Below are 576716 nucleotides of genomic sequence, written 5' to 3'. Positions count from 1 at the left end.
CTAATTTGCAGACCGGCTCTACTCCCCAGGACAGTCACTAATCGACCCATCCACTAAGTCTTTTTTTGACCCAATGTGTGGGTCTTGTTTTTGGTCCCAGCTACTTCCTTTTTTCTACTTTCTTGATAGCGGATAACCCAACCTTGTCCAAATCCTAAAACACACGCTTCTAAGCTGCATAATTTTTATCATCCCCTCCACTTATATAGAGTTGCATCAGTTAGGATGCTTTCATCAGCAAAGAGTAAACTGTGACTCAGCTGGCTTAAAGAAGGAACATTTATTGCTTCACATAACATGAGTCTGGAGTAGGATCGTTCTAGGTTTGTTGAATTCGGCAGTTCAATGTTGTCATCAAGAAACTGCATACTTTCCACCTTTCTCTTCTCCCTCTATAGCACGTGGGCTGGTCCTCATGGGGTGGGTTGCAAGTTGGCTGTCTCCGTTTCAGGTATCAGTGACAGCAGAGGCATAATTAACATTAATGGAATGTTAATGCCATCACATACATTTTCATCCACGAGGAAAACCAGTCCCAGCAGTTCCTCAGAAGGTATCTGCTAGAAACTCATTGCTTAGAATTGCTTCTTACATCCACGCTTAAATCAGTTGTTGGTAAAGGGAATGGTGTGGTGATTGATTGGCTTTGATCGGTCATAATTCAACCAGTAGGTCTAGGGAGGAAATGAGCCTCCCCCAGAGCACGATGAGGCCCAATGAGGAACAAAACTTCTGTTATCAAGAAGGAAGGGGAGGGGGCTTCCCTGGTGGCGCAGTGGTTGAGAGTCCGCCTGCCGATGCAGGGGACACGGGTTCCTGCCCGGTCCGGGAAGATCCCACATGCCGCGGAGCACCTGGGCCCGTGAGCCATGGCCGCTGAGCCTGCGCGTCCGGAGCCTGTGCTCTGCAACGGGAGAGGCCACAGCAGTGAAAGGCCCGCATACCGCAAAAAAAAAAAAGAAGGAAGGGGAGTCATGCCTGTTGGATAAGCAGCCGTGTAAGCTGGCCATATATGTTACATCTACTTCCTCACTGCCCAGAGGTACAGGCAGGGTCCGTTCATGCCAGCACTTGCTAACGTGGCTGCCCTTTGACACCACCCCACGACGTGCTAGTAATCCTTCCCCTGCAGTCCTCTCTCAGAGCCTGGGGAGGAAGGCGCAGGCGGTTATTCTGGGTGGGAGCAAGTTTCCTGCTTCCTTATAATAACTGTATTGTTGAACACAGCAAAAGGACCGTTCCCTTTCTTAAAGTATTTCATTTCTGTACAGTGATGAGGGAAGAAAGAGGTTTATAATGATTCTGTGGATAGTCTGGTGAGTGAAGCACGGAAGGAGGAGAAGGGTGAGAAAATAAACAATAAATAACTCAATATTTTGGTGTTATCTCCAGCTTCTAGTACCAGGCCTGGGACTTACTGAAGGCTTGAGAAATACTTATGGTAGAAATAAAGTGAACTCTACAGAATTCCAAAGCAGGCTCTCACCATTTTAAAATTAAATTAAGTAATCCAGATTTGATGGAGTTTTAAGCACTAGAGTTACTGAAATTCACAACTACTCATAAATAGAGTTGATTGATATTAAATGGGGGTGATTCCTTCTGAGCCATTTGGACACCTGTGTTCACCTATAGCCACTGTTTCCCTTTAGAAGGGATCCTAGGAATTAGAAGATTTTGAGATAAGCGTGGAATCAAATGATTCTGAAAGATGATTTGCTGCATTGAACTATAGGAAGTATTGATTGACTCTCCCACCCGCATGTCATATAGGGAGCAAAAGTAAGTGGGCCATCATCTCAGCACGGAGAGCATCGCCAAGTTCAGAGTAAGAGGGTGCGAAAGAGGCAGTAGATTTGGATACATAAAAACACGGCTGTTCAAGGTCAAAGCCTCATAGATGGCTGCACAATTAAAAAATTGTTTTTCCAAATAAAAGCTATATTATTTGTTTAATTTACTGATTTTTTAAAATTTACTGATATTTTTGAAAAAAATATTTACTATCTTTACATGTATGGTATGTAGTGTATGATAGTTGTGTCTAAGCCTGTATTATCAAAATCTTTAAACACTGAGGAAAATTGAGAAAATGGCACAACAAATACCTGTAGTCTCTCCATCTAGGTTTGGCAATAGTTAACATTTTGGAAAATATGTGTACATAATCACGCACACATTTGCTGTACATTTGTATGCTGCAGAATTATAATGCTCATATATTTCAACACGCTTCACCTAAGAATAAGGACATCTTTCTCCATAACCAAAATGCTATGTTCATATTTAGAAAAATCAACGATTCCCTAATGTCATCTAATATCCAAATCATATACAAATTTTCCATTTGGCCAACATAGTTTTTTTTTCCCGAGCTTGGATATGTTTACATATGGCAAATGATTACTATGCCTCTTAAGTCTGTTTAACATTTTCCTCCCCAGCTATCTTTTTATTTTTTTGTATTGTCCTTTGAAGCATCTAGCCTGAGGTTTTGTAGCATTTCTCATGTTTAAGCTTCGTCTGATTATGTCATCATATTTTTTATTTTTTCGTATTGTCCTTTGAAGCATCTAGCCTGTGGTTTTGTAGCATTTCTCATGTTTAAGCTTCGTCTGATTATGTCATCATTACGATGTTTGTTTCTTCATCTCCTGTATATCTTATTAACCAGAAGTTAAGTCTAAAGTTTTAATTAGACTCAGATTAAACATCATTGTGTATACATTATATTGCATTACTTTATGAGCTCATAATTTCAAGTTGTCACACTGTGAGTTATGCTAAGTTTGAATGTTTGGTTAAGTTACGATTTTCACATTTTCCTATTGTTAAAATATAGTTTTAAAAATTATTTCATAGAGACTATGCATTGAAAATTTTCCAGTATCTAATTTTTGTTGTTACACTTGCTTTTAAAAATTAATCCTTTTCATTTCATAACACATCACCATGAAGTTATATATATACATATGTGTGCATACATACACACACACACACATATATATATATGTGGCAAGATAAGTTGAACTTTTACATGAATAAGCTATTTCTAAAGTATGTTTAAAATGTTTTCTGTATTTTGATTCTCTAACATATTAGTGTAGTAACTTTATCTTTTAAAATAGCTCTCTTGCATTCCTGAGATTAATTTTCTTGTTCTGGAGAAAACATTAGTAGTTTTCCCAGTTTTTCATTGATTTGTGGTTATAACTTTCTAACAAGGTGTCCAAGGTGAAGTAAGTGGGACGGTGCATGGTTCAGCTATCTCATCCCAGCAGGAGGGGTTTCATTGAGAAGTAACCACACCTGCTCAATCTGTTGAAATACAAATTATAAGGAAAAAAATTGAAAAGTGAGTCGGTAGTTTAGCTGGGAAAATATATATGATTTAGATTCTAAGGGAAATTAGCTGTAACCAAGAGAAAAATAAAAATCTAAATTTCTGTATGAGAAAGTTAAAACCAAGAGAGCTGTGGGACCCTTCCTGTGAGATTTCTCCATCATTTAACTAATGTGTACACTTCTATAAAAAACTACTGCTCAAATAAATAAATTCTTAAACATTTTTACCTGTAGCTATTCAACATTCTGTTTAAATAATAAGATTTTGCCTTTTCTTTATTATCATTTGAAGGGTCTTTGTTCTCTTCTATGGAAAATGTATTATGGGCATTAGAACTACAAAATCAAAAATGCAAAATTGTGATGCTGTTAGTGAATATTCTTGATGTGCCTGGGAGATGTGAGTTGAGGATGAAAGCATCTTATTCAGAGCCAATTTTTTTTTAACTTCCTGGCTGCACAATTCAGCCTTTGCTTTAATCTTTCATCAGCTATATTTGTCATCTCTGAGGGTGAACATTATACAAAGTATAAAGTAAGAAAATATGGGTGGAAAATTTCTCTTCCCACCTTTGTCTACACGTAGTTTTTTAAGGGTTTTTTTGGACTCTTGCATAAGGTTTGGCAAGACATGAATATACTTCTCCAATTGTAATAAGGAGCCTTGCTGGATATATTTTATCCTTAGGCATGGCAGCTACTTTTCAAAACATTCCTTGTTGTTGTAGCTGTTATGACCTTTGTGACCATAAATGCTCGTTGCTTGATCCAGTTATTTCCGTGCAATTTTCTGAGGCTTCAGCACAGACATGGTAATACATTTCGCTGCAGATCAGTGGACTTTCCTGGGGCTGAAGCTTCACCTCTGGAGTGGAGGAAATATAGGTTAAGTTTGCCAATTACGACACATTTGCTGTCCGTGTCTTTTCGTTCCCTTTTATAAACATGGGGGATTTTAAGAAAAAATATTTGACATTTGACAATAAAGTTGAATAATCAAGTCTAAAATGGTATTTAAATGACGTCTAAGGCCATTTGTATCTTCATTTGTCAAACAGATAACCAAATAGTGGGAAAAAAGTGTCAGAGTAATTTTTAAATTTATATTCTCTTTAGGGTCGCTTACTCAGCAGAAACTTTCACTGCTTACAGCTTTCTCTCTGCTCTCCCTTGCTCATGCCTTCCACACAATCTATATCTTCTTTCCGTGGAGGATGTTGAGGTTATGAGGCCTTAGAGCGAGGAACCAAATGTTAATGATGTTTCCAACTGGTCAAACACTTCAAAGCACGTATTATGTTCCATGCATTATTAATGTCTAAATTACGTATAAACATCCTTAAAATCTTTCCATTTGGGTATGATTTACTTCCATAAATCTTCTTGTAGAGAAGAGAGATGGCTTTCTTTCCTTTTTCTTTTTTTCTTTTTTTCCAACAGGATTGTTCTTAGTGTGCTATGGATAGAGACATCTAGGTTTTGTAAAACGAATACAAAAGTGCTTTGTAGCAGATGGCGCTTGCTGAGTAAGATCAACCACACAACACTTAGTGACTTAAAAGAATGATTGTTTTAGTTCATGGTTGTATGGATTGGCAATCAGATCTGAACTCAGCTGGTGGTTCTGATGCTCTTGGTTCGTGTATATATCTGTACATTAGGGTAGCTGCTGTATCAGCAGAGATCTGGCTGACAGTTGGCTGGGATGCCTTGGTCCTCTTCCAGATGCCCTCCCACCATCCAGCAGGCTAACTTAAGCTTGTACCCGTGGAAGGGTTACAGTGTCCTAAGAATACAACAAAATGCATAGCCTCCTCATGACAGGTTCAGAATTTGCACATCAGTTTCACCAAAATAATGTCCAAGTCCAATTTAGATTCAAGGAGTGGAGAAATAGATTCTACCTCTTGATGGGAGGGATCACAAATAATTGTGCCATTTTGCAACCTACCACATAGTGGAAGAATGTAAAGGATTCTTTTTGTGACTGTTTTATAAAATACTTAACATATAGTGGGTTACCAGGTTCTTTTCATCATTTTTATTTCTGCAAACAAGATATTTATATGTTAAAATTCTAAAACTGAAAATACCTGCTACTTTCATAGTAATTTTAGGTTTGCAAAGTATTCTCACCTTATCGTGCACTTAAATTTCCGTAAAAAACTCACGAGGTAAGTGAGATCATTATTGTTGAAATTGAACACCATTTCACCTGCTTTTATTCTATGCTCATCAAAATTTTAGCTACCCTTTAAGAAAACATTCCCCTAACAATATCCCTTACACTTGACCCTGAAGTATTTTCTCTTACCTTAGATAGAAATAGCATCTTTAGCACAGTAGGAAAAAAAATTACTAAAACGTACATAGCTAACTTAAGCGATTAGATAATTGAATCTTACTATATACAAGAAAAATAATTAAATTTAAATATCATGAGCAGTAGTTGGCTTGCTGGTATATTTGAAAAAATTGTAGAAGACAAATTTATATAGAAATTGATCCCTTACATACAGTTTTCTAACTCTGCATCATTCTAATTCAGAAATTATTGTTTAATTGTCTTTACTACTAGATACAAAAAAGTTGTGAAATCAAGTAATGGGTCCATCAGATTCATTATAATGTCATTAACTTACCGCCAGGTGATTCATAAATGCTTTTCAATGAATAGAAATTCTCTTAATATTAAACTACACACATTAATAATCGTATAAATAATAATAACAAATAAATAAATCAAGTAATAATTACTCATTGAGATTGATTTCTAAATATTCTTTTGAAAACATTTGGTGTAAAAATAGTTTGTAAATGCCTTTTATGAAAAAAAAGCTTTCAAGATCAAAAGGTTTGGAATACGCTGCATACCATAGTATTTTGGGGGGGGGGCTTCAATTCTCATTAGTATAGCAAAGTCTTCCCAGTTTAATACAGTAGCGCCTAACTTTTTGGACCATGCTACCTTAATAATATATGGTAACATAGTTCCACTAAACACATTTTTGTAAGATAGAATTATAGAAAAAAATTTCAGAGTTATATAATACTATAGATATCAGATAAATTAACTCAATATGTTCTGAAAATGTGTGGGTGACACATATCAAATACAAATTCACTTTGAATTGCTTTATAGAAATACATATATTTTTTAGTTTTGAAAGGCCTTATTTCATCTCCTTCATTAAAGATTTTATAAACATATTTCTTAACACTGGCTTGTAAACCACATAAAAAGTTCAGAAATATCATTCCAGTATGTTTCCACTGTGATTTAAACGACAGTTGAAGTGGTTGTTAAATCTGATAAAATGAAGGTCTGCCTCTGGAAGTGGCTCATGGTTTGAAAAGCAATTCTAAAACATTTTATGAAGGCATACTAAGCACACAGATACGCTTTTAAGAGACAACTACAAATTATGTATTATTCCTGAATGTTTAGAAATTACTGTTAGACATACTTAATTGTGCAAAGATGCAAATAAAAACACATGAGTACACATTATTATGGAATTTCAGATATTATTTCTATGGTTATTTATGTGAAAAATGCTATTATAATAACTGAATTTCAATTTTAGCAGCATGGTGGTTTAACAAATATAAATTACATCTACATGTATTGTTGGAAACAATCCCACTCTTTTTGATCTTAACTTTTCAATAAATCCAATATTCTCCATCTGTCTACACTGATATGAAAGATTGGCTGAGGCTGGAATTATATTGTTATGTTTGATCCAAAGTTATATTTAGAATAATTGTGTGAATTCTTCTATTGCTATAGTTATAGTAACATATTTCCCTCTATTTCTAATGCTAGTTTTGACAGACTGTGTCACATCAAGCAGGCCGCTTTTCTTTATTATTTCTATTTGTAATGGAACTTCCAGTAAGTTGGAAGTATCACTTGAGTATTCTTTGGATTGATAAAAGAACTACCAACAAAATTTGAATATATTTGGTTTAAAAGAACCCTAACATCTAGAAAAACTGATATGTGAATTCCCATTTAATCTGTTTTCTATATATTTTAGAACATACACATATTTATTTAAAAATCTCACATGATGTTCCAAATGTTAGAAAGGATTGCTTTTCAAACACTAAAGTTCTATTTAATTACAGGATTATATTATCCTTTGGGGGAACAATAATAAAGGACATTAAAACAAGAAGTGCAAAAGTTTTTAAACTGAGGTATTTTTGTTTCCTAGTTTCTAAGTAAGGATAGTTGGAAAACTAGCTGATGTGCTGACATTCTAACACAAGGACTATGGCAGATTTTAAGCTGATCAAGACATCACCACAAATGAACTTATCTACAAAACAGAAATAGAGTTACAGATGTAGAAAACAAACTTATGGTTACCCGGGGTAAGGTGGGGGGAGGGATAAATTGAGAGATTGGGATTGACATATACACAGTACTATGTATAAAATAGGTAACTAATAAGGATCTACTGTATAGCACAGGGAACTCTACTCAATACACTGTAATGGTCTATATGGGAAAGAATCTTCAAAAAGTGGATGTATATATACTTATAACTGATTCACTTTGCTGTACACCTGAAACTAACACAACCTTGTAAATCAACTATACTCCAATAAAAATTTAAAAAAAAAGACACCACCCGACCCGGTTGTGCTAATTAGATAGACTGGTGTCAAATAGCCAAACTGATGAATTTATATGTGATGTGGAAGTAAAATAGATTTGTTTCAGGCAGCGCTCTGTGTGAAACATTACTTCCTAAATCTGTTACTCTGAGTATCAGAATCTTGACTGCAAACTGCCACTTTGGTCCTCCTGGTTTACATTCATTTACTTAATTAACAGCATCTTAAAGTTTCCTTCCTTCCTTCTCCCTTCTCCCTCCCTCCTTTTTTCCTTTCAACTTACGACTTCACAAGGAGAGGAAAAGTATCAGCAGAAGAAGTAAACATTCATTACGGAAACAGTAATTCACAGTGAACTCTAATAAGAGCAAACATATGATGATCTACTTAAAATAATATGTAGCATAGTGAAAAATAATATTCAATGGAATCAAGAGCAATGTAAGTTAAATATTATCTACACAGTATTCATTGATAACTTGGGGCAGATATTTCAGCCTATTTTAGTACATTTTTACCTTTACAAGAAAGAAAGAAATTTAAATGTTTGAACTGGCAAAGCTCATATGTCAGTCTGAAAGAAAGTATAATTGTTGGCCCACAGTAAAGAAGGCCTTTATCCATAATAAAAGAAAAACTCAGTTTTTGGCAAATTGGTGAGATTCATTTGGGAGTGAAAGTCAGAAACCTGCTTCTGTACATTTTACCTAATCTGTTCCCTAACAATATCTCTACGTAGGCAAATTAATGATCAAACTTTCTGTGAATATTTCAGATTATATAGACTAGGTACCATTAAATCATATAATTCACAATTCTACTTAAAAGGAAGAAAAATCATGCTTCTCTGTTCTTTTTCCTCTGCTCACTCTGCCACACCCATCTTGCTAATTAAGTTCCTCAACCTTCAAGATAATTGCACTAATGATAGTGCAAATTTTTTTTTTTCTGGAAGAAATAAGTTAGAGGATACATTTACGTCATATTAAATGAAAACAGCACTTGAGAGAATAACCTTGAAAAGCACCATAATATTTGCTCTTGCTACAGAATAAGGTCGTTTGGAGAAAGAGATGGATGCAGTGGCTAGAAAGAAGAAAGTCAAAGTGTTGGTAACTACCGATAGCCCTTGAATTTTTGCCTATGTCTCTAATTAATTACATACAAGCTGATAAAGACCACATGCTTAAATGTCTTAGGTTTTGAGATTTTTCTGTGGGAAAATAATACACAAATTTAGTTACTTTTATTTATGTACTAAAAATATTTAAGATTTTATAGAAGGTTACCCTAATCTGAAGATTAAATAAACCTTTTGAAAACAAAGCAAAGTAAAGCTCATATGTAATAAGGAAGTGTAGCTGATTTCTCACATAGATTATTTTATTCAAATAGGACTGTCCACATTCAGGAAGAAAATAAAAATCTGAACAAACTTTAGGACTCCAAGTTATTTATTTCAGTAAATCAACAAGAAACATTGTGTAGTTGACTATTCTCATTACTAGATTTTCATTAGATGTTTTAACCTAAAATGATTTGATGTTGAACTATAATGGATATGTGATATACTTCAAAAGAAATATCGCTGTCTCAGTATAAAATGATCATAAATTGAATTGAAATAGGTCCATTCTTTAAAACACTTAGCATTGTCTCTCCAGTAATTAACAAAATGGTAATAAAATAATAATCTTTAAGGCCTCTGTCTCACATTTAGACAGAAGTCTACAACAGTCTTTTTTCTGCTCAGTGGTAACAAGTTAACCACCAGCCCCTAATCTGTCCATCTAATCTTTCACCCTGTGGAGACTCACCCGCAATATGGCAGCAGACAGGCTAATACTAAGCCGCCAAAAACGCAAAATTAAACAAACCAAAGATTTAAATCTGTGACCTATGAAGTTGATATTAGCAAACTACCGTAAAAATAACCCTACTAGCTTGGAGTAAAGGACAACTGGTGTCATTGTCCCTTTTCTTCCCTTGTTGCCCTTGTGTTCCCATCCATCCAATCCTCTACCCTCCACCAGATGCCACATCTAGTATTTCTGGAGACTCTGAGATTCATCAAGTTTCAATGATTTCTGCAATTAAGGATGTCTTCAAATTTGTTATAGTTTTATCTGACTACATATTCTGGAAGATTCTGAAGACAGTATTTTGCGGTCGGTTGGTTAATTGGGAAAACAGCAGATACCACAGAACTGTTTCATGCCTCTCCAAATGGCAGCCTTCCAGAAGTACTGTGAGGGGTTTTATGACCCCTAATAAATCAAGATTACCAAATAAAGTTAAGCATTTGTCTTCAAACTGGTTCTAAAAACATTTTCAAATATCATACTCTACATCGAATATTAGTTTGGAAAGAAAACAAATGAAGGAATACATATCCTATGTCTAAATATTTTAAAATTGTAAATCAAAGTAAAGAGTGTTTTATCCTCCTATCTTGACAAATATACCTTCAAATTGATAATATCAAAAAAATTGGTTTAGCTATGATATTTATATAACAGCATGCCAACAAATGCCAACAAATATAAAGACAATTGAACTCACATCCACAGCTCAATTATCCTGCCCTCTGAAGTACTGTCCATCTCTAAATTGAGCCACAAACCTTCACTAAATCCAAACGTGGTTACCTCTTGATTGGAAGAAATAGGGAAAAAGAAGTGAAGCAGTGTAACCCTGGAGCCTGAAAGATGTTAGTCACCAGAGAGCATGTGTAGGTAGGGTCCCAGGCTGTGCTGTGTGCTGGTGCTGACTGCTCGATCCTGAGTGAGAGGGACGTCTATAGTCCTCAATACATTTTTTTCCCCTGGGTTTGTGATCCCTGAGACTCTCTAAAGCAGTGGTCCCCAATCTTTTTGGCACCAGGGACCTTTTTTGTGGAAGACAATTTTTCCACAGACGGGAGGTGTGGGGTGGCACAGGCAGTAATGCGAGCGATGGAGAGCGGCAGATGAAGCTTCCCTCGCTTGCCCACCACTCGCCTCCTGCTGTGCGGCCCGGTTCCTAACAGGTCACTGACCAGCAGTCCGAGGTCCAGGGGTGGGCGAACCCTGCTCTAAAGCACAGGATGGCAAGGGATTCCCTTGCTTGGGTCTTTAGTTATACTGTATCAGTACATAATTCTATGACAATTGAAATGGCTTTCTAAGGCAAATGCAAACAGTGTACAGAAGCAGTGTCATAAATGTGAATACAGGTATCTAGGTATATACATGAACATATATATCTGTATATATGAAGTCTATTTGTACTTATTTATCAAAATGTGTTTCTTTTTAAAAAAGTATTGCTTTAGGATTAAGAGAGAAAACTACCTGGAAAATCAGAAATCATTGAGCATCTTCCTTGGGAAGAAATGGTAAGAATAAGAAAGGAGTTGGGATTAAGAGAAGAAAATGCTTCTCGTTGCAATTATACACTAATATAAAAGATACGGTAATAGAGCATTTGAACCGTGAGTTTAAAGGCAATACCAACAATTCCACTAAATTTATACTCATTTACCTTCTTCTTTTTTACTTTTTAAAATTTATTTTATTGAAGTATAGTTGATTTGCAATGTTGTACTAATTTCTGCTGTACAGCAAAGTGATCATTTATACATATATATATATATACATTCTTTTTCATATTATTTTCCATTATGGTTTATCACAGGATATTGAATATATAGTTCTGTGTGTTATACAGTAGGACCTTGTTTATTCATTTAATATCTCATTTACCTTTTTCTTAAGCAGATTTGTACAAGTATATAAGTATTTTACTCCTCAATTTTTGTTATACAAGAAATAACTATGATTGGAAACATAGGGAAGATGCTCAGAAGCATTTCTGTTTGAAATCTGATAGGAATATATAGGTCTTGGTTTTTAACGCTTATGGTATTTATCACATATGCATTTATACCAACAGTATATGTACACGTGTAGGAAATACTTGAAGAGGAAACTTCTTCAAGAACGTCTCAGCTCCCTCCTCAGCAGAACCATGACAGTCTCTTATCACCATCAATGGTCCTGGTCAAAGCAGAAGGTGGCATCCTTGTGGGAGTAATGCAAGCTCATAACATTTTAGCAGACAAATCAGATGCAAAATCTGCCTAAGAACTTGTCAGGAATTTACAGGTAGGGGTCAGAAAAAATTAAGGACCTATTCTCTGAACCTGGCAATGCAGCTTTGCAGGGGAAAGGAAGCTTGAGGAAGGAGTTAAGTGAGAGATAGTCATGGGAAATGGCAAACCAGCTGAAATAAATGAGTTAGTGAATTAACCTTTTAAAAAATTCTGTAATCCAAGCTGTATTTTTTTTTTTTTTACCTCTAGGTTTATTCAGTCTGAAAGCATCCCGAGATCTTTTGGGGATGGTCGTTTTGGGCAATATTTGCATACTTATGCAGCATCACAGTTAAAAAATAATTGTTATATTGGGGAAATAATAATGTTATACTGGGGAAAGCTAAGCATTCAAATAGGTGATCAGGGATTAGCTGCCTTCTGATTATAAAGAGGGCTCTTAGAGCTTAATCCCCAGGAGCTATTTGCGCCAGCATTTTTAATGGCCCTTAATAGTTGAAGCCTGCATAAAACACATATGCATGTATTTATATTTATATTGATACATACTTTATGTATCAGTTTCTATTCCCTAGCTGGAACTTGTGCTGTGAATTACGATAGTACTCTTTTGTCTAAAATGTAGTTATCTAATTATGTGTTCTGGGAGATGGCAGAGCTAGACTCATAGAGCACAAATTCACAAGCATTTAATTTTTGTTTTTAATAAGGGACTATGAGAAAAGGGATCTTTCTCCCTCTGGAGGGGGTGTACAGTACCCACGCTTAAGTGGTACTCTCAGAATTGGAATTTTCCTTGCCTGTTCCTCTGGACTTCTCATTAAGTGTTTCTAGTACTCCAGGACTGTTTCTAGCCCTCCCTCGGGTAGGACCCTTAAAGGAATCCTGTTAGTAAACCACAGGCTAAGAAGTCATGCAATGTGAACCTAAAGTAACTATGGAACATCAAATAATGCTAGCAAGATGTGGTCTTTAATTTTTTTGAGGGTGATACAAACCCCTATGAAGTCTCTTTTTCAGGTTCAGTAAGCTAGTAATATTGTGAGTCCTCACGATTCAGCCCAATAATCTGGTTAGGATCAAAGGAGCTGTTGGAAGCTTGTGTGATTGGCCAGTAACCAGAAAAAGGGTGAAAATGGGCCTGGATGGGAGTGGGTCAGCCCCCCTCCAACGTGCACAGGCCTTAAAAGATTTGAACCGCACAGTCATCCGTACTTTACACAGCCGAGTGTTACATGTCTCTTTTGATAATGAAGGCTCGGTTAAAACTACGTTTTGGCACTCTGAGAGACGAATATAAACCTATTTAAACTTGGTGTATCTAACACTCAATGTCACGTTTTACCCATTGGCACGCATTTATCACTGTTTCCTAGTCAACAACTTGTAACTCACCGGTTACTTTGACTGACAGCAGCCTTTGGCATTACTTAGCGCTCATGTACTGTATTGTGTGGAGTCAAACTTCCATGGTAATTGGCTTCAACCACAACAATAATAATAGAAATAATTATTCCAGAGTTAATTTAAAGGAGCCAAAAGAAGTAAGTCAAATACAAGCACAATAAATTATGGGAATTTCTCATTTAAGTAAGAGGTTTAATAGCTTTCTCTAGGTACTGAGATCGTTCAATTGAACATCTGCTTTCCAGCTGTGCATATTGATATATTACCAGGTTTTTATTCCCCTCTACCCTAAACGTATCCATAAGTTTTTAGGAGTTTCACTACCTGACTTTTTGACAAAGGCTTGATTGTGAAAGATATAAAAATGTCAAAAATTCTGGAGGACATATTATGCCCTAGGTATTATTTTTCAATTGGCTCCAAAGACAGATGTCCATGAACAATTAAACCATTCTCCAGTCACACCTTGTTCCATCTGGGATCAGAGAATTAAAAGGAAATAAGCCCTCATCATTTACTTATTGCTGGAGTTCCTATAGTTTCCTGACTGTTATTAGAGTTTTATTAAATAATTCTATCAATGCAAAAGATATATTGTACATTGCTCGAACTTCTGAAATTGGCTTTTTGATATTAAATTTAGTATTTCTTTAGTATTTTAGTATTTAGTATTTCTTTAGTAATTTAGTATTACTAAGCAACTACTTTCCGAGAAAGTCCATTAGATGGAGATTAGGTTATCTTAAATTTGTTAAATCCCAAGTCAAGCCTTAGAGAGTTTAGTCATAAAGTACCACACTGAAACAATCTGTACTAAAAAAATGTGAGCCTTGCTAATCAAAGTGGATGTAATCCAATATCTTGTCTAATAGGGCAACATGGAATGTGGTCTCCCCTCTCAACAACAGCAAAAATCCCAGATAAGATGTTACCTTCTTCCAATCAGCCTTTATTGTTACTGTCACCATAGCAACTAAAGAGCATGGAGTTGCAACCTAAACAAGGGACCAAATAACATAAGCTTATGAGCCACTGCATTATCAGCGTTCATAAGATACTAATTCAAAAAACGCTCAAGTCATACCCACAAAGGACAAGTCGTTTTTCTCTTTCCCTGACCCAAAGTATGGTTAATAAAAGTATTTCACCAAGTTCTGGGCTTTATGGATAAAACAGCTTAAGAAGTGGGATGATGTAACCTGTGGGGACCATGTACTCATCTCAGTCCCAGGACTCACTTCACAATGGCAATCTTTTGGCTAGCAAAGTAATATCAAACTGGACTTGAGATTTATTGATTGATTGGTTTAATTTTATTAAATGACCCTAAAGAAACACAGGTTGCTTTTTTTTCCTTAACAATATATATAATTAGGAGGATGCTGTATATGAAAATCTGAAGTAGCACAGATTTGACTGCTCCAAATGAGCTCTAAAATAGACCCTTGAGCCATCACAGCTTTTCAGATTCTTAAAGGAACATCATAATCTGTGAGATGTTTTCAAAATCCTCTACCTTATTATTTTTCAAAGAGCAGTAAGTTTCTAAACACTTTAGAGGCATATCTGAGGAGAAAGGTTAACAGTAATAATAATAATAAAATTAATAATAGTTAATGGTACTTGCATACTTATAACATGCCACCTGCCATATACTATGTCTTTTAATTCAGACTATTGTTATCCCCAGTTTACAGAAGAGCATATTGAGTCACAAAGAGAATAAGTAACTTCTCAAGTTTAGGATGATGCAGAGCTAGGATTTGAACCCAGGCATCTGACTCCAAAGCCTGCTCTCAACCACTAAGTTCTGTTCAATTTTTCTTTTGTGTTATGCCCAAAAGGCCTAATAGTGTAGCTAAAAATACAAATGGTTGTATATTTCTTGATCCCTTTTCATCACTATTTATTGAATGTGCTATCTTTCTCTTATGATTGCATCTTCTTCATGTCAAATTTATATCTAATTTAAGCTCTGTGACCGTTACACCATTCGTGGCAAGATTCATTTTGGTTACCTTCCATAAACTTTTATTTTTAAGATGATAACCTCTGAACTCTTATAGCTTATAATATCTATGCATTTAATACCTAACATATCCAATCTAATATTATGCTTTAGCTCCTTAAAGACAGCCAAGATTTCCCTCTCCCCCACCTCTCAGAAAACAGACCTCCCCATGGAGAGGATATTACAGGCTGGATTATCACAAGGTGCCCTGGTCAGAGGGCTTGTCCCAAAGGTAGCTTAAAGCCACTGAATTTTTGGTGATGAACACAAACCAGAAACGAAGGCAGCAATTCCTGAGGGTAAAACTTAGCATGAGTAGGAGGGAAGCAAACAGGCACAGAGCAGCTCCATTCCAGCTTTTCACACTGTGTGACAAGAAGAAAAAAACATCAGAGTCAGGGATCTGATGCACAGGGTTTCTTCAACAGGCAGATAACAAGGCTTTCTCTGTGGTTGACTGGGGTCAAGTAGCCTCAGAACCTACAGTCCCTATAAAAACAAGAGACCCCCAGTCTAGTGGGAAGTCAGAGAAATAAATACGAAGGTTCTAGTTATATGTTGTAGGTCTGTTACCACTAAAATTATATAGTGAAGTAATGTATGAAGTCAATTTGCTTCTCTCCAAAATTACACAAACATCCCCAGACACTCAACATTTTTTTTCTCCCTTTGCAATCAATCAAGATGCATTTCATAAGTAACACAATAAATGAGAAAAGGCTTTGTGCTTTTACCTGAAGAGGTTAATTTTTTCCCTGCTTAAAAAATTCTAGAAACATACTAAGCTTTTCTACCCAAGGTAACGGCCATTCTAAGACCTACAAGGGTTATTATGGGGAGAGAGGACCAGCCACAACCAGGATCAACATGCGAAGCTTAGATGCAGATGGACGATGGAAAGTTACAGTTCATTAAGCCCCGAAGGTTTTGCAACTTAAATAGGAAATGAAGTATGAAGAGTTCATGTAATTACAACACAGTGTGACAAGTTCTCTGTCAAAAATGTGAGTACAGGGTACATGGAGAACTGTCATTCCAGCCAGAATGGAAGAAAGAGGGCCAAGGAAGGAGAAGTCAAAGCAAGGTCGGGAAGGGTTCTTGGTGGATATAACATCTGAGTTAAGTTTTGAATAATGAGAAGGAATTTACCAGCCAAGTGGCTGGGTGAGAGAAGTGATATTCTGCACAAAAAGTCAACATGGCAATTTCAAAGATCCTTAAATACTTCAGCATGGCTGGATGGTAAAACTTCATGAGTCAGAAAAGTCGAGTCTGCAGACTTCGGCAGATGCCAGATCACCAGCTGACGTGGCTTTGTTCTGGAGTTTGAATTTTATCCTGGAGGCACTGGTGAGCCACGAAGGGGTTTTAAGCAGTGAAGTCACAGCTCTTTAGCTTTTCAGAGGTTTGAATTTTTAATTCATCTTTCATCAAGTGGAATATCGAAAGGATCAGAAGCCAAACCAGCCCGGGGCCAAGAAGACTAGTCACAATAACTCAGATGGGAAATGATGCAGCTGACAGAAGAGAAGCTGTGAGATTCAATAAGAAGAGATGTGGTTGAGTATGATTAAGAGTCCATATTGATGGGACTTGCTTACCACTGGGTTGGGAGAGGGGAAAAAGCAACAGATTGGGGAGTGTAGTGGTGGAAAGCCCCATTAGTCCTGGGACACAAGGTTTTTCTGGATCCTAAGTTACCGAGCTCCTAATCTCTAGGTCAAAGTGCCTGTAAGTAGAGGTCGCCCGCTGTGGGCAAATTAAAGAATGACTGGTAACGATGGCCAGTGTGTTCTAGGGAATTCTTGAGGTGGAGTTTTAGCTTCTCAGAAAAAAGGAGGAAGATGAAGATGGCATTTTTTTTCAACACACTCACCTTCTCGTGCCTTTTGAGTCAAAAGGAAGAAATTGAGCCTGCAGTCAGCTTTCAGATTGAGGTGTACACCCTAGGAATAATCCAGCTGTGGTCCTTCTGCAAAAATGTGTATTACAATTTTAAGTACCTTTTCTTCCTTGCTAGATTTTTAAGAGTAAGAACTGTGTCTTATACCATAGTAGTCCTGGAAGGGAGGCAAAAAAAAAAAAAAAAAAAAAAGTGTGCTGTGAGTTAAATAAGACCATCTTCTCTAAGGATGGTGAACTCAGCATATAGCAATGTTAATAGGGCATTTCTTTGTCTGTGGGTCTATTTCTGTTTTGTATATAAGTTCATTTGTATCTTTGTTTTTTAGTTGGAAAACAAACTTATGGTTACCAAGGGGGAAAGGGGGGGAGTGGTGAGGGATAAATTAGGAGTTTGGGATTAACATATATATACACTACTATACAGAGAATAGATAAACAGCAAGGACCTATTGTATAGCACAGGGAGCTATATTCAATATCTTGTAATAACTTATAATGGAAAATAATCTGAAAAAGAATAGATGTATATATAAATATATATGAAATATATATTATATTATATATAATATATATAACTGAATCACGTTTCTGTCCAGCTGAAACTAAAACAACACTGTAAATCAACTATACTTCAATAAAAAAAATTTTTTGTGCTGACACACACACAAATACAGCATTTCTAAGTTGTAATCATTCACAGATCATGTATTTACTGAGCACATAAAATGTGCTAGGCATGGTTCTGGGGATGGAGGATATAGCAGTGAACAAAATAGGAAAAATCTCTTGTCTTTCTGGAGCCTACATTTCAGAAAAAGAACAGGTAATAAATAAGCCAGTAAATGCATAGTATGTTAGATGATGATAAATGTTGAAGGAAAATAAGAAGCAGAAAAAGGGGACAGAGTATCAGAAGGTGGCTGCAGTTTTATTTATTTAGTTTTAAAAATTTCATTGGTGTATAGTTGATTTACAATGTCGTATTAGTTTCAGGTATACAGCAAAGTGAATCAGTTATACATATACATATATCCACTAGTTTTTAGATTTTTTTTCCATACAGGTCATCACAGAGTATTGAGTAGAGTTCCCTGTGCTATACAGTAGGTTCTTATTAGGTATCTATTTTATATATAGTAGCGTGTATATGTTAGATAGAGTGGCCACATGTGGTCTCATTGAAAAGCTGATATTTGAATAAAGATCCAAAAGGGGCTACGAGCAAGCCACACCGATACCTGGGGGAAGAACTTCCGAGTAGAGAGAGGAGCACGTACAAACATTTTGAGATGGGAGTTTGCCCAGTGTGTTTAATGGCCAGTGGGGGCAGGAGGTGTGTGAGCAGAGAGAATGAGAGGAAGAAAAGTAGGCCATGAGAGCAGAGAGATGGTGAGTAGCCATATCAGATAGGCTCAGTCATTTTCAGGTGAAGACTGGCTTTTATTCTTAGTGAGACGGGAGCCCTTGCACAGTTTTTCGCAAAGGAATTATATGGTCTGACTTATGTTTTAACAGAATCACTCTGGCTGCTGTGTTGAGAATAGGGCTATAAGAGGGAAGGCAGGGGCCAAAGCAGAAGAAAAATAGGAGGCTTTCGCAATTATCTAGGCAAGAAATGAAAGCAGCTCCAAGCTTGGAGCAAGATTATGGCAGTGTATGGGCTTCCCTGGTGGCGCAGTGGTTGAGAGTCCGCCTGCCGATGCAGGGGACGCGGGTTCGTGCCCCGGTCCGGGAAGATCCCACGTGCCGCGGAGCGGCTGGGCCCGTGAGCCATGGCCGCTGAGCCTGCGCTTCCGGAGCCTGTGCTCCGCAACGGGAGAGACCACAACAGTGAGAGGTCCACGTACCGCAAAAAAGATTATGGCAGTGTAGGAGGTCTGTTTCTGGATATACTATTAAAGGTTCTGGATATACTGTTAAAAGGACAGAAGCCCAATTCACAGAAGAGTATGGGGTGACTGGGTTTGAAGCTGCCTTAGTTCCCAAGACCATAAATTGCAAGATCTGAGGTTGACAATCTGGAGAACCAGGAGATCTGATGCGTAGGTCCAGTCTGAAAGCCAGCAGACTCGAGACCCAGGAAGAGCCAGTGTTTCAGTCTGAGTCCAAAGGCCAGAAAAGACCAGTGCTGGGAGACAAGCCATCAAACAGGAGTTCCCTCTCACTCAGCCTTTTTGTTCAAGTCTTTAATTGATTGGTTGAGTCCCATCTACATTAGAAAGGGTGATCTGCTCTACTCAGTCTCCCTAAATCGAATGTTACTCTCATCTAGAAACACCCTCACAGACACACCCAGCACAATGTCCAGCCAGATGTCTGGGTACCCCGTGGCCAAGTCAAGTTGACACAGAAAATTAACCATCACAAGACCACTCTTTGTCACCTTGGCACCTATATGCATCTCCTTAAACCATACTTAGGCTCCAAATAAGGACAATAACACGGTCATAATTTTACCTAACATAATACAACTATCTTGTGTACAGCAGAAAGCACACCAACCCCTTTCCCAAAAGAGAAGGTAAAGTCCTTGAGTAATGTTTATTCTTCTCCTTGATATTCCATAACTAATTAGCAGTACTTAAACACTATGATATAAAGCCAACACATCTTATGTTACATGATAAGGGAATACAGAGGGAAGAAAACAAACGTATCACTTCATATACACATGCACAGATTCACAACAAAATAAGGAGGAAATACCCATAACAATTACAGTCCTCATTTCTGTAACTGGTCACATGACCCATAGCAGATATTGATAATTACCTTCTTCCACCATTCATTCTGTATTCTCTTTGCTTTCTACAAGCACTTCAGCTGGTTGTGATTCTTTACCCGGTAGGATGACTCAAACTTTCATTCCTAAAGAGTCTGGGCCATTAGCAGTTCTGCCTGAACTGGGTTGTTATAGTTTTCCATTACCTTAATCCTAGGGCATAATAATACTAGAGACAGCATAAGGGATCTCCTAAATTCCAGACATACTCTTTCTTATTTTCATTGTGAAGTAGGAGTCCAATTTCCCCTCTGTATTCAGAATTAATCATTCCAGCCAGCATAGTAAATCCCTTCTCTGCCTGTTAATCCAAAGGCGTAAGGATCCCAGAGCGGCTGGGCTGCAGTCTTAATTTCTAGTTCAATGGAATCATCCTTGTGTCTCCTGATAGAAGTTCCTCCCTTTGGAGCTGAGACCTCAAGGCCAACAGAACATAAAGTCATTGGAACAGGAAGCACAAATTTTGCTAGTGGTGCCACTCTCATTTATACCCATGATTCCTGGACCTCCAAGCCTGGCTGCGGGTGAAGTAACACCATATATCAGACACTGATTCAGAGCATACACAGCTTTCTAGAAAGAATCTTGACCCAACCCTTCAAGGTATTGCCAGTCAGCTGGCACTGTAACTAGGACTTTTAAAGGCCATTCAATCATTCTATCAAGCCAGCTTCTTCAGGATGGCGGGGAATATGGTAAAACAAGTGAATGCCCTAAGCATTGGCCCATTGCCACGCTTCTTTTGCTATGAAGTGACTTTCCACTCACTCAGCCTTTTGTTCTGTTTAGATCTTCAATTGATTAAATGATGCTCATCTCCATAAGGGAGAACAATCTGCTTTACTCACTCCACCAATTCAAATATTAATTTCATCTAGAAATACTCGCACAGACACTCCCAAAGTCATGTTTGGCCAGATGACTGGACATAAAATTAACCATCACAGCAAGTTTTGGTCTAGCCTAGCTTCAGGAATGGATGGATGTGCACAGCAAATGAGACTGTCAACAAAACAAAAATACTTCCTCCTGAATGGGAGAAGATATTTGCCAACCAGACATCTGATAAAAGGTTAATATCTGAAATATACAAAGAACACATACAACTCAACATCAAAAAAAAAAAAAAACCCCAAACAATCCAATTTTTAAAAGGAGGCAGAGGATCTCAGTAGACATTTTTCCAAAGAGGACATACAGATGGCCAACAAGCACATGAAAAGATGCTCAATATCATTAATCATCAGGGAGATGCAAATCAGAACCACAATGTGATATCGCTTCACACCTGTCAGATGGCTATTATCAAAAAGACAAGAAGTAATAAGCGTTGGTGGGGATGTGATGAAAAGGAAACCCTTGTGCATTGTTGGTGGGAATGTAAATCCGTGCAGCCATCCACCATGGAAAACAGTATAGAGGCTCCTCAAAAAATTAAAAATAGTACCACCAAGCAATTTCACTTTTGGATATGTATTCAGACAAAAGAAAAGAAATAACTTGAAAACATGTATGCAACTCTATGTTCATTGCAGTGTTATTTACAATAGCCAAGACAGAGAAAAAGATAAGTGTCGATCGACAGATAAATGGATAAAGAAAATGTTTTATACATATATATAATGGAATATTATTCAGCCATAAAAATAATGACATCTTGTCATTTGTGACAACATGGATGAAACTTGAAGGCATTTTGCTAAGTGAAATAAGTCAGACAGAGAAAGACAAAAACCATATAATCTCACTTATGAGTGGAATCTTAGCAACAACAAATGAGCTCTTAGATTCAGAGAACAGATTGGTGGTTACCAGAGACAGGGGGAGAGAAGTGAACAAAATGGGTGAAGAGAGTCAAAAGGTACAAATTTCCAGTTATGAAATAAATAATCCATGGGGATGTAATGTACATTATGGTGACTATAGTTAATAATATTGTATTGTGTATTTGAAAGTTGCTAAAAGCATAGATCTTAAAAGTTTTCATCACAAGAAAAAAAATGGTAACTCTGTATGATGACAGATGTCAACTAGAGTTACTATGCTGATCACTTCACAATATATACAAATATCAAATCATTATGTTATACAGATGAAACTAATAAAATGTTGTATGTCAATTTTACCTTACAGAATGGCTGTGCATTTAAGCAGACCTGTCAAACCACCTTTAGTGGGTGCTTTAGAATTTGCTTCAGAACAACCTCTATTCTGGAATTTGGGTCCAAGCACTACCTTAAGGTCACAGTATGGAGTAGATTAATAAGTTAGAGAGAGGATCTCACCATTTTAGTGTATCCTGCTCTGTAACTGTAACCCCAGGGCAGGACAGAATGATGAATGTAGGCGGTCAGAAAGAACATGCAGGCTTGCACCCTGGGAGGCAATAGAGTAGAAGAGGCTGTATCTCCATACTTGATACTGAATGCAATATGCACAATGCAGCTAAATTTTTTGATTTTTAGCACAGGAAGGATGTTTGAGTCTGAACCTATACAATGGTTCTAGAAAATATAGTACCGTAACCTTTAGATGCTGACCTTGATGTTACATTTACTGCCTTATTGGCACCAACCTCTGTTTGATAATCTACCAACAGATGGTCAGGGTATCTTGGTATGCTTTCTAGTCCCTTGTCTCTTTGTGCATCATTTGACAGGATACTTCTGAGGCAGCAAAATTTAGCTGACGATGTTATGGTTCATTGTTTCCAGCAATGATTTGGCTTTATCTAGAATTCTTTGATTCAAATTGACATATGACTCTAATCTTATTCAACCTGATTCTCAAACAATAAGGATGTGACAACTCTGTATAGTTTTAAGATCAAATGTTGTCTTCTATAGTGTGCATTTTCAGAATGTTGTCATGCCATGGATAGTAAACAGGAATACTTTGGGAACTGATTTCAAAATGTTATGAAGGTTTGTAATCTTTTGAATTGAATGCATACAACTGAACAGTATTTTAATACTAGAACGCTGTATTCTTGTCAAATACAAAAGTATTATCAAATGTCTCATTATTTATTTATAGATAAATGGTGCCACACAGATTTTTATCACAATTTTTAATGGTAGTAAATTATTAGTACTTGGTATAGTTTCATTGTAACAGGCAAGAATAATGGAGAAATTCAAAGCCAAAAGTTGTTTGGGTTTTACACACTATAATGAAATATTTGGTAGTTTATAAATGATTTCAGAGCCCTTGTAAAGAAATATCACAAAAATAATTTGGCAATATGGGTTGCAATGGTTGAAATTTCACATCATTTGTCCTGAGACTTCAATTATTTTTTACCCTGATGAAATATAAGAAATGTGGATCAAATTTTAAGTACAAAGATGATTGTCACAGCATTGTATGTAAAAACAGAAGTGGAAAGTAGTTTTAATTATTGAATATTTGAATAAATTATGGCATATTAAAATAATGAATTTTAATGCAATGAATATTATAGATCAGCTACATAGTGTTTCCAAAATATTGAAAAATGAAACCGTAAATACAATTTCTACTGCATGTGTGTGTGGGGTGTGTGTGTGTGTGTGTGTGTTAATGCAAGGAAATGTAACAAAATGTCAACAATGTATCTTTTTTAAAGGAACCCATGTGTTCAGTCAGCAGGGAACAATGTATCCTTGATGGTGGGATTATCAGTGCTTTTTAGTTCTTTTTGGTTGAATTTTTGCCAGTTTCTACAATGATGCATACAATGTAATTAGAAAAAATCCATAATAGTTAAAAGAATAAAGGAGAAAATAGTTTGGTTGTTAATTCTGTGCCATTAATAGAGTCTTCTAAAGTGTGTATTTCCAGGGTACTGTCAAGTTGTGGGTGGTAAACAGGAAAATTTTGAGAGTTGATATAAAAATGTTATGAAGGTTAGTTATCTTCTGAGTTGAATTCATATAACTGAAAATTATTTTAATACTGGAGGGTTATGGATCTTTTGATAATAGAAGATTTTCAATCTCGTTGATAGATGAATAGATGTACCTAGAAAGATCTGAGTTTTACTTACTTAAGAACAAGTCTTATTATGATATTCTAACAGACCATAGAGATGCCTTCCCTTATGTACTTTTTAGGAATTTAATAATTAAAATGAGTAGATATTGCTCTCTTTTGAAATTCCCATAAGAATTAAGCAATACTCCTAGCGTTTTAATCAACCTACCTTCTCAGTACCTTCTAAATTTGAAAGGCACTTGCACCAGAGTCAGAAAAAAGAAAATATACAAACATACAACATTGACTGAATCGATAAAAACCAAACAGAGGAAATTATTATCTTCCCCCTTCCCCGTGAAGTATCAGATATGACAACAAAGGCAGACATGATGACAATTTATATGAAGGTTTACATGTGAGAAGGCATCTACTAAACCAAAGACATTTGAATGACAAACATTCTCATCATATCAGCCTCAATAAGAATTTTGCTCTATGTAAAATACACATATTGAGAAATATTTATTGACAGGATGTGTTTCTTTATTTAACAAGTCAGGCAATCATTTTATTCCAGTCTTTTTGTATAAAGTATGGAAGTACTTCATTGTCATTTAACCATTTTCTAAGGTTTCTTTGTATCTGAATGTCTTGTTTTATCCTCATTATTGCTTGATCAGATTTTCACTTCAGTGGATTCTTCAGTGAAACTCGACAGCCTAAGTAACATTAGGAAGAAATGAAACTCTGATGCTGGCTGTCTTAAGTCTTTATTCTTTATGAAATGTATAAAAAGAACTAAGGGAATAATCAGTCAAAGTTTCAACTCCACTTCTTTCTTGTTAGATGCATTTGATACTAAAGCTTAGTAATCAAATGGGTAAAGGAAAAAAAAATTAGTCCTAAAACTTTTTAAAAGTAAAATTGAAAAAGTGTGCTACATTTGTAAGTTTTACCAAAAAGAATTCTTCCAATTAAAGACCTGGCACCATTCAAACACAAGTCTTTTTTATAACTCTAGTGTGTCACCATAATTTTGAGGCTGCTCTGGTTCATTAGTTCACAGTTTCAATGCTACTGACACCATTAGGCCGACTCATGACACCAGAATGATTTACTTAATAAAAAGGGTTTTTTTTCTAATAAAATATTTTTGGTTATATATTCCTGAAATAATTTCTTTCTAAATTGTATAATCATAGCACTCTATAGCTTAAGTCAATTAAATTTAATGAAAGCAAAGCCAAGCTATTAAATGATATTAAAAGATTTTTATCAGTTGAAGTGGATCAGACCTAGAGACACCACCTAACTCCTAAGGGACTCCTAAGGGATCAGGAGTCTGCTCAATGATTTTCAATACCTTGTTTACATTATTCAGTGTAATTAATAAAAACATGTATTCTATAAGATAGATTTTCATCTCCCATCCCATTTATCAGAATATGGTTGCAGAATTAGGGAAAGGTGTTTGTTGCAGGATGGTCTTGTGTCAGAATCCTGTGATGGTCCACTGGTCTCATATGTTCGATAAAGCCTCTCTTTGAATATATCTTTCTGTTTATAACATTAACATGACCACAAACACCATTTATTAAGCACATAATTATTTCTATGTGAGATAATAGAAAATATATATTATTCTTTGCTCCTGGTTCCTGGAAGAGAAATCCTAATACCCTTGCCATTTCCTGGGAGACAGGAGTGTCTTCTGTTCTAATGAGACAATTCTGTGGGGCAGGGGCTCCAGGATGGCTCCTCAATGAGGGCTGGTCACTGGAAAAACCAAGACATGGTTAAGAGCTTGAGATTTTCAGCCCTGCCCCTCATTCTCCTGAGAAGAGAAAGAGGCTGGAAATAGAGTTAATGATGGCTCATGCCTATGTGATGAAGCTTCCATAAATATCCCAAAAGCTTGGGGTTTGGAGAGTTTTCAGATTGGTGATCATATCCGTATACAGGGAGGTTGATGCACCTCAGCTCCACAGGAACAGAAGCTCCTGAACTTGGGACCCTCCCAGACCTTGTCTTATGTATCTCTTCATCCAGTTATTCATCTGTATCCTTTATCATATTCCTCAATAAACTGGTAGATATAAGTATCTCCCTGAGTACTGTGAGCTGCTCTAGCAAATTACTCAAACTTGAGGGGGGGTCACGGAAACTTCCAATTTTTAGCCAAATTTGATCCACTGTATTACATGCAACACAGCTCCAGTATAGCAAAATATCCCTAATGTAGGGCGTGAGTGGTCAGTAACTTAAGGACTTACGACTTGAGACTGACATCTCTAGTGTGTGTGTTGGGGAGTATCCTCCTGGGATGAGCCCTTAACCTGTGGTATCTCCAGGTAGACAGTGTCAGAACGGAATTAAATTGTAGGACTCCCAGCTGGTGTTGCAGAATCGCTTGTCGTGGGGAAAAAGAATCCCATATACCTGGTGTCAGAAGTGTTGTATATGTGTGGTAGTAGTATGAAAGTAAAGGAGAGAAACACAGGTGGAAAGATGAGTAGAAAACTGAGTTTTTCCCAAACAGTCTGGGACTACACTCATCTGTTTTCAGAGAAGTTGAAGTCTGTAAATGCCCACAGTAAGAGAGGACCAAGCACTGGCCTGGCTAGCAGATACTCCTCTCAGTAGTGTTTCTGAGAAGCAGGTGGGCTTGGACAAGGGATTATGGAGGTGAGGATGGTTCTAGGAAGCAGGGGTTGTCAAATAAAACTGGCGGCTCTCTCACATGTCAGCAGCCCTGAACAGACATGGCTGGAGGTCCTCGTAGGAGATCTGAAGCAAAGGGGTAGAGCAAGAGCCCTCATCAGAAGCTATGAAAGGATTAGAGGAGGACAAGTTAGATGAGTGAGTGACAGGAGTCTTAATATAAATAAATAATTAGTCATCGTATATTGACACATTTCCTATTGTATATCAAAGTAAATTGAGTAGATATGACATTTACTATCTCAGAAAAAAATTACTTGCTCTTAAAAACAATGTTGACTTTAACCTTAAAGAAAACAAGAAATCCAAGTTGGAGAAATTGGGTTTGCTTTAGTATTCTGAGTCATAAGGGGTTGCAATATGAATTAGAGTTCTAGTAACCAGGAAATAAACAATTAGTTCAGAAGTTCATATAAATTTTAAAAAACATATTTAATTATTATAAACAATACAACACAGCCTTGTATAACATTAAAATTCTGGATTACAAATTGTTGTATTTTTGTGTGTATGAAGAAATATAGCAGAGTAACTGAGTTTGACTTAGCTCCTCTGAAGCTTTTATCTCATGTGTAAAATCATGATACTAGCTGTCCTATCTAACTCATAGCTATGAGGTACCAATGAGAAAATGCACATGACAGCAGTGGAAAACTCTAAAACAAATGTAAGTAGGATGATAAAGATTCAGATTACTGTGAATCATTTGCCACAGATGATGTTGGAAATGACATTCCTGGGGTGAAAAACAGAGAAGTGCAGGGGCTAAGGGTAGGAGGCTGTCAGCATGTATGGGAACTGTTCACTTGAGCTATATCTGAACTTGAAGTTTCGCTGAGGAGGCATGGAACGTATTATCAGGAAAAACTCATGAGATAAAATACCCCAGGTATTTTTTTTTAAAGGGAAAATTATGGGGAACGAAGTAATCACATGCTAGAACATTTACCTCATTTACCTATAATTTCCAAAAAGAAAAATTAATATAGTAGGAAAACTAGCTTTTAACCCAGCAAGACCTGAGTACAAATCCTAACCCTGTCTAATTGTAGCTCTGCAACCCTGGCAAACATATTATTTTTTATTCCACCGTTATTTCTTAACAAATACAGTCAGACCATGTAAAACTTCTCTGCAGCTTTTTATCCCCTGCTATGAAACGAATTGCATCTCCCTAAAAATCATATATTGAAGTCCTCACCACCGCCACCCCCATGTGACTATATTTGGAGACTGAGCCTATGAAGGGGTATTAAAGATGAAATGAGGTCTTAAGGGTAGTGCCCCAACCCAATAGGGCTGGTGCCCATATAAGAAGAACAAGAGACACCCGAGCTCTCTCTCTTTTTGCCAGAGGAGAACACAGTAAGAAGGGGGACATCTACAAACCAGGAAGAGTCCTCACCAGAAACCAGATTGGCTGAAACCTTGATTTTGGACTTCTAGCCTGTAGACCTGTGAGAAAATAAATTTTTGCTGTGTAAGCCACTCAGTCTGTGGTATTTCGTTATGGCAGCCCAAGCAGACTAAGATATCCCCCTTCTAAATCTATACGTGTGATATACAGAGTATGGTAGGGTCTTAGTCTGTCCAGACTGCTGGGAGAAAGTACCACAGACTGGGTAGCTTATAAACAACAGAAATTTATTCCTCACAGCTCTGGAGGCTGGGAAGTCCGAGATCAAGGTACAAGCACAGTCACGTGCTAGAGAGGGCTCTCTTCCTGGTTCATAGGCACCTTGTTGCTGTATCCTCACATGGTGGAAGGGGCTAGGGATCCCTCTGGAGCCTCTTTCATAAGGACACTAATTCCACCCATGCAAGCTCCACCTTCATGATTAGATACGTCTAAAGGCCCCATCTCCTGATACTTTGGGGTGTTAAGATTTCAACATGTGAATTTGAGTGGGCACAGACATTCAGACCATAGCAAGTAGTTTTGACCTAAGTGGGGGAAATGATTTTTGCTTTAATTTAGTTTTATTTATGTATAGGCTACTTCAGAATTATATCATCATTGCCACTTTCTACTAAATTACGGTTTCTACGAAATTGATCTTTTCACTTGCTGCATTGTTTTTTGTTTGCTTGCTTTTTGTTTGTTTTCTTTAAGAACCACCTTTAGCTTAATTACCTTTTATTTTAATTTTATTTTATTTGGTTTGTTTTTGGCCACGTCACACGGCATGTGAGATCTTAGTTCCCTGACCAGGGATTGAACCCACACCCCCTGCACTGGAAGCACGGACTCCCAACTACTGGACTGCCCAACTTTATGTTTCAAATACTGTATTTAACCCTGCTCACACACCCTTGAATAGTTCAGATTCCTACCTCTGTGATGAGATGTGGTTTTGTTTAATCTAAGATGCTTTAACACTGTAAGAATTTACTTTAACTTTGTATTTTATGAATAATATGTTGTAGATTTGCAATCTACAGAGAGTTCCTAATTTCCAAATTTTATCCCTACATCTATTTTCATTTACAGAAACCTCACCAGTAACTACTAATCAATATACAAACACGTATTAAGTAACCTGTAGGTGCTAGGTCCTCTCACAGGTAGTAGGGATGCAGTGGATAAGCCCCACCCCTCCTACCTCCCACTCCACAGTTTAGTAGAACATAGAAATGGACTATTACAGTTCAGGGTAATAAATAAACGATAGAAGGATTAAAATGTTGCTTGTTTTAAGTGAAGCACACCTGGGCAGAAATAAATCTCTTCAGGGCAGAATCTGCAATGTGTGACATTGGCCTTATTTTCTCATGCTGGACACAGAAACTCGACGCTAAATAGAGTCAACCCTGATTATAGAGGTCGGAGGAGTTTTGTTTGTCTGTATGAATGTCTGTCTTTTCCCTTAGGGCTTTGTAAAGATGACAAAATGATTTGTTGATGATGAATGAGCACACACTCTGCAATGACAACCGTTTTATAGCCTCCTCTACATATGAAATACGGATCCACAGACAGCAAACTGGAAAGGATGTACAGATGATCCTCGTATCTGTGTCTTCACCTCTCTCAATAGGACTAGATAATAACTCTAAACCAGTGCAGCCACAGGGAGAAAAGATCCCCTTCAGTGTGTCCCACATGGCTCCCTCCCTACACCATCTGCCTTGACATGTGCACACCAGTGCTTGGAAAAGACCTCTAGAGGCCCAAGGCACAGATAAGCTGTGGATGCCCACCTCCTGCATGGACACTATGAAATTCAAATGGTCAATAGAGCTAAATTCTAAGAGTTAAGGAAAATTCAACATGACCTTATTTTTCCACGATCACTATGACAATGCATTTTAAAGTTTTGATGGAGTATATTTTATATACCATAAATGCACCCATTGAAAGTGTACAATTTAATGAGTTTTAGTAAACATGTAGAGTTGTGTAACCATCCTCACAATTCACTTAAAGAACATTTCCATTGCCCCCAAACATCCCCTCATGCCCATTTACAAGGAATCCCTCTACCAGCCTAGCACTCTCAGCCCTCATTAACCCTCAATCTGTTTTCTTTCTTTACAAATTTGACTTTTTCAGAACTTTATAGAGATGGAACCATATAATATATAGTTATTTGTGTCTGTCAATGCAGTTTTTGTCTTTTTGTTTTTGAAATAACTCTAGATTCACAGAAAGGTGCAAAAATAGTACAGAGAGGTCCCATTTACCTTGTATCCTGTCTTCCCCAATAGTAACATCTCCTGTAATGATAGTACATGTCAAAATCAGAAATTAACATCGACAGTGTGTGTATAGTTCTAGGCCATTTTATAACATGTTAGATAACACGTAGATTTGTATTACATGTGTAGATTTTGTCATTTTGAGAATGTTATATAAAGGAAATTGCAATATGTCAATTTTTATACCTTAATTATGTGCAAGTTTGTTTCATATTAATACCTCAAAAAGATGTTAAAATGGTGTTAAACAAAGCATTTATTTACTTGAATCAGAAGGATGCTGTTTTATACTACGGAGGCAGTAGTGACCACCTGGACATAAAATCCCTTTTGCTCAGCTCCCCATAGAGCAAGGTCGACACAGGTTATGTTTGTAACAGTATAATACATAAGCAGAATGATTATTATTTTATTTATATTATTTTTAACTAATATAAAAAATATTAAAGAGTGATAGACATAACAACTTATAAACTTGTGACAATAACCCTGCAGGCCAGTTCAGAGTGAATGCACTCCTGTTTACTGAAACATTTCAGCAACCCCACAGCAAGGGTCCAGTCCACGGGAAAAGTGTCAGGTGAGGAAAGGTGATGGGACACAAGATTCCTCCCCTGGTTTTCCCTCCTACCAGTAGACAGGGGAGGAGTTATGGTAAAGATACAATCGCAGCTCATCCCATCACATTTCCCTATAGAGTGAGTTATTTGGATCTGTCCATAGTGTTTTTCAGTGTGTGTCTTTGTATAGATATTTAATGATTGCTCTAGGCATTACATTATACACACAAGACTTACCACAGTTTACTAGTGTCATCAATTCACCAGTTTGAACGAAGTCTAGAAACCTTACCTTCCTTTTAGTCCCTTTACTCTTTCTCATTTATAATACAATTGTCTTAGCTATTAGCGCTAAATACATTGAGAACCAACATCAAACAATATTATAATTTTCTAGGTTGTTGACTTCAGTATTCAGTCTGGGATATGTGTATGCTTATACACACATGTGTGTGTATATATATATATATAACATATATTTTATATATCTCCTATATATGTTTTATATATTTTATATGTGATAATATGTTATATACGCAATATATATTTTACTTATTTTTATATGTATAATTTATATATTTCAGGGTTTTTAACTGTTGCCAGTAAGAGGAATAGGAAGAAGGGCTTCTACTCCATCTTGCAGCTGCCCTCTCCCAACACATTTTAATTGTTTTGTGGGTGTTCATTTTATCTTTATTAGCAAATGATTATAGAATCATAGAATTTTCAGGCAGGGGCATAAATTTCATAAATTCACTCTAAAAATGCAGCACAGCTTTAGCAAATTGAGTTCAACGCTCCTGGTCACTGGTGCCCAGGAATGTGCTGAGTGTATTGTTTGACAATACCTTGGTCTACCCTCACTCTGACTCTCCCCTGTTATGGGACATAGTCTTTGTTCATGCATGTGCTTAACATACAGCTTTAACTACTGAGCTCCAAGGTTTCATCACTGCAGAAATCTATACTCCACTCCAATAGATGCTTCAAACTGCTGTTTGTGATTGTGTGAGGTGACACCTCCATGACTTTTTTCTTTCTGTGTGGTCTTTTTTCTCTCTGTGTGATCACTTGAGTAGTTTTGATAATTCCCCAGGAGAAAGTTTTGCTTGAACTGTATCTGCATAAATACACCTTACTCTTTCCTTCCTCAGCTGTTGCCCTTGGCGTTTCCTCACACACATAGCCAGCTCCACCTGTCTGTGCCTTAACCTCTCCTTCTCTTTCTTCTGGAATCATCCCCTTTCCACATCTGTCCTCTGCCAAGACATCACTGGACCAGTTCCAATCTGAACTTCATTCACTCCTCATGTCCCCTGCCTGTCACTCTAACCGCCTTTCTCTTAACACCCCCATCCTCTCCTCTGCTTTTCCCACCTCACATTATTCACCCACGCCAGGAAAAGAAAATGGTTCCAAAGTTTTCATTTTGAAAATGTGAAACGTTCTTGATGCTGGATTTGGTTTCCACCTGCTCCCACAGAAGAACTCGGCAGGAGGAGCAATGTCTTGGTATTCCAACACAAATCCCTAAATGGGGACACAGATAAATCTGAATGTTGTGGTGTATCAGGCTCTTTGTATTTCTAGCACGTGTTTCTTTCTTCCAGGATGTTTTCCTCCTTTAAATAGACTTAGTTAGCGAGCTTCCAAATTTAACAATCACTGATGTTAATTATACTAGAAATACATTCTGACTTTTAAAAGCTGACTTTTATAAGAACAATTTGAGCCTAATTAATTTATGTTTTAGACAATGAGATTCATAATGCAGCTTGATTATTCGGTTATTAAAGTGTTCAGGTTACTAAAGGAAATCTTTTCTAAAAATAATAACACACAAGTCAGAGATGAGCAAATACAATCACATATTCTAGAAAGGGGATTTCAGGGTGCACGCTGCTGGCCTGTGCCACTTCAGTAGGGATACAAAGATGTTTGACTGTCTTATGTGGACTTATGCTCAGTTTATTGGAAAATTCAAATTAAAGTTTTCATTTCTTATTCATAAAATCAGAAAAAGTAAATAAACTCTAACTGCCTTTATTACTAGAGAATATGCAAAAGTATTTAAAAGTTTATATCTGGAATCTCATAAAACATATGGCCTATTATTACATGTAATCAACTTTATTGAAGTAAATACTTATCCCCTACAAACACCTATCGAACAACACGTGTTATGAATAGATTCACCAATGAGGTGCTTATTCATCCTGTTCTACAACATCAGTATTACAAAAAGTTTCCATTGTGTGTTTCAGTGAAAGAGAATCTTTTAAAAGCCTTAAATAACTTTGGCTTCAGCTCTTTGTTTTATATTTATTTTAGGGGTATGACACCTTGTTCTCCAGTGCTAGAATTGTACTTTTCTTATTTGACATGCACTGTCTCACCTGCTACTGCAGGTAATTACAGAGTAGAATTCCTGAAGTCCTCTGACCCCTTATTAGAATGTACATTCTCTTCCACCTATCAGTCACCAAGTGTTCACTACCTGTGGAGTCTTGATGACATAGCTCAGTTCTGCATGTCAAATAGTCACTTCAGTCGAGTTAAATTCTCATTGCATGGCATTCTGGACTGCTGATGAAAGCTGGAAGTAGTGGTACTTCCATTATGGGGTTTAATAGTATGGCTTTTGACACAAAGCAAAAATAAGTATTCCAAAGTTGTGCTGCATGGCTATTTTCTCTCTTAAAAAACTAATCATCTGACAGTGCAGTATTTCCTTGTCTCAAACACCATAATAAATAGGAATTTACCACAGTGGTTAATATACTAGCTCCATGGACTGAGATACTGAGGTTTTATTTTTTGACTTCTTACCAGGAATTAGAACTGCCAGGATCTTTCACTGATTAAAACTTGGTTAATCAACTGTTAACTTGTCAGATTTTTCACTTTGGCAAGGGCACTATCCATGAAGAACAGATGAAAGAAATACTAAAGAAAATACTATTTATAGCCAATCAGACCCTTAACCAACTCCCATCTCATGTAGTAGACTATTGAGCAGATTTTTTATCAAATATTTCTTTGAGTGAATAATACCACAGACAATTAAAGGAAAAAAATAATCTTTCATATTTAAATTCAAAACACAAAATTTTAATTTTTTGGTGTTGTAATATCAAGTAATGTAATGGCATAGATTGTGAGAGAGGACGATGTCTTGATATAGGAAATAGACTTATCCAATAAGTTATTTCAAGTAAAAATATTACTCAGGAGGAATTCGATGGTTAAATAGCAGCTACAAATGGTGGGAAAGTAGCCGAACACCACCGGTTCTCACTACTGGAGTGGCAATATCATTTGTGTGTGAATAAGTAAGTTCGTGAGACTCCTCGGGCAATTAGCGCTACACTGTCAAGTTCACAAGTGACCCAGAGCATGGGAAGGTCTAAATTAAAAGCTAAAATTCACACTCGTCTTTCAAACCGTGTCTCAGCCTTCTTTTCTCAACCTGATCCCTCCCTCCCGCCCTCACATTGTTTTGGGGTGACAATCCCACAGACATAACAAATGCTATCAGTTGCCTCATTTTGGCACTACTCTTCCTTGCTGCACAATACCTGCTTTTTTTTTTTTTTTTTTTTTTGCGGTACACAGGCCTCTCACTGTTGTGGCCTCTCCCCTTGCGGAGCACAGGCTCCGGACGCGCAGGCTCAGTGGCCATGGCTCACGGGCCCAGCCGCTCCGCGCCATGTGGAATCTTCCCGGACCGGGGCACGAACCCGCATCCCCTGCATCGGCAGGCGGACTCCCAACCACTGCGCCACCAGGAAAGCCCAATATTCGCTTTTTAAATCTCGGCTCCATCACTAGTAACAGTGGCCCTTTCTAAGTTTGAACTGCCATTCTGAGTTGCTTAAATCAGTAGGACTTTTCCTTCCAACAGTCCTTTTCTATTTGAATTTTATCCTTGTAGAAACCACATACAAGTACAAAAATCAGTATAATATCCAAGACTTATGGCCAGTTTGTTCACAGATATATGTAAAATCAGTTATGATATTAAATATAGTTATTTTTAAGAACATACAATGTTTTGATATTATTGTCTTCTGTATGCTATTTTGATAGTGACAGCCAAGGGATGCTTCTCAAGCTATAGCTACAGTTGTCTGTGGATTGTTAACTTTTGGTTGTGTCAAACAGCACGTGCATAAACTCATCTAATGTTGCCTTCTCCAACCTGTTGTCCCCAGAAGAGTGGGAGATGGAGAGGCATGGAGATTCCCTGGCTGGAAGTTGTGCCCATCACATGGTCAACCAGGAGGGGACCAGTGCCCAGTAATCAAGGGGATGATCTACGTGCTCAGATTGACAGGAGTAGGGAGTCCAGGAGGCACTGCTCTTTCTGTAACAGACCTAGCAGATAACGTAGCACTGTGTTCTCATCCTCAGAGAAAGAAGTCATCATCTCCTCTTACGAGACAGGTCAGTTGTCACCAGGTTTACCTGGTTGGTTGACTCTTGACTCCATCCAATCAGTGGAATTCAAAACAAAGATTAGAACCTAGAGGAATATTGTTTATTGCTTAGGCCCTCAGGCTTAGCTAACTTATTCAGTAGCCCAGGGATCTTATAAAAAGAGTCTCATTACATAGTTCAAAAGGTGTTGAGTTAAACACAAACCATGAAGGATTTTCTTAGGATTTCATACACATTGTTTTGGACCATCAAAGGCCATTAGTATATAAAGAATATTACAGAAAACATTCGTGTTCTGCTTCTTATATGACAAAGGGTCCATAGTGTAATGGTTTTACTAGGTCATTGTTTTTCAGTGCATTAAAAGAAAGGGGATTTGTAGTAAGAGGGAAAAGATATCCCATCTAGGTGATTTTAGCCTTCTACTAATATCCAAAATATGGTTCAGAGGTCTCACCTTAGTTGCTGCTGTGTTATCACCATGAGGGAGAAAACAAGGGATAGAACTATGTAGGTATTGGTAAAAGTGAGAAACTACAAAAAGAAACCCCTCCCAGCTATGTATTTTGTGATCATCCAATGTTTATACTTATTTTCTCATCTGGCTGATAAGCCAGCTCAGACAGGTGCTTTAGAAGAATAAGTGTCCTTCAGTTAGGGAAGGCGGCATGTGGGTTCCATTACAAGAGTTATTATATTCCCTAATAGGAGTAATTCCAAAGAAGAACACTCATTTGGATGCATTAGCTATGTTGTGTTGGATAAGAAAAGTTGACAACCAACAGTACATCATTAAAATTGACTACAAGAAGAAAAAAAAACTTTCAAAAATCAGTGAAAGTTGCAACATTGGGTTCAATTAAGAATTTGGGTAGGGGAAAAATCCTGATTTTTAGAGATACAAAATTGGTAGATTTAGAGCACAATGGCGAGTAGAGAGCACACCTGTGGCAAAGTAAGAGATTTCAAGGACATTGAGTTTAACACAGGGTTGTGGCACTATGGCATTGGAGTGTGGGCTCTGGTTTAGAAGGACAGGTTGAAGGCAGATTCCTGGTCCATTTAGATATATAATACTTTATTCACTTTTCTGAATCCAGCTGCCCTTTACCCCTTTAAAAGTATTAATGTGATCCATATTTCAGCTTACAACACACACAAAACTTGCCCTATATGTTAAATAACATATGGGGAAAAAAGAGAATATTAGAGACAGGTCATGCACTAGAAAGGTATAGGACACGGTCTAGCTGCTTTTCCAGTAATTGAAAACTGCAGCAACAGGGAAGTGTTTGGCCTTTAACCTCATTGAAAATATCACAATGAGTCCTCATGATACAACCTAAAATTAGAAGTTCGTGTGCATTTTTAGTCCGTGTCTGATGGAATCAAACCTTTCTATAATACAAGACAACCCACTGGGGGAAAGCCATTTGGTGCCTTCCACATAATATTCAGAAGTGTAGGTCCAAAAATACCTTGGCTTAAATATTTCCTATTGCAAACACAAAGGCTTCTAGCAGAGAGACAAGGTGATTATAGACTCTGGCATAACATTGAAATAAAATGATTTACAAATTATTGCTATTCAGCACCCCAGACTGAATGGGCCCTTCAATTTCAGGAACTCTATATACTTTAAACATAAAAGAAGGATGTAAAGACTGTTGTCTTTCAGGGGCTAATATTTGCAATCAGTTGAGAAGACTTAGCACATTAGTGAATGAAGAGTCTGAAATAAAAGCTATTTTCAACTTGATTATCCTTTTGATGTACACATGCACAGGCTACCTGGATGGCCATGATCTAAAATGAATGGAGTTTCTTCACATCTTCACTGAAAATTTACTTGATAAATATATATTTACATCCTTATTTAAAAGACTGTCAGGCAGAAAAGATAAATTCTAGTTCTATTCTGCTTCTAAGTCAAAACTTTTAGCAAAGAAACGAAGTGTCAGATCTGGGCTCAACTAAAGATATACAATAGAAATGTGAGAGTCAAATTAATATTTGTAATTTATATTATCCAAAATTTTGAAATAGAAAAGTTATTACAAACTTAGAAGTCAGAGAGCCCTGTGTTTTAATTCTACCTACACTTATTTATCATCTGAACATCTTATCTGTTAAAATGGGAATGATGATAATGTCTACCTTGCAGAGTTTTATAAAAAGTATATGAGCTAAAGGTAAGACATTTAACACAATGCCTGGATCTTGGTAAGGAAATGTTTGCCACTTCTGCATGAATACAGCATTTACAGAATATTTTGATTACCCACTTATCTATTGAGTTGAGTTATATTGCCATCTACTTGGAGACACAGATGATACAAATAACACCAGAAATTTTAGTTCAAATAAAAAAGTGATTCCATATATACAATGGAATATTACTCAGCCATAAAAAGAAATGAAATTGAGTTATTTGTAGTGAGGTGGACGGACCTAGAGTCTGTCATACAGAGTGAAGTAAGTCAGAAAGAGAAGAACAAATACAGTATGCTAACACATATATATGGAGTCAAAGACAAAAATGTGTTCTGAAGAACCTAGGGGCAGGACAGGAATAAAGATACAGACGTAGAGAATGGACTTGAGGCCATGGAGAGAGGGAAGGATAAGCTGGGAAGAAGTGAGAGAGTGGCATGGACACATAGACACTACCAAATGTAAAATAGATAGCTAGTGGGAATCAACTGCATAGCACAGGGAGATCAGCTAGGTGGTTTGTGACCACCTAGAGGGGTGGGATAGGGAGGGTGGGAGGGAGACGCAAGAGGGAGGAGATATGGGGACATATGTATACGTATAGCTGATTCACTTTGTTATAAAGCAGAAACTAACACACCATTGTAAAGTAATTATTCTCCATAAAGATGTTTTTTAAAAAAAAGTGATTAGCACTGGCAATAAAAGTAGAGAGCGCAATTAAAGATTTCCTGATTGACTACTGTTAAGGCAGATGGGGATTCCAATATGGCACAGTCTAAAAAACACCAAAACAATGGCACACAGGTGAAGAGAGGGAACTATATAGTCTATACTTTCCCAACAGAATGGAAGCTGAACATTGATACTGTTTTTCTCTATCTCTGTATTAATATTAAAGAATGCAATGAAGTTGAAATGATATTGTGACCTCAGTCTGTGTGGAAAGTTAACCCCCTTGACAACTTGAAATGGTGAATGTTGCCAAACCTATCGTAGTTTCAGTATTCGTGGTATCCAGCCTCAGGATTGAGAAAATCATCTAGTCCATGTGTCTCATTTGAGAGATGAGGAAACGGAGACCCTTAGGGGGCATGTAACTTGTCCAAAGTCATACATTTGGGTGGTGGCAGACCTCCTGTCCAGTGCAGCATTTTGTCTTACAACCTGAAGATCCAAGAGATAATCCCTAGGTGCTAAATTAATGACTTTCAATTTGATGTCCTCTCATTCTTTTGGTAAAGCCTCATTGTTTTATGTGTATACCTAGACTACCATACACTGTTTTCTATAAAATATTAGTAAATGTTTCTCTTCCAGACAAATTAACTCTCTCCTAAATCCTGGAAAATGGAAATTATTTTCTTTTTTTCTTTAGGCCATGCCATGTGGCATGCATGATCTTAGTTCCCCCACCAGGGATCCAACCCGCGCCCCCTGCAGTGGAAGGTCTGAGTCTTAACCACTGGACCGCCAGGGAAGTCCTGGAAATTATTTTCTATTACTCCATTAGAACTCATCTAACAAATTCAGTGTCTGAAAAAAAAATGAATACGAAAAAAACTTTCCAAAATTATAAAACATCCCTAGGACAGATTTGACTTGAAAAAAATCATATCTTCCTTTTTGTTATTTCAGGATTCAAATTAAGGCAGAAAATAATATTGGGTACAATATGGTGGTTTCGATATAGCACTTCTCCTTGGGTTATTTTTAAGATGATTTTAAAGATTTGCCTTTAAAGATGAAGGCAAAAGGAAGAGAAAGGAGGAGAGGCATAGAAGGAAGCACAGAAGTGGTAGGGGGAGAGAGGAACTGGGGCAGAGAGAAGAGAATTGTGCTTGGAGGGGAGGGGCGTGCTGCTATAGAAGCTGTCGCTCAGGGTTACCACTGCCCTAACTTGCCTACATGGATCTAGCTTAATCCTCTACAGCCCTGCTCCCTTTTAGTTTTTTTGCTGTCAGAGACAAAAAATCAACAAAAATAAAGGGAGAGAAATTTTTCTAGATAGATTCCATTCTACAGAAAAGTTAATCTTTAACAGGATTGAAATACAGGAGGATTTTTTTTAACGTTTCGGGTAACATGTATTCTAAAGCCACTTCAAATTTTATAGTCAGAATTTGCAGTTACAGGAAGAAGACACATGTAGTACAAAGTAAATGTAAAATGCTACCAAAACTACTTTATAGCAACTGTTTTTAAAAGCTTTTTTTGGAGAACTGTTTTACTCATGTCGCTCTGCCATGTGGATAGAAAAGTAAAATTAAAGAGACTTTGTTCTTAAAAAAAAGAAAGTTGATTAAAATTCCTTTGACTTGTTTTCTTTCTATGGATCTTAAAACTTCAACTAAAGAAAAGATTGAAAGATGCCATCTGTATTATGCTTTAAATCTTTCTACCTCTAAAAACCAGTGAATTTGTTAATTTCCTAATTAATTCTACTGTTTTAACTTTATAGAATAGTCTTTGTTTATATTCATGCACAATTGATGTATTCAGCTCATAGTTTTTAACTCACAAGACCATTAACATAGGTCATTGGGTAAAACCTATCAGCAGCCTGGCTGGTGTCATTGGTGTTTGTAATACAGGTAGATCTAGATTTCTAAAATGCAGCTTGGAGAGGAAGATAATCCAGGCTTTTGGGCAAGAAAAATAAAAAGAAGTATAAGAATAAATAAGGAGACAGGAGAGTATCAGTACATTACATAAATATTACTAAAAGCAAACACCTTTTTAACAGCAAGACCTGGAAGCAGAAATCCAGAGCTGTGGACTCTTCCATACTAAGATACATTTAAAATAAAAATAGATACATCTGACTCTACTGCTTCAAGTTACATCTAAATGTTCTCTTAGAATCTCTTCTATAATTAAGACTGTCCCTTTGTGAGCTAATAATATTCATTTCATAGAATTTCTACATCCAGTACTGAAGAAAAAAGTGACTCTAATAGTTCTAGAGTAGACATAAGTTGAGACCAATATTTTTTATTTAGTTCAATTAAAGAGAGAAGGTCTTTCCATCTATCTTCTTAGAGACCACAATACTATTACTTGAATTCTTTTTAATGTCAGATAAGGAATTGAAGTTTCAGGGTACCATTCTACTTTCCTTGGCTATATAACCAAGTTGCAAAGTCCACCAAGAAATTTGGCGTGAACTGGAGATTCTCCTCAAACCGGCTAAGACTGGAGTAACAGGAAAGGAGCAGGTCAAAATGAAGCAGGCTTTGCAGAGCTTCACTGAGACACCCACAGGCCTGTCCACGTTTTGCCTGGCTCTAGTGGAGAGCGTTATTAATCCTCCACTTTAATAAGAACCAAGCTTTCACACATGATTTAAAATAAATCTACTCGTGTCCCCTCACGGCATTACTGCAATTTCATATGCTTCCATTAGACCTTACAGCTGGTAAAAAAAATGAGACATTTCAAGGCTATTGAACACAGTGAAGCAGGGCGAGTTAGTTAATATGGATTTTTTCATAATTCTGGCAGAAAAAGAAATCGTTTTTGTGTGGGCTTCATGTTCTCCCTAGCTTTATGGATCTACCTAAAAATATATTGTCTACTTGCTTATTTTGTGTATGAGAATATAATTATAATTTTTTTTCTCCCATGTTACCCAATCTAAAGTAGATTCTCCAATTACTCTTTCTCAATGCCTTGCTCTGATCCTTCATAGAACTTAATAAATGTTTGATGGCTAAGTCGACACATTCCTAGGTCTTTATTCCAGCTTTTAAGTAGGAAAAATTGAACTACTATTCTAAGATAAGACTTTTAAATAGTTTGCTGTAAATACAAATTCAAAGCTAATATGAAATCACTGGAAACTGGAAAAAAAATCCCTTTAGAACATTTTGGTAAAATCAAAATGGATAGCAAAATAAAATGGGTACATTCCAAGTGAGCCAGAGGGGACTTCAGTTTTATTATCTGTGTGGTCAATATCGGCAACTGACTCAGAAATAGGCAATGTGTTCCCTTAACACTGTGACCTGATTTTAAACCTCACACATCAGAGGCCTGAAGAAGCTGACCGGAAGGAATTCATGAAGCCTGGGGTGACACTGAGTTCTTTTAGGAAAGATGGATTATGAAACCTACCTCTCTGCTCCAGTATGGAGCAGACAAATAGCCTTCCTTGCAAAATTTGAAAACAAATTTTAAAGCACTGAATTAAGCAAGGAAAACAGAAGAAATACTATACATATATTTTGACCTCTAAGCAGTAAGACTGTCTTGAGTACCTAAGCTTGGTTATGCCACATTTTCATATGTTCATTCATTCATTCGTTCCCTGACCTTCTGCTCTTCATTAAGGATCTGGTAGAGAAAACACAGAGTATAAACTTTTTCCCAGAGAGTTTACTCTTAAATAAGAGGAGAAACTCTCTCTGAACTCTTTGGTCAAGGAAACTTGCCTTACACCTGAAAGGAATAGAGATAATCTCCATGCAATTGCAATCCATTCACAAAATGAAATCCATAGTTAAAATACTGATGATCAAACATGGATTTTCTTTGACTTTTCATGGAATTATTTTGATTTGATATCACTTGGGGCAAAATTTAGGGACAAATGGAAGATGAGAGGAAAACTAGAAAGAGACTCAGCTACATGTTTAGAGAGGGAGGGGTTCGTACTTGGACTCCCCCAACTAATGGGTAAAGTTGTGAGTCTGCTGAGAATGAAGTAGAGAATGAAAGGACACAGATAACTTCTCCGTCTATTGAGAAAAGACTTTAGTAATTAAAATTGCAAATTAAAATTATGTTTGACAATGATTCATCTTGTTTGGAAGCTAGAATATCTATGCAGTTATTATATGGCGGAAAAACAAATAACCCTGAGTGTCATGTTTTTGAGTAATAACACACCAAGCAGTCTTGCGTACTCTGTGTCTTGTCAGGGACACCACAGCTTTTTAGAGTGTCCTCTGCAACTACACTGACCACGTTAGCCAACCTTTCACATCATCAATATTCAATGTCAGACACAGACGCCGGCTTACCCAGTCTCTTGGGTTTTAATAGCACAATTAAAGAGAACAGAAGCAAGTCCTTGCTTTATTTTTCCCATTTTTTAATTTAAAAAATTTATAAATTACATAGTTAATATAAGCTCAAGGTAAAAAAAAAAATCAAATAATAAAAGCATGTAAAGTAAAAGGGGAAAGTTCTCTACCTTTCCCTAATAGCCTAATAAAAACCACCATTAAGAATTTGGTGATTATTCTTTCAAAACGTTTTTCTTTGCCTAAACATACCTGTACACATACATTTATAGAGAAGCTGTAAAAATAACATATACATACATATATACATATATTTTAAAAGTTTAAATATGCCATTAGCATCTCTCTATATCATATATATCTCACTGAGTATATTCTATTCTATGGATGTTATTAAATACCTGTTGATCTACTAACAGACAGGTGGTTTCTATATTTTCACTACTCCAAGCTATGCAGCAGAAAAGACATCATGGGTCAAGAAGTGGCTTTTCTCAGTAAAAAAAGAGACATATTTTTTAGTTTTCAAAGTAATTATGAAATTACTCACTAGGAAATTTGCAGAAATTACCCTTCCACAATAAGTATATGAGAATACCCCTTTCTATGCTTTCTCCCAATGTTAGCACAGTTTAATAGGTAAGACCTGAGTTATCCTCGCTTTTATTTCTTTTTCTCCAAAATAAAAATGGCTATGATTTTTATTTGGATAGTAATTAAAAATTAAATAATACAGAAAAGTGAGAATGAGTTTATATTTTTTTCCCAAAAGTATAAAATTTATTTTAATTGATACCCAGGGTAACCAGTATTAACATTTTGGTAAATTTTAGTTACTTATAAGTTTATAAATATATAATATGATTTATTTATACTTTATATTCTCTCTCTTACTCTCCTCATTTTAATTAAATGGAAACGTATTACATTTGCTCTATTGTAAACTTTTTGTTTAATTTCTTCCTTCTACTAGTTGGTAGGATTGATTTAAGACTAGGGAATGATTTCTCAATAACCAATATGATGTTGATTATTTTACTTAAAATTAATGCTTTTATAACAACTTTAAATGGTTATGGAAGCAATTATCAGCATAACTACTCCTTAAGAGCTCTTACATTAATTGAAACTATCAGAATACCTGACAAAAGAGGTTTAAGTCATTTAGATTCATTATCTCACATTTTAATAATTCGGAAAGTAAATATTTCCATGATTGGTTAATCTATACGCTTCTGGTTTGGCTTCTTTGAAAAATCCCTTAGCTTGACTCCATGATCCTAAAGATAACTGCCCTGTCTCCAATTTACCCTTCTGCAGGCAATCTCTTTGGCAGGCAAGATGGAAGGTGTGCTTTCTCCTAACTTTGTTCTTTTTATCAAGGTAGAAGTCCTTTCTCATAAACCAGAGGGAGAGTGATCTCTGAGATCAGTGCCTGTGCTCTAGCTACAAGAGGTTGGTAAAATAAATGGCCTTTCACTGTCTGCAGTGGGACCAGGTTCTTTTAACAAGGGAGAAAGGGGAAGAGTGGATGATGGTGATCCGCAGTGGCTGCCACAACTCAGAAGCCTTCAAGAATTGTAAAGTGGGCTTCCCTGGTGGCGCAGTGGTTGAGAGTCCGCCTGCCGATGCAGGGGACGCGGGTTTGTGCCCCGGTCCGGGAAGATCCCACAAGCCGCGGAGTGGCTCCGCAACGGGAGAGGCCACAACGGTGAGAGGCCCGCGTACAGCAAAAAAAAAAAAAAAAAAAAAAAAAAGAATTGTAAGGTATTTGTAGCTACGACCATAGTATAGTCACATTTCTCTTTGCAGTACACTATTTTACTAATTGGAATTTGTTTGTTTGTTTGCTGTACGCGGGCCTCTCACCGCTGTGGCCTCTCCCATTGCGGAGCACAAGCTCCGGACGCGCAGGCTCAGCGGCCATGGCTCACGGGCCCAGCCGCTCCGCGGCTTGTGGGATCTTCCCAGACCGGGGCACGAACCCATGTCCCCTGCATCGGCAGGCGGACTCTCAACCACTGCGCCACCAGGGAAGCCCCACTAATTGGAATTTTTATCTTGATTTTTAATTGCTTGACAAAACCTTAATGGACGTGAGCGTGTCCTTAATTCATTTAAGCTACTCCAGGTAATTCTCAACATAGATATAGTTGTAAATTCAATGTCAGTTTGTTTCAGTGATTTTGAACAAAAAGGGACAACATAATATATGGTAATAAACTTGAATTTATTATTAAGATAGCAAGTGCGCTCTTTTTCTAAAATAAACCAGTGATTTATCATTTCAACATGAAAATGAATGTCAGTTCAAGAACTTGCATTTATATAGACATAATCTGAAAAGTCTGCAATGCCTTCTGTTTCAAGAATGCCTGTTTTATTTGTTGATGTTATTTTCATATATAGTTTCCATCATACAAATTACACCAATAAGTGATATGGGATCTTTTATTTTATATGTACTTTTTTAGCTATTTTTTTAATACATCCAGCTTTCTAGAGTGGAACACAGTAACCACCCATTAAATAACAAAGCAACTGTAGCCGTATAATATTTATTGCATCCTTACTCGGCACCAGGCACTCTAAGAGCTGTGTGTGTACCATTTCACTGGAGCTTCACAACAACAGTCTTATGTGGTAGGAGCTATTATTATCTCCATTTTACTGATGAGGAAACTGAGTCTAAGAGATCAAGTCATCTGATGAAACTCACAAGGCCACAGGTGATGGAGCCAGGCTGTCTTATACTGAACCCAAGTGATCCAAATGGAGACCCCATGTTCTTAGCTCCTGCCTTACGCTCCTCAGGGTTTTAGAGCAGGACTTGCTGACTAGGCATAACTCACAGGTACCAAGCTGTGAATCATCACATTAAATCACAGCTGTGGACAATGTTATAAATTTTAAAAATTTCACTTTGGACATGTTTCAAGGGCAATTTACATCATATGGGTCACAGTTAATGTGTAAATTTCAATGATGGTATGAAATTGGAAGTATAATTACTCATTAGCCAACCTCGCTTGCCAGAATTAAGAGAATTCCCAGAGAGATAGCTTAACATGAACAGGATCTGTGATTTTTGCTTGAACTTTGGGAGTTGCTATCTTTTCCATCCCCTCTTTTGTGTTACCAACAACGCTCTGCCCACTGGGTGCTCCACTGTGACTCTCGTTCTGATCAGAAAGATGAGTTCCTTTGATCATTGTTGTATATAGGTGGGGACCACGATATTGTACAATTCTTAAAAGCTGCATTCAACTTGACTTTTAACACAAACATCACTTTGAACCAACGAGAAACATAATATTGTCCAGCAGACTATAGAATTTCCCTGCATCCCCAAAGTAGGTCTCTCAGAAGTGTGTGTAAACTAGAGTTTTCCCTCAGGCAGCTTGAGAACACTGCTGAGGCCTTTCTCTTAAGCCTCTTTGAAGTAAAAGAGAGTTTGCAACTGTTCGTGACTCATTGTTGTGAAGCAGACCAGGACACCCCATGCCCACTAATGACCTGAAGCCACGGACCCAGTGGAAGAGTGGAGAGCGCTCCGGATGATGCTTGCTTAGTCAACAGCTACTGCCTCTCACAACGCAGCACAACTAAGAAGGGGCATTCAAGCAAAGGGAAAACCAAACTCAGAGATGATACTGAAAGCAAAACAGATACCCTGCATGGAACCTCTGGGGCCATATAAGTCCAAAAGTGTCCCACACAGATATGATTGCCACAGAGTGAAATGTTTACCCCTAGAATATTTTCACTGCAAATACTACAGAGAGAAGTGTCTCCCATGACCACAATCCGGTATGCAGATAAAGGGCTAATTTTAGGACAGAATGATCTATTATGGGTTTTGGGTTTTATTTTAGTCTTTATTTTTGATGTCTTAAAATCTGACCACATACTGAGTCTGTTAAGGAATCAATACTCAAGAATCTCAGAATGAACAATTAGTGAGGTAAATTCTAATTTGATTCCAACAATCACTACAAATATGTAACCATACATATGTGGACGTATATACATATAAATATAGAATTATAAAACATTTTTTTTGGTGTCAGAGACCTATTTTATATAACCTTAAAACTCTTATTCACTTAGTACTTATATTCTTCATGATTATTAAGGTACTGTTATAGGTTGGATTATTCCCCCACCCTGAAATTCTTGTGTTGAAGCTATAACCCCCTATGTGACTATTTGGAGACAAGGCCTTTAAAGTGGTGACTGAGGTAAATGAGGTCGTAAGTATGGGGTCCTAACCCAGTATGACTAGTGTTCTTACAAGAAGAGGAAGAGACCTTGGGGATGTGTGCACATGGAGAAAAGGCCATGTGAGGACACAGTGAGAAGGCAGCCATCTGCAAGCCAAAGAAGGAAGGCCTCAGGAGAAAACAATCTTGCTGACAAGTGGGTAGTGGACTTCAGTTCTTCTCCAGAACTGTGAGAAATAAACGTCTGTTGTTTAAACTACCCAGTCTATGGTATTTTGTTCCAGCAGCTCTAGCAGACAAATGCAGGTATCATTACTTCTAGGCCCTACAGGTTTTACTTTAAGCCAACAGTTATACTCTCTCCATTTGACTTTTGAGTTCTTAAAATACAGGAATGTCATGTTAGAGCATAAAATGAAAAAGAATCTTAAACATCATCTACTCCATCAATCTTGTTTTACATATGAGTTGACTATGGCTGAGAGAGATTAAAGATGTACCCAAGGTCTTACAATCAATTGGTAGCAGACCACATGTGTCTTAATTCCAATTCAGCCAGGAATAAAGCAAGTTGACTCTTGTTCTTTGGCGTCTTTCACATAATCTTCAGCAATGGGAGAAGACGGGCTAATCATTTCAAATTGCTCACTTATTGCAGTTTTTATGGTCATTCCTAGTCATGGGTTTCCTAGGGACCCACAGAACAACAAATGGTTCCTGAAATCCATGTAATGTTGTTTCTTTTTAAAAACTCATGTGGCTTGTTTCATACTTTTACATAAGTTATGATTGCTTTTACAAAAACCCTATACTGCTCCCTTTTAATCTTTAAAAAGTAATAAGCTCATAGAATTGATCCAGTTTAATTTTAAACTGGTACTTCCAAGTGGCAGTATTTCTTTAACAAATTGCTTGTCATTTAAAATAGACTGTTGATACTGTGTCATCAAGTAATAATGTAGGATAGAATTAGTCCTTTTCAAATTTTTCTGCCTTTAAATAAAAAATTATATATGTTAGATATGCCTGTCAAAAAAATGTATCAATGTATGAAAATCACTGTATCTTTACAAATATTTCCTCAGCAAGCAGAACAGTCCATTAATCTAGAACCAATTGCAGAGAATCTGTCTACATCCATGGGTTCACAGGAGTAGCATCCTAAATGGATTTCTAGACTTATGAAAATGAAAAATGGTCAGTTTTATTCTTATTAGCTTGCCTTATTTTCTTAAACTACTCATATTCTTTATTATACCCATTGATCAAGTCTTGCCTACAGTTACCAAGTGGAAATAAAAGAGCATGGAGGCAAAATGGGGAGAAAATATAAACGGTGCCAACCCTTTATCATTTCATCTGTAAGTGTGAAGGAGTTATGCATCTCTTAAAATAACTGTTTTTCAATTCAAATGTAGCTCCTGGGGAAAATCTGTAAAGGAGTAGTGATCTGATTCATACCCCTGAATAAAAAGAAAAATCTTTATAAAATAGTTAATGGATCCATTTCACATATTTGTGTGTGAGGCTGAAGCATAATGCTGGAAATGAATCCCCTCTTGGGGCAATAACACCCATAAGTCAGACTGGCTCACTTTATTACATGTAACCCATTCAGTGCCCTTGTGGAACCTGTCATCTGTCATAGTTTTATCCAAAACATTAACCACACTGGTAGATAACAATTACATCCCATAAAACAACTTGTGCAACCTAGATGAAGTGCTAAAAGTCTGCTCCATTCTCATACTGCGGACATATATATATATACATTACAACCTCCTTTCCACCACCGCCACTATGTGGATCACCAGAGTCTGCACTTGTCCTCTCCCTGCTGAAGAGCATCATGCATAAAAGATGCTCTTGGTCGTTCCCCAGAGCTTGGCAATTATCTTTTGTCAAAGCTTTGATGTACTGCAATGACTTGAGATTTCTAAACTCCATACTAAAGATTCCAAAATCTTATGTGAATTAGTCCAACACTTCATCTTCTTTGACTTTCTCATTCACTGTCCTTCTGGTGCCTAGCAAAAGACAAATTCATGTTCCTTTCAGGAATTTTGAGTGTATCGTTCCTTATCCTAGAAGCATCCTTCTTGCCATTTAGGGCTCAGCCATATTTCAGCTCTGTAAGGGGACTTTGCTGACCACACAATCAATAGCAATTCCTTCTCTCCTTCTTTAATAGCTTAACATTTTTACCTTAACAGGACATACTACTAAATGAAATTATCTTGGTCATTCCCCTTCTTACTTATTTATTCTTTATCCCCCAGTTATATAAATTTTAAGAGCGCAGAAACCTTGACTTGGCTATTCATCACTATGTCTACAACACCATAAACAATGTCCAGTACATAATAGTCATTCAATAACTACTTGTGTAATTTAATAAATTAATAAAAAACAAATACTTTGGAAACTATCTGGACCTCCATTATCCTAATAATACTTAGAAAAATTTCCAAGATTTTTACGTGGATAATCTTGAAATGGTTATTCTAGGCACATGACCTGGTCTTACAGAGTCACTGAAAACTCTAATAACATTTTCTAGTGTTCCGTTGTTAAAATAACAGAACCAAGTTATCTGCCTTTTGGAGGATGATTTGGTTTCTTGGTCTGTCTATTTTGGGGGTTACTTATCACTGTATCTATTTTTAGGACACTCGCTAAGAATTTCCAAAATCATTTTTATTAAAAAATGATTGGATTATGAATATAAGGACTTTTAAATAAGAAAATGTAGGAAAATGTGCAACAGAAAATAAAAGTAATATATATTAGAGCTATGCAAAGACAACTCATGAATTTTTTTCATATATTCTGACAGACATTTATTTCTGTGTGTGAATACATATATTTTAGTAAAAGCAAGAACAAATAAAAAAAATAAGCCCTGGGATTGTCTCCTGACCTCCCATGTCCTAGTTGGGAAGAACAGTGGAATCTCTTTCCCAGTCATTGAGGGTTACAGAGTTTCCCCTCTGCAGGCAGGGTGTTGTGTACATATAGGGAGCACAGAGAAGATAGGTAGCCTGTTCTGGTAGCCTGGGGTATTCCCCCAGGAGTTCTGTCTGCCTCATCTCTTCAAGGGACAATCAACAATTCCTACAACAGATTTCAGAAGGTGAAAGAGCAAACAACATGGACTGGATGTTGCCTTGGAGAGAAAAGGGAGGCTTCTTTCTTTCACAGGGCTAAATAGTACAACCTTAGCTAAGGAGAGCCAAGTGCTCTAGAGCTGGGTTTCTCTGCTCAAGCAACTAGTTAGTCTACATACACATTTTATATATATATATATATATATATATATATATATATATATATATAAAACCCATTAATATTTCAGACAGAGTTTGCACCTAACTTCAAATTTCTACTCTGTAATCATGTTGCATTATTGTGCTTTCAACTTCTGGCCTCTACACTTTGTACCTGTCAGGGTCCTGGCAGGAAATGGTTGCTACAATCATGCTGTTAATTGAGAAGGATTTACTGTAAGGATTATTTATAAAGGTGTCCGTGGAGTTCAGTAAGATCACAAGGAATGGCCGGCATGGGGAACTGTCACCATCCTGGTGCTGAAGCAGAAAGTGGAGGCTCACCTGAGTGAAGAAGGCCTTCTGACAAAACAGTGGACCTGCTCCATACCTAGCATTTGTGCAGCCCTGAGCAAGAGTAAACATTGAGGCCTATAAACCATGCATCTAAATATTTAAGTTATAAATCACGTTAACAAATGGAGAATTCATAAAGGTCTATCACCCTACCTCAGTGAAGATATCTTAACAGTGACTTGGAAGACCGGACTTGCATTTAGGATTCTCAGGCTCCATGGACTTTGCTCTGACATATTGCAACTTGGGGGGTGGGGGTGGGGGTGGGAGGGAGCTGCCAGCCCTGACCCACAACTGCCACGTTCTCTTCACACCCCTGCCTCCTTCTCATGCTAAAGGACACTTTATATGCACATATATGGTCGCTCCATTCCACGTTGCCAAATTCTATCTCCATCCTGACCTCCATCCTCCAAAGAACTGTGCTTCCCCATGTAGGCCCTACAAGTGGGTTCAGAGCTGTTCCACCAGGGAGTGGCGGGGACCTGTGTACCAGGAACTTGGTCCTGAATGAAGGGCTGGGCTCTACGTGGATGTGTCCCCTGGGCTTACAGATCCCTTGCTCTGTGGATGGGGGTGAAGCCACACAAAGGGTAGAACAGAGTCCTATAGGATGTTCAGTCCAGGGCTAGGGCCTCTCCTGCCCATAACCCTATGATACTATGGACTCCAATAAAGAGCTACCTGAGGCATATATTAAGAGAATCTGGAGAAGAAACTTCTTATCTCACTTTGCACCCCACTCCCTTTCCTCCCAGAAATCACTGCCTCCCTCCCTATAGACCCAGTCACTGGAAAGCCAGGGGCAAAGGTGCGCCCTGAGGTGATGTGGTCCATAGAAGCCCCACCTTCACACAGCAGGTAGAGAAGAGTGAAGCTGGATATCTGGGGGCAAACTGAGGATTTCTTTAGCCCAGGTAATAGGGAAATTAGGAGACAGTCTGATGATCTAAGGAAGAAATAATTTTTCCAAATCGGCCTTTGCTCTGGGGGCCTGGCAAATCCCTACCTATATACACTCCTGAGAAGAGCATCTTTGTAAATAAAATGTTCTGCTTGTGATTATTTTTTAGGGATGTATTCGTAAAAGGCTATCTTACCTAGAGTGTCGTAATAGCCTCCTGTCAGGACTCCCGGGCTCCCCTCTTGGCTCTTTCAAATCCCTTTTCCACTCCACACAGCAGCCAGAGTGATCTCAAAACTTAAATTAGATTACATCACTCCTTTCTCAAAATACTTCAATGGCTTCCATTAGCACTTAGGATAAAATGTAAAATCGTCGTCGTGGCCCACAAGGTACTGTGTGATCTGGCTTTCATCCCACCTCCTCTCAGGTTCCAAATTCACCTGGTGCCCCTCTCCTTCTGACTTGCTGTTTTCCAGCCATACAAAAAGTTCTTCTCAGATTTCTGAAAGCTCCCTGCTTTTTCTTCCAAGCCAAGAAATGAAAGATGTGCAGAAGAAAACCAAGAGAGGAGGTGGGCAGCCTGCCTATGGAGCACATGTGTTGCAGGTCTTTTGAGCAGAATGAAATTTTCATTTTTTGCTCTCCATCCTTTGCAATTTTATTCAGTGGGATTAACTAACCACCACCACCACCACCCCAAGATGAATACCTTGGGCTTGCCTTGAACTTTTCAGGTCACTCTAAGATATTAAAAATTCTTCTAATTCTTCTTAGTAGTGGAAACAATTTTATTTCAGTAGTTAAAATGTCTTGTCCCATGTATATCAGTCAGGGTCCCACCAAAGAAGCAGAATCAGTTGGCTATATTTAAAAGAGATTTATTGAAAGGACTCCAAAATCTGCAGGGCCAGCCTTCAGGAGGGACACCTCAGACAGGAGCAGATGATAACATTCACAGGTGGAATTTATTTTTCTTCAGGGAAACCTCAGCTTTGCTCTTAAGACTTTTCAGCTGATTGGATCAGGTCCACACAGATTATCTGGTGTAATCTCTCCTACTTAAAGTCACTGAATTGTATATGTTAATTATATCTACAAAATATCGTCACAAAAACACCCAGATGAGTATTCTCATCTCAGATGAGTATTCTGAGAATGACAGTCTAGCCACATTGAGACATAAAACTGACCCTTACACCACATAAGAATTGAAACTTCAAAGTGGCTTAGTGGTCACTCTGGTCTCCTCCCCAACTGTGGCCCTCCTTGCAGGAGAGGTCCCTCCTTTTAACCTAATCGCTCTTATTTTCTCTCCCCCACACCCACTTCTTCCTCTGTGGCTTTTGACATCATCAGTCAAAGTGCTTTTTTTACCTAATGAATACTTTGTAAAACTTCTTTAGCTATTCTGAAATTAAATTCCTAGATGATGTAACCTACCTCACACACAATTGAAAAAAATTCTAACTGTGATATAGAAGAGAAACAATACAAAAGTGATTCATATTAAATGCAACATAATAAAATATGTAAATGCTTGGTCTTAGCTTCACTAGCATCTTGAATGAGGAAAGCACGGGGTTGGAGATCTGTAAAGAATCATGGTGAATGTGACAGCTCTAAATACAGAATGATTCAGAAGTGTTATACAGGTGAATCATTAAATATCATGAGTGGCATTGAAGTGATTGTGGCAAACCTGTTTCCTACTCACTAGAGTATCTTAATCGCTATGAATCACTATCATATTAATGCCTCAGCTGGAACTGACTCACAGTCATTCTTGTTTGTGTCTGTTGTCTCAGTGTAATTTTTAATAGAGGATCATTTCACTCTCAAAAGTATCACCCAAATTGCAGTGTGATAGAACAGCATGTTCAAAGCAGTACACGGCTAGATAGAAGCATTTCAAATGTGGGACTAAAACAAGGCCAGGGTGACTGGCATGTAGAGAGAGTATAGCAGTGTGATGCAAAATGTATTCAGAGAGGTGGGGAGAGTTCACCGATGTAGAACCTTTCAGGTCATCTTAAGGCGTTTTGTTCATCCACAAAGCTCAGTAAAGCCTTTGAGGTATTTTTAGTAAGGACATGACGTGTAGAGATTTACATTTCAAGAATATAATTCTGCTTGCTTTTGGATAACAGATTGTGAGGAACTTCAGCTTGAACAGCTAGGCACTTGCTGAAGTAGTTGAAATGAGAAATGATGCTTTAGGCTAGGGTGGTCATGATAGAGATGGAGAAAAGTAGATAGATATGTGACACTTTGAGGAATAAACAGACAAAGCTTGGTGTTGGATTGGATTTGGGGAGCAAGAAGGTTTCCTGGTTTTCAGACTTGGGCAGTTAGATGTATAGTGGTGTATTCAGTGTGAAAGGACACATGGTGGTGGGCCAAGATGCCCTAGAAGTGGGTGGAGGAGACCATGAATTAGGTTTTAGATTTTTAGATGTGAATATGAAGTACATTTTATATAACCTCGTGGAGAAGTCAGAGCAGTGACATAAATCTAAGAAATATGTGTGTATAGGAGACATGATGAATGGGATTGCCTTGAGACAGAGAAAAATGAGAAAAGAAGACCTTAATGAATATTGTGAGACACCAAGTTTAAATGGCTAGGCAGAAAAAAAAAAAAATTCTAAAGGAGACAGAAAACATACAACCAGAGAGTTGAGACGAAAACCAGAAATGTGCAGTGCCATGGCAGCCAAGAGAGGAGAGACTATTATCCGAGAGAGTAAGATGCATGGCTTTGGAGGTCATAAATTCTAAATAAGGCTTCATGAGATTATCTCTGAATGGAACCACAGAGATAAGTTGCAACTAGAGGGAAAGTGTAGTCAAGTTGGGACTGTTTTTGGAGGGGGAGGGAGGAGAATCACTCTGAGAGGAAGAAGTGAAATATCAAGAGGGAGAAAGTTCAACACCCAAGTTCACTCCTGAGAAGGTGAGAGGGGAATTAGCCTTAAATAGGAAGAAGGGACTCTCTTTTACAGCAACAAGTATATATGTGTATAAGACGGGTGCCATTGTGCAGGTGTGCATTTTTATTATTGAGAACGTAAAGGCTGAATGTAATGGTTTCTCTTTTTTTCCTTTGAAGTAGCAGATGAATTGATAACTGGTAGAAGGGAAGAACAAATTTTGAAAAGAGAGGAGAAGGTTTGAAATGCAGTAGGACAAGTAGGTGATTTTAAGTATCTATCAGAGTTTTGTGATCATAAATACACATGGCTCTTCCCCCATCAGCACTGTGAGATCAGTGAAACTGAGCAAGACCCATGGGGCTACCAGGCACAGAAGCCCTTCTGTGTCCCCTTCCCTGAGTTCCAAAGGACAGGTTCAAACAGTTGCTAATCAGGGAAGGAAGGGGATGCTGAGATAAGGGAGGAGCAGTCAAGAAACAATAGTGCAGCCTTGGGGCAGGGTCCTGGTTCCCCCTCAAGGGATATGCATAACAATATCTTTAAGCTCTTCTGCAGGACTAAAACCTCCACCAAATGGAAGTTGTTAACTACTTGATGAAGCACTCTTCTTTCCAGAGAAGGTCACAGTTCACAGTTCACCCATCCTCACCTGATGCCAGATGATCTCTGGATTGAAGGAATGTGGGTCCTGCATGCACCCTGATCCTTATCAGCAACCTGGCCCCTGGACTATAAGAGTCCTCGCAGGACCCCACGCCTGGAGTGGGACACACAATTCTGAGGGCATTAGCCCTCTGTGGCCACTTTTCCTGGCAAAGCAATAAGGCTATTCTTTTCTACTTCACCCAAAACTCTGTCTCCGAGATTTCATTCGGTGTCAGGGTACCAAGGCCGGATTCAGCTTCATCAGGAGCGGGCAGAGTAAGGAGGGGTTCTGAGTGGAGTTTCCCAGAGAAGCAAGCAGAAGGCAAAGGGACAAGGAGTTGGGGTATTGACCAAAGGGATATTGAGATAACGCACCATGAAACAGGAGTCAGATAATTAGGAAAGTGAATTTAAAAGGACTGATGGATTGGGAAGAAGAAGGGACAATCAACTTGATCTTCTGAGGCTAAAGAAGGGTCATAGTGAGAGGAGTTGAACACATCAACTGGAAGAAGGGGTTGTTGACAGAGTCTGGGGAAAACTTGTCTGAGAGGTCCCTTGACTTTCTAATCTAAATTAGGTATCCTTTATAATGCTACACTCTCATCATGTCTTCTATTTCTCCTTCATTGTTCTTATCAGGGTTTGCAATTCTGTGTGTGTGTGTGTGTGTGTGTGTGTGTGTGTATTTAATTTAAGTTCTGCCTTTCTTATTAGACTATAAGTTCCATGAAGGTGGAAACATTACATATTTCCATTTCTACATTGAATCTCTAGCAACTCACTCATAGTAAGTGTTGCCAAACACATAGTAAGTGTTCAATAAGTATTATTGAGATTGAATACATTCTCTAATGAACAAATGATGCTGGGTCTCTGGGTTAAATAATGTGACCATTTTTAAGGCATTTAAAATATTTTAAAATCCCAGATAAAATATTTGGGTCAAGTTCACCTTCCCACCATTAGTATCAGAATCTCTAAGCCAACTTCTATACACTGCCTACATGTGCAAAAGACACTCCATCCTAAAGTTTTAAACATACAGGAATGAACAACTTCTGCAAAGAGTGAGAATATACTTGAAAGTCAAAAATGATGGTGATTATGCTTATTTCACTAATGATGGCTGAGATGAAAATTCTATGAGAGCTCCAGCTTCTGGTAAATAGTCTTAATTTATAGTCCCTGCATACAAGGAGAAGTCTCAGAATCTATAGTTTCTAGGTTGTTCCCAAGGCCTGGTGTCAATTCAGATACACACTCTGTTGCTTATATGGTGCATAGTGATATTTGCCTTTTGATGTGATTTTCTTTAACCTTAAAAATATGCTGCCCTGGGAAGAAAAACATTTTCTTAAAAATCCTAGCATCTGGATTTTAACTACATGCTTCTTTTTTATTTCTGTCTGCAATCATACTCACAGAAATGACTGAGCATTCCGCCAAGTTTTATTTTCATGCTTCTTAACTACCTAAAGAATGGATTTTATTGGGTCTGTTTTCTGAATGAAGATACTGCCATTTAATGGAGTCATTAAAAATTGATCTAATTTTGTAAAATAGGTAACCATGCAAGACTAAAACAAATAAAACTTTTCTTAGGTAATAACCTTTTTAATGCAAGCAAAGGGAGTTTTTCTATTTTTTTTTTTTTTAAATCAAATCTCTGTATAGGATTGGGACTGTCTTTTTGTATTATGCAGCTGTGTGGTGCACTCATGTGGGTGCTCAATAAATACTAAGTGAGGGCTTCCCTGGTGGCGCAGTGGTTGGGGGTCCGCCTGCCGATGCAGGGGACGCGGGTTCGTACCCCGGTCCGGGGGGATCCCACGTGCCGCAGAGCGGCTGGGCCCTTGAGCCATGGCCGCTGAGCCTGCGCGTCGGGGGCCTGTGCTTCGCAACGGGAGAGGCCACAACACCACAACAGTGAGAGGCTCGCATACCGCAAAAAAAAAAAAAAAAAAAAAAAAAAAATACTAAGTGAGCATAATAATAATAGCTTTTCAATCAAAGAGTCAAAAGGAAAACATCGATGCAAATATAGAGGGCTTGATGCTATGGTTTATACAGAGGTCTGTGCTACTCAACAACAGAAATGGAAACATCTGCTAGGAATCTGCCTCAACACAAGAGACAAAAATAATAGAGCCATTGTTTCCGTGTACAGTTAATCTGTTATTTGGCTTCCTTTGAGCTAGTAAGGGGATTACAGTGGCAAATATTAGCTGACCATCGAAATATTCAATAAGTAGAATTACATTTTTGTTTTCCATCCATAAGAGCAATATGCTTTATTTATGCTGCTGAAGGAAGGTAAACCGTTAAGGCAATCCATCGCTCTCAGCTTGGTAGACAATTACGTGGAGGTATTCTTCTGAGCCTGTAGTATTTTTATTTTAGTTTTTGAACTTTGTAATTTGCTGCATTCTTCTCTTCTGCTGTCTGACAGTGAGAGATTTTAACTGTTCAAAGATAAAATCTCCAAAAATATTGGAGACAAAGAAAAAGGAATTTAACATCTCAAAAAAAAGTCTAAACCCTGAGTTAAAATGGAGATTGAAGATTATAATTAAGAGGCAGATTTTCATTTTGATTTTAATCGATGATGTGTTACTTAGTTGATACTTTAATTTAAACTACAGTATTTCACACCTACGTGATCTTAGATTCTGTGAAAATGTCAGTGCAATCTACCAGGGAAAAAAGGCAGATAACACCTGCTGTAATCATTCCTTTTTTTTTTTTTTTTTTTTGCTTACGTTTTCCCTCCAAAGTTCAAAGACCCCTCTGTCTTTGATGGTATTGTAAGAAAAGCAGGCGAAGACATTCTCTGCCTGAATATTTTTTTTACCATGCCTTCTAGCCATTCGATGTTTCGATCTGTGTTTCCACCTGAGCTTTCTAATATAGTGACCCTGGCATCTAATCCATCCACTTTATTATCTATTGAAATACCTACTGCCTGAAGTGAATTTATTTTGGCAGCAATGACTTCTGAAAGAGATGTATTTTGTTGTTTTTGTGAAAGATAGGTGAGTCTAAAGATTCCAAACTCACTCCCTGATGACAATCCTTGGCCTTTTCTCAAGGCAAACTTTGGGGAAAAGAAAAACAAAAGCAAAAAAAAAACCCCGCCGTGATTGCATTTGTTTTTATTTGTCATTATAAACTTGTTTTGTCCAAAAGCCAGAACTCTCAGAGGCTGAAAATAAAAAATAGTAACGTGCATAAGGAAATCAGCTTATCAGAACAAAAAGGAGGCAGATTCTCAAAGCTCCCTGGGGGCACATTTTTCCTCTTTCGTTCTTACTCTCAGTATTGAGTTCTTTTTAACCTTTAGAATTTAATTTGTGAAAGATTATGGCTGTATCAAGCTTTGCAGAAACTGTACTTCTGAAGTGTTTGCATGATTTGTATTTTGATGGTTTACTTTCTGTCACATCCACCTGAAGCTGAAATAGAGGAGAGCATGAGGGATGGAATTGTGTAAAAGGAACATCCGAAAGGTCAAAATGGCAAAATTTATTTCAATCTTTTACATAATACACGTGGCACCTTAAAACTTTCGCTTCCGCCTTTGTGAATTACATTACAAAACATAACTGTGGTATTCTTAAAACTAAATCCCCTTTTGCACATAACCTAAAAACTGATTTATTAATGGATGCTTCCACTTAGACGTTCACTGCTTAATTTGATTTTCCTGCGCATCACCCAGATTTGGTTGTGTTGTGAGTAGGCACTGCTTCAGTGTGACAACTGGTTGACTAGGATGTGCCCTATATTTAGTTTTGGTCTGCGCATGCTGTGACTTTTTGGTACCAACCATGAAATGCCATTTGGAAACTGTAGGATAGACATTCTTTTCCTGATGTGATCATCTATAAAAGATATGCCTATCTGATGATTAAAGTCCTTCTGTCAGTTTTGGTGACACCTGAATATGTTATTCAATCTGGATGTGAAGGAGCTATTTTATATATTCCTTTGGTGAATAAATGAGAGGAATGATGTGTCTAGAAATTCCTTTAAAAATTATAACTTAAATATACATTAATGATGCATGTTATTGACATATTTCACATGGCTCACCTATATTACCCCATTTCTTTGGCCTAGTTCTTGATAAGAAGAGGATTGTGTTTTGTTATAATAGAGGTGGCATCATTTCTAATAAAATTGTACCTTGTAAAGAATTGATCTCATGGCTGCTACTAGAGTTGTTTGCAATTCTTTGTCCCAGGACTTGCACTACCATATAGTAGACATTCTAATACATATGAGACCATGGGGTTGAAGACAATTGTTTGCCAGGAATTAAATCTATTTAGATGTTGTTAAAGATGTATTTTTATTCATTGATTAATTAATCTATTCATTCATTCACCTATTCCACATTTTAAAATATATAACTTGTTCTAGACCCCCACTATGATCCAGGACTCCAGGAAATCTGTCAACTCATATAGGAGAGAGATGATTGAATGATACAATGAAATAGGATAGTGAAAAAGAATGAAGTTTTTACTGAGTGGTTAGACATTCAGTGAATCTGTACTATGGGTGAGGAGAGGTGGTGAGGGAATAGGAAAGGGCCAGATGATGAGGCCCTTTACCTATGAACTGAGATGTGTAGGTTTTATTTTATAGGAGAGTGGTTTCCAAAGTATGGTGCATGGCCCCCAGGAGAGTACAAGCTGATACGCTGGTGCCTTTTCTCATGTTGGGATTCGCTAGAGGCAGACCCGGTGACAAACATGTAATAATTCTTTTGTGGGAAGTACTCCCAGAAAGCAGGATTAAGGAAGCAGGGAAGTGAGAGATTGAAGGGAAGGGATTCCATGAAGAATGCTTCATTTAGCAGGTTACTCCTGGGCACAACTGGTGTTAATCCAGATGGGGCCTTTAGGAGGCAGTGCAGGCTATGATTTACGCTATCTCAAATGAGAGGCTAGAATGGATGCAACTAGAGATAATCATACTAAGTGAAGTCAGTCAGAAAGAGAAAGACAAATGCCATATGATATCCTTATGTGTGGAATCTAAAATACGACACAAATGAACATATCTACGAAACAGAAACAGAATCACTGACATAGAGAACAGACTGGAGGTTGCCATGGGGGAAAGGGTTGGGGGAGGGATGGAGTGGGAGGATGGGGGTAGCAGATGTAAGCTTTTCCATATAGGATGGATAAACAACAAGGTCCTACTGTGCAGAAGTGGTCCCCAACCTTTTTGCACCAGGGACTGGTTTCCTGGAAGACAATTTTTCCACGGACCAGTGTGGGGACAGGGGATGGTTCAGGCGGTAATGCGAGTGATGGGGAGCGATGGGGAGCGATGGGCACGATGGGGGCGATGGGGGGCAATGGGGAACGATGGGGAGCGATGGGGGGCAATGGGGAGCGATGGGGAGCAGCAGATGAACCTTTCCTCACTTGCCCCTTGGCCACCACTCACCTCCTGCTGTGTGGCCCTGTTCCTAACAGGCCACGGACCCGTATAGGTCTGCGGCCCAGGGATTAGGGACCCCTGCTGTATAGCACAGGGAATTATATTCATTATCCTATGATAAACCATAATGGAAAAGAATATAAAAAAAGAATGTATATACATGTATAACTGAATCATTTTGCTGTTCAGCAGAAATTAACATGACATTGTATATCAAATATACTTCTATTTAAAAAAAAAAAGAAAAAAAAATAAGGAGCTAGAAAGCTGATAGTTATCCACCAGTTCCCATCATTGTTTGGTCAAGAGTTACCCCAGGGAACATGAATTCCTTGGCAAGTCTTGTGTTCCCCATACGGAGGTCCTGCAAGCTTTAGTGGCCAGAGAAAGCCTTCAGGCAATGAGCGGCAGATGTTTGCAGCTGGAGCCGTGCATGATAAGGGTGTCTTAAAATGCATAGGCATCCTTGATAGATACTACAGAGATGGGAAGAAAATATTAGGGCTCCCATTTATATTTCTTTTTGTCTGAATAATAGACTACAATTTCATAAGCAGGTTGGCACAGCCCATGCATTTGATCTTCACTTGCAACGGCCCTGCTTTTACACAAGTTCGTCACTTCCTCCTGACCCAGAAAGACAACACGCACTATTGACAGTGGGGCTCTCACTATTCTGTTTATAATTAATCAATCCTTACAAGATGGCATATATTTGCAAAATGAAATATGTTTGCAAAAAACAGATTGAAATAATACCAATAGTTGGAATACAAACGAACAGGAAAATATTTTTAGAATAAGATTTTACCCAGAGTTATCATATAGGGTCAGCCAAATATCTTTGAAAAATGGATTATTTGAAATATAAATTTATATTCACCATCAGAAGTAGGAGTAGATATTGAGGCTGGCAGAAATAATGAGTTCATCTAATACATGGTATAAGAGTATTCTGAAAATTCACTGGGAAAATGGAAATAATATTTTCTAACTTGAGATTGGGGATGAAGAGGTAGATTTGGTATATCATTTTACATGGTATATCATTATATAAAATACCATTAGGTATTTATACCATTTTATAGATGAAAATTAAAGCATGACAGTCAATGGAAAAACCCAGGGAGAATGTATAGAAACAAGAAAAGAGGATTATAAATAACTTGATCAGTGTTTCTCAGAGACACAAGTAGTGGGTTTTTATGGCTTATCAAGTAGTACACAGGAGGTTTGGTTGTTTTGGAAAACAAGAATTTCATTAAAATAATGGAAATTTTCACAGAAATGACATTGAAGGGATTCAGAATATGTCATCCCAAAATATGCCACTTTGGCATATTGATTATTTTAAATTAAAGGTACATAAGAAACAGCAGTACAAGGACACTCTGACCCTCACTTGTTCTGAAAAGGAGATAAATCTCCATGTAAAAGAGTCCCTCTCTGTACCGGAAGGAAGACATTCTCATGACCAGAGACAAGGAACTCAGGGCCAAGAAATCTTCACAAACAAACCTTATTAAACTGACCCTGAACTTCCTAGTTGCTTCTTCACCAATTACTACTCCTAATCTACACTGCTTTGTCTTGTCAATTCTTCACAAATTTATTGTTTCTTGGTCTAAAATCTTCCTGCTCTGGTCATTTCTTCAAATCTTCATTCTCTTGTGAAGGTTCCTATGTACATGTAAAAATTCAATAGAATCCATATGCTTTTCTCCTGTTAATCTGTCTGATACCAGTTTAATTTTTAAGCCCAGCCAGAGACCCAAATAAGATAGAGGAGATTGTTTCCTTTTCTACAAAGTCTGAACATTAGGAGCTTCAATATTACACATTTGTTTCAAAGACTGTATTAGTCCCTTACCTCTACTTACATTGAGAAAATATAACTCACTTGGGTTTTGTTAACATTATCAGGCCATGTTCATTTGTTGTTGCTGTTCTTAAAGTTTTTATAAATTTATTTATTTTTTTGAATTTTATTTTTTTATACAGCAGGTTCTTATTAGTTATCCATTTTATACATATTACTGTATATATGTCAATCCAAATCTCCCAGTTCTTAATGTTTATATTTGAGTTAGTATGAGTTCACGCTATACCCCTATGGTAGGCATAATTTTAAAATGGTTCCTAGAGATGCCCTGCCCTAATCTCCAGAACCTCTGAATGTCTGATATCAGTCCCATGATAATGTAATGTTATAAGACACTAATGGAATATAAGATGGAGAGGTTATGCAGGTGAGCCTGATCTAATCAGATGAGAGCTTAAAACCAGAAAGCTTTTCCTGCTGCTGGCAGAAGGAGGAAGTCAGAGAGTTGCAAAGTGTGAGAAGAATTTGACATGCTGTTGCTGGTGCTGAGGATAAAGGATCCACATGAGAAGAAATGTGGAGAGTCTTAAGGAGCACTGAGGACCCTGGCCACTGAGGAAACAGGAACCTCAGTCCTACAACCACAAGCAACTGAATTCTGCCAACAACATCAGTGACTTTGGAAGTAGATTCTTCCCTAGAACCTCCACACAAGAGCCTAGCCAAGCTGACACTTTGATGTCAACCTGGTGGGACCCTATGCCTATCAGAACTTCTAAGCTACAGGACTGTAAGATAATAAATAGGCACTGTTTTAAGCCTCTAAATTTGTGGTAATTTGTTATGAAACAATGGAAAATTATATAATCTCTAATTCACAGTAGTGAATATTTAGTTCAGTGAAACAAACTAAATATTAGATTCTAATTTAGAATCCTGAATGGCATCATACACATTTTTAAGTAAAAAGGACTATGTCAAGTATATAGATCATGAATTTATATATGCTGGCACAGTTGAATCAGTTAGTATGATAATTTTGCATAGCAGCCAAAAAATGTGTTTAAGAATTGTCAAGATGGATATCTAAAAAAAAGTCAATTTTATCAGGTCAGTATTCCATTTACTCCCAGTTCCAAGTGTTATGAAACTTTGTTAAGAGGAGAATTAAACCACTGAACTTTTTCAAAATTCAAAATTAAGCATAATAACTTCTCCTGAAAAGTGTCAACTTCTTCTAAAACAAGCGCAAAATCATATTTTTCACTGGAAGAGGGGCAGATTGATACAGAGTGCAATCCTCATTGATGGCAATATGTTTGATGAGAAACTAGCAGTCTTAAATCAACTCCAATAGAGGTTGTGTAATATTTATGCATACAATACAAAAGAACAGTTTCCCTCACATGCCTCTGAGCAGATATTTGACACTACATTTGGGAAAAACCAGTGACTTACAGTGTGAAACAGCTCTTGCCCAATGGATGGTGCACATACAAAGGAGAAGTGCTTCATGATTTTTTTTTCTTCCATTTGTGACTTATAACCCAGACAAGAAGATAACAGTTGCTCTGTGTGCTTAAGATTGTAAGTCACGGTGAAGCCTGGGCAATATACTGATGAAACATGAACTACAGATGCAGAAAGAAAGGGTGTTGCTTTGTAAAGAGTAGAGGTCTCTTCAATGCTAATACACATATAGCTTGATTCACCAGGGAGAGTTTGGTAGTTAGTAATTTGCACTAAATCTTCATTCAATTTTGATAAAAATTTAGCGCTATACATAAGATCAAAAAAAATGTTTACTCTAAAAATTGAACAATAAGCATAAGACTTGTGATTTTACCTGTTGAATTATGCTATCGAAGGAAAGCTTCCTCATGAGAAGGTTGATAACATTAGACATTGCTTTTTTCCATGATTTTAAGTGACTTGACAAAGGCTCCTGCCTCAGTGATGTATATTCTGGAGTTTGACTATCCAGGCTCCAATTGTTTTGTCATGAAGACTATATTAAAAAGCCACCTCCAAGTGTTTTAGAAATAGGAAGACACTTTACAGAGCTGAATTCTACAAAATAGTGGTTTGGAGATTCTTTCACTTCTATCATTCAACAATTTTGAGATTATTTAAAAGGTGACATGTCTTTTAAATAGCATCTGACAAAATTCTATAAGTAGTTTGAATGAGAAATTGCTTGGTCAATTATAGACCTGTTTATCAGCATTCCTGGAAGAAGACATTGACTCTAATGTGATGGAGAATTTTCTAATTTGGTAAAAATATAAAATAAAAAAAGAAACCATGCTGTATATATGTACAGTGTGTGTATATATATATACATATATGTATGTGTATAAATATACATATATGTATTTTATAAACCAACTTTGTATGGAATCAAACCTACAACTTAAATTATGTTTTTTTTTTTTTTTTTTTGTGGTACGCGGGCCTCTCATTGTTGTGGCTCTCCCTTTGCGGAGCACAGGCTCCGGACGCGCAGGCTCAGCGGCCATGGCTCACGGGCCCAGCCGCTCCGTGGCATGTGGGATCCTCCCAGACCGGGGCACGAACCCGCATCCCCTGCATCGGCAGGCGGACTCTCAACCACTGCGCCACCAGGGAAGCCCTAAATTATGTTTTTTGAATGCATTGGATAAAGTCTGCATTACGATTGCCTCACTCATTTGAAGAAATTATTACTTTTAATTTTACATATTACATTTTGTTTTATTATTGAAAGTTCCAATGAATACTTTAATTTACTTAAAATTGAGGGTCTGCTTGTGCACCTGAGGTGAAGAGTTTTTTAGAAGCACTTATCTAACTGATTTAAGAAGAGAGAAATAAATGTTCACCAAGGCAGGGGCAGAACCAAGATAAACTGATGTACAAAATTTCTAGGAATTAGCCAAGGGAGGTGGCATGTCCAATGTTATTTAATTGATAATAATCAGTTTTGTGTTTAATTGATAATAATCAGTTTTAGTCTGTCTGTAATATACATGATACATAAGATTCTTTGTTTTCTAGCATAAAATTTTCAGTGAATACTCTCATGCTATAAGCATTTATTCTTTTCGGGGAACCAGCTATGTGCCAAAGGCAAACTATTTTTTTTTTTTTTTAAATCATGGAGACTCTTTCTTGTTTCTTTTATTTATTTCTTGCCAAATGGTCTTGCTTTCAGATATTTCTGGGCATGTCACAATTCTAAATGATTGCTAAGCCATCAGAATCAAGACCAGAAAAACCGCCAAGCCATGTAAAAATGCAGCGATTGTAGAGAAGGCTAAATAACACAGTACAAACAGCGTCTCCATCCTGGGCAGTGTGTTCCTTCCAGGTTAGGCAAGAGGAACAAACAGCCTTTTTAGAAAGAACAAGTGTTGTTCTCATTGATGTTCATATTAAATCATCATGCAGGAGATTCTGTCAATAACACACTGCCCCCAGTCGCCTTATGCCTGCAGCGTTGCGCTCATGCTATTGCAATTAGATGAGCTATCAAAGCCTCATGCAGTCAAAGAGAGTAGTTTAAAGAGGTACAATAACAGGCGATTTGCAAACAGCCCAAACCTTTAGCTTCTTCCCCCTTTTCCAAAAGTGTGCAGTGAATTTACATTAACACCTGTTACAGGAGATAAAAGAATGGATTTGCACTGCAAGGAGAATGCCAAATCCTCCTATAAGAGTGACTCATTTTCCTATATTTCAGGATGTTATGCTGAACTGGAGGCAGTAAGTTGCATGCAGTACACTGGGTCAAATTTGTATTTTCAAAAATTAAAATGGCATGACAACATTTCACACACAGCACTCAGAAGTCCTGCCCCTCAAATATTTTCTACATAACCACCAGGTTAAACCCACTCTGTGAGCAGGTTATTTTTATTGGCCAAGGATAATTTACATCAGTATACTTTTTACTACATATTCACTCAGATTACTATGACATCTAAGGTTTTCAGGATGTTAAATTCAATTTATTGTGGAACATAAGGGCAAGTAAAGGATAAGAGATGACATTATATTACATCAAAGTGAACTACAGGAAAAGGGGGTGTGTACTGCTAGTAATTTGATGTACCTAAACTTAATTTTGAGCACTTTTTCCGTGGTGGAATGGCAGATACTATTGATATTTCTAACAGCTCACTGTGTGCCAGACATTTTACTCAGATCTTAGTGACTAGTTAAGAGCTAACAAATTATTGACTTGGGATTGGAATGGATAAAAAATAATAACAAACCAAGAATTCTCAAAGTCTAAAGAATACCACATATATCACAAAACCTCTGTAAGAATTTAAATAAAGTCCTGAAACATCTGTCTCCCTGATTCTTCTACATATTTGGATGCTGTATTAGTTTTCTATTGCTGGGTAACAAATTACCAGAAATTGAATGGCTTAAAATAAGACATTTATTATTTCAAATTTTCTGTGGGTCAGAAATCTGGGCATGGCTTAACTGGGTCCTCTGATCAGGGTCTTTCATAAGGCTGCATATTGAGGTGTCAGCCAGGGCTGGGATCTCACCTGAAAGCTTGACTGTGGAAATATCCACTCCCAAGCTCACAGCATAGCTGGTAGCATTGCAGTTGTTGGATTGAAAGCCTCAATTCTTAATTGTTGGATGGAGGCCACTTTGGTTCTTTGCCACATGTAGCTCCCTAACACATCAACTTTATCAAAGTCAGCACGGGAGAGAGTCTGCTAGTAAGATGGATATCACACTGTTATCTAACCCAATCACAGAAGTAACATCCATTACTGTTGCCCTATCCTATGGCTAGATGAAAAGCACAGGTCCTGTTCACACTGAGCAGGGGATAATGACATAAGGACATGGATACTAGGAGATAGAGATTATAACTGGAAAACATTTTAGAGTCTGCTTGCCACAGTTGCATTTCCCCTTAATACAACACTTGGATTCACCTGCTATCCTCCACTGAATTTGGTGTCCTCAAATGCAGTTCAATTTCCTTTGGATCAATAAACAGAGCCAAAGGTCACATTATTTGCCTGTGGCCTGGGGACTTCCCATTGTTCTGTACAACAGATCTTTGGAGCTGTGCTGTACTATTTTCTCCCCTATCCTCTTGTGCAGGTCAGAACTGCATCGCGATCTGCAGCTCTCTCTGTCTATCCCTACTTACCCTGCTTTATCCTTCACAGATCTTTCCCCCACCCCTAAATATCTTACATGTCTTGACTACATCCGCTTCTCCTAACAACTGAACTAATACACAGGTCTACATAATCAAAAAAACAATAGTTCTAGGAAAATAACAGTGATCAGAAGTATGGCTGAGCCATGATAAACACTATACATAAGTCACAACCAAGGAAGAACTTTCTGCAACTGACTACCCTGTCTTTCCTTTTCTGTTAAATTTCTTCTTTTCATATATGTGTCCATTTGATCAGGGATCTTGCATATTCTCTTAATTATTTGTCACATTTCACTTCTAGGGTCTGAGGTAGAGGGGTGGGGAGAGGGGAGAGAGAGAGAGAGAGAGAGTGAGCAAACAGCAAATTGCTTTCCTTCTTTCTCTTTTTAGTGATATGTGTATACATTAAAAAAAATTCATTGCTGTACAATATAACATAGTATCTTCTCACCTCTGTACACAAGGTTTTAATTGCACAATTATTATAAGTAAATTGTTATGCTATTATCATTAAATTATTGTGACATATGAAGGTATAGTAATAAATACGTTCAGCCCTTTTCTGTTAAAGTACCAACAGTTTCAAACTTTTTTTCATGTCCTTCTTATGAACAGATATCATGTCATTATGCTCATTTTATTGCAAAACAAATTGGATGTACCTAATTGTTAAAGTAAGAGTGAAGCAGTATCAAGGATAAACTAACTTGCAAATTTCAAGAGCTCCCAAACTGATATATTCTGGAAGATCTTTACAGAGTAATTGTCCCTGAATTAAAAATCTTGAGTTTTGTTCATCAGAATTGAGTTCTCTTCTGCACAAACAGGAATAATAATGCAGATTGATGGCTTGAATGATAAAATGCCAGAACTGATACCTTGTGGAATCTCTATTTGTGGAGTTTTTGAAAGCTGCCCTCCCACATTCCTGCAAATAAGAGCCACACAGTATATGCGGAAACTTCCCTCCTGGGACCGCTGAGAACATTCCCAAATGCCTGCCCATCTTTCTACTGAGCTCTACTTTTCTAAGGCTGTGTAATTCATTTTGTACTTGAGATACTAATGTTTGGTTGTTAAATTACCTTGTCAATTTCTTTCCCCAATTTGTTGCGTTTTACCTTTGCTCATGATGTCTGATCGTAAAGAAGCTTTTAAAATTTTCATCTATCACACTTACTACCTATTGTAATAGGTTCATGCATGAAAAATGTAGAGAGGAATTTCAGATTATCTGTTATTTGGGGGAAGGTTGGAAAAGGGAATTTGGGAGCCTTTGGCTGTGTCTGAAATTTTATTTCATTAGATAAAAATGCTGAAGCAAACATGCAAAACGTGATACTTTTTAAACCTGAATGTTAGAAGTACAGAGTCTATATATTTTTCTGTAAGAATTTTAGAATTTATATCATGGCTATGGATAATACATATGTGTATACACACACATACATGTCTATGGTGCTAGTATGATAAGTGCCCTAGATGTGAACCTTCAAGTTGTGAATTTTCAAAGATGTGAACGTGTGTTCACATGTACAATCATGTTAGTTCACATGTCTGGCGTACATTGTCATGTGCATGCATCCTCTATAAGAGGCTGTGCTTTTGAGTACTTTACTGTACAGTACTATATAGAATACAGTAATACAGTATCTTTATTTCAAACCCAGGATGTCTGGAAGCAAGCGTAAAAGCAGCGGTGATATAGCTGTTACTTCTTAAAAGTGCCAGCTATTGTACTGGACTACTGTACTTTTCAAGGTACTGTACTGTAAGATTAAAAATGTTTCTTTATTTTTTGTGTTTGTTTTTAATAAATTATTTGTGTGAAAAATATTACAAACCTATTATAGTACACTACTATATAGCCGATTGTGTTAGTTGGGTACCTAGGCTAATTTTGTTGGACTTAACGAACGCATTCCCAGAACGGAACTCATTCGTATGTAGGGGACTTATTGTAGGTGCCTTGTCACTCTCATTCTCTGCCATTTTGTGGCTGTTTCAATCAGGGTAAGAGTAATGTGAAGAGATCTGGAGGAGATCAGAGAATGTGGGGAAAGTATCTCTTTCTGTGATTCAGCCTTGCCCCACTGTAATCAATTCAGATCTCTACATTCAGGCTTCCTTCATTTATCCTGTCAAATGTAGCTCTTTCTAATTAAGAAAACATCCTGGAAAAAAAATGGGGATACAAGAGAAGGGAGACAAGGACTTTCAAAGAGACATTTTAAGGAGGACATCTGAGAATGCATAAAACACACAATAATGTTTTTCTGAGAATGTGATGATACGCGTTTTATAGCCACTGCTAAGAGGCAAGTTAAAGTCCGCAGGGAATAAAGGTAGAAATTTGGCTGAAGATGTTTGAAGTTTTTCGAAGGAATATGATTTACGTGTCTAAAGTGCAATACCAGGGACCTGACGTTATGCATAAAGGGCAAGAAAAGGGATGAAACGTCATATTTAAAAAGCAACAAAATAGAAATTATGCTGCTAGCTTGATGTATCTAGGTTGATCGCAAAGACTTGATGTAAAGGAGCAGGAAACAAACTGAAGAGAAATAAACATCATTCCTTTTAGAATGAACCTAAGTGGAAAAAAAAGTGGGATGGGCCAAAATTAAATTTGGGGGGAATGTGGTCCTATAATGTAGAACAAAAGGCAAACTAAGATTTGTTCATCATTCATTTAAGAACAGGCTGTAAAAAGGGTATAACTATGATAAAAAATACTTTCTTTGGGCTTTATTAACTTCCCATTCACTTTGACTTAAAATAAGTTCCATTTGTTCTCTCTGGTTATTTTAATTTTCAGATGATTTTTTTTTTAATTTTTGAAATTATATTTATTAATGTTCTATTATATCAATGCATATTGTACTCTCTTAGAACTGGGGAAGAGGAAAGCCCCACTTAACGGAGATAACAAACTAGTCATCTTTTATAAAATTTAATTAGAACTGACAACGTTATGGTTGGTCCTTAATTCCTGAGAATTTGAACATTAAGTTTTCTGTGAGTTTACAACAAATGCTCACACTGATTTTTAAACTGCAGTACGTCTGAAAAAAAAATGAGAATACCTAATGCACAGCTTTTTTTGTTGAGCTATATTGCCATTTTTATTTTCCTGTTTGGTTTTTCAAAAAATGTTAAAATTTAGCCTTCTTCAACTTTTCACTCCATCTAATCCATACAGATATTCCAGAGGCTAAAGAACCCTTGGAGGTGGACAAAAGAATGGCAGCTTGTCATCACTCATGAGGGTGATCAAAGGTGGCCAGATGCTCCTTTAACCTTGGATCGCTTACACACAGTTTAATTGATTAAGAGCACAGTGTTGTTCTGTGTCCTCAGATATTTTTAGTGACTCACGGCAGGAGAAAGTAATATTGGGTAATAAGAATAGGAAATAGAAATGTCTAGCTTGACTACCTCTTATTAATTATAGCACTTTATAGATATCACACTATATATGTGTATGTGATGTAGGTAATGATCAGTCTTTCAATCAATAAGACAGTAAAGTAGCTCCTAAGACTGGCCTTCACTATAATAGTGTACGGATTTCAGTTATACTACTCTTCCTGTGTCAGGCTTAGGAAACTTTAAAAAAAAATAAGCTAGTAAGAGGTGTGGAGTAGAACAATCAAGAACTTTCAGAAGCAGGTGTTTCAGATCCTCTGATGTAATTCTGACAATCACTTGTCCCGAGATATCTTCCCAGTGTTTTCGAAGTTCACCATTAAAGGGTTTACAATAGTCTTCAATGTGCAAAGCAAAAGTGAAATCAATGATAATATTTCTGAGCCATTAAGGTAGAGAGGATATTGAAAGTTGAAAATGCACTAAAAGGGGGGCAATTGAGAGAAAAATGATGGATTTCATTACCTGATATACTTTTGTCCCTATGGATTATTGAAAGGACCTTAAATAGTTATTCAGTTGAGACTTATGCCTAGAAAATCCTTTGCCAAGAAAACTCTGCTTTTAAAAATATGAAATGATGGAAAATAGTGGTAGTGCTAAAAAAAAATATCACTTTCTCAAATTTCTGGCTTTACATGGAAATGTGTTTTGGGTGGTGTCGAGGGAGAATGCATAGACAGGAAGTGAGAAAAGATAGAAAGGAATCTGAGAAGGAAATGGAAGAGGTTATTTTCCTGTTGGGACTTGGCTTAGGAAAATAGCATTTAAATTATAGTCATCCTGGGTAGGAACTTATCTAATTCTGCATTCGATATAGTGCACGGTGTCTCCTTGGCATTCGATCAATGCCTTTGAATATAGTTAATGAAAATGCCCCTTTGCCTACAGTGCAATGTACAAATTGAGTGCAAGGATGAAATTCCCATTTTTCACCAAAGCTGATCACAGGGGAACATGGATCTGCATCTGAAAATAGTAAAACATTCCCTTCATGTCCTTTTAATTCCCCAAGGGCCTTAGCCTTTTATTCTCCTTTTAACAAGCCACTTTTCTTTCCCAGAGTGACGTCTCTAAACAGTTCTTAGAAAAAAAAATCTTGTCTCAAGGGCATCATCTGGAAATTGCCAAGTTTGCAGTCCAAAATGCAAAGCCAGGATTCGGTGAAGAATGACACAGCTACCAAACCACTTCAAAGCTGGATGGGGTTGAATCAATGCCACAACAAGAGGTGTTAACTGCTCCAATCAAAGTTGCTTCCCAGGGCCTTGCAAACACTGTTTTGTTTTCCCTGCCAATCATCTAAACAATACTATTGCCAGTCACATTAATTTAGACAGATCTTTACAGGGGGAATGAATGGAGCAAATCCAGGCAAACAGAGTGGTATTAGCTCTTTCCCTCACAAAATCACCAGGAAGAGCAAAGACGCAATTAAAAAAACAAAGTATTTCAGCATAGGTTCCTGCCCTAGTCCTCCATCAGCTGGAAATTCTGCCAGGGCAGAGGTCAGGCCCAGTTTCTCTGAAGCTGGATCTGTGCTGGGCTGAGGAGGAGAATTCAAAAGACGTGCATGTTATCACAGCTTTGGGAGTCACTCTCAGTGAAAGGATAATCTTCCTTACCTCTCTTGGTACATCTCTATGCTTGTGTTCTATGTTGGCATCATCTGTTTTCAATATGCTTTTTGGTGTTGATAATCAATTTCTCACCTCTTTCTAGAATGTACACAAGTCTAACTGGATAGTGTTCCTAGATCATGTTCCCTGCTCTACTTCCTCTTGGCATTGGCCATATGGTTCCTGCTGCCTGAAATGCTTTTCCCGGAATGTGTGGAATCAAATCTATTCCTCAAGCTCAGTTCAGATGTCGTCATCCTTCAGACAACCCCTCCCTAATTTCCACAACATAATGTGCTAGCTCTCCTTTCTCTGATACCAAGTTTGAATGTCTCTTATGTACTTAGGATTTTATGCTTCCTACTTGTGTTATCCATTTCATCCCTGTCTCCTGCTAAACTGTAAGATCCCCAAGGACACAGAACATTGACTAATTCACCTTTTTATCTTCTGTATGTTGTAGTAAATCAACTTGAACAAAACAAACTTTCAATAAGAGAACACATAAGTAGTAGTAGTAAGAGTTTACACTTAGATGGTGCTTAATAAATACCTTATATTCTAACATGTCTTAAGACGTATAATCACCACAAAACTAAGAGCTTGGTTCTATTATTAGCCTTATTTTACAGTCAAGAACACAGCAGCACAGAAAGATCTCAGAATTTGCCAAACTCCCACAGCTATTATATGGCAAAACTGTACAAGTTCAAACCGTGGCAGCCAAATTATTGCATCCATGCTCTTATCCCCATGCTCTCCTGCATCTTGTTTTTGAAGGAAGGAATGAATATTTTAAAAAGCTTATTTGTATTCTATTTATATATTATATATGTATATATGCATACAGTATTTATATACTATTTAAATTCTATTTTACCGTTTAACTTCTCCTTTATTTCACATTGTACCAAGATCACTCTCTGTTTTTTTTTTTTTTTTCCTTCCTGTATTAAGAATTGAAGTTTCAATCCAAGGAGGCTATTGACCTTTTTTTCTTAGACTCGAGGTCTACAGACCAGTGGAAAACTCCTTCATTTTTAAACCATTTTTAAAATATAATTTTAGACTCACAAAAGGTTACAAAAATAATACAGAGAGATCAGATGTACATATCACCAAACTTCTCCCAATGGTAACATCTTACATTGCTATAGTACATTATCAAAACAAGGAAATTGATATTGGCACAATCCCGTTGACTGCCCACCGTTCTTACTCCAACTTGCCAGTTTTTTCATGCACTTTTTAAAAATATTTGTGTATAATTCGAAGACATTTTATCCCATGCATAGACTAACCATCACCACAATCAAGGTGTAAAATTATTCCATCACTACAAAGAAATTTTCACATGTTATACTTTTGGAGTCACACCCTCCCTTTCCTTCCCCATCCTCTGACAACCACTAAGAAGCTCTCCATCTGTATAATTTTATACCTTGAGAGTGGATGTAATCATACAGTATGTACCATTTTGAGATTGGCTCCTTTTTTCTCTCAGCATAAATGCTCTTGAGATTTTCCAAGTTGTTGTTGTATCAATAATTCATTCCCTTTTTTTTCTTAAGTAGTATTGCATGGTGTGGAAGATTTACAGCTTAACAATTCATTCATTGAAGGGCACCTGGGTTGTTTCCTTTTTGGGGCTATTACAAATAAAACTGTTATGAATCTTCATGTAAAAGTTTTTGTCTGAATGTAAATGTTCATGTCTCTATGATAAATGTCCAGGAGTACAAATGCTGGGTCATATGATAATTATATATTTCACTTTCTAAGAAACTGCTAAATGATTTCCAGAGTGGCTCTTCCATTTTACATTCCCTCCAGCAATGGACTAGATATCACATTTTTCCACATGTTTGCCAGCGCTTGGTATTAGGAGTGTTTTTTATTTTAGCCATTCTAACACATACGTAAGATCACCTCACTCTTGTAAATCTGCATTTTGCTAATGAATGCTGATTTTGAAATACAGTTCCATGTATTTATCTGCCATCCATATATCTTCCTTGGTGAAGTTTACGTCTTTTGCCTATTTTTCTAATTGAATTGTGTTTTTCTCTTACTGTTGGGATTAGACAGTTTTGCGGCTCATCTTTCATCCTCTTAACTGGTTCTTTTTCAGAATAAAGTGTTAAATTTTTATGAAGTCCAATATATCCATTTTTTTCTTTCATAGCTCATGCATTTGGTGTCATATCTAAGAACACTCTGCCTAACTCCAGGTCATGAAGACTTTCCCCTATGTCAATTTCTAAAAGTTTTATAGTTTTAGATTTTACATTTAGATCTATGATCTATTTAGAGTTAACTGTTATATAAAGCTGAGGTTTAGGTTGAAGTTCATTTTTTATAGCTATTGATGTTCTGCTGTTTCAGCACTATTTGTTAAAACAAATATCCTTACTTCTCTATGAATTTCTTTTGCACCTTTTCAAAAATAAGTTGGGTGTAATTGCGTGATTCTTTTTTTGTCACCCACCATTTTATTTTATTTATTTATTTATTTTTTATTTAATTAATTTTTTTTTTTTTTGCGGTACGCGGGCCTCTCACTGTTGTGGCCTCTCCCGTTGCGGAGCACAGGCTCCAGACGCGCAGGCTCAGCGGCCATGGCTCACGGGCCCAGCCGTTCCGCGGCATGCGGGATCTTCCTGGACCAGGGCACGAACCCGTGTCCCCTGCATTGGCAGGCGGACTCTCAACCACTGCGCCACCAGGGAAGCCCTGTCACCCACTATTTTAAATTGAGCACATTGCAATGAAAGGAAATGTGGGTGTTGGACCTATTCTAGCATAAATACTTAGTCCAATTGGAGATGGTCCTCTTAAAGGTGATGCAAATATAGGAATTTGATACAAAAAAAATCTTCTTCAGAAAGACCATTATCTCATTTCTGCACATCACATAGTGTGCAATGGCCTATATCATAGAATGACTAACCTAGACACATCCTCTCACTCTTTGCAAGAACAGACCTGACCAAAAATTTCAAAGCAAAACAGCAACCCATGATCCACAAAAGCCAAAGCAATGAGTGTAGGACTAGAAGATCCAAAGTCACTTGTTCTCAGGGATCTATATAATGGGAATCATAAGATCATCCACCTTGGGAATTCCAGTAGTTAGGACTCTGCACTTCCACTGCAGAGGGCCCAGGTTCGATCCTTGGTGGGAGAATTAAGATCCCACAAGCTATGTGGCATGGCCAAAATAATAATAATAATAATAATAATAAACAAAGAGATAGATCCTACTTAAAAAAAAAAAAGATCCACCACCCTATCTTTCTCACATTACTGCTGTAAGGCTCCAATGAGATTGTGTAAGAGAAGGTAATTTATGGAGTATAGATCACTAAACAGAAATAGAGCACATTTCTTATAAGGACACTCACTACAACCCTTCCACTTCTAGATAGACCTCACAGGTCCACAGGTGAATAGCTACTGTCTCAATATTTCGTGCCCTGGGACTTGGGTGGTAGAAACACTGTTTTCACTATATCTGCATTTGACCATTACCAATGGAGTTCCAACCAGACAAACATATGTTTCCAGAAAAGAATGTCTGTCTATCTGTTATATTACTAAACGCCAGCCTTTCTTGAATTCCTCATTTTGTTGACCAATTATTCCCCCACAGGAAAAATAACTACTCTTAAAGTTACAAATGTTAAATAAAATGTAACGTTTATTTGGCTTGCCTATTAGTTAAATAATACATGTAGTGTATCTTCTCTGTGCCAAGATCTAAACCCAAAGAGGAAAGAAACATATCCCCTTGAAGGTCTTACTGTCTAATTCAAGCATGTGCCATTGCCCATTGGGGATGAGCCATGCCGACCCCAGGAAGCATCAGGGAAGATATGCTCCTTGTCAACTAACATATTTAACCTAGCCGTTATGAGTTCACTGAAAGAAAGCTCTGAATTCCTAAATTCTTAAAAATCAAATGAAAACCTTGAGAATGTCACATAACACAATTGTATGACAAAGCATGAATTCCTTATATTCATTCATTCAGCAATCACTCATTGAGTACTTATTCTGTGCACTCTTGATCTAAGGTCTTGGAATAAAAATCACAAGATACATTTCTTTTTTTGTAAAGGTCATAATTTAACTCTTTTATTTAAAAAAAGGAGCTAGTAGTAAGATAGTGTATGGGAATGTCTGTTTTGCAAAAAGTGTAACTTTCTATCTAAATAGAAGATATTGTTTTGATTAAATAATTGAGTTATGGAGAAGTTTTCACTCATAGAATTGGTTATAATCAGATTAGCAAGAAATACGTTGTCAAGGGAAATGAAACCAGACTTTATAAGAGCATTTATTGAAAGATCTGCTATTCTTTTGTTTAGCCTTAGATCTTAGTTAAGATTAAAAAGCCTTTGAAAATTATCCAGAATAGTTAAATTTTGAGAGCAGAGAGACTCGGGCTAAGTTGATAAGCCTGGTCAGATTAATTACTATAAAAATAAAACCCCAAATCAATTATTTTGTTAAAAATAAATCAACTACATTTTGAAAAGTATTATTGGCTGTCTCAGCTATGAACCACTTTAGTTCTAAAGGTGTTTACTGACAAATTACTTTCTTACCTAACTCTAAGTTTGCGCGGGGCTCTTACTGTTGTGGCCTCTCCTGTTGTGGAGCACAGGCTCCGGACGCGCAGGCTCAGTGGCCATGGCTCACGGGCCCAGCCGCTCCGCAGCACGTGGGATCTTCCAGGACCGGGGCACGAGCCCGTATCCCCTGCATCGGCAGGCAGACTCTCAACCACTGCGCCACCAGGGAAGCCCTCTAAGTTTTTAAAAAATGAAAAGTCTCTATTATACGGCCATTCAGTGTGATTTAGTGATCTGTCCTACTACTAATATAAGCAAGCAACATCTCTTTTTGCCTGGTTTGCTTTCCTTTGGAGGTGAATTTAAATTCAAACTCTGCATCTCTTTTTTGTTATTCCATATGTGTTCATAGAAATCACCCACAGAAGCACATGCTATCCAGGTGCACGGAGAACTTGTAGAATGCTCCTGGCCTTCCTAAACATTGCTTAGGTACAGTGTGTGATTCTGCCTGTGGGGGAAGATGAACTTTTATTACTTCCTGATGCTTCATCATTGTCACTTTAATTTGCTACATCAGATCATCAGATACATACTTCCCATGGCTGCATAATACTGGAGAACATAATTTCCTTTCCATATCCCATCATCTGTACAACTTCTTATAACAGCTTATGTTATAAGAACATAAGAACACCCTTCTCAATGGTGGAAAACTGAAACCATTTCCACTAAGATCAGGAACAAGACAAGGTTGTCCATACTCACTGCTATTATTCAACATCATTTTGTAAGTTTTACCCACAGCAATCAGAGAATAGAATGAAATAAAAGGAATCCAAATCAGAAAAGAAGAAATAAATCTGTCACTGTTTGCAGATGAGATGATACTATACATAGAGAACCCTAAAGATGCAACCAGAGAACTACTAGAGCTTATCAATGAATTTGGTAAAGTAGCAGGATACAAAATTAATGCACAGATATCTCTTGCATTCCTGTACACTAATGATGAAAAATCTGAAAGAGAAATTAAGGAAACGATCCCATTTACCATTGCAACAAAAAGAATAAAATACCTAGGTATCAACCTATCTGAGGAGACAAAAGATCTGTATGCAGAAAACTATAAGACACTGATGAAAGAAATTAAAGATGATGCAAACAGATGGAGAGTTATATGATGTTCTTGGATTGGAAGACTCTACATTGTGAAAATGACTATATTACCCAAAGCAATCTACAGATTCAATGCAATCCCGATCAAGCTACCAACAGAATTTTTCACAGAACTAGAACAAAAAATTTCAAAATTTGTATGGAAACACAGAAGGCCACTAATAGCCAAAGCAATCTTGAGAAAGAAAAACGGAGCTGGAGGATTCAGGCTCCCAGACTTCAGACTACACTACAAAGCTACAGTAATCATGACAGTATGGTACTGGCACAAAAACAGAAATATAGATCAATGTAACAGGGTGGAAAGCCCAGAGATAAGCCCACGGACATATGGTCACCTTATCTTTGATAAAGGAGGCAAGAATATACAATGGAGAAAAGACAGCCTCTTCAATAAGTGGTGCTGAGAAAACTGGACAGCTACATGTAAAAGAATGAAATTAGAACACTGCCCAACACCATACACAAAAATAAACTCAAAATGGATTAAAGACCTAAATGTAAGGCCAGACACTATAAAACTCTTAGAGGAAAACATAGGCAGAACACTCTATGACATAAATCACAGCAAGATCCTTTTTCATGCACCTCCTAGAGAAAGTGAAATAAAAACAAAAATTAAAAAGTGGGACCTAATGAAGCATAAATCTTTTGCATAGCAAAGGAAACCATTGAGAAAACGAAAAGACAACCCTCAGAATGGGAGAAAATATTTGCAAATGAAGCAACTGTCAAAGGATTAATCTCCAAAATATACAAGCAGCTCAATATCAAAAACATGAATAACCCAATCCAAAACTTGGCAGAAGACCTAAATAGACATTTCTGCAAAGAAGATATACAGATTGCCAACAAATACATGAAAGGATGCTCAACATCACTAATCATTAGAGAAATGCAACTCAAAACTATAATGAGGTATCACTTCACACAGGTCAGAATGGCCATCGTCAAAAAATCTACAAACAGTAAATGTTGGGGAGGGTGTGGAGAAAAGGGAACCCTCTTGCACTGTTGGTGGGAATGTAAATTGATACAGCCACTATGGAAAACAGTATGGAGGTTCCTTAAAAAACTAAAAACAGAAGTAACATACGACCCAGTAATCTCTCTACTGGACATATACCCTGAAAAATCCATAATTCAAAAAGAGTCATGTACCACAATGTTCATTGCAGCTCTGTTTACAATAGCCAGGACATGGAAGCAACCTAAGTGTCCGTCGACAGATGAATGGATAAAGAAGCTGTGGCATATATATACAATGGAATATTACTCAGCCATACAAAGAAACGAAATTGAGTTATTTGTAGTGAGTTGGATAGACCTAGAGCCTGTCATACAGAGTGAAGTAAGTCAGAAAGAGCAAAACAAATACCATATGCTAGCACATATATATGGAATCTAAAAAAAAAAAAAAGGTTCTGAAGAACCTAAGGGCAGGACAAGAATAAAGATGCAGACGTAGAGAATGGACTTGAGAACACGGGGAGGGAGAAGTTAAACTGGGATGAAGTGAGAGCGTGGCACTGACATATATACACTACCAAATGTAAAATAGGTAGCTAATGGGAAGCAGCCACATAGCAAAGGGAGATCAGCTTGTTGCTTCGTGACCACCTAGAGGGCTGGGGTAGGGAAAGTAGGAGGAAGATGCAAGAGGGAAGAGATATGGGGATATAAGTATACATATAGCTGATTCATTGTGTTTTACAGCAGAAACTAACACAACATTGTAAAGCAATTATAATCCAATAAAAATGTTAAAAATTAATAAACAAAATTTAAAACTGCAGTGTCCTGAGTATTAAGTATAAATTAATCAAACGCATTAAGAGATGTCTTAAAATCATGCTGCATTTTAAACGGTATTACTAGATGTTTGTTTACAAGCACCTTTAGAAATGCAGTTTATTATTATTTTTAAAATATTTTTATTATTATTATTATTTTTTGCGCGGGCCTCTCACTGTTGTGGCCTCTCCCGTTGCAGAGCACAGGCTCCGCACGTGCAGGCTAAGCGGCCATGGCTCACGGGCCCAGCCGCTCCACGGCATGTGGGATGCTCCCGGACTGGGGCACGAACCTGCGTCCCCTGCATTGGCAGGTGGATTCCCAACCACTGCGCCATCAGGGAAGCCCCAGTTTATTATTTTAAAAGTGACATTTGCATTTATTAATAGAACCAGTGACTTCCAATGTGTAATGTAGATGCTGGCATGTCAGTGACAATATGTCATAAAAGCTGTTTGGGATAAGGCTAGCCACTCCTTTAAGCACTACTCATGAGGGCAGAAAGTTAGGTGTGAGCACATAGGTCAAAAACACAAAAGCAAGAAGAAAAATACACACAAAAGACAAGAACCAAGTGTACAGGGCACATACACAGAGCAGTGCGTGTTCTTCCATCCATAATCTCACGGGGTATTTGATGAATCATCTTATTCAAGTACTTGACTTATGCTATTAAAAATCTCTGATAAAATTAACTGAGCAGAACTATTATTGTGTATAACCAATACAAGTCTTTATACACAAATTTTAAGAATCTAGGGAGAGCAAACGCAGTAAACATGCATCCGGTTTTTAGATATTCAATAGAGAGGGAAATGTTGGTGATGGGCTGATAAGGGTAGCCTTGAGAGGTAACCAGGGGGCTGGTGATCTAGTGATCTTGTAGTAAGAGAAAAGAGATTTGGATAATACAGACTATTTCAATTGTATGAAGGATTAAAAAAATAACAAAAAAGAGCTTCTTGTAGCCGAAGTAAAAAGTAATTTTCCATTTAACTCAACAGCTTAAATATAAGACTATTACTCCTAGAAGTTCTCCAGGTTTTGATTCTGTATTGCTAATTTCATTGACAAATATAATATTTGGCAGGTGGACAAAGATGGGACAGGGGTAGGGGCTGAGGAAATCCTAGAAGCAAACAGCAGGTGAAAATAACATTTGGGAAGCTTGTACAACAACAAAAGCTTGACTTGGGGAAGATCTGTTAAAACCTTCCTCCAAAATTTCAGAGTAAAATGAATGAGTAGAATAGTGGTCAGTAGCTTTGCCACAGATTAGGTAGTTTGAACCAAATTGTTAAAGTGAAGTACGTTCTTAGCAGCCATAAGGTACAAAACGATTTTATGGAAATAATTTCGCACAAGTGAAATTATTGTATCCATCTATTTACCAGGAGAAATAGGCTAACATTTGTTACACTCTATAGATCATACTGAAATCAAAATTCTTAAGAATTTCCTTGTGACTATTCCTCTGTTTCCACTGCACAAAGGTGTGGGGAATATTCATGGCTTTAAAGTCAATGAATCTGTAAATTGCCTTGCTTCTTAGTGCATGAACTACATGACTCTAGACGCTTGTGTTTTGTTAAGACAGCACAGTATTTACAATTAGCTGTCTGATGACGCAGAGATACAGTTAAAGACAGTGGAAAATAGACTGGAGCCAGTGTGGTGTACTGTTAGAGCATTTTATTGCCTGAATATGTTTTTGTGCTTTGGTATTTCAGAGAGGCCTGTCACCCTAGGAAGTCCTTTGCTTAGGCAGACAACGGGATCCCAGTGAAAATAATAGGAATTGCAAACTAAACTCTGGAGGCCAGGTTAATTTTCACGTGACTGTATTGTATATTGGTATTTCAGTAAAAGAATTGCTGAGTTCAGATTTTCTCAGCTGAATTCTGGAATTGGGTTGCTACGATCAATTCCTCAAGAAAAGACATCTTTACAGAGATTTAATGCAGATTGACACATGGAACACAGAAATATATCTCCACAGAGTTTCTCAACCTCCTTGAGCTTATATATAACCGAGTATCTCCAGTGGTAAAAATAAAACAAAATGCAAATTCATCATGGGCACAGTAGGTTTATGTACAAATCAAACTGATTTTAAGCAAGAACATCTGTGCAAACAAGATTGTAAAAGGTCATTTCAAGGCTACAAAGGAAGAGAAAGTATGTTGATTGGATTTTAAAATAGGCGGGTTAAATGTGCACACCTACTGTAATGTGAGGTGAATGACATAATTTAATGAAGATTTGCAGAAAAGCCTAACTAGGGAAGTATTTTTTTCCTTGTTTTTCAATATAGATGTTAGAGTATTTGCAGGGCTTCCCTGGTGGCGCAGTTAAGAACCTGCCTGCCAATGCAGGGGACACGGGTTCGAGCCCTGGTCCAGGAAGATCCCACATGCCACGGAGCAACTAAGCCCACATGTGCCACAACTACTGAGCCTGCACTCTAGAGCCCATGAGCTACAACTACTGAGCCCACGTGCTACAACTACTGAAGCCCGTGCGCCTAGAACCCACGCTCTGCAATAAGAGAAGCCACCTCAGTGAGAAGCCCGCGCATTGAAATGAAGAGTAGCCCCCACTTGCCACAACTAGAGAAAGCCTGTGCGCACAGCAATGAAGACCCAACACAGCCAAAAATAAATAAATACAATTAATTAATTAAAAAATAATAATAGTAACGTAAAATCGATAGCTAGTGGGAAGCAGCCACATAGCACAGGGAGGTCAGCTCGGTGCTTTGTGACCACCTAGAAGGGTGGGATAGGGAAAGTGGGAGGGAGACGCAAGAGGGAGGAGATATGGGGACATATGTATATGTATACCTGATTCACTTTGTTATAAAGCAGAAACTAACACATGATTGTAAAGCAATTATACTCCAATAAAGATGTTAAAAAAGAGTATTTGCAAGTGAAGAAATGTCATATGATATCACTTATATGTGGAATCTAAAATATGATACAAATGAACTTATTTACAAAACAGAAACAGACTTACAGACATAGAAAACAAACTTATGGTTACCAAAGGGGAAAGTGGGGTAGGGATGAATTGGGAATTTGGGATTAACAGATACACACTACTATATATAAAATACATAGACAACAAGGACCTACTGTATAGCACAGGAAACTCTATTCAATATCTTTTTTTTTTTTTTTTTTTTTTTTTGCGGTACATGGGCCTCTCACTGTTGTGGCCTCTCCCGTTGCGGAGCACAGGCTCCGGACGTGCAGGCCCAGCGGCCACGGCTCACGGGCCCAGCAGCTCCGCGGCACGTGGGATCCTCCCAGACCGGGGCACGAACCCGTGTCCCCTGCATCGGCAGGCGGACTCTCAACCACTGCACCACCAGGGAAGCCCTACTCAATATCTTATAGTAAACCACAATGGAAAAGAATATGAAAAAGAATAAGTATGTATATGTATGTATAAAACTGAATCACTTTGCTGTACACCAGAAACTAACACAACGTTGTAAATCAATCATACATCAATTTACAAAAAGGTAATATGAAAAGTTCATTTTTTTCAATTCAGACATTTAACTGAGAATCTACTATGTTCCAAGCACTATACTAGAGCATACATTTTACTACTGGTTGACTCCTGTCCTCCAGGAACTGACAACATTATAAAGAAATGTAGGAGTAACTTACTGCATTGGGAGGAAAGAGGAAATCATGAGTTCTCTGAGAACACAGAGTACGGACATCTAAACCATCTCACAAAAATCCAGAAGGTTCCCAGCTTAAATACTGGAACTGAATTTGGAAAGAGGAGTAAAAGGTTATGACCTAAAGAAGATACAGGCTGTTTCCAGAAAGAAGTAGGAGTATGTGCAAAGACACAGAAATATGAAATAGCATGAATATCTGGGCAACTGCCAGTGGCCGGGCTCTTCCCCTTTCTCTGAAAGCTCTTCCTTCAGATGGAGAAATGCTCAAAGCAAATATAAAGATTGAGAAGTGTAGGAAGTGGAGGGCTCAACTCAGGTGACACTGACATTGAGTGGGAAAGCAGAAAAGAGGCCAAGGAAGGCAGTTGAGAAGAAATGGCCAGAGAAGTAGGAAGACAGGAGAGAACGGTGTCATAGAAAGTAAGAGTAGGGTATGATTGAAGAAAGGGGAAGTGCTCTATAGCCTCACATGCCACCAAAAGGCCAAATAGGTAAGGATAAAGGATCATAGCTGAGTGTAAGACGTCGAGGCCAATGCTGGCCTTAAAAGTCTCAATGGAGTATTGGCAGATATGGTTAGATTGCAGGATATTGAAGAGTGAATGGTAAATGAGAAATTAGACACAAGTTTGGGAGGTAGCTGTATATGATAAGAGGGATTTGGGCATGTTGATATAATGTGGGGAACAACCAGAGAGAGGAAAAATATAAAATACAGGAGAAGGAGAAGATTAATGTGGCCAGTTCCTCCCAGATGCGGGAGAGTATAATAAGCAATGTCCACAGAAAGGTTGGCAATGATGCAGGAGAAGGGACAGCTCCCTCATTTAAACAGAAGAAAGAGGTGACAGGCAGAGGGCAGATGGAATATGTCTTCTGAGAACACAGAAAAAAAATGTTTTTCTAAACTTTACATTCAACGCATCAACACACAACAGATAAACCTCCTTGTTACCAGACTACAAACTTTGGGAGTTTCATTTTTATTCTTCTCTGCACACTTAATTTTTTGCCTGATTGAATAAATAATGATATTATCAGCTGATGCATACCCTGTACACTTTAACTTCTTTTAAACAATAGTTGATTTTCATCTAATCTTTGAGATGCTAGCCTTTTTTTTAGATGGCGTGTAGCTTTTCCTGTTTGTGCACAGACTCATATGTTCAAACATAAAAATAGCACAATAGTCCTGTCATGGTGAAAAATAAAAACCTGCATTAAATTTTACCTCTTTAGTATAAAAAGTAGAGCCATGCTAAAGCTTCCAGGACTGTGTAAGCTGGATATACATATAACCTGACAGTCCCGAATCCATCTGCATATTCTTGAAGCACTTCTGTCTGTAACTTTTATTCCTAGCAACTTTTCTGCTGGAAATGATTAAATAAAAGCTCATTAATCATCTAAAATAAACAAATTGGTATAATTTAAATTACATTCATATTTAATGCATACCAATAACATAGCATAACATAATCATGGTAGACTAATGAAAATCAAATTAATTTTCATCAGTATTTACCAATTAATATTTTTAAATAAAAATGCATAAAAATTTTGATTAGTAAAGAAGCCTATGTAACAAGGAACACTGTAAAAGGGAAAAGAGTAAATCTATTACACAACTAGGTGAACATATCTTCCAGCAAGTTTCTAATAATTGCTCCTATAGGTAAATAATGTCTTCCATGGAAATTTTCAATGTGGTGAAGACATTCTTGTTGCAAAAGTGAAGACCCCTTGCACCTCAAAATTTGGTTTTGACATTATACCTCTATGTAGAGGTTTCAATAAACCATGTTTAGTTATTCTGAGTCATAAATAGGCCAAAACTTATTTGAAAAAATATTTAATACCTCTCCCAAATGCTCCCAAGAAAAATCTCTTCTCATGTTCCAAAATTGCTTTGACTCTTCAGCATAATTGGACTCCACAAGAGCAAACAACAACAAAAAGCATAACACATATCAGTATTTTCAATGAGTGTGTTGTTAGTTCTTCTTTTAAAGTATGTGACCTTGAAAAAATAATTTAAACTATTTGGATCTAAATTCTCAATATGCAGAGTGAGGAATTGAATGAATGTCTTTATGGACACTTCCACCCTGAAATTAGATGGACCTTTAATGTACAAAACATTTGAAATTCGTGTTAAGGTGGATTTCCCTAAAATGCAAGATACTTAACCAACAATAAGGGACGAATCCTCAGCAATATACCATCTCCTTGTGTCCACTGTGGCCTGCTCTTAGCTGCTTTTAATTCAGAGTTAGCAATAGACACAGAGCATTATACAAACCTTTGCATTTGGATTGTTTTTTCTGGACTTCCTAGAATTTTCTGAGTGCCAAAGCACTAGATAGTTGAATGAGATTATCCATCTAGTTCTACAAAGGCTGACGTGATATGGAGCCTGGTCAATCAAGTGGGAAGGAAAATGGAGGAAATGAGGTTAGAGAATAAGTAAGGAGGAGATTACCCCTATTGTGCCCTCCAATTTTAAGGAAAAATAATCTAATAGGTTTTGTAAATTTTTATGAAAGCTAACTTCATTTTCAATTCAATATAACACACTGAGCAGATAAATGGACTTCCTTTCCTCCTAAAATCTCACTAAATGATACTGCAAGTATAAACAAAAAGTGATGAAATCATAACAATACTAAAAACAAGAAAAAAAGATAATAGTAGGAGGGGAATTTATTTAATTTCTGTTGGGCAGAGAGCAGATGAGATCATGTGTGTAGAGAAAGCAGGGTGGTAGTGGGGCAGGGACATTATCAGTTTATGGAGAACTTGTCACAGAATAGCTGGTTCTGCTCCTCTCCTTGATCCAAACTAAAGCCTTGAAAAAATGATTTTAAAACAAAGTTAAATGATAGCCTTGGGGAAGCCTATGATGGGGTATTTGGACTGAATTAAAGAAACCCATAACTTGTCTTGAATCTTTACCATGGACCCAATAGGGAAACATCACAGGTACTAGCACCCAAGAGAGTAATACTTAAATATGCCATCTCCAAATGAAAGTCTTGTTTAATTTGGCATTTGTGAGATGATCCAAATATGGATGGCTAATCCTTGACCATGACGGCTAAAGGGAAAATTTTCTAGCTACAAGACCCATCTACTTGCTCAGAGCCCAGTGTGAGCTCTCCCACAGAAAAGAAAAAAAAACTTCTGAGTGCTTTTTTTTTTTTTAAAGGAAGAAAAATGATTTATAAGAATTATATACTAGCTATTTAAACTAGTCCAAAGACTTTTGGATAAGATGAACTGTTAACTATGGACACTCCACTAATTGAGAAAAAAATAGCAAGAAAGAGAAGACCAACTGAACAAAGAAGATTGCTCATACCAGAAGAAATTAGAAAAAATAAGAAACAAGAGAAACATTAAAACACAATTCTAATGAGATGTTTAAGAGAATATTACTTTCACGCAATTAAAAATAACCTAATAAAAAACAACATGAGTCACAGAAAATGAAAGATATTTGAAAAATTAGCAAAATAGTTTAAAAATAATAAAATGACTCACTAGTCAAGTTGAAACTAAATTAATAATCTCAAAAATAAGTAGAATAATTCATTGCTAATACACATCAAAATGATAAAGAGATCAAATATGAACAAAATGTAGAGACATCTTGAATAAAATCAGAAAATCCAAAATACACTAATAGGATATATTAAATGAGAAAAGAAGAAAAATAGGAGGAGAAATGATCATAGTAATATTAGAAAAAAAATCCAAACAAATAAAAGGTATAGATAGATTGATAAAAATCACTATGCCAAGCATGGTAAGTAGAAAGAATACGTGCTTTGATCATCTTGATGATACCTGAGACCTCCAAGTACAATGCAGAAACCCAAAAACTTCCAGAGAATCAAAATGACGTTGACACCAAGCTTTTCATTAGTGATTGTGATTGTAAGATGACAGCAAAATAAAATATTAAATTTCTAAGGGAGAAGTCTGTAAATCTAGAATTCTACTCCCAACTGTGTCAGGTTCATTGCACGGGTCTCCTTAGATTCTTTAGAACCATTGTAGCCATTGGAGCTGTGGCAGGCAATATGCATGCCCACAGTAATATAAACCTGGGACAGATTAGCTAAGCATGCATAAAGTTTTGGCCTGCCCATCAATTTCAGACTTGAATAAGAGATCTGCTTTCTTCAGCAGCTCCCTAAGGACTTAGGTGATGGAACCCAGCAGTGTGGGTGAGTTGTCTTCCGCCAGGGCAAACTTTGACTAATGAAAGAAAGGAGATAGGAGGAAGTGCCTGAAGATAAAATTGTCCCCCGTCTTTCTTCCAATGATCTGCTTTGAGTCTTAGTTTGATGCACATGCAAAGTCTTTGCTGCGAGTTATTATGCATGTGGATCTGCTTTCCATTCCTCCTTGCCTCATCTTGATGCCTGGGCTCTGTTTTCTGGAAAACCTGGTCTAAGACACAAATCAATTCATCAAGTGTGACATCAAATAATTTTATATAAGAAAGTACCCAGAGTTTTGCACTTCCTTTAAAAAAATGCTCTTGAGGAAAAACTGTGCCAAAATACCAATAGCAACAAAAAAAAATCAAAGAGAAAAAGATTCTATATTCAAGAAACAATAGAAATAACCCTGAAGTGTGAAGAAAAGAAATACCAGTGAGTCAACTATATTACACACATAGACTGCATTTGATACCAGTTATAACAGGAAGCCACAGGAGTCCATGAACAATGTCTTCAAGAAGAAAATATGTTTAGTTATACAAACAGTATAATCTGGAAGATTTTAGTAACGAGAAGAAAGGCAGTTTAAAACTTGGACAATAACAAAAATCTGTACATGATTCCAGCATTATGAAAAAAAATAGGACATGATTTTTAATAATGGGTGGGGTAGGCTTAAAAAGAATACATTGGAGTCTGATGTTAAAATATTGTTTTCAAGTAGCACAATTTTAGGGTCATAGGATTAGATTTACTTCATTTTGTGTCAAAATACTACTTGAGGTAGTGTATTGATAATGCATTACATGCTGTTTACCATCCATTATTTTAGAAAGAACCAAGAGAAAAAGCATAAAATGATGGATGGTAGTTATAGAAAGAAATCAAATCAGAATAGCTCTGAGAACATTTAAAATAAAGGTGACTGAAGTGAGAAAATACAAGGAAAAACCAAAGTGGAGAGAAGAGCAGAGGCCAATTTTCTTATGACTGGTAGCAGGGACTTTAAGTCAAGACTCACAAGTTGATGTAACTAAAACTAAGTTAATGAATCAATAAATTAAAGTATAAGCATATTACTTACATATTTAAAGACAACACTTAGAAGAGTTAAAAATAACAAAAATCAGGAGTTGAAAGTGGGAAAAAATTGGTAAGTAGTGTAATTTTTCTACTTCTCTCATTTATACAAGTGGAGAGCTAATGTATATGTCTCAAAACACTAAATCAATAGGAAGATATGTACATTTTATTTACATTTACAGTGATAATCAGAAGAAGAATAAAACTGAAATTGTTTAAAAATATTATTCTGGAAGTGTTAGCCTGGAGTAAAGCAGGAGGGAGATTTAAGCTTTTCATTATATGTTCTTTTGCATTGTTTAAAGTTTTTTTTTTTACTCTATTCACTAATTAAAGTGCCTTTTCTTTTAACGAACTAAGACATTTCAACTCTCTTAGTCATGCGGAGAATGAATTAGGAGAAAGGGTGCAAAGACAAGACATAAGGTATGATGTTATTTCAATAGTTAAGGTGAGAGATGTTGAAGCCTAAAATGAAGAAGTAGCAGTTGATTATCAAATACATGAGACATTCGATAGATATTAAGAGACTACTTATTTAATAATTAATTTGCAGTCGGGAACACAAATGAAGAATCCAAGGCTACTTCTCACCGGAAGTTCTCTTGTGCCCTCAATCTAGATAAATAAGGAATTGAAAAGGAAGAGCATATATTGATTTATTGATAATAGTTATTAGAGGGAGAGAATGCAAAGAGTTCAGTTACTCCTTAGTGAATTGTGCCATTTGGAAAAATACTCTTGAAACTTCAAAAACTCTTGAAGTTTCTATGAGTATTTAGGTGAAAAAGCCTGGAGCTCAGCTCTTATTTTAAGATATATACTTAATGATCACAGAATATTAGGGGAAATTAAAAACTATACTAATAAAGGAGATTACTTTTAATATGATATAGTCAGGAGAGTCTAGTACAGAATCCTGGAGACACTTTGAATGTATAGGCATAAGAAGAAGATTCTAAGGGTGATAACATTTGAAGTAGTAATCATAGAAGAAAACAGGGAGTCAGAATTGGCCACTTCCAAAACTTAGAGGCAGGAAGAAACTTTGAATAAGAAGGAGTAGTTAAAGTCACAGGTAGTTAACTAAGAGAAAGAATGGGAAATAGCCACTAATTTTGGCCTGTCATTGATGATTTCATTATGAGACGTCTCACTGGAATGACAGATATTCATGAGTGCAAGACGAATGTATGTTGAAAAAGTAAATGAGAAGTACTCAAAGAGCTTGATTTAAAAATCAGAAATTAATAGAAATGATAGAAATGCCTCCCTGCTTATACACTGAGGGAAAAAGAGGTAATACTAATGGAGAAAAAGGAATAGGAATTGAAATAACATAAGTGAAAAGGTGATAAAACAAGGCCAACAAGAGACCATGAAGGTAACATTTGGCCCACACAGTAAGGAATCACCCTTGAGTTATAGGACAGACTTCTTTTTCTCTGAGACACATAGAAAAGAAGTATGGTTGCTGTTGTGTGGATAAGACTTTGTAGTTTTGTATTTGAAAGAACTTATCTGTAATAGCTTAAATTTTCTTAATGTTACCAAAGATAAGAGCAAGTGCTAAGCCATAGGGAAGATGATTTGGGACAGCAGTGATGGAAAAATTTGGTGATGGAGAAATATGGATGTTTAGACTATTTCCTCTGGGAAAAGGGAAGTGAGACTGTCCAGCATGAAGTCTGAAGAATTCAAAGCAAAAGAGGACCCAACCAGGACCGTGGATCCCATATTGCTAGTGACAACTTGACAGATCATAAAATTTTGTACTATGACATTCTGCAGTTCAGCTGTAGGAGTGGAAAGGTAGGTAGCTGAATTCTAGGTTCTAGATCTTGACTGCAGGACCAGTGAGGAATCACGGAAGCAAGGGTGTTAAGTATACTGGCAGGAAAATGGTTATGGGGATGCTATACAGATTCTAGTTTGAAGATGAATGGAAGCCAAATGAGAAATATTGATAGACTGAGAGAGAAAAGAAAATTGAAGGACTGAAGATCTTCTTTAGGCAGAAGATGTGCAGTGATAATAAGGGATTGAAAGATAAAAAAATTCTGGAGAAAAATGGAATATATAGCATTTAATATTTCAGAGAAAGAATGTTTCCAGATGGTGATTATGTTGAGGAAATGGTCATGAGAGTGTGAAATAGGAGTTGAGTGGAGTCTGAATTAGTACTTGAAAGTGAAAGATTTTGAGATGGTGTGTTGGATGTGTTTTTTACCAAGATGTTGAAAACTCTAAATAAAATGATGCATGTGAACTTCCTTGATACAAAATAAGTATGCAAAAAATAATCTTCTGTATATGATAAAAAGAATTTCCAGTATTAAAGATTCACAGATATATTAAATGTTGTAGGAATGCACATTAGTTGCTATAGATTACATATTTGCATCCCCTCAAAATTCGTTTGTTAAGAACCTAACGCCCAAGGTGATGGTATTAGGTGGGGCCTTTGGGGGGTGATTAGTTCATGAAGGTGGAGTCCTCACAAATAGGATTAGCGGCCTTATAAAAGAGGTCCCAGAGAGATCCCTTACCCCTTCAGCTGTGTGAGGACACAGCAGGAACTCAGCAGTCTGCAACCCAGAAGAGGGCCTTCACAAGAATCTAACCATGTTGGCACTCTGATCTTGAACTTTCAACCTACCTCTGGGACTGTGAGAAATAAATTTCTGTTGTTTATAAGCCCCAGTCTATGGTATTTTATTATACCAGCCTGAATGGACTAAGATATATTAGTCTTAAATAGTCTAATATCAATTGAGAAATATAAAAATCAGAGGAAACATCTGTTGTCTACCCTTTCAAACTGGAATGGATAGAACAGACATTTCAAAAATTTCATTGAAGGAATAAGCTTTTTGCCTAAAACAATCAATTTATACAAAAAAACTCTATAGACCAATATTTGCCAAATCTCCCAACCCAAGTTTTCTATTTCAGTGTTTAGAAGCAAACTTAATTCCATTTCTAATTTTACCTGAAGACAGTGGAGTTTGGTTCAAGTTACATTGACTATCTAATGATTACACTGTATCTTCTCAACAAAATTGTAATATGTTTTGCCACTTTTTCCACACAAAGATATACTAGGAAGATTTGAAAAAATATTCAAAGAAATTGCAAAGACGCTTTTATAAACTCAAAGGAAACTCTATGTGAATACTTTCCAGCACTTTACATTTTACATCTTTATCTCCTTAAATTTTACACCTTTTCCAATGCCTCTGAAAGTCATTTTTCATTCATGCATATGCTGATTATCAAAATGTGTGTCACATTCTAATAATCACTCTTTGAATCTTTCAAGACAGAGGACTAAAATATTAAAATTAAAAGTTTTATCTTACATGACTACATGTATTGCTGTGAAAGTTTAGAATATTTTTTTAATTCAGGCTTGTAATGATTTGACTTTTACCATTTAAATGACTATTGAGAAAATGGAGTGGAAGTTTAAAAATTATCTGATACATATATACTGCTTAAACAACAAACAATTCAGAAGAAAAGTACACCTGTCTTCTTGATAGCAGACTGCGTTCATGAATTTTTCAGAAGGTGGGCTTGATGCTGTCACTGAATGGCCCCAGCCTACCCTGGAAGTTTTCAGGTGGAATCATAGGGAGTAAATGTTCCTATTCAGTGAAGATATTATTAATAAACATTTACTCCTCAACTTCTTCCACTCCTTTACTCCCATTTTGACACATCAACTGTTCATTCCTTCTTTTTTTTTGTTACATTGTAAGAATTTTAGTTCCAAGGACAATTTTTCAAATGTTATCAGTGACTGAAAACAAGTGGTTATAATGAAAGTGGATTTGCAATCTTCAGTCTGGCATTTATAGCTCTGAATGCTATAATTATGAAACCATCCATGTGTGTGCTTTCATAATATATTATGACAGAAGATTACCTTCCAAGTCAAGATTATTCCCCAGATCTGACTTTTCTTCTTTTTCTCTCCACAATATTCCAAATTAGAATTTGGCCAAAAAGAAGCCAAGGAAGACAAAAAAAAATCTCCATTCACTGAGGGTAGCTTGTTAACATTTTCGTTGCTATTAATGTGTTGCTGCAAAACTCTCCCCATTTATAATAATGTTTGTTGTGGGCAATATAGGAGGTATCATAATGAGATAAGGGTCAATTCTCCCTGCACACATCCATCAAGCACCCACCATGAAAATGTGACTAAAAAGGAAACAGTGTTATTGGGCACTTTACCCACCGGATATTAAAACATGACATTTTTTTAGTATCCCATTTCAAATCTTTAATCTAGTAACAAGCACTGCCAAATGGAATGCACAGGAGGACTACCTTAGGGTTTTGGGAGCACTCTCATTTCACGTATGTGTCATGGTAGAGAGTGGTTGGGTGAGTGAATGTTTCTCATTGAACTTTCATAAGCAATGATCATTTGCATTGTCCTTTAATTCACTAATAGGTTTAAAAGGGGAATTCAAAGTTAATCGTGAAACCATCTGGTATAGAGTGGATTAACTCTCAGGCAGGTTTTAAAATCCCCATGTGTCCAAATACTGGAAAACAGTGTTTTATTTGTGTGTGTGTGTGTTCCTTTAAAAAAATCTGATAATATGCTCTGGGGCAGAAGGAGGAACCAAATAGTTTAAAAGAGAGAGAGGAAAAGAAACTACATATTTCACTGAATAATATTTCCGGATACTAGATTTTTGTGGCACAGACCTGGAGTTTTCTCTTTGAAAATCCATCTCTTATTCTACAATATTTTTACCTTAAGAATTTCCCAGTTTTGTTAAAGATGTATGTACAATCCCTGCCTGTCTGTGTGTGTTTTGTCATTGTTATTCACTACCCCTCACACTAATACATATTTTAATTGGTTCCAAATTCATATTAATAAACAAATGAACCATGTGGAAGAATTGAAAGAGCTCCAAAACTAAAGAAAACTTGCGTTAGAAATCTCATCTCCACAATCGGGAAAACCCACTTTTCCCCCTTGTTCCACCAAGAAGGCTCTCTCCAGATTCCCCCAAGCACTCTCAATCTTCTCTCTTCTCCAAGTTTTCCTCATAAGGTCATCACATGTTCAAATCCAGCATCCTGAGTGTCCCTGGGTGGGCTGTGCCATCTGGTGTCGTTAAGAACAAGGAAGCACTGTTCTTCCCGGAGTGCAATCAGATACTTTATGTTACTGCAGCTGTCATTCCAGCACTGTGGCTTTCTGCCATTATGGCTGCAGGGGCTAACCCTGGCTCTGGGAAGACCAGCATCCCTGGAAGAGGTGGGCATCTTGCACAGCCCGCCCGCCTTGCTCTGGACAGCTGGTTCAAACACTTGGCAGATGGATACGAATCATGATGAAGTCTAGTCAGTCGACATTATTTCTCAGTTGCAGGGATTATGGTTCTTTCAATTGTTGGAAACTGTTTGATTTTCTTGTTCTTAAGTAGCTCAGCCATTGATGAAACAGACTTCCTAAGGTTCATTGTGTGTTGGCCAGACTTGTGTTAAAATTCATTGTCCACATCCTTCTGGACTCAGGGACAAAATCTGCTTGAGTTTTGGGGAGACTCTGCTGTCCAAGGATGGCCTAGAAACTTGGAGAACTCATAATCCCTTGATTCCAGGGCTTCCGCAGGTATGGAAGAGAAAAGGAACTTATAATTCCCATTACCGGGGCAGCCATGGACACAATCTGGGTTCTAGAGGTGCAGAGTAGGAGCTGCCAGAGCTGATACCCTTCTCACGAGATGATACAGTATTTAGAAGATATGATACTTACTTTGCCCAGACAATTTGTTAACAAATAAAACTTTTACAGAGCTTTTTGCTTATGATGGATTAAGAGATTCTAGGCTCTTTTCCATGATCTCACTTAAAAAAATAATATATTTTTATTATTAAGGGCTGGGTATCCCCACAGTCTCAGAATCCCTTGGGAGTAATGGTACTTATTCAAAGGCTCTCAAGCCCCATGTGGCTCTTGCATAAGCTCTTCAAGTCCTCTCATTCCCATTATTATTATTATTATTCTAGACTCCACAGGAAAGCACTGGTTGCAAATGAGGCCAGGGTGTCACATGATACAGATACCTGTTAGATCAGTAGACTGTCCCAATTCCAGAATTACAGATTGTTTCTAAGAAAAAATAAGAAATATATATTTATGTATAATCCTTTTATATCTTGTGAATATCAGTTGTTTTATTCGTTGTTTATGGGCAGCTGATGGAGGTATGTAGCCTGAATAATATTTCTTAAATGTCAAATTTCTTTATCCTTTAAGCAAACATGGATTTTGTTCATCAGGCATATTATAAAATAGGGAAATTTTCACTGGATTCTACTTAAGTAAAACCCAGTTCATGTGATTGGTAAGACAGTGATATTTCTCTCTCTCTCTCTCTTTTTCCTTTTTCACTTTTTTAGATTACAAAGCAATTAAGAGGAGGCGATAATTTGTTTCACAAGTCTAATTTCTGACTATGTGATGTAAAGAAACAGGATAATTTGTCTTAAAATATCAGATTAAGCAATCGGAAGCAAATTAAAAATTTTTGCATTAAAACTGGGCACTGGAAGAATAAAAATTTAGAAATAAAAGCATTCAAAATCCTTAATGTTTTTGACAAGCCCAACCCACACTTCATAGATTGTGGTTCTCTGGAGACGTTGGCTGCTCAGTTGAACAGCAGCTTTTACTTCTGTTTTTTTTTTAGCCTAAAGATTGGCTTTCCAACCAGAATAAATTATGTTAACAGGTAGGTACTCTATAACCAAACACCCAAAATGTACTTCCAGAGAATTTGAATCTCATGTAGTGTATGTTCAAATTTTCTGTCCTGTGGCACAGTGAAAAAACAGTCCAAATATGTTTGCAAGCAACACTTTTACATAAAACCAGAGCTTTTTTTTTCCCACTCATTATTTGCACCTCTCATTTGAAACTCAGACATGACTTTACTCTGCTAGTCAACATCCTAGATGGGCAGGTAGAACTTCTCTTCCTAGCAATTTTTTTGGAAGACAGAGAATATATTTTATTCTTTCAGTTTTATATACTGCAGAGGGTATAGTAAGCGAGCAATCAAATTATTTTAATTTAATAATTAGGCATACATGGTTGGCTAAAGGAAGATGTGCTAAATGGAGTTTGGTGTTCATTTGGATTCCCACATGCTTATCAAGAATTTTCAAGTAATAGAAACCCAGTGGCGTATGAGTGTGTTTCGTGTTTGGTAATTGCAATCATTGTTGCTTTTGTTGTGGTCATCCATTACAATGCTTGGTGTCAGTTTATTTATCTCTTGTAAAAATAAAATACAATGTGTGTGTGTGTGTGTATGTGTGTGGAAAAAAAAAAGAAACCCAGTGGCAATAGCTTAAGCAAGAAAGAAAGGTAAATATATTTAAAAGATGCAATTAAAAAAAATGTTAAGGCTATAGGTGTGTCTCCTAGAACATAAGTACAGAAATGCATCCCAGATGCTTAGTAGGGATGGGAGAATATCGTCAGGGGAATGGGCAATATTTTTTCTTTAATTTATTTTTTACCTTTATCTCTCTCTTTATCCACCTCCCCACTTTATCTTCCTTCCTTCCTACAAAACAAATTCCTTTGCTTCTCATTCCCTATGACAAGCAGAAGATAATCACTCCACTATTTTCAATTTACTTCTTATTTCAAGAAGCCAGTTTAGAATAATCTGGAATACTTCAGCTCTGTTTAAAATCCCAAGAGAAGGAAACTGGGTGTCCCACTTGGGCCAAGGAACCAACACTGGCTGCTGAGTGGGAGGTGTGTTGATGGTCCAATAATACACCTTGAATGCTAAAGGGCTCTGGGCTGCCCCTTTCTCCTCCCCAAGGTGCCTTTACTTAAAAGCCAAACACCCTTCCTCTAGGGACAGAGAAAAAGTGGCTAATTTGTGCTCAAATTCATGTGAAGCCCCTAATACTAGCTTGGCTTTCTCTGTTTGATCTAAATAAAATGGCTAGCACACTCCAAGCAGAAGACAGAAGTTAGCATTCTGTTATTTTTCTAAACAGATGGACCCAGGAATGGAAGCTCTTATCCTTAATCATCTCACGAATTCTTTTTTAAAAATCAAGATATCGGTCTCACTTAAATTTAACTTAGGTTAAATTAAGATGTACACATTTTTTCACTTTAGTATCTATTGAATTACTGACAAAAATGTATAGAGAAATCCATAACAGTAGTTCCTACAGTCGTTACTATTTGTGAAATTGAAACGATTTTCCCTTGACAACTCGCTTGTAAGTTTATTTATTCTCTTGACAAGTAACTCATTGCACCTCAAATATGTGCCAGGCACAGTCTGGGGGACTCAAAGTTTAAAAATTAATAAAACAAAGATCTCGTCTGCATGAAGTTTACACTGCAGGGGAGGCTAATGACAATAAAAATAAAAACATGTAAATAAATGGAATACATTAGTTGATATAAGCACTAAAGCAGGTTAGGGATTTAGGGAAACAGCATGGGCGAAGGGTTGATAATGAGAACCGAAAAGGGACAGGGTCAGAGCTTTATAGTACATGAAAAATACTCTGGATTTTATTATGTGTGTGACAAGAAGCCAGTAGACGATCTGAGCAGAGAAGTGATACAAAATAACTACTGCCTTTAGTGGGGCAAGATTGAATGATGGGTGACCTGTTAGGTCATTGCACTATTTCATTATGTTGGTTGGAGATGCTGATGATTTAGAGTGAGCTGGAAATAGGGAAGATTGTTAGTTGCTCTTAGGTTCAGAGCCAAAATGGATCTGATAGCTTTGGTGTGGGGTGTGAGAAAAAGAAAGAACACAGGGATAGGACCAAGGATTTTAGCCTGAGCTACTAATAGTATAGAAATTTTATTTACTGAGATGAAACAAACTGGTCCAAGAGCAGGTTTTGATGAAAGTGGAGAAACGTATTGGATTGTAAGTGGCACTTAGATTTGTAAGCAAGTACGTACCCATACGCCTACTAATTTGACATGAGAGTGAACTATCCACATTAGCAATGAAAATTTGTAGAAAACAAAATTCAATGCTATAAATAGTAATTAGCAATAAAAGCTATTAGAAAAAAATAAGAAAACTTTTTTTAAGATTTAAAATGTTATCTGTAAATGCCACTGCTTAAGATGAAGTAGGCTTATGCAGAGAGAGGGAAGTAATGGTTTTTACCATACTTAGTAACCTAAGAAAATACTAATTTTTAAGAGTTGCCTTATTTGATCTTCTGAACTCCATAATTTTTTTCCCACCAGGGTACCTGCACCTTAATGTTTCCTTCTTATTGTAAAAGACCTCTCCTTCATAGTGAATCCAGCCTCTTTTTGCTGTTCTTCCCAATTCCCCAGGATTCAAATTCAACTGGTTCTAATAACTAGGTAGGCACTGCCTGTTGGCCAGAGCAGATGGAGATTTTGAGAGACAGGAGAGAGGGCGTCCAGTGAACTGTAGGCAGGTAAAAGTGTAGTTGCTACCCAGTTTTAACCAATTGTTGCCATTGGAGAATGTAAGGATATATTGTAGCCTGTCGTTCTAATTTTATGAGGGAAAATAAATCTATATATTTTTAAAGAAAACATATAAACTATCTCAATATTTAAATGTAAGCTGAGTTTTAAAAAGCACTGTAAAGACTAAACCAAACATGCTAAATTCAGTCTCTAAACAGTCTGTAGCATCTGCTATAAATTGGTGCACCTATTCCCTCACAGAAGGTTGATTCCCTGAGTGCCATTAACATCCATTGAACATTAGCAAAAAAACAATAAAAACAAAAAACAAACAAACACAAAAAATACTTAAGGATTAAGTACCTTCTCATTAAGGAGTGGACGGTTTATCCCTAGAGGAGACAATGTGCCCAAAATCTCAGGATTACAATGAAAGGAGGGAGCTACATAGCTAAATGGTTAAGATTCATTGAACAATTTCATGTGTCACCATGCTAATTTTACCTACATAATCTCTTAAAATCCTTAAAATTAATGAACCTAAAAAATTAAATGGCTTTTCCAAGGATATATGACTAGTTAAGTACTGAGCTGGGCTTTATAAATAATAAAATTAGTCTAACTTCAAGCCCCAGATATGTAACTACTCTGTGCTATTGCCTCAAAGAGATTTAAGATATCTGGTTTCCATAGTATTTCAGCCATGCTATTGATATTTCATCTAATATGTTTTCTATTTTTAACTCAACAAATATAATTTTATGATTAGACTGTGGAATGTTTTTCAGATAATGGCTTTGCCTGACTCTATAGCACCTCCTAGTAAGGTATTAAGGAGTTGCTTTGCTATAACCAAAGGTTAAAGTGGTGGTATGAGGGGTGCTTTAAATCTGGAAAAGGCTTGAAGGGGCTTCAGAAACAGATGCTTTGATTTTGAGACTTCAAAGTAGACGTTTTACTTCAATACACCTCAGAACCTGTCCTTTCATTTGAGTTAGGGTCTGAAATTAATGGGTCTTTCTCATCTGCTCCTTCTTCTTTGTAGGCAATAACCATAAAGACCATGTTCTTTAGCAACTGATGTTGCTTGATTCCGTTTATGGGTAAGTAATTCTATCCTCGCTCAGCTTTTGAATTTTGGCTTTTCCAAGCAAGTGAAAAGTGGAACAAACGTTTGAGATTTTCCCTGAGGAAACATATTCTTCCATACAACAATTATTTTTTGTAGTTGTTTTGAAAGGTATTATTATATGAAACACCACTACATGTCACATATATGTATGTTTGAAAGAATATTTAAAAATTCTTAAAAGCATAGATATGTAGCCACCACCTAGGTTAAGCATTGGAGATTACTAGTACTTAGAATCACCATGTATGCTTAAATAATTGCATCCTTCACTCTCCCTACTACCATACTCTTCTCCCAAGAGATAACCACTATCCTGACCTTTATGTTAATCACTTTCTTACTCATAGATTTAGGGTCTGTGTAGAACTAAATGATATATTATTTACTTTTGCCTATTTTTTAAATTCATACAATGGAATTGTATTGCATTCATTCACATATGACTTGCCTTTACTCAATGTTAGCTTGGCGATTTAGACATTTTAACATATATGGTGTACTTCATTCACACCTTCCTTGCTTTATAATGTTCTATTGTATGGCTCTATTGATTTGTTATATTCTGGATGGATCTTTGGGTTATTTCCATTATTCTGCTATTTTGAACAATGCTGCTATGAACACATACCCAAGCATATGTATGCACATATGAGTGTGTATATATCATGAACACACATGCTCAGGATACCAGCTACAATTTCTCTAGCTTTTAGAATTGTCAAATTTTCTATGTAATAACTTTCACACAATGGATGGACCAACTTACACTCTTGCCAACTGTAGTAAGATTTTCTTTGCTCTACATTTTCATTAATACTATATATTTGGCAATTTAGTGGGCGTGAAACAGTATCTTATTTTGGTGTTAGAGTTTGCTCTGGTTGCTAATGAAGTTGAAGATAATTTTTCCATTGAGAGTCATTTTCTTCTACCTAAATTGTATGGTTTAGAATTTGCTTTAGCAAGGGTTTGTTACCTTTACAAAAACATTTTGTTTTTACCTCTCTGAAAAAATCTTTACTCTCATTATTGAGAGAAAATTTCATTGGGTATAGAATCCTGGGTGGAAATGATTTTCCCTCAGCGTATTTAAGAAGGTATTTCACCATTTCAGTCTTCCCTTTTTACTATTTTCAAGTCACTACATAGTTCAATGCTGTTTCTCTGCCCATGGTCCATTCTTATTTGTGTGTTTTAAAGATAGTTTCCTCATTTTTTTGTTGATGTTGTACATTTGTATTAATATATGTAAAAGGTGCATTAATTTTTATTTATACTGATTAATTTTTTTGAGTTTTCTGATTTTGAACTTGCTACCAAAAATTCTGAACATTTCTTTGCCAATTACCCTTAAATATTCTCTTTGAGATTCTATGATCCAATTCTAGAACTTTAATTATTCACACATTAGAATTTATTAATCTATGCTTATGTTTCCTAGCCTTTGTTTTATTTAAAAAAACACTTTCTATTTCATATCTCTCTCTATTGCATTCCTAAGAATATTTTGCATATGTGCTCTCATTCACTGAATCTCCTATTGGTGAATGTATTCATCATGTTTTAATTGAAATTATTATTTTAAAAATTGTTCTGAAGTTTTTATTTAGTTCTTTTTCAAATCTGTTTGGTTGCTTTTAATAGTATTTTGGTCCCTACTCACATTTTAAGCTTTTAAAAATTTCTTTAAATTTGTTGTTTATTTTTTATGTTTGATACTGCCAATATCTGTGGCGTTTCAGAGCCTAATACTTCTGCTGGTTGTTTCTACTTGTTCTCCCTTATAGTGAATTTATTGCCTTGCATGTTTTATAATCTTTGATTATGAGTTACTGGTTTTTCTTGGACTTTATCTGCGTTAATGTTGAGTTTCTCTAGAGAAGGTGTGCATTTGTTCCACAATCAGCTGATGCACGACCTACCCAAGACCTTTTTAAATGAAAGTTTAGGCTTGAAGTTCATCGCATGGTTGGTATGGACTTACAGTATAAATCTGTACTTTGGCAGGCTTGAATATTCTCTGTAGAGATATTTTCTCCTCCACTTATCACCACTAGCACCTTAGGAGCAAAATTTAAGAACTCATCAGAACGACTCAGAATAAAGGTCTCCTTAAGAGAGAGGTGCCTTGTTTGCCTAGCCCTAACCCGGACCAAATTAGCACAGGCAGATCACTCTGCTGTCCCTCTGTGTCGCACAGGTAAGCTGTAAGCTTTATCCTCTGTTCTTTATGGCCCATGCAACCATCAAAACAAATACCCAGTCTCCACAGTAACCTACAACCTCCGGATGCAAGCCTGCTTTAGAAACTGCCCACTGTACGAGGTTACTATTTTAACTCTACTTTTGGCTCTGTTTATACATATTCTTTTTAAAATAATATGTGGACTGACATTTTAGTTGTTTCAATTAGGATTGCTATTCAGGCTACCCAGTATGCCATACTCCCAGCAAAGAAGATCACATTTTGCTCCATAAAAGTAATTTGATAATTACATTGTTGAAGTAGTTCTTAAAATAAAACATTGAAGAGAAATTATACCATACACGTATAATAGGACTGGAAAAATATATGCACTTTTTACATGAAAAGAAATATACTCAACTCTGTGTCTTTTTACCATGGTTTAACAAACAAAATCAGTCACTGCATGAATAAAACTGATACTTTTTTTTTTATCTTTAAAAGCAAAAGGTGACTGAAACACCAGTCTGCTCTATGATTAATGAAAATAATTCTTCATTTACCCTTTCAGGGGATTTAAGTGCATTTAAAACTAAACTTGCTAATGAAAATGAATATTTATTTGGAAAAATAAGTGAAAGAGGTTATGCACAAACCTGGACCAATTCCAAGTGCCCTAAATTTTGGGGTCATGCCTTTGATCCTATGATATTGTGATTTACAATTTAAAAATCTATATTTGGTTCTGTCCATTTCTGACACAGCTCCTAAAAGCCTTGGAATTTCCTAAGTGAGGAAGACCAAGATGTCTTTTGTTATGTTAATGATGTGACTTTTGGAAAGCACTTAGGTAACCTAAGGGTAGGGGTTGGTTCTCTGGGAAACATTCAGTCCCACCCCCTGACCTCTGGGAAGGGGAGAGGGGCAGGAGATTGAGTTCAGTTCACCAATGGCCAATGATTTAGTCAACCCTGCCTAAATGATGAAGCTTCCAGACAACTCCAGAAGGATGGGGTTTAGAGAGCCCCCCATGGGGTTGCTGGGAGAATGGTGGGATCAGAGAGCATAGAAGCTCCACACTTCCACACACTTTGCCCTATATATAGTATTTCTTCCATCTGGTGGTCCCTGAGTAACATCCTTTTATAATAGACTGATAATCTAGTGAGTAAAATGTTTCTCTTGAGTTCTGTGAGCCATTCTAGCAAATTAATCAAACCCAAGGAGGGGTCCTTGGAACCTCCAATCTACAGCCTGTGGTCAGAAGCCCACAACCTGGACTTGTGATTGACCTCTGAAGTGTGTGTGGTGGGGGGATGGTGGCCATCTTGCAGGACTGTAGTGAATCTGATGTTTTTGAATCTGATGCTATTTCTGGGTAGAAAGTGTCCAAATTGAGTTGAATTATATGACACCCAGCTGGTGTTGCAAAATTGCTTGTTGGTGTGGGGAAAAAAACCCACACTGGAATTTTAATTGGTGATCATGAATATTTTCTTACCCCTGTATTATTCTTGCTTGAATTGCCTGAATGAGTAATGAAGCTTTCATAAAGTGAATAATTTCCTCCGTTCTTTGCATGAGTATCATTTTGCCAACAAGAAGCTAGTGTTTTAATGATCTTCTGACTATGGTCTAGCAAATCTTACCCCACAGTGTGAGTCTTGAATTATCAACACGTTGATATTTAAAAGGAGCAAATAATTCAGACATGGGAAAGCCAGTAACTTTGTTTGCCAATTAAAAAGAAGCATACTGTATAAACGAATGATTTATTCTTTAAGACCACCATGGTGACTATTCATAAGGTCTAAACAGTTCCCTTGAGACCAGTAAGTAGTAATATATCTTCACAAGTTTCCTAAACCATCAAAAAGCATTGGCACTCAGAAAATATTTCATTATTTGCCCAAATACAAAATATGCAGACACCTTGCATTTTTGTATTTACTGTGGTTTATTTCCACATACCTGGGTTTGTTTAATTTGCTTAAAGAGTAAATAAAATACGATGTCTCCTTTAAAGAAAGAATCATGACTTATGACCATTCAAATGCTCTTTCAAACACCACCTGAAACACAAACCTCTCAAAAGCCCTTTAGTCCCTAGGTTGTCAGTACATTAAGTCTAGACCCAATGAAGAATCACAGGGTTCACTCCACTGCCTGTTCACTAAGGGCAAAAACAGGTGCAAGGCCTACATTTCTGGCTTCTTGGAGCCTTGTTATTATTTTTATGAATAGTCCTTGCATCAGGAACTCTACAGGTATCCAAGATTTTCCTTGAGCCCAATCAAAGGACTGGTGTGATGCAGGCAGAGATTGAATCTGCATGGAAAACTGTCCATGCTGAGTTCTATTGAATGGTGCTACTGAGTGAGACTCGTTACTGTTCACAAGGCAAAATTACAGTCTCTTGAAATCATTTTAATTATTAACTGACTGTTACAAATTATACGCCATTTATCAGTGCCATAATGAAATACAGTAAGTAGAAAAATATCTAGATGTTCCATTCACTATAATTTAATTTTGTCTCATATATTATTTTAATTCTTAAACATGTGACTAACAAATTGCTAATTCCCATCATCCAGCAATATCTATATTTTAATACAGATGTACCATTTTTATTAACTTTAGTTTAGTTTAGTGCTTTGTGTTGACTGAAGAACGCTGAAAACTCTGAAAGGTCTTCTTTACAAGGTCCAAGTTATCAGTGCCTAATGGTGCTAAGTGAGGAATTGCTCCAATTTTCATAGAACAATCAGGGCCTGGTGCTTCCATTATCCTTCTTCAGACACTTCCCATCCGTGCTATTGCTGTGCTGATTAGCCAGCATTATTTGTAAAGACTTTGTAAATTGTAAGTCAGAGATAATAGGTGATTCTTTCTTGTTATTTGAAAACTGAACGTGTTTGATCGTTTTTTGAAGTTTGTAAAAACTATTTAAATGTCAATATCATTTTACGAAAAGAATGATGAGCTGCTCTACTCAGTACAATTGGATGCAAAATGGCCTTTTTCCTAACACCCTTGAGAACTGACCAAGTACTACCTGGTAATAGCTGTTTGGATTAAATTTGTTTATGTTTAAAATTTGATCTATCTATCTATCTATCTATCTATCTATCATCTCTCTATCATCTATCTATCCATGTTTTTAAGCTCCTGAAATAAAACTTTTGACCATGTATACAAATTTTCAGGAAATAGAGTGTAATTAAAAATGTAAAATGACCTATTACTGATTAATACTTGATATATCCATGCTTTTCTAAGGCACATAGAAGTGGGGCATTATAAACATAGTTCATGTTTCTAAAGCTTTCATATTTAACCAAAACACCCTGTAAAATAAATATGCCCTATTCTACTCTTAATATTCTAGTGAACACTTATTAAATGCCTACTACCTGCCAGGCTAAAGTCATTTCTACAAGATGAAAATGCTTAATAATTAATTACCCGAGGAATATGCAAAGGAAATCTGATTTTTTAATTACAATTGGAAGATTCATTATCCAAAAGAAAATAATTTTAGTAAAAGGAAATGTTAAAATTTATAGAATTTTTTTAGATAAATGAGATTAATTCAGTACCTTCTTACTGTAGGATGTGTTAGGATAGATAACCAGTGAAAAGAAGAGTGTCAGGTGGTAACTGCTGCACACTCTTGAATCCTCCTAAAATACTGCATTTCATTGTCAATCTAAGACATCTATTTTTGGTGGGGATAATATTGCAGTGGTGTTGCTTAGTGTTAAGGCAGGCTGACAACTAGATGTGTTTTCCTTTTGTGTTTCTATATCCTGAGAAGACAGCTGATGATTTTCCCTATCCTCTTGAAAACTCATAAAGGAGGTATGCTGAAAAGAGAACTGAACAGAATTAACTAATGGCACAATGTTCATAAAGAAAAAAGAAAAAAACAGTATTACTGTCCCATTATTTAGAATGGTCAAAGCACAACTTAGAGTTGGTTCCATCTCCTTCTAACTTAGGCACACAATGGTATTACCATTATTGATTCACCAAATAAGGTTCATCTTGGTTTTTTTACACAAAAAAGGAAAAACAATGCTATCGGCTAGAGAAATAATGCTTAGAGATGATACTTAGAGAAAATGTAATGGCAAACAGAAGGCCAAATGCAGAAGGGGATAGAAGAGGTAAGATGGCATCATCATTGCAGTTATATAAAAACTGAAGCATACAACTTTTGAAAATTTAGACTTTTCAAAAAAAATGTGCAAGTTAAACACACTGGCTATGAAAAACTGACAAGGCCTAGAAATATTGACTTTTGTTAGTTTATAGTAAAATAATTCATTTAGATCATTTTTATATTTGCTTCAAATAAAATTATAAATAGCTAATTTTTGCAATTCTATCACTAAAAATACACACAGAAATGATTTCAGTGAAAGTTTGGCCTGTTTTCTTTAAAAAAAAACCCAACATTATCACTAGTACTTTGACTTTTCTGTGTAGTCTATAATAGAATTCATAAAACTTAATTTCTCAGATCATTATTCTGAAGATAATTTTTAATATATTAGCTTGTACTTTATCTTTTAAAATTTACATCCCAACTACAGAACTTTACCTTCCTTCCACTCCTCACCAACACTTCCCCTGCCCCTATGTCAAGATAATCTCATTTGCTTTCTGTCAAATTTATTTTTATTTTCTGGAATTTTATATAGATGAGCTATACAATATGTACTCGCTTCTTTCACTTAACATAATTATTTTGAGATTCACCCATGATGTTTTATGCATTAATAGTTCATTTCTTTATATTTATATGTAACATTTCATTGTGTGGCTAGTCCACTGTTTGTCTATCCATTCACTTCTTGATGAATATTTGTTGTTTTCCAGTTTTTCACTCATGCAGAGAAAATTACTATGAACATTTATATACAAATCTTTGTTGTGGCCACATGATTTTATTTTTCTTAAGCAAATACCTAGGGGTGAATGGCTGGATTGTATGGCAGGTGCATGTTTAACATGTTTAACATTTTAAGAATCTGCTAAACTGTTTTCCAAGGTGGTTGTACCATTTTACCCTTCTACCAGCAGTATATGAAAGTTCCAGCTCCTTCACATTCTTTACAACACTAGATGTGCTCAGTCTTTTTACTTTTAGCTGTTCTAACTGATAGGGAGTAGGATCTCACTGTAGTTTTACTTGCATTTCATAGTGACTAATAACACTATACATAGTTTCACACGCTTTTCTGCCCATAATATATGTTCTCTGGTGAAGTGCCCAAATCTTTGCCCATTTATTATTGGTTTGTTTCCTTTCATATTATTGAGTTTTGAGAGTTTTTGAAAATAGTTCCTGGATATAAGTTCTTTATCAGATATATGATTTGCAAATATTTCTCCAGTCTATGGTTTTAATTTTCATTTTATAACAGTATGTTTCAAAGAGTAGATAATTTTTCACTTCAATAAAGCTAATTTATCAATTAATTCATTTATAGGTTATGCTCTTTGTGTCTGTATAAGAGGTCTTTGCCTAACCCAAGGTCATATGATTTCCTCATATGTTTTTATTTTAAATTTTCATAGTTTTAGGTTCTGCATTTTGGTCTAAGACACATCTTGAACGAATTTTTGTACATGGTATAAATGGAGATTCTACTCTTTTGACATCATTTGTTGAAAAGAATTTTCTTTCTCAACTGAATTTCCTTTGTACCTCTGTAAAAAAAATCAGTTGTCCATATATATATTTCTAGATTCTCATTTCCATTTATCTATTTGTCTGTCTTCACACTGATGCCACACTGTTTTGATTACTATAGCTTTATAATAATCTTCCAATTTTGTTTTCTTTCAAAGTAGTTTTGGCTCTTCTGGAATCTTTGCATTTTCATATGAATTTTACAGTGTTTGTCACACACAAACAAAAAAAATTCTCCTAAGAATTTGATTGGGATTTCATTTATATCTATAGCTCAACATGGGAAGAATTAACGTCTTTACAAAATTGAGCCTTCTGAAGCATAAGCATGGCATATCTTTCATTTATTTCCTTCTTTTATTTCTTTCGGCAAAGTTTTATTGTTTTCATTGTATAAATTTTTCACATTAGCTTTTCCCATAAGCGTTTCATATTTTTGATCTTATTGTGATATTTTAAACTTTAATTTCTTATTGTTGGTGTTTAGAAATACCATTGATTTTTACACATTGATCATACAACCTGAAACCTTACTAAACTTACAAATCAATGTTTGTAGCTTTTTTAGAGATTCCATCACATTTTCTATATAGCTAAATATTCTATCTGCAAATAAAGACAGTTTTACTTCTTTCTTTCTAATGTGATACCTTCTTTTCTTTCTTATGTTATTTCACTGGCTAGAATCTCCAGTACAATGTTGAATAGAAGTGCTAAGAGTGGATACTCTTATTTTGATTTTACAGGGAAGGTACCCAATTTTTTACCATTAAAAACTACTTTAGCTGTAGATTTATTATTGGCTCATCTGTTTATGTAGGCTGAGATGTCAAAATCTGAAGGATGGGCCAGCAGACTGGAGACTCAGGAACAAAAAACACTCTCACAGAATCACCCAGAATAATGTTCGATCTACCAAGTGGGCACCCTGTGGCCCAGCCCATCACACTTTCTTTGTTATGAAACTGTGCTGTTCTCTTTCCTCATGAAAATGAAATTCCTGGCACTCAAATAATTAGGTAAATGGGAAAAAAATTTGAACTCATAGTCAGATATCAAGATTTTAGTTCTATTGTGCTTCTACTACCTCTGTGATGTAACTAGAATTCAACATTAGACCACATTCAAGGCTTTTATACTTACCCAGATGATAGCACACCTGAACATCATGTTGCACTCTAAGAAAAACTACACTTTGTAAATATATTAAATTTAATTCCACTAAATAGGAGCTATTTCTTTCAATATAAAACATGACTCTATTATAGTTTAGTGAGGTTAAGTCATCACCACAAACAAGCAAATCCCAGAATAACCAAAATGTTGAAACACATATTCATTTTGATAGATGTATTTTATTATATTTTGCTGTTTGACAATTCACTGCTTACCAGTAATACCAAAACATAAATGATAGCAGGCACTGTTTAAGAAAATAAATATGGGAACAAACATAAAACTGAGAACATTTATTCCTTATCTCTTTTTCCCTTATATATTTGGAAAAGACTGCTCTTATTTGAAGTGGGAGTGTCTATCTTAGCCTAGTTCAGGGACCATTTGGAACATAGATTGAAAACAATAGAAAGAAATGATTTTTAACATATATTATATTTCTTTCCTGAACAAAGTCTCTTTTAAAGTAAGAAAGTAGAAAACATGAAGTAATTTTACTTTATTATCTTTTATAGATACCCTTTCTAAAAAATGTAATTCAAGTCACTGTACTGCAAAAAGAGGGCACTGAGAGACTCATGCTTTGAATGTTCTATAGAAACTCTATTAACTCTGTCTTCACGAGTATAAATGCTCTTTTTTTCTGTTTACCCAATTTCAGAAAGGGGGGTTGTTGGAAACTCAAAATGTTTAAGTCCACTTTTATATTTGAGTTAATTAAAATCATCTTTTACAACCCACATTTCTTAACTCTTCTGTTAATTCAAAGTATCTTTATTGCTAGAAAAACACAAATAGAAGGCACCAATGAAAATGCAATTGATGTATTTAGTTAATATACTTTCTCTCTGGTCTTCATTCAAGGAGGAGTTTTGGTAATTCTTAGGTGAAAAATGACAGTCGCACTAGTAGGTAGTTTCAGCTTTTCTGTCAACATCATGGGCTACAACTTAAAGCTGAGAAGGAGTCCTTATGTCTATCGTACTTCCACTGATATGCAGTCCTTTTCCACTGTCTACAACTGCTTATATGTGCCTAATCTGCATGACATTGTCCTTAGCCCATGAACACTGAGCACCATGAGGTTTCTCAGGATGCTCTTTCCAAGCATTCGCAGGGTGCTTGGAACACTTGAGTTCTTTACTGAGCGCAGAAAGGAACCCCTGGGATTCTAGTACTTAACAGATTTCCTTACAGCATCTGCTCTTCCTATGAAAAATACTTGCCTTCATGGAGCTTCATGTGATACCTTCTTTTCTTTCTTATGTTATTTCACTGGCTAGAATCTCCAGTACAATGTTGAATAGAAGTGCTAAGAGTGGATACTCTTATTTTGATTTTACAGGGAAGGTACCCACTAACCATCATACCCATCATTTTGATCATCATTCCTTCTCCAACTTTCCATTTTGCCATTCAAGGATAGAAACCATCTACTTTTTACTGACTTGTTTTATTTTGCAAAGATGTATGTCTTTAATTTAAGGAAAAATTACTTAGCATTTTCTTTGGAAAGTAGCATTTAAATTAATAGTAGCTCAGAATTAAAATGCATAAATGAGGGCCCAGCTGGTATAAATAACAAGTTCCTGATGGAAAAATAAGTGTGGAAAACCATGCATTCAATTCTTTCTCACTGGTGATCTAAATTAATGGTGTTCAGGCATGTTGGCCTTTTTCATTCCTAAATTATTCTTTAAGAAACCCACAAATGGAGTTATAGCATCTTCACAGAAGTCCAGTGGAGCCAGCATGCTGTCTGAAGTAATGTTCTCACCTCTAGAGAAGGGAGTGGGCTTTTTGAAATTAGCAAGGATGTCTTTGATATATTCTCCTGCCTGTCATGAAAGACTCCACTTCATCTGTCTTGTGTTCTTCCTGCCTGCTTCTGATTGATTTCATGTAATCCTGATGTGCTCTTTGTCGTTGCCCTTCATGAAGCCAATTTCCTGCAGGTGGTGGTTCATTGCTTTACCATAATACAATGATATCTTGTGGTATCTTTTTTTTCCCCTCCAGTCAAGCTGAGGTATTATCTGCAGAGATAATACAAATATTTTCCCCTAGATAACAGTTTAGATATGTTACCTCATTAAACCTCCCTAAGCTCTTTTGATAAGTTGCAAATGTTATCTTATCCACTCAAAAAATTGAGAAATCTAGACTTTGCAAGTTATACAATTTACCTTTAAAGTGCAGGAAAAGTGTCAGGGATTGAAATGGTATCCTAGAATCAAATTCCCACCTTATTTCCCTTTTTCAGTTGGTCAAAGCTAGACAAATTTGTTCAGGAAATTAGCCATTTCTAAATGACAGAAGCCACAAAATATGGATTCATGTTCCTACTTATTCAAAGTCAGCAGAATTTACTGAATTCTGCCAACACGTGCAGATTGCTTCTAACCCCATCGTGAACCCAAGATGCCATTTTTCATAGTAGCTTCTATGGGACTCTTACTTTGTGAGAATACAATGATCAGCTCATAACATTGTAACATATCCATTTACACAAATTGCAATATAATTCACATTATTATCTCACACTTGTAAAAATGAGCATAGACAGTGAACCATCACTGGTCCTATTGACCTAATGCATTTGAGTAATATATGTCTTAGGTGTGGGGTGGAAAAGTTCTCCCTTCTTCCCTCCTAGTTTCTTTGGCTGGTCTAATAATTAAATTGACACAAAACAGATTAACAGGAGAAAAACAAATTTAATTGCCTACATAGGAGAGTCCCATAGACAATATGAGATTCCAAGGCAGTCAGGCAATTAAGGCTTATATACCATCTGAGCTAAGGAGAAGGGGGTGAGGATCTGGGACTTTAAAGGGGAATAATTCACAGGGAGACAAGAAGAGCAGATGTTTGGTAAACAAATTTTTGCCAGACCATACAGATAAGTCTTTCTAATATACAAAGTCATCTCTGTTAATATCTGTCTTCCTGGTCCAAGTGCCCTATCTAAATTCTTTCAGGCAGTTAAAGGGAAGGTGAAAATCTTTTCCTACATTTGCTGGGTCTTAATTGCCTTCAGCTCAAAACAAACCACGTGCCAAAATGGCACATTTTTGGATGTTGTATTCTGCTCCCCCCAAATTATTTTGGTGATATCGTCAGTAACTTGAAATTCTGCCTGCCCCAAATTTCCCAAAACATGAAAGAAATATTTCTAGTTTTATAAAATGTGCAAGTGGTATAGCGTTAAGCCAGTTCAATCATTAAGGTAGTTTGCTTTGATGCCCCTAAGCTTCAGTTCTGTTAAAGCTATTCGGTTTCTTTTTTTCTGCTACTAACTGAGTCAGCACTATTAGAAAAGCAATACTTTATTATTTTCGTCAAAAACAAATTACTTGTTCTATTAGCTAGAATTTATAGGACTTAACTGGCTTATTTCAATATTTTATAGATCTTTTCCCCTAGAGTTCTAATTTTTGCAAGTATGGTGCTATATTAATTCATTTATCAATAGATACTTGGAAGCAAATTTTATGTAATTTGGTGTGCAATCTTAACAATTGGCTATAATCCACAGCAACCAAGAGAGAACATCCACTTATTTTATGTTTTTGTTCTACTCATTTCCATTGAACAAATTTTAAAATTCTTTATTTATTATATATTTTTTACTGTAGTATAAGGACTCTGAGTCATCAAACCAAATCTTCCCCTTTCACTGAAATTTTTTTTTTGCCTACAAAATATGTTAGACATTGAGAAGTACAACAATAATACAAACCAATATTGTTACTTCTGTCTTTTCATGCATTGCCTGATTGGTTATATATTTTCTCTGGGTTTGATCTTTTATCATTTCTTATAATTATGAACTCACTAGCATATTACCAAAGACCAATGAACTTATCGCCCAATGCCGCATTACCTGGTAGCGTATTGTACAGGATTTTTAAATTTATAATCTATGTACTGATTATTATTATAAATGATCACAAAAGTGCTGCTATAAAGCTAAGGACCTTGTTATTTCATATGTTAAAACGTCTTTATTAGTAGGTTTATTGTTTTATTGTAAGAATATGTATTTTAAAAGAAGTTGAACGTGTATTAATTTTCATTTTAAAAAATTATAAGAATGAATACAATCTCACTTTAGATTATGAAAGGTTATTCTTTTTTTTGCGGTACACGGGCCTCTCACTGTTGTGGCCTCTCCCGTTGCGGAGCACAGGCTCCGGACGCACAGGCTCAACGGCCATGGCTCACGGGCCCAGCCGCACCGCAGCATGTGGGATCTTCCCAGACCGGGACATGAAACCGTGTCCCTGTACTGGCAGATGGACTCTCAACTACTGCACCACCAGGGAAGCCCCTGAAAGGTTATTCTTAAAAGAAATTTGGTGGATAGAAGGAATTATGGATAAGAAGGGGGAAGGAGAAATGGTGGGAAAAAAAGGAAAAGGAAGATAGGTTAAGAGAAAGCTCTACCAGAGGAGATGACTTTCCTAGGGAGAAGGAAGTAACTTACAAGATGACGTAGCAGCAACAATTAACAAAAGACTCAAGAGACTGTCAGCCTGAAACAGGTGTGTATTAATCATCTTCAATAAGAAAAGACCATCCAAGGTTGTTTCAGAATTTAAAAAGAAGGAAGAATTAATTTTAAGAGGATAGAGAAAGATTTTTATTTCCCATATTTGGGACAACCTGAAGGAGGCAGAATCGAGGTAAGAAAGATGGAGAAGAGAGAATTTCAAAAGGTCACACAGAAAATGGTTGGCATTTTAAGTGTATTAACAATAACTAACATGAGCTAGATTCTCTAAGGTGTGATTTTTTAATAAGATGGAGGTGAGCTATATACTTACTCCAGGTGGTAAAATAACAAAGGTTATCGTAAAAAGAGGTATTCATAGACCTGAAATGAAGACACTTCTGCTTTTGTTTTGTTTTGTTTTGTTGATTTGGAATATTTTTTATTGAATAGCTGCTAATTATACTCAGAAGCTGATATCTTTCTGCCAACATTCTCTCTACTATTCCACTAGGATGTGGACCCAGAGAGGAAGAAGACGATAGAGCAGACATGAAATATTCCAACATGATACATCTTTTCCAGTCCCTGCAGCCAAAATATCTATAAATTTGAAAGCATCAGGATTGATTGCCCTTGATCTTCAGCCACTCTCCAACATAAAGAATATCACCTTGAATTTCAAAGCCTCTCAACACTTCTGGAACAACAGTATTCCCCTTCCCACCATTTCCATGACTTGTTTTTAAAAGTGTCTATTATCAAAGGAAAGAATGCCCTCAGACTAGCACAGGAAAAAGGCACCCAAGTGGCCAGGCAATTCCCTGTCTTTCTCCTTCAGTGTGAGGTGTTAGCTTAGAGCTTGAGGAAGCACTGTAGCTTCTCAGAACACAACTTCTGTGTGCAGCTTCGTTTATTTTCTACTCTAGCCTAACCAGGCACACCACCAGCAACTTAACCCACTAAAAAGAAAACAAACAAAACAATCTTTATCTAGTCTTCAAGTTTAAATGTTTTTCACAGAAATCTAAGAACTTGCATAGATTCTAATCTGTTCACAATTTCCCTGTGATGTTTGATTAGAATTAATACCAGATGCTAACTGTTTAATTACGATTGGCAAGGCTTGCACCCATTTTTGCTGCTTGAGGATACGTTCAATGAATAAGAACAAATGATGAGAATTATGCGGGGCCATCCCGTGTGTTAGTGGCAACGGAATGTCCACCGAAGGGCTATTTGTCAATGCTCACTCAACTCTTTTGAATCTCCTCATATTTCTAAATTATACCATTTCCTGAACGCCATTGAGTTGTATTAATTTACAACATAGCAGCAAAGTACTGTTTTGTTTTCATAGTCTTTAAATTGTTCCTAAATCCCTTCTTATTTTAGATTCTATGGCTCTGGATTTCTTTCAAGATATAGTACCTAATTCTAGCATGTTGAGATTGGGCAGCTATGATCACGTTTAGCTTGTTCTACAGTTTAGTTTTTTTTTTTTTTTTTTTTTTTTTTGCGGTACGCGGGCCTCTCGCTGTTGTGGCCTCTCCCGTTGCGGAGCACAGGCTCTGGACGCGCAGGCTCAGCGGCCATGGCTCACGGGCCCAGCCGCTCCGCGGCATGTGGGATCCTCCCGGACCGGGGCACGAACCCGTGTCCCCTCCATCGGCAGGCGGACTCTCAACCACTGCGCCACCAGGGAAGCCCAACAGTTTAGTTTTTTATAGTATATTTTCTTCATTGACCTTGTGTCCTAGTCTTTATTGCTTATCTTTCTATAATTATCTCCTCCACCCATCCCTCATTTAACACAGCACTTTTACCTAACACAATGGTACTTTACTAGTCACTGTAATATTCTTGGAAAAAATTACCAAGCCTACACATGAGATGTTTTGTGTTGAAGCATCGTTGTTGTATATAAAGACAGAATAATGTGTTCTGCTGAGTTTCTACTAAACACTTGGAGGAATTCCAATATTTGACAGAAAAAGAAATGCCATTGGAAATGACCCATTCTATAATTAATTACTTCTGGTGAAGTACCAACCAAAAGACCAACTTCATTTCTATATTAACAGTTTTCTAAGTTCAGGCTTGTACATGTACAGATGTGCTCATCATGATTTCTATGTTGAAAAATGGTGTGTAATGTGTTTATGTTCATTGTAACGTCTGTAACTTCAAAGAACCATATGAAAATAAGAATGTCTTTGTTTCCCTGTAATAGTATTGATCTTTTTCCCGAGGTAAATAAGAGACTTCCTTGGAGAGAAAGTGTAGTTTAAAGGAAAAGAGAATAAGGTTTATAAACCTGCAATGGAAAACCTTATAAATTGATCTCTGAAGAGACACAAACTCGATAAACACTTCTCCACCATAAAAACAATTCTCTCACAAGAAAAATTCTGCACTTTTTTTTTTTTTGCTAAAAGTGCTACAGTCTCCATTCTTTATATCAAGAACACAATCCGTTATTTTTATCTCTTAGCCTTCTTTTCATCTTGGGTAGATGTAGGCTGATTTCATAAGCCATCATTTGAGTGTGTGCCTTATAATCTTCAGTATTCAGATTTTATCCATTAAGAATATGAAAAACCTGTGGGAAGGATTTAAAATATTTTTTCTCCTTAAAAATATTCTTTGCGTTTGCAACTCAGCAAGAGCTTAATTAAAATCAACGGGGAAATTTTTTAAAAAGTGGTTAATGCAAACTATTACTTTTGTTCCTTTAAAACAGCTATTTCTTCACATTTTCCTTTTGTTCAACAAGCATTTATCGAGCGTGTACTATTTGGATTGGCCAAAAAGCTCATTCGGGTTTTTCCGTAAAATCTTAAGGAAAAACCCGAACGAACTTTTTGGCCAAGCCAGTACATGACCAGCACGACATTAGGCACCGATTTGCTTTATTGAACAAGCAAAGATTTTCATCCAATAGTCATATAAAAACAAGGCCAAAGTGGCCTGCATTCTCAAGGAAAGCCTGTGTCAAAAGGCCCGAGACCATGGGGCTCTTGAGCCGCCCTACTTGAATCTCGAGTTTGACTGTGGCTGTAAGAATTATTCCTTAAAAGTTGCAAGTTTCCTTTCTCATGTCTCCACATGGCTCTTCATCTGCAGTAAAGCACTTATTTTATTACATCCATACTTGCCTCAAAAAAAGCAGATGTTTTCAAGATCATTATCGGATAAATGTTGGCTAAACGAAGCCAAACAAATCCTGCCATTGATCTCTTCTGAACTTCTGGGCAAGGGTCACAGTGCTCTGGGGCTCGTCTACCCTGTATGAGCTCATCCTTCAGCGTGTGTTACCTCCTTTAGGGGTGCAGGGTACCATATGGTGTGCAGAGCAAGTGCTGAAGGAGGGACAGGTAGTGAATCAGTGTTTCTAAACCTCGTCTGATTTTAATAGTTACTTGGGAAGACTTAGAAACACAGATTCCTAGGTCTCCCCCAATTGCCACAGCATAATCTGGGATACATCTGCAAATTTGAATTTTTGCAAGCTCTCCCAGTGACCCTATTGATCAGGCGTGTTTGTGAAACATTGTCGTACAAAGAAACCTGAGAAATTGTCTTAAATAGTTTCTGGGGTAAGCACAGTATATAAATAAAAAGTTTAAAGCCTGTTAGAGATGTTCTATCTCAGATCTGAAGGATCAGATCAGGCGTTCATGGTCCCAGTAAAATTTTAGCAGCTTGAAATTGAGGTGAAGTCTGTATCTCTTTCAAGTTTCTTATGAATTAGGTAAATAACAACCATTGTACTTTCACAGGTACTGAGATATGGAGCCATCCTGTTTTCTATATCCAGTAAGGATGGAGGGGTGTACGGTTGTGAGGGCAGGTCCCCTAGGAATTAAAAGAAAAGGCAATGAATTCAAATCTGATGAAAACTCAACATTCGTCTTCTCTGTTGCTGTGGACTAGATGAAATAAAGTCATCTCTGGTAAATACTGCACTGCTTTATTTTAGTAAAACTTTAAAATAATTTATAGAGTTTAGAAAATGATTTTGCAAGATATGTGGAGAAAATCCCTTATCACGTACTCAAATCCCGTCAGGAAGAAAATTTACTCCAATAAATATAGTTATGGTATATCTCCTTTGAGTGAAAGTTACTTGGTTCCTTCCAGCTGTCCGAAGTAAAAAATAACCGAAATCCCCAGTCCACTCTCTGGATAAAAAACTCAATAAGATTGTTAATACGGGCCTAGTTTGCTTATAAAATATGTACTTCTTTTGTTTTGTTTTGTTTTGTTTTTTTTGCTGTACGCGGGTCTCTCACTGTTGTGGCCTCTCCCGTTGCGGAGCACAGGCTCTGGACACGCAGGTTCAGCGGCCATGGCTCACGGGCCCAGCCGCTCTGCGGCCTGTGGGGTCTTCCCGGACTGGGGCACGAACCCGTGTCCCCTGCATCGGCAAGTGGACTCTCAACCACTGCGTCACCAGGGAAGCCCTAAAATATGTACTTCTTAACAAACCCTCTTGGGATAGAAGATATCAATTTTAATAATTCCTTCTTTGAAAAAACTTAATACTCGTCTAGACACAATACTTTGTTTTAGAATTATGTTCTATCAGAGCTGGTTATACCCAAATGCATCAGAAAAAATTACTCTTTTTCTCATATGTTTTGAAAAATGTTTGTGACTTTCTGTATGCACTTTATATTCCCACTGTATGAGATTTTATAAAGTTTAATAATTTTGTTCCTATATCTGCTATCACTATCTATACTTTTTATCCTTTTTACCTTTTTGTTATTTTCCTAAGACTATATTAAATCTGCCAGAGTTTTCATTTCTATTCAAGAACTGCTTACTGAGGTTGTGAGAAGTGTCAGACACTGTACTAAGGCCCGGAGATACCACGGTGAGTAAAATGAACCCTCAAAATACTTTCCTGGTGTTGCTTCAAACTGAGAAAAGTATTCCAAGCTCAGAAATTTGGGGATTTATACACCTAAAAAACCTTGACATGAGATGAGCTTAGCATTAAAAAGAATCTTTAAAGATCAACATATAAAACCAGCAACAACCATAGGGCATTTGTTTAGCAGGGGTTTGAAGAATTTCCCTCAATAGGGACAATTCATTTTAGAAAATCCCCACTGTTACAAAATTATTCCTAATGCTAAGCCAGGATTGATGTCCCTAAATATTCTGAGCATGGGTAAAAGTTGCTCATTTCAGGTAGCTTGGAACAAGCCCATCATCTGTCTTTGATAACATATATGACTTCATAGGCATGTTTCACAAGCATCACTTCTTATCATTTACCATCTTTGTTTTTGATTATTCATACATTTTACTTCTTTCTCTCACTTTATTTTGTATTTACTAATTATTATATTTTCCCTAGCGCCTTCATTTCTTATTTTAATACACCTACTGAAATGATTAATTATATTTTTATTACTCATTTCCCCCTTCACTGGTTTGAACGTTTTACCTTTGATTTTTATGCTTTTAGTGGTTATATCTCTATCATTGGTGGGCTACATCAGAACCTTAGAATTACATTAACTTTCAAATCTATGACTCACCCTCCATTTCTATTAGTATTTTTCTTCTACCTTATTTTGAAATTTCTACATCAAACTGGAAAGCTTCTGGACAGCAAAGAAAACAATCAGCAGAGTGAAAAAGCAACCTAAGGAACAGTAGAAAATATTTGCAAATCATATATCTGATAAGGGATTAATATCCCAAATATATAAGGAACTCTTACAACTCAGTAACAAACAAGAAAATTAAACAATTAAAAAATGGGCAAAGCACTTGAATAAACATTTCTCCAAAGACATATAAATGGCCAACAGGAAATGAAAATCAAAATCACATCACACCTGTGTCACATCACACTTGTTAGGACGACTATTATAAAAATATACACAAAAGGTAGGTGTTGGTGAGGATGTGGGAGATTGGTCAACTTATGCTCTGTTGGTGGGAATGTAAAATGGTGCAACTGCTATGGAGAACAGCATGGAGGGTCCTCAAAAAATTAAAATAAAACTCACTTGTGATCCAGCAATCCTGCTTCTGGTATACATCCAAAAGAATTGAAAATAGGGTCTCAAAGAGCTATTTGCATCCTGTGTTCATAGCAACACTATTCACAATAGCTGAGAAATGGAAGCAACCCAAAGGTTCATTGCTGATGAATGGATAAATGGTCTACACAGTCAGCAGAACATCATTCAGCTCTGAAAGGGAAGAAAATCCTGTCATATGCAACAACATGGATAAACCTGGAGGACTAGATGCTAAGTGAAATGACCCAGTCACCATAGGACAAATATTGCCTGATTCTACTTATATGAGGTATCTGGAATAGTCAAATATATAAAAGAGAGAGTAGAATGGTGATTGCCAGGGCCTGGAGGGTGGGGGTAATAGGGGCTTGCTATTCAATGAGTATAAAGTTTCAGCTGTACTAGATGCACAAATTTTTGAGAGCTGCCATACAACACTGAGCCTATAATTAACAATATATGCTTTATGAAGTTAAACATTTCTTTAGAGGGTAAATCTCATGGTAAGTGTTCTTACCACAGTCATTTTTTTAAAAACTGCAGATTGTCATTTTTCTTTTTATATTTGGTAACTTACTTTACTTAAAAATATGTTTATCTGTTTCTTTGTTAAATCGTGTTTCTTCTATTCTCCATCTTTTCTCTAGCTTCAGTTTCACTCTTGCTCATTGCTTCATCCTTCCTTAGTGGTTCTTTCAGGGAGGGTATGTGAATAGAAAAATACTCATTTCTTATGTATGAAGATGAATCTATTTTACCTTTCTTCTTTTTTTTTTAATTTTTTAATTTTATTTTTATTTTATTTTTTTACATCTTTATTGGAGTATAATTGCTTTACAATGGTGTGTTAGTTTCTGCTTCATAACAAAGTGAATCAGTTATACATATACATATGTTCCCATATCTCTTCCCTCTTGCGTCTCCCTCCCTCCCACCCTCCCTATTACCTTTATTCTTGACTAATGGTTTATCTCAGCTTAGGTTTTTATGTTGGTCTTTAATCCTTCAATATATTAAAAGCATTTTCCATTGTCTTTGGTATTTATTATTGTTGTTGAAAAGTACACCCTTGTTCTAATTCTCATGCCTGTGCAGCCAATGTGACTTATTCCTTTAGTAGCTCCTGAGATCTTCTTTCTTTGTCTTTAATGTGTTCCCTCTTCACAACAGGTGTTTAGTGTGAATTTGTTCCTATAACCCTCTTGGGGCTCAAAGTTTTCTCCTTTAATTTTTTAATCTTACTTTTCAGTGTCCACCACTAGAGAATCCTCAGCAATTTTCTTATTAATATCACCTTTTCTCTGTTCTTTCCTTCTGTATATTCTCTTAGACTTATATTACCTCTTCTCCTTCTTCTTTCCTATATCTGTCATGGCTTACTTTCATATTTTCTACAAGTTTCTATGTATGATGCTTTATTCTCAGTGATTTCCTCAGAACTATTTTCCTGTTTACTAATTCTCTTCTCAAGTCTATATTTGTCTGCTTTACCATTCCACCTTGGTGATAATCTTATTCATTGCTTTGGAAGAACATTTACAATACGCTTTTGGTATTTCTCACATCTGCAAAATATTTTATTCACAAATTTTCATAATTTGTCTTTGACAACTTTTTCAGATGGGTAACAAATTGGGTAACATTTAAGAAAGAAGCAGGGCTTCCCTGGTGGCGCAGTGGTTGAGAGTCCACCTGCTGATGCTAGGGGACACGGGTTCGTGTCCCTGTCTGGGAGCATCCCACATGCCACGGAGCGGCTGGGCCCGTGAGCCATGGCCACTGAGCCTGCGCGTCCGGAGCCTGTGCTCCATGACGGGAGAGGCCACAACAGTGAGAGGCCCGTGTACAGCAAAAACAAAACAAACAAACAAAAAAAAAACAAAAAAGAGAGAAACAGATATTGACCCAAAGATTATTGAAGTTTTTAGTTAAAGTTTATGTATATTAGTGACGTTTTTGAAATAATTATGGAAACACAGAGAATTTATTTGGGGATAATGCCAGATGTATTTTCCCCTGACAGCTATTAACCCTCAGGCAATATCTCACCTCTAGGTCATTACTATAATTATAAGGCAAACATTTAAAAACAACAGAGGTATAGTAGTAATATATATTTTGTACTTAGGCAATATTATCATAATTGGTGTGTATAGGGGATTTCTGGGACTTTTTGATGAACTCATCACTCACACAATTGGGTTGATCAGATTATCTTTCATTTTCAATTCACATTATTATAATTAACTTGTTCTGATAAGTATTTTTGGAGTAATGTAAGAATATCAGAAGCTGCTTTCAATTATAAGCTTGTATATTGTAGCAAAATAGATTGGAAGTTTACTATTAAGTTGAAAACACATCTTATTAGGAACATCTAATTCTAATGAAGAAAAGTGCAATGTGCCATTTATTCTCATCCTGTGGAGGTACAGATGTTAGAGAGGAAAGGGCTTGTTCTTGTTGAGTATTTCATCTTGTGTCTCAGTAAGAATATCTTATCTTGGACTTGCTTCAGCTATTACAACAGCTGCTAGGTCTCTGATTGGGTTTGAAGCTCTGCCTCTGACTCCTACTTAAGATAGTTTGCAGAATGAAGTCAGCAGAAGCCACCACACAAATTGCTCCACAAGGTTGAGAGCTGAGTGATTGCTGTATGTACAATCTCTCATTTCTTCCCAACAAATTAACCTCCCACAACCGGCTTCTTACCATTTACTCTGTGCTTCTGTTGCCTTCTGATGGGTAATTTGTAGCTTTTCCCTGGCATTCAGCCTAGTGTTATCTGTAAGTATGCTGGTGCACTTGTTTGTATTCAGAATTTGTTTCATACCTCCTTTAATATTAGTAACAGTATCTTTGAGTTGAAGTTTTATAATTAATAAATATTTATTGTTTAACGAAATAGCTTGCAGGATATAAACAGTATGGGTCTTGGGGGCCAACCTGACCACGAAATGCACTGAACCTGATGATACTCTGTAAATAAACCATGCATTTAGAATCTGCTCTGCTCAGATTTTATTTGAAACCTATCTGCTTTAGGATTCCACAATCATAAAGTATCAAGGAAAACCAGGAAATGAGAAGAAAGTCAAGAAAATGTCTAGAGGCCAAGAAATTAGGTCTATTGGACAGGATATTAGGTCTAGTGGACAATTCAACTAGCACAAGAAGCATGGTGGGCTGGGAAGAACTTGGTCACTGTGGTTATCTGTATACAGAAAATAGAGGCAGAAAGCAAATATTCAATAAATAAAGAGAAATCAAGGATGTTTCAAAATTGTCTCTGTTGAAGGGGATTTGAGGAACTTTGTCTTTTGGTTTTGTGTTTTGGTTTTTGCATTTATTCCTTAAATAAATGGGTCACAATATCTCCAATTTTGGCAAGCTAAGTTCCTGCCTCTACCTTCCCATTTAAAATACTCCCCAATCTCAGGATCAATGAAGTCAGGCTATAAATTGTAGTCTATGTCTATAGAGAAGAGAGCAAGTTTATTATAGTAGAGACCATATGATTTAAAATAAGATGACCTGGACTGGAAGGAATCCTGGCTCTGCTCCTTACCATCTATGGAATCATGGGCAAATCACTCAACTTTTCATTTTTTTCAAATATAAAATGGGAGTAATAACAGACAATTTGTAGGATTCTTATCAAATTACTAAGATAAGTGCTAGTGCATTAGAATTATAAAAATAAATGTATAGATATAAATTTATGAAATAAAAGAACAATGTGTGAAGTAAAATATTTAGTGTTTTACAAAAGGAGGAAGTAAAAGGAGTTTTGCACATTGTACAGGTAAACCTGCAGAAGCTTTGGAACCACTTTTTCTGGAGGTCATGAAATGTTGGGGATGGTTTTAATGTGGCAAACCTAGAAGGTAAAACTAGTTAATTTTTCAGATGCCTTTCCATCTTTTTGTCTTTTATATAATTAATAGCATAAAACATTTAAATTTTTCTCCTTGACGATAGCTATCATTTGAGGATGTGAATTAATAAATACCTTAGTAGGATTGTCTTGGTAGAAATAATTTCTGGAATTCCATTTTTTCCTGTCAAATTTTTTTCAATATCTAAGTTTTACATAAAGACAAACAGAAGAATTATTTCCAAAATGCTAAACTCCATAGATTACTAGATTGGACACATAATGAGAAATATACCTTTGTTTCCAACAACTTAGAATGGACAGACTCAATTTTTTGCAATTGCAAGCCAGAAGTACACATTAATCAAAGGATTTCCTTGGCCATGGCTCTGGCTATAGATCTTTAGTAAGATTTAGGTAACACAATGATGGTAACAAACTTGACTAAATATCTGTCAGAGTCATGTCAAAATCCCACTCCCCAAGATGGAAACCACTACTCTACATAGTTCTTTTGTTTCCCAGAAGAATACCAGCTTAAGAATTTGGGGTGGGGTGGTAGTGGGGAAAGGGATACCCATACTTTATCCAATATTACTGTTTACCAATATGGATACCAAATGTGTCCAGAGTCCAAGTGCCTTTAGCTAGAGTCCCAGTGCTCCCAATTCCCTAGCGGGCATTACTTCTTCCCCTTCACAGTCTGCCACCTTCCAACTGCCCTGATGCTACCACTGCACCATTTCTGCTACTACACTGCAGCTGCCATGGACGCCTCTCTTTGTGTATCTCTTTGTGGGATCCCTATCTCTGGTTGGGCATATACATAACCTCAGGGTGGCCAAGGTCCTACTGACCAGCTTCCTAGAATCCTCTTGCAATGGTTGGTTCTTCCCTGGATTATGTGTGTCCTTCCGTTTGGGACAAGTCATGAAACTCTCCTGTTGAACTTCTATCCTATGCTTTTGCATAACCTCTGGTCCCAATGAGGTAACATGTTTTTGGGGAAAGAATCCCCAAATTTTAAACTCCTTTTCCATATCTTTTCCTCTGAGGGGTATCGGTGGAGTCCACTTCCTCTTCTGTCCCCAAAATGGATCAAGGCTCATTGTCAAAACTTTTCTGTCCATTACAGATTTCATTCACTGGATCTTCCTATTTGACTCCCTCCTCTCCAAATCACCTCACTGACTCTTGTGTTCAGGGTAACTCTTTTTACAATGTGTATCTATTTACTCTTAAAATTTATTGATTTGGGATTCTACATTTGCTGTATTCAGAGATACCTTGCTTACCACCAACAAATTACATGTCCTAATTTCTCCCCAGGAAAATTTCTGCAAGACCCTATGAGGAGGCATGTTCTTTGCTGAATTATTAGTTACTATTTTCTGTACTAGTCTATGAATCACTTTTCAAAGATATGAATAAAATGATGTATCTGCATTGATTAATTTGATAGATATTAGCTTAATACCTAAAAGTGCCAGGTCCTAATTCAGGAATATAAAATGAAAAATGGATCTTGTTATTTTTTCATAATTACATAATGTAATTTTATTAAATAAATGAGTCCGTTGTTCTGAAAGAAATCTCTAGTTAATGGCATTATAGTTCACAGCAAGTGTTCCCTCCCATCCCCACCCCAGAGCACATCTGTCTAGTCATAACTGATATTTTCAGGTCTCCACTTACACTGCCAGCAGTTAAATTCTATTCATCTGGCATGTGCAATTACACTCTGATGAAGTTTTGGAGTTTCACCAAAATTTTTAAATCAAAATTGTCAACAAATGATTAACTGACTAATTCCTTCCAACACTTCTTCCTTGCCCTCTGACCTACCACCCAGGATGTTAACAAGTGGTGAAATACAGTAAGGGGCAGAAAAAAACTCTGGGTAAGAAAAAAACTCTGTGTCTGGGTAAGCCACAGTTGGACCATCAGTCTCCATATGGTGCCAGACTGGGATGTGGTAATGCAATTTTGTTGATTTCCCAGTTCTGTAGCTCTACTTGTTGAAAGAATAGCTCCTATTATTGGAATTGGCAATCCTTTTCTATTTTCTTGCCAAAATACACACACATATTAAGGAGGGAAAATCTTGAGGAACATACGCCTTAGCATGTAAGACTCGTTCAGTTTTTATTTTCATTTTCTGAGTCCTTTTTGAAGTAACAATTATCTCCTGTGCCTAGTTATTCTACATTATTTCATTAGCAGGTCTCATTATAGTCTAAAATTTTAGGCCTTGTCCTGATAGTGATGGCTACTCCAAATAGCACCATTTGCTGAGGATGGCATCACTGTAAAGTGGTATGGGTTTTTCTTCTGACAACATTAAAAGCATTTCTCTATCTAGTCAGTGTATGCTATTCAAGAATTCTGAAGAGCTAACACCTATCCTTTTCAAAGTCTTTCAAAATATAGCAGAGGGAGAAACACTCCCAAACTCATTCTGAGGTCACCATCACCCTGATACCAAAACCAGACAAAGATGTCACAAAGAAAGAAAACTAGAGGCCAATATCACTGATGAACATAGATGCAAAAATCCTCAGCAAAACACTAGCAAACAGAATCCAACAGAACATTAAAAGGATGATACACCATGATCAAGTGGGGTTTATCCCAGGAATGACAGGATTCTTCGACATACACAAATCAATCTATGTGATAATCCATATCAACAAACTGAAGGATAAAAACCATATGATCATCTCAATAGAGGCAAAAAAATCTTTTGACAAAATTCAACACCCATTTATGATAAAAGCCATCCAGAAAGTAGGCACAGAGGGAACTTACCTCAACATAATAAAGGCCATATATGACAAACCCACAGCCAACATCATTCTCAATGGTGAAAAACTGAAAGCATTTCCTCTATGATAAGGAACAAGACAAGGTTGTCCGCTCTCAGCACTATTATTCAAAATAGTTTTGGAGGGCTTCCCTGGTGGCGCAGTGGTTGAGAGTCCACCTGCTGATGCAGGGGACATGGGTTCGTGCCCCGGTCCGGGAGGATCACACATGCTGCGGAACAGCTAGGCCCGTGAGCCATGGCTGCTGAGCCTGCACGTCTGGAGCCTGTGCTCCGCAACAGGAGGCCACAACAGTGAGAGGCCCACGTACCAAAAAAAAAAAAGAAAAAAAAAGAGTGTTGGAAGTTTTAGCCACAGCAATCAGAGAAGAAAAAGAAATAAAAGGGATCCAAATGGGAAAAAAATAAGTAAAACTGTCACTATTTGCAGATGACATGATACTATACATAGAGAATCCTAAAGATGCTACCACAAAACTACCAGAGCTAATCAGTGAGTTTGGTAAAGTAGCAGGATACAAAATTAATGCGCAGAAATCCCTTGCATTCCTATACAATAATGATGAAAAATCTGAAAGAGAAATTAAGGAAACACTCCCATTTACCACTGCAACAAAAAGAATAAAATATCTAAGAATAAACCTACCTAAGGAGACAAAAGACCTGTATGCAGAAAACTATAAGACACTGATGAGAAAAGTTAAACATGATACAAACATATGGAGAGATATACCATGTTCTTGGATTGGAAGAATCAACATTGTGAAAATTACTATACTACCCAAAACAATCTACAGATTCAATGCAATCCCTATCAAACTACCAATGGCATTTTGCACAGAACTAGAACAAAAAATTTCACAATTTGTCTGGGAAAATGAAAGTCCCTGAATAGCCAAAACAATCTTGAGAAAGAAAAACGGAAATGGAAGAATCAGGCTCCTGGACTTCAGACTATACTATAAAGCTACAGTAATCAAGACAGTATGGTGCTGGAATGAAAACAGAAATATAGATCAATGGAACAGGATAGAAAGCCCATAGATAACCCCATGCACCTATGGTCACCTTATTTTTGATAAAGGAGGCAAGAATATACAGTGGAGAAAAGACAGCCTCTTCAATAAGTAGTGCTGGGAAAACTGGACAGCTACATGTAAAGGAATGAAATTAGAATACTCCCTAACTAACACCATACCCAAAAAGAAACACAAGATGGATTAAAGACCTAACTGTAAGGCCAGACACTCTAAAACTCTTAGAGGAAATCATAGGCAGAACACTTTATGACATAAATCACAGCAAGATCCTTTTTGACCCACCTCTTAGAGTAATGGAAATAAAACCAAAAATAAACAAATGGGACCAAGTGAAACTTAAAAGCTTTTGCACAGCAAAGGAAACCATAAACAAGACGAAAAGACAACCCTCAAAATGGGAGAAAATATTTGCTAACGAAGCAACTGACAAAGGATCAATCTCCAAAATTTACAAAAAGCTCATGCAGCTCAATATCAAAAAAACAAACAACCCAATCCAAAAATGGGCAGAAGACCTAAACAGACATTTCTCCAACGAAGATATACAGACTGCCAACAAACACATGAAAGGATGCTCAACATCATTAATCATTAGAGAAATGCAAATCAAAACTACAATGAGTGATCACCTCACACCAGTCAGAATGGCCATCATCAAAAAATCTAGGAACAATAAATGCTGGAGAGGGTGTGGAGGAAAGGGAACACTCCTGCACTGTTGGTGGGAATGTAAATTGATACAGCCACTATGGAGAACAGTATGGAGGTTCCTTAAAAGCTAAAAATAGAAATGCCATATGATCCAGCAGTCCCACTACTGGGCATATACCCTGAAAAAACCATAATTCAAAAAGAGTCATGTACCACAATGTTCACTGCAGCTCTGTTTACAATAGCCAGGACATGGAAGCAACCTAAGTGTCCATCAACAGATGAATGGATAAAGAAGATGTGGCACATATATACAATGGAATATTACTCAGCCGTAAAAAGAAACGAAATTGAGTTATTTGTAGTGAGGTGGATGGACCTAGAGACTGTCATACAGAATGAAGAAAGTCAGAAAGAGAAAAACAAATACTGTATGCTAACACATATATATGGAGTCTAAAAAAAAAAAAAAAGCTTCTGAAGAACCTAGGGGCAGGAAAGGAATAAAGATGCAGACATAGAGAATGGACTTGAGGACACAGGGAGGGGGAAGTGTAAACTGGGACGAAGTGAGAGAGTGGCATTGACATATATACACTACCAAATGTAAAATGGATAGCTAGGGGGAAGCAGCCACATAGCACAGGGAGATCAGCTTGGTGCTTTGTGACCACCTAGAGGGGTGGGATAGGGAGAATTGGAGGGAGTCGTAAGAGGGAAGAGATATGGGGATATATGTATATGTATAGCTGATTCACTTTGTTATAAAGCAGAAACTAACACACCATTGTGAAGCAATTATACTCCAATAAAGATGTCAAAAAAAAAAGAATTCTGGAACATAGATTCTATAAAATGATATTAATCAGTATGTTCTCTCTATCCTCTGTATCAAGTTTAAGCAATCATGAATGTTTTAATATGTTTGCTTCTGATACCACGCATGCTTCAATGTCATTTCCAATAAACAAAGGAATCACTGTACTAGGTGGATTGGTTACACTTATTTAAAGAATGAATCAATTATTGACTGTTCTACAAAAGTATAAAACAAATTTTATGCTAATAATTTAATGACTAGGTACACACACATACACACAGACAAACCTGCCCACACATACACACACATCCCAAGACAAGCCACCTAAGTTTTTATCTGAACCCAGAAGGGATTAATCCAGAGTTTTTAAAGCGGAGAAGCTCATGGTGAACTCCATTATAAAAGTCACATTATTCTAACATAAAATAGAACTTGACATTTGGCCTAATTATACTTTCCAAGTCTTTAATATTCTGCTTATCATTATGGATATTTAAATAAGGAAAACTACTCTGATAACTTTTGCCCTTTTTATGTTTCATAGTCTTCTTTGAATTAAAAAGAAATTAGTTTTCTCAACTAAAAGTTTTAATAGATAAATTAATAATACATAAAAATAAATAATGCCAAAACTTTTCCCCTAATATTTTAGAGCAAGGAAATTTTCTATATTAGGAAAAGCATCTAGTACTCTTTCCCAAATATATTTTAAGGAGGATAAAGTCCTAAATGAGTTATGACTCTATGCAGCTTTGAACTTTGACTTATTCAGTCCCAATCATCTTTAAAAATTCTAGGGTTTTCTTCAACCTTTTTCTAAATACGTTTTAGTATTACTTTAATGGATTTACACAAACCAGAGAGAGGGTTCCAATGATTCATCTCATTGTACTTCATTATGTGCCCAGAGAACTACTAAATTTCAGATTGTCAGTTCGATTTATATGGCAGAATACTGAGTCACTTACTTAGGTGTTACATTAACTAGACAGCCAGCTGAGATCAATGATTTTGACATTGCAGAATTACATAATGTTTTTAAATTTCTATAATTTATTTTAGAGTTATTGAAATGAGATTTCTTTTTATCTTCTCTTTTCCAGGTTTTAGTTTCTAAAGTTTTACCATATGATTTTATAACACATCAGGGCGCCATTCTATAATATTTTCAATTTGAATAAATTTTTAGAAAAAATTAATCATTTAGATATAGAGAGATTAATTAGTGAATGGCTTAATTAATAGTGATGGAATCACAACACATCTTCTTTAAGCAAGATGAAATTATCAAGGTGAATAAAAAGTTGCTAAGTTGATGGGCTCAACCAAGGTAAGTATAAGGAGTGATTTTACTTCAGAGACATAAACTAAATATAATTACTTTAATTCATGTATAATTGAGCATTTATTAGTTTTAATACATGGAAACAATAGATTAGGCCTGGTGTATTTTCTGCTTTGCTCTTTTTCAAGGTAAAAATGCAATTCTTGCCTTGGAGAACTCATCCGTTATCATGGTTTAATTATTTAGATCTCTATTATATGTGCCCATATCAATCATTAATTATTGGCTGTAATTTGATGATTTCTAATTTAACTTTTCTTACAAAAATTGGACCTTAAACTCAACACATCCAAAATTATACCCACCATCCTCTCTTACATCTGAAGCAATACTTTCTATGGCTTTCATAGTATGCATGAAGCACTCTTTTGTTCCCACTCTCTATGGCTTAAAACTTTAGAATCAATACCCTTCTCTCCCTCAGAACATCAAAAAAGTTGCTAAGACTTACAAAACATATCTCTAATTCATCCCTCAAGTATATTTCCTCCACCCAGTACTCTCCATTTTCACTTTCCTTTGACTGTGACAGTGGCTTTCTAAATGACTATTCCCAACATTGGTTTTTCTTCATTATATCCATCCTATATTCTGCTGTCAGATTAATATTTCTGGATCATAGTCTTGATGAGTAAATATTCAGTCCACTTGGGACTTTATGACTAGTCGTGAATTTACCTACCTTTGTGTCGTTTAGAAAACAGTTATCATAATCCTTGCACATAGTAAGCTGCTCAATAAACCTGCCTCAAATGAATAAATGAATGATGGAATGAAACCTCTCTCCACACTAACACATTCTATTATATTATAATAGTAAACATATTACAGATAAAATTTTGTAAATGCAAAATTATAGAACCCCTCAATGCCTTGCTGTTTTGTTCTCTGTTATATGCTCCCACATCAAATACTGAATATGAAATTCTTCATATCATTCAAAGTTCCGGTAACATCTCTTACCTTCTCCTTGATGGTCTCTGTGATTGCTGCAGGCAGAGTCAGGCTCCGCACCCTTGTATTTTCCTTGCAATATACATTTCCTCAGTATTTTTTAGTAGCTTGTTAGGTGTATCATCTGAGCGGCCTGCTTCTACTACTTTCCTGTTTATTCATATTATCAGCAATTTCTGGATTCTACTGCAGAACACTCACCTCACCAGCACAAAAATGGGAACCTTCCTGCAAAATGACTCCTCCTCCAAAAGTATTTCTGGCTGTCCTCAAAGGTATACATCTTACACTTATTGAATCTAGTTCAGTCCCATCCCCAGATGATATTCACCACGATCTTCCTCTTCTGTTCCAGCTTACACTTAATACCATTTGAAGAAGCCCCCCTGTTCATACCCATTTTGAGAATGACACTGAGCATACCCTGCAGCTTCTCAAGGCTCTGAGTTCTTGATCCTCCTGTATCAAACTAGAAAAATATCTTGAGTCAAAAGTGGAAAGAATGACCTTTCCCTAACTCTGGGCCTTGCTTGCACCTGAGCTCTAATAATGCAGTACCGCTCAAGTGCAAAGCCTCTTGTAAAGATAACCCATTTCTCTTCTAGTCTTAACCCACCCATGCCAATAGAACACTCGCCCCAAGAGAGCCACGGCCAGCTGCACATTCCTTAGACCAGATTACTTTCCAGAACACACATCCATGGTCTGCAACCTGTCAGGGGCCCATGTGGCCTGCCAACTTAGCTGCCTCTTACATCTCCAGAAGACGAGGCTCTCATCTCTACCTTCTGCAGTGTCAGCTTGATCCAGGGTATTCCGCATGTTGGCTTCATTACTCAATTACATCTAGATAGAGTAATCCTTAACTTATTAGCTTGCTTCCCTTATCTCAATTCCCTTCCTTTCTCCTTGTCTCAATCTATTTTTTCACTAAGACTGTGCATGAATGGATGACCTATATTTCTAAGTGGATTTATCACTGGTTGGCTCCATATTCCTTCTGTATTGTTCATTCTGTTCAGCCTTAGACCCTCCCAATTAGCCCCTTCACCACTTTAGCAATAAGCATTTTCGCTTTGTCTCTCCTTATTCCCCAGTAGACAACACTTCAATAAGTAAAAGGAAAGCATCTCTCTCTTCTCCCTCCAACTCTCCTAAGCTTTCATGAATGTTCTCTCTCTTGCCAAAAGCACTCTTCCTATGCCTGCACCCAACTCAGAACCTATTCATCCTTGGTCTGAGTCAAGTACCATCTTCTGTGTGTTGCCTCTACTAGAGTCCCTGAGTGATTTTGATTTTTTACCTTCACGACTTTATTTTTATTCAAAATAAAAAAGGAAGCTCTGTGCCAGGGTTCACATTGTATGACTCTTCTATATTGACTGTGACTTACAACATGATGATACGTGTTCATTAAACTGAATGAGGTCAACTTGAAGCAAGACAGGGCAACTACTGGTTCTCTTTCAATGCCTTTCCGCATGACCGTTATCCATCTTAAATACGCTTTCCCCATACTCTACTGTAGCTAAATAAAGGCATTTTTGCCTTTTTCTCTCAAGTTACTGTGGAACTTTCTTTCTTCTATGCTTCTGTCCAAAGCACCCTTATGTCCATCTTATTGCAATTGCCAACCCTGCTTTGGAACACTTTGCTTGCTTAACTGTCTTTCCCAAAGGTCTCATCTCCTGACAGCAGGGACTGTGTTTTCCCCCTTGAAGTCCCTAGGAAATAGCAAAATATTTGGTACACATTTAACACACAGTATATATCTATTGTTTGTTAAATTCTGAATGAAAATAAGATATAGCTATTTTTATTGAATTATTGGATCACATTATATGTAGCCAATTATTGTATTATATATGTACTGTATTGCATTTTTTTATTGTGGAGATAAATTTTCTACCTTCTACATCTAAAATAGGGGTGATAACATGATATCACTTATATGGGGAATCTAAAAAATATAATACAAATGAAATTATATACAAAATAAAAATAGACCCACAGACATAGAAAACAAATTTATGGTTACCAAAAGGGAAAGGAGGGGGGAGGGATAAATTAGGAGTTTGGGATTAACATATACACACTACCATATATAAAATAGATAACCAACACAGATCTACTGTATAGCACAGGGAACTATACTCAATATTTTGTAATAACCTATAAGGGAAAAGAATCTGAAAAAAAATATGTATGTGTAACTGAATCACTTTGCTGTACACCTGAAACTAACACAACATTGTAAATCAATTATACTTCAATTTAAAAATAAATAAATAAAAAGAAGTTTTTTAAAAGCCCGAACAAGTGAATGTAAAAAAAACAGAAATAGACTCACCAATATAGAGAACAAACCAGTGGGGAGTGAGAAGGGGAGAAGGCAAGATAGAGGTAGGAGACTAAGAGATACTAACTACTATGTATAAAATAAATAAGCAAAAATAATATATGGTACAACACAGGAAAATATACTCATTATTTTCTCATAGAATTTATAAAGCTCTAAAGCTAATATCAGCAGAGTTCTAAGAATACTCAGTGCTTTCAGCAGCAGCAGTAACCTTGCAAGGGGGCCACATTGATGGAAATAAGATTTTTGGGGATGAACAAACTTCCATACTATAAAAACTTTCTGAGAGCCGGGAGGTTGGTTCTACATTTTACCTATCTTAATACACATGCAGCGAATGATTATTCAATATTTCTTCAGATTCATGTTGACTATCTCTCTCATACATATTTCTTTCAGGGCTTAAGAAAGGAGAGATCATGCTTAAACCATGTCATCTTCTGCCAGAAATAACTTCATATAAAGTCTACAAGACACCAAATTGGAGGTTACCTTGGGAGAGACAGACCAAAATAATAAGATTCTCATGATAAGAATAAATGAATAATGTCTATGCTGCTTTCATTATTTTTGTTCCCTGTGACAAAGATAAAGTTAATTATTCAGAGATAGCAAAGAAGTCTGTTTATTGAATGTGACATACTAGATGCAATTCTGGATTGCAGTATATTGTAATACTAAAGATCAAGCAACTTTTAATCAGAATCAAATGCAGTTTTTAATTAAGCCTATTTATTACACACGTGAGCTGTATTGAAAATTCTCCCAAATCAAAACTCAGTAAAGATTATTGCAATTAAAAAGTGACTCTCATAGGCTGACTTTTTCTTTTTGCTTAGATTCTCTTTTAAATCAACCCATTATAAATTATTTTTGTTAAAAGTTAGAATTGATTTAATGTGAACTGTATGCTTTTTTCATAAATTTGTCCTGTTTCTTTTTGACCTCTAGCTTGTTTCACATTCTTTGTCTTCACTAAAAAGTGTTCATTGGTACACTGTGTCTAGATGATGCCATGACATCTGAATGAAAGATTTGGTATTGGTCATCCACATGCGTTGCCTTCTTTTTTTTTTTTTTTTAACATCTTTATTGGGGTATAATTGCTTTACAATAGTGTGTTAGTTTCTGATTTATAACAAAGTGAATCAGCTATACATATACATATGCCCCCATGTGTCTTCCCTCTTGCGTCTCCCTCCCTCCCACTCTCCCCCTCCCACCCCTCCAGGCTGTCCCAAAGCCCCGAGCTAATATCCCTGTGCCTTGCAGCTGCTTCCCCCTAGCTATCTACCTTACTACGTTTGTTAGTGTGTATATGTCCATGACTCTTTCTCGCCCTGTCAAAACTCACCCTTCCCCCTCCCCATATCCTCAAGTCCGTTCTCCAGTAGGTCTGCGCCTCTATTCCTGTCTTATCCCTAGGTTCTTCATGACATTTTTTCCCCTTAAATTCCATATATATGTGTTAGCATACGGTATTTGTCTTTGTCTTTCTGACTTACTTCACTCTGTATGACAGACTCTAGGTCTATCCATCTCATTACAAATAACTCAATTTCATTTCTTTTTAAGGCTGAGTAATATTCCATTGTGTATATGTGCCACATCTTCTTTATCCATTCGTCCGATGATGGGCGCTTAGGTTCTTTCCATCTCCGGGCTATTGTAAATAGAGCTGCAATGAACATTTTGGTACATGACTCTTTTTGAATTTTGGTTTTCTCAGGGTATATGCCCAGTAGTGGGATTGCTGGGTCATATGGTAATTCTATTTGTAGTTTTTTAAGGAACCTCCATACTGTTCTCCATAGTGGCTGAACCAGTTCACATTCCCACCAGCAGTGCAAGAGTGTCCCCTTTTCTCCACACCCTCTCCAGCATTTATTGTTTCTAGATTTTTTGATGATGGCCATTCTGACTGGTGTGAGATGATATCTCATTGTAGTTTTGATTTGCATTTCTTGCGTTGCCTTCTTGATGCCATCTGGATGTTTGGCCTGTACTTACAAACCATCTGGGTTTGTTACTGTACTTTCCACTTTGCATCCAGATGTTTTGGCACTGTGTGGACAAAGCATGTGGCATTGTCTATAAAACGTAATTACATAACAATAAATAATACTATGTAAGCAATTAAGGGAGCAACATTTTCCCATCTACAAATCTCAACAAATTCTTCTTAGTAATGTAGTCATGGCAGAATAGATTTTCCTTGCTGTATTTTAAAAATTTTAACTTCATTTCTGAACAATAAGGGATAAGTATAAAACATTCTATCAAATTCAAAGGAAATAGTCAATACTTTTACAGTTTCTAACAGGAAAATCTGTGATTCAAGATATTTTTAACTTTTAGTTATATTTTATTAATTACAAGTATGATATACTTATGGAAATCTGACTTTAAAAGTAATAACAGGGCTTCCCTGGTGGCTCAGTGGTGGAGAGTCCGCCTGCCGATGCAGGGGACATGGGTTTGTGCCCTGGTCTGGGAAGATCCCACATGCCGCGGAGCGGCTGGGCCCGTGAGCCATGGCCGCTGAGCCTGCGCGTCTGGAGCCTGTGCCTGGCAATGGGAGAGGCCACAGCAGTGAGAGGCCCGCGTACCGCAAAAAAAAAAAAAAAAAGTAATAACAAAATATTTTTAAATTCTTCCAAATTAATTCTTCCAAATTAAATTCAATGTATTAAGAAAATTTATCTTAAATCACATTTTACAAAAATCTGTTGTACAAATCTTTTATACAGCAACATATATTTCCCCAATCATCTGTTCAAATCTCTAATATAGATTTTTGCTTCCATAATTCTGGTACCTATGTACTTGTACATCTTGGACTATTGCTCTAGAAAAGAAAAAAAAAAAAAAAATATATATATATAATTATATACTACTCCAGATTGCTATGGCAACCAATATCTCTGATTAGACTTGCTTTCAAATCTTCATATTATTTAACACACGGAGACTGTATATTATATAATAAGCATGCATTTCCGAAAAAAGGATAAGATCAAAGGGAGCTAATCTAAAAGTGATAAATGTATCCCAGAAGTTTCCTGGGACCACTTCCAAATTGTCTGTAAGCGAGCAAGAGTATATACTCTTACAAGTCCATGGAAGATTTTGTCCAAACTTCCTAAACATGTGGTGTGAGAGTCTCACTCACCTGGTTCAGTTTATCTCAGATGTAATAGCTTTAACTCTGGGCCCAGGATTTAAGAGTAGGGGGCGATAAGAAACTATAAGGGAGACATTGATCAAGATGGGAATAGACTAGAACCCTAATATATAAAATATTCCTGAAAGAAGATATTTAGCCTGAAAAAGACAAGACAGAAGAGGGGAGAAATAGTGGGAAAAATTTCTTCAAATACTTAAGAGCTATAATAATTAAAATGTAGTAGAAATTATTTATGCCCTCAAGGGAAGAACTAGAATTAGAATTCAAAAAAATGTTTTGCTTCAATGCCATGGAAGAGCAGCATGACTTGTGGAAGTGAGTTCCCTATCACCAAACGATTCATGCAGGGAACTCAATTATAAGCTAGGAACTCAATTAGATGACTGCTAGTTTCTTCTCAAAAAATGTTTAATGTCTTCAGTGGCCAGAATACTGCCTGATACATAATGGATGGTTAACACATATGTAATGAACAAATTCTAAAGTTATATTTCAGGTACCATTGTTCAAACTGAGACAAGCAGGTTTATGATGTTTCTAGTATGGCCATTTGCACCCTCCAGGACACTCCATTTGGTTGAATAAAATGTGACAGGTACCTTCTGGACTTGTACAAGTAGTGGGCCCTGTACGAACCTGATTACCTAAGAAATTTCAGGTAGCGTGATTTTATGTGGTTGTAAATTTTGAAGTCAGTGTGTAAGGCCAAATTAAGTAGATTCACATATAGCTAAGAAAATCTACCATATTAAAGACTAAAGTATTATCTCCCAGAAGTCCAATAAGGAGAGTTTTTCCCTTGGCCCTGAAACAATCTGGTCAGTTGAATAATAAATGAAGTAGCTGGCTTCCATTTGGGGGACATTCTGAAATAAAGGTATGAATTTTATACACTTTACAATAGTACTCAGTTCAGCAAGATGGTCCAGTCTCAGAGGCCCTTGAGAATGGAAACTGATGGGATGTGGTCAAGTACCACGTGCCTTGTCATGCTCACTCAGGACAGATGCACAATATATGGAATTGGCCATATTGTATGCATATGAATTGCTATTTCTTTCTCTGTATATCTCCTGAGTATATATACTTGATTTTGCATAAGTTGAATATATGCATAATAAAATTCCACTCTACTTGATCAACTTTCAAAAATGTAATTTGCCTCATAGCTACCTTCAGCAACAGTGCATGACGTTCTCAGTCTGAGACCCAAATAACTCCCATCCTCACGCAGTCATATTGCTTCCCTGGAGTCACCAGGCTACCCTAATAAAGATAGAATAATCTCATTTGCAAGAGCTTTATAGATCTTATGATCCTTGATGCACAATAGAAACAAGGAGAAAGTTTTTCCAAGTCTCAAGCATAGAAATAAACATTTTCCAAGGAATATGTTTCCAAAACCTCTCTCCCACTGAAATATCACTTGTCATCCCTCCTACGTCATAGACCTCCTCTCATAATTATAAAAACTCACATATGAAAATAAGCAGTAAGGCCATTATGGAGAGATGTGCACATTTACCCATGGGGTCTCAGCCTCTTCACTTATTTTCTTTTTTTCCGTATGCTGAGATAGCCAGCAGCAGCCAATCATCCCTTAAGAAGCCACTATCTGGATCATCACCCTCCCTACATCTTGTCTCAGGATATATTTCTATAAGTGGTATGAGTCTTTTCCACATGCAGTGTCAAAACATCAAGAGAAAGGCAAACACTAATCTTAAATAGATCTTATATCACATAGAGAAGTAAAGATTTCAATTCTAATTAACTATTTTCCAATTGCAAAAGAGAACTACAAAATGTTCTAAGATGAAAAGAAAGGCACTGGGCAGTACTACAGATAAGAAAAGTTCTATCCAGATGGGAAAATTACGCTATTCAAAGAGAAGGAATGCAGTCAATTCACTGAGGCAAGAGTGAGATTTCCACTGCACAACTTTGCCCTCCAAACAGGGAGGAAGACGGTAAAACACCAACTCTCTCTTACTTAATTATTAAGCTTGAACGTTAATTCATTTATTCAACTAATATTTATGAAGTCCCTACTACATGCTAGGCAACTGTGCAAGCATAGAAAACACAACAGTGAGTAAGGTAGATTTGGTCCTAATTTGCAGCATGCTCGAATGGTTTTAAGATCTGATGGAGTTAAGTGCGTTGGACCAGCTAGTGGCTCATCCCAGAAGACAAAGTCCACGTCCTGCTTAGGCACCAGGATTCAGTCCATAGAGAAGAATTGTTGCTTTGGATGAACATTCTGCACTGGAGAAATTCCAAGAGAGATGTGGATAATGGAAAGAAATACCCCAAGAAGAGGCTCAGGTTGACTTGCAAATATGGCTACCAGGGAGGATGCCATACAGATTCTGTGTGAACTTTTTAGGCATATAGAAAGCCACTATTTAGCATTTTTGTCCAACCAACTTACACACATTCAGTTTACATATAATTTTCAAAATAACAGTTAACCACTGCATACTGAACAGAATATTCTCAAATAAAGTATTATTCTCACTGCATATCAAACTTTAGCAGAAACTTAATGTGCTTTTTGATTTAGGAGATAAAAATTGTGCTAACAAGTCCTCCATGTGATGTAAGGCATGGTGCCCTCAAAGGAGACACCAGAGGTGGCATTAGCAGGACCACAGATTGCGATTATTTGGAATATAAATTCTTAGGAAAACAAACTCCCCAAAATTGCATTGGCTGTTTCTAGATAAAGATGAGTTTTACTTCAAATGCACACATCTTTCCTAGAAAAGCACTATATAACAGCAAATGAGCACTGAACTAGTTGGTTTCTTTCATTGAATAATTTTTTGCCTTTCTTGAAGACTAACTGAAGGCAACCAACATTTACTGAAAGGATATTCTAGAAGTAGACAGGCTAGGATTCGATTGTAATAGGAACTTTATATCATGTTAGTGAGTTGAATAGTGCCCACTTCAAAATTCATGTCCACCCAGAACCTCAGAATGTGACCTTATTTGGAAATAAAACTTTTATAGATGCAATTAACTAAGATGAGGTCATACTGGATTCGGGTCATATTAAGCCATAAAGGGGAGTAGGTGGCCATGTGAAGACAGAGGCGGAGACTGGAGTTACACTGGGGCCATCAGAAGCTGGAAGAGGAAAGGAAGAATTCTTCCTTAGAGCCATCGAAGGGAGAATGACTTTGATCACACCTTGATTTCAGACTTCTAGCCACCAGAATTGTGAGAATAAATTTGTTTTTAGCCACCAGATTCCTGGTACTTTGTCATGGTAGCCCTAAGCTAATATATAATGCTAAAGAGTTGTGCAGACTTTGACTATGAGATTGTCTGGAACAGTTGATGTGATTGACTGAGCAAAAACAAACAACTTTTTTTTTTTTTTTAGAGAAGGCCTTAAGCACCTGATCAAATGAATGAGGTATGTCCTTCTGGGACATCTGGGAAGCCGAACAGTGACGAGGCGTTAGAGAGGGCCACCAAGGCTGTGAAAGCTAAGTTCAACCACGTTCAACCAAGGACCGAAAAGAAACCAGTTGGGCAAACAGGAACAGAGTATAGTAAACAAAAAACACAGAACAACTCTGTAATGTGTGTGTGTATGATTCTGTAGGATTTATGACTCCAGCCACTCACACAGTACAATGCTAGTGCACTTTAATATCATTTCTATGACCCATAGTTCCTTCCTTTCATTCTATATTTTACGTACTTTTATTACAAATAATACTTTGAATGGCTTATTTTATATGATTTATTACTTTTCATTTCTATGGTCAAGTTAACATGAGCACTTTGTGGAGTAGATAAAAAGTTAACCCGTCAGGGTATCTCTTCTATCCTAGAGTGTATTTTAGAAGCATCAGTTGATATAGCCTCCTTCCTTACCCTAACCACTCCTCTTCGCCACCACTGAGTCTGGCCCGTTGTTTGGTGGTACACAGAATAACTCAGAATGTTTTTTGAGCCCACCTGGGTGGATCATGACAATGACAATGAGACCGGGGGTGGGGGTGTGTGTGTACAGTGTGTGTCGATTCATGGTGATCCTGCTACCAGAAAGGTCAATAATATATCCAACATGAAACATGTCTTGTTTTTTGACTATATTCCAATGACCAACACATTTTGGCCTATTACATATAGCTTCTCAATAAAGGCATGGGAGACATTTTAAGAGAAAAACTACATGGTAGACCTTTGTAAGGAGAGAGGAGTAATCTAGGTCCTAAATGTAGAGTTTTTACAATGATTCCATATAGGGGCAGGGGCTTGAGTTCCTCATCAAGGCAATATCCTCACAGTATGTCTTTGCCTTTTGGCCTGTCAGATTTAAGTCTGGAAACAGTGCTGAGCTTTGCAGAGCTTTGCTAGGCAGCTATTTGCAACAATTAACAAAGTGACAGAAATTAGAAAAAGGAAAAATGGGGCCTGGGTTCCTTGTTAGTTTAGAAAAACCTGTCATGAGGTGTACACTGTAGAGTTATAGCAGAACTCAGCAGCCCATGTTTATTGGTTACTTCACACGCTCACTCAAAGATTGTGTTCAGGGACTTGAGGGAGGCAGTTAGACCAATCAGTTGGTCATCTGATCTTATGTTAATAAATGAAAGATGGGTGACTCAGTAATTCAATATCTACAAGGAGATATGTTTACAAGGAGAACTCCTCAAAAAAAGGAAAAATGAATTAAATAGGATGGATTAAAATTGTCCGGTATGGAAGGTATTGTCCACTTTCATTAATGTTTCAATCAACACAGGCTTAGGGCTTGCAATAAACATGGCACCACACTACACTGCACCACACTAGGCACTGGGATACAAAGACTTCAGGGACGTGCTGTTAAAGGAGGTGTGATGTGTGACAGAATCGTAAACAGCAAATAACAGCAGTGTGTTCATTCATTCATCCATTCATGCACTTATGCCACAAATGCTCATTAACACCTTCTATGGGTCAGGCATTTGTGTCAAGCTTTGAGTGTACAGAGATGGAACGATGTGGTCCATGCCCTCATGGAATTTATAGATATGGAGCTAATCATTACACGTGTTCTGCACACCTAAGAAGAAATGTAGTATGTGCTAGAAATACTTAACAGGTGAACCAGCCTCATCTTGGTGGCTGGGTAAGGTTACCTGGATGAAAGACTGGCTACACTGAGACAGAACGCTAAATAGGAGTGAAATTCTGGGGAGTGATCCAGGCATAAATAATATTATGTAGAAAACCTGACTTAAAAGAGTATAAACGTATAAGCTGAAAGATATTCTATTTAACTGAAGCCTATATTTTTAAAAGGAGAATAGTGAGAAAGGGACTAAATAGGTGAGCAGGTGTCCAGTCACACACCTTGAGAACTTGTTAGGAATAAAGCTGTTAGTCCTTAAATTCTTAAAATCTTAATCCTTATAAGCAATAGAAAGCCACTGAACGAATGGGGAGTAAAATGATCAGATGTGCATTTTAAAAATATCCCTAAAGGTGTAGTATAGAGTCTGAGTCATAGGAAATCAAGGCTGGGAGCTGGATGACTGGTCATGAAGGCATTGCAGAGCCTAAGAGAGAGATGATACCTTGGACAAGAATGGTGGTAGTGGGAAAGAGACTGGTGGTGTCAAGAAACCTCACAAGTTAGAAGTTAGAAGATTGATGACCCATTCGATAAGAATGAAAGAGGGAGACCTTTAGAATGAGGCTCAAAGTCTGACATGAACAAGACATATCTGTTGAGCCACTTACTAGAAAAGGGCATATTGAAGGAGAAAAGTCTATGGCATGTTAAAGTGCCTGTGAAACATGAGAGTCACGATCTGAACAGGCTTCCCCGGGCCAACTGAGGCAGCATCAATCTTAGCTGCCTATAGGGACAGAAGTAAATCGCAATTTTCTGCTTGTTGTGGAAATGGAGTCTTTTCACTGTTTAACTTCCATCCCTTTCTTATGAGAAAGCATCTTTCTTCAAGTTAGAAAATGTTGCCTCATCGCTCCAAAAGCTGCAATGCTTTTACAGACCTCACCTCTCTGGTCTGATCAAAAACACCTCCCGGGATTTGTGAATGTAGAACTAGGAAATATCCAAGTGAATCTCTCTCCAGTGGAGGTGGACAACAATGTGAACCCTGGAGCAGTTCATTGCCATTTCCCTTGTGCAAGGACGGTTGGCATAAGAGAGAGGGAGACAAGATGTGTAGATTACTGCTCTCGGTGCAGAGAAGTGGCATCTACTGGATAAACTTAAAGAATTTAAGTGAAGGGTACATATATATTAGGAAGAATATTAAAACACAGAAATTGCTTATGCTCTGAAGTGAAAGATACACCAAGGTTTCTTCAGCCATGTTTCCAAAAGAAGCAAAAGTGACACTGTTGAAATACCGCACTGACGGGCACTAAGTGCTCTGTGCTCTCTGCTTCTTGATGTCTCCTTGATACAAGAAAATCTGAGCCCTACTCCTGTTCTCTGCTAGTCAAGGAAATTTTTCTCACCTTGAAAAATTATTTCCTGATTTTGCCAGTAACCTGTACCATGACTCTTCAGTGTAGAAATATATCTGTACAGTGTAGTCTGGGGAGCCATCCTTTACTAGAAAGACCTCAAGTTCTAATCCCAAGTTAAAATGGAGAAAGTTAAAATGGCTACCCAAATCGTTACCCAAAAGGGAGAAAAAGCTACAGGCTTACATTGTTGCTCTTAAGTCCTGGCAAATACACAAGAGAGGACCCAAATCAAGCAATGATCACAACTGACTATCTTTCCCAGATCTCAACTCGGTTCAGGAAAAGTGGTCCACTTTTTCCTCTTATACATACAGACCATTTCAAGAGTCTCACAAAAATGTTTTGTTCATCCATTGCTACTTTTAAAAGTTTGAGGCTACAGGGCTGCCAGGCGTTGCTAGGACTCATCTGCCTTGGAAAATTTGTCCTTGTTGAACTCAGCCTGGATCTCAGCTGTCCTAACCCAAAGTTGTAACAGAATCACTAGTTGTTTTTATCGCTAGTATTTACTTAGGCAGCAATGTGAATAATTGGAAATGAGATGTGCTGTTAAGTGTAAAATACACCAGATTTCAGAGCTCTAGTGTGAAAAAAGAATGTAAAATAAATCATTAATAAGTTTTCAATATTGTTTATATTAAAGTAATATTTTGGATGTATTGAGTTAGATAAAATATATTATTAAAATTAATTACACCTATTGTTTTACTGGGTTTTTTAAATTGGAGTATAATTGCTTTACAATGTTGTGTTAGTTTCTGCTGTACAACGAAGTGAATCAGCTATATGTATACATATATCCCCTCCTCATTGGACCTCCTTCCCATCCCGCCTGATCCCACCCATCTAGGTCATCACAGAGCACCGAGCTGAGCTCCCTGTGCTATACCACAGGTTCCCATTAGCTATCTATTTTACACATAAATACACTGTTTTTAATGTAATTATTAGAAAGTTTAAAATTACATGTGTGTCTTGAATTCATGTATCATGTTATATTTCCATTGGATATGTAGTCTGCCAGCTTCTGACAAGGGATTATGTGGAATTATTCACAGGTTTAAAAAATGTGTTGTGGGAAGGGAAGGTGGATCACAATATTTGTTGTTTTGAAATTTAGTGATAAAAACATGATTTGGGTCAGGGTGAGAACAGAAATAAAGGAATCAGTTAACTGAATTTTGCATGAGTCCAAACAAGACATGACAGGAAACTGACATGCATCTGTAGCTTGGAAGAAAAATAACTGATTTAGGACATATCTTAGGTTTAGGATAGGGGGTACTTGGGGTTGAGGAGAATGTTTGGATTAAGGAAATTGGGGGAATTCAGAATGATACCTCCAGTGTCTGAGTAGATGTGGGAATAGGATAACGTCTTTAACTGAGAGGGAAAGAAAACAAACTTCTTATATCCTCAAAGGGAACAAAGGAACTGACTTGAGAGTGTTAGTAGCAATTAGTCAACTAAAGATCAACTGTCTTACAATAGCTTCAAATAATTCGTCCCAATTTAAATTCCTAAATGGAGTGAAAATATTTAGCAAACCATCTAATGAGTTTCTTCTTCCCAAAAGAAGCTTCTGGGAAGAAATTTGTAAAGCAGAAAATTTTCCCTAAAACAAAAATTTTTCTTCCTTTGATAACAAAATAACATAAGTGTGATATACAAACTAACCAAATTTAATTATATTATTAGACTTGTAACATCATAACTGAGTCACAGAGACCTGTGGTATAAACAAGTTCAACTCTTATGATGGGTATGTTAAGAAGGGGGGAAATAAATAACATGTTCAAAAGAGGCTACTTCAAAAAGTCCAAAATTCAAATAATTGCAATTAACCTCAATAGAATTATTAATTTTATAGTTTATGATTCTTCACATTACTATGCTGATTGGAGCACATAATGTTGAAATCCAAAGTGTATTTAATATGGAAAGAAATATTTATTGCCTCTTTCATTTATTCCACCAATATTTGTTGAGTACCTATAAAAGTGCTAAGCCTTTTGATGACCATAGTGACTTGGACCGACTTATTCTATCTCATGCAGCTTATAGTTTAAGCTTGAGAGAAAAATCATTATTCATAGTATGTTTTATAAGGGTAACAATGAAATTTAAGTTGTTACGGGTGCACTTAGAAGGGGCATCTAATGCTGACTCTGAAAGTGTCTAGAAAATCAGAAAAACTTCCTAGAGAAAATAACATCTACATTGAGATTCAAAGGAGGAGTAAGATTAAGTTAGATAAAATAGGCTAGCTAAAGGTGGAGTAGAATGAGGACAATTGGCAAAGGTCATGAGTTAACAGAGAATGTGACACATCCTAGATGCAGGAAATAGGTAATTTGGTTGGAACATTGAGCTATAATGTTGATTGTCAGTAACCTAGCCTAGACAGATAAATGGGAATCACATTATAAAAGGCTTTCTAAATCATGAGTGTGCCTTTTTGCTGAAGCCTTATATTATCATCTTACATCTTTGATACTGTTTATTTTTAAATACGTGTCACTCTTAATAATTAAATAGCTAGTAAAAACAAATTATATAACTTCCAAACAGTGAGATAATATGCAACAGTCTAGTAAAAGAATAAGATAAATCTCCATGTACTAACTTGGAGAGATGTCTAGATTTATTTTTAAAGAAAACAACTGGTTGCACAACAATTTATACAAGATAATATATGTTTATATATTCACAGAAAATTTTGGGAAGAATGTCCACAAACTCTCTGGAGAGTAAAATGACTGCCTCTCAGTAGTATACTGGGGGTGATTTTGGTGAAGGAAATATATGTAATCTATAATGTTTGAAAGAAAAGATAAAGGGATAAAGAAATATTTATCTATCCTATCCTATAGTAATCAAGAAAAGGTAGAAAAAAAGAAAGAAAAAATATACTAAATATTACAAGAATATAATGGCAAGATTCTGAATATTATTTTTATTTTATTTTATTTTATTTTTTTGCGGTATGCGGGCCTCTCACTGTTGTGGCCTCTCCCGTTGCGAAGCACAGGCTCTGGACGCGCAGGCTCAGCGACCATGGCTCACGGGCTTAGCGGCTACGCGGCATGTGGGATCTTCCCGGACCGGGGAACGAACCCGGTTCGTTTTGTAAATGACTAATTTAATCTTTTGACTTGTTAGAGATTTATTTAGAATTCCTATTTCCGTATTCTCTCCTTTTACTTTTTTTTTTTTTTTTTTTTTTTTAGGTGTGTCACCTATAGACACCAGCTAGCTGGATTTTTCAAATCTCAGATTTTCTGCAATTTAACTTTTAATAGGCTATTTAATCCATTAATATTTTATTAATAATAATATTCAGGGATTCCCTGGTGGCGCAGTGGTTGAGAGTCCGCCTGCCGATGCAGGGGACGCAGGTTCGTGCCCCGGTCCGGGAAGATCCCATATGTCGCAGAGCGGCTGGGCCGGTGAGCCATGGCCACTGGGCCTGCGCGTCCAGAGCCTGTGCTCCGCAACGGGAGAGGCCACAACAGTGAGAGGCCCGCGTACCGCAAAAACAAACAAACAAACAACCCATTCTATGAGGCCAGTATTACCTTTTATCACAACCAGATAAAGACATCATATGCAAAGAAAAGTATACAACTACATACCTTATTGGTATTCTGATTTCTTATTTTTTGCATCCTGCATAGTATCTCACACCTCAGATTAGAATGTGGCATCTTTTGTCTTGGGTCTTTGATGTAATCAAGACATTATAAGTTTCACTTTTAAATATTTTGCTTTATAGCTGTTAAGCTGACATAGGAGTTATGGATTTTTCCAAAATAAATTTTTAGAAAAAGAATAAAATGAATGGGCTAAGCCCCTTCTCACTGCTGTACAATCATATGTCTAAGATAGATCGACAAAGAATACAATTAGCATAACTCATAATTTAAAGTCAGGGAAAAATCATTGGTTAAAATGGAACAAAAGGACTCAAGAAGTCATATAATTCTTTAAATAAGTTCTTTTAAAAAATTTCAAGAAAGCTGTAGATTGCCACAAGTTTGCTAACGAATCCAAAGATTTCAACTCTTGTAAGTCATTTAAGAAGTCAGCACCATGGAAGTAATTGGAAGCTTAGCTCATGAATAAAATGATGTTTTGATACTCCATCTCCCTTTGAGGTGATTTTAGAGGGTCCATTGCTCATATTTCAATGTCAGGTTAGCAATTTCCAGGACCAGTAACCAGTGGTAGAAATGGAAGAGGAGGGCATGGTCTTACCCACTTTTAGTTGTCGAAGGCTGTGTGTTTACACAGAGTAAATCCCGCAGTGAATGCACAGATGGTTAATCAATTGCAAGTGTTCTCCTTTATCTGGCAAAATGCCACTCAAACTCAAAATTACACTCAAAAATAATAAAGGACAGTTCGGCATCTCAAGATATCTATCCTACACTGCTGTTACCAAAGAAAATGCAAGGGAAAAGGATGCATTCATTTACTCATTCACTCACTCGCTCAGTTCACACAAGAGCACCCACTACATACAAGGCAGGTGTGAGATACTGCAGTGCTACTTACAAGCCCGTTTAGAGCTTGATGTTACAATCTTTATAAAGTGGTGCGGAAGATGCAGGTACCTTCCCAGTCATTTGTAATGGATTTCCTCTTTCCTCGTTCTTTGTATCTCCAGCTAGGTTACCTGGAGTTACTGATATATTGAATCTCTAGTTTTGGCATCACTCTAGTTCTGGACTAATTCTAAACAAGTAGCCCGTAATCAGGAGGTTGATGGTGGTGGTGGTGAAGAAAATCATTGTCTGGAGTTATCCTTATTACTGTAAGGCTGATCTTTAGAACATCAAGGGAAAAACTCTAGGTATCTCTGTGGTCACTGAGCCATAACATTCTCTTCATATTTGCAATGTTAATTTTCCTCTGATAACGGGGCCTGTTTTCATCTGCTGTTCATATTCCAGTCTCCTGTGTACATGGAGCCCATCCCTGAACCCCAGCTCACTTATCGTTATAATCTTCATTTATAATCATCTAACCTACTCCTGGCTACCTTTGGGATGTCAGTGATGCTATAGAAAATCCCAACATCTTCAGATCTTTCTACATACTGGTCAAAATTTATCAGAGTCCATTTGAAAAAGAGAATTTATAAAAAGCTATGAAAATCAAACATCTGCCCCTTAATTTAAAAAAAAGAGAGGGTTACCTTGATTACAAGCCCCGACAGAGTGGAAAAGAAGCAATGCTTCCCCCGCAAATAAGGCGGTCATTTGGAATGGTAGTGGAATGGATGTAGGGCATGTACCATGGGTATTAGGCAGGAGAAGCCCCATGTATCAATCTCAGTGAATGATCAGAATTGGATCCAATAATTTAGCTCCTGGCAGATAGTGAATAGATGGATGAGGCCCAGAATATCCTTTGTCTCTTTTTCTCACCTTCAACCAAGCAGCCACGACCTTCTCATCTGCACTGGAAGCTATACTCTGTTCCCGATGGACAAATGTTTGAGAATGTTATTTTTCTGCCTAGTTTTGACTATTACCACTACTTATAACATCAGTTCTTAACCATTTTTAAATCCATGTGTAACTCTGAAAATCTGATAAATACTTAGGAACCATTTCCTTAGGAACAAATGCTCATAAACATGTGCCTTTACATTATACTTGAAGGGATATATGAAACTCCTGAAACATATAAATACTGTAAAGATAATAAATAATATTTATTGAACATTTATCTGTGGTGGCCACTCTTTTAAATGTTTTACATGCATCATGTAATTAATCTTCATGACAAATCTAAAGGTGAGTACTCTTATCATCTAATTGACAGTTTAGAAAATGAAGATCTATAGGTGCTAAATTAAATAACCTGGGCAATATCTCACAAACAGTATATTCTGGAAATGGATTCAAGCCAGGCCAATGTGATTAGGGAAGCCACATTCTTACATAATACAACATACTCTTTAACTATGCTAATTACTCTGATGAATACCAAATGATCAAAATTTGGTCTATAACATCCAGAGGCTTGCTCACTATGTAGTGGCAAAGATAGGATGTATCAAAAAGAACGATAGGGAAAAGGAGAGTGTGAAATGTGGTAAGAGTTAAGAAACGCTAAGGGAGAACAAAGCAGTAGTTTTTCACCATTAGGGCAAGTTCAATGTGTCCACTACTGACTTAGAGCTATCTACACGGCAGTCATGGACAAATGAACTGGGCTCGTAAAGGATGGTTTTCACAGGAAGACAGGAAGGAAGAGGTGAGCATTCTAGGATAAATACAGTGTAGCAATGAGAGCCAAGATGCAGAAATGGGCAAGACTTTGCATGAGTGCTCTGGCCATCAGGAGAAGTTAGTTATCTCCCTACCATCAAGTAGTCAAGGGCACTGGAACTCAGTTTCCTACTCTCTGTAGTGGAAATTGTATGTACTTGATGACTCTGGGGACCTGAACTTGAGGATTTACTGAATCACTTTTTTTTTTTTTTTTTTTTTTTTTTTTTTTTTTTTTATGCGTTACGCGGGCCTCTCACTGTTGTGGCCTCTCCCGTTGCGGAGGACAGGCTCCGGACGCGCAGGCTCAGCGGCCATGGCTCACGGGCCCAGCCGCTCCGCGGCATGTGGGATCTTCCCAGACCGGGGCACGAACCCGTGTCCCCTGCATTGGCAGGCGGACTCTCAACCACTGCGCCACCAGGGAAGCCCTGAATCACTTTTAATGAATAATTTAATTAAAACAAGTTATATACATAATAATTTATGAAATATTGAGAGGAATAGAGGGAAGAATGATACATATTTATTATTTTTTAAGAGTTTATAGTCAGTTTGGAAAAAAGTCATACCATTGAAAATAAATTGAAAAGCAATTAACATAGATAGATAGACACACAGAGATCTAACTATGAAATGATCTATCTGTTCTTTTTTGTTCCATTGAACGAGGAATAACTGTCTCAAATTCATGGATGCAATACAACCTTTTATTGTGGCTGCCATTATTGCTTTCTAAGAAGGGGGAATTTTAAAGGAAATAAGACTACTGAAAAAGAGTGTGCTTTAGGCAACATGGAAAATATAAAGCTTTTTATGATTAAATTATTTAATATTTTCTACCTAATTTCAGAATTCTATTGAGGGCACAGAACATATATTTAAAAGGTGTGTGAGGGATGCCATTCATTAAAGACCAGGAAAAAGTAGTTGAAACTTTATTAAAAATTGACTAATAGACACTCTAGATAATTGAAATGACAGCTTGTTTTGACAGCTGCAAGCAAAAATGTACTTTTTCAAAACAGTGAGTGTAAATCTTTTTAATTTCCAGAAAGAAAAAAAAATGATGCACAGGTTTAACTTAATTCGCTCAGCTCATAAAGTGTAATAATAAAAGGTAACTCTTCACCTAACTAGTGAAACTCTGGTAATTGGAGGTCCTGCCAATCACTGCACTTTGGGGCTGGATGCGAAGACCTTTGAAGGCCCTCAAGTGGAAGAGGTAATTTCCTCCAAGATCCTAGAGGAAACAGAAATCAACACAGGAGCAACCAAATATCCCCAGGATAACCTTTATAAATACCACTCAGTGTTAAATTTGGAGATCATGAAACACTTCCAGGAATGTTTTTTCAGCCAAACCTCCTAACAAGTAGAATGAAGTAGAAACACATTCATCACCCAATGTAATGGCACCCATAGGTATTTTGTAATTATTCTATAAATGCTAAAAAGTGTGACCAAAAAAAATAAGAGCTAAGTTTCCTAATCAACAAAACAAGTCAAGTCTCAGGTCAAGAATAATCCATGTAACATTAAATTGTACTTACTGAGACATGGCTGCTTGATTTTATTACATTTATACCCATAAAGGAAACAAAAAGGACAAACAAATGCAGTTGATGAACTAAATCATGCCTTTTTAAACTCACGTTATATCTGATTAGAAAAGGAAAAAGTCCAGCCTCAGGATCTGAGCTCCATGCTCTCTTAATTTATTTTATTATTTTGTTTTAGATCTAAGTAGTCATTTTACTTGAGACACAACCAGCTGAGAATTTAAATTTCACTTTTATGATAGCTTTAGTTATCCTTTGGCTAAGAGGGCACACAGTTGGACCAACCAAAAACTAAAAGCAGTTCATTAAAATATGATTATATACTTTTATATTTATCTACACTTTATGTGGGAGAGTTTGCTATAAAGTACATTTGATTAAAATGTTACAGACCATAGAATTGCCAGGAACAATTTAAGCGCCATAAATGTGTCCTTTAAATTGAATCAAAGATGGCTGAGAGCCTCTTCAATAAATGGTGCTGGGAAAACTGGACAGGTACATGTAAAAGTATGAGATTAGATCACTCCCTAACACCATACACAAAAATAAGCTCAAAATGGATTAAAGACCTAAATGTAAGGCCAGAAACTATCAAACTCTTAGAAGAAAACATAGGAAGAACACTCTATGACATAAATCACAGCAAGATCCTTTCTGACCCACCTCCTAGAGTAATGGAAATAAAAACAAAAATAAACAAATGGGACCTAATGAAACTTAAAAGCTTTTGCACAGCAAAGGAAACCATAACCAAGACCAAAAGACAACCCTCAGAATGGGAGAAAACATTTGCAAATGAAGCAACTGACAAAGGATTAATCTCCAAAATTTACAAGCAGCTCATGCAGCTCAATAACAAAAAAACAAACAACCCCATCCAAAAATGGGCAGAAGACCTAAATAGACATTTCTCCAAAGAAGATATACAGAATGCCAACAAACACATGAAAGAATGCTCAACATCATTAATCATTAGAGAAATGCAAATCAAAACTACAATGAGATATCATCTCACACCAGTCAGAATGGCCATCATCAAAAAATCTAGAAACAATAAATGCTGGAGAGGGTGTGGAGAAAAGGGGACACTCTTGCACTGCTGGTGGGAATGTGAATTGGTTCAGCCACTGTGGAGAACAGTATGGAGGTTCCTTAAAAAACTACAAATAGAATTACCATATGACCCAGCAATCCCACTACTTGGCATATACCCTGAGAAAACCAAAATTCAAAGAGAGTCATGTACCAAAATGTTCATTGCAGCTCTATTTACAATAGCCAGGACATGGAAACAACCTAAGCGCCCATCATCGGATGAATGGATAAAGAAGATGTGGCACATATACACAATGGAATATTACTCAGCCTTAAAAAGAAATGAAATTGAGCTATTTGTAATGAGATGGATAGACCTAGAATCTGTCATACAGAGTGAAGTAAGTCAGAAAGAAAAAGACAAATACCGTATGCTAACACATATATATGGAATTTAAGGGAAAAAAATGTCATGAAGAACCTAGGGGTAAGATAAGAATAAAGACGCAGACCTACTGGAGAACGGACTTGAGGATATGGGGAGGGGGAAGGGTGAGTTTTGACAGGGCGAGAGAGAGTCATGGACATATACACACTAACAAACGTAGTAAGGTAGATAGCTGGGGGGAAGCAGCCGCAAGGCACAGGGATATTAGCTCGGTGCTTTGTGACAGCCTGGAAGGGTGGGATGGGGAGAGTGGGAGGGAGGGAGACGCAAGAGGGAAGACATGTGGGAACATATGTATATGTATAGCTGATTCACTTTGTTGTAAAGCAGAAACTAACACACCATTGTAAAGCAATTATACCCCAATAAAGATGTTAAAAAAAAAAAAAAAAAAAAAAAAACTACAATGAGGTATCACCTCAGACTGGTCAGAATGGCCATCATTAAAAAGTCTACAAATAACAAATGCTGGAAAGGGTGTGGAGAAAAGGGAACCCTCCTACACTGTTGGTGGGAATGTAAATTGATGCAGCCACTATGGAAAACAGTATGGAGGTTCCTCAGAAAACTAAAAATAGAATTACCATATGATCCAGCAATCCCACTCCTGGGAATATACCCAGACAAACCTACAATTCAAGAAGATACATGCACCCCTATACTCATAGCAGCACTGTTCACATAACCAAAACATGCAAACAACTTAAATGTCCATCAATAGATGAATGGATAAAGAAGATGGTGTGTGTGTGTGTGTGTGTGTGTGTGTGTCTGTGTGTGTGTGTATATATATATATATATATATAATGGAATACTACTCAGCCATAAAAAAAGAACAAAATAGTGCCATTTGCAGCAATGTGGATGCAACTAGAGATCATCATACTAAGTGAAGTAAGTCAGAAAGAGAAAGACAAATACCATATGATATCACTTATATGTTGAATCTAAGATATGGCACAAATGAACCTATCTACAAAACACAGACTCATATACATAGAGAACAGACTTGTGGTTGCCAAGGGGGAGGGAGAGGGTTGGGCTGGGAGTTTGGGGTTGGTAGATGCAAACTATTACATTTAGAATGGATAAACAACAAGGTCCTAATGTATAGCACAGGAAACTATATTCAATATCCTGTGATAAACCATAATGGAAAAGACTATTAAAAAATGTATACATGTGTATAACTGAGTCACTTTGCTGTACAGCAGAGATTGGCACAGCATTGTAAATCAACTCTACTTAAATAAATAAAATAAAATAGATAACTAAGGAGGACCTACTGTATAGTACAGGGAATTCTGCACTCTGTAATGGCCTATATGGGAAAAGAATCTAAGAAAGAGTGGCTATATGTATAACTCATTCACTGTGCTGTACACTCTGAAACTAACACAACATTGTAAATCAATTATACTCCAATAAAAATTTTTTTTAAATCACTTAAAAAAAAAAAAAAAAAAAAAAAAAAAAAAAAAAAAAAAAAGATGGCTGAGAATTCTATAACACCCTGCGGCAATTCAATGCTTAGTTTTTAAATGAAACAATTTCAAAAATTGGAGCTCCGCCATCATTTTCAGCCATCAGAAACACCATCATAATACAGAGCTTTGATTTCTCCTCATCCCAAGCTCATCCACATTGAAACTTTCACTTGCAGTCCACAAAGTGAGGCAGAAGGCTGAAAAAGTATGTGTTTTAGATCATCTGAGCAAATGGTCTCCTCTGTTCGCAGGTAAATCTATTCCTCTACTTAAGCCATCACTTTTTGACCTTAAAAGTGAAAATATTCTATTAATTAAATTTCTCAGGTCTGTTTAAATCACAAGGCATTCATTCTTTTTTTCGTAGTTAAAGATTTAAATTGCCTATGTTTAATATCTTACGTGTAAACGAGGGCTATAAATTATTGATTGGTTAGTATGGCCCATGAATGAATGCATTGTTCTCAAAGTAGACTGATTTTACTTTTAAAAGAAAGAAACAAATCAAAATCCTTAATGTCTGTGAGGTGTTATACAGAAAAAAATGCTTTTAAAATTTAGTAGGAGCAAATGAAAATGTGCATTTAGTTAGATTGTCTCTGGTGAAAGTATATTTCATTCAAAACTTTTATTAACGTAAAGAATTGCATTAATATATTAAATGATATTAAAATGTATAGCAACATATATAGATGTTAAAACATATTTAGTCATTACTCTATTTAAGGGTATAAATTAATTTTGCAAAATTCAAAAGCTAATATTTGTTTTAAAATACAAAAATATAAACTACAAACATTCAGGAAGCTAGGAGCAAAGATTAGATGTACATAAGCATGTCTATAATAAAGATGAACTAAGGAATTTAGCTGATGCAGAAGCCAATCTGGAAATTCCAGAATGAAAAAGTTGACAGTAACTTCAGATTCAAAATGACAGTAAAGATCTTCAGAGACAAATGAATCCAAGGAATGAGGAAGCAATGGTATTACTTAATTGTATATTATATATACAGTTAAATATGTATATGTCTATATGTTATATGTATATGTCTATATGTCATATGTATATGTCTAATATGTTAAATAAAGAAAGGAGATGGATTTGAACTGATGGATTAAAGTACACTGTGGCCTGAGAATATAATCCAGGAAAGGAATGCAGCAAAAGTGAAAGACATTCTTCTACCTTAAGGTCAGGAAATACTCAAAGTTCAGAGTAGGAGAAGTCAAATTCTGAACTCAAAGTTCAGAGAGAGTGGACGTGGGCCATCATGATCGTTAGAAACAGTGTTGACTATTAATAATTGTTATCATTATTGAAACATCTGGGCCAGTCAGCCTCTCATCCTTCTCTCCTCGTCCCCACGCTTCACAACCAATATAAAGAGACTGGCAACAGTACCATTAAATCCAAATTTGGAGAATAACTCGGAAGATAATAGCATATCTGCCTGGAGAAGTTTAGCGTGGGTGCGCCTTCAAGAGAAGCAATAAAGGGATTGCTATAGTTCTAGACAGACAAAACCAAAACCAAAGAAAAACATGCAAAATAGTTCTTCACAAGAGAAAAACATACAAATATTTTTATACTAATATAAAGATCTTTATTACATTTTTACTTTTAAACTAACAAGTATTGAGTGTGAGGTATTGGTTTAAACGTTTTCTATGTAACTTACAATAACCCTATGTTAAAGATTCTATTACTTATGTTTAGCAGGAAAAAGGTACACAACAGATCAAGTAAATTTTACCAAGTCATGGAATTTACCAGTGGCGGAGCCAAAATTTGAACCAGACAGACTTGGTTTTAGAACCGATGCGCTTAACTCCTGTTCTGGGCTGCTTCTCCTCTGTGATGCCGGGGGAGGGCTGAGTCCAAGTCTGCCTGTCTCCTTCCACTCTCCCTGACTTTATTTTCTAAAAATGAATTACACGCACAATAGCCCCTTAACAGACCGCCGAATCACTTTTAAGCTTCTTTTACAGGGAAGAAAATTTTAGGAATAAACTTAAAATTCTGCACGAACCCCCTTTTCCAGCTAGCCCAGTCCATTTTTCAGATATGAATCACTCAGATAGTATCATCAACTGTTTAACAAAAAACAGCAACACAAAAAGAGAAGAATGAAGAGAAATAAATCCAATGAATGATCCCACAGGAAAGTGATTATTTTTAATAGAAGAAGAGGAAAAAATATATATGTAGTTATAAATGTTATATATATATTATACATATTCTTTTTCATATTCTTTTCCCTTATAGTTTATTACAAAACATTAAGTAGAGTTCCTTGTGCTATCCAGCAGGTCCTTGTTGGTTATCTATTTTATATGTAGTAGTGTGTATATGTTAATCCCAAACTCCTAATTTATCTCTCCCCCACCCCTTTCCCCTTTGGTAACCATAAGTTTGTTTTCCATGTCTGTGTGTCTATTCTGCAAATTTAACTTTTAATTTTGCCAGTGCAGAAGGGAATACTAAATATTTCTCTAATATAGGCATTTCATTCATTTTTTAAAATACTGTTCCTGCAATCTATCATACTTTAACACTTGGATTGTTTCATTATCTCCTTAAAAAGTGCTCCACACCCTTTTGTTTGTTTGTTTTTTGCGGTACGTGGGCCTCTCACTGCTGTGGCCTCTCCCGTTGCGGAGCACAGGCTCTGGACGGGCAGGCTCAGTGGCCATGGCTCATGGGTCCAGCCGCTCCGCGGCATGTGGGATCTTCCCGGACCGGGGCACGAACCCGTGTCCCCTGCATCGGCAGGCGGACTCTCAACCACTGCGCCACCAGGGAAGCCCTCCACACCCATTTTTGATCCTTCTAAGCCCTTCTCTATATCTGCAGCGATCCTCAAATGGAAATGTGATCATCATCCCCCCTGTTTAAAAATCATTGCTTTAATAAAGAGCACTGTCATTAATATATATCTCCACAAGATCTGATCTCTGCTCTTCTTTTTCCTCCTTCTTTTTCATGTTCAGATAAATAAATTGTATTAAGTGTTCTACTAATTATTTTGAATATTAATGAGTCTGACACTAACAGCAATGTCCATTTAACATAGTGTTAGCCAGAACACTAAACCCAGGGAAACTTACCCAAGAAAATGTTACAAATTTTTTCCTTCACTTTGAGGAACATGGCACCATGTATCTTTCAGCCTGGAGGTTTTTGCACTCCAAATGGACATGCTTATTTCAGGGTCCAGATTTAGTTAGAACTTAATCATCACATTCCCATTGGATCATCTTCCCCAAGAAGTCACACACAATCTCTGAGGACCCTCAGATCATGTCTAGTTTCTTATTTATCTCCCTATGAACCTGAGATTATTAGACAAACAAATTATTAGACAAACAGAAAAAAAGCACACAAAACAGAACTGGCAAGATTCAATCAACTTGATCAAGTGTTTAGTCTGACCCATATAATTATTCAATATTGAACTTTCTCCATTTTGAGATATAAAATTAAAATGTGAAAATTTCAGGAAAAAAAACGCTTTCTTTTAGATACAATAGATTATTTTTTAAGTGCCTAATATAATTCTAACGTAGTGACTGGAAGTAGAAAATAAAATTCTAGTACTGGTAGCATGAAGGAAAGTACAGAGCATAAGAGAGCATCAATAAGTAAGATGGATGAAAGTGGGTGGCAATTTGACTATACATCTGGTGAAGGTAGAATTTTGAGAAAGTAGAGTTTACATAGCATTGCATCATTATATAGCTCAGAGTGTAATATATCGAATGCAAATTTTAAATAACTCGGATATATGGCCAAAACTGAAATAAGCATTTCTCTCTTTTGAAAGGCACAGCTGTAGCATTTAAAGATGAGTTATAGAACTTGTGTTCCAAAGTGTATGAGAATTACAGCCAACACAACTTCAAAACATAAACCAGATATAAATAAAAGGAAGGAATCAAGCACTTATCCTACTTTTTCTATATGAACTACAGAATTGGGTAACCAAAGAGTAGATGAAGAAAAGTGTCTCTTCATGAGAATATTTCAACAAACACATGAAGAAGGTTGACAGAATTGCAATTTCGACATTTCACAAATCCTAATGAACGAAAGGATTCAGGGATTGGATATTAAGGGCTTCTACTTTTATCAAAAGAGAAAATTGGTCATTCAACACCTCATGAAGAATACAACACTGGTTATAATGTAGTTTTCAAAAAGGAAGAAAAGAAAGGCTAGCCTGAGTTAGATTAAGCCTCTAGATTCAACTACAAATTTGGAAGAAAAGCAGAGGAACATGTTAAACTACAGAGGAATGAAATCAGCAAATTTCAGCCTGTAGAAAACTATAGGACAGACAAGGGTCTTTAAACAAATGGATTTCAGGAAAGAAAAGTGATAGAGGGGGATTTGATAGATTAAAACAAAAATATTTTCAAAAATAACAGGCAAAACTAAACCTCAGCATCTATGGAAGCACAATTAAATGATAAAGTAAGGGGGCAGTTAGTATAAAAGTCAGGAGAGGTAAATCTTAGAAGAGGCTATGACTGGGGTCCACATAGGGAACTTCTGGAGTGGTTGATGAGGTTTTATTTCCCAACATGAGTGGTGTTTACAAGAATGTTCCCCTTCAGATAATTTGGAAAACTAAACATTTGTTTTATGAGATTTTCTTATATTTCTTATTTAAGAAAAATAATAAGTTAAAAACATAGGAAGAGGAAATAAGTTACTTTAACATACTCTGGAATTTGGTATCATATCATAGTTAGTGTGAGTTAATGTCTGTAATTAGCAAAATCCTGAGTAAACTATCCCAAATGATCTATTTTGTTCAAAGAATCTAGGTTGGTGTTTAGAAAATGTGGCATAGCCCTAATACTTGCATTAATGTCAAATTATTTTGCGTTTTCTATTTCCTTTGCTTCTCTGATTAAAATGCATATTCATTAGTTAAATTTTTAGAATTTGGAAAGCTCATTGGGATAGTTGCTGGTAATAGGATTAGAATGGAATTAATATATAGATTGGTGGGCTATTAAGATTTTTAATACATTCAACTTATCTCCACTGAGTGTTATAAAAATTAGCTGCAGATTTAATAAAGTACCTTAAAGTCTTTACAGGAAAGCACCATATAAATACATAGCAAGCCATAATAACAACAATCGTAATTTATCCTGTTGCCTAAATAAAACCATGGTCAGTTAACCTAGATGGATGAATTTGTACATTGGGAAGACTGAGATAAATAGAAACCTAAGGGAAACAGTAGAAAAAATAAAGTGTAGGAAATTTACCATCTTAAACATCACAGAAGTGCAAGAAAGCTGAGAATGATTAGTTATGTTAGATATTACTAATATTGACCTAAATGTTTTCCACCTAATACCTGCATCACTTAAGACACAAATGATCCCAAACATAGCTCTCAAATTTCTGGATTTCTTGACATGTTTATATAACAATTTCAAACTTGATATTTTATAACAAAATTAAAAATAAAATATGACTGCCTTTTAAGTCATTTTGGTTAATAAAATCTTCCTTCATAAGGAAAATATTACATATTTAAAATCATTCAATGGAACCTAATAAATCCTTATTTTTCCTGTGGCCTCTCTCCTGAAAACTGTCTCAGTTGGTGAACACTTTAAGATATGTGTATGACTCTACACAAACCAAATATTCCGTAGACACCTTTTATTTGTTAAACACAAGCCCAATGCCTCTTAAGTCAGAACAAGCCCAGGGGAAGAGAGAAGGAAGTCGGCTTATAAGACCCCCTGAGTTGCAAGCCCAGGCAGTTGGATCTATCAGGAGATGGTCACTCATCTCCCACATCAGTGGCATCTTCATCAGTAGATCTCCTGGGCCAAGTTCTCCAGAGTCCAGCAAGTAGCCTTCAGTTTCTGAACAGAGGGCCTCCATGACCCTCAGTCTCACTGAGACCTGCAGAAGATGGCCTAGTTTTTCTTTTTAATCTGGTTCTGGAAGGCAGGATCTACCTTAGGAAACATTTCAGAGAAAGTGTTTATGGCTCCCCTGGCATCTCCCCGCCCTTTCCCAACCTCTCCTCCATCTATGAAAACCCCCTTCTCCCTTAACTCCCCCTTCATCTGGGTTTTGACTAGTTCTATAATGGGAGCACTGGAGGAGAATTGGAGGGCAGAGGTAATTTCTCTTTCTTGCTCTGCCTCACAACCTACAGAAAAAAAGAACCCTCCAGCTGACATGCTTTAAGGTGAGAAAATTTCTTATAAGAGAGGGAAACATCGGTGAACCACTCCAACTGAATTACCCCATATCTTGAAGAAAAGACTCTTAAAACCACGCTACTAAAGACCAGATTATAGCTAACAAATAAGAGAGAGTAAATATTAAAGAGAAAAATCAAGATACTGGTCATGAATAGCTTTGTAGTTTGACTTGATGACCTTACTTAAAAGTAATAAGTAATTATCCATTACTTATAATAATAAAGTAAAATTATTATTATCACTATTATCAATACTAAAGAAGAAAGCTTGTATCCTAGAAATCTTTTTGGAGATGTCAGAGTTGTAAAGTCCCCATTCATTAAAGCTATTCATTAACTGGATTTATTGCTGGCAAATGTGAAGGCATTTAATAGCTGTGGATGTCTGGGGACTAGTGTGCCTTTCATTTGCGTGTTGCTCCATTCTTTAACCTTCCGCTTTGCTTGGTATTGTAGGAAAATATTTTTTCAAGCTCCTTTGACAGCTGGGTTTTGACTAGTTCTATAATGGGAGCACTGGAGCAGAACTGGAAGGCAGAGGTAAATTCTCTTTTTTGTTCTCCCTCACAACCTACAGGAAAAGCTGCACCTCCCTGGTGGCCCAGATCCCATTGAGCTGCCTGGTCACATGGCCTGGCTTCCAGATTCTGGGTACCCCACTGCCTCCCACCTTTCATTTAGCCATTGGGTTTTTCCAGCTTCCAACTCTTGCTAGTCTGGGTTAACTAAGTGCTTTAAATTGCTCAATTGGATTTTCAGTTCTTTCTTCATTTGCATATCCAATTTATCCAAATGTTGCCTGAATTAAATTCTCTTTACTTTGAAGAATCTATCATGTTTTCTGTTATCCTGACCAGAACCAAAGGGATGCAGCAAGTATGGAAGCACCGTGCACTGTTTGCACTCAGTGAGAGGGTGTCCAAGCTTGCACAGCTGTCAGACAACTTTGGATTCCTTCACCTGATTTCATGTTCCCATCCTCCCAGTCCGGCTGTGGATTTGTGTCAGCAGGACCACAGCACTCTCCTGGGGGAGAAGAAAAATGATGGAGGGTGCAGGTCCCATGCATAATGCTTCTCCCTATGTCTCTGCACTTCACGGACTCACACATAAACCAGGGTGGAAGACAGAATCCAGGCAGCAATAAAGATTTGATGGGGAAGAACCAGGCTCTGTAAATAACCCTTTATGAAAAGAAGAAAAAAAGAAAATGCATATATTTAATTTACAAAGCATCCCATATCTGATGACATTGGATGATGGTAACACATTACCAAAAATAGAGAAACTCTATGGAATGTCAGACAGGTGAATTAATATAGGCTTAGAAGACTTGGATTCAAGCCCTAGTTTTGATCTTTACTTTCTGTGTGAACACAGAAAGCCAGAAAATGGCACTGAAACTCACGATTCTCATCTGTGAAATAGGAATGGTAGTGGTAATTTTTAACAGTGAATGGTCAACACATACCTTGTCGGCTATATAGCAGCTGCTTCTACCTCAAAAAGGAGATATATTTTCAGTGGGCAGGTAGTTACTTTCAATGCCTCTGCCAGCCTTTCTGTGAGGATAGAGCAGGCAGCAGAACAGGGTAATGAGGTACTGGCTATGCAAAATTAGCCTCAGAGTCAATGTGGGTATCAGATGTGTATCAATAGGGGTATCAAAGAAAGGCGACAGGAGTGCCTTGAAGGACACTGGGAGATAAGTAACATAGGTAGAAGAGAAGTGGCAGGGAGAATACCAGTGGTGGGTAGCAGGAGTCTTCACAGCAGGGAACTCAGTCTGATTTATGGTTCTTTGCTTTGCCCAAAACCGATATACAAATTGCCAGTTTTGGAAAACGTTAAGGATGGGGAACTGAAACTTAAACAAAGAAGTGAAGATGAAAATGTAAGCTCTTCCCTTCTACCTAGAGGTTTGTAGGGATCTTGGGGAGAACTCCAGGCTGCATTGAATGGGGCTTGATTCCAAGTCATTTAACTCTCAAAGGTAAAGGAATCTCAGCAAATATATGGACCAAATAATATACGGGAGAGCACATGACAAACAGGTAGCACTAAACCAATCTCATTCATTGTTTTTATTGTTCCTCTCAAATAATTAGTAATGGTGGTTCCGAGAGCTTTCCTTTATTTAAATTTTGTATTAGATAATTGTTTCAATTTTTAATTAGTAATCATCAGTCTCCTGTCTTATATAACTCCTTTCGCATATAGGAAATGACAGGACTAAACACTTGCTACAAACTAGGTTCTTACAGTGCTATTCAAATAAAAGCACATGTAGGACATTGATGGCACCATAGTCCAAGCATCCAGATAGTTTCCTAACATTACAGTTAATTGAGATCTTAATTTGACTAAGGGCCACTCAAGTAAGTATCATTCAGATGTCATTTTCCGGTTTTCATCCCCTGGCCTTGTATATTGGCTAGAGGTTGTTCTGAATGCCTTGTGTTTCAGACTACACCCAGTGAAAGCCTGCTCCAGTAATTGCTTCATTAATGGAAGACTGCTTGATATTAAATATCTTCATGTAGCTTTAAAAGTCTCCTAAAAGCCATAAGTTCCTTAGTGATATCAAATCACACCATCATTGCACCTGCAACAGAAAATACATGTAAAAAATAGTGCCCTGGGCTTCCCTGGTGGCGCAGTGGTTGAGAGTCCGCCTGCCGATGCAGGGGACATGGGTTCGTACCCCGGTCCGGGAAGATCCCACATGCTGCAGAGCGGCTGGGCCCATGAGCCATGGCCACTGAGCCTGCACGTCCGGAGCCTGTGCTCGACAATGGGAGAGGCCACAACAGTGAGAGGCCCACGTACCGCAAAAAGAAAAAATTGTGCCTTGCTATCTCTATATTGGAAATACTTGTCGTAACTAATATGCATTATTTTGAAAGAAAGAATGCACTAGTTAATATATAGTTTGTTAAAATAAACGTGCATTTATAGCAATACAATCCTACCTTAAGAAACAGGAAACATCTCAAATGAACAACCTAACGTTGCACCTAAAGCAATTAGAGAAAGAAGAACAAAAAAACCCCAAAGTTAGCAGAAGGAAAGAAATCATAAAGATCAGACCAGAAATAAATGAAAAAGAAATGAAGGAAATGATAGCAAAGATCAATAAAACTAAAAGCTGGTTCTTTGAGAAAATAAACAAAATTGATAAACCATTAGCCAGACTCATCAAGAAAAAAAGGGAGAAGACTCAAATCAATAGAATTACAAATGAAAAAGGAGAAGTAACAACTGACACTGCAGAAATACAAAAGATGATGAGAGATTACTACAAACAACTCTATGCCAATTAAATGGACAACCTGGAAGAAATGGACAAGTTCTTAGAAATGCACAACCTGCCAAGACTGAACCAGGAAGAAATAGAAAATATGAACAGACCAATCACAAGCCCTGAAATTGAAACTGTGATTAAAAAATCTTCCAACAAACAAAAGCCCAGGACCAGATGGCTTCACAGGAGAATTCTATCAAACATTTAGAGAAGAGCTAACACCTATCCTTCTCAAACTCTTCCAAAATATAGCAGAGGGAGGAACACTCCCAAACTCATTCTACGAGGCCACCATCAGCCTGATACCAAAACCAGACAAAGATGTCACAAAGAAAGAAAACTACAGGCCAATATCACTGATAAACATAGATGCAAAAATCCTCAACAAAATACTAGCAAACAGAATCCAACAGCACATTAAAAGGATCATACACCATCATCAAGTGGGGTTTATTCCAAGAATACAAGGATTCTTCAATATATGCAAATCAATCAATGTGATACACCATATTAAAAAAAATGAAGGAGAAAAATCATATGATCATCTCATCGATGCAGAGAAAGCTTTCAACAAAATTCAACACCCATTTATGATAAAAACCCTGCCGAAGGTAGGAACAGAGGGAACTTTCCTCAACATAATAAAGGCCATATATGACAAACCCACAGCCAACATCGTCCTCAATGGTGAAAAACTGAAACCATTGCCACTAAGATCAGGAACAAGACAAGGTTGCCCACTCTCACCACTCTTATTCAACATAGCTTTGGAAGTTTTAGCCACAGCAATAGAGAAGAAGAAGAAATAAAAGGAATCCAAATTGGAAAAGAAGAAGTAAAGTTGTCACTGTTTGCAGATGACATTATACTATACATAGGGAATCCTAAAGATGCTACCACAAAACTACTAGAGCTAATCAATAAATTTGGTAAAGGAGCAAGATACAAAATTAATGCACAGAAATCTCTGGCATTCCTATACACTAGTGATGAAAAATCTGAAAGTGAAATCAAGAAAACACACCCATTTACCATTGCAACAAAAAGAATAAAATATCTAGGAATAAACCTACTTAAGGAGACAAAAGACCTGTATGCAGAAAATTATAAGACACTGATGAAAGAAATCAAAGATGATACAAATAAAGGGAGAGATATACCATGTTCTTCAATTGGAATAATCAACATTGTGAAAATGACTCTACTACTCAAAGCAATCTACAGATTTAATGCAATCCCTACCAAACTATCACTGGCATTTTTCACAGAGCTAGAACAAAAAATCTCACAATTTTTGTGGAAACACCAAAGACCCTGAATAGCCAAAGCAATCTTGAAAACAAAAAATGGAGCTGGAGGAATCAGGCTCCCTGACTTCAGACTATACTACAAAGCGACAGTAATCAAGACAGTATGGTACTGGCACAAAAACAGAAATATAGATCAATGGAACAGGAAAGAAAGCCAGAGATAAACCCATGCACATATGGTCACCTTACCTTTAATAAAGGAGGCAAGAATATACAGTGGAGAAAAGACAGCCTCTTCAATAAGTAGTGCTGGGAAAACTGGACAGCTACATGTAAAAGAATGAAACTAGAACACTCCCTAACACCATACACAAAAATAAACTCAAAATGGATTAAAGACCTAAATGTAAGGCCAGACATTATCAAACTCTTAGAGGAAAACATAGGCAGAACGCTCTATGACATAAATCACAGCAAGATCCTTTCTGACCCACCTTCTAGAGAAATGGAAATAAAAACAAATGTGACCTAATGAAACTTAAAACCTTTGCACAGCAAAAGAAACCATAAACAAGACCAAAAGACAACCCTCAGAATGGGAGAAAATATTTGAAAATGAGGCAACTGACAAAGGATTAATCTCCAAAATTCACAAGCAGCTCATGCAGCTCAATATCAAAAAACAAACAACCCAATCCAAAAATGGGCAGAAGACCGAAATAGACATTTCTCCAAAGAAGATATACAGATTGCCAAAAAACACAGGAAAGAATGCTTAACATCATTAATCATTAGAGAAATGCAAATCAAAACTACAATGAGATATCATCTCACACTGGTCAGAATGGCCATCATTAAAAAATCTAGGAACAATAAATGCTGGAGAGGGTGTGGAGGAAAGGGAACCCTCTTGCACTGTTGGTAGGAATGTAAATTGATACAGCCACTATGGAGGACAGTATGGAGCTTCCTTAAAAAACTAAAAATAGAACTACCATATGACCCAGCAATCCCACTACTGGACATATACCCTGAGAAAACCATAATTCAAAGAGTCATGTACCACAATGTTCATTGCAGCTCTATTTACAATAGCCAGGACATGGAAGCAACCTAAATGTCCATCAGCAGGTGAATGGATAAAGGAGATGTGGCACATATATACAATAGAATATTACCCAGCCATAAAAAGAAATGAAATTGAGTTATTTGTAGTGAGGTGGATGGACCTAGAGTTTGTCATATAGAGTGAAGAAAGTCAGAAAGAGAAAAACAAATACCGTATGTTAACACATATATATGGAATCCAAGAAAAATAATGACCATGAAGAACCTAGGAGTAAGACGGGAATAAAGACACAGACCTACTAGAGAATGGACTTGAGGATATGGGGAGGGGGAAGGGTAAGCTGTGACAAAGTGAGAGAGTGGCATGGACATATATATACACTACCAAACATAAAATAGATTGCTAGTGGAAAGGAGCCACATAGCACAGGGAGATCAGCTCAGTGCTTTGTGACCACCTAGATGGGTGGGAAAGGGAGGGTGGGAGGGAGGGAGATGCAAGAGGGAAGAGATATGGGAACATATGTATATGTATAACTGGTTTACTTTGTTATAAAGCAGAAACTAACACACCATTGTAAAGCAATTATACTCCAATAAAGATGTTAAAAAAAAAAAGATGTGGCACATATATGCAATGGAATATTACTCAGCCATAAACAGAAACAAAATTGAGTTATTGGTAGTAAGGCGGATGGACCTAAAGTGTGTCATACAGAGTGAAGTAAGTCAGAAAGAGAAAAATACCATATGCTAACACATATATATGGAATCTAAAAATAATAATAAGAAGAAATGGTTCTGAAAAACATAGGGGCAGGGCAGGAATAAAGTCGCAGATGTAGAGAATGGATTTGAGGACACAGGGAGGGGGAATGGTAAGCTGGGACAAAGTGAGAGAGTGGCATGGACACATAGACACTACCAAATGTAAAATAGATAGCTAGTGGGAAGCAGCCGCGTAGCACAGGGAGATCAGTTCGGTGCTTTGTGACCACCTAGAGGGGTGGGATAGGGAGGGTGGGAGGGAGACGCAAGAGGGAAGAGATATGGGGATATATGTATATGTATAGCTGATTCACTTTGTTATAAAGCAGAAACTAGCGCACATTGTAAAGCAATCATACTCCAATAAAGATGTTAAAAATGAATAAATAAATATGCATTGCATTTAGGTAAGTGTAACTCCATGAAAATGATGTTTTGACTTCAATGAGCACCACTGGAATTTAAATGAACAAAAATAAAAAAACAAAAAACCTCATTGAATTTTTTTCCCTTAAATACAGGCAAATATACAATGCAATATCATATATTTCCCAAGTAACTTTCTCTGATAATATTTCTTTGAGGAAGATCGAGAAGCAAAACACTGATTGTCATTACTGCATTTTCTATATTTCATGCTTTCTTTTTAAAATCATGGCTAATGTATAACCATGGTGATTTTCCCTGCCTAGTTAAAAGATACATCTTCTAAGCATAGTGATACTTGGCATTTTCGTATTTCTTGCAATACCATACAACCAAGTAAGCCTGGTTAACTTTAAAACTGTTTCATGTTTAGAATCAGCAGATTGTGGGTGTTATTTGTTCCTTTGTTCATTTTTTAATGATATAGGATGACAGGTATCCTTTTCTGAAGGAGTAGTGTTTGCCCAGCAAGGTTAACAGTCAAGGGGGTTCTGTAATGTGCCTGGCCTTTAAACTTCCATTTTAAAAACAGAAATAATTTCTAGAAGAGAAAACTTTCTTTAATAGAGTGAAATATATTCATATTTCATTCTGGAAGGGATTAAGCTAGAGGTATGATTGGGGCTGTAGCTTACTAGAAACAATGAATTTAATGTACTTAATTATAATAACACTTCCTATCTTCTTAGCGATTTTCTCTCTTCTCCACCATCAGCATTCCCTTCTCATCCTTCATGTCAGAATTTATTTTTCATCCCTTTATGAGGTTATACCATTTGAAATTAGTAAATATTTTCACTTGTCTTATAATTGTCAAAATAATCAATGCATGTTGGTGGAGCCATAATTAGCAAGGTCCATGAAAGTGCGTTAAGAAATACCGCCATAATCTGAAAAATAAATCCAAGCAGCATATCACATCTCTGCAATGGAAGTTACCTTCTAGATGAATAACTCCCTAGGCTGAGACTATCGCAGAATTGGAATGCAATCCATTTTGCACTGTGGTTCCATTACTAATAGTTATTCAAATATGAGCGTTCATATGCTAAATACATATCTCCTCACACATTTGAAATGGATATCTTACACATATAATCAGCAAAAAGATTTGCATCAGAAAGAAAATTATAAATGATAATATATCAAGTTTCTTCTAGTACAAGAATCCAAATACTGTTCAGTAAGGCTATGTGTTTGTTCAGAGAGCTTATATTCCAAGCTTGTGTGTCTGTCTTCTAGTTACCAGAATGACTTATTCTGCAAGTATACAAGTGTGTGTGTGCCTTGTAGTTAATTACAAAATTCATATCAAATTAAAGGGGCAAAAACATCTCAATTCCTTATGACATATTTAAAAAGTCTTTTTTTCCCCTGAAGTATGTACCTCACTCCAGTTACTTCACACTAGAAGAATTTCACTTCGTGTATTGAATATAAGATTCATTGAATTTCACATTTCTCCTGTCACATATTTGTTTAACCTACATTTGAGAGCTGAAATGGTCAATGGTACATTTTGGAGGTTTTTTTTTTCTTCGTTTATTTCTTAAAATTCATTTATTTTACACAAAAACAGAGTCTCCAAAATTCTTGCAGATAAAGGAACATGGTTACCGAGTGAAAAACAGATAGCAGGAGGAAAAACGTTCTAGAAGCACAGGGAATGCAAAGAAGAATGCATTTGGTTGACATCTGAAATGGGAAAGAGAGTCAATGAGGCAAAGAGATTCCGAAAGGTACTTCCAGAAATTGGGAAAGTTTTCTCACTGTCGCTAGTAGGATTATGTTAAGGGACCAAGAGAAAGCTAATGTTATGTGTCAAAGGGTGAGTGGCTGCATGGTCTATAGAAAAGAATGAAGCTCCTGCACATGTTCAGGGAAGTTTCTGGAATATGTTAAAACAAATCATGGCAACTTTAAACAGCCTCACATCATGCACAACCCTATGGAAAGAAGGGTCCTTTATTGGAAGACTAGGTTTACACTACTTGAGATGGATGCAAGGGAGTTCATAAAGAGAATCAAAAACAATCCATTGGATTGTTTCCAGTTCGGGGCTGCTATGAATAATATTGTTATGGACATTTACAAAATCATCTTCATGTGTTCATATCTATTAACTTCTCTTGGGTAGATTCCTAAGACTGGAATTGCTAAGTTGAATACTAAGTTTATGTTTAGCTTTTATTTTTATTATTATTATTTTGCGGTACGCGGGCCTCTCTCTGTTGTGGTCTCTCCCGTTGCGGAGCACAGGCTCTGGACGCGCAGGCTGTGCGGCATGTGGGATCTTCCCAGACCGCGGCACGAACCCATGTCCCCTGCATCGGCAGGCGGACTCTCAACCACTGCGCCACCAGGGAAGCCCTATGCTTAGCTTTTAAAGAAAGTGTCAATTGTTTTTCAAAATAGCTATACAATTTTGTATTTCCATCAGCAATATGTGTGTCCCAGTTTCTCTATATCTTCTCTTTTACGTGAGACTAGAAGCATAGAAGACTTATTGGCTCAAGGTTTTTTAACAAAGTCTAAGACCTGTCACTGGCTGAGCACTAAGCTATGCAGATGTAGAGGTGCCCTCAAGGAAGCTGCGCTTAAAACTAAAATCAAGAAGGGGGAAACTTCCAGAGCAGAAACATCGGTGACCATACATTATAGAGGAGAAAATACTTTACAAATTTAACCCAGGTAAATAAATAAATGAGCAAATGAAACAAAACAAAACCAAAACGACAGGTTGAGAAGTGAATTCAAAGGTCAGGGCATATTTAGAGTGTGTCTCGCTTTTATTTGCTGCTAAGCCCCTGTGAATAAATGTGCAGGCACCTTCAGCCAAGGATGTGTGTGTAGCTTTGGCTTACTCTGACCTCTGCAGTATTTTAGGCTAGGATCAACCTGAGATAGATAAAAAATTTATCAAGCCTGCTGGTTGTCACACCTTCTGGAACTTCCTGTTAAATCACTCACTCGTTTGCAGATCTGTTGTTTGCCCCACCTAGTGCTGTAACCTCTGGCTAGCTGAGCTGCTTGATTTTCTTATTTGCTTTCCATTTTAAATGACAAGAATCCAAATCCTCTTGCAGTGGAGTTGAACCTGAGGGTTTTCAAGACCTGTCCTGCTTTGGCTGAATCTCCACAGCAACAGTACTGGGGGCAGGGGTGGGCAGAGGACTGGGAATAGCCTCAGGGAAGAATTCCAAGCATTCCTGCTCCCCTTTGCCAAGTTGAGTCAGTTTTATTTGTAAACTCTCCTTGGTTTACTGTAGGCCTTTAATTGATTTTAAGGGGGCTGAAATGATTGTCTTTTGACAGTTTGGGCCAGTTTTATAGTTGCTCTTTGAGGAGAGAATTTGTTGATCTCCTCACTCCAGAAGTGAATTCTCTGGATTATCTTTTATCTTCCCTAAAATACATCCCTTGAAATCATCTAGGAAGACTAGACCCAAGTAAATTACAGTACATGGGGTGGAAAAAAATAAATCTGTGTTTACCCCTGTATATTCTTCCCTCAAAAACAGCGTTAAAGAACTAAAATTTTCTAAAAGATTAAGAAGAAAGAGAATGAAGAGGAGGTTAACAGCAGGTAAGTGACACGGAGGGAACATTGGAAGATGGTGGGTGCAGGAACTCAGCAGATGACAAGAGATTGCATGTCAGGCTCTAAGGGGTGGGGCGGTGAAGGGGAGGGGTAAACAGGCAGCAGCTAATTCATACTACAGAACCCAGAAGAGGGTCAGGAATTTGAGGTGCCAGGTACCCGGAAACCAACTGCCCAAAAACAGAAGAGTGGATGAAAGATACAACCTCATAAATGAAAAAGGCAGCAAACAAAGTAACTACAACAACAGATAAATATGGATATATTTCAGCAATATATAAATGGAAGTACAGGAAGATTATGTAGAGCTTGGCATTCCTTATAATATTAAAATAAAATAGTATACATATGATTATATGTGTATCATGGGTTATTAAACTATGGCCTGAGGACCAAATCTACCTGTTTTTGGTGGTTGTTTCTTGAGCTAATGTGTTTTCTATCCGTGTAAATGGCTGAAAAACACATTTCGATGCCCATAATACAGATTTATTGGAATATAGCCAAGCTCGTTAGTTTATACATCATCTATAGCTGCTTTTATACTACAATAGCAGAATGAGTAGTTGAGACAGAAACCATATGGCCCTCAAAACTGTATCCAGCCTTTTACAGGAGAAGTTTGCCAAACATATATAGTCACACATACATACACATGCATACAGCCTCATATATATACACACATAAGCATATTAAACTTTAAAAGACTAAAATAAACATATAAACCTACATATAGTTATATTTGCACACATATATATTTAAATGTGAAATGTAAATGTTTTTATTTATAAACATATATAGTCATATATTTTTAAACACATGTATCATAAATGCATATATCTGTAATACCCATAGATAAGATAATCATAAACTCAGGAATCAGAGAAGCAGTTGCCTCAGAGGGGATACCAGGAAATGGGTTGAAGGAGACCATATAGTTAGATGTAAGTTATTGTTAAATGTTTAGTCTTTATGTTTAAGTGTGCTTATTAAAAATAAATAGATGGGGCTTCCCTGGTGGCACAGTGGTTGAGAGTCCGCCTGCCGATGCAGGGGACACGGGTTCGTGCCTCGGTCCGGGAGGATCCCACATGCCGCGGAGCGGCTGAGCCCGTGAGCCACGGCCGCTGAGCCTGCGCGTCCGGAGCCTGTGCTCCACAACAGGAGAGGCCGCAACAGTGAGAGGCCCGCGTACCGCAAAAAAAATAAATAAATAAATAGATGACAGGCAAGATAGCAATGGGGATTAAGAGGTACAAACTACTGTGCATAAAATAAATAAGCTATAATATTACAACACAGGGGATATAGCTAATATTTTGTAATAACTATAAATAGAATATAACCTTTGAAAATTGTGAATTACTATGTTGAAACTTATATAAAATTGTACATCAACTATACCTCAGTAAAAATAAATATAAAAAATAGAAGATAGATAGATAAGAGGTCTATGCATGGACCAAAGATTAGAGTGTTTTGTAAATGAGGGAATATGATTAATTTAATTGTGTGCAAAGGACATCCATTAAATTTTAAAAAATTATCTTCCTAATTAGCAATTAGCCCTGGATATCCTTGTCCATCTCATGCAACCTGAAAGTTACTTTTACCATCGAAGAAAAAGACTGAGGTTTTACTCTTCAGAGGGATGGAGTAAGAAGCAGTACCAGGCATGGCTGAGAGTAGGAGAGTGGAATCAAATTGAAAGTAGGAGAAATAAAGGAACTCGTCTCTTTTTATGTATATTTATATATATACTTTTTTTCCCCACCAAGACTTGTTTAAATATTCAAAGGCAAGCATTCTTAGATATGTATATGTATATCTAAGTTAGATGTGTATAGATCTATTTGATATGTATATTCTTAGATATGCGTGTATATATATATATATATATATATATATATATATATATATATATATGAATTCTTTGTTGGTCTATGAATGTCGCTTTTTATGGCATCATGTTCTTATTTCATGGATGTAATAGAATAGTAATTTTAATTTTTTTAATTAATTTATTTATTTTTGGCTGCATTGGGTCTTTGTTGCTGCGCATGGGCTTTCTCTAGTTGTGGCCAGAGGGGGCTACTCTTCGTTGCGGTGCACGGGCTTCTCATTGCGGTGGCTTCCCTTGTTGCGGAGCACAGCCTCTAGGCACATGGGCTTCAGTAGTTGTGGCACACGGGCTCAGTAGTTGTGGCTTGTGGGCTCTAGAGCACAGGCTCAGTAGTTGTGGCGCGCAGGCTTATTTGTTCTGTGGCATGTGGGATCTTCCCAGACCATGTATCGAACCCCTGTCCCCTGCATTAGCAGGTGGATTCTTAACCCCTGCACCACCAGGGAAGTCCCTAGAATAATAATTTTTAAAGTAACCAAATTTATTGAACACTTAATGCTCCAAATGGAACAAACTTTAATAGGACTTCAGGAAATAGACAATAGAGAAAAACAAGGGGGAGAAATTATTAAAGAAATAATATATAAATATTATCTATATTGGTAGAGCATGCATTTTCACATTGAAAGGGAACACCACATTATAACCAACATAATGAAACTTTAAAAGACCTACTAAAATACACTACCTTATTAAACTTCAAAATTCCAGGAATACAGAGAAGATGCCAAAATCTTCCAGAGGAGAAAAAGTAGGCAGGTAAAGATTTGGTAATCAAATTATCAATTTATATCCAATTTTAAATTCTATATCATGCCAAAATATGAAACAGGAGTGATAGCAGAACATTTTCATGCATGAAAATTCTTAAAATTTTAGTATTTCATACTTCTTTTTCTAGGAGATTACCAAAGTTTTATTTCATCAACGTGAGGGCAACAATGAAAACAAAGAGGAAGATGTGGAATCAAGGGAGTTCATCCAGCTCAGGAGAGAAACAAAGGCAATTCCCATCCTAAGGCCATTTTAGGATGACCACTGTGCCAGTGTGCATAGCAGACTGCTACAAGCTTTATGGGGGCCAGAGGGTAGTGGCTCAAGTAGGAGGAGTTCCACGCCCCCGCCTGCCTTAAATATTGGAACTGAGAAGATGTGTGATGTGACAATATAAAGTGGAGGTTAAAAAAATTCTGTGAGTATAGTATTTAATATAACGACAGATTAAACTAAGAAAAAATGTATCTACTCATCATTCCATTTTAACCAAAAAACCCCATCTTTGTTTAATGTGATATATCCCCTAGGAAAACTCATCTCATCTATACCTACTGACTATGGACCATATCCTCCATTGATACCATGAGTACTGTGGTGGTTGATATATCAGTATTAGTTAAAAATAAGGTATCACAAGTACAGACAAAACTTCAGTTAACAATTTATGAAAACAACATTCAGCAAATGAAAACTTTTTAAAACTCTCTGAGAAAAAACTTAATCAATATAATTTCAATTAGTAAGAAAATTCAACTTAACTTACTTAATCAAAGATTTCAGCATTATTTAGAATAATTTTTATTGGCCTGTCTGAGCAATATTCTCTTTGTGAACTCTGCATGTTTTTTGGATATTTTAATAATGATTCTTCTCTTAGCTATTATAAATAATTATACATGCACATATACACATATGGGCATAACCTGCCCACCTCTGAATAACACATGTTTATCGAAATTCAAGGGCAAGGAGTTGGCACTTGGGAAACTTAGGGTGAATGTCCAGTTGACAATCTGGAAATCTCATCAGGTACTCCCAAAGAATATTCTCCAAACAGTCAAATCTGCTTTACACTTCTTTCCAAGTTACTGGCACTTGTCATCTCCTGCCAATAAAACGAAACCCTTTTTCCATTCTCTTGGCTCAGCGTTGCCTCGCCATGTTTTTTGTCCAGCTGCAAGAAATGTTGTCTTCTCTCTGTTGCCAATTATTTCCTCAGCCAATAAATTTTTCTTCATTGCCTCTTCAAGATACTTCACACTTATGTAATACTTTCTTAAGTAGGCTCTCAAAGTTCTTCCAAATATATGACTTCATTAGTCTTCTTGATGATCCTCTAATGAATGCAGGTATAAACAGCCCCGAATTTGTCAATAAGTTGGATTCTCAAAAGTCATTTGGACGTTGGTTGTTTGGAACCCAGAGGCAAATTATGGAGTTTGGATCTCAGGGTAGCTCAAATATACTTACATGCATCTATAACTAAAGAATAATTCTGTATAAATGACACTACATGGATCATCTAGTATGTATCATGATGTTTCTGCAAGATTATGAATCAAAAAGTTCAACTGAGGATTCTGGGAAAGTATTTTTCCTTGGTTGACATCCCAGCAACAGTTTGGGAATGCCTACGGAGTCCTCAACTTTAATTCACATAATGGGGGAAATTGGAGGACTGATCCAGCCCTTATCCACAAGTGGAGTGGTAGCTCCATCTGGAAGGTGTCTGGCAGAATGTAGGAAAGGGACATGGAAGCAGAAAGGTAGTAGTGAGCTGCAGAAGCTATGGTGTTAAGTTTCTATTTTATGAGTTCACCTTTGCTATTTTTTAACTTCTAGTCTCCCAGGGTTTGGCCCATAGGTACTATTTTCACCATCAATTGCTTGATACTTTCCATCAAGGTTTCTCACTTCCTTGGTACATTGTGAACTAGAAAACAGTTATGCAGACTCTATCTTCCTATTCCTCCAAGTTAAAAAAAAAAACAACACTTTGGGAACAGTGTAAATATTCATAGAAATATTTAGAACTTTGAAGAGAGAAAATCAAATTTCATGGAGGAGAATGTATTCCTGTATATTGGTAATGATGCTGGTCATGATATACACAAACGATTGGGATTATATCGATACATTCTTTAAAGAACTGCTCAGTCTAAATACTTCTCTAATGTTTTAGAGGGAAAAACTCAGCTTTTTTGACACTGTAGCACAAAAGAAGTACAGTTTCTGAAAGTATGAGAAAGAGAGAGATTAGTATTTATGGTGAGGGCAGGATGGGATCATTCATTCATAGATGTAAGTTAAGAAGAGTTGGACACTGCCAATGAATCACCCACAAGTGGTTAGGAAGAGAGGTGCTACGAGGAGAGAAAGAGAGCAGGAGGGAGAGAGAGAAATGGAGATGAGTTTGTGTACGCAGATCGAGCAGGAGGGAGAGAGAGAGATGGAGATGAGTTTGTGTACACAGATCACTCGGTAAACGTGTATGGAGAAGGGGCTCAAGCAACAGTAAGCAGAGGTATCATTAATAATTATATACTAATGCTCCAGTTTGTACGTAAACACGATTCCTGGTCAGTAGGTATAAATGAGGCATAAACAAGCACATCTGGAAGGTTCTAGATATACAGTAAGTTGATTGATTGATAATAAATAATGGATCACATTTGGCCATTTGAATTCATTTGGAAACAAAGTCAGCTGTAAATAGATTATAAGACTAATGCTGCAATATTAAAAGGAATTAATGAATTAAGTTTCAACATGGTCTCAACAGTAGAACTGCAGACTTTGCAGGCACTCAGGAAAACAGATTCTGCATGTAGATTCTGAATTAATTTATTTTGTACACACAGCTAAATGCATTTTAGGAGAATGTCATGTAAACTCTAAAAATAATGATGTTACACACATCTGCTTTTTCTTTTTTTTTTAATATTTATTTATTTATTTTTGGCTGCGTTGGGTCTTCGTTGCTGTGTCCAGGCTTTCTCTAGTTGCAGCCAGAGGGGGCTACTCTTCAACGCGGTAAGCGGACTTCTCATTGAGGTGGCTTCTCTTTGTTGCGGAGCACGGGCTCTAGGCGCACGGGCTTCAGGCACACGGGCTTCAGTAGTTGTGACACACAGGCTCAGTAGTTGTGGTGCACGGGCTTAGTTGCTCCATGGCGTGTGAAATCTTCCTGGACCAGGGCTCGAACCCGTGTCCCCTGCATTGGCAGGCAGATTCTTAAACATTGAGCCACCAGGGAAGTCCACATCCACTTTTTTAAAGATCACGTTCATTTGGTGATATAGCTTAAAAATCTTTTTAGTCTAATCATACGAAAGTGAAACAATGAAAATCTTCTCTCCTATAGTAATTGTCATGCTTTTAGATAAAAAATATTTGTGTATAACATTTTTTAAGTTGAAAAAAACACACTTTTAAAGAAAGAAACTAAATGAATGCCCTCATCCCCTCTCCTTTTCATATAAATCATGTGGTTGAAGAGTGTTAGTATGTATGTCTCCTGTTCAGTGTTTTAGAAAGTCATTTAGAGAACACTACAATCTGTGAGTATAATACTCGCCATAAACTGATGATATGTTGACTGGCACAGAAGGACTACACTTTTGTTTTTTTGTGACAAGGTCACTGTCTATATTTCAGCATTGAATTTCAATGCGTATATATTCCACTTAAAAGTCTTTAGAGCGTGGTGATTGAGTCATTAAATGGCTACTTTGTAGTTCTTGATACCTACCTGGAATGGGTTGCAATATACTTGTGAAGCTCTGTTGCTCAGTGATCTCCTTCAATGTGTCAGAGAATTTGCTTTTTAGCCTTAACTTCTAATCTATGCCAGTGTAACACATAGTCTTATTAATACAGTCCTAAATTATTGATCTTACACAACTTAACATTTTCTTTTCACAATAATCATGTAAGGTAAATATTAGTCCAAACTGACAGCTGCAGAAACCACAGCTCAGGGAGATTACCCAAGATGCTTCTATCAATTACTTGAACCTAGATCTTCTGACTCAAAAGAACATCTTAGTTTCAAAATGTCATAGAGATGAATATGTTTTGATATGAATGTGAAGATGTGTTATTAATTATATTTTGAGTTATTCCTAGAGTTCTTTTCTTTGCTACTTTTCTGCCAAGATGAGTGAAAATTTTAAATGTTTTGAAAGAAGGAATTAATGTGGCAGCCTGAGATTGTAACAATAATGCTCTCATGCAAAATCAAAGCAGAGTAGAGACAAGACACTGCTATTTTTATTTTCTATTTCTATGATGCATGATTTTTATCGAAGATACTGTCCCTGAGTCTATGTGATTATAAAGTGTATATTTTATATAATATTAGTTTGCTTTAAGTAAATGGCCGGTTGTTTTAAACTAGCATAGTACTAATCAGATGCATATATTCTCTTGTAAGGAGTATGAAATGTGATTTCTAGATGGGGAGGTTGTACTTGGAATTCTCTGCATCTTCTATTCTCCCATTGTCAAATGGATTATCGCATTTTCAACACTTAATTATCTCTTCACCTAATTGTGTCTTATTTAACTTGATCATTTAAACTACGCATGTGACTTTTTAATTTTCTTCTTGTCTTTATATAAATGAACTGCTAGTTTCTAACTTGACTTTTGCTTAACATATGAAATCTGAAATTTATAAAAGGAAAAGAGAAAAGTGGGAATTAAAAAAATAGTATTTGCAAATGAGAGAACAGTTTTCAGCAACTGAGCCGCTAGACCTTGACACGTTCCTTGAACTAGGCATGGGGTCACTCCCATTTTTCACAGCTTGTTACATAATTAACTAAATCATAAAAATGGAACTAGTCCATTGTGACAAACTGAAATGTCTAAAAGCCTGCCTAAGGCACTGCACTGTGTAACTGTTTAAGAAAATTCCATCTCTTCTGAGTTGGTGATGGATAATGTGACAAAAATATTCCGATTAAATTCTAACTTTGGAATACTTAATAAATTAGTAACAGCATTAGAAGTGCCACTTTTATTCACCTGTCAAGGAGGAGGGCTGTGGTGCTGATCTTTTTGCCCTTTTTGTCCGCTTTCATGGGAGCTGCTTGCAGCTGAGGGGGTCGCATCTTATGAAGGTACAAGATGACAGCAAGGTAAGACATGTGGTTCCTTTGATGCCTTTGTACTTACTCATTTCTTCTCTTCAGACTTGGAGTTACTGAAGAACACAGTGTTTTGCTTTGACAGATTGAGGCCTTAACTCTCTTTTCCTCATCATCATTTTCCAATCTTTTTTTGTATTACGGAAAAAATATTTACTTTTATTGCTTTAGGGCATTGCTCAGTGAGGTGTTTCTCTGCATAAAAGAGATATATAGTTTGAAGTGATATTGAAGATGGAATTAAGTAAAGTTATAATTTGTGGACAAGTCATTGAATGAAAGTTTACATGTTAGCATATACATTTCCCACAAGGGTTTTGTGGCACATGCAAGGATGAAATGAGTTATATGTTTTTACACAAATTAATTAAAAATCATTTAATCATTATTATAATTACTTTAGCAGAGTTATTCATAAGTTGTTGTAGGTATTGTTTTTGTGTTCTTGCATACTTGCAACCATGTGTAGAGTGACATACTAGAAAAACACACCATAATAGAAGTTAGAGCATGGAAGATTTAATCCTTCCATGAAGTAATGTGACTAGCAAAATTTTTCTATTTGGTTTCAGGACAAGATTTGTTGAGACCTAATGGGCAAATGGCTTTTCCACAATGGTGAACTTCCATTTTAAAGTTAGGAAACAAATCACTGAGGCACTTCCTCTATTTTTTTTTTTTTAAATGTTGAGCCTTCTTTTAATTAATTTATTTTTATTTTTGGCTGTGTTGGGTCTTTGTTTCTGTGCAAGGGCTTTCTCTAGTTGTGGCAAGCGGGGGCTACTCTTCATCACGATGCGCGGGCCTCTCACTGTCGCGGCCTCTCTTGTTGAGAAGCACAGGCTCCAGACGTGCAGGCTCAGTAGTTGTGGCTCACAGGCCTAGTTGCTCCACGGCATGTGGGATCTTCCCAGACCAGGGCTCGAACCCATGTCCCCTGCATTAGCAGGCAGATTCTCAACCACTGCGCCACCAGGGAAGCCCCACTTCCTCTATTGACCCATCATATCACTTGCTGTAACCAGGTGAGGACCTTTCTTTTCACTGACTAACCAGGTAATGCAAGAGAGGCTTCTAAGAATACTGTATACCTACCTAAGTGACTAGGCTAAGCACAGGAAGCTCAGTTGTGAAAGGAGAATACTGTGATGTTACTTCAGAGAGAGAAAAATCTCCTGATTAACCACACAAGTCATGAGCGGAAAAAAAAAAATCCTAACCAGGAAGTGTTTCCAGACACCCTCTTTCCAGGGAATTTACAACTATTTGCATTGTACATTCTATCACAGTATAGTTGAAGTCCTAGTTTCTTTATATTTTTAATTTTTTATTTATTCACACTCTAGCATGAGTTGTGTTGTATTCATCTTTGTATTCTAGTTCCAACACAGGTTTGGTCACATAATTGGTATTATTATGGTTGTTGAATGAAAGAATGCATAACACAGTCTGGAAGTCAGTCCAAACACAATTCTTAGGCATCTCCATGGAACATCTAAAACTAGGACAAGAGGAGTGTGTACATTTGTCTTTTCTTAAAGTCAGTTCAACCATCATTTTAAAATAGAGCCTCAAAGAGTTGCTGACAATTATGATTTAGGATTATTGTAATTTGTGTTGAGATATGAATCCCCCAGCATAGTACAATCTACAAAGTAGATGCATAACAAATACCTGCTGAATGGATGTGCAAGTTAATGGGTGAATCCATTAAAAATCCACCAAAAAATGTAACTACTAAAAAATTACAGCCACCTCAAAGATTAAAAAAGAAAGAAAGGAAGAGAGGAAGGAAGGAAAATGGAGGAAAAGAAGGAGGGAAGGAGGAAGGGAGAGATGGAGACAGAGAGAGAGGGATTAAGGATGAAGTAGGCTTGGCAGTGAGCATTGGAACTATTGACATAGAATTTTCCTAATGTTTATTTACATATATCCAAAACAAAATGCAAAATCATTAATAGTTTTTGAAGTAAAAGACGCACATAGTTATAACACCTTAAAGTAATAGAAAAGGGAAGAAGGATGTCAAAGATGACTCCAGGTTTCTGGCTTCCTAAACTAGGTAAATGGTTGTGCCATTCATGGAAATAGGAGCCCCTAGACAAGAGCCAGTTTATGGAGAAAGATCATGTGTTTGATATTAGGTGAAGTTGGAAGTACCTTTGAGACAGGCAAATGCTAGCGTTAAATGACTATAGGAGAGGTGGAGAATATAGCATGTGAGTTTGAAAGTGGGTTTGTGGCAATTAGATGGTAATTAGAGCCATAGGTGGGGATGAGCTGGAGTAAATAAAAGGCACATGTTGAGAAGTCGTTATCTATCCATTTCACTGTACACCACCTTTATTATATATAAAAGACTTAAGTCAATATGTCAGTTAAAAAGTTTCTGCTTAATAAATGAGGTTTTGTTTGTTTGTTTTGGCCGTGTGGGGAGGCATGCAGGATCTTAGTTCCTCGACCAGGGATAGAACGTGTGCCCCCTGCAGTGGAAGCTCGGAGTCTTAACCACTGGACCGCCAGTGAAATTCCCTAAATAAGATTTTATAGACAACCTTTTTTCCTCTCTGCCTTTTACTTCTTATCATTTATACTTGATATTGTACAAATAACTGCCCACCTTCATTTCTCTTCATACAGTCCAAAAAGTAAGTTTTTTTTTTTTTTTTTTTTGCAGTACGCGGGCCTCTCACTGTTGTGGCCTCTCCCATTGCGGAGCACAGGCTCCGGACACGCAGGCTCAGCGGCCATGGCTCAACAGGCCCAGACGCTCCACGGCACGTGGGATCTTCCCGGACCGGGGCACGAACGCGTGTCCCCTGCATCGGCAGGCGGACTCTTAACCACTGCGCCACCAGGAAAGCCCCCAAAAGTAAGGTTTTTATGTAAAATTCATTTATTTCTTCATTCACGAAATGTGTCTCATATAAATTCATGTTTTATATACATTAGTACAAGCTTCTGGTGGGGAATCATGGTATTATTACCTATTTGTTCTTAAAAATGCTACTTTTTAAGGATGTTAAAATTCACTGCTTCTACACTAATAATTCCGTATGTTGTAAAACAAGCTAAATTGGAAAAACAATTAAAGCCTCTGGAAAAATATTACTTAAGGTAACTAAATAATATTTTTTTCAAATTTCACATTCAGAATCAAAGGAAAAAAATCTTTATGTTTGTCCAGAGCTGCATTCACTATATTACACTCAGAGCTAAACTTTCTATGCATGTTCTGCTTTGTCCTTGTAGTCACTTTTTAAAATAGTCCCCTTGGAAAGATAATTCTTCTGATACAGAAAAAACAACAAAGAGGAACTTCCTCTTTCAGAATTTTATATTTGAATGGAGTTCTCATATAAGTTGTAATGTGTGAGTGCTGTCTACCCACCCTTCAGAAAAGCAAAGCATGGAGAAATACCAAAGAACATGGAAATGTGTCAATATGTCACAATTTTCATGGCAGATTATTAGTGTGGGTTTTCTCCAATTCTCTAATTCTGTCTGGCTTCATCAGAAGGTATTCATTCTTCCTACAAGAAATCTTGTTACTTGTAACTGCTCACAGTTCACTAAAAGTAGGCAAAATTAGTGGATAAAATCAACTATTCTATTTACTGTCCGTATCTTCTTCACTAGATTGATACATTTCTGGTGACTTCATTTTGTTTCATTTAGTCCAGTTTTTTTTTTGGTTCTCCCCATCAGGTTGGCCTGAATTCTCTAGTCTTCAGTTCCTGGTAATGGAAATGTACAGCTACTTTGTGGTCCCTAACATTGCTGCATAGCTCTACTGCAATGGATACCGCCGATTTTCTTCTGAAAACTGTCTATTCATTTGACTTCCATGTATTCTCACCAGGTTTTCCATGTGTCTCTGTGATACTGATTGTTCTATTTTTCTCTCCTCCCTCCCACTGTGAACACTGATACTCTCCCAGCGGCTTGCTCCTTAAATATTCTTACTTTGGGTTCCTACTTTGGCTTATAGCATTTGCTTCTGTGTATTTTCTTCAGAGGGTATCATGTATCTTCACAGTTTTAACTATCATCTGCATGTAGATAACTTTCAAATGCTTCCTGAACGACGATTTGTCTGAGATTTAGATCATAAGGATATTTGAATTATTTCACACCGTCTTTCACTTCAGTATGCCTAAAACTGCCCTTCCATCTGCATTCCTCACCACCACACATCTAATCCACCAAGTCAGAGGCCTGGGAGCCACTCCAGAGCGCTTCCTCACACCTCCACATCCTGACATATATAGTAAGTTCTGCCACCTTTACCTAGAAACTCACATAATGATTTCAAGCAAGTTCCACATATGTATTTACCGTTCTAGTTTAGAGCTTATCCTTGATCTCACTTTGATTATTCTAGTAGCGCCTTACAGGAGTCCCTGCCAGAAGTACCCATTTTGATATCACAATTGTCCATAAAGTACCATATCTATTTATCCATAAAAATATATTTCATCATTAAAAACGGTTTATTTTATACATCATTGAAAATAGTTTTAGACATTAATCCTAAAGTTATTGTATTCAAGAAAGAGTAAACTATCTTAAAGAATTATGCCTAATAAATTGTTAAAATTTTAAAAGCTGGGAAACTTCATTCTAGCTTAGAAAGTTTCAATTTTCTGGGTTCCAAAATACCTTAGATATATTTTGTGTGATATTTGGCAAATAATATAAAATCATCTCTTTCATTAAACTTACTTTGAAGTTTCAGGTTTAGTTAAGCAGGCCTCCTCTGTGGCTACCCAACCTTCCCTACACGTATTTTAACACAACACATTATATGGAAATTTTAAATTTATGATTTATGCATTTTTCTTTCCCATTATACCATAAAAAACCTATCCTTTTTTATTTGTTTTCTGTCTATTTAGTACTTTGTCTAGCATGCGTTAAGTACTTAGTAAATATTTATGAGCTCACATATTAGGATTAAGTGCATATTATTAAGTAAAGACACTAGTTCTCAATTCTTAGAGTATGAAGCATACTTGATAAAACTTGGTGACTTAGTCTGTGTAAAGAGCTGACTTTCTGTGATGTGACGTGGTGTGCAAAACCTCTAGTTTACATTTTTCATATAAACGGAGAAAATGTTATATTAAGCCCTGTTAGGCCAAGGGTTAAAGTGAGAATTCAGTGTTCTAGCACATATTTGTTTATATCACATAAGGGCACAGCACTAATGTGCTTTGAAGTGATTACTGCTGTGGTAAAATACTGAAGAAAAAAAAAACAATCCCATATGACACGGGAGAATGAAAATCTAAATGAAAGCAGAGCATGCATATTGTTTTTACATTGTACCTGTCAGTCAAGCTAAAATTTTATGAAGAACTGAGAAGCAATTTTCACTCATGTACATTATATCATGTAGGTCATATTCTTTTATGTAAATCTCTTTCACTTGGGTGTTTAAATATCAATATAAATGTAGTTCTAAAAAATATGGCTTTTATTTCTTTCTCTCTTTAATTCATTCTGAGTTTTGGAGAGCAAATGTTTTATGGAACATGACACCTACAAGGGGCATTGTCTGAAGAGGTGTTAAAACATGAGCTGCGTATGTTTTGGATAACAGTGGTATTGCAGGAGAATGCTTCTTCCACCCTTGTACTTTGTCTCACAAACAAGGAACAGGGAGATGAGGGTTTGGAAGATGTGTATTAATTCACAGGTGAAATGAAACAGAAAAGATAAAGGCTCAAGTTTATCCCTTGGGGGAGACTAGACATCCATTAGCTTTAAGATCGTTTTGTTTCACATTTCCGTAGAGCTAATTGACAAATTCCACATTTTTGCATCAATTTCCTGCAAATATCCAATGCTTCCTTATGAAAATCTCTCTTTGCCAGTTAATTATAATGTTGGGCATTGTCTTGTGTATATTAGCTTTTTCTTTCTTTATAGGAATGTGATCAATAGCGTTCCTAGATTCTGCCAGGACACATCATTTTTGACTTTCTGCCTGGGAAAGAAACAAAACAAAGCAAGGCAAAACAAAAAATCCCCAATACACACAAATACACATGTTGCTTGTCCATAATTATTCCTATAGTAGTAGACAATGACTTGTGAACTAAACATGTGAAACTCCAGGTCATCTGTTTAATGTTTCCTTATTTACTATTTATGAAAATATCATTAAAGTGACATATATTATTTTCATTATTTGGAATTTGATTAAGATAAATACATGTAGCATACTACTGATTAATTCTAGTGATTCTTTTTTAGTTCTGAAAATCCATTTATGACAAAATATACGCTTTAAAAGATTCTGGAATTAAGGACCCAAGCAGGTGAAATAGTTCATATTACCTTAATCAATTATTCATTTAATAATTGTATCATTCATAGCTGTAACAGAAAACAGAAATCTCAGACAAGATAATTGAAAAGAATTTAACGAAAGGACTAATTGCAAAGGTTGAGCGCAGGGTCAAGTGATAACGGAAAAAGGTAGTGAAGGATCTCAGTCCTAGCAAACTCATTCTGCATGTGAACTTCCTTACCAAACATAACATGTTTAAAACCTAAGTAGTATTTCCTCCCCAAAATGGGATTCAGTTGCAGCCTTTGCATCACAGTTGAAGTCAATTTCATACTTCAAGCTTCTCAAGCCCCAAATCATGGAATCATCCCTGATTCCTCTCTTTTGGCTACACTGTATATCTAATCAATCAATAAATCCCTTTGACTCCACCATCAAAGTAGTCCCAGAATCGGAACACATTTTACGACTTCTACTGTTGCAATAGCAAAGTCCAAGCCTGAATTACTGTGACAGCCTCTCTTAGCTGGTCTCCGTAATTGTACCCATGCTCCCTAACAGACTGTCTTCAAGACTCTCATTGTAATCATTTTAAAGTGTGAATTAGATCCTGTCACTTCTCTGCTCAAAACACTGCCATGGTTCACACTTCAGCCACTTATAGCCCATAGGGCACCGCATAGCCTCACTGTGTTTCTTTTGTTTTCATCTGCTTCCTCTATCCTCTTTTCTCAGTATACTCTAGCCATTCTGACCTTTTCTTTGAACAAACAAGCCATGTCCTTGTCTAAGGGACTTTGTAGCCCCATTGCCTTGGCCCAGAATGTTCTCCCATGCCTTCCCTCTGAAATTCACATGGCCGTCTTGCACATCTGTTTTAAGTCTTTGCTCAAATGCCATTTAAATATATTATTCTATGTCTCTGACTTCCGTTGGTTCTGCTAAAAATTTTGCTATCCATCTAGATCTTGTAGCTAATCCATATTTTTTCTTGCTTGCTGCATTTACAATTTTTTTTCTTTTTTTTAGTGTCCTCTAGTATCACTGTAAAGTAACGGAGTGTTTCTACCCTGATTGGGACTCAGTCATTCTGAATTCATCTTTCATCAATTCTAAAACATAACTCTATGAATCTTTTCGTCTAATCTGCAGTTTAGTTTACCTATTGTTTCATTTCAAAGACTATATTTTTAACTATTAAAAGATTCATTGGATTTTCTACAAAGCTGACTGATCTTATTTCACAGTCTTATTTTATAGTATTTACCTGAACGTTCTATTAAACGAAAATTCCATTATATAATGGTGGTTGTTTCCATTGATTTGTTCAAGGTAAAGTGTTTACTCATGTATTTTCTAATTTCATAAACTCAAACCTGAAAAACTACGTAATAATAGCAGTCTAGAGTTGATGAATAAATGAATTTGGACACGGGACAGAAACAAATGCAGAACTTCTCCAAAGAGAAACACTCTTGAGCTAACCACAAAGGTATTTCACCAATAAAATTCTGAATCAGGACAAATCTCAGGGCAAATCAGGACCAACCCAAGAGAGACAAATTTCCTTCTGCTGCAGGTCATCTTAACTTATTTTTTTCTGCTCCACCAGCTTCTGAAGAAGTAACCCTCATTTGCTCTTAGCTTTTTTGTGGAACTTATATTTAACTCACTCTGCTTTCCCAAGGCCTCATCACTTTTGTCTGTTCCTGTGATAACAATTATAATCCTAGTTTACTGACCCTAACAATCCCTTCCCCAACTCTGCTAGGGTTTTATCTCAGTTTCTGGTCCCTGTGGATTTGCAAACCCAACTGCACATTTAAAAGCTATTTGGGACTTCCCTAATGGCACAGTAGTTAAGAATCCACCTGCCAATACAGGGGGCATGGGTTCGAGCCCTGGTCTGGGAAGATCCCACATGCCTAGAGTAACTAAGCCCGTATGCCACAATTACTGAGCCTGCGCTCTAGAGTCCTTGAGCCACAACTACTGAGCCCACGTGCCACAACTACTGACACTACAGCCCACGCTCCACAGCAAGAGAAGCCACCGCAATGAGAAGCCCGTGCACCGTGACGAAGAGTAGCCCCTGCTCACCTCAACTAGAGAAAGCCCGCATGCAGCAATGAAGATCCAACACAGCCAAAAATAAATAAATAAAATTTTTTTAAAAAAGGATATTTGTTATCTATTTCAGTAGTTGCAGACTGTATGATCATCCATAATAAGGTATTACAAAGTGCTAGACATTCTATATGTTATGTTCTCTGATTACAGAAGTGAATAATAATTCATAGTCCAGTTTACCTCCATATTTTAAAATTTAAAAATTTTCTATCCATTAGTCTTATTAGCTTTGTTCTAAGATTAAATGGTGCTTATTCAATAAAATCAGGTCTAAAAATTGCAGACCATTATTTTCCTGTGTTCTATTGCTACGATAGTGAGTTCAAATATACCTGAATACTTGTTCTTCTTCAATAAAATAGGTAAATTTGATGAGCTCCTAATTTTATCATTTTAGATTATGTGCATAATTAAAATGTAAAATATTATGTTTCAAAGTATGGTATATAAATATGCCTTATAATCAATTAAAATTTCTCACTGCATTCTCATACAAGAGTATTTTTTCCACATGCCTCAATGTCAGCAAACAACATTGGTGCAAATTGAAATTATTTCAGACTAGACATAAAGAAGCAATCCAGAGTTTTCGTCCCTGCATGTGACAGTGTACAAGTCGAGGAGGGAGCATGTCAATATAACATCTAGTTTTAAACCAAACTAAATGTCTGTAAAGGATGTTAGTAGCAAACTTTGTAATTCTTTCTGGCTCCGAGAAACTAATCTTAGCAATACTCGTATAAGCCTTCCTGGCTGCCTGTAGAGTACCACTTAAGAACATTACCTTTTGACCTTGTCCACAGATGCTGGAGCTCATCCAAGTCCAGGACCAGGTGTGATTACATGCCTGCTAAGGAGGTTCTCAATGTCCTCTACCTGGGAAGCAGGTGTGTTATGATGGATTATCAAGTTGCTGTTCAAATTGTAGGTTGACACAGGCTACTCCTAAGTCTTTTCAGCAAAGACAAACAAAGCTCCAAACAACTTGACTAGTGGAAAAACAATGTGGCCTTCCCACAGGAAGAAATCCCTAAAATGACCCTCTTATCATAGCAGGTTCTCTGAATAGTTTCCAGATGGTGATGGAGTGCCCTCACAGCTCCACTATCCCTAAGAGGCAGGAGCTAGGACAGCCTCAGGCCCTGCGGGGGAGAGGTTTTCTGTATGAAGGCAAGTGGCCTGATTAAACCACTCCCCCAGTGCCTTTAGATTACAGAGCACTTTGTTCTAACCAGCTAAACTGACACCGTAATGGTGCCTTAGGTAGCAACATCTTCTAACATTGCCAAGGAATAGTGCTAGCGTGTATATGAAAGGTGGCAGCCAGCAGGTAAAATGTGGGCTGAATCAGGTAACAAACAAGGCATAGCTGAGCCAGAAACACAAAGAGCACTTATTCACGAACCAAAGCTATTCTTCTATGAAGGCATTGTGGACAAGACTGCTGTTCTCATGCTGATTTTCCCTGTTATCCCTTTACATTCTGACAACAACACTGCCAGCAGAAACTATGCAACAGGAGCATGTCTGTGTATCTATCCCTTGCCTTGTTTTTGTAACCCTAAACTCTAACTGCTTCCCATTTCTTTTTCCCACTTCTTTCTCTTAAACAAATACATGCAGAGGAAAATCACCAGGCAAATGTCTGGGTTTGTAAAAAGGTTAATATTCCATAAAGGAGTTTTAATATTCTTCTAAGGCTTACTCTCTTTTGTTCTTTTTTTTTCAGGCATGTCATTTGGTATCTATGACAAGAATCTAAATATTCAGTAAGATCACATTCCTTGATATTTTACATTTCCTGACCTACAATGACATGGATGTTCTCATCCACACACTTCAGAATGCTGACATATTTGTGTGTTGTTTTCATTTTTGGTACATGATGAAATAGCCATTATTTTATAACAACAGGGTCCAGCTAATTCCAGAAAACTGAAGAAATGATTTCATAGGCCTTAGTTCTCCTTTCCAAAAAAGGTTACAAGCTACTTCAGGGCAGAGGGCGTAATCCTGCTATATCCTTTCCTTATAGTACTAGTTATTCGTGTCCTGATATATCCGCCTACCCACTCTCCCTTCATGCCCAATCCCTCCTGCACTCCACTGAAAATTTATCTTTCCCAGATACCACTTTTATCATGAACTCATCTGCTTTAAAGCCTTTGATAGAGTCTTGAACCCTACAGAATAAAGTGTTCAATTCATGATCACATTGGTCATTTTGATCTTGTTTCCACACTGCTCCCCACCCAAATACCAACAAGACTGTGTGTGCAATTGGTGGTCCCCAAGCCTGGGGATGGGTGGCAAGGGAGAGCTGGCATCAGGGATAGGAGCAGTAAAGTGCAAAACAGTGTTCAGTGACTGTCCAGCCAGGCCTGCAGTGGTGCAGGAGTGGAGGTTGAGGCAGCGGCTGCCAGGCTAGAAGTTTACCCTTGTAATCAAGAGCATGCGTGAGACTGTGACTACTCTGAGAGTAGGCTGCTTCCTTCCCAAAAGCCAGAAGTGGAATTTGAAAAGAAGGAAGAAACAGAATAAGAAACAAGGTTTGGATTATTCAAAATAGTGTAAGGAAAACGATTATGTATCTTATTTTATAAATTTCACAATAGTCCTGAAGCTCTGCTCATTACTGCTCATTTAGGAGATCCTACTATGTGCTTTTAGCAACTGTGCGTGCATGTGTGTGTTCTTCCGAACAACAGCAAAATTAAATCACTACTTAATATATAGATTTTTGGGTGTTCAAGTCATGCATTTTTCCCCCAATTTTAAGGATACGATGGATGTGAAAAAAATGTTAACCAAAATACTTTTGTAGAGAACTGAATATTTTCAACCCCAAATCAAAGGAATGAAAGAAACTATCTTATAGTATTTTAAATACATACGTATGTTATTCCTTGAATTTTAAAATGATAGAGTCAACAGCACAATCATGTAAATTAACCAAATGAAATTGAAATTAAACATGCACAAAATAGTGAAAAGATACTAAATTATAAGGCAAGATATACATAAAAACTTCAGAGGCTAACAAATGTTTTCTTCATTTAGAATCTAAAAATTTAGTGTCCCCTCCGCTTGTTAAAAAGAAACATAAGTTTTTTCTGATATAATTTGTTAACAAACACACAAATCGCCTACACCATTTTTGTTATTTGATTCCTGCTTTCAACTCTCCGGATTTTGTGGGATATATTGAACCAGCACGTCTTACATTCAGTTAATTGGTTTGCGTCCCTTTAATTGCCTATGCCTCGGTGATTAGCGCTCCCTCTCTATTAGTCTGTCATTCAGGAACTCAAGACTTGTGTATCATGAACTGATGATGATAAAAAGATGGTTTCATACACAGCCGGAATCTACAGAAATTAGAATGCTAAGTTTATGTCCCATTTTCTTCATCCTCACGAGGAAGGGTACTTTGCAATAAACATTTTTGTATTTGGTGTTTTGTTCCATACAGACAAAAACAGATCACATAAGCTACTTTCTCTTGAGTGTGTGAATTACGAATCACCGCCTATCCTCTAACTGCTGTATCAGAAGTGGAGTTGCTTGTGGAAGCTTAATTTAAAATCCTTGAATGAACAGTTAGTATTGCCTGTCTAATATTTTGTGGGAGTTCATTTTCAAACACACCAGCCATGGAACATTATACCAAAGGACTAAGAAAAAAAGATACACTCAGGAGGCATTTTTCCTTATCTGTCATGCAAATGAGTGTTTTTGGATGGGTAATAGCAATTTGATGTTCTTTGAAGGTGTGCCTTTTTTTTGCAACTCAAATCAGAACACAATTAATGCAAACGCATATATAACAAGCAAGCAGATAAATGAATATCTTCTTCATGTCCTAAAAAAAAATTACAACTGTTGATGACAAGAGAAAATAATGAAGAGAAGGTTGGACCAGGAGTCAGAATATGTAGGCCCCTTAACTGATCTTCCGCTAAGGACATTAAGGATAGAATCTTCCAAGTTGAAATGTCACTTAAAGGTCATTTAGCCCAACTTTCATTCAATATAGGAATTCCTTTAAATATCTCTGTAAAGGGCCTTTTAACTTGACTTACATCTTGGAAACCTACCATCCTACAAGGCAGCTCATTTCATTGAGACAAATAAAATCTATTCCCCCTTTACCATTCATGACTCTAGGTTCTGCCCATTTAGATTCACGTAAAACAAATCAAAACCCTTTAGCAATTAATGACTCCTCAAATATTTACAAATAGCTATCACAGTAGCTCTAATTCATTTTTAAATGTTACACCAGTAACCTTAGGATTGCATGGAAGTCTCCAGACGTGGTCTTTCCTATGACTGTTATTTTTCTTTCGATACTATCTTTAATTACTTCAGAACTCACTAATTAATTTTTCATTACTGACTAATTTGGTAGAGTTTTTCAGATGAATTCAATTGAATCTGAGTCTGCTACATTGCTGTTGAAAATGTGTGTACCGAGACCGGCATGTTTGCTAAGAAAGGAGACCCAAATTACATTACCCCAGGTAGTGAGGCTTTCAGGGGAATTTGCCTTGAAATCTTTGGTTTTCAACTTGGCATATCAAGAAAGACAATATTTTCAGCACCACAGAGTTGGTTGCACTCACATATTTATTAAATGCCAAAGATTGATATGCCATTCAAAAGTCAGTTTCTTCATGTATAGTGAAAAACATGCACATTGGCAGAAGAAATTTAGAAGAATAGACTATGTCTTCCTTCTAATGAAGTCACCCGCTCTACTAGTGTGTTGATATCAAGAACACTAAATTAGATACCAGAGAGTAAGTTCATGAACTTAGACTCAGAGGACAGGTTGGAGGAAAATCCTGACAGCTATTTCATTCAACTCAAGGAGAAGTCTAATGAGCAATCCCTGCTCAGAAACAGAGTGTATCTCCCAGGGGAATGAGATGATCAGAAGATGCCCCAGATTCAGGGTTTCTCTACTCAAGGAAGTAGTGAGACATACCACCAAGTTTTGCTTTTCTGAACCCGTTTATTCTATCGATGCTATTTCCATACTTCAGGTTTCTTTATTAAATACAGTAGGTCATTTTTTGTTTTGGAAACATTTTAGCTTTTACTGTATTATTGATTTCATTAGTCAAACTCTCAGAGTTCTTGGAGGGATATGCTCTTCCCTGGACTCCCATCTGTGCTAGTTATCTGTTTCAATTAAAATTCAAGGTTTAACATCTGTTGATATTTATTTCTATCTTCTTATTTCATCCTCAAGTCCCTTATTGAGATTTTTATTATCCAGTACAGTAGTGAATAGATTTGAGTACTATTCATGATTTATAAGGATATCCTCTAAACTTTAAATCAGTGTGATCCATGAATGACACTAGCTGTACCTTTTCTATTTCTGTCTTTTATTGTGATGATGAGCCAACCACTTAACATCTGAGGGACTCAATTTCCAAATCTATTCAGGGAGCATAGTAATTTGAACAACTTTAACTGTATTCCTCTATGGCGGAGACTTTTCCTGTTTAGATACAGGTGGAGTCCTGTCGGGAACAGTGAGAGAAGACAGAGCATCCCACTCACCAGCCAGATTTGCTCTAACTCAAGAAACAATATGAGCGGAGCAACAGAACCACAACCCGGGCAGACTTTCCAAACAAGTCACAAAGCACAAAAGAATGTGAAGAGAAGGAAAAATTCTTCAGGTAAGGAGGCACAGTCACAAAGACTGAAGAAGTCAGAGCAGACAGAAAGACGTTCACAATGGAGACAGAGACGTGAATCCTGGTGTCATTTTCTAAGTGACCCTTTAAGTGGTTTTTAGCTACAGATGGGACTATACCCTAAGGGCTTTAAGTGACCATCTTAGACTAGACACTAAATTCTCTTTTGGGGGCCTTTCACCTCTCAAAATTAATTTTTTCCCTTTGATTCTCTTAAAGCTGGAATGTCTCTACATATTGCTTCATTGAAAGATGGATTCTTAAAGGTCTGTTGTAATCAGCAGGCACCAGAGATCTCTACCTGGCATTGCTTCACTCAACAACTTAACTTACTATACTTTGTATTTTCTGATCTTGAATTGGATTTACATGATTTTAGTGGCTCAGACGTGTCAGAGAACAGTGTATGATGAAGGGAAGTTGAAGTCATAAGGTCATAGGGTTAGTATCCTCTACAATTGAGAAAAGTTGAGGTCCTCTACCCTTCATTATGCCTGGATGATTTACATGAATGCAGAGCAGAATCAGAAAATGTTTCCCATTTGTTTTCCCTCACCTGAGATATTGATCAATACACTCTATGGGCTGGCCCTTGGCAATCTGGAATGTGGCTTAAACTTCTGTGTAGCTAGTAGTTTTCTCAGGTACTGTCTCTCTGCTGGGTATCATTTTGAGAGAGAAGCAGCAAAGATAGAAACCGTAGTTGTAGTGAAAGTGAAGAATATAGTGAGTTGTAAAGTTTTCTTGGGGATTGGGTTGACTGTGGAAACCACCACAGAAGTATTTTCATATAACTGGTTGTTATATCCCGTGATTGCCAATTCATCTTGGAGAGAAGTTTATAGACAAGGATAGGCAAATTGGCAGAGATTTGAAAAAAACACCAACCAATTCTGATAAATAAAAGGGAGACTATGATGAGACATTGTATCAATTGAGATTTGAGGAGGTCATAGAGTTCAAAAACTGGGATGGTGGTAGTGACTTACGAATGCGGATGGAAAGAGAGCTGGTACCAGAATGTAATGCCCATGGCCATGTGGAGGAAATATGCTGGAGATATAAATCTAAGTGGAGAAAAAAGTCAAGTGTTCTATGGATTTTGAGTAATACATTTCCAGTATGTCAGTGATAGCAAGAGACCATACTATCTATTTGGGTCTTGCTAAATGCTATCATATTAATATTATATCAACAAAGGACTCACCTATTCTGTTTTACAGTCTGAATGGATGGAAATGGCACCTAGGGCAACTAACTTGTTGGCAGAGATAAACCTTCTTGGGTTGGTTGTAGAGTTCCCGATTTCAATAGCAGAACACTCGTGAATTCTTTGCCTTCTCTCCCTTGGAGGTATCCCTTACTGCTCCTTTGCTAGATTTTTTTTCTTGGTTGCAGTTGTGTCTTGGATTGGAACATTTCCTAGGGTTTAGTTACTTATGTGGACAAAGAAATTGCCTGGGGTGTTGTTAACAGTTGGGGGTAAGGTGAACACTGCCATCCAGGTGCTCATATTGTTAAGTGATGACAAGGATCTGGAAGTTGGTAGATTGTCACCACTCAGCAGGGAAAAGGGGGAAATAGCAATTGCATATCTGGAGAGATGAGGGGTTAGGATGATTCTTGTCGCTGTTGTGACAGGAAATTACTTTTGAAATATTATGTGATTTTCTCCCTCCTGTTATTCCCATTTCTTCAATTCTAGTAGATAGTCAGGTCCGTATTCATTTACCAGAGAAGAAATGTGAAGGAGAGTGGAAGGAAGCTCAGATTTTGTCTAGTTTTGGTTTCATACCTTAACGAGGAGAGAAGGAAAAGGAGAGAAGCGCGTTTAGTAGTCCCTAGAGAGAGGGCTAGAGGTGATGGGTCATTAGACAGCATTTTGGTAAATGGTCTCTTTGAAGGGCCTTGTTTCAGTTGTCAGAGTTGTTTGGAAATTGAAACATTACTTGTGACTGCTCACTCTGTGCCCAGACCTATATTAGCTGCTCGTGTCATAGGTACCGATGAAATCTTCCCTCGGTTGGGAGTTAGCACTCAGGTTAATGTTCACTCAGCAGGAGTGAGGCCCATCTACATCTCTTCATTAAATGAAGTTGTTTCTTGTCCCTGTCTAGTTTATCCCTTGTGGAATTTTCCCACAATCTTAACATTACAAGACATCCATAAGCCTCAAGAAGAGGGTTGTATCCCTGGCCACCTGGCAGGATTGATGGAAGGAGAAGGTGACACACCTGTATTTAGAGAAGGCTGAAAGCAGCCTGTATTCCGACAATGGTTAAATACAACTCCACTTTCTCTGTAGTCTGGGTGAGCACAAGTGATAATGTAATTTACTGAGAGAAGAGAAAGAATACATTGAGGTAATGATGATGCTGTTTAAAATATTGAGTTTAAGATGTATCTGGAACAGCTAAGTGGAGATCTGCCATAAGCAACTGGATAAATGGAATGAAACCTTAGTAGAGTCTCTGGTTTAGAGGTGTATAATTGGGATCTAACAAATTTTAAGTCGTTTCTTGAAGAAAGAAGAAAGAAATTTCAAAATGGGTATCTGCCAGGATACACAGTGAATAGAAAAATGAGTCAGAGTGTTGGGAATACAGATATATAAGGAATACAGAATATTTCATAAGACAGACTTTAAAAAAGCTATTAGTGGTAGAAGGAAATAGTGATGTCAGATGAGTCATAGTGTCAAATGCTAGGGCAGTGGGACAAAAGAAAGACCACCACTTGTTCAGTGAATTTTGAAACCTATCATTGACCTTCATGTACAATGCCTTTGGAGCAATGTAGTATGGATGTTCGACTGCTCTAAGCTGAAGAATAAGAAAAGAAGTGAACATGATCTTGTCTTGAAAAAAGAAAAAACATATAGTCAGCGTCTATAAAGAGATACAAAATCAATAGAAAGTTATATTTTTATAATTAAAATTTTCAAGATGAGCAAGTCTTAGACGTGTTCACATGTTGAGCTGCAAAAACCAGTAAAGAGGGAGAGTACAAAAATACATGTGAAATGGCACAGGCATGCTACCCAAGCCATGTTACCTTGCAAAATAAATGTATGTATATATCTACGAGCTTGAGAGGGATCAAACCTGTGACCTCTGCATCTCTGGCAGGTGAACTAATTGCTCTGATGACTTGTGCTTTAGAAGGGGCATTAACCATTGATGTCACCAGATTGCTACGTGTCCTGCAGTGGACTGTGTGGCGCTAGAGTGATTCCTAAATACTTTCTCTGTGTCCTCAAATGCCAAACCTTAGGAGAATCTTATTCACCAGCAAGTTATTGACCATTTTTTCAGTGATCTTTCAAAACAGGCTTTTCAATAACTACTCTGTTTTAAAATCATGTCCCCCAAAGACCTCAGGTGAGGGAATAGAAGTGTGTAACCACAGATATCCTAAACTATTTTCTATTTTATTTTGTCAGTTTACAGTTACCCGTAATATTATATACAAGTAAAGATATGATGCCCTATCTTCTTTGCTGCCAAGTCAGGACTATAATTTAGCCTGACAAATGGGCAAAGCTTTCCAAGCACCACATGGCTGGTACCTATGTCTTGGAATATGGTGAACCCACATGTTTTTACATCCATGGAGGTGCTAGTCAAAGGTGCCCCTGTGAATTTCGAAATGAAAGCCTGGGAATCATAGGCAGTATTACTCAGTTCCTTTATGAATGAACGTGGGATAGCAGACTCCAGATTCTAGAGAAGGTATTAATGAATCATCCCCAGATGATCTTCCAACGACTCACAGGACTTCAAAATGAATCATATGACCTATTTTTTAATTAAAAAATGCATTTTAAATGAATTATTTATGAACAAGTACAGCTGTAACCTTGATACTATTAAACTGTTCTGGGCTGTTGAAAGGTGTCTTAGAGCAGCGACTATTCATAGTCAAACATGCAGAATCTATTAATGTAGTCGGTGAAAAATATGAAGTGGTCTCTGAAGAGGTGGAGATAAATGAGCCCATCAATTCCTATTGCCTTCTTACCATAGCCAGTCACCAAAGATTTGTGCAGAAATATTTTATTTTGGAGTTATTTGTAATCTGCAAATATCTATGGTTCTCTCTTTCAAGCTTTATAATGTGACTATTTAACACACTATAAGTAATCAATAAAAGGAATATTGGCTATGCATCATATTTTCCTTAGGGATAGAATGAATGAACATGGCATTTTATTTAAGACCATTTTGACTATCTCTCACATCTGAGATAAATTGAAAATTACTTTGACATTGGAAAAACAGAGGGAGTCTTTCCCAAGCGCTAGCCAAAGAAGCTACATTATTTTTCAGACATAAGTGTTCAAAACACAAAATGATATTTCAGTCAGGATTCAGACTACTTAACCCTCTGGATACATTTTCCTAAATCTATTTTCTATTGTCTAACTTAACCATTTTGTTTTTAAATATATAAGTTAAAAATATTAAATTCCTGTCTAATTAAAAAAACATTTTAAGCAAAAGTTATATTGTGTACAGAGAAAGTGAGAAAGAAGACTTTAAAGTGGAAAAAATTTAGTGATGAGAAAAATGAAAGGAATGGGAATAATTAGGTAAATTAACATTGGAGAAGCCCAGAGTACTTTTCTCATTTTCTCCTTCCAGTAAGAACTTAGAAATCTCAGGAGCTAGAAAGGAGCTAAAATAAATCACAATGTAGAAAACTTAATTAGAATCTGATCTATATTGATTTCTGGTACACAAATGTTTGCAAAGGTCATAGAAACGAATTAATTATATTCATAAAGCACATAAGTTAATATAGTGAAAGGTTCTGTATATCTATCTCCTTTATCCTTTATAACAGACATGTCAGATGGGATTATTATCCCATTTTACATACTAGTAAGCTAGGCCTCTGAGAACTTACTTAACAATAACAAAGGTCTAGACTCGTGTTAAGAAAGTCAGGACAGGGCTTCCCCGGTGGCGCCGTGGTTGAGAGTCTGCCTGCCGATGTAGGGGACACGGGTTCGTGCCCCGGACCCGGAGGATTCCACATGCCGCTGAGCGGCTGGGCCCGTGAGCCATGGCCACTGAGCCTGCGCGTCCGGAGCCTGTGCTCCGCAACAGGAGAGGCCACAACAGTGAGAGGCCCGTGTACCGCAAAAAAAAAAAAAAAAAAAAGTCAGGGGAAAAATTAAATGTCAGATGTGTGACCCCAGGGGCTATCCTATACCTACTGCACTGCACTACTTCTCATTAAGATTTTGAAGCAAAGATGCTATAAGAAAGAACTTGTTTCTCTTCTAGAAAAACATTTACACTTCTATAAGTAAATGCACCCCTTATTAAAATGGCATTTGTGCATATGTATTATATTTGGAGGATGGCAGGCATACATAGACTCATTATTCTGTGGTGTTAGATTTACGGGCTAAAAATATAGAAAGTTTCCTATCGCTGCTTTTTAATTTTTAATTTTCTGGTGATATCTGTCTAACATCTTTTTTGAAATCTTCATTTGCACAGGACATGGTCACATATGTTTAACATGATAAAGATTTAACAAAGTTGTTCTTTTGGGGTCTCCAAATCATGCAGGAAGAATTTTTAGGCAATACATTTAGATGTTCCAAATCTTTTAAAACTTATACAGGTTATCTTAATTTGAGTTAGCTAGTGATATTAATTTGAGAATATATTAATTCAATTTACATAAGCATAAAATGGTTAAATTATCAACAATTTTATAGAGTTCATCTATGTAATATTTTATGTAATTATTAGCTGCTTATAGGCAAACTATATCAGTTATAATAATGATGAACAATTATGACAATATTTCACGTAATTGACACTAAAAGTCCAAATAGAAGCATTCAGATTAACAAAAAATTAAGTCATCATTATAGGTATTTTACCTCGTATAACTATAGCTAGATCATTAAGTATAGAAATTTTAAAAAACAATTTACAGTATTTCAAAATATGTATGTATATATATATATATATATAAGCTAAAGTTTTATTGGTGTTGATTATTTTAGTGTTTTAAATATAAAACCCCATTTGAAACACAGACATCTCTTAAAGGCTATGAAAAGTTCAGTCATATTCATATATGAGTGCATAAAGCATGATAAAATGAAAGCAAAATATTAAGGAAAACCTACCAGGTTTGCTGTCGTGCTGAATACTCTTTGACCATCTTATTCCCTTCTAACTTGTGCCTTGAGCCTGTCTGCTACTGCTGCTGCTGCTTTGTTATCGTCATCTCCGTTTTTTCTTCTTTTTCTTAAATAACTACAATTGCAACGGCAGGTTGCAAAAATGAGCACAAATTCTTCTCTATTCATCAAGAGATAGTTTTTTACCCCTTGAAATGACCTAGGCCATGTGAGTTTCTTTGGCTAACGGGACATTAACAAATGTGCTCCAAATCGATCAGGGTTTCTCAACCTCAGCACAGTTGACATTTTGGACTGGATACTTCTTTGTTGAAGGGGATTGTCCTGTGCATCGTAGGGTAGGATATTTTGCAATATCTCTGGCCTCTACCCACTACATGCCAGCAGCAACCCTCTGACTATGTCAATCAAAAATGTCTCTCCAGACATCGTTAAATATCTCCTGGGGTAGGGAGAATTGCCCCTAGCTTGCAAACCACTGACGGAGAGTCTTGAAAGAGCTTTCATCTGGGAGCTTGCCCTCTCATGCGGCAATCCTAGATTCAGGCTGGAATCCTGAAACTACCATGTGAGTAGAGCCTCAGCTAACCTTTTGGAGGATGAGACCATGTGGAAGAGAATGCAGGCATTCTGGCCAAGAACCTGTCCACTTCCAGACATGTAAGTAGGCTGTTCTAGACCATTCAGCTGAGTGTACCCTACAGAGATCAGCAGAGCTAATCCAGACCAGAGGAACCACTCGGCTGATCCACAGAATCATGAACTAAATCCACAATTGTTGATTGAGTTCTCTAAGTTTTGAAATGGTTTATTATACAGCAAAACGAAATTATACGCATTTGGAGTTATTTTTATTTAGCTTTCAGTGGTATTTGGTTTTCTTCTGATGGACACTATTTAATTATTAATTAGCTTATAATTAGCCAATATAGCATAGTGATCAAAAATACGGAGACTTAAAGCCAAACTTACTGAGTTTAAATCCTGACTGTATCACTTTCTATCCGTATGACCTGAAGTAAATTATTTAAACTTTCTTTACTCAGCTTCCAAACATGTAAAATGGAGTTAATAAAAGTGACAGGAGCACAATAAGATTTTTGTTAAACAAATTTGATTTAAATCTTAATTGGGGGTTTCATCTTTATTTCCACCACTGACCTCAACTTTAGAAGCTTAGATATACATTTATCTTCTTCCCTATCATAGACCATTTCTTTTCAGGGTCCTATCTGAGAATACACATGACTTTTTTTTTTTTTTTTTTTTTACACATGACTTTTTGACTCTACTCAGAATATATTTTTACAGTGGAAATTTCTTTTACAGATGAAAAGAATGTTTATAAACCCCATAACATTAACAAAACTTAGAGTGGCCAATTCAAATTTAATAAGAAAACTACATAGGAGTCTAGATTGGATCCTTATCTCTGCTGTAGTCCAAACATCACTCCCAAGGTGATATTATTCATTCCAGATGTCATTAGCCTGTAGTTTCTACCATCTTTAGGCTCTGAAGTAGATCTAGCTTCTAAGTAGGGAAAATCAAAAGATGCCCATATTCATATAGTAGGGCCTCGGGATCAGCTGAATTTTATTGCTGGCTTTCATGTTCTGTCTTATCCTCATGGTACTTGAGTTCTGCCCTAGCAACTCCATTTGCTGAGACTGGATACTATTTATCTGCTATATGAAACTTCTGATCTCAATTAATTTCTTCCCTGGTTCATTTCTTCCTGCTAATGGACTCCCTAGACCTCTTTCTTACAAGGATATCCACCTGATAACAATCCCTTGACTTTCTTATTTTCTTCCTATTACCTGCTGTCAATCTCTCCTGATTCCCTGCTTACCTCCTAGATGTCTCCTCCTTGTATACCTCTGGGTCTCCTTGTCTTTTCCAGAAGATTTGTCTGAAATTCTTGTTTTTGTGCTGCCAGAACTTGCCAGCTTAGCCAGATCCAGTTCAGTTCATTTCTACAAATATTGCAGCATCTATTACATTACAGAGATAATATAGCAACCCTTTATGGCAACTTTTAAAATTAACCTGATACGTTAGTTGTAGAAACCAAGACTGGAAAATGTTAGGTAACTCCTAAAGTCATACAACACCCCAATGTTCATTGCATCACTATTTACAATAGCCAGATCATGGAAGCAACCTAAATGCCCATCGACAGATGAATGGATAAAGAAGATGTGGTACATATATTCAATAGAACATTGCTCAGCCATAAAAAGGAATGAAACTGGGTCATTGGTAGAGATGTAGATGGACCTAGAGACTGTCATACAGAGTAAGTCAGAAAGATAAAAGCAAATATCGTATATTAACGCATATATATGGAATCTAGAAAAATGGTACAGATGAACAGGTTTGCAAGGCAGAAATAGAGACACAGATGTAGAGAACAAACATATGGACAACAAGGTGAGGGAAAGTAGGGGTGGGGTGGGATGAATTGGGAGATTGGGATTGACATACATACACTAATACATATAAAATAGGTAACTAGTAAGAACCTGCTGTATAAAAAATAAATTTAAAACAGAAGAAAGAAAAAAAATAGTCATACAAAAGTGACCGCTAAACTATGATTTAAATCCAGGAGTGCTAATGACTCTGAGTCAGCACTCTTCTTATTCTGTTTCCCTTATGTCTTATTCACACTTATTCCGGTTCACCTGCCAACACAAACTCATAAGGACAGTTCGAACCACAATGAATAATCAGCATTTATTTTGTAATTATCTGTATTATTTGGTAGGCAATGGACTATCACTAAAAGTTGGTGAATAGAGAAGTAATAGGATCAAAATTGTGTTCTAGAAGAATTAATTCAGAGTAGATTAAGGGAGAGGAGAGGCTGAAGGTAGTGGGCTATTATAACAGTCCAGATCAGGGGTAATGGGGTCCTGACACAAAGCAGTAAACCTTTAGGGAGTTTAAAACAGCTAACAAAAGAATAAAACAACTAACATTGAATACTGGTGCCCTCTGGCATGAGTGAGAAGATAAGGAATGTCAATGGTAATTACAGGCTATCCTCAAATGATTCTCCCCAAATTATTATATTGTTGAAACCTATTAAAATATGCTGAGTTTAAGTTTTTAAATTTAATTTATTAATACATAATGTAATGAAACATCTATTCAAATTACTTTAGGTGTGGGGAATAAATCTTTGGTAAAGGCATTAGGAATTTAAAGTATTGCTGAATAATTAAAGATTCCAGGTAAGCAGTTACCTCATTTGCTTGTGGCCCTGCAGAATGCATTCTATGATTGTCTAATTAGTTGAATAAAAGATTCTAAGATTGGTGAATCATTGCCACAGATATTCATTTCCTTATAATTTTGTATTAATGGTTTCTGTCATTTCGAATGCCCTTGGCTTCCTTTTATTTTTCATCAGCTACCTTATTTTACTGCAGGACCCCACTGAAATGCCAGCTCATCTATGAAACCCTCCCTAATGACTCCAAGTAAATTCTTCTTCGGTGATTGCATTGTATCTAGGAGATTGGCTTATATTTTGTAGGGGAGGAAATATAATTTTTCCTCTACCCTTCTGAGTTCTTAGCTGAGACTCCTGTAATAAAAGATTGATAAACAAGAGAAAAACAAACAAGTTTATTAACATGTATACCTCATGAACACCTGAGAGAAACTTGAAGTGGCTTTAGAATTTAGAGATAAATATCATCTTAATAGGGAAAGGGGAAGGGGAATATGGGCCTTTTAGGGGAGAGTTGGTGATTTTTTAGGAAAGATGAATGGGTCATGAGATGTAGGTCTGGTGTGGTGTTGTACTCCAGTACCCTCTCCTGGGATAAGTGCATCAGTCTTCCCTGGTTGATGAAACCCCCAGGGAGAAGATTTATGACAAATCAGCTAGCTCCCTTTGGAAGATCTGTCCTTAGACAGATAAGAGCTCAGAGAAAAATTCTCCCTGTATCTGCGGTTTTCCAAGTGTCTACAGCTCAAAACAATCAACATACCAAAACGGCATATTTGGGAACAGCATGTCCTTAAGTCCTACAGTCATAATTTGGGGTGACATATTCTGCTGCTCTTCAATTTTCATTATGGCTCTTGCCTGGTTATATTGCATTTGCTATGTGTCTCCCCAGGCAGATCAGTGATCTTTAAGAACACAGAAAATGTTTTAGCCATCTTTATTTTTCACTTTAATTACCACTCATAGGCCTGGGGTCACCTATATATCAAGGCAGGAGGTAGAAGGAAAATGCAAGTGAAAGAGAAAACATTTTCGAAGCTAAATATTTTTATAAATAACAGGTCATTTGTGGCCAGATTTTCTTCCTTAATATTTTGTGTGGGCAAGACAAATTTTGTGTTTGAATACCTTTTTCTGTTGCAGGTGTCTAACAGCCCTGCAAATTTTTATCTTCTAATACTCATCCAGATTTGCTTATTTATGTGACAAACCTGGGGGCTTTTGTATTAGTGACCTTTGCTTTACATATATGCTTTGATTTCACACATACAGTTGTCCTAAGAAACCTGCTTTATTATACCAATTTTATAGATGAAGAAACTGAGACTTCCAGAGATTAAGTAATTTTCCCGGTATCACTCTACTAATCTACCCAATGGAACTGAATTTTCTAAACAAAATCATTAGTTTCAGGAAGTTTTAACTAAAAGTTGAAGATTAACTGGAGAAATGGAAGCTATCACCATAATAAAATTTATTCCAGGTGGTTGACATACAGAGTTACAGTTGAGCTATTAGTCCCAATACTTAATAGCTGAGTGTCAGGGAACCATAACTAGTATCTAGATGCAGAGATAGGACTTAGTTACGCGCTCAAGCGTTATGGGCAAAATGTATAAGAGTGGTTGCATAAAAGTACTCTCCACTCCATTGGTGGTTTATCAGTAGTTATCACATCATAACACACTGTTTAAAATGTAAATACTATCAGTTGCAGTAGCAAATGTCAGGTGTTCTTGGAAAACACACAATATTCTGGGAAACAGCAGCACAATTAAAACATGGATGGGAAGAGGTGAAGGGGGAATCAGGTACCATTTAAAGGCAGATCATCTCTGCTGATTGCCTTTGTCTCAAGAAGACAGGTTTGCTTCCAGAATCCTCAGCTTTTCTCACAACATTTATTTGAACTTAAAAATACCTGAAAGGTTCCGAGTCCTCCCAAAGGTAAGAGGACAGTTTTGCTGTGCTCCCAGGGAGGTTATTGATACTGATGCTGGTAGTTATACTGTCGCTACACCTGACTGTGAGCTCAGAGACATTGCTGGAACTGAAGACTGTAGCTGACCTTCGGGCTGAAAGTCAAGGGAAAGATATAAGGAGAAATACAAACTACTCTTTTTTTGTTTAGTTTCAACCTCTATTTTAGCTAACCTAAATATGACGTCTGTAGTGAAAGGTAAACATAGCTACAACCACGTTAATATTGGTAATCGGGGTCTTTGACCATATGTAAGGAAGTTAAAGTGTTCTTTAAAATCTCTTCATAGTTAACATTCATTTCCTAACATGTGTTTTAAAGACGAAATACACTTGTTTAAGAAAATAACCCTAAAAAAAATTTTTAAAGGAAAATAAGCCATTGTTCATGAATGATAATAAGCCATTTGGGATAGGAGTTGAGGCTCCCATGGAGATGTGTAAACCAGAGATAAATAAAAAAGATCCATGAATGTTTCTATATTTAAAAAATGAATAGTAGTGTGGAGACAGGTCAGAGTCATGAAGAAAATGAGAAGGGTGAGGGAATTCGTTTCAGAGAAGTACAACGCTGAATATTGCAGCTTTAAACGTAGTGTTCAATACTGTGATACTGTTAGCATATTTGTAGTATAAATATCCCCAACTCTTCAAACCTTCAGTAAATGTAGCTACCTCACACAAATATCATGTGAGAGCGAAGTATTTGTTGGAGGAGGATTGACTATTCCATTTCTATCGATAGCCTGAAAAATGGAATTAACTTGCACTGGACAGCAATAAGATTCAAGAACTAAAAGGATTAAGCAGGAAAAGCAGCTCAAAGATAGAGAGGACCATAAGCCGCAACCCTTTCTTGCCTTGAAAATTTGCAGAAATTTTCAGAAGGTCACTGGAATTCTATAATGTGCAAAAGCATTTCAATCAATACCCTCTAGAACCTTGGTGGCACGAAGTGAATCTGAGTAGGGAAGGAAAAAAGAAAAAGAATTTCATCTCTTAAAGGAAACTGTTTTTGAGAGACATTAGAGGATAAACTGTGCTTGGAGAGGAAGATGGTACAGATTTCTTACTAACTTACTTTGGAAAGGATATAAAACTAGATTAATTTATTTCAGTACGTTTTCTGAGATTTTTTTTATGTGGCATTCTTAATTAAATTGGAGGGTAAAATGAAGGATGATGATAAGTCAATTGAAATAAAACAAAGTCTCTTTCAAATTGGAAAGAGTTAACTGTAATCAGTTAAAGGATATATCAGCGAATTAACTGATAGTCTAATCAGAACTGAATGAGAACTTTGGAATCAGGGCAGAGGGCAAAACACAGATGAACAGACTAAAATACTGACCCTCCAATACATCAGTCGATAAGAATAGAAGGTATTTTATCTCCTCTACTTCTTTTAATAACAAGGATAAGATCAAGCATAAGGATTCCTTTGCTTTTCGGTTCCTTAAATCAGGGACTTCAAAGAATTAAGTCTCTGCTCATATCAAGTGATACAGGAGAAATCTAAGTGGGCTTCAGCTTCAGAAACCCAGTGTCCCTTCATCCTTGATCAGTTCATGAGTCCTGATACTATATGACTCTGTCCAGCCCGTGCATCTCAGCACCTGTAGTCCAGAATCCCTGCTTGGTTCATGTTTCTGGGCTTCAAGGATGATCTTCAAAGTACTGACCACTGTGAGCTTGACAAGTTTGTCCTTTTGACAAGGTGAAAGAGGTCATTATATCCACCAGTGGGATCCACAAAGCAATTCTTAAAGAGGTTTGAGCCAATATTTTTACAGTTGCATATCAGGGATACTGTGAGCACAGGGAAATCTTATAAACAGTGCAGAATTAAAAAAAAAAGTTTTCATAATTTAGCTATCAATAACATTTGTCTTTTTAATTGCCCACAGCACCATGTTGGTAACACTAAATTTGTATTTTACTGATTCATATGAAAATGACAAAAATAATTACTGCATCTTAAGTGCAATTCTCAAGAGATATTCTGCTGAGAAATAACATCTTGTAACAAAATGACTATTCACTGTCTAAGTAACTCCTAAAAAAGTTAAGAAATGTAAGAAGAACAAGGTAAAAAGATATTTCTTTCAGAACCATTTTCCGTATAAAATTAATTTTTCTCAGTGATTATTGGAACATGTTTACTCCTTGACGCAAAGAACTGAATCACTGGCCCAGTCTTGACCCTGACTAAAAGACTCATAGCATAATGTGAGAAAGCAACAGAGGTAGGGCAAAATTAAAATTATTTCATCACTTATCTTTAAATTATTAAAGATATTTTGTTCTCTCTGCTGTCCCACCAGTCAAGAGAATGCTTTAATTATCTTCCTGTGGAGAACACAGAACTGTGTCACTGAAATGAATTTAACCAATTTGACTTATTAAGATGTTTTACCATGATTCCAGGTGACTTGTAAAATGCCAACAACTGTTTTTTAATATACACATTTTAATAATATACCAACAACAATATTTTCCAATAAACCACTGAGGTCTTCGTAAATTCCAGTGTTTCCTAAACGAATTTTACCTGGTATTGTTGCATGGGAACTTTACATTTCTCAAAGCACAGGTATAGTTCCATTAGTATTTCCTAAAACTCGTGAAAAGTAATCAAGATACCCTCATTTTTTTTTTTTTTTTTTTACAGCAGGTTTGTAAATCTCCAGGGCACCTGCATTTGCCACAAAAGAATATAACAAGGAGTTCCTGATGTAAAGTGAATATCCAAGAGAAATATTCTTCCCTGCGGTATTTTGGGAAGACCTGGAAGATTGTAATTTGGCGACATTATTTGGCGGGAAAAGGAAGAACTTTCAGCATGTTTTTTGAATGTATCTTCAACAGTGGAAACACCCTAGGATAGCTCTTAGATAAGTAAATCTGATAAGCCTTTCTGAGGTTTTGTTAAGAAAATGACACTATTTCTTCTTTCCTTCTCTACTTCTGCCCCCTGCTTGTTTTCTTCTTTCCTTTCCTCTTGCTCTTTTCCCCAATATCTCTTCCTCCTCCTTCTGTCTCTAACACCATCACCCTGGAAGCTGTCGGTGTATTGACTGCAAATATCATGTATCCACATGGAAATTAAAATTGTCCCACACTCTAGAGGACAGATCACAACGAATCTAGAAACTTTTAAACTCACGTCTATGATCTCTTATCTTTTGCAGTGATCATAACTGAGGCTCCTTCACAAAATTCATGTGGGTAACATTTTATTAAAGAGAAATTGTAATTCTGGAGTATATCCTTTTTTAAAAATGACTTGATTTTTCCTTACAAAAATGGTGAAATCTTAAAAGACAAAGAAAGACACAGGAACAATTCCACATTAAAGGTGATGAAAGTGATATGACACTAAATGCAATGAGTAACCCTGGACTGGATCCTGGACCAAAAAATAAAATAAAATAAATACTCTAAAGGACATTATCAGGACAATTGGATATATATATATATGTGTGTGTGTGTGTGTGTGTGTGTGTGTGTGTATACATTTGTTAGCTGTGACTGTTGGAATGTAGGTAGAAAGGATGCCTGAGTCTACCTTTTTGATTCATTAAGAATATATGGTCGGGCTTCCCTGGTGGCACAGTGGTTGAGAGTCCGCCTGCCGATGCAGGGGACACGGGTTCGTGCCCCGGTCCAGGAAGATTCCACATGCAGCGGAGCGCCTGGGCCCGTGAGCCATGGCCGCTGAGCCTGCGTGTCCGGAGCCTGTGCTCCGCCACGGGAGAGGCCACAACAGTGAGAGGCCCGCATACCGCAAAAAACAAAAAAAAGAATATATGGTTGGTGTTCATTGAGTAGCTCAATTTATTATCTGAAGTTTAGGATCAACATTTCCATTATTGAATGTGGCAGGAAATTGGGGGTCCATTGTACAGGTTTCCCAGAATTAGAATATAGGTATAAATAATGATATATGGATATATCTATATAGATATATAGGATAGATATATAGACTGGAATATATAAGATCAGTGATAATTTTGCAACAATGCTAATTTTCTAATTTTTATATTTGCATTGTTATGTAAGAGAATGCTCTTATTTTTAAAAATACACACTGAAGTATTTAAAGGAAAAGGGGAACTGTCTTCAACTTACTCTCAAATGGTCCAGGGTGGGGCATAAAAGGTAACTATCTAGCTAGCGAGACAGATAGAATGATTTTATTCCTCCAAAATAACCTTCTATTTCTAAAAGGCCATGCCATTGGAAAGTCTGTAAGGAAAATCTCCTCTGTATCTAAACAGTACCTACTTCCACGTCCTGGAAGGAGACCACTAGTTTCCATGATGGAATCCTTAATCAATGGACAGTATTTGTAGAAAAACTGATTGTATGTAGAGCCCAGGGTACCTTTGAGCTCATACACAAGGAAACTTAAAAATACTCCCTTTTAACTGAGGTGTCGAATGATTCAGCTGGAGGGCCTCACAGGCAATGTTCTAGAACAAGGGGTTGAAGAAGATGATTAATCTGTTTGAGCCTCCACCTCAGAAAGGAGAACTTTCCTTCTGCCAGGGGAGAGTACTGTGTTGGTTTACTGAAAAATATAATTAATTCTCTATGACATTTATGTGTAAGTCAGTGCAAGAAGTTATAGGATATCTGGCAAAATACTTTGTTGAAATAGAGGCAGATAGAAAACAACCACACACATATACACAAATACACTAAATTAAAAATACACGTCCTTAGCATTAAGTATTTACTCTCTGACCCACAATGCTGGACAGAGTTTGGAGCTTGAGAAAAGACATACAGGTCAAAATCGAAGATCTCTTGCTCCAAGCTTTGCTCTAGTCTGAACCTCAGCAGCCTACAACTGAGCAGCGGTGACAAGCTGCCCATATTTGACCAAGTGAGGTAACCGGGTTACCTGTATATGGTTCAATGCCAGACTGAGTGAAACAGACAGGGTATACCTTGGGAACTTAGAGAAAGAGAAGGTAAATATGGGCTTCACTTGTGTAAACTCACCAGAAAAATCTGGGAATTGAGTTGAGATTTGGTAAACCTATGTCAAATAATTTCCTTAAAACAAGCAACCATGGAAATATGTTTCAGATGTAGAGTCCATAGTCACAAAAACCACAGGTTATACCAGATTTTGTTTTCGCAAAAGAAAATACATCTCTTTGATAATATTACATGTTTTAATTTGAAAAATGTGATTATATAGTACATCTATTTTTCCCTTCCAGTTTCATTGAGGTATAATTGACATATAACACTGTTTAAGATGTACATAATGACTTGACTTACATGCATCATGAAATGATGACCACAGTGAGCTTAGTGAACATCCATCATCTCATAGAGATATGAAATAAAAGAAACAGAAAAAAAAATCTGTTTCATTGTGATGAGAACTTTTAGGATTTACTCTCTTAACTTTCATATATAACATACAATGTTACTTATATAACTCATGTTCTACACAATTCCTAGCACTTATTTATCTCATAACTGAAAGTTTGTACCTTTTGACCTTCATCCAATTCCTCTCACCCCATCCTCCACCTCTGGTAACCACAAATCTGATCTATTTTTTCTCTGACTTTTTTGATTTATTTATTTTTTGAAGTATAATTGACTACAACACTATGTTAGTTCCTGGTACGCAACATAGTGATTCATTATTTCTGTACATTACCAAATGATATCCACAATAAGTCTAGCTACCATGCCTCCATGCAAAGATATTACTTTATAATTGACTCTATTCCCCAAGCTGTATATTTCACCACTGTGACTCATTTATTTTGTAACTGGAAGTTTGTAGCTCTTAATCTCCCTCATGAATTTCACTTATCCCCCCTCACTCTCCTCCCCTCTGGCAACCAACTTTTGTTCTCTGTATCTATGACTTTGTTTCTGTGTTGTTATCTTTGTTCATTTGTTTTGTTTTTTAGATTCTTCATATAAGTGAAATCATGTAGTATTTGTCTTTCTCTGACTTATTTCACTTAACATAATACCAGCTAAGTCCATCCATGTTGTCATGTGGATTTAATTCTCTTTTATGGCTGAATAATATTCCATTATATATGTGTGTGTGTGTGTGTGTGTGTGTGTGTGTGTGTAAAACAATCCTCTTTATCCATTCATCTATTGATGGGCAGTTAGGTTGCTTCACAGGGGTGTATATATCTTTTTGAATTGGTGTTTTGATTTTCTTCAGATAAATACCCAGAATTGGAATTGCTGTGTTGTATGGTAGTTCTATTTTTAATTTTTGAGCAATCTCCATTCTGTTTTTCATAGTGGCTGCACCAATTTACATTCCTGCCAACTGTGCATAGGAGTTCCTTTTTATCTACAACCCTGCCGATACTTGTTATTTGTTGTGTTTTATAATAGCCATTCTGACAGGTATAAGATTATATCTCATTGTGGGTTTGATTTGCACTTTCTTGATGATTAGCGATGTTGAGCCTCTTTTCAGTTGCCTGTTGGCCATCTGTATGTCTTCTTTGGAAAAATGTCTATTCAGGTTCTCTGCCCATTTTTTAATCTGATTGCTTGGTTTTTGATGTTGAGTTGTATGAGTTATTTGTATATTTTGGACAATAACCCCTTATCAGATATAGCTTTTGTAGATGGTCTCTCCCATTCAGTAGGCTTCCTTTTCGTTTTATTGATAATTTCCTTTGCTGTGCAAAAGCTTTTTAGTTTGATGTAGTCTCATTTATTTATTTATTTTTTGCTTTTGTTTCTCTTACCTGAGGGTACATAGCCAAAAAAATATTGCTAAGACTGATGTCAAAGAGGGTACTGCCTATGTTTTCTTCCAGGAGTTTTATGTGATCATATAGTAAGTTTTTTTTTTTAATATTGAATATTTTAAATATTTCAAGCATACTAAAAGTATAAAAAATAAGTTTCCTCCAATCGCCTTTTTGGTATTCTGTTTACATAGTGAGTATTGTATTGTTAGCAGTTTTATTCCATTAAATATTTTCACAAAACATAATTTCTAGTATCTGTATTAAAACATTACTTTTTCCTCTATCATAGATATTTAAGTTGTGCATCATTTCCCTCTACTATAGTTAATAGCTTAATGAACATTCTTCTACATAAGTCCCCAAAACTATATTTTTAACATTACAAGGAGCAAAATTCCTAAGTTTTAAGACGTTTTATATACCATCACAGTGCCTCACAAAACTGCTGCTTAGTGAGTATGACTTTAAAAGCTATTAGGCTCATAAATCTCAGGCTTATAAATTTTGAACTAAACAGAGCAAAGGTTTAACTTACTTTTTCTATAACTGAAATCAGTGCAACTCACCAACCTCTTTTTATACTGATAGACATTTTTAAAAAATAATACAATTCAGTGCTTCCCTGGTGGCGCAGTGGTTGAGAGTCCGCCTGCCGATGCAGGGGACACGGGTTCGTGCCCCCGTCCGGGAAGATCCCACATGCCGCGGAGCAGCTGGGCCCGTGAGCCGTGGCTGCTGAGCCTGCACGTCCGGAGCCTGTGCTCCGCAACGGGAGAGGCCACGACAGTGAGAGGCCCGCGTACCGAAAAAAAAAAAAAAATCATACAATTCAAGGTCATCATTCATTTCTACTTTAGAAATAATGTCTGTTTTTAAAAATAAATATTGAGTTAGATTTAGGCCCGATGCTTATCTTCTTCCTTGGGTGTAATTTGGGAGACACTCAAGTCTCCCTGATATCAGCAAGTGGGTGTTTGAACCAACGGCTCTTCTTCCCATTGGTCTCTGCTGTGGTGTAGATTGTTTTGAGGGAGCTCTTGCTATGTCTGGGCTCTCTAGGCTCCCTCTGGTCACATGATCCATGAATCTGGGCACCTTGTCTGCATTCTCTCCAGTCTCTTGAACCCTAGTTCCTCTCTGAGTATGGATTTAAGCTTACCCCCAACCCCCTGACTCTCTGGGGGTTTAGAAATTCCAGGAACCACATTCAGATCAGACCTCTCTGGACTGCCCTCAGTCCCGTCTGCAGAGACCCCTTCCAACCTCTGCCACTCCCACCCAATCTCTCTACCACCCTAGCTACCCTTGCCTTGGACAGGACTCACCGTCATGCAGATTGCAAGTCTACTCTTAGAGGCCTGGAGCCCTTTGCAGGCCACCTTTTGAGTAATAAAGTACAAGATAGAACTGTTCTCAAATATCCCAAAAATTATTAGAGGGTTACTGTTAGGAAATATTTTTTTTTTTAACTTTTTGTTTTGTATTGGAGTAGAGTTGATTAACAATGTTGTGATAGTTTCAGGTGTACAGCAAAGTGATTCAGTTATACATATTTTTCAAATTCTTTTCCCATTTAGGTAGCTACATAATATTGAGCAGAATTCCCTGTGCTATACAGTAGGTCCTGTTGGTTATCCATTTTAAATATAGCTGTGTGTACATGTCAGTTCCAAACTCCCTAACTATCCCTTCCCCCCACTCTTCCCCCCAGTAACTGTAAGTTCGTTCTTTAAGTCTGTGAGTCTGCTTCTGTTTTGTAAATAAGTTCATTTGTATCATTTCTTCTTAGATTCCGCATGGAAGCAATATCATACGATATTTCTCTTTCTCTGTCTGACTTACTTCACTCAGTATGACAACCTCTAGGTCCATCCAAGTTGCTGCAAATGACATTATTTCATTCTTTTTAATGGCTGAGTAATATTCCATTGCATATATGTGCCACACCTTCTTTATCTATTCCTCTGTCGATGGACATTTAGGTTGCTTCCATATCTTGGCTATTGTAAATAGTGCTGCAATGAACATTGGGGCACATGTATCCTTTTGGACCCTGTTTTTCTCTGGATATATGCCCAGGAGTGGGATTGTGGGATCATACGGTAGTTCTATTTTTAGTTTTTTAAGGAACCTCCATACTATTCTCCATAGTGGCTGCACCAATTTACATTCCTAGCAACAGTGTAGGAGGGTTCCCTTCTCTCCACACCCTCTCATCTTTTATATTGCCATATCACCCTCTAAGGCCAAGACCCCTGAAGATAGGCATGGACCAATAACTCAGAGGCTCAGAGAGTGTCTAAAACCTGGGCACAGCACCACCCTCTCACCATCTGACTGAACATGTAGAATATTTCCCAGTGAAGAGGAGACTCTGCTTATGTCCTACCTTGCCTTTTTCTGCTGCTTTATACTTAATTTTAAATCCTTTATGTTTTGTTCCTTCTGGCTTTGGCTCATGATCTTCCAATAAGTGTTGGCAAAGAAAATAACACTTATTATAAGACTTTTGGGGTGGGGGAGAGTAAGTTTAAAACCTTCTCTCGGCATTTCAGTTGACTTTTGTCTTCCAGGATGAGGCATTGTGCACCAAAAATGAAGGCTGATACCCAGATGGTGGAAGAAAGATAAAGAATTCAAAGAAGGAAGGAGGAAAGTAAGCGCACTTTATATTTAAAATTATCCCCTTCTACATATTTGTGTAAGTGTATCGGTGACAAATGTATCAACTTACCACTAGTAGTAAGTAGCCTCAGTAGGACTTTGCTGGCAATGGAACATTGAGCTCTTTTATTTTCTTGCTACTTCTAGGAACATGTAGCAATTGATTGTCATTTTAATTCCTGTTTATCTCTGTGTGGTTTCTAATGAGGTTTAACATGATTTCAGATGAATAAGCTATTTTATTTCTTCCTTATGTATATTTATTATTTATATTGTTAATTCTTAGAAATTACTTAGTAATTATGGGGATCATTCAATTTAATCCTTTATATTTTCTATTTATATTAATCTCACAGTGCAATTAAAGAAAAATTTATTTCCTTCTATACAATAACTAAATCTCCTCTTCTTTCTAGTTTATGTGCTATTTTACTTAGCAGATTTCACTTAAAAAGTATTGAAGAATAATAACCATGTAGCTTGTTTCTAGACTCTAAAAGAAATGAGTCTAGTGATTCACAGTTAAGTATAACATAGATTTTTCATTAAAGATAGGTATTATGCATTATTTAAATATTCTATTCCTTTTTTTTAAGTTTTAAATTTTAAACAAAGTCAGGAATGAGTATTAAATTTGGGTTTTCTTAAATGATGGTCAGATATACATTTTTAATCTCTTAATGACATATATATATTCATAGTTTAGACAAATGAGCCATATTTGAATTTTCCTGGAATAAATCCTGCTTGGTTGAGATGGTGGATTACTTTTAGGAATTATTTACTTTACTTTGTTTATATATTATTTAAAATTTTATCACTTATATTCAATGCAAAAGAAGACACATAATGTGCGTGTGTATCTGTTTGCCAGATTTGTGTTAGAAATATGTTCTTTTTTAAAAAAATAATGAAGACATATTTCAGTGTTTGCCAATTGAAAAAATGGATGTGTTCTCACAGATCTCCCCATGTCACCGTTTTCCTGGGTACTTCAAGTCTTCTTTCAAATATTAAATGAGAAGATACTTGATTGTCATAGCTCAAAGTCACAAAGTCTTAACAAGCATTTAACTACTGTGTGTCTTCAGGATTTAACCCCCTTTTCTTAATTCCCTGATCATGAGGCATCAAATGTTTTCCAGAAAAACTTGATAATTGGGGGAGGGAGGGAGGAATGTCTAAAGTCATTATAAAAATCTTCAGTACTCAACAGGCCCTACCCTCATTTCAGAGTTCAGGACAGAAGGCTACAGTTCTCTGGCTTTGCCACCCCTGGGCCATTTCTTTCCTGGGAGCAGTAGCAGCCCAGGTTGAACCAGAAAGGCAACAGCGAGTACACATTGTGGGGAGCAGAACCACCTGAGGCTTCACATGTAGGTCTGAGAGTGAGAATGTTATGTAATTTACTGTTCAAACAATGCAATTATATGGATGGCAGACTATGCTGAAAATAATTAAAATCATAAAACTTTGAAATATTTACTAAATGACCATCCTATAAAATAATTCTAAATCAGAAACTATTTTCAGAACAAAAATTCTTTCTGAAAATATATTTCATGTTCATGTATTGTACAATAAAACAATTTTTAAAAGTATGTTGACTATCTGAATATTAATAATTAAAATAAACAAAAAGATGTTTAGTAAATATTTTACATATGCTATCCAGTTTTCTTAATCATATCTGTCTCTCATAGCATGTCATTGATATATTTCAGTAAAAAAGAATTTTTTTCCCCAATGGAGTCTTTTCTATATAAAATTTTCTTTTTCAAAATTGCCTTTTATTTTCATAATTTAAAGTTCTCGATACCTCCAATTGACTTTTCTCTGTGGATCATATTTTAAAATAAGAAATACTTTATAGAATTTGAGGCACTTCATAAACTCAGAGAAAATACTACTAAATAGAGGGCATCTTAATGTTCTTTTTTTTCTATACTGAAACGTGTGACTACTTTAGCCCAAATATTTTCATGTTCTGTCTTTTATACTTCATTCAAAATACCTTTTCTGACAAATATTTTTGCATTACAAAGCTCATCAAATGAATTGTCCTTATTTTGTGATTTGTTTGAATTATTCACCAAATCCAGTTGCTGTAAAATTGTAGACCATGTCAATTTCATTCTATTCCAATGTTGAATATAAATTCATTCAAGTAAACGTAGGGCCATATCACAAAATTTTTTCTAAAAGTTAGGATTTCCAAAGTGCAATTATAAAATTTGAAAATTAAAACATTCCTTTCAAGATATATTTACTATTTGTGAGTCTATATTTTTTCCAGCTTTATTGAGATATAATTGATATAAACACTGTGTAAGTTTAAGCTGTTCAATGTGTTGATGTGATGTATTTATAATTGCAAAATGATTAATGTCATAGCTTTAGCTAACATCTCTATCATGTCATATAATTAGCATTTCTTTTTTTTTTGTGATGAGAACATTTAAAATCTAATCTACTCTTTCAGCAACTTTCAAGATTATAATACAGCACTATTAACAGTACTATCTGTATGTTAGATCCCCAGAACTCACTCATCTTTTTTTTTTTTTTTTTTTTTTTTTTTGCGGTACGCGGGCCTCTCACTGTTGTGGCCTCTCCCATTGCGGAGCACAGACTCAGCGGCCATGGCTCACGGGCCCAGCCGCTCTGCGGCATGTGGGATCTTCCCAGACCGGGGCACGAACCCATGTCCCCTGCATCGGCAGGCGGACTCTCAACCACTGCGCCACCAGGGAAGCCCTCACTCATCTTATAACTAGAAGTTTGTACTCTTTGACCAACATCTTCAATTTCCCCCACTTCCAGACGCTGGTAACCACCATTCTAGCCTCTCTTTCTATGGGTTTAGCTTCTTTAGATTCCACATATAAGTGATATGTTACAATTTCAAGTAGCCTAATGTACATGTAATTGGAATTCTTTAAGGAGATAAGGGTGACAGAAAAATATGTAAAGAATTAGTGACCAAACACTTTCCACATTTGATGAAAGGAGCATTTTGTGCATCACCATGTTTCTCTGAAAATGGAGATTCAAAATCCAAGATGACTTACTGCGAAATTTTAAAATAAAATTATAATCAAAAATAAAATAAATAAATGAATGTAGATTTTAAAATATACAATATGTGACAAGAAACTGCTCTGTATAAGAGTTAGAACTTCTCAGCCTCTATTTTCTCCCCATACATATCAGATATACTTGAATCTATCATTTTCTGCTTTGCCCTCTGACCTGGCTCCTGGCAGCTTTGTGCTCTCATTGGCAGTGGCATCAGCCAAGGCACAACTGGCTGGTGCATCACATGGCCAACGGGGTCAGCGGCAGCATCACATATTTCTCTTACTTTCACCAGAGACCAGAAGTAGTGAAGTGTCCCTAGCCACTCTTGGATGCACTTAATTTTATCAGCAAGCACCTGGCACGACCACATTGTATCAGACTAAGGTAAAAAAAGATGTATTAAAATGAGACATCTCTTTGCTCTGTATATGTCTCCCACATTACTGGGTGAGATTTAACATTAACTGGAGATCTACTAAACTCATCCTGACCTATTTTAGGACAACAGTTAATAAAAACAACAGCAGTAAGAACAACTACGACAAAAAATAAGTGAAAAATGAAAAGTCTAGAACAAATGTTAAAAAGTCTTAACCAGGATTGCCAGAGGCAATCTGGGTTGTGTGATCATCCCATATTAAAGAACTAAGTTTGCATTTAAAAACCATTATGTTTTAGATGCTCCTGTGTCTCTATATATTTAAAAGATTGAATCAATACTTTTTTTGGTTTATTATCTTTTTTTTTTTAGAGGTCTAGGCAGATGTAACTTTGCTTCACTTTGCAAGATGTCCTAAATGAAATTGTTACTCTTTTCTCCCAGGCATTGATAGATTTTTGAATAAAATTCATAATTTCTTGCAACTTTGAAGCTATATTTGTTGATGTGAATTGATTCCTTTGTGACACAGTACTATGTGCATTTATTTGATGGGGGAAATTCAGAAAGGTATAAGTTCCTGTATAATAAATATCTAATCACAATTTTATAATCAAAAATTCAATTGTTCATAATAAAATTTATAATATCAAATGAAAAAAATAATTGTATAAAACTAAATGTAGATACTACTCTTTTTTGATAAAATTATATTTATTCTTACATCCATGTTTTTATGGCTACAGATAAAGATGATACATTCAGATTATTTCAGAAGGATGATCTCTAGGTTGAGAAATTTTGTGTGATGTCTTCCTCAGGCTCTTTTTGTTTAGGCGATTGGAAGAAAACAATATTATGATAATTTATAGAACTGAGCGTATCTGAGAATCACAAGCAAGACTATTTCTCTATTTTTATTTAGCATATACTCAAAATTAACGTAGATGTGGTACTCTAGAAAGAGCTGAGAAAGGACACAAAAAGATAATGCAGAAATCTCATCTTTAATCAGCTGACAGTCTAAATGAGGAGACAGAACACACACATACAGACACACAAACACACATATGAATGAAGACTACATTAACAGAGCAACATATTAAACAATAACAATTAAAATATTAAACATAAGTAAATACAAGTTGAGGTTGCCAAGTAAGAGATGGCAGATGAGGTTAATCATAAAAGACTTCCTTGATAAAGAGAGATTTAATTGTATCTGAATACAATGCTTCTTAAACGTAGAGAGTATATCCATGGGTTTTTTTTGCGTGTCTGTTTTTATAACAGTTCCTGATGTCCTTACTCAGTCTTTGGGTGTCAGACTGTAGAAAATTATATTGATGGTCCCTATTCCTGACGTTCAGCAATGCTAATACAGGAGGCATATTCCCATCCAAGTGACTGACAATAAACGGGCCATGGGCCATGGCTCATACTTATTTAGCTAACACCAGCTGACAGCTACTCTTTGGAGGTCAGCCAAAGAAATTAAGAGAATGGGGCATTACATGGACTTTCTTTTTCCTAAAATAATCAAATAGAAGGGAGACATTGAGGAGAGGCTGTTTTTACAACGTTTAGTTGAATACCTCTCACATCAAGTTGGGAAGTATTTCTAGGATTAGAGAGTGATGATAGAAAAAGGAGAACCCTTTTATGGTAACAGAAGATGCATTCATTTATAGGGATTGGTTGACTTATCTTCTTTTAATGAAGTGTCCTAGAATAGGTTTGAATAGGTTTTGTGCTTCTTCTCCTTGGATTTTAAAGTCTGTAAGCTGGGTATGAGCAAAAGTAGCATAAGAATTTTATATAATAGCATGCTCTGTTTGTTTTAAATATCCACATGATTCATCCCATTGGGTTAGAGTATGCTATTCAACATGCCATCTTTAGGAAATATTACACACTAACAGCGTTCACAGCAGGAATGTGTGGCCAGAGATCTTCAAGAGATTCAAGGCTTAGTATTTATTGAGAATCTCTTTTACAAAGCCGAGGGTGTTTATTGATGAGCATAATGAACAGGATTAGTTTTTATAGGAATTAATTAAGAATAAATATCTTTCTACATCTTCTGATGTCTTTGTAATTGTGAGCATCTTGGCCACTACAGCTGAGCCAGTGACTCTCTTTCCTCTCTCTGCCTTTATTCTAGCCATTATTCTTTCCTGCTATCTGCTCTTTTCCCTTCTACTCTGTGACATAGTATATACTTCTTCCAAAGAACGATTCTAACTTCGTGATTTAGTGAGGCCAATCCCTTAATCAGTGCACTTTCTGTATCTTTGCATGGCTTGTACCTGTTCAGATGTCACTGGGTAATTTCTTTAGCACATTCATTCTTTCATTCATTACACAGACATTTGTTGAGCCCAGCTCTATGCCAAACACTTTGCTCAATGCTGACGATACAAAGAACCACAGCATGGATGTCCTACCCTTGAGCTTGCAGGTCAGAGGCAGAAGCAGGAAGAGATGATTCCAATATCAAATGATGAGTGCTGTGAGGGAAGAGGCTTGGGACACAGCAAAGCAGCTTTTGTCCTGGTTCTGGAGAGAAGAGTCAGAAAAACCCTCAGGGAAGAAGGAACAGAATGACCCTGATAAACTCTGAAGTTGAAGTAAGCTCAGCCCATGAAGGAGGTTAGGTAAGGAGCAGACACTGTTGGTTAAAAGAGCAGCCTAGACCTCCAGAGAGGACCTATGCCAAGTGAGCACAAATAATTCATGTAACGACAAGTCATCCTGGGTGACAGGACAGAGGAGCAGAAAATGTGTTAAGGAGTGGCAAAAATGTCATTTAAGGAGGTAGACAAGAATGAGATTTTAAGTTAAAATTAAAACAAAGCATTCCAATAGGTTAGCAATTCATTTTAAAGGGTATGTAAGCCACTTAGTTTATGCAAAATTGTGATTATGTCAAACTTGTGTTTTAGAAGATCACCATGGCTACAAAGTAGAGAATGGATTGAGAAGTCAAAGCTGGGGCCAAGAAGGAGAGTTGCCTGAAGAGACTTACAAGACAAAAAATGGGGCTTGAACAAAGAAATCAGAAAAAAATAGTTGGATTTAAGAGTTACTAAGGATGTAGACCAGATGGTACCTTTTTGTTGATTTGGTTGTAGATTCTGAAGGAGAGATTCAAGGATGCTTCTTGATTTTCCTGTTTGATCAGCAGGATTGACAACCAGGTGTTCACTAAGATTAGGACATCAGGAAAGAATCTTGGCATTAAAAAAAAGTAGAAAGAGAAAACCGTGCTCTCTGATTGAAATTTACTGAGTTAGAAATGTGTAGAGTAATAAAGAATAAAGAATTAGTAGTGGTCAAATACAATGTCTCTGGAGGGAGAAGACTGATCTGGGACAAAGAAAATGATTTTGGAATATAAATGGTAGGGCAACTGAAATGGATAATATCATCTAGGGAGAACTTGTAGCAATACAAGGAGAAGTTCACCATTGGTGGGAATGTAAATTGATGCAGCCACTATGGAGAATAGTATGGAGGTTCCTTAAAAATAAAAACTAAAAATAGAGTTACCATATGATCCTGCAATCTCACTCCTGGGCATATATCTGGAGGAAACTGTAACTGGAAAACAAATATGCACCCCAATGTTCATAGCAGCGCTATTTACAATAGCCAAGAAATGGAAGCAACCTAAATGTCCATTGACAGGTAAATGAATAAAGAAGATGTGCCATATATATATATATATATATATATATACACATACATACATATATGCATATATATATATATATATATAGTGGAATGAGTGGAATGTTACTCAGCCATAAAAAAGAATGAAATAGTGCCATTTGCAGCAACATGGATGGACCTAGAGATTATCATTTAAGTGAAGTAAGTCAAACAGAGAAAGACAAATATCATATGATATCACTTATATGTGGAATCTAAAAAAATGATAGAAATGAATTTATTTACAAAACATAAAAAGACTCACAGAAGTAGGAAACAAACTTACCGTTACCAAAGGGGATAGTGGGGAGGGAGAGATAAATTAGGAGTTAGGGATTACATATATATACTATTACATATAAAATAAGTAAACAACAGGACTTACTGCATTGTACAGGGAACTATATTCAATATCTTGTAATAACCTATAATGGAAAAGAATATGAAAAAGAACACAAATATATGTATAACTGAATCACTTTGCTGTACACCTGAAACTAACACAGCATTGTAAATTAACTATAATTCAGTAAAAATGGTTATAAAAAAAAAGAAAAGGTTCGAGAAAAGAACCCTATCCTTATAAGGACAAACCAATAGGAACAGTCTATAAAGAGGCAACGGACAAGAACACTAGAGAAAGAACAGCAGAATATGGCATTCAGGAAGGAGAAGAGAGGATTCGAATGAAGAGTGATGAAGAGAGTCAAACGTCAAGAGAGTACAAGAAATATAAAAAGTGAAAAGAATCCAGTGGTTTCAGAATCAATGAGATTCCCCTTGACAAAAGCAATTTTAGTGAAGATGTGGAATGGAAAAGAGGTTTTGCATTGAGTCACAAATAAGAAGTTGGGAATAAAGAAACCGCTTATTGCGGACTCAGCATCTTGATTTAAAGGAAAAGAGTGTGAAAAAAATGGCAGTGATCTTGTTTCTCCCAACCTTGGGTATCCTGCCCTCCTATTGTGTTTGTGGGTGCCTGTGACCCCAGTAGATGCACAGACTACTTGTCTCTGACCCCAACGTTGGAAAAAACACTGTTCTTCTCCAATTCTTAGTTAATAATAGCAGGTATATTAAAGAGTAGTGATAAATCATACATCTAAACACTAAATGTTAGTTTTTAACCTTATTATAGTCATTCTTATTTAATACCTCTAAAAACTGTCATGGTTATAGAGATGTTGGGTACAGAGTTGATTGATGTTTCTTATTGACTACCTAAGGGAATATAAGAGACTTTAAAAATTTATTCAATAAGTGTTTATACTGCTCCTCCCATGTGCCAAAGTTGGTAGTGGGTAATTTTTGCACCATGATATTATGAGGGTCAGAAAACTTAATTTCATGATAGAATCACACAGATAGTAGATGACAGACCTAGGGGTTAAATATGGATCTTTCTGACAGCAAAGCTCATGGCATGCACTCTATGTGTCACTTCTAAAAGAAGAGGCAACTATTATTCTATTCTCAATATTATCTGAATAATTCAGCTTGTAACATGATAGAATGTTATTACTATGCTGTATTAGTTGGGCAGGGGCTCTGCCATTGGGGAGACCTTCATAATCTTGATTCCACCCTCAGCTTTGGATTTTCATAATTAAAAGGTAGGATAATAGTAGTAACTATTAAATGTGTTTAGTATAAGGGTTTTTAAAAGCTAATCTATATAAAATTCTTTACAAGACCTGTCACAAGGTAAAAACTCTAGACATGTCAGTGATAGTGCCAAAAGTAACAGTCATACTAGTAGTCATTATAGCTTGTGATATTCTTATTTTACCAAAGAAATAACTATCAATATGAGGAAACTACAGCTACAGTTGCCAAATTTGGGTAATAAAGTCAGTCAACCAGTAAATTCAGCCACAGATAAAATTTGACAAGTAACTTTCTCTGCTAGTTGAGTTAAATTACTTGAAAAAGTTGACATCATTTTCTCACAAATACTCAGAGCATCACTGACCTAAACTTTTCTTTACTGCAACATTTTGTCCCCTCAAATCACATTTTAAACAGTTTATAGCAGAAGTTGAATTGAAAAGAATTTTTGAAATGCCTCTCTTTTTTTGCCATTTTTAATATATTGACTCTGTGCTCTCAAGTGACGAAGCTATTTATTTTTATTCTAAGTGTTTAATATTCATTTCATTTCTCATGTCTTTAATCCTCTTCAGTCAGTTCTATTAAAAAAGGATTAAATTTTACTAAACACAACAACAAATATTTAAATTTTTTCATTTTTATTTAAAGTATAAGCTTCCTTGAATAGCTTAGAGTTTAAGAAATGAAAATGTGGACGGAATAGTGGAAAATTAACTAAATTATGACATTGAAATCATATTTATAATATGGCCAACCTCAGTCACATATACAAGTGACACTGGAAAGAAAATAAAAGCTCAGATGGTTTATTAAAGTAATGAAGTAGGGAATATACATACATATTTTCCATATAAATGCTTTAGCTTGGGTTATTTTTCAGTATTTTCTGCAAGTTGAAGGGGTGGGACACACAACACAAAAAAGAACACATTATCACTTCCTTCTATCCAGGGTCTGAGCTGGTACCAGCACCTCCGTTCTTTATTTGTTTACTCCACAAAATAAGATCCCTGGCTGTGTGAGTGAGAAATATTTATTTAACTTTGCAGGGTTTGTTTCTTAATCTTTAAAATTGGTATGCTATCTATCTCAAGTAACTGTGTTGGTTAAATACATTAAGATATTATTCGACAGTTCAATGCCTCCTCCATAAAGTAAGGCTTCCTCCCCACCCCAATTTAATCTTTTGAAATTATTTGTCTAATAGATTCTGAAAAAAAAATGATGATATTGGATGCTCTGAGACATTGATATCTATGTAGAGATACTCTTGGGCACCCCTGATATCTTTAAATGCCACCAATTGAACTTGAACCTGAAGCAAAGTGACCAGTTATGATTAGGGTTTAGATCTAGACCACTGGAGGTGATGTTTGAAGCTTCTTCTCATTCGGTTGCATTAAGCTCTACATTGAAAAATTTCAAATATATATATTAGATTTGTCATAAGCCAAATTTCTTTTTGGTGTTCATTTTTACCGTTGGTCACTCTCCCCAGCCACAGAGGTAAGCAGTAAATTTTCTACAAACAGTTAACTTCAGAAAGTCACATGGAGACCAACAATCCCACTCAACATGCTTGGTTTCTAAGAAACAGGAAAAGAAAACACTTTCAGTTTTTCATTTTTATGTTCCTTAATTGTCAGAAGTACTTAAAACTGAACGAGAGTGAAAAATAAACTGTGGTACTTTCCCATGTGAATCCACGTGTCAGCTACTCCCTGGCTGAGGTTTTGGCTATCACCCTTCAGGGCCTATTGCTTTTTTCTGGGTCTGTTTCCACAGCTTTACAGATTTCATAGTGATTCACAGAAAATTTCCCTGATGCTTCTTTTGAAGACTGCCTAAAATTGACATCTTTTTTTCCTTTCAAATACTCCTTTTATTTTCATGGGCCATTATGCTTACTTATTTAGAAATAATATGTCCTAAGTGTATTTACTATTGGATAAAAAGATACCTCCATGCATCGCTAATATAAACACTTCACAATTGGTTAATTACAGAGGAACACCTGGAGGTCCTGCTGCTTCTAATTGTCACTGTCCCATGGTAGCTAATAGTCATATACAAAAATAGGAAGCAGCCAGCCCTTTGAATGAGACTAGCCATGGAGTCCTAAAGTAAAGGTATTCATTAGCCGTCTGTCCATGGTGGGCTATGACCAACTCCTTTCTACTATGAATAAAGCTCATGTTGGTACCTTAATGTATTATTCTTAAAAATTCGTTATTACAAAAGATATGGAAATATGAGCTGGGTGGATTTCATTTCAGAAGTGTCTAATTATATCCAAAATTATTTTAAGTACTATTATCAGTTTGAAAATTCAAGAGAAATAAAACTTTAAATAGTAAAAGAAATAAAGAAAATTAACTTTTTAGGTAGGAGGATTTTTATTTTCTATTTTTCCCATTGAAAAGACAGCTGTGACATTAAGGACTTAAAAATGTACTTGTTAAAATCCAAACTAGAAAATAAAATTGTTGGTCAAATAAAGGATTTCAAAATGATGTCAAAGCATAATCTACCCACCACAAAAAAGTCAAATTAGCTCATGTGATAATTCTTTGCGCTATAAGACAATACTAATTTTAAAATCCCACACCACATAGTGAGCTCCTTGGTATACAGACCTATATGTCCTTCAAGATCAGAGAAAGTCTCCAGTCTATTATCTGTTATGATAAATAGCTATTTCTTGAGTGGGAAGTATTTGTTTTAATTTTATTAAAAATGAAAATCACAACTTACATAGTAATGAATGACATGTAAAAAAATAGATATTTATTATAGAGGTAATTTTTTTTTTAAGGTTCACATTAGTTTAAAATAAATTCCAAGACATTGAATATCCCCAAGCTATTAAATGTTAGGTGCAAGATTTTGGTCAATAAAAGCTAGAAACTGCCATTTTTCTTTAATCTTAGACACAGTTGTAAATAAGACACAATTATTTTATCTACCCCTAAGAAATTTTAAAATATGCTTCCAATTTAACTTTATACAATGTTTTCATATTACTTAAATTTTTTTCTTTCATATTTAATGAAGATTATTTTACATTTAAGAGTCTTTTAAAATCACATTTTTAATGAATATATACAAAATATATAAATGTTAAATATATCGGCCTGCATGATAGTAATAAAAATATATCCCAATTTCAAAGATTTTTAAATGTGGGAAAAAAATGGATCTTAGAACAATAAAGAGTATATGACATTTTATTTATTGTGAGACCTGGAATAGTTCAGAGAAGAGAACAATTAACTATATAGTAAAAAATATACCCGAAATAACTTTTAAATACAGAAAATATTTCATATATAAACAGCTGTTACCCCAAATAATCCACAATTAACAAGAACATGCATTTGTTCTGAGTCATCTAGGTGTATGTTTATCTAGGTGCATGAGTCTAAAACTTGATCTACTGCATTCCTGTGAGATGTACTCACAATACATAAATGATATTTAAATAAAAATCATTTTACCTTATTAGAACATGGATTTTACTTCAGAACTTTTCAATTTCATTTGCTGAAAACATCTCATAAAGAATATTTTCTAAAAGTGGTTGGGAGAGTTTATACTAGTGTACAGGTTATCTCTATGAACTTGGATAAAAATTATTTAATAGAGAAGTTAAACAAAAACATCATTAATCATTAGAGAAATGCAAATCAAAACTACAATGAGATGTCATCTCACACCGGTCACAATGGCCATCATCAAAAAATCTATAAACAATAAATACTGGACAGGGTGTAGAGAAAAGGGAACACTCTTGCACTGTTGGTGGGAATGTAAATTGATACAGCCACTATGGAGAACAGTATGGAGTTTCCTTTAAAAACTAAAAATAGAACTACCATATGACCCAGCAATCCCACTACTGGGCATATACCCTGAGAAAACCATAATTCAAAAAGAGTCATGTACCACAATGTTCACTGCAGCTCTATTTACAATAGCCAGGACATGGAAGCAACCTAAGTGTCCATTGACAGATGAATGGATAAAGAAGAAGTGGCACATATACACAATGGAATATTACTCAGCCATAAAAAGAAATGAAACTGAGTTATTTGTAGTGAGGTGGATGGACCTGGAGTCATACAGAGTGAAGTAAGTCGGAAGGAGAAAAACAAATACCGTATGCTAACACGTATATATGGAATCTAGGGGAAAAAAATGTCATGAAGAGCCTAGAGGTAGGATGGGAATAAAGACACAGACCTACTAGAGCATGGACCTGAGGATATGGGGAGGGGGAAGGGTAAGCTATGATGAAGTGAGAGAGTGGTATGGACATATATACACTACCAAACGTAGGGTGAATAGCTAGTAGGAAGCAGCCGCATGGCACAGGGAGATCAGCTAGGTGGTTTGTGACCACCTAGAGGGGTGGGATAGGGAGGGAGACACAAGAGGGAAGAGATATGGGAACATATGTATATATATAACTGATTCACTTTGTTGTAAAACAGAAACTAACACACCACTGTAAAGCAATTACACTCCAATAAAGATGTTAAAAAAGAAAAATTCAACCAGAAAAAAAAAAAACGCAAAAGAAAGCTAAAGAGCTATAAGTAATTTATAAGCCTTATGTTTTTCATAATTCCCTTATCTCCCTCTGTATTAGTTTACTCCTCTTTACTCAATAAATTTTTTGTCTTCTATTTCTCAAGGCTGAAAAAGAAATGTATATATATTTATATGTTTACATACATATACACATATATGTATGTAAACATATAAATATATATAATATAAATATATGTATATACATAAAGAAAAACTGTGGCCGGTTAGGTTGCTTGGCAACCGACACCATGCTTTTGTGTGGATTTGAGACTCTTGCTTCTACAGGCTGTTAAAATTACATGTTTCTTGACAGTGAGGTATAATGTTTGTTCTTTTCCTTTATGGCTTTTATGCATATGAAACAAATTCTCTCCTTAATTCCAAATTTTAGTTCTCTGAGAGTTGGTTATCATTCACTTTCTTGGAAGGAAAAGCCGTGTCTAATTCTGGAGCCTCTGCAAAAGCTTCACCCATTATGCCCTCATAAATTATAGAATGTAATCATGAGAGATGGGGATCCTGAGTATAGAGTGTGTGTAGCACAGAAACAGACTTGTTGGTTTAAAAACACTTTGAAATTGTCCAAAAGTTATCATCAAATGGAAGCCTGAAGGGAGCAGGGATAAAAAGGGGTGTCTGCGATTGGAAATTCCCATGTGGAGATGTGAGATGAGGTGAATGAAACAGGCTGATGAAATAAAGATCCGAATGGAAAGGAGAAACTGGGAAACAAAATGGATAAACAGGAAAATGGTGAGGAGGGCAAGACCTCCACAAAAGATCAGAGAAGAAGAGAAAATACATAAACATGATCTGGGAAAACCTGAAAGGAAACAGACACTACAGGAGAATGAGGGAGGCTTTCTTTCCCTCACCTCTTTCACGTGAGGGGTGGCAGCTAATGTTATTTCTCAAGGACAGTGATAAAAAAAAGAAACTGCAGAGGGGAACTGCATCCTGCAGAGAGCAGAAGACTTTTACTCACAGCCCTCTGTGTGTAAGCACTACATTTAATAGAAAAAAATTAGCATCGCCAGTCCTCACGGCGTGAGACAAAGAGCAAAACATGAAGGCCATACACAGAAAACAAGTGAAAGTATACAAAATACTCACAAGGTGTCTAGATCTACAATGGCCTCTAGAAAACCCTATGCTTATGAGAAGGCATAGTAGCATTTAACAGTGCTATCACTCAGGTTAGTCTTTGCCAGACCCCGAAAAGGAAATGATCATTTATTAGCCATGTGATCAACAGCATAAAGGAACTCTAGCAAAGTCCTATATATATTTCTAGAGGAAGCACTTAGTTTTCTGCTGTACTCCAAAGAAAACGGTGTTATCCAGTATCTTTCCTGAAGCCCTGATTCAAATTAACTCATGGAAGCAAGCATAGATCAGCATCAGATCAGTCCAGGCTCAGCAGAGGGAACTGGACAGGAGTGGACATGTAACAATGACTAAAACATTGATGAATGGATATTTGATGGCATCGTGAGGTTTGCTTTTTAGTGCGAAAATATAAAAATGATGTAAGTCAGGATCGTTTCTCTTTTTTCCCACATTTTGTCTTCCTCCCTCCCTAGTTTCTTTCTTTTTTTTCTTTCACACCTTCTTTGTTTCTACTCAGCATCTTAGTTCCCAAGAAGATAATCACTGGTAGCTAATAATCAAAATTTTCTTTCTTATTATGTGATGGCTTCTAGAGTGTTCCTTTTCTTAAAATAAGTTTGTAAAATGAAACTCTATTATTGAGACCTTTTGTCACTTCACTGATGTTTTAGGTCTCTAGTAAATCTCTTGGTGGAAGTAGATTGCATCAAAGACATCGTGTGTGTGTGTGTGTGTGTGTGTGTGTGTGTGAGATGTTGTTACTTGCAAACATTTAAAAATACAAATAATTTCTGTGAGAAGTGATTGATTGGTTTCAAAGTATGGACATAAGATGAATTTCATATTAACAACACTTTGTCGAGGAAATGTAGTGGTTGAGCATTGAAACCTATAAATTATGATCATAATCTAAATGTCTGAATCTAATGTGCCTCAGTTTCAAGAGAAAATTTCATCAGAGATGATGGAATAATCAGGCTCACTTTTACGCATGTGTGTAAAGTTGGGTGTCAATTCCTAGAAAACACTGTATGAGTATAGATTTTTGAGGGACAAACCTAGCAGGGGACAACTAATATTTGTTTCCACTATTGTCAAATTATTTGTTAACCTTTCCTTGTCTCTTGAAGAAGTTTCACATTATTAGAAAACTAGAGGCTGTTGACTAAACTAATGCTTCGGGCAGGAAGCTAGAAAAAGGAAGGTAGACTGCTTTATTTTAATCCAAAACTTGGGTGTGAAGTCTTAATTTAACCACTTTTGCAAAAACCTTTAGACTATTTCTCAAATTTTGAATAATTTGGGGGTATTTTGGCACTGCCGTAAAAAGCAAACACCTCTACAGAAAACACAGATTAGATGAATTGTTTCATCTAAATGGAGAGAGAGTTTAATAATGCTGTGTTCCCACAAATATATATGCTCTCGTTACAGAAAGTAGCTACTGCCTGTAAGATTTATCACATTTTTTGCAGTTCTGTGAAAACCACAATTAGTTTTCATTAGGGTCAGAAAAGTTCCTAGAATACCATGTGAAAGTACTGCATACACACACAAAAGCACGTACAACCTCACATACACTCCCTGCTTTAATTTATTTACAGTTGTTAGCATGCTATTAACCCCACTAATTGAAATGAACTCACAGAAACAGAATTTGAAGGAAAATTGTAGAAAAGGAATAAAGGTAGAAACTGCTATTCAAAAGATTACATTTCTCTGGATACATCACTGTTATAATTCTAGAAAGTCTGGAAAAACCAAGTGAAATTTTCAGGTTGATAAAAATTTAGAGTTTTTTGTTGGGGTTTAGATAAGTTAATATGAATTTTCTAAAGATCTCATTTCCTACCAGAACCTCCAAGAGAAGGGTCAATATAATTATCTTAATTTCTATCTTTGGACAGTTGGTTAAAGCCGTCAAAATACTTTACTTTTTCTTCTGTGCTATCCAAGAAATTAATACAGGTTGTCAATACACTTGGACCAAAAAGTAAAGCGTTGTCAAAAAAACTCCCATGTTGTCAAATTTGTTGGGAAACTCTTGGGCAAGGGGTGCAAAAGGACAAGCATTTAACTTACTGAGTTTAAAGAACTTACTGTCGGTGAATAAGTGGGAAACTGACAGTCTCGGGAAAGTGATGGTGGCCCCTAATGGGCGGCTAGTCTACATTAACCCAGTCAGTTAATCTCTCTTCATTTTCATGGAAGGCATATGTTATGTTACTAAGGAAATGCCCCTTATGTTTGCCTGTGTTCATATTCGGCTTTCACCTACCATTCTTACCTCTATGTAGCATGTTTGCTTTTATAGGTATCTGCATTCAGGAGATACTGTTGGTTTTCTTTGAACTAGCGTGAATGGCAAAATTTAGTTAGCATTAAGCATTTGAACCTCACCCTTTTCAGAGCATTTTAATTCCCTGAGATCAGTTCACATTCTGTTTGTATCAAGTGCAAATCATTGTAGTACCTGGTGTGATTGTATACATAGAATGGGAACTCAAGGAAAGGTTGGATTTGTTCTTTAGCTCCTGTAATAGTGTACATGGTAGCTCAATGAAGGAAGGAGGGGAGAGGCAAATACTACTATGATGTAACTAACAGTTTCAATGACAGATTAAGACTTTTTGGTTTAGTAATCCCATGAAGGTCATTCACCACCAAGTATGGTAGAGCCAAGACTGAAACTCAAGACTTTAATCTCAATGTTGTTTACATGTCATTATCCAATTTAATAGTTTCCTAGGGCTGCATTAGGTTCCTAGGGCTGCCATCACAAAGTAACACACACTCGATGACTTAAAAACAACAGAAACTTGTTCTCTCACAGTTCTGATTAACTTGATTGCAGTGTATCTGCAATCTGGCATCTACCAGATTAAATTCCTACCTATGAAGAAACGACCCAAGACATGTAGGTAACGGGATTTCTAATAGAAGTTTAGGTAGTATACTATTACTCACAGACCTAGCTTGATTCCTACTTTTTGTTTGTTTGTTTTTCTGGGGGGGGGGATTTTTTGGTAATATATTCGCCTAATGTTAGTGTAAGCATCTTATTTCAAAATTAGCAGGGAGACAAGATTAAATGTTCATTTGTTATTCTGGTTAGGAATATACTTTGTCTTCTCTTGGAATGCAGCAGAGTACCAAGCATCCTGTCTGGTTCCAGTCTTTTTAATTTTTTTTTTAGTGATTTCTTTCCTAAGAGTTACTACCCATCATGCAGTCATGTACTTAAATATAAGTCATGTACTTAAATATTTGGAAATAAAATGGGTAATGTTCTGTTAATTTGGACTTACCATAAAAACTTTATCACTACAGTATTTAATACCTGTGTTAGCAAAGAATCCAATTTACATCCACATGTTTTTATCGTTTTTCACACAGTACAATAAAATCCAACCTATTCATTACAAAAAAGGAGGGAACAGATGTTTACTCTGATAATAGCATATTAATATATGGACATATGAATGTATGAATTCTGACAGAGCTTTTCAAAATTACTTAAAATATTTATTTTATTCCTCAAACAGATATTTAATGAAAGTTACTATGTGCCAGACACCATTCTGGATGCTTTTGATAGAACAGTGAACAAAACAAACAAGAATTCTCACCCTAGGGACTTATATTCTAGTGAAGAAAGGATGACAGTTTATATTAATCTACAAATATATATTTACATACACATATATAATTAGAGCAAAATAAATTTAAACTAAAAGAAAAATATTTCATATTAATTACCTGCTAAATAACAAAGAATATTCAGAAAATTTGATCAGGAAATTTCCTTCAGTGTTTGAAAACTTTGAGTATAACTGGGATTTTTTTATAGTTCTCAGTTATATATTAAGCCAATATTAAATAAATATTTAACAATAAATAAAATTACTCCTATCAACCCAATGATTTATATTTATCTGTGCCTTAGTCTAATATTTCTATATATCTATATATGGATATCTATATTTCTACACATATGTCTTTTTCATAGTTGCAATTATAGTGGCTGTAAAATTGTGGTTTTTAATTATTTTATTAAAATTATTTAATAAACTGTTGCCTCATTTTTTTATATTCTCGATTGCTCAATCAACCATATAACTATGACTTACTGTGCCCATTTTTTTCATATTTAAGTTTTTAAAATACATTTCTGTCATTATAAAATTCAGTGTTAAAAAAGCCTTTTACATAAATTATTTTAATTTCTTCTTTTGAATTTTTCCCTATGACAAGGTGACAGATTTTTTAGAATAAGGGTTGGAATAATTTATGGTTCTTACAGCGTATTGATATATTGCCATTCAAAAATGTTACTTCATAATAGCCAATATTATGATTTTCATCTATCACAGAACCTGTCAATCAATCAGCAGGTTTCCATCTGTGTGACACTTTAGATGACCACTTGCTTCATTAGAGGAATTGACACATTGACATTGTAAATTGTTGACTTGAGCTTGGATAGATGATAGCTTGTGTTTTGTCTTTCATTACACATGGTCTTACAGTTTTATCCTTTAAAAAATATTTGTTGTGGGGCTTCCTTGGTGAAGCAGTGGTTGAGAGTCCGCCTGCCGATGCAGGGGACACAGGTTCCTGCCCCGGTCCGGGAAGATCCCACATGCCGCGGAGCGGCTGGGCCCGTGAGCCCTGGCCGCTGAGCCTGCGCGTCCGGAGCCTGTGCTCCGCAACGGAAGAGGCCACAACAGTGAGAGGCCCGCGTACCGCAAAAAAAAAAAAAAAAAAAAAAAAAATTGTTATGATAATAGTGTCTAATAATAACGGTGGGAAAGAATTCCTTCATAGGTAGCCAAACATTATGCTGTAGTTTTGCCCATTTTTATTGTAATAAACAGAAACAGAGGTCGTTAAAATTAAGGGGGCAGGGTGATGATTAGGGCTACAGTGGGCCATATTTAAGCTGCAGAATTAGGTGGGGAATAATGATGCCTGTTTCTTCCCATTTCTTTCCCAATTTGATTTTAGTTTTGCTTAGGATCGTCCATTAACAAATCATCCAGAGTAATCCATAAATGCATAATGTCAAGTGCAACAGAGGGTTGGGAAGGAAGGACAGAAAAGACTTCCATCCTTCACACATTGAGAAATAAAGCATGTTTCATAAGATATCAATGCCTTTTGTGAGGCAAATCTGGCCATAATTATGTAAACACTATATTTTAGTGTTTTATAAGTTGAAAAAGGAACTGAGAGTATAAACATTATTTTGCATTCAAAAATAAGTTGATAAAAAAAGTTAAAATACAGCAAATGAAATCTAGAATTCCATCTATTTAGAAAGGCTAAATTTGTATTTGGAATAATATTGTGCAATGTACTTGATTCAAATTGTAAGTAAAATGGTATCTACTGAATTTGCAGGTGGGACACACATAGAAATAAGATGAATTTTTTTTTTTTATTTTTAAGCAATGAATTTCTAAGAAAATGCAAAACATTTACTGGTAGGCATTACTAAATGTTCCGTTCACGCGACAAGATTGAGTCATCTTTTGGACCCATATATTAACTAGGAATCCGAAAATATAGACACCTTTTTATGAAGACAAAAACCAATTTACCTTTAAAATCATTACTTTTTGCTATTCTTTTTCTCCTTTATCAATGCAATTATTTACAACTGCAAAGGCTTGAGATCTCTGCGTTTTTATTTTTCTTCCCATGACAATGATTTGTGGTATTAGCGCAAATCATCGATTCTGTACTGCTCAACTATCCAGTGTATGGCAAAAAAAGGGGCTGAGGATGTGGTTTTAAAATGCCCTTTACTTCAAAATTCACATTATAGGAATGACACCTCTGGTATTATAACTGTGTAGCTTGCACTGTGTTGCATAAAATGTTCTCCCAAGTGGACAAGGTCATTTGCTTTTGAGACTAATTCTCATTCTTTGTGTTCAACTTGGGTTGAAGATATTAAAGCATATCTTTGTGGTCTGGGTCTTGCAACTCTGTTAGGTAATAGAATATTTTATGTTTGAAACAAAAACTTATCTTACTTATTTTCTGATGAAGTAAATACGCCTGATATTCAGCAGTGTATGCTTCATCATTTAAGCACGGTGATGCTAATGATGTTAACATCAGAAGTAACGGAACTTGCTACAAGATAATTTTACACTGCTGTATAATCTACAACATTTTCCAGCAACAGTTATATAATTTAAAAACTCTTCAGACTTAAACTTTATATCTGGAAGAAGTAGGAAATGAAATATAAGGCAACAAATCTATTAATTCAGTCAATGTAGAGATCGTTAACCTATATATACAGGACTGACAAGATAACTCTATATTATTGAATTAAATACATAGAATCACATACACAAAGTATAACAATAGGATATGGCTAGGTTATGTGTTCCTCTTTCTCCATATTCAAAATAATACAAAATTCAGGACCAGGTTGCAGGCTTAATATTTTTCTGTGCGACACCTTTCAATAGAATTTGATTTTTCTGTTCACAGTTTGTTTAAGAAAATAATGTTATATGAAAGAAAAGAGAAAAATTAAGAAGTAAGAATTAAAATATAAGGCTAATTAATTTAGTTGCTATCCCTCCTATAGTTGAAGGAAATTTAAAATGATAAATGTACGAACTTTTGTAATTAGACTTGGAAATAACTCATGTGTCAAGAAAATGGTTCTAAAACAAACTGTTCTTAATGACTAGATGAGCTAATATTTACTTAGTACTTATTTTCTACCTTCCCTTGTTCTAAACATTTTGTGTGCATTCTGTTAAAAATTTTTTTTATTGACATATAGTTGATTTACAATATTGTGTTTCAGGTGTACAAAAGTGGTTCAATTATATATATATATATATATATATATATATTTCAGATTATTTTCCATCATAGGTTATTACAAGATACTGAAAATATTTCCCTGTGCTATACAGTAAATCTTTGTTGCTTATCTATTTTATGTATAATAGTTTATATCTGTTAATCCCATGCTCCTAATTTATCCCTCCCTTCCTTCCCTTTCCCCTTTGGTAATCATGTTTGTTTTGTGTACATTCTGTTTAAATCCTCACGATACATTCAAAAAAAACAAAACAAAACAAAAAATCATAAGATTTTGTAGGTGCAGTTTTCTCTTCCTGAAAGGATTTCCCCCTCCCCCCTTTGCCTGGCAAGCTCCAATCTATTTTTTTCAGGCCTTCTTCATCTTCATCTTCTTTTTAAAGATTAAGTTAGTTTTCCTACTGTAAGTCCCCAAAGTAAACACAAATTTATTGCAGGTATTTGTTTAATACAATTCCTTCCCTGATAGCTATGTGAATGTACAGGCCATGTGTCTTGTGCTCATGTGATATCTTTAGCACTTGCCACCGTGGTTTGAACTGTTTTGAACACTTGCTGTGGATTTATACTGCCTGAGTTTAAATCCTGGCTCAGCCACTAAGCAGTCCTGTGACCTTGGCCAAGTGGCTTAGCCAGTCTGTAACTTAGTTTCCTCATCTTTAAATTGAGGTTAAAAATAGCACCTACTTCACAGAGTGGTTGTGAGGATTAAATTATTTAATACTTGCAAAGTGCTTACAATAGTACCTGTCTGGCACACTATAAAACTATAGCAAATGGTAACTATTAGCCATTATAATTCTATGACATATATTCATTAACTGAATGCTGAATTTATATGTAATAAGCACTTTGTATGCAGAAAACATGGCCTTATTGACATAAATTAAAATCCTTTAATAAACTATTGAACAAAACCAAATCATCCCTTTGATAAATGCTTTACAGTTGAAATTATCTAACAAGTTAACTCACTAATTAGGGAGATGGTCTGAAAACTCTGTTATCTTCAAGACTTCACCACCAAATTGTAGCATCCAAAATTTGATATATTTATTCAGATTTTATCAGGGTTATAAGAACTTTTGTAATACTTTAATTTGCTTTTCAAATAAAAAATGTTCTGTTCATGCTTACTGGTGTAGAATTTTGGAGTCTCATTCATTTATTTCTCTCTGTGTTGGAGAGAACCCTACATTTTGGGGGGAAAATATTGACTACACGCATGCTTATTTTGTTTATCCACCTGCTTTTAATCAAGGTCTGGAATCCAGATTGGTCTTCTCAATGTACATAATGTATCTTTGCGTCTGCTTCCCACTCAGTTGGTTTTCAAATCATTTGGAATTTTTCTAGAATTTCTCAGTGAGTGTAATCTCAAACACTCTAATGCCTAATCATTCAGAAAAATGCAAGTATAAGAACTAACAATTATGGAATATACCAGAAAGATGCACAGTTAAAAATCTATTTTTGTAGATAATCTGATTTTATTCTTGGATTAAATTAATTCATTGGGAATTTTCATACTGGGTTCATATCATTTTTTTTCTGCCTGAACATTTAGCATTGTAGAATTAATATCCATTGAAATGCGCATAGCAACTTTATAATACACATTCCTGTGTCTATTATAGAAATGTTTCAGCAGACTGTAGCCCATCAAATAGAGTATGAACATAGGGAAGAAATATCTCTCTGGTCTCCTTGTTAAGATTGCCAATGATCCTTTTGAATAATTGATTATTTGCTTTATGAACACTGTGGATCATGTAAATAATTCACGTATCCCTTTTGGGTTGGCTGCTATGAATCTCAAAAGCAAATTCATAGCCCACCTTTTGCTGTTTTCACAAAATTTCGTGGCATGTCTTTTATATATGTTCTTCACCCTATTCCACCACACTTTTTCTACTCCTATTGTCTCTTCATGGATGCTCTCAATTTCCAATTACAAATATTTTAGTTTTGAGTAAAATTTTTTCCATTACCTAAAATAAATCTGGTAGAAACAAATACAATTTAGGATTATGGCTAAAAATGTGGTCAAGGACGGATTTAGAGCATTTCAGATTATGGACAAAGTGATTGCATTATTTAAACTTCCTATTCAGTGTTGTGAAGTTATTTGTTAAACATCTTGAATATAATCATGGCATTATTTAACTATCGTCACATGGATAGTTTGATTCCTGAAACTACTTGCTGATAAAATCCAAATTCATTTACCAAATATACAATCTCTATATGCTCAAATGAGCTGTTTTGTATACTCAATTTCTGTTGCTGCGTTTCAATAAATCAGGAAGAATTGGACACACAGCTCCTTTAGCTCTCTAAAAAGAAGTCAATCATTCTCCTTGATGTAGGTCCACTGATTTAAAATAAGCTCCTAATCGCTCCCCATAAGTGCTTATTAACCTGTTCAAATTGTTTCCTAAAATAAGCTGAATTGTTACTTGCCTAGCCTGTTTTCTAATTAAAATTATTTTAAACTCTTGGCATTTTAATTCTATTTTTAGAATGACATTTCAAAAAGTGTATGTAATATAGCAAAACAAACCAAAACTATTTTTTTAACATCTTTATTGGAGTATAATTGCTTTACAATGGTGTGTTAGTTTCTGCTTTATAACAAAGTGAATCAGTTATACATATACATATGTTCCCATATCTCTTCCTTTGTGCGTCTCCCTCCCTTTCACCCTCCCTATTCCACCCCTCTAGGTGGTCACAAAGCACCAAGCTGATCTCCCTGTGCTATGCAGCCGCTTCCCACTAGCTATCTATCTTATGTTTGATAGTGTGTATATGTCCATGCCACTCTCTCACTTTGTCCCAGCTTACCCTTCCTCCTCCCCGTATCCTTAAGTCCATTCTCTAGTAGGTCTGCGTCTTTATTCCCATCTTGCCCATAGGTTCTCCATGACCCCTTTTTTTTTAGATTCCATAAATATGTGTTAGCATACGGTATTTGTTTTTCTCTTTCTGATTTACTTCACTCTGTATGACAGACTCTAGGTCCATCCACCTTAACTACTTTTAAACACTATCACTGTTTTCACCAAAAGCAATGAGACCAATAAAGGAATACAAAATACTTCTGTTAGTTTCTATGAAGTCTCCCTTGCTCTACCTAGATGAAAGTTATCTTTCTTTTTTTAAAATTCCTTAGTACTTCCTTTTAGTATCTTTAGTTTTTAGCTCAACTGTTAAGTTTTTAGCCATGATAAAAATGATGACTGTATTTCATATTATCTTTTATTCTCCACATATTCTTACACAACAAATGAATGAATACAACAATGAATGAACAAATGTGTCTTTCTTTCTAAACACCATGCTAACTGACAACAATATTCTATCTTTTTAAAATTATTTCAATTTGAGTTTAGCTATAATTCTATAAGTTTACATTTAAGATCATTTAGAATCTTAAAAGCTGTATTTTCTCCTTCTTGACACATACTATGAAAATTCCTAGGTAATTTATTTTGCCTCTTATTTTATGCTTTCTTTCTTGTAAGTTTTAATCTGCAGTCATAAATCAAAATAAATGATAGAAAACAGGTAAGATAATTTTAGTTTAAAATGTGTTTTCCATTTATAATAATGATGTTTATATTTATAAAACTTTCTATATTATCAGTAACATGTACACCCATAATATGTAATGTTTATTCATTCAAAATGTTTATTGAGCACTAATTGTGTGTGTGTTTTTTAAAATTTATTTATTTTTGGCTGCACTGGGTCTTCGTTTCTGCACGCGGGCCCTCTCCAGCTGCGGCGAGCAGGGGCCACTCCTCGCCACAGTGCACAGGCCTCTCATTGCGGTGGCCTCTCCTACTGCGGAGCATGGGGTCCAGAGTGCAGGTTCAGTAGTTATGGCGCACGGGCTTAGTTGCTCCGCAGCATGTGGGATCCTCCCAGACCAGGGCTCGAACCCGCGTCCCCTGCGATGGCAAGTGGGCTCCCAACGACTGTGCCACCAGGGAAGTCCACCAATTGTGTTTTATACAGTGTTTTACATAATGTGGATACAAAAGTCAATACGATATGATTTCCTGTTCTCTCAGAGTGCATAGTCTACCAGGGGAAATAGTACAATTATTTTAAATAAATAATCCTAATGTAATATGATAGGGAAGAAAAATTAGGTACAAATTCTTATGTAAGTATAAATGAACTGTAAATAAATTATTCTTGTCTTCCACCTAGAATAATTTAATATAAAATGCATAATATCTGGAGGATCATAAAAATGTTTATTACCCAATAGAGCCATGACTGAGAGACAGAAACGAGTACTGCAAGGTAAAATAAAGAATATTTCAGTTCACTATTAAGAGTGGCTTACAAGTTGGGACAAAGTGAGAGAGTGGCATGGACATATATACACTACCAAATGTAAAATAGATAGCTAGTGGGAAGCAGCTGCATAGCACAGGGAGATCAGCTCGGTGCTTTGTGTCTACCTAGAGGTGTGGGATAGGGAGGGTGGGAGGGAGACGCAAGAGGGAGGGAATATGGGGATATATGTATACATATAACTGATTCACTTTGTTATAAAGCTGAAACTAACACACCATTGTAAAGCAATTATACTCCAATAAAGATGGTAAAAAAAAAAAAAAAAGAGTGGCTTACAGAGAGGCTCCACATCATATGTCATCAGGGAAATGCAAATTAAAAAACAGTGAGATACTACTACATACCTATTAGAATGTTCAAAACCCAGAACCCTGAGAACACCAAATGCTGGCAAGGATGTGGAACAAGAGGAACTCTCACTCATTGCTGGTGGGAATGCAAAATGGTGTGGACACTTCGGGAGAAATTTTGCTGGTTTCTTACAAAACTAAATTTACTCTGGTTATACAGTCCAGCAATCATGCATCTTGGTATTTGCCCAAAGGAATAGAAACTTATTTCCATACAAAAACCTGCACACAGATGTTTATAGCAACTTTATTTATTGCCAAAACTTGAAAGCAACACCAATGCCCTTCAGTAGGTGATTGGATTAATAAACTACTACATCTTTCTCCAATTACATATTGGAGAAAGAAGGAGTTGTCAAGCCATGAAAAGAAATGGAGGAATATTAAATGCATATTACTAAGTAAGAGAAGCCAATCTAAAATGCCTACATACTGGGCTTCCCTGGTGGCGCAGTGGTTGAGAGTCCGCCTGCCGATGCAGGGGACGCGGGTTCGTGCCCCGGTCCGGGGAGATCCCACATGCCGCAGAGCGGCTAGGCCCGTGAGCCATGGCCACTGATCCTGCGCGTCCGGAGCCTGCGCTCCGCAACGGGAGAGGCCACAACAGTGAGAGGCCCACACACCGCAAAATAAATAAATAAATAAATAAATAATAAAATAAAAATAAAAAGCCTACATACTGTATGATTCCAACTCTATTACATTCTGTGAAAGGTAACATTATGGAGACAGTAAAAAAGATCAGTGGTTGCCAGGGGTTAGGGAGGAGAGAGAGATGAATAGGCAGACCTCAGAGGCTTTTAGGGCAATAATACTACTCTTTATGAAACTATAATGGTGGATACACGTCATTATACATTTGTCCAAACCAATAGAACCTGCAACGCTAAAGGTGAACCCAATGTAAACTATGGACTTTGTGTGATAACGAGAGATCAATGTAGGTTTATCAATTGTAACAAATGTACCACTCTGATGGGAGATGTTGAAAATGGGGAAGCTATGCATGTGCAGGCACAGGGAGTTTATGGGAACTCCGTACTTTCTGTTCAATTTTACTGTGAACTTAAAAATTCTCTTAAAATAGTATATATTTTTTTAAAAGTGGCCTATCATTATTTTTTTTATCAAAAAGGAGGTTTACTATTTTTTTACAAAAACGGGGCAAAGGCTGTCTATACGACTTCTCAGTAGATGTAGAAAACTAAAGGAGAGAACAAGAGTCTCAAAAACCCATTGCCCAAATTCATTAACATGAGGTCCTCAGCAGTGGGGAATTTTCAGGCAAATATTTCCTCTCTGTTAAAATTGAGAATAACAATAGATTACTAGTAAACTTTGCATCCTCGTGTTTATGGACAAAACACATTTTACAGTATAACTTAGGCAAATGTCTTGAATCAAATAACATGCTTCGATCTAGTATCATGTCTGAGAATGAATATGAGGTTGCCAGTCGGCAGTAATGACTCTCTACTATTTAATTCACTTTATAAATCTCCACTATGGAGCCTTGGAGTTTGCAACCTAATTACATATTGGAAGTCACAGCCAAATTTCCTGCGTCAAACTTTGATCTGTCTCTGTTCAGCTCCTTGCATTTCTGAGGTCAAACTCCTGAAGAGATGAGTGCATTGAACTAAGTAGGTTGATTAGGCCTAAATAATTTAATCTTAATTTCCTGCTGTCATAGGGAGTTAGCTATTAAAGCAAATGGGTGAGTTTGGTTTTCAGTTGACTTCTGTGGAAATACATACCTGTAGATGAGATTCCTCATCTAGAGACCCAACTGGGAACTCAAAGTTTACATGCGCTTGCTTTCATCTTTTAGTCACCCTTGATTCCCAACTATGGAATATTAAATAGAGACACAAAGTGTGTGCAGGAAAGTTTATTTTAGACTTGAACGCCATATGGGGAGGAAGGAGAAAGAAAAAAATTCTTAGAAGGGTGCTGTAGCATTCTGTGGCACAGCTCACAGTGGTGTGAAAGGAGCACCGTGTGCCATATGCCGACTGTTAACCGTTAATTAATGTGTAACAAGAAAGAAAAGTCACCTCTGTCACTCAATAGTGTGGATCTGAAATTTGTGCAGTGCTCTTTTTGTTAAGTAACCGATTTACTTTTGGGAAATGAAAAAGAGGATTGATCATTATACTAAACCTAAATCTTTAAATTATCACAAGTCTTCATGGTGTATCTCACTCTTCAGGCTTATTTTCAGAAATAAAAGCATGAAAACTCAAGTTTTCACCAGAATGGCCCTCTCTGAATTAAATAAACCAGGGACTAGAATATAATACTTTTTTTTTTCTCCTTAGTTGAGCTTTCTCGGGATAGTTTTGTTTTGTTTTTTTTGTTTTCTTTCTTTCTCAGTGAGTGACTTTGGACCTAAAGTCTGGCTGTAAACTGTCTGAAATTCTCATCAACTGAGCCATCTGATCCAGCAGGCATCATACACGTTCGCCTCTGATAGACCTCGTTGAGTGTGCTCTGTTGAGTGTACCCATACCATACATCAGGTATGCGTGAAAGTGCATTTTCTTAGCTTGTTTTTATTGCTAATTTTCCTTGTGGGACAACGCTGTAAAATGCCTTAGAAATGTCATCAGGCAATACATAGCAATCAGACTGTAATTAAATTTATCTGACTTCTTTGGACTCTAGCTAATGGATAGCATTTACTTCTTTCCTTTAGTTCCAATGCAGTTCTACATTATATAATTTTATACACAGGTAAACCCTCAGGTAAGATCAGTCAAATTTAAAATGTCTGTTCCAATCTTAGTGGAGATTTAGCTCATTCCTCTTATTCCATTTGCAGGGCACATTTGGGCGTTTTAAATTTTGTTAAAAGCGAGAATCGTGATAGACACTCAGTCCTTCCTTTACTGTTTTCCAGTAACGAAGTAATTTTCCAGTGAGCAGAAGAATTTTAGAGCAAGAGAATACTTTCTGTGGTCTGTAATGGAAAGTCTTGAATTCATGCTGGTTATTTTGTTTCCACTTGCTGTCTTTAGCACAGATGATCTTAAATCTTGTCTTTAGACCTCTTCAAGGTCATTCATGTGGCCTCCTGTCTGAAATCTTCCTTTTTGTTTACCAAGTTGGGATATAACTTTTTTTTTTTTTGCAAAAGTAAAAACTATTGTTTTATTGACTGTGAGTTGAGGAAGTTTATATTTTCCTCTTTTTTGTTTTTTTTTTCTTCCCGAGGACAACAATTGATCAGAGAAGCAGAAAATGATGTTCTAGTTCTTTTTGTCTTGAATTGTCCAAATGGGCAATTTCTGTAATCTTGGACTTTTGGCTCCCTGTACTATTGATTGTTTTAAAATGACTGTTGGATAGGAGTTGCAACCTAGGTCAGGGCAGAACTCTTTCTTAACCTGAATTTAGCAATCTTGTTTTGAGTTTGACAGTGGAATGGAAAGACATCTCTGGCCTCCCTGAGAAAGTATGGCTTACAAATGGTTCATTTGTTCTAGCAAAGGGAGATAGTATTTTTATGAACTTATAACATAGCAAAGTTCAATGTGTTGAATTGGAAAGGATTCTAGCAACACTATATGTTATAATGCTAAGCTGTATTACTGAAAAGAAACCAGCAGACCAAAATTGCTTATCATGTTTTATATTTATAAATTCTTTTATGTGACTGATTTACTGTGGCTTTTGCTATTTATGCTCATTCAGTTTCTAAATGTCTGGAACTTGGAATGGGGCTGACGAGTCACATTAAACATCCTCATATTCTGGGACAGCAAAGGATTAAATGACACACTTAATTGCACTCATTTCACCATGAAGCCTTATTTCCAAGGGCTCTGCCAGTTGTCAGGTGCAGTATATTACAGTCCCACATGGCATGTGACATCTTTGCTGCTTGCTGCATCTGGTTGGAGCCCTCTAGTAAACGCGGGTAGTTAAGCTGGTGAAAGGGTCTGGCTGTAGGACAATGACGCCCATGTTAATGATGGTGAAGCATTTGAAAAATAACCCTAGAGAATACTTCACATCTGATTAGACAGGACAACACTTTTTCGTATTAAAATGAAAGCAGTCATATTCCATAGTTGCATTAATTGATTTATTTTAAGAAATATGAGTATTGGTCATTTTTCAAAAGATTCTTCTGAAAGTAATTGTTAAACATAAAGGAATCTGTTAACTTCACAAAATGTCAATGTAAATGTTTCTGGGCAGACTTAGTAAGAGCTGGGTTAATGGTCTAGTGGACTTAAATCACTGGCACTTTACTAAAGATTTCTTAATTCACATTTCCTCCTTCCTCTCACTGATGAGAAAATGCTCAGCTATACGCAAATGGGCACTAAAACCTCACAGGGGTTCCCTTCCACTTGTTCTCAAATTAAAACTATAGCTATTGTTTTTATAAATAAAATAAAACAAATATAGTAGAGTACGGAAGATATGAATTTATTTTTTCTCTCATAATATATTTATACATTATATACTATATTATATTATTTTAAATTAAAAAAATAATAAAATATGTAATTCTATTCAGAGGAATCTCTGTCATGTCAACACAGTTTACAATATTAGAGTACTTAATGAAAAGAAATTCATGTACATGGTAGACTGATCAAAAGACTATCATTTCTAGTCCATTTTTTCTACTATGCTTTCACATAATTTGGGGAAAAAATCAGATCAGGTGGAGAATGAAAGTAAAAGTGAGATTTGTATTGTTTTGAGGAAAGAGTTTGGGGTAAGGGTTGTTAGCAGTCAGATGTTTTCCATCGTCATCAAGGGGTGAACAAGAAGAAAAGGTCTAAGTTACAATGGGAGGAATTAAAGCTAAATAGTATAACACAACCAAAAAAGTAGTAAAACACAAGGACCAGCAACCAGAGGAAATCTTGTAATTTTATTTTTTTTCCTGAAAAAAAAATTCTTTCTCGTTCTCACTCTCTTTTTTGATTTAATGTTCATATCAATAGACGCTATCAGACACCAAACATATTAATGTAACTTTTAACCAACTATATGATGGAATTGATGGAAATCAAATAATTTATTAGTGATATGGGGTAAAATAAGATGCCTTTTAAAGGGACTGTTCTGCTTTGATACGCCACCTTTTATCATGAAGGCAGAAAATTGAGTTTTAACGAAAATTATTTTCAGTGCTCCATTAAAGGACAATGACATATTCAAGAGGTTTTAAAATGTATAAACAAAAATGCATACTCCATGTTAATTATTATTAAAACTCTACATTTAAATGTAATCTATTTCAAAAGTGTTAGAATAGTTAAAACTCTACATTTAAATTTAATCCATTTCAAAAATGTTAGAATAGTTAAAACTCTACATTTAAATTTAATCCATTTCAAAAATGTTAGAATAGTTAAAATCAGAATGTCCTAGCAATTTAAATGAGCATTGTGCTAGCACACCCCCAAAATATAGGCTAGTCTGGTTTCAGAGGCTGTCATATACAGATGTGTTTTGTAATACAGAGATGAGTTTCTCACAAACACATTATTATAAGTTGTTATAATATCTGTGTACTTTTTAATGTTACAATGTTTTTAGGTTGGGTTTAATGAAGCTATAAAATAATCTATAACCACAATATATAACAGTTATTGGCCTTTCCTTTGTCTCTTTATCCCAACTTCTTCCCTTCCTCCCTTCTTTCAAATTGAACAAATATCGGTAATAGTTTGGGTTTCTCACTACACTAGATGCTGAGAATACAGAGATAATAAAAGTCAGTTTAACCTCCCAAACTTCACAGTCTGGTGGAGGACACATGCAAATGAACTATGAGAATGCAGTAAGGTATGTGCTATGAAATTCGGAAGTCTAGACTGTCTTGGATTCTGCAGAAAAGGAAGTAGCACTTACTAGGGATATCTGTGAAGTGGGGAACATGAGTCTCTAATTAGAAACAATATTGTGAGTATGGATTTAGAGGCAGGAGAATATTCTCTGCGATTAGTTTAGAAGCTGCCCTAGCTCGTCTTCCCTGGAACCAAGTCCCCGGAGAAGGGAAGGGAACCCAATGGAACAAAGGTAGGCTTGAGCGGAGATGAAGGCTTAGGTGTAACCTCTGTAAGTCTCTTAGGGAAGAAATCATGGGAAAGTCCCATGACTTTCCAATCTATAAACCTCCAGTAGCGGTCATTTTTATTGTGGCATAAAAATGGAAATATTCTCCCTTTTTGGTTACATAAGTAGTGTATGTTCACTATGAAAATGACATTTTAGCAATCAGATTAAGTCAAAAGGGGGAATAAAAGCTCAATGTTCCACAACACTGTAGCACATCTTAATTTAAGCTTAAGAAACCGGTCCATTTTTGTCTTCCCGAGTCCCTGTAGATTTGTCTGGATGGTTTTAACCAGAGTTTCATTTGTCCTTGGGCCACTACTAGACAGAAAGTTGTTTCATAGCCTCTCTCTGTCCTCTTGTACCTGAGGAAAGCACACGAACCTCATAAGGCTTTCTAAGAGATTTTGCTGCTGGCAACAATGGGCAAGAGAAACATCAGATGCAAAGGGAAAGTTTAAAACTGTCAAGGAATCTAACTCTGCAAAACTGGTTCTGCTCTTCTAACCTGCTGTATGACTTTGGACATAGTATTCATTTAATCATGTATTAAAGAAAACAACAAAAAAGATTTGACCAGATAATATAAAACAGTACTTCCAAGCTCATAATTCTATTCATTGGAATATGAATAAATTAAGTCCCAAATTTTATTTATTAAAAAAAAAGAGGGCTTCCCTGGTGGCGCAGTGGTTGAGAGTCCGCCTGCCGATGCGGGGCACACGGGTTCGTGCCCCGGTCCAGGAGGATCCCTCATGCCGCGGAGTGGCTGGGCCCGTGAGCCATGGCCGCTGGGCCTGCACGTCTGGAGCCTGTGCTCCGCAACGGGAGAGGCCACAACAGTGAGAGGCCCGTGTACCGCAAAAAAAAAAAAAAAAAAAAAAAAAAAAAAAGAGAGAACAACTTTTATTGCGACCCTAACCTGGCTCCTCTGAGAAGCTTTTATGACCAGGATTTAGTGCTCTTGTGTTCTTCTCCAGGACGTGGCAAAATTTGGTGATATTCGTCATTCCATTTGTTGACAAGTTTATGTAGTTTCTCTAGCTGGCTGGATGAATACCTGTATTGTTTTTTTGTGTGCCCAGACTGGAGATGTATTCTGAGGAAAGTGTCTTTGCAAAAAGAGGAAACCCATTTTTTTTTCTGTTAATTGTATAAGAGCATCTTTACTCCCTAAGGCCACCAAATATACGCTATGATCCAGGAAGGTTAGCTACTTTCTAGCCCTTCCTCCCCTGATACCTTCCTTCTTTTACTTGGAAACTTTCAGAGGAAAAAGGAAACACAATAAGACAAAGTCCTACAAAGTGCTAAGGATGAGTCAGTAAATATGTAAGGACCAAAGTCAGTGATATAGAAAAAGGAAGGGAGGAAAGACTCAACCTCTAGCAGTGGAGAAAAACAGAGTGTCTCTGGTCAGGTAAATCATTTACAAAGTAGAGAACGTGAGACTTAAGACCTGCCTGTCATGTGTAATCATATGCTATTTAGAAGCCTCATTTTCAAGAGTTATACAATGAAAAAAAAAAAAACAGCAAATGGATACTATTTCATAGTTGTCACACACTTTTTATTCTGCTTTGAAGTTATAGAAAGGTAGGAATATTTTACAGATAAGGAATCCTCGACAACTCTCAGAGACTGGTTCCCCCTGCTGAGGAATGTACTCGTTTCACAACTGGATGACACAGGTCCACTGCTGGCCACTTGGCAGAGCTTCTATTCTCTTTGCAGAATCAGTAACTCCCCGTGAATGAAGGTCACCAAATGATTTCTTGACTAAAATATTTTTCCATGGGCTTGCCTGAAAAATTAACCTAGACACTATTTTGTCATAATTATTTTGTTGTAAGTAGAAGGGCAACATGATTTATTAAGTGATCAGAGACTCAAATCCCATTTTTAACACTTACTGTCTCTGATATTACAGAAAAAGTTACTCTACCTGTCTGAGCCTTGGTTTCTTCACTGTAAGGCAGAAATAATAAAATACCTATCTTCAAAGATTATTTTGAAGATTGCATTTAATATAAATAAAATCCTTAATACAGCATCTGGCAATAAATATTGTGTAGTATTATTTATCTACCTTCCAGTATATTGCATTGTTATTCTGTTTACATTTTAAGACGCAAAAGTTAACTGCCAACATTTAAAAAAATATGTTATCCATTAACTTTTTCTTTTCTTTTTTTAAATATCTTTATTGGAGTATAATTGCTTTACGATGTTGTGTTAGTTTCTGTTGTACAACAAAGTGAATCAGTTATATGTATACATATATCCCCATTTCCCCTCCCTCTTGTTTCTCCTTCCCACCCTTCCCATCCCACCCCTATAGGTAGTCACAAAGCACCGAGCTGATCTCCCTATGCTATGCGGCTGCTTCCCACTAGCTATCTATTTTACGTTTGGTAGTGTATATATGTCCATGCCACTCTCTCACTTCGTCCCAGCTTACCCTTCCCCTGCTGTGTCCTCAAGTCTGTTCTCTACATGTGTGTCTTTATTCCTGCCCTGCCACTAGTTTCATCAGTACTGTTTTTTAGATTCCATATATGTGTGTTAGCGTACAGCATTTATTTTCCTCTTTCTGACTTACTTCACTCTGTATGACAGACTCTAGGCCCATCCACCTCATTACAAGTAACTCAGTTTTGTTCCTTTTTATGGCTGAGTAATATTCCATTGTATATATGTGCCACATCATATCCACTAACTTCTTATCCTAAATGTGTCCATGAAATTACTTATCTAAAGGCTTGTATCTAATCTACAGGCCCTGAAATTACAGGATACCCAAACTTTAACCCTTGATGTAGAGAAGGATGCTAGACAAATTGAGGGAAAGTATCTACGGTGAAATTCAGATCTGGTGACATTCCGCAGTGGAGAAGTACCCAGGGGTTGATTCAAGAATGTTGACTTTAGAAACGATGAAATAGTGGAGATGGGGTGAAATCAAGGTCAAAGCTTCCTGATATTCCATTTGAGTTAAATCTCACCATGCAAAGTGATCTCAGAGTTTCCTTAATAGCTATGACAGTGAGTACGAAAACACCTTCCAGGAGAATCAAGAGCTAAGGTAACAACTCTCACCTTTGTGGGAGAGAAAACAAGCAGTGAGTGAAAAACTGATGGAAGAACAACGTGAGCAGGCATGAGCCTTTAAAATACCATAAGCTGGATGTGAAATGAAAATTCAGCAAAATGAATCATCTTGCGTCTTAAAGTTATATCGTGAGTATTGCTCGCAGCACACTCTCTTAGAAAGCCTCATGGGCATTGTGTGCTTTCCTCCCAAGAGGACAGAGGGAGGGTATGAAACTTTCTGTCTAGCAGTGGCCTCAGGACATATGAAACTCTGGTCACAACCATCAAGAAAAAAAAACATCTGTAGAGACTCAGGCAGTCAAAAGTGGAATGCTCCAGCCTCAAATGGCCTCACATTCCATGGTGTGTCAGGAGAGAGAGAGAAGGAGAGATCTCTGGTGTTTGTTCTTATAAGGACACTCATTCTGTTGGATAAGGGCCCCCCCTTTATGACTTCTTTTAACCTTAATTAACTTCCTTAGAGACCCCATCTCCAAATACAGCCACACTGGGGGTTACAGCATCAACATGAATTTGGGGTAAACACTAACATTCAGTCATTTACTTATAACATTAGCTTATAAGTAACTATATTCATTTGGCTTCCCCTGTAAGCAGAGTCTGAGATTAAGACCTAGGAGATTTCCTTGGAAGGCAAGGACTGAGACAAGGATTTGCGAGATGAGCTCAGGAAGCAGGAGTGAGAGAGTGGGTAGAGCAGGCAGGAAAAGTCAATGAAAGAGTACATTGGGATGCTCCCTTAGGCAAAGATCTCCTTTCAACCAAGATATCAAAAAACCCCACAGACTATTCCAGAATTTTTGATCTGAAAGATGGGAGACTGAAACATTTATCCACTCTTACCATTGGTTGAAGGGTCAACCCAGGGAAGCTAATATACTAGTGCTCTGGCCAGGCAAGCTCCCTCCAAGTAGAGAAGGTGTAGGGACAGAATGAAGGAAGATGTGCCATCTGAGGGTAGGCTGAGATGCTGACAGCCAGCACAGGGGGACTAGAACTGCCACCTGTGCTGCAGCTGATGGCAGAGGTGGACCAGGAACATGTAACACGAACACCAGAGCCATCTGTGTAATATTTATCTGTGTTTCAATACAAACGGGCAAAAAGTAAATTGGTTTGTAAAAAGCTACATCTTAGCTCCATTTAAGAAGTACAGTTCCTAATCATATTGCATTTCAAAATCAGAAGAATGGATGTGAGGTGGTGATAGTATATAAAAGGGAAGAATGGATATGGGTTTCAGTTACCTATCACTGCCTACTACTTTAAACCGACAACTAGTTAATTAATTCTCATGATTCTCCAGTGCTGGACTCTGCTAAATGGTGTTCTGCCTCTCCTGATGCTCACGAGAGCTTCAGTTTTCTGAGCGTTGCTGGAGCTGCAGTGATCCAAGATGGCTCTCCCTACTGGCTGTCAGTTGGAAGCTCCTTCGGAGCTGTTGACCAGAACACACTTGCATAGCCACTCCTTGTGTCTTGGGTTCCTCACTGCATGGAATCTGGGTTTCAAAGAAAGTATCTTAAGAGAGAAAACGCTGAAGCTGCTAGACTTTCAAAATGTTTGCTTATACTCAGAAGTCTTTGAATGGTACTTCCTTTGCGTTGTATTGTTCAAAACAGTCACAGGACCAGCCAGGATGCAAAGGGAAGAACATACCTCCTCCTTTGATGGGCGAAGCAGCATGCTTGTGCAATGTGGAATATGATTATTTACAACCATCTCTGTGCCCTAGCTACTACAGTAGGATAACAGGGCTTGTGGACATTTCATGAGAATTAATTCTTCAACAATTCTTTCCCAAGGTTCTACTTTTTGGTTAATGCTTTGCTTAATTATCTATTCATAATAGGGGTTTTAGATGAGGACCAAAACACTTTCCTACACTGATTGAGAACAATGGGTAGTATTCCCAAAATTTTTCTCAAAATGTAGTATTAAAACTTACAATAGATTCCTCTGGTATGATTTTTAAATAATATGAATTCTTGGGCACAACATACCTGATGTGTCACAGTCTTTAGGTCACGCTCAAGAAACCGGCATTTTAAATGAGGCACACAGACATCTATGATAAAAATATATATATATATTGCTAGAAAGATACAATTCTATGTCTTTGGTCTAAAATAAGAGAGGGCCACTAGGGAATGACGGCTGTTCTGTACATTAAAAACTTGAATAGATGTTTCAGGTAGCATGTATTGAGTAGCATGAATGGAGTTCTAGAAACTAGACAGAATGGTGCTTTCCTGGAAGCAAGTCCATCAGCCTAGAGAACAATTAGGAGAAAAGGAGATACGACGAGACTAGATTAATCAATCTAAAGAAGTGGACGGATTGTGAAAGATTTGAATATCGTACTAAGTAGTGAGCTTTATCTAGGAGGTAAAGCATGATCCTCACAAGGTTTTAACAGGAGGTGTCATATTCAGAAGTATGATTTAGAAAGGTTACTGTGTCTACAGCTTAGGTAATGGATTAGAGACACAGGGATCGGGTAAGAGGGAACAGAAGTAAAGAAAATGAGAACGGATAACGGCACAAACTCAGGTAGTGATCCATGTGGGTGAAGTAATTAAGCCATTAGAGTTGCTTACATGGGAATAAATCAACTTACTTGTAGAACGTTTTGCACTTCCACTAATGGTTCTACAAAGGCATCCATCCAGTCCTGAAGCACAGGTGAATATATATAATACTAGCTCATCTACAATCTTAAAAAGATTCTCTGTGTTGCCAGGTTTTATGAAAAACTGTACAATTAGGTGCACAGGCATCAGATACATTTCTAAGGAGACAACTTTTTCTCTCTACTGAACATCCAAAGTAACATCAGGTGTCAGTGTTCTGGGAAGGATACAAAGCCTAACTTTTCAGCTGATTTTATAGATGGGCCTAGCCACACCCCATTCGTTTCACTTTGTTTTTCCTATTCTCTATATGGAACTTTATGAGGTATAGCCATAAAGTAATGGTTTTATTATGTGACTCATAAACTAACTCTGAAGGCAATTTCAAGAGATTCAACAGTTCTGAGCTGTGGCAGCTCTGTTAAAATGGAGGAGGACCTCCTCAGATGATTACTTTGAAAAGGGCATCACTATTAGAAGGTGTTTCTCTGGCAAGTTGATTTGAAAAACATCCTTTTTCTTCTCTTGACCCCTGCGTACCCGCTGATTTCGCTAAGCATTCCATGAGAGTTTATTAACTACTTTATGGTTATGCCTTATTTTAAAGAAAAAGTTAGAGTTATATTAGGGAACCTGTTTCTTCCCTTTCAGGGAAAGTCAACTAGGTTTCTGTCTGGAGGGCTTTTGACAACCCCTGTAACCCTGATGGACACATAGCAGGCCTGTGGCTCATTTGCTCACCCAGGAGAAAAGAATGCAGGGGAAGCAAGCACACTGGGCCCCAAATTGCTAAAGGCAAAAAGCAAGATCTGAGCAAATCTCGGAACAGTCTCAGCAACATGAAATATACGCTGACTCCAAATGCGCATTTCCATTTTTTAAAAATGAGGCAGCCCTGATCCTTGAAGAAGAAAGTTAAGGAAATCAACTTTTATTGAATCATGGAGGGGCTATCCACAAAGGTAGTAAATCTGAGCATAGCTCTAAGCCTTTGCTTCCCCTTATCCTACAAACAAACACATAACAATGGAAATGCTCGTTCCTCCTCCTGGCCTAAGGAACCCCTAGTCACTCTCTAAACTGTCATTCTCTCACACACCCAAGAGAGGTTGCAAGCACTAATGACATCATTATTCTGTCTCCTTCCAAATGCCTTATGGTCCTGCTGTCATCAAGCAAGTCCTAACTCTCAACAGGAGTTGTACATTCCCAACCAAACTTCAAGATTCACAAGCAACTTTGATATTACAGAAGGACGGTAACCAGATTCTTCTCTCAAAAAGTGTTTTCTACAAAAGTTATCAGGTTCCAATCCTTGTTATTGCGAGCGCCAAAGGCAGCTTCTGAATTTTACCCTGCAATTCTGGTCTTAAATACTACTCCCGTCTTCTGTAGATGAGAGCACAGCATTTGTGCTCTGTAAAGGTACTGTTTCTACTGGAGTCTATGGGCATACACTAGAACTAATGCAGACACTCTCTCATGACAGTTTTAGGTGCCTAAAAGCATGCAACCATCCATAACTCTCTTCTATGCTCCTGGTAGATTTGAACTTGGCACTAGAGAGTTATTGAAAGTAATTGTAATGAATTATGTATAGACCGAAATGAGTGTCATCAAGAATCAGAATTTTTAAAAGTAAAAGTGGTTATACATCAATATCAATGTATATACATTGAGTAGAGATAAGCTAGTACAGAAGTATAAATGAAAGATGGTTTAAGACTTGCCAGTAAGTGAGACTTTTGTTCAAAACTCTCTTTCACTTTTTTATGATAAAATGAGATATTTATACGATAAAATGAGGTTTTTTTCCGTGCTGGGGAGATATGAGGAAGTAGACATGAGTAGAGCTAATAGTCTGCTTGTAATGGAGTAATTTAAATATTTTTTATTTTTTAACATCTTTATCGGCGTATAATTGCTTTTCAATGGTGTGTTAGCTTTTGCTGTATAACAAAGTGACTCACCTATACATATACATACATCCCCGTATCTCCTCCCTCTTGCCTCTCCCTCCCACCCTCCTTATCCCACCCCTCTAGGTGGCCACAAAGCACCGAGCTGATCTCCCTGTGTAAATATTTTACTTCTTAAACATACATTCTAATTTTTATGAGTCTGCATTTATTTCTTAGTATAAAAACTATGTTTCCTGTCTACTTGTAAGTTTAAGCTTAGATTCATACAGAGCATAAAATATAAATGTAGCAGACACATATACTTCCTATTCCCCAATTTCTCTGAGAGAAAATCTAGAGAAGTGCTTTGAAATGCAAACATTACGTAAGTTCACGGCAGATTTTTTTTTTTTCAAGGACTGGAAGCAATAGTCAGAATGAAGGATCTTGTAAGATCAGCTAGGCAATGGTTCCAGGGTATGTTTATGGGACAAAGCATACCAGTTTGTATGTTTTCAAACGGTAATTATATTGCCAAAAAAGAGAATTTCAATAGCACACTTTGTTATCCAAAAATTTATTATTCAAGAAGTCAACATAGACATGTGTTCCATGATTGGGCTTCTCCTTTCCCACCTCACTTTGGGGGCTAAGCTAAAGCTACTTAGAGAGTCTAACTCCCTGTGATGTGATTCTCCCAGCCAGAGGGTTTTAACACACATGGAGAGGCTGTATGGCCAGTGTCTCTGTATGGCCAGAGAGCTTGGACTCTGATGCCAGACTTCCCAGGTTTGAACTTGGCACTTAGAGCAAGGGAAGTTCCTTAACCTTTCCGTGTCTCAGTTTTTTCAACTGAGGGTAATAATGGAATCTACCTGGCAAGGTTGTTATAAGGAATAAACCACTTAATGTAAGTTAAGTACTTAAACTCTGAGTAACACTTAGGAAAGTATTTGCACACCTATACACACCTACTCATGCACATATATACACACATATACATGTATACACAGATTTCTGTGAGCCAGTGTGATACTGCTAGTGACAAAGTTTCAGTATCTACAGAGGGCATTTTATGTATCTGATATCTAAAAAAGTGGCCTAACAAAGAAATATGTGTTCTTGAGAATATCTGGAAAATACAGAATACATCTAAGGTAGTACCATCTCCCCTTGTTTGCTCTTAGTTACTATTATGCTGGTCCTGTGTCAAGGAGAGCCATATTTTATCACTATTCCAGGCTGAAACTTTTCAAAGCAGCTTTATTCCCTACAACTTTCTAACCTTGGTATCCCTGTTCCTAGATAATTGGAAAAGTATAGGCTACATTTCAGTTGATGGACATAATTTTGCCTTCTTATGAGTCACTTTTGGAATCATTAAGACATTTAGAAATGAAGATGATGATATTTTATCAGACAAATATTAATCATTGTCTTGTACGTACAGATTTTTATGAAAACCCATCTCACTACTTTCCATCACCCCTTTCTTTCAAAGGTTCTACAAATATTTATTGAGGACCAGTTAAGATCCAATCACTCTGATGGATAATGAAAGTGTACAAATGAAAAACTTGGTCTCTTCCATCTCTGGGATGTAAAGAGAGTAATAACATAGTGCGGTGATTCTTGAAGTGTGACTGCGTTCCTTAGAGCAAGGATCCCATGATGCCTGAGAAATAAAAGTCTCATCTCATCTCCACGTTAGTTAACGCACTAGAACGTATCCATTGGAATATGATCAGTTGTACACTTGTAAACCAGAGTACTTCATAATAATTGACTCTATAGAGTATGTGATACCAATCAAAGTATTGATGGTAAAATACATTGTCAAATTTCTGCTTAGAGAATGTTGTAACTATTTATCCATAGAAGTTAACTATGATCAATTAATTTATATTCATATTAGTCTCCTAAAACATGCTTTCATGTGATGAATAGCAACTTATACTTAAAGCTTTGCTTTTCAAGAGACAATGATCACAAACATATCTTCACTCTCTTGCCATGTAAAGTATTAGATGGGAAAACAATTTTTGATCCTGAGGTGTTTCTGTTTTATTTTAGATTATCTATTATGCAAACTCTCATTCTTCACCTTTTAAAATAACAGTTTCCTATAGGAAATCTCTTTTACTTTTTGAAAAGCTACTCTATGCACTTTGAAAAGCTACTGTGTATTTGGTACAAAACTGAAAATATACAAGAGGACAATTACTAAGTTTCATTACCTTCCTTGCCCTCACAACTCAGTGACTCTGCAGAAAGGATCCCTATTACCACTTTCTTGTTCATTCTTTTAGAAATAATCTAGGAAATGAAACACATACACACATAATTATTAAACATAGTTGATAGCATATTTTACATATGGTTCTACACTCTGCTTTTTCATGTAATGTAATGTGGACATCTGTCTCTAAGTTAGAGTAACAAGTGCCTCATTCATTTCAAATTTTGCACGGCTCGGACGACAGGCCCTTAGGGTGACCCTGGATAAATGATGCCTCTTGCAATTCACCTTGCTTGACTATAGGCAGAACTTGCTTCTAACCAATAGAATATGTAAACGTGATAGGATGATACTGCCTTAGTTAGGTTCCATTAGGTGGCAAAGGTTAAGGAATGGCACGCCCACTTCTCTTAGTATAAGATTCTGTCTTGGCAGGCTGAAGAGACAGTGTCCCCTTTCAGGCCTTGAAGAAGTAAGTTGTGGTGCTGTGAGAGGTTTGTGGAGCAGGGAAAATTGTTAGGACCTGAAGGTAGTCCTAGGAGCTGAGAGAAGTCCCTGACAACAGATAGCAAGGGAAAAGGGGCCTCACGAAACTTACTTCTGTCTGCAATGCAAATGAGCAGATTCTTCCCCATCAGGCATCCAGATACGAACACGGCTTTTGGGCCTCAGGATTCTTCTGGGAAAGAACTATTCTATGGGAAGAGCCGATAAACTGTAAAGCCTGAGCCAAGTCTGAGTCCTAAGTCTCAGGGTTGCAAGAAAAGGACAAGAAAAAAACCAGCAAATCTGGTGAGTGATGCAGATAATGGCAGAGGCAAGGCACGTGTATGGACACTGGGTATGTGGGAAATCTCTGTAATTTTCTCTCAGTTTTGTTGTAAACCTAAAATTGATCTTTAAAAAAATATGAGTATAAGTATGGGTATTGACTGGAAAGAGTCTTGAAGGAACTTTCTGAAAGATGGAAATTTTTATATCCTTGTGCTACAAGAAAACTCATTGAACTATACATTTAAGATCTAGGCATTTGTCTATATGTAATTTTATCCTTAAATCAATGCTAAAAATAGGAAAGTAAAACAAAACAAAACAACAACAACAACAACAAACCCACAGCTTTGCAGACACTTGATTGTAGTCTGGTGACACCCTGAACAGAGAATCCAGCAAAGCTGGATTCCTGGACTCCTGAGACACAGAAATTGTAAGATAAGAAATGTGCATTGTTTTAAGCCACTGATTTGGCATCATATTTCTACGGCAATGGCTCTAATACATTTGGTGTATCATTGATTGATTTATAGCTTTTTGAACCTTGAAGGAAAACAGAAAATTGAATTAACGAAACTCCCTGTCTTGTGGAATGCTATAACCATTGGTTCAAGATCCCTTTCCTTTTATACTTATTTGGTTACTTCCTTTAACCCGTAATCCTCACTCACATTCTTCTCTCACCAATAGGCAAGCATTTAAATGAGTTTGATGTGGATCTATTTTTGTTAGATTATATTTCTGCCAATTGTGTACATGCATTTGAAATTTGCCTTAGACGTTCATGAGGTATAGTCTCATGTCATTGCTCCAAGTAAACATATATTGTATATGATTCCATTTCAAAGAGTTAAGAGTTAATATAAGCAGATCATGTTCAAAAAATAAATCAAAAACAAGGTCAGGGTTCAGGTTAAGAGGTAGAAAACAGTAAGAGAGTGAGGTTGTGAGCTAGGGAGTTTTGCAGGAGTCAAACACCTGCTGTTTGGTCTTCAGTGTGAGGCTAGGATACAGGTCAATCTGCCTTGGAGTGGGAAATGATCCTTTTAAAACATGAAAGCTATTATTTCCTCAGTGGCTGAAGAATTTCCAGAAATGTCAAGTCGGACAAAATGTGGATGTTGGTAAAATGAAAACTACAATACAATAAGGGGGAGAGAAAAGTCAGGGCCAAGAATGAGCATGAATTGGGAGGCTGCATGGAAATATCCCGCATATAAAGTCCTATTCTTTGTACCTAGAAAGTGGACAGAGGGTGGACCAAAGGAAAGAGGATGGGATTGGGGTTTGAAAACATGCGATCAAGTCCCAACTACCCTCTAAGAGGCCATGATGCTTTGCGGCATGTAACTGGACCTAAGCCTCATTTTCCTCAGAAGTAAAATTAGAGTTAACCAGAACACCTATTTTACGAGCTCATGTAAGAAATAACATATGATTTTTCATATATTTGCTAGTTACCATCGTCTCTATTTGTTCTGACATTTAAAAAAAATTTATATCTTGCATTAAAAATAACCGGTATATGAATCTAGTGCCGTAGGGGGACAAAAGATTAATAAAACAGGTAGTACTTTTCCTAGGCTGTAACCACTGGAAGGACTAAAATGTCCATGGATAGATAGTGGCAAAGTAAATGAGTTCATGTCCTTCTTATAAGGCTCTTTTAAAAGTCTAATTCAAAGATTTCTTGGTACCATTAAAGTTTTAAAAAGTGTTTCTTTTTCTTTTCTCCATTCAATTATTTATTCAACTGTAGGCTCATGTTTTTCCCAGACCTCAAAAGCTGTGCGTATAAATTAAGGTCCCCAGGCTTCCCTGGTGGCGCAGTGGTTGAGAGTCCGCTTGCCAATGCAGGCGACACGGGTTCGTGCCTCGGTCCGGGAAGATCCTATATGCCGCAGAGCGGCTGGGTCCGTGAGCCATGGCCGCTGAGCCTGCGCATCCGGAGCCTGCGCTCCGCAACGAGAGAGGCCACAACAGTGAGAGGCCCGCATACCGCAAAAAATAAAAATAAATAAGGTCCCCTTTGCCATTACCTTCCCGATTTCCTTTTCCTTTTGGAAAGTTCATTCTTTTACGAGTTTCTTTTTCCCATATAATTTTTGGAAACCCCAGAGGAACACTACATTTTCCACAAATCTGTATTGGTGGTAGGTTTTCAGTTCTGCAAGATATTCTAGCAATAATTCTAGAAATATTAAAGTTACCTCCGGTTTCATTATCTACTCTTGCAGGCAACAGATTTCATGACACCCAATTTTAAAATTCCCAAACTATATACAAGATATATCAGACAGAAAATATGTTCCACAGAACTTTGTTGTAAAATGGTATAGTTGCTGTGGAAAACAGTATGACAGTTCCTAAGAAAATTAAACATACAGTTACCATGTGACCCCGCAATTACACTTTTAGTTTCTGCTTACTGATATGTTTCAAATGCAATCATACTTATTGCCCCCAGTGCAAGTAAAATAGGGCTGTATTATTTTTTAAATTTAGTGATTGACTTAAAGTAAAAAATTACCACCCAGAAAAGCAACCTGAAACCTGCTCTCAGATATGACTAAGACAAGCATTTATAGAGCTCACTCGTGGTCTGTCCCCCCTACCACCACTATGCTGCAGGTCTTTACCTACCAGTCCAGAAGGAGATACCTTTTGTTTTGGACCAAAAAATGTTCTCCATTATTTTGCAGGACAGTGAAATTTTTCGGCAGAAGTATATATATTTGCCATACAATGAAGCAGAAAGCCGCTTACACCTTCAGAGTAAGCACTCTTCTGGTCCCCAAATTTTTAGAAATATTAGGGTCCATTCTCAGAACACCACAGCACAATCACCATTAGTGAGAATCTACTGTTAGATCCTAGGATCATTATGTATTCGAATTCCTCACATTAGAGATTCCGAATCACCCCTCCTGCTCTTTAGGTGTTCGTATTTTACTTAGAAAGACAGACATGAGTATGAATGTAGGCCGGGCAGCATGTGACCTCTGGAACAGAGACAGTTGCACTCAGAGGAAATACTAACCATTCTCGGGGTTTCAGGAATAAAATCGACCCCCCAAATCTGTGCCTTTTGAAAGATGTAAATTTATTTTAGCCAAGGGTAAAGAAGGCATCTCAAACCAAGGGAACATCTCGTGTAAAATTACAAAGTATATGTTGTAATTTGTGATCTGGGAAAAATGATAATTTGATGCAACATTGTGATATGTGGAGAGAGTGGCTGCAGAGTCAAATAAGGGACAAAAACTGAAGAATCTTCCAAGTTACACTTAGGAGCTGGGATTCTGAACTGTAGCTACTGGGAAGATTGACCACAGTCTGCTTGAGGTAAGATATTACATGCTAACTAGCCTTTTTTCCCTGTAATCAGTTATATAAGATGAGAATGAACCATGAAATGTTTATTTCTTATATTGATGATCATAGATGAGGGAGGAAAGACAACTTTGGAGCTGTAAGAAATTGTATTCATTTCATTTTTTAAATTATTATAGAATATTTGAGACACAGGAATATAAAAATACAATAGATGAAAAATATAAAAAATATAATATTACAAACATAATATACTTTAAACCCCTGCTTTATTCCTCCTTGGTAACATTTTCTTCCATCCTCACCCTGAGGTTATGACTAATCTTACCAATTTAAAATGTGAACTGGGGCTTCCCTGGTGGTGCAGTGGTTAAGAATCCGCCTGCCAATGCAGAGGACACGGGTTCGAGCCCTGGTCTGGGAAGATCCCACATGCTGCGGAGCAACTAAGCCAGTGCGCCATAACTAGTGAGCCTGTGCTCTAGAGCCCACGAGTCACAACTACTGAAGCCTGCACGTCTAAAGCCCATGCTCCACAACAAGAGAAGCCACCGCAATGAGAAGTCCACACACCACAATGAAGAGTAGACCCTGCTCGCTGCAACTAGAGAAAGCCCGCGCAGCAATGAAGACCCAATGCAGCCAAAAATAAATAAATAAAAAATAAAAATAACTAACCTGAACTTGTATTTTTTCTTCCAGTATTTACTGACTCTTCCTCATATATACGTATATATACACAAATGTAGACTAATATGTAGCTGCACACGTAAATAAATGCACAGGTAGATATATAATTGTGTGGATGGTTTTTAAAGTTTTGAGCTGTACGTATACTTCTACAATGTGTTACTTGATTTTCTTCAATATTTTTATGTGATTCATCCATTTGGTGGATACATGTAACACTATTTTATTCATTTTCATTGCTGTATAGTATGCCATGGTATGATTATTACATGTTATATATATTTTCTCCTATTGATAGAAATTTGTATGCTTCCAATTATTTCGTATCAGCAGCAAAGCTGCTGTGAACATTTTGAACAGATTTGTTTGCACACGTGGGTGTATTTTTTTTGCTACATCTTACCAAAATTTATGGATCAAGTATAGTGGGGTATTATTTTTATATCCAGTGCACTATAATGCTAGAACAAGAAGATCAAAATTTTTTCTTAAAATCATGTACCTATGTGCATCCATGTCCACAAAGCCTAGAACAAAATATTAAGAAATTGAACAATGGCTTTTAAAGCTTCTAATAGATTATCATCAAACTTCAATTTCACTTCAATGAGTAAAACATGTCAAAAGTCCACTCTCCATATGTACCTGAAAGTCTATCTTTATATCAAGATTACCTTTATTTATTTCCAGGATCACTACTGACAGTATTCTTAATCAGTCATTCCCTCATTCTATATTTAATGAAGTCTAAAGACACTTAAATGTTTACTATTTCAGTGGTGATTGTTTAATTTGTAAGACAAAGTCTCATCGCTCACATCAAAGTCATGCTAGTGAGGTTGTAAATTACACATTTTATGGTCTATAAAACTTAAGATGATCCAGTTATCAGGGTGTTTATTATTAAAATATTTTTACAATATCTCTCTAGATATAACTAGACTTTAACTATTATGATGACCATCCAAAATATCTTCCCTGAAGAATAACAATTGCATGCTGACATTTTTTTCTAAGTACTTTTATGAGAACAGGGTGAAATATCACAGGGATCTTCTTCAAATATCTACCATAGGAGATAATTTGACACATGCCACATTTTGGGAAGCATTAATCTTTTCTTTCGTATCCCAGAGGGAAAGAAGCTAATGGAAATATTGTGACTAACTTCATCCAAAATGCTCTAGCTTGATTTTCAGGCACCCACAGCTAAACCACAGGGAGTGAAGCATACAATACAGGATTAACTAATTCAAGTTCAATAAATATTTAATGAGCAATTTTTTTGTGCAACATTCTATTCTAGGAACCCAGGACACAGCATAATAAGATGAAATCTGGCCACATATGGCTTACATTCTAGAGTATTGCCTTTAATAGCATGATGTAGTCTTGGATAATATTCTAGAATTCTGCCTTATGACGTATCTGATGGCTTTAGAAAATTTATTTCTTCACATAAATAATGGCATATGTGAAGGTAAATATTTTTCAGAAATATTCTACAAAAATGTATCTTCTGTCATTGCATTTAAAGTGTAATAATGGGTGATAAAAATAAAAATACTGACAATATGTAAAATAATAGGTAACCCAGAAACCATAAATAGACATAGTAACAGATTTCATGACACCCAATTTTAAAATTCCCAAACTATATACAGGATATATCAGACAGAAAATATGTTCCACAGAACTTTGTTGTAAAATGGTATAGTTGCTGTGGAAAACAGTATGACAGTTCCTAAGAAAATTAAACATAGTTTAATTTTACTTTAGTTTAAAGTTACCATGTGACCCCGCAATTACACTTTTAGTTATGGATCCAAAAGATTTGAAAGCAGGGACTCAAACAGATATTTGTACATTCTTGTTCAGAGAAGCTTATTCACAATAGTCAAAATGTGGAAAGAACCCAAGTGTTCATCGATGGATGAATGCATAAAGAATATGTACATACATACACTGGAATATCAGTAAGCATTAAACAGGAATGAAATTCTATGACATGCTTCAACATGGATGAAACTTGAAAATATTATGCTAAGTGAAATAAGCCAGAGATAAAAGGACAAACATTATACGATTCCACTTGCATGAATTATCTAGAATTGTCAAATTCAAAGATACAGAAAGTAGAACGGAGCAGCCAGGTGCTAACAGGAAAGAAGGGTGGGGGTAATTGTTTAAAGGATACAGCTTTTTCATTTAGGATGAAAAAAAGTTCTGGAGATGGTTAGTGATGATGGTTGTACAGCAGTGTGAAAGTAATGCCACTAAACTGTACACTTAAAGATGGTTAAGATGGTCTACTTTACGTTATGTATATCTTACCACCAAAAATAAATAAATAAATAAAGTGAACGTAAAATGAGAAACTACAGAAAGAAAGTTTTGATTTTAAAAAAAACAGGAGTGTAAAAGACCTGGGAGACAATGGGGAATCAAAGGAGGTTTGTTTTGTTTTAAAATAAAAGAATCAGTGGATGTTTGGAGTATCCAGAGAACAGGGAGATATTGATGGTGAAAAGAAAGAAAAACAGTAGTAACTATAGGAGCAAAGTCTCTGTGTGTGTGTGATGGGGGGAATGGGAAAACCAAACCACATTGCATGGGGAAGCACAAATAGGTAGTAAAACTATAAAGAAAATAAGGGGGCAATTAATGTGAAAGTAATTGATATGAAAGCCGAGATAGTGTGCCTTTTATAGTTGAAAGAGGGGTGTGACACATAAGGAACAACAGGGGTGACTGCTCTGTTTCTTGAACTCAGTGATAGTAGACTTTCTATAAAGTGATGGGGCTTTTAAAATATTTCCTAAATTTCATATTTATGTATGTGTTCTATCGATACTATCAAAAGTCAAAAAAATCACAACAAATACAGAAGAAGAATATTCCAAGTGTATGTAAATACTTACAGATCACTAAGGAAAAGGTGAACAGCCTAAGTTTTTTTTTAATAGGCAAATTACATAAAGAGCTAATTCATAAAAGAAGAAAAAATTGATCACTAAACATACAATATGATGCTCAACCTCACTAATTTTAAATGCTAATTAAAATGAAAAACTATACCTTTTATAATAAAGAGTTAGCATAAATTTTCAAAGATGGATACTTTTCCAGTCTGTTGAAAATGAAGGGACAGGACATTTTCTTTAAACAATAGGTGTGAACGCTGTTCAGATTAAAAATGAACAAAAAATATGATCAAGCAATTCCACTTATAGGGATCTATTCTGCAGTAAGTAAGCAATTATCTTACAAATATACAAGGATTTCACTGCAGAATTATTACATAGCAAAACAAAGAAACAACAACAAAGAAACAGCCTAAATATCTCCAAATAATAAACTGATTACATAAATTATGGTGTGTCTATGTAATGCAATACTACAGAAGTATCTGGAAGAAATGTAATATGTCCTTGTACTAAGATATGTCTGTAACATATTAAGTGGAAAACTTCTGTAAAGTGTAATCTCATTTTAGTTAAAAGGAAATTGTGTATGTATGTACTCATTTGTGCGTGCAACATAAAGACAAGGGTAGAAAAAATATATCTGAAGCCACAGCCAACTACTAATATTTGTAACTTTTAAGGGTTGTAATTACACGGTGGCAGATTTATTTCCACTTCAAATCTATCATCTACTTATCTGTCTATCTATCTATCTATCTATCTATCTATCTATCTATATCTAACATCTGTTGATGTATCTCTCTCTCTACCTATCTACATATTAATCAACTATATGAATTGAAGAGCTTATTGATGAACTTTACCTTCTTCTTTGTGTTGGTTAGTATGTTTCAAATATTTTAAAACAGAAAAGTAGTTGAAAAGTAGTATGTATTTAAACCTGCATCCTTTGTTCTCTTTTCCTTCACTTAGATTTGAAAGACTGGTACTGCAATTTTTATAGATTCCAATTTCTAGATTTAAATTCAAATATACTATTTTTCTAATGCTTTTTATAGTTTTCATTTTCTTCTGAAATTAAAGATAAAAATCCAAAGTTCTTTCTCTATTCTTTCTTTAAATCTAGGGTTAATGTCCAAGATAAAGAAATTTCCCCAAAACTAGGTAGCTATGTTTCTTAAGTGGCTGAGAGGATTGCAGACTCATTTCTATTGAGAGTAAATAATCTATTTCTTTTCTTGATTTTACTCTGGAAAAATGCTACTTTTATTGATTATTCAGGTGATGATTGCTAATAAAATTTTTAAAAGACACAATAAACAATGACCAAATAAAGCACTGCAATCAGAAATAACAATTTACCTCTGAGAATATTGTGAGATAAAATTCTTGATATGCTATGCCTTGAGTGTTTCTTACTGATTATTTATATGAGGATGATGCTATTAAAATTAGAGCTAGGGCTTCCCTGGTGGCGCAGTGGTTGAGAGTCCGCCTGCCGATGCAGGGGACGCGGGTACGTGCCCCGGTCCGGGAAGATCCCACATGCCGCGGGGCGGCTGGGCCTGTGAGCCATGGCCGCTGAGCCTGCGCGTCCGGAGCCTGTGCTCCGCAACGGGCGAGGTCACCAACAGTGAGAGGCTCGCGTACCGCAAAAAAAAAAAAAAAAAAAAAAAAAAAAAAAATAGAGCTAAACTTTCAAAATTTCTTTGAAGCTTCCCTGTATTGATGATTAAATCACCCATTCTGATGATCAGCTCAGTAAAACATGCAACTGATTTGATTACTAAATCAAATTAACCATTCTGATGGTTGCTCTCACCTGCTCGCTTACCTTCCAGGCTATCAAGGTGATACTTAGTAGACTCAAATATGTAATGTAACCTGATTTTAGAAATGCAGCTTTCAGTATTTCTGAACAGATTTGGAAAATTACAGTAGAACTAGCAAAATGTGGTTCAATGCAGAATGTTAGGTGTGGTGACTTTGTAATATGCAGCTCTGGCTAAGCTGAAATTCACTTCCCAGAATTTCCTTTTCTGTATGTTTCCAATTAGGGTGGACCATAAAAAGGATTCTTGTGAGAGATTTAGAGAGAAGAGGGGAAGCAGCAATGATTTTGTAGTTCACACAGTTTGTCACTAAGTGTTGACTCACCTCCTTGGCAGCGGCTGGGCCTGCAAGCACTCAAACTTGCCCTTCAGCTTCTTTGGCACCTGGGCCAGGTGTGTGTTGCATAATTCAGTGATAAAGGGCTTCAGCTTCTGCAGGACACCTGTGCCATCAAGGTCAGAGGTAATGAATATTAAAATGGTTTCAGTCTATCCTTGTGGGCCTCAGAGAATTCCTGTAGGCTCTAGCTTTTTCCTGTTTTCCCCCAATTTACATCCATCTTCCCATCTCAACTACCTACCCTGGGATGTCAAGGTTCATCTTCAGATACCAAGGCTGCAGCTTTGCAGAGACAGCTTCACCACTTTCCCAGCTATGTGAGGTCAAATTCTTCTCACAAATAACAGATCCATAGATACACAGGTAGATCAACAGATGGATAGATAGATCTCCAAATGGTTCTAAATGAACCCAGACTAATATATTATGGTGTAACCTTAAACACTTTAACTTTGATTTCAATTTCTCACCAGAAAGAAAATGATTTTAATATATTTAATAAATTATTATGAAAATGTAATTGTAAACTAGGCAAAAGTAATTAATACTTGTCTTATTAGGTACTAAATAAATGCTGAGTAGCATCAAAAATATGTTGAAGAAAAGGGATGTTCAAGAACAATATTGAAAAAAAACACAATGTCATTTTGTTCTGTTCCAAAAATATCTGTTCTATTCACTGGGAAAAATGACACAATTCAAAATTTGCCTGCAACTGTCACTTTTAGACTCACTGTATCAAGGACCAGGGCATTGTTTCTAGAAGCTCAATGATAGTATTATTCAGTAGTTGCTCTCGTAACCCTTTCCCATCAGTACAGATTAGTTTATCATATTAGATGGCTCATAATTTGCAATATCAGAATGCTGACACTAAGTGTTTAGAGGACATGGTTTATAGCTCGGTGGGCCTGGAGCATGCTAGCAATGAACCCCATATGGTAGAGGTCGGCCTGTGACTGTGGGCCAGGAAGGACAGGCTCCTGGTGATGGCACAATTAAAATGGTACATGGGAACAGAGATCTGAGAGCAAGGGGTGGGTGTCACAGTAAACATTTCTCAAAATATCCAATGGTAATTTGAAAGTACTTTGACAGCAAGATTATTGAAATCCAAGGGTCCAGAACATGAAGAAAAACTTTTAAGGTTTGAGTACATTTTATACCATTAATAACTTTTAAAAACACATTTCATTTATTTTACCTTTATTATGCTTATAAAATTTTTAGTTTGTGCATATTTTATTAAGCACACAGTAGTGTGATATAACCAAAATTTAAGATATAAATTTTTTTTTTTTTTTTTTTTTTTTTGCAGTACGCGGGCCTCTCACTGCTGTGGCCTCTCCCATTGCAGAGCACAGGCTCCGGACGCGCAGGCCCAGCGGCCCTGGCTTTCGGGTCCAGCCGCTCCGCGGCATGTGGGATCCCCCCAGACCGGGGCACGAACCCGCGTCCCCCGCATCAGCAGGCGGACTCCCAACCACTGCGCCACCAGGGAAGCCCTAAGATATAAATTTTTAATAAATAATTTCATAAATCAATATGCATATAATTAATTGGGAGTGTGTTCCATAATTTTTAATTTTTTCCTACAGGTTTAAGATATATTGGTTTTGAGTTTTTGATGAGACCTCATTTTTCTTTGATGATCTCTGTAGCCTCCCAAAACATGGCAAAGTAGGTTATATGTAGATATGCAGTAAACATTGCTAATCAATAAATACATAAAAATGAGTAATTTTTATATTAGTGTTATGAAAAAGTCTCCATATTATTAAAATAGTTTACTGTCACAGTAACTGTTAGTAACTATTAGTAAAATACTAGAAAAGACACTAGAATGCCTTCAGGAAGGCAAAGACTTTTTCCCCCTGTTTTGTTGTATCCTAGATGTCTAGAACAGTGCCTGGCATATTGTAGGTGACAGAGTCATTTGTCAAATGTTGCTGCATCAAAGTTTGCAACATATTGGTGTGTTTTGTTTTTTTGTGGCTGCGTTGGGTCTTCGTTGCTGCACGCAGGCTTTCTCTCGGGCTTTCTCTAGTTGCGGCGAGCGGGGGCTACTCTTCATTGCAGTGCACAGGCTTCTCACTGCGGTGGCTTCTCTTGTCACAGAGCACGGGCTCTAGGCACACGGGCTTCAGTAGTTGTGGCATGTGGGCTCAGTAGTTGTGGCTCGTGGGCTCTAGAGAGCAGGCTTAGTAGTTGTGGCTCACGGGCTTAGTTGCTCCGCGTCATGTGGTATCTTCCCAGACCAGGGCTCTAATCCGTATCCCCTGCATTGGGTGGATTCTTAACCACTGTGCCACAAGGGGAGCCCCCAATATATTGTATTTTGACAGTCAAACCAGTTTCTTCTATTTTCTTTCTGTTTTGTGTATTCAACTCCACTTATATATTGATAAAGTGAAAGAAAAAAACAAGCAGTGACACTGGATTTAAGACAGCTGATTCGGCACACAGAATGGGGTCTCCCCACCACCAAATGTTGAGAATGATAGAAAGCATTTTCAGAAAGCTAATACAGAGCCAGTTTCAAATAGAAAGCAAAGTTTTGGTGGAATAAGAACTCTAAGATTCAATTTTGGGTTGGAGAAATGTCCCAAAATAGCTGGCACAAAAGATAAAAATATGGCAAGCATAAAAGAAAAACAGACACATGGGATATAAGACCCAGAGCATCTTGATTTTTAACAGGAACATGGGGAGAGGAAGAGAGAGAATGTACATAAAGTAATACTTGAGGAATAAACAGCAAAACATGAACACAGTTGAGTAGATAGATATGGAATAGATTTCCAAGACAAAAATATAAAGAGAAACCTCAGAAACTACTACTGTCAGAGAAAAATAAAGCACGTCATTTCCAAAGGAAAAACACTCACTGACCACAGACTAAATAACAATGCTGGATGTAGAAAGATAAAGGAGTGACATCTTCAAAGTGCTGAACCAAGAATTCTCAAACCCATCAAAGATCATTCAAGAGTGAGAGCAAAAAAAAATTCAGACATAGAAAAATCCCAGGAAATTTACCTCACTCAGAGCTCCTCTCAAAAAATCACTAAGGCAAAGAAATTAGCAATATATTTTCATCAAATAAATGTGGATTGCAAAAATCATATTTAAAACGAGACTACACAATTGAATTCCAGATGATTTAAACATAAGCAGATGGGAAGAAGCCTAAAGAGTGGAAAGAAATAAAATCTAAATTAAATGCTCTCCATTATTAGGAAATTGTAAGTTTAAGTATGTTAGTGAATATTTCGTAGGAAACCAATAGCATGGAAATAGGATGCAAAATTTTCAAATATGCAGAACTCGTAGAAAAAAGAAACTAGGAAAAAAAAAAGAAAACCTTAAGATTATACAATTTACATTTTGTAGAAAAAAAAAACTTTCTGTTTAATTCTTTGACCAATATCTCTCCAATCATATCTGAAATTTCCTTCTTGTGGTCAGAAAAATCACAGAATCTGCCACAAAGAGGGCAGGCATTTGTACATTAAATAAACTCTGGAGCAGCCAGTCTTTCCCTGTCCTCTTTCCATGATAAGGGAGACCAAATGTGGTACCCTCTACCTTGATACACTGTGAAAATGTACCACAAAAGAACAATAGGTGGATTTAATATGAAAGAACGCAAAAAACTTTAAAATATGCTTATATGGCTTCTGATAGAAGCATTTTAACTTAAACACATTGCTTCCTCAGACCCCCATCTCTCAAAATGACTAAAATCACACTTCATTGACCCACTCCACTGTCTGCTTTTTCAATTCATAAAGAAAAACTCAAAACTAAAAATTTGAGATTTGCAATAATATGGAAAGAAGGGAAGAGAGCATTTTTTAAGAAAATAAACATGTTAACATTTTTTTCTGAATGTTTCTCATGATATTAAATTTAAATATATAGTATCACACTCCTATTCAACATAATACTTTCAATATTAACTTAAATATTTAGGTGAAATATTTGTAGTCTTGAACAAAGTAATATCACAGCTACCATTTTAAATTCCACAGGAAAATATGACTGAGCATTTTAAATATTGTGATAGAGCCATTTATATATTTCTATATCTGTTTCTAGTTGGGCGTTTTTCCAAATCTATTAATTTGGCCTTTCTCAATGTCAAGAATTGCAGGGAAGATTAGTCTAAATAAGAGACTGTGGCACTAGTGTCAGTGTTTCAAATGCAGATGTAAAGTTTATTTGAGTCTGGTAATAATGTCAGAAAAGACCTTAATGAGCTATTTGAAATGGGATACGGGTAATATGAAATATTCAGAATGTTAAAACTTGATCAACAGGAAATGCTGACATAAGTAAAGTCACTTCTACTTAGACTAAGAAGGGGCAGGGACCTTGTTTTTTGTTCTTTTCGCTGCACCCTTTTCTGTTTATCTTTTGTTTGTAGCAGTGAAAGGCAAAATATTAGTAATAATAGCTAATTTTTGAGCACTTACTCTGGACTGCATGTTCTGCTAAGGATTTTATGTTGATGAACTCATTTCAGAGTTCTATCTTTGTCTTGATTTACCTTAAAAGGAAGCAGGGCACTCTATCATGTTCTTACATCCATGAGAATGGCAGAGATCACACTGAAGGGGATGTGTGGATCTGGGAGTCCTCATGGATCGCTGATGGGAATGTGGATGCTCCCACTGTCCCCAGCTTAGAATTCAGACCATCTGCTCCTGGGCATCTGTCCCCAGGGAATTCTTACAAGACTTCAGAGCAGGACCTGTACTAAGTTGCCATTGCAACTTTATTTGAAGTGCCAGCTTTTACATGTGAACTTGGTCTCAACACTAGAAAACTTTGTAGATAAAAGGTGATGGAATTTCACTCTGGAGCACAGCAGGTCCAAGAATAAATGATAAAAACAGACATAAATATTCATAAGTCATGAAAGCATAAAGCTAAGTGGAAAAGAAACGATGTATACTGAAAGAGCATGCATCAAAAACCAACAAAGAATACAAAATAAACATGTTAGAATTGTCTAATTAGAAAGGAAAATGGGTGGAAGAATGGGGTAAGGGAGGCTAAACAATTTAAATTTTAATTTGAAAAAAGAGAATGAAGAAATTCACCTGGACCAAGGAAGATAGAATGCCATACCTGAAAAATACAATTAACTCAGTATTTTGAACATGAGGCCTAACATGAAAAAAATATATAAATATAAACAAAAATATTTTACTCCAAAGTTATTGAAGAATATCGTCTGTCAGTTCAGACAAAAAGAAAGATAACACCCATCACTGGCTAGGAAGTGAGCTAATAGAAACTAATATTCATCTTTAGTATAAGTTAAATTTGTGCAACCATGCTTGGAGGAAATTTTTGTAAACATATATTCTCTTTGTCTAGCAATTTATCTTCAAGGATAAATAAATGATTGGAAAAGTAACCAAAGATATATGTGAATGACTGTTTATTGAAGTAGCTATGGAAGGCCATCGATTGATTTCACGTGTATCTAAAAGATTGCAAAACAAATCAGATATATGATAGCCACACTATTGATTTGCACGTTATATAAAGGAAGGCAATTCCCTGCAACTTAAATATGTTATAAAAATTGATAACCATAGCTTAAATTTTAGATAAGCATTTCACATTTGTTCTTTGGAACACATCAGCATTATGAAAATTATTGCTCTATTGAGGTTAAATTGATTCTTTTTTTTGGAAGCATGCGTAATTTCCATCTCCAAATCCATCCCATTTTTGCATCGTCTCTGTTACTATTAAACTAAAAAGGGTAAAATGCAATAAATTGATAGCTATTTTATAAATGCATACACACACAGAATGTAGACAAAGGTACGTTTTAAAATGTGAAAAAGAATGATTGTCTTCTCTAGTGGAATTAGGTTTTGTTTTATTTTTACTTCTTTTTTTTCTCTAAAGAACATAAATAATCTGTAATATAACAGGTCCCACTAATTTTGATTTTTTTTGGAAGACGTGGGGACTTTTTTGTGGATAATGGGGACAATAAGAGTGAAGAAAAGGAGTTTCCTTACAAAAAGACACAGTTCACCAAATTCATGATTTGCCTCTGAATTAGTCTGCAAAGTTTCTAAGCTAGAACCTTATGACACTGCCATTTTATAGGTACCACTATTTATTAAACACATTTTCCAACAGTGGTCAAATCTCAATATTTCTCCCTGATGGTAGAGACAAACGGACAGATATCTCTTCTTCCAAGTAACAGACAAGTCAAATCAACTTGACTGCAGGTGTTCATACGTTCATCAATGTACAAGACTATTGATTGAGAAAATCCAAAAATTCATTTCTCTTTTTTATGTACTGTTTTTTTCTAAGTTTTAGAAGAAACGGATTTAGAGGATTATTTGATTTTTTCAAGTTACAGAGCTGGAATTAAATCAGTGGTCATTGTTAGAGCAAAAGTAAGAAGTGGGTATCTAGGCATAAGAAAGCTGAGTGATATTTACTGGTAAATATAATCAATAATATTAGTCTTTGCCTAAGAAAATCTCTTTATTTTTTTAGAATGAAGATTTACTTTATTTACCTAACATTTTACTAAGAAATATGACAAACACACAGAAAAGTTTAAAAAGCATTACAGGGACTTCCCTGGTCGTCCAGTGGTTAAGACTCTGTGCTTCCAATGCAGGGGGGTTCTGTCCCTGCTCAGGGAACTAAGATCCCACATGCCATGCAGCCAAAAAAGTAAATAAATAAAATAAAAATTAAAAAGCATTACATATGGTGAACAGCCATATTCCCCATATTTCTACCATTTAGATCCCAGAACTAACATTGTACTCCTGCTTTATTACTTGTCTATCTATTGAACACTTTAATCTCTATAAATTCGTCTTATTTTTTAGTGCATTTCAAGGTTGCAGACATCAGTATACTTCTATCTAAAAATATTTAAATATGCATATCATTAACTAAAATTCAATATTTTTTACATTACTACTTTTTTTCCTTTTGAGTTAAAATTTTAAAATTGATTTCCTCCAAAAATAATTAAGTCACTTTGAAATTTGGGGAATGAAGTAGCTAATTTTTCACCCTAAACAATTTCTGAGCTAATGGTCCTGTAGGATTCTTTAAGGGCACTCCTCATGGAAGATCCATTTTTGTTTTGCAATCCAAGTAGGGCAATTTAGAAAAGAAGTCATCAGAAGGAACCATCTCCATTTTCCTATCAGTAAATCTACAAACTAACTATATCTGTACTTGTCTTCTCTACTCCTCTTGTTATAACCTAACTCACTAGGGTTTTGCCAGATGTGAGTGTCTGCTTTGCAGGATGCGGTTTATTAAATGTGTTGAAGAATAAGGCTGTTTCTAGAAATAACAAAAATATAAGAGAAAAGGAATAAAACTGTTTTTATGCTTAGAATCCCTCAGTATTCTGGGATAAGACTGCAAAACACACCAAAATCCAAGATGACAATTTGTTTTACCAAAAGAGATATTATTTATTAGATTACATATGCCTATATAGATGGGGATATGATACACTCCACAGCTTATGTCTTCCAAAGTACAGAATAAGGATTATCTGACAAATTATGCAGCATCATTTTTTACTGGTTTTCTTCTGGCCCAAAGGCTTTTGAAAGTTTTCACAGACATAGTCAATGAAGGCCAAGTCAATATAACCAGAGATGAAGTAGTATAGAAGCTCTGATGGTCATGACGGTCATGATCCATGGACAGACCTTCATGGATATTTGGCTATTTCCCAAATTACCAACAGAAATAGTGTTTTAGTTCTAATGGTGTCTTTTCCATCCTTCACAGTATCAAGTGATTCTCTGGTTATGATTCTAAAGTGAAGAATTCACTGTAGAACCCTATTGTAAGCACATCATGGGCCAGAATATTGCAGATGAATGTTTTACATCAGTGAAAAAGATGAACATCCTTACAAGAATGAATTCCCTCTATAATAAAGAACAAAGTAACATTAGATATGATAAGATTGATTGAAAAGAAACTCATGCTGCTATCCACAGACCCATGTTCCATTTTATGAGAAGAAACCAAAGAAAAAAGTTTAAAAGAAGAGGTAGAATTATTCCAAACTCTCTGACTCAGAACAAAGTTCAGGTAGCTCAACAGTAGGCAAGCTACTTCAGAGTTTAGGAGCAGGGTATGACAACTGAACCAAACCATCATAGCTTTCTAAGATTTTTCAGACTGAAAAATGAAGTATATTGATCAAGAACAAAGTTACTTATTTTCCAAGGCCACTCTCCTTATAAATGTGGTAGTAATACTTTTCCTTATAATCTTCTCAACGCATCCTATCTCCCATATATTCCTTCCTTTTTCTATATCATCAATCTCTTCCACTCTACTGGATTCTTCTTAACATTTAATCAACATATTCTTCTATATACCACCCTAACTCCTATCACCCTTAAGTCCCTATAAAAGCCAAATCTCACAAAAAATTATATGCACTTTTTTCTCTGCTTGCTCACCTCACATTAATTTTAAATGCAATTTTTTCTTATACCATTTCAATAACATTGCACTTATTATATTCCCGTGCTTGCTGTCAAAATACCAGAGATACGCTTCTGTCTTCATGTTACTCCACTTCTTATCTGTATGTGATTTGGTTAGTTCTTCACTCCTTCTCAATTCTCTATATTTTCTTGATCTCCATAACATCCTTGACCTTCATGCCAGAGTTAGATAGTACCAGAAGGCAGAAACAGACAAAGATTAAGGAATTAGACAGAGGAGGGTAGCGACTGAGAATTAAGTAGCCCCTGGTCATAATAATAGTTGTGATGGGGGAACTTGAAGGTAATTAAGTATTTATTGCATTAACTTACAGCCTGTTGTGTATAACCATGGATAGAAAAAGAAATAGAATCTTTCATTACATCTTAAATTGCTTTTCATGCTTAATTCTCCCAAATTTATTTACTCCTTCATTCAGTACAATTTATTTGCAAGGTTCTGTCCCATTGCATTTACTGGACAAAATTAAAGTTTAAATACATACTTCATGTAGATAGTTATGCTTCAGAACTACAACAAAATGTTATATGCTTTTCTTCTCTTTAGCATTGCAATGTTATAAAATACCTGTAGCACTTTAATCCTAAAGTGCAAAAAATGTCTTTTATCACAGAGACCATTTCTAACCCATTATCTGGTATATTCTGGTTGTATTAACAGCTTGTACTATAATAAGTTGCTATAGCAATGTATCTTAATCCTTTAAGAATAACCTTTACAATTTACTACTGGTTTTGAACACAGAGATATACAAATGACTATTTTCAATCTACATTATTATTAAAATGAAGTGTATCAATCCCATATCTAAAGTATTTTTTCCAGAAGTGTAAAATGAAACCAGCAATATTTAGGCTTATTTACCTTAAGTATTTCTCCACATTGCTTCTATTCAAGATGAGGTTTTCGTATTAGGTATCCCAAACCCACATTGAAAACTCACCATCTGGAAGGGTCAGCATCGTTAAGAAAATGATAAACCACTCTCTATCACTTGGTGGTCTGAGTTCTTATCCAGCAGACAGAATGCTTTGTTTTTTGGGTGTTTTTTTTCTATTCAGCTATAATGAGTCTCTTGCCTGTAATTTGTTGTCTGTTGAAAAATTCATTGAGAAGGGCATAACTATGGACAAATAACCATAACTCTTTCTTATGGCTTCTTGCCAAAATTGGAAGACATGAGCTGTCTTTACTGAAATTTTTCAATTAATATTTTATTCTGATATAAAAATAGTAAATGTCTTTTCTAAGAATTTAAAAACTATACTGATATACAAGGAAAAAATTCTAGATTTCCAGGATTATCATAGTTAATACTTGAGTGTAGACACAGAACAATTAAGTTTACACTGTACCTACTGTGAGGTAACCTGCTATTTTCACCTAAAAACAAATCATAAATTTGTCTGTATATTCTTAACTATTATATTATGGAATGAAATTTGATATTTCCATAGTATTTGATTTCAAGGATGTACATTTCTTTTTAACCATTTCCTTTTGTGGCTCATTTAGGTTGTTTCCAATAGCTTGTTGTATTACATAATATCCCACTACCATATTTATATGTTAATCTTCTTTCATTTTTCTATTTACTTGAACTTCTAGGTCAACCAACAGCACATTTCTTTACTATCGGTATTTGTATTTGAAGCAGTTTTAATTAAATGTTAAGAACATGGGCTTTAGAGTCAGACCTCTTCAATTAAAATTAAATTTGACACTTTATAGGTCTATAACCAAAGAGTAGTTACTTAACCATCCTTTGCCTCCACTTTCTCATCTGTAAGATGGGACTATATACATTATTTTCTCAGAATATTTTTTAAGTAATTAAGTCCATTAATAAACTTAATAAATGGAAAAAACCTCTATCAATGACTGGTAAAAGAGTAAATACTAAATATTATCATTATTTACCATATGAACTATCAGAATTAATGCATTAAGTTACACTTCCAATTTTTGTGTATACATATTCTTATGTCCTTACAACATAATCAATATCATATATTATTAATTTTATAAATTTAGATTTAGTAGTCAAATTTTACTGGGTTTTTTGAGCATCTCTAATATAATTTTTTGTTTTGAAAATTTTAAACAATATTTTACAGTTACTTTGTAAATTAGATGCCAAAGCAACATCTGAATTATTTTTAAACTCCCTTCATAGTACATGGAAATGTTATTTATGGATTAATAAGGTGACATTTTTTTCATAGTAGACAGTTTGAAAAAACATTCTCTTTCAAGTTTATCTAAAGCATAATTATAGCACTGAAAACAGTTAACCATGAAAGGCATATTGATTATTATTTATTTATTTTTATAATCTAAGCTCAAAGAGTTTAAGAGACCTAAATAAACATGGCTGATTAAAGTAAGAATAAGATGAAACTAACTTCTGTAAAATTCCAGGACAGTTCTTTTACTAAACCATAATATTTACACTGAAAAAAAAACCAGCAAGTATTTTATCCCTATAAGTAATCAAGGTTCCACTATATCTGAAATGCTCTGTGCCAGCCAGATGTCTATAGTTTAAAAAATGGTCAGGGGGATAGGTTTTACATCAAAAATTTAAATAGTAAGAGTGGTTGGGTGTCCGCCTGCCGATGCAGGGGACACGGGTTCGTGCCCCGGGCCGGGAGGATCCCACATGCCATGGAGCGGCTGGGCCCCTGAGCCATGGCCACTGAGCCTGCGCATCCAGAGCCTGTGCTCTGCAACTGGAGAGGCCACAACAGTGAGAAGCCTGCGTACCGCAAAAAGAAATTTAAATAGTAAGAATGCTAATCTTAAAATGAAGGTAGGGAAGAATCTGATTTTTAAAAAGATATCTATATAATGAAAATAAACTCAATCAGAAAATAGTCAACTAGTATAAACACTAGAGTCCTCCCTTGAGTCTTATCTATAGAATAAATACAAAGATATACTACATGGCATAGAAAATAATAAGTTCATGAAATTTATAATGCCATAGGATCATAGACAGACTGAAAATTTGGATTCAAGAAAATATTAAATACACAAATGGTAGGTCCTTCACAGATAAAAATACGTTAGGGAAGTTTTCTTAAATGCTTGATGTTTTCTGGAGGTCAAACAAAGTTTCCTAAAAAGACATAGCTAGTTTCTGTGTATCAATGGGCTGAATGTATGAATCCTCCCAAAATTCATGTGTTGAAGCCTTAAGCCCTATTGTGACTATATTTGGCAATAGGGGTCTTTAGAACATAATTAAGATTAAATGAGATCATAAGGGTGGGGTCCTTATCCAATAGGATTAGTGTCCTTATAAGAAAAGAAAGAGAGACCAGAGCTCTTCCTCTTTCTCTGAACACACACAGAGAGCAAGGACCAATGTAAGGACATAGCAAGTAGACAGACACCTGCAAGCCAGGAAGAAAGCTCTCATCAGAAACCAAATCAACTAGAACCTTGATCTTAGACATTTTCATAACTGTGAGAAAATTAATTTCCACTGTTTAAGCCACCCATTCCGGTATTTTTTTTATAGCAACCTGAGCTGAAGAAATCACTGGGCTATCCTAGCAACTATGCTCAGTGTTCCTATGCTTCCCAGCTGCTATAGATTGAAGATTTGTGTCCCTCTCCAAAATTCATACGTTGAAATTCTACCCCCACATTGATGGTGTTAGAAAGTGGGGCCTCTGGGAAGTGATTAGTTTCTGAGAGCAAAGCCATCATGGATGGGATTAGTACCCTTATAAAAGAGGCCCCAGAGAGCTCTCTCACCCCTTCCACACCAGTAATGCAGACTGAAGCCAAAACTTGCAAATCTGATCCTTAACGATAATAATGACTATCTTGTAGAAACTCTGTACTGATATTGGAAGAATGGCTATGAGGAACTTTCTGGTTCATTACACTAATTACATTGTTGGCTTTCTGTAAATTATCTGGATAATTGTAGCCAGTTGTCAGCTTTAACTGCAAATGAAGTTGGAAAAGAGCAACCTTTGGAAGAGAAGTCAGATAGATTAAAATAATAAGAAAAGAAACAGTGAAGAATTTTCCCCCAAAGAGAATATGTACATATATATTTGCAAAGCATTACCTATAAATTTAGAATTAGGAGGATATCCACAAAATCTTCTAACATTTGATAAGTCTATGAACTTTCATAGATTGTTTTCTCACAGACAGACAGATTTTTGTTTTCTCATCCAAGCTCTTTTAGAACTATGAAGGTAAAGGTATACGAATACTCTCTTTGAAGTAAATCAGTTGAAAACTCCTTAATAAATCTGAGGAAAAACAGGATTTAAGGTGACCAACTATCAGACCATATTTATAATTCGGGTCATTTGTATTTTTCAACTACTGATTTAATGTAATTATTTAACAATTTGAGGTAGGTGCGTAAAAGATAAAGTGACAAATTTTTTTAAATCTTTTAACTACACGTTGCGTATGATGGTAGTTAAAGTTAAATTACATGAGGAATAGGAAGTGTTCTCTGTCAGTGTACCTTCAGGAAGCAGAGGATTTTATGACTTGGTTTTTAATGGCCTCATGATTCCTGAGGGGAGTCATAAGTTTTTAATCAGGCACAGCTGCCATTTAGTAAAAGCCAACTTTGCTAGGCTAGGTCAGTGACAGTGCGTTTAATGGCTTCATTGATAGTTTTGTACATGTTTTCTCTTAAGCTTATCCACATTTCTGGACACTTTAAAATTTTTTAACTGACCTAATTGAGCAAAGTCATAGAGTTCACTGGTCATAGCAAAGGTTTTGGCAATAGATACTTTTAGACTTTCAGTCCCAAAGCAAGTATGAAACTATTCTGGTAACTTTTCATCCTTTTAAAAAAAATCTTCATATAGACATTGGGGAGAAAAAACTATAGTATGATCCAATATTTCATTATGAAGAATTTGAAACTGTTATGTAAATTTAGGAAAGTTCACTTATCAATTTTGTCAAGATGTCTGGTTATGACAGTGACACTATCTGTCCCTTTCCCTTCACTTTTAACAACAGTTTATGTCCTAGGGTTTTAAAACTTATCTCAAATCTTGTTCATCAGTTTTTTCTCTGAAATTTCATCATAATTCCTCCCCTTTAACTGTATTCTCAAATTTACCTCAAGTGCCCTTGCATAGTGATACCTTTAGGAAGGCATTTGTAAAGACGATTAAGAAAAGATGATGAAATATCAGGTATATTATTATAATGTCATGGCTTGGGCAATATTCCCTCATCATTCTGTGCTGAGATTTCTCTCCTATTGACTGCTAGTGTTTCAGGTTCTGTTCTCCCTCCAGGAACATGGCATTTACCCACCCCTATGAAGTCAGGAATGTTGCTTTGCTATGAAAAGATGGCCAGAAGAGGAGCATGTCATTTCTAGGCTGAAGTGTTTAATTTCCGGTGCAAGTCTCTCAGATTCTCTCTCTCTCCATTGATAATCATGGAGGTTTACTTTGAAAGGGCAACTTCTTAAGATGGTGAAGCCTCTGTCTGCCCAGATCTTGGGTGACTTTGTTAGAAGAATGTCTCTTGTGAACCTGTGTTTTACACCTAGATTAATCAAGAAACAATAAACTTTTATTGTTTGAAAGCCACTAAGATTTGAGGTTGGTTGTTATCTGGCCTATCTTGGCTGATCTACACTCTAATTTTAGTTCATTCCTAATTATCAAGCTAATTATATGAATTATTCTGCTTATAAAATAAATGGCTAGTTATGGTTGTTCAATAAAATTTGTATAAGCGAATTAAATTGCATATATCAGTTTTACTGACATGGCAAGTGTGTTCCCAATTAACTGTAAATAAGGCAGCTATTTCCTTTGGACTAGTATGCTAAATTATTAAAAACTGACTTCATGAACTAAGCTTAATACTCATCAAAATGATACTTTCTGTGTCACTCTAGACGGCAGTACTGATAAGGAATGAAGGCTGGGAAATTAATCTAATTTACTGAACTTACTGTGGAGAGAATTATATAGCTCTAACCTTTCCACCCCTGTTCCATGTCCTATTCTACCACCTGCAGCCCTATAAACAGAACAGCCTTGCTGGATGGGAGCCATCTGCAAAATAACTCGTCTCTTCAAAGGGCGCCTGGATTCAAGTGCTACAATGTCTTCTAACATGCAGTTTATTTTAGTTATTGTTTTTAAATAATTAGTTTTCTCTTTTGCACATTGGCAAAGGCTTTAAATAGCAGATGTCAAAAGCACTTGATTCTTTTGCTTATTGACTTTCCAGAAATGTTACATATGACGATCGGCTTCTACGGTGTAGTTTGTGTGAAATAATGTAATTCAATCATGTTTCTTCTATAGATAGCAATGGTCCATGGATGAGAAAAATTCTGAATGCATTATCCAAAAATAAGTTTCAATAAGTTTTGTTACACTTAGCTCCTCCAGGGTAAACAAAAATTCATGCCACTGATGCTGATGCACTAATTCTTACTTTACCTGCTGTGCATGAAAAATATACACTGGTAGGGGAGCACAAACAGTGGTAACGGTACAAAGATTCCTTATTCCAATATTTATCTTTTGTGGGCAGATTTGGGAATTTTCTTTTTCCTTTAATGAGAATTGAAGATAAGCTGGCTTCACTGTGAAAATACAAATGTTAAAGTTATCATGAATGCTATGCCATATGGCACTTAGGTAACGGTAGAAATAGGTTGTTGAACCCTCAGAATGGGAGAAAATATTTGCCAATGAAGCAACTGACAAAGGATTAATCTCCAAAATTTACAAGCAGCTCACACAGCTCAATATCAAAACAACAAACGACCCAATCCAAAAATGGGCAGAAGACCTAAATAGATATTTCTCCAAAGAAGATATACAGATTGCCAACAAACACATGAAAGAATGCTCAACATTACTAATCATTAGAGAAATGCAAATCAAAAGTACAATGAGGTATCACCTCACACAAGTCAGAATAGCCATCATTAAAAAATCTATAAACAATAAATGCTGAAGAGGGTGTGGAGAAAAGGGAACCCTCTTGCACTGTTGGTGGGAATGTAAATTGACACAGCCACTATGGAGAACAGTATGGAGGTTCCTTAAGAAACTAAAAATAGAACTACCATATGACCCAGCAATCCCACTATTGGGCATATACCCTGAGAAAACCATAATTCAAAAAGAGTCATGTACCACAATGTTCATGGCAGCACTATTTACAATAGCCAGGACGTGGAACCAACCTAAGTGTCCATTGACAGGTGAATGGATAAAGAAGATGTGGCACATATATACAATGGAATATTACTCAGCCATAAAAAGAAACGAAATTGAGTTATTTGTAGTGTGATGGATGGACCTAGAGTCTGTCATACAGAGTGAAGTAAGTCAGAAAGAGAAAAACAAATACTGTATGCTATCACATATATATGGAATCTAAAAAAAATGGTTATGAAGAACCAAGGGACAGGACAGTAATTAAGATGCAAGCATAGAGAATGGACTTGAGGACACGGCGGGGGGAAGGGTAAGCTGGGACGAAGTGAGAGGGTGGCATGGACTTATATATACTACCAAATGTAAAATAGATAGCTAGTGGGAAGCAGCCCCATAGCACAGGGAGATCAACTCAGTGCTTTGTGACCACCTAGAGGGGTGGGATAGGGAGGGTGGGAGGGAGGGAGACGCAAGAGGGAAGAAATATGGGGATATATGTATATGTATAGCTGATTCACTTTGTTATAAAGCAGAAACTAACACACCATTGTAAAGCAGTTATACTCCAATAAAGATGTTAAAAAAAAAGAAAGAAATAGGTTGTTGATCTTCAGATACATTCTCATTAGAATCTCACCATTTTTACCATCCAACAGATGAATTTTCTATGGAGCAATTTGTTCTAAGAATGGTTTTCTTGGCTGAACATAGGAGGTTTTAGAGTTTCATGAACTGTTGTATAGCACTATGTATGAATTGAATAAAAAGTCAATTGTATTTCCCAAGGTGTGTGCTTCCTAATCTTTCCAGACACTTTGATATTTATTTAGTCTATATAACAAATTAATGCTAACAGTAAAGTACTTGGTATACTTTTTAAAGACACATCTTTGAATTATTATCTTTTATGGGGCTGGCGACCCCCAACTTCTCAGGTTTGAAATAACTCTCATTGATGGTGGCTGAGAAGAGAGCTTGTTACCTCATCTGGAAAGATAATGCTATGATGATATGCAGGTATAATTTGACTATTAGACCTTAGAAGTAAGATTGATATGAGAACAATAACCTAAGGCAAAACGAAGTGTCTTATACATATAGCTGACTAGTGTTCCATGCAAATTTGCATTATAAAATAGAACCTTTTTTGGCTGTACTATTTGTTTTTATTACCTAACATGTCATTTTATTGTTATATTTAAATCTTTGCTTTCTATATTATATATTCCTAAGATAAGATTAAATCTTTGTATTACTTTGTAATTTTTTTTTGCTAAAAGTGAAATATTTGTTCTAAAGTAAATAAACAGAACTATGTTTACAATAGCTTTGATTGAGCTCAACAATTTTTAACATAAATAGAACTGAAAAAAATTCAAATGGCTATGCTAAGAGAGTAGCAACCATCATTATTGAAAGTTTGATATTGATAGAAAGACCCAAACCCTTAGGTTTGAATCCTGTCTTTTTCCTTCAGTGACTTTCAATTTAAGATAACTCTTGGCACATCCTGTTTAAATGTGTTGGAATGTAAATACATTATTTATTCCATTAAGTACAAGCTCAATATAGTGAAAAAGAACAAGACCTTTGAATCTGGTATATCTACATCAAATTCTGATCATGTCATTTACAAGTTGTGTAACTTTTCAGTGCCTCGGTTTCTTCAACTGTCAGATGGTGATTGTAATAGCATCTACTTTGGGGGGGTGGTTTTTGAGTATTACTTAAAACACTTAGAATAGAGCCTAACATATAATTAGCACTCAACACTTGCTCGTTGTTATTTTTATTTTATTATTATTACTTTGTATCATTGGACACTGTATCATTAGGACAATGTATCATTAGGACATTGTATCATTAATACATTATTATACTATATCATAGGGCAGTTTCAGCCTATGAAAGTCATTGACTTTATCTCAGATTTCATTTTACAATTGGTGACATGACAAATCTGTCATACTACTGCATTTTCCCAGTATATTCACTCTTTAATTCTCTTGGATAACACTCTGAGATGTCTATTCCCTTCTTAACTCTCCAAACCCTTTTCTCCATCTTTACTTTCATATGATGACCTGGCTTCTTCTTCTGCTGAGAAATCTGAGAGGATCAGAGGAGAGCTTTCTCATGCTCATCTACCCAAGGACCATATGCTCCCAAATGTCCCTCTCTCTTCTGTGTTATCAAATTTTTGTCAGATTCTTTTCTTTCCACTGAAGCATTTCCATTAGTACATAAATATATTATAACGCTGTATTTTTTTAAAAAAATCTCTTTACTCTTTATTTTCATCCAGCAATATCTCATTTAATCTCTCCCACCCCCAAAAGCCAAACAAACAAATAACTCACAATCAAAACAAAAGCTCCTTTAAAGAGTTGTCTTACATTCTCTCAAAGCTTTCCTGTCATTCTTTCTTAAATCCATGACAAAAAGAATTTTCACCTCTACCACACAACTAAACCAGCTATTATCATTGTTAATAATAACATCAATAATGCTAAGTCCTATGCTCATTTTGGGTCATTATTTAAAATATCAGCAGGATTAAAAATAAATTCTCTTCTCTTGAGTTTCCTAATTCAGTTCTATGACCTTGCTACTTCCTCCTTTTAAGTCTTACTTACTCAACTTTCAAATTCTAAATATTGCAAATAGCTCAGTCTTTCTTTTCTCTGTTGACATCAACTCCTGGGATTATATCATGCAGTTCCTTGGCTTAAAATTCTAATATTTGTTAATGATTTAAGTTTCTATCTCTCATCTTGAATTTTGCCTGTAACTGCCTATTCAATAGCATCTGTTGGATGACTATAGATAATTTAAATCCTCTAACAGTCTTCCATTGGACGTTTTTCTAGTCCCAAATATAGTTTATATGAATGCTCTAAAAAACAGCTTACTCAGAACAGAATATTTTGCTACAGCATGTATTATATATATATAATAATGTATATTATAGTATATTATGTTATATTATATTACTTTGTCAATTAACTGTGTCATGTATATAAAACCTTTTTATCTCATGTAGAGAGAATATGATGTTGGCTAGATAAACTCAAATACGTAGAAATATTGATGGGTTATGATTTTAGCTAATTTTATATGACAAGGAGTAAAACAGATTTGGTTTAATTTTAGCAATAGTACTTTCCCACTTCTCAGAAACTTCCAGAGTAATTAAGTTTCTTTTCAACCACTCAAAATACTTAGTTGTGTGTCTCATAGTTTTCTATCATTTGGGTTTCCTTTTTAATTCAACAATTCTACCTGTAATGGTATGAGAGACACTTTGCAAGAATCCAACTCAACTTAGTCAACCATAACACCATGAGAAATAATAAGTTGTTGTAAGCCACTGGGTTTTAGGGTGTTTTGTTATCTGGAGATTATTATCTATGACACTGGAATAGTTTTGAGCTGATAAGTCATACCAAAATTAATAAAACATAAACAATTTTAAAGTGTTCTCTCATTGATTAAGCTCTTTAGTTATTGATTTATTGATTTAAAAATTGGCTTATCAGTAAACCTATAAGTTAACTATATTAAATATATATATTTTTTAAATTTTCTAAAAGAATTGAAAGAACATATCACAGTATAAATTCATTCAATATAAACAGAAGCCTTAAATAAAATATAAAATCATTTATATTGCTTATATGAGTATTTTATATAAAATAAGCTGAAAAATTATTCTCAATGTAGATAAATTAGATAGAACTGTTTTGTTTTAACTGCATTTGTCTCTAATATTGTGTCAGTGATAGTTTTCTCATGAAATATTGTGTTCAACATGTATATATAGTCATTATTTTTCCATAAATTTTCTGGTACCTTCTTAAAGTTGCATTCTATATTTATGCATTTGAGATTAATGCCTTCCATTGATTTGTCTGAGAACAGATTATGCTAAATGAATGAAAGTTTCAATTCTATATTTCGACTGAAATATGTACATACATCAATCCAGTTATTTTAAAGATCCACTCTCATTGCTACCTTTCAGAGTCCCTTTAAATGAGTTATTTTATAAAATAAAACTTGTCAGAAAGTTATATCTATTTATGATCCTTTTCACTATATCATCAAATTTAAATGCTGCAAAACCTTGGATGTTTTCAATTTCATTCCATATCCGAATAGAATATAAGTTCATTTAATGTGAACAGAAGCCTTATCAAAATATTCTTCTCACAAATATATCAAAGCGCAATAATACAATTCTAAAATAAGTGTTGTATACTGAGTTCTCAACATTTCTTTAGTTTTTCCTGTGTTTTATATGAACAAAATTCAGTGTCTTTTTGCATGCTACATTTTCAATAGCTGTGATTTGCTAACAGCCTCAAAAGCTGAATGTTTGGAGCATTTCATTCATTAAGGACTTGGATTATCCAAATCTTTGGATTAAAGATTTCCAATTTTTTTTAAAACATTGCAACCAAAATATTACAAAGTAGTTTAATACAAATGTAGGAAACTTAGTGTGATTTGTGAAGTAGTTCTTTATAGACTCAAATATATCTAAATTAAGATTAATGTTGCACAACAAAGGCAGAATTTCATACTACTATGATGTTTTATTCAACATCAGTTAGCATCAGAAAAATGTTGTAGTTCATTTATCTGAATATGTATAAAAATAATTTTTGGCAAGTCTGGCTTCTATTTCAGTTGCTAGAATAGTGCAGCTTGTTTGAACACACTTGTGAATTATATGTGTCCCACAACCAATTACAAATAGTTCTGCTTTGCAGGTTTCTTAAAGTAAAACTTCGTAGTTTCACCACACAAAAAATAATTTGATTTTAAATGTTGAAATTTATCTGAATTTGTGCGTTACAAATGCTATCAGATATTTTAAAGAAAATTTCCAAAAGCTCAACTTTGATTCCTTAAATTGTATGAAAAATCATACCATTATTGTGATTCACTGATTTTCTGTTTGAAGTGTCTGATGACACTGATTACCAAACTTGCCTTATTTGATGAAAAGCTCTGCAAATGGAGTCAACACAGGTCTAGTTTCCCTTTTCAAATGCACAAGAAAACTTAGAATTAAAAATGAGAGATATTAACTGTTTATGACAGTTATTTGCTCTAAAAAAGTTGCATTTTTCAGAGTGATATATATGTACAACTTCCTACAGCAGCTTGTGGTCAGTCATTTTGAAGCAGAGCCTTCTTAAAATAGCTACTCATAATTTGAAGCTGAGGCTGATGACTTTTCAGTAGATTAGATCTTCTGATCAATGATAGCATTATTGACCCATAGTAGATGGTAAATGTCATCAGGAGTTCGTGAAGGTGACATATATGTATTACTTTCCTGGAATACAGAAATCCAGAACACAATTTTCATGTGGTTTGGCATTCATTAGTATAGAATGACTTAGGAGTGAAGTGAACGTTCCCAATACATTGGACATGCTTGGTCTAGAAGCAATCTCTACATTCATTGGTGACACTCCTCTGGGACCAGACACTCCTGCTAAGTGTGCTGTCTCAAGCCTGGATCTATACTCCTCTTAAAGGTTCAGCTCTGACAAGAATGGATTTGTAAACCTTGCTGGTGCCAAACTTATCTACCAAAAAAAACCACAAAAAACAAAAAGAGGAAGAAGACTAAAGATGTAAAATTATTAAAAAGATCTAAAAAGGGGCTTCCCTGGTGGCGCAGTGGTTGAGAGTCCACCTGCCGATGCAGGGGACACGGGTCTGTGCCCCGGTTCGGGAAGATCCCACATGCCGTGGAGCGGCTAGGCCTATGAGCCATGGCCACTGAGCCTGCGCGTCCGGAGCCTGTGCTTCACAACGGGAGAAGCCACAACAGTGAGAGGCCCGCATACCACAAAAAAAAAAAAAAAAAAAGATCTAAGAAGAAGGAAAGTGAAAAGACAAAATAACTCTGACAAAAGAAAGAACAACACAAACGAGAAGTTGAAAATAAAAAAAAAAATTATAAAAACTGTAGAAAAGTAGGAAAAATAAATTTCTCATAAAGTTAGTTCATTGCTACTAAAATTAGGAAAAAATAAGCTTCTCACAAAGTTAGTTCGTTTTGTTGGAAAATAGAAATGAGTTTCCCAAAGTAACATAATTAGGTAACAATAGTTTTATGTTAAATCATACAAGTACTTCAGCAAAAACCTCCAGAACACTCTGTGAGCTCAATGTTTTAATTTGACTTCAATTATTCCATTTTCTTCAGCTTTCTTCAAGCACTTATGTATTTAGTTCATTAGAGATGGATAGCTTGACATTTACTTTGTATATTTTCCCATTATATATTCTTAGTTAAATCTTTTCTTTTTGTATTTGTCCTGTTACCCTCACTGGACTCTCTGTATTCTTAAGGACTATAGCCTCTTTTGTAAATCTCAGCACATAAATATTGTTGATGTACTAATTACATGGCTCTAACTTAATGTTCACTTGAAATTAATTTACATTTAATGAATATAACATTTAACGTTGAACATTTAATGAACTAACAATTCACTTTTTTAAAAGATGCCTATGCCAGGATTGGAGGTAAAGAAAAACCCTCTGGTTTTTCTGGACCATTTGTAGTCTAAGATTTATGTCTTATATTGCCAAATCTATTATTTAAGGTGTCTCATTTTATTCATCTGAAGTGACAGCTACTAAAGATATTTTCCTAATCTTTTTTTGATAGTTTTAGGTTCAGTTAGTTTGAGCTGTTTAGAATTCTCAGTAGTTTCCCTTCTAACACAAATATCATATTAAAAATGAAAACAAAGACTGTAATGCTCAAGTCATTCCCCATTCTTAATCTCCTTAGACAGAATTTTTATTCACTTATGGGTGATTTATTTTTAATTCACTTTCAAAATGATTAACTAGAAACTTTTCAATTAGATCATTCTTTTACAAATATCACTGGGAATAAAGTATACCTATGACTGTAAAACTTTCTTGACAGCATACAATTTTCAGAAAAAATAAAAGAGCACAAAATGCCAATATAGGCATATTTATTTCCTTATAAATCATATATAAGGCATACTATACTAATATATTATAGGTGCAGAAACTTAGTTGTCTACCTGACAGAAAACTTTTCTTTCTTGTTAGCAGAACATCCATTTCACTTGGGTGATTTGTCCAGTCTTTGAGCATTAACCATTCTTAGGCTCAGTCAATCATGGCCGTTCTCTTTGCTGCTGCTAGTGGGTTGGTCTGAAAATAATCATGAAAATCAGCCAGGGCCATGCAAACACGAGAAGATTATCTGCTAGGAATTTCCAGAGAAGATTTTCTTCATTGAAAAAAGAGTATTTCTACAAAGGAGAACCATCCTTCTGTGTTTGACCCTTTTTGTGCTGTCCTTGCAGGCAATAGGTTAAGGACATGATGCAGACATCATGGAAGCTGCAGTTATAAGAATAGTTGAGAATGGTGGAATGGCAGAATAGAAGATTCCTGAAGAAATTACTTAGCTACTGAACTAATTGTAGCAATACCTAACTCAGACCTCTTGCAAAATAAATGCATATATTAGTTTCTTAATCATTGTTAAGTCTGTTTATTTCAGGCTATAGAATCCTAACTGATATAACTGTGCATTACAAAAGATTAAAAACAAATTTAAGGTAATTGAAACTAATAGTACTTTTTAAAAAGTATTTCATTAACATGTATTTATAAATTGTTCTAAAGCATTTTTATTCTCCCTAAAACATATTTGGTGACCATAATATCAGTGAATATGCTTTATTATTTTTGAAAATCTTGGTTTAATATTTTGTAATACAACTGTGTTGGTATAATTCTAAGTTTCATTTGTTTGGAGGCTTGTTTTAATGGCTGTCGAAGGCAAAAAGGTTTATTACTAGGATATGTGGACCCAAATCAAAGAAGTACATTGTTGGCTATCCCTTCTAAATTCAGTTTCTCAATGGTTAGTTCCAACTACCTATTACACAGAGCATAAAGGCGTTTTTTGAAATCTGGTTAGGAAATGTCCGTGTAATTATTCTTGCAAACTCATTGAACGTAATTGCAAATCCATATTTATAATGAATCAGTCCAAACCCTACTACAGTTCTTCATTTTGAACATTGAAAATAGAGTATAAAATTCTATCTTGAATTTAAAATATAAGCATAAAAGACATTTTATAGGTGAAATACTTGTTTCTGGTCAAAATTACTTACTTATGGAAACATTTTGAAATGTAATTTTAAAATGCTCTCTCTAGAGTGTCATTCTTTTCCTCTTTTGTTTTCTACTGGAAGCAGTTACTTTCCCATTCTCTATTAAATTATCAGTTTTGTCTATAAGCACTAGACTAAATATTTATTGATTTATTCATGTCTCTTTCTTTGTGAGGTATGGTGTGGAGTGCTATCTGCTAGATAGCATACTATTGACTCACCTCACACACTCACAAACACATACAAGTTCACAAATTTGAAACACTTGTCTTCTTAATAAAGGAAAAATATATAATTATGCAATTCTTCCAAGTATTTTTCCATGATGTAACATGAGAACGTCTGCATAATACAAAAGATCTTCCTTCTTTCACTTTCAATCTATTACAAAACATTGTAAAAAAAAAAAAAGCTACTACATTTTAAACGTCTTGGGTTTTTTTGCGTTTCTTTTTAAGGAAAAATTGATCTCATGTAGTATTTTGACCATTTCTGGCAACAACCTTCCCACTGAAATAGCTTGCCCATGAATAATGCAGTGAATGAATTTCATGTGTGGTGCTATTTTTATGACGTTAGGAGAAATTATGTTTTAAGTCAAAGTAGTCATTCCATCAGTATTAAAAAAATTTTGTAAAATAAAACTTATTTTGGCTTTAATTAAAGGAATAGATTTTTAAGATGTTACCTTCACCTGTGCTGAGTCTCTCAATACTGAAGCCAGAAAAGCAGCTCACAAAAAGGTAGCCATTCATTGTAATCTAAAAACAAATCTCATAAATGGAGTCATGCTAGAAACATCTGTACATTCGCTTGAACTATGCAGCAGACCTTTCCTTTCTGGTCAACTTGTTCATCCATGTCGTAGCATCTATCAGTACTTCTTTCCTCCCTCGTAATCTATCATTATATTCATTTGTTCACATCTTTATCATTATCTTCCAAAAATACTTGCTGAACAAAGAAATGAAATTGGTTTATTAACGTGCCATTTTTCATGTATCACCTCTGATGTTTTGAACTGAGGCAGGAAGAGCAAGGTTTTATTCAAAGTTATTTGGTGGCAGAGCCTCCTTCCCCTCTTCTCCCTTCTCCTCTGGTTTTTCTTATCTTTCACTATTAAATTTTAAAAATTGTGTTTATTAAACTTAATGAAATTGTGTAAAATGCTCATTTGAATCTCACATTTTTTTAAAAAAGTATTCTGTTTTATTCTTTGCCTTTGGGGTACCTAGTTCTAAAAAGCCTTCCTTCTAAAAAGACGTCTGAGTTGCTATGACCTCACTATCTAATCACTATCTAATCACTCAAGACACAGTTGTACACTTACAGGAAATTTCACCACCAACAATAGTGGATGAAAATCCAAATATCCAAATCCAAATAGTGTCTACCTGACGTTTTAAAAATTTTGGTCAGATATTTGCCAGATGTACCTAATTCTGATTGTTTTACTTCAAAACCTTGTTGACAAAGAGCTTGTGTTAGGAGGAGAAGATGTGTCAGCTCTGCAGGTATCTTGTTGCTTTGCTTACACAGGCATTATTACTTTCTGTGGTTTTCTTTCAAGGAAATTTTCTAAGACATTTGTCTATTTGAAGAGCATTAAGGTAGGTGAAACTAGATAATATAATCCACATTTATAAGCATGCGTAAATTGCAACATGTCACAAAATCCTGCATGTATACGACCACATGTGGGTGCTCCTGTCACACTCTGCACATTACAGAACATTCAGCTTTCTCTCGGGATAACTCATATGCCATATGGACTTATCTGGCCTATGGCTCTGGTGAACACTAATATTTATGCAAATATCAAAGAGTTAAAGGTACAGATATAAGTTATAATAATTAATTCCCACAACCAAATATATGCTTTTGATCATTCCCTGGTTGCACACACCCCTCCCCCCATTCAAGGAAGCTGCGTACTAGAAGCAGACTTAGGTTTCATGCATTCTTTTGGTCCAGTGAGTTATCAGCAGATGAGGTCAGTCATGACAAGTATATGTAAAGAAGGTCATGGGTACCATATATTAATGTTCATGAAGGAAAATCAGTTCCCTTCTAGCAAATATTTATTTTGTTTTCTAATGACACTGGACCCCTTGTGAATCTGAGATGTATTCTAGAAGAAAGTAAATGTAGCATGGTAGTAAAGATACCTGTGAGATCAACTGTCCCAGTTGCTGGGAACTTCATGTATATTTGTTGTTTTTTCTTTTTTTTACAGCTTTATAGACATATAATTCCCATACTGTACAAATCACCTATTTAAACTGAATTGAATCTTTGTATTAGGAAATTCACAGGATTGCACAATGATCACCACAATGTAACTTTACAACGTCTGTCCTCCCCCAAAACATCCCAGGCAAAAGCTAATCTTTCTGTCTCTGTAGATTTTCCTATTCTGAATATTTAATGCAACTATACAGTATGTAATCCTTTCTGACTTATTTTTCATAAAATAATGTTTTTCAAAGTCTATCCATGTTGTAACATCCTTCAGTAGTTCTTTCGTTTTCATTGTCAAATAATATTCCATTGTATCCATACAAGACATTTTATGTATTCATTCATCAGTTGATGGACATTTGAGTTATTCCATACATATTACTATTGTGTGAATTTGAATAGTCTTACAGGATGCTACCTTACTGTCCATAATTAATTGGTCTAAATGAGGCTCTTAGAAAATTTCTGAAAACTAGACCCTTCCTATGATGTTGGAAATGTTTTACATGCAAAATATAGGGTTTTTCTGGCCACATTTCCCAGCATGTGAAGAAGCTGCTCAACATACAGAGACTAGAGATAAAAGATGAACTAAGAATGCTGAAGGTTTCTTCACTGGTTTTCATCTTGAGGGGACTAGCAGCTTCCTGCCTTTCTCATTGTTTTGTTGTTCACCTCTTCCTTGGATTCTTCTAGTCAACATATTCCTCATTCTTCCACCAGAGGAATAACCATGAGGGGTAAACTTCTCCCAGGAACCTGATGAAATAATCTCATACAAAGTATAACCTACACCTCAATGTGGAGTAGTGGGATGTGAAGTGAGATTTACCCTGTTGCCCCAGATTGACCACTTTGACCGAACCCAGGGAGAGGTAGCCTGAGAGTACCCTAAAAAGAACAGAAAAACATTGTTACTAGGCTTCTCAAGATTTTAAAGTATTGCAAACATACACACAAACCTTCGACACCAAGAAACAACAAAACAATACTTTTTCCCCCTGCTACTTCCCCAGCTGGTATAATAAGATGGTAGCGTGGAGTTAGGTCTGAATTAGGATATGTAAGCTTGAAAGTGAGCTCTGTGGCTTTTTCCTGCTTTTATTTTCTGTGCTAAACTTTCCACCCATAAATGTGAAATTCCAAGAGATTTATTTATAAATGTTAAGGGAGCCTATAACTGAGACTGACACCTCATGTCCAAGTTGGTCATCTGTCTACACAGTAAACCTGCCTACCTGCCGACTATGCTTATGTGAGCAAGGGAAGTAGTGAAGAAGGCAGATAATTGCAGAGAGAGAAAACAAGGCAGAGAGGAGGATCAAAAAAGACAACTGAGGGGCTTCCCTGGTGGCTCAGTGGTTGAGAGTCCGCCTGCCGATGTGGGGGACACGGGTTCGTGCCCCGGTCTGGGAAGATCCCACATGCCGCGGAGCGGCTGGGCCCAGGAGCCATGGCCGCTGAGCCTGCGTGTCCGGAGCCTGTGCTCCGCAACGGGAGAGGCCACAACAGTAAGAGGTCCGCGTACAGAGAAAAAAAAAAGGACAACTGAGTTTCTAGAGATTGAAGTGAACAGTGCAGGAATTAACTTAACTTGAACCAGCTTGCTGCTATGCGACCCCAGGGAGCTGAGTCCAGCGGCAAATGTCTGTTCCACAGAGAGCAGGAGTTGAAGGGAACTAGAAAAGCTTAATTCACTGTAGGTCTCTCCCTTCAGTGGCGTAAGCACAGCGGAAGCCCTCAGGGCTCCTCGAGTACCCATACGTGAGCCTGCCTGAGAAGCAGCACTGTGACATCTGCTGCGAAGTGGGTCCTGGGACACCAGACTTGGGCACAGAAGCGGTGACGAGCAAAGAACAAGTACAGCGGCAAGACATCGTTTCCTTTCAGCCTCCAGAATCCTCACTCCAGCCAAAAGAAGAAAATATGTGCAAAAGGGAGGGGAGGAGAAGTGAGAGGGCAGGTCCACATGCCTCTGGCCAATGCCCAGGAGGCCCTGGGAGTGTGCGGGGCAGAGGAGCCATCAACTGGACATGCAAGTGAATGTTCATTCTAGACAGAATTGTTATACTTAAAAGCGACCAGAGAATTAAAGAAAATATCATTTCAAGTTTCAATTGTTTTCTGAACTGGTTATACATGCAGCATTTTCCCAACATTCTCAGTAATTTGCAGCGGTGAAATGTGTGTGTGTGTGTGTGTGTGTGTCTTTGGAGAGGAAAGGGACAGCTTTGACCAAAGCATGAAAGGTCACATATAGTGAGATCTAATGGCGCTCAGAGATAATCTGGTCCAAATATACATGCACATGAGGTAATTAGAAAACAAACTCAGGTAACATGGCCTGCAAGGGCCACATGGCCTTCTAATAGCCATGAGCAGCCCTTCCCTAACGGGTTAGTCCTCCTGCTGCTTCAGGGCTTTCTCCCATTGCTTTCTTTTTTCCTAAGCGTTTCCGCAGTTTGTCCATTTTCTGAGAAACCTCTGACAAAAGCATAAAATAATAACTCTTTCTGGTTTAGCATGAATCATGATTTGTCTCCAGTCATATGCCTAGCTAGGAAAATGGCTAGGTAATCAAGGACAGCTATTCTCATCACTAGCAAATATTTACCTGTTCTCAGTGATCAAGGCTAAATGCTTTAAATGTTACCATTTCCAGATAAACAGGAAGTGTCATTCGGCCCTGCTTAAATATCTTAATTTGTAGGCCTTTGGTTAATGATTTATCTTTCATCAAACAGAATTTTCAAGCTTCTATAAGCCCTCATTCAGGACTGGCCCTGTGATCAATTTTTGTCCTCCTGTTGACATTCAAGAAAGTTCTTGGGTAGAACTGGGGATGGGAATAGTGGGGAGACAGAAGGGAGAGAATGCAGTCCTGAGCAGTCCACACCAGGTTTTTATTAAGACTTGTAAGTGTGAAAGAGTTGTTAAATGAAGTATTTGTGATATGAGAATGACTATCTAATCTTTTAATTGTTCACATGGTTTTTAGACGCTTTTAAAAATAATATACAGAATATTTTTTTATCTTTTTAACTACTGCCTTTAACCTACTTTCTCTTATAAAAGGCCACATTTTTAAATACGACAGTAGCATCTTTATTACTATACTGTACAGTATATAGTTAACTCATAAATGATTCAGCTTAGGTAGCATAAAACAGAATTATAGCATAAGTCTTTGTAAGTGTGTGTTAAGGTTATGGTCATGGCTACTGCAGGCTCCATGATACTCTAATTCTCTTAAGAGACTTCCTGGCTTCAGCTCTGAGATGTTATCTACTCGATTCTAAATCAGATGCTGTTTTATTCTTAAAATCCCATTACAGTTATTCTTAGAAAGGCAACGGAGCAAAATAGAGCACTTGCTTTTAGGTAAGACATCTCTGTATTCAGTCCTCAGAATCTCCAGGTCATGGTCAACAGAGGATGAGAAAAGAGTAAAAGCAGTGATACGGGGCAGTTAGCGGAAGAAAGCAGAGGCAGACAGGAAGAAAAGGAGAAAGGGGATGAGGAGAGGCGTCAGTGGGAGGAGGATGAGAGAAGAAAACTTCAAGAATAGCGAGCAGGGGGCTTCCCAGGGGGCTTCCCTGGTGGCGCAGTGGTTGAGAGTCTGCCTGCCAATGCAGGGGACGCGGGTTCGTGCACCAGTCCGGGAAGATCCCACATGCCGCGGAGCGGTTGGGCCCGTGAGCCATGGCTGCTGAGCCTGCGCGTCTGGAGCCTGTGCTCCGCAACAGGAGAAGCCACAACAGTGAGAGGCCCGCGTTATGCCAAAAAAAAAAAAAAGAATAGCGAGCAATAGAAAAGAGGAGGAAGGAAGACGGGAGGAAGGCAATGGAATGGAGCATGGAGAGTCTCCTGGGAAGATCTCATTGCTCCTCAAACTTGGTTTCCCCACAGAGACCAAGATATTATTTTTTTAATTTTTTAAAATTAATTTTTATTGGAGTATAGTTGATTTACAATGTTGTGTTAGTTTCAGGTGTACAGAAAAGTGAATCAGTTATGCATATACCTATATCCACTCTTTTTTAGATTCTTTTCCCATATAGGTCATTACAGAGTTTTGAGTAGAGTTCCCTGTGCTATACAGTAGGTCCTTATTAGTTACAGACCAAGATTTTAAATGAGAGAGTAAAGGTGAATCTTTTGGAAAGGTTCATTGTACATATTCTTTGGATTTAAAAAATATATGTCATTGTCTATTATTTTAAAAATTCATTCTGGCAAAACATTTGAAATTTTTCACATTTAAATATTTTAGACTCTACATTTTAAGACTATGTTCCTCGGCTTCCCTGGTGGTGCAGTGGTTGAGAGTCCGCCTGTGGATACAGGGGACATGGGTTCGTACCCCGGTCCGGGAAGATCCCACATGCCACAGCGTGGCTGGGCCCGTGAGCCATGGCGGCTGAGCCTGCGCGTCCGGAGCCTATGCTCCGCAACAGGAGAAGCCACAACAGTGAGAGGCCCGCGTACCGGAAAAAAAAAAAAAAAAAAAAAAAAAGACTATGTTCCTTGAAATACATGGAACATTTTTTTTTAAATAAAATGAGATCAGAGTGAACAAATGAGATCAAAGCAACTCCATTTTTCTGAGTCAAGAGTTTTTTACTTGTTCTTCCATTTCATTATATGTTCCTCTACTAACATTTTAGTTGATGCAAAATATTCCAGTGCACTGGAATTCACTGTAACATTGTTCATGTTTTCCATTGCCATGAGGGCATTTTCTAGGGATGGGGGGCATTTGGTGTCTTCAAATAGCTTTCTGTGTTGTAAACTGGGTAATACTGAAAAATCTTTATACGCATTTCTGTGTGAATATTTATTATTTCCTTAGCACCGATTATGTGAACCTGTGCTAATGAGTTTGTGAATTTTATGTCTTTTGTGAGTCATTACCAAATCGTTCCTCAGAAAGTTACTGATTTATTATCCTTCTAACAGTATTTGAAAAACCCCACAAATAGATGTTTCTACATCACTCTATAATCAGTGAAATGTTGAATTATTGTACTACCTGAATAATATGAAATTGAAAAAAATGCGTTGAAGATTAAAGGAGACTATAATAAGTTAAACTAGATCAAAGAGCGAAAAATTTTCTCCATGAATGATTTTCTTTAAATTCCTTAAATAATGTTCTAAAGGCACTGTAATTGTTTGGAAAGGAAGAACTGATTATTAATACCAAAAGAAGGCCTATAGACTTCACAATCAGTTGCTATTTGATTAAAGGCCTTACTTTTTCCTTTTCTTTCCATTTCTGTCTTCACATTATAAACAAATTACTTGTGGAGTTACACGGCTGATTATCATTTGCCAAAATTATCCAAATTAGCTCTTTGATATACTATGCTGTATATTCTGTGTATATCAGCTTCAGCTGACACAAGGTACATTTTAAACTCTTTCCAGTGCAGAAGAGTTCATCTATTTGAACTTCACATGCAACTCCTAAATTATTTTGCTATACTTACTACATAATAAATGCTAAAATTATATATATAATAAGTGCTAGAGTATGCAAGCAATTAAAACATAGTCAATCCAATTGTATTTTAAGGTTATAAAATGGTAACTCCAAATCATTCCAATTGATTTCTGAGGTGTCCTTTGCCTGAACAAGATACAGAAAAGGAGAATTTGGATTTAGATAAATGATAAAATAAAGATGATCATTTACAAAGCAGTATTTGAATTGTTATTTATTTCTTAAGATCAATCCTAAAAACTGTTGAAGAGTTATAAATAAATATGTTGTTTTTAATTGTTTTGACATCTGGACAGCTCAAAAAACATCATAGAGTAATTCTGATAGAAATTCTGTTTTTATATCTTACCCAGATTTACTTTGCTCTCTAAGACTTTTCCCAGTCCATTTTTCCTATCTATTTCTCAATATTTCATTTTCTGATAGCTTCATATTCAAAGCCGAAAATATCAGTTTGTCTCTAATAAGTCATGTCTCAAAATTGAATTTACTCAGAAAAAGAAATCTGGATTTTAGGAAGTGTACATTCTATAAAGGGAAGGAAGGAAAGATCTAAACTGAAGATGAGTTTAGATCTGATGAATGCTTTTAAAAGCATTCAGCCAAAGATAGAAGAACTGCCCAAGTGAAAAATATATATCTTTTCCTACTAAGAGACTACTATAAGCTGATGAAATATTTTAGATAGAATGATTTAAGGTAATTGCAGCAGCCAAATTTAATGTAAAGGAAAGGGAACCCAAAAGTGAGAAGAAATTTGAGAGTGTTCATAATTAGATAATAAGACAGATTGAGATCCTTTGTGAGCTGGGTGGGATTCTTTTTCCTGCACTGTTTAAACATGTAATTTTGGTTGTTAAAATAAAAAAGATCATTTCAATAGCATTTAACTGTTATCATTCATTTGTAATCATATTGTGTTTTGATGAATGGCTGGACCTTTTACTGCTAGTTTATGAGAACCAAATTTCAATTATATCAGAAAATAATACATCTTCATTTGTGAGGCATTTCATGTAGAAAAAATTAAGTTTTCCCTGATCTATATCTAGGCATATTTTTTTCTGTTTGTACACAGATAAGATTCTCTGAGGCACTCATGAATATTTTGGTGGCTCCCATGGGGGGTCTGACATTTCAATATTTCCTGCCATGCTTGAGAAGGAAGCATTTAAAAAAATTAAAGGCACTGATAAGCAAATCCTTCATTAATAAAACAGACTATTAAGTTTGCAGCTCCAGTACTTAAAATCTCCCTTTTTTTTTAATCTAAAATTAATTTGCAGGTACCATGAACCTTTTTGAAGTCTGAAAAAAAAGGGCAAGACTTTTTTTAAATGGCTTCATCTACAGTACATCTCTGCTCCACAGATCATTTTCTCCTTTATTTAATAATTAATGCCAGCTACACCAGCATGTTTAAATCCTCAACAGATAAGAAATAATTAAGTTAACACCACTCAAAATGATATGTAACATCTCAATCAGTGAGCATTTTTAAGTGGTAACAAGGAGAATGAAAGTATTGGAAGCTGCACAGTAAGATTTTTTTTTTCCAGTGAAAGTCAAAGGCACAGTCATACAGATGCAAGAAACACCACAACGTAGTGGAGTTGTTGTATCATCTGTTAAAATAAATGATGTAGCCGCCAGCAGTCTAACGAACACGCAGACAGTACCTTCTTGGCTTTCTCAGTTGGTTGTCTACAAACCCCCAAATATATCCCTAATTTAAACAGTAGACACTTCCCTGGATGTTGACCCTCCCTTCATTTTCCTCCTTCTTCCAACCACACAAATACTTATCTCAAGGAAAGAGGTTTAATAGTCCCCACCTTCCTCTCTAAGCTCATGGAATATAATAGACATGAATAGCAGAAGTGTTTCATTCTCTCTCTCTCTCTCTCCTCCTTTTTTCCTCCCTCTGTCTTCTCCCTCAGTTTGCTGAAGCAGCTATGTGCTAGTCTCCATCTCTGGAAAAGCACCCATATGCCTTTGCCCATACGCCATAGGAATCATGGTAAGGAAAGAAAATGCACCATAAAAATGTAATCTTCCTGCAAGTACACACAGGCAAACACATTCCTTGCATTATTTTTGGACTACTATCTAACACTGAGTTGATCCAGAAAATCTGCACACCTTAATTTGGCTTCCCTTCATTTCATGTGCCTTATCTGAGAAATAGGGGAAATGACATGAAACACAAAAGTTCACTAAAAACAATGGCAAAGAGAAATGATTGCCTCTTTCAGCTGTAGTTGTCTTCATCATCCAACACTCATCATTAACATCATCATCATGATTACATTTTATGAAAGCTTACTGCATGTCAGGCAGATTGTTAGATATTTCCAAAGAATGACGGCCCTTTGGTTTTCCATTAGAAAAAGTGTGGAGATTCCACCCCATTGGCCCAGTGGTTGAATTTGTAGAGTGCCACGGAGTGTGGTTACTCCCTTCTGCCCCAGAGAAAAACTTAAAAGGACACATTAACCCAAAGTCACTGCACCGCAGTGTAATCTTTGTCTGGAGCCGTTCATACTATTCCCAAGCCAAATTCCCAGTCTAAACTGAGTGACCCAGGAAATACGTGGGGCAATTGCAGAGAGCGGGCTAATAGGCGAGTGGCAGCAAATCTCTGCTGTCTCAGTTTGAGGGCAAGGAGGAGGTGAAGGGCTGAGGCCTTTGTGTGTTACTCACAGCAGGGCTGGCTCACGTGCTTGTCCTGTGGATACTTCTAGACCTGGTCAGGTCAGGTGGGGGAATGAGTCAGAGACGAGATAGGAACAGCTCTGTTGCTTCCCATCACTGCTTTGTCCACGACTCCAAACCCTGGACTTATGACTTAATAACACTATCAAAAGCAAGTCAGGCTGACGAGAGAGTTTTTTTCCCATTTGTTCTCACTTGTTCCTTCCCTCCTCATAACCCAATCTTTCAGGACATTTAATTTAGGTAGTTTTCCTTAGTGGTCAATGGCTTATTTTCTTAAAGTAACCACAGGGCACTCTACTCCACAAAGAGTCTATGTACCATCCCGTGCTGTTTGTAGAGCAGTGTTTATTTATTCATCTTTGCAGGATATTCACATTGCCTCATGAGTACCCCAGGCTCACCTGTCTTTGCACTTACCATGTAATATGGAACACTCATCTCCTTTAGAGGAGAGATTCTGTCATTCACCTTCTTTTTCCCAGCTCCTAGCACAAAGTCTGGCCTAGAGCCGGCACTACCCAAATATGTTTTGAAACAAACTAGACTGAGGCAGTGTATCTCATTTATCTATTCATACACATAAAATATATTTCCATGGGTAGTAATTTTAATCCGTTAATCACATCTGAATTCAAGGATAGTTCCACTCTTCTCCTGATAGCTCTGAGGGAGGAAACAACATGAAACCATTTCCTAATGAGTGAGTGCCCAAAACTCTCCTGAAGGCATAGAATTTTTTGAAAGGCTGACAGTCTTCTCTGTATAATAGGGTTCTAGAATCAGGGGAAGTGAAACATTTGTCAGGGTTTTACAAAGAAATAGAACAGTAAGGTGTGTTTGAGTGTGTGTGTGTGTGTGTGTGTGTGTGTGTGTGTATACACACACATACATTATATACACACATATATGTATATACGTGTGTGTATATATATACATATGTGTGTATGTGTGTGTGAATATATATATATATATATATATTCAAGTCCAAAAGACAGTCCACAGGCAAAATTTTATCTTTCTTGGGGGACCTTGTTTTGTTTTCTCTTAAGACCTTCAACTGATTGGATGAGACCCATTATGGAGAGCAATCTGCTTTGCTCAAAATTTATTGATTTAAATGTTGATCTCATCTAGAAAATACCTTCACAGCAACATCCACACTGATGTTTGATCAAATATCTGGATATTGTGGCCTTGCAAGTTTGCCACGTAAAATTAACCATCATACTAAATATTACAATAATATGAGAATTTCTGAGAAAAAAACTTTTTTGAATCATTTCAGTTTGGTGTAGAAAAGGCTGTGGAAAAAATTGATTAAACACCCAGAGATAAAGATTTCAGTAGCCAACTTGCACTGACTGAAGTTTTGCCAAAATATACTCACTTTTTCTACATCAGCTCTTGTGGAATTTAAATCTGTGAACTCAGGAAAAGTTGGAATTTGCATGCTTTAGCAAGGAGGTCAAAATCTTCTCTCCACTTTTCTAATTGCTGTCATTTGTTTGCATATACACTAAGCAACCCTAAAGTAATTATCCACAAGAAAGCAGTCCCCTTTTCTGTCTCTCTAATTCTGCAAAAGTTCTTGGCCTGTCTATTGAAATTCCAATAAGAAATCAAGATTCTGCTCAAACGTCACTTCTAGGAAGTCTTCCACATCTTGCATGTGGAATAAGTAGTTTCCCTCCTTCATCTATGTTTCCATAGTATATGGCTTATAACTTTTTAAAAAACAGTCTGATTTTATTCAAATTATTTAGATATAAATCTGTCCTCAGTAATTTGTGAGCTCTCCCATATAAGAGGGCAAAGTACTAGTTCCTTGAAAGTCTAAGTGTGGGCCCCAAATCAGCAGCATCGGCATCACCTGGGAGCTTGTCAAGAATAGAATCTTGGACCCATCTCTCACTTTCTGAGAAACTATGTGTATTTTAGCAAGGTTTCAGGATGACTTAATGATACTAAAATGTGTTAAATACAGTTCCAGGTGTTGTATTAACCAACATGACTAAGACAAGATTTCTGCATTAAAGGAACCCATGTTCTCCTAAGGAGATCATTATCAGTTTCTAGAACAGGCTCTCACATAGAGTTTGTAAGCACTACTCCACATGTCATGGATATTCAACTCCCCCTTTGACCTTCCCGTCTCTTTCTATGCTTGAACTCATCCTGTTTTCCAGGTCACTTTATATTGATTCTGAGTGCAATTCAAAATAAAATGTATACTAAGCCATACAAATAAGTATAAGGAAATCCAATACATTCCTTGTGCACCACCCACCACTCCTTTCTAATCAGGTATCTTAACATTCAAAGTTCTTGTTTGTGTTATTTTGTTTTGTTTTGTTTTCCAGTGTCCATTGCTAGTGCCTCCTCACAGGCTAGGTCTGTCTAGCCCGTTCCAATTGATTGGAAAACCATCAATTCTTGAAACACAAGATTGAGGTGTCCTTTTTTTGCACCTCCATGAAACTAGAATGATGGCACATCACACTGCCATTTTTGTTGCTTCTCTAGTTAACCTGTGGTCAACTTGAAGTCGGAATCACTGTCTGCTATACAACGTTACCTCTAATGTCTTATTCACATCCTGGGGGCTGGTGGGTCCTCAATAAGTATTTGCTGTTATACTAGTTTCATTGGCTGGTCTAACCATAAAAATTACATAAGACAGATGAACAGGAGACAAAGAAAGTTAATTATGCACATACAAGGCAGTTGAGGCTTATATGCTATCCTGAGCTAAGGAATGGGTAGGCATCTGAGGCTTCAAAGGGGAGGAAGACAGTTCACAGGAAGATGAGAAGAGAAGGTGTTTGGTAACGGGATATGTGCACTGCCCTGCAGGTAACTCTCTCAGATAAAAGAGCTATCTCTGCTAACAGCTCTCTTTCTGGGTCAGACCCCTATCTATATTTTTAGGCAATTAAAAGAGAGGTGAAAGTTTTTCCCGAGTCTGCTGGGTCTTGATTGCCTTCAGCTCAAAATAACCCGCATGCCAACGTGGCTCAGTTTGGGGTGGCAAATTCTGCTCCCCTTCAATTTGCTGAGTGAGTGATGAATGCAGTTAGATAAATAACAACCACGCATTTAGAAAAGGACGGATCCAAAAGACAGAAATTACCCCAGCAATTTATACAGAACTGGGTTATCAAAGTAGGAGTTCTTCTTTGACGCAAATGTGGGGTTTTTCCCCCTCTAAATTATAACAACCATAAGGGAGAGTTTGTGTAATATTTTTGATTGTGGGGATCTCAGGTTTAAATTTGATCTTTTGAAATTAAATTCACTCCTTTCCTTAGCAGGAAGTAGGCACTGAGCAGAAGTGAGGGCCATTAGAAAAATAGTTTGTTGCTAGTGAAATCAGTGGAAGGCCACCAGGTTCCTTTTCAATTCTTCTAGGTACTCAAGTGGTCAGCTAAAATCAAGAATTTATATCTTTACTCTCATAAGTAAATTTCTTCCCTCAGCTCTATTGAAAGAAATTCTTGGTCAAGGTTAAAGAAATGCCTCCTTGAATTTGATCAAGAATTTCCATTTTAACTTTAGTAAACATTTGCAGAGTTTGATGTTTCTCTCAGGTACTTGCAGGGGGCTTAGTTTTAATACCATTTCTCTTAATGTGTTAGCTATTATTTTTACATAAATAGTTTAGCAGCAGGCTATATATTAAATCCCAAATACACTGTCTTCTTAGTATTTCTAAAAATAAATAAAAGCGTACAAAAGAAACATTTATGCAAAATGACACACATTCCTCTAGGTTCAGCTGAAAAAACAGAGGTTTATTAAGGAAAACAAGAAATGCTTTCTAGTGGTAGAAGATAATGCCCCAAATAAACATGAATAAGATCAGCTCCTTGAAAAAAAATCTCTGGATCTTGTTATAGTCAGTTTCAGGGGCATATGGTGACAACTTTAATGATGGATTTATTAGGGCTCTGACCGTAACCGTACAATACCTTTAAAAGTAAACACCTGGGCACAGAACTCTGCTGAGAGGACATTCATATTACAAGTGGCATTTGGGAATGAATGAGGAATGGCCGTGAATCTGCAGGCTTGTAGAGCATGATGAATTTTAGTAAAGCACTTGAGTCAGCTCTGCTCAGCGTCATCTCTAGGGACCACGGAGTTGCCCATCACCACACCCCTTAGTGCTCAGACAAGGATATTAGAAAGGCTGCCAAATTATCTTGACCTAATTAACTGGAATTCAAACTGGGGCAGTATTTTATGTAGTCTAAATTATCGTGCACGTGGGTCTGGCTATTTTCAGCCCATAGTGATGATTTCTTATTATTTTTCAGCCCATAGTGATGATTTCTTATTAGAACGCTACACACATGTAGCGTTCTTCCATCTACAAAGCATTGAAACATGTTTGAATTAACTTTTCCTGTTAGAGTTTAATAATTTGTAATATTTCCATATTAAAGATGAAAAAAACTGAGGTATGAGTACATTAAACTCTCTGTGATGGTTAATTTAATTCTGACTGATACACTATCTAAGCCTAGTTGTACTCAATTATGAGAAAAACCTATATGGAGAAGTCTAACATAATAACAATAGAAGATTATGAATTTTCTCATGAATGGCATCACCCGACAGATTTTCTCCTCTGTGGCAGTGACTCACTTGTTGATGATCCTTACAGAGGTAGAAGCATTCTCCCCCAGGGTAGCAAGCTAGAATTTGTGTCTTTCTGTCTGGGTGTGAGTGGGTTTAATTTGCAAAAGTATCACTGACCTGAAAGAATGACATGCATAAATTCTGGGAGAGCCTGAAATTATATCCTCTAATTATTTAGTCTAAAAAAAATTATTATACTTTGCTTAATGTGAATAAAATGACATTTCTTTTCAGAATTGAGTGTCACTGATTTCTGTTCGCAGCTGAAGAAAGCAATACTCATTTTTTAGCACCTATTATATGAGAATCAAAAGTTCAATTTTTTAACCCAGTAGACCAGGTCAGTAATTCACAAGATTTTATCAAATTGTAGTCTTATAAGGCCTTCTAAAATTCTCCTTTCAATGAAACTCTCTCAGTTTCTTAAGCCGCAGATATTCTCCCATTGCCAAAAACAGATATGAAAAGTGCTCTATATACATTAACTATGTTTTAAGGTTCAGGATATACTTGTGCTGTAACAGACGATTAAAAGTGTCTGAAACAAACATTCTCCTTTATGTGCCAATTATGATCCATATTATCTTCAAAAATTAGATCTAAACTCATCCTTAGACTGTGGATAAAATACATCCTTTATCCCAGTAGATAAAATACACCCAGTTGTTCTGTTCATTTCTTTGTCTGGTGACAGATAAATTACAAAATGTTGTGTTTATTGTGATGGAGCGCCTATCATATTCCAGGCATTGCCCCTTGTGTAATGCTCACAAAAGTCTATGAAGATGGTACTATAACTTTCACCACTTAACAGATGAAAAAGATGAGAGCCAGAGATATTAAGTGATCACCCAAAATAATGAGAGGTAGGGACAGAATTTGAACCCAGGTCAGATTTCAGCGGTCATGCTCTTATCCACTATGCAATACTGTCTATCAGAAACAAAATCATTTGCGATTCAGTGTCCCCATCCACCCCCCAACACAGTGGGGCTGAGGTATTCTTTTTTAGTAAAATTAGTAAATCTGTTTCAAATCTGCTGTTCAGGTAGTTTAGGCCTACAGAACTACATTAATATGTATTTTCCCTAAGATTTTATCATTTGATTCTGATAACTTCTGAAACTTGTTAATTCTCAAGGTCACACTACATTTGAATTCTGTCCTTCAAGGTGCTAAATAACCCTTCCCAGTCTGATGTTATTAGCTAAGTAAATGAGCATGTTTTGAGATGATTGATGGAATTATTAAATAACACTCATCCTAGGACTAACCCCATTAGTCATGTTTCCCAACTTTGATATTGAACTATTTGAGCTACAACTGTGAAACAAATTATATACCTTTTTAATAGTAATAGGGTAAGGATCTCAACTTTTTCAAATTCTTTCTGGAAGTAAAGAGGTTATTTTAAAAAACACATTTCAAAATTCAGAAATAGTTAAAATCTCTTAAACTCATTGATGAGATTGTCAGGTTAAAGAAAAACTTCCTAAAGTTCAGATAATCATTAATTACATATTTAATTAATGTAATTATTAATTTCTAATTCTTCATAATTTTGGACTTTAATATAGGAGAGCCATCTGATAGTATTTGTTTCCTGATGAAATTGTTCTCATAGTTTTATAGTACCTAGTGCTTTACATACTCAAAAACAAAACAAGGCACAAGTTCCTCAAATGTCTGTTTTTCTTATCTTTTTAAATAAAAAAAAATCTATATCTGGAATTAGACATTTTTTCCTGAAGTTTCTTCTGCTAAAGTTCAAAATGTAAATGCAACAAGTTTTGTTTGTAAAATATATTTTTGAAAAATTCACAAACATATCTAGTCAAGAATAAAATGTTCTTTTCATAAACTACTTTTTAAATATATAGTAGTATAAAATTTCCACAGTAAAATAATGTCAGTACAATACAAACTCTTGTTTAACAAATCATATTTTTTCTTATGTATGAAGATATTTGTGGTATTCACTTTTCTGGAGAAGTTTTAAACCCTCTAGACTTTGTTGCTACAGATGTGTTGCTTTTATTTGTTTGTTCTTTGTTTGGTTTGATTTGCTTCTTTTTCTTTTTATAATTGAGATTTGTTCCTACAATCTTCTCCAAATTTCATCAGTTCCTATTATACTTGACAATTGCGCAGCCAATTCAATGAATAAAAAGGCTGTTTTACTCTCTACATCTTCTTGCAACTTTTCATGGATTGTCTGAAATGGAGGTTTTCTCAATCAACATGTATTGTAGTATCTCTTCCCCTATACTAAATAAATTGGATCTAAATTTCACCTTGTTGCCCACTATTGCAATTAATTTAACTTGCAGTGCATTCTGGGGCTACTCCTTTTTGTTTTCTAGATGGTACAGAACAAAGGTTGAATTGGGAACTCTACACTACACCCAATTTAGAACCTAATTAACCACAAAAGGTGAGACTGAGGGCAGTCCCCAATAAGCTGACAATGAAAATCGTGGCTGTCCTAAACCTGATAAGAAAGAAACGGAGAGTTTTAAATTGAGATCACTACCAGCATAGCTGTGGGTTTCAGCAGTGACAAACTGTAGTTACAGATTCCAACAGCCCCTGATGAAAAGCTGTTCTCATTCCCTAATGCTTTATGGGAGAGCTGCAGCTGCTTGGAATATTTTTCAAGCAGAAAGCCATCATCATGACAACACCAGAGTAAAAGAGGGCAAAAAAAAATTCTTTCTGGTAGGGAAATAAAGACATCTTAAGCTTGACTTCAAAAGCTCTCTACAGCAAACAGTAGCTGTGGAAATACCGTTTCATCTTTGCCTCTGGGATATTATTAAGCTTTTCTAGTAGCTCTAACTGCAGGAGAAGGGATTACAGAAGTTGCTGCTGTGTATCCGCCTGCCATACAAATATCTGGAAAAGCTGGGATCATGGATTTGTATTTCGGCCAGTGATTAGCCAACCCCAAGAAACTGACCTGGTCATGAATACCGCAACACACCTCTTTTCACACCACACAAATAAAAACATGCAAGACACTTCCGTATCTTGCTGAAACGTCAAGGACTTCTCTTTGGTGAAAGTTTGCAAAATACAACAGGGGCCAGTACTGCTGCCCCTACCAATAGCATGCATTGTCCAGCAATGCCATTTACCCTGCATCATTTATGGTTGTGTCAGTATTTCCGTGACGAATCCCTACTTTCCAAGGTTGTGGCTCAATTGTTTAAAAATCCACTAGCAGCAGCAGTGACCCACGCAGTCCCGGTCTAGAAACTGTACCACATCGTTTTAGCACAGAGGGCAGGCACCCAATAAAAATTAGTAATCAAAGATGCTTTATTATTACTGTTGATTTGATTCAGTTGCTCAATATGTTTTTTCAAAAATCATTTTCCAGTGGAATGCAACTAATGTCCGTTTGATAGGGATGGATTACTTGTTATTTTGAAAAAGAAAAAATAGCAAACCAAATTGAATTTTTAAAATGAATGAGTGTATGTAGAGTGCATTTAAACATGTCATCAAAGATTTGCAACTGAGATTGAGTGAAATTTGGTTTCTCTGCCTACGTAGTAGTCATGATGTAGCTAAGTCTCCTAAAAAAATAAAACTAATGATGGTTACTAAATAATTACTAAATGTCTTTACAATTGCCATTTTGTTCTTACAGATTGGAATGTGAAAGTGAATCTACAGTGTACGGTGAATACATACATATTACATTAGTTGTGAAAAATGCAATACGCTTAGCACTTGAAATTTGTCTTCTCAGGACAAAGAAATGTCAGAATACACAATGAAGGATCTAAAACATATAATCAAGGTTGAGCCACAAAATATTTTGAAACATAGGGTGAAATTTATTTTTAATGAATATTAACATAAATTTGATTTGGTTTTTTCAAATCCTTGCACACTTCACAAGCCTTCTTTAGACACAACTAATTAAAATATGTTGCTGTTTTTAAAAGGTCTCCACACCAGAAGTTTATAGTCTTAATTTTCCTAAGCAGTTGAAATTTCAAGAAAGCGTTCTATGGTTATTCTCTGATCCCCTGCCTCATCTAGATTAACAGTGAGACACATTAGTGCAGCCTCATCTTTATTATTTCCCTCAATTTCCTTTTTATCTATTTCATTATTTCAATTGTAAAGTACTTTACAACATCTACAATCACTTTCCAATAATAGAGATTTATAGTAAAGGGTGACCGGATAGTAAATCCACCTCCCAACTTTGTACTGAAAATGCATGCTTTTAAATAAAGATATTATAAGTCTTTAGTCTATTATTGATATTTTATTTTCTTGTTTGTGACTGTCCTCAGGCCATAAAACATTGAGGTCTAATCTTGCATATCAGTATATTTTAATAAGCATTCAATAAAACAGCAACAACCAAAAATTTATTTAATCCACTATTCTGAAGAAAAAAGTACATCTGTATATCTAGATAGATGTGTACGTCTATCTATCTCTCTATATCTGTCTATCTTTTATCTATCAGAAGAATGATATGGTTCTAAAATATGAATTGACATCACTGTAACACCTTTAGATTTTCATAATACTTCAGACTTTTTATAAAGCTTTTCAAAATATAAAGTTTATTTCAAACAATCAGCTGCTTTGGAAACATTTGTTTAGTAATGGCTATTAAATGCTATTTAAATGAATGAAATGTTACTGTAAAATATACCCACGTACATTAACTTAGATTTAAACTAGGTTAAAGTTCTGGGATTTCTTTTTGAGAAGTAACTATTTGCATTCCATCTCTTGACACGAAGTTTTAAATACCAAAGTGCTTTGATGAATAATAAATACAAATGTAAATGAATAAACAATCTGATGCCAGGAGAGAGACATAAATATTCCAAGGAGGTGACTTTGTTTTTTTGTTTCTTTATTTTAGAATGTATTTTGCATTTGGCCTAGTCAACAAATAGATGAAAACAGAAAAATAAAATATTTACTATACAGATAAGCCACTCTCGTAGTTCCTCTATTTCCTGATGAGTCTGAGGTGCATAGTTCAGTATTCCGCAAAGCAGCATGATCCTTCTGCCTTGGCATTTTATTGGTCATAATATAGGGGGTGACTTATGAATTGAGGGGGGGCTTCTAGAGTGATTTTAAAAATCAGTCCTCATAGCTGGAGAAAAACAGTATATGATTCCCCTGTGGCTGTCACCGTTCAGATTTATTGCTCACTTCAGGGCCCAGCTGGGAGGAGAAGCATTCAGTGCTGCCTCTGCTTCACGGCTCCAGGAGCAATGGCCTGGCAGTCCCATGCCAGGGACTCAAGTTTAGGGATCATGGATGGCGTGGTGGTGAGTATTTTGTGGCTCTGAACTAGAAAACTTCAGAGAAAGGTGCTTATTTTATGTGATATGCTAGGAAAGTTAGGATATATAATCAGAAATACAGACTCCTTCGCTGGTTGCCTGAATGGCTGGGAAGGCCATGAGTCAGGCTGATGAAATGTAGAAGGCAGAGAGCTGAAGTTTTCCTCCTGCTGTGATCAGATGTTCTCAGGATTCCAGCAGAGTAATCTTAAAAGAAACACGGCAGAGCTCTGGAAGACTTTGTGATCATGACCCACCAGTAGCCCACAGGCTCATCGGAGGGGCAAGTTTGAGCTGGCCTGTGGTCAATTTTTATCCTGCTATTCTTAGATACTCTAAAATTACAGACCTTAACCTCTGAGGTAGGACTTTAACTCTCACCATGCAGAGGTGCCAAAAATAAGGCACCAGCGATTTCACCTTAAAATAAGCTGGCGACGTCCCATGCATCCATGTCTTCTAGAATGTTCCAAACTCAAAATACCTTATGTGTTAAGATTATTCATAATTTACCAAGGTATTACAAACACCATATGATTAAATTCTCAGAAAAACCTTTGATAAGGAAACTATGTGATCTCTCCTTTTTCTTTTTTCCTTTTTTTTAAAAATTTTTCTTTTTCTTTTTTAAACAGAAAACAAGAGTTTGCAAAGAAATTAGAAGTGATTTTCTATGGTAAAGAAATAAACATCAGCTTCCAGGCCCTGGTGTCAACTATGGTGGATAACAGGATTCATTGTGTAATAGAATCTCTGCTAAATCTAAACTTTGTTCATGCAACCTTCTTGACGCACTATTCACAGTGTAGAACTCAGAGCAGCTCACACAAAGAGGAGACAAATTACCATCTTAGTTTCATGGACCAATGAAAACCAAAGATCAGAACACAGAATGTCTGATTCCAGCTTCAGGTCATCAGATTTAATGAGAAACATATCCTAACCACAAGTAAATAAAATGTCAAATGTGATGTGCACTATTCTTATGCATATTACTCTTATACATATGCAAGAAATAAAAGTAAATCAATGTGAAATTAAAAAAAAAAAACCTGACTACAAAGAGAAACAAATGAACTCTGCTGTACTACACATGAATAATACAACCACAATGAAGGAAGAAAAAGCAAAACCAACAAACCAAACAAAAATACAAATAGAGCTTCCCTGGTGGCACAGTGGTTAAGAATCTGCCTGCCAATGCAGGAGACATGGGTTCAAGCCCTGGTCCGAGAAGATCTCACATGCCGTGGAGCAAATAAGCCCGTGTGCCACAAATACCGAGCCCATGAGCCACAACTACTGAGTCCGCACGCCTAGAGCCCGTGCTCCACAACAAGAGAAGCCACCACAATGAGAAGCATTTTAACTGTATATTCTCAAAGTAAGGGCAATGTAGAACTGCAAAAAAAATTCTTTAAACTCTTTCTTGTAGGTTATGTTTTCATAGTTATGTAAGTCCAGCAATTCTGAAGCTCTTTTATATGTTTTGTCAGATTGAGTCCATGAACAAGTGTGTTGGCATTTGGAGCCAGGATTTCCATTATGATGGAAGGGAGGATATACAATATGGACCGGGGAAAAGCAAGCAAGAACCCAGGGGGTGGACTAAAGTTGGAGGTATCTGTATTTATCCAGTAGGCATGTATATACACATACATTCACAAATATTTTAATTCTGTGAGCTGAGTGGGACTAGTAGCAATTATATCCCAATACAGGCATACCTCATTTTATTGTGCTTCAATTTATTGGGTTTTGCAGACATTGGGTTTTTCACAAATTTAAGGTTTGTGACAAAACTGTGTCTCAAGAGTCTGTCAGTACCATTTTTCCAATAGCATTGCTCACTTCATGTTTCTGTGTCACATTTTGGTAATTCTGGTAATATTTCAAACTTTTTCACTATTATTATATTTTCATGGTAATCTGTGGTCAGTGATATTTGATTTTACTATTGTTATTGTTTTGAGGGGTCACAACCATACCTGGGTAATATAGCAAACTTAATAAATGTCATGTGTGTTCTGACAGCTCCACAGACTGGCCATTCCCCTATCTCTCTCTCTCTCTCCTCAGGCCTCCCTGTTCCCTGAGACTCAACAATATTGAAATTAGGCCAGTTAATAACCCTACAACATCTGGTTAGGTATTCAAGTGAAAGGAAGAGCCCCACGTCTCTCATTTGAAATCAAAAGCTAGAAATGCTTAAGTTTAGTGAGTGAGCCCTGGTGAAAGCTGGGACCGGCCAAAAGCTAGGCCTCTTGCATCAGTTAACCAAGTTGTAAATGCAAAGGAAAGGTTCCTGAAGAAAATTAAAAGTACCACTCCAGTGAACACACAAATGATAAGAAAGCCAAACAGTCATTGCTGATATAGAGAAAAATTTAGTAGTCTGAATAGAAGACCAAACCAGCCACCACATTCCCTTAAGTCAAAGCTAAATCCAGAGCAGGGCCTAACTCTCTTCAGTCCTATGAAGGCTGAGAAAGGTAAGGAAGTTGCAGAAGAAAAGTCTGTAGCTCACAGTGGTTGATTCATGAAATTTAAGGAAAGAAGCCATCTCCGTAACATCAAAGTGTAAGATGAAGTAGCAAGTGCTGATGTAGAAGCTGCAGCAAGTTATTCAGAAAATCTAGCTAAGAGAATTCATGAAGGCGGCTACACTAAACAACAGATTTTCAATGTACATGAAACAGACTTACACTGGAAGAAAAATTCATCTAGGGCTCTTAATAGCTAGAGAGGAGAAGTTAATGCCTGGCTTCAAAGCTTCAAAGGAAAGGCTGACTCTCTTGGTAGGGGCTAATGCAGCTGGTGACTTTAAGTTGAAGCCAATGCTCACTTACCATTCTGAAAATCATATAGCCCTTAAGAATTATGCCAAGTCTACTCTGCCTGTGCTCTATAAATGTAAAAACAAAGCCTGGATGACAGCATATCTGTTTTTTAACATGATATACTGGATATTTTAAGCTCACTGTAGAGACTTACTGTGCAGAAAAAAATCCTTTCAAAATATTACTGCTCATTGACAATGTAACTGGTCACCCAAGAGCTCTGATAAAGATGTACATGATTAATGTTGTTTTCATGCCTGCTAACACAACATCCTTTCTGTAGCCCATGGATTGAAGAGCAGTTTTGACCTTAAAGTCTTATTATTTAAGAAATACATTATTTAAGAAATACAGTGATAGCTGTCATAGATAGTGATTCCTCTTATGAGTCTGGACAAAGTAAATTGAAAACCCTCTGGAAAGGATTCACCATTCTAGATTCTATTTAGAACATTTTTGATTCATGGGAAGAAGGCAAGATATTGACCTTAACGGGAGTTTGGAAGAAGTTGGTTCTGACCCTCATGGATAACTTTGAGGGGTTCAAGACTTAGGTGGAAGAATTAACTGCAGAGGTGGTAGAAATAGCAAGAGAACTAGAATTTGAAGTACAGCCTGAAGATGTGCCTGAATTTCTGCAATTTTATGATAAAACTTTAACAGTTGAGGAGTTGTTTCTTATGGATGAGCAGAGAAAATGGTTTCTTGAGATAAAACTGCTCCTGGTGAAGATGCTATGAAGATTGTTGAAGTGACAAAGGACTTAGTATAATATTCAAACTTAGTTGATAAGGCAGCGGCAGGGTTTGAAAGAATTCATTCCAACTTTGAAATAAGTTTTACTATGGGTAAAGTGCTATCAAACAACATTACATGCTATAGAGAAATTGTTCATGAAGAAAGAGTCAATTGATGCTGCAAATTTTATTGTTGTCTCATTTTAAGAAATGTCCACGGTCTCCCCAGCCTTCAGCAGCCATCACTCTGCACAGTCAGCAGCCATCAACACTGAGGCAAGACCTTACACCAGCAAAAAGATTACATCTCACTGAAGGCTCAGATAATGGTTAACATATTTTTGTCAATAAAGTATTTTTTTAATTAAGGCAAGAACATTGTTTCTTAGACATAATGCTATTGTACACTTAACAGACTTACAGTATAACATCAGCATAACTTTTATATGCACTGAGAAAACAAAAAATTCCTATGACTTGCTATATTGGGATATTTCCTTTACTGCCATGGTCTGGAGTCCAGCCAACAATATATCTCAGGTGAGCCTGTAGCAATAAACTCACCTAGATCTTGATTTGCATATATTATTCCTCACCAAGAGGAACCAGCTTCTTGGAGAACTGGCAGTTTTCATTTATGGACTGGAAGATCAGCCTGGACTATCTTTCAGAATGTGAGCAACAATAAAAACAACAATAATAATAATAACAATAGCATAGCAAGAGGATGAAAGGGGTTACTACTGGGAAAATCTGGGACAATCTGAGCATAAAAATAAACAACAAGTGGAAGATAGACCTCTGAATAAAATAGGAATTTATAAGTCCACACTTACAATAGAAAGACTATAGATGATAGATAGATATAGATAAAGCACAAGCACACACACATAAGTGGAGAAGAAACGAGGGCCCTTCATTCCAGTAGAATGTCAATTGATAAATGTGGAAGAAATAGTGATGATAGAAAAATCACCATTTTCACCATCATTGTAAAAATTGGTTCTGGCAAAAATCTTAAATGGACGCTAAATCTTACCATGAAATTTTATGAGAAAATTATTTCCCACAGATTGTAAGGGAGAAAGGTTAACAAATGAACATTACCTGATAATTTCACTTTTGTGAATTGGCTCAGTATTTAAGTGTTCATACTGATAGTCTGATTGATAATGTTCCAATGGATAGTTTCCTCATAGGTACAAATAAGTTATCCAGGCCCTCCTGTTAGCCCTGACAGAAACCAATTCCTACAAATCTCTCATGGCTTCCCTATCTTCCCTATCCAAAGCAATTATTATTCTATTATGTAGACTGTGACTCACTCCATGATGACTAATGTTCCATTCAAATGTCCATTTGTGGAAAGCTTGTTAATTGGGAGCTAAGAAGCTATTATAATAGAGAACATGGAATCTGGACTGAAAAGAACCTCTTCAAATCCCAGGTCTGTCAACTCGAACTGTATGATTTTAGGAAAGTTACTCAGCATCTCTGAGCCTTTCTCATCAGTAGGGAAAATAAATAAATAAATAAACCTAAGTAGTTGTAAAGTGTCAATTCCACAGGGCTGTTGTCATAAGGATCAAATTTTAGAGAGAATGGATGTTCAAGTTTTTTATAAACTATAAAGTAATGGTCAATCATTTGGATGAGCATTTCAAAGATAATCACACATAACATTCTAGAATCATTTTATTAAATATGAGAAGAAAGTCATACAAATCCCAAATGGATAAAATAACCTAAGAAAAATATGTGATGAAAATCACAACAAGGCAACAAATTTGCACTGCAATGAAAAACCATGAAATAAAATACAATCTTCATATGATGACTCTTTTCCACTTTTTTATGTGAAAGACTCTGATTCTGGGAATATGGTGTTATATTTCCTTTTAAAATGTATAAATATTATTATAGAATATCAAAACCTCTGACAGCTTAAAGGAATTCTGACAGATCTCAAACACTGAATTATAGTAGGTTTAAATCTCCCTAGAAAGTTAAATGAACTGTTAGTCATACCTTAAAAAGTGCTACATGTTATATAATAAATAACTGAGTATGAATATAAAACACTTTAAATTTGGTGCTTTATATTGTTGAATAACAATAGCAGTATCTCATAATTTTTACAATAGGAAAGTTATAAATCTATAAATAATTGAAGTTGAGTATTTGTTTATCAACTCAGAAGACATTTTCTAATCATAAAAGCTATGTCAGATTATGGGGACAAATGTAAAATAGCAAAAGATTGGTATATATGATAAAAGTCCATCAAAAACAAAATTAAAAGGCAAAGAATAGGATTATAAGATATTTTCAAGAAACAAACTAATTGATTACCTTAATTGCAAATTTTAGTGCAAGTTATAATGACCACTTAAACCTAAATAGAGCAGCATAAAAATGGCATAACCATATTTCAGAAAGAAAGAACTATGAATGATATATAAATCTATGAGAAATATTTCAATCTTTCCATTAGTCAGACATGTTCAAGTTAAAACAGCTAACAGTTACTACTGTTAAATAACAAATCAGTAAAGATCTTAAGAGTCATTTAATATGTGTATACTCTAAGCCTCATCTATATGCTGTACTGGTGAGAGTGTACATCCTTTCTGGAAAGCAATTTGTCAATACACACCAAAGTCTATAAAAAGTTCTTACCCTTTAGTACAGTAATTTCTCTTCTACAACTCGATTCTAAGAAACTAGTCAAAATCCAGGCAAACATTTTAGTACAAAGATGAAAATCAGGGCATATTAATAACAGGAAAAACCTATGACCAGACTAAATGTCTAATGTTTGGATAGTGATTAAATATATATTTAGTACAGCTATAAGGCAGAACATGTGGTATGATTAAATGCAGATTTTTAAAAATTAATTAATTTATTTATTTTTGGTTGTGTTGGGTCTTCTTTTCTGCACGAGGGCTTTCTCTAGTTGTGGCGAGCGGGGGCCACTCTTCATCGCGGTGTGCGGGCCTCTCACTGTCGCGGCCTCTCTTGTTGAGGAGCACAGGCTCCAGACACGCAGGCTCAGTAGTTGTGGCTCACGGGCCCAGTTGCTCTGTGGCATGTAGGATCCTCCCAGAGCAGGGCTCGAACCCGCGTCCCCTGCACTGGCAGGCAGATTCTCAACCACTGCGCCACCAGGGAAGCCCTAAATGCACATTTTTAAATAGTATATAATGATATGGAATAATGCTTACCATTTGCAGTTAAGTTAAAAATAAGGATGCAATTCTGTATTGTCTATTTAATTTTTTTTTTTTTTTTTTTTTGCGGTACGCGGGCCTCTCCCGTTGCGGAGCACAGGCTCCGGACGCGCAGGCCCAGTGGCCATGGCTCACGGGCCCAGCCGCTCCGTGAAATGTGGGATCTTCCCAGACCGGGGCACGAACCCATGTCCCCTGCATCGGCAGGCAGACTCTCAACCACTGCGCCACCAGGGAAGCCCTATTTAATTTTAATATATTGTATATAAATAGGTAATAAAGATTTCAAATACATAAATTTAGAAACTGGCAAAAACATATGAAAGTGATTACAATAATTTTCTATGTAAAGTAATTTTTATTACATATTTTTATTTTTCTGTACGTTCTAAATTCTCTACAATGAGCGTGCATTTTTTGAAAATGAAAAGGTATAATTAATATAAGTACATACATTTCAATAAACTTTATCACATTTTCAAAATATTTCTCATCAGTTCTTTTATTATTGATATTAAAATATAACTTTACTGTTAAGCGATGGAAAGAAAACGACAGATAAGGACTAGCATGTCAGCCCGCACACCTGGTTTATGGAAATTAATGTTACGTGTGTTGCTTTTTTGTGGAGCTTGACACTAGTAGAATGACCCTGCTTTTCTTTCCTATCTTCTTTCCATCAAAACCACTGTTAGAGAGAAACTCTAATCTCTTCTGCGTTTTTGTTTGAGATTTTTGTGACACAAATTATGTATTAATTTGTATTGAAGCAGTTGCATGGACTTTGAGTAGCAAGTTTTCGGGTTCTCAAACACTAAATCCATCTCAGGAGACTTGGGCATGGAGTTTAAACTGTGTCATAATAGAGGTGCCTTGAGTGTTTTGGATGATACCCAAACTGTAACCATTATGATTAACTGTAGCTGGAAGCCCAGCCCCTCTGTGTATAAGCTATTGTTTCTTCTACTTTAACTGACATCTCCTTAGTATACCCTTCATTTTATTTTAAAGTAATAAAATATCAATGTAATATAAATATTTTCTAAATATTTAAGAGTATTAAATGCGTCATCAAAAATCTTACAGGATTATACATATGTACTTAAAATTATTTTGTACACAAGTACAAAAACACACACTATATATTTGTACACAAGTACAAAAACATACACTAGATATATATATATCTACTGCTTTTGCCTAGAAATTGTAAAGAACAACTTTTTATAGCAAAAGGAGGGAGTTTATTTATTTTTTCCTAGATGGCATATTTATGAAAATTGTCTGATGACTATTTTTCCCTTTCTAATATTTGTTTTTGTTGAGATGGGTGTGGCTACCAGACTAGACATCAAAGTTGCTTTGTCATTTTCTTTTGTCGTTTCCTTTTGTCATTTTCAACTTGTATTATGAGCAGAATAGCAATTGTATTCTCATCAATATATTCGGTATAAATGCATCTCATATAATAGAATAGGAAACTGCAAGACACTTAATAAAAAAGTTTACCTAATTTTTTCATTTTAGACTTGTGAAAACAAGAATAAAAGGGCTTTTCCCTCATATTTTTTCCCTTTAGAATTCCAGCAATCCTACTACCTATATTGATTATTTTTATTGCTTTTTAAATCATGTATTAATTGACAACTGTGTTAACATTTGTTATGAACAAACATACTTGAAATGGCTTTAAAACAGTCTTGATGGATATTCTGTGTTGGTGGGCGGGAGGGAGGGGGCATGGTGGAACAATTATTTCAACTGAGTCGCACTTTAGGACTTCCTTGACCCTGCTGCACCTTAGAAGGAAGGAGTTCAGGAACTGAGATATGATGTCAACTGGCCCTGAGAGGTTTGCTTTGAAAAGTAAATCCAAACTTTCACTAAGACAGGTATAAGAAGGACTTCAACTTTACTTTTGATTTGTATGCTTTAAGAATTATGAGCAGACCATAGAAGAAAATTAGATGAGTTATAAATGAAACAACTATACATACAATGTTTACTAAGCTATTTACCCCAATATTTCTTTATTCTACCCTGATTTAACTGTAAGTAGAATGAGAGGTCAAGCAAGAAACTTTTACAATTCACCACTCTGATGTCTTCCATTTTTATGAGAGTTACCCAATACAAATAGATTAACCAGAAATCTCACTATAGGGCAGGATAAAATCCTTGGTACTAAACTTTCCCTGGTCTGTTTTCCTACTTGAGGACACTTATACAACTCTTATCCAACTCTTCATTTTCTATTGCCATACAAAATCATCATAATAATTATTATAGTTATAATTTGTTCTCAAAGGAAACATGAGATTAAAGATGCAAAGGAGAGCAAAAAGGTAGTAAAAGAGAGAACAAGAGTAATGCTGTATTTATGAATTTATGAGGAAAAGAAAAAAATTATTGCAACAAATCACCTATTATTCCAAATAACCAATACACATTGAAGGTGTTTAAACTTGAACTACACAATGTAAACAGGCAAAATAAATTATAAATTGAATGGCAGATATAATTTTAAAAGTCAAAAAGGACTATAATAATGGTTTTCACGATTATATGGTTAGGTGGTCTCTGTGATGATTTAGATAGCATAACTGTAAACGGGATTTTGGAATTATCCCCAAACATTTTAATTTGAGACAATATAATTATTTCAAATACACATTTTACAAACGAATTTTAAAATACTTAAAGCAACCGAGAAATCTCCAAATTATGTTCCTATATATAACAAGTGAACCATTTTCCATTGAAAATGATATTCCCAGTCCTTTCTTCATAGGAAAATGTGCTGTTGTAAAAGCATGAAGGAGTATGATCAAGAGTGGTTTCTGTGCTGTGAGAACTGTAATATACATGCCTTTCTTCCCCAGTGGCTGGTAGGTGGGCTCTGGTGCTGTGCTTCTCAATAGCACGTGCTGTTAAAACTAAAGAGTTTTCCAGAAATGTAATATAACGGCTACTGTTGCCCCATTACTCCAGAAGGCTTAGCTGGGTGACTTAATGTTGGCTTCTAAGCCCTCTTATTCTGTCTCTGGACGACTTCAGGGGCTCAATTTTTACCCACACCATTTGTGCTAGCAGAGAGCTGTCTCGGCATGCCTGTGTTAGCTGACTAGAAGGAAAGGCTGCGACCACAGGGACGCTTCTTTGAACAGAGAATTTCCATCCTTACATAGTTGAGTAGAAGTTCCTTTTCCCTCACCTGTTCCCTCTTCCTCCACTACACACATGTGTATAGTATCCTGAGGGTGGAGTCTCTTTACAGGAACTTGAGATGTGCTACCTACAAACCATCTATGCCTGGCTTAAACCATGGGCTAATGTGAGTTCAGGGTCTGGTGGGTATTCAAGTAATTCCCTGCACGTAAGTCCTCCCACGACCCAATGCACCCAACAGTGTATCTGCACGGCGTGACCCCGGTAGTATGTGTTTCTAATCCATTGTGTGACAATCAGAAAAACTGAAATAAGTCTTAAAGATGGAAATGAAACACCCACCCACGCCAGTCCAGACAGAAAATCTAGGAGGCTTATGCAATTAAAAATAAATTTTCTGGTTTTGTACCCAGTGTAATAAAATTATCTTTGATATGATTTGGAAATGAAAATAAATGCATAAAATTAAGTGACCAATAAGTGTGTGTTGAATTGATTTTATCATTTGTTCTTCTTCATCCCTCTGATTTTTTTTTCTATATCCTCTCTAGATTTACTATTTTCAACTCTGTGTGTTCAACGCTATAAATATGCAGTTTTCTGTAGAACTCTTTGATCTTTTTGAGGAAAAATGCCATTGAAATTTGATGAATACTTAACAAGAACTTGACAGCAATCAGTCAATTTATCTGCAATCATATGTCAAGTGGATTATACTATGAGAAATATCAAGTGAGGTAAAGAAAGAAATATTAAGTATGGTCCTTGGCCTTTAGGACTCTACAACCAAGTGAAGAGATAAGTCACATGTACCTGAAACGGGCAGCATATCTTTGCACGCGTACTTATTTAACTGATAATTGATAGCAATCATAAGTATAAGATGGAGTGTATAATACAGTAGTATTAAATTGAGAATTATTTAAAACATTTCAATTGTAAATATTGAAGTACATACTTATTTGAATAATCCACAATACTAATGCTAACTATGAACTCTGAACTATTGTCAAAATCGATATATTTTGCAGGTTAGATTTTTTTCCAATCATCTGTCATGACTTGTAATGAAGTATGAGAGAAGTCTAATATTGGTTCCAAAATGTTGGAATGTGTTGTGTGCATTCTAGTTTTAGGAATAGCAGTTTTTTTTAATCACAAAGCTCAGTGAATTTAATTAAACCTCAACTGCCTCACAGCAATCCTTTTTATTGTACAAAATTTCACTTATCATTCAGATGACAAAAACAATATAAAATGCTACTGTCTAAAAAAAAAAAAAAAAAATGCTACTGTCTTTCAAAACAAGAAATTTACATAGAGGCAATAAGTGAAAAGGTCCATAACATGGCCCAGAAATGCCATTTAAACTTTCTGATGGAGGCTTTAAAATCAATTCAGATCAGTGGATGGTGAATTATGCAGATAGATGTCTTAGAGACACTGTTATTCAAGGACCCGAGATGATAGAAGTCATCTCAAGTGTATATATTCTCAACAACAAAACAGAAAGACAGCGAATGCCATGGTGAAGAAAGTTCTGTAAATATAGAGGTTTGAATTATACTGGCATATGTCTTCCCTTTCACATTTTCATTGCTTTCTCATCTCCCTTTCTCGATCTCAATATCATTTAGTTTGATCTCAATTAGGTAATTATCTCATAAAGTAATTGTTCCAGTAGCATAAATGACCAATGTTTTTAAATACTTTGTGGTTATCAGAATGTGTGTGTGTGTGTGTGTAAATAGATGTCTCTCTCTTTCTCTTTCTTCTTCTTTCTACTTATCCATCAAGTATATGTAGAGAGGATCTGTTGGAATATATGCAAGCAGTAAACCTTCTAATAACGTAGTCATTCTCAACTTGGGGCTTTCTCTCTCCCCCAATTCTATTCTGTCCCACGATAAACATAGAATGGATAACTTCGGAATTATTTAGCACTTTGCTCCGTTTATTCATGTCTTCTTCTTGACTTTGTTGGATATAAGTGTTTCTTCTGGGAAAATTCAGCAGGCTAACAAGGGAATGTGCAGGCCCCTGTACATTCATATGGATAGAACTAGATGGCCATGATGAACTATTCCCACAGCACTGCTATGATGTAGTTTGTTTAGAATACAGAAACACAGGCATAGCAAATTAGTAACATGTAACACATCTAGACAAATAAATTCTATTAAAGCAACAATTTCTACAAGATGAGGCTCTCTTAATTTTACCCACTCTGGGTAACACAATTTATGTTTTTCAATATCATCAAATTTTATTTAGCATTTTATGATAGTAAGTGCCTGCTTACTATTACTGTTTATTATTAAAAATAAGAAAATGAAAAACTATTTTTAAAAATAAAACTCCCACCAAAGAGAAATCTTTGTGTGGTGTTATAGCCCCTTAAATGTGTATATATATTCACAAGAAACATACATATGCTCACACACATACTCCGTATTCTTAGCACCAAATTAAAATCATGTTTTATGATTTATATTTAGTTTATGCTTTTTTCCTATATTTATTCACACTGTTCTTCAAGGGCACCAGTTTTCTGCAAGTAAAACTTCCACAATCTGTACTCTATTCACATCAATCATGTTCATTTCCATTGATCATCTCTTTTTCATTTTCTCAGACTCTAATGGATTTTTTAAAACATTCCCCTTCAGATTATTAATTCAATTTTCCTGAACGATTAATGCTTTTCTTTATCACCTCAATTACGGATTTTAATTTTGCTATTACTATTTTAGTTTCCTTGCAATAGTTCAATGTCTCAGCCAAGCCTTTTCTCATCTCTGCTGCTCTTTATATTTTCATCTGTTTTCCTTTTATCATATACTATTCTCCCCATAAGACTTTCAGCTCCTGATGGAGCTATGTAGTTCTATATCATATTTATACATTTTACATGATTTTCTTCTGTTTTTTATAGTAAATTATGTATGGCAGTGTGTTCGTCCTCTGAAACATCAGGAAAGCATTCCCTTGTGTGTGTGTGTGTGTGTGTGTGTGTGTGTGTGTGTATTTACAAGTGACTGCTATCATATTTTTATCTTTATTTATTACCAAAGGAGAATGCTAGCACTATCAGGCATTCCCTCTCTTTAGGGTTTTGTGGTCAAGTACAACAAGGAAAAAATCCAACCTTACTTATCGGATATGGTCAAATTGTACTGATTTTATGATTCTTCCTTTACAATATTTCACAGTCTCCTTCTATTTTATTCTGTCTCCCATAAACATAACAAACTATAGCTCTTAACCAATGGCAAGTTCATTAAAAGAAGGGAAAATAAAGCCAGTTAATGAGATCTTTCTTCCTAAACTGGGGGAGCTTGTTTTTGAGGGTTTCACCAGTAATCTTCTCTGTTCTTATTGGCTCTTGGTGTACATAAGCACTTAACATAAAATTGGGATACTCTCCAAATCTTGGCATTCAAAGAATCACTTAGACCTATGCCCAGGTTCAAATGGTTTTATGAAAGATAATAATTTGGGTTTCTTTTTCAATTGAAATGTTATTGGGAAATTGAGGCAGACTATGTCAGAGGCTACTAACCAAATGTTCTTTTATTCTACAGTTTCTTATATGATTTTATAACTATATTTTTTGGTAGGATTCACTCAAGCTGAAGTCTATAATATCTGTACTTTATGAAGAAAAGATCATTTTTGAATAATTATTAACTATATATTATAGAAAAGAATCATAGACATCCACCATGCAATACACATACATCTACATTCTTTGCATGTGATATAAAAGGAAATATATTTGGTCTTTGTCCCCGGGTCCTGGCACAAACCTCCTCTAAAGAATTTTCTGAGTGATAAGGAGTGTTTTTTGTCATTCACAATGAGCCCCTTTCAACAACAATACCTAAGTTTAGTTAATGAAGTGACCTTTGGAAAGCCCCTAGGAAACCTAAGGGAGAAGGTTGGTTGGCAGGGGAATGCATATGATAGAGAGTTGGAACTTTAACCACCCTCCAGAGAGAGAGGAGAGAGACTGGAGATTGAGTTCAATCATCATCAATGGTCAAGGATTTAATAAAGTCAAGCCTGTGTATGAAGCCTCCATTCATAACCTAAAAGTACAGTGTTTGGAGAACTTTTAAGTTGGTGAGCATCTTTCAGGTTGAGATGCAGGAAAATGGCGCACTTTGACGCATGGATGCTCTGCTCCCTTCCTATACCTTGTCCTTTGCATCTCTTCAAACTAGCTGTTTCCTAAGTTCTATCCTTTTATAATAAACTGGTAATCTAGTGAATAAATGCTTTCCTGAGTTCCGTGAACCATTCTAGCAAAGTAGCAAAGTAATTGAAACTGAGGAGGGAGTCATGGGAACCTCTGATTTATAGCAGGTTGGTCAGAAGTGCAGGTGATACTCTGGACTTTTTATTGTCACATAAAGTGGGGGAAAGGGTAGGAAAGTGTCCTGGGACTAAGCCCTTAACCTACAGAATATGATGCTGTGGATAGCATCAGAACTGAATTAAATTTTAGGAAAGCCTGCTGTTGTTGCAGAATTGCCTGGTGTGGGAAAAACTACCACGCATTTGGTAACCAAACGTGAAGTAGTGTTGTGGTAGAATTGTGTGTATGTAAAGGAAAACAATAGAGTTCTTCCTTTACAATGCAGACATTAAGATATACATATATATGCATATATTCAACATATATTCATTTATCTCATTTTAAATATGTGAAATGTCCATGGCTTGCCTTTATTTTCTGAGTTCTCTGTTTGTATGAAATTATTCTGTCTCAGTGAAGTAACAGGATGGAAGATTTAAACTGTGTGTGTGTGTGTGTGTGTGTGTGTGTGTGTGTACAGGAAGAGTAAGATTGTGATTTGGATTTAAGGTAAAATGGGGAAAGCATCTAGACAGTGGAATGAGCTTAGTATTGGAGTCAATGAGACCTGTGTTGGTACCTCAGCACTTCCATGAGTTAGTTGTGTGATCTTCATTTCTCTTAGGTCCTCATCCATAAAAATATTGCAAAATATTTTGGGAAAGACTACGTGAGATGTTCTGCACATATCACCTCTTTCTGTGCTCCCTTTTCTCATAAATGTGAATATCACAGTGTCTCTGGTGTAACAAATTCAATTATCCTCTCTGACTAGAACATCTCAGCCAGTATTCCTGCTGAACTCTTTCATGACAGTCCTACAGTGTTAACAAATAGGCTATCAGATAGATAGATAGATAGATAGATAGATAGATGATACAGATATATATAGGTAGGCAGATAGATAGATAGATGATAGATAGGTGATGATGATAGATAGATAGAAAATAGATGATAGATGATAGATAGATAATCTTAAAGAATATTTTACTCTATAGGTTCTACATTCAAACCTTTGAATTGGATGGAATTGAAGAATCATCATTATTTTTCTCCTGAATCAATATTTATTGGCTTTTGATCATCAATAGTGTGTGAACCCTATCCTGAACATCACCAAAAATATAGATATGATTTCCCCAAAAAAGTCAGACTTCATTAATATATACATGCAACAAATACTGAATGTCTACCATATTTAAAAATTGTGTCAAGCACTGAAATTGAGACTGTGATTAAAAATCTTCCAACAAACAAAAACCCAGGACCAGATGGTTTCACAGGTGAATTCTGTCAAACATTTAGAGAGGAACTAACACCTATACTTCTCAAACTCTTCCAAAATATAGCAGAGGGAGGAACACTCCAAAACTCTTTCTATGAGGCCAACATCACCCTGATACCAAAACCAGACAAAGATGTCACAAAGAAAGAAAACTACAGGCCAATATCACTGATGAACATAGATGCAAAAATCCTCAAGAAAATACTAGCAAACAGAATCCAACAGCACATTAAAAGGATCATACACCATGAGTAAGTGGGGTTTAACCCAGGAATGCAAGGATTCTTCAATATACGCAAATCAAATAATGTGATAAACCATATTAACAAATTGAAGGAGAAAAACCATAAGATCATCTCAATCGATGCAGAAAAAGCTTTTGACAAAATTCAACACCCATTTATGATAAAAACTCTCCAGAAAGTAGGCATAGAGGGAACTTACCTCAACATAATAAAGGCCATATATGAAAAAAACCACAGCCAGCGTCTTTCTCAGTGGTGAAAAACTGAAAAATTTTCTCTAAGATCAGGAACAAGACACTCTTACCACTATTATTCAACATAGCTTTGGAAGTCCTAGCCACAGCAGGCAGAGAAGAAAAATAAATAAAAGGAATGTAAATCAGAAAAGAAAAAGTTAAGCTGTCACTGTTTGCAAATGACATGATACTATACATAGAAAATCTTAAAGATGCTACCATAAAACTACTAGAACTAATCAATGAATTTGTTAAGTAGGATACAAAATTAATGCATAGAAATCTCTTGCATTCCTATACACTAATGATGAAAAATCTGAAAGAGAAATTAAGGAAACACTCCCATTTACCACTGCAACAAAAAGAATAAAATACCCAGGAATAAACCTACCTAAGGAGACAAAATACCTGTATGCAGAAAACTATAAGACACTGATGAAAGAAATTAAAGATGGTACAAACAGATGGAGAGATATACCATGTTCTTGGATTGGAAGAATCAACATTGTGAAAATGACTATATTACCCAAAGCAATCTACAGATTCAATGCAAACCCTATCACTTACCAATAGCATTTTTCACAGAACTAGAACAAAATATTTCACAATTTGTATGGAAATACAAAGGACCCCGAATAGCCAAAGCAATCTTGAGAAGGAAAAATGGAGCTGGAGGAATACGGCTCCCTGACTTTAGACTATACTACAAAGCTACAGGAAACAGGACAGTATGGTACTGGCACAAAAACAGAAATATAGATCAATGGAACAGGATGGAAAGCCTAGAGATAAACCCATGGACATATGGTCACCTTATTTTTGATAAAGGAGGCAAGGATATACAATGTAGAAAAGACAGTGTCTTCAATAAGTGGTGCTGGGAAAACTGGACAGCTATATGTAAAAGAATGAAATTAGAACACTCCCTAACACCGCACACAAAAATAAACTCACGGGGCTTCCATCATGGCACAGTGGTTGGGAGTCCACCTTCTGATGCAGGGAACACGGGTTCGTGCCCCGGTCTGGGAGGGCCTGTGAGCCATGGCCGCTGGGCATGTGCGTCTGGAGCCTGTGCTCCACAACGGGAGGGGCCACAGTGGTTTGTGGCCAGTGTATTACAAAAATAAAAAAAATTTTAAAATAAAATAAATAAATAAACTCAAAATGGATTAAAGACCTAAATGTAAGGCCAGACACTATAAAACTCTTAGAGGAAACATAGGCAGAACACTCTATGACATAAATCATAGCAAGATCCTTTTTGACCCACCTCCTAGAGAAATGGAAATAAAAACAAAAATAAACAGATAGTACCTAATGAAACTTAAAACCCTTTGCACAGCAAAGGAAACCATAAACAAGACGAAAAGACAACCCTCAGAATGGGAGAAAATTTTTGCAAATGAAGCAACTGACAAAGGATTAATCTCCAAAATTTACAAGCAGCTCATGCAGCTCAATATCAGAAAAACAAACAACCCAATCCAAAAATGGGCAGAAGACCTAAATAGACATTTCTCCAAAGAGGATACACAGATTGCCAACAAACACATGAAAGGATGCTCAACATCACTAATCATTAGAGAAATGCAAATCAAAACTACAATGAGGTATCACCTCACACCAGTCAGAATGGTCATCACCAAAATAATCTACAAACAATAAATGCTGGAGAGGGTGTGGAGAAAAGGGAACATTCTTTCACTGTTGGTGGGAATGTAAATTAATACAGCCACTATAGAGAACAGTATGGAGGTTCCCTACAAAACTAAAAATAGAACTACCATACGACCCAGCAATCCCACTACTGGGTATATACCCTGAGAAAACCATAATTCAGAAACAGGGGTGGGATAGGGAGGGTAGGAGGGAGACGCAAGAGGGAGGAGATATCGGGATATACGTATATGTATAGCTGATTCACTTTGTTATAAAGCAGAAACTAACACCATTGTAAAGCAATTATAATCTGATAAAAATGTTAAAAAATAAAAATTGTGTCAATCCTTGGCCTCTGTATTAGAAGCAAATATACTTCACAGTGCTTTGTTCAAAATGGATTAGCATACATTTAACATAAATTTACATGTAAATAAAAGAATACAGTTTTTTAAGATGATGTATAAAACAGAGTAATAGAAATCAAAGAACTTCTGTTAAATTACAACATTGCCATGTTTTGTGGTAGTAGAACTCTGGGTATCTCAACATTTGTGAAAATGATGCATTAAAGGGAACTAGGATATGGGATCTGGAGATTGTGGATACAGGAGCAATAGGGAACTTAGAGGACGTTCACTTCTAGTGTGACTCTAGATGGTCCTCTTATGGTATAATCTTGGGCAGGAAAATTAATGCAAGTATCAAATACCTAAATGTTAGCCCAGTGTTAACCTCCTTGCTATTCTCACTGAAGTGTTGTGAAAATTAAATTAAATAATGCCATTGGAAGAATTTTGCAACATGTAAAAATGCTATAGAAATAATGTTACCATGACAAAACAGCACATAAATAATATAAGAATATAATTTTTCCAAAATTCTTATGTGAATACTTGCATTTAATGGCCGTTAGCTGTCAAAGAAAAAATACACCAAACACTTATTAAAAACGGTAAGAAAGACTTTATTCAAGACTCTTGCAGTAGGGGAGAGAGATTGAACTCAACTCTGCTGAAACAAGACAGGAGGGTTTTTAAACAGTGGAGCAAGCTAATGAAAATATACTGAAGGACATAGGGAAAGGAAGGCTGTCAGTGTGAATAGGTCGTCTGTGTTTGCTAATTGGTGCTTATGGAAGAAGTTAGACATCTGCCCTCCCACAGGGAGGTGACAGGGGCTCTCTATTTCCTGGTGAATACATTTCAAAGGGATGGCTCCCAGGGCCTTGAAAAAGACATTCCTAAGTTATTGAAGATTTACATCTCAAAGGAGTAGAGAAGTAGTTTACAATAGCAAGTTTTCTAAAGTAAAGGCTCTAAGAAAATGGAAGCCATGGGCCTATAGTCAGGATAATGCTAAAGTTTAGACAAGTTGAAGGAATGTTAAGGCTTTCTTAGTCCACCCTAAAAAAACATGTCATGATTTTTGTTTAATTATACTGGAAAATGCTCAGGAAAGACCAAGTGCCTAAGTGAACAGATCTCTATCAATATTTTAAATTAGATGAATTAGGCATTACATTTTTACTAAGAAAAATTGTTGCCAAATTTAAATATTCAAATGTTTATAAAAATTATCAAAAACAGCATTTTAATAAATGCTGTTCAATAAATAGACCTGCTCAAAGTAAAGTCAGTGTGATTCTACTTGTCACACAAAATCTTTATCTTCATGTGCTTTAAAATAAGGTTGCCCAAAAAAAGTATAACTGACAATTTTAAAAAGCTAGGTATAAAGTTTAGGTATAACTAAAGTTTATATTACCCTTCCCAAACACACACACAAACAATTCTTTATTTTTATTTACTATCCTTTCTTTTGTTAATTTACTTTTATCAGTTATAACAAAAGTCATATACAATTCATTCTGAGTCATTTCAGTCCTTCCTATTTCCTTTATTATTGATGTGTATACTATTTTTTGACTCCGAAGAAATCATTGTTAAACTAGGAAAGACTGTTACAAGCAATGTCTTCCTTGATCATAACAATTTGATGTGGACTCATTCTGTGTGCAGATCTAAAGAGGAAAGTAGGGGGTCCATTTTAGGAGACTTCTTCCCTCTCCAAACAGAACTGGCTACCAAAGGCAATGGGACACCTGCAAAACAGTCAATACTTTCTGTAGTATTAAGTGAAGCTTTAGTTTGACAGAACAATGTGATGTGTAAATGCTTTATATTGCCTTTTGCTTTTTCCAGTCATCTCAAATGTGATTTCACTGATTTGGACAAACATAACATATGCTACAACTTAAACAGAAATAGAGATAGGAAAAATGTAAATAAAAATCTATGAAATTTGGAGAGTTTATTGTGGAACTGAGGATATGATTATATATTAAGAAAAGCAAAGTATATCAAGATCAGTGATTATTTTCTGTGAGACAAACTGATACAATTTGAAAACTAATCTGCAATCTGAATACGTTGTGTCTTTTCTGTCATTCATCACAAGGGAAATCATAAAGAAAAGAAATGGGCCCTTAACCTCCTTTTTAGACAAGAATATTTTAATTCAGTGATTCTTTTCAAAAGAGTAAAAAAAAATACAGTGAGAGTGAAATAATGTAACAAAATATATATTTTTTTCTTCCTTGGTGTGGATTCTTCTCTTTATTTCTGAAATATTATAATAAGTTCTTCATAGAAGTCAAGAGTACAAACACTGATTCTGCCTCTCTCCTTAAATCTCTGCATGAAGCAGATTAGGGTAATTGGTGGCACGATTTTGGTCTGTGCTGCTGCTACTGCCCATATTGTAGGCAAAATCTTCAGGACATTTTGCACTTACGTGCATGGAAATTTTCAAGTAAATTGTCCATCACATTAGACTAATTACCAGCTTATATTAACAAAGTTCAACTCCTTATAAATTTCAACAACCGTTATGTGTTGTAAGAATGTAACTAGAATCCAAAAGACTACGTCATTAACATGTTCACTTTAGCTATCTGACATAGATAATATAGCCTACAAAAGTTATTTCCTTGAATTACATGAAATAGTTGATATTATGAGCCACAGTTTAAAGAGAGAGTTATCAGATCTCTTCTCCCCTTTCTCTTTGTGACTATACTTAAAATAATAAGACTAAAATTACTAGACTAATATAGAATATATTTTGTAAATTCAGACATCTGAATGGAGCAATGGGTAACATCCAAATTGATTAGAAAATGGATTGGAACTCTAGTCCAAAACAGTGCGGCCACACAGCCAGATCTTCAGGTTAAGAGAAATAAGATTCTACTAGGGTTATTTAAAACCACGATTATCAAGTCACTACATTGCATGCTTGATTACTGGATGCCTTGGAGAAGCACTAAAACTATTTCTAATAGTTTTTAATAAGAATCACGCAATTATGGATATTTATAAAATCATGTGTGTTTGCATTCAGTTACATATGTAAGTTATACATGTAGGTTACAAGTACAGGTCAGTTATAAAATATAAAAATAAAATGAACACCTTGAAACCACTACCTAAATTCAAAAGTAGGCTATATATAACCAATATATTGAAGCTACCTGTGTGTTTCTCCCATTTTCCATTCATGTCTTTTCTTTTTAGAAGTAATCAGTATTCTGAATTTTGTGATAGTCAGTGTTCCTTGTTTTTAGTTTTACCGTTTATGTATCTATAAACAATATATCCTTTTATTTTGCTTGATTATGAGCTTTATAAAAATGGCATCACAAACTCTAAACTTTTCAGATTTGCTTCAAGGAGAGTCATTATATTTCTGAAATTTATCCATTTTGTTTAGTGCATTAATAATCTGTTCATTTTCAAAGCTGTATAATATACCATTGTGTGACTGTTGCAGAATTTATGTGTTCATTTACTTCTTAGTATGGGTCCCCTGCAATATGGTATTACTGTGTCACCAGACTTTGGATTGCTTTACTTCTTTTGTTCTAACAAACAATGCAACTGTGAAAATAACCGCACATTATATTGTACATGGTTGTACAATATATTATATGAGTATATTATTTTACATATCTCCATGTGAAATTCTTTAGTCACAGGATATAAACATGTTTGAAATTATACAATAATACCTACTATTTTTCAGAGTGTCTGAATGTATTTCACTCATACTCACAGATATAAGAGCTTCTACTAAAATTCCATTTTCAGCAATATGACAACATAGGGTATTTTGAGAATTATTCCAACCAAACCAACTCAAAATACTGGACAAAAATATAAATATATTTTAGTAATTTTTAAAAGAATTAAATAACTGACAAGATAGTGTGGAACTGCCAGACTAAAAATTAAGAGAAAGCTGAAAATCAGAGAAGAAAGGATTTCTTGAAGCCTTTTATGCATAGCATAGTATTATACTTAGCATAGCATATCACAGGCAACCGAAAAAAAATCTTATTTTGTTTTTGATATTTGATGCTCTGGAGTAAGAGAGACAAAGCTTAAAACCATGAGCCTGACCAAGGAAGGAGTTATTGTAGTAGAGACTGGCCACAGTAAGCTGAGACCCTGGAGAGTTACACTATCATTATGAGGGAAAAGACCCAGAAAAACCTATCCAAGAAGCTAAAAAAAAAGGTTGCTAGTTCCCTTGGTTCTAAGAAAAGCAGCTAGCAGAAAAGAAATACTTGTTGAAAAAGTATAACCACAAGGCAGCCGTTGTATGGGTTTGGAGCCAAAATCACAACTTTGAATTGAAATAGTCCCAGACTGGTAGTGGCACCTCATACTGAGAAGAAGTAATCACAGACCTATAGGACATCAACAGGAAGTCATTTTCTTCACCATCTCAGATAATTTGTTAAGGACATTCAGAAGGTAATCAAACCAAACAACAAATGAAAACCAAGTGCCAGAGCAATACAAAGAAAAATATCTGCAGGAGAAATACACCCGTAAGGAAACAAAACAGCAACTATAAGACACAGACACACATAGGAACAGACACACACACACAATTTTAAACTGCTTTTTAAATAGGACAAGTTTGAAAATATCTTCAGGGACATGAAAACAAAATAGATATAAAAAGAAATCAAAAAGAACTTCTGAAAATGAAAGTTTAATCAAAAATAAATAAAAAATAAAAATGCAATTGATGAAGTAAAAGGTTATTGAATATTAGACACAGCTGAAGGAAGAATTAGTAAACCAAAAGGTAGGTCAGAAAAAACTTATTCAAGATAGCACAGAAAGACAAAAATATAATAAAGTTATGGATAAGTATAAGAAACATAAAGGATATAATAAGGTCTAATATAAGTTGAGATTATATTTTTAATTTATTAGATTTTGTAAAATATATTAATTTCACCTGCTTCTTTTTACTTTTTTTTACAATTTTACTACTAGAAAATGTAATATTACAGAATTGGTTCCCTTTATATTTCCTTAGAATGCTTGGCTTAAAGATGCATTATACAATGTAGCTACTCCAGTCTTTAATATTCAGTTCATTGTGATTAATTCACAATGCTCCCCAAACCTCAACCTCTTACAAATTTCTTGTAAGTCAGCAATATGTTCAAATATTTCTTTGTATTTGACCAAGGACAACATCGTGCTGAGATAGAGTAGGAAGAGCAACCTAAGAGTATTTCATCCAAAATACTATTATATATGGATATTTTCAAAAAAATTTTTTTAAATAGAGTGAGATTTTCTGAAAGCATCCAGGAGGTCTGATGTATTTCATTGACATTTCCAATAGCCATGGGCTAATCGTTTAACTTTTCTGTGCCTTAATTTTGTAATCTGTAAGGAAATAGTTTGGGTCTAGATCATCTTGAGTTTGCTTCTAAATCTAATATTTTATCACTGGTTTACAATTATCTTCAGAATAAGAAGAATCTTAACAAATAAAAAGCTAAAAATATTTTGCCAAAACACAGTTAAACCTACTAAGGAAATTAAAAGAGATGTGTAAAACTATTGTCTGGGTGAAGAAAGAAAAAAAAAAGAAAAGACTTTCATGATGGAGAAATGCATTTTACATGCCTTTAAAAAGGAATAAATAACTTCAATTTTGACATGGAGATAAAACATTTTACAGTTTAAGAGTAAATATCGTCCATTTTTAAAAGATCGCACTCATAGGAGAAAAGCACAGAATGTATGGTAATATTTATTGTCCAATATTTTGTAATATTACTACTGTAGTGTGGTTTCAGACTTAGGGGTGGGGATGTTGCTAGCACTCAAATTTAGAGAAAAGAACATGCAAAGGGAACTCTAGAAGGCACATAATACACTCATAGTTGGGATTCTTAGAATATATTATGTCTACCTCATGACTACTTATAGTTTTATACCATTATTCATCATTATACATTTCTTTATGTCAGGGATTTAGGAGGTAAGCTGTCACTATATTTTCTAGAGAAAAAGATGAATTTTCTGACAAGACAGTCTATATTTGTAATTCTCTATCCTTCTCCATCTCTTGCATTTACATAGAACTGTTCGTACCTTTAGATAAAGGACAGACATGCATACAGTGATCTTCTCTAGCTACCAAAGTGCTTATTGATGGTTTTAATTTTTTTAAGTCACTTTTCCTTACTGTTAAAATAATTATGTTTTCTATTATTCAATTGAGATGCTTTCCAACTTTGCCTTCATCTTTTTACATCACACACCACATATCCACCTCAGCTATAAAATGAATGCATATAAGCAATGTAAAATTTTAGATTATCTAAAACCATTTTTAAAATATCAGTTAAATTATTTGTAGCATACTATAACTTACAAAAACCAAAGAAGCATTTCCAACAAACAAGGTTTATTTTATTAGATGCATGTTTCATATTTTATTTTAGAAGAGAGCTTTAAAAGTCTCATAATATGCAGTAAAAGAGATACAAATAGTCAAAATCATTTATTCATCATAAATAATAAAAGCATTATCTCAACTGTCAAGATTTCTATAAACATACAAAACAAAATATGATTTTATAAGCTTACATGTGTCCTACATTTTTCAAAGGTATACTTGATTCCATTCTATAAAGAATTCTGAGACAACCTGGGCCATCTAGAGAAATAATAATTAAATCTCATGCACAAAGTAAGAGTTCATTCTAGTAATGAACTTTTTATACTAAGCTTTTTCTTAGAATGTTAATATTATATGAAGATCTTTATTTCTCCATGCTTGTGGATATAACATTCCTACAAGAGAAAAAATAAAATAAAACATTTACCACTCCCATGCCTTCAATTCTTAAATGAGAAAGTAAGTTTTAAAATGAGTACACCATTGTAAATTTGACATTGCAATGAGTTTGATGATTTTTGGCTAACAAAATAGTCTTGTGTTTTTTTAATATAGAACACATTTCTTCATTTAAGGAAGGAAAAATGATTTAAACAATGAGATTATCCATTTGCTATCATTTTATATTCACTGATATTTTTCCCTTTTCCTTCTATCTTCCCTTTGCTACGTAATATTGTGAATTTCAATTTCAACACAAATAACCCAACACACTAAAATATTACCTACAAATCTTTAGGAGGGACCCTAATATTTACTGAAGGGGAAAAGTTTGCTGCGATGAGATTATTTTCACTCCCTCTTTCTCTTTCAACTAGGGAAGCAGCTGTAAGTCTTTCAAATTCTCAGTGTGACCAGCACCAAGATTAGAGCTAAGGCAGAATTCATTCTATAAAATAGCATGAATGTCACTCAATTATTGATTTTCATTACTCTCTGTTGATTCCTAAGGATGTCTAGATGACTGAAACAAATATACTTACCTTAAACAAAATATAAGATTTATGATGGAGTTGAAAACTTTGTAAGATTTCAGAAAAAAATTTTTTGATAGAAAAATAATCAGAAAAAAATGGATGCAGAGTCGAAGAAGAGATTGGAGTATAAATCTGGATTTGAAATGAGAGCTGCAGTTCTGCAATGCCTGTCTGGCAGGTCTCAGCAAGACTTAGATCCTGATGCAACTAATGAAATCTCCACATGGTTATATCTCTTAAGCCGTGTGATGGTACAAGTTAAGTGTGTCTGTCTGGGCTATTGTGTTTGGACAGTTCGAATGGTATTGATATTCCCAGATGACCACTTTGATTCAGGCTACATATCTTGCAACTTTCTTTGCTTTCACCTCTGAAAGAGTTACAGTGTGAAATGCAAAACCATTTCTTTAGATGTCACTGAAATAAATACATTTTAATTGCAGAAGCAGATTTCTCCTATTGTCCTTAAAGAAGCTTTAAAGATTCCCAAAGATTTAATGGAAACCAAAAATTTATGTTTCCCTTCTTTGGGTTCCTGTCAGACAGGATAATAGAATTGGCTTGGTTGATATTACTATGGCTCATAATTTATTGTGAAACAAATATTATGTGACATCAATAGAACAGAAAAATGGGCAACTTTTAAAAAACTTTCATGGGTAACAAAAAAAAGTTCTGCTTTTCTATAAGTTTTTTCCCAGTCCCATTCTTCCACTTTCACCAAAATAATCTCCCTTAAACCAAACCTAAAAAGAAAGTAACTTGAATTCAGGATATTTCAAAGCATAGTCAAGCCATCTTTACATCTTTTTGTGTACCCAAAAGCAAACTGAATTATATGAATTTCTCCTGTAAACCATGAAATTCCAGTCATCTTTTCCATTAAGAATTAGCCACCTTTGTTAGTTTTGCAAATGGAGAGGGATCTTCATTAAATCATCTTTCCTAGATTGATTTTTTAAATAAGGAAAGTAAAGGAAATAACACTGTAATATTTGTTTCTTCCATTAAATATTGATGCATTGTATTGACAACTGCAGTATTTTAAATAAACAGCTGTCTAGACTTAGGATCTTCTTACAAGTATACAGTGCATGATTTAAGATTTAATTTAGGGAAATAAGGGATTTACCCCTAAATGGAACCAGATTTCTTTTCAATATTTTCTGTCTATTACATCAATAATGCAATAGTTGTAGAAAGACCTGAAGCCACAAACATATTTTTATATTTGTGCATAAAGCTTTTCAGGCTCCTCAATGAATTGGATAGAGAATATATCACAATAGACCTTTAATATTAGGAGGGCAGAAGCTGAAGATTAGTTTTGAGTGTAAATTTTCTTGGTCTGACTTTTAAAGTAAGAATAATGGCATTGATATCTTACGTTCTGTATTAACTTAAAATGGATGTAGTAACAATTATATATTTTATACAGATAAAGTATTTTAAACCTCATTCTGATAATCAAATATTCCATATGGTATAGTATAAAGAATATGCAGATTCTCCATTAGGTACTCAGTTGTGATAACCCATATTTTGGTTTTGGAAGCAGTGTATTCTCAGACAACAAAACAACTATGATGATTAAGTTTAAAAATAATCTAATAGCAAAGGAAACAATTAACAGAGTAAAAACGGAACCTATGAAATGGGAGAAAATGTTTGCAAAACATGTATCTGATGAAGAATTAATATCCAAAAGATATAAGAAATTCCCACAAATAAAAAGCAAAAAAACCCCAATTAACTCAATCTTTAAAACTGGGCAGAGGACCTAAATAGATAGGTATTTCTTAAAAGAAGTCATACAAATAGCCAACAGATCTACGAAGAGAGGCTCAACATCACTAATTGTCAGGGAAATGAAAATCGAATCTACAATAAAATACCACCTCACACCTGTTAGGATGGCTATGCTGGCGGGAATGCAAAATTGCACAACCACTATGAAAAACAGTATGAAACTTCCTCAAAAAAATTAAAGAGAAAACTCCCATATGACCCATCAATCCCACCTCTGAGTATTTATTTAAGAGTTGAAATCAGAATCTCAAAAAGATGTCTGCACCCCCATGTTCATTGCAGCATACATCTCAATAAAACTGGGAAAAATTATAATGCAAAAAAGTGGTATAAACATACAGGGGAATATTATCCAGCCTTAGAAAAGAAGGAAATCCTGCAATATATGACAACATGGATGAACCCAGAGGACGTTATGCTGAGCAAACTAAGCCAGTCACAGAAGGACAAATGCTACATGATTCTACTCACGAGGTATCTAGCAGAGTCAAACTCATAGAAGCAGAAAGGAGGTGGTTGCCAGGGGCTGGGGGCAGGGGGCAACGGGGAGTTGCTATCCGACGGATGTAAAGTTTGGGTTATGCAAGGTAAGTTCGTTCTAGAGATCTGAGATACAACGTCATGCCTATAGCTGACATAGAATAGTACGCTGAAAAATCTGTTAAGTGGGTAAAACTCATGTTAATTGTTCTTAACACAATAAAAATGTAGACTAGTATTTACCCTAGTGATCAAATAATTTTATGATACCCTTTTCTCATTAATTATTTGTGGTGGCTAACGAACAATAGATACCCTTTTAAAGCAAAACAAAGGTGGACTCTTCCATTAGGTCCAATAGCTTAAAATAAAAATACAAAGTTTTTTCCTCTAATGTTTTCTCTTTAGAGATTAATCTATTATCTTATAGTTCCTAGAATTCAAAGTCATTACTGTCATGTGTGTACTGTATCATACGTACATAAGTATATTAGCATCACCTCATTTTGGAATTAGTAAGAGGAAGAGGAAAAACTGTGTCTGGCTGTTCTGTAATTCAATAAGTCATCCGGAAACTATGGTGTAATTTTTTAAAAATACTTTTGTCCAAATGTATGGCCCAGGAAGGATATCTTTGGTACTTTTACATAATAGGTAAACCATATCCACCATGAACCCAGCATGCTGACAAAAGAGGTGTCCTCATCTTCATTCTCTTTATATTGCCAGCTTCAGAGACTGTTATCACGGTCAGCAATAAGTTTCTGTGAAAAGTTCTTAGAAAGTTAATAGACTCTTTCCTTCAAAATACAACACAATAAGCCTTGAGGGTTTAGAAAACCAGTTCAGGAGAACTAAATGTGAAAAGTATATTAAGTGTAGAGCGAGCTGCTCCTCTTACTTTATCCTAAATTAACAGCAGCCCAGGATTACACAATGATAAAGCAAATGGTGATTATCTCAATTCAAGGTTGCCCTAAAGCAAATACTTGTGTTGCCCACAGTTTTGTCTTTAAATTCAATAGCAGGGACAAAAGAAACATGGTGTACATTAGAACCTAAGTTCAAAGTACGAATTGAGTACCTTGAAACAAATAGGAGGCTGCTTCCACATAGTTGCCAAATGCAACTACACTTCTCCCTGGTGTTAAAATTTCATTTTCCACAAACATGTGAAACGGGCTCTCGCCTTTTCAAGAGCTTCTTTTTATTGGTTGTGGTCTCCTTGTTACTTAAGCGCTATTCCTAAGAAACTCCTTCCCTTCCACCCCCATCCCCACCTTACCCCATGTTCTTATAGCAGATCAAGCTAGTTATTTCACATAGGAGGCCAATGTCATCAAAATGAAGTAAAATTATCATTTTAAAATATTTTTAAGCAGAAGAATGTATGTACACCAGGAATCAAGCGAAATGGACTTTATACAATTTGAAATACTAAATGTGGGAATCAGGTAGGTTTCGTTAGAGTAATAATTATTTGTTCTGTAATGAGTCTGAAAGGGGGACATTTCTCCCCTCACTAGGTTTGTAAATATACTTCTCTCCCCTCCCCGCCCTACACACACCACTTTTGAAATTACGCCAGGATTTCAAACTAACAAAGAAGACAGAAGGAAAAAAATTACAGAACCGTAATTGTGAAACCCAGGAATGTTAGCAATATTGTTAAATCCTTAACAATATCCTGCATCATTCAAATTTACCTAATTTATTTTTCCAGGATGCAGTTTATAACTGGGCATTTCTCTATCAATTGATAAACAGCTCTATGTGCAAAAGAATGAAATGTGAATGAAAGGCTTTCTACTGCCAGATAAAATGAATGATCGCAGCTCAAGCTGAGGGTGAATTAGTAAGTCCTTCCATCAGTAAAACGCTCATTGAAGCGAATGGAAATTATGTCCCTCTGTGTGTTTCCATCTGGCTGAGTCTGCTTGTGCAATGAATACTGGACAACACTATCACATTGATGTGCCATCCTCTCAATCAGAGAATAAATGTTTTTATATAAATACTAGAAAATATAACAATCTTTATTCTACTTAGGAAAAAGTTAAACCATAATTGGCCAGCTGGATATCTGTTTTGTTTGCAGAGTTGTAAATTCACTGCTTGCCAACTTGACTTTTCACGTTTCAGTAAGATTGGAAAATAAGGTTAATGTTTTAAGCGCTCGAGCATTTTGTCATGTGTGAAGTCTAAGCTGCTCTACACTCCAAAGGAAAGTCTCAGATTCCGAAATACTACACTTAAGATGTACAATTTACTAATGGGAAAATATTTGTTTCTTTAAACATTCAATTTCCTCAGCAAATGAAATATTTTTGGCTAATGTTAAGGAGTTTAACTCTTTTCTCCAGAGTTACTTTGAGTACTTTTGAGAGCTAATTGAAGTCTGTGTATTTTTTCTTGTTTAGAGTAACTAAATTTTAAATAATTATTTTAAAGGGACGTAAGTATTTTCTGATAGAAATGTTTATTAAATATCATATAAATCTTTTATGGCAACTGCATACCTTCTAATTAATATAGAAGTATTATATCTTCATTAATGCTTTATTCTACAGATTATCTCTGAGGTATTATTGAGTGTAAGAGTCCTATGACAGTTTCAGTTCTGAATATTAATAAGAACTCAAATAGGTTATTGGAAGTTTTAGGATTAGATTTGACTTTGGTGTTTTTAAAAATAGAGAGGTTTAAACAGAATCAAAGTTTATTTTTTGCATAAAAATTCATGTCAGCAGTCTAAAGCTGGAGTGGTAACTCTAACAATATCAGTGACATAGGCTCCTTTTTTCTGATTGCTCTATCTTCTTCAAAGAGCCTCATGGCCCAAGATGACTGCTTCAATTCCAGCCATCACATCTGCACTCTAACCAACAAGAAATTTTTTTAAAAATTGCCAGGAGAAGTAAACCTGCCATTTATTTAAGAACACCTATCAGAATCTGTACTCATCATCTACAGTTACATTCTGTTCCTTGCTGCAGAAGAGACTGAGAAATGTAGTCTACATCTATCACTTAAAATCAGACTGTGTCTGTTATCATAGAAGGAAAGATAGATGGATTTGGGGGAGGAATACAAACTTCTGGTACCATTACTATACCCTATATCCTGCTTAGGGAAAAAAAAAACAATTTGCATAGCCTTAATCCCTCCCAACCACGATAACTGCATGCTTGTAGGGAATTTGTAGCTATTACTATGACAGAATTATTATCAAAGGCAGTGGCATTTTTCAAAGTGACTTCCTACTGATCAAGGCTCATCAGTATCTGCTGTGTAAAAAGACTTCTGACACATCCTTCTGTTGATGATATGTCCAGAAATAATTCACAACTGGCCGTATTGAAGGTAAGTTGATGAAGGTACTTCCAAGAACAGGAAGACTCGTCCATATGCGAATTGGAAAGCAAAGGGTAAAATGGCAAATAAGCTAAGGGCGAAAACATTCTATACCTGCTGTAGCCTTTCTGGAGAATGTATTGAGGAGGTCTCAGTCAGCGACCTAAATGCATACTCATTATCTTCTTAGTCCCACTATTCTAACATGATATAGCCAATCCTTTTTATAAAACTTACCCTATCATTTGTATAATTCACGGTTAACCCAAATTCTTGAAATTGCCATTTAAGAAACTGATTACTGGTGTTTTCTTTAAGCTCCTTGCTCTAGTATCCTAATTCACTGATGTCTTCCACCCAAACATGTATATATGTTATTATGGGATTTTCATTTTCAAATGAAGATAATATTTTGAGACATTGGTCAACTTTGGGTAAATTTTATATCATTCTATTTCTCTTATCCCTATTTAAGCAACTTGGTCAGCTTGTATTTATTACCTCCAGGAATGGATGTAGCAGGTCAGAAAACTGAAACTCCTATAAGACAACCTGGTCTATGTGCAAAAAGCTTAAGCCCCAGGGAGAGGAAAGGATTTGCCAGAACTGACAAAACATCTTGTCCAAAAGCATGAGGAAGATGATTGCAGGGTATAGAAAATAATATATCTTAATCAAAAGCAGAAGGGAGAGAAGAGTTTCTTTCTCACAACTAGAAACACACTTCCTTGGGATTGCAATAGGATTGGACTGCAGTAGGGTTGCATCTGCACCCTGGTCTCCTGCAGTGCTCTAGTGGGTACAGAAAGACTCCAGAAGTCTGGGAACATCCCATGAGCAGTGGACATGGAGCCTAGCCTCTTTTTAGCATTCCAGGAGTTTGGCCAGAAGCCAGTGGGATATGGAGTGAGGTAGGTACTACCCTGTGAGAAGCTTCCTCTTCCCTGAGCACAGCTCCCAAGGGAAAGAACCCCTGCAAAGGACCGAGTCAGGCTGCCTAACTACTCAGGTTAATATTTGTGGACAGTTGTTAGAGATGCATTTCTGAATGCCTTGGCATGCGCAAGCATTCCTGAATCCTGAATGCCATGAGTCTGGAAAGGGAGATACTTAATTAAAGACTAAGATATTTAGAAATAAATTTGTAAAGAAATTTATATTTCTCACATCTGTCTTAATACTGCATGAGTTTGTCCATTATATTGTTTAACCTTTTGCCAGTGGTCAGGGTGATTTGTGACTATTGTATTGATACAGGTTTTTGATGTAAATTTTTTGTCTTTTTTTACTTCTACTGTCCCCTCTCCAGCTACCTGCAAAATCCTCCACTACATGCATGTACTTGCAAATGGACCAGTGCTTTTTAGTTTGCTCCCTGGCTTACTCTGGAATTATCACATCTTAAAATTAAAAGGTTATTTAGAGTCCATTTCATCCAATCTCTTTTTGACCTATCAATATTTTTAAAATATTTCTAGTAATTTATCATGCACACTCAGTCTAAATTCATTTAGTTATGCAGATTATACTATCCTTAGTGATCATCTAGTTAATTGTCAAATTGCTCCAATTATTCAAAAGGTCTTTCTTCGTTTTCATCAGTCATCAATTACTTTCTCCCATTTAACAAATCTGAACAAGCAGACTATGTACCATGTGTCTTTCTCCTGACATGTTTTCTTGCATCTCAGGATAGCCCTCCTTTCTCTTTCACGTCTACTCTTCTCTGTGCTAAAGTTCACAATTTACTCCATCTCTACCTCATGTGGTAGGTTTGAAAATCCACTTATCAGTGTGATCATTTCTCTCAAGGGCTCCAGCCTTTCCATGTCAGTTTTAAAGTGTTGATGCAGAAGTAGGTACAAAACACTGCGTCTTCTTGCCTGAGAATGCTTAGAACTCTCAAGGCAACTAAAGATCACTTTTTTTTCTTGTAGCCACCAACCACATTATTTTTTCATATCGAGCATCTTTTCACATAAATTTTACAAGACATGAAAATGAGGTCAGGTTTTGACTCTTAGGTTCCTTGAGACCGCATGAATAAACAGAGATTGCTCTTGACCCAAAAGAATATGTTCATAGATTTCTGATTAAGATGTATCTCTGGTTGTCTGATATAGGAAATCATTTTCTGGTGTATCCTTGATGACCTCACAGCCAGTGAGTACACATGTATGTGCATTATGGCTACTAAAACCTTTACACAACCCAGGTTAATAAGTGTTTTCATCTAAAATACCAATAAACTATTCTGATATGGAAAATGGGTGTTTATTACAGAAAATTTGAAAAATACACAAAATATATAGAAAAATATCACTCATTGCCCAACTACACAGATAAGAAACACTATTAACAGTTGATATAAGTTCTCTTAGAAATTTTCCATGTTCAATGAATCCATATTCAATGTTTAAAAAAACAGGATTATATTTTACCACGTTTTATATCTCCTTTTAAAATTGTTGACATGATTTTCAATGATGTGGAAATGTAATAATTTATTTACTCATTTCCCAAAGGTGAGACATTTAGATTGTTTTAGATTTGGCATTAATGGAAAGAAAAATATCCTACTTTAAAATGAAAATGGTTAATGCTTGCCTAAGTCTACAGAAAAGTAACAAAAAAGAATTTTCTATCAAGAATGTTTTCTTTACCTGGGATGAAGTGGAGAAAGAGGCCAAAAGAAAGTCAGTGGGCTGAAAACGTGTTTGTAAGCTGGCTTGCAAGTGCCCATATTTAGAGTTACTGAAAATTTTTAGTTAGTTTTGTATTGTTATTGTTTGTATTAACAGACCTCACTGTTAATAAATAATTATGATTACTTAAATCAACTCGATTTTCAACAGCCTGAAAATGGTAGATTTTATCTAGAAGGTTCCTGTAGAAACCAGTGTCATGAAAAGTTATATGTGTGTTACACACACACAAAAATACACTTATATATTTTTCATCTCCTATGAGCCACCCCCCACCAATGCACACAGTTGAGAATTCATATTACCCCCTGGATCTCTTCGCGTATGTGGTACTTCAAAGGCATTCAATGAAGAAGATGTCTAGAAAACACGGTTTAATTCAAAAAACTCCTTCAAATTTTTTGAAAATTAGATTGCTTCTCAGTCCTGTGGTAAGATGTTTGGAAGCAGGCATTTATTCCATTTATTCCATTTACATATAGATCCAGTTCTTGATTTTCTAAGCCCATAAGATTTTATCAAATGTAAAACCACAACAATATAATTTTCCAAAGTACACAGAAGAGGGTGAATTTGCAAACAAGAAACCAAAAGAAAAGTATTTAAGGCAGTCTCTTATTTCTCATAAGTGCTTATTCACATTTTTATCAAGCAAACAATATAAATGAAAATCATTCACATCCAGACATGGAAGCTGGGTTTACTTGTGTAGATTTCTGACAACTAAGAAAACACAACTGTTACTATTATGTCTCAAAAGAATAACACCAGTTCTTTATTAAGGACAGAAATACTACCCCCAAAATATTGTATGTTACAGTTTTAGAACTTGTTGATGGTTACAATGTGCTTTTACACATTTTAATCCATGTGATTTTCATAAGAATGTATAACAGTGGTAGTTGGTGAGTGAAATCAGCAGTCACTGGTAAAAATCACGAATAGAGTGATCAACGTGAACGATTTTTACCTTATATGTAATTTTGAGTGAATAAACTGAAGTATAGGATATATTCATATGGAAACAGATGAGAGGACTTTGAGATTGTATCTCTGATCAGAACAAGCACCATCAGCTGGAAAATACAATTTCCCATCTCATAACATATTTTATGGATTTAAAAATTTAGATGAAAACCCATTCTTGTGATCATCTCTAGTGTATGTACTAGCAAATACTTAATGGGAAGGCATAGTTTGACATCCAGCCTAAGCAAATTGTACATACTAGTAAAGTAAAACGTACGTGCCAATAAGTTAGGAACATACTAGTTTTCTTTGTTTCCTGGGAATATGCATTTAACTCGAGAGTATTTCTTTACATCAAAGAAGTTCCAAAAATGTGTTAGGACAGGGAAAACACTATGCCTCTCGCATTTCTATCTAGGGCGATTAAAATGAGTTAACTGGGGCTTCAAAAGAGTTAACTGCACAGAGGGAGAATGTAGGAAGAGGTTTCCAGGCATTGGGAAAGGCGTATGTAAAGGCTTTTCTCTGAGGTGAGAGTATGTGTAGATCACAGAGAGACTTTCATGTAATGTTGAGAAATGAGCCCAGAAGAGTTTTGAGTTGAAGGAGTTAGGGTCCAGGAGCAAGGTGTCTTGTGTGAATTTCAAGTAGATTTCTCTGCTGCCAGATGGAGGAGAGATGGTGGGGGGAGGAGTGGATGCAGGTGACCCTCCACCTCTCACCCATCCAACCTCATGTCAAGCATCAGTTGCTCAGAGAACCACCATACTTTTTTGTTGTATGCTGCCCTAAACCTGTCATTTGTTTCTCCAGGATATTTTTAACATTACACTGGCTAGTATGTTTATTTTATTAATTCTATCTTCTCTGTGACCTTTAACTTCCCTCAGTGGGGACCATTGTACACCTGCTGGCTAGCACTGATGCTAAGTTATTTACATTTGTAGAATGAACATTGAAGAAGAGAAAGATTCACTATATTTCCTCTAGAAAATTATCCAAGAAACAGAGGTACAACTCATGTCCTGACTCTGTAATCCTCTACTTCTTTCACGTGACTGATACTATGAGATTTTTTTAAAAAGCATCTAATTAATTTGATTGGAAAGAAGGCAACTACTTAAGTAGTTGTCTTGTTGACTGCTAAAGTGGATGATTAGGTGTAGTCTACAGTGGTCTGTGTATTAGAAGTGCATTTCTTGTCTTCCTCTGAAGTTCATTAATCAAGGCACAAATCGTTTCAGGGTGACTTAAAAGCTTGAGAGAGATAGAAGCATATCAAAGGTTAACTTATCTGATGACATATACACTATTACAAACATAAAAATCAAGGAAATTGAGAAAAACAGAGGGAAATGAAAAAAAGGCATGAGCCAGAGGCAGGTAGATAGGCACCTAAAACCTAGGGAGAAACAGACATAAACAGAGGGGACAACAGAACAATTGATAGAGGTAGAGAGGGCACAGGTAGCTGAGGAGAGACAATGGTTAAGAAGTAGAGAGGTTTGTTCTGTCCGGTACACACCTCTCTGATGCTGTCAGTATCTCAGATGTTCATCTCGAGGCATGACAGCTGTGTGACACACCAAGTAGCTAAAAAACATCCATCTCAATTCCTAAATCCCCTCTAAAAAACATCCAGACCATTTTCTAGATGGAATAGCTGCAGTCAGGTGAGAGGAAGGGATTGTTGGAAGGCTGCTGTTCCAAAATTTTGACTTTCTAGCAGCCGATACTACCTGTAGAAAGGTTCAAAGTCTCTAATTATATCCAACATTCTTTTGTGCATCTGTTTGGCATAGAACTTGTAAAGGATCAGGAGATTATCCAAAATAAGAATCAAGAAAAGCATTTCTAAGGACAAAGAAAATTGTATAATTTGTCTTTTGGAAGCCATTTTGAGAATCAGATGAATACAGAAACCAAAATGTCAATGCTTTATATATAACAAGCATGAGGATATATTTAAGTCTCAAGAATCTTCATTAATATAAATTGGTATATTAGATTTTTTAATTGGGATACAAGATATAGAATTTGAGTCAGTAAATTAAAATGTTCTTGGAAATAATTACAATGTTACATTTGATGATAGATGGATTTTTAAAAGTTATTAAAAACAAAAAGTTACAGGCTTTCATATAATTGATCTATTCATTGAAAACCTGAAATCAAATTCTTCTAATAAAATTAGATGGAAATTTTAACGATGCTCATTTTCCTAGTCTTGGTTATTTCTAGAATCTATTCTTAAATTTGAACTATAAATACATCAATATAAAGTGAACTTTAATTAAAACTAGCTGAAAGTCTATTTTAATATTATTAAGATAATAAGAATGGGAGAAGTAAGCATACTATTCAGTAGTCATATTTACATGATGTGGATAAATACACCAATGTTTATAATGTCTTAACTATACTATACATTGTTGCTATTGTGGAATTCAATTGTGTGGATAAGACTTTTTTTTAACTGAAGTAGATAATATACAATTTTGTTAAGAGTCAGAATTTCTGCATACTTAGTTTATATAATTTCCTCTTTTTATTTCTTAATCTGCTTTAAATTTCTATTTCTTTTAGTTTCAGGTACAAATAATGTCTGAATTAATCACGTTTTCCTTCAACGCCCCTTTTATTTATTTATTCAACCCCACCATCCCCATTCTATACTCCCATCCCAAACTCCCTTGTCTTTAGATCCTTGCTGCCCTCCATAACTTCTGTCCTTCCACCAATCTAATGTGTTTGATGAGTATGCATTCCTGAAAAATTTTTATTGATATTTTCCTACATGAATTTTTAATTTATGTAAATGCCATTGTACCACATGTCTTATTCTGATTCTTACTTTTTTCATTTTTGCTCAGTAATGTCTTTAACAGTTCTTCATGTTGTCATATGTGCTTATAATCACCCAGTGTTAAACACCTAGATTGCCCCAACTTCATCCATCACAACAAAATTTCTATATGAAATCCTTGTGTATGGTCCATTTGAGGATTGTGGGATGTTTTCTCTGGGGCTTATATCCAGGACTGAAATTCTTGAGTCATGGAGTATGCATATACTACTTGATTAAGTATTGCTTAAGTATTGCCAGAGTGCTTTCCAAAACGGCATTACTAGTTTACAGACCTTCTTAGAATGCACAGGTGCTCCTATACCTTCACATTCTAGCGATGCTTAACATTATCTAGCTTTTTAAAGTTTGTCAATCTAATGAATTTAAGGTGGTATCTCATTTTATTTGCATTTTTATAATTCTTAACGCTTGTATATCTCTTCCTATGTTTATTTAATGTTTGGATTTTCTTTTCTTTTAATTGCTTCTGTTCATCTTATGCAATTTTTCTGTTGTGTTCCTGTCCTTCTGTTGTTACCTTGATGGTATACAGTACATATTAATAGCTTATCAATTTTCAATTTTAGATTGATAAATAGGGTTGTAAATAAGTTTGTATAGGATATCGTCATCTGTTCATTTACTTTGGAAAGAAGCGTATGATGTAATTCATTGGACAGAGAGCCTTCATTTTGGCATAGTCACATGCATAAATATAATACCTTACAATTTGTTTTGGGGGTTTGTTTTAAAAGGACTCCCCTATTTTCCCTTGACTTTATACTTTTACCTTTCCCATTTAGATCTTTAATTCATCTGGTGTCCAGCTCACCATATGGTTTTAGGAACAAATCCACTTTTTTTTTTTTTTTTTACAAATCCACTTTTATTTCTCTTTATATAGTGAACCAATCCATCACAATGTCAGTTGTAACTTTATAAATTTAGAGGCTCAAGTGTTTAATAAATGGATTTTGTAATGGTTATCTCAATTTTTTTAATCTTACCAGTATAGAAAACCCACCTTTGTCTCAGACACTTTTTTCTTGAGTTCTATCTTGCAGATATTAAATTTATACCTCAGCTTTCTTTCCCCTGGTATATGTTTTTTCATGTATTTATTCTCAAAGTTTCTCTGTCTTTTTGTTTAAATGTGTCTCCTTGTAGGCAACATATTATTGAATCTCAGTTTTGTTTTGTTGTTGCCAAATCCGATAGGAGTCTCTTTTTGTCTTTGATAGGTGTTATTCTGTTTGTCTTTCTGATAGAGTTGATGTGTACCTTCTGTGTGTAATTGCCCTGTGCTTTCATTTTCCCTGGATGAAATGCTATCTTGTCTGGTGGGGGGCACTGGAGACCAGTAAAAGCCACACTCTATTCTCTGTCACTTCTCAAGAGTTTAAGAGGAAGGGAAGAATCAGTTCTAGGGCAGAGAAGTCAGGCACCAAAACTGTAGACAGCCCCATTTGTTGGCACAAGCACCAAAGAAGTACTGTTGTCATGGATTTCCCTGTAACATTCTCAGGAAAAATGCAGTAAGACAAGAGGCAACACACCAGCCCTGGAGGTTTGGATGAGGAGACATGGATAAACTGCAACTCTTATCACTAGATTTGCAACCCAGCAGGGCTTTTGTGTTGCCCTAAAGTTATTACAACCCCTCCTGCCCACTAGTGGACTCAATTGTTGCTGACGATTTATATAGAGAGGAGGAGGAAATAATTTGTGCCCAGGCGATGTTGTGAGGAGGAAAAGGTAGAATTTATAACTTCTTCTCAGTCTGCTCTGCCCCTGCTTTCTGGCCACCACACTACAGAAAACAACCCATCATTCCAGTCCAAGACAGCTTTCGATCTTGGCAGAAGTTTCTCAAAGGTTTTATTTGATTTATCTTAGTACATGCTTTCTTCTCCTGCAGTTTTTCTAGGATTGGATTTGGAGAGGAAACCAGCAGCATGTGAAGGCTTGTCACCCTGACTGATCTGCACAAACATTTATTGGAAGCATGCAAGTATGCTTATTACCTCCTTTCCTTACTATGTAAGCTTTTTTCCTTTCTACCCACCACCGCCCACTGATCTTTTATCCTCTGGATAGCTAGTACATTCCCCTGTCAGGCTGACATCCCTACTTGGCATCCTTCCCCTCCAGTTTAGCCTTATCTCTACCTGTTTGCTCCTCTTATCATGTGATCAAACTCCCATCTATCTCCATCCACTGGCCCATTGGATCACATGCTGGAACTGCCCAAGGAACACCACGCACAAAAGATGCTCAGCAGAGAGTGGGAAGAAGGGCAAGTGGATGGAAAATGTTTCCTTTATTTCAATGCAGATTCCAACATCCATGTGAAGCTATTAAATTATTTGATATTGTCTCTAAAAACTCGGAGGTGTTGGTCTGCACGAAATTAGTGAGGACATAATTTAGAGCATAGTAATCTCAGTGAAAAAAAAAATTTCATTTAAAAAAGTTAATATTTAAAAAGCAATAAAATCAGAAAGTTAATTAAATGGCATTATCAGTGTCATGTGACTTACTACGGATAAAGTCTAAATGTACATGGCAAAGAATTATTAAACTTTTAAGAAAAATCAAAATCTTAGTAAAATGTAAAATCAAAATCTTAACAGTTTAATTTTCCATTTCTTTGAAGAGCTCAGACTGCAGGGCACTTTTAAAAGCATAGAAAAGGCCACTATTGGATTTAGTTGTATATTGAGCCAGTATTAAGAAAATGCTAAAATGCATTTGAGTTAAACCTATCAGTCATCATCACTTTTATTGTGGAGATACATTGAAACTATGACATCCTTTGGAATTTACAACTCCATGAAACTTTTAAAAAGTCAGTTCTAATTTTTATTTCAGATTCTTAAAAAATATATAACTCAGCAATATAATAGTTTAAATTAAGAAACAAATAAATAGCAGTAAATAAGTTTCTACATAGAGACAGCTTTAAATATGCTTTTTTAAAACAATGTAAACAATCTGTAGTAAGATGCAAAGAAAACATTGTACCATTTTTCTTCTAAGTGCTGTATAACACACACATGCAAATGATTTACAAAAAGAAGGATCTAAGCTATTTTTATTAACAGATGTTATCAATAGGTTTTCACTGTCTAATAATTATCCCCAGAATTTACTTAAATATTTCACTTTGTCAATGGTTGCATAGAGAAGAAAAATCACTATATATAAAAATATATTTTTAAAAACATACATGCTGTCAATCAGACTGATCGAAAATTCTCTTTTTATACTTAACTGTGTGGAAATTATCAAGAAATTAAAAATTCAAGCTAAGAGCAATTCACAAAGGTAAAAAGCAATATTTCTATGTGTATTTATTCACAACAAAAATTAAAAATTATAATAATGATTGGCTATCAGATATGTGTCAGGGTAGCATAAAGAAAAAATTTACAGAATAAGTTTAAGACTATGAATTATGTTGCAAGATTATACTGCAGGCACAGTGACACCGAAGGCTATTTCCAACATTTTATTTGTGATGGCTTTCCTGACTTTTTTTCTAATGTCTCTTACTAGAATGAAATGTAGGGGCTGAGATTGTATGGAAAATCTATTAAATGTAACCTTATGAATTATTTTCTTCATATGGAAGTAACCAAAACAAAAACTGTTCAAAGTGAGCTATTTATCACTTCTTTTATGGACTGACTTGCCCACCTCCTGAAAAATTCGTAAGTTGAAGCCCTAACCCCCAGTACCTCAGAATGTGATTGTATTTGGAGATAGAGCCCTTAAAAAGTTGACTAAGGTAAGTGGAGGACATTAAGCAGTCATGATCCAATCTAACTTGTATCCTTATAAGAAGAGGAAATTTGGACACACAGAGAGACACTAGGGATGCACACACACACACACACACACACACACACACACGGAGGAAAGATCATTTGAGGATCCAGCAAGAGGACAGCCATCTTCAAACCAAAGAGGGAGGCCTCAAGAAACTAAATCTGCTGACATTGTGACCTTGGACATCTAACTACCAGAACAGTGGTGTTTTGTGATGGCAGCCGTAGCAAACTAATACACCATCCTGAGACTGTTTTTCATTTAGTTCTTTCATTCATAGAAAGACTCAAACATTGCAGATCATAACTATGTCCATGTGTCCCTGTGTTTGTGTGTGTTTGTGTGTGTGTATTTACCTCTGTGTTGTATATTTTTGTGGTTTTTTTCCCATAAATCTAAATTCAACCAATACATGCCAAACACTCTATTGATCATTTCAGCAAATGTAGGCATTCACAAAACATGATATTAATATCTCAATCATTTTTAAAAATGCTTTATTTTTGTATAGCAGGTTTAGATCCACAATAAAATTGAGAGGAGGGGCTTCCCTGGTGGCGCAGTGGTTGAGAGTCCGCCTGCCGATGCAGGGGACACGGGTTCGTGCCCCGGTCTGGGAGGATCCCACGTGCCGCGGAGCGGCTGGGCCCGTGAGCCATGGCCGCTGAGCCTGCGCGTCCGGAGCCTGTCCTCCGCAGCGGGAGAGGCCACAGCAGTGAGAGGCCCGCGTAACGCATAAAAAAAAAAAAAAAAAAAAAAAGAAAAAAAATTGAGAGGAATATGAAGAGATTTCCCATATACTCCCTGCCCCGTACAAGCATATCCTCCTCTGTTATCAACATCGCTCCACAGAACAATACATTAATTACAATTGATGAACCTACACTGACACATCATCACCCAAAGTCCATAGTTTACATTAGGACTCCCTCTTGGTGTTACGTGTTCTATGCAGTTCAACAAATTTGATAATGACATGGAACCACCATTATAGTTTCATTACAGAGTAGTTTCACTGACCTAGGAATTGCGTGTGGTCCACCTATTCATTCCTCCCTTGTCCCTGACCCCTGGCAAACACTGATCTTTTTACTGTCTCCATAGTTTTGACTTTTCCAAAATATCATATAGTTGGAATCATATAGTATGCAGCCTTTTTAGATTGGCTTATTTAACTTAATGCTAATGCATTTAAGATGTCTCTGTATCTTTTCATGGCTTGATAACTCATTGCTTTTTAGAATGAACAAGAAATGAGTTAACATTTATTTATCTATTCACCTACTGAAGACATCTTGGTTGCTTCCAATTTTTGACAGTTATGATTAAAAGCTACTATAAACATCTGTCTACAGGTTTTTGTGTGGACATTAGTTTTCAACTCCTTTGAGTAAATACCAAGGAGTGAGATTTCTGGATTATATGATAAATGTTTAGTGTTGTAAGAAAATACCAAGGTATCTGTCAAAGAGACTGTACAATTTTGCATTTCTACTAGCAATGAATAAAAATTTCTGTTGCTACATATCCTCACGTGCATTTGATGTCGTCAGTATTCCAGATTTTGGTCATTCTACTGGCTATGTAGTAGTATCTCATTGTTGTTTTAATTTGCATTTTCCTGATGACATATGATGTGGAACAGCTTTTCATATACTTATTTGTCATCTGTATATCTTCTTTGTTAAGATATCTGTTCAGGTCTTTGGCCCATTTTTTTGAATTGTTCATTTTCTACAATCTCTTTTCTGAAAGAGATTGTAGGAAACTTGTATAGTTTCTTCCTTAAATGTTTGGTAGAACTCACCAGTGAACCCATCTGAGCCTGGTGCTTTCTGTTTTGGAAGGTTATCAATTATTAATTCAATTTCTTTAATAGATATAAGCCTATTCATATTGTCTATTTCTTCTTCTGTAAGTTTTGGAAGGTTTTGTCTTTCAAAGAAATCTCAATCGTATTTGAACCAGCTAAAGAGAAATCTAAGCTGGTTTCTGAATTAATCTAAGCTAAACATACTAAGCTCTAAATATTAGAAAGTTTCCTGATTTGTATGAGTAATGGAACCATCCCACAGAATTAGAACTAGAACTTGGTGACTTTATCAATATTCAAAAGTTTAAAGTCACAGCTGGAACTATATACTGGAAATACAATTTTCCATAAAATTAACTGTCAAAAAATATGAATCTAAAGTATTTTCATCCATCAAGAAATTAGAATAGAATACTTGGTAAAAGTGTATGGGAGATTAATGTATTAGTTACCATAGCACATTATATTAAGATTTGAAAGTATATAGCATAGTATTTATACATGGACATTGTTCAATTATATTTTTCTTTTTTAGCCTTCCTTCCATAATGTATCTGAATTTATAATGCAGTTTGGGGAAAAGATTCCAGAGAAAGAAGCACATGATTCAATCTAAAATAATTTGTCATCTCTGGTACTGAAAAAAAGTCAAATTGCTTAGTCAGTGTTAGAGGGAAGATGCTATTCTAATATAATTACATTGTCAGATATCAGGTCTTGTCAGAAAAGGAAATAATAAACATCAGGATGCCTAGAAATACACAGTCTAAAAGAATCAGAAGTCCATGCTGAAATGGAGAGAATAAAACTTTCAGTAAGAACTTCAAAGGCAAAGCTCCTTACTCATTGATCTGCTTTAGTCCAATATTACGAAATGCCTGATTACTTCATGTCCATTTCGGAGTAAGCTAAATGTCTGTCTTGAGGGGAATGCAAGGTTGTCACTGAAATAGCTAGATGCTAAGCAGGAAGGAGACTTCCAGTTAATACAATTTTCCATGTGCTTATATAAGGCGCTTCTGTTAAACCATAAAGACAACCCTGTCTTCAGTAACCTAAGAGATTCTTTCTAGAGGAATGAGAAGATTAATTATTATTCCCTAAAGTGCCTAACTTTAGCTACTTCAACCATCAGAGTAAAAAATTAGATCATGCCTCTCTTCCATCTTAACCAGAGATTAATAGCATCTTGAAGCTTGATCCAGTCATTTTCATGAAAACTCATTTTCTGCAAAATTGGAAAAGACTATAAAGACCTTCTAATGACTAATTTGTTCATTACATGGAGACAAATGTGTTTTTTTCTCAGGAATTATTAGAACTCCAGACACAATATATTTTGATTTAAAAAAATTAGCCTTCCATATAAACAGTGATAATACCCAATATTCTACAAAGATCATTGTCATATTGCTTTTTATATAATTAACATACTTATAAAGATAAATTGTTTTTATTGTTTTTTATGAGTTATCGAAGTTCAAGAACAAAAATTTCTGTCTATACTAGGCAGCAGAAACACATCGACCACCTATACTTCAGCATATATGTAGAGTTCTTTTTGTCTTTAGCCTCATAACATCCAGTCAAGATATTGTTTTCCAAAGTTATTTGGTTTTAGTTTCCCCATTTCCTTCAGTGTAGTTATGTTATTCATTTTTTAAATACAGTTAGAATCATTTATTAGTGGTTGTATTCCACTCTGGGTCCCCCACCCCATACCCCAGTTCACTATAACTATTTGCTTATTTTGAGAATATGTAAAACATTATTATGGTCCTAAGAGTGAGAGTTTTTCCTACTTCTTTCATTGAGGTATAGTTGATTGACAATATTATATAAGTGTCAGGTGAACAACATAGTGATTCACAACTTTTAAAGCTTATACTCCATTTATAGTTATTATAAAATATTGGCTGACTTCCCTTTGTTGTTTTTGCTACTTTAAAATACTTTAATTTTTAAAAAGCAGATGGAATTTTAACCATATATCAAATATGCTCTGAAAAAGTCAAGAGTTCTGTATGGACTCTATTTTTGCATTAAAATGAAGTCATAGAAGCACTGGTAACATTGTTAATGATTATATCTTTATTATACACAGTTTTGTTTTTGAGAACTTTTATTTATGCAATTTTATAACTAATCTAACATGTAAGGCAGAAGTCAGCAGGAGAGAATAATGTATGTCACTAACATTTGTAGCCCATCTGGAATACTTCATCTCTTTCTCACAATATTAGAGTGAAGAAGAAAACAAATAAGTGGTTCAAAGCTATGATGGAATTAAAGGTAAAACCTGAAGAAATGCACTTGTGTTAAGATTTCAGCAGTCACTCTCGGTATATTTCGTGTAATAAATACCAGTTTTTTTCTCAATAGTGATGCACTATTAATACGTTTGCTTTTAATGGAATTGAAAATCTGACTAGTTTATGCAAGTGACAGCATAATTTCTTGGGAAAATAAGAAACAGGTTGAAAAAACACTAATAAAACTTAAGAAAAAAATCATTTTATGATGTCAACATACAACTCCAGTCCTAAAGTCTACATTTATTACAAAAATTAAAATGCACGTGAGTCATACTCTTGCTGTTAATGTAGAGTACACAAAGACTAGTTACGCATTCTGTATTTAATTAAAGTACAAAAGTATGTCTTCTATCTACACATAGCAAAATGAATGGATTTCAGTTCACACAAACTCACACCTGGTATTCAAATATTAGCAAGTAGGTTTCTTTAACTACACTAAATATTTTGTAACTCCTTGATGTAAGTCAGTATATTGTATTTATTAACATTTTAAATAATTTGTAATATTTTCATTTTCTCACATTCTTCTTTTAATTCTGAGTCATAATCCTTCTGTGTCACAAATGCCCTTTTTTTTATTTTGAAAGTGTACCTCTAAATTTTTCTAGTGGAAAATATGCCTTGTATGATTTTATTTGTTACTTTAATCGTAGATTCAGTGTTTGTCCAAGCACATTTTAACAATTCAAAGAACAATCTTATATTTTCTATTACCATAATACTTTTGGAAAATTTTCCATGGGTCCACCAAATGGTTAAGGGAAATAACTTCTTTTTCTCCTATCTGGATTTTGTTTATTTAATATAATAATACTGTGTTCAGATTTGATTGAAAACGATTGCATTATTTAAGTCCTTGCAATTTGCGAAGATTATGTTCAAACTCACGTTACCTCAGACCTTATCATTATAAGGATATCTAACCAACTGAGGAAGCACAGAAAAACCAGCAATGAAGCTGCATTTTCAGGCTTCACAGAGAAAGCATACAACTATATCCCAAATATATCACAAAAATGCAATAGCCGTCCTAATGATACAGCAGTGGTCATGGTGCCCTGGCCTCTTTCTCATACTTTCAGTAAGTAAGTTTCCCTCATTTTCCCACCATGTGATTCTCAGTATTGACTGTACATTGGAATCATCTGGGAGGTTTTAAAAAAATACTGTTGTCTGCATCCCATCCAATAAAATCTAATTCAACTCATTTAGGTTGCATCTCACTCTCCCTCAATTCATCAGCTTCTATTTCTCTGCTATAAGTTCTATCTATTAATTCACCTTTGTATGTTTCAGAATCAAAGCTCTCAGTGAGAAAGTGTCCCATCAGACCCAATCTGCCACAGCCAAGGTTTCAAGAGACAGAAAAGAAAAACCACCACTTATGCTCAAGGAATAGTTGAGGTTGTTTTTCTCAGAAGATGGCTACGCATATGGTGGACACGCTGAGTCAATAGACTCTTCAATGTGGCTAATATTTACTTACTTTATGATGTAAAGAGGTCTTTCTAATGATAATTGCATATAGAACAGTTTTGGGATGTTTCATGTGAATTAAGGTGCAATTTCTAATAGAGAAAACTAACAGTTAAATTTTAAAAGAATTTTCTTATTTGCACTCACTTTCAGATAGCTACAATATATTTAGTCATTCAAGTTAGCATATAAGAAAGAAAATATCGTTGTTTTTACAAAATTGTCTTGTTATTAATATTAACAGAACAATAATTCAGTTGTTGTTTTTACTAGAATCACCACAGAGCCTCAGGAAGAATCACTGTGATTATCACAGGATTCACAGATATCCCCTTATTTATTTATCTCAAGGCTGTGACTTTGGAAACGTGTTTAATAAAAACTACGCTGGGATGGAGATGGTTCCAGAAGCTCTATATAAATTCTTTTTTTAAACATCTTTATTGGAGTATAATTGCTTCACAATGTTGTGTTAGTTTCTGCTGTGTAACAAAGTGAATCTGCTATAGGTATACATATATCCCCATATGCCCACCCTCTTGCATCTCCCTCCCACCCTCCCTATCCCACCCCTCTAGGTGGTCACAAAGCACTGAGCTGATCTCCCTGTGCTATGTGGCTACTTCCCACTAGCTATCTATTTTACATTTGGTAGTGTATATATGTCAATGGTACTCTATCACTTCATCCCGGCTTCCCCTTCCCCCTCCCCGTGTCCTCAAGTCCATTCTCTACATCTGCGTCTTTATTCCTGTCCTGGCCCTAGGTTCGTCAGAAACATTTTTTTTCCTTAGATTTTATATATATATATATATATATATATATATATATATATATATATATATACACATATACATATACATATATATATATATACATATACATATACATATACGTGTGTGTGTGTGTGTTTGTTAGCATATGGTATTTGTTTTTCTTTCTGACTTAACTCCACTCTCTATGACAGACCCTAGGTCCATACACCTCACTACAAATAACTCAATTTCATTTCTTTTTATGGCTGAGTAATATTCCATTGTATATATGTGCCACATCTTCTTCATCCATTCATCTCTCGATGGACACTTAGGTTGCTTCCATGTCCTGGCTGTTGTAAATAGTGCTGCAATGAACATTGTGGTACATGGCTCTTTTTGAATTATGGTTTTCTCAGGGTATATGCTCAGTAATGGGATTGCTGGGTCGTATGGTAATTCTATTTTTAGTTTTTTAAGGAACCTCCATACTGTTCTCTATAGTGGCTGTATCAATTTACATTCCCACCAACAGTGCAAGAGGGTTCCCTTTTCTCCACACCCTCTCCAGCATTTACTGTTTGTAGATTTTTGATGATGGCCATTCTGACTGGTGTGAGGTGGTACCTCATTGTAGTTTTCATTTGCATTTCTCTAATGATTAGTGTTGTTCAGCATCCTTTCATGTGTTTGCTGAAAATCTGCATATCTTCTTTGGAGAAATGTGTATTTAGGTCTTCTGCCCATTTTTGGATTGGGTTGTTTGTTTGTTTGTTATTGAGCTGCATGAGCTGCTTGTATATTTTGGAGATTAATCCGTTATCAGTTGCTTTGTTTGCAAATATTTTCTCCCGTTCTGAGGGTTGCCTTTTCATCTTGTTTATGTTTTCCTTTGCTGTGCAAAAGTTTTTAGGTTTCATTAGGTCCCATTTGTTTGTTTCTGTTTTTATTTCCATTTCTCTAGAGGTGGGTCAAAAAGGATCTTGCTGTGATTTATGTCATAGAGTGTTCTGCCTATGTTTTCCTCTAAGAGTTTTATAGTGTCTGGACTTACATTTAGGTCTTTAATCCATTTTGAGTTTATTTTTGTGTACGGTGTTAGGGAGTATTTTAATTTCATTCTTTTTCATGTAGCTGTCCAGTTTTCCCAGCACCACTTATTGAAGAGGCTGCCTTTTCTCCATTGCATATTCTTGCCTCCTTTATCTAAGATAAGGTGACTGTATGTGTGTGGGCTTATCTCTGGGCTTTCTATCCTGTTCCATTGATCTATATTTCTGTTTTTGTGCCAGTACAATACTGTCTTGATTACTGTAGCTTTGTAGTATAGTCTGAAGTCTGGGAGCCTGATTCCTCCAGCTCCATTTTTCTTTCTCAAGATTGCTTTGGCTATTCGGGGTCTTTTGTGCTTCCATACACATTGTGAAAATTTTTGTTCTAGTTCTGTGAAAAATACCATTGGTAGTTTGATAGGGATTGCACTGAATGTGTAGATTGCTTGGGGTAGTATAGTCATTTTCACAATGTTCATTCTTCCAATCAAAGAAAATGGTATATCTCTCCATCTGTTTGTATCATCTTTAATTTCTTTCAGCAGTGTCTTATAGTTTTCTGCATACAGGTCTTTTGTCTCCTAGGTTTATTCTTAGGCATTTTATTCTTTTTGTTGCAGTGGTAAATGGGAGTGTTTCCTTAATTACTTTTTCAGATTTTTCATCATTAATGTATAGGAATGCCAGAGATTTCTGTACATTAATTTTGTATCCTGCTACTTTACCAAATTCATTGATTAGCTCTAGTAGTTTTCTGGTAACATCTTTAGGATTCCTTAAGTATAGTATCATGTCATCTGCAAACAGTGACAGCTTTACTTCTTCTTTTCCGATTGGGATTCCTTTTATTTCTTTTTCTTCTCTGCCTGCTGTGGCTAACACTTCCAAAACTATGTTGAATAGTAGCAGTGAGAGTGGACAGCCTTGTCTTGCTCCTGATCTTAGAGGAAATGGTTTCACTTTTTCACCACTGAGAACGATGTTAGCTGTCAGTTTGTCATATATGGCATTTATTATTTTGAGGGAGTTTCCCCCATGCCTACTTTCTGGAGGGTTTTATCATAAATGGGTGTTCAATTTTGTTGAAAGCTTTTCTTCATCTATTGAGGTGATCATATGGTTTTTCTCCTTCAATTTTTTAATATGGTGTATCACGTTGATTGATTTGCTTATATTGAAGAATCCTTGAATTCCTGGGATAAACCCCACTTGATCATGGTGTATGATCCGTTTAATGTGCTGTTGGATTCTTGTGGTAGTATTTTGTTGAGGATTTTTGCAACATTTTTGCATGTTCATCAGTGATATTGGTATGTAGTTTCTTTTTTTGTGACACCTTTGTCTGGTTTTGGTATCAGGGTGATGGTGGTGTCGTAGAAAGAGTTTGGGAGTTTTCCTTCCTCTGCTAAACTTTGGAAGAGTTTGAGAAGGATAGGTGTTAACTTTTCTCTAAATGTTTGATAGAATTCACCTGTGAAGGCATTTGGTTCTGGGCTTTTGTTTCTTGGAAGATTTTTAATCACAGTTTCAATTTCAGTGCTTGTGATAGGTCTGTTTATATTTTCTGTTTCTTCCTGGTTCAGTCTCAGAAGGTTGTGCTTTTCTAAGAATTTGTCCATTTCTTCCAGGTTGTCCATTTTATTGGCATATAGTTGCTTGTAGTAATCTCTCATGATCCTTTGTATTTCTGCCATGTCAGTTGTTACTTCTCCTTTTTCATTTCTAATTCTATTGATTTGAGTCTTTTCCCTTTTTTTCTGGATGAGTCTGGCTAATAGTTTACCAATTTTGTTTATTTTCTCAAAGAACCAGCTTTTAGTTTTATTGACCTTTGCTATTGTTTCCTTCATTTCATTTTCATTTATTTCTGATCTGATCTTTATGATTTCATTCCTTCTGCTAACTTTGGGGTTTTTTGTTCTTCTTTCTCTAATTGCTTTAGATGTAAGGTTAGTACTCTGTAATGGCCTATATGAGAAAAGAATTTTTAAATGTGTGGATATATGTATATGTATAACGGATTCACTTTGCTGTACAGCAGAAACTACCACAACATTGTAAATCAACTATATTCCAATAAAAATTTTTAAAAAAAGATTGCTCCTGTATCCACCTCCCCTTCTTCCTTTGCACAAAAGAGTGTTGTATTTCTCAGCCTCACTTGCAAGTAGGTATGTAAAACTGTGTGTACAAGTACTGGGTCACATCTTTTAAATGGAAATTGTGGTCCATCTTCTCATTTCTCTCTTAATGACAGAAACACAAGGAGTTTCTAATGGTGGTCAGCCTCCCCCACACAGACAAAGAAAATCTCCTCTGGAAAGGTGGAGAGAAATTAATCTGATCCCTGCGTGACCTCATGAATCAGAACTGACTATCTGACCTGGAGCTCTTGCCTACCTCCTGATTGTCACAGGTAAGAAATATAAAATTCTATTGTTTTTCTCACATCACTGATATTATGGGTCTCTTTGGGACAACAGCTTAGTCTATACTTATAACAAGAGCCTAAAGTAACTTGTTTAAAAAATTAAAATATATATAATTATTAATTGAGGGTTCTGATGAATTTTTATTTTAGCACTACCTCCAACAGTAACAAAGCTTACAATTGCAGTTCTCATTTTCTTAAGTTGTCAGATTATTATTTAATAACATTATAGCTTTAATTCAGGTTATATCTATTCCATGACAACAACAAACTTTCAAGTAAAAATTTGGTAAACATATTGAAGGTGGTAGACTATCTCCAGGGAATCTACTCAGATAGCACATAAGAGTGGCTTAATGTGTTAAACTGAACTTTCAATTCTGTTTCCTCAATCAACTATTTCACAACGAAGTTTTACTTGAAGTGTCTCTCTACAGTGGCTTCTTCTCAATGCAAAACAGCCAATCAGCCTCAGGCTTCCTAGAAACTCACTGTATCATTTGGCCTAGATAATTCCAGTCTGGCTTTATTTTTGCCACACAGAATAATGCATTGAGGCAATAAAACTATTTGTGGTCAAATGCATCCACTTTGAACAACTGGCAAACATGTAGAACATACACAGGGATCAATGTGCACAAGAAGACCATGGTTAATTATAGGTTCTTAAACCATGTTTGAAAAACTGTCTTATATTTGAATTTCAGTGAGAAGTAGGGTAGAAAACAATGACATTATTGCTAAAAAAATGAATCTAATATTAGGTGATTCATCTATTTTAAGCCAAAGGGAATACAATTTCAAGTTCACCTAACCACCTAGGGAATAAAAATGTATAGCATTTATACAAATCCCTAAATTCCCATATTGATGTTTACTCTTTCCATTCCTTTGTCAGTGTATGCTTAAATCAGATTTCAGCAAAACTATAGGAAGCTCCAATATTCACACCTATCCAAGCTCTGTAACACTCATATAAATTGCATATAGGGGACTAATTGGCAGGGAAGGGAGCCAGGAGCTTGGGTGACGTTGCCTTATGAGAAGCAGATGGGCTACCCACCTGGAGAGTTGTAATAAGCACTTAATTGAAATGAAGTCAGAGTCACCCAGAAGATACCACATTTAGAACAAGCCATACAATGGTTCCATAGTCTCTATGGTTTTACTTCTGATTTTCATTCTCTTCCTTAGCTTTTACTGTATAAGTATTGCATAGGAAATATGGATAGAAATATCCATATTTCTGTCTCTGGAGGATTCTATAATAATAATAAACATTCCCAAATACTTTTAAAAAATTAAAATAGCCAAAGTGTGTGATGACATTAAACTCTACACGGTAGACACTTAAATAGAATGCTTGTGAGGAAGTGGAACATTCTGAATAATTGGTTTTCTGATGAACTGAATGATTATCAATCATATCATGAGGGGAAAGGCACTGTGCCCAGAATTACTAAGCTTTAAACAGGAATTCAAAGAGCATACTATTTAGCTAGGGTAAATGAAAAATCATTTTTGTTTCAGTTTTCATTGTCAAACATTTTTTTTCCTAAAATGTGTGGGAATGCTTCCTTGTCTAAGTGGAGAAATTGATTATCTGCATTATTATTAAGACTTTTTCAGTGTCTCTCGGTGACCATGTTTAGGACTGATCCGCATTTGTACTGTTGGAATTAAGTTCAGTAAACACTTTGAACCATTCCAGGTAAGGCAGGATGCCCAGCATTGGGACTTTAGAGATGATAAGACAATCTCCAGGAATCTTCCTCCAGGAAGCCACAGGCTATTGATCCATAGAACTTTCTGACAGAAAGTTTCACACAGAACCCTCACCTGCACGGGCTTGTCTTCCATCTTCATTCTCCAACTTAACATTTTCAAGAGTACCTCCTATCCTCCCAATAAAAACCAAATTCTTTAGAATAATGTCCACGCGTTTTCTATCTATTCTCAAGTTTAGAAAAGAAAAAATGAAAACGAAAAAATAACCCTAGTCTTTGTGTGGTAACTGGGAGCTGACAGGAATGAGAGTCAAGGATGAGAAGAAAATAGGTCCAATGAAGGCACTGGTAAACATCCTCCCAGGAAATGTAAGATATTCTTGGGAATGGAGGAAGTTTCATACAGTCAGTTCTGCTATAAGTGTAAGAAACATATGCTAAATATATGTTCCTAAAAATCATCACACTATGCAAAATCATGCAACAAAAACCACAGATGCTCAACACTCAAAAACTCCATCAATGGCACATAAGAAAAAAGTAACAACTTAATAAAAATAGTGGCACAGTTTTACACATATTAACTGCTTTAGAAATATGTAAATACTACAATAAATGCGGCACGTCACTTTTAAAGAGACCAGGAGTTTGCTTGTGGAATTGAGTGATGGAAGGTTAGTTAAGTTTGCGAATTATTTTGAATGATAGGAGGGTATTATAGAAGGAAGGTTGTCAGAAATTGGATGAAATTTGTAACGTCATCAAATGTGCATGGTTGTAGCTCTTATTTACCGTGGTGAGCTGAAGTAACTAGTAGAGGTTTGAGATGTGTGTGTCTTGAGTTTTGTGTATCCCAGTGCAGCTGGATTCAGGCGGGTGCTGTTTTCTGAGTACATCTGGTGTTTCTAGAAGAGGAATTTGCACATAAGCAAATGTGAAATCTGCATTATGCTTAAATTGTTCCCTAATATATCAATCACATTGGAACAAGTTCTGTTCTCAAACAAGTATTATAGCAGAACAGAGTGTATTTTTTAATTTCAGGTATTTTAACAATTCTGTGAGCCAGCTGCTCATGAATTTCTAACATTTATTTCACAATTAAAGATAAAAAGCTGAAGAGTCTAAGGCTTTAGGAGCACACTTGAAATCCTTTCATGTAAAGGGCAATAAGTGAGTAAATTCAAAAGTGTCCTGATGGGCATTAGAACCTTGAGAACTAGGAATAGAAAACAGAGGGGCACCGGATTCTCAAAGCAGGAGACAGCAGAGCACAGCCATCAAGGCGGCATGGGAGCCAAAGAGGAACTTGAGATAAGAGTGTAACATGTCCTGTCATCCTAATTGTGCCTGGACTGGTGGTTTCAGTTTATTGTCAGCTAAGTAGAAATAAAAGCTGTTCTCAGTGGTATTTTTGTCATCAACAGCTGTAAATGAATGAGCTCTGTTTTGCAGGATTTATAAGCATTTTATTCATGGCTTTAACATAAACATCTTTACAAAGGTGATGTCCCCCCATCCCCAAGAAGATATATTAATTGAGGTGTACAGGACTGCGCCTGCCAAACAGCTTGAAAATAGTCTCCATGGTTGCAGCCAGGAAAACTCAACCTTTGTTGTCAAGAAAGAGGGGAGATTCCAGGATCTGTGACAATGTGTTTTAAGCTGCTTAATCCCTTCACATATAGTTACAATATCTGGCTCATCGCATTCCTGTGTGTCCTTTAAATGTTTGTCAGAATCATATTTTTTTGAAAATTTAAAATGTATTGAATAGAAACCAAGAAAATTAATATTATCAGACATGGGACCAAGTGGTACATTTTTTTGAAGAAGGAAATGGTACAAATAAGTGTCCCAAACTCATGTGAACTAGGTTTTAAATCTAGTAACAATGAGATTATCTGTTCATGTGAAAATGAATTCGTTTCTAAATATACAAAGATTCTTCTTTGAAATTGCATAAGCTTAGTAATGACATCAGATTTTGAAAAGTATCATTTTAAAAAATAACTTTATTGATTACTTTTTTTTAATTTAAAGGACTTGATTCCTATAACCTAAAATGTAAATTCTGTATCACTTCCATATGCAGGATGATGGAAAGTAGCAACAAACAAATAAGTAAATGTATGTTTTAAAAATTATATACACAATATATGCCTGACCTTTCATTTTAAATTAGTAATGTTTACCATTTTTTTCAAACATATTCTCTTACCCCAATTCTGTTCTTTTTAACAGCTCTCTTTTTCAATGAACTTGTATTTTACTAGGAAAATAAAGAAATATTTCCTAAATTATTTTAAGGCTTAAATATAGATAAATATACCACCATGGGGCTTCCCTGGTGGCGCAGTGGTTGTGAGTCCGCCTGCCGATGCAGGGGACACGGGTTTGTGCCGCAGTCTGGGAAGATCCCACATGCCGCGGAGCGGCTGGGCCCGTGAGCCATGGCCGTTAAGCCTGCGCGTCCAGAGCCTGTGCTCCGCAGTGGGAGAGGCCACAACAGTGAGAGGCCCACATACCACACACACACACACAAAATATATATATATATATATATACCACCATGGAACTGGGGGCTGTGAGGGGGTATTGTAAGGGAATGAATAATTGCTCTCCCGTGATCTAAGAGTCTTTCAGATTTCCTGGGATCAAATGGGATCCAGAGGCACAAGAATTTATCAGGGAAATAAAAGTGAGGGGTTTTAGTTAGCATTGCCTATCATTTCATGCACAAAATAAATAAATAAATAAAAATGGTGTGTCGTGCTCAGGGATTTTTTTTTAACACTTTCTAAGAGCAACTAAATAGAGCCATGATGTGAAATGACCACCAGCCTTCCACTTAAGTCATGCTTGTATTCATAACAGCTATAGTGATTTGTTACAAAGCAGTCCCTAGTTGATTTAAATAATCCCTGCCTGAGAAGTTGAGGAAGCTAAATACAACACACACACACACACACACACACACACACACACACACCCCGGATGCCATTAACTCTATATGTAAAATATGGGTTCTTTAAACTCAGCACTCTAACCATGACTGGATGTTTGCTGAATAGCAGACACATAGCTGGAGAAGGCATAAGAGGGATTCATACATCTGAAAAGTCAATATTTAAAATAAACGAACAAACCAAAAAGCTCTGAGTGCCTTTCAAGTAACTACTGATGGTGATTGTAAATTGTTTCCAATTTCATTTGCGACCTTTTTTTTTTTTTTAAATTTCTAGAATTAAGGAATGCTGAATCTCAGCAGCCATTGCCGTCCGATCCTTATTGGATACATGTGGACACTAAGAGAACATTCAGATGCCTTGTTTTATGACACAAAATGATTAATTATAGAGCTGGGATCAGAAACCAGAAACAACACAATTCCCTAGTTTATCAAGCATATTAAACTCACTTTTACTGGTGTAGACAGAGCAGTTGTGATGGTTAGTTTCATTAAATATAAATGAGGAGATGTTTAAAAACCCTACCTTTACAATGAGTAATGGTCAGTCCATCAAAAGGTACCAGGTCTCTTTGCATTTCTGTCTCATATACTTGCAACATAAGAAAAGGGGCGATAAATTATTATTAATGTGGTGAAATATTTGGGATTCCAAAAGTAGGAAGAAGAAACGCTGAAATATTGTATGTCAGATCTTCCATGTTGAGTCCAGACTCCATTCCTGGCTGTCTCCTGCTGGGAGAGGGCGCTGGAATTCAGTCATATAAAATCATCTAGCAGCAGGACCCAGCTGGATATACAATTCAGAGGCTAAATTGAAGACAGAGGTAGAATGTAGCTGCTACTTCATTGGCCTTCTGCCTTATTGGCCTGTGGATATTAAATAAAGGGAGCCTGGGACTTCCCCAAAGGTACAGGTGGCCCGTGATTTGTTTCTTGGATAGCAGAGATTCCAGTGTTTCCGTAGCATTCTGCAGTGGGTTATCGGCTAAGCGGAAAAGTAGGGAGCCAGGGATACACAGCTTTATAGAAACCTGCTGGCAAACGTCACCTCTTCTAGATGATTCTACCTTGTGTTTACACATACTATTTCCACAGCTTGAAATATTCACCTCCCTATATGTCACCTACCCACGAATAGTCACCACCATCACCAAACCTCCCAGATGGCTGGGCTTAAGTGTCCCCTTTTTTGTGAAACCTCCCTTAAATGTTTTCGGCAGAAGTAATTGACCTTCCATTTGTGATACCATAGGACTTTGTTCTCACTTCTAGTGTAGAATCTATCTTTTTGTGTTGTAGTCTACCCTTCATCTAAACCAGAATTACAGAGCCATGTTCTCTCCATATTTGGAACTCCAGTGCCTAGAATGGCACTTGGTCACAACAGGTGTTAACATAAATGTGTTGACTACATGAGTGAAATGTTGCAAGTTCATACCAGTTTATATATAATTGACTCTTGTGTATTTGATCTATTCCCTCCAACTTCTCCTTTTTTTAATCTCAAAAATCATGTTTGTTGATGCAAAATTTAAATATTCTGGCAATGAACAGATGTTAATTAGGCATTTATTACATGTCAGGAACTCTTCTAGGTACTAAGTGTACCAGCAATTAAAAGCAAACAGACAGACAACAACCATACTCTCATGAAACTCATGAAAAATATACAAATAGTCAAATAAATATATTGTATGTCTGACAATGATAGGTTCTATAAAAAATAAATAAAGCAGCTTACAGCAATAGAGGAGTGGAGAGTTATTTTGTATTAAACGTCAGAGAAGAATTTATTACAGAGATGACAGCTGAGCAGAAACTGGAAGTGAGAGCCTCAGTTAAGTGGATATATTGTGAAAACACATACCCAAAAGTGAAACAATTGTATATTCCCTAAAATAGGAAGTTCTTTATGCAGAGTTTCTTATTGTGCAAAACAAATACATGAAAGTAAAGTTCTGTCCATGGAAGGATGTTGTGTGCCAAAAGGTGTACATTCTTAATTTCAAAATTTTTGCATCAAAAAGAAAATTCTAAGACCACGGTTTCTTTGTAAACCAAACAAGAGGAGAATAAACAAGCAAATAACAGCAGCTAAATTTTTATCTTTATTCCCAAGTATTCTCTGTTCCAATGTAGAATCTTCTACATTCATCGGATAATTTCTTGATTATAAAAAGGTACGCAGTTTCAACCTTCTGCTTAAGGTCAGATATACCAATATCAATTCAATAAGGCAAATTGTACTTTTTAGCTATTTGCTTAAGTGCTACAAAATCAGCTTTGTTTTAATTTGGTGGGAGCACTTCATGATTTCTTTAATAAAGGTGACAAAACATTCCTAGTGAAGGATTTGTTGGGAGCACTTCATGGTTTTTTTAATAAAGGTGACAAAACATTCCTAGTGAAGGATTCTTTCAAGCAGTTGCTTTTCTACATGGAGCCAGATAATGGAGTAAGAAGACCAATCTGGCTGGAGCAAACTGGTTTTAGAGGACAGTGGTGGCAGAGGAAGTCAAAGAAGAAATAGTGGAGAGAGAATGTTGTAGATCAAAAGCATAGGCCCCAGGAAAGCCCCTGGTCCTGTTACCTGAGAGACTGAAAATCTCTTTGCAGTAAAAGGGTCTTCTTTACACACCTGTGTAAAAGCACATGGTGGGGAGAGGAGGTGTTGGGCTGCAGCCAAGCTGCCCAGTGAACACCCTGTGCCATCAGTGCAATAAATGCTTTGGAATCACCAAAAAAAAAAAAAAAAAAAAAAACCATATGGGCAACTATGGGAGGGTTTTTAATAAAGTAGAAATACAATCTTACAGATACATTTAAAAAGATTTGCTTCCAGTTGGCTCCAAGCTGGAATAGACCATAGTAGAGGAGTGAAAGTAGGATGACCACTCAGTCCATGTATTAGTTTGCTAGGGCTGCTGTAACAAAGTATCAAAGTCTAGGTGGCTTAAATAATAGAAATTTATGATCTCAAAGTTCTGGAGGCCAGAAGTCTGAGATCAAGGTATCTGTAGGGGTGGTTCCTCCTGAGGGTTATGAAGAAGAAACTGTTTCATGTCTCTCTTCTAGCTTCTGGTGGTTTTCTGGCAATCTTTGGTGTTCTTTGGCTTTTAAATACATCACTGAGATCTTGACCTTCATTTCTACATGGCATTTTCCCTATGTGCTTGTCTGTCTCTGAATCTAAATTTCCCCTTTTATAAATAAACTAGTTATAATGGATTAGGGCCCACCCTAATGACCTCATCTCTATTCAACTACATCTACAAAGACTCTATTTCCAAATAAGGTCACATTCTGAGGTCCTGGGGGTTAGGGGCTAAGACCTCAACATATCTTTTTAAGGAAACAGTTCAACTCATACCAGTAAACCGTGGAAATATTCCAGTCTGGAGTGCTAGTGGCTTAGACAAGAAAATAAACACAGGAGGAGGAGAAAATGGTCAGTATAAGAATTATTTGGAAGACAGAACCAACAGATTTTGCTGATAACAGATGGTCCCAGACTTTTAAGTTTGTTTATCTTATGATTTTTTGACTTTATGATGGTTTGAAAGTAATAGAATTCAGTAGAAACTGTACTTCAAATTTTGAATTTTTGATCTTTTCCGGGGCTAGGGATATGGGGAATGACGCTCTTTGCTAACGCTGGGCAGCTCCCAGTCAGCCTCGTGGTCACGTGGGTAAACAACTAATATACTTAGAATAATTCTGTACCCACACATCCATTCTGCTTTTTACTTTCAGTACAGTATTCAATCAATTACATGCTATATTCAGCACTTTGTTATAAAACAGGTTTTGTGTTAGATGATTTTGCCCAACTATAGGCTAATGTGTGTGTTCTGAGCACCTTTAAGATAGGTGAGGCTAAGTCATGTTGTTCCGTAGGTTAGGTGTATTGAATATATTTTCAACTTACAGTATTTTTGACTTACGATGGGTTTATCAAGACATAATGCCACTGTAAGTCAAGGAAGATCTGTAATTGGGCGTGGGTATAAAAAATAAAGGGAAGAAAGGATGACTTCAGGATTTGGGGCCTGAATAACAGCTATGTTCGGAGATTGATAAAACTGGGTGAGAAGCAGGTGTGTGGAGGGAGGTCAAAGGCTGGTGTTTTGTGTTTTGGTTTGTTTTTGACATACTAAAATGTTACCACTGAGATCTGATTAGATTTCTAAGCAAAGATGTTGACAAAGCATTTGGATATACAAGTCTGGCTTATGAAAATTTATAGCTGCAAAAGATTTAATCATCTTAGTCCAACCAATACTTATTGTAAACAAGGAAGTCAGTATTTTTTAAAGGCTTATTTTCAAAAATAAAATAAAACACCTCCCTTCAAGGCCACTGAAACACGTAGTGACAGCAATAGAAAAACAAAAGCAAAAGCAAAAACAAAATACACCAAATTTGGTTCTTGACTCCCAATGCAACACTTTTTCCATTATAGTATAGCTGGCTTTGTTCAGCATTTTTGAGTTCCACATGCAGTTAGTAAACAGCAGCTGGTAGCCTAATGTAACGAAAATGTAAATAGTTACAATTCTGTGTCCAGGAGTTGGATCAAAATGATTCTGGCTTGAGGTCTTTGCTCTCCAATATATTAACACAAAATGTATAGACGTGGGTTCCCTGGTGGCGCAGTGGTTGAGAGTCCGCCTGCCGATGCAGGGGACGCGGGTTCGTGCCCCGGTCCGGGCAGATACCACATGCCGCGGAGCGGCTAGGCCCGTGAGCCATGGCCGCTGAGCCTGCGCATCCGGAGCCTGTGCTCTGCAACGGGAGAGGCCACAACAGTGAGAGGCCCGCGTACCGCAAAAAAAAAAAAAAAAAAAAAGCAGTTCTTAAAGGTACCAAATTTTATCCCCTTTAATGCTTTCAATTAACAAATTCTACCAGTCACCGAGGCAAGGAAAGAAGAGCAGGTGGAGGCTGTAGAGTCCCTTTAGCCACAGGGTATTTGACTCATTTTGTTTTAAATCCTTCTAATAATATTTTGGACATCAATCACTCACACCAAAATGTAATAAAGACTGTGTTATGAGCACACACTAAATACTGATAGACACTAAATTCCGGTCTAAATAAAGGATTTTTTTGTCCCTCACATTAAAATGTGACAAAACGAATTTCATTAAAAGGCAACATGGGATTTTACCTGTGAATGTACGCACCTCTAGATATTTTCTACGAAAAAGCAGAAACAGTATGTCATTTCCATCATGTATATGCATCAATTACTATGCTAGAAAACAAATGATGGAGATAAACACACGTGCAATTTTTATGTTGCACTGATAAATTCCAACGGCTGGAGTGAAAGTCACATCTTTTGTGTTTAAGGGACAAAAGGTAGTGTTATAGATTACAGTACCCTGAAGGCACTTGTGGCAGGTGCAGTAATTTAAGTCATCCTAAATGTCCACTAAGGCAGCCACAGTATGAGGCCAGGTGGGTAAAAATATCAACCAAAGTAGTTTTCAAACACTTTGCTTTTCTAACAGTCTTGAAAATCAGAGGAGATTTTCATCTCTCTCAGTGACTTGGATAGGACCCCAGTAGAAAGCAGATGGAATTCTCAGAATCCTTCTAGCCCTACCCTTTGATTCTGTGCTTTAGAAATAAAATCAGGCTAATGTGAAGGAGTCAACACGCACATATTCATCAGCTGTAGTGCCCAGTAGAGGGCGCTGGAGAGGCAGGACTGCTGTATGGGATCCGACTCCTCAAATGATGACAGGTAGATCTTTTAGAAAAAGCAACGGGGAAAAATATTTTTTCTAAGCACAAATTAATCTGCAAGGCTTGACATTTGTTCTTCAACTCAATGTGAAATTGTATTACTGTTGTTTTCAAATTTTAACTTTTTAAATTAAGGTTGCTTGTCATAATGCGTTCCCTCAACAGTGAGTAAAGGGAACCAAATTCCCATAAGATGATTGCAATATTCAGTTTACATCGGTTCCATTGAGAGGGGAGCAGAGATTAAATGATTTCTGGCCTTCAATATTTTCTTCTAAGTGTAAACCCTAGAACTGTGAATCCAAATCTGGGGGGCTTTTATTTTCTAAGAGTGATCATTTTTATTGAATATCATAAAGTTCAGATCATCATTCAAACATCCCTGCCAAGAACCTGTTTATGTTTTAAGATAACATGGTTTTTACATTATAAATAAATACACCCCCAAAATATTGGCAAATTGTCCCTATGACAACTTCTCTTTTTCTGTCTTCTAACTTAAACTCTATGAAGACATGTGGACACAAATATGGTAGAAAGGTTGAGAAAATATACTGAATGCAGTTGAATTTCTGAACATTACAGAAGAAATTTAGAAAGTAGCCATGCTAGTGGGAGAGTACTTTAGATAAATGGTAGATATATATAATCCAAAAAAGGGCACATTCTATGATATTTCATGCTGCCCTAAACCTTTCCTGAGGTGAGGCTTACGAGCTCATGGCAACTGGCATTTACCTGTTTCTGTGTGTTCCCTTTCAGTAAGAGTATCACACGTACTTTGTACCACAGAGTACCACACCCTTTGCACAGCCTCTTGGACTTACATCAGAGAACACCTTAAAGACTTTTTTTTTTAAGAAGAAAAGCATATGTGAATGATATTAATCAACATAACTTGCTGGAAATTCTGAATTTCAAAGATCCTGCAGCTTTGCATTAAAGACCACTCAGGCTTCAATGGACATTAGCATTTTTTAAAATTCTGTAGAATTCCCAACATCTGTTACTCCTTGGAAAGGTAGAAAACAAAGACCAGGGAGACTTTTGGGCTTCTATACGCATCTCATGTGAAGAAAGGCTCAATCTATTTGTTTTGTTTTTTTAATTTCATCCAATTCCATATTCTTGGGGAACGCACATACTAATGGAACGGCATCTGTTGACCAGTCACAGCTATGCCCATGATGGTGCTTGCTAGTCATCTGTCCTGTCTAGGTGGTAGGGATGGTTTTTCTCAGAAGGAAAAACTGAGCCATCAGAGAGCCATACCTATCTCTCCCTCTCACTGTTCTGCAAAATGTTTAGTCATCATCACAGTGGTCGCTTGGTTTCTCTAAGTCTTATTTGGAAGCTGCCAGGATGTAGTCAGATGCAAACCCCATGATACGGAAGCATTTAAACACTGGAGACAGACAGCGTGGCAGCAGCAACTGAGCGTTTTTATCTCGAGCCTTAGATAGCAAGGCAGCAGAACAGAGCAGTTTAACGCGGGGGGTGGGGGGGGCAGCACTGAAAAATGTGGCAGCACGTGAGAGCACATGTTGTAACGGGCTGACAGACAACATTTGGCTTGTATCAGGACACAGATTCAAAAGCAATGGAAAGACAGAAAATAAGCTTCTAATTTCCTTCCTAGAAATTAGGTCCAGCTTCTGACTACTGTTCTGTGTTGTTTGGGGTTTTGAATACATAAAAGCAAACAGGCTTTAACTCATATCTAGTAATGGGTTTTCCTTTTTCTTTCCACCTTCTTTTTTCTTTTTCAAATTCTTCAATGTGATTCTTTTAGTCTAGAGGGAAAAAAAAATCATTTCTTTTTTTCAAATGACCGGGAACGCATATGTACACCTTCATTCATTCATTTGTACATTCATTTCTTCAAAATGAAGACATACCAACTATGGGCCAGGAGCCCTTTAGTTGCTAAGGGACATGCCAGTGAGCAAAACAGTCAGACTTTCCTGCCATCCTGGAGCTTACATACCAAAATGTGGTGACAGAAAATAAATAATGGACCAGATGGCACACATGCCATGTAGCAAAGAAAAGCAGGAAATGGACCAGGAAATGCCAACCTGGGTTTAATGGAGAGTTGTGCCTTTAAATAAAGTGATAAAGGAAGTTAAACTTATAGCAGGTGAGGAAAGCAGGCTGCGTGGTTGTATGTGTATGTGTGTGTATGTGTGTGTGCAAGCACGGGGCGGGGAAGAGTCTTCCACGTAGAAGGGCAACATCAAAGATGCTGAGCTGAAAATATTTGCTGTGCTACTCCATTGCTTCAATAACCAATGACAGCCTGGTATCCTCCCTGCCCCTCACTTCTCTTTCTTGCCCCTGCTGTTCATTTCTGCATTTCACAAACATTTATTCAACATCGGACCAGTCACTGAAATAATGGAAATGAATCAAAAGCCCTCCGCCGGTGGATTCTCAGCCTAAAGGTGTGTAAAGGTAAATATCCCTATCGGTTCATGCTTGCTTAAAGCTTTTTTGTCATTTGTTCCCTAGATTATTTTGAGTTGGTCACATATTTCCTTCCTGTGAACCAGTTCTCCTAAAAATATCTAAACTGGGAATGACCGTCTGGTCACTTAGTTATTTCCATTTGTTTAATTATTTGGAAGCCCCTCTCACCCCCTGCCTCTAAGGTGGAGGCTAGGTCCCACTCCAAGCTCATGGGACAATGTGCAGAAAACCCAGAGCTCTTAGTGCTTCTGTCAGATTTGCTGAACAAAGGGCCATTTCTCCGTCCCTGACCTGCTGCCCCCATTCTGGGTCTCTTCCGCTAAGGCTCTCCTTGCACCTTGTAGACTATCCCCTTCTGGACCCTCGTTTTCTTGCCTCTTCTCCACCGCGTGGTACTCAGCTAATTGTGACTGTGTTTCCTACACTCAGCTCCAAGGCCCTATTTTGCATATGCAAGACCTCTATAGGTTCTCAGCTAAAGTAAAGTGGCCTTCGACTGTTTTAGCATCATAGAAATTTTCCTTTGTGAGGCTACCCTGAAAAAAATTGTAATTTCAAATAAAACATTGTTTTCTTTATGGTAAAAAAATAACATTCATCCAGAGGTGGGTATATGAAATCAGTAAACTCCCTTTTCCTTGTGTATTTGTATTTCTGATCTTCTGCAAGGTCCCAGCCATTGACAACAAGGTCAAGCCTTTCCGGCGAGCCTTCCTTATAGCTTTTGGCAGCCCTTCTTCCCCGTGCTGTAGTCTTCCGGGATGGTTCTATTTCCCACTCTGCTCAGAACTTTGCCGCTCACCTACTTCACATGGGACCCGTTTTGTGTCCTTTGAAATGAGCAGCTTTACCTACCGCTGAGCCTCACGGACCAGGGCACGGGGTAGCACACTCAGGCAGGGTTTCCTTTCCACAGGCTTCTCTTTCTTGAGCGCAGTGGATTTTGCAGCCATCCAGAGGATCACCTCCACCTTTCCCCAAGTCTTCTTCTCCATCTCAAATCAGAGACCTGCCCCCTGTCTGCATCCTACCACACACAGACCTGTAGCTGTCAATTCACTATGGACTTGACTTCTCCACCACTTCTGCAATGTGAGCTCGAGTTAGAAATCCAGCTCCAGAGAAAAGAATCAGACCATGAGAACCTTTGCTGGATCTTAGCACTTGACTAGGATCAAAGTGCAATAGATCAGAATTGAAAAAACTTAGGAGTAGGAGAGGAAACAAGTTTTCCTACTTCTCATTGGGCTGGATCCAGTGGAGACTGAAAACTACACCCTGCTCCCTGCTTAAATCCAGGATTCCTCCGTTCAGAGGTATTGGACCAGGGTCAAAGGTGGGAGGGATCCCTCTGTGAATATATAGGAGAGAGGGAAGAGACATTTTCTCACAGGGATTCGCCCTGCATCAGGTGTGAACAATAGTCACAAACCAGATGTTTGCACAATAGGAAGTTTGTTGTATGAACCCAACTCACTCTCCTTTATGAGGACCAGTAGAGGCAGAGAGATATCATTTGTGTTTCCATGTGTCCCTGCTTCAAAGTTTCAAGTAAATGTTCCTTCAAATCAAGTGTTTTCTGAGTAGAATTCATGATTACCCTCGCACTTACTATCCAGTTCAAATCTCGCAAAGTTTGCCCCGTATCCACCTCTCACCACCATGACCGTCACCACTCTACTCTCTTCTAGGTTATTTACATAGGATCACAGATAGGCTCAGAGGGAGAATGGAAAAGGGGTGTCACTTTTGAAGCTTGGTCTAGTTCCCACGGTCTGATCACTGCTGTTTTCTCCTTTGAAGTTATGCCCCAGGGATGGTGGCAAAGAAAAAAAAAAGAGGGCCATACACAAGAGAGTACGTGAAGGTAAGAGAAAGTAAGTGCTCAGCTTTGAACAATGTCTGCAGATACCTAAGGGAATCTAAGTGGTTATCAGCTCTACCCCTTGATGACTCCTGTGTTCTGCCCTGGGAATCAGAGGCCTTTTTTTCCCTTCTTCCTCACCCTCCAAGAACCACTTGTTTATCCAGAATGGAAGTGTTGACCTCTCTTCCTAAACTGGTGTGCCATTCTCATTTTCTTCATGCCCTGCTGAATGAATATATATGAATATATTATGAATATATTCATATATATGAATATATATATTCATATATATGAATATATATATGAATATATATGTGATATATATATGTGTTAGCATATGGTATTTGTTTTTCTCTTTCTGACTTTTCTCTTTCTGACTTACTTCACTCTGTATGACAGACTCTAGGTCCACCCACCTCATTACAAATAACTCAATTTCATTTCCTTTTATGGCTGAGTAATATTCCATTGTATATATGTGTCACATCTTCTTTATCCATTCATCTGTTGATGGCAAACGTCCAATCTTGAGCAGAACTTTTTCTGGTGTCCCAGAACTGGGATCTGGGGTTCCAAGCTCACGTTATTTTTTTTTTTAAAGACATCAAATAGAAAAACAACAGCAATTGGTACTAGACAACTCCCTCTGAGTTCATTAAGAATTGAAAACATAGACTTGCTGCCTGCAAACATCACTCACGTTGTTTACCCCCAAATCAGACTATCTAATCTCTAAGCAAACAATCAGAGCTGAGAGGGGAGGAAAGGATCTACAGAAGCTGAAATTGTTGATCTGGTGGGGAATGCTGAGGCTTTCTCATTAGCTCATTTCTCATTAGCTCTGAAGAAAAAGAACGGAGGCATAGTTGTCCCTACCTCGAGCCAACTGAGAGGTACTTTGAGAGGAGCACTCATGATGGAGGGGACTGGAAAAAAAGGGAACGGACATTTTGCTATGTCGTTTCATATCTACTTAAACAGCAGACAGATTAATCTGCCCACACTTTAGATAGGAGAATGAAGCTTTGAAGAAAGAGGGAAGGGGGAGGGGATAGCAGTGGACCAGTATCTATTCTCTTTATTTGGTATGACAAGGTTGATTGAGTCCACTGTTAAGTCAGGTGGGCAGAGCAGATCCATCTAGCCAAAATCCCTCCCAAATAGATTAGGCACTAAGCAAGGAGACGCAAGGGCAAGTGGCTGTGAGGTTTGTCTCTGATGTGGGAGCTGAGGAATGGTCCTGAGAGGACAGCTCAGAGTGATCTTCTGAATCTCACTCCCGCTACGCATCTTGTGGCAGTGTGGATCCATGGTAGAGATGACAGTAGCAGAGGAGAAATGCTCATATTTCTTCTCCATTTGCAGTGGAAATCAGGCAGACCTCTTCTTTAAAAAAAAAAAAAAGTCTTAATCCTGTGGATTTCTTGAATAATTATCAGGTGAAGGAAAAATCCTGAGAGCACAATGATGAACTCCCTAAGAATTTGACTAATGGAGAAATAATCAGTCTAATTACATTTAAAGAAATGAAGAAATATGATACTAAACATGTGAAACCCTTTATGTCTAACTCTGAGTATACCTTCCAAAATAGATGACTCTGGATTCAATTATGTTCTAGGCAAGAGTAGCCAGGGTCACCTTTGGTGTGTCTTTGTTCCTCTCTCCAGAAGAGACCCTAAGCTGATAGCCCTGTGGGCTATATTTAGATTATAGATGGTGGGTTGGGTTTTGGTGTGGCAAGCTAATAGAGAGATTTGTTTTAAATTTAAGTTCAATATTTAATAATAATGAGATTTGTATGTTAAACAAATATTTATAGGGAAGGATGCCTTCCTATCCTGAACTGTACCCCTCACTAGCAGCAATCAGCAGAGCTCTTACTTCAAATCATTCCTACCTAGATGCTGAGTTTGCAGACCACCCCTTATAGGACCAAGTGAGGTGTAGGGAGAAAGAGAGATTTCAGAAGATAATAGTTTACCACATACATCTTCCCCAGGTGTTGCCTTATATTATAAAAGGAGGGTGTTCAGGCAGAATGTATGTGAGTGGAGAAAAACCCTAGAAGTTCTGTATGCTTCATAAAGGAAGAGAAGGATAGAGGAGGAATGCTGAGAATCTCTTCCAACCTGCTGCACCTCAAGATATGGGGATGGGATTCATCAGAAGTAGTGTGTCAGGAAGAAACTGAAGCATGAAGGTTGGCTCCTAAAGCCCTAAAGAGGCAACTTCAAAAAGATGTCATATGTTCAGCCAGAGTGAGAAGCATCTTTCCAGGGCTATCAATCCAGTATATTTAGCCCATTCAACTCTTTTCTCTGTGTCGGATGTCCCAGCTCCACACCATGGCTGTCACACCAAGGCTAATTACTAGAGGGGGAAGAGGGACTTCCCACCACTCAGCCACTGAGAGGAAAGGAGTCCACAGTCCCACTGACAGGACAGGTTATTCCCTGGCTCCCTTGGGGAATTGGAGGGCTCTGTATTAATTTTCCACAGGCATATTAATAAGCGTGATGATTAGGTTTTCAGCAGCGTTGATAAAATATTCAACTTGAGGACAGTGCGGGTTTAACAGTTGTGTGGGAACAGTGTGTTGACCTGACACTTCTTTGTAGATTGGTTCTATGGGAAAATATGCTCTGGTTTTGGAACAATTTACCAAGTTGCAGACTCTCTGGTGAAAAGAACAAAATAGTACCTGCATTTCAGTAGGTAATCTTGGGGCTTAAAGGTAATTGAATATCTCACTGATATTTATAATCGAAGACAGGATGGATTTTTCTAAACACTTTAAGTGCATATATAGACGTAAGAATTAAGACAAATGGAAAATATCTTTGTTTTATTATCTCATCATTTGTTATGAATCTTTCATTTAATTAGTTCCAGAGTGTGGGTTGGTGAGTGATACAAAGGACATGACATTATCTTTGTGTTCCAGTTCAGATAATATCACTTAGAATTTAAGGCAATTTAAGATTATGTGGCTTTCTGAAAAGATAGATATTCAGTGGTTTTGTTCTTAGAAATAGATTGTTCTCACACTTCATTCTTTCATAAAAGATCGGAGTTTTCTAGTAGATATAGAATAAACCTGGATATGTAGGGAACTGACATTAAGAGATAGGGGCCATCTCTTCTGTAAAAGATAGCTTTTTGTCTTTTTAAATACCCTCAAAAACACATACTAGATCTGAAACTTCACTTCATAAAGTTTCCCACTAGCAAAACAAACAGAATGGAAATTAGCATGAGGTCATTGATCAAAATCTAATTCAAAGTTCTATATGTTGCATAGCATGTGTTTAGTATCCAAGAAGAAATAAATCTTCAAGGTGTAGCAGATACACTATCATTGTTAAATTGTCTCTGTATCCGACTTTCCAACAAAGTAAGAACTGAACACCCTGTTAAAAGAATTGAGAATGAATATGTTTGAAACCAAGGAAAAGTTTAAATGGTAAAATTATAAAATTAGCTTCCTTCATTTAAACGCAAGCTAAATGCATTTTCTCCTACTGGGGGGAAAAAAGAGCTCTTGCTTACCACCTGTACTGTGATTTTAGAAAGCAGAGTCACAATGACAGCAAATGGCAAATAACTAGGCTTAGACAGTAATACAGGTTACCAACAGGTATAGTTGGGAGTGGAGACATTGTAAAAACTGTTGTGGAGTTGTATATTTCTCCCCAAAAACAGGTAGCTCTAAATTTTCACAGGCACCATTACATTTGCTAGAAATAGCTCCCAAATTTTGCTGGACTCTGTGGGACTTCTGGCTTAGGACTCAGGCTTTCATCCAGGGATCTGACACACCGCGTGAGAAACCATTACACGATTACTGTAGAATCTCCCTGTTAGCTCCAAAATTGTGAAGGATCTGAGATTACACCACTTGCCAGTTACTGAGTTAGTTTGCTTTTATACATACATGTATTGCCAAAAACACAAGACCCTAAGCCAGGCACACAGTTTGCTACTCATCATGAAAGCAGTAGCCAGAACAAGATCTTAGCATTGTATCCCCACACCCCAAGCCCCACAGGACAATGTAATGAGGGCAAAATGTGTACATTTGTTTGAATTGGCTTTGCACCAGAGTGGAGGAAGCCTCAAATTAGAAGACTCTACTTACATGTTTATTTATTTATTGAATTGAAATATAGCTGATTTACAATGTTGTGTTAGTTTTAGGTGTACAGCAAAGTGATTAAGTCTCTCTCTCTCTCTCTCTCTCTCTCTATATATATATATATATATATATATACACGTATATGTTCTTTTTCAGATTCTTTTCCATTATAGGTTACTACAAGATATTGAACATAGCTCCCTGTGCTATACAGTAGGCCCTTGCTGTGTATATATTTTATATATAGTAGTGTGTATCTGTTAAACTCAAACTCCTAATTTATTCCTCCCTCCCCCTTAGAGAAAACTCTAAGCTTTTATGGCTACTGGTACCTCTGCTTCACCCGCTTACACTCTTCTCCAGAGAGAAAATGATTAGTTACCCTGGAAAGTAAACAAATGTCTCCTGAAAGATAAAGGAGACTTAAGCTGACTCACGAAACTAACCACTAAACTAACACCTGAGTATCCTAAAATGTCTCTGGGTGTCTATCTTCAGGGAGACAGTATAGCTTCCAATAATTGTTAGCTGTTCAGACATACCCGTTGTTCAGAAGGCCTCAGCTGTGTAGGAACACAGTGCATGAAATCATTATTTCCTTATACTCCATTGAGAAAATTATGGTTTGGTGGCAACACAGGCTCTCTTATGTCTGATCACATGAGTTAACTGACAAGATATCATTATCACAGGGAGAGTTCTTTAGAACTTACCCCTTTAAGTAACTGGGATAGATCCTTCATAGTCAAGGTTGTCCAACTTCTGTCTACAACAAGCTAAGTAGAAACATTTTAATCAGAGAGTGAAAGCTGTTTTATACTCTTATTTCAATGGACAGCTACCTTAGTTGAATTGCCTTTTATTTTCACTATCTTTCTATATCTGTAAGGAAAACTATTTTTGTTTTTCTAACTCATGGGTTACCATTTTTGAGGTATAATTTACATACAATGAAACGAAGAGTTTAAGTATAGAGTTCAACTAGTTCTGAAAAATGCACCGAGCTATATACACTAAGTTATAGAACATTGCCATTACCACAGGAAATTCCCTCACGTCCTTCTCTAATCAAACAAACGCTGCTCCCACCAGAGGCAAGAATATTCTGTGATTAGCAACACCTCTGCCTCTTCCCTCTCATCTCTGAATGTTACCTTCAACACCCGAGTGCATGATTCTCAAATGGAAACTATTATTTTCTTCCTTACTCCACATATCTCGAAGCCTGGCACAGGATAAATGTCCCATTGCATGAAATGACCCTACCAGCTACTTAGTTCCTCAAGTCTATAACAAAGGACTCCTCCTTGATTCTTCTCATTTCCTTTCCATTCCACAGCAAATTTGCCATCATTTCCACTGTAACAACATTGTCCCTAACCACTATCTCCTTTCTGGCCTGGATTTGCCTAGAGGCACCCTAAGAGGGCTCCCTGCCACTTCTCTTGTCTTTAGAGTTCACATTTTTCATCAGCATCTATCAGATGCTGACCTTCTCCAGGGTAAAACTCTGATTTATTAATTACCATCACAGTCAGAATACGATTCAAATGCCTTATGATGACCTCTAAGACCATCCATATTCTGAGTCCCGTTAATTTTTCTGATTTGATTCCCTTCTTTCTCTAACCTGAGTACTACCTGCCACTCACACTAAACTTCCTGTGCCTCGGTGACAACTCCTTTCTCCTCTAAGTGTGAAGAAACACTACCTCTGATGTCAGTTTAAGACATTTGAAGATCGATTTGAGTCGACAGCTCATAGATTTGAAAGAAGACATGTTGTCTCTAAGCGTCAACACCATCCTCCTCACCCACATCATACTTAGAGAAGCCTTTGGAGCTTGAATGAAAAAGATATCAAATGAGGGAAAGGGAGGGTGAGGAGTGGTAAGAAATTTCAGCTCCACCAGGAGAATTTGAGGAGGGCTACAGGGACTAGACTTAGTGGATTTCCTTTGAAATTCTACACTTGATGAGAGAGGTAATAAAGGTGCACTTCGCTTGTGTCATTCAGATTTCCAAGAGTTGGCAGCTAGGTTGAAATGGCAGCGTGACACTCCTAAACTCGCAGGAGAGCAGGGGAGCCAGACCACCCTCTGCAGAAAATCATCAATGCCAGAGAGCTAAGTAGAAAAAACAAGTGAATCTGCCAGAACTGTAAATGATATTTTCTTTGCCGAGAAAAGAGATGACGAGGGCTCCAGCAGCTGATAACAGCAACAGCACAGGGTCTAGGCACAGAAGAGTCCAAGAAAATGGTCTCTCCCCTGACAGTGCAAAGCTCTGTTGATGTAAGTTCCCCGTGCCATGATAGCCAATCAAGAGGGAAGACAGGAAAAGGCTTGGGGGTGGGCCTTTGAAGTGGGGTCCATGGGTTTTGAAATGAGGCTGAGCTATGCCCCTTGGATTTAATTGCCTAATCGTTTAGACTTTATTTACTTGAAAATATCTACATTAATTTGCTTGCGACATGCCAAAACCAAGTGCTAAGAGTTAAAAATAAAGCCATTCTAACAATGACGTTGTATATTAAAAACATGCAAGTCGGTGGCTGGTGAAATAATATTAAGCTTGTAAAACCCAATTGTTGCCACTATTATTAATGCCTAACTTTTATTAAGCACAAACTGTATGCTGAAATTTTAGACATTCTTCTTAAACATGATTTAATTCAATTAGAACAAAGTGATGAGGTAAACCCACTGACCATCACCCTCATTTTATAAATGCTGTAACTGAAGCACAGATAATTTGGACGCATTTCCCCATTTCACACAGCCAGGAAATGATAGAAATAAGATTACATTCATGTTGCTCCCTCAAGTATTATATAATATTCCTCTAGTACAAAGCAATCTGCTGCCTACATATTATATGTATTTATATTTGTATTGAGGTTTACAAAATAACCTCTCCAAATAATTTCTCTCTGACTGCACTTATACCTTCTAATTCATAATTTTATTTATTCCTATTTTTCTTTTTCATAATGACATTATCTATATACTTCTTTTACTGTTTTAAAAACAATCCATTTTTATATTTGTTTATCAATTTTATTTTATATCTATTTTTCAATTGATTGGTCTTCTGACTTCATTAATAATTTCCTTATATTTGCTATAAATTATTTCCTAAGTTTTTCAAATGATTTAATGCTTAAAAATCAGTGTTTCATGATAAGAATATTTTCCTGAATATAGCTTTAAAACACTCTATAAGTGATGATATAAGAAGCTCTTGCTTTTGTCATTTTATAAATAGTGTGTAAATGCAATTTTGATTTCTTCTAGAATTCTTTTGATATTTGTTTTAAAACTTCCTGTCAGTTTTAGTTTTAGGATAAGTTTTTATAACAAACTCATTTCATGAAGCATATTATTGAGACTCGATATAGTCATATTTGTTCAGATTCACATACCTTTTTAAGGCCTGATAGTAGTACGTTAAATTTTATATCTAGTTTAAGTTAATCGAACTTACAAAGGCACAAGACTTTTATATTCATAAAAAAGTAATTTTAGCCTCCTTGAAATGTGACCTACTTAATTCCTGCTTTTCTGATTGACAGAAGTGCCAGCTATTTATCATTTCTTGGCATTGTATCTGCTGATGAAATTTCTTGCCCACATAGACCATCCATGCAGTGAGGCTGTAGAAATGCACAAAACATAGATGATGCACTTGGACTACAGAAGGATATGGAAGAAAGAGACTAGAAATAAGTGGAATCCCGTGGCCAAACTCTCAATTGCAACCATGAAAGAACGGACTGGAACCATTTTAAGGGCAGAAGATAACTGCAATCTGTGCAGGTCCAATGAGAACCCCTTGTCTATCCTCCAGGAGAAAGCGGCGAAGGTGTGCTGTCCCCACCAAGCTCCTGGGGAAGGCTTCCAGCTGCTGGAGTTTCACAGCTAACAACTTCAGTGAGCACGATTACAGGATGCAGATGGATTCTGGATCACAACAAGAAAGCGACAGAATGGGGAACCCAGTATCCTATGGAAGCCAGAAATATAGAAATATGAGAAGAAGAGAAGTGTTATATTAGAAAAAAATGAAAAAGAAAACAAAAGGGAAAACCAAGCCATGAAAATTCAAGTGTGCTTCCTAGATTCTATTAAATTTTGAGTTGGCAGTATTGATTAGAAAAGTAGATCAGAGAAGAAATCAGAAAGGCACCAACGTAGAGAGAAAATAGAATAATTTAAGTTGAAAAATCGGAAGAAATTGTATCAGTCAGTCAGATCTCATGAAAAATAAAACAGAATGAATATGGAGAAACTGCAAAACTAGTGTGATCATGTGAGCCAATAGTACAGGGCAGGGGAGCCAAGTAGCCCATCACTTTTACAGAAAGGGTTACAGTGAACAGACATCACTCCAGGGTGGCCTGCAAAGAGGACCCCTTCCTCCTTCTGATTCTATTGGAATGAGAAATCCATAGGAAAATGAACAATAATCAGGGCAGAATTTCTGGTGATTTGATTTGCTTCTTCTACTTAGAAAGACATTCTTACAGCAAAGGGTGAGGTCAAAAGGAAATAAAACGGATTATTCATAAAAGTGCGAACTTGAGTCCATGCACTTAAGATAATTTGTGCGCATGGCTTTTGTCTTGTCTTTCCCTTCGACTTTGGTCGGCATCAGTGAGAATAATAATCTGGTAGTTGCATCTACAATTTTTCCTCTCCAGTTCATTGGCATCAATGACTGAAATGCTCTTTTTCCTTCTTATTTGGCTTTAAATTGGAGAAAATTGAATAATGATTTCTCTACTCCCTGGATGGGTATAGAAAGAGTGGGCTTGCCCAGATCAAGCAGTGAGATGTAACAAGTAGTCAACATTATCTACAACAGAGCCCTTTAAAATAATTATTGGACGTGCATTTTCCGATGAATAAGTCATTTCCAGTGCATGATATTTTAGATCTCTCTCTGTGACAATTCTGAAGATGGGAGAAAAAATAGGAAAACCAACTTTATATACCCACTGGCTGAAACATGTAGCCACAATACATAACCTCGTGCATAAATTAAGGAAAGTGCGTGGTTGAAGATATCTGTTCTAGCCACAGGGCTAGATTCATTATCGGCTGGCATTTACTGAGCTAGGAAATAGCTGCTGTTCTATACACTTTCTATGTTTTAATTCATGCAATCCTTACAATAACCTGATACTGTAGGTTACTCTTATTAGGCCCATTTTCAAGTAAGGGTTTTGAGGCCAAAAAGTCAAATAATTCTTCTGAGCTCACACAGAAAAATGAACAGTTAACAAGTAAAAGTGGCATAGCCAGATTTAAACTTAGATAATTCGGCTCCACATTCCAAGATCTGAATCACTATGCAGATGCCAGAGGTACACTTAACCCACAAATTGATAGGACCTGTGGGATCCAATTCAGGGTTACTGGGTCTATGGTTGGAGTTCTCATGTAATAAAGCGACATTGTCCTAAATAGAAAGGCCTCCTTCTCATGTCAGTCCTTCCGTTTCTTTGGGTTTGCAAAGTTGGAAGAGTCTCTTTAGGAACATAATCTATCTCTCCTGGAGATTGTCCTAACTTGCCAGCCTGCCCTAACTACTAATTATTCTGCTGCTGAAATTCTTCGGCTGACTCTTTTACCCAAGCAGTAATTTAGTTCAATTTTAAGAATGCAGAAGTATAAACAACTGGAGTTTTTGTTTAAAAAATACTATGATGAAGATATTTTAGCTGAAGGCTTAGAATTTCATACCTATTATTTTTAAGATATAACAATGATACATTTTATATATGTTTATTTGTATTCTTGACACACTTTCACATCTATTATTTCACCTTATTCTCATCACCATCCTGAGACAATACTTAACCTTATTTTAGTGATGGATAAATAGCCTGGAAAATAAAATATTAGGGAGACATGATAGCTATATTTAGCTATGTCAAGGATTGTCATAGACAAGAAGCATCAGATAATTTTTGTACAGATCCAGAGGGAAGATCTGGGACTAGTGGGGGGAAGCTGTAGGGAAGCAAATTTAGCTCAATAAATAGAATAGTGGAGCAATTTCAGATATAGAATGGGCTGCCTTGGTAGGTAGCCTCATGACTAGACTCTTTCTAGCAGAAAGCTGACCATGACTTGGGAGGTGGTAAAGGCAGGTGGGACAGACATTATGGGAAGTGCATGTGAGGTGCTTCCAAATGTATGACTACGATCTATGAATTGGGAGCATAAATAAATTTAGTGACATCTTTCTAATAAATACAGAGGCTAGATACTAGTCGATGGTCTCGTTCACAGCCCAGTGCTAATTCCACTAGTAATTCATAATCTTTCAAACCCAAGTCTCCTTTTGATAATAATGAAAACTTAGGCCTACATCCGGATGCAGATACCAGTCCTCCCCACTGAGAAATAATGAATCACAGAACATAAACATTTTCTGCATTTTTATCCCTACCAAGACAGAAGATTTACTTGAGCTTGACTTTCTGCAGATTGCATTATGACACAGTGACCATCTTGTGCTATAATGTTATATGCATAGAAATATTTTCATTTGAATGTTCCTTTTCAAAGTACACAGACCATCCCAGACCCTGCTTCATTACATCCCCCTTTTCACTATTTTTTCTCTTGTTGACAGAAAAGTGATTTACATAGAATGCACTGCTTACCAAAATGTAAGACTAAAAGATGGTTGGTTCACAGTATGGATTTATTACTGAAAATCTTACACTGTCCAGTGTAATGGCAAAAATAACTGGTGTCATGATAACACAAGAGAAAGGAGCTTTGTGTAGCTTTCATAAGCCAGAATGTAGTAAGTGCCCTGTTATCATAATCAAGAGTTGAGATTTAATCAAAGTGATAATGTATGAGACCTCTTCTATGGCCTTAAAGATCCCTGGGAATTACTTCAGTTATTAAAGCAAAATAAATATTATAAACCATAAAGGTTATGTTGACAGTCAGAATGTTGAGGAAGACTACATGCATATTCAGGGCCAGTAACCCCTATGAGAGATTACAGAAATGAATGAAAAAATGGCATCAGAGCTAGAATCCTGCTCTCTATAATGTTATAATGTATAAAGGAGTTATATCACATAGCAATAATAATTTTGAAAGCAGAGTTGGGAAAAATAAGTTACTATTAACTGCACAAAAAGACAGAAGTTCCACAGGGAATTCACATATTAGGTTCTTTCATGAATTCATAAAAGTAAAATGCTTAGATAACTGAATAAAATATAATTATTTTCTCCAAAACTTGAGTCTCTTGGGTTCCTATTTCCTAGTCAAGTTATGTTTAAATATTAGACTATTTTATTTCCTATTGATTGGAATGGAAAAAAATTTCTTTGCAAAACATACTCCAAAATACACCAAAGCAACTAGCACTTCAAACAAAAATTCAAAGAAACACATATACAACCTTACATACACAAGTATTATAAACATCCATTCCCATAAGTTCAACATAGACCTATAAAAGTTTGCATTCCTACTGAAAAGAGATCAAATTAATTTTTCCCAGGTAGTAACTCTGGAACTCAATGATTCTCCATACATTCTTTTGAAAATGAAAAAAGCCTGAACTCTGCTAGATTTTTATTTTAATCTGACCATTTTTTCAACCTAATTAGAATTTCTTGTTAAATTTAGTATTTTGTTTACAGTATCAATTTTGCCATATTAGTTCCTTTTTTCTCTGCAGCACTTAGTACTAGGTTAGTTTCCTTAGGTGAGTCTATATATGATCTCTGCTTAATTGCAGTGTACAGATTACTTTAATCATCAGAAATTACAGTATCAAGAGAATGAAATTTATTATACCTTAAAATTATTTACAATTGAATTTGTTGGTTAAATGGGTTATTTTAAAAGTAAAATGGCAAGTTATCTTTTGCTATGTAAGAGAAATATTTAAAATCCCATTTTGACAACCTTTTGATTCTCTGCATTCTGAACTTATTCTTTCTTCACTCTTCATTAAGTTTACACTGGATAGGTGAACGTTTATTGGATAAGATGCAGTTGAAGTTCAGTTCTGGAGATAATAACCTTTTCTTCGACTCTAAGAGGTGAGGTTATTCAATGTTTATAACTTAATTTTAGCTTGTTGTAGAAATGTATTACACAGGAGAAAAGTATGATCACAATTAGTTGCCCTTTGTACGACATCTAGCTAAAGTAAGCTACTATAACTTGTTTAGTTTATTCATCAATACCTTGCACATTGTCATATGAGAAACCTTGAGAAAGATGCTTTCTCACTGCAAAAATTGGAATGCAAGCAGGCATATTACAAATGTAGTGAAAAAAAGTGAAAATAGTCTTTTATTTGCTGTTAATGTCACAAAAATACTCTTAGTATGGCCATCATCATCATCGTCATGAAGAAATACTTATTAAATATCCATTTGCTCTTAATCCAATCTGCTATAATTGCTGGATCCCATGGATTCCATCTGATGTAATTGCTGATGGACACCTTCCCAATTAGATGATACACACATTTCCTGCAAGGCAGCTGCAGGAAATAAACAAATAAAATATAAAGCTGTGGTGTATTTGTTCCTTCTTTGCCATTACAGCTAAATATTTTCCAGCTCTTTCTCTCCAGGACGATTGGAAGACAAGAGATTGTATTACTTCCTCAGTGATCTCAATATTAACCTAACAATATCATATTTTTACTTTCCCAATTAAGAATTGGCTACTTACCTAAAATAGATATGCAACAAGTGGCCTTAATTTTCAGTAGTGGGGAGCCACAATTTATTCTCCTTAGCGGTGAATTGGCAAAATATTAAAAGAATTTATGCATACAATATGCTTAGCTCAGTGGCTGGCAAAGTAGGCAGTCCAAAAATGGTAATCAGTATATCACATTTGATTTGAAATAAAATAACTTCTTCTTAAGTACATCAACAGCTTCCATTTAGATTCTCATATTTTTCCAATCTAGGCTTTCTTGAAATTCTTTTAACTTTGTTATTTTTAATGATCCTTTAAAAATATATATTTCTCGTGGATCTTTGTAAATCTTCTCTTTCGGTAATAGTCTCTGAAAAATTATTTATTTAAAAATCTAATATGAAAATTAATATTTTCTTTCATATTTATTTTTATATTCATTTGATTATATCATTTATTTTATACTTTTGATATTTGGAACGGTGCTTTAAAATTATAATTTTGACATTGAACTATTTATTATAGCTGCAGTATGCTCTTATATGATTGCAAAATGCACATTCAGCCTAATGCATTCAGCTGCTTAGAGGATTAAAAGACATCAGGATCTTTTCATTTTCCTTCTATCCAAATATATTTATGTCTTAAGTAAAACAAATTTATTTCTGTTGCCTGACAGAAGTCTTAAAAATGTAACCTCTGGGGACTTCCCTGGCAGTCCAGTGGTTAGGACTCCAGGCTTCCCCTCCAGGGAGCATGGGTTTGATCCCTGGTTGGGGAACGAGGATCCCACAGGCCATGTGGCACAGCCAAAAAACAAACAACATAACAAAACAAGAAAATGTGCCCTACATATAATATTCTAATGGCATATGAAGCTACAATGGAAGATAGTCATATGTCCCCAGCGCTATTTCAAAAAATGAAAAAATTATCCTAACCAAAACAACCCTCCCACAGGCCTTATTGTCCTATACAGATTATTCTTTACACAACAGCCAGAGTGATCCTTTTTTTTTTTTTTTTTTTTTGCAATACACGGGCCTCTCACTGCTGTAGCCTCTCCCATTGCGGAGCACAGGCTCCGGGCGCGCAGACTCAGCGGCCATGGCTCATGAGCCCAGCCGCTCCGCGGCATGTGGGATCCTCCCGGACCGGGGAACGAACCTGTGTCCCCTGCATCGGCAGGCGGACTCTCAACCACTGCGCCACCAGGGAAGCCCCCTTTTAAGATTTAAGTAAGGTCATGTCTTTTTCTCTGCCCCAAACCCTCCAATCATTTCCCCTACTGGAATAAAATCCCAAGTCCTTTTCATGGTCTTCGATACTTTCCATCTGGCTCCCGGTTGTCGCTCCAAATTCATCTTCCACTGCTCAGTCCCCTCTCCATTCCACTCCAACTGTTCTGTGCTTGAACTTACGTGAACACAACAAGCAGGCTCCCAGCTCCAAGCATTATCACCTGATGTATACTGTGCCCAATCCACTCTTGCCAAATCTGTATCCCTCTCTTTCTCTCTCCATTCAAGAACAAGGAGGTAACCTTTGGCCAGAGGACAGCTCATCTAAAACAAAAGCTAACTACCCTCCTCCCTACTAGTAACTCTGCATCATTACATTTATTACTGCCTACACATATGTGTGCACAAACACACACACGCACACACACACACACACACACACATATATTTAAGGATCTATTTGTTCATTGCTTGTCATCCCCCATAAAATGCAAGATCCATGAGGGAAAGGGATGCGTTTTGTTCATTTACCTCTGTAGCTCTGAAAAAGGGTGTCTCAACCCATATAGAGTAGGCTTCCAATACAATGTTGTGGAGGGAAAGAAGGAACAGAGGAAGGAGGGAAGGAAAGAACAAACAGAAGAAAGAACTCGCTAGTAGCACTGCATAATGAGATTTCAAATGTTCTCCTATCTCTCCACTGTAGTCGCCTCATGAAAAATATCCAACAATCAAGACTCACCTCAGAAGAAATCTCCATAATCCAGAATTTCATAAACTCTTACTCTTTCACTCTGGTATTGATTATTTAATCTGCTGTCTTATCATTGAATTAAATGCCCTTTATCTCAAGTCTTTTCTCATATTTTACAGTCACATGCTATTTTCTTAAAAAAATCTCAACTTCATTCTTAGTTGCTGTGATTCAGTAAGTCTAATTCCTATGCATATTTTATACAATCTCTTAGGTAGTATTTGTATAAAACGTTAAGTTAATATTTACATGGCATATGCATTTTTTTAGTTAAACTTCATAATAACCATTGCAGTAGGTGGGATCTTTATTTCACAAATAACAGAAATAACATGTATTGAAAATAACATTTAGGTGGAAGGAAAAAGACTTGAGATTGTGATTTAAAATGTTTCATTGAATACAGACCATTGCTGGGCACTTGCTTCCACACAGGGAATATAACATAGAGTAAGAGAGTCAGGTGCTTGATCTCAAGAGCGTTGTACACTAATGGGGAAGCAAGACCATAAACATATTTGCAAGAACAATAATAGTTAAAAGTAAAGGCTCCCAACCTTCATATAATTACATCATGACCCATACCACAGTCACAATTGGTTAGAAACTGAGATAGAACATTCCATGAGTCGGCAGGCCAGATTCTCCCTCTTAAATATCTACAAGTGGGACTCAAAGAATCATTTTAGATACAATGAGACACTTCTGTGCATAAAGAAGCAGAGATGAGAAGCTATTTAATCTAAGAGGAATAGAAAGAGTATCTGACTGTGAAACCAGTACATTCCCTGCCATTGGCTATTGGTTTCTGTGGGAATACTGTAATCTGACATCAAAAGAAAAAGTAACTTTAGTTAGGCTAGACAGAGAAGGATTTTGTCCCTTGCAACAAAATGATGCCTAGCTAAGAAATAGATAATCACACTAGAGATAATCATAATTTTAAAATTTATTAATTAAAATTTCATAATCTGAATTTGTCATTTAAAATTGTAATATAAAACCTTTTTACAAAAAGCATAACTTTCTGTATCATTTTGATATTCATATAATGTACCAATATGTGAAAACATCATATGTATTTAAGTGTATAACATTGGATATCTTTCTTCTATTAAAAATTTTAGAATTTCCGCTTCTGCTGAAAATGAAGAAAGTTACAACATAATGCCATCCTCAACTTAGCAACAAGGAAGGTAGGTAACTTGCAAAAGTAATTTTTTAAGTCATCAGACAGGTAAGAACATAAAGAAATCAAAGTGATTACAAAACAGAAAGTGACAATCCCTTCTTAGGTGAAAAGAGGCCTGTCGTGGCTTTCGTTTCTGATGGAGAAGCAGGAGGGTAAGGAAGCAACCACTGATTGACAGGAGTGAGAAGAAACTGGCTAAACTTTTAAAATGAATTTTATAAGCCCAACATTGGTTGGTAAAATGATTTCAGAAATTGAGGCATCGCAACCACGGAGAGATTCTGCACCCACCCATTAACTCTTCCCCGTAGATTATCACTGCATATTCACGTGATAGATTTGGAGCAGAGAGTAATAAATGAGAGAGAAGACCCCTCAGGTACAGGCATGCAACGCCTGTGAAAGGCAGAGGACAGAACAGAAGAAATGAGAGAAACCCTTTTGGATAACCTGAGAATTCACTGCTGTTGCCTGCAATCCATTAAGAAAGGAATAAAGGACCTGAGATAAGACCTGAGATAAACCCTCCATAGATGCTCTGGACATTTACTGTACACATTGCTAAAGCCTTGCAAGGCTAGTTGCAGGAAAGTAGGAGAGAGAGAGATAGCTTCTGTGTGACAGAGAACTAGGAACAATACTGAGAACAAAGAGAAATCATCAGCATATCAACCAACAAATCCAGAAGCTTGGCTGTAAATAAATAAGTGATATCACAAGCAGTTTAGAAAGTTAATGGCTGGAGTATAAGGCACAAAGGGAATGCTGTGCTCTCCCCAGTGCTCGGATACCCGGCAAACGGAAGGTTTTGTTCACATATAGTCAAGTTTTTGAAGGTAAAGTGAATCTAACCAAAGTAACAACAGAACTATCTAAATGACAAATTAGATTGACTCAATGACTGGCAGCTTACAGATGAAGGATTAAGTTTCAGGCAAAATGTAATTTAGTCACCACTGTTCTTTTTCATACAACATCTAGCATACAATCAAAATAAAGAAATATGTGAAGGAAGAACATGTGATCAATTGTCAAGAATGAAATCAGTCAATAAAAACAGACCTAATGATGGCCCAAATATTGAATTATCAGCTTTAAATCAACTGCAATAAACATGTTAAGGGTCCAAGGAAGATGTTGAAAATGTGTTTGGACATATAGAACATTTCAGCAGAAAAATGGAGACTGTAAAAAGAACTGAACATAAAGGCTAAAAGAAAAAAAATAGGTCAAATGTGAGTGATCAGTTATTCTCCACAAGGTTGGTATCAATATAGATTCCCATTAGAAATAAACAAGTGATCTCATCTTTTTCTTCATCCATATAGTCTCTTGCTTGTCTATTTTTTTAAAAAACCTTTGCCAATATGACATTTGGATAGGGCAAAAGGTATATTTTGTGTATTTTTACTTTAATTTATGAGTGACTTGAAATACTTTTTCATTGTTTATTGACTACTAATATTTATTATATTGTGGTAAACTTGTTTATGCTCTAGATCATTTTTCTCTTAAAAAAATCTCTTTCTTTTATTACTTTGGGAAAATATTAAAAATATTAATTCATGGTCTCCCAAAAATACTACACATAGTTTCCTAGTTCTGGGTTTTGCATTTAGATATGTTTAGTGTTTATTCAAATTTCTTACTCTTTCCCTTTATGTTTTCTCAGTTGGTGTAAAGTTTAGCAAGGCTTCCCTGACTCCCCAAATATATAAATATTATTCTGGTACTTTAGGTCTTTATTATTGTTTTCGTTGTGGTTCACGTTTTTAATATAACCTAACTGAGTTTTGTTATAGCCATATTATAATGTAGGCATTATAAAAGAAAAATTGCACCAAACTGGCTTAAACAGGCAAGAAAGACTTTATTTGAGACTATTTCAATAGAAGAGAGAAACTATTTCAAGAGGGGAGAAAGACTGAACCAAACTCAGCTGAATAGAAAGAGAATAGATTTTAAGCACTGGAGTGAGCTGGGGGGAAGAGCTGGAGGGTGTTGGAAGGTTGGTAGTCAAGTTGATTAGGCCATTAGTGTTTGCTGAAAGGTTCTTATCAAAGTTAGCAACCTACCTTCCCACACTCTGAGAACCATCATCCCTGTCTTTCTTGATGATTACATTTCAAAGCTACTGCTTCCAAGTCCCTGAGAAGACATTCCAAAGTTGTAGAAGATTTACACCTCAGAAGTGCAGAGAAAGAATTTACAATTGCAAGTTTTCTAAAGTAACTGCTCAAAGGAAAGAGGTCAGAGGCCTATAGTCAGAAGAAATCTGTCTAAACTTTAGCCAAGCTGAGGGGAACCTTAAGGCTGGCTTGATCAGCAACTAATCTTTCCCTTTTCGGCCAGCACCAGTCATGGCCTCATCTCTACTTTCCCCACTGATTTGAAATACCACCTTCTTCAATATTAATTTCTTTGATAGAACCAATTTGTTCCCTCTAGAATAAATTGTTAACTTATTATAGTTTTGTGTTATTCATTTTCAAATATTCTTGGGCTATCCTCATATATTCCTTCCTTGAGATGAATTTCAGAATCATTTTGTCAATCCCCCTTAAACATTTGTTTGGGTTACTAATTGGAATTTTGTGAGAATAAGTATGTAGATATATCTGGGAAGAGAAACCAATGTCGCAAATAAGAAATCCTTTCTCACTAGAATTTTGCTGAATCGCTAGCAAATCTAGTAGTATAAAGCCTATGAACTTTGCAATAGTATGAGTAAGATATAACTATTTTACTCAACAGAAGGACTATTAATTATATGAGTTACTGCACAAATGTTTCCATTATAGTGCTTATTGGAAAATGAGAACGTTTTTCAGTTGCTCTTCGCAAGGTTTTTAGTATCTTTATTCATTTCTTCTTTATAAAGTCAGACAATATACTCACTCAGATCAGGAAAATATCTCTCTCAACAAAAGACCATGTTGCAGTTAATTGAATTAAATTGTTCACATTGCAACTGCTTACTTCAAGCAATCCTCCCTTCCATCCTCCACACAGGCTCAAAACCTAGTATATCCCCATGTAACACACACACACACACACACACACACACACACACACACACACACACACACAACTTATGTATTACTTCTCTGGGTGTGCAGATAAAAATTATATTTCCTGCTGTCCCACCCAATCGGTAAAACCATTTGAACTTTATGAGATGACAAAAGTCTAACCCCTTTATTAACTTTAAATAATTCAACAAGTAAAATGCCTGAATTTTCTCCATATTGTGCTGTAAATTGAAACTATGCTTCCTAGTAAGAAGAACTTGCACTTTGTGCTCTGCTAATCAGGGTCCCTAACAATATCATTATTTCCCTCAATATTATTTTTTGCCTCATGGGATTAAATGAATTAGTACATTTTCAACACACAATAATCCTTATTGCGCAAAAATATTATACAGATAATGAAAACATTTAACTGGTTTTGTTGCATAATCAAACCATCATGTTCTGCATTACATTTTTCAGTGAATTTTGCATAATGAGGGTTACAATCGACTAGGGAATGCACGCTCTAATGCCATCTTGGGAAATGTTTGATTATGTATTGTACTGAAGTGTTTTACTGTGACCCAATAGACCGGTTTCCAGATTCATTTAACCTCAGTGTCTACAAAAAGACTCCCTGCAGGCATTTCATTGAATATCAAAAGCAGGGTCACTCTTGCCTTGTGCATATGAATCCTTCCTGACAAGAAAAAAACACTGAGACAGACTTCCATTCCACAATTTCCAGTGAAGTGCTTTCAGATGTTAACAATTATGTCTCCACAACTTTGATTTGAACTGATGACCTTGGTGTTGATGTTTCCATAACCCAATTAATTACTAATTACTGATTCCTTGAGTTTTAATCTGCCCTTTAAATATTCAGTATAATAGCTCCAGGTAGTAAAATTAAAAGTGTTTCTTACTGATTTCAATGAGAATGGCTTACTCTAGAGATTGCTTCCTGTTGCAGGATTTGTAACCAATCAATCTAAAAGAAAAGCTTTTTACGAAGATGATTAAAGAGTTTGAGTTGCTTGTTGGTCTAAGCATCTTAAAGGAGAATTAGCAGTTTTAATCATTAAAGTGTTATACTACTAATATCCTACTCAGAGTAAAAGTCGAAGTCCCTACAATGACCTTTCCCCCTACAGTGCCCTTCCAGGTCTAGTAGGATTTTAACCCTCATCCCACTGACCACACTGCCTACAACTTGCCCAGTCACTCTGTCCCAGCCACACTGACCACGTTGCTGCCTTTGGAACAAATAAGTTTTCTCACTCACAGCCTTTGCACATGAAATGCCCTTCCTCAGAAATCGTCATACTCAGCTCCCCACCCACCTCGGTTCTCTGCTCAAATACCACCTAGTATAAAATTATAATATATCAAATAACATGATTTCCCACAAACTTATCAGCACTCACTGTGTCTTTTCTGCTATATTTTTCTTTATAGAAGTGAGTGTCATATTTTATCACATTTTGTATTAATATATACTTTTTAATTTTCTTTTCCCTAATGAAGGAGGGCAGAGAATTTGGTCACTGATGTATTCTCAATCCCCAATATAACACACTTGCATATAAGCTATAACAAATACTTTTAAAGTGAATTAATACAAATTTAGTCAAAATCAAGTACCCAAAGATCTTATATATATCTTTTTCCATTTTTCTCTAACTCTATCTCCTATAGAGGGTCATAGGCATAAAACAAGTAGGTAGTGGGATAAATTAAGAAAGTCCTACTTGTAAATATTTCTGATGCTTTTCACTCTAAACCTTAGCTTAGATCATAGACACATACCAGACAGGTTAGGATTATGCGACTTCTGGGCACACTTTTTTCTCAGCTCCACTAAAGCACAATCTCTCAAGCAAAATAAGTTCTTCCTTGTGTCTGGCTTTACCGGTACTTTTTCAAACCTTCAAGCATATAATCATATTATTCTATAATCATTTATTTATGTACTGAACTCTCTCACCATTCCATGAACTCACTGAGGAAAGAACTCATGATTTACCCATCTCTCTGACTGGAGACCCCAGCCCCAATATATGGGAAGAACAAACAAAGTAATGTGTGTCTCTGTTCAACTGGCTTTAATGTCAAGTGCAAATTGCCCAGACCTTTCATTAAATGGTGTAACACAAATCCTCAAATCATAGCTAATGACATATCCTGATAAGGGATTCTACTGAATTTCTAAATAGTTCTTTCTCTTTGGTTATTCTCTATGTTGGGAATTAAACTAAGTTGAAAACTTTTGACTGCCCCAATCCTGAAAATCTCTCATTCCCAAATTTTTTTTTAAATCAAGTGTTTCCCAGGAACATACTTGAGGAGGAAAAGGAAAGAAGAAATTCTCAGGTACTATCTTCTGAATCTCCATTCAAGAGAAAGAAAGACATGCAAATGGCAAAATTTCAACATAGATGGTCCTCGAGGGCATTATGCTAAATGAAACAAGTCAGACAGAAAGAGACTAATACGGCAGGATTTCACTTACACGTGGAATCTAAAAAACAAAACAAACAAACTAAACAAAAGCCAGACTCATAGATACAGAGAACGATTGGTAGTTGCCAGAGAAGGGGTTTGGCAAAATGGATGAAGCAGATCAAGAAGTAGAAACTTCTAGTTACAAAATAAATAAATCATGGGGTTATAAAGTGCAGCGTGGGGACCATAGTCAATAATATTGTATTAACTTTGTATGGTGAAATATGGTACCTAGTCTTATTGTGGTGGTCATTTTGCAACGTATACAAATGTTGTACCCTTGAAACTAATATCACATTGTATGTCAATTAGACTTCAATTAAAAGTATATAAAAAGTTTTAAAAAGAGAAAGAAGTGCTTCTTCCATTTTACTCTCCCATCTCCAAATAGCACTTAGAACAAAGCAGTAGTGCTAACCACAGACTGGACGTACCAAGCACTTGTGATCTTGGGCTGCTTTGCTTTTAAGAATGTTACTGCCGCTGAAAATGCTGCTACTGGAGCCTATTCCTCCATCACAAGCTGATTCTGCTTTCACCACCTCACACTGAGGACCAAAATCTCCTTTCCTGCCAAACAAAGGGAACATGGAAATGCTTTCTCTCTACCACAAAAGTCTGCTGTAGCTCCACATCATCCCCAGTCTCTCACCCAGATACACCTGCTCTGGTCTCATCACCTATCCCTGGTCTCCCACCCAGATACAGCTGCAAACTAATAATGAGTTTGTAAGGACCAACTGATGATTTCTTTTCTCTTTTTTTGTCAAGAAGAGAAGAGCAGTCCTTTGTATTTTTTTCCTGTTGAGACACCCACCCGGGACTGTCTAACAACCTTCCCAGTCTTTGGATTTCCCATGTGGTAGTTAAGAGTTAGCAGCTTTCACCACCTTGCATTAGGAAACATCTGCTGTGCCATCCATAGAGGCTGAGTGGAAAAATAATATTTTAGTTCTCTTTATATTGACCATTTCAATACTCTCGATTTCTGGATTCCCTTAGTTTCAGGATTGGGAAACCCACCAAGAAATCCATCTTAACCTCAGCTGGTTTTTCTTTCATTCTCTCCCCTTAGTTGGGAGGGGGAGGGGAAGCACTCTTGCCTCTTTTTTTTTTTTTTTTTTTTTTTTTTGTGGTACGCGGGCCTCTCGCTGTCATTGAGGAGCACAGGCTCCGGACGCGCAGGCTCAGCGGCCATGGCTCACGGGCCCAGCTGCTCCGCGGCACGTGGGATCTCCCCGGACCGGGGCACGAACCCGTGTCCTCTGCATCGGCAGGCGGACTCTCAACCACTGCGCCACCCGGGAAGCCCACTCTTGCCTTTTTATCAACTAAAGAGGACTTTGGTGCCTTAGTGTTTGGAAGCCTTAGCCTGACTCTCCTTCAGGGTTAAGTGACTAGGAAGCAGAACAGTGTGGCTAAGAGTGAGTCCAGGCTCTGTCACATGGTATGATTTTGAATCATGGTTCTGTCACTAACAAATTGTACAGCTGAGGATTTTTAGTTACCTTTCCAATTATTAGATTTTCCTTCTTTAAATTGGGAAAAAAATAATGTACTTACTTCAAAATGTGTGCCTTGCTTATAATAAAGTCTCAGTAGTTTGTTGTTATTAACAAAATTTCTATTATTATATTATATGTCAAGGTTAATCAAGATGCCTTTCAATCATCTATTGATTGGGGTGGTGATAAGGGAGAAGAAAATCAATCAGATCTCATGGTAGCAATAGGTTTTGTTTTATTTGGATTTTATCGTCTTCTGCTCACGGACATACTGGTAAGCTGATAAGCTGCCAATGCTGCCCATATATATGTACAACAAAACTGAATATAAATGAAATACAATTGTGTATCTCTTGAAGCTTGTCCATTGACCCTATATACTCCAGATAAACTGCTCTTATTTTATGACCTTAACTACCAAATTGAGGCAGGTCATTAGATATTTGGCTTTAGAATATTTTCAGTATATTTTAAAGTCTCAACAAATCATTATTACAGAATGAGGTTGAACTCTGTGCTTAGAGAAATACGTTTTATTATATTTGATGGACTTTACTGGTTGCTCTAGTTAAAAAATTATTAGTCCATAAGCTTTCTCTGGGATTAAAATGACTCTTTTTTAAAAAGCAGCTGGCACTTAGGGGGTTCCCCCCAAATATTTATTGAATGAAAAAACCTACATAATGAAAAAAATAAGAGCAAATATTTAACGTAAACTTTGGCACTTGTCTTACTAATTACTGTTTAAAGTAGCAAAAGGCAGAGTACATTTTCCAAGGATTATTTTTATTCACATGCACTTTGCTCAACTTCTCATCAGCCCCACTTCTTATGCCACATAATAAGGTCACAGCCCCAGGTGCAAGGAACTCTTCTATATGTGGAAAACTTAAACAATTCTGATGTAGAAAATTTTAGAAATTCTGAAGTCTCCATTTATTTCCTGAGCAATTTGCATTAGTTGCATAATCACCATTCAGCTAGACTTTACAGTTCTATACCTCATGATCAATATACCTGATTAGGAGCCTAGAGTAGATATACTTGATGGCATTTTTTCTTTGGGTTGGGATATAAACTCTGGCCAATGAAGCTGACTGACTGTGTGTAACAATGAGCTGATTGGAGTCCTAAAACAAGAAACCTGCTCTAGACTTTATATTTGTATCCCCCCGAAATCCATATGTTAAAATTAATCCCCAGTGTGATGATATTTGGGGATGGGACCTTTGAAAGGTGATTAGGTCATGAGGGTGGAGCTTTCATGAATGGAATTAGTGCCCTCATAAAACAGACACTGGAGATCTCTCTTTCCTCTTCTGTCATGTGAGGACACAGGGAAAAAACAAATGTCTATGAACCAGAAAGTAGGCTCTCACCAGACACTAAACCTGCCTGTGCTTTGGTCTTGTCTTCCCAGCTTCCAGAAATGTGAGAAATAAGTGTTTGTTGTTAAACCTCCCAATCTATGTATTTTTGTTATAGCAACCTAAATGGACTAAAACTGAAGCTTATCCACAGAATTCCCTTCCTCTAAAACAAGGCCTTTTCCCTTGGGTATTCTTAAATACCTAACCCTGAAATTGCCGCTGCATGGTAGGGTAGCAGTAAAAGAGGATACGTTTTTCATCTTTCCATCTAGAGGTCATTAACTTTTCTATAAAAGGTGAAATAATATTTGCTTTGAACATTACCAGCAGTCCCATCTCTGCCATTAACAATTTTCTTGGTAGAGTATTGTATTACCCAAGGTTCTCCAGAGAAACAGACAAATAGGATGTGCGTATACACAAACACACACACACACGCACGTATACACACATACAGGAAATGTATGCATATGTATATACATACCCATGTGTCAATGGTTTAGCTCCATTCCAGAAGCCAAAAAGCTTGAGAACCAGGAAGAGCCAATGTTTTGAGTCCAAAGAGAGGGAAAAAGTCCATGTCCCAGGTCATCAGGCAAGGAGAATTCTCCCTTACTAAGAGAAGGGTCAACCTTTTTGTTCTAGTCAATTCTTCAACTAACTGGATGAACACTCTCCCCCCAAATTATGGAAGATAATCTGCTTTACTCACTCTATAAATTTAACTGTTACTCTCATCCAAAAACACCCTCACATGCACATTCAGAACAATCTTTTAACAAATATCTAAGCAACCCATGACCCAGCCTAGTTGACACATTTAATTAAGCACCACAAAGTATGGAGAAAGAGAAATTTATTTTAAAACATTGACTCATGCGATTGTGGAGGATTGGTGACTCCAAAATCTGATGGAGTAAGACAGCAGGCTGGAGACCTAGGCAAGAGTTGCAGTCCAAGCTCAAAGGTAGTCTATTTTCAGAATTTGTCCTTTCTCAGAGGAGGTCATTCTTTGTTCTATTAAGGCCTTCAACTGATTGGATGAGGCCCATCCACATTATGGAGAACAACCACTTTACTCAAAATCCACCTACTTAAATGTTAACCTATTTAACTGTTAATGTAAACCAGCCTTACAGAAACATCTAGAATAATATTTGACCTAATATTTGGGGGGCACTGTAGTCCAGCCAAGTTGACACATAAAATTAACCATCACAAATATCTTTATTAGTTGGAACATTCCTGTCTGCAAGAGATAGATATATAATTTAAAATAATATATGAAGTGAATGTGAGAGTATGTGTGTGTGTGTGTGTGTGTGTGTGTGTGTGAGAGAGAGAGAGAGAGAGAGGGAGAGAGAGAGAGAGAAAAACCTATGAATAGTGTAGACTAAGAATTCCAGAGCTAAATGGTGTCTTTAACTCTCTTTATGTTTTCTTTCTTTCTGTGCATTGACTCAGTATCTCCTCCTGTACATGGCTTTCAATGAGTGTTAGGGGAGAAGAACACAGCTTCAGATACATACATGTTTATATTATCCTGACGTATAGTAATTCTGTATAAGAAAGAAAGAGCTTAATGATTATTATGCTTAGTTGCTATACAAAATCAAACAGTTTGCTTAATTCCGGGAATTTACCGAATTGTAAGTCTTACCTCCCTGAGACAAAAGCTGGAGACTCACTTTCCCAGCCTCCCTTCAAACTAGGTTCTATCAAGCATGTATACGCCTACAAAAACATCATTGCTTTAGAAGAGAGCGACGTGAAGGAACAGGTCCTAGTCAGAATCTGTTTCTGGTTCTATTAGGAGCCATAGATTCTGGCTTTCTGGGAAAAGTGTGGTAGATTCTGGCATCCGTTAGTGTCACAGATACTTAGTCATTACTTGCTGAGTGCCAGCTCTCTTCCAAACCTTTGCTAGAGTAATGAAAAGGGGTCTTCTGTGAGGTCTCTGCTGGAGCAGTCCAAGGGCATGGTTTAGGCATTGTTCTTGGCTATATGTCCTCTAAATCCAACTCTCTGTCCCTAAGAGAGGTACTTTAAAAGATCTATTTTCCTCTTAGGGAAATTACAGTGTTTCTATTAGAGCTCTGATGATGCAGATAATTTTTCTAGTTCATTATCTTGCTATTAGACTTTGATTAGATTGGCATAGAATATATTCCCCCAAAACAAGCCAAAATGGGTGGTCAGGATAATGAGTAACACGATTGGCTAGATTTGGGTCACTCTCTTGACTCTGTGGTCAGAAAGGTTGAGTATTGTGATTGGCAGCTACACAAGAATCACATATACATAGTGAAGGAGAGGCAATTCTACAAATGAGGAAGAAATGTTCTTTCTAGAAGGAGAAGGCATGCTGCAACAATAAACACCCAACATATTGTGTGATGAAAGTGGCTAGTTATCCATTAAAGTTGGCCTCTATCTTAAGAACCAAGTGGGGAATTTAGGGGAAAATATGTAGGGCTGACTGGTTTGGTGCTTGAATGTCTCAAAGCTTGGGTGTTGAGTGCTTTTCCAAGCACTGTGCTATGGAAGTATAATGGTGCAAAAAATATGCATTACAGATCTTAGGGCCTCATGCAAGGGTACAAATAATTAAATAGGTAACTAGAGTAAAAAGTGATAAATGATATGTTAATAAAAATATTGGTTGCTCTGGAAAAACAGAGGCAAGGCACACAATACCAATTTTGAAGTTTGATAAAAACTTCCTTTTTAAGGGAAGTGACATTGTTCTGAATTTGAAGTCAGGCAACACCTAGTGTCAAATTTCTGTTTAAACACTAGCCAGGTATACTTAGACAAGTTATCTTTTCACTCTAAGCCTCAGTTTCATTATATGTAAGATGGGTGAAATAAGATCTCCTCTTAGAGTTGTCATGATTAAATGAGATAACACATGTAGAGTCTATAACCTAGTATAGGGTAGGAACTCAATAAACATTTTAAAAAGTACTTTAATTTTTCTGGGTGACTATGATGGGTGTACTTGTGCTTAAGTGAAAGGGATGCACATGGAGATTTGTGACTATAACATGACCTTTCAACTAAATGAGTGAGCTAGAGAGAAGACTAAAGAAGTACAGAGATAAATTAAAGATCTGTACTTGAACCAAAAGCCACAAGAAGTAACACAATACCTTTGAGGAGGTAAATGACATGATCAGGTTTGTATTTAGATAGATCACTTTGGTTCCTTGGGGATCCACTAACTTGCATTAGGGACAATTTGTTGGTCAGCTGGGTTAGGATGGTGGTATGAGACAAAGAGGATTAACAAATATGAAAGATATCTAGGAGTTTAAATGGTCACAGTTTAATGATTTTATTGGAAATGGGAGAATATTGGGATAAAGATATAGTCAAGGGCTTCTGGCTGGAAAAACTAATTGGATTGTGGAGACATTTGTTAATGTAGAAAAACCTGGAGGACACAGTGGGGAAAAGAGAGGTCCCTAAACAAACTAAAGAGTTGATTATATTGAGTATAAACATGCCCAGTAGGCTTTGGATGCTTCTGACACCCCAGAGACACATCTCATCTGGGCAGATAGATGAGGGTCATCAGTAACCGGAGGGTAATTGGTGAGAATTCATGAGATGATTCTGGGAAGAATTTGCAGAATGAAGAGAAAACAGTTCCTGGAATTGAGTCCCAAGAAGCCACACTACTTAGATGATGGGACAAGAAGGGCTCTGAAAATACAACTAAAGAAGATCAAAAATTAAAGGAGAAAGATAATCAGGAGAGTATGCCAGTATAGAAGCCAAGGCAGAGTCATCAACAACATCTAATCTTGTTGACAAATTCCAAAAGTTATGTATTAAAAATGAACTGACAGATTTATTTCTTGGAGAAATGGATATCAGTATTTTGAGGAGTAGACTGAAGAGTGAGTGAGAGGGACAAATATGGAAACAGGAAATACAGAGCTTTTTATTTCCCCAAAATTTCATTTGTGATTTAGACAGATAGAGTAGGGGTTTTGTCTGTTTTTTTGTTTGTTTTTTGTTTTTGCTTTTTGTTTTTTTTACAGAGGAGATGTCTAAGTATAATTAAGAGCTGATTTGAGAGCCAGAAGTTACAGCCATGTTGAAAGCACAGGAGACCGAGGGAGTAAAGCATAGAAAAAGAAAGATCCCAGAAAAAAAATCAAGGTGTTGAGAATTGGAAAACAACTGGAGTGATTAAAATATTGCAGCCCTTTCTCCTGTAACAGGAGAGAAAAAGGAAAGGATGTATTGGATGTAGGAAATCATTACCAATATGTAAGAGTTGCTGGGACATTTTGAAAGCCATAAAAATTATTGCTTCAAAACTATATGAGTTTGTGCATTTAAATTTCTATGATTTGAATGTGAGTCAAGGGTAAAGTGATTTTTCTTCAGAAAGAAATTGCATTTTATTGACGACTCTTTGATAACACCTCTGTTTTCATTATATGAAATATTAGATTGTGTACATTCCCCCAATCAATTTTATCTTTGCTGCCACTGCTACTTTCAAATGATTTTAACTTGAGCCTTGAGGCATTCCAAGATAATGTAAACCACTATCAGTTTTCAAAAATTTTACTGTAGTACTGATCACAGTTGGCTCTTTTATGTGTATGTTGGGGGATTTGAAATGATGGAAGGGGGAGACCATTCATACATCAGTATAATCATTTCAAAAAATGAACCCTGAATGCTAGCTGAACACAATGAGAAAGGACAATAGCTTTCCATTAAACTTGGAAATGAAATCTGAAAAGCTTATCATTGTTTAAACTTAATTGTCTTAAGTTTAGTGTGATAATATTGGCAACAGTGTTATGTTAATATTAGATGAAAGAAACTAAATTCTTAGCCACAGGCTATTGGTGAAAAAAGGAGTTGATTCTCACATTTGAGTGTACAGTACCTTCCTTTAAATGAGAACAGAAACTTAGATTTGAATTGAAATGACATTGACATGAATATACCCCTATCAACTTGGGGTTATAGCTGCACTGCCATACTCTTTTACAATTTGCAAAGGGGCTGTTATTGCAAATGTTATTTTTTCCAATAAAGAGACAGCTCATTAGAACTCATTACTAGTCAGCAGCTGTCGCAGAATATAGATTTCCAACTCAGAGCAATAATCTTTCCACAAATGCTTTCTCTGAAAATGTGGAAAAGATCTATTTCATCATTAACCTACAGCTACATTATACATTGCTGCACTTATACCTTTTCTGCAGAGCATTTCATAGTTTAGTAACTTTTAGCTGAATAATCCAAGTTTCTTCTACATATAATACTTGATGCTTGTAAATTCTAAGGGGATGCCGAAAGTCATTTTTTCCACCCCAACTAATAATGTGCTATTATGAAATCTGATAAAGTCAATAAAGCAACAAATATGTTTTCAGTATATAATTTGTGCAAGGATGTGGAGGATAGAAAAAATGAAGTACCATCTAATTCCCCTGTGCTCAAAGAGCTTACACTCTACTTGGGGAAATAAAATACAGACAGTTAAACTGTGCATACATATAAAGTTAAATAATATTTGAAGGCAAGTATTTAATAAAGATAATAAAATAATACATGATATTTTGTTATGTGCCTTATAGAAGAAATAAATTCTCAGAGAAGGAAAAAATCAATATGGACATAAAATGTTTGTTAATGCTTCCCAGGGGTGAGAAGTGTGTGTGTGTGTGTGTGTCTGTGTGTGTGTGTGTGTGTGTGTCAGAGAGAGAGAGAAAGAGGGAGGGAGAGGGATTGGGAGAGAAAGAACACATGTGCAGGAGGAGGCTGGTAAAGTGGGAACGGCCCTCAGGTCAGAAGATCAATGTTATAAGCAAATACGGAGATATTTTACAAGGTATGTGTAGTACACACACACCTTATAGTTAGACTGTAGAAAAAGATTCTGTTAATGTGAGAGTTAAGGATAGTCGGAAAAGTAGTGTGAGGTCAGGCCACAGGTTACTTTAAATGCCAGGCCAGAATGTGGACAATCTTTACCTGTGAAAAAATGGAGACTGGCTTACTCAAAGGAGGCACTGATTTCAAGGAAGCGTTGCATGGAAAATAAAAATTTCAGCAATGGCTGAGGGAACAGAAAAAATTCAGTATTGAAAATAGAACACAATGGTGATGATAGTCACAATCATATATTTCAATGGCTACGGGATAAGACATTTTGTATACTCCATAAAGCAATAATATGGTAATTTAAGATAAATAACTCCAAAGATACTTTCCAACATTCATAGGAACTTTATGGCTATAAAATATCAAGTGTTGCAGCCAACACTCATCAAACACTCTCCTCTACACTTCAAACTATTATATTAATTACAAAATGCTGTGTATACAAAATATACAATATTTTCTACATTTGACTTAGCTTTCACTTGATATTTTAATGACCTAACAAATTGTAGATTAATTAATGACCTATAATATTCTTCATTCATTCAAAAATAGTTATTTAGTATCATTTTCAGGTGACTGTGGTTCATTCCATTTCTTCTCTTTCTAATACTTGGTACTTTCACTCATTAAAAATTAACCTCTGGAATGAAAATCTACTTTTCTTCAAAGAATGAAGCCGTTATCATGATAGCTTTTGAAGAAGGTATGCCCCTGAAAAGATTAAAACTCATTTTAGAAGAGCTGAGCCTCATGGGCTATCCTATCATCTTTTCCGGGGGAAAAATATTAACTATAAAGTGGCTGGGATTTGATTGAGAAGAATCTATGCAGACTTTGTTCATTTCTCACACCATTCTCCTCTTGAAGTACAGGCTTTATAAAAAGAAAAAGAATGACATTTCTTTTTTTTTTTTTTTTTTTTTTTTTTTTTTTTGCGGTACGCGGGCCTCTCACTGTTGTGGCCTCTCCCGTCGCGGAGCACAGGCTCCGGACGCGCAGGCTCAGCGTTCATAGTTCATGGGCCCAGCCGCTCCGCGGCATGTGGGATCTTCCCGGACCGGGGCACGAACCCGTGTCCCCTGCATCGGCAGGCGGACTCTCAACCACTGTGCCACCAGGGAAGCCCAAGAACGACATTTCTTGATTCACCCACTTCATGTGACTTTACCCAGTGTCCTCTAATAGGCAGCTACCTACAGCATGGGTGCTATTTCAGGTGTCCATAAGAATAACCTTTCACATGTTTTTGATTATCCATCTTTCTAAAACCATTTAGAGATAGCAAAACCCATAAAACAATGCAGAGAGTATGTGTGTGGTGGTGGTGGTGGTGGTGGTGGTGGCGGGGAGCAAAGGCACACAGGGTCGAGAACAGAGTAGGATATGGTGACTTTAAATACAGGTACCGCTGACGTATTTCATCACAATAGATGACAACTTGTATCCTGTGTTTTCTTTTCACTTGTCATTTTGGTTCCTATCACTTTTTCTTCCCTTACATATACATTTTATTTACTCTTTTCTCATCTAGCAATTGGAAGAAATATCTTATTCTACTAATCGTTACTTCTAAGGTAAATTTCTTAATATTATTGTTTTTAATTTTCCAACCAATCTCTTTTGATTTGCTACATGAAAGATATAAAACTTAGCATAATTTACCTTTTTACAACTTCCAATATTCTGTTCACATGACATATTTTAGACCCTGAATAATATAATTATATTAATTTGCTATTATATTTCCTCTTAAAATTTATTGATAAATCCATTGAATTATATAGCAAAATTATAGTATGGTAAATCTATTTTTTAACCTAGTTGTAGTGTTCATTATCAGCACTTCAATGTTGCCATTTAAAAATTTTTTATTTTGGTTCATTTCTCAGCATACTTTAGTATAGTTTCAAATATAGAAAAGATATATTCATGATGCTTGTTTCTAAACCCTTACATTTTGAAAGTATATATTTATTTCTATCATAACTAAGTAGTAACTTACTTCCTTATAAACTTCTTGGGTCATAAATTTTTTCTTCAGGTCCTTATACTTTTTTATCTACTGTTTCCTGGAACTTATTATTTCAGTAGAATTCCTTTATCTAGTCTGAAATTGTTTCCTCACAGGCATCCTGTTTTTTCTACATAAATGCTTATAGGATATAGTTTATTTAAAAAGATATTTTTAATTCACCAAAATGTGTCAAGGTGTCGACCTCCTTTTCATATAATACATTTTTTTTCTTTTACATATTGGCTGTATCTATTTTTCTACTGTTTCTATCCTTTGCTTCAAGAACCATGGAATTTAATCTCACAGTGGTCTCTTTCATAACTCCACTTTCTCTTATTGGTTTTACTATTATTATTGATGTTCATTTATATTCTGAGAAACTGTACCAAGTTTATCTTCTAAATTACTGATCTATCTAATTTACAATGAAGATTATACGCAACACTGTTTCCATGTGCAATTTTTAAGCTTATTATCAGTTTTAACATCAGTTAACTTGTTATTTTTCCTCATGTCAGTTAATTCTTCTTCATCTTAGGCTTTTGCCTTTTTGTCACACCTTTAAATTCTTTTTTCCCACCTCAGTCTATGTTTTTTTGCATACAAAAGTAGGTACTTACAAGATGTGGCATATATACAATGGAATATTACTCAGCCATAAAAAGAAACGAAATTGAGTTATTGGTAGTGAGGTGGACGGACCTACAGTCTGTCATGCAGAGTGAAATAAGTCAGGAAGAGAAAAACAAATACTGTATACAAACACATATATATGGAATCTAAAAAAAAAAGGTTCTGAAGAACCTAGGGGCAGGACAGGAATAAAGATGCAGATGTAGAGAATGGACTTGAGGACATGGGGAGGGGGAAGTGTAAGCTGGAACTAAGTGAGAGAGTGGCATGGACATATATACACTACCAAATGTAAAGTAGATAGCTAGTGGAAAGCAGCTGCATAGCACAGGGACATCAGCTCGGTGCTTTGTGACCACCTAGAGGGGTGGGATAGGGAGGGTGGGAGGAACATGCAAGAGGGAGGAGATATGGGGATATATGTATATGTATAGCTGATTCACTTCGTTATAAAGCTCTACCCACCACCAGTCCCTCGATCAGGAAACTTGCAAAAGCCTCTTAGATAGCTTCATCCACCAGAAGGCAGACAGCAGAGGCAAGAAAAACTACAATCCTGCAGCCTGTGGAACAAAAACCACATTCACAGGAAGATAGACAAGATGAAAAGGCAGAGGGCTATGTACCAGATGAAGGAACAAGATAAAACCCCAGAAACAAAACTAAATGAAGTGGAGGTAAGCAACCTTCCAGAAAAAGAATTCAGAATAATGAGAGTGAAGATGATCCAGGACCTTGGAAAAAGATTGGAGGCAAAGATCAAGAAGATGCAAGAAATGTTTAACAAAGATCTAGAAGAATTAAAGGACAAACAAACAGAGATGAACAATACAATAACTGAAATGAAACATACACTAGAACGAAGCAGTAGCAGAATAACTGAGGCAGAAGAACGGATAAGTGACTTGGAAGACAGAATGGTGGAATTCACTGCTGCAGAACAGAATAAAGAAAAACGAATGAAAAGAAATGAAGACAGCCTAAGAGGTCTCTGAGACAATATTAAACCCAACAACATTTGCATTATAGGGGTCCCAGAAGGAGAAGAGAGAAAGTACCCGAGAAAATATTTGAAGAGATTATAGTCGAAAACTTCCCTAACATGGGAAAGGAAATAGTCACCCAAGTCCAGGAAGGACAGAGTCCCATACAGGATAAACCCAAGGAGAAACACACTGAGACACATAGTAATCAAATTGGCAAAAATTAAAGACAAAGAAAACTTATTGAAAGCAGCAAGGGAAAAATGACAAATAACATACAAGGGAATTCCCATAAGGTTAACAGCTGATTTCTCAGCAGAAACTCTACAAGCCAGAAGGGAGTGGCATGACATACTTAAAGTGATGACAGGGAAGAACCTACAACCAAGATTACTCAATCCAGCAAGGATCTCATTCAGATTCAATGGAGAAATCAAAAGCTTTACAGACAAGCAAAAGCTAAGAGAATTTAGCTCCACCAAATCAGCTCTACAACAAATGTTAAAGGAACTTCTCTAAGTGGGAAACACAAGAGAAGAAAAGGACCTACAAAACCAAACCCAAAACAATTTAGAGAATGACAATAGGAACATACATATCGATAATTACCTTAAACGTGAATGGATTAAATGCTCCAACCAAAAGACACAGGTTTGTTGAATGGATACAAAAACAAGACCCATATATATGCTGTCTACAAGAGACCCACTTCAGACATAGGGACACATACAGACTGAAAGTGATGGGATGGAAAAAGATATTCCATGCAAATGGAAATCAAAAGAAAGCTGGAGTAGCAAATTACACAATAGACCAGATAAATTTAAATGATATTTATAGGACATTCCATCCAAAAACAGCAGATTACACTTTCTTCTCAAGTGCACATGGAACATTCTCCAGGATAGATCACATCTTGGGTCACAAATCAAGCATCAGTAAATTTAAGAAAATTGAAATCATATCAAGCATCTTTTCTGACCACAATGCTTTGAGATTAGAAATGAATTACAGGGGAAAAAAAGTAAAAAACACAAACACAGGAGGCTAAACAATACGATACTAAATAACCAAGGGATCACTGAAGAAATCAAAGAGGAAATCAAAAGATATCTAGAGACAAATGACAATGAAAACACGGCGATCCAAAACCTATGGGATGCAGCAAAAGCAGTTCTAAGAGGGAAGTTTATAGCTATACAAGCCTACCTCAAGAAACAAGAAAAATCTCAAGTAAACAATCTAACCTTACAACTAAAGGAACTAGAGATAGAAGAACAAACAAAACCCAAAGTTAGCAGAAGGAAAGAAATCATAAAGATCAGAGCAGAAATAAATGAAATAGAAACAAAAATAAAAACAATAGCAAAGATCAATAAAACTAAAAGCTGGTTCTTTGAGAAGATAAACAAAATTGATAGACCATTAGCCAGACTCATCAAGAAAAAGAGGGAGAGGACTCAAATCAATAAGATTAGAAATGAAAAAGGAGAAGTTACAACAGACACCGCAGAAATACAAAGCATCCTAAGAGACTACTACAAGCAACTCTATGCCAATAAAATGGACAACCTGGAAGAAATGGACAAATTCTTAAAAAGGTATAACCTTCCAAGACTGAACCAGGAAGAAATAGAAAATATGAACAGATCAATCACAAGTAATGAAATTGAAACTGTGATTAGAAATCTTCCAACAAACCAAAGTCCAGGACCAGATGGCTTCACAGGTGAATTCTACCAAACATTTAGAGAAGAGCTAACACCCATCCTTCTCAAACTCTTCAAAAAAAAATTGCAGAGGAAGGAACACTCCCAAACTCATTCTATGAGGCCACCATCACCTTGATACCAAAACCAGACAAAGGTACTACAAAAAAAGAAAATTACAGACCAATAACACTCATGAATATAGATGCAAAAAACTTCAACAAAATACCAGGAAACAGATTCCAACAACACATTAATAGGATCATACACCATGATCAAGTGGGATTTATCCCAGGGATGCAGGGATTCTTCAATATATGCAAATCAATCAATGTGATATACCATATTAACAAATTACAGAATAAAAACCATATGATCATCTCAATAGATGCAGAAAAAGCTTTTGACAAAAGTCAACACCCATTTATGATAAAAACTCTCCAGAAAGTGGGCATAGAGGGAACCTACCTCAACATAATAAAGGCCATATATGACAAACCCACAGCAAACGTCAATCTCAATGGTGAAAACCTGAAAGCATTTCCTCTAAGATCAGGAAGAAGAAAATGATGTCACCTCTCACCACTATTATTCAACATAGTTTTGGAAGTCCTAGCCATGGCAATCAGAGAAGAAAAAGAAATAAAAGGAATCCAAATTGGAGAAGAAGAAGTAAAACTGTCACTGTTTGCAGATGATATGATACTATACATAGATAATCCTAAAGATGCCACCAGAAAACTACTAGAGCTAATCAATGTATTTGGTAAAGTTGCAGGATACAAAATTAATGCACAGAAATCTCTTGTATTCCTATACACTAATGCTGAAAAACCTTAAAAAGATATTAAGGCAACACTCCCATTTACCACTACAACAAAAATAATAAAATACCTAGGAATAAACCTACCTAGGGAGACAAAAGACCTGTATGCAGAAAACTATAAGACACTGATGAAAGAAATTAAAGATGACACCAACAGATGGAGAGATATACCATGTTCTTGGATTGGAAGAATCGATATTGTGAAAATGACTATACTACCCAAAGCAATCTACAGATTCAATGCAATCCTATCAAATTACCAAAGGCATTTTTTACAGAAATGGAACAAAAAATCTTAAAATTTGTATGGAGACACAAAAGACCCTGAATAGCCAAAGCAGTCTTGAGGGAAAAAAATGGAGCTGGAGGAATCAGACACTCTGACTTCAGACTATACCACAAAGCTACAGTAATCAAGACAATATGGTACTGGCACAAAAACAGAAATATAGATCAATGGAACAAGATAGAAAGCACAGGGATAAACCCACACACCTATGGTCACCTAATCTATGACAAAGGAGACAAGGATATACAATGGAGAAAAGACAGTCTCTTCAGTAAGTGGTGCTGGGAAAACTGGACAGCTACATGTAAAAGGATAAAACTAGAACAGTCCCTAACACCATACACAAAAATAAACTGAAAATGGATTAGAGACCTAAATGTAAGACAGGACACTATAAAACTCTTAGAGGAAAACATAGGAAGAACACTCTTTGACATAAATCACAGCAAGATCCTTTTTGATCCACCTTCTAGAGTAATGGAAATAAAAACAAAAATTAAAAAATGGGACCTAATGAAACTTAAAAGCTTTTGCACAGTAAAGGAAACCATAAACAAGATGAAAAGACAACCCTCAGAATGGGAGAAGATATTTGCAAATGAATCAACAGACAAAGGAGCAATCTCCAAAATATGTAAACAGCTCATGCAGCTCAATATTAAAAAAACAAACAACTCAATCCAAAAAAGGGCAGAAGACATAAATAGACTTTTCTCCAAAGAAGACAGATTACCAACAAACACATGAAAGGATGCTCAACATCCCTAATTATTAGAGAAATGCAAATCAAAACTACAATGAGTTATCACCTCACACCAGTCAGAATGGGCATCATTAGAAAATCTACAAACAACAAATGCTGGAGAGGGTGTGGAGAAAAGGGAACCCTCTTGCACTGTTGGTGGGAATGTAAATTGATACAGCCACTATGGAGGTTCCTTAAAAAACCAAAAATAGAATTACCATATGACCCAGCAATCTCACCACTGGACCTATACCCAGAGAAAACCATAATTCAGAAAGACACATGCACCCCAGTGTTCACTGTGGCACTATTTACAATAGCCAGGTCATGGAAGCAACCTAAATGCCCATCGACAGACAAATGGATAAGAAAGATGTCATACATATATACAATGGAATATTACTCAGCCACAAAAAGGAACAAAATTGGTTCATTTGTAGAGACGTGGATGGATATAGAGACTGTTATACAGAGTGAAGTAAGTCAGAAAGAGAAAAACAAATACCGTACGTTAACGCATATATGTGGAAGCTAGAAAAATGGTACAGATTAACCAGTGTGCAGGGCAGAAATTGAGACACTGATATAGAGAACAAACGTATGGACACCAAGGGAGGAAAGCGGCGGTGGGTGGGGGTGGGGTGTGATGAATTGGGAGATTGGGATTGTCATGTATACACTGATGTGTATAAAATGGATGACTAATAAGAACCTGCTGTATAAAAAATAAAAAATAAAAATAAATAAAGCAGAAACTAACACACCATTGTAAAGCAATTATACTCCAATAAAGATGTTTTAAAAAAATGTAGGTACTTTCAAAAATACATTGTGTTCAGTAGTAAAGCAGTTTCAAAAATAAGTACATATTTACTCTTAAGAATAAGTTCTCCTTTTTATATAGCAAAATATTTTTACAGTTCCCACACTATATATTTTTCTTCTTTCCAGACTACTAATCTTTACATGTTTGTATACATAGAATTTTCTTTCGTTGGGTATTTACCCCCAAACAGGGTGCTGAGACCATTTGTGGATTCATTGTTGTCTGAAATATTGTTAGAATTTTACCCTTCAATATTAATCATGAGGATGTGATATAGTTTATATTTCTTGTTATGTGATTCAGGACATGTCTTCTCCCCAGTTTCCACGGTATTTAGCTGCATCCTCAGTAAGGGCAGCTATTTTCCAGCCTCATTGGGTTTTTCAATCTGATCACATCTGTTAACACATCTAGAAGGAAGTGCGTGACTTCTTAACACGTGAATAGCGCTCTTTCTCAGTTTCTAATTCTGAAGCAAGATCACACATGGGGAAATTGGACAAAGCAGCTCAAGTTGTCATCTTACCCAGACACCATTTTCATTTTGTTTATTCCAATTCTATTTCTAAACTTCTTCATTCCATTGAAATACTCTTCCAATATGACAAATATATACATGTGAGTAATATGTCCCAAAGATTGATGCTGTTAATGACAAGAATTTACAGTGGATAGTAATGTTTATCATGACTTCTACCACTGGAACAATATTAGAATAAAACAATTCAAAATATAAACTTCAGTCAACCTATTCACTATCATAACTTTTTACATAATTATGAAAAAGTACAGCAACAGTTTTTCCTCTCGAGGAATATTGGGGAAAATTTCCCAGAAAGTTGTGTGGATCTAGATTATAGAGTTCCAGATCAAATTTATTCAGATAGGCTCAGATTCATTACAATAAACTGTTTTTAACATTTGATTGGTCATTATTTTATAAATGCAGATAAGCAAACATACTTATAGGGTAAGCAATTATTTTATTTATTCTGAGAACTTCAGTATGCAATATTTTGTAAATCTTGGTGAATCACTAGTACCCAATTCCACCGAATCAAGTTGGGGGTCCTATGTATTTCAATATATCTTTCATTTGGGCTTGTTTCAACCCTGAGAGTTTAAAAACAAAACTGTGTTGATTTCATATTGTTATAATTTTGCAATGTAATGTAGATTCCTAGGGATATATTTTATCTATACAGAAGATATTCAGTACATGAAAATCATTATATTCATTGAAATTAAAAATGGCAAATAATAAAAGCAATTAGAATATTAAAGTAGTGATATCAGTATTTAAAGTTTCTCTAAGTTTAGAAAATTATTTAAGAACTAGTGACTGAAAATAGCATTTTAAAAGTTGTAGTCAGTCACAAAGAAAAGAAGTAGACACGTTTGTTGACTGGACTTTGCTTTGAGAAAGGTCTACTAGCCTGCTTAGTGAAATGATTTTTTTTCTACCAGTATCTTCCATAAATGAATGAGATCAACTAGATAATTATAAGTGCATTTGTTGTAATAATTTTTTTTGAGTTTAAGTTCACCATTTCTGAAATACTATTTTAGCTTGCTAAATCATCCACATCAGTATAGTTAGAAGCAGGTATAACAGTGTGGTATATAACAACATGAACTTTTGATATCTGTTACTTGAAACACAGCTAGTCATTTATTTTCATCTGAAAGGCTATGTTGGGTTTTGGCCAATGAATAATGTATACATTATTCCTAAGGCAAAGTTATTCACTTGTTGGAAATCACATAAATGCCAAGCCCTTCTTATTCACAGCCTGATTGGAAATTATTTAATGACTTTTTACTAGTGTTTAGCCAAACTGAGAAAATTGTATCTAATCTGTTATTCCCTGTTGTTTTTAGGTGTTTTGTACACTACTACTAAGATAAACATCATGTTTAAGTATCTGTAGTTTCCATTACATATTTGTTTCAAGCCAAGCTATAAAACTTGTTTAAGGAAGATGGCCATAGTCTTGTCTTTCCTTTTCTTTTTTTCTTTTCTTTTCTCAAAAATTAGGGCATATTTACATTTAGTGCATGGGCATTTTTGTTCATTAGATTCAAGAAGACAAATTATAGAGCCGGATATAAATCTTAACATCATGTTTACATCTATATTCAGAAGTACTTGTACTTTACTGTCCATTTAACCAGATGTTTCTTATCACCTGTTATATCATTGTAACAGGTAGTTTAGTAAGGCCATAGTCTAAAATGTATGTTCTAAGTTGTTTCAAATATATAATTGATCAATTGATGGACTCCAGTGTGTTCCAGCCTTTATATATGTGATTAACTACTGATTTCCTAAATAAGTCCTTACAGCTCTCATTCTTAAAATCAGTTTTCTTTCTCCCAAGACATTTGAGAAATAGGGTTGAAAGAAAAATATATAGATCCTCAGATGCTGCCTAGACCACATTTATCCAGACCATATTTGAGGAGTTGATAACCCTAATTCTCTTCAGTTCTTATTTTTTTCAAAATGTCTCCCTGGTCCAGTTTTATTCATAATTACATGCAGTGTACAGACTGTTAATAACAATCAATTAAGAATCCCTTGGCCTTCTATGGTCCACATTCTAATCAAGAGCAGCCAGAATAATGCTGGCTATGAGCTCTGCCAAATAGACCATTAGCCACTGATGGTTTGTTTCAGTTAAAACCTCTACTTGCAGTAAACGACTGATTTCAATGCGACAAAGTAATAACATGTTATTTAGGTGCTTTGTTACCTGTACTCAAGCAGACTAACTCTTTTACTTCAACTATTTCAGTTCTTACTTAGATATCGTAAATTTCAAGGTTAAATAATAAGAAATCATGTAATAGATAATAACCAAATTATTAAAAGTAGGAAATCCTTAGCTATATAAGTCCACATTAACAATGATTTATAGGGGGAAACTAATAAAAGCCGCAGAGTCACTTTATCATTTAATAGGGAGGAATCCTATCACAAAAACTTCCTTGCCAGATACATCCTCAAGAGAGATTCTTTCACATAAACTAAATAGAAGCATAGAATAAAATGCAAGAAATTATGTTGCCAGATAAAAGGATGAGCCTTGTGAGTTAAAACCATGCATGCATGAGCAGGGGAAGATTCCAAGACCATGAAGGGTGTTTTTGTCTACGTTTCTGTGTTTTCTTAAATGAAACTTGACTGCAATGCATTCCCATAGTGCTTGATCACGGTTTAACATGTCTAGCTCTCTCATTAGATTGTGAACTTGTAGAGGTCAGGAACTCCGCAATATGGCATATTTTTCAAAGGAGCACGGTGTGCAACTTACACTCTAAAGAGCAGAATCCACCATGTTTCCTGTGTTTTAAGTTGACAAGCACGATTTGGAAAGAACCACTGAGTGAGCCAGGCTCATGTTGCACTGCCTGGGGCTCATTTTCTGACATTTGACTTGTTTCCTTAAATCATTTTCCTTGAGAAAATTTGGATTTTATTCCCTCTTAAGATTAAACATAGTTTAACAGTTACAGCTGGTGTGATTACAAATGAATAGTCTGAATAGGAACCTTAAATTCCATTTGTAAATATAAACTTGCCGATTTCTTACAGGCAGAGTGAAGGCATGCTACTGTTTTGTTGAAAAGTATTTAAAATGTAATGACTATAACAATACAAACTATATTTGTATGTAATACTTTAAAAAATCTGTCTTTATACATGATTCCCTTTTTAAAAGGAAATTGTTGATCATTTGAAATATGGACTCGGCCACATTAGTAAATCATTAATACCCTTAAGCAAATGGCTCTGCAAATAATGGCCATTTCTGAAATCTTCACTTTGTATAGTTTCTTACTTTCAAAGATGTACTAAACATTTCCCTTTGAATGCCTCATTGTTACTTCAATCTCAACAACTTTATTTCATCATTTTTCCAACAAATATAACTTTCTCTACATAAGTCTATCAATAGCATTATTATTCTCTTAGACATTCAAGGCCCAAATCTTGAATTTTCCTTTATCTTTCCTAAATCCATATCCAGGCATTTTGCAAACTCTCCTTCTGCCTTGCATTCATTCTACAATTTACTCATCCTTAAAGAACAAGTCAAATTCTATTTAATTTGTTACATTATTTTTCCATTGTCACAACCTACCTGGCTTTATTTTCTATTGTAATTTCTTCGAACTCTAAAAAATTTGCAAAAAAAAATTTAGAAGTCATTTTAGGTTTCTCTCTAGAAAGATATATAGAAAAAAATCATAAAAATTATTTTGGGTTTGTATTAATAGTTAAGTTAGAGAATAAAAGCAATCCTACAATGTAAAGATATATCTTTAACCATTAGTATTTTTTTAATTTTAGGAAATGGAAATAATTGCCTATAATATATACTTCTGTTTTTTTAATAAATTTATTTATTTTTTATTTATTTTTACTTTTGGCTGTGTTGGATCTTTGTTGCTGCTCCTGGGCTTTCTCTAGTTGTGGTGAGTGGGGGCTACTCATTGCAGTGGCTTCTCTTACTGCAGAGCACGGGCTCTAGGCGTGCGGGCTTCAGTAGCTGTGGATGGTGGGTTCTAGACTGCAGGCTCAGTAGCCGTGGCGCACAGGCTTAGTTGCTCCCGTGGCATGTGGGATCTTCCCAGATCAGGGCTTGAACTCATGTCCCCTGCATTGGCAGGCAGATTCTTAATCACTGCACCCCCAGGGAAGCCCTACTTTTCTTCTGTCTTTAAGTACTTGTGCTTCCCAGAATGTACTATGCTTTCATGATTTTAAAGAATTAGCGCTGTTATCAGTGGGGCTCAAATTGATTTTCCAAAACAATCTTCCTTAAGAAAATGTATATTTCTCTCTCTCTTTCAAGATTAAAAAGCCTTAAAAAATTATAGCCTATATGATTACAAATTACTAAGTTAGAATGTAGTGTCTAATTTGATTTATAATTATTAAATTTAAACATGTTTTCAAATTTCATTAGTGACAACTCCCAAAAATCTCAACTAACTTTTATCATTTCATGACCATAGGGCATTTATATTACTCCTTCCTCCTGAATATAATAATTAAATAATTCATAGGTGTCATTTCCAGAGTAAGTGGGGAAAATCTGAGATTAAAAATGGAGGTTATTAAAACTGTAGCACCTGAAGTCTAAAGCTTGGAGATAATTATTAAGAACATTCATTTCTCAAATATTTTGATACATGAGCTCTTATATGGAAACTAAACTAGTTTAGGATATCATTAAAATCCTTAAAATGTTTTTGTCATATCATGGGCCTCCCAGAGCCATCCAACTTGTATACTAATTATTTTTTCTTGGCTACATGCTGTTTTAATTACATTCATTATTTCTTTCATTCTGCAAAATCTTATGCATGGAAGTGCTGGTGGCCTGGTACATAACCATTGTTTTTTCCTGCTGTGCTAATGGCTTAAGTCCAAGCTGAGGTGCAAATAAAATGAGTTTAGAAGGCTAAATTTGGCCCCCAGTTAATTTGCTTCATAAACCTGCTACCTACTTTTTGAGTGTGTCAAAAGCTGGCTCAATTACAAATCTATGTTCATAAAGAACCCAAAATTTAGACTGAGATTTATAAACTTGTATCTTTAATGCTTATCAATGATGTTGTCAGCAGGAAGCTCAATGAGAGATTTCTGGGGGGAAAAAGAGAGGAATTGCAATGTATTGTGATCCTTATTAGAAGTTAAATATATTTTAGCAAGGAGAAATAACAGATTAGGAGGAAAATATTTAGTAAAAATAAGGAGAGAGAAATCAGGTCAGAAGCATTTTTGACAACTTGACATACAGGAGTTCTCAGTTACCTTTGGTTAAAAGTATTCATCCTGTCACATTTCTACTTTCTTTAATTTTAGACGAAAAGAAAGATAGATATTTCCTGTTGACATCAATGGTCTCTGTTCCTTTTGTATGCTCTGTTTTTGGTGTGCACCTTGATCCTTTCTTCTCCTTTTTATGTTCTAAATGAAATGGCAGCACAAACTGAAAATTCCCCTGAATCACAAATGGCTCAGAGTTATAACCTCTCTCTGTGATAGAAAACATCTCAAAAAGTAAATAAATGTAATCACAAATAAATACTTTAAATGAATGGTTTTTAAAAGTGTTCAACAAAATATTTTGTGTCACTAATAGACTCTTTAGGAATTTATAGTATATATCTATATTATCTATTAAATTTTAAGTTTGTCTCTTTTAGGAATCACAGTAATTGGCATATACAGAAGATGCTCTGTTCCTAGGTCAAGTAATTGAAAACAAGCCCCTAAAGGCACTCTTATTGTGTCTCCACAGCGTATTTTATTCGATCCATAATATCTGAAGACTTGTTGGGGTTTGTTTCATTTGTTAAACAGATAAAAACTTCAGTACACATTTTTTAGCATCACAGAAGAAAGATGCAAATTAAGACCTCCACTCTCTAGAAATTAACCTTCAAAGGTGAAAGACAGATTAGCGCACACATCTGTAAATCCTGTGAGATTCTTGCTTTTTATCTTATGGTTATTTTATTTGGTGTTTGTTGCTATTGATAGCAAACAACAATTTCATATATAAAACCACAAAAATAAAACAGAACTGGAAGCACTTCAGAACAGTGAAACAGATTCTAAGAAACTATTTTAAATCCATTTTCAATACTGTTGATCGGCCTCATGAAATGGGCAGTGAGATTAAAAAAGAAAAGATAAATAAAAACCCAATATACTAAAGAAGATCTCCAGAATTCTATTATTAGAATGACAAAAGAATGTTCATTCTTTAAAACTTGAGGTGATTATCCTTGTCTTGGAAAAGTTGTGCAGTGCATTCACCTTCCATATCCATAGCTAGAATGACTACAGCATTTCAGGCAGGCAACCGACAGACAGGCTTGACCAACTACACAGCCTTAGAGTAAAAACTGAAATAATTTCTCTAAGTATGCTTAACCAAATATCAAAGCATGATTTTTATATCTCCATGCTTACTCAATAAAAGTTTAACTCTTTAAGAAAACAACTGAATAAAAAGAATAAAGAACATCATACTTAAACTCTGCAGAATTTGGTTCTACACCATACATACATACCTACATATAATTGTCTCCATTTCATCATCGTTCACTGCTGTCATTTACTGCTTAACTTAACCGTGACTTTCTCCCAGCCTATGGTGGATTTAACTCACCCTAAATTTCATTAACTGAGCCTCTATCATGAATCCAGTATGCTTTGGTGAATCCAGTGAACTTGGTCTTAAAAGTTCTTGCTATGGGTTACAGTTCGACCCTTGATTTTAATCTAGAAAAAGAGACTATTAACAGTTTACAATCTTTTCAGCAAAGATCACATTTGTCCTTTGGATTTTTCTACCTTTCTTTAGCTTCTCCTGTCTCATGACATAGAAAAAGAAAAGTAGAAAGGAAATAAAAAGAAAGAAAAAAACATAGAAAGGAAAACCAGACAGTAGTGTGGCATTGCTGTTGTTTGACAATCAGACATTTTTCTTCTACCAATCAGTGTTTTCCAAGAATTGATCTTAAGTTTTTTTCTGAGCTTTCTGTTTTAGGAGCACTTCCTCAGATCTCTCATTTTTCATTTTCTTTCCTTCTCTTTTGGTAGAGAATGGCTACCTAATGGCTTTCTCTACCTGAAGTCTGTCCCACCGTAAGCACAGAAGGACACCTAGAGTTTCTAGTCTGGCCTCTGACACAGCTCTTTTCTACTATAAAGTTTTAAAATTAAGGAAATCTCACTTTAAACTAGAATATAACTAGAAAATCCACATTCACTAGGTATTAAACATTTTTATAATATAAATAGAAAATGGTTTCCTTTTACTCTCAAATCGACATTTATTTTTCTTTTGATAGCAAATTGATCTGTGAATGCAATTAGCCACACACCAAAAAAAACTGCTACACACACGTGTTTCTATTTGGGTTCCTTAGACTAGATTATCATGCTTTAGTACACCATCGGCTTCCAACTCTATTATCTAATTTTATCTACAGCACTCCTGTTAGGTAGAAAAAGGTCCCCGTTTTATAAATGAAGAAAGGAGAGGGCTTCCCTGGTGGTGCAGTGGTTGAGAGTCTGCCTGCCGATGCAGGGGACACGGGTCCGTGCCCCGGTCTGGGAGGGCCCCACATGCCGCGGAGCGGCTGGGCCCGTGAGCCATGGCCGCTGAGCCTGCGCGTCCGGAGCCTGTGCTCCGCAACCGGAGAGACCACAGCAGTGAGATGCCCACGTACAGCAAAAAAAAAAAAAAAAAAAAGAAAGAAAGAGTACAGAGAAGAAGCTAAATAATTTGCCCAAGGCCATGTACATCTCTGTGGTAATTCTGTACTAGAGTGACTTGGGAAGGACCATGCACCACTGGAGACAATGGTTAATCTAATCCCCGAGCAGGGGGATGGGCAGTTGAGACTGATAGCAAACTAAAAATAAGCTGAAACTAAATGTTTCATAGAAAATCATCTCTGTAAAAATCATAATTTAATAAAACTGACTACAGAAAAGTGTGGCTCTGTCATTTGCAAAGAAATAGCTTCGAAAGAAACAGCAAAAAAATAGTGGTGATAACAGGTACAGAAACAGCACAAAATATGACTAACAAGGCAAAACAGAATTTGAAAATCTCAACCATATAAAACTGCATAACCCTCTGAATATATATTATTAAAGCATGTCAGACTATTTTTAGGATTCAATTTTAACAACTAGAATTTGTTTTCAACTACCAGCAAATTAAACATTAGAAGATTTGCCTTTTATATCTGTATTTCACTGTGAAGACAGAACATGAAACAGCACCCATCTCTATTTTTATTATCCTTTCTGTATGCTTTACAGATAGCTCCAGTGCTGGGTAAGGAACATACCTGAAGATGACTTACCAATGTCTGGTTTCACATAATGAAGTGGAGTAAACAAAGGCTCAGTAAACATGGGAAAAAGAAATCACTAGTTACATAATACTTAAAAATGGGATGTTTAAAAATTCTTGTTTGCCTTGAGAAAGCATGAAACATGAATCAAATAGCTTTATGCTTTTGTACTATGGAAAAACAAAGGACAGAGGAAGAATAAATCTCTCCGTTCATTTTATGTTGTTGGAATGTTCATTCCTGTTTCTCCTGCCCTCTTTCAAAACTCTAAGGGAATTTTACAAGTAACCAAATTTTAGAAAGTTTGGGGAGGTGGGGCTTCCGGTGGCGCAGTCTGCCTGCCGATGCAGGGGACGCGGGTTCGTGCCCCGGTCCGGGAAGATCCCACATGCCGCTGAGCGGCTGGGCCCGTGAGCCATGGCCGCTGAGCCTGCGCGTCCGGAGCCTGTGCTCCGTAACGGGAGAGGCCACAACAGTGAGAGGCCCGCGTACCGCAAAAAAAAAAAAAAAAATAGTTTGGGGTGGGGGGATCCTTGAAACTCAAAATCTATCACTAACTGCTAAACACTCTGAATGTATTAGTATCACTAAGTTAAATAAGAAGCCTAGAAGTTCAAATTTATTCATTCAGCAAATATTTTTGGTGTCTAATTTTGCCTAATAAGTGCCATGCACCATGATGTTAATACCACATTTTCCAAAATTGAATATGGAGCCTACTCTAATGGAGCTTACAATCTTTTCGGATTGGCGGCATGAAATATCAAAAATCATGACAGGGCTATAAAGAAAAAGTTCAAGTGCTAGAAAAACATAGGACACAAAAAGAAAAACTAGCCTTAACTGAGGAGACAGGAGTTATATCAGGCAAAGGGGTGAGGGATGAGGAAAGGCAGAGTGATCAAAAAATGTTCCAGTAGGGACTTCCCTGGCAGTCCAGTGGTTAAGATGCCAGGCTTCAAATGCAGGGGGTGCAGATTCTATCCCTGGTCAGGGATTAAGATCCTGCATGCCATGCGGTGCGGCCAAAAAAGAAAAGAAAAAAAAGTTCCAGTAAACGAAAATGCATCCCTATGTTTATAAGGAACATGTTTGGAACATCAAGAGAATCTTTAGAGATGAGTTTGGAAAAGGTTGGAGAGGGTTTACAGCAGAGTCAGATTTCATGTTGAAAGATCACTCTGACATCCTTGTTGACCATGCGGGCAGGAATACAGGTGGGGAGACTTATTTGATGCCTCCTGCAATGGTACACGTGAGATGATGGCCTCTTGAACTGGAGAGGGGGGAGCAGGGAGTAGAGATGGCTTGCAAGAAATTGACTTGCAATCTATATGGTACATCTTTTGACAAAAATTTCTTCCTGGAATATATGCAAAATTGAAACCGTTCACCTCTAATTGGAACTTGAACCCATGTGCCAGGACTCAAACCCAGCCTAAACCCAGGTTGGGACTTGAACCCACGGTCTTTTAAGTAGAATCACTCACCTGGTGTCTGGACTTACTGAGGCTCAGGTTCTTTGTGTCTCAGTGCAGAAGGAATTCAGAGAGAGGCAAAGTGATAGGCAAGAAGTAGATGTATTAACATAGGATGCTTGTGAGAGATGCAAGCAGGCAGAAGAGGGGGCTCTGTGCCGAGGATTAAGTGGGCTACATTTTTATAATCAAAGGAGAGTGGGGGAGGGGAAAAGGACTGCCTTCCTCCTCATTCTTCCAGTAGACGTCAGGCTTACATCACTACCTCCTCCTTGATAGGCAGGAGAGTGTCTGACCCTATGAGGACTGTCAGCGCTTATTCAAATCAGCAGAAGGGTAGTAACATATACTAAAATATGTTGAATCATCTCAGGTTTCCATATAATGAGGGTCTCCTACTTTGGAATGTCACCTTTCCCTTAAATTCCTGTCCTTGGTCCTAAGGACCATTATCTTGTTGAACTCAACCAGCAGAATGCAGGCCTCACTTTTTTCTTTCACTTAATGACCTGGGGCATATCTTGTGCTTTTATTTATGGCTTTATAGTTAAGCAAGCCTGCTTTGTTCCACAATGTTCCAGTAGCTTTCTTGAATGATCATTAACTTACAGTGGTCTCCCAAAGTTCCCTAAATTTCCCCCTTCATCTATAATCCCCTACTGGGACTTCTACAACTACCTGTGTGACTATCCTATCCTATGTCTATCAAAATGACTAAAACATGTGGAAATTTTAATTCAATAAAATCAGTAAAAGGTAAGTATATATATTACAAATTTTGAAGTGCTACCTTTAGATATTGTGAGTATGGAATGATAATAAAAAAAAATCATGGGTGGCCTACTGCAAATTTTATTCGTGGCCCTCTTCACTCCTATGTTCCTTTCTCTACAAAATTTTTCTGAGATGGAAGCAGAAACTGATGCTGGAACAGAAGAGGACAATGCACTTACAGTTCCTTTGAAAAACTAATATTAGTCACCAAGTCTTGGGGTATTTTATCCCAAGCAGAAAGGCTAAAGGTATAAGAACTTAGTGTTACTTCTTTCTAGCATTAGTGGCTGTGCCCCCTCTGCCTGTAAGGTGCCAGGCATCTTTCCTGAACTATATTTAGGACTTTTTCCAAAGTGGGGGCCTACCTCTCTTCTCAGCTCTTTTTCCCTCCCCCGATGCATCAGACCTCCACATGCAGGCATCACACAAGGTGACCAGCCGCACTCTATCATGTGAGTGGAGTTGTGATAAGATGGAACAGAAAATCTGCCCAATAAATTAGGCTCTTTGCATGACAGTTCAACAAACACAGGGAAGAAATAGAGTTCTCACATTGGCATTATACAAATGCCAGCTCCCTCTCCAGATGCCTCAGGCTAACAGATCACAGAGCTGATGATATGCAAATCTACAACAATCAACCGTTCAGATTAATAACTGAGAACAGTAATCATTCACATTGATTGAGTACTTTGTACTGGGCACTGTTTGAAGTGCCTTATCTGTACTGTTCTTCACAATAGTGCTGTGAGAAAGTTAGTATTTTCATTCGTATTTGGTAGATGGAGAAACTGAGACAGAGAACAATTAAGTAAACTTCTACAGTCACATGGGTAGTAAATGGTGAAGCAAGACTTTGAATCCAGTGGCCTGGCCTGAGCCCACACTCTCTACTGGTGTCAGGAAATGCCTCTCTAAGGAAGGTTCAAAGGGCTTCCCAGCAAAAGTAAAGACATATGATGTGAGGAGAGGGGATAGACTACAGTAGATTTTAAACAGTATTTGGTAGTGGAGCTGGAGAGGAATGAATGGAAACATGAACAACTCAATGAAATGAGGATTTTTTGTAAGTCAACGTTCTCCAGAAAAACAAAACCAATAGAAAAAATATATATATATACACACATATATATGTATGTGTATACATATATATATATACACATATGTATATGTATATGGCCAAATAGCTATATACAAGGGAAGATTTATTATAGGAATTGGCTCACATGGTTATGGAGGCCAAGAAGTCCCACAAAATGCTTTCTGAAGTTAGAGAACCAGGAAAGGCGGTGGTGTAATTCAGTCTGAGTCTGAGGGCCTGAGAACCAAGGGAGTGGAAGGTCTCACTCCTAGTCTGAGGCTGAAGTCCTGAGAACTGTGGGACTGCTAGTGTAAGTCACTGAGTCCAAACATCTGGGAACCAGTAGCTCCAATATCCCCAGGCAGAAGATGGACTTCCCAGATCAAAAGGCGAGAGAGAGAATTTGCCCTTCCTCCATCTTTTTGTCCCATTGGACCCACAGTGGATTGAGTGATACCTGCCCACGTTGTTGAGGACAGTTCACTTTACTCAGTCTACTGATCCAAATGTTAACCTCTTCTGGAAACACCCTCAGAGATAAACTCAGAAATATTGTTTTACCAGCTACCTGGGCATCCCTTAGCTAGTTAAGTTGATGCATAAAATTATTTACCCAGAGTCCAAGGATGAAAACATGAAGATCTTATTGAAAGCTAAAATATCAGCTGGCAGAGATAAAGGAAAGGAGAATAAAAAGAAATAACACAGAATTTAAAATATTAAAAGCCATAAAGAGTAGCATATCAATTAGTGCTGAGGAGGCCCTTGAGAGGCTCTTTCCAAATATAGAGGAAGAGGGAAAATAGACGATAATGTTAAGAGAAAAGATGATAGCATTGGAAGAGGGATAATTGAGGTTTAATATTCTAACAACATTTATTATAGTGAGGTAACAGAAGAAATGATATTTCATAGAAACAATATTCAGAGATACAATAGAAGAAACGTTTGCTGAACTGAAGAAGGATCTAACTATGTAGATCACAAGGGCTCATATATATATATCTATATACATATATATATATACATATAGATATAAAACACATATGCTAATAGTTTTAAGATTTCAGGAAATAAAAGATCTCATAAGAACTCGGGCAGGAAGAAAAGGAATGGATTACTTAGCTAGGTAAAAAAATCAAATTGTAAAAATGAGTTTAAATATTCATGTTCTGTAGAGCCACTTTTTAAAGAACTACCCTAGCAACTTGAATGACTGAGCCTTTATGCAACAGACACGTCAACAGAGAAATGTGCCTAGCTTTATCCAAAGAATTTTGGAGAAAGACAGTGCATGACATCTCATAAATCTGGGCAAAAGAAATACATTCTTTAAGTCTGTGTGAGAAGATTTTTTTTGAACCAACATTCTAGTTAGATTACCTTCTTATTTATGGGATGTGCAATTCGGGTCAAATTCTGACCTTCAACACTTAGGTTCCCATGAGAGAGAAGAAGGTGCTTTCTATCTGTAACTGGAGCAGAATTTGGCAGAATTGCCTTGTGAATAAATCTGTGAGTACTACACACAAAGAGATAAAGTGAGGGGTGTACTCACAAAAAACATGGAGTTCCCTATTTTGGAACTGCACATCAGACAAATCTTGTTCCCATTCTATTAAAATCAATAGCACCTAATAAAATTGCTTAATTTATAAAATGTTTACAAATACCTAATACATAATGACTTACTCAAAGAACACATTCTAAATGAATGTTAAATGAATGAACATGTGTTTAAATCTATGAAGAAAACAGGAAAAGACAACAGGTTAAAGGAATATGCAATCTGCTCCATCCTTCTTGGGCTTTGAATTTGATTCCATTGTTGACTGTTTTTCTCCCATCCCAGACTCATGTAGGCATTTTTTTTTTTTTTTTTTTTTTTTTTGTGGTACGCGGGCCTCTCACTGTTGTGGCCTCTCCCCTTGCGGAGCGCAGGCTCAGCAGCCATGGCTCAGGGGCCCAGCCGCTCCGCGTCATGTGGGATCTTCCCAGACCGGGGCACGAACCCGCGTCCCCTGCATTGGCAGGCGGACTCTCAACCACTGTGCCACCAGGGAAGCCCTCATGTAGGCATTTTTTAAACTTCTGTGGTGGTTGTTCCTCCTCTGCTCTTTATAAATTCTCTTTTGTGCATGTCTTTATTGCTTCCAACATTTTACACACACACACACATACACACACACACATACACACACCCCAGCTCTCTCAGATCTAAGCAGACATTGGAGATCACCATTTGATCCTTTTACCATGAATGTAATCGCTACATTGCCACAACTTAGTTTACATTTTTATTCTCCTTGTCTCTCCCTGCCCATAATCAACTACCTACAACACATATGCCGTTAGAAACATCTTTCAATGTTTTAAAAAAATTATTATACTTACAAAAATTTGAAAAAGATTCTTACCCTTCTTTCCTAAGAGAAATCAAGTTAAAGAAAATGATGATTTAACTTGATTTTTTAAAAATTCCTGTCTCTTCCCACCACCATCATTTTGTATGAACTCACCATGAGTTCCCTTTTGCTGTAAAAAGAATTGTATGGCCTTCAGTGTCTAGGCATTCCAATGGATCTCAGAAGGATGACTTCACCCTCTAAAGCACATGTTCATTCCCCTGCATGTGGAGCGAAGTAGAATCTATCCTGTGCACCAGGTCCAAATCCCCGACCTGGCCTTCCTCATCTGCTAGCCCCTTTTTACCTGTCAGACCCAAATCCACCCACTACTCCTTAACAAGTAGTCTCCTCTATTTCCTGTAGGTCCTTGTGACATTTTCATGTCATGAGAATTCTGTGAGAAGATAGAAGCAAGCTGCTTAGAAATGGGCTTGTCATATAGGAAACATTTATTTAAGGCTAGTTTTTATTTCTCCTTAGAATTAGTGCTAAGAGAACTTCAGATATGATAGACTTGTTTCCCCACTGATTGGTTGCCTGAGGTCATGTCTTATGTTTTATCACTGCAGTACCTTACTGAGCATGTCATAGAAATCTATTTGTTTGCAATTTCTTAACTTTATGAAGAGATGTAATTAGCTGAATTTATTTAACTTTATTTTTTTAACATCTTTGTTGGAGTATAATTGCTTTACATTGTTGTGTTAGTTTCTGCTGTATAACAAAGTGAATCAGCTATACATATACATATAGCCCCATATCCCCTCCCTCTTGCATCTCCCTCCCACCCTCCCGAATTAGCTGAATTTGAATTTTTTTTGATCTTCTAGCATCTAAAACTTAGAGACCAAAAGGAGGTGACTTCTAATTTACCAAAGAAATAAAATGAAGTATTTGTTGTATATATATACATAGATATACATACATACATTGCAAAATATAGATTATATACATCAACATTTTATTATACAATCCCATTTAAGATTTTTTCAATACTCTTTTTATTACTATTTTCTATTTTTTAAAAAATAATACATGTCACTCCAACATTCAATACATGTTTTCACCGAAATACAGAAAAAAATGGATTTAGCTTTCCTAGAGAGTATAAATCATGTTCATATCCACACTAGGATATTTTGATTTATAACTGAATTCAAAGGAATAGATTACAAATATACACTAAATAATGAGGAAGAATCTAAGCAGGTATCATAGAACTCTAAACCCTCGAAAGACTAATGACTGTCCATGCATTTCAGAGTAGATAAATGTAATCATACAATTACACTGATGGGCCTTTAAAGTACAGCTTTGTGGATTATAAACATTGAGAATGAAAGAAAAAACATAGCTAAAATATTGCATCAATAATGAATGAAGAGAACCAAAAGGTACTGGAGGACTGCATTCACAGTGCCATTACTATGCAAGTCAGCTTCCTAAACTAAGAAGTGAAATAAAATAAAAACCATAGGCAACGTCTCTGTGAGTGCAACAAAATAGAAATGATTTTTCTGTGTTTATTTCATTTGAGGTATGTAAGTAATTTTATTTCTCTGACTAAAGTTATGAAATAAGGCCACCAGCAATTTACAAGCTATATATATATATATATAATATATATATATATACAGTATTATATCAAGCTATTGTTGTCATCACTTTCTATGTATTGTGTTGGTATCATATTCCCCATTATTAAATAAAACGATAGTAAAAAAAAAAAACCAGATTTTCTATGTGTACAGATTTCAGTTTCAGAAAGTGGCTTTATGCAATGACAGTTGCTATGACTGAGAAAAGTAATAAACAAATGGCCTGTTAGTGACCTGTTGCATCTTCCATACCTGGCTTGGTTTTGAGACAGCCTAGTAGAGTGCAAGAGAGTGCAAATGGGTTCAGGGGAGAGTTATCTTCTAACATAATCCTTGTTCCTTACTGTGTGATCTTGGGTTGTGACTTTCCCTCTTCGGAACTCAGTTTCTTCATCCATAAAATGAATACCATAGAATGGATGATCTTAAGATTCTCTTCCACATAAAATGCCTTATTGTGATATGGAGAGTATGTGATAAAATTTTTAATGATAGGTTTTTCATGAAGGATGTGTATGAATTTGAAAAACTTGGGAACTTAAGGCAGACCTACAGAGCCTATTTTTTTGGTACACATTTTTTTTTTAAATGAACTACATGAAAACACTTTAAAATCAGAATATTTTACATTAAAGAAATGCATATTTCATAATTCCTTTGAATAAATAGATCTGGAAATGCTGAGCATAAATTCTGTCACTCTACATCTCAGGTTTAGGTAATGGAAGAGAGACTTTCCCTATAAAATGGAGACAACCATACGCACCTAGCAAGCTCACTGTGAAAACAGAAATAAGCATGTAAATTACTTAGCACAGTATTTAGCACATATGGGCTCAAAAACTAACAACTATTATTATTATTGCTATTATTTTCATAAATTAATAATAAGAAAGAGGAAAAGCGTTTGGAGTTCAAGTCTTCCATTTCTTTATAACTACCATAGTTTTGGTTATATAAGCAGTCATGTTTACAGAACACAAATATGATTTGCTGCAGATCTAGGTTTTATTATGATTAATCAATAATATTGAAGTAGAAACCCAATCATCAAAATTAGGTTGATAACTGAACAAGGGATACATACATTCCAACTTTTTCATCATCCTTGGAGGAAAATGTGATTCTACAATACATTTTATGAGAGGAAGATAACTTTTCAACTAAAGACGGCAGGATATGATCTCCCTTAGGCAGTTATTCCACTGGGGAGTCTGTCCCAGTGTCTTGAGGAAGTCTTTCCAGTTTTTATGTGTATTAAATTTAATAATATCCAATTAAAAAAAAAACAGGAGGAGAAATCCTCTAGAATTTAAATATAGGAGTACAATTCACAGCTTCTCAATTTCTCCAAGAGAACACAAAGCAAGAAACGCCTTTTATATTTTTTAAAGTAAAAATGTGAAATGGTAAAGGGTAATGGGTCAAAAGAACTTTTGAAGAGTTTCTGAAGCCTGAGGACTTTTTCTTTGGATCATATGTCTTTCCAGGCTCTTGCTCTGCTGTGTCTAATTTGCATTGTACAGGAAGTGTTCTGTGCACCTAGCTCCTGCTTCCCCTCCTTCATCTTCTGAGTACCGCTACATTTTGGAACACTTCTCTCCTGCAATGCCCTTCTTTGCCTTGGGCCCCCTCCATTGCACCAAATTATGATAAGTCGAAGGAATTTAGGTGCTCCTGTTACACTGGCCAAATGAATAGCTTAAAGGAAACCACACACCACTAATTGCCATATGCTGTGTTTTTGATCACTAAGTTATGGCCTAACAGTTCATACCATGAAGCCTCTCGAGTCTCAGTTGCCTGAGGTTGCTTGGCATGAATAAAAAGGAAAGAAAACTTAAAATACCCCCTGAAAAACTCTCGATTGAACATTTTTCTAATAACCCCATACCCTTACACTTAGTCACACCATTAAATATTTATTTTCATCTATTTTAGCATTTAATTGTCAGCAGCTTCTCTTGATTCTTTTTTCCCATTTGGTTTTCTGAAGACATGGTCATTTATTAGACAATAATGGCATAAATAAAGCAACTTCTCACACATGAAGCATTGTGAGAAACAAAGGCACATATTAGGTTGATTACAGCTTCAAAAGTTCTCTGTAACTAAGAAAAGGGTCACATGGCTTATTACATTAGCTTACAAAGGATTTTCTTTTCCACATATTAATGATACCTGTCAAAAGATTTTTTAGAAGAATCTGTTTTTAAAATTCAAATGTACTATTATGCAAAACTTCTATTTAGTATTATCCCCTAGAATGTAAATTTCATGAAAGCAGAGACTTTATATGTTTGTTACGCCTTAAATAGCACCTTAGTATAGTCTCAAAACTTATTGAATGAATAAATGAATACATGAGTATTTCTGGCCTTGATGCTCCACAATATGTTAATTACTCTTCCTAGTGATGATCATGAAAGACTGATTTTGCTCTGCCCTTGTATTCACTCTTCACTGTAGCAGTGAGTAGAGATACTATTCCGATAACCTTTGGTACATTCACTTACAGAAAGAAATGTAACCACTGTACTAGTGTCCTGTGGCTGCTGTTTTACAGATTGGGTGTCTTACAACAGGAATTTATTCTCTCACAGTTCTGGAGGTCTGCCATCAAGATGTCAATAGGGCAGCACTCCCTCCCTCTAAAGGCTTTAGGCAAGAATCCTTCCTTGCCTCTTCTGGTGAATGCAGGTCTTCCTTGCCTTGTGGCTGCAAAACTCTGGTCTCTGCTTCCGTCTTCACACGGCCCTCTTCTCTTCTCCCTTTATGTCTTTCCTCTGTGTGTCTCTTATAAGGACACTTATCATTGGATAATCCAGGTTTACTTGGATAATCCAGGATGATCTCATCTTGAGATCCTTAATTTAATTACTTTTGCAAAGACCCTTCTTACACATAAGGTCACATTCACAGGTTCCCCGGGTTAGGTTGTGGGCATATGGCAGGAGACACCATTCAACACATGACACTACCCTGATATCAGGAATAGTAAAGCTGTACTTCAACTGATTAGACGATGAGTTTAAAAGAGCACTTGGATGGAGTTCTAGGACTTCGCTTTGAGGTTAAAGGGTGGACTACTTAGCATGACAGCTTTCCAGGAAATGGAATATCTCTGTGGCCAAGGAATGGAGAAATAGTTGTTAGCAATCAGATTTGCAGCTGGTGACTACAGTAGGCAGAAGAGAAATGTATGTTAAATCAACACACACACACACGCGCGCACTTACACACAACTGTGACCTACAGAACTTCATTATCATCCCCCCAGACCTCTGCTCATGTACAAAAGAAGTCAGAAATTTGGAAAACAAATATCTTAGACTCAAAGTTAATATTTTTAAACAACTGAATCAAACTGAAGGAAATATAGACAAAATCTCAAAAGTAGTAAACACTCTTACTAGAGATATATTTCTTGTCCTAAATCAAGTAAAAAATCTTTATTTTCAAGTGGCTTTGGAATATTATAAAATGACCATATACTAGGCCACAGAAAAACTACCAAGACAAAGTCCAACACAGAGACCTAATTATTTTCTGATAAAAATGCAATAAAGCAAAATAAATAACAGAAATAAAAAACAAACAAAACACATAGTTTGGGATGAAAATAATCTCTCTCCTTTAAACTATGCTTGGATTAAAAGAATATCAAACCCAAACTTTTGATAAGTGTAAGAACTGTTATGAAAAATATTATAATTTAAAAGAAGCCTTGTTTTAAAGAATCCAGAAATGTAAGAAGAAAAAGAAAGTTAGCTACATGGAAACCAAAAGTTTTTACATGGGAAAAATTAAAATAAATACATATACACATAAAGTCAAAACAAATGACAGTCTAGGGGAAAATAATAGACAAATGGCTGGTTACCTTATTTAATAAGGATCTTTTTAAGTAGTAAGCAAAGACCAACCCACAAATTAAACAATGAGGAGATAATATGAGCAATCAATTCATGAGCAAAGAAATAGGAGTGTTTTATAAACATATAAAAATAAGCTTAATCTTAATCATAATTTTTAAAATGAAAATCAAAATCACAATAACTAGTACTTGTATAGCTTGTTTGCTTGTCTGATTGCAAAGATCACAATGCCTAATGAGACACTGTTGATAAAGAATATGGGTATTCCTTAGGTGGTAATAGAAAAAATAATCCAAAGCTTTTAGAGAGTAATTTGGCAATATCTAAAACATGCAAACTTTTTGATCTAACAATGCAAGTTATTGGAATTTAACTTGAAAATATGCATATGCAAATATATCTACTTGTGCATCAATGTATGCAAAAATAGTTTTCTCTGCGGCATCAATGAAGCTAGGTTTTAGGGCAGGAGGGAGACTCTGGTGTATTCTTGTTATCAGTTTAAATTTTCTTTTACCAAGTACATGCCTTATTGTCATGATGTAAATAAATAAGCAGTTGAATTAATATGCAAATAGGTAAGTTAGGAAAAAAATGAATAAACAGTAACTGCATATTTTGTGTGTGTGGGAAGCAAAGTAAGAACATAGATTCAGCAGATTTCAGGCAAAAGGCAAAGGCGATGTAAACCTAGACTTGGCAGGGCAGTGAGAAATGGTCTCACCAACTGGAGCAGCTTAATGAAAAGGATGGAATTTCACAAGCTCTTTAAATAATGTGAGAGAGATTTGAAGAGTCTTCCTCCACCAAAACACACACACACACACACACACACACACACACACATACACACAGACTCATGATATCTTAAGCTCAAAAAAGACATAAAATCCAAACTAATGTATAAATGTGTATAAAATTATATTTTTGTGAGAAATTATTAAAGCTGTTATTCAAATAAAGGAGGAGTATGCTTGGATTATTAAAGATTCTCTCCTTTTCTCTCTCTGATGTGCAACACATGAAACAAGAATGCCTGAACTTGACTAATACTGGCCACAGAGGATTTTTCATGCTAAACAAGGCTTTGACAAATAACATGACTTTCAAGGTAGATAAATCTAGACCCAATGTTAGCAAGCACTAAAAACATCAGCCCATCTTTATCTTTGATGGTTCCTATATTCAGCAGGAAAATGTTCTTTTTCAGTTGAATACATTTAAATGATAAATAAATAGCTGTGAACTGAATCCTAGAAGAAAAGAGAAAAACAAAAACAATCACTCTTGGGTTGTTTTATGTGACATATTAAAGATTTTCTGGAACTTCAAAATAATACATACCATATGCTTTATAAGTTATAACTGTGGAGGCCAAGTTTTTAGTAAATAAAAATAAAAAACAAAATACAATAACGGAAAAGGTGACTTCTAAACACTAAATTTTCTAATCAGAGTAACACAGTTGAAAGATATGTTAAAGGTTGTCTAATAGCCTGATGTTTGAATTTCTCTTTTTAAAATCTTCACTAAGAGTTGATTGTCTAATATGATTGAATACCTAGCGATGATCTGCAATCTGGGCCCTACATATGTCTGTGTTCATAGACTACATGTCTTCCTAGATCCCACCAAAGATAGAAATTCTGAAAACATTAATAAGGCTTGGCATGAGAAGCAATATAAAATTGAGGGATTAAGAGTCTGTCATTTCCTTGTTCATTGATTTTTTTTAATTTGCCTGGCTCACATCAATATATTAATATATACATTTAAATATTATAATAGCTTATTACAATTTCAGCAAATAGAATCCCTGTTGTTAACGATAACAGGTCTATTGTGTCACTTGTATAACTGTGCAGGGAGCCCACGTGGAACTGGAAAAAGAGACAGGAACGTGGAGATGCATTTAGTAAAACAGAGAGAACATGACAGGTGGTAATGGAAGGGGAGGAAAGGAATAACAGTGAAAATTATATAATTTTATTAACTACTAATTTTGGAGTTGAAGAAACAGCCTCCTCAAGTCACTTTTTAAATCTATGATCTCAGTTTTCTCATTTTTAAAATAAGGATAATCAGAGTTTTTGTTCTTGTTAATAATTAAATTACTTATTCTGCAAAATATTTTGTGTCTTATGGATATTGAGGACTTGGTAATAATAAGTTAATTATTATTATCATTATCATCATCACCATTACTAATGCTGAGAAGTGCTGAATCTTCTCCCTCACAAGAAAGAAATAAATATCCTTAGAACAACTGAAAGATGAATTCATTAAATCCATCTGTCCCCAACTTTTCCTGAGATGCTCAGTATGGATACTCTACTTTAAACTAGTGGATTCATCTTAAAAACTCAAAAGATAAATAAAACCAAAATTCCATTTCTTTTTCTTATTGTCCCTTAAATCCTTCCTAGTCTTTAACCAAGTCTCCTAAAAATAAAGGCGGCTTCCTACTTATTCTACAGAATCCCTTTTCACTGATTCTGATCACAATGAATACACTGCTTGTTCTTTTTTCAAGAATCTATTAAAACGCCCAGCACTTCATATGTGTGTGAAAAAAGATTAACCGAGGAGGAAGGGTGCCTTTGAAATTTTTCCATAAAAATGCAAAAGGAAGTAGTTGATCCTTTCTACAGGCCAGTTGATCTGACCTTGTTTATTTTATAGGACATGTAAGAGCCCATATCCTTCACCTATTCATTCACAACACTCTCAGGAGACTAGCAGCAATTACTGAAATCCTGTGTTGGTCCATTTCAAGCATTAAAAGTAAAGAAGAAGACCTGGTTTTATATTTTCAGCCCCCTCCTCCAAGATAATTTAAACATAAGCTCATAGTTTTCTGACAACAGTTCAAAGTCTTTGCTTTAAAATGACAGAATAGTAGAGCTGACCAAGCGTGTGTAGGGTTTGGGGTTCTCTTCTTTCAGGTATCCTCAGGTGACCTCTACCTGAAGTCCTGGCTCCAAGTCCCAGTGAGGATTTTCAATAGCAGGATGAGTCAGTGTGGCTTTCCTGCTCCCCATCTTACCTGTCAAGGTCAATTAGGTAAGAACAAAATTTTCTACTCATATGGAAGAGCCCTTTGGATCCACTGCCCCACCTGAGTCTCCTTAGACCTAGTGCCTCTTCCACGGGAAGCATGTTCCAAGGAACCCCAGTAGGGGACAGCTCTGCTGGTATTTTTCCAGAGGAATATTTTGGCCATTTTCTCTGAATTCTCCCCTTAAAAGCCCTTTTAAGGCTTTGGATTACATAAAGGAGAAAATTCAATTAGATAATAACGATCTTCAACACACACTAATCCAGATTTTTATCAAGGCGCGTCTGTCCATGCTCAAGAGGAGGCTTCATCATTTCATTGTTCAAGCACAAGAAACTCGTGTGTGTGTGTGTGTGTGTGTGTGTGTGTGTGTGTGTGTTGAATTGTGATGTAAAATGTAATTTTTTAGAGCAAAAAGTTTCCAGGCTACTGTAGTTAAGCTATACTGACAAATAAATTCACAAATTAACCTCAAACACACACACACACACACACACACACACACACACACACACACACACACAGGAGCCTCTTGACAGGAAACAAAGTAATTAATACATTGAAACATTGACTAGAATCAGATTTTTTTTGAATTTCATTTACTGAAAAGCCTGTCTTGAATTATCCCATCTCTGTCTCTCTGCATTTCCTGGGGGTCGACTTTGCACCTGATGTTTGTAGTTAGGAAGTGATGAAAGTGGAGGTGTGTTGTTGGCTTTTTGACCCACCACCAAACCAGATGGGGCTTCTTTATACAGCTTATGTGAATTAAGGAGTTTTGACATCTTAATCACAGAAAGAATCCTTTTCCAGATTCTCTATAAATGATCTGAAACAACTTAAAATTTCCTGGAAACGTAAAAGCATGAAATAAATTTACTTAGTTTGGAAACGTTCCTTGTTTATTGATTTGTATAACTGTGGACCACATTGCTCCTTCATAGTTATGCACTGCAGAGAAAAACTCTATGTATTTGGGTGTACAGTGAATGACAGCTGGAGTTGAACCTCATCAAACCATCCTTTGGTTAGAAAACCTAAATAAGAATTTACGAAAAATGCAGAGTACAAAAGAGAAAGGAGCTTACAAAGTAGCACGTAGCTAGATGTCCCAAGAGCTCTGGCTTTTCACTGACTGTAAATGAAAACACTGCCACTGATATTGTGTATTCATCTTTCTTGTATAAATGCTAAGCTTATTATATTTCATTCTAATATCATTGGACTACTGCACAGTTAAGGCCGTATCTCCCTCCATATGATGCGAATTATCAGTGGAAAAGAATGTACTGAGGCCAGAAAGTTTAGAAGCCAGTGCTTAGACAAGCAGGAGAGTGAACTTCTGACTCTCTCTAGGAGGGGAAGAAGACAGAGCCAGAGATGAGAGATACAGAGGAGAGAGAAAGAGAGAAGTCATCCTGGACCCTTGCTACTCAGAATTACGGTTCAATATGTAACAAAGGTCCTAAGCCCTAATGATTCAGAATCTGCATATAATAAGATCCACAAGTGATTCATATGCTCATTAAAATTTGAGGAGCTTCCCCAAATAAAAACAAGTCAGTTATATTTTATTGTGAAATTAGTTGTTACTCTGTGGATCCGTTTCTTTAAAAAAAACAAATAAAACTCTTGAGACAAAAAACAATTTGATTTAAAATTGGTATAGCATCATCTCAAATCTTTTACAGACAATGAAAGAAAAGGTCCCTGTTCAGAAAAAGAGACTCCTTTAAGTCATGGAGGTGAAGCATCAGTAAATAATGGGGGAGAGGGTTCAAGGGCCCAGTGGATCTCTGAGATCGAAAGATAAGGGCCTGAGGTTTGAATGTTCCTCATCACATGGAGAGTCTGCCTAACATCGAAACAAACAGATTAAAGTTTGATTTTATTAAAGATCACCTTGTGGGTGATCTTTAACTTCCAGGAGTGTTCAGGCTTTGAGTAAACTAAACACATATAAGATCAAGACATATTCCTGAACGCCAGTTTATTTGTTCTTTTACAATAATAAATAAAGCCAACATCTTCACGTAGGCAAGGTCAGCCCAGTTGAATACGAAGCCAGCTTACAACTTTGAAAAAGATTTGTAAATACCAGATCCTACAAAAAAGGAAAGTAGACACCATTGCAACTAGGTAATTGAAAGAAAGTCCTTTCACTGGAATAGCCTTTGACAATGTGGTCAAAGACACTTACGACCAGTTTTGGCTAACTCCTGTATCTCCTTTGGGACCCTGTATCTCCATAGGCTAGTCTTATGGAGACATACATTTTTTTAAAATCTTTTTTCCATTTACTATCGGACTGTGCTATCTTTTATTGATGCCTTATTTTACTTCCTCAGCATATATGTTAATATAATTTTCTAGGCTACAGGTTTATTCCAATAAATTTAACTTAACTCTGCTTAGATCAGTATTTCTAAAAATGAAGTTATAGGTACCTGCATCAAAATCACCAGAGATGTTACATAATTCAGCTTTATGGTCCCACCCAGAACCACTAAAGCAGAACCAACTGGAACAGTTCCTGGGAATCTGCATTTTTAAAACTCCTCAAATGGTATTTACTTATCCAACTAAACTTTTTTTTTAAAAAAATCACTGGCTTGTGTCTCTACTCTGATTGCTTAATTAGGAAAAAAAAAAATCTATACCCACCAATTTAAAAGTTGTTTGAGATGGGTGCTTTTAGTGTAGGCCAACTTTTCCAACCCAAATTGATAGTTTAGTTTTACTCTCAGAGGACTAATTTATTTGAGATTCTTAGAAGATTCTTCATTCTGAGGCCCTCAAGTAGTGCTAACAAGTATATGATCATTTCACATCATCAAAGAATTTCAAATCTAAATCTACTACTTTTTTCACAGAGGTGCATATCTTATACATGTATGATGAAATTTAATGCATATAGACATTCACTTACCAACTGCTTTAAGTAGCTACTGTATGTTAGACCTTTTCAGATATAATCTTTTTAACGTTTTACTAGTATTTATATATTTGGTTATTTTTAAAATTTCTTTTCATGAATTTCATTAATGAAATCTTTTTTGAGGGTCTGTCATATATCAGAAACTACCCAATGCACCCAAAATTCACTGTTGGCTAACTCACTGGTGCCAGCTAATGCATGCTTCAGTTGTTATTTACAGCATAATCAAATGGAAAGAAATTTCTTCAAAATACAACTCTGTAAGGACTTTGGTTTTGCCGAATTTGAGTCAGCAAATCTTGCAAAAGATAAGTGAGGTTAAGTTGTAGTTGATTTCAATATCTATATTTAGCAACATAAGAAGGTCTATTCTTAAAATGTCTAAAAATTATTTTTAAAATTTGTTAAAAAAAGGGCAGGCCAGCAACCTGTAGAGAAGTACATTCAGTTTACTGTGCATATTATAAAACAATAAATTATGAACACATGATTCTAATACCAATAGATGACTCTTGAACAGTGAGAAACTAGAGATAACCCTTTACCAGCATGACCAAGGGCATGTTGGTCAAGGGTTATCATCAGTCTGGGCTCTCATCTCTGTCTCCTCTTTTCCAACCCAAGAAATCCCTGCTGACTTATTGCTTTTTGAAAGTGGGCAGGGTAAGGATCGGAGAGGGCTGTAAGACCAGGTTGTGGTATGGAATCATATCCTGCTTGGGATCCTGGTTAAAATGGAGTTTTACTCTAAGGAGAGCTTATACCACAGTATATCCTAATCAATCCTACTGATACATCTTTCCATTCTACCTCCAGCTTCTCTCTGGGAGGCATTTAGGACAAGTGCAGATTACTTACATCACGTCTAATACTCCCAGGACAACCCAATGTTATACGGAATACATACAATAGAAATCCAATTACGGTTTAGCATTCCATTTGATTTACTTGTTTTAAAATTCTGACAGATGTTAAATAGGTTCAATAAACTCGACAATAATTTAAAGTCTCTATATTATATTTAAAATAGTTCTGAGGAACTCAGTAAAATGTCAATTTCCCCCTGATTTGCTACTACACTGCATATTGTTTCCTACGAAACTATTAATTTTTCTGCCTCACAGTCTCTATCCTCATCAGTCCACATTTATGTCCCCTCGTTCCTTCAGATGAGGCTCTGAATGGGCTGAAGCTCCCTGTGACATGCCGAAGGCATCACGAGAGCCGGATCCTGACAGGAAGCCAGGAAGATGGACCAGCCATCCATTTGTTAATGTGTCACACTCGAATTACACATGACTGGCTGCAAAATTAAATTGCTGTTTCAGTATATCAGCAGAGACACAGATACAGCGTTATAGCTCTGTCTTCCTATTGTTTTCGGATCAGAAAATGCTTTACTTGTGTACCCTTGCTAAATTGTGTTCACTGAAAGTGCAGACTGAAAAGGGTATTGATTGCAGCTTTCCCCAGGCCTGGATGGTTCTGTGATTTCAGAAGTGAACATTTAGAAGGAAAAAGTGTGTGTTTCCAGCCTTGGCACCTGGAAAATTCCGGAAACCTTTAAAGACAAAGACTGATAATGAGATGATGCTGTTAAACTTCCTGGGAGTGATCTGTGCAGCTGTGTCCATTCTCTGCTTCCTAATCTAAAGTTCTGCATTCAGGCTTAATAAGTCTTCCATATATAATCCTCAAGGCCTGCAAATACAGTTGCATCCATAATAATGGCTGCTGTACATACAGTGTGATCAAGAGAGAGAAAGCAGGGCCCCAACAGCCAACACATATCACTGGCAAAAGATAAACACTGCAAACTTCAATGATTCAAACTTTTCTCTACACGAGGTAAATGCAGATGAAGTTGCCATCACTTGCAAGGGATTTCAATTATGCTTGAATCAAGGTCAAAAAAAATATGATATAGGGCTTCCCTGGTGGCGCAGTGGTTGAGAGTCCGCCTGCCGATGCAGGGGACATGGGTTCGTGCCCCGGTCTGGGAAGATCCCACGTGCCGCGGAGCGGCTGGGCCCATGAGCCATGGCCGCTGAAACTATGATATAAATAAAGACCGCCCAAATGAGAACACACAGAGGCTATTTATCCAGAGCTAGATATAGCAAGGGAGTCAGCCACCACGACTTGTGTTTGGCAGAGTCTCCAAGGCAGGCAGGGAGTGAAAATGCTTTATGGTGAGGAGGAAAAAAAGGGCATCAGGTCTGCTCTGGTTGGAGGGCGTTGGCATGGGGAACCTGAAGGTGGCTACTAGAAGGAGGGCATCTTATGGGATGGGACTAAGAAGATATTTGCCTTTCTGTGTTGGTCCTGAGTTAGAAGAAGGGGAAAAATGTATGGAAGCTGGCAGCCACTGAACAGCTCCTGAGTATCTGGGGCCAATTGCTGCAGAGGCTGTGGTTTGGCTTCCCGGGCTGGTTCCCTCAAAGGTTGCGGGTCAGAGTTCTATTGCCACATAGTTTATCCCACCATGGTCCATTTGTATATTCAGTTACTGCACTGGAAGTGAAAGCAGCATTGTTAACTTCGTGTCGGAAGATGGCGGGTAAACATAATATCCAATACTTCTTTTGAGAGTTTAGGATCACATACCTTAAAGGCTAATGATAGCAACAGATTGAAAATGAGAAAGGTTCTCCTAGTCTCCTTGGCTTCTGCTAAAGAGGCGGGGAGTCAAAACAGCTCTGAAAATGAATGAAGTGATCTGCTTGTGAGAAACTACATCCACATGCTTCATTAGCTATAGGAACCAGATGATGCTTTGCATTTGTAGTAGGTCATGAAGGACCTCTCTGTTGTAGGCCAGATGACCAGAGTTGAGAGGCGGAATGGATCTGTGTGAACCACCACGGTCAAGAAGGCTTTCGTGGGGAATGTACAGGTGAAACAAGCCCTTCCAGAGTTGGGCAGGGAAATAACCGGTGGAGAGACAATTTATGTACTGTGGATACAATTAGTAAAGGTGTATATTTAGAGATGAGATGGTCAATTTGACTACAGATTCTGCTATGGCAGAATGATAGCAGAAAGTGAAATGAAAGAAAGGTGTAGAAGATATAAAGACTATGAAATGCAGCTCTACTGATGGAAAAGAAAAGGAAAGTAAGAAGTGAAGTTGGTTTAGGAGAATGTTGTATTCAAATCTGGATGTGTATTTCTGGACCTGAGAGAAGCAGGATATTCAAAAGGAATTAACTGTAGGCAGCTAAATGTCTCCCATTATGTTTTAAAATGGAGAATCGTGGCAAGTATATATTTGAAATACTCTCCAGAGAAGTGATATTTTGAAGCTGTAAATATATTCCCCTTAGGGAAAGGTTTTACAGAAAAAAGCACACAAATCTCTTGAAACTTGAGTAATGGCCGCACAGTGAAAGGAGAAATAAGAATTAGTGGAAAGTTCAGAGAAGTAGGATTAGAAATCCACATATTACAGTTCCAAAGAATCTTGGGAAAGTCCATAAAGATGATGGAAGTGGGGGTCATATGAAGTTATCAGGAAGAAGAAACACTATGGAAGGCACTGTACCAAATGTCCTGATGCTATAGTTCAAAATGTTCTTTCATTAGCTGATGAACTAAAATGACTATATTGTAAACACAAAATGAATTTTAAGAGTATCAAGTTTACAGCTTTGGCGGCCTTGTGTGAAAATAGAACACACAGAAAAGGAGGCCTGGCTGCATCTGTTTGGAAGCCCGCAAGCTAAATTATTTATACATAATTAAAATGAACAAATCAACTGAAGAAGTTACCATGCACATGTACCTAATAAATAAATAGCTGGTTATGTGAGAATATAGGAAAATATGTTACAAATACAAATGGTTTCAAACCAGCAGAAATTGACTTCAATCTTTTCTTTAATGTATAATTACTGATATCAGAGGCAGTTTGTGTAAATTTTACCAAAAACACACTGAGTTGGGAAGAATTATGAAATGTATAAAAACAGAATAATTAGACTATATCATTGAGAGAACTAGTCACGCAGTTTTTTGAAGAATGAATCTTTACACACCTTTTACAAAGGGACCCTCCTAAGAATTGAAACTCTGCAATTATTTTTAGGGCCAGATTATTTGATCTTTATTTCATCTCTCTCACCAAAGTGTACATAAAAAGACATACCTTAGGAAGGAGTTTATTTTTATTTTATTTTTAGTTTATTTATTTTATTTATTTGGCTGCATCGGGTCTTAGTTGTGGCACGTGGGATCTTCATTGTGGCACGCACTTCTCTCTAGTTGTGGCGCATGGGCTTCAGAGCACACGGACTCAGTAGTTGTGGCTCAGCCCGTGGGATCTTAGTTCCCCAACCAGGGATCAAACCCACATCCTCTGCATTGGAAGGCGGATTCGTAACCACTGGACCACTAGGGAAGTCCAAGGAAGGAGTTTAAAATGAGTATTCATTCCAACCCATACCAGGTATCTTTTCTTAGAGTCTCTATCATTATTCTTTTTTTCACTGAGTACATAGATATCACTCATAATACTAAATGTGATGACCTCATAAGAAAGGATGAATTCCAATTCTGTTTGTGGGTGTGAAAATTGGTGGACGATAAGCAAGAGATATCACAATTTTAAATATGCGTAATTACAACCTAGTATTACATTGTTAAAAATGTAACTATGCAAAACTGTTAATGTAAATTGTATGTGCAAAGTAAAATATTGAAAACAATTTAAGCATCTAGTAAAAGAATAGCCAAATAAATTATGGCATATCTATATTATGCAGTAATTTTCAGTTATTTAAAAAATGAACCTTTTAAAAAGTGAAAGTATGATCCAATTATAAAAAATCAAAATATGATCCCGGAACTCCCCTACTGGCCCCTGAAGAAATCCCAAGATCCGAGATCCCAAGAGATCAGGTTTACTCTGCAAAGAGTGGCCACACAATTATTTGTTATTTTTTGGATACAAGTCCTTTGTGACATATGTTTGCAAACATTGTCTCAATATATGGCTTACCCACTTATACTTCTTAACAGTGTCTTCTGATGAAAAAAAGGTTAGTTTTCATGAAATCTATTTTTACTTTTTTAAAATTTATTGTTTTCAATGAACTAAGAAATATTTGTCTATTACCATGCCAGAAAGAAAATGGAAAATATAATTTCCATTATATTTTCTTCCAGAAGCTGAGTAGTTTTAGCCTTTATTTTAGGGCATGTTCCATTTAAGTCAATTTCCCTGTATGATGTAAGGTAAATGTCAGCCTATTTTTTATATCCAGCATTATTTATTAAAGATATTCTCCATTTCCCATTGAACAGAGGAATTGACACTCTTTTCCTTGATATATTTGCTTATCCTTATGTCAATTGCATACTGCTTTTAGAGTAAGTTTTATAGTAAACCTTAAAGTCAGATACTATTTATCTTCCAACTTATTATTTGTTTATTTTTCAAGATTGTTTGGCTAGTAGAGGACTTCTGCAATTTCATCTATATTTTAGAAATGGCTTGTAAATTTCTATTTTTAAAATATACGGGGATTATGACTGGGATTATATTGAATCTATAGCTTTATTTGGAGACAGGAGTCAATTTAAGAATACTGAGTCTTGGGCTTCCCTGGTGGCGCAGTGGTTGAGAGTCCGCCTGCCGATGCAGGGGACACGGGTTCGTGCCCCGGTCCGGGAAGATCCCACATGCCGCGGAGCTGCTGGGCCCGTGAGCCATGGCCGCTGAGCCTGTGCGTCCGGAGCCTGTGCCCCACAGTGGGAGAGGCCACAACAGTGAGAAGCCCGCATACAGCAAAAAAAAAAAAAAAAAAAAAAGAATACTGAGTCTTCTAATCTATAAACTTGAATATCTTTCAATTTATCTAACCTTCATTAATTTATCTTATCGAAGTTTTATTGTTTTCAGTGTAGGGATATTAGACAGCTTTAGTTAAAATTATTCTTGAATATTTTATAGTTTTGGTGCTATTATAAGTAGAAAAGAGTTTTCTGAATTTCATTTTCCGTTTGTTTGCTTGTAGTACGTATATGGAAATATAATTGACTTCTATACTTCTTGGATTTGTGTTTTTTATAGCACCAGAAGTTTTACATCCATATTACTATAACTTATGATGCATTTTATCTATGGTTCTGATTAAGAAATTAATTGCGTTGGATAGAGAATATCAATGCTGTACTATTCCAATCCAGGTGAAACATTCCTAACTTGAATAATTGTGATTAATTACATTGCATTTCATCTAGGCCCAGGCAATACCCACACACTCACACTTTTATACATAAATATATACATACATTCACATATATATACTGTATATATATATTCATATATATACAATACATACATATATTCAGATAATATATATATACCTGCATAATATATATATATATATACAGTTCAGTATGTATGTGTATACTTATCCATATAAATATAGATACATACACATAAATACCCATTCAATAACTGTGATTATTTTGGGTAGTCCTAGGAAAACTACTTAACTCCTCTGTATTCCACTTACCTTTATGCAAATAAAAGTAACAACTCTCATCTGTGCTGGGAAGTTTACTGGGGTTAATAAAGATAATTAAATTTGTTAGGAAATATTTGAGCAAAATTTTGTGTCTATATCGCACCATTTGATATCTATATATAATTTCTTACCATCTCCCCACAGTGTGGTATTTTCTGCTATTTGTTTTGTTCTAAAATAGTGCAGTGGAAAGTATATTGAAAACTTTGGGCCTGACCAGATTTATTTTTAAAGCCAGCAAGATTAGAATTGCATATTGTTTTAGCCTGGAATAGAGCTTTGGTGTTTTATATTGTTATTATTTTATGTAAGTATCTTTGATGGTAGGTTGTCTTAGAAGGTTTTGGTATGATTAGCTCCAAAGTTGTTTTCATAATGAAGCAGAAATGTAAAGTCAAGGGCTAAAATCCTGGTTGTAAGGTTCTTTGCTTTTGTTTTCAAATATTTTTATTATATTAAGAGGATTTATGCTTGCCCAAATACTCTTGATGCCTAAGTCTGTCGGTTGCCTTTCATAAGATTCTAAGACCACATAATTATAAATGGGAAAAGTTCTTATCTGAACAGCTTTCTGATCATTGGCTTGTTTACTATATGGGTAGCCATTCTGAATAATGTAATGAATATTATATTTTCTACTCCACTCCTTCTTTCTACCATGCTGTGATGATCCCAAAAGAAAGCAAAAATATGCCAATGTAATTACAGGTTCAGGGTAATATCTATAGGAGTTTAATGCGGTTTCTTATGCTTCTAAGGATATAAGCCTTTCAACTAATCACAGTTTGAATTATCCAACTGGTTATTTTAATTTCTTCTTATGCATTGGAGATTTTTTCCCCTTCTTTTGTTAGTTTTAGAAATAGAAAATATGCTCAGTGGACATCTTACCTCTTAGCTCCAAAGGTATATCCCATTCTTACCCTGGTTTAAAATTTGTCTACTTTTGTGAAAAATGAGGCAGCAATTTTTAATATTGCTGCTCAGCAATCAGTACTGAAACATAGATCTGGATTTTTGTGAACTTTACATATTCATGACTCAATTTTTTTAAATGCAGTGCTGTCATTAATATTAAATACTTTGGAGCCAAAGTAATATTATCTCTGTGTTATACCTTACACATTTAATATATTATGGCAATGAGTAGGTAGTAGATGTTGGAAAAGTGACTGGAAAGTGACAAAGTAATGTCATTTCATGCCACTCTGTCTTTTAATATGGTTGGCTTCTCTGGGTCTGTTCTGTTTTGGTTTATGGGTTTTTGTTCTATATCTCATTTGGCATGTTTGAAAATAAGTATGGATTTATTTATTGTTTATACATAGACCAAATCTATTTTCCATCCCTCACCCCACACTGCATTGCTACTATTCTTACTTTCAGTAGTCAGCTATGCTTTTAAGGATTATAATGCTTCACATCTCTAAGTCTTATTTATGGTGTCTTAAAGATCGAATTAAATAATTACCTGATGTAACTGATTCATGTTGTACTTGGTACAGTACTAGTCACTACTAGTTCAATAAATGGTAGCCTTGTGAATACAAATCATCATCCTCATCATTATCGTAGTCATCATAGATGCTAAATAGACTAACTCAGCACTATTTTTTGAATACATAGTATCTACCACTGTGTGGCTTAATATCTACAAATATGTAAGCATACACATACAGTTCAGCAAAACAACTTATTCTCTTTGAAATGGTGAAGCAATGTCATACTAAGCAATTTTATTAAAAATAACTTGTTTGAAAATTACAGTAAGGGATGTCATATGTCAATGGAAATTCTTTAGCTAAAATTAGCTTTGAGAATTTTGTCTCTGAGTATCATCTCCCCAAGCACAGGTACTTTATTTAAAGTCCATAATGACAGAGTTTGGTGCCCTGGGAAAAGAGGAGCATGCCTTGTCACTCCTTCCTCAGTGATGTGTGAGGAGTGGGGCACTCACGAAGGTGGCAAATCTGTTGAGAAAAGTTCTCAGGCTGTGTTACCTGAATTTGCCTCGTGGCACCCAGAAAAATAAGTAATCATGTGATTGGTAAGTCTCATTTTGGAGTTAGGTTTTTGTGTTAAGTGTTGGTAATTCACAATTACTTCTTCCCTAGTAATGGAAATATATACTCTTTTGCCCAAACTCTTTTTCCCAATTCTCTACCAAGAACTCCTGAGACTCTTATCCTCTTCATAGTTATTGTGTATCACTTTATTGCATATTTTCCTTGTTTTTCACTCTCCATGGAAGAGTGGACTTCAGATGAATTTAAACTTTATTCATTTGTGACAAAATTATTAACAACACACAAATCTTAATAAAAATCTAATTAAATACCAAGATTGATTATATGTTTACTTCTGCCTTTTAAATAATTACAGATCTTAATCAGGGCCTTGTATGGTCCTAGGAATATAATTCATCATCTGCATACCTGAGAACCCTCAAACACTTTCTATTTTCTGTCCTGCAAAGTGATCTGGGGTATCTTTCATACACTCATTTTCTATAGGGGTTTAACTCTCCAGGACCTATGTGTGGGAATGTCCTTGATGGGTCAAAGAAAAGGAGGGTCACATAAGTACCTATTTACTTCCTTTAGGCTCCTTCTTCTTTTTTTTTTTATGTCCCACAGAGGCAATGACCCATTTCCCCATTCTCTATTACTCCCAAATACCACCCTGTGGCGCCCTATTTCATCCTTACTCCTTCAGGTATACTGTTATCGTTCAAAGCTTTTGATCGTAAGAAAAAAGGAAAGGATCTTCTCAGGATCTTTGCTCCCACCAAAATTGCATCTGCATTAGTGGGCACACCTAAGAATTCACTTCAATCTTATTCACCAAGTCTAAATATCTCCCCATTCTGATTTTTCCTGCAGCAGAACTACACGATGCATACTGAGATCTAGTTTTATATATTTTATGTTTCCACTCTTTGGTCCTGAAATTACTTTAGAACTGCAAGTTGTTCACAAACTTTTAACAGCTATCAAATGTAAGGGACTACCATTAGAAAACAGCTGGCACTTCTTCAGAACTTTGATGACTAGCAGTAACTACTAAGTACATGATCAAGGCAAGACTTTCACAGGAAGTCTTGCATAGAAAAATATTGATTTTCTATTAATAAAATATTTTCTTACAAAATTTTAAGGAAAAAAATAAGAATCAATAAAATATGAAAGAAGAAATATGACAAGAAATGTGCAGGACCTGAGTAAAGATGACTTGAGAGAGTAGTAGATTTTACCATGTTCCTGAGCATTTTAATTCAAGTATCACTTGCCCTATACCATACTCTTATCACTTTCTGAATTAACTTATTTATTTATATATTTTCTGCTTTTGACACTAAAATATATGTTCTGTAAAAGTAAATATTTTACCTATCTTGTTTACAAAGCACCTAGCACATAACCAGGTGATCAATTAAAAAAAAAGTGACAATTTCAATCTTTCATATAAAGAGTTCTTATAATCCAACAAGTAAGAATAATGTCTGCTGCAGAAAAATAAAGTCATGAAGTGGCAACTCCAATATAAAGAAATACAACTAGCTAATAACTTGCTTACTGTCAATAACTAGTCAAAAAAATGAAAAATTATGACACACAATTGACCTCCATTTTAAAAATAATTTAGTAATATGTATCAAAAGAGTTTAAATAGTCTCTGTCCTTTGACCTAGGACTATATTTCTGATGAGTAAAGAAGAGATCTTTTTAAAAGTACATACAAGATAATATACAATATTCCTTGATATGAAAAATTGAAAAAAACAACCTAAATATCTAGCAATAAGATATTTATTATCTCCATAATAATTCTATGCAGACTGCTAAAAATTGTGTTCCAGAGAATATAAAAGGATTTTGAAAACTCCACAGAACAATGTTGATTGAGAAATGCAGAAAGCATAGTTTCTATATAGTATTATCTTAAATTTGTTTTATGTATAAGGATTTGAAAATATGCACATATGCATATAGAAAAATGATTGGGAAAACATGTAAAAAATTAACAGCAACTGTCTCTGAGTAGTGTAAATTTTGTTTCCTTATACTTTTTTGGTATTTTTTATATTTTCTACACTGACGGACTGATTTTATCATTTAAAAAGTCAATAATATTATTGTTAAAATTTAGAAATAACATCTGGTGATTTGGAAATATTGAAGGATGTCTATATTAGGAATATTAGTTTGCATAAAGAACTATCTACATTTTATTCTAAATGATAATTATTTTAATGGATAGAAAAATAAGTCTAAGACCATTTTTGGAGAGAGAAGGGGTTTCCAATTATGGAGCAAGTACTCTAAATATTTTCAAAAGTTCTCAATCCCCCTTGTTAGAGGAGTATTGCTATTAGTTTTCTGAAACCAAGTATGACGCCCTTGGGGGAAAACAGAATTTTGAAAGGAATTTTGTACCTATGTCATTTCAATCTTCTGAATCATTCTATATTATTTTGAGGTTAGCTAGCATTCAGTGCATTAAAGAAAACAACCACAAAAACAAACATAACAAAAAACTAGTCCATCAACATGTAAGAAATCAAGAACACCCTCTTGTTGCTAGGAGGGAAACTAAGGCACAAGTAAAGAAAATTCCCCGTGTAAACTCATGTGCATTATAAATTCTCCACCAATAATGAAGGTTACTTTTCAAAAGCTGAAGCAATAGTCATAGCAGCCTCAAGACTCCAGCTAAATATAAGCACAAAAACAGTATACTTGTTGTAAATACAGCAATCAAGCAGGAGCAGCCCAAATTATGCAGAAGAACCACTTCAATCAAGTGAGGCAGAAGGTGAAAAATCACAACCCTGATCATCTTGAGACTTAGGAAACAGTAAGTTAGAAGAAGATAGAAACAAAAGTGGCAGGATCATTTTGAAAAAATCAATTATTAATGGATGAGGCAAATAACCTTATGTAAATATTTATCAAACGGATAACTTTCCTAGGGGTTAGGTCATCATAATTAGTCGGTATTACATTAGTCTACACTGTGCTCGGGCAAGAGGGTGGCCACGTGAATTCTTTACATAAATACCAATATTGTGGTGGTGGGAGAGTTGCCAGATTTAACTACTAATAATACGTATCTGGAAACCCTGGGCGGAGAGGAAGAGGGAGGGAATAAAGAGGGTTGGACAAAGTAACAGAAAATGGTTATAGACATGGCTGCTTTTATAAAGATCCAAATCCTTTGTCCTAGTATTCCTGTAAGTGGAAGTTACCCTCTGGAACAGCAGATCTTCTAACCACCACTCTTGCTATTATAATGGCTCTTTCCCAGGTTTGGCTGGACAGTTTCTAATGTACTTCAAATTTATTGAGAACCACTGAACAAATTCAGGGATAGAAGTTTTGGGTGGGGAAAAGGGGGAATCCATGTTCAGGAACAGACTCACAGCTAATAAGTCCTTCCTGCAGTATATACACTTAAAGATCCCAGGGGTGGAACCATGACACTGGTATTTGAACTCTCAATTAGGGCATGAGGAGCAAAGGTAGAGGGAGAAAACTGTTTGGAGCAGAAGACACCTGATTTCCATCATTTGTGTAACTGAGATTTTCTGCCAAGTTGATCACACAAGGGTTTTTTTTCCCTATACCTTCTGTACATACTCAAACAAATATCTTTTATTCATTGATTTATTTTTAATGTAAGTGTAGTTGATTTACAATATTATATAAGTTTCAGGTATACAACATAGTGATTCAATATTTTTATAGCTTATGCTCCATTTAAAGTTATTATAAAATATTGGCTATATTCCCTGTGCTGTACAATATACCCTTGTTGCTGATTTATTTTTTACATGGTTGTTTATATCTCTTAATCCCACACCTCTATCTTGCCCCGCCCCCTTCCCTCTCCCCACTGGTAACCACTAGTTTGTTCTCTGAATCTGTGAATCTGTTCTGTTTTGTTATATACATTCACTTGCATTATTTTTTTAAATTCCACATATAAGTGATAACACGGAGTTCTTGCCTTTCTCTCTCTGACTTATTTCATCAAGCATAATGCATTCTAGGTCCATCCACATTGCTGCAATTGGCAGAATTTCATTCTTTTTTATGGCTAAGTAATAGTCCATTGTATATATTTACCACATCTTCTTTATCCATTCTTCTTCTGATGGACACTTGAGTTGTTTCCATATCTTGGCTGGCAATTGTAAATAATACTGCTATGAACATTGAGGTGCATGTGTCTTATCAAATTAGTGTTTCTGATTCCTTTGGATGTATACCCAGGAGTGGAATTGCTGGATAATATAGTAGATCTATTTTTAGTTTTTAGAGGAAACTCCATACTATTTTTCATAGTGGCTACACTAATTTACATTTGCACCAACAGTGTACTAGGGTTCCCTTTTTGTTACATCCTTGCCAACATTTGTTATTCGTGGTCTTTTTGATGATAGCCATTTTAGCTGGTGTGAGGTGATACCTCATTGTGGTTTTGATTTGCATTTCTATGATGATTAATGATGTTGAACATTTTTTCATGTGCCTGTTGGCCGTCTGTAGGTCTTCTTTGGAAAAATGTCCATTCAGGTCATTCCACCCAATTTTTAATGGAGATTTTTTTTGTTTTGATATTGAGTTGTATGAGGCATTTACATATTTTAGATATTAACCCCGTATAGATCATAACATTTGCAAAGATTTTCTCCCACTCAGCAGGCTGTCTTTTCATTTAGTCCATGGTTTCCTTTGCGGTGCAAAAGCTTTTAAGTTTAATTAGGTATCATTTGTTTATTTTTGCTTTTGTTTCTTCTGCCTTAGGAGAACAGATTCAAAAAAAATATTGCTATGATTTATGTCAATGAATGTTCTGCCTATGTTCTCTTTTGGGAGGTTTATGGTTTCAGGTCTTAGATTTAGTTCTTTAATCCATTTGAAGTTTATTTTTGTATATGGTGTGAGAAAGTATTTTAATTTCATTATTTTACATGAAGCTGTCCAGTTTTCCCAGAATCACTGATTGAAGAGGCTAACTTTTCTCCATTGTATAGTCTTACCTTTTTCATTATAGATTAATTGACCATAAATTTGTGGGTTTTATTTATGGGCTCTGTATTCTGTTCCATTGATATATGTGTCTGTTTTTGTGCTGGTACCATGCTGTTTTGATTACTGTAGCTTTGTGTTACAGTTCGAAGTCAAGTCTTTCAAACAAATATCTCTTAATTCTCCTAGGCTTTTTCCAATCCCTCTTTCTTAAAAAAAAAAAATTAGCCTCCAATAAACAATTAAATTAATGAGGAAAAAAGAATTCCAGACATCTTAATATTTATGACATTAAACTTCCACGGCTCATCTAACTGCTGAGTAGATGTTTGGAATCTCCCTTTAGTAATCATTCAAGTGCTCCTATTGTCTGCAAATCTTACTCTCTCTAATAATTTTATGAGAACACCATTTTTTCCTCCTGTACTGTGAAAAATTAAAGTAGCCATATTTCTGATTAGCCATTGAAGAAAAATACCAAATTAGGAAAAAAATTAGAGTTTATGAAGCCTAATAAAGAATTTTTTTTTAATTAGGGAACTCAAATCTTAATAAAGCACACTAAGAAAAAACAGGCAAAACAACATAATAGCAAGAATCATTCAATCACTACTTACTATTATGTTCCAGGAATGTTCTGGATGCTGGAAGAAAAAAAGTGTAAGACCTAATCATTGCGCTAATGGAACTTGCGTTCAAGTGGGGAGACAGACTTGTAAAATTCTATTATGGTGAGAGTTATTAAAGGAGTGGGAAGGAGATGAGGGTTACGGAATTCCAACAAGAGGGTCAGGGAGAGCATCAAAGAGGGGCTGACAGCAGAATAGAGGGAAAGCATTTGGGGCAAAGGGAATAGTGTTAAAAATATTTATGGTGGACTTGAAACCACTATTTAGTTCTTATCATCCTTCTCTCTATTTTGATTTTTTTCTTTCTTTTGAGACACTAAGATCATTACTAAATTTATATTCTGGCATAAAGTGATATTTAGAGAGCTTCCAAAAACTACAGTAGGGTCTGACTCAACTGCCCAATAGCTTCAGCTTCTTGGCTTTAGCAAGTTTCACTTTCTGCCCTTCCGAGGATGGCCAAAACCCAGGCACTTCAAAATTTAGTTTGTTTTTCTGCTGGGTAAGTTTCTCATCTTAAGATTCCTCTTCTCCTAAGCCAAGTTCATTTCCACATGTTTTTTGGTTGACTCTTACTCGATCAGGACAAATTGATGAATACAAAATTTATATTCCACACCTTTTTTTTTTTTTAAAGATGTTGGGGGTAGGAGTTTATTAATTAATTAATTTATTTTTGCTGTGTTGGGTCTTCGTTTCTGTGTGAGGGCTTTCTCTAGTTGTGGCAAGCGGGAGCCACTCTTCATCACGGTGCGCGGGCCTCTCACTGTCGCGGCCTCTCTTGTTGCGGAGCACAGGCTCCAGATGCGCAGGCTCAGTAGTTGTGGCTCATGAGCCTAGTTGCTCTGCGGCATGTGGGATCCTCCCAGACCAGGGCTTGAACCCGTGTCCCCTGCATTAGCAGGCAGATTCTCAACCACTGCACCACCAGGGAAGCCCAATATTCCACACCTTTTTATTCCTCAATATAACTCCCAGCCTTCTCAGATGCTCCGTGCCTTTCAGGGTTAAGGCATGTGCTTCCTCTCCATAGGGTCTTTATATAATAAGCTTTCTTTTTGATAGTGGAATGGAAGATTCTATTCCCAGCTGACTGCATTTTATGCACAGAGAACAGGAAAGGCCAGGTAATTTGGATGTAGGATATCTTCCAGTTCTCCACTAACTTATACCATATGCTGGAGCCATCCACGTATGATCCCTGCTCTGAGCTCCAGCTACTCTTTTGTTTGTCATTCAGGAAGGCTTTGGATGTCAGTAAAATGTGCTCTCTAGCCCTCTTCTCTGGGAGGATAGGTGAAAGGGAGAGGAAAAAAGGGGGATACATTTCAAGAGCAATGAATGTTTAATTGAGAGAATGCCTTTTCTCTTGATCACACAATTAGTAATCATAATATTTGGATAGAATACCAGGAGGTACAGGCTAGAACATGTATGTGATATTCACATTTGTTTTCATTCGCAGAATATAAGAATAACAAGCAAATTAAAAAAATACTTGGATCATAATGTGTTCCCTGATTCATAAAATAATGCCTTTTGTTACCTCCAGACACTAAACCATGATAAGTTAAAAGTCATAGAATCTATATCAGCAATGCTCCTTTTCTACTTTAATGATAAAATTGGAGAAAGCCAGGATGGTGACTTTATTAGAGATGGTGAACTAAATATGATAAAATGACAGAACAAACAACACATTTACAAAACTATAAACAGTTTATAATGATTTTCATTAGTATTTCATTCAAAGTGTATTCATGAATATGTATTTTTGTGCATTTTGATTAAAGCCTAAAGACCAAGTAAAAATAAAGTATGGGATAACTACATAGAAATATTTCAATGCTTCAAACTGATGAATTTTGAATTATTTTAGTCTTCACTAAAATTTGGCAAGTTTATATTTTAAAGGCATATTATTTTATCAGAGATTTATTTTACAAAAAGCAAAGGATAAATTCAACAGAAGCCTATCTAGATGATCAAAACCAAAATATTTTCTCAAAGTATAAAGGGAAAAGAAATAGATTTTCAATAAATAGATTCAAGGTTTAATTTTCATTTTTTGCTGACTTTGCATGGTTGCTGGCAGATATGTGACTAATGAAATCTGAAATCCTGAAGTTGCTTCTCAATTTAAAAAAATAGCTACATAGCATTCCCCTGTAAAAATTTGCCCAAAGCATTGAATCAATCCTTTACCCACACAAGTCAGCCTTTTTCTTATATTGAGCTATTATAAACAGATCTAACATAAACATTTTTATGCATACATATTTGTTCACAGAAGTGAATTTTTTAGTATGGCTTCTTAGAAGTGTAATTACTGGATCTAATGACATCTTCATTTTACATTTTTACAAATTTACCCAAACTCAGTAATGAATGTTTCGCTTCATTTTATCCAGTGGTACCCCTGCAACTGCTGCTTTGCTGAGGTGATATTAAGGAAATGAGTTGAATGCTGAAGGGAAGAATAAATAGGAAAAGGTAAGAAAGTAAGAAGGTAAACAGGAAGATAAAAGGACAGAAAAAAATTGTGGGAGTTGGGAGATTAAGGTAAGAAATGCATATTGTGCCGTGAATTTAAATATCAAATCCATAACTCAAGACTCCATATTTTTGGTGAGTTTCAGACACATTACCTGCACATTTCATGTGTGCAATTTATGTTGATATCTCATTGCCTGTGACAGTAGAATACTTAAAATGAAAATTGCCAGCTTCTTCTTCCAGTTGTTTATTTCATCTTAACAAATGGTACCACCATCTACCTCAAACATCAGAACAGAAACCAAGGTTTTTCCCCTGATTCTTCCCTCCTCCTCCCACTTCACATTTACAATCCATCACTCTATTCCATTATCCTTCTACTTAAATATTTCTAGAATTTGTTCAATTTTCTCCACCCTGGTTACCCCTACCTGGGATTAAGATTGTTAAATTTTTCACCTGGAGTTCAGAGAAAGTTTTTTTTTTTTGTATGATTGCAGTTTCTTATTCTATTTTTTCCTTTGCTAGCTTGGCAATTTCACACTTAATATTAACCTTTTCACAGTTAAACTTGATATCTTATCAGGTATACTTAACAAATTCTAAAATTTATTACACATTAATCCCACCCTCTAAAAATGCAAGGGCCTTGGAAAATGTAAATCTTGTTGAATCCCTTTCTGCCATATATAATATTGTGTGACTATATATTTGTTTAGTTACTTTAATTCATTTTAAACTCCTAAGTTTGGCATTATTATTATTTTATATGGATAATATTCAATTTACTTAAACTGTATAAGTTCTATATGTACTATTTTTATTATTTGTATTATGTTTCCTCTCATTAGAATGTAAGCTCCAAAAATGCAAGATCTTTATTTTTGTTTTTGTTTGCTTAGAACTGTTCCTGGTACATAGTAAATATTCAATATGTATTTTGAGGAAACAAATACCTTTATCTATAAGTTTACCTATTCCCTGCCTCATTGTTCTTTTCTGCCTTCAGATAACCTTTTTGGGATAATGCTTCTTCATAATATATGCATCATAAGTTTGCCATGGTAAGGATTTGTTGATGATTAAATCTTATGTGTTTATCTAAAAATGAACACTCTTGCCCTATTTCTGGAAGTTATAAGTCTAATTTGACAGTCTTTATTTTCCCCTCTTAGTACTTAGAACATATTTTTCCACTGTCCTTTGGCATCCATTGATGAAATTAAAAATCTGTTATTGATCTAATTATCCTTCTTGATAGGAGAATCTTTCTGTCTGTTTTTACTGAGGTATATCTAGTTGTGCATTGATTCTCTCTCTCTCTCTTTTCCCTCCCTCCTGCTCCCTCTTTTTCTCTGTCTCATAAAATTCAGCTTCTTATCTGCTGGGCTTTTTGGTATATGAGGATTCGTATTTTTACTGTTGCTGGAAATTTTTCAGACATTACCCTTAAGATAGTAATATTATCTCTGCCTCATTCTCTTTATTTTCTCTTTCTGAGACTCCAGTTAGACATATAGGTACTCCTTCCTCCCATTCTATCCTCATGTCTCTTCCTGAGTTCCCATTTTCTTGCCTCTCTTTGCTGTATTTTGATTAGATTCTTTAGGCGTATCTTCTTGCTTTTCCCTATAGCTGTGTATAACTTGCTGTTTTACTCATTAATTTTCCAAAACTACTCATATTTTTCCAAAAATTTCATTTTTCTCAATATATACTCTAACATTAAAAAAAAATCTATTGTTGGGGCTTCCCTGGTGGCGCAGTGGTTGGGGGTCCGCCTGCCGATGCGGGGGACGTGGGTTCGTGCCCCGGTCCGGGAAGATCCCACATGCCGTGGAGCGGCTGAGCGCGTGAGCCATAGCCGCTGAGCCTGCGCTCCGCAACGGGAGAGGCCACAACAGTGAGAGGCCCGCGTACCGCAAAAAAAAAAAAAAATCTATTGTTGGTTGTTCATATTTGTGAGTCTATTCTTTATTCCTTAATATTTCATCCATAAGTACTTTATATTTTGTACTGTAAGATCCAATACCTTATGTTTTTGTAAGTCTAAAGCTGTTTTTATATAGTTTTTAAATGTTCTGTTGATTCTTATTTTTATGGCTTAATTATTTGTGTCTTATTTAAGATTATACTTAATTTTAATCTATGGAAATCATGAGGGCCCAACTGAGAATAGTTTATTCTAGACAGATTATTCTACCTGCATGCAAGGGGATAATATGGACCAGGAACCATCTTAGTTCCTTTTTAGTTCCAGGTCCCAGGCTTAAAACAGAAGTCTGAGGTTCAGGGTCCCCATCTTCCCAATGGCTCAGAATTGGTCTCTAGAGCTCTGATGTTGTCACCTGCCCTTGGCACATCCTTTCCTTTCCTGTTTGTTTACAGCTTTTAGGATCCACTTTCTTTTTTCTTTGCTTACATCTTCTTCTTTGTTTATCACTGGTGATTACCCTTCCCTCCCATGAGCTTAGAATTTCATTACAAATCCTTAAAAGAAAGGCTGAGCCCCTCATATAGTTTCTTAACAGCTTTCTATATCTTCAGTTATATCTCCCTCCAGTCCATTTTTCATATTACAACCAGATTTGTCTATACCAGAAATTCCACCCTCTTCAGTTTAGTATCCCACAAATGATTGCTTGCCAGATAAAATTCAAAGTAAAAATTCTTAACATGTTTACTATGTCCGCAATAAATTTGCTGTCCAAGAATATTTCCAGCCTCATCTCTTTGCTCCTCATTCCACTTCTCTATTTCAACATACAGGGGTTCCCTCAAGTTTTCAAAAGTGTCCTGTTGTTCCCACTTGTAGACATATATTGTTCTCTCTACTTTAATGTGCCAGGATACATTGGTCCCTATGAAGTATATTTCAACATACACTTCATGCTTTCATTCAGTATGTAAAATATTCAGTAGACAACATAATTATTATGATGTAAAATTGTTAAATATCTGTTTATTTTTAAATTGTGGTTCCTCTTTTAATTTCTTTGCTTTAAGTAAAGTTCTCAAGTAAAATATGATAAATTAGCCATGTTGATATATAATAAATATATATAAATAGGTAGAAAATATGCACTAAATATACATATATATAATCTACTTACCTATCTGCATATACCCAAACATACACTCACATACACATAATGAACACTTGAACATGGCATAACACATTTGTTTCCTGGGTCATGTTTGCAGGGATGTGAAGTGCTGTTTCAGTTGTTGTCAGTATGAATTGTTAAAATGGTTGAAGTGATTGATCAGCATGTATGAAAGGAAAATGACATCCTTAATGTGTCTCTGACTCAGAGATCTGTGAGAACTTGGCAAAAGGAAATTGAAGCTGCAAAACCTATTTAAAGATGTGAAACACACACACTGGGTCTCTGTTTTTATGCACAACTGATGTTCTCCTAGGCTAAACTACTAAGCTTTTATCATAACGGTGTTATGCCTACAATGCACCTTAAGATCTTACTCGGTGAATCAAGGAGGAAAGAAGAGCTCTTCATTACTAAGGGTCTTTGCAACAGCTCTTTGTTCTCTTGCAGCTGATGGATCTGCTCTTCACTTTGCAGCAGGACAATAGAACTCCTATGAAGAATTGGTGCTGTTCTTATTTTCTAATCTCATCTCCTCTGTCTTAAGCTGCCTTATTTCCACCTGACAGTCAAACGATAAAAAACACTGAGTCACCCCCAATGCAGCAGAAAAGGAAAACAAAGGCTAATGTTACCCTACAGCACTGCTACAAACACAAAGAAAGCATAATTCCATGTCAGGGGTATAACCTGGCATGAATTACCTCGTTGAGTTTTTGACAGAAAAGAACAAGTGGCTAATGAAGTCAGGTAAGGCTTTGGGGGTTCAACTTATGAAACCTTTAGTATTATGACAGTGTCAGGACAGGTCAGTCTTACTGTTTCCCTCCCAAGATGGAACATACTTGTACCCTCATGGTAAAATTAGACATTTGAAAAATGGTAGACTCAGATAAATTCTGATACTCTTACCATGAGTTTCTGCTCTGAATATGTGTTTGGTTTTCTTTTAATTTTAGGAGTGTCACATTTTAGTACAGTCAATAATTAATGTTACATCATTTTATTTTGTTAGTACACACAGTTTATGCATCTTTCTTCTTAATACAGTAAAATAAATATTTCTTGGCTGAAAGAGAATATTAAAACTCAATTTGCAAGGTATTCTATAAAATCGTTACATTTGTATCATTGTTCTGTGAATTCAGAGCACAGACCTTGATGATACCAAGAACAATCCATGTAAGTTCACAGATTTCCTGGGCTCTTTGACAATGGGACCAAAATCAGTTCTTGTCCCAGTGCTAACTTTGAACGTTGTAAGATGATTTAGCCACTTACATTGTGACATTTAGAGAAAAATAGAAAGGTGTTTTCTCTAGAATTTGTTCCTCATCATTTTATCAATATCTGAAATACATGGAATTAGCACAATATGAAATTTTAAATAATTAATATTGCTATGAGACTTACAGTCTTAAAATTGATTTCACAAACCGTATTTCAAAATTGATGAGGTAAGCAGCACATGTGTTATTGCAATCATTTTTATTAGAGTGCAAGGTTTTCAAGGTTACATAGTTAGTAAGGAAAAAGCTGGACTCAAATATCAGGACATCTGATTCCAGAAGGTCTTTGTATTACACTCAAAAATCATGGAGTTTTGGGTTTAAGTAATTTCTCTTTGTTAAAGTGCAAATAAATCTGAAAAGAATATACCTATTAAATCCATTATCAGCACAAATGATCTAAGTATATTCTATCAAATTAAGAAGGAAAGAAGGAAGGTAAGAGGGAAGAAATGGCAAATAATGATGACAGAGCATTAGAACTAGAGGAGGAAGACAATCAGAGCACTGATAAGCCCATCAGGACTTTTGGTTGCAAGTAACTAACAGTTAAAACAAACTAGCTTAAGGTTGTATGGAAATTTTTAGAGGATACAGAAAAGGTGAAAAAGCAAATGTCCAAAAGGGCAGGAACCAGGACAGTTCTGGAATCACAGCAACAGGCACTAGGAGATCGACACATAGGATTCTCTCTTTCTGCTCAACTTCTGCTTCTCTTTTCAGATTAGCTTTATTCTCTCTTCTGAAGATAAAAGTCTTTACACTTTAGAACATGTGGCCACCTGGAGCTGCAATTTGCATTCTCAAGGTTTCCTTACTAGGGGAAAAAGATAATCTATCTACCAGTTCTAGTTCAAAATCTCTAGGTGAAGACACAGACTTGATTAGGTCCCATGCTCCTTTTTTGGCCTAATCATAACATTTAGTGGTAATGTGAAACATTTGCTCAAGTGCTTACCTTTAGAGAATATGATTTGAAAATAAAGTAACTCAGTTATTTTTCCACCTAACTAGTAGGTAGATTGGCCTCAGAGGAGTTTTTTGAGAGTTGAGGCAGCTATTCTAGTATGACTGGACGGGCTGCACAAGGAGGGCAAGGCTAAACATGTGATGTACATTGTATAGGCGTTTAGGGATTAGTAAATGGGCCCCCTGGGGGATCTATGGGGTTATAAAGAAATAGAGGTAATGGAAGAGAAGAGTGGGAAGCAACTGAAGATAAATTCATTACTTACATAATCATTTCAAGTGTCATACTGACTTTAAGGAATTAGCTCAAAAGCAGAAAAAATAGGCTTAGAGAAAACTGGCTTGAGAAAGTTAGGGATCTCTGAGAATTTCTGTGTGAAAAAATGTTTTTTCAAATTCTACAGATCATTATAAGTAGAGATTAAGACCAAAACAGATGAGGAAAACAAAACAGATGAATATGCTAGGACTAAATGTAGGAAGGAACCAGAATCTAGGAGAAAATTCATTGGCATCTTGGCCTAAGATGGAGAGTCCTTCTTCTCTCCTATCAGACCATCATGGTGGTGAGGCCTTGCTTTTAGACTCAGAGGGACCTGATTTTGGATCCTAACTGTCATTATTAGTTGTTTGGTGCTGGAAAAAATGATTACTATATGAATCTGTTTCCTCATTTCTACCACGAAGTAATACTAGGTCATAGGTGTTGTTGTTGTTGTTGTTTTGTAAGGATTAAAAATATTAGATCCTCCATTACAAGAGTCATACTTCCATGAATTGTTAATATGTAACAGAGGTGGCACTGCAGGTCAGCAGAGAAACAATTGGGTATCTCAAAAAAGGAAAAAAAGAAATAGGATACTGATCTTACACCATACACAAAACACAATTTCAGATATATTAAAGTCTTCCATATGAAAGACAAAAACCAAAACACTTTTCAGAAATAATACTGGATATTATTTTTATGACTTTGGGGGTAAAGAAGTTTTCTCAAAAAAGATGCAAGAAGAATTAAGCATAACATAATGGATTGAGAAAATCTGTTCCATTAAAATTAAGAGGCTATGCTTATTAAAAGATGAGATGATGCTACAAATCTACTAAATTAACAGAAATTTTAGTTTGAACAAGAACACATCACTGTGAATGTGAAGTGACAGGAACTCTCATGAATTCTTGGTGGAAGTGTATGTTGCGAACTACTTTAGAAAACAGTTTGCATTCTGACCTTCAAGATGGCATAGGAGTAAGACGTGGAGATCACCTTCCTCCCCACAAATACATCAGAAATACATCTACATGTGAAACAACTCCTACAGAACACTTACTGAACCCTGACAGAAGACCTCAGACATCCCAAAAGGCAAGAAACTCCCCACATACTTGGGTAAGGCAAAAGAAAAAACAGAGACAAAAGAATAGGGACAGGACCCGCACCAGTGGGAGGGAGCTGTGAAGGAGGAAAGCTTTCCACACACTAGAAGCCCCTTCACTGGCAGAGACTGCAGGTGGCAGAGGGGGGAAGCTTTGGAGCCACGGAGGAGAGCGCAGCAACAGGGGTGCAGAGGGCAAAGCGGAGAGATTCCTGCCCAGGGGATTGGTGCCAACCAGCACTCACCAGCCTGAGAGGCTTGTCTGCTCATCCGCTGGACTGGGTGGGTAGGGGCTGGGACCTGAGGCTTGGGCTTCAGAGGCCAGACCCCAGGGAGAGGACTGGGGTTGGCTGCATGAACACAGCCTGAAGGGGGCTAGTGCACCACAGCTAGCCGGAAGGGAGTTTGGGGAAAAGTTTGGAACTACCTAAGAGTTGAGAGACTGTTGTTTCGGGGTGCGCAAGGATAGAGGATTCAGAGCACCGCCTAAACGAGCTCCAGAGATGGGAGCGAGCCGCGACTATCAGCTTGGACACCAGAGATGGGCATGAAACACTAAGGCTGCTGCTGCAGCCACCAAGAAGCCTGTGTGCAAGCAAGGTCTCTATCCACACCTCACCTCCCGGGATCCTGTGCAGTCCGCCACTGCCAGGGTCCTGTGATCCACGGACAGGTTCCCTGAGAGAACACACGGCATGCCTCAGGCTGGTGCAACGTCAGGCCAGCCTCTGCCGCTTCAGGCTCGCCCCGCATTCCGTACTCCTCCCTCCCCCCGGCCTGAGTGACCCAGAGCCCCCTAATCATCTGCTCCTTTAACTCCCTCCTGTCTGGGTGAAGAACAGATGCCAGAGTGTGACCTACACGAAGAGGCAGGGCCAAATCCAAAGCTGAACCCCGGGAGCTGTGCGAACAAAGAAGAGAAAGGGAAATCTCTCCGTGCAGCCTCAGGAGCTGCAGATTAAATCTCCACAGCCAACTTGATGCACGCTGCATCTCTGGAATACCAGAATAGACAATGAATTATCCCAAAACTGAAGCAGAGGACTTCGGGAGCAACTGTAGACTTGGGGTTTGCTTTCTGCATCTAATTTGTTTCTATTTTTATGTTTATCTTGGTTTAGTATTTAGAGCTTATTATCACTGGTAGATTTGTTTATAGATTTGGTTGCTCTCTTCCATTTTTATATATATATATATTTTTCCTATTTCTCTTTTTGTGAGTGTGTATGTGTATGTTTCTTTGTGTGATTTTGTCTGTATAGGTTGTTTTTTACCATTTGTCCTAGGGTTCTGTCTGTCCATTTTTTGTTAGTATAGTTTTTAGTGCCTGTTATCATCAGTGTATTTGTTTATTGGTTTAGTTGCTCTCTTCTTTTTTTTTAATTACTATTTTATTTTTTATTTTAATATTTTTTATTTTAAAAAATTTATTTTATTTTATTTTTTCTTTCTTTCTTTTTTTTTTTCTTTTCTCCCTTTTCTTCTGAGCCCTGTGGCTGACAGGGTCTTGGTGCTCCAGCCAAGTGTGAGACCTGAGCCTCTGAGGTGGGAAAGCTGAGTTCAGGACATTGGTCTACCAGAGACCTCCCGGCCCTTTGTAATATCAATTGGTGAGAGGTCTCCCAAAGATCTCCATCTCAATGCTAAGACCCAGCTCCACTCAATGACCAGCAAGCTCCAGTGCTGGACACCCCATGCCAAACAACAAGCAAGACAGAAACACAACCCCATCCATTAGCAGAGAGGCTGCCTAAAGTCATACTAAGTTCACAGACACTTCAAAACACACCACTGGATGTGGTCCTGCCCAACAGAAAGACAAGATCCAGCCTCATCCACCAGAACATGGGCATCAGTCCCCTCCACCAGGAGCCTACACAACCCAAGGAACCAACCTTACCCACTGCAGGCAGGCACCAAAAACCATGGGAACTACGAACGTGCAGCCTGTGAAAAGGAGACCCCAAACACAGTAAGTTACTAAGTTAAGCAAAATGAGAAGACAGAGAAATATGCAGCAGATGGAGGATCAAGGTAAAAACCCACCAGACCAAACAAATGAAGAGAAAATAGGCAGTCTACCTGAAAAAGAATTCAGAGTAATGATAGTAAAGATGATCCAAAATCTTGGAAATAGAACAGAGAAAAAAAAAAAAAAAAGTTTAACAAGGACCTAGAAGAACTAAAGAGCAAACAAACAATGACGAAAAACACAATAAGTGAAATTAAAAATTCTCTAGAAGGAATCAACAGCAGAATACCTGAGGCAGAAGAACGGATAAGGGACCTGAAAGGTAAAATAGTGGAAATAACTACTGCAGAGCAGAATAAAGAAAAATGAATGAAAATAATTGAAAACAGTCTCAGAGACCTTTGGGACAACATTAAACACCCCAACATTCGAATTATAGGGGTCCCGGAAAAAGAAGAGAAAATGAAAGGGTCTGAGAAAATATTTGAAGAGATTATAATTGGAAACTTCCCTAACATGGGAAAGAAAATAGTCAATCAAGTCCAGGAAGCACAGAGTCCCATACAGGATAAATCCAAGGAGAAACACGCAAAGCACACACTTAATCAAACTATCAAAAATTAAATACAAAGAAAAAATATTAAAAGCAGCAAGGGAAAAGCAACCAATAATATACAAAGGAATCCCATAAGGTTAACAGCTAATCTTTCAGCAGGAACGCTGCAAGCCAGAAGGGAGTGGCAAGACATATTTAAAGTCATGAAAGGGAAAAACCTACAACCAAGATTACTCTACCCAGCAAGGATCTCATTCAGATTTGACAGAGAAATTAAAACCTTTACAGACAAACAAAAGCTAAGAAAATTCAGCACCACCAAACCAGCTTTACAACAAATGTTAAAGGAACTTCCCTAGGCAGAAAACACCACCAAAAGGCATAGACTGGCTGAATGGATACAAAAACAAGACCCATACATGTGCTGTCTACAAGACACTCACTTCAGACCTAGGAACACATACAGACTGAAAGTGAGTGGATGGAAAAAGATATTCCATGGAAATGGAAATCAAAAGAAAACTATTCTCATATTAAAATAGACTTTAAAATAAAGGCTATTACAAGAGACAAAGAAGGACACTACATAATGATCAAGGGATCAATCCAAGAAGAAGATATAACAATTGTAAATATTTATGCACCCAACATAGGAGCACCGAAATACATAAGGCAAATGCTAACAGCCATAAAAGGGGAAATCGACAGTAACACAATAATAGTAGGAGACTTTAACACCTCACTTCCACCAATGGAAAGATCATCCAAAAAGAAACTAAATGAGGAAACACAAGCTTTAAATGACATATTATACAAGATGCATTTAACTGATATTTATAGGACATTCCATCCAAAACAAGAGAATACACTTTCTTCTCACGTGCTCATGAAACCTTCTTCAGGATAGAACATATCTTGGGTCACAAATCAAGCCTTGGTAGATTTAAGAAAATTGAAATCATATCAAGTATCTTCTCTGACCACAATGCTATGAGACTATATATCAGTTACAGGACAAAAAGTGTAAAAAATACAAACACATGGAGACTAAACAATACGTTACTAAATAACCAAGAGATCAGTGAAGAAATCAAAGAGGAAATCAAAAAATACCTAGAAACAAATGACAATGAAAACATGATCCAACACCTATGGGATACAGCAAAAGCTGTAGGGAAAAAGGGAAGTTTATGAAATACAATCCTACATCCTACATCAAGAAACAAGAAAAGTCTCAAATGAACAATCTAAACTTACATCTAAAGTAATTAGAGAAAGAAGAACAAAAAACTTACATCTAAACTTACATCTAAAGTAATTAGAGAAAGAAGAACAAAAAACACCCAAAGTTAGCAGAAGGAAAGAAATCATAAAAATCAGATCAGGGCTTCCCTGGTGGCGCTAGTGGTTGAGAGTCCGCCTGCCGATGCAGGGGACTCGGGTTCGTGCCCCGGTGCGGGAAGATCCCACATGCTGTGGAGCGGCTGGGCCCGTGAGCCATGGCCGCTGAGCCTGCGCGTCCGGAGCCTGCGCGTCCGGAGCCTGTGCTCCGCAACGGGAGAGGCCACAACAGCGAGGCCCGTGTACCGCAAGAAAAAAAAAAAAAAAAAAAAAAAAATCAGATCAGAAATAAATGAAAGTGAAATGAAGGAAAGAATAGCAAAGATCCATAAAACTAAAACCTGGTTCTTTGAGAAATTAAACAAAATTGATAAACCGTTAGCCAGACTTATCAAAAAAAAGGGAGAATACTTAAATCAACAGAAATAGAAATTAAAAAGGGGAATTAAAAACTGACACCACAGAAATACAATGGATCGTGAGAGATTACTAAAAGCAACTATATGCCAATAAAATGGACAAACTGGAAGAAATGGACAAATTCTTAGATAAGCACAACCTTCCAAGACTGAACCAGGAATAAACAGAAAATATAAACAGACCTATCACAAGCACTGAATTTGAAACTGTGATTAAAAATCCTCCAACAAACAAAAGTCCAGGACCAGATGGTTTCACAGGTGAAGTCTATCAAACACTTTTAAAAGAGCTAACACCTATTCTTCTCAAACTCTTCCAAAATATAGCAGAGGGAGGAACACTCCCAAACTCATTCTATGAGGCCACCATCACCCTGATACCAAAACCAGACAAAGATGTCACAAAAAAGGAAAACTATAAGCCAATATCACTGATGAATGTAGATGCAAAAATCCACAACAAAGTACTAGCAAACAGAATCCACCAACACATTAAAAGGATCATACACCATGATCAAGTGGGGTTTATCCCAGGAATGCAAGGATTCTTCAATATATACACATCAATCAATGTGATAAACCATATTAACAAATTGAAGGATAAAAACCATATGATAATATCAATAGATACATAAAAAGCTTTCAACACAATTCAACACCCATTTATGATAAAAACCCTCCAGAAAGCAGGCAGAGGGAATTTACCTCAACATAAGAAAGGACATATATGACAAACCCACAGCCATCATCGTTCTCAATGGTGAAAAACTGAAACTATTTCCACTAAGATCAGGAACAAGTCAAGGTTGCCCAGTCTCACCACTATTATTCAACATAGTTTTGGAAGTTTTAGCCAAGGCAATCAGAGAAGAAAAATAAATAAAAGGAATCCAAATTGGAAAAGAAGAAGTAAATCTGTCATTGTTTGCAGATGACAAGATACTATACACAGAGAATCCTAAAGATGTTACCAGAAATCTACCAGAGCTAATCAATGAATTTAGCAAAGTAGCAGGATACAAAATTAATGCACAGAAATCTCTTGCATTCCTATACACAATGATGAAAAATCTGAAAGAGAAATTAAGGAAACACTCTCATTCACCATTGCAACAAAAAGAATAAAATATCTAGGAATAAACCTACCTAAGAAGGCAAAAGACCTGTATGCAGAAAATTATAAGACACTGATGAAAGAAATTAAAGATGATACTAACAGATGGAGAGATACACCATGTTCTTGGATTGGAAGAATCAACATTGTGAAAATGACTATAGTACCCAAAGCAATCTACAGATTCAATGCAATCCCTATGAAACTACCAAATGTGTTTTGCACAGAACTGGAACAAAAAATTTCACAATTTGTATGGAAATGCAAAAGACCCCGAATAGCCAAAGCAATCATGAGAAAGAAAATTGGAGCTGGAGGAATCAGGCTCCCTGACGTCAGACTATACTACAAAGCTACAGTAATCAAGACAGTATCATACTGGCACAAAAACAGAAATGTAGATCAATGGAACAGGAGAGAAACCTGAGAGATAAACCCATGCATATATGGTCACCTTATCTTTGATAAAGGAGGCAAGAATATACAGTGGAGAAAAGACAGCCCCTTCAATAAGTGGTGCTGGGAAAACTGGAGAGCTACATGAAAAAGAATGAACGTAGAACACTCCCTAACACCGTATACAAAAATAAGCTCCAATTGGATTAAAGACCTTAATGTAAGGCCAGACACTATAAAACTCTTAGACAAAAACATAGGCAGAACACTCTATGACATAAATCACAGCAAGATCCTTTTTCACCCACCTCCTAGAGAAATGGAAATAAAAACAGAAATAAACAAATGGGACCTAATGAAACTTCAAAGCTTTTGCACAGCAAAGGAAATCTTAAACAAGATGAAAAGACAACCTTAAAATGGGAGAAAATATTTGCAAATGAAGCAAGAGACAAAGGATTAACCTCCAAAATAAAATATACAAGCAGCTCATGCAGCTCAATATTAAAAAAACAAACAACCCAATCCAAAAATGGGCAGAAGACCTAAATAGACATTTCTCCAAAGAAGATATACAGACTGCCAACAAACACATGAAAGGATGCTGAACATCACTAATCATTAGAGAAATGCAAATCAAAACTACATTGAAGTGTCACCTCACACCGGTCAGAACGGCCATCATCAGAAAATCTACAAACAAAAAATGCTGGAGAAGGTGTGGAGAAAAGGGAACTCTCTTGCACTGTTGGTGGGAATGTAAATTGATACAGCCACTATGGAGGACAGTATGGAGGTTCCTTAAAAAACTAAAAATAGAACTACCATACGACCCAGCAATCCCACTACTGGGCATATACCCTGAGAAACCCATAATTCAAAAAGAGTCACATGTTCATCGCAGCACTATTTACAATAGCCAGGACATGGAATCAACCTAAGTGTTCATCGGCAGATGAATGGGTAAAGAGGATGTGGCACATATATACAATGGAATATCACTCAGCCATAAAAAGAAATGAAATTGAGTTATTTGTAGTGAGGTGGATGGACCTAGAGTCCATCATACAGAGTGAAGTAAGTCAGGACGAGAAAAAAAAATACCGTATGCTAACACATATATATGGAAGCTAAAAAAAAAAAAAAAAAAGGTTCGGAAGAACCTAGGGGCAGGACAGGAATAAAGACACAAATGTAAAGAATGGACTTGAGGACACAGGGAGGGGGAAGTGTAAGCTGGGACAAAGTGAGAGAGTGGTATGGACATATATACACTACCAAATGTTAAATAGATAGATAGTGGGAACCAGCTACAACAGGGAGATCAGGTCAGTACTTTGTGACCACCTAGAGGGGTGGGTTAGGGAGGGTGGGAGGTGTACGCAAGAGGGAGGAGATATGGCGGTATATGTATACGAATAGTTGATTCACTTTGTTATGAAGCAGAAACTAACACACCACTGTAAAGCAATTATACTCCGATAAAGATGTTTAAAAAGGAATAAATTAAAAAATAAAAGAAAAAAAAATAAAAGCAAATACTTTGCATCATCTGACAAAGACAAAGCTGTGCAAACCCTATGACGTCTGGGGAAATATGAAAATATTCACCACGATATATGTGCAAAAATGTACCATGTGGCATTTTTCATGATAGCTAAAAGCCAGAAAGAATTCAAACATCTACAAACATAAAGTTGTAGAATACTATATATTTAAAAAATGAAAATGACTAAATTATAACTACATGCAATAACATGGATAAATCTTATTAACAAAATCTTGTTGAGCACAAGAACCCATATCCCAAATAATACAATGGTATGATTTCATTCATAAACATTTCCAAAACAAGCAAAGCTAAAGCATCTTATTTGGGTATGTGGACATAAATAGTAAAAATTGAAATAATAACAAAGAAATATCCTTAAAATCAGGATGAGGGCTGTGGCCATCATCAGGAAAGGGTACACAAGGGTTTCTAGGATGCTGGCAGTATAATGTTTTTCTTTATCATTGGTGAATTACCTGGCTCACATTTATTTTGTTTTGTTGATGAGAAAGTACCCAAGGTGATGTTTTATATGACATTACATTGGGAGACCTCCAACATTAAGGTGCTTCTGTAATCCACATTCATAACTATGTTGTATAGTCTTTGTTTTCCCCTCTATATCTACTCTTCATCTTTGTCCATCCTGAGAGGCTATTTTGGATCAATAACTATCTCTCGTGTCCTCTAGCTTTCTGTGGACTTGACCAATGAGACATTGCAGCAGGAATGAGTGCATGATACTGTTACCCTTGGCTTTTTACAACCTCAAATTCCCAATAAGTAGTTCTCATCTATAACTATGCCCACTTTTCCTCTTACTGGATGACTGCTGTTCCCCTCCCTTGCAGTTGGGAGTGCTAACACCACTCTCTATTTCTAGCTCTCTATTTCTGCTCCTATGATTATAGATAGACCCTCCACGGAACTCTACTCAAATAGTCATATATTTGAGTATGGCTCTCAGTTTCCTGTCAGTTAGTTTTCTGACTAACACAATACTGCTTTTCTTCTTCTTGGTCGAATCAAAACAAAAAAAAAAAGTTTCTAATCACTTTAGCTGGAATTCCAAATTCCAGTAACACATATTGTTAATGCTTTATGATTTGGCAATCAAATAGCTCCTCCATTGATTTTTATGTTTCACGAAATCATACAGTTCTTGAAAGCAGGACCATCTCATGGTTCTATCCCACACACAGCATTTAGCAGAGTGCTAAATAGTCCATGGCATAAGAGTTCAGCATACTCATGCTGACTGATTCATCTCTCATGTTTTCATTTAATATGGTTTATTTGGCAACTAGGGGACATGTTTCCCACAAATAAAGTTTTCCCTAATTCTATCATTTAATAAGTGACTACTAAAATTTTCCTTTGTGGTCATCTCATTTGTATTATTATATGTTTACATGTTATAACAGAATAATGCTATTAGACATTGTTTGTATGCTATTATAAGGGGAAAATTATTACTTATATTGATGCCATAGGAAATTAGAGGAATGTAACTCACTATAACTTAAACATCCACTGTAAATAGAAAGATGAGATTTTCATTATTTTATTAGAATATAATAAGCCAGCATTTCGTCTTATAAGCCCATATAGTATCTAATATTGTAACCGAGTAGAATTAGGTTTCATTTATAATATATTAGGTATTGAATAAAACCGCATGTTGGGACTTCTAAATTAACTTTTAAAGTTATTTGAATAGGGCATAATTGCTGCCAATCCAATCCTCGAGGTAATATTAATTTAGCATTTGTTTGTGTTTTAGTTTTGTATTTGCAGGAAAGCCACACTACTGCTGGGACTTATATTAGATAGAATTCGGGTTTGTTCAGTAGAACTTTGTTTCCACATTCAAGCAACCTAACAGGGACAAAGCAAAGCAGTCTTCAAGACAGTGGCTCTACCTGTCAGATGTAAATATTGCTATGATTTTTGTTTGTGATATATTTATTTGATTTTATTCCTATCTGAATACCTATTACAGAGTCATAGTGCCAGGTTTTATCTACATTATTTCAGGATAGAGCATAAAATGTAGACCATCTATGTGCTTCAAAATACTCAGATGTTAGGTGACCCAGAAGAGTGTATTCTGTTGAAGTTTAGTTCTGTCCAAGAGGGTGCCAGAAAGTCAGTGGATGGGCTGGATTTAATGTCTATTGGGTGAAGTTATGTGGTGGTTAGGGTCTTAAATAGAACATGGCAACAAAGAAGGTACAAAAAGCCTCCATCTAGTTTTTGTGATATACTGTATGTATAAAATAAAAGAAAGTTTTGAAAGCTTCCCCAAGGCTAGTGATTTAGTGAATTATAAAAATAACCTGCTCAATTGCAAAGGGCAATGGGATAAGAACTGAAGGACCAAGAGAAAATATGGCAGAGAGATTCTAAACATCTCATTGAGCGTAAGGTGCTTAATGCAGACAATAGCTGTCCTTAAATTCTCTTCATTTTACTCTGCGATGTATGAGACTACGTGTGTAAGTGTTGTTTGTACCTTTAAAATACACCGTTTTGTTAGACTGCAGGTTCAAGGGCAGCGTACGATTTCTGGGAGAATGTAGAACTGACAAGTACAAGGCCAGGCCTCTGGTCCTCCAAAGACTAGAAATACAGTGATTACCCAGCCAGGGCTTCAGTCACAAGGAAACAACTCAGCTTTCCAATTTATTACTAAACCAAAATAAAAGTTTGAATGTTAAAAAAATTAATTGTAAGAATGTAGACTAGAGGATACTCAGAATTTCACACACGCACAAAACCCTGGTCTTCTGTGTTAACCACAAATTCAGTGTGTCAGTATTGTGAAATAGCTGCTAGAATTTAGTGCAAGTTACATAACACTGATAGAAGAAGAATGTTTCTCTTCCTCTAGCCTGTACAGAGAAATGGGGATAATGGTAATAATAATAATACCAGCAAGGTTTTAGTGTAAAATGCACTTTTGCATACATTATCCCATTTTAGCATAGATGCTTACAGAATTTTGTATATCTAGATGGGTGTCATAAAATAAGTGATGTGGAAACCAAAAAAAAAAAACCAAAGAAAGAAAAACCCCAAACACAAAACACTTTAGGCAGTGGCTTCAAGGCAGCAGTGTAGGTTTTGAAGTATGATCCTTGGACTTGTTAAAGCTTTTAAGTTTCATTCAGGTTATTGAAAAGTAAAATGAATTTTCATAATAATACTAAGAAGTTATTTGCATTTTTCAATGTATTGACATTTTAACTGATGATGCAAAAGCAGCAGTGGGTAAAGTTTCTGATGCTTTTGACTGAATCAAAGCAGTGGTACAAAACTATGCTATTAGCCATTTTATTCTTCTCTGTCAGGTACTCACAGGAAAAAAAAAAAATGCCAGGTTAACTTAAGAATTTTTGTCTTTGAATTATTTGTATTAAATATCAACCCTTGAGTACGTCTCCTTATAGTCTGGGCAATGAAATAAGTACACATAAAGCATTGCTGCTACCTACCAAAGTGAACCAATATTTTCCAAATGAACAACGCACGATGTTTCAAAAGCTTCAAATTATGCATGGGTAAAAGATCCATTCAAAGTAAAAGTTTGACCACTAGATCTTAATGGAACAGAATTTAAAAGTTCATTAGTACACTCTTGGATTCCATCTCACAACCTTTAAGGAACTATTTGTCAAGTTTGGATGTAGTATCAAAGATCAAGAGTCACAATTACTTGAAGAGGAAAATGCCCTTCCCTTTTTCAACTATATATCTCTGTGAGGCTGGATTTTCATTAAAACAACACAGATTGAAGGCAAAGAAGATATGAGAATCCAGCCATCTGGAGACATTAAACAAATCTGAGATGTATAAAAACAATGCCATTTTTCTCAGGAATTTAATCTTTTGGAATATATAGTTATTTCTCCTAAAAAGTACACTAGTTGTGTTAATAGGTAATAGGTTTATTATTTTTGTTTTATAGGAATTAATAATTAACAGTGCTTAAGTTTTGTTTGAATTTTTAATATGGTAAATATCAGTACATATAACTCACATACAGGAAAATTATTGGAGGTTCTCAACAGTTTTCGGAGTTTGAAGGAGTCCTGAGACTACATTTGAGGAGTGCTTGCCTAAGTAAACCTAACAGAAGAATAATGAGACAACATGGTAGCTGTCATTAAATGTTTGAGAAGCTACCTTGGACATCTTTTGTTTTTACCTGCACAGCATCCAATTCCTGTTTTTCTGAGAAAAGAATGCCTGTTTTCCTCTGAGGAGTCATATCGCTTCTGTATTTTAATTGGGGTCTATCAACCCCTAGCTGCAGGGGTAGATATTCTACCTCAGTGTAGCCAATTAGTACGTTTTTTATAAACCCCATCTCCTTCTCTCACAGCTAGAGTGATTAATCAAAAATGGGTATAAGTGAGGGCTTCCCTGGTGGCGCAGTGGTTGGGAGTCCGCCTGCCGATGCAGGGGACGACGCGGGTTCGTGCCCCAGTCTGGGGAGATCCCGTGTGCCGCCGAGCGGCCGGGCCCGTGAGCCATGGCCGCTGAGGCTGCGCGTCCGGAGCCTGTGCTCCGCAGCGGGAGAGGCCGCAGTGGTGAGAGGCCCGCGTACCGGAAAAAAAAAAAAAAAAAGGGTATAACTCAAGTCGCAGACTTTTGCAGGAAGCCTTGGAGGAGAGATGGGGTTAGTAACCCACTGGTCTATTTGGCTAGAACTGCTGTTTGGCATCATGGTCATCATCTGGACACACATTTCTCAAAGCAAAAGGGTTGCAGAAGAAGATAGAGAGATGGAGAGAGACATAACTCTAATCTTATCATTTGAGAACCTGGCTCCAACCATGGTAGTTTTATGAGGCTGTAAATTCCCTATTTGATAAAAATCAGTTTGACTTGGATTTCTCTCATTTATGTCTGAAAAGATCCTACTGAGTATTGTTCCAGAAGCAATATGAATCATGACTGACCAGCTTTATTCTTAATATAAGGAAGAAAATTCTGACAATCAGTGCTGTTTCAGTCATTGCAAAAATTGCACCAAAGGATGATCTAATTTTGTGTTGGAAGAACACTTACGGATGAAAGGAATAAACACCTTTATTTTAGGAGTAAAGAAATTTACTCCTAAAGATTTTTTGTTATTTCCAATACCTAAGATTCAATTTTTTTTTTGTTATTTCCAATGCCTAACTAGTGGTAGATTAAGAAATAAGCTCAGTATCACTTAAGTATTTATGAACATCCAATGACCATTGTTCGGTGATAGAACAGATATAAAGGATTCCAAAAACACTGGTGAGGACCTATATAATTTCAAGATTATAGAAGTCATATCAAATGAGATGAAATAAAGTGGGGAGTTTAAGGAAGTATCCAGAAAATCTAAAAGAATAATACCTGCTATGAACAAGAAGAGTGGTCGCCACAAGGTCTATTACTGTTGTTTACTATGATTGGGAATTAAAATACAATAACTGTCCAGCAGTCCAGTTTTTTGCTTAGGTCTACACAAAATTACTCTTATGTAATTTTTCCTAGTCATTGAAAAGTCAGTTTTCAAGATTATTCTTAAGAAAGTTTGCTGATTTTACACACAAACACACACACACACCCTGATTAATACAATATATACGATGATGAACATTTAGCGAGTTTAGTAATTTTTCTGAGTTTTTCCTGTATATTGAATCAGTTTTTCCAATATATAAGCTTTTCATTTATTGTAATTCAGGTAGAAGTCCAGGAAATATTCGTTATTTCAATCTCCTAGTGTCATATGTACTGCATTAAATCAACACCAGTTTAACTTGAAATGTGCCATGCATGTACACATGAGTACTGAACTAAAATGTGGGGTTGCTTGAAGATTTTGCCCTTTTGTGCACTAGGGCATGGTGTTCCAGAACACATTATTTTATTATTATTCTATTGCTCTGTACTTTTCTTTTTATGCTGTTCTGACTTGAATGTAGTTTTCTTTAAAATATGAAACAAACAGGTTCATCTTTTGACAACTGTACTCTTTTCTTCCCAGATATTGATCATTCAGATATCCCAACTAAACTCTCACTAAATTATTTTCATTCTCTTGGAAGGAAGGGCCTTAAATTATTAAAAACTCGGTGTAGACAATTTTTCCAGTCACTAATATTTGATATCCTGTAAGTTCAAGAATACTAATCTACCAAAAAAAAGAAAAAAGAAACAAATGAATTTCTTATTTGGAAACATAAGAAACATAATAAATTCAGTAAAACAAGAAAAATAATACTGAATACCTTAGGGCACAAATTTAATTTATTTCAGATTTACCCAGCAGCGCTGTGATTCTGTTGATGAAAGGTGAAGCTCAACTTTGAAGATACAGGTATAGCAAATCAAGTTGAGATGAGAAAAAAAGCCAAATAAGGAAAGAGGGTAAAAAATGTCAGTAATTCTGTGTCGTCATCCATTTCTTCATCTATAGCAATGGTTCAAAAACTTCAGAGCTACTTGAAGACCTTGTTAAATATTTAGACATGGGTTGTAAATATTTTGATTCTGTGAATTTTAGTCACAGCCTAAGAATTCTTTTTAGTCAGAGCCTAAGAATCTGCATTTTTTTACTAATATCCCAGAGAATTTTGATAGAGATAATTCAAATGTTACATCAGGCAGAACAAACCTATATAGTCCATATATGAAACCCAGTTAAATTGTGTAAATTACGTGTAATAGTTCTTTAGCTTACAAAAGAGCAAGTAAAGGGTATTCAGGAAATAAGCCCCCAATCGAATGTCCATTCTGTGTGTTTAATTTGCCAAAACTCTCTCAATGGAAATACAAGAAAAAAATCAAACAAATGAGAGAGACAGAAATAGAGAGAGACTTGCTTGAAAAACAGAGTGAAATGCCTTTTTCTCATCTTGGTGACTTCTGTCTAGGGCTAAATCCCTTATAAATTGCAGTTGTACTGTAATTGATTTCATTTTTAACAAAACATCAAATCCTCTTGGGAAAAAACAAAGGAAAGTGAGATTAGCTAAGGAAACAGAAAAAAAAAATTTCTATTTCAATGATTAAAATTTATGCCTCAGGAATTAAGCAGGCTTGATGCTTTCCTGGATTTACAGCATTTCATTTGTTACTGTCATTAGCTTTAACTGCTTTGGGAAAATTTAACAACAGAGCTATAGCATGGCTTACAACCATCATGAGCTACAAAGATTCAAGAGCATGCGAAACGTTTCCTTGCAAACTCTGCTTTAATAGGATTACATGGATAACGTCTTTGAATATTTATTCCCTCTACAAATCAGGTAGGATGCATTTTAATGTCATATTTAAAATGTTGTCATCTTACGGCTGAAGACGACACCTAGAAGCGTGTACATTTTCGAAAAGCAATGAATCACAAGCCTCAAAAACTTTCTTGAAAATAGGAAGCTAATTTCAGGACGCATGGTGTCATCTTCATTGAACATATTGAAAAGTAGAATTTATGAAATAATAGCATTGCATATCAGTTAAGCAGTAAGTTGGAAAAATGAGATTAAACACAATCATAGGAACATAAAGCTAAAATGGGGCCCTTAATCTTTTGCAATATTTGCCATGAAACATTTTTTGCTTCTGAAAGGACAGTTATGATACACAGTTGGATTGGTATCTCTCTCTCAGTTCTCATGCATAAAAAATAAACTGCCAATACATAATTAACGCAAATAATGAAACTGGAAACAAAATCTGAGGCCTGGTTCAGATGAATGCCAATTGCTTGACTTGCACGCGTCCTTGTCACTTACATTGAAATTTTACTAGATTTCCTTAATATCTTCCTATTTAAACATTGTTAATCCAAAAATTATGATGTTATGAATTTAGGCATTCTGTGTTGATGCATATGATTTTAATGTCAGAAAACTTGCTTGAAGCTTCTACAATCAGGCTGGAGGTGACTTGAATAAAGTTGTTAACTAATGAACAGAGTCGTTAATATTAATCTGCATATGCCCATCGCTCTCCTGAAGGACATTTATTCAACTTTGAGTTGCAAAGCTAATTGAAAGTCATGGTAGGTTGATAAACATTGGAAGTAAGGCTCATATTGTCATAGCATTTATTCCTATTTCATTAATTTTGTAATGAAGAAATATCTGAATGCTTTCTCTCTGTAAATAGTACATTTCTTATATGACTGAACCATAATTTTTATGGAAAATTGGCCACTATTTAAACAGCATCCTTATTTCTTTATAATTAAAATCCTGCTCACGATTAGAACGGGAAGAACCATTCTTCAGGAGTTATAATGAAAAGAAAGAAGTATTAGGACTACATAGAATAAATAAAATATTTTAAAAACAGAACAGTAGTTAATAATGTGTGTTTATGTTTTTCCTTTTCCTATTACTAAATTACACTTTTAAAAGAGGTATCCGTTCGTTTATTTAACCATTGTTTAAATTCCCACTTGTATTAGTCAGCTTTGCTGCTAAACAGTCAACCCACACAGTGTTTTACAAGAACAGACATTGATGTAGTCCTTGCCTCCGTAGGTATTGGTGACTGCAGGTTATAGGTGGCTGTTATGACTGCTTCATTCAGCATGACTTTGCTCAAAAAATCTCCCATTTTAAGACAAAGACTGAAAGAGAGAACACTATTTAGGGCATGCCCACTCTTCTGGCAGTGGGAATTAGCAAGAGACTAGACAAACCTTATGATCACATCTAAAGCGTCTCCTTAGTTGTAGTGTATTTCAAATCCACTTACATTCCATTAATCAAAACATGTCACTAATTAAGCCCACTATTAATGGGATAGAAAGTAGACTCCAAGGGTGAAGTGGACAAGGAAGTGTGAATGAATATCTACAAACATTAATAAACCTACCATACCACTGGAGGCTCTTCCACATGGCCATTGCCCTTAAGAAAGTTTCGATATAGAATAGGTTGTTTGCAAATAAAGCTGATTTGCATTATTTAAGAAGGCCTTTCTTTAGGTTCATCCTATCATACCATTTGAATTCTGGACATGTTTATTTACGAAAAAAAAATCTTATTTCTGTCTGGGATTTCATTTAAGCTATGTGTTCTATCAAATTCCTCATTGCAAACACTTTCTGTTACTGATTCAGATTGCATTTTCATAGATTATTTTAATTCTATACATGGGAGACAGCTCAAATGTAGAATCTCTACCAGAGAAAAATCAAAGTTGATTTATAAGAGTGAAGACCCATGTGTTGTCACAATATGAGGGGAAGACTGAGAGACATTCGATCACTTTTAATTCTAAGCGAGTCTCTTTCTTGCTGCTCCAGGATGAGATATCTTACTGCTTCCAGGCTAGGTGCATCTTTCTGCCTCATACAGATCATCAAGTATCAATGACCAGTGACCAAAGATCAGTACCTTTCACCTTCCCAGGCTTCTTCCTGGGAATAGTAGTGGCTAAATTAATTAATTGGTATGTGTGTTGGCATCCAGGTGAAACTATAAATAATAATGCTTTGTCTAGCGCCTTTTTTTTGTAAGGTGAACTGATGGGTGTGTAATGCAAAACCCTTTCCTTATTCCTTAGAGGTTACTATTGTTATTTTTCACTTGGAAATGAGAAAGCAAGAATTCACAAGAGCTTCCATCTCCTATATGGGTCCAAATCTAATGGTATCCAGCTCCATCATCTATGCTCTGCTTTGGTCTTCTTTGATGAGTTAATGCTTCTGCTTCTTATTTTACTTATTCTAGTCAAATGATCAAGATCACACCTGTGTTTCTTGCTTTGTTTATTTCAATTAAATTAACAAAATTGTAGGTGTAATAATTGTGAGAAATATCATCTATAAAATCTGATGAACATCGATTGAATAAAAGGAATACTTCAACCACCTTCTCTGGCTCACAAACCTCAACCAATAATAACTATCCTCTATTTTGCCTATGTAAAGGCTTTGACAGTGGTGACTCACTCACTGAGGTAAGGGATTCTCCCTCTACTTTTATAGAGTTGGCAGGACTGGCTCTCACATACCAGAAGAGAGGGAAGGGACAGGGTTGTGTACTGAGTCTTACATGCATAAGCTTTAATGCTGCCAAGTTTTGCTAACCCAAAACATGAGAGCTATCAAATTATGTTAGCTATTGATTGGCCATCCCTTCAAATTCATTTAATTCTTTTTTTAAATTATGCCTCTGTGCCTTATAGATAATAGACAAAAATAACTTGGCATATTTTCTCTCTCTCTCCATACATTATAAATATATTCACACACTTGTACATATTTCATTTTTCACAGCATAGAATTGGCCAACAGGGTTTATGGATACAATTTTATCTCAAGACACTGATTTTTTTAATTGAGTAAGAATGAATGGTTATGTTCAGGAAAATATTGCCAAATATTTCATTTTGTTTAATGATGTCTTCATACAGAGTTAAAATGATTTTATAAAATTGTTTAATACTTGGGCAATCTTAAAAATAAAAGGAAAACATAAATGCTTCACTAGATTTCTTAAATAGAGGAATTAACTAAGGAATTTCTTAAATGCATTTCTTCTGTCAAATTATCAAAGAAAAGCCTATTCAAACAATAAAATGACTAATTTTGCCTACGTAAGGATAAAGTACATAGTACTCAGTGCTAGTGATGATACTATAAAATGTGCATTACTGGTGTGTTGCATAATCTTAATACCATCTTTCCTAAAAGCAATCTGGCCACACATACTTAAAGTTTGAAAAATTTTCTACATTTTTCCCAAGTAAATCTACTTTGATATTCCAAAAGAAGGACAGTATTTATATACATCAACTTAACTGTAGAGGGAATTTTAAGTTAACAAAGCAAGATACAAAATTATGAATTTATAAGGAGATGTAAGTCACTCCATAAAACTAGAGATCACATCACTACTTGTGTATTTAAAATTAAACTCATCCAACTGACTAGAAGAAAAGCCTGAGATCAGAATTTTTACCTTGAGTCTCCTCTGTAATTTCCTAATTTTATAAATTGATATCATTCAGCATTTCTCTATTGTAAATCTCCCCATCTGTCACAGGAAAATGAAACATACAGTTTAGGACTTTAGCTCACTGGTCCAGCATCAGTTCAGTTTCATTGTTGCTTCCTTTTAGATTATTTATTATCTGACTTCTTAGGCAAAACTCATATTTCAATTAACAGGTTGAGGTCATGTGCTGTAAGGTTGAGCCCTTATGTGGGTACCAGGATTGGTATCTCACCCTGTAAAGCCAGCACCTATTACTGTGTTTTCTTCTTCTGAAACTCCTAAATGTTGTGCTCTGGATGCTTTCTGTAAATTCTACTAAATATTTATTGCTGAAGCTTTCTGTGTATATCGCCCATCTAACTGCACCTTCCATATTATTCATCTTTTACTATCTCTTATCCTGCCTCTGCAGATTTACCTGGTCTTCACGTGTCACTTCTCTTGGTCGGGCATAATATAGCCTCAACCAAGCATGGAGTACATCATGAATTAGCAGCATGTCACAATTTTCTCTATTCATCCCCTGCCCCCTCCCCAAGTTCTACAAACAAATTTTGGATCCAGGATGGTGACAGTGGTTGGGGCATGTTCACATTTGTTCGTCACAGCAAATTAAAATAGATTTACTAGAGAATATTCTGACCAAGCTCCTTTTAATACAGACACAGGTTTCAGAGGAAAAAGTTGGCATAAGGGTTTGAAACAATCTCAGGATGACAGGTGAAAGATGAGGATCCTATGGCATAAAAAAGCATTATACTAAAATATCCTCCTTGAATTCCAACAATATAATCCCATAGTTCTAACACTGAGCAAAATTCTGAAGTTGGCAGTTGTAGTTGGCTTGTTCCTACTGCTCTTTCCCAAGTCCTCAGACCTCAAAATACCTGCTGCTCATGAAACACCTACCCTATGTCTCATTCCTTTAAGATAAGACTCTTAAATGCAGGAAATATGAATATCAGGTGAATAACATTCTACCATGGAGTCATGAGGGGCACCAGAATGAAGTGTGGAGAAATATTCAAGCCTAAGGGACTGGCTGGCGTCCTATACTTCCCCTATCATTCACTCTACCTGTTCTATTGGTTGCATCCCTGATTAATGGTCTGTGACAGTAGGTTCTGTGTCTATCTTGCTCACTACTTTATCACCTGTTCCTTGCATGCCATATGACCTACGGTCTGATATATAAAGAAACGCCAAGTCCAACAGTCCTTTAGCCCTAGTCTAAAAAATGCTGATAATTCTTTACGCCATTGTAATGAAAATAAAAACGACTCCCATAAAGGTAGAGCTTGAAACTTGGGGGAGAAGAAAAAAATTTTATTAAAAAAGTCAGCAGCAGTTAGATGTGAGTGGATACATAAAATATGTTGTTTGATAAAATGAGTCTTGGCTTCTTCGTCAGATAAAATGTTTTATTTCAGAGTCACGAACATAAAGACAGTCTAGAAAAATCATGTAGTTAGAAAACAGCTAGAGAATTGGAACATTACTGAAGTCTGCAGGATAACAAATGATAACCCTGAGGATATAACTAAATGGGAGTAAACAGTACCTCAGACAATCTTTACAGTAGCACAGCAGAAAAAAGGAAGCTGTATATTTAATGTATTTTTTTGGAACAAATGCATAAGAATGTGTGATATGGGTAATTAAAACCAATGAATGTTTATATACCACTGTTTAGCAAATCCAAAATTGAGAGAATAAATGTAGTGGGCAACTAAGGTAGGGTCTTGTGTGACAACAGAAAAAAGAAAGAAATTAGAATGAGATTATGCTTTGAGAACATTAAGTTTTTTTATTGAGGCCCACTATAAAGTTTATAGGCCAAAGAGATAATACCATCAGATGGATTTTAAACTGTTTGACTCAAGAGACAAGTAAAGACCTTAAATTGTTTGTTGTGCTTGGTACTGCCTATGGCTTTGGCAAAGAGAGATCAATAAAAGAAGCAAATAAACAGGGAAAGAATCAGTGGGGTTTTAAGGAATCTAAGTAGAAAGCTAGTGACAGATAAAGTTAATAATGCTGTATAAAAGTGAAGAAAAAATTTCCCCTTCCACATTTACTAAATTCACGAGTGTGTAGGTCTTGCAAACAATGGGGCATATTTTGCATGCTGTAACCCAATACCTTTTCAAAAGAAAATTGAATATAAATTGTACAGTAGTAAAAATGTCTTAGCTATGATGACTGGAAATCTTGGAAGAAAGAATATGATGCTGGCTCACTAGCATCAACATCCTTGAAATAAGCTGAAGATCTCTACTCCAACTGGCCTCAGCTCTACCACTGAAACATTGTTCCTGTTACAGCTGACGGCTGATTCCAGATGGTGATTGCTGAAGTTACCCACAAGGAAACGGGTGCGCCATGCCCTGGTAGATTTCCAGGAACCGTGCATGCCAAGAACATTTTGATTCTATGGAGGGAAGTGAATGGAAATGGATTGTAAAATATTCTACTTATGGAGAACAAAGCCGCTTGACTCACAAAATACTCCCATAAACTGTTGATCCAAACCACCCAGTGAGCCAGGGACCAAGTAGAGATATGACCATTCTCAGAAGCACGATCAAGAAATATTAAGAAGTAAACTTTCTATTTAGATTCAAGGGAATTTAAACTATCCTTTCTTTGATTGAAACTAAAAATTGTTTAGCTTTCTGGTGTCTATACTCACCATTTCCATTCATATTCATTTTACTTTTAATGTTCCAAAAAACAGTTCTTACCTAGGTTCTCTCCGTGTTACTCCAGAAACGATTTCAAGTCCTTAACTTTTCTTTTCTTTTCTTTTTTTTTGGCATAATGGCAACATTTGACACAATCGATCACTCATTTCTTAGTTAAACACCTTGAGCACAGCCTTGGAACTGAACACCACACTTTCTTGGCCATCTTTCTGAGCCAGTCATCTTCAAACTCCTTTACTGGGTTCTCCTCAACTCTCTGACTTGAAATGTTGGAGGGCTCCAGGGCTTAGTTTTTGAAAACATCCCATCTACACACAGGCCTGAGATTATTCCATCCAGCAGCATGGCTTTAAAAGCCATTTATTTTCTGATGATTCACAAAATGTTATCTCTAGACCTCTTCCCTGAACTCCAGGTTCGTATACCCAATTGCTTAATCTACACTATGTCTCAAATTTGATACATCTAAATCTGAATCCTAATTGCCATAGACTGAAGGTTTGTGTCCCCTCAAAATTCATATGCTGAAACCAAATCCTTAATATGATGGTATTTGGAGGTGGGGCCTTTGGGAGGTGATTAGCTCATGAATGGGATTGGTGCCCTTATAAGAGAGGCCCCAGAGAACTCCTTTACCCCTTCTGCTGTGTGAGAACACAACAAAAATACAGCCATTTATGAACCAGGAAGCAGGCTCTCACCAGACACCCAATCTGCTGGCACCTTGATCTTAGAGACTTCCAGTCTCCAAAACTGTAAGAAATAAATTTCCATTGTTTGTAAGCCACCCAGTTTATATCAGCCAAAAAGATTAAGACATTGTTCTACAGTGTACAATCTTCCCTATCAGTACATAGCTCCATCTTATTGCTCAGGTTATGAACTTTCATGCCATCCTTGACTCCTCTTTTTTTCTCACAATTCACATCCAATCCACCAGGAAAAGCTTCAAAGCGTGCCCAGGATCTGACAACACCGCACCACCTCCTCTGTGATACACTGGTCCATGTCTCAATTTTCTCTGCCTGAGTTACTACAGGGGTCTTTTAGCAGGTCTTCTCCCTAACTCTGCCCTCATCTCCCCACGGTTGATTCTCAACACAGCTGCCAGAAGGCCTTTATTTTTAAATGTTCCATTATAGTATTCCTTTGATCAAACCTTCAGAGTCTTCCTACCTAATTCAGACTACAATCTAAGGTCCTTATAATAGAGTTTGGCCTCATATTTCATAGCTCTATCCTTTGACCTCTTGGTTCTTGAGTCACAGAGGACACATTATTCCCTAAATACTCTCAAGTCAGAATAAGCACACCAGCTTTTCCATCTGCCTAAAATAATTTTCCCGAGATCTCCCTATGATTTGGATTCCCTTGTTCCTCAGGCCTTAGTTCAGTGAGGTCTTCCCTGATGTTCATATGTAAAGTGCCACTTCCACTATACTTATGAATATCTGAGAGACTACAGAGCTACATATTTATTTTTTTACTATCTCCCACACTATAATTAAACTCTGGGAAGACAAAGGTTTTTCTGTTTGTTTTTCTTGTTTTGTTTTGTTTTTCTGTTTCGTTCACTGATATTCCCAGCATCAAGGACAGTATCTAGCATCTAACATCTAAGTGAATGTGTATTTAAAAAAATGTTTATACTAATACATTTTAAAATTAAAAATTAATATTTTATTAATTACTTCTTGTATATGAAGCAAAAAGCATACAATGAATAATAAATCAAATACCATTTTGCCTTCTACTCAAATAGCTATAAGAACATCATCTCTCTCTTTAAAGTAACTGGTGTCCCTCACCTGAATTACATTTTCCTCCCTACACTTCAGAATAACTACTATTTTGACTTTTGTGCTTATGATTCCTTTGTTTTTCTTCACAGTTTAACATGTATGGATGAGTTGCTAAACAACATGTTATAGTTTTCATTTTTTCTTCTTTATGTAAATGGAATCATATGGTACGCATTTTCTGCAACTTGCTTTATTTCACTCAACATCCATTTAAGATTCATCTATCTATCCATTCATGGATTCCTCAAATATTTTGAGTACCTGCTATATGCCACGTACAACTCTATGATCTTAGGGCACATCAATGACCAAAGCAGACAAAGAGTCTATCACCATGGGGATCACATTATAGCAAAGGAAAATAAATACTAATAAGCATGAGTAAGTAAAAAATAAATATGTTGCATATTAAAGGTGAAACATATAGGAAAAAAGGAAAAATATACAGGAAAAAAATATAAAGCAGAGTATGGGGAATCAGCAGAACTAAGCAAGTAATGGGGAAGGGGGAGAGTTCGCTGTAGTAAATAGGGTGACCAGAGGAGGCGTCATTGAGCAGACGACTTTGAGCAAAGATTTAAAGAAAGTAAGGAGGCTAGAAATTTGGATTTATAGGAGAAAAACATTCCATGTACCAGAAACAACTAGAACAAAGAAGTTAAGGCAAGAGTGTGACTGGTGTGTTTGAGAAACAGCAAGGAGGCCAGTGTGGCCGGAGTTGAATGAACAAGAGATCAGGAGATGAACTCAGAGACCGAATGAAGACCCAGGACCCATAACGTTTTGGAAGCCACTGTAAGGACTTCATTCTTTTCTATGAGTGAAGTGGAGAAGCACTGCAGCATTTTGAGCGGAAGAATGACATGATCTGCCTTATATTTTTAAAGTATTTCTCTGTTGCTACAATGAAAATCAATGGTAGGGGACAAAGATGAAGGTAAGAGAGCAGTCTGGAGGCTATTACAGTCATATAAGCCTGATAGAATTTCTTGACAAATTGGATGTGCATGTGAGAGAAGGAGAGAAATCAAGAATGATTCCACAGTTTTTGCCCCAAGAATTGGAAGGATGCAATTTCCATCCACTGAGGTGGTTATCCCATCACAGCCCCATTTAACTGTGGCCTATGTAGAAGGCTGATGAATCACTGAGAATGATAGTGGTCTCTCATAAGCTCAATGAAGAGGCATCTCCAGTTGCATTTTCTCCTTAATGGAGATAGTAAATATAGTCCCTGACACCTGCGAAATTAGCTATCAAGCTGATCAATGCATTTTTTCCTCAAAACCAAAAACAAAGAGCATCAGAAGTTACTATCAACTGGCAGAGTATACTTGTACTGTTTTGCCACAAGGCTCCATCAGTTCCTGGGTTGGCTTCATCATTTAGCTCAGTGGGACCTTAATTATCTTGTTTCCTATAGGAAATCATGCTGGTCTATTACATTGATTGTCCATGCCCATAGGGTATATTGATTGGTAAGCAGCAAGTATCCTAGATCCCTTGAAAGATACATGCATACTAGACAATGGGAAATACACTAAAGGACTTTTAGGTGCATACCACTGAAATAGTTTTCCGGCTGTTCAGGCATCTCAGGATGTTGGAATAGCCCTTCCAAAGTGTCAGATGACTTGCATCCTGGACCCCCCCTAACTGTGAAAAGGGCACAATGCCTACTGGATCACTTTGGATTTGTAGATGACATATGCCAAATTTAGTGGGTTGCTCAATTGTTACACATATTTAGAAATGCTACTCCTATCTATTTAGTTAGTAATCAAGAATATTGAGAGTTTTGCATGGGACTTAGAGCAGTGTAGGCCCTCCAGCTGGCCCAATTTGCAGTGCAAAAAGTATTGCCCGTTGTGCTTATAATCTGTTGAAATCAAGCATGTCCAAGGTGCCTGTTGTCAGACTGCAATGCTCTCTGGAGACTATGTCAATTGCTGATGGGAAATTGCAGTGTAGAACAATAGTGTTTGGGGGGAAATTCATGTCCTCTGAGTAAAAAAAAACCTGATAAGCTCCTTGTGAACTGGGTATTATCTCACCTACTAAGCCATCAAGTTGGGCATGACCAGATTATATGGATGAATCATACAGAAGAGGCCTAAGGAGTAAAAATATCTGTTTCCAATATAAACACTCAGTATACATGAGGAGACACTCAATGGTCAGGTGTTATAAAAACACACAAAAAAGACTTATCCTGTCACTATCATTCTTTCTCACTATCAGCCTGAGTGTTTGCCCGCTGGACTTATAAAGGAAGAGGCCCAAAGAGATGTTTTTCGTTAACTTTTCAACAAGTAACCCACCCCCACCCAATCCTCACTGCACCCACCGTCCCCATCTCATATTTGATCTGGCTACAGCCACTGCTGGGTGCCCTATCTTCCAGGGGCAGAGAACAATGTCCAGTCATCTGGTGGTAAGTCAATTCTATTAGACCTTTCTTATCTTAGAGAAGACAGCAGACAGAATATGTTCTCAGTGGACTAGATCCTTACACTAGATATGGATTTAGTTTCCTTGCCTACTTCTGCCAGAAACAACTTTTAAGGAATTAGAAAGCTTTATTTATTGTTAGAAAGTTCTATACAATATTGCTTCAAACGAAAGAATTCAGCCTCTGGCAAGAGAAGAAAGACAGTGGGCTGATGCCATGGTATTCAATGATCTTCCCCTATGGTGTACCCCACCAGCTAGAAGCAACAAACCAAAAATAATGGTGAAATGGAATTTTAAAAACTCAATTATGGCTCTGGCTAGGAAGTAATACCTTGTGAAGTAAGTTGGGCTAATATACAGGAGGATACAGATTCCATTCTGTGATTTTTTTTTTTCCTCCCATAGTCAAAACAAAGGGGAACGAAATAGTGAAATAGGGAGCTACATATATGACTGCTTCACCTAATGACCTACCAAGGCAACTGAATAAGTTTGTGCAGGGTGTATTTTTTATTTTTTTACCTATTGAGAAAATCTTTTTTTTTCTCTTTTAAACTGATAAAGTCCAGTATTTAAAGTTTATACATTTTTAAGAATAAACCAAGCTTTCACTTCTATGATAAAACTAAATGTCACAATTTTGCTGATATAATTTCTAGGATGTTACCATCTATGTCCCTGAGTAAGAATGCCCAACATTTTTTTTTCTTTTTTGTACTGTCCTTGTTAGAATTTTTACTGTTAAGTTGAAACTAGTCTCATAAAATCAATAAGGGAGTGTTCTTTCATTTTCCATTTTCTGGAAGAATTAAAGTTGAATTTACTATGTCTCTAATACCAAATATTCCTATAAAGCTATGTGAGCTTTATTTGTGTGTTTAAATGTTTTAAAATTACTTAATATCATTAATAATTGTATTGTTCAAGTTTTCTACTACATCTTGACCACTCTAGGAATTTCTCATTTGTGTTGAAATTTCTTACTTTTGTTGGCATATAGTTGCTTATAATAACTATTTACCATTTTAATCTCTGCCATGTAGATGGGAATGACCTCTTCTCATTCCTAATAATGTTAACTCATACCTCGTTATATTTTGTTCCATCTGCCAAATGTGTTCCAGATTTCCCCATTTAAAAAAATTTGCATACACAAACAACATCCATTGAATCAACCTATCTTTCAAACTAAAACCTTACCTTTGCCTTTTGCAAACAAACTCCTTTAAAAGTACAGTACATTAGTGAACAACAATGTATTTATCAGTTATATAATGTTACATTTAAAAAATCACTCCAAAAGTTACCAGGCTAAAACAAGGATTGTTCTTAGGATTCTGTTGGGTTGGCTGGGAGGTTCCTTTTGTTGATTTCTCCCAACCCACTTGCGTGGCTACATTTAACAAGAGGGTTAGCTAGGCTGGACAGTCCAAAATGTTCTCACTCACGTCCGGCAGTTACCTGGGACACCTTGGTTCTCCTCCGTGTGGCCTCTCCTCCTATACCAGGCTAAACCTGCTTCCTTCACTAGTGTCAGCCTAGCACTCTAAGGGGGAATGGTTGAATTTGAAACGCCTCTGTGGCTTAAGACTACAGTACTTGTCACTTCTACTAGTAGTGGGGAAACAGTCCCCACTTCTTGCTGGGAGAAGCTGCAAAAAATTCATGGCACTGTTAATCTTCTGTAGTCTGTCTTCTGGCAGAAATTATTCACAGAGTTCTTGTGTGCAAAATGCATTCACCCTTCCAAAGACCCCAACAAAATTTCATCAAATCAAGGCATCAGGATTGAAGGCTTTGATCTCATGATTTGTATCAGGTTGGGTGAGACCTTCTATGTGTGAGTTCTCTTAGTCCAGAGATCTGTGAAAGAAAGAGGTAATTTATCCATCACTCTCCCTTCCCAACAGATAATGGTGAAAAAAGTATGGGGATAACCACAATAGAAGTTTCCATTTTAAAAAGTGAGGGAAAGAAGGCACATAGTCAATGGTCTATGGAAATTCCAGTGATTCTGAACTTCATTTGGACACATGCCACCACTTCCTCCTACTCCTAGAATAGAAAATGGTATTTGATAATGATTTATTTGCATTTTCTAGGAGTGCTTCTCTAAGCTTTTTTTTCTCATCAGCTCTTGTCTCTTCCCTCTGGGCCTTTAGCTCAAGACCTTGGGCTCATGGTCTGCCTTCTGGGGAGACATTCCTTCTTTGTTTGTTTCTTTTCTTTCTTTTTTTAAAATACGAAATAGCCCTGTTTGCAGCTGAGTATCTTTCTCAAAGTATTCTGTTTATTTTAATCTGTCACTGTCCCTTTTAGCTCAAACTAGTACTGTTTTTGTTGATAACTTTCTCTTAATATTTTCTAGTTTCCTATGAATCTGACATTTCCTCCATGATCTAAAAGATAAATTCACAATTCACTTTTAGATGGACCTCTTGCTATTTGAAGAATATGTGAAACTTCTAAGGGATCATGCCCTTATGATTTTCAGATGTTCTTTTTTCCTAGCCTAGAGTAGCAATTTAATTTTCTGAGAGCTTAACAGCCTTAATTTCAAGTTTACCATGAGGCCAACTTTTATTTAAAAAAATCTTTTTGTGGACAGAATATAGAGAAGATAAACAGGTTTATTTTCCAACCCATAATATGTACTGGGTCTTCTATAATTCCTGCAGATTTTTCTTGCTCCTTGAACTTTAGTTTATCTTTACCTTCTCGTACCTTATCATATGAAGCTATAAGAAGCCATTTGACAGTTTTCACATTCTGTCTGGAAGTTTCCTTGCTCAGATTCACAAGTTCATTAGGTATATTTTTTATATTCCACATTTGTCAGATGACATTGTCTCTGACTGTTTCTCCACTGCGTAATATGGATCTCCCTTTCTCAAGCCTTTAGTAGCAATTCCTTCATTGTTCTCCCAGAATCCACTAACACTCTCCTTGATGCTTTTATATTCTCTTCCTACAACTTGGTGCCAAAACTAATGCCACATGCTTTAGTGTTTAGTCAAAACAACAATTGTCTGTTAATTCTCAGGATTCCATGGGTTCTCTTCTGGGTGGTTTTTTTTTTTTTTGCTGGTTTCTCCTGGACTCAATCATCTGCATTCGTCTGCATCTTTGGCTGGATTGGGTTATTCACACGTCTGAAATGAATGCTGATTGTTCTGCTGGGGCACCTCTCTTCTTCTCCATGTGGCTAATAGGCGAGACTAGCATCTCTGAGTGGTATCTCAGGACAGTGGTTTAAGAGGATGAAGATGAAATTGCAAGGCCTCTTGAGGCCTAGGCTCTAGAATTCCAGCAACATTACCTCTGCCACATTCTATAGGTTAAAGTAAATCACAAGGCCAGCACACGTTTATGATCATAGCAAAACTGATTCCACCCCTGGATGGGTGGAGGAACAAAACATAAAGCAAAGCAATATGCATACTGGGAAATAATTTGTGGTTGTTAAGAGGAAAGGTTTTGGAGTTAATTGCCCAAATCCTGGTTGCATTATTCTTGGCTGTGTCCTTGGATTAATCACTTAATTTCTTTCTGGCTCTGTTTTGTTTTTTCTAAATCTGACTAATAATCCTACCTACCTCAGATGGTCATTGTTGAGGATTAAATGTGTAAAAGTATGTAAAGCATTTACAACAGGGCCTGGTGTGTTGTAAACTCTATATCAATGATTGTTCTTAGTGTTTAATTTGCTGCTTCTACCTCATTACCTCCTACTCACTCTCCCTTCTTCTGTAGAATGATTGCTGTCCTACTATTTTACTGACTCTGATTCTATAAAGATCATTGGTGGTCCCCAAGTGTATTAGATTGTCTTATCATATGTTGTTTTTATTACTCCTTTCTTTTGGAAACACATTAGTGATTTTCCTGACTACCTTTAAGGAGGTAGTCCTTAAAGAGGCCTTTAAGGAGGCCCTTCAGGATCTCCTTTTTCTCTCCCTGCCCCTTTATTTTAATTGTTCACCAGTGGTCTTTCCTTTTATCAATTTTCCTCCTTTCTCAGCTCTTGCCCCCTGGGCAATCTCATCCAGTCCCATTGTTTTAACAATCAACACATATTCATACCATTCAAATATGCATCTTTATTTCTCAAATTCCTTCTATTTCTAGCTACTTACTTGGGTATCTCTACCAATATGAACCACAAGTTCTTCAAATCCAAATAGTCCACCACAGAACTGGACTGTCAAACTACACTGGATTCCACACTCCAGTCATGGGAAATTGTACTCTCATCACACCCTACCACCCAAACTTGTACCATCTTGTACCCTTATTCCTGTCACTTATTCAATATTGCTACCTTATACCACATTTAAAACTTCAGTCTCTATTGGACTATTATAATGGACATCATCATTGTTCTTCCTGTCTGCACCAGTAACTCGCCCTCCCGTCTGTTGCCTCTGTTACGTATGTACACACAGATCTGTCAATTCCTCTACTCAAAAAATTTTGATTACAATTTACTGATTAAACAAGTAAGATTAAAATTCTAAGGGGGACTTCCAGTTCCTTCATGGTCTGTTCTCACCCTGTATGGATGGTGACACTCTTTTTTTATCCCTACATTTTCCCCTGCACTGGTATGCATATACCTGATTCTGAGTACTTCTGATCATCTCATAATCCCGTGTCGTTTCTTCTATCTCTTACTCTGCTTGAAATATGTTTCTCTTCCTCCTGCACTTCCTTTTTTTTGAGTATGTGTAGATTAAATATAACTCATGAAATCTGAAACACCATGAGAGTACGGTAATTTCTTTTATACTCTTTTTATAGATTTTTGTTACATGACACTTAGCAGTCTGTCTATTGTGTAGCATCATTGAATACTTGATATTAAATGGATGAAAAACTTGGTAAATGTTCCTTTCATCCTCACTCGTCATTTGTTTCCTCTCTTTCCTCTCAAAGTACTTTATGCTTTTTTCACAGTTTTTGTTGTAATGTTCCTGAATTATGGTGGTAGCATATGTTCTATCTTCCCCACTGGCCTCTGATTGTATCTGTGGGCAGAGGTTGTGCTTTACTGGTCCTGACATCTACAGCATTTAGTATAAAACAGCACACACACAATGTTGAATGAATGAGCCCACTACCCTGTCCTGTGGTTCATCCATCATTTCTTTGGTCATTCGGTAACTGGCCACCACATATCGTCAGTCACAATCCTCATGGTGACCTTCCCTGTGAATCACTGATGAGAAATTTTTAAAAGCATTGAATAAATGTATTAAAAAAATAAATGATAGAATTTCACAGAAAGTGTCTTTGAGCGTATTAGAATCATTAATAAAAAGCTATCTAGTTGGGGGCTTCCCTGGTGGCACAGTGGTTGAGAGTCCACCTGCCGATGCAGGGGACATGGGTTCGTGCCCCAGTCTGGGAAGAGCCCACATGCCGCGGAGCGGCTGGGCTTGTGAGCCATGGCCGCTGAGCCTGCGTGTCTGGAGCCTGTGCTCCGCAACGGGAGAGGCCAGAACAGTGAGAGGCCCGCGTACAGCAAAAAAAAAAAAAAAAAAAAAAAAAAAAAGCTATTTAGTTACAAAGTCAATGTCAAAATCAAAAAGCATATCATGATAAAAATGTGTGAAATAGTAACTTGTTTTAAACAAAATAGCAAAATATCTAGGAATATTCAGCTAGTAGTATTATTTCAAGGTATGGGAAAATAATTATAAAATCAAAATAATGCATTTAGCATTATAAACTAAAGAAGACCTTCTTATAAGCATTGATTAGATATAATTTTAAAATATTAAGAGTTGAAATTACATACTTGAAATAGTATTTGCAATTCCATTCAGCTTCTTCCTAATGTAGAAATCAATTTAAAAAATTTTAAACATATATACATTGAAAGAAATTTAGGCAGAATGGTTTTGTTTTAATCTCACAGAAAATGTGTTCTAATAGTGTTTTCACTAGGAATACAATAACTGTAGTTATATAATCATGAAAAGAAAGAAATGGGTTGATGGTCATAAAACTCCCTTGATAGTCACGGGCATTGTTAATTTAAAAGTAGGAAGGCAGGGATTAAAGTTAATGAGGGGCTGAGCCTCTATGCAATTTAGTTAAACTCTTTAACACAAAAGCTGGTAGAATATATGGAAAGAACGTACCAGAGGGAGCAACAGGAGACAAGGTTGTGAATCAGTCTGTGAAAAAGAAGAGAAAAACAGGACACCCTTTAGAGGAAACGATAATCACATAGTTCCATCACTTGGTAGATTAGAGCAATCAAAGGGGTTGGAAATTCCAAATTCAGTCGTTTGATAGATTGGAGAAACCTCAATAAAGACATAAAGGTAAATTTGTATTTCTCATGAGGAAAATCGAAGTGGATTATTAGGTACTCCCATAGCTGTTAAATATTATGTTGACTATAATTCTTCCCTGGGTGCCTGAGAATGTGCCTCTTCTCGTCATAGAAAGAGCAAAGTTACTTCTAGACCTTTATTTTCAGACTGCCTAGATGTCAAAATTACATTACTCTCGGGGAGAGAATAGCCATTTTCAGAGTTAGTGGTTGCTACAGCAGGGATAAAATTTTCACTATCCACACAAAGTAAATTGAAAGCTGGACAAGACCCCAGGTAGCAGTAGTGAGATAGTCTGTAAAAAATTTCTTTCACTTAATTCCTTCTTTCATCTACTCATTCATTTATTTAATAACCATCTCACACCTACTATGAAATCGTTTTAGCCTGTTATAATCCAATGGCTACATGTTAAAATTGACTATGGTCAGAGCTTGAATAGTGATTTTTAAGACTTTTTAACCAGGCTTTTCATATATATATGAAAAGATATATATATATATATATATATATATATATATATCAGTAAGATGTTGAAGTTCTTTTTTATTGCAGGTAAGATATATCTATTTGGCATCAAAATATTCTTTTCAGTCAATTCTAATTACATTCTATTTAAAAACAGTTGGTCTTATATTCATAAATGTAGTTTATATAGAATGGGCAAGAAGCATTTAAACAATAAGACCACGGATTCCTGTGGCCAGGGAGATGCTGTCAAACGGAACCTAGGAAATCTTGCAGAATCAACTTTCCACTAAAGAAGATTTTTTATGAGATCATATTCAATTTGAAAGCAGTTCTCTTCCTGCCACAAATAGACTATAAAACTGCTATGGTCATAGGGCAGACCAGAAAGCATGAAGACAGACAAAGACCATTGCGGTACAGCTCAGTGTATGGGGGACCAGCCATCCCCGGGTAAGACAAGCGGTTTTTAGAATCATGTGCATTTTCTGATCATGGAAAGAGAAAAGTTGCCTCCAGATTTATTTCCCTATACAGGGAACATGTGACTGAAAAATAGAAAGCTTCCTTAGAATACAGTAAATTGTATTTCAAGTGCCAACATTGTACAGTTGCAGAGAGGGAGACCAAATTATTTGCAATTGTTTGGGAAACCTTGATAAGTAGAAGCAATAATTCTGCTGCAGACTTACTTAAAAGATAATCAGATTATGATGAATGTGCAAATAAAGACAAAACAGGGAGAAAATACTTACATCCACTGCATAGGAATAAATGGTTTACCAGTACTTGTGAGGAAGAATTAAAAATTGACCTATATACAACATTATCTATGTCATAAGGATTAATGCTTAATCATTTCTGTATTGGTCTTCTTCCTTACTATTGGATCCAAAAATCTCATTCAATCCTGTATTTTAAAAATAGAAATCTTTGAATAAAATAACTATACTGATACAGATAGACATCTTGACCAAATTAATTTGAACTGACAACAATAATCAAGATTTTACTGCCCGATTTTATCATCCTAGGTGGACCGCAGCCGCACAAACTGATAGCTTCTCAAGAGTTTTACGTATCAGTGTACACTTCACTTTATTTGGTTTTAAACTTACATTTTTTTAATCTTAGATAAAAGGTGGGGGTGGATGAGTTTTCTTACTCTCTATATGCCCTGTGGCATATCCATAAAAACCAACACACAGCATATATACTGTTATTTGTGACATGGTTCCTCATCATGACAACTGAATTAATTGTGTTTGCTTGTGTTTACATGGCTCATATGGAAGGCTTGTTCATATTATAGATATGAACAACTCCACATTAAAAATGTAGTTATAATAGTAAAAATAACATGCCTAATATAGATTATTTAAAAATACAGAAATACATAGAGTAAGAATTAAAAGTCCCAAGTGAAACCCTTGTGCTCCCACCTCATTGTTCAGAAGTAACCACTAATGATATATCCATGTATATCTTTCAAGCTTTTTACCACCCATTAAAAATATATATTTATATCCATTTTACAGATGAAGAAAGCAAGCCATAAAGAGGTTAAGTAATTGGGCCAAAGTCATACAATTAGTAAGTGGTGTAACTGAGTATTAAACACAGACAGTGTTACAGAATCCATGTTTTAACTATCCCATTCTTGTCTTACCTATATTTAAAATAAAAATACATATCCACATAAGAATATTATACTACATGTTCTGTGACATGATCTTTAATATATTTTGCAAATACAAAAAATAATCTATTTTTGTTGCTTTCCAATATTTGTGTGGTATTTCAAAGTAAGCACTCACTGTATTTAATTTCACCATATAAAAATTAATGGGCACATAGCTGTCAAATATTTGACTGCTACTTAAAAAATATAATGAATATCTTTGTACATATATCTCTGTGTATGTGGCTGTATTTTTATAGGAGAAATTTTTAGAAGGGGAATTGCCTTGTCAAACTATGTGTACATTTTAATTGACCTCCTAAGGACTTAGTGTACCAGAGCTTGTTTTCCCAACTTTTTACCAACACAGGATATTATCAATCATTTCAAACATTTTTCAAAAGTCATGTGTAAAAAGTAGGATTGAATTTTTTTTTTGGTGATTTCTTGATAATATTGAAGGTTGACAATCCACTCATTCACATATTAATTACTCAAGTTTCTCCTTTTTTTGAATTACTTATATGTATGTGTTTCCCACTTCATATTAGTTTAGTTAATGTTTTCTTATTGTTTGGAGAAACTCTATATTTTGTATACTAACCCTTTATCTGTCGTATACACACACTAATATTTTTCTTAGTCTCTCTTATCTTTGTTTTGGATACTTAGGCTTATTTATGGTGTTCTTATATAGGTAAATTTGCCAGTCATCCCTTTATGTTTGAGGTGTGTATCCCTGTCTGTGTGAGGGAGGTATCAAAAAACCTTCATGGAGGTAATAACAGCATAATGAGTTTATAGACATAAACAGAATTTATTCACATCAAGTGATGTTGGAGAGGGGGATTCTGGATAGAACTCATTACATGAGCAAAGGAATAGTGCTGAGCAGTCACACGGGGTGTTCAGGGAAAATATAACCATTTGGTGTGCTGGAGCTTAAAATGTGAGGCATACAGTGGCAGCAAATGGGATTGAAGAAAGATAGGTAGATGCTAGATAATGGCGAGGTTGTGTGCTACAATAAGAAACCTGGAAATGCACCTTAAGGCAATGAGGAGCCGCATATGGGGAGGTGAAATGGTCATATTTGCGTTTTGTTAGAAGATTCTACCAACTGTAGGAAGGATGGATTTGAGAAACTCAAGGTAAGGTGGTGACCAAAGGAGACTTAGTATTAGACCAGATGATGCTCACCTAAAACTAGGGTGCTGGTAACTGAGAAGGAGAAGAAATGTGTTCCTCTGTCCCTAGCTTTGAAAGGTGCTAAATTTTTTTTAAAAAAGCAAATGAATAGCTTTTTTTTTTTTTTTTAACTCTTTTAGTCTAGTCCACCTAAAATTTTACTTCTTAAAGGTTTTTAGTTCCCATTGATTTTGATAGTGATATATTCAGGCCTATTAAAGAAAAACTCTCCATGTTCAACAATGTGCCACACAGAAAGCTCAGATCACTATTGGAATGTTTTCTGCTGTGTGTGGAAAGCTTATGCTACCTCCATGTGTAATATTTTGCATACTTTAATATATAACACTTAAATGTAATTTATGAATAAAAGCGTATAAATTCATGATTAATTTTTCTTATCTAGTCATTAATATAAGGGAAACTAGTATCTTCTGAATCCCTACTATGTATCTCTACTAATTATTTTCTATGCTACCTTTACTATAAAGAAAAAACGATATGATAGGCATTGTAACTATTTGACACAAAGGATACTAAGTCTAAGGAAAGTGAGTAAATTTCTCGGAAGACGGTAGATTCTGTACTTTAATCTAGATCTTTAATTTTAAAATACATTCTTTGGCCTAATCAACGATACCTATTACCTAGAATTTAAAGGTTAAGCTTGACCACTCTAAAATAATGGCATAGTACTGAAAATAGCGGTCAGAAAATTGTGAATTGCTTGAATTTTTTATTTTGGGGTTCACAAATCCTAATAGGAGAAATTTACTTTCAAAGAGATATTTCTACCTTTTCTGGCATTTTGGTCTTTTGAGCATTTAAACAGCTTTAGCATAATGTCTCATATTTTTCCAAGTAGGAGATAAGTTAGGTCAATCACTCCCCATCTCATCATTTATCTCCAAGGCATAAACAAACAAAATTTTTGAATTAAATTTAAAAAAACTGAGTCGTATCATAGCTTATATCAAAGTATTTGAGTTGGAAATTAATTATATACCAGCATATATACGAGTATTAATTATATACGGGCATAAGTGATGAATTTTCTCATTTATCTTAAATTAATTGTTGCATGATTATTCATGTCCTCTGGAACATATAATAAAACAAATACAAGCAGAATATTAAGTGGTCATTTTTACTTACACATTTTAACAAGTTAATTCTTTTAGAGGACATATCAATTAGAGGTTTAATATATCTTGGGGTTCAAAACGTTGTTACATTATTTAAATTAATTTCATGACTTACAGCAGCAACAAACTATGTGTAAGTATACAATATCATTGCTGGCATTTTCCCCTACTGAGTCTTCTCTGCTGTGTTTGGCAGTCTGTGTCAGACCGTAGTTTGATTGGAAGAGCATCAGTTTGCTCCTTGTCATGAGGTTTCTCTACTTTAATCAGCCTTCAGATTAAATGGATTTTATTGCACCTGGAAATAAATAACCGCATACTGCGTTTTTTGTTTTTTTTTTCTTAAAATAGATCAGACCTAAGCTGTGAACCAGAGGCATATTTTAGAGCTTAGCATCTTCTCTTTTGATTGGTGAAATCTATCTGAATTTGCATGAAGTATGCATATATACATCATAATTACACAAACATTTTTCAAATTAATTTTTAGCTCTGTTTAAATGATATTAACAGATCATTGCTATAGCTTTTAGGGGTTTACTTTTACTTGTGTGAAACATTTTTTCATATTAATGGAACTAGAATTATACTGCATTTTATATATAAGGGATCAAAACAATTTATACACTTATACAGCATTTCAGATTCTCTCTTATTGCTTATTTTCTCTTGAAGTATTTTTTAATTAATTGCTAATGATCTTATAAGAATATGAATTGGATAAAGGAGAAAGTAAAATTAATTTTTAGACTAATACACATCATCCTTTAAATGCTGCCACCAGTCCCTTTAATTTGTTGATTTTCTTCTGACCTACTTATTTTACATGTTTTAAATGCCTACATCGTAAGGTGTTTGGTAAGTGCTTAATCATGTAGATAATTATGTGAATATAAAGTGCAGCAAGGTAAAGCAATCACATACTTTAACTGGTCAATGAACAATGAAAATCACCTTAGACCCTTCCCTTCCCGTATTCACTTACATCATGACACAGAATGTATTCTCGGAGAAAACAGGAGAAGGATTGACTGGTGTCACCTGTTTACCATCCAGCTCCAAACTGGATGGTTGATTTGTTTGTCGAAAACAACTTGAACATTCTTCTCAGCATCTCAGCTGAAAAAGGGCCAAATATTCACTGAAACCTGGTCTTTGCAGTCAGCAAATGGAATTGTTAATGACCTTGGCAAAGCAACTTCAGTGACTTGGAAGACATGTTACCAGATTGCTCCTGGTCAAGGGGAGGAAGGAAGGGGAGAAAGCAAGAGGATAGTAATGCACAAAGGGGCCTCAAAGAATTGCAAATACATTTAAGGTTTATGTTCAACTAGAGGGAGACAGAATCAAGAGAGTACTACTTTTTAATATAAAAACATTTGAGCACATTCATAAGCAGAAGAAACCAAAGATGACAAATATGTTATAGAAAATGCAGAGAAAAGGATTATCAGCTAGAGCAAAGTCGCTGAACATGTAAACCAGTGTGGGAGACCAAACACTGGGAGATGAATTAGCTTTCAACATGAGGAGGGCAATGACTCTTTCCATTTAGAACAAGAATTTCTAAGTCATTTGTTTTCACGTCTCTGTGTCTGGAGACAAAAACAGTTGAGTAAATGGAAAGTCAAGATGGTAGGACCTGCCACTGGACAGAGGAGAATTTCTTAAACTAAATATTATTTTCATTCTTTAAGAAGAGATTAATTATGTCATAACTGAACTATGCAAGCAGAACTCAAAGAGTAAAATCTCCAAATATTTTATGGTTTAAGTTTATGAACTCTTCACACTTCCAATGAACACTTTATATTTTCTTTTGACTGAGTCCAAATGTTATCCAATGAGAATGGGAAAATGAGTTATTCACTGACATATGAAATGGAAAGAAATTGGCCTTGTATTTTTTCAGAAGTATTTTTCTAATACATGTGTTATAAAATTTTATTTCTTGGTGCTTTCCTTTTTAGTTTAATTAAAATTTCCTTGAGATTAATGACCCTTTTTTCTTTCAGAAATCATTTTTTGTTCACTAGGAAAGCAGTCCAATCTTCCCCAGACCAATTAGGTTTCAGTTGTTAATAGAATCTCAGCATATGTGGTCTACATCTTCAGGTTTTAAAAACACTTGTTAATCTCTAATTTATTTAAGTTTGTTACATATTTTCAGATATTATTTGTAAGTGTTTAAGCATGTAGAGTCCTATTAATTGCTTGAAGGAACTTAGTAAAAAGCAGCATTTTTAGAACTGATTTAGTGCCTGTTTTGTGAAATGAGGGAATATATAGCTCAGACCATTTTCTTTGTGTTTATTTTGGAGACAAGAGAACAAGAGAAGTCATAAGAAAATTTTTCTAAGGCAAATTTATTTCACCTATTTGGGTTACTTACTAAAACTGTCTGTCTGAGAAGAATGATTTCAGGATGGGAATAAATAATATTCACAAAAAACTCTCCATGCAGTCAAATTGGAATCTGTTTTTGACACCATGGAAATACATACTCACTTCTCCTTCCCTTGGGACAAACAGATGAGTGGATGGCACAAAGGCTATGACTACACAATAATAAAACATCTGCTCACTTTACTAGACTTTCAGAAATCAAATGATCTACATGGTCTAACTTCAACACAAAGCATATGGATTGCTTGAATTTTTAAACAAAATAAACTTAACCAGACAAACTACTTTTTCATCTTAAAGACATTCAGAACAAAATGCAGGTGGGAATGATTACCAACTTGGGTTTTATGATTAAAATTCAAACGAGTTCTGCAGCTAGAGCACAGTGTATGTTCTTTTTTTTTTTTTTTTTTTTTTTTTTTTGCGGTACGCGGGCCTCTCACTGTTGTGGCCTCTCCCGCCGCAGAGCACAGGCTCCGGACGCGCAGGCCCAGCGGCCATGGCTCACGGGCCCAGCCGCTCCGCGCACGTGGGATCCTCCCGGACCGGGGCACGAACCCGCGTCCCCCGCACCGGCAGGCGGACTCCCAACCACTGCGCCACCAGGGAAGCCCTGTATGTTCTTTTTAACATTAAGTAAAAAATGAGAGAATTATAAGAATAATGATCAAACTAAAAATTAAAAGAGAATAGTATAACGGTAAATACCTACATTAGCACAGTCCTCTGTAAAGTTGAAAGGCTCAAATCAAACTATAGATATGTAGCTTAAAGTTAATTTAGAGTTAATGGAAAGTAAATGCTTGCAAAACAATAACATCATCATCACCAACACAACCCAACAACAGCAACAGGACGAGGAACAAATGTGGTAAGTCTGGTTTGTAGCACTTTTTATTAGTAGGCTGTGAATTGAGACTGCGAAATCAAATCCAAGCTCTTCCATCTGAGATCTTAGTCATGTAGCAGTCTTTCTGAGCCACTTTTGAAAAATGAGGATAATGTACTTTATAACCTGAGCTTTTGTGAAAAGGCTAAATGAAAATATGTATTAGGGTATTTATTATAGGGACTTCCCTGGTGGTCCAATGGTTAAAACTTCACCTTCCAAAACAGGGGGTTCAGGTTCGATACCTGGTCGGATCACAGATCCCACAAGCCTCGAGGCCAAAAAACCAAAACATAAAACAGAAGCAATATTGTAACACATTCAATAAAGACTTAATGGTCCACATCAAAAAAGAAAATGTATTTATTTTAAAAAAGTGTCGAACATAGCAGTCATTCCAATACCTGGGTATCCTTTTTCTCCCTTCTACTCTTCTCTAAATGTCTTTGTGTTGATGCTTCCTATTGACTCTATCTGCTAATGAATAAAAATCTTGTTTAAGGAAGTATGATCATCTTGATAGGTGGGCTTTCAGAGAAGACAGAGGTTCATCACCAAATCTAGGAGTAGGAACTCTGGGAGGTATGATCTAAGAGTATATTGAGGTTTAGTCTAAGGCCCTATTTTCATGTATCACTTACTGATTAAAAAGTAATTTAAAAAATGGCTTTTTGTTGTCCCAAAGATTTTTGCATGGTTTCATATCAAAGGCTCAGCTCAATGTCAACCTTTCTAGTCCAACCAACCTGGGATTGTAACCTTCAGAACTGATATAGTATAAATCATAACTTCCTGTTTCACTTTATTCACGGCAACTGTCACCATCTGAAATTATCTTATTCATTCATTCATTTATTTATTATTTCAGTGTTTGTCTTCCCCACCTAGAGTGAGATGCAGTGATTTTACCTCTTTTAATAATTTTAAAAATCTATCATGTGGTGATTAATAATGGTTGAATAAATTAACAAACTATCAATAATGAGCTTTCAGAGGCAGATAACCAATGCTAATACATATTGTGCACTTGCTATGTGCCAAGGATTATTTTAAGCATTGTATATGTATTAACTTATTTATTTCTCACAATTTCAATCAGGAGGTAGGTACTATAATTATCCACATTTTATAGAAGATCAAAGAAATGTAAAGAAAGAGTAAGTAATTTGCCAAATGCCCCACAACTGGTAAGTGCAGAGAAAAATTGGAACCCAGCCTGCTTTGGGGCCCATAGGCTTAAGTGCTGTGCTGTGATAATTTTGTTTCTCCTGACACAGGGATGTTTTCTATATTGCTATGGATATCTGCCTATAAGGTGGTGCTTATCTAAGATTCTTGTGTACTGAAACACATAAACAATAACAACTTATTTCCAGAAAATTTCACAATTAAAAACATGTGAACATTTTTTTCTGTTGTAAAGATGGCTGAGAAACAGCATTTGATAAAGCAAATTGTGAGTTACTTTACCAAAATTTCTCTAAATTTAATAGGTTCTATAATCTCTGAGATCAGTTCCTAGTATTACAACACCAAGATGGAATAAGATATCATTCAATGAAACTTTTAGAGTCTTACTGGAAAGAGATATATTTTGAGAACAAATATAGATTTTAATTTCAGCTCTGACATTTATAAGAATTATTAGATTTATATGAGTCACTTAATCTTTTTGAGCATCTGAGACTCATTTTCCTGATCTTTAAAATGGTTATAATGATGTTTGACTTGTGAAGATCAAATGAGAAACATATAAAATGCCCAGCAAAATGCCATAAGCATAATGGAAGCTAAATGAAGGTTAGATGCCATGGCTTCCCTTAGATTCTATATATTAGGAAAGAGTAAATTGGCTAAAACACTTCAATATGTACAGCTGATCACATATGTATTTTCTGAATCTTTTAGTATATTCATTCAATCAGTTATTGAGCTATACCAGAAATCAGACACAATAACATGTCCCAGGAAACTGTGTGGGCAGTATGGAACAAAACAGACAGGGCCTCTGTCCTCCTGGAGGTTCCATTCTGGTAGGAAGGAAAACATTTAACAACTAATCATGAAAAATAATATATCATTATAGGTTGTGATATAATTTGAAAAAAAATCACAAAACACTAGTTAAATTAGCAAAGAATGAGCTGAAGACACAGTATTACTTTTTTTTTTTTTTTGCCGTACGCGGTCCTCTCACTGTTGTGGCCTCTCTCGTTGCGGAGCACAGGCTCCGGACGCGCAGGCTCAGCGGCCATGGCTCACGGGGCCAGCCGCTCCGCGGCATGCAGGATCTTCCCGGACCGGGGGATGAACCCGCGTCCCCTGCATCAGCAGGCGGACTCTCAACCACTGCACCACCAGGGAAGCCCGAGTATTACTTTTAAGGTACAGCATGAGGTCAGTGATTCAAGTAATTAAAAAGACTGATGTGTCAGGGTGATAATGGCCCAGCAAGAATGATTATGTTTGAGCTGAAGACCTAGGCTGAGATCAGATGGTACAGGTCTGGCCCTATCTTCTGGGTTATTAAACCCTATGTGGAAGGAAATAGGTAGCCAATGAAGCCTTATGAGCAGAGTAGTACAAAACTTAATTTATCTTTTTAAGATATCACTTTGTCTACTCTGTGGGGAATGGATTGGAAGAGGGCAAAACTAGAAGAGAGAAATCTGGTTGGAGGATAATGTAAGAGATTACTGTGGTCTGGGCTAAGGTGACTGCAGTCACGAGGGAGCGAGGACCTATTAGAAATATACTTTGGAGGCAGTCTCTGGGGCTTGGTAACAGATGAGCTGTGTCGGTGAGGGAAAGGGAAGTGTTGAGAACGTCCCTTCCTAATGTCTTGCATAAATAACTGGGTCAATGGAGAAGCCATTTATTGAAAGAGAGAAAGAGTATAAATAAGGAAAGGAAAAAAAATGAGCATGTTAATTTTGCAATGTTTGAGAGTAATCCAGATGGATGTCAAATATTATTTGTTTTGTAAGCCTAAAAGTTAGAAAGAATGGTCTGAGCTGGAGATAAAAGTTTGGAAATGACGAACGTATCTCTAGGAGGATGGCAAAGCCAGGAAAGTGAAAAGATTGTCAAGAACATAGACTGAGAAAGTGAACAAGGCACAGACTTGGGCCTTGTCTTTGGTTTCTTCTGGAAACTGCCTCTGAGATAAGGATTCAAGTGCAAGTAGTTTATTTGAAAAGTGCTGGGAACACTGGCAAAGGAGAAGGGAAATGACCTAGGGGAGAGGAAGAAGTCAACATAACTAGTGCCTTATTCAAGCCAGCTACCACTCCAGAGCTTAATCCCATGGTGCAGCTCTTGGAAATGAAGTATATCACACACTTCAGAATTAACCTATGGAGGGGACACAGGAAATGAAATATTTGTACACCAAAACCCCTTTACCACTGGGGACAGCTACTCCCAGAAAGTGTTAATTACCTGGCATTCTCAGGCTGTTCCAAGTGAGTTAAGGGGTCTTCTCTGTTTCTTAGGAAGCTGGATTAGCAACCAAGATATTATTTCTGATCCAAACAAGAGCAGTTTTGGCTCATGAGGAAAGGTGAATGTTTGGGAAATTAGGGTTGCCAGATAAAATACATGCAATATTTGGAATATATATATATATATATATATATATATATATATATACACCAAAAATGATTTGTTGTTTATATTTTTAAATTTATCTAGTTGTACTTTTTCTTTTGTTTTGTTAGTCTGCTAAGTCTTTCAACCCTAGGTGAAATGAGCTGAAGGGTGAATGGGAAATGAGAAATCAGTGAATCAGGAGGAGGTGATATTGACTGTGTGTAGAAACAGAGAGATGGAAAGGGAAGGGACTCAGACTGTGTTTCAGATGGGTCATCCTACAGCATATATGAAGGCCAAGGGGAGCGGGGCAGTTGAGAATGAGAAGTAGAAAACAGAGAGTGGGGAGCATGGTAGATTGAGGTAGTTCTTCCCTACTGTGTCTTTCTTTCCTGTGAGTCTTCGTTACTGCTCACACAGAACACTTCCCTTCTGACACTTCTGGTCACCAAGTGTGTGGAGTTTTGTTTTGTTTTCCCCACAACAATTTTCTGCAACACCACATGGGTGTCCTACATACAATTTGACTCAACTCTTACACTATCTACCTAGAAGAGGTGTCAAGTCTTACAGGTTAAGGGCTCCGTCCTACAAGACTGCCCCCCACCACACACACACACACACACATACACGCCCTTCAGACCCAGGTTGTCACCTGTGCTTCTGACCAACCAGCTATAGATCAGAGGTTTAAATGACTCTCTCCTTGGGTTCTGTTGGTTTGCTACAGTAGCTCACAGAACTCAGGGAAACACTTATGTTTACCAATGTATTAAAGGATATGATAAAGGATACAGATGAAGAGCCATAAAGGATATAGATGAAGAGCCAGATGTAGAGATACAGAAGGTGAGGTCTGGGAGGGGCCAGAGGACAGGACCTCCTGTTCTCCTGAAGTTGGGGTGCATCACGCTCCCAGTGTGGACCTGTTCGCCAGCCTGGAAGCTCTCTGAACGCTGTACTATTAGGATTTTATGGCAGCTTCCTCGTGTAGGCATGATCAATTTTCAACTCTGTTTGTAAACCTCCTCCCCTCTCTGGTGGATGAGTGGTAGTGCTGAAAATCCCAAGCTTCTAATCATGGCTTGGTCTTTCTGGTGACCAGCCCCATCCAGGAGCCACCCAGAGTCACCTCCTTAGAACAGAAGATGCTCCTAGCTTTTGTGTGACTTAGGAATTTACAAGGGTTTTAGGAGTTCTGTGCCAGGAACTGGGAGGCACAGACCCATAGAGATACATGTTCCTATTATCTCACAAGCAGGAAAAACTGGAGTGTGTTTGATTCAGCTGATGAAGATGGATTGACTTTTCATTGGAAGTGAGACCCCTGCATCGTACCATGAAGCAGGAGAGAGGGAAGAACATTCTTAAAAAAAGCAGGAAAGTATCAGGGATTTTGATAAATAAAGAGTCAGATTTTCAGAAGACATACTGGAAGTGTTTTGGAGACAGGGCGGGAGGAATGTCCGGGTCGGAGGAGGAGGCAGGACAGTGGGCGGATATCTGATCATCAGAAGGGCTTAGAGTACACTGTGGGAGGGGAGGAGTGTAAACAGGAATGGAGACAGGATGGATTCAGACTGGAGGGAGACTGCAGACTTGAGTCTAGTCCACACTAAACACATTTATTAGTAGAATAAAAATCATTTAAAATAATTATAACTAGCAGCTCTTTTAAAAAAATGTTCTCAATTGTGTATACACACATATGCTCATATACATAAGGATGGATCATTTAGTCATAATTAAAATACTTTAGGTTTTTCAGAGGTTAATCTTATTTTTTCAAGTTTAATATTATTTAAAAGATTGAAAAATGAAATCCTTTCAGATACCTCAAAAACAAACTAAAGTCTTTATATAAGTTTTTAGGCTATTGAATATTTTAGCAATTTTATTTCTGTGTAGTCTTCTAATGCACATATAACCACAGTTGAACGAACTATTGACGTTGAAATACAGAGCAATAGTTAACAGAAGGTAAGTTAATGGCGATAGTTGTATAATGACCAGTTGAGTAAATCTCTTTGGACATAAAAGATAACAGATCTTACTTATTACCTTGAAACAACAGAGGTATAACCATAGTTCTATGCTTTGGGGTATGATTAATGAGCTCTGTCTTCAGTTGTATTAAGAACTGAGTGAAAGTTTAACTACCAAAGAACATATACATCACTCCAAAAAGAAGCTTCACTGTGTACAATTCCCTTGGAGACAGTAGAGAATCTTAAGAAAAATAAGCACTGAAAAGTCAATAGGTGGATGTCTTCTAGGGAAGGTAGTCAACTAATTGTGTAATGAATCACTGCAAGTTGAAAACTAGAAGCAAATTATAGATTTTTGAGTTTTAGGCAAAAAAAAAAAAATTTGTTAACCAAATAGTGCACCCTGATCAGAATGCATAAATGAAAAAAATAAGACAGTTCAATAAAAATCTACCAGGAGTTATTCAGGATTTATATTTAACAAATCTATCTCTTTCATATATTTATAAGTTAAATTTTAAAAAAAACTAAAAAATTAAGAATTAGAAAATAGACAAAAGGAAAGATACAAGATGTATTCTTCATTTTATATATTTTTTATTTTGAAATATCTCTGTACATTAAGATGTATGATCTTTTAATGATGTATTTTTGCCCAAATAGAATACCAAGAACAAGAAAGTAAAACTTTAATCTAGACAAATATCAACAAAGTGTACCTACCCTAATATTCAGTCAGAATATTTTTTCCAGTAAAGTACTTCTGTTTTGAATGATTGATATTTACTGATTCTGCCACCAGATATAACAGCAATAAAACCAATTCAACTGTAATTTTAGTGAAGCTGCTCTCTGAAACCATTCTAATTCACAAAATATATAGTTATATCAAGTTTTTAAAAACCTCTATTGTCTATATACACATAAAGTTGTCAGGAGTCTGAAAGTGTTATTGATACAGCCTCTCCTGATGCTGTCATACGAAGGTGGCACCTACATTTGCCTTTCAATACACTTGGCCTTTCATATGCTTTTAATCCTTAAAAGCAAATAGAAACCAGAAATAATAAAGGTGATCAAAACACCATGCTTATGACAAATTAATCATTTAATTATATGGCATTTAAGCAAAGCTAGGTATTTGATTCATTAAACACATAGAACCAAACACGAACCCAATTATTGATTCAATAGTGAAACCTTGAAATTTCTAGTGATAATGACCATTTTACGGCACACTTGCAACGAAGTGGAAATTCAGCTCAACCTCAACATGCCAGCTCAACTCTACTTAAGACAGGAGTGGGCAATAGTAAAGTTAAGATTGGAATACTCTCCATGACTCATTTGCTTTTCTAAGAACTATCCATTAACGCTTATTTCCTTCAAGTAACTACACGATTTTATTACTATTATTTTTTTCATTTTAACTGTTATGGTAATGTCAATTTGGGAAATCCAGAGGATGAGAATACCAACACACTTAGTAATAATTGGTGATATGTTGCCTAATTACTCACTTGCTTCTATAATTTAATTCATAATGTATTTGCTTCCTCTACCCTATATTGTTCTTTGGTCTCTATTCAACTTATAGAATAAATTATGTGCTTACTTAAAAAAATATTTGATTGATGATTGGATTTTGTATGAAGGATAAACATTTTGAAATGAACTTGTTTCATGTGATTTACTATTGACCCAATTTGAAACCTATTGTAAGATATGAATGCACAGGAAAGGCAGGTTGTTAACAATATGGAAACTGTAGAGAAATTAAATAAACAAGAGGAGAAAATCTTTGCTCTAATCATCTCAAAGAGATATTCGTCTCAGCTGTAAAAATCTTAGATTAGGATACTTTTCTGGTTTAGAGGAGTCTCAGTCTTGGTGGAGAGCTTTCAGTTCCTGCTATGCGGGTACCATGATGTACGCTCAGCCCTGAAAACACATGGCCATGTGCACAAATTAAAAAACAACTCTTTCTTGACAGTTTGTGCTCAAGCATAAGTGCTATTCTTTGCTCAGCTTCTTTCCCACCATGGAATCCATTCCTGTGCATATAACCCGGGAACAGTTCTCATTCTAAATCTCCTCATGTAAGATTTTTATCATCTTCATTTTTACTTAAGATATAATCCAGAAGGTGGCTAGTTTCAAACTTTTAGTCTTTCACTCAAATATTTTACATGTACTTTAGAATCTAGTGCCATAAATGCATCTAAAACTTTCAAGCACATGGGAAAAGATTCTCAACATAATATCCAGAATCCAGTTTTGTGCATACACATTTCAATAGGATGAAAGATGCCACAGAGATCAACAGTTCTAAAGGATGTTATTATGGATACAGCAGGCACAAAGCAGCCAGTGTGCTGAACAACAACTGCCTACACAATTAAGTGGACATAGAGGGAGAGAGTTTTCTGCACTGACTGTCCTGTTTGGTTGAGGGGAGAGATTTGGGTCTGGGACTCTGACCAAGGCTTCCAGAAACTTCATCCTAAGGGTAACCACCTGTGCTGACTCAATTGGTCTCATCCTGGTGGCCAATGGTAGCCCAAAGCCAGGGTTTCTTGTTTCACAGTATTGGCCAGTGCAATGCTATAAATCTGAATTTGTTTCTGGCATTTAAAAAATCAGGAGATTTCACATAACCATCAGAATTTTTATATTCCATTGAGAAACCAGAAGCACAACAATACTGAGACCACTTTTTAAATTAAAACCATCAACTGGAGCTGAGTAGAGCTGAGTGTTTAGAAGGAGCCTCTAACACTCCTTGCGGTTTCCCTACACTGAGGCTGTCTGTTACCTGTACTAAAGCCTGGCCTAACTCGCTCATTTACATTATGGCCTCCACTAACAACCTGTATGACCCCTTATCATCCTTAAGTAAGTCTACTGTGACCATCTGCCATTACAGGGCTGCATTAAGGGTTTTACTTCAAGGTCCCTTTTATCCTCCCAGGCCAGAAAATTCTCTTGTGTTTGCTTTGTCCTTAGGGAGTTGTATATGCCATTGATTATCCTTTTCTTCTCTGGGACCACTTTTGTCCAAGCATTTTTGTGTTATCTTAATGTCTTCCATATAATAAAGGGCAAATGAAACAAAGAGAAGTTTAAGCTATGTTTTAAAGAAATAATAAACTGAAAAAATTCCAAGCTCTAATGCCAAGAATAGAGATGAACATACTGGCTGAGATTCTGAGCATGAGGACATCTGTGTGTCCAAGATGTCTGATCTTTATCTCTGTCAATATCTCATTTTTTGTGGCATATCTCACAAACCCTGTGTTGAGAAGCATGTATAATATTAACCTCCTCTGCTCCCCATGTTCTATTTCTCTTGCAAACCTCCTCTTTGTCTGCCTTAAAAAACTGAATAAGTAAAAAAAAAAACAAAAACAAAAAAACCCGCAAGGAGTAACACAACAAACGTTAATTACTAAATATCCAGAAATAACAAATATTAACATTCAGTTTTAATTTATATCAATATTAAAGAATCATTTGATCACTCTCTCAACTGACTTACCTCCCTCTCTCTGAAGAATCACCACTATCATTAATTTGATATGTATGTTTCCAGTGTTAATCTTCATGATTTTATTACAGAAAAATATATCATACTGTTGATTTATGAATTTAAATAAATATAAATTCTTTATAGCTTATGCATAATTAAGCAAAATGTTTTTCCAAAGCCATGATATTTTAATATGGACTTAATATATATAGATTCAGTTCACATATTTATATTCTGTATAATATTTCATTAGATATACATTATATACATATACACACACACATATATGTTTACCCTACTGATAGACTTTTTTTCCCCAAATATGGCTATAGCAAGTGTCCCTGGAAGATATTTTTCCATTTCTTTATTTCATTTGGTTTCAAGTATGTCTTGTAAACAGCATGAAACTGAGTTATATTTTTAATTTAATTGGATAATTTTTTCTTAGTAGGCTATTTAAATGTCTTCATTTATTTTGATTTAGTTCTAACATACTAATTGCTATCTTCTAATTAGCATGTTTGTTTTTCTTTGTCCTCTTTTTCTCCTTTCCTACCTTCTGTTTGATTGACCAAGTACTCTTATTCTTTTTTACCATCAATTGGTTTAGATGTCCTAATCTTTCTCAGTTACGGTTAATTTTTTAATGCTCATGTTTAATAATGAGGTATCAATATCTTTGCTGTCTCGAATGCTGTGAATATCTTAGAGTGTTTTAACACTGAGCTCCCTAATTCTATCTTCCATATTCTTGTTTCAAAAATTTTGTATTTTAATTCCCACACATTAGTATTTTTAGTCAACATTTATTAGTTTTATGAATGTGTTACTATTTGCTTCCCAGATTAATTTCTTTGTCTACCACTGGCTCTCACATATAAAGACAGAATTTAAAATTAAAGACTTTCCTGAAAGAACTACTAAAGAACTACTATAGGAACTAATATGGTTTAGAAAAAAATATGAGGAAATAAGGAGTTTTAAGAAGGGATGGTGAACCAAGTAATCAGTTAATGAGTGTACATTTTTTAGCTTACATTGTTATTAAAATTTTACTTTTTATTTTATTGGGGTCAGAGTGAATGTATCCTTGAGCTTTTCCTCATTTTTGGAATTTATTGAGCTTTTTTTTGTGGTATCTCTGCCAGATATCTTCTGTTTGTCTTCACAAATTCATTCTTAACCCCCTCCTTCTGCTTTCTGCCACAGATGTGTGACCTATATGGAATTATATCAATGGATTCCTCAATTTTCTGGCTTCAAGTTGGCTTCGTCCACTGGGAAGCCACAGCAGGGGAATGGAGGAAAGAAGAAAAAAAGTAGGGTGTCTATTACCCAATTATCCTTCTGGATGTATAACATCTCCCTTCTTCTGTCCTCTGGGGCTTGCTGCTTCTAGCCCTGGGTTACTATAGAATTCCTTGTGGTTTCATAGACCCCACTCCCACCTTTGTAAATAGTCACTTTGTAAATAAACGCTCTTTAAATTATTATAATTTGACTGTGGTATTTATTCCTGTTGGGCTAAATATCTTGTAATCCTTTTGGCAATTTTTTCGGGTGTTTGCATAGAAAAGAAATATATTTGTGATAGAACACACACATCAAAGATGTATATATAAAGTTCAACCTAATTAAATTATTCAAATCTTCCGTATCTTTATTTTTATGAATTTAATCTATTATACTCAAAGACCAGTAGTTCTGTGTTTGTCTCCCTATGCATTTATGCATTTGTCCATTTCTCTTTGAATTTTCAGCTGTTTTAAAAATAGACTTTATTACCATATATTTAAATATACTGAGTCTTCATTCATAAATCCTTATTATAAACATTACTGTTTGACTTTTACTCACCTTATTATTTCCCTTTATTTCTTAAGGGTGTGTAATTTTCTTAGATATTAATATTCATATCTTTTTTTTTTCCTATTTTGACTTACATGTATTTTCCCAAACTCTTATCTGGACTTTTAGTATCTTGTGTGTTTAAATTTGTTTCTTGTAAGTAATATATAATCTGATATCCTTAGATTCTTTGAGCAAAAATAATAACAACAACAACAAACGCTTATATAAGGTTTCAATGTGCTGGCACAGTTCTAAGAACTTTTCTTATTTAAACTAATTGAATCATCCTCATGACCCTATGGGTGGGTATGTTATAATCCCCTTTTTATTGCTGAGGAAACTAAAGCCCAGAGTTTTAAAACAATGTCAAACACTAGCAAGCATTAGACCAGGTCTCTACTCTCAGGCTTTCTGCCTTCAGATCCTGTTCTTAGCCACTATAATTCACTGATGCTCATAATGGCAAATTTAAATCATTGGACGGCATATCTGATATGTGTAGTCTTATGTCAATTGTATTGGCTTAGCTTTTCCTTTAGTTGAATAGAGACAAAAAAGATACAATATTTCTCTCCCTCCCTTTTAAGATGAGGGATCTGGTGTGTTCTCACGCTCTGTCTCATTTTGAGACTATGTTAATTTTGTGTGGGTTTATAGTAGGAGAGGGTAGTTATTTTTAATAATACAATATTATTAATGTAATAATATTTAAATACTATCACTTTCAAAAATTCATTTTTTATTTTCTCAGTTTTTCTACACTTATTATTATTACTTATTCCAGAAGATCTATTTTTATGTATTTTGATGCTTATCTCTCATATATTCTTTGTTTGTAATAGGACTTTTCAGTGTTCTTATTTCATCTTACATATAGCTTGATTATGTGTGTATGCAAACATCTATCTATACCTATAGTCTGTATTCATGCTTATATACATTTACATCTGATACAACTGGAAAATATATGAATATAGGTATGCTTATAGAAATATACATATATTCTTATTTCTTACATATTTAATAATGAATTCCCATTGGCCTTCACATATAAACTGTATTAAAACGAATATAGAATTCTCAGCTTACAAGCGCATTTTCTCAAAACTATGTTTCTTACAACCAATATGTTTTCTTTCAACATTCACTATTGAAAAAGGAAAGTCTAACATAGGTCAAGTTTTTTATTTGTATGCATTTTTATTTTGAAAATTTTATGCAAGTTAAGATTTTACTGTAACTTTTCAAGTACATTAGAATCATGCATTTATTGTCTTAAATTATGTTAGAAAAACCGTGATCTTTTTCAGATGAAAATCTTGGTTCCATTTTTAAAGCAGGAAAGATTTTACATACTTCTGTCCAATTTATTCTAGATTCTTTTTCAATGTCCATATGTTAAAGTCTTGTTCTTACATTCTAATTCTCCTGTAATCTTGATTATTTATTGATAGCACTCAAAAAGGGTGTGTGTGTGTGTGTCTGTATGTGCGACTTGTGTCCATATGTCTATAAGTGAACTGTGACCCTTAGTCCAAACCTTGACTCCTTTGCCTCTTGACAACAGGTTCAGTGAATCTGATACTATAAATGCACACTACATGAACCTAGTAGACTGCATATTCTGACATATTTGACTGGTTAGGTTAATACATGTTAACTCAGAATGAATTAATAATAGATCATAAAGCATGTATATAGAGAGACCAGTCTCCACAATAGCCATTAATAAGGTACCTGGCTAGACAAAGAATGAGTGTCATCACAAGTTTACTTTGTTTCTCTGCATCCTCTCTTCTCAGGTCCCAGGCAATAGCTAGTCCTCAGAGATACTATCTAGAATAATGAAAGTACAGGTTTTTTTAGAATGTAATGTATGGCTATTGATTCAGAGGTAGACTCATCTTTCCTTCTTACCCCCCATGTGATGTAAAACATATACGTTTGGGGTTAAGATACCGATGAAACTTTTTTTTTTTTGCTAAGTTAAGGCTTATATACATTGATCCCTTATTTTCACGGTGTTCTATAAATGTGTCGTCTGTTTCTTTAGAAGGAAAATCTAGAACATTTTCTGTCATTACTATATTTCTTAAGTGCAACTATTTTTTGTCCACTACTAAGAAAGTTTTTTTTTTCTGATATGTGACTATGCAAATCTTGAATTTTGTCCCAATATTTGAAATTACATTTTTAGGTCCTAAAATATGACACAGAATTAATGAAAGCAGAAGATGGCTGTCATACATCAAGATATAGGAAGCCATTAACATAACATGATTAATTGTCTTTAATATACACACTTAGATTTCAATTTATACCAAGTTGCAAATGAAAGTCTGTAATAAATGCAGACCATGGGGAAAATGCTGATTGAGCTCAGTAAGTAGCTTTTGTGCTTTTAATCTTGTTTACCATGTCATGCTAAATATATTGGAGCCATAAAAATGATTGGGCATGACATTATATAAAAGAGACTTAATCAAATACTCAACATTTAACTTAATTAATTTTATAATTTTCATATATATAAATTAATGCCTAAGAGAGTAAATATAATCCAGTATATAAAATTCAGAGATATTTTTGTTGAAAAAATAATGCTCTCACTACCCATGAAAAGTGTTATTATTTGACTAAGAATGCATCCTAAAAAATAGATTGCTGTTCAATGTGTGTCCTGCCCAGTGGTCTCTGCTGTTAAGTTTTTACAAGTTTTATAACTGGTATATGCAAGTATGAACCTTATACTTTTCAAGTATTTTTGGAACTTTTTACTAATCTTAATTCCTTGTCCTTATTCCTTAGACCCAACCTCATATTTTAGTCATCTCATTTATTATCAGAGCCTCCCCACACATGCCCTACCATCCATTCAATTTCTGTACGTTCTGAAATTCTTAAGCAAGCCACACTGCCTCCAGGAAGCTTCCAATCATTATTCACTGTTCCCTTCTACATCTAAACAGTATCTCTCATCCATTCCATGCAATTTTGCTAAAATAACGCAGTGGTGTTACAACAGTAATACATGCAAATAGTTATTTAATAAAAACTCAATTGATAATCTGTTATTTTTAAGTAAGATAGAGTGTTTGTACAAAAGAGTGATTGTAATGATGAATCCAAGAACCCAATCTAATCTGGAAATAAATAATTGATAATACAATTTATTGGAGCCAACTGATTTGAATTCTAAATGAGGTAGAAAATCAACACAGCAAAATAAACTTTCAACAAACAAAAAGCAACCTACTGAATGGGAGAAGATATTTGCAAATGATGTGTCTGATAAGGGGTCAATATCCAAAATATATAAAGGACTCATACAACTCAAAAAAACAATCCGAGGGTTTCCCTGGTGGTGCAGTGGTTGAGTCCGCCTGCTGACGCAGGGGACACGGGTTCGTGCCCCGGTCCGGGAAGATCCCACGCAATGCGGAGCAGCTGGGCCCATGAGCCATGGCTGCTGAGTCTGTGTGTCTGGAGACTGTGCTCCACAACGGGAGAGGCCACAGCAATGAGAGGCCCGTGTACCACAAAAAATAAAATAAAATTTTAAAAAATCCGATTAAAAAATTGGCAGAGGACCTGAATAGACATTTTTCCAAAGAATAGATACAGATGGCTAACATGCACACATGAAAAGATGCTCAACATCACCAATCATAGGGAAAACGCAAACTGAAACCACAGTGAGATATCACTTCACACCTGTCAGAATGGAAAATGTTTTTTATCTAAAAGACAACAAAAAACATGTTTAGGTGAGGATGTGGTGAAAAGGGAATCCTCATGTACTGTCCGTGGGAAAGTAAATTGGTACAACCACTGTGGAAAGTATTATGGACTTTCCTCAGAAAATTAAAAAAGAACCACCATAAAATCCAGGATTTCACTTCTGGGTATTTAACCGAAGTAAACAAAACCGTTAACTCAAAAAGATATATGCACCCCAACGTTGCACTGCAGCATTATTTACAATAGCCAAGATATGGAAGCAACCTAAGAGCCTATAAATAGATGAATGAATAAAGAAAACATGGTATATATACAAATATATATATAATAAATATACAATGGGTATATATACATATATGTATATATACAATGGTATGCATACATATATATGTAAAATTCAATGGAATATTACTCATAAAAAGAATGAAATCTTGCCACTTGTGACAAGGATGGACCTACATGCTAAGTGAAATAAGTCAGCCAGAGAAAGACAAATACTGTATGATTTCACTTATATGTGGAATCTAAAAAAACAAAACAAATGAACAAACATAACAATACAGAAATAGACTCATAGATACAGAAAACAAACTAGTGGTTGCCAGAGGGGAGGGGTGTGGGGGGATGGGCAAGATAGGAGCAAAGGCTTAAGAGATACAAACTTCCAGTTACAAAATAAATAAATCATGGGGATGTAATGTATGGCATAGGGAATATAATCAATAATATTGTAATAGCTTCATATTATGACACATGGTAACTAGATTTAGACTAGTGATCATTTCATAATGTATAAAAATATTGAATTACTATGTTGTAAACCTGAAACTAATATATTACAATTCAATTATACTTCAATTAAAATAAATTCTAAAAAGTAAGGCAGAAAGATTATTGCACAGGGATACTGAGTAAATGAGCAAGATGAATAGAAATGGAGGGTGAATTTTTAGTTGGCACAATTTTTGGTTATACTACCTTGAAAGATAGGACACAGAGTAGAGCCTGAGGTGGAGTGGCAGTGATATTAAGGTCAGAGTGCAAATTGGGTCACCCCTGAGGATACCACAATTTTCAAGCATCCTCCTTGATGGCCAAGAGTATAGTATCTGTTCTCATCCTGTCTGGATTCCACTTTTTTCTGATTTTGTTAAGCCTCTACTGTACTCTTTTTGTAGGTCATCTATGCTAGGATTTGGTTACTTCCTGTGTTTAAATTAAAACTCTATGAAAAATGTGCATGCTTGACTTCTTCTCTCTGAGAACAAACTTTCCCTAATAGACGTCTGCAGAAGAAGTTTTCCTTCTGTTATTTTCTAGAAAATGTATCCTCTTATATTAAAACGATAATGGATTTGTCTGTTTTCTTGGTCTTTTACCTGTCCTTTCAGCCTGATGAGTTCTTTCCTGTTGTCTTTGTTGTACCATATTAATTCTGAAACGTGCATTCCACTCTCTCTGAGAGGAAGAATTCCTGTTTCAGTCAAATCTTAACAATGCATTTTTCGCATTGTATTAAATCATGATATATTCTATGTTATCCCTTTTAATATTCCTTTGGCATTAGTAGTTCAGAGATTTCACCATTTAATTACTTCATCTCTCCTATCATGAGGATTAGACTTGCTCTGCTGAATGGTTTCACTGTTTTCTCTAAGTAAAACCAAAAATTGCACTGAGTTAGTTTGGTGCAACAAGATTGCATCAAGTTACTAAAATTCTTTATTATTTTTTGCTATTATTACTTTCTGTAATACTGACGTTTTTATGGCTTCAATTTGGGACAACTATCAGGAAACATTATATTTGATAAAACTAAGATAATCCAATCTTTGATAAGAAACCAAATTAAGAAAACTTCTGAATTAAAAAGAAAACGACAGCTGTACTCCTGGTAAAAAAAATTAAATATAATGAAAATACAGCTCAAAAAAGTATCCTTCTGAAAAACAAATCTAGTTAGTTTACTTCATTGATTTTAAAAATGTACAATCATTCAATTATTCTCTACTACCTAAAGCAGTTGTCTATATATCTTTTTGTCATATAGCCACCTTAGTAGAATATTGAACAAGCACCTCCAATGTATGTATACATATTTATATTTAAATTGTAGTCAGACATTATTCTTCACATATATTCTATACCATAAGGTACATATATAACTGGAATTTCTAAAGGATAAGACAAATATACATAAATGAAAGTCTCCTGTTTTTTCTCACATTCTAGGAGTTCATCTTGCATTCAGTCTCCTGTGACAACCATGGACCTAGAACGTGTGTCAGCAGACTATGATCTACAGGTAAAATCAAATGTACCATGTTTTAAAAAATAAAGTTTTATTGAAACAAATGCCCATTTGTTTACATATTGTCTATGGCTGCTTTCACACTACAATAATGAGTATATATAACAGCCTTTATGGCCCTCAAAGTCCTGACCTATCTTCTAGATCTAAGTTCTATCTTCTGTTTTGTCAGCAACACCACTCAATCTCCAAATATCTATAGTTCTTGCCTTAGAGTATTCCTCATTGTTTTTATAGTATACCATATGTTTTCACACAACTACAGCTGTAAGCATGTTTTTCCCTTTGTCTAGAATGCCTTAGTGGAGGTCTTTTGTTTAGCTCTTCATAGCATTCCTTATTTTTTAAAAAAAATGCCTCCTCCCTGTGACCTTCATGACATTATCAATTGTGGGCAATAAATTTTCGTCTATCTGGTTGGAAATAAGAGCCAAACTAGGCAAATGTAACTCTGTCTCAGAGGTTTGAATCTCAAGTAGAAACTCAGAGAAAATGCAATTGGAGTAGTTTTTCGACAGCAGCAAGCGCGTGGAAGGGTTCACAGAACCTCACTACTGAGGTTCTTGGAAATGTTGTTATTTACATCATTCACATGGTCTGGTCATTCAGGTTTTTCTCCGATTTTGTAAAATATGTAATATCTTTCTAATACATTTTATATTTTTGCTTAAGCTAACACTGATCTAACATTATTTGTAAATGTGACCAAGTCTATCAGGATCTCATTTGCCAATAAGAAATTATCCAAATTCTTGCAAGAAAAGTTTTCAAAAGTTATTAATAACCAAAACAAATATTTAGCACACTCAGGTTGTCATATAATTAAATGATGTCTATAAAAATTAGGACCAACTGTAAGTTATAGAAGACTAAATAATTTTATTCTCTGTGACTATTTGATTTCACTGCACTTTGGGAAAGGGTATTGCAATGGTCAATACTAGTATAGTTGTGAAAACCACCTATTTTGTATAAGATATTGGATTCAGAGACTCACTGCAGCTGAGTAATCGGAAAAAAATCTAGTACAGATTATTGAAAGAAAATTTAGCAAATGAAAGTTTTTATAATCTTTAAAAAGCTTATGCTTAAACAAAACAGCAGCAGTCAGCAAGCTTTTTCTGTAAAAGGCAGATGGCAAATACTGTCAGTTTGGCAGGCCATGTAGTCTCTGTAGCTACTAGGCAACTCTGCTGTTGTAGGACAGTAGCAGCCATAGATGAACAAGCATGGCTGTGTTCCAATAAAACTTTATTTATAAAAACAGGCAGTATTCCATAGTTAGCTGACATGGTGTATAGACTGGAGTTTATGCACATCTATAAGCTTCTATACCTGAGGTTTCAACTGGCTTGCATGGTTAAAAATGATTATACCTCATTTATTGATTGAACACATATTTTTGAGCCCCCACTCTGAATCAGGAAATGCGTGCAAACTCAGAACTTCTTTTACAAAGTTCTAGAGGCAAAAGCCTATGTCTTGAAGCATTATTCAATTTAAAGTAATTCCTCAGATGAGGCTTTGGAGAAGGGGCTTTTTAGATCCCAAATATACATACATAACAGATGACCTGATGGCAATAGAAATGTGTGTTCAGATATGTCTTCTGTAAATTTGAATTCACATGTCTCAGAATCTATTCTCAGATCCATTCTAACAACTGAGCCCAAGGCCGCCTTCTTTTTTACTCTATCAGATGTTTACTTAGCTTGTGTCATGGTTGGTTTGTTGGCTTTTATATTGTAACAGAACTATGAACATATATTCATGTTTAAACTTAATAAATTTTTTGTGTGGTACTATCTTGAAATGTACTGTCATTAACTACCATGTTTTCATAGTTGACAGTCCTTATTGAACTAAGAAAAAAATGTTTTAATTGAACCTTGAAGTTTTATTAAACCTTTGGATTTTGCTGCTATGTTCTGAGAATGTTTCTTCCATTAAGAGTCACTTTTATGTTCTAATCTTGCCATTCAAATTGTGAGGGTAAACAGACTCAGAAAAAGCTATAATAAGGCTCAAAATAAGGGAAGGAATAATTGCTTTCATCGCCGTTTCAGAACCCCATATCAAGAATAATAGTAAACAAAGAAGTTACAGGTTTCAGGTGTCAAAAAACAGAAGCTTCTACTTTGAAAATGTGGATAAAGTTTCCTCTTGTTTTAAAGATAGTTTTGTAGTTGCGGTTGTGTTTCATTTGAGTACATATTCTTGATTCCATTCCTATCATTATCTTCCTGACAAAAAAGTTCCCCATCCCTATTTATTCCTGTGTTGTACCTTATTGATTTGCTGTCCTTGGGCAGTATTTATATGTATAGATTACAAATTCTCAATTCATCATATTGTCTTGTTGGGCTTAAAGCTTTAATATTTTAAAGACAATCCTTGTTCCCAGCAGTTGGTGAAAAAAGTAGTTATCCATGTGAGCTACTGGATTCAAGCCTGTCATCTAAATGTTTAACTGTCTTCTTTGTTGGGCATAGAGATCAGGGTCATTGCTAAAAGAAAAAATGATATGTCTTCTCTTGTGAAGAATGCCATTAATTGCCCTCCCGAATTCCCTGTCAGGTGTAAACAAGAACAGGATCAACTCAAGAAAAATTGAAAAATTCATAGTAATGGCTCTCCTTCATTTTATAAATAACCAATTTAGGGCTTCCCTGGTGGCGCAGTGGTTGAGAGTCCGCCTGCTGATGCAGGGGACGCGGGTTCATGCCCCAGTCCGGGAAGATACCACATGCCGTGGAGCGGCTGGGCCCGTGAGCCATGGCCGCTGAGCCTGCGCGTCCGGAGCCTGTGCTCCGCAACGAGAGAGGCCACAACAGTGAGACGCCCGTGTACCGCAAAAAACAAAACAACACAATTTATGCTTTAGTATTCCCTGGTTGTTTTCCTTATTTGTATTTCATATCTTTAAACAAACTTTCATATAAAAGCAATCACTATTAAAATAAAATAAAAATTTAGTGTATTTGTAACATTCCTTTATTCAGAAGTTCTAAAACAAAAATTCCCTATAAGCCAAAAAAGGAGAAAAACCCCACTGCATTGCCTGAAAATAAATTGCATGATTACAGTCTATTGCTCTGAAAGGTAAAGCAAATGCTGAATTCACTTAAAAATAACATATATAGCCACCTTCGAAGTGTTGTTTCTTACAGGGGCATAAAATTTAGTTATTACTGATACCACATGAATCGGTAATTAGAACTTGTTTAAGGAAAACCCCAGAATGGTTGTAACCATGCTCATATAATACTGCAAAAATAGCCTTCTAATTGCATTGCTTACATTCAGGTTAATTGTGGTACAGACATTGGCTTAGCTGCTCTACTGTGAAGTTGGCACCTACAGTAAACATTGCATGGTTCAAGATTAAGTGTTACTTAATACTCCATAGATTCAAAATGACTCAATACAGGTCAATTAAATGTTTCTTCAGTATATTAAGCTTCACTGTTTTCAGGACGAAATATTCTTTTTTCTCATTTTAATGGTATTATGAATATTGTTTTAACCCCCAAATTTTGGGCATTTGAGGGGAAAATTATAGAAATAGTACTCAAGAGATATGTGTTTCATAAAAAATAATCAGCGAAATGTTAGAAATAATGATCTGATTGTTAAGAAGGTATACAGAAAGCTATTGTAATTGTATCTAAAGGCTGTAACTAGACTATTATTGTTATAACAGAAGGGTTACTGAAGACTTTTCTGGGTGTGGATAGGGGAAGACTTTACTGAGAGTAAAGTAATGCCTGAAGAGTGGACATGAAATATTTGACTGTATTTGCTTTTTTTTTGGTTTGCGCTTCAAAATGCTTTAACTGGGGAAATTTAAAACTGGAAAGAAAATTAGACCCATTCATTTTACAGAAGAAGAAGTTGTGTCTCACACAGTTTAAATAGCACTACAGAGTTAAGAACAATCATTTACCAGGGTGAGTATCCAGATAATAATTGTTTGACTTTAGGACTGTGAGCTTTATCATTATTTTAAGAAGAGCTTATGTATTCAGCGTGGAAAAATACGTTATTCCTATTTACTGGAGAAATGTGTGGGTGTGTGTCTGTGTGTGTAGCCGAGTAGGCATAGTAGAAGCTTACTCAGCTATCCCGGAAACTGAACTCCTCTCATTCAATCATTAATGAAACATTCAGACAAATGAATATATGTAATGCGTATATAAATTATAAAGCACATACTTAAAAGAATACTACTTCCCCAAGTTCCAACATGTAACTATTTGAGGATGTCTCTTGAGACTGTTTAGATTTCAGTTCACATCATTCTTAATTCAATAGCTTCACAATTCCACATAGACACAGGGTGTCACAGCTCACTTCGTTACAGGTGCAAGTGAATCAAAGCAAATGTGAAAGGAAAGGTGTCTGAAAGAATAACAATTCTGATGATGTGTGTTGTGAAATAACATGTAGGTAATTAGCAATAATGTCAAATGGAAGAAACATGATCATTGGTTATCTGACATAAGGTAAAATGTTTAAATTTGAAAGTAGCACAATAACTAACTTCCATAATAACATGATTTTTCATTCTATGCTATTTCATATATCCCCAGTGGAACTCCTCATAAAGTCTCCAGATTAAATTTGTGAACTTATTTAGCTTCTTCTATATGTGCCCTTTGAACTTCTAAGAGAAATCTTAAGTTTTAATGGACTGATACTTAAAAAGAATTTTTTTTAGTCTTTTACTATAATAGCCAATGTTTTCAATAATGGCGATTTCATACATATTTCATACACGTGTACATATATCCATGACAGGCTTCCATAAGCTTTACAGTGGGTAACAACAGCTTACTTCATCCTTACTGACCGGATTAAATCTGTTCTGTGGGATTAACCAAGAAGAATCCTTACTGAATATCTTTGTCTCTTTATGGCTATACAGGGGCATCGTGCTTTCTTACAATGTCCCAAATGGCAAAATTAATACCGCAGAGTTTAATTCCAAGAACTAAGCCCACCTCTGACCCCAAATATATAAGAACTGTTTAAACCTTAAGTGCACTTTATTCTTTGTAGAAAATTCATTAAAAGAAATTTCACACACTAGTTCTCTTGAAATACCTATAACTTTGCTGAATTTATCCTCTGCATAAAGTAACAAATAATTATTGGACTTCCTTTATAAAATTTGATTTTCCTATTACTGTAAGGCTGAGAGAGAATGAATACAAAGGCTTTTTCAATTATACATAACTTATTAGTTTATTGATATTACTAGAACTTTATTGATGGTGGTAAACACAGATGGTGAGCCGCTGTTGAGTTCTGGATGTAGTTTGAATTTGGGCCAATAGGATTTATTGCTGGAACTGTAGTGAGGGCAATAGGGGGAAAGGGATGGGTGACATCACTTGCCTGAAAAGGTAGATTGGAGATGTCAGTGACTGAGATGAAGAAAACTAGAAATAGAGCTGGTGTGGAGAGAGGTCTCGAGTTCAATTTCAGACAAATTTATTTTGAGATGTCTATTATATACCAAGTGCAGACGCCAATTAGGTGGTTAGACATGTGGGTTTAGAATTGAGGGGAGAGATCTGGCCTACAGATATAAACTTGGGAGCTCTCAGTCTACATATTAAATGCAAAAAGTAAGGGAAAGATCACTGTGTATGTTATGCTACCTGTTGTGTAGAAACAAGGGGGAGATAATATAATCACATTTACTTGTATATAGATACAAATCTTTGGAAATATACATAATAAATATGCATAAAATCTACATATGAAAATCTACTTAATAGCCTGCCACTTGTTGATGGGGTGGAACTAAGCAGGGTTTGGAGGGAGATACTGATTGTATATCTTCTACGTCTAAAAAAATAACAGGCATGTCATTAAAAATACTATTAATTTAAAATAAATAAAATAGTATAAAATAAACTCTAAATTAATGAAAAATTAAGATACAAAGTATTACAAGAGAAATGAATAAACAAAATAAACATCTGTTAAATGAATACTTCTGTTATAACTATTTTGAGGATTATACTGACTTAAAATGACTTTGTATACAGTAAATCAAGCATCAGGTACTATAAATTCACATTGTTTAAGTCTACTTCAAAAGATTCTTGAATGATTTATAATACCTTTAATCGTCACCCTAATCAGATGTTTAATAACAGTATTTCTTCAGTCTTATAGTTGTAAATTATAAAACCCCCAAACTTACTTTGAAAAATAAAAGAAAAAAATTTCAACTCAGGTAAATGGTTTCAGACACAACTCAGTCCTGCTGCTCAAAAAGTCATCAGAGATTTTTTTTTTGTCCTCCTGCCTCTGTTTTTTCTTGTTTCAGGTAAGCCCTTTCCTTTTTCCATGTGTTGGTAGAGGTGGCGTCTGGTCTCTCCAGGCTTCCCTTGGTTCTTAGTGTCAGTGAACTCAGAAGAAGAGTATATTTTTCTACACAGTCTGGCAAAATTTCCAGAGATGAGCCACTATACCTAACCCTGAGCCAGTGTCTGTGTTCAGAAATGAGGTGTACTCTGATTCAAAAACTAAAATTTGGTGCAAGTATTGAGAAGAGAGGAACAATTTTTCCCCAAGAAAGTGCAAGAAAGAAATCAAAAAGCTAATGATCACTATAGCTGTCTTCTAGAATGATCCAATCTCTACAAATGCCCATCCTAATAAAGTGATATTGAGCATGTACTCTACCGTCATGGAAAGTTCTATTTTTACTTCCTCACATCTTTTTTTTTTTTTTTCAGACTTCCATGTCTGAGATGAAGGAAATGAGGAAATATTTTTCCCAAGGCAGTGTAAGTTAATCAACTGAATGCTAAGATAATAGATTTATATTTTATCTGCTAACCTACTGGATATGAATGGAGGTTCATGAACAAGGAAAATATGGCCACTATAATGTTTGAAAGTGATTATCCTGGTAAATTTAAATGGTATGTGTGGGTGAGGTATAGAGAACACAAATAGGACTTTGTACTCAGAACATGAGGTAGAAAATCCAGGTTTACAATTATTGTAGTAGAAATGGAGATGAATAACTTTTCTTTTCTCTCTGGAAGAAAGATTTAACCACACATGGATTCAAATGTAACCAATTTAAACATGTTCACATAACCTTCTTAAGTGAAATGAAGCCACTTTCATTTCAAAGCACCAAAGGCAATACACTTATATTTGCAACAATCACCATAACAAAACATTTTTCCAGTGGAGCCATACTTTAAAGAATGACTCATATATTCTTTCTATAATGGATACTTCCCCTTTAAGTAGCAGGAAACAGCTTTAGAGGATAATAGTTGTTATTATGATTGTCAATCTATTCTAGATCTGCTATTCTGTACTTTGTTGCTTATAGTCATAAATAGTACTTTCAGCGTGAAAATTTTATCTCAAGCCAGAGTGCCAAATCGCTGACAGAGAGGAAAAGGATGGTTATCTGTGTGTGTGTGTGTGTGTGTGTGTGTATGTGTGGAGAGAGAGAGAGAGAGAGAGAGAGACAGAAAGGGAGAAGGAAGGAGAGAGAGAGATTGGGAGAGAGAGAGAATGAAAGAACTTGATGCCAAAAAAGAAGAAAATTATGCTATAGACTCCTTAAATCAATATAATAGTATATATCTTAAATTAACTTCTTAAAAATCAATTAACTGACAATTTCCTTTTATTGTTTAATTAGAAAAATATGTCAAACCAGTATGCAGAGAATACACTGGATCACAGCATGTGCTATCACATCTTTGAAATATCTCATTTCTATTATTTGTCAGTAATGCCTTTGAAAACATGTACCTGACTGCAGGATTAGGCACCATTTTAATTGATCTGAAACTATCACCTCAGGCTTACATGTGTATCTTTATTAATTTCTCATTAGATTGTTGACTAAACCACAGTTAAAGGCTCTGAAGCCTTTAGATTTTTTCTGAGTAGTTTATAATTTGTTTTAACTCCAAACATGCATCTAATCTCCTTGTGTTGGTTAATTCATCTGTTAAATGGGTCTCTCCATATTTACAAAGCATTATTTGAGGATGTCACACCAACAAAAAAATGCCAGGGATCATAATGCTAAATGTTTTAGAAATACACAATCACCATAATGGAAAAGTCAGCTTCTTTTCCTTAAGAATGAGTTACTGGTTCATCTCAGGAAAATCTTTGCCTAATCATTGGTTTGTCATCCAATGATGAAGACAAGTTCCCTGGGTTTCTGGTTTACCTCCCATACCTTATCTAGGATGAGATTTTATTTTGAGAACTCAGAGTCAACACAATATTGTTCTGCAAGATGTTATTTTAAGAAATAAAGAAGAGGAATATTTGAGCATCTTTTCTAATGAAGCGATATTTATGCCACTGGCAAGTTGAGAGAACAAAATATTCCTCAGGAAATAGATAATATAAATGCCAAAATATATATTGCTTTGAACATGAGTTGATAAAGGAAGCATTAGCATTAGGAAAGATTACATAATTAACAATTAAAATTAAGGAATTATAGAGAAAGATTACATAATTAACAATGAAAATTAAGAGCTATTCTACACAGAAAACAAGAATAGGGTCTGAAATGAAAACAACTTTGTGTGAACCTTCATGCCACTTTACTATCTATATTATTAGGGGCAAGTTTAGTAATCTGAATCTTTGTCTCCAAAACTGGAAAAATGGGCTAAAAAGGATATCAGAGACTCATTTAAGAGTCAAAAAGTAATGGTAAGCATAAGCAAATTTCTAAGCACAGTGTCTAGAACATTGTAGCAGCTTACTAAGGATTTATTCTCTTCACCTATAGAAGAGAAATAATCAAATAACATGAAGATTATAACAAATGTAAAGGCTTTCGGGTTTTGGCATATATGTTTTTTAAAGAGTTCTAATGGAGAAATTATAAGGCTTGAATTCTAATCTCAAATATGGTAGCCATATGGTTGTTGGCCTGGGTAACAATCTAAACTCGCTTCAGTTTTCATAACTCTAAAAAGATCCTTACCATTTCTAATATGGATGATTGGGTGACTATTGGTATGTCTATTGGCTTCATTAATACAGATGATTAGTCTATTTCCTAATGTTTGAAAAAAAATTAATAACAGAAAATAACATTAGTTTGGTCAAAATGAATGAGTTCTCTAATTGAGCATCACTTTGTTGGGGATCTGATAACTACCTTTACCTTTGATATAGTAGTTATAGAAAATACAAAACAAAATTCAACTACTCAGATACCACGCAAAAATGAGAATAAAATCAGTCAAATCGATGTACCTTTGGAACACTACAGAATCATGCAGTTAGTAAGAACAAAAATAACAAAACCAAAAGTTAAATAATATTGGATACTGGTTCTAGTTTCCATAAAGATTATTAGGATGGTGGATTTTGTTCATTAATATAATTCACAGCTAGTGGGATAATGTTCTTTATTATCACTATTACTTTAAAATTATCACTACTTTTGGGGGGATTATAGAAAGAGCCTTACTGTAGGAAACTAAAGATTTGGATTCTAGTTACAATTTCTTCGCCCATCAGTGTATGATTTATTTTCTCTGGTCTTTGTTTCCTAATCTGTAAAATTTAAATGTTTAACTCTTTCAGTTCTAAAACTGGTTTTTGCTATAAGCAAGTCTTAAAGTTGATTTTTTAAATTAATTTCAATCTATTACTTTCAGAGGACTTTACAATTTCTAACTACCTTCTACTAAATCAGTCTATCACTATTGTTTATAGTAATTATAAAGTACCATGGCCCAGTGATTTAGTAGACATGGTATTAAGCAATATTCTTCTTCAGAAGTGAGAATCTTTTCACATGTGACCATGAGTCAGTGCCCATGGTAGGAGCGTGTGCAGAAGATGCAGTACAGAGATAAACGTTTCAACTCTCTTTGACCCTGGAGCAAAACAAATGAGAGTAATAAACTTCCCTTTGAGTTTTGCCTTGTTATCAAATATTTCCCAAATCACGAAGCCAATAAAAGTGAAATAGTCTGTTAGGGGAAAAACAACAACAAAAATACTTTGTAGTGTTTCCCCTCAGGCATTTTAAGAAAACTTCAATTCTAGATGTATGAATGAAATTACTTCTAAAAATTATATCACTCAGTAACATGTGACCATCTTTAGCAAAAAGTCAGACCTCTATCCACATAAAAATAATATTGTACCATTTCATAGGGTATTTTTTCCCACCATTTTGTGGGTTTCCCCGCCTCACTATAAACTGAAGGAAAACCTTTGACTTAGTTTCTCATGTTTTACTTTCTTTTAAGTCAATTAGATCCACATTAAAAAAATAAATAAATAAAAGATTGAAGTGGTCTTTGGGGGACTCAACACTTCCCCTCACCAGGTGGGAGAAGACCATTGCTGAAGAGCCTTCCTCACACTTTGAGTGCATTGTAGGTGGTCAAAACGTTAATGCTTACTGAATACATGAAAGGATGAAAGTCATAACCCAAGACCTACTCCACTGCTAGAATGCCACTGTGGCCTTTGGGGTGGTCTATCTCCCTCACATGTTCTCCACAATATGCTCAACTTTTTTTTTTTTATATTTTTTTATTGGAGTATAATTGCTTTACAATGTTATGTTAATTTCCACTGTACAACGAAGTGAATCAGCTCTATGTATACATATCTCCCCTCCCTCTTGGACCTCCCTCCCATCCCCCCCCCATCCCACCCGTCTAGGTCACCACAGAGCACTGAGCTGAGCTCCCTGTGCTATACCCAATTTTAGCCACTATTTAACTGATATCTTGATTCCTTTGGGCCTCTCCTCCAATCACACTTTTCTCATATTTATTAGACCAACTCACAGGCTGCCCGTTGTTGTTCAAGAAATATGTGAACTCATGCATATGGCCTTCATCTTCATTTAAAAATGCCCTATCATCTCTCATTTACACCTGCTCATTTTTTTATATCACCTTTCCAAAGCTTTTCTATTCTCAGTCCTCATCTAAGGAAACAACAGAGGGCCTTCAACTTCCCTTTCCACCTCACATTTTCCCCCAATCTTTATGAATCTGTATCTGCCACAGCCATTATCAGAGGAAGTGGTGGTCCACACACACCAGGGCTTATTCCCTTCAGGTCTCATTCAGCATTCTGCTGTGTGACTGCTGACCCTATTTCTTCTTCTTCAGTCCCTCTCTCCTCTTGGTCCATCCCCTCAACCTTTTATTGGTGACCCATTTCATTTCTGGACTATTTCCCTCCAGTTGGGATTATCCATTAGCTTCCCCTGGTTTTTCCTCAGTAGTTAGCTGCCTTTTCTACTTATGTATCTCTACACTTGCTTTAGCTTTCCATGTCCTAAATGGAGGTGTCCTTAAACCTGTAACTAAAGGCCTATTTTATCTTTCTTTTAAAATCTCCCCCTTAGACATCTTATCCTAAAATCATAGCTTTATTTATTTTTACTTTGTGGGTGATTTCCTTATAAACATATATATTTAGCTCCTGTTTCTATTCTGAGCCCTACTGTCCTATTCTCAAATGCTACCTCTTTAACGACAAATTCACACCTTTTTTTCCTCTAACCACTATTTCTATAAATGGTGCCTCCAACCACTCCCCTACACCCACACCTGTCACCCTAATCAAAAGATAACAGCTTTTAATCCATCCTTCTTTCTCTTGGTCCTTACATATAATGAGTTACCTAGTCTTGTCCATTCTATCATACTACTGCTTTACTGATCTTCTAGAGGCCACGGATTGCCTAAGAGAAGAAAACAGAAGAGAAGAATTGTGTAAATTAAGTTGCAATTCTTTCCCATCTGGTAACATGCTTCTCATGCCTCTCCTAATCATGAATAGGGATGATTACATATGCTCCTTTCCTCCTTACGTCAAAGGCCAGATGCCTCTTCTCAAAGGACTTAAGAGAAATTTTGCACTGCTATTTCACTTATAATTTAAATTCACACCTTTCTTTTATTTTCTGAAGGTGTTTATTATTTAGTCAAGTATAAAATATATCCTTTAATCCTATTCTTAGAAATGTCTTGAGACAATTTTTGTTGACTTCTGTCATTTTTTCTCCCTTGAGTACATCAAACTGTAAACCCCACTATTCTCTGAGTTTCTCCTAAAGTGAATATAATAAGTAGCATTACAATTAATTGCACTAAGCTCATTTATAGGAAAATAACCACTTATGAATCTGGATCCTTATTTTGAATTCAGTTTTCAAAAATTTCGAGATTTTACTATGCAATTTAGGTTGAATTATCCAACCGTGTACTTCAAATGATGGTGTTTACAAAATAAAAATCTTGCTTCAGGGGCTTCCCTGGTGGCGCAGTGGTTGAGAGTCCGCCTGCCGATGCAGAGGACACGGGTTCGTGTCCCGGTCCAGGAAGATCCCACATGCCGCGGAGCGGCTGGGCCCGTGAGGCATGGCCACTGAGCCTGTGCGTCCGGAGCCTGTGCTCCACAACGGGAAAGGCCACAACAGTGAGAGGCCCGCGTACCGCAAAAAAGGAAAAAAAAAAACCAAAAAACAATCTTGCTTCAAAGCAATGCAGAAAGTTAACACAAATGAAAATTCTTCAGTGTATTCACTTGTTTGCTGTTATGTAAGAGCATTTTATAGCTGAACTTCTCAGTAATAATTAGTACAGTATATATCTTCATTTAAATTCATCTCAAAATTCTATTTTAGTACCAAAGTGCTCTGACACTGAATGCTCCTGGAATGTATTCTTTTAAGGATTCACCATTGATCCTATCCTACAATGTACTTAACTGACAGAAAGTGAAAATTATATTTAATTGAGCTGAATGAGAGAATCACACAACAAAGAACTCTGCATTTTTCAATTCCCAGATATTTCTATGGTGGATGACTAATAAAATATAGTTTTTGTTGGATGATACATATTAATTTGCCCCATAGTTTTAATCGTAAAATTATATTTTAACTTCATCCTAATCAAAAACATTTTAAGGGCACCAAACCTCACCCAGAAATTCTAAACTCATGGTAGAGATGTCAGATAGACAAGAGTTCACATATTTTAAGACTATAAGGTGGTATTAAATAAACAGGATGAAAAGTTCCTCCCAGTTAGGTGAAATTATTTTGCATTTTCTTCTTGTTTATGATGTTAAGAGCAATAATACAAAATATATTTTTCTTATAAAAATTGATTTTTAAAAATTTTATTCCTTCTTTCATTCACTCAGTTAAAAATGGTCCCAGTTGGCATGCAGCATGCCAGAGTCTAACCTATTTCCTGGGAATGCAAGGATTTTGTAGTCTATTGTATTCTTAATGTTTATAGCTAATTTTTTTTGAAATCATTAACTTGAAATGTCTGTTTTTGTGATTAGCAATAACCATTTTTAAAATTAATTTATTTTATGTTTGGCTGCGTTGGGTCTTCATTGTTGCGCGTGGGCTTTCTCTAGTTGCGGCGAGCGGGGGCTACTCTTCATTGTGGTGTGCAGGCTTCTCATTGTGGTGGCTTCTCTTGTTATGGAGCATGGGCTCTAGGCTCGTGGGTTTCAGTAGTTGTGGCTCATGGGCTCAGTAGTTGTGGCTCGCAGGCTCTGGAGTACAGGCTTGTGGCGCGGAGGCTTAGTTGCTCCTTAGTACTTGTGGCGCAGGGGCTTAGTTGCTCCACGGCGTGTGGGATCTTCCCGCACCAGGGCTTGAACCCATGTCCCCTGCATTGGCAGGCGATTCTTAACCACTGCGCCACCAGGGAAGCCCCCAATAACTAATTTTATATATAAAATTTCCCTAGACTTGGGCAAGGATAACTGAATTCGGATTATGTTACATACAATGGCTTACTATTCTCAACTTTGTATCTGATTTTTGTGATAAATCTTCCATTTCTCTCCACATGATTTCTATCCACCATATAAATGGCTACCACAGCTATTGGTCCTTCTTGTTACAGTCTCTACAAAGGAATTTTCTTCTCAGCACTCTGGATGAGAACTTAAATAAGTTGTTAGGTGCGAGATACCTTACTTAATCACAAGTCCTGCTAAGAGCTACCAAAATGGCAGATCTCAGAACCACCAGCTCCCACAACTATAAGGGACAAGCCTCTATAAAATATTTTCTTCTTTCAAGACTCTCTGACTGGCTAGCACAGTGCAGCAGTCTTTGTGAGTGAATTGCTCAGGGCCAAAGAAGTAATCCTATAGCATGGTTGCATGGACGTGTCGCACATCTTAGTATATCTTTCTCTAAAAACAATAGGACTCACAATCCTTACCTGATCTGAACTCATAAAAAAACCACCTGAATAGTTATTCAAAAACTGCATTCATGAACATTTTTTCCCTTTAGGTTAATATATGAACTCTGAGCTTTAAGTAGTCAATTGTCTTTATACTTAGGATATGACTTCTAAACTGGATAAAAACAACTAGGAGGTTCCTCCTTGCCCTGAAAAAGTGTCATTACCATTATCTAGAATGCAAATGCATTCGTAAGTTTGCTCACTTTTATTGATGAATGAATACACAATTAGTTTCTATATCAAACTGTACTCAAATTTCAAGCACTGCCTTCCTATGTATATATTAATTCTGCATTTCCCTGATTTAAAAAATTTGTCAAATTTTCTATGTAGACACACAGAATTTTTATTTTATTTTTTGAATACATTAACCACTTAGTTTTGACCCAGTTGACATACTTCTCTCTTTAGTCAAAAGCACAGGGATTTGCCTACAGCATTTTCCATATCTCTTCCTATATTATATATAGAGAAAAATGATTAAGGAAGTTTCTTTTAGGAGTTTAAATTTTTAACTCCCTGAAGCAAAGCAGTTATGACTCTTTCCAGGTTTTTCCCACATTTCTCAGAAATTCATATATGTCAAACGCCACATTTGATCTTTAATTTCTTGAGGCTATTTAATACTGACATATGTGCTAATTGATTATCTTTAGTTCTTCAGAGTTTGGTTTCATCCATTCCATCAAGTATTTTAAGAAGCTTGAAATGCTCCCAAGATTGCTTATCTAAAAGGGATTTAGAGAAAGACAATACTAGTAGGATTTTATTATATACCATCTGAAAGGAAAATTAATTTTGCCTCAGGTATCAAATGCAAATGAGAACTCCATCATAAAAAGAACCCTGTATGAGTAACCTAATTGAATTAAGGTATGAGAAATATTCAGATATTTTATGCCAAAAGATGTACTTTTGTTTAAATGATTACACTTTAACATCCTAACTTTTCCCACTTCACTAGTCTAGCAGTTTTTCATTTTTTGTTTCTATATCTATGATATATTTCCTATAACATCCTAATGAAAATGATAAAATGACCCCGTATTATCTCAAAATTTGACAGTACACAGATTTAAATGAAGAATGTCAAGAGGTGACTTGGAGATGTGAGACAAGATCAATCACAGATGACTGGAAATTATTTTGCTTGTCCCTCTTACAATAATTCTTCCAAAGAGCCAATTTTGTGGGATAACCTACTCTTCCCACTTAATAATTTGATCCTACTGTACTATAAATAAAATATCTAAATCTCCCACAGAACAATGGCTGGCAGAAAACTTGGACTATGAAGGAGGCAGATTTTCTTCCCATCATTTTTATGCACAAATACCCAATATCTGGCCAACACTGAAATATGTAGGTTCTGGCAGCTGTTATCAAACTTTGTACACCAAATGCAGTCAGAATTTTTTCTGTCCCCTCTACGTGATCTGGGACACATGTTTGATATTATCTGGGAAAACAAAAACAATGAGTCAATGGTTTGAGCTCCAGTTGACACTGAAAAGAAGTTTGGCTCCATAAACTATTTCTGAGAAGGATATTTCACTCTGAGCGTAGCAGCTAAAAGTTCCATTATTAATGTAAATACATGAGAGGGGAGAGGGAAGCCTTGATGACTGCCATGGTAAAAAAGTAACAGCCCTGGGACTGATGATCAGAGCTGACTTTAGTAACTGGCTGGGAATGCAGACATTTGATCCAGTGTACACTATTACCAGAATTCACACTACCAGTGTCTTCTCCTATGAAGGACTTGTACTCTGGGGAATTACAGGTTTCCAGTGACACTTGTGAAACCTCATGAATTTCTGGAAAAGAGTTTTTGGAATAAATGCGATCTGGATTTTAGAGTAAACTTAAGGTAGTTTCATGTGTAAAAAACAAATATTTCCCTTACTTAGCTAATATATAGATTTAAATAATTTAGAGACCTTCTGCTGATATGAGACTAATTTAGAGACCTTCTGCTGATACGAGACTACACATGCACCTCTGTGTTAATATTGCAGGTCCTAGTATAAACATGACTAATCTTCCAGAGCATCAGTTTTACTTAATGGTAGTACCATATTAGTTTGCTCTCCAGAACAATTTCCCACAAGTGGTTGGAAATCACATTACCTGCTAAAAAGGTTGTAGACAAATGAGTAAAATTGTATTTTTAGACTCCTTCTGATTATTTTGCTGCAAGATTTTGGTAATAATTCATAAGAGGAAAAGTTCCCAAAATGAAGATGTAGATCATCTTTACAAATTCCTATTTGGATTAAGCTTATAGGTATGTTGTCACTAAGTGTCAGTTAATTATGGCATGGACCAAGTGACACGTGGGTGTTGTCTTAAATTGAATTTGTTACCCATACATATATATAGGCACTCACAGATAAAACACATGCACACACATATGTAAACAAAGTAATCACTCCTATCACTTCAGTTAGGTATCTCCTCCTAAATGTCAGGTTTATCAGGCCAGTAGAATTCCACCTGTTTGCTGGTGGATCAGATTGTTAAGCTAAACCCATTCTTCTATAGTCCCCAAGTGTAAAAAGAAAATATTCGATGGAGTGGGACTTCCCTGGTGGTCCAGTGGTTAAGAATCTGCCTTCCAATGCAGGGGACACGGGCTCATTCCCTGATGAGGGAACTAAGATCCCACATGCTGGGGGGCTACTGAGCCCTCGTGCCACAACTAAGACACGATGCCAGCCAAAAATAAAGTTTAAAAAATTAGATGGACTGAAAATATGCTAATCATTAGCAATTTCTATTTCCTATTTTCCAAATTACACTCTTCTATTGATTCGCTATAATAAAATGGCTTATCACAATAAAGTGATTTGAGAGATTAGTTATTCTTTTTCATGATTTTCAGTGAAATAACTTATTTTACATAAGGAGAAGAATGAACTCTGCTCTATCCTACTCAGAATGAAAGGAATTAACGGACAATAAAAATCTGATGATTCAGGCCCATTTGGGGGTTGATCAAATGCAAATGAAGGGCTTCCCTGGTGGCGCAGTGGTTGGGAGTCCGCCTGCCGATGCAGGGGACGCGGGTTCCTGCCCCAGTCTGGGAGGATCCCGCGTGCCGCGGAGCAGCTGCACCAGTGAGCCATGGCTGCTGGGCCTGCGTGTCCGGAGCCTGTTGCTCCGCAACGGGAGAGGCCACAGCAGCGAGAGGCCTGAGTATCGCAAAAAAAAAAAAAAAAAAAAAAAAAAAAAAAGTGCAAATGAAGACCACATTGAGTTATCATTTTATACCCATTATACCGGAAAAAAATAAAAGTCTGACAATAATAACAAATGTTAGAAAGTATGTGAATACATAGGATCTCTTCATTTTGGGATGAGGCAAACACACATCCACACATGATTTTAGAAAAGGGAGAGGATTATTACCACAATACGTCAGTAAGGTGACAACCAGGTAAGGGAAGCAGAAGGGATTTGCAAGATTTTAGTTTTTGTGTCTAATGGTGGTTTCATGAGTGTTTATTCTATTATTAAAAACAAAACAAAAAAACCCCACGTAGTTAAATTTAAAAAGGACTTTCATGAAAAAATAATGAGTTTGTCATTAATCAAAGACTGCATTTATGCTAATTCTATGTATCTGAGGAAAAATAAATATATAAGTAAATCAAACTGTAGCTGTGAGAAAACGTATGCCATAGTTATTAGAAACAGCTTATACCTTTATTGTATGTTTTGTACCTGAATTTTGTTTGGTTTGGCCTTGCTTTCTTTAAATTCAATTACTAAGGAGAAAAGGATGAAAGGATAACTCTTCCATAAATTGGTACAACCATTTTGAAAAAAAGTTTGGCATGTTTTTGTAATTGTGATGCCATCTAATGAGATAAGCAAGAATGCGGGATGACCCAATTTGGTAGGAAGGAAATGCTTACGTTTCATTATGGACAGGCTGAATTTCATGTGTTGAAATTCCCCCAAAATGACTGGCTTTGAGGTATGACAAAAACAAGTACTGTAACATAAGTCTTATGTAAGTTTCAGTTTCCTCGTTGCTATTAAAATTACATTTCCAGCCAAGCATATTGAAGGATATTAGGATATAGGACATTGGGGAACAAAACTTGTTGATCTTTTAATTTCCTCTCAGGTTATGCATTCCCCTTGACAGTGATGGCATTTTACCTGCTTTAGGTGAAGTCCTGCCAAGTCACAGAATGTATTAAATAAGGGTTTAACAAGCTTGTTATATCACTAAATTGTGTCCTCCAGACCTAACCACAAGTTCTATGCACACTTTCTAACTCTGTATTGGTGCTAACTTATCAACATTGATCTTAGATTAAATAATTATCAATAGACTTGATGAATGTATATATGCATTGCAATTATTTATTGATGACTAGGAGTACAGAAAAGGAATATAAAAGGGATTCTTCTATAATCTCTCATTTAGTTCTGCCCAGTTTGTTCTCCTCAGTTTGACCATTTATTTCAATTAATTAAGATCCATTAAATTCAATTGAACAAATATTTAGTTATTCCTTTCTGTCCAAGGAAGAAAAGTAAGTTACTGACTGGAGTATAACTGGTAGCATGTTTAAGAGAATCTTAATTAAAAATGTCCTTTCTATTCTCAGAGAAAAATAAAATTACCATACAAGCACTGAGAGGTAATTCAAAACTTGTGTTTTTTGAGGCAAGTAGTGTAGAGTTATGTCCCTAGTCTCTTTTTTCAATTTGTTTCAGCGGAACATAAAGGCGATGCCATAAACCTCCTGTTACTTCAAATAAAGTGTTTACTCATCATAACACACGGTTGTGTGCTCGGCATCTCTTGGACGCTGCCTCTAGCAACCCCTCAAACATAGGACTTGTGCTCAAGGTGCACCTCAGCACACTCTCCTCCCAACCTGTGCCTATACTCCCCGTCTTGTTCAATCATCATTTTTCTACTAACCCCAGGTAGAACTTGGATTATTTCTATTTTCTCCATTTCCTGAATTTCTGCACATAACATTACTCAATACATCTTATCAAATCCATTTTTGAAATGACTCAGAATCCCATCTCTTCTCTCCGTTCTTACAGACCCTGGATTAAATGACGTTTTCCTCATTTTCAGCCTAGATTACTATAGCAAATTTCCCTTGTTAGGTTTGCACCATTCTCATCCATGCAAAGCAGTTAGGATTATCCTTCTAAGTGCAAATTCAGTCAGGCCATACCCATGATTAAAACTGTTCACTGATCCTTCATTACCTGTGACATAAAGTGCCATTTTGAGGCCAAAGTACATAACCAGCCTTTGTTCTTTTAATTCTCCATATCCTTATCTCCATATACCAAACCTGCTAAATTACTTGCTGGACCTTAAAAACCCCATCCATTTCATGACTCTCAGATTTGCATCCAGCTCTCCTTGACCCCACCTCTCTTCTGCCCAAGGCAGGTAAAAGTAGAGTCATCATACATTTGGGTTTCCCTTGGTGATTTCTGGTTTACATCCATTGTTTCAATGCAATCATTAATAGAACTCCCTTTCACGTAGAATTATGGTTGCCCAGATGGTGAATTAGATGATTCCCTTAGCCAAAGTCACCTTTTTCTCTAAAACTTTCCTAATTATTTAGGACCAAATAATTCCATGGAACACTAAATATTTCTACATGGTATAATTCACATGGTAGTGTAATAAATTATGTAGTAAATGTCCTAATACGTTATGCATTCTATAGCAGTAGGAATAGCAGCTAACCTTTAAAGTGTGTATCAGACAATTCCAAAAACCTTATGAGTAAAATTTCATGTATGCTTTACAGCAATCCTGAAAGGAAGGCGCTCGGTCATCCCTGTTTTGCAGACAAGGAAACTGAGGCAAAGAGAGTTTAAGTAAATTGCTCAAGGTCACGTACCTGATAAAGGGCCAAGAGGTAGTGCTGTCAGGTAAACCAAGGCAATGGTTTCAAAGTCCACACTATTATGAAGTGCAATATGCATATTTACCCTTGTGTCCCTATTTGCCTTAGAATACGTATCTAAGAGATGCATGATAAATGCATTTGTAAGTGAATGATTATTTTAAAGAGAAATGTCATTTAGAATGTCCTAGTCAAATAAATTCATACAGCCTTAGGTGGCTGGTTATATCAGAATGCTATCCCCTTCCTCTTTTTTATTTTATAAAATTCCTGTGATATCGATGTTAACTTTCTCTCCCTCCAGAAAGAATAAGTGACTACTCCTGAAATTATTCTAATTATATAGCTAAATAATTATACAAAATGCTCTTTTGAAAGTTACAACTAGTTTTTTGTTTTTTTTTTTTTTACCATTTCTAAATTTAGAACTCTTTTGTTGCTTTTTATTTTCATTTGTGTGCTTGTCTTAATAGCAGAAGTACACTCAGGCTTTGTACTGGTATTGGAAAGTCTTGAAATAAGAATAGATGGAGAAAAATAAATATTTCCAATTGTATGTTTGCTGGGAAGTGAAGGGATTGCTCAGATGCTGGCATCAGTAGTGGAAAGTAAGTGACTATAATTCCTTAATCGAATATTTGACTTCCTACACAGGAAGAGAACTTGCCTGAACAGTTGGTGAATTCTTAAAAGAGTTAAACAGGAAAACATGGCAATTCCTTACTTTTCAGTGCAATTAGATTTGCACGTTAAGCTTAAAAAAAGAAAGAGAGAGGAAGAGAAAGAATACTTACGAATACTCTGACACTCTGAAATTAAATGTAGCTATTGGGAATAGAAGAGATTTAAGGAACTGAGAAAAATCATTTGCATTAAAGAAGAATCTTCATAAAGGTACCAATCTTCAACCCTCCCTGACTGGAGTCTGATTCCGTAATGAATTGTGTGCATACATACACATACTTATCTGTATAAAGTTTTCTTTAGATCATACCACAGGAAAGAGAATCTGATATCCCTTGAGAACAGACAAGTCTATATTTACGCAGACAGAGCCTCAGATCAATTAAACAAAATGAGCTTTATGAGAAAAACATTAGGCAGACTCCTTCCTGAATTATTTTTCTAAAAGAAATTTTCAGTTCTAATTGATACCTTGAAGCTTGTTGCTGCAAATTGAAGTTTATGTCAAATATTTGGCAGTGCTTCAGGAAAAGGATTCGGTTCACCCTGATTCCCTAATTGAGATGTGCAGGGGGTGCTTTGCTTCTTTTTTACCTAGAAGTGTTGTGGTGACATTGTCTACAAGGGCTGTTTCAACTTGAGTTCTCACTTCTTTTCTTGCTGAGTGCTAAATTGTCTTTTACTCTATCTGGCAATCTGTTACTTTTTTCTTCCCCCCACAGGGTTCAGTATTTGTCCTTGAAGAGTTGTCAACTGCAAAGCGCAAGGAAAATTGTATATCCAATTAAAGTGAGGCAAAACACAACTGTCAAATAAAAGTCATTAACCCACCTGAGTACCATAATTTTTGGTACACCTGACAGCTCCCTTCTCAGTTCCTTCAGCTGAAGTCATTCCCAATCCCCTTCCTTTCTTTGAAAGATACTGCTTATGGGACAGTTTCAGAGTCTATAGTATGTGGTGTCAATTAAGTTTTGTCACATCCTCATCCAACTGTAAGTAGCATATTTATTAGACATGTTTTCGGAATGAATGATTTAGTGTATTTAGAAGAACAACAGTGAATCCTCATGCTTGATACCTTTGATTTTATCCACGCTCATTCTTTCCTTTTTAACATATAAACTTCATTCCTACTTCTTTTCAGGGCCATGCTTTTCCTCTGGATAGATTGGATAGGCAACATTGAATAAGGCAGGGAAGTTTACTGCCCTTACAGGTTTATATCAAGTGAGACAAACAAGCAACTAACAAACTATGACTCAACTACAATTGCTATAAGTGACATGCAAGAAAAGGGGAGAGTGCTATGAGAACAACAGATCTGAGACAGCAGCCTTTGGTCCACTCTGAAGGGTGGAGAGAAAGAAATAGAGCCACTGAGAGAAGACTTGAGGAGGTTGCCTTCCCTGCTGGGGGTCCAGCTTGTATTAAGGAAAGAAGGAGGAAATAAGGATCTTGATAATGATGTTGAGGAGAAATAAATAGGAGGATGAGAAGGGAGATAGCTAACATGTATTCCGGGCTTTCTATGTATCAGTTTTGGTGATTTATACCTTTGTGTTACAGAAAACAGTGAGGCTAATTGGTTTCAAAAATTCACAACCCTATTATCTCTCATGAAATGTGGTCCAAGAGTAAAAATCTCCATGTAGGTTCGGATCGTCCAGAACCTAGGCTTTCGCATCTGTCTGCTCATCCATCTCTGTGCAGTCACTGCCCTCAGCTGCCTCCACTCATGACTGTAAAACGGCAACAACAATTCCAGTCATTATAACCAGACATGACAATGTTCAGAGGATGACACTTCCTCTGCCTCATCTCTCTTTTTAGGAGAGGGAATTCGTTTCCAAGATGCCCTCAGCTGACTTTCTCTCATGTTTTATTAGGCAGAATGGGGACACAGTGTCCATTCCTAAGTGAATCATTGAGAAGGGGAGAGACAAGTGATAGGATGAGATTAAAGATGGAAATTAGCAAGTCAAGCCCGTGACCACTTCAGATATCCCAAAGTATCTTCATTCCACTTCAATGCATAGATTGAATACTCCAGGTATATGGCCTCTTAAAGGAAGCTTACTAGCCAAACTATATGTGCAATTTTCAAGTCAATTTCTCACAATCTTTTCACGCCAATTATTATTAACATACCTGTCACTTAAGATGGTAAACAGAAGATTTGAGAAAACTATGGTAGTTAATGCATTTTTGCTGTTAAAGTTTATTCATGCAAAGTATTTTAAATCTGAAGAACTAGCGGACAGATGCTGCTGGGAGGGATACATTCTATCTTCCTTGTCGTTTACTGTGACAATGAACAATATGTCACATTGGCTTTACCAACATGTGAAATTAATCACAGAAGAAATTGAAAGCAGGAGAAAATTTAAAATATCACAAGAAAACTCTTTGTACTGACCATAGTCAACTACCTTTCTATTATACTGATAGTATAATTATAAAAATAGTTCCTGTTCATTGAGAGATCACTATATGGTTGGCGTTAGACACAATCTTAATTCTCATATCATATGTGTGGTGTATTTTTATTCCCATTATCTTGGAGTTCAGAGACTTCTATAAAGTTACATCAGTGGGAGAGGCTGCCAATATTCACACTCATCCATCCTACTCTAAACTCACTGTTCTTATTACACAAATATTCTGCCTGGCATTATGCCTTGACCCTGAAAATTCCCCAAAGAATCAGAATATGGCTTCAACAATCAATGGGCTTTTGGAAGTCCCATTAAGAATTGTACCTATAATTCATCTGTCAATAAAACTTGAAGGAGTTTACATTTCTACCTTTCATGAATACCACCCTAATTAAAGTAGCTCTGCTATCATTACACTTTCATGGCCATTCACTTCTAAAACCTTGCTACATTTAATTTTTACAAGCGTAGCTCTCTAAAGACTGAACGGGTTGTGAAAAGACATTTATTCTCCACAAGTTTCCATGCTTTATGTTTCGGCATAAGAAGTACAGAATTTTTCTACAGGAAAGTTAAAGATATTTCTGACCTTGAGTAGAGCACACTTGTCTTCCTATTTTATTGCTTTGATATTTTTTCACAATTTTTACATGCTTACTCACCAATGTCCTTTTGTATGAGGTAGCTTTCATTTTACTTTTTCAGACAGATATAGTAGTAGTATCTTAAGAGTAACTGTGAGTGAGTTCAACAAATGCTAATGAGAAGGCTTTTTTCTAGCTTATTTTCTTTTGGTTTAAGTCACTGCTTTTCCTGTCGTGCACTTCCTCTGTCATGGATTAATTGAAAGTGTGACTGTACTGAGTCCCACTGTTACATCCACAGGTAGGTAATGGTATTTTAAGATACAGAGAAGAGGGAAAGATTAAACAGATAGTGCTCAAGATAGATTTTATACATATATAAAATATTGGGCTGTACTTCCCTTGCCCAGAGCTAGACTACTCCTGGAATTGAGTTTATACTTCAGAGAAGTCACGTTTATAGGCCCTTACTCTGAATGCCTCACAGCTTGGCTGATTTAGCAAATAAAAATACAAGACACTAGTTAAATTTGAATTTTACATATACAACAAATAATTCTTAGTATAAGTATGTCCCAAATAATAGTTGAGACATGCCGAAGAATAACCACCTAGTGCCAATGCAATAGAGGCCCTTACCTCACCAAGAGCTTCTTAAGGGCCAGGACCGTGAACTTTACATTTACACAACTAAGAGTTTCTGGCGTAGAGTGAGGACTCACATGTTGGGTGGTGGTGGTGATAAGAGGCACAGTGATAACAGAAGAAAAAGAAGGGGGGAGAGTATTTGCTTAACAAACGTCAGTTGAACTGAATGAAATGTCTCAGATTCTGATGTCAGGGCCTGAGGACATTATTATTTATTTACACTACCAGGAAACGGCAACTAACAAAAGACATGTGGGCACCCAAAACCTCTGGGCTGTGATACCGCATCAGAAGTTTTCAATGCTGTCAAAGGTCTGACCAATCCCCTAATGTTAGCGCAAAAGGACTAATACAATTACTGAGGATCATTCAAAAAGTAGATAGTTTTTGATGCCACTTAAAACATTCAGTTTCACTTACTACCTTAGTGCTTTTAAGGAATATCATAAAAGCAACCACTTAATAGCCAAAAAATAATTCACCTGACTAAGCAATGAACTAGCAGGTATCAACGTAAGGGGTATTATTCTAGTACAAGTTCAACAAAAGCAGAGCTCTTTTGCTTCTTCTTCAATTTTCTCTGCAAATCCTAGAGAAATATATACTGACAATATCATTAAATGTTCTGACGGTTTATTTTTTTTTTTCTATGTGGAATTCAGAATCTGGGCTGAAGAGTTCATGCATTTTGCTTATGTGATGTATTTTGATTTGTATCTTTTAAGATGTTGAACTAGAATCAAACTGACTCATGATGTTTCCTAGTCATCCATAGCTCCTGTCACCATCCCTGCTACAACGTGTGACATTTCATAGACAGTCAGTTCATAAGCCTATACATAAAGTGCACTAAATATATCTGGAACAGCAGAGACAGCTGCAGGTTACGGCTGACTAAAACTCACACAGTTTTTTCATAACCATCTGTGATGTTTGTCTGAACTAATAATCACATGCCATTTGAACTCTGAACCTTGGAAAATTGTCAGAGCTTCTAAAATAAATAGGTGACCAATGATGTCTGAATATTTGAGGGGAAAACTGTTCACAATTTATGAGTTCTAAACATTTTTGCAGTTATATTTTCTACAGGAAGCATTTGCCTTTATATTAAGAATAAAGAAAATGATTTAAAATATTTCCCCAAACTTTTATTTATGAGATTTTAATATACTACTAATAAGCAATAAGAATATTGTGTCACATACTCAAAATACCAGTTGAGGGAGAGTCTGTTTGGATTATGGAGGTGTCAGTTACAGGACGTATTATACAACAGGGCAAGGTCAGAGAACTCTGAGTCCAAAAACCTGCTTCTGTCACTATTTCTCTAGTCCTCAGTTTTCCTGTGATCCTAAAATCAATCCTGTTGATTTCAGGTAGTAACTTGAACTAGGTCTGAAATTTTTATGTAATTTGTATTAACAAATTAGGAAGATTAATTTAGCATTATTATAATTGTATTTAGTGTTAAGCTCTTTCAAAGAAGGTGCTTCTAAAGTTTTGAAAACTATAGGAGAACTTAGTCTCCAGGGAATCTGGCTTTGTTATTCAATTGTTATGAAAACATTTTAAATGAACAGCACAGATATTCAGGAAACTTCTGGTACAAAGAGCTTCAACCCTGAATCATGTCATAACCCAATGGCTTTGGATATCTCCAACTAAGTATGGAGAATATAGTTTACACTACTGAACCGTTAGGTGCTATTTCACTCAGAAAGGAGTCTCTTTACAGATAAAGACAGACAAAGGGCAAAACCAACTATTCTAATCCTAAAATTATATTGAAGGATGTAATAACAGAGAAATAACATTTCTCTTTTTTTCCCTTATTGCTTAACTGGGGAAACTATGAAAAAAACATTAACGTAATAAAAAAGAAATACAAATATGGTATGAAACAAAAGTTAAGCGGCATGGGGAATATATAAGCTCCAGTATGCAACTAATTAATATTTTGTGACACTCGGGGCTCTGTATTATTCTTGGCACATAGAAGGATTGCACATCTCATGATTTGAGTTAGTTTCACTCTATAGCTTGCCTTGAGTACTAAAATGTGAGCAGAAATAGCATGTGCCACTTCAGGGCAGAATATTAACAGTATGTACTTTGCATACTACTCAGTCATAAAAAAGAATGAAATTTTGCCATTTGCATCAATATGGATGGACTTGCAGGGCATTATGCTAAGTGCAATAAGTCAGACACAGAATGATAAATACTGTATGATATCGCTTATATGTGGAATCTAAAAAATACAACAAGCTAGTAAATAGAACATAAAAGAAGCAGACTCACAGATACAGAGAAAAAACTAGTGGTTACCAGTGAGGAGGAGCAATATAGGGGTGGAGAAGTGGGAGGTACAGACTATTGGGTATAAAACAGGCTCAAGGATGCACTGTGCAACATGGGGAATATAATCAATATTTTAGAATAACTGTAAATGGAAAGTAAACTTTAAAATTGTATAATTTAAAAAAAAAAAAAAAAAAGAGAATGTACTTTGCCATGTTTCTTTATTCTCCACCACTGGCAACAATGATGTTCCAGAAGACATTGTCACCTCATCAGCCTAGGTTCTGTAATAAGGACAGAGTGAAACAAAACCAGCAGCTTATATACTATTAAGAATAGTGTGTGTAAAATATAAAATTGTGTTGTTGTAAGTGCTAAGGTTACTGTAACGCTATCTATGGCCTCATGGAGACAAAAATAAATTCCAATTGTTGCTATACACGAGGAATAAGAGTCACATAGGTTGAAAGTACAAAAAAGATAACAGAAAAACAATAAAGTTGCTCTGAATTAGAAGCCCAGACTTATGGTTATAAAAAGCAGACAAGATAGAATTAAAGGGAAATGCATTATTTTAGATAAAAGGAATCAATTAAAAAGCGAAAATATTTGACTCATCAGGAGTATACAACAAATGGTAACTTGTATGCACCTCACAGTATAGCCTTGAAAAAATATAACAAAAATTAGATAATAACAAGAAGAAACTGGCAAATCCTTGCTATACTGAAAGATATTAAAATAAATTCTTTAGTACTTGATAAGACAAGCAGACAATAAATTAATAAAAATGAAAGGTTTGACCAACAAAATCATCATGATTTATCTGAGGGACATACATTAAAAAAAGCCTAGAAAAAATAACTTCTTCTCAAACCCTTAGCATATTATAAAATTTGATCACATCCTCATTCATTAAAAAGACTAATGAGTTTTAAAGAACTGATAGGATATGTATGATATTCTCTAAGCTAAAGGCAATAAAGTTAGGAAAAAATAAAAAGGATAGTGTAGAAATGCATAAACCTATATATTTAAATGCACCTTAACTTATTCATGGTTAAATAAAAAATATAACACAAATTTAAAAATAAAACTTAGAATAGAATGCTAATGAAAATATGCCATTGTAAATCTTATAGGAAACAGCTAAAAAGTAATTTGAGGGCAATTAATCTGTATAAATACTTAGATTAGAAAAGAATGGATGTTTACTATTGATGAGCCAACTGTCCAACTTAAAGGATGTGGAAAAGAATAAGAGAATTCATCAAAGAAAAATAGAAGGAACAAAGTAACAATATAAGATCAGAAATTAATGAAATGGAAAACAGAGATACCAGTTAGAGAATTAACGAAGTTGTTTCTTTGACAAGACTGTTAAAATATTTTTTTAAGAATAGGTGACATAACTAAATACAACACATACTCAATATTTATTTAGAGACTCCTAAAAAAAAACTTTGTGTTAATACATTTAAAATTTTAAAGGAAATCTAAAGTCCCCTCAAGTCTTTGGCCTAGAACTAATCTGAACAAGTGTGAGAGGAAATTACCCAAATCTTGGGGAAAATAAACTGGAAATGAATAGTCAGAAAACCTTCTGGTGTTCACACAGGTCTTGGAATAGCTTGTGTTCACAACAGCCAAAGGGGAGAAACCTTGTAATATACAGAACATTAGGTAGAATTCACAGAAATGTAGTACTGTAGTGCTGGGATAAATTAGCCTTGGATAAAACACTACTTTAGACTCACCATAAATATCTTCATGGCAGATAAAACCAAAAACACTATTTCCAGGGATACAATAAAATGCAGTAATCAACAAGATAAAATTCAGACACACCTGAAAGCCAATAAAAAATTATTACACATGCACAGAAGCTGGTAAATATAACCCATAATTAGGAAAAAAAAGTCAAACAATAGAAAGAGATCCTGATGATGGAATTAGCAGATAAGGATGGGAAAAAAGGCACAAATTCTCTGCATGTTCAAGAATGTAGGGAAAAAAAGAAGTATAATAAGGACAGAAATAGAAGATTTAAAAAGACTCAAAAGCAAATTGTAATCTCTGAATTAAAAATTAACTAATTGAGAATAGCAGCAGATTAGACACTGCAGAAGAAATTATCAGTGAACTTGATTATGTAGTGATAGAAACTATATAAAAGGAAGACCTCCAAAATGACATTAAAGTATAATGGCAATTGTTCTAAGGTGTAATTGGTGTCGCAGAAGGAGAAGGGGAAGGTGGTTTGAAGAAATAAAGATTTAACAGCTTCTTAAGTTGTTAAAAACAATAAACTTACAGGTGCAAAAAGCTTAATGAATCCCCAGCAGAATAAACGTAAAAAACATCCCGAGGGAATCACAATTTACTGCAATCCAGTGTTTAAAGAGAGAATTCAAAAAGCAGCCAGGAGAAAAGTCACATTATTTATAAGGAATTTAAAATTTACATCAGATTTCTCATCCAGAAACACGCAAAACATAATATTAAGCAATATTGTTAAAATGCTGAAAAAATAAAATGTAAATCTAGAAATTTTACCCAGTGAAAATAACAATAGATAAGAAACAAAGACTTTCTCAGAAAAAAAATCCTGTGAGAATTCACTTCCAGCAGATTACGTTGCAAGAAATGATAAAGGAAGTTTTCCAAGCAGAAGGAAGATTATAGCAGATAGAAATTTGGATCTAAATAAAATATGTAGGTAAATACCAAAAATAAAAAGCTTTTTATGTTGTACTTCCTTTAAAAGATAGCTGCTTTATGCAAAAATAATATTTATAACAACAAAAGAAAGGGTGTAAGTAGATAATACTGTCATTAAATTTATATTACATACAAATTGACAATATTTTTAGAAGGTAAACTGTCATGAAATAAAGGTACATATTTTAAATTCCAAAATAATCATTAATAAAATTAACCAGTATATAGATAATGACAATAGTACAGATAAATTAAATCATAGAAATCTAATCCAACAGAAAGCAAGAAAAGATTTTAAAAGAAACAAATACCTGAGAATATAAAATGAGAAAATAACAAGATGAATATGTTAAATTTAAAAGTTCCAAACACCTTAATTAAAAGGCAGAATTGTTAACTGTTTGATTAAAAAAAAAGACCTTGCTTTATACTCTCTGCAAGAAGCCTGCTAAAATACAGACATGTTTAAAGTAAGTAGAACAAAGTATGCTATACAAACATTAATCAAAAGCAAGCTAGGGTGGTTGTATTAATATGAGACAAAGCATATGCAAAAATGGGGAATATTACCAGACATTTTACATTAATAAAGTCATCAAGAAGATATGACATTTCTAAATGAATATGCTATGACAATGGGCTTGAAAATACAGTAAGAAGAGTGAATAGAAATGGAAGGAAAAATAGATAATACTGATTAATCTCTCAGTAATTAATAGAACACATTTTTTAAAAAGAATATAGGAGACTTGAACAATGCTCTCAACAACTTGACTTAATTAGTATTTATAGAACACCTCAACCAACAACTGCAGAGCATGCATTCAATAATACATGTAATATTCACCAAGATAGGTTATATTCTATGACATAAAACAAGTACTGATAATTAAAGTATTCAAATCATGCAAGTATATATTCTGATAAAATGGAATTTAAATTCAAAATTAACAGCAAAATGATCTCTAAAAATCCCAAAATATTTAGAAGTTAACATACTTCTAAATAACCCATGAATCAACTAAGAAATCACATAGGAAATTAGAAAATATTTTGAACCGAATTAAAATGAAAGGTCAACATATTAACATTTGCAGAGCAAACTGAAAGCATTTTTACTGATTATATTAGAAAAGAGAAAGATTAAGTCAATCATGTATCTACCTTAATAAGAAAAATAAAAGTACCCCAAATAAACAGGAAATAATGAAGTTAAGGTCAGACAAGGACTTTGAAAACAACAAAATCAGAGAAAATCAAAGAAGCAAAAAACTAATTCTTTGAAGAGTTCAATAAAATTGTTAAGACGGATCAGGGAAAAAAGTCACAAATTTCCTCTTATGAAGCACTCTCTGCTAATATATTTTACAACTTAAGTAAAATGGGCAAATTGTTTGAAATAAATCACGAAAGTTCATTCAGAAGAAATAAATAGCCTAAATAGCCCTACATTTAGTCTAGTATTTCAAGTTTTAGGTTAAAACTTTCCAACAACACAAACAAACAAAAACAATTCCATGCCCACACAGCTTCACTGATGAATTCTACTAAACATTTCGGTAAAAAAAAAAAAAAACAGAAACAAAACCAAAATACCACTATAAACACTTTTTAGAAATATAAGATGGGGGACTCCAACAATTCATTTTTTGGAGCCAGTCTTTCCCCAATAACATTACAAGACAAAATAAGAGAAAACTGCAAACTAATACCCCTCATGAGCATAGCCACAAAAATTTTAAACAAAATTTTAGCAAGTAAAACCCACTCATATGTAAAACAGATAACAGCTGAACAGACTGAAAAACCAACAACTTGTCTAGGATTCATTAGAAAGGTGAGGACACAGGGCAAACCAGGATTGGAGAGAGAAGGGCGAATGCAGCTCATAGGAGCAGAGACTCACCAGTGCTGGCGTAGGAAAACTTGAGCTGTAATCAATGACTTGCTGGAGTCTGGACAACTCTGGGATTTAAAAACTCCAGGGGGATCCAAGAATAAGGGCTCCCACAATTTTGTCAGTTTTCCTACAGGAGCTCTCAGTAAATATCAGAGAAGAATCCCCTCAGGCTTCCAGCAAGGAAAGGGGAAAGGAGCCATCTTGAAACACGCAAGAGCTCTCTGTTCTTAACAAGGTCTGCTCTTAACAAGGTCTGCCCTCAGGAGAAACTAGTTAAGCAGAGATTAACCCAGTGAGGTATTATCAGGGCCTAACTGATCTGCTAGGATATTATCAGAGCCTAACTGACTGTATCGTTGGTGATCTTTTGCCATCAGTACACTTAAGGTAGGCTTATTTAGTCCAGGTTCAGCTCAATTGCGCGTGATTAGAGAATTCACAGGTGTTCTAACTTGGCTGCACGCTCACCGGGAAACGAAGCAGCATTACAAAACAATACGATCCAGCTGGAGAGAACGGATTTGGATGTATTAATAGATGAGGGACAGCCTGAGGGACAATATTCTCAGCAGAAAAAAGATTTTAAGAGAAACCACACTGTTGGACCAAGTGAGGAAAATGGTCTATGTATAGGGTTACTTGGTACAGGATGAGATTTAGTTGATGAGAATGATATTACATTACTAGAACAAATGCAAACCCTGCATGTTGATCAATTTCCTTTCCGGGGATGTAGAATAAGGGTGCTGCTTTTTAAAAAGGAGAGATTAGTTCTTTCAAATCAGCACAGAGGGCTAGTCTGTCCTTAGTGGACCCTTAAACCATGGGATTCCTTTGAAAGTCCATTTGTGCAGGGATTGACATTCATCTCCAACATAAAATGCTTAGCCAAACATTAAAAATGATATTACATAAATACAAAAAACAAAGCTTATTTCAGGGAGCATGACAATTACTGCAGGGGTGGTTTTGAAGACAGCCCCAATATTCTTCAACATTTCTCCCATTATGTCTGTGTCCCTCCCTTAATTACAGGCTCCATCTCTACCTGGCCAAGGGAATATGATGGAAGTGATACTGTGCCACTTTCTGTGTTCAGCCCTTATGAAACCAACAGCTTCTACTTCCTGTCTCTTGGCTATTTGCTCTTGAAAATCAGTCCCTAAGCAGTGAAGAAGCCCCTGCTGGCTGTCCCATGGAAAGGCTCAAGAACTAGCATCAAATTGCTAGTCAGGAGATTAAGTCATTTTGCAAGTGGATCTTCCAACCCAGGTGAACTGCTCCAGCCGACACCATGTTGAGTAGAGATTAGCTGACAAAATCACACATTGGTAAGCAAAATAAATGACTGCTTTTGTGTAATAGCCCTGGAATTTTGAGATTAGGTAGCTGCACAGCTGTGGATAACTGTGGATGACTGGAACCGCTATATGCTTGGTAGCTCTGGATTTCTGTACAGACTTCACACGCTTGTGGGAATTTTCCCTTTATGCTAGGAGTTCTAACCAAAACAGATACAGTAGCATCCTTCTTCCTTTAGTTACTCCTAAGTCTGTTAAAATCAGCAGCCTGCTATTATCCCATTCAGGAAACAATTCGATGCACGATTTTACTGTACAGGTGAAAACCTGAAGACAAGGCATTCAAGTAACTTGTTCCAAACAAGTTACAAGTTAGTACAGCTGTGTACTAACTGTACACAGTTAGTAGCAGACCCAAACCTGGTTCGCTGGTCGTGATTCTTTATATAGTTGCCTCCCCTCCCCAACGCATATTTGCTTTCCTTAGGATCCCAAAGGATCTCATGAAGAATCTTTAGGCCATCTCTGTATGGCCTGGAGTTGTATTCAAAGTGTTGTATTTATCACCAGCATCTTTTTTTCTAGCGATTTCCAAAGTTTCATCGGTTTCTCAAAACAATTTAGAAACCCCCAGGCTTTGTTAGTATTATTTCTGCTCACTTATCATAGAAAACTTCTGTTTTTATTGAGTTAAAAACAGCAGTTGTATATTTATGAACGAATAAACTGAAGTTTCGTCTGCGTCTTAGTAAACACATGGCACACGCTACAGACTGACGTTCAGATTTGTGAGACATAACTCCCCATTACTTCATTGAATAAGTTATTAACAAAGATCCTACTATGTTCCAGGCATGTAAAAATGAATGAGGTGTGGTCCCAAGCTGAGTCTTCCGATTTGGAATTTTCTCTTCCTATGCTTTCCGATCTAAGGGCTATGGGTGGTAAATACAATCTGAACAGCTGAACAACTGCTTTTCTAATTGTTTGTTTGTTTGTTTTTCACCTTTCCCTGGATTCTAACCATGGCATCAAAAGCCCTTTTTGATTCTTTGTCTTTAAAACTCAACTAGTTCTCTAACTAGGTCTTTCCTGGCTTGTTCATCTCGCAGCAGCAAAACTGACAGCAGTTTTGACATAGCTCCCTGTTGTACTTATTCCGTGAGCTACCAAAAAAAAAAAAAAAAAAAAGCTAATATCTTTCTTTCAATTTCAAATAAGACTTCTTTGCAATCCTCTTTGCTCCAAGATCAGAGAAACAAGAATGAAAGCTTAAAAGGATATTTCCCAATTGAGAGAATTTCTATTTACACTTACTCCCCTAGCTTTCATAGTTTACACAACAAAACAAAGTAAATTTCTACTTTACAGATTCTGGAAGAGAAATAAAAACACCAACCCTTTCTGTCAGGTTATTATGCCAACTAGATGTATCTTCATTTGTATTTTTGTCTACTTTTTAGCAAAGGTTAGCACACAGCAATTGAATAACCCTCACCAAAGAGTACATAAGAAGCTGTTTTGTGAAGAAAGATACATAGGCATTCTCACAGGACACAGGACACTTGGGCATTTTATAAGCTTCTAATTTCATTTGCTTCATAACAATGAATAAAATTGTTAAAAGCCCATGTTGGGTTCATTTGATCATTTATTAAGTACATTTCACTGGGGAATTAGTGTCACATAATGTAACCTGTGGTCTCTAGAGATATTGGCAAGTTCTGTATCCAAATACATGACTCTCCCTTGGAACCAGAGCCCTTCCCTGGATGGAGTGGTGGATGCATACACTTTGGGCTGACTAGAACAAAAGCATGTTTCTTTTGGTGTTGTCAGATGCTGCCAGCTGTAGGACCTCGGGCTGACCCTAACATTTATTGTCTCTACCAGTCTATCTTTTTTTTTTTTTTTTGCGGTACACGGGCCTCTCACTGTTGTGGCCTCTCCCGTTGCGGAGCACAGGCTCTGGACGCAGGCTCAGAGGCCACGGCATGTGGGATCTTCCCGGACCGGGGCACGAACCCGTGTCCCCTGCATCGGCAGGCGGACTCTCACTCAACCACTGCGCCACCAGGGAAGCCCCCAGTCTATCTTTAAGAGTGAAAGGAAAGGCTTTTCCTAATCATAGGATAGTAGACATAAACAGGGCAAACTGTGTTGTTCTTAATGAAACTGGGACTTATAGTGATCCACAATAGGTGATGTCATGGGACTAGAGCTTACTCTTTCCCTGGACTTTTCTTTAAACTCTATCTAAGCAAAGAGAGCCTTTTTTTCTTATAGATTCAGAGCTGTAAGATTGTGAACTTGAAGTTGTCTTAGACTTTGTCATTCACCGTGTGTGGAATTTAATCTCAGCAATTAAGATATAACACAAATAAAAGGGAACATAAAAAATAAGAAGAAAGAATGCTGATTTTTCTCTGGTTTCTGATTCTTATTGCTCAAATCCATTTTGCTCTCATTGGTTGCTTATGCAAGCAACAATAAACTCCTTTTATGCTTATTTATTCATGTTGGGCTTGTTACTTGCAAACAGAAGTATCCCAATGCACATGCATGGATTTTAAGATATTCATTAATGCAGGAACTTTCTCTGGGACAAGAAAAGGCATACTAATTTAGCATGGGGGCATAAATTCTCTTTGTTCCCTTTTTTCCTCACCTGGGCAATTTTGGAATTCACTCTCTATTTGACTTGCCTGTTTGGATAATATGTGTATGGGTCCTCCTTATAGGAAGGATCACTGTGCTAGGCAAAAGGAGGCTGTAGGCCTGTCTATGCATTAAAGAATAATCCCCATAGTTTCATTATGAGCCAACTTAGTTCACCCGGGAACTTAATTAGCTTTTGTGGCAAGTACTTTTTTAGTAATAACACAGTTATATTTGCCTAGAGTAATTTTCTGCATATTTATCAATAACAAACTAATCAACACTTCCTGCTTATAAAAATTCCTGAAATTCCTTGGTTTCTCTCTGTTCCAAGCCTGTCTCTTCAACTTTCCCTTTTACCGAGTGTTCCCTCATATCCTTCAAGTAAATTTCTTTTACATCAGACAAAGGAAGTCACTATATGCTACTCACAACCAAAACACAAAGGCAAAACAAAAAAAATTTGATACAGGAAACTGAATCAGAAAGTAAGTTGCCAGCCAAAAACACTCAGAGAAATGTAGGATATTGGAAATTGGTTATCTGGTCAATTGACTCATATTCCACAGTGGTAACCGAGATGCCCATAGCATACTGTGGTGAAATGCCTAATTCAATTATTACCTAATGTAACTAGAACCACAGTCCTATTGAGAGCAGGACTCTGGGATTCTGAGTTCACTAGGATAAGAATTGAAGGGACGAGGACTTACAGGACTGAAGAGATTGCTTTTGTGGTCTTAGATAATTTTTTAAATGCCAAGATTAAATTTCTATCTTCTTGTCTTGAGGCAAGGAGTGAAGCTAAAAGAGTTCTCTGACTGTAAAGAATCTCTTATTTCTTTATCTGCTGGGCCAAGTGAGTAAAAACTAAAGTCCAGAATTTGTTTCTGCAGGTTCCTGACATATACGTTCAGCTAAATTCACGGTCTTGGCTTAAGCATATGAATAATAAAAGTAGACCATTAGCCAAAAGAAGGGGACCAAAAGATAGGGATGTTTGAGACAAGTCAAAAGACCTAAAGGGCCTCCAAACCCTCTAGTACATCCCCAACTAATAATCCCAGAGAATGCATCACCCTTTCCCTTACCTCCAGAAGCTACTGGCTGAGAGCTCTCACTTGCAGGAGGAAACCAATAATGTCCCTCTTGCCTCTTCATTACCACTAAATCCTGTCACTGAACTAGTAACTACCATCATGTAAAAACTTTCTGAGCGGCTTTTTGAAACTCTTTATATGCAGAACCCAATTGTAGGACTGACTGCAAATTATTGCTTGCATTGACTTTTCAAGCGTTGTATTGTTAATAGGACTCCACTTACCAGTAATTCTGAGTGCAGTAAATAGCCTTCTGCTACTTATGGTTCCTAATGATTTCCTGGGTTGAATAAAGCAAACCTGAGCTCAGCAGTGGGCAAGAATGTGGGAGTGGCAGAAATCACCTGGTGAAACACAGAGGAAGAATTCGACAACACCAAGAATTTAAAATGCTGGACAAAGTTTCCTATGTGTGAACCATCTTTCCAACCCCTGCATGTGTTTCACAGGAGAATCCAGAACACAACTGTATTTGTTTCCTAGGGCTGTCATAATAAAGTACCACAAACTAAGCAGCTGAAACAACTGAAATTTTTGTCTCACAGTTCTGGAGGCTAGAAGTCTGAGATCACAATGTCAGCAGGGTTGGTTTCTTCTGAGCCCTGTGAGGAAGATGTTCTATGCCTCTCTCCTAGCTTCCGGGTTTTTTGGTTTTTTTGTTTTTTGGTTTTTGCCAGCAATCTTTGGCACTCCTTGGATTATAGATGTTTTCATCATCACTTGGTGTTCTCCCAGTGTGCCTGCTATCCCTGTGTTTAAATTTTTCATAAGGACACCTATCACATTGGATGAGGGGCCACCCTAATGACCTCTACTTAACTTGATCATCTGCAAAGATCCTTTGTCCAAATAAGGTCACATTCTTAGGCAGTGGGGATTAGGACTTCAACATCTTTTGGGGGGAAAAATATTTAGCCCATAACGCCAACCAAAGATCTGAAAGGTACTTTAGCAAGTGAAGCAACTGTATATTTCTACACCACATTACTTGCTAATCTCTTTGTGCCTGGTTATTTATGTCATAGAGTTGAATACGCAAGGATGAAAAAGACTGTTCAATTTTATTACAAGGCATATTTGGGTGAGATGCTCTTTTAACACTCAGTTCTACAAACTCACTTCCATTAGCTAGAGTTGAGTTTTGTTCCTTTAAAAAACGCACACTGATACATAGTGATTTTCCCCTTAAAACCAGAAATCGATAATTCAGGATATGGGAGAAGACATGAGTTTTGATAGGAAAATATATGGTGGAGAGAAGTGAAAATCAGAAATGGAAGAGTGACTGGGGACATAGGTATAAAAGATGCTCTAAAAAGTGGGCTACTGATAGTGGAGATAGGTGGTAGTATTTACAACATAAAGATGCCTAGCATATTGGAAAAGAGATTTGTATTTAATATAGTTTAAAAAACTAATGGGAGAATATTACATATTTTTCCACTACTACTCCATTAACATATGTGATTTATCTTAAACAGGCATGCTTCATTTTGTTGCACTTTGCAGATATCGCATTTTTACAAATTGAAGGTTTCTGGCAACCCTGCTTCAAGCAAGTCTATTAGCGTCATTCTTCTAACAGCATTTGTTCACTTTGTGTCTCTGTGTCACATTTTGGTAATTCGCACACTATTTCAAAGTTTTTCATTATTATTATATCTGTTATGATGATCTGTGATCAGTTACCTTTGATGCTACTACTATAATTCACTGAAGGCTCAGATGATGGCTGGCATTTTTTAGCAATAAAGCACTTTTAACTAAAGTGTATGCATTGTTTTTTTAGACATAATGCTACTGCACACTTAACAGTCTACAGTATAGTGTAAACATAACTTTTACATGCACTGGGAAACCAGAAAATTAGTGGCACTTGCTTGTAATATTTGCTTTATTGCAGTGGTCTGGAACTGAACCTGCAATATCTCTGAGATATTCCTGTATCTACATAGTAGACAATCAGGCAGTATGTGTTGAACTAATAAATTAAAAAAAATTCTTAAGCAGAATGTACAATAGTAAATCTATTGTCATCTGGGATAGTAGAACAGAATACATAAATAAGTAAAGGAGTATATTTAGAGAACTCTGAATGGGTAAGATACCAGTAAACAACAATCCTTATGTGTTACTGTTGATGGCATAGATGGAAACTCAGCTGGGAATGTGGGAGCCTGGATGATCATCAATATTATCCAGAGAAGGGGATTTCTTAATTTTATAAACACAAACAAAATCAATCATAAAATAAACATACTTAACAATAAAGAAAAATAATTGAACTTTATCATGGTAATGAAAAATTATTTATAAAACCACCAACACCTCCTTATAGCTTGGTGTTTGGCACTATTAGAGCATTAATCAAGTGAATCAGAATACTACGAATAGCAAGATATGAAGCAGACGTGTGATGTCTGCCATAAAATCCCAGAACAGAAATATCTAGGTAGAACATTATCGTCCATCCTCTGTATTTCAACATTATAATGCCAATCGGTTCAGGCAAGAAAACAAATCCAAATGAAACAAATTAAAGCAAAGTTAATCTTATTAATAGTCAACATTAGAGCAACTTCTAAGAATTATCAGTTTGACAGTTATTGTCATTTACCTTTGTATATTTTTATACATGTTCTTTATGAGTAATAGTTTTATACCTACAAAATGCAGATAATATTCTTAGTCATCAGAATTTCTGTGCTTTATTGACTCCAGCCTGTAATGACATTATGAAATCCACTCTTCAGATTGCTTCCTGGGCATATCTAGTAAATTTGCTTTTACTCTGTGTGGGTCTATAAAATTGAATCTATAACAAAGTTACCAAGATAGTGACTTTGCTTGAGGTACTAAATTCCACAGGCAGGATTAATGATGTGCCTACTCCACTCCAGTTTAAATCTCAACTAATGAACAATGAGGAACAAGCAGTGCAGGACTTCAACAAGTTGCAAAACTTAATATTAATGCCTGTTCCTGAAATGTTACAGCTATCACCACATTAACTGAATGAATAACCTACGAGAAAAGAAGCTTTACTTACCAATTAGCTCTGCTGAGACATCCCCAGCAGGAGAGAGAAAAGGCACCAGCACATCCTCATAAGCAGAACAGTGTGTGCAAGTCCTCCTTGTGAGAGATGAGGCCAACGGGCCAAAGCAGATATCTTTGAAATAATTTGCTCCAGTTGCTCTGTTACAGACACAATAAGGTTTGTTAGACTTACCTCCAGTTTAAATGTCTGCATTTCATTTTTTTCAAAATTCTGAAATACGTAGAAATTACAAAAGTACTGAGTAGTTTTTTCATGAGGACACATTTGGATTATTTTCTCCTGTTTCTAAGGAAAAATAAATATAATATACTTTTAAAATAAATAAGCAAAAAACTGAAAGAAAACAGTTTGAAACACTAGTGATCTCATGTTTCTCTACCAGCCTACACAGTGTTTCAGAAAAGACAAACAGAAAACCAAAACAGCACAGACCATCTCTTTATTTTGCACACTTAGGACACAATAACTATATGTACTACACTTCTTCAGTGTCAATATAAAGCAGCCTGTTCCTCTCTTCCTTCACAATAAATGGGGGATAATCACACATAAAGTACTAGACTATATACATATAGAGAGAATTTTAAATACTGCTTTTGGTCTAAGAGTTAGAGTTGTCTAGTACCTTAATAAACGCACAAATACCTTAAAGGCATTTTCCCAATGGTATCTAGAAATTATGTATGTAGTATATTTATTCAGTAGTATATCCTTATAGCATATTCATTATCATTTTGATTTTCTTCTTTTATTTCAGCAATGTATTCTCACTTGATTTGTTTGCCCTGCAAAGGTCCTTTGGTATGTGCACTGGGGGGACGGTGTTTTCATTTTCATGTGCTTTCTTCTTTATTATTTTTTTAAAATGCCTTATATATGATAGTTTTCTCTGGGTAATTTGATACATATTTTTAGTTTCATGAAATGCTGGGTTTGGTCAGCTCACCACTACCTGTTACTACAAACTCACATACCACATCATCATCAAATTACTGATTTTTTATTTCAAATAAAATTTTAAATTAGCATTACTTTGATAAGTCAACACGTATGTAGTAAGCAATGCACCTTAAAATGTATACTTAGTGCTTGGTGATTATTAAATGTTTTAATAATATCCATTGGTTCTCAGATCTGTAGTACTCTGTCCTTTCATATACACATCTAAGTGAACTGATGTATAGCTGCTAATTTTACCTAAGGAATAGTTAGTTATACATGCTAAAGATATAGTTAAATTGCAATAATATTTAGATAAGTACTAATAATTTAAATAAACTTCAGATGAAAAGGGAAGATTTAAGAAAGCTTTATTTGATGATTGAAAAACTAAATTCTTTATAATCTTCAGTTTGAAAGATTGTAATATTAATTTTACATGCATGCTTTGATTTGTTATTCCCCATTCATTTACTCAATATATATGCATTAAGCACCATTTATATGCAGAACTATAATATCACTGAGAAAGATTTAAATGTGGTAGCAAAGAGTGCTTGAAAATGCATTTCACACTTATTTTGATACAGCAAATAAGTACACTGTTGGAATCAATTTGCAATATTTGGAATGTTGCATTATAATATTATTTTTAAATATGAGGTGGATATCTGAGAAAGGAAAAGAGTCGATTTTACTAGTAAAAATATAGATAACCACAACCACATCAGGAAGGTGGGGAAAAAAATACTGACTCAAATCTTATTCCTAAACAGGGTTAGATTCTACTTAGAAATAGTCAGCTAAAGCTTTAATATTCAGGTCAGATACTGAGAATTCACTTGACCAAATTAATTTGCTGATAAATATTAAATTAAACTCATTATAAAGAAATCTTCAGAAAAATGTCAGTAGTGATACTTCATTTTTCTTCTAACTATACCCTTTCACATTTGGGATAAAATTCATTGTTTATGGCAGTAGCTACAAGTAAGTGGGTTCTGTTGAAGCTCCTGAGAATCTGTGACACTTAAATAATACATGCATGTATTAGATTAATATATTTGAAGTAATGGAGTGGAGTAAAAATAATCCAGAATTTTAGGGGCTCAATTATTTTGGCATATTTATTGCCAAATATTATTGGCATATTTTTATATGGAGTTATGCATGTGATGAAAAAAAAAATGAGTAATTAAAGACAATCGGCAATATTACCACATATATTTTACATAAGAAAATCAATAAAAACAGTTTAAAAAGAATAAATTACCAGAAAAATTAATCTTTGAAAGACCAAGAAAGGAAAAAATAAATAATATAGAAGATGAGAATAAAATAGACAGATTACTTAAAAAGGTGCTGAACTTTATGTATTATTAAGTGAATATATTCATGGGACAAACCATTTGCTATAGCAGGCAACAAATAATATATCTTCACTTCTCCAAAGAAATAATTCTACTGACTACTTTTCTTAAAAGACTAAAAATGGGTATTATATTCTAATAAAATTGTAAATAAAATAAACATTTCAACATACATACATATATATTGTATATATATACATATATATACAATTCCTAAATAATGAAAATATTTTTTAACAAGACTAATGCACTGCTGTTATATAACTAAAGCCACACTTATAGGAAAGACTTCATCATTCAATATAGAAGCATTAACGCAAACTTAAATCATATACAACTTGAGGACTTAGAGAATACAAAAATAAACCTAAGAATAAATGCATAAATTATTTTAAACATGAAAATGGAAAAATTATTAGAAAAAAACTAGAAAAGTATATTAGTGAGGAAGCTTTTGGTCACAAGTAAACTCTGACTCAACTGACATCATCATTGAGAAAATGTATTTTCTCACAGGACAAGAAGTTCAAATATAGTGTGCTGATCCATGCTTAGTATAGTAAGGGATCCAGTAATGGTCTTCACTCTTCCCTTCTCTTTATATTGGATTTCATTAAAGGACAGCTCTCCTTATGTGTACAACATGGCTACAGCATTGCTAGGGGTCCCTTCCAGACATGAGGACATCTAAATGTGTATTCTTTGTATCTCTTTTGAAGCATAGGAAAATTAATCCCAGGAACTTCACAATATAGTTCCCTTCATATCTTTCAGCCATAATTATATCCCCTGCTTTTGCCTAAATCAATTAATGGAAAGATGAATGGAACAAAGATGAGTGGCTTAAACCATCACAATTCAAGTCTCTGAACTAGGTCAGAAGTGCCTCACCTGCAACACACAGTTCTTCAGAGGAGGCTGGATCTTTAAACCACATACTGAATGTTTCTGCTAAAAGAGCAAATTGATGATGCTAACTAAATTCTACTTATTTGACAAAATCTGAATACACAATTTTTAAGCATATATCAAGTTTAACCAGCTAAAATACTCAAATGCATAGTATATCAAATGCAATGAATAATACAGAAAGGACAGAACATTAGAATAGCACATAACCTGAATAAAGTGGATGAAATGGATAATTAAAAAAAAATACTAATGCTAACACAGGGAGAAGAAAAATATTTAAACCAAGAAAAAACTGTCCTAAAATATTTCTAAAACTATGCTTGACTATTGCAGGTAAATGCTTAATCTGTTTCAGAATTAAGGAAAAGATTGAGAGTATCACGATTACTTTTCAAAATTAGCATATCTTGTATCAAAAACACTAGATAGATTTTTAAAAAGTGGAAAATTGCAGACTGATCTCACTTATGACTATGGATGAACCTAATCTACTAGGATTAGGTTCAGGTGAAGCAGCAGTAAATGCATAATTACAGCCACTTAAGATAGAAGTTTATTTCTCAGATAAATGAAGTACAAATATAGGCAGGTTGGGGCTGGTATGCCAGCTGCATAAACATCAGAGACCCAGGTTTCTGGCGTCCTTCTCTTCCACTCTCCTCATATGAGGGTTCCTTTTCAGATCATGGTCTAGAATGGCTGCTGGAGCTCCAACCATAACATAGAAATTCGCGGTTAAAAAAGGAGAAAGGAGAAAGGGTAAATTAGATCCTTTTAAGAAGACTTCCTAGAAGTGACACAGAACACTTCTGCTTGTTACACCTAAGCATAACTTTTTACTTGGCCACGTCTAGATTCAAGAAAGGCTGAGCAGTGTAATCATTTAGCTGAGTACACTACCGCTCCAAGAAGCCAAGCCCCTGTAACAAAGAAAGCATGGGAGTTTCTGCTGTGTATGCCAAAACCCTTAATAGGAAACTAACAAATCCAATCCACAAATGTATTAAAAGAAAATTAAAACATGATCTCGTTGAGTTTACCCCCCAATGCAAAAAGAGCTTAATGTTCTAAAGTCTATTTGTAGTATTCATCACATCACTAAATCAAAGGAGAAAGATTATCTCAATAGTTTGCAAAAGACGATCTGGCAAAATTATACATCAATTCCTGAAGAAAAGAAGGTCTAGGGCTTCCCTGGTGGCGCAGTGGTTGAGAGTCCGCCTGCCGATGCAGGGGACGCGGGCTCGTGCCCCGGTCTGGGAAGATCCCACATGCCGCGGAGTGGCTGGGCCCGTGAGCCATGGCCGCTGAGCATGCGCGTCCGGAGCCTGCGCTCCGTAATGGGAGAGGCCACAACAGTGAGAGACCCGCGTACCGCAAAAAAAAAAAAAACAAAAAAACAAAAAGCAGTATCATATGACAAGTGTGGTTCCAAATGCCATGATCACCTCCCTGGATGCCCACATTCTTCATTTTTGCATACTGTTTTCTTTCTGTCTTGTTTATGCTTTTTAAAAGTTGTACGTATTTTGTCCCATTGTTTACTTGTCCAAAGCAGCCATTATTGGAGGCTAAAGTCAAAACCTGTTTGTTCTACATTTTCACAATAAACTAAAAAACTATTTTAGGCACATTCAAAGCAATTCCATTAGCCAAACCAAATTATATATAAAGAGACTGCATAAGAGACAGGGAATTGCCTATAGAGGTGAGGTTTTCCTCAATCATATTCTTGGCTTGTTGTACATGATTAAAATGAAACCATTTTATTGCAATCTCAGAAGGAGTCTGATGGGATCTACCTGCTCGTCTTCCTAGAATGTTATTAAGACTTCAGAAATAAGTGCACCTGCAAATCAATTAACGGTGGCAGATTCACTGGATTCCATGTACAACAAAGGATGCATCTGTACTTTTGATCTGTTGATTTTTGCCACTTGATTAGAATGTTTTATGATATTTTTGTTATAAATGCCAAGGATATGGAAAAGAAGTGAAGAGGTAACACATTTATCTCTGTAATCAAGTCTCCTTTTGTATTAACATTTTATCACATACATATATAATTGCTATCTTCTGTACATTCATAAATAAAACCAAATATTCATTGACACCCTCTCTACGTCATCCAGCGTGATAGATACTAGAAATAAAAAGATTTTATAAAAATGAAAAGGTTCCTCCCCACGAGGAGCTTAAAAAATCCAATGAGGAAACTTCCACACATGCATATAATTCTAAAACAACATGAAAAATGATGAAAATATATTGTAAGAGTTCTGTTTAAACTGCTGAAATAAAAGAAAGGTGTTTGGTGAATTTCACTAGTAATACTTTTTTTCCTGGCATAAAATAACCCTCTCAGTCATCCCCTGGAAGATTATATAGAAGAGATCCACGTCCCCAAGAGATCACTTGGGACAACTCAAAAGGAAGTGCTGCTAGGACAGCAAGGTCCTTCCTATCCATTCAACAAGTGTTATTAAATGACTCATGGACTCCACCAAACCCAATGTTTACATGCTGTGCTTAAGAATATTTTCTAATATTATCACTCAGCACTCAAGGCAAATTACTTTCAGCTATGGTCTGAACAGAGAAATTGCAAATGACAACTTGCAGTCCAGCTAGAAAGTTGACTAAAACAGTCCTTACTAGCTTTTGTTTATTTACCTTTTTTGTCTGTGGGTACAAATACAGACCCAGGCCAGTGGAAGCCAGGTTGCACCAGCTTGTGAAAGCTGATTATACATTTCTCACCCTGGCACCATGTTCAGTGACGTCATGCTGGCAGCACAAGAAAGGTGACAGTCTAGAAAGGCAAAGGTTGAAAAAGTTGAAAGATCATTAGAAATGTTTAAAATGGTGAATTTTCTCAAAACAATACATACTGTACTTAACTCCATTCAGACTGCCCATTATGTAAATATACCTGAAATGAACATAAAGACACTAACATAGTTCTTCCAAATTATATTATTTTCCTGGAAGACCTTCAAATACCACTTATAGAGGCCATATGTAAGAAAAACAGGTGGATTATTCCATGGCATGCAAAACACTTTGAACTCTGAAATAAGATGAGTTAGCTCTATGAAAATAAAAATTTGCAGGTCAAAAACTTTTAATCCTCATAGATATCTCTGTATACTCTATACTTGTTTTATATGAATATGTACATATACACAGGTATATAAAATTTAAACTACATGTAGTGAACTTTGAATGATCATTATCTTGGAACAACTTCTAGGGGACAAGGACACACACAGATATCTCTGTATACTATATATGTGTTTTATATGAATATGTACATATACACAGGTATATAAAATTTAAACTATACATAGTGAACTTTGAATGATCATCATCTTGGAACAACTTCTAGGGGACAAGGACACACATAAGAATCCTGTATGGCAGGGGTCTGCAAACTAGGGGCTCCTGGTCCAAATTTGGCCTATGGCCTGTTTCTGTACAGCTCCCAACTAAGAATTTTTTTTTAATTGTAAAGAAAGGACACAAAGAGGAATATGTGACAGAGACCACATGCGACTTGTAAAGCCTCATATATTTACTATCTGTCCCTTTGTAGAAAAAGTTTGTCACTCCTTGCTTTAGGGCAAAGAAAGTAAAAGGCAGGCAATTAATTATCTAAAGAGAAGGCAGGTTTTCCTAGTAATATAAGGACTTCAAGAGCTAATTGATCCATTACAGAATTGTTTGGAGGGAGATAAATTTACTTCTTCAAAACTAGCGCTTTTCTGAGAGGTAATGTTTTCTCAGCTTTACTAAATCAGCTTTAGGTTAGTTACTAGGGCATTTCTGTCCTCATAATATCTAAAAGGTGAACAATTTGACTTCTACCAATCAATTCAAAGGAAATCTTATCTATTAACGTAAACAGACCTGAAAATGAATAGCTATTATTTGTTCACAAAATACAGCTTCTAAAAATTCATTAAATATTAGTTCTCAAAAAACATTTTATAAATCCTTCCTGCAAGGAATAAACCAAGTTAACTAAAGCAGCCAGGATCTGAGTTCCATTTTATGGCTGTATGACCTTGGACATTGTAGTAGACAGTTTCTGTCCTTCAGTTCTTTTCCTGATCTATACAAAGTGGAACAAAATAAAATCTATACTTTTGGGCTATAATCAGAGTTAAATAATATGATGGTAAAACACAGTTACAGATGCAGTGCTCAGTAACTGTTTGTTATTAATGTTATTATTGCAGATAAATGTTATCTCTAATCTAGGCTTTCCATTCGTAGTTATTGGTACATTGGAGTCTATCTCAATAGACTGAAAGATCTAGCTAGCTAGCTAGCTATACATGTGTTCCTGAGCCAGGAGTATTTTTCTTCCTTTATTTGCAATTTATTTTTTTTAAATTCAGAACATGGCTAGTTTTGATTTTCAGTGAAATAATACACATAACTTTAGAATGAGCACTTGAATTTGATAAGTTCTACATTTAGGAATCAACCCCTAAAACAATTCCTGCCTTTAAAGAGTTAAGAAATGACTAACCCTTTCGGGCTTCATTCCATAATGTCAGAAATTGTGGAATTCACCAGCACTTAAGGTATTTTGTTTTCTCTCTCTATGATGTTTGAATATTCATGGTTTCCTTTTGTGATATAGCTAAATGCTTAAGTTATTTGATGTACACTCTCTCTAAAGCTTCTGACAGTGCATGAAAACCAGAGACTAAGACACCGTTATCAGTCTTCCAGAGCTTTCCAAATAACTTAATGTGTAAGAAAATTAGATTGGAAAAATAACTCAGTCTGAAGCAGTCTGCTTATCTCAGATATACCCCAGTATGACGCATTCAGGAGAGAATTTAATAAGTCCCACATACTAAAGACAATGTCACCTTGTAACAAATGACCAAAATTGAAGCTTCAGGAAAGCTTCACAAAGAAGCATGTCCTTACTTGGCTGGATTCTGCAGCTATAGGAATACAAGAGTCCAAGGCCCTTTCTTTGTATATCCAAGTAGAGTAGACATCATCAGTCCAGAATAAAGGAGTCATAGATTCTTGCATTTCTATGGAGTTTTGACCATTTGAAATGAGAAACCTGTCAGGTGATGTTGAGTATTCTGAATTTCAAACTCTATTAGATTTCCAGGGGAGCACAGTAATAAGTAGTTTTAAGTTCAGCAGTGCAAGGCAGTGCCACGTGGCTTGGATTCTGTTAACATAAGAGTGATCTAGTTAGATGGAATGCTCCCTGGGATGAAATTTTAGTTTTCCCTTTTGGAGTTGAAAATAAAAATAATGCCATTTTCTCTCTCACTGAGGTGCTCTTACATAGGCTTTTCTGGTGAAGTTACAATAAAACCATATGGATGAAATAAACAAGTTTCCCATTTAGATCCCCTGTGTATAATCCACATCAACCTAATGTATCCAATTGACTTAAAATAAAATTCAGATGCTTGAAATCTATAACCATAGGAGGGAGGGAAATGGGAAAAGTTTACAGAATGCACAGAGGACACAGAAAGCATATAAAATTGCATACTGCATTTTCACACTTCGTGACAACTTGTGATCAAATAATATCTTAATTCTGTACATTGAAATCTGGTGGTTAAAGCAACATGACTTAGACCAAGTGTATTCCTGGGGGGATAATAAACAAGATTTGATTAAACATCTAGTCTTGGTTTTCCCAGAAACAATAGAAATCCAAAGAAAGTATCATAAGAATAGAGTTTGAGAACAGGAAGTGACTAAGAGACATGCTGTTCTGACTCCAGCATGATACAATCAAGGCAGAGAGCCCTAGGTGATTCTGATTTGCCTGAAGTTCACTTTTAAGATCTTTTCATCTTTCAAACATATAATAGTTTTAAAATTTGAACAAAAATGCAGGCATTTGCACTTGGGTTCAAAAAATTCTTTTATAATTTTAGCTTAACTTTGAAATGTGGTACATGAACTTTGCATAATTTTGTACTTATTTAATAAATGTAGTCTTTTGTAGCACTTGGGTAAAGTTAATTGATATTGATGACTCTCTTAATATATTGCTTTTTATCAGGTTATATACTATGCAGATGAGGTTACCTTTTTCTGGCACTGAGTGGGCAATTTCCAGACATATGTAAATTATTGTTATATAAAATAAGTTATTAGCTTTGTTATTTGTTACTCTGTTGAATCTGCTTTTTAAATCTTTATTTTAAAATCCAGCTTTGTAGGAAAAACTAGTTCTCTCTTTAAAATAGACAAGTGCATTGAAAACATATACTCTGGATTATGTTAGAATATTCTAACTATTTATTTTGGTAAGTGTTTGTCAACTGTTTGTCAACATATGTCTCAAATAATTGATAAGCTGGACTTCATTAAGATAAAAAAAAATCTATTCTGAGAAAGACAATGACAAGAGAATTAGAAAACAAGACACTGACTGGAAGAAAATATTTGCAAAAGACACATCTGATAAAGGGCTATTATAAAAACTATACAAAGAACTCTTAGAACTCAACAAGAAAAAAAACAAGCAACCCAATTAAAAATGGGCCAAGACTTCAACAGACACTCCCCAAAGAAGATATACAACATGGCAAATAGCAAATAAAAAGATGCTCCGGGCTTCCCTGGTGGCACAGTGGTTGAGAGTCCGCCTGCCGATGCAGGGGACGCAGGTTAGTGCCCCGGTCTGGGAAGATCCCACATGCCGTGGAGCGGCTGGGCCTGTGCGCCATGGCCGCTGAGCCTGCGCGTCCGGAGCCTGTGCTCCGCAGCGGGAGAGGCCACAACAGTGAGAGGCCCGCGTACCACAAAAAAAAAGAAAAAAAGAAAAAAAGATGCTTCACATCATAAGGGAAATGTAAATTAAAACAATGAGATGAACACTACATGCCTATTAGAACGGCTAAAATCCAAAACACCGACAATGCCAAATGCAGGTGAGGATGTGGAACAACAGGAATTGTCATTCGTTGCTGATAAGAATGCAAAATAGTACAGATACTATGGAAGACAGTTTGGCAGTTATTTACAAAACTAAACATACTCTAACCATGCAATCCAGCAATTGTGCTCCTCGGTATTTATGCAAAGAGGTTGAAAAATTATGTCCACACAAAAACTACACACAGATGTTTAGAGCAGCTGTATGCCTAATTTCCAAAACTTGGGAGCCACAGAGATGTCCTTCAGTAGGTGAAGGTTAAACTATGACACATCCAGATAGTGGAATATGATTCAGCACTAAAAAAGCAATGAGCTGTCAAGCCATGAGAAGACATAGGGGAAACTTGGATGCATATTACTAAATGAAAGAAGCCAATCTGAAAAGGCTATACATTATACGATTCCAATTCCATCACGATTCCAATTCCATTCCAGGAAAGGCAACACTATGGAGACAGTAAAAAGATTAGTGGTTGCCAGGGTTGGAGATGGGGAGGGATGAACTAATGGAGCACAGAGGATTTTCAGGGCAATGAAAATACTCTGTATGATACCATAATGATGAATACATGTCACTATACATTTGTCCAAAGCCAGAGAATATGCAACACTAAGAATTGACCCTAAGTTAAACCATAGAGTTTGGGTGATTATGATAATGTCAACTTAGGTTCACCAATGATAGCTGTTAACATACCATTCTGGTTTGGGATATTGATAACAAAGGAGGCTGTACATGCGTGGGGACAGGGTGTATATGGGAAGTCTCTGTACCTTTCACTCAATTTTGCTGTGAACCTAAAACTTTTTCAAAAATTAAAGTCTCAATAAGAATATAAAAAAGTCTCATCTAAATTTTCTAGATTTTTTTAATTTTCAAATAATGTTTTTGTCTCAGATAATGAAGGAAGAGTCAGAATCTTTTCAATGCTGGCAAAAACAAGCAAACAAACATAAAACTATATTTTCATTGTTAGTAATTAAAAGACTAGAGTCACAAAGATGATTTGTCAATTTCATTCTCTACCATAAATCATCTACAAGATAAAATCAGAGTTTATATGCTTGGGTTATTGGCATGTAGTACCTGCTCTAGCATTTAGGTCACTATCTCTTTCTGACAAATACATAAATAATTTAATGAGCATTTAGAGGTCAAGTTTACAGATCAAGTATAATAAAGATAGTCTAGTGCTCAGAGAAGTTTGAGATCAAGTGAAGTAAGGGTAGCAAGGGCCCTTCTGTTTTCCATAGAAGTTTTATATTTTCCCTACTTCAAGGTATAGAAAAGAATGTGTATTCTATTGCCTAAATGGATATAACGGCACATGGGGAGTGCGGGTAATAATGAATGCTTACTGTAGTTCCAGTATCCAGAACCTAAGATAGAGTCAATGATTTATATACTATACCACTTAGTGTATTACAGTAACTAATATCAATAGTTTCATTTTCCTTGCTCTCAGAGTCTTTAAAATCACTCAGATCCTCTTAGCACAATTTTCAGTACGATTTTGTTTAATAGTGAATACTATATGCCAATATTTGGGTCATCATTATTCATACAGCCAAGAAGTAGAAACAACCAAAATGTCCAACTGTTTAATAGATAAATAAAATGTGACATATCTATAAAATAGATGTTATTTGGCCACGAAAAAGAATGGAGTACTGATCTATGCTACTCCAAGATGAACCTAGAAAACCTTATACTGTGTGAAAGAAACCACTCAAAAAGACCCTTTTGTGTCTGATTCTTTTTATGGGAAATGTTCAGAGTAGACAGAAAGAAGACCAGAGTTGGCCTGGGTATAGGGGCGGGGAAGGGGAATGAACAATAATGAGTATGGGGTTGCTTTTTGGAAGTGACGAAACGTTCTAGAATTATACAGCAGTTATAGTTGCAAAATTCTGAGACTATACTAAAAATCCATTGAATTATACACTTTAAGTGGTGGAATTATAAGGCATATGAAGTACATTGCAATAAAGCTGTTCTAAAAAATGTACCCTGACAATTTTAAAAGATTACAAACAATGGAATTTAAGTTTTGGTGTTTAATTGCTAATAAGCAACAGGATAAAAACAAAGCTTAGCAAAGGCCATCTCTGCAAATTTTCTAATATCTATAAAAACAAAATTGAGGTCAATTCTCTAATTTTTTAGTATTCTTGACAAACATTATCTGGAAAATTTGATAATTTTTGTTTTGATTTTCACAGTTTTCAGAGAAATACAATTCAAGAACTCTATGTTGGTCCCCAAATGTGCTAGGTGCAGTGGTATTTTTCAATTCTAATGAATTTAATTTGTTAAACTTTATCCAAATATGAATATTGATACTCAAGTTTAAACTAGTTTTAAAATGTTTATATACTTGTTAAAACTAGTTCAATAATCTTCTAAGTAGCCCCTCACCCACTTATCCATACTAGGCCTGCTCTTAAATATAAAGTTGATGAGTTTCATTGAGATTAATTTCTGCGTATCCTAGAAAGGAGCAGAATATAGTAAAACACCTTCCTTTACACTTATCAGGAAAAATATAACATTATCTATATGTTATATAAAATCTCATTTTGACAAAAAGTGTTAATTGCCCTCATGTAGGAAAATTGATGAGTAAAAATTGTCCTGTCTTTTCTTTTACCTGCACTGTAGCAAAAATATTAAAAAGTAGAAAAACGAACTTCTTACATAGTAAGAATATTTTAAATAGTGAATTAATATCAGTACAGTATAAGAAAGAAAGAAAGAAAGAAAGAAAGAAAGAAAGAAAGAAAGAAGGAAAGAAAGAAAGAAAAGAAAGAAAGAAAGAAAGGGGGCTTCCCTGGTGGCACAGTGGTTGAGAGTCCACCTGCCAATGCAGGGGACACGGGTTCATGCCCCGGTCCGGGAAGATCCCATGTGCCGCGGAGCGGCTGGGCCCGTGAGCATGGCCCCTGAGCCTGCATGTCCGGAGCCTGTGCTCCGCAACAGGAGAGGCCACAACAGTGAGAGGCCTGCGTACCACAAAAAGAAAGAAAGAAAGAAAGAAAGGGATTTATTATTTGCAGTAAACTAAATAATGTCCCCAAAGATATCAGATGCTAGCACCTGGGACCCGCAAATGTTATCTTATTTGGAAAAGATGTCTTTGCAGATGTGATTGAATTTAGGATCTGAAGATGGGGAGACTATCCTGATTGTCTGAGTGGGCGCTAGAGGCAACGGCAAATGCCCTTACAATAGGGGGGCAGAAGGAGTTTTGACACAGATGGAGGAGGAGAGGCAATCTGATCCGGGAGGCAGAGACTGGAACGATGCAGACATAAACAAAAGAGCTGGACAAAGTAAAGAATGGATTCTGCCCTAGAGCCTCCAAAGACTGATTGTGGACTTCTGGCTGCCAGAACCCTGAGAGAATAAATTTGTTATCTTAAGTTACCAAGTTTGTGTTAATTTTTTACAGCAGCCACAGGAAACTAATACACCATTCATGACTGATCAGTCATCAAATGACAAATGTTTTAGATACCTTCTTGCTTGGAGACAGTAATTCAGATAGATCATTTTAAGAAATTCCTTAGAATCACAAGTTCAGGATTAAAAGAAATCCCCAGCACCACATAGTGCCAAATTCTTACCCAGTCTTTGAATCTGCCTTTGTCCTAGACCTTCAACTTGAACATCTCCAGCAACAAAGAACTCTTATTCCCCAGTCCATGTATTCCACCTTTGGACTGCTCTGTCTACTAGAATATATACAATGGAATATTACTCAGCCATAAAAAGAAATGAAATTGAGTTATTGGTAGTGAGGTGGACGGACCTAGAGACTGTCATACAGAATGAAGTAAGTCAGAAAGAGAAAAACAAATACCGTATGCTGACACATATATATGGAATCTAAAAAAAAAAAAAGGTTCTGAAGAACCTAGGGGCAGGACAGGAATAAAGACGCAGACGTAGAGAATAGACTTGAGGATATGGGGAGGGGGAAGGGTAAGCTGGACGAAGTTAGAGAGTGGCATGGACATATATACACTACCAAATGTAAAAGAGATAGCTAGTGGGAAGCAGCTGCATAGCACAGGGAGGTCAGCTCGGTGCTTTGTGATTACCTAGAGGGGTGGGATAGGGAGGGTGGGAGGGAGATGCAAGAGGGAGGAGATATGGGGATATATGTATATGTATAGCTGATTCACTTTGTTATACAGCAGAAACACACATACACAAAATAAATAAATAAATAAATAAAAACTGAGTTGAAACCTAGCTTTTCACTCATTGATTAAACCTCAACAGACATATTTAACATGTCTAGTCCTTTCCTCAATTTGTGATCCTTCAAAAAATTGAAAACAGCTTCCTAAATCTTCCTTTTTTGAGACTAAATATTTGCAGTTAACTGTCAATGTATCATATGATACGAACATTTAATCCAGGCTTTCTTCAAGTGACTTTCCTGGACCTGCAGTATCAGTATCCCCTGGAAACACATTAGAAAAGTGAATTCTTAGGTCCCACCTCAGACCTACTGAACCAGAAACTGGTGGGCGGGGCCCAGCAATCTATTTTAACAAGATTTCCAGTTAATTGGTACTTGCTAAAGTTTGAGAATCATTACTTTTACCTAACCTACAGCACTAGCCTCACTATAAATGAGGGTCCTGAAATAATCAGAACTATTATTATTTTTCTAGGTAAAATTAGAAAATGTTCAAGCTCTTCTGTCACATTTTTGGAGATTAATTTTAAAAGACATGTAAAAGCCTTAAAATGGTATCACCAAAATCCTTAGTGTTATTCACTTCCATTATACATCAATTGAATTTCACTGTGTGATTTTAGGGTATATTTAAATGCATGCAATTCTCTGTCCAGGAAAACCTCACTGTCTGTTCATAAAGGTAATGATCAATTCAATAAGCAACACAGAAAGGGGTACTTTTAAATTTGTAGTGTGGGTAGCAGATGTACCAACAATATCACACCGATATATTAACTTAGACACTTAGTGGGTTAATGAACTGACAGCTGTGAAATTTGTAGTGATAATCTGATCACACTCAAGTCAGAAGAGGACTGTGTTACAGAGAGGCAAAGTCAGCCCATCCAGCTCATTCAGAGACAACAAACGTGGTTTCATCGTGTGTGTGCACGACATATAGTCATATTCCATTGTTGAGTTCCATCAACAAGTATTCATTGAATTCCAACTCTGTTCCAGACTTGTAAGCACCAGAAATAAAGCAGAAAATAATATGGACAATAATGTCTGCCCTTGCAAATTTTGTGTTCTAGTGAAAGAATATACAATAAATACTTATATTTACTAAGCAAATACTATGTGCCAGACATTGTCTTGAGCACCTTACAACCTATCATAAACCCTCTGACACAAAGTTTGCCAACTCTGCCTTTCAAATATTCTGGAAGACCCAAGGATGAGGGATTCTTTGCCAAACATTTGCTGGATGAATGATGCCCCAAAGTCTACGATTAATAGATAGTCCTTTGATTCAAGTCAACTGTAAAATTTGGACTTTCTCATTGGAAGAACACTAGTATGTTCAAAATACATTACAGGTTTTTGTTTTGTTTTTAAGAAGGGATCTTGTGGATAGCTTCTTTTTGGAGGGACTTCACCCTTAGAAGGAGAATGACCTAAGTGACCAAGTCATAAAAGCAGATTATTCCAAAGCGAAGTACCTAGATGATTCTTGAACATAATCTAGCAAACCCTAGTCTTTAGCAACAAATCATATTTAAGGTAATGATTAATAGCTAATGATCCTCAAAGGATAGGTGGGAGATTAAGAGGACAGACATAAAGGAGAAACAGTTTGCAAAATCCCATACTTATTCCTAAGTACCCTTCTGGGGGACCTCTGATGCGGTGGCCAATTCTCTCCTACATTCTGTGTTCACTCAACAAGGTCAGTGTTGAGTTTCAAAGGTAAAGAAGATATTTTGTCCTACTGAGATGAGAAGGTTGAGCTAGAGAGAGTAAGAAAAATTGAGAAGAGACAAATGAAAACTTCCCAGAAGTGTAGGAGGTAATTTAAAGTGGTGGATGGATAAATTCTTAAACATTAAATAATAGATTCAGTTTAATGGAAAGAAAAAATGATAACATTGAGCCTCTCACTCCACCTCTTCAGCGATGGCAGTTGCTGGTCTCTAGGTAATACCAAGAATACACAGAGACCACAAACTCAAGCCACCTGCATCTGTGAACAGCCTTGTTTATTTTGGGCCCCCCAAGTTGCTAACAATGGTGTCGCAAGCTCTCTCTTCCAAAGCAAGGATAGACTAAATTGCAGCTTGCTCATTCCGACTTAAACATTTCATTCATCCTCCTCCAGTGGCCTCCCTAATATTACCACTCTAAGCAACAACCCTCCCTTTTGTACTTCTTATACAACTTACCTCTGACGCAATACATCATAGCAGAGTGGCGTATCTCTTAAGCACAGTGTCACACAGGCCTCCTCCTTCATTCTCTGCTCCTGACCTTATCCCTCTTTCCTCACTGTGTTGTACACCAGCCCAGCACCTCTTATCTTCCACTGACAACTACGCTGATTTTCTGTTCATCTGTGCTCCCTCATTCCCATAATCCTTAAAGTAGCCTTCCCTGGCAGCCTCAGACTTCAGTGTTGCTTCCCCATCGTGCTTCCCGAGCATAGTGACATAAAACTATTAGGCACACAATAGGTATTTATGGGATAAAGGAACAAACTCGCTTACCTATATCTACTGAGGAAAACTGGAGAGCATTTACAGACAAAGAAAGCAAACGTGGGTGAGGAGCCTTGCAACTCCAGCCACTCAGAGAGGGAATGCTTGCCTAGCAACCCGATCAGGTGCAATCACTTTGGGCTCCGGG

The sequence above is a fragment of the Phocoena phocoena genome, chromosome 12, assembly GCF_963924675.1.
Source record: "Phocoena phocoena chromosome 12, mPhoPho1.1, whole genome shotgun sequence".
Taxonomy (NCBI): domain Eukaryota; kingdom Metazoa; phylum Chordata; class Mammalia; order Artiodactyla; family Phocoenidae; genus Phocoena; species Phocoena phocoena.
This window is presented reverse-complemented; position numbering follows the sequence as displayed.